The sequence below is a fragment of the Emys orbicularis genome, chromosome 1, assembly GCF_028017835.1.
Source record: "Emys orbicularis isolate rEmyOrb1 chromosome 1, rEmyOrb1.hap1, whole genome shotgun sequence".
Taxonomy (NCBI): Eukaryota; Metazoa; Chordata; order Testudines; family Emydidae; genus Emys; species Emys orbicularis.
The window spans coordinates 335,942,476-336,519,191 of record NC_088683.1 but is presented as its reverse complement, the minus strand read 5'-3'; the positions used below and the strand labels follow the sequence as shown (position 1 = coordinate 336,519,191).

The following is a 576,716-nucleotide window of genomic DNA, read 5'->3' as shown; positions in this document are numbered from 1 at the left end:
ACCTCTTTAGAGTGCTGCTGTCCTTTTACCTCTGACAAGGGTCAGAAGGTTGTTTTCGGCTGTTGTTCTATTTTAAAGGCTCTGTTTTGTGGAATGCTGCAATGTTCTGTTTTGCAAACCCCTTCCCATCCTTTTTACCAAGTATGTGAGAGCACGAGGGGAAACAGTGAGACATTTTGAGCCGGGCTGTTGTCAGCACACGGAAGTGATGGCACACAGCTCCATATCTTGTCTCCATCATACTTGGATAGTGCACTGTCTGTGCTTCCTTCAGTGCCTGGCTAAGATTGGGACTTCCAAGATGACAGAAGAAGAGAGAAGCATGAGAATGTGCTGAAAGTGGAGGGGTAATTGGGATTGTTTGAATTTTCTGCAGTCTCCATCTCCACCAAAGGCTATTTTAAAAACCAGCCTGTTCTGAATTAAATGACATGCAGCAATTCTTCCTATTTAGATGCTGCAAGAATCACCAATGGATAGTGGCTCCGAAGTTGCCACTCCACTGGTCAGGAATGCCTCTGCCACCTTTGCATACCCCTGTACTCCAGCCAGCCCTACACCAGCTGAGAAATCCTCTCGCACAGGGTTCTCAATCTTTTTCTTTCTGAGGCTCCTCACAACATGCAATAAAAACTCCAAGGCCCAGTGGGGAAGGAGGGAGCTCTGGGCAGGGGATGGGGGTACGGGCATAGGTGTAGTTTGACTTCTATTTTGGGTAGGCAGCGGCCAGCGGGGCTCAAGCTAGCTCCTTATGGCAGGGTCCGGGAAGGGAGTGCTACCTCCACCCCCTGACTCACCTCAGCAGGCCACCTGCCAGTCTGGCCACCTGCCAGAAGGAGGTGGAGAGAGGTGTGTGGAGCTGCCCCGGGACTGCCTGCTCTTGCACTGTTGCTTGGGGAGGGGGCCAACACCCCCGTGTCCCCCAACTCTGCCCATGGGCTCAGGGATTCTGCCCCCTGGGGAGCATCGGGGCTCAGAAGCCCAGCTGCTCCCAACTTCAACCCCACGGGGGGCGCCGGAGATCAGGGATTCAATCCCACGAGGGGTTATCAGAGATCAGGGCTTCAACCCTGCAGCTCCAACCCCGAGGTTGCTGGCTTCAGCCCCACAGGAGGTGCTGGGGTTCGGGCTCTGGGTTTTAGCCATGGGGCCCCACAGCCCCCCTGAAAGGGTTTGCGAATCCCCAGGGCGCCGCGGACCCCGTGTTGAGAACCACTGCTCTAGCATGCGGGAATCCTCAGCTAAAGTGGTTCTGTCTACTAGCATAGAAGAATCCTTAGCTGCTGCCTTAGGCTGCTCTAAGTTTCCATTGCCACACTGAAGCAGTATAAAGGGGATGTAGGAGGACTGAGTGGTCCATTGTCTTTATAATAATACTAAAAAGTAAACTATTCTAGAGCATCAGACTGAAGAGGTGATGTGGGTAAATGACCCTGCTGGGAAACAAAATTTGCTCAAACTGTTCATTGATGAATAACAGCTAAATGAAAACCATTACAGAACTGGACTTCAGGGTTTATTGGCCTTGATATGACTTGAGGAGAGGAAAATGACTTAACAAGGGAGTGCTGGAAATTCCATCTCAGAGAACTGAGGTCAGCAAAAGCACCGGATCATAGCAAAGAAGTTTGTTTACAATGTTTTGGCTATTTATCACTGGTTGACTATATTCATCTAAAAAAAAAGTTCTGCACTCATGCAAAATGGACTTTGGCGGATATTTCAAACTTGTGTGGCCTGATTTTCAAAGGTGCTTAATGTAACAAGAGTGTTCTCTGTCTGGTTATTTGTGAATAGTTAGTTAATAGAAAATGTGCAGCTCTTTACATCAGGTATTAGCTTGTAGCACCACTGAAAATCAGGCCAGAGCTTAGTAACCTGCCTAATATTAGGACCCCAGTTGGAACATTTCTAAGCTGAGTTTGATTAAATACTAAAAAATAGTAATTTCATAGTCATTGTCATTTGTGTGCATGACTGTCATATATTCCTCATATAAGCTTGATCCTATGCCTACTGAAGGTAAAGGAAAAGCGCCCATTGATGTCAATGTATAGGATGAGGCTGATAGTAAGGCATAAATCTAAGTGTTATTTTCCCATTTTAGAAATGGCAGGAACTTGATTTAATCCGATTACTTGAAACACCAAATGCTATTAAGAAATATCATGTGTGTAACATTCATGATACAAAAACTGACACATTTGCAAACTAAAAGATAGTAAAAAATATGCCAGATATAGTCATTTGATTTCTTATTTATCATAAAAATTACTAATAATGTGAACAAATCAAGAACCAAATCTTGTCCATGTTACACTCATGACTTAGTGGTGTATGATGTGTATAACCAAGGGCAGAATTTGATCCTTAATATTAAATGAAACAATCTTTTTACACTGACAGTGGTTTCTGGGAATCTGACCTAAATTAGTGTTACAGTGGTTATTCAAAGTGACTTTGACAAACTGTAGCCTCCAGCTAATTACAAGAGTACAAGCAAGGCTCATCAGGATATTGCATCACTGTAGGTTTGTAAGACCTGATCACAGTCTCATCCTTCTTTCTCCTAGCTGCAAAAGCCCATTTGGATGACTCTTCACAGATTAGAGACCAATTTATTTGCTCTCAGAGATATGTAGACTAATTTGTGATAACAGACTATAAATCTGAGGCAAACCATTTAGGTTAGTCATGGAGATTTGTATCCTGAAACAACAAACATTTACTGAGTTCACAATGACTGATCCAGTCACCCAGGAAGTAATATGTTTTATTTTATTAATCAAGCGTTATTGTTCTCAATACTTACAAACTTTGTGTTCTTACCTGTTCCTCTTTTATTAAAGTATGTACAGGCATACAGAAAAAGCTTTCTTACTCTGTCTATGATATATATGTACTTTAGACAATAATAATTATTTGCTTAACTTCCTCTTTAGTGACAATTGTTAAGGTTTAAAAATGAGTCATTTTTACATTTGCCTATTGAATTGTGACAAATAAGATGCATCTTTACTCATTTGTTTTCATTTATTCCATTTGGTTATAAATCAAAGAGAATGAGAAAATAGCAAAAATAATTACTATGAAATAAAAAAATAGACTCTTTGGAGGAAAAGACTTGTTCATGTAACATACATGTGTCTTACAGAACTGTCAGTGGGTCCAGGGAACGCACTGTACCATTATAAGTTATTGGGCTCAATACAGTGGTAAATGGGTGAAATTCTATGACCTGTGTTACACACCACCAAACCAAACTAGAGAACAGGATGAGTTAATTCTTAAGCACCTGTGTGTAATGTACACAAAGCAGCATTGTGTTGGTATGGGGGACTTCCGCTAGGAAGACATTTGCTGGAGGTGTCATGCAGCCAGTAGTAAATCATCATTAGAGTTTCTAAAAGTTAGAGATGATAGTTTTCTAACACAAAAGATATTGAACCCAACTCTCCTTTGGACCTCATTATGATGGATAAAGATAGATTAATCACTGGACTAGAAATTGGTGGTTGCCTAAGGACCAGTGATCATGACCCAATTGCATTCAATATGGGCAGAGGACAGTCCCAACTAGTAATACTGGCTAAGAGAGGTGAAAACATTATCTATATACTTGGTGCTTCAAAAGGACTAATTTCCAAAAAGCTGAGGAAAATTGTTAGCAAAATTGATTGGAAGAAAAAATTGAGACAGAAAAAATGTGAATGAAAATTGGGAGTTCTTTAAGAAGAGTTTAGTAGGTAGCCAAAAAACCACAATTCCACAATCAAGAGAGAGGACAATTTTGGGTCAAAGCCCAACCTGCAACAGGGGTGAAGTGAAGGCAGTAATTAGAAATAAAAAAGCAATATATAACAAATGGTAAAAAGGACAAATAGATAGCAATCAATATAAATTAGAAGTTATGAAGTGAAGAAAATTGATAAGAGAAGCTAAAGACATCAGGGAAAGATAGATGGCTGGAGGGCTAAGGTCAATAAGAAGAATTTTTTTAAAAGTATATTACAACAAAAGAAACCCTAGCAGTGATATAATCCCATTACTAGATTTAGATGGTAAAATTGTTCATGATAATGCAGAAGAGGCAGAAGTATTCAATAAATATTTCTATTCTGTACTTGGAAACAAGCGGGATTATATGCTTGTATTTTGTGAAGTTAATGAAATACATTTCAGTCCATTAGAAACTAAGGAGGATGATAAACAACATTTGCTAGACATAAACGTTTTTAAATCAACAGTTCTGGGTATCTTTCATCCAAGAATCCTCCAACAGCTGGTCAAGATCTCTAGCATGCTGACCTTAATTTTTAAGAAATCTTGGAATAGTGAGGACTTTTCAGAAGACTAGAAGAGTGATAATGTTATGCTAATATTCAAAAAGGGAAAGCAAATCCCTGCTAAAACTCATTACTTATGTAATGCCTGTGAGTTGCAAGTTGATCAAAACAAAGAAAGAACCACAAATAGTAATAATAGCTTGTTTTACTCTCCTCTGGATTTGCCAGTGCATCCTGTCCTCCTCTATATTTGCATTTTAGAATATAAGCTCTTTAGAGCAGGGAACTGTCTTTAGATTTTTGTTTTGTACAGCACCAATCACATCTTCAGCATTTAACAAATTAATAATTACCAGCAACAATAATAATAAGTGGTCACCTACCCCTCAGACTTAATTTGCTTAGTGGTAATAAATGTACAAGACCAGAGGGAATAGATTGTAGCCTGCTTTCTCACATTTTTATTTCACTTTTTCATCGTGTTTGTGTTTCTTGATTCACTAACTTTGGATAAGACTCAGGGCTTGTTTTCACTACGGGGTAAGTTGACCTAAGTTACGCTCTCCAGCTATGTAAATAACGTAGCTGGTGTCGACATAGCTTAGGTCGACTTACCCCAGGGTCTTCACAGTGCTGAATCAATGGGAGACACTCTCTGGTCAACTTTCCTTACTCTTCTCAGAAAGCTGGAGTACCGGGGTCGACCAGAGAGCGCTCTGCCATCGATTTAGTGGGACTTCACTATACCTGCTAAATTGGTCCCTGCTGCATTGATTGTGGAGACCAGCCCATAGTGGAGATCAGCCCTCAGGAAAGCACAGATCTAGAGTGAGGTAGGAATATCCTCACAAGAGCTAATATTGTACTATTTATTGTCTTATGGGGATATTGCAACTGCCTTGGGACATCCACATTTGGGCCTGTCATAGACAAGTGTGATGATTTGAGAAATCTGTCACTGTACATCTTATGAATACTCATTAATTTTATGAAATTAATGTTCTATTGAATGTCTCAGTATGTAATACTCAACCATGGGCTGACATTGTCCCTGACATGCATCACCCACCCTATTTGGAAAAAGCTAGAGAACAATTAAAAAGACATTGTTAACTTTAATGACTGTGTTCTGGCTGACCAACGGGTATGCTAAGGTGGGTGCCTGAACCAGAAATCCAATTTGACTAAGTTTGTCTGCAAGGAGGGGGAAGTGGAGAGTGGAAAATCGCCAAACAGGAGATCAAAGGGAGAAAGGTGACAGATCGGGGGTTTAAAAAGACAAATGACATTTAGGCAGGAGAAAGGAACAAAATGGAGGAGGGATAGTTCAGTGGTTTGCACATTGGCCCCCTACCCCCAGGGTTGTGAGTTCAATCCTTGAGGGGGCCACTTAGGGATCTGGGGCAAAATCAGCACTTGGTCCTACTAGTCAAGGTAGGGGGCTGGACCCAATGACCTCTTCCAGTTCTATGAGATAGGTCTATCTCCATATATTATATTTTATTATTAAAAGAGCATGCTTTGGTAGCGGTATGAACCTTTTCTGAATGAGGGACCAGCCAACTTTTAAAAAAGCTGGCTGGAGGGGAGAAACTAGAGTAGCAGGTGAGAGAGAGAGAGACTCAATGATCTGGAGCAGAAACCATGTGCAAAAGTGGATATCCTAGAGGATTCTGGCCAAATTCCAAAGAACACTCAAGGCAGGGGATGGCATACAGATGTTTTATTGTGTTTACCTAGTTCTGTATATTTCTTGTGCTGTCTAAAGTAAACAGTAACTGTGTTAGGAACCTTTACAAAGCCTGTGTTTTAGGTGCTTCAACCATCATATATCCTTGAAGAGGTGGACTATAAACCAGATCACGCATGGGTTGGAGCCCTGGCAAACAATGTGCTTAAGCAACTGGGGTGTTCTGGAGGTCAGTACTTGTCTTGGGGCCTAGAGCAGCTGGGCTGTGGGGTTCTACTTGTGTGAAGGGGTAGCAGACAGACAGCCTATACCCAGGAAGTGTATTAGAGAGGTCAAAGAAAAAAGTACAGGAGTCTACTCAGACCCAGAGATGCTTAAGACTACATGTGTCCAGCAAGGCGGAATCTAAACACAGCAGCCTGATGAGTGTCCAGCTGGGGGAGCCTAATTAGGGCTGTGGCAACAGGATACTGGAGTAAACAGAGCATTGGTCTGTTCCAATAATGTTCATGTCCCTGTATCCGCTTTTCCTTTTACCCTATGCACATAACTCATATTTAAGTGCTTTGAAATCTATTGATGAAAAGTGCTATGTAACAGCTAGTTATTATTATTATTATATACATGCTATAGTGAGGGAGAATAGACCAGGTTTCTTAAGGCTGAATTGTGCATTCTTCATATTGAAATCAGTGGCAGCTTTGGGTGTGCAAGGAAAGCTAGATTGGTCCATCAGAAAGATTTAATTATTTTCTATTTTCTTGTTCTATGACTTCTCTCAGATGACATATACAATCTTATAAAAAGAAAAGTGTGTCTCCCAGATATGTTCTGGAAAAATAAACAATATGAACCATGCAAATAATTCTTGGACATATTCATGGGATAGTTTATTCAGTACGTTTCATAACATTTTCTAATAAAATATTTAACAATATATTTTTTTTCATTATTTGCCCAGTGCTGGCAAAGGAAAATTTAATTCACAGTGAATTTTTAACAAATATTTACAAATAACTTTTCTCTGCATCATTTGTGCATTTCCTCCCTTTCATATGAATATTTAAGGCCAGATTTGCCTCTCGCCCTGGTGTAAAATTAGGAGTAGCTCTATTGAAGTCAATGGAGTTACACTTATATAAAACCAGTGTACGCGAGAGAAGAATCTGGCCCTTCATTCCCACTAGCATCAATCGGAAATTCATTTGTGCAAGAGGGAAGAACAGATCCCTAAAAATGAGAGATGCAAAATATATTCAACTATAATCACAATAATTCCTGAGCAAATAATGAAAAATATTGTTTGCCATTTGAAAAAGATCATGTAATTGGTCAAAAGTCATTTACTGAACATGTTCAAATTAGTTATGCAAGACTACTAACATGTTGTTTGAGGATTCTTCATTAATTGTCTCTCTCTTTCTCACACATATGCAGAGTAAAAACAGTTTGCTTGGCAGCTCCGTATTTTTCTTTTCTCAGCCAATGAAGTTTCCTTTCCCAGGAAAATTAAACAGCCAAATCATAGAATCATAGAATATCAGGGTTGGAAGGGACCTCAAGAGGTCATCTAGTCCAACCCCCTGCTCAAATCAGGACCAATTCCCAACTAAATCATCCCAGCCAGGGCTTTGTCAAGCCGGGCCTTAAAAACCTCCAAGGAAGGAGATTCCACCACCTCCCTAGGTAACGCATTCCAGTGCTTCACCACTCTCCTAGTGAAATAGTGTTTCCTAATATCCAACCTAGACCTCCCCCACTGCACCTTGAGACCATTGCTCCTTGTTCTGTCATCTGCCACCACTGAGAACAGCCGAGCTCCATCCTCTTTGGAACCTCCCTTCAGGTAGTTGAAAGCAGCTATCAAATCCCCCCTCATTCTTCTCTTCTGGAGACTAAACAATCCCAGTTCCCTCAGCCTCTCCTAATAAGTCATGTGCTCCAGACCCCTAATCATTTTTGTTGCCCTCCGCTGGACTCTTTCCAATATTTCCACATCCTTCTTGTAGTGTGGGGCCCAAAATTGGACACAGTACTCCAGATGAGGCCTCACCAATGTCGAATAAAGGGGAATGATCACGTTCCTCAATCTGCTGGCAATGCCCCTACTTATACAGCCCAAAATGCTGTTAGCCTTCTTGGCAACAAGAGCACACTGTTGACTCATATCCAGCTTCTCGTCCACTGTGACCCCTAGGTCCTTTTCTGCAGAACTGCTACCTAGCCATTCGGTCCCTAGTCTGTAGCAGTGCATAGGATTCTTCCGTCCTAAGTGCAGGACTCTGCACTTGTCCTTGTTGAACCTCATCAGGTTTTTTTTGGCCCAATCCTCTAATTTGTCTAGGTCCCTCTGTATCCGATCCCTACCCTCCAGCATATCTACCACGCCTCCCAGTTTAGTGTCATCTGCAAACTTGCTGAGAGTGCAGTCCACACCATCCTCCAGATCATTAATAAAGATATTAAACAAAACTGGCCCCAGGACCGACCCTTGGGGCACTCCACTTGAAACCGGCTGCCAACTAGACATGGAGACATTGATCACTACCCGTTGAGCCCGACGATCTAGCCAGCTTTCTATCCACCTTACAGTCCAAATGTGTGCAAAATTCCCCAAATATATGTTTGCCATCCCAACCTTCAACACTGTATATCACTTAATTTGCCTTGAAAAATATGCTCAGTCCAGGGATTGAGTAAAAAAAAAAACTGATTTGTGCTAGATTTAGAACCACTTGAAAATCATGGGTTCTAGATAGAGACCAGAATTCAAAACAGTTGAGGTGAGAATTCTGTCTGCTTTTGGCAAGTCATGATTTCTGTAATTCTACACATTTTTATTTTATTTTCCTAACATCCTACAAGCAGGACAAGATTTACAAGCAATAATGATTGTTGTTTGAAAGTAAACCAGCATTTAGTGTGAACAAACTTTTTAAAAATTAAATTTCCCTTAAAACACAATACTTAAAGAAAACAATGTTTAGTCAAGCTCACAGAAGTCTCACAAAACCCAATGTTTAAAAGAAAAAAATGGTTTGCAAAAACATACATTCGCGCCATGTTTTCCATCCTTGGGACCAATCCAACATCCACTGACTTCAAAGAGTGTGTGTTCGGACAGTTAAATAGAGAACATGTGCAACAGGAAGCTTATTCCCTGCCTCTTTGTGGAAGAGTAATGCCTTATTTCTCTCTATCCTCCCTTTGAGTCTTGAAGAGCTCCCTTTTCACACTAATTCTCTCTTTCCAAGGTTCCAATTTGTGATTGGACCATTCATCTGTGCTTCAGAATCATCCAGAGAGGGTTATTGGAGAGCTACATGATAGGTTTTTCTCCTGGTAACTATATTTTATTTCTATAGTATCTAGCTTCCAAAGCGTCATAGCCTTAGGTACTTTAAATAGAATAAATACAAATTAATGACTACAAAACATACACAATTAAAACCACAATTCAAATAAATATAAAACCATAAATAAAATCAATTACACCGAAGGCTTCCCTGACTCTAAGACTCTAACAATCACTTCCCATCAGAGCATTGGGGAGCCAGACACTCAGAAAGGTGTCTGTGATTCTACCTATGAAGGGTTTCAAAGTTAAGAGCAGGCCCGTCAATGGGGGTCAGGGCGGGAGGAGCAAAGGAGGCAATTGCCCACTGGCCCAGGCGATTTAAAAGGGCCCAGGGGCCCCCATCCACTGCAGTGGTAGTGGTGGCAGCGGCCGGGAGCCCTGAGCCCTTTTAAAGCGTTTGGGTGGGCTGCAGGGCTCCTAGGCGCGCGCAGGGTGATACCAGCAGCAGCGATCCCTTTCTAGGGGGCCCACTGACTGTTCTGCCCTGGGGCCCGGAATTGCTGTCGGCAGGCCTGGTTAAGAGGAAAACCTGAAACTCAGTCTAAGCCCACACAGGTAGCTCTAGTGCTCACTGTGGCAGTGGGTGAACAGCATGAGACTCTCAGGGAAGCAAGTACAATGAATGTTTATTTTTCTGGGTAGGGAGTTTGAATCCCACCTACCCTAAACCTTTTAAAAAAATTAATAACAATTCTGGGGTTGGTGTGGCGAAAGGGGCTCCGAGGAAAGCCTGTTTATGGGTGAAAGTAGCAAGTAGAGGAGATTCCTCCTTCTCACTAGCAGAACCAGCCTGGTGAAGAAAGTGACTGGAAGTCCCTCTTCTGTGAGCAGAACTGTTGTAGGGGGTGGAGTTCAGCAGCTGTAACCATGTTCCCCCTCAGTAGCTCTTAGTCTCAGGCCAGCACAGCAAGACCATGGCTCTAATACTGAGAGCCATCCGCATGGTCCTAACATGATAACAATTCCACAGCCTCCTCTTACTAAAAGACATGAAGGCAAGTATGATGGGCTGTTGTGGAAGCTACACATACAGAACAGTGTAAAGAATTCCAGCATGGGGACTGGCAAACATTGAAAAATCAGGTTACCTGTGTAGAAATTAGAGCAACCCAGGGCACCGTGGTTGGGGATGAATGCCAGACTGTCTTTATTTCCTGTTCACACAGACTCATACCTCCTTACTATATATGTGCCCTCAAGTGGCCACCCTGAAGAGTGCCTCAAAAGGTTCACAACTAACACCACACCGTGTGCCTTTCCTGCACAACGTATGTACAAATATAACTGATCCACACATGGTCGTGGGAGGTTCATTATTAGGAATATAAAGGTAAACTGAAGGGGCACGGCAAATGGAGAAAAGACAGCACGACCACTTTTAATGGAAATTGAATGCAGAGGGAACAATCGGCCTTACGTCAGTATATTACATGCAGCAGTTGTCAATGTGGCTATGACAACAATATGTTGGGTATAGTCATCAAGAGATGTTATCAAAAGAAAATTCCCCAGTGTAGTAACTGTTACCAGATGCCAATGGTAACTTGTCTATGTTAGTGCCTCCTCCCAGGAGGCATTCCCAGAAAGAGATTGTTAAAGATAAGGCGTGTTTCTGCGAAATTACTTTGATTCAGTGATCCGTAGCCAGACTACTTGTTCCTGGAGCTAATTACTTTTTAAGATCATCTACGTGACACATGACTCAGATGTTTTTGGTTTATTTAGCAGAATGATTAAACGATTAAGGCCTTCTTGGAGCTCTAGTATTTAGCAAAGACCGTTGGCAGGAATGTGCTTTTCCTTGCAGCAGTCATGTCCCCACCTTCCAGACATGGCAGAATTATGCAGATGGACACTAAGCAAAGACACAGGAAACACAGCTGGGACAAGGGAACATTCTGGAAATTCCATGGTCTCCTCTCACAGATAGTTTAACATTTGTCTCTATTGAACAGAGCCATGTTAGGAATCACCTCAATGGTGTGGGCTCCATTACAGGTCTTCTGAGCCTCAGCTGTGTTGGGGGTGAGGAGGAACTGGGGTACTGCTTAGCAGCCATGCCTGGAGGCATTAAGAGTTTGCAAAGTATATGCTTCCTGGGCACGACAGGGAGAGATACCTTTGCTAAACCTTTGACAGCAATGTCAGTTCACAGCTAGGGCATGGAAACGATCCCTGCCCAGACATGTCCCTCTGTGACCACTAGCAGCACAACCAACAACACTAGCTGCCGCTCAATCCTCTGAGCTCTCCTGGCCAATGACCAAGTGAAGCTGCCCTTTACACAGAGATACAATGAGGAAGGATTTGCTACAGCTTCTCCCCCTGGAAGACAGTTAAGCTGGAGCTCATATCAATTGGTCTCCACTCAAGCATCAGAGTCATCAACCCCCACAAAGCAGCTTCCATGTGACACTGTCATGTAAATTATGCAGCCTTCCACAGACCTAAAACACGCCTGAGGAAATTCTTGAGTCCCCACTTCCATATTTAAAGCCCTTCCCCCAGCCTTTCCATAGAGCTATCAATCTTAAGAAGGCTGATCAATACTCTTAACCCCAATGGGTCAAATTCTGGTCCCATTTACACCCCTGTGTAAACTCAGAGTTACTCCAGATGTAGTCTGGTGCAACAGAAAGCAGAGTTTGGCCTACTTTATCGAGGGCCAGTGGCAATGGCTATGGAAGAAAAAATCAAGAGCTTTAAAATAAATGGAATCCAGTTCAGATTTCCCAATCATAGACCTGCCTTTCTCTGTTCCCCTCCTTACTCTGAACACACAGCAAGTACTTCCTCCTCTCTGAATTTTCCCACAATCTTGCAGTGTTTATGCAAGAATATTCTCAGGCCACAGAGCCATCCTGTATTTTTTCTGCCTTGTCAGCTTCTAAGGTCTTCAAATTACACTGGAAGATGTATGTGTAACATACTGATGAGCACGTGTCACAATTCCCATTTTCCACACACAGCCCCCATATCCAATATGCAGCCGATTAAGTTATTATAGCCCCTAGCTATAGTGCTTTACCTCAAGCTGTATCAGTTCATACTTTTAGCTGTGGATGTCCCCTGTTCAGTCGCTCATGTGTTGGTCAAAGGGGGTGCTGTCACATATGCAAATTGGAGATTTATCATTTCAGACCAATATACTGCCTGGGACTACAATGTTCTTTTCTTCTTTCCCGTGTATTATTCACTTTATACCTTCTGATCAACTATGCTCAGAAAGTTTTCTCTCTTGCAATACACTGCTGAATTTCCATAGTTCCCATCTGGATCTTATCCTTGTGGGTGAGACTCATCTATAATCTATATCTATAATGCGATCCAGGATAGGTCTCCACATACTCATACAGGAAGTTCCTACATTCAATAGTGCACCACTATGATTTTTCATATGAAGCAATAACTGCTAATGCTTCAATCCAGGGTGGTTCATTATCTATCCAGTGTCTATGAATGATTATTTTGGTCACCATTAACAATACTAATATCATCTAGCATTTACATTATTTGTTCAGCCTTATCAACTGGGGCCCACTAGTATCATCTGTCTAGTTATTACTTCTAAACTATCCTCTAATATTGAATGTGGGCATCAATGATTTAAATAGTGGCATAGAGAGTACACTTATAAAGTTTGCGGACGATACCAAGCTGGGAGGGGTTGCAAGTGCTTTGGAGGATAGGATTAAAATTCAAAATGATCTGGACAAACTGGAGAAATGGTCTGAAGTAAATAGGATGAAATTCAATAAGGACAAATGCAAAGTACTCCACTTAGGAAGGAACAATCAGTTGCACATGTACAAAATGGGAAATAACTGCCTAGGAAGGAGGACTGGGGAAAGGGATCTGGGGGTCATAGTGGACTATAAGCTAAATATGAGTCAACAGTGTAACGCCGTTGCAAAAAATGCAAACATAATTCTGGGATAGTAAACAAGACACGAGAAGTAATTCTTCCGCTCTACTCCACACTGATTAGGCCTCAACTGGAGTATTGTGTCCAGTTCTGGGTGCCACATTTCAGGAAAGATGTGGACAAATTGGAGAAAGTCCAGAGAAGAGCAACAAAAATGATTAAAGGTCTAGAAAACATGACCTTTGAAGGAAGATTGAAAAAAATGGGTTTGTTTAGTCTGGAGAAGGGAAGATTGAGAGGTGACATGACAACAGTTTTCAAGTACATAAAAGGTTGTTAGAAGGAGGAGGGACATAAATTGTTCTTACCTCTGAGGATAGGACAAAAGACTTAAATTGCAGCAAGGACAGTTTAGGTTGGACAGGAGGAAAAACTTCCTAACTGTCAGAATGGTTAAGCACTGGAATAAATTGCTTAGGGAGGTTGTGGAATCTCCATCACCGGAGATTTTTAAGAGCAGGTTGGACAAACACCTGTCAGGGATGGTCTAATAATACTTAGGGGGGGTTAGGTTCCAGGGAAATTTTTTTCACCAGACAAAAAACTATATATTATATAGATATACACTCAGTATACGTTTTAAACTAACAATTTAATACTGTTCACAGCTATGATGATTGTGAAGCTTGGTTGAGGTGGTGAAGTCAGAGGGTGGAAGACGGTGGGATATTTCCCAGGGAATGCCTTGCTGCTAAATGATGAACTAGCACTCGACTGAGCCCTCAAGGGTTAACACATTGTTGCTAATGTAGCCTCTCACACAAGGCAGCAGGAACACGAGGGAGGGGAGACAGCATAGCAGACAGAGACAGACACACACCCAGGGCTGGCTCCAGGCACCAGCGGAGGAAGCACGTGCCTGGGGCGGCACATGCTAAGGGGCGGCATTCCATCCATTCTTGGGGTGGCACAGTCCAGGTGGCTTTTTTTTTTTTTTTGCTTTGGTAGTTCGGGCGGCTTTTGTGTGTGTGTGTGCTTGGGGCGGCAAAAATGGTAGAGCCAGCCCTGCACACACCTTGTGTGTGGGAGAAAGAGAGAGAGAGATGCACACTGCCCCTTTAAGTAAGCTGACCCACTCTTAAGTGCATTGTCTTTTTAGGTGGATCAGGAAGTTGAGACAGCAGCTGCTGCCCCAAGCTCTCTCTGTCTCTCTCCCTCCGTGTCCCCTCCCTGCTCTATATGGAGAAGGGGTAAGCGGGGTGCAAGAGCAGAGGGGAGGGGGACACCCTGACATTAGCGCCTCCTTTCCCCCCTGCACAGCAAGCAGGAGTCTCTGGGAGCAGCTCCAAGGCAGAGGGCAGGAGCAGCACATGGCAGTGGGGGGAGGGAGGCAATTGATAGCCTGCTGGGCGGCTGCAGCACAGGGAACTTAAGGGAGCAGGGAGATGATAGGGAGGCTGCCAGTCCACCCTGGTTCCAAGCCCCCACCAGCTAGCTGCAATGGGCTGCTCTTCCTGCAACAGTGGACAAAGCAGGCGGCTTAGAAGGGAGCATTGCACAACTTTAAACAAGCATGTTCCCTAATTGATCAGCAACGTAACAACGAAACAACGTTAACCGGGACGAATTTAAGTGAGGAGTTACTCTACCATACCTTGCCATCCTTACTTCTGTGTTGCTGCCTTCAAAGCTGGATGGTTGGAGAGTGGAGGCTGCTGACTGAGAACCCAGCAGCGCAGAAGTACGGGTGGCAAAACCATACCATGCCATCCTTACTTCTGCGCTGCTGCTGGCAGCAGCTCTGCCTTCAGAGCTGGACTCCTGGCCAACAGTTGCTGCTTTCCAGCTGCCCAACTCTGAATGCAGCGCTGCCGCCAGCAGTAGCACAGAAGTAAGGGCAGAAGTACCGCAACCCCCCCTACAATAACCTTGCGACCCCCCTCCTCCCACACAGATACTTTTTGGAGCAGGACTTCTACAATTACAACACTGTGCAATTTCAGATTTAAATAGCTGAAATCATGAAATTTATGATTTTTAAAATCCGATGACCTTGAAATTGATTAAAATGGACCGTTAATTTGATAGGGCCCTACAGATAGGCCTTAATTCAGACCAGGTATGCCAGCCTAGACTGTGTACAATCAACAATTAAGTGTGGGGTTGACTGTACACAGTCCAGGCTGGCATACCATGCTGGCATATCCTGAAAGAGCTAACCACATGTCCTTGATTGCATATGTGACCTAGATACATTTTAAAAGCCCTGTAGGAACATAAAATTCTGTACTGCAAGGCTGACTCACTTTTAAATTGATGCTGTTATATTTGTGGTGGAAAACATTGACATACAGTGCCAGATCTTCAACTGCTCGAAATCAGCATGGACTTCAGTGGAGCTACACTGATTTAGAGCAGCTGAGGATCTGGCCAATAACTGCTCATGGACAGGAAGTGACAGATTCTTGATATGTTTCCCTTTTTGGAACGTTTCTCAAGAGGTATTCACCAATGACAGACACTTGATATACTGTGCTAAATGTACTGAGTAATCACAGTCTTGACCAAACATCCATTTCTTAGCCCTACCTATGGTTTCCTCTTCCCCCCCTCTCCCTCCCCCAAGACAGTGTCACAGAGAGTCATGGTAATAACTCAGATGAAAGAGAAAAAGAGTACGACTGTTTCTAGGTACACAGTGCCATACTTGATGGGGAAGCTGAGATCTTGAGCATGGCATACCAAGCACTGGAACAGGCTCCCTCTTGTACAGTATTTTATACAAATAACAGAGAAAGTGCCTAAGTTCAGAGTAAATGTATACAGAAAATAGCTTTGCAAGCTCAGACATAATCAGTACAGTTAATATCATTTGCCTCTGTTCTCATGTACTGTTGTGTATGGAGCTATTTGTGCCTTAGATGCAGCTATTCTAAAAGAGCTTCCTATGGAGTTGTTTTGTATATTGAAAATGGATGGTATGGTAAGAAATGTGAATATAAATATGTATAGGGAATATTTTTCTAATAGAGTTATATGTTCATTCTAGGCCTAATCCCGCAGTCCTTCTTCAAAACTCTGACTGGAGTCAATGGGAATCAACCAGAGTCAGTCTTGCAGATTTGGACGACTGTTGACTTGGTGATACAAACGATTCATGGCTACCGGAAATTACACCTGCTGTGGGAAGTATTTAGTAGCCACTGTTGTTTGCACTATAATAATCACTCATTCGTGTGTCATAGCTGTGCTCAGTCTCACCTCACAATCTCACCTGTTTACAAATGGCTACACCCTTCCAAAGAGAGGGGAAGCTCTTGGGATAGTATTGCATCATGCATCATGGTAGTATTGACATTTCTGAACTTCCTGGGTGAAATCCTGGCTCTGTTAAGTTAATGGCAAAACTCCCATTGGCTTCAAAAGCGCCAAGATTTTACCTTATTTTCTCTATACAGAGTCAGGGGACTGAGGGGGTGGGGGAATGTAAACTAAGTGCCTAACATATGGATTGGTTTCAAAACTGGAGGTTGGGTTGGCATCCTGCTAAAAACACACTATGAGCAAAATGAACAAAGAGACAAATCTCTTGAAAAAAATGGACCAGAGACTAGGCAGAAAGAACAGATGCAGGGAGGCTGTGGCAATAGCTGTAGAGATGGCGAGAGAGAAAATGTAATTAAACAAATAAATATAGCTCCTCAGTCGATGCAACTCAGAGGAGCTCATGAAATGGAGCAATGCCAGTTTACACCAGCTGAGGCTCAGGCCCACTGTGTATAATGTACATGAAGGACCCAGCTGTGGTAGCCTCACTTGGGGGATTCAGCTATTCCCCACCACAAAGCACCTTCTTCTCGTTTGGTAAAGAGACATGGGAGACAGAAGTGCCTAGCAAAAAACTGATTTGCCCTTCAAAAAAATTCCGTAAGTCAGCCTGATTCTGATCCAACTTACAACACTGTAAACTATTGCAAAACTGGGTTAACTGAGAAAAGATTTTACAAACCCTTGGATATCATGAGGCTCACCCTCAGTCTTCAGTGTATACAAATATTTTCATTATTTGAAATTATTTGTGAGGGTCCAGTTCAACCAGCGTTCCTCAAATCAGCTCAAAGGAACTACTCGCTGAGTATGGTATTAACTCAGGGCTTATCTACACTACTGCTTCAGTCGATGTAAGTTACGTCGCTCACAGGTATGAAAAAGTGCCACACACACACACACCCCTGAGTGACATAAATTACATTGATTTAAAGCAGTGTCTTCACCGTGCTATGTCATCGCATTTTTTACCTCCCAGGTGAGAACCGCCATGCTGTAGGGTATTCTTGAGTAGATCTTTCGCAGTCTCTCCTGTTGAAGCTGTTCCACTTTGTACAAAATAGTTTAATATTCACGGGAGCAGGAACTGGAACCTGGGTCTCCCAGGTGAGTGAACTAACCACTTGGCTCTAGAGTAATTTTTACTTTCTCGGCTGGTGAAAATTGAAGTATTTCTTACAAATTGAAGCAACTTCAATAGAAGCGAGCGAGTGAGATCCACCATAGACGACTGGGTACTCACCTTGGAGGTAGGAGACCCAAGTTCAAGTCCCTGCTCTGAACCGGACAGAGTGATGGCTTGAATGTGGGTCTCCCACATCCTGGGTGAGTGCTCTGGGCATAAGGGGACACGACCACTCTCATGGCAACAAATTCCGCCAGGATTTAGGAGGCTTTGTGCATGTCCACTGGTAGAAATTTAGGCACCATGGAACTTTACAGGCAGAAACATAGGTGTCTACCAGGCTAGGTAGCAGCTGAACAGAAGTTTTGAAGACCTAAATTTTGGATTTAGGCACTTAAATCCCTTTGTGGATCTACCCCATTGTAGCTGCAGGACAAGAGCAATGTTAAGTCTCCAGGACTCTAAGACAGTGAGTGAAGAATGACGTGGCTACAGAGCGAAAGGAGGTTATATGTAAAACAGGCCTGGCAAACATGCACTATTATGGTAGTGTCCAGGGGCACCACTCAGGATCAGGATCCTATTCTGTTACACCTTGTCCAAACACAGTTCCTGCCCCAAAAAGCTAAGAATCTAGGGCAGAAAAATGTTCATCCTGAGCAGAGTAGTTATTCTTTCCTCTCAGCACTGAGACGGTCTTATCGCTGTGCTCCCCTAATTGCTGTGCAAGTTTTAGCAAGTGTTGCTTCCTGTTACATAATAGCCTAATGCTCTGGTACATCTTTTCTTTTACTGGGTGTGTCAGGGCTCTCAAGGTCCTAGTTCCTTAACCCTTTCCTCTTGAGCAGGGAATAACTGCAAGTGAAGAACACTGACCGTCTTTCTCTGATATCAGATGGGATGTCTTAAAGGTGGTCATTTGAGGGGAATGTTTTTCATTTACATCCCATCTGAAAGAGGATTGGCTGACAAAGTGAATGGCAGGAGATTCCTGGGTTAGCAAGAGACCAAAGAGGTGAGAAATGGAAGAGACTGGAACTATAGCAACTTCTAAGCAGCCTGAAGAAAATAACTAATGATTCAAACTAAGGAAGTGGACACATCAATTGGATCATTTTAAACGGATACAACACCCACAGGGACAAAGCTGGGATATTCCCTGCATACAAGTTGAAAGCAATAGTTGCTTATGCAGCTTTCCAGTATTAGAAATCATTCAGGAAAAGTATAGAGGAATCTACTTGGTGTTTAAGTCTATAAGACTTAGACTCAGAGTTTAAGGCCAGAAGGGACCATCTAGATAATGGATGGTCTAGATAATACTTAGTCCTGCCATGAGTGCAGGGAACTGGACTGGACTGGACTAGATGACCTCTCAAGGTCCCTTCCAGTCCTATGATTCTATGATCATGATCATCTCTGACCTCCTGTACATCACAGGCCACAGAATCTCAGCCACGCAGTTCTGTAATAGACACATAACCTCTGGCTGCCTTACTGAACTTCTCAAATCTTGGTTTAAAGACTTCAAGTTTCAGAGAATCCACCATTTACTCTAGGTCAAACTAGCAAGTGACCCAGCCCCCCTGCTGCAGAGGAAGGCACAAAAGCTTTGTATAACACTGATAGGAGCAGGTTCTATAGAAAGTTACATTGATTAGGTGCTAGCTGACTTGCATTTATGTAGTGAAATAGCAGTTTAAAAAGCCAGCCTAGGGGCTTAAACTGGGCAATAAAACAGCTGGAGGAAATTAAAGCTAAGCAGTGTGGGAAATCTACAGACCATATATCATTAAAAATGTAGTTCACACATAATCCCATTAATGTTTTAGTTATTAATTAGGGCTGTCAATTAATCACAGTTAACTCACGCGATTAACTCAAAAAAAGTAATCACGATGAATTGCATTTTTAATCACACTGTTAAAAATTGAATATTTATTAAATATTTTGGATGTTTTACTACATTTTCATATATATTGTATTCTATGCTGTAACTGAAATCAAAAAGTGTACAAAAACAAAACAATGTTAAAATCCAGAGCCTACAAGTCTACTCAGTCCTCCTTGTTCAGCCAATCGGTAAGACAAAGAAGTTTGTTTACATTTACAGGAGATAATGCTGCCCCATCCCAGAATGAAGACATTAATGAATCATAAAAGATTAGGGTTGGAAGAGACCTCAGGAGGTCATCTAGTCCAACCCTCTTCTCCAAGCAGGACCAACACCAACTAAATCATCCCAGCCAGGGCTTTGTCAAGCCATCCCTTTAAAACCTCTAAGGATGGAGCTTCCATCACTTCCCTAGGTAACCCATTCCAGTGCTTCACCACCCTCCTAGTGAAATAGTTTTTCCTAGGCCTTGGCTACACTTGCAGCTGTACAGCGCTGTGAGGTAAACCTGTCTTCGTACAGCTGAGTAGGGAAAGCGCTGCAGTCTGTCCACACTGACAGCTGCCAGCGCAGTGGTGTGGCCACACTTGCAACATTTGCAGCTATGTTGGGAGTGGTGCATTATGGGAAGCTATCCCAGCATTCATGTGGCTGCAACGTGCTTTTCAAAACGGGGGTGGGGTGGATTGTGACAGGGAGTGTGGGGGGAGAGAGAGTGCTTTTTGGAGCATGTCAGCTCTCTATTTTGCAAGTTCCGAACTCCCGGCCCCCTGCTCATTCATTTACTCACTCAAAGCAAGCTGCAAACTGATTGCTTTTCTCTGTGGTACAAGCTTTGAAACCGGCACTTCCGCATTCCTGCAGCCGGTCACAACAATGGAGAGGATTGGCCACTTGACAAGGTGATTAGTACAGCGCTGCAAGCGTTTACACTCACATCCGTGAGTCGTAGCCACTCCGCTGCAGCTGTTATTCCTCTCGGGGAGGTGGAGTAACTGCAGCGGTGTACCCAGGGAGATACAGGGCTGTAAGTGCCCTGCCAGTGTGGACGGGGAGTGAGTTACAGCGCTGAGGGAGGCTTTACAGCGCTGTAACTTGCAAGTGTAGCCAAGGCCCTAATATCAAACCTAGACCTCCCCTACTGTAACTTGAAGCCATTGCTCCTTGTTCTGTCATCTGCCATCACTGAGAACAGCCTAGCTCCATCCTCTTTGGAACCCCCCTTCAGGTGGTTGAAGGCTGCTACCAAATCCCCCCTCACTCTTCTCTTTTGCAGACTAAATAAGCCCAGTTCCCTCAGCCTCGTCTCATAAATCATGTGCCCCAGCCCCCTAATCATTTTCTGGACTCTCTCCAATTTTTCTACATCGTTTCTGTAATGGGGGGCCCAAAACTGGACACAATACTCCAGATGTGGTCTCACCAGTGCCGAATAGAGGGGAATAATCACTTCCCTCAATCTGCTGGCAACGCTCCTACATTTGTAGCCGGCATTGCAAGGTGATGATGCTCATTAAAAAAATAATTCGTTAATTAAATTTGTGACTGAACTCCTTGGGGGAGGATTGTATGTCCCCTGCTCTGTTTTACCCGCATTCTGCCATATATTTCATGGTATATATATCATGTTGCCTCTATATAAATACATGGTATGCCCACATCTTGAATACTGTGTGCAGATGTGGTCGTCCCATCTCAAAAAAGATATATTGGAATTGGAAAAGGTTTAGAAAAGGGCAACAAAAATGATTAGGGGTATGGAACAGCTTCCGTATGAGGAGAGATTAATAAGACTGGGATTTTTCAGCTTGGAAAAGAGATGGCTAAGGGGAGATATGATTGAGGTCTATAAAATAATGACTGGTGTAGAGAAAGTAGATAAGAAAGTGTTGTGTACTACTTCTCATAACACAAGAACTAGTGGTCACCAAATGAAATGAATAGGTAGCAGGTTTAAAACAAATAAAAGGAAGTATTTCTTCATACAATGCACAGTCAACCTGTGGAACTCCTTGCCAGAGGATGTTGTGAAGGCCAAGACCATAACAGGGTTCAAAAAAGAACTAGATAACTTCATGGAGGATAGGTCCATCAATGGCTATTAGCCAGGCTGGGCAGGAATGGTGTCCCTATCCTCTTTTTGCCAGAAGCTGGGAATGAGCGACAGGAGATGGATCACTCGATGATTACCTGTTCTGTTCATTCCCTCTGGGGCACCTGGCACTGGCCACCGTCGGAAGACAGGATACTGGGGTAGATGGACCTTTGGTCTGACCCAGTAGGGCCATTCTTATGTTCTTAGAGCAGTCTCGGATGATGACCTAGCACATGTGGTTCATTTTAAGAACACTTTCACTGCAGATTTGACAAAATGCAAAGAAGGTACCAATGTGAGATTTCTAAACTTTTTGCCTGAGCAATTGGCTGAACAAGAAGTAGGACTGAGTAGACTTGCAGGTTCTACAATTTTACATTGCTTTATTTTTGAATGCATTTTATTTTGTACATAATTCTACATTCGTAAATTGAACTTTCATGATAAAGAGCTTGCAGTACAGTACTTGTATTAGGTGAATTGCAAAATACTATTTCTTTTGTTTTTTTACAGTGCAAATACTTGTAATCAAAAATAAATATTAAGTGAGCACTGTACGCTTTGTATTCTGTGCTGTAATTGAAATCAATATATTTGAAAATGTAGAAAACATCCAAAAATATTTAAATAAATGTTATTATATTATTGGTTAACAGTGCAATTAATCGCGCGATTAATTACGATTGATTTTTTTAATCGCTTGACAGCCCTATTATTAATGTCTTCATTCTGGGATGGGGTTGGAAGAGAGCAAAAGACTTTGTCCAGGCTGCTGTTGAGTTAATTCTACCGAAAAGCAAGGAATCCTCCATACTGGTAGGTTTATGCGAGACCAGTCTTGTGTCGAGCAGTGACAGAAGAATCTTTGGGAAAAGCTTGTCATCTTAAACTTGAACTAGTAATGCCCTTCCTTTGTAAACCACGGAATGCTATTTTGGGTAAAGGGATGAAACTGTGCAGTCAATTCTTAGAAAAATCCTTCACTTTGTTTTGTCACAAAAAGTTATCATGCCACCGCCTCTCATCTCCGTGCAGGAGAAGCTCAGTAGGAATCGTTTCAGGTTTTCCGAATCAGCATTTTCCTATGAATCCATGTTTTGTTGGAAAAATCCCAACCAGTTCTAGTTCTGGGATATTGATGACATTGTAGGTAAAATATAATAAAATTATAGATTGGGAAAAAAATGTTGGGCCTTGATCCTGGACTGCTGAAGCCTATCAATGTTTTGCCCTTGATTTTAATAGGAGCAGGAGTGGGCTCTTATTGTCAGTCTCAACACATGGTGTTATTAAATATGGTAAATTAATTCTTGTACCGCATATGCTTCCTTCTTCTATCGTGATTAGACAGACACACAGTTTGTTGTCACACAGTCATCAGAGACAGAGGAAGAGAGGCTAGTTTTGCAGTTATGGTGTGTATACAAAGGGCTGCTTTGCCAAGGGAAGTGATCTCGTGAATGATTTTAGAAATCAGTTCTTAATGATAAATTGCCTTCTTGGAAACATCAGCAACTGTTCTGATTATACCATCTCATCACAGCGCAAGGATGGTGTTGAGTTTATACTGTTGTTAAGGTGATGTGTTTAGGGGGTTATAACTCAATATACTGATAGGTTTGAAAGAATAAGCAGGCATACTAAGCTGGACACTCTCCATTTAAAAAAAAATTCTCTGAGATGAGCCTGATTGCTGTTTTTTTGTAAAAGGTGCGCTATCATCCCATGCTTTTGCAAAAGAACTCATTCACCAAGTCGGCGTTGACATCAAGTTTTGGGACTATTTTGTTGTACTACCCAGTATGACATGAATTACAGAGAGCTCAGGGCACTCAAACATCTGGTTAGTCACTCCTCCTGTCTTTCATACCCCCCTCCTTCCTCCCCTCCCTCTTCCACCCTACCTTTGGCCCTCGTTCCCTTTTCAGATGGCTCAGGCTTGTGGGGACTCGGGCTGCAGGGCTACAAATCGCTGTGTAGACATTTGGGCTCAGGCTGGAGCCTGCGCTCTTGAACCTTCCACCTTCATATGGTCCCAGAGCTCGGACTCCAGCCGGAGCCCAAATGTCTACATAACAATTTTTCAGCCCCACAGCTGAGCCCCAAGAGCTTGAGTCAGCTGACCCGGGCCAGCCATGGGTCTTTTATCCCTATATAGATGAATCCTTAGGGGCCAAAGAACATTCAAATATAAAGGGTGGAAATGCATTCCATGTTCATTGTAGGATCCAGACCTTGTTTATATTATCACAGATATAGTCTACAATAACTGACTGGGGCTGATCTTCAACTACTGGAGAAGTGAGCACTGGCCCCAGCTGTGTGACAGGGATATTGTGACTTTAGGGGCTGTTTTTCTTGTGAGACCTGGCAAAAACTTATAATTTCCACTTCTCAGGAAATTTTGACATTCTGAAATTTCCGAAGAGGAAATTTAAAAAAAAATCCATTTCGAATCACTGACACACAGTGCTTCCAAAACAAATTATGTTCCTCAGGACACCAGCAGCTGCTGCCTGAAACTGCCGTGATTCTTTTCAGTTTCACTACCATCAACCAGTCTGCAGGAGCCAGAGAGCCCAAGGATCCCCCCAGACAGGTAGGGCTGCCCCGAGTCACATAATCTAGAAGACGTGAAGTCCCTGGCCTCAGACCAGAACCTGGCTTGTGATTCAATTAATGTTCATCAAACCCAACTTGTTTCTATGAAATATTTCAGGATTGATGAATCAGCATTTCCCACAAAACAGGGGAAACTTCTGAGCAGCTCTAGTTCTGGTGTACTGGTGACACTGGACCACTGAAGTCAATGGGGGGTTTGAAATTCATTTTTAACTGGCTCAGGAGCAGGCCCTTATTGGCAGTCTCAACAGAAGGTATTACTAAACATGGTAAATTAATCCTCACACCACATATGCTGTGTGCTTATATCCTGATTAGATTCACAGTTTGTTCACACACAGTCATCAGAGACAGAGGAAGTTAGGCTAGTTCTGTGGTTACAATATACATACGAGGGGATCTTTTGCCAAGGGAAGCGATCTACCAAATTGTTTCAGAAATCAGTTCTTAATAACAAATTACCCGTCTTGGAAACATCAAAAACTGCTCTGATTCTATCATCTCATAGTCCAAACATTATGTTGAATTTATATATAGCGGTGCCATTTTTGCAACTGTTGTTAAGGTTATATAAAACCATTGATCTGGACTAAAGTTTGGTGCATCATGGCCTAATCTGTGAGGTGATGCATGGTTTAATCTCTCATTGAAACTGAGGGTGCTCAGTTCTTCATAGAATCCAGTCCCAGCTCCTCAAAGGTATTTAGACCAGTAATTTCCATTGAAATCAATGGTAGTTAGGAGTCTAAATCCCTTTGTGGTTCTGGCTTCTGGTCCTTAGTTTCCATAGGTGGCACACAGGGGTGAAAGTAAGTCAGGACACTTACCGGTACTGGGAGGGAAGGGGGGGGCTCCAGTCCCCGGAAGGGTCAGGGCCTTGGGCGGAAGGGGCAGGGCTGGGGGCCAGCAAGGAATAACCTCCCAGTCACAGTCTGCAAGGCCAGCAACCTATTCTCACTCACCACTGAACCAAAGCTCACCGAAGTCAATGAAAAGACCCCCACAATGATTTCAGGTTTGGATCAGGCCCATAGATGCCTCCTAGCTGATTAGATGATGGAGGGGATGGTATAATGGGATAGCCTAATTTTGGCAATTAATTCGTCTTTGACTACTAGCAGTAAATATGCCCAATGGCTTGTGATGGGCTGTTAGATGGGGTGGGATCTGAGTTACTACAGAGAATTCTTTCCTGGGTGCTGGCTGGTGAGTCTTGCCCACATGCTCAGGGTTTAGCTGATTGCCATATTTTGGGTCAAGAAGGAATTTTCCTCCAGGACAGATTGGCAGAGGCCCTGGGAGTTTTTCGCCTTCCTCTGCAGCGTGGGGCACGGGTCACTTGCTGGAAGATTCTCTGCACCTTTAAGTCTTTAAACCGTGATTTGAGGACTTCAATGGCTCAGACACAGGTTTGATACAGAAGTGGGTGGGTGAGATTCTGTGGCCTGCATTGTGCAGGAGGTCAGACTAGATTATCATAATGGTCCCTTCTGACCTTAAAGGCTATGATTCTATGATTCTTGCATAGCGCCTAGAAGGTTAGATGTTCAGGATAGTCATCACCTTGATCGATCAGTCCTTCGGGCCTCATATAGATTGCACCGATCACAACATGTCTTCCATTCTTCTTGTATCCTGCCCTTCCTTTTCCATGTGTGGCAATGTCTTTTCACGATAAAAGAGACTGGAACTATAGCAACTTCTAAGCAGCCTGAAGAAAATAACTAATGATTCAAACTAAGGAAGTGGACACATCAATTGGATCATTCTAAACGGATACAACACCCACAGGGACAAAGCTGGGATATTCCCTGCATACAAGTTGAAAGCAATAGTTGCTTATGCAGTTTTCCAGTATTAGAAATCATTCAGGAAAAGTAGAGAGGAATCTACTTGGTGTTTAAGTCTATAAGACTTAGACTCAGAGTTTAAGGCCAGAAGGGACCATCTAGATAATGGATGGTCTAGATAATACTTAGTCCTGCCATGAGTGCAAGGGACTGGACTAGATGACCTCTTGAGGTCCCTTCCAGTCCTATGCTACAATACGTCTGTTAGTCTATAAGGTGCCACAAGACTCTTTGCTGCTTTTACAGATCCAGACTAACACGGCTACCCCTCTGATAAGTTTCAGAGAATCCACCATTTACTCTAGGTCAAACTAGCAAGTGACCCAGCCCCCCTGCTGCAGAGGAAGGCACAAAAGCTTTGTATAACACTGATAGGAGCAGGTTCTATAGAAAGTTACATTGATTAGGTGCTAGCTGACTTGCATTTATGTAGTGAAATAGCAGCTTAAAAAGCCAGCCTAGGGGCTTAAACTGGGCAATAAAACAGCTGGAGGAAATTAAAGCTAAGCAGTGTGGGAAATCTACAGACCATATATCATTAAAAATGTAGTTCACACATAATCCCATTAATGTTTTAGTTATTAATTAGGGCTGTCAATTAATCACAGTTAACTCACGCGATTAACTCAAAAAAAGTAATCACGATGAATTGCATTTTTAATCACACTGTTAAAAATTGAATATTTATTAAATATTTTGGATGTTTTACTACATTTTCATATATATTGTATTCTATGCTGTAACTGAAATCAAAAAGTGTACAAAAACAAAACAATGTTAAAATCCAGAGCCTACAAGTCTACTCAGTCCTCCTCCTTGTTCAGCCAGTCGGTAAGACAAAGAAGTTTGTTTATATTTACAGGAGATAATGCTGCCCTCTTCTTAGAATCATAAAAGATTAGGGTTGGAAGAGACCTCAGGAGGTCATCTAGTCCAATCCCCTGCTCCAAGCAGGACCAACACCAACTAAATCATCCCAGCCAGGGCTTTGTCAAGCCATCCCTCCCTAGGTAACCCATTCTAGTGCTTCACCACCCTCCTAGTGAAATAGATTTTCCTAATATCCAGCGTAGACCTCCCCCACTGTAACTTGAGACCATTGCTCCTTGTTCTGTCATCTGCCACCACTGAGGACAGCCTAGCTCCATCCTCTTTGGAACCCACCCTTTGTAGTAGTAGGATTTTATGTTTGTATTTTGTATAATTTAGAATGAAGGATAAAGAATAATAAGATAATAACGTAGCATGTATTAATGTATTGATGTATGATTTGACCATATCCTGCCAGCCACCCTTTTTGAGTAGCAGAAAGGATTGGCCTAATGTGCCATTGGTAGAGATGCATCAGACAGAATTTCTTTGTGTCTGGACTGATTTCAAGGCAGTAACAGACCTTTGAGGATCACCGCTTTGTTGTAGGTTTAACATTGTAAAATAAGTAAAAGAATGCCACGATTGTTTTTCTTTTGCATGCAATTTGATGTTCCTGTTCAAAATGTTCTGTTTAAATTAATTCTGTTTTGTGTGTGAATGAGGAATGTGTGTTAAGAGATAAGTGTGAAGGCCATCACTGAACCAGATGTTCTAGGGAGGAACTGGAGACAGATGCAAGGGCGCCAGAAGGCTGCAACATGCCCCTATTGAAATGTCAGAGGAGGGCAGATTGAAGTCACAAAAGGGTAGACAGGCACCTATCAATGGGGACAAGATAGCTGTGATCAAAACCAGCATGGGATAACTCCCTGAGAGACTTGATGAAAGAACAAGATAAAGGATGAGAAGGGCAATTTAAGAAAACAAGCACTTGTCAAACAACAATTGATTACAGCATGATGGTGCAAAACTCATTGGTCCAAATGAAGGAAAATCACTATATAAACAGGGTACCTTGCCATGAAACTTTGAGTTCGTCCTGCCAAGACTTCCCCAGAGCATCGTGTCGCGACTGACAGAACCCGGCTCCTACCTACCCATGATCAACCTAGCTGGCCACTAGATTGATCCGAACTCTGGACTCGTAACTATAACATCGACTGGCGGGGCAGTGTGTGTGTGTGTGTGTGTGTGTGTGTGTGTGTGATTGAATGCATATGCTAATTGTTGTATCTTCAATAATTGCGGCATATTGCCTTTTCCCCCGAAAAAGAACCCATGTGCTTCTTATAAGCATAACATTTTTGGTGGAGAATTGTGAAAGGGGGAAGACATGCACTGTAACTGTTGAACATACTGCTGAATATTTCTAAAAAGTATACCATTCGTATGAAGTGATCAATCATTCAGGTGTGCACACCCCCGGTCGTAGAAGTGCCGGGCAATAGGGGGAGGATTAGAGTCCTTGCTCCGACCTGTCTGTCGGGGAAAACTATACACATGATATATGCAAACTGTCTAGGTATATACACCCCCAGTCATAGAAGTGCTGGGCCATAAGGGGGAGGGTTAGAGTCCTCACTCCTACCCGTCTGTCGGGGGGAAATTGCATAGGTGAATATACCCTCAGTCATAGCAGGATCGAGCCCAAAAGGTAGGGGGCTTAGTGTTTCCCCCTCCTGCTCTGTCAGGCAGAGTTTTTTTAAGTGGGTATAGACTTTTGTGTTTTGTAAGTCCCAGCCCGAGCGTGGGCATGGAAGAGTTATAAAGGTAAAAGAGATTCATAAAGAAATATGTTCAGGCGGTATTTTCTATGTGAGACCCAATTCTGAAGGATATAGGAGTGTGGGCAAATAGTGGTAGCCCCTGTGTAAGAAATGTTTAAAAGGAAGCAATCCAAGGTTGATACTTTATTCAAGAGATTACTCCTTTTAAACAAATCTTGCTCTGTTAAACCAAACTCTGAAGGATATAGGAGTTTGGGCAGTGTAATATTTTTTGTGAGTGATATTGTGGTGATTTCACAATTTTGAGAAATGTTTAAGGAAAGGGACCAGGAGGGGTGGGGGATAGTTAAGGAGCCCACCTTCCTTGCTAAATTGCTAGTGGAACAAAGCCTGTGTCCATGGAAGGAACAGTTCAGCGAGGAAAGCAGGATCGGGCCCAGACAAGCAGGCAGGCAATAGAAAAAGAGATTGGAAAAAAGGTTGGGAGCCCTGTGGGGCATAGTGGCAGGAGTAAGGGAAGCAGTAAGTAGAGGCATGGAGAATTCAGATCCCTGGAACAATACTTGGAATGGTGAAATCTGAGTTAATGAAGGTGTCATTTTGGGAGATAAGCAAGTGATTTAAGGAAAGAGAGCGAGAAGTTAATTCTGCAGAGGCTGGAGGGAATTAAGCAGTTGAACATTGTAAAAATGTTAAAAAGGAAAAGTGTTATAGAAAGAGAATTCTTGGTTTCTTTGCAGCCATTCTGAAGGGAAAATGGGGCCTTTTCCCAAAGAAATACCTGTAAATAATCCAGGCAAAGAGACAATCTGATTTAAATAATTTGACTATGGACAATTTAGTCAAATTTGCTAAAAGAACATAAGGGGTTTCTATTGGAACTTAACTGCCCCCAAATGTATAAAAGAAGATGTAATCTATGTACAGCTGTGTAAAAATTATTAGACAAGCATAAGGGATGTTAAGGGAAAAAATATATATATCTCTGTGTGTGGTGGAGAATAGTGTTTTAAGGACCTAAATCAATACTCCTGGTTTGTAAAACTCTTGTTTTGTAGGTTTAAAATAAATTGGTTTTGTTTTGTTTTTAAATAATACCACTGCAAATCCATTTGGATCTTTGGCCTGGTCCACACTACCCCCCCACTTCAGACTAAGGTACGCAAATTCAGCTACGTTAATAACGTAGCTGAATTCGAAGTACCTTAGTCCGAACTTACCGCGGGTCCAGACGCTGCAGGCAGGCTCCCCCGTCGATGCCGCGTACTCCTCTCGCTGAGCTGGAGTACCGGCGTCGACGGCGAGCACTTCCGGGATCGATCCGGGATCGATTTATCTAGACAAGACGCGATAAATCGATCCCAGAACATCGATTGCCTGCTGTCGGACCCGGAGGCAAGTGTAGACGTACCCCTTCATTCAAAGTTGCAAAACTGACAGACTTTTTGCCAGACATAGGTAGCTAGTGTTGTTTGGCTTTGGTATTTAGCATTTAACCCTTAAGGTACCTCAATGCTCTATAAAGTTCAATATCTTTTTAAAGACCAAAGTCGTGGCTGCAGCAGGGCAGTCAAACCCAGGAGAATGGGGAGATATGTTGGATCCTTTTTTTTGTTTGTTGGTTTGTTTTTGGTAACAAAATAGCAGATAAGAGCTGTAGTAAAGGAATAAGAAATTTAAAAAGACAGTGCCCCTCTGGAGCAACAGCAGGGGTGAGGTGCACAAAACAAAAAGAAGCAATATTAGGAACACTGAGCCTTAAGGTGGCTCTGAGTAATCAGACTGTCACTTTGATAAGGGTACTTGAAAACTCTGTGAGCACAAAAGAAACTGTTACACCTTATGTAAAAATTGATATGGCTAATATAATGTTATAAAAGTTAAACTATGAAAGGAATGTGCATTTTTCCCAGAACATGTGCAGTGTATATTGTAGAAGGGGTAAAATAAAAGCAAAAACATACCATACTACTTAATTAAAATCCTATTAGGGCTCCAAAGGGAGCCACAATAGGGTGTGTTTTCTTTTTCAGATCGCTGTGTGTTTTGGAAGCAGGAGTTGAAAGTGGAAAGAAATCAAAACTCTGGTGAAAGTTAATTGTGTCCCTTTTAAGACAGAGTCTCTGAGCTGCTAATGGCTTTGGATCCAAAAGCAAGCCAGAAAGGGTCTGTGTTGATGCAAATTACCTAACTGGTAGAGGAAGGAGAGAACTGCCCATAAACAGCAGCACAAAGGAGTCAAACCTAAGAATAAGAGAGGGATAGGTTAACCCTAAGTAGAAAAAAATATATGTACTTTTTGTGTGTGTATGCAGAGCTGAAATCTGAAGACAGGTACAAAAGGGGTCTGCTTATATGCATGATACCCCTACCTTTTAATTCACCAAAACCCCAAGGATATAATTTCATAAAAAAGCCTATGCAAAAATGTCAAGAGAACATTGAACACACTGGCCTCAAAAACAAATCGTCTAAATAAAAACAAACAAACATGGTATAACAAGATACTTTTAATAGATTTGATGTTAATATTAAACAGTGGGATAAACTTAATGTTAATAAGTACCCCTGTAACAATGAATAGTGTGTATGATTGGAAAGAATCTTTATGGTCATATGGTAATAATGCTTCTCAGCTATTACCTGTGAATAAACTTAAAGCTTAGCACAGCAGAAAAAAACATTACAAACTTGGTCTGCTGTATAAGAAGGAAAACTGAGGTACGCTACCTCATGAATTTAGCAACTGAACAGTGGGATAATTCACCCTTAAAAGGTAGAAGCCATTGAAACCTGGCCTGCCTATAGAACAAAAACACAGGAAAGTATGGGGGTAATTCCTCTGCTTTGCCTGCAATTACCAAGGGTATTTGTAAAAGAAAGGGATATTCTAAGCAATAATCTGCCACCCCAAAAGGGGTAGAAACATGTTGTTTTTGTCTTTCAGAAAATCAGGAAAAGCTGGTACCAGCTGAAAAGCAACCCAGAATACCATGAATTTACTGTCGCGACAAAGATTGTGTTTTATGTTTTGTCTTGTGTTGTTTGTCTTGTTGCTAACATTGTTGTGTGTTGTGTTACAAAACAAAAGAAAATACTGCATTAGGCAGAAAAGGATTAATAAGCATTTTAACTGTATTTACAGAAACCAATGCTGCAGAAGGGCTGAGGTCAAGGAATGCCAGTCTGTTAACAGGGAAACATCCTTAGGTAGCAGACACCATATTAGGAGGGATTGGTTTTGGAGCAGGGATTATGAATACTGTAGACCTGAAGGTAATTAAGAATAAATTGAGTTCCTTGTCACAACTGCAAGATAGTCTCATTCACATACTGTGGACTTGGTACAAATAGGTTTGGGAAATCTAAAAGCAACATGGAATATTTGGCGGTGGCTGAACACTACCTCCTGGCTGCTGTATAAACAACAAATAGAGTTAGGAAATAACTGGGAATGTTAGGGTATTAACACATCTTTTAAAACAAAGAAAGAGGTCCTTGTTTGACACCTACAAATATGAACATATGGATGCAATATGTTTCCAACATGATTAAGCCTGATTTGTTATTAGGTGGGATTATTGTTAAAATTGCTCACCAACAGTCTGTGGAGACAGACATATGGAAAGTGAGCCTGCTCCTAAAATTGGCCATGGGATCCTTTTGGCTACCCCGGATTATGGGAGAGTGGGTTGGGAAAAAAGAGAAATTATTGGACAGCTGAGGGTGTACGGAGTGGAGCCCTCAGAAATGGGTGTGCTTGTCCCTACCTGTTACCACAGAACCATGCAGCAAGGACACATCATTGGGAACATGTGTATGGGACGAACTAGAAAATGTGACGTGTGTTTTGTACAACAGCCAATGTGTATGTGTTACATCTGGGGAAACAGTATTTTGGGAAAATGCAAGTATCAGCCACCCTCCAGTGGATGAATGTACATGTAATGCCCATGTATTATATACTAGCAATCACACGTACTATTTACCAAAGACAGAAGAAGCACAGAGCACTATAACCGCCACCCCTGTTAATTTCTCTGTTATTCTTGGCCTGGATTGGTACGATCTAACTGATCACTAGTTGTCAAAAACAAAGCTGACTCAGTTTTTACAACAGACACAGAGGGATATAGGGAAGTGTGTCATTCAAATATTACGTGCAAATGGAGACATGCTAAAAATTGCTAAGTCTGAAAAAGAACTGACAGCCTATCATTGGTACGACGTTTTTACAGGCTGGACCCCGACCTCTAAGGGCATATTGTCTATTATGTTTCACCCATTACTAGTTGTGTTAATATTGTCCTGTGTTTCCTTGCTAGGAATGTGTTTTATGTCCTGTTGGACAAAAAGAATTTTTGTGAAATTACAACCACTAGCTCAAATTGTCTCTCAGTATATTGCTATAAAACAATTGTATCAAATATGACCCACTCAAGAATTTTTCTTGAGGGATCAAAAGGGGGACATGAAGTCTTAAAACTTTCAGAAGTCTTAAAACAGCATCACTCCAATGTGGAAACTACAGAACCCGAACCACCAAAAAAGAAAATCAATCTTCTGCTGGTGACATCTGACTCAGATAACGAAAATGAACATGTGTCGGTCCCCATTGCTTTGGATTGTTATCGAGTAGAACCTGTCATCAGCATGGATGCACATGCCCTGGAAGGGTGGTTGAAGCATGAAGAGACATATAAACCTTTATCACATCTGGCACGTAAATATCTTGCGACGCCAGCTACAACAGTGCCATGAGAACGCCTGTTCTTACTTTCAGGTGACATTGTAAACAAGAAGTAGGCAGCATTATCTCCTGCAAATGTAAACAAACTTTTTTGTCGGAGTGATTGGCTGAACAAGAAGTAGGACTGAGTGGACTTGCAGGCTCTACAATTTTACATTGCTTTATTTTTGAATGCAGTTTATTTTGTACATAATTCTACATTCATAAATTCAACTTTCATGGTAAAGAGCTTGCAGTACAGTACTTGTATTAGGTGAATTGCAAAATACTATTTCTTTTGTTTTTTTTACAGTGCAAATACTTGTAATCAAAGATAAATATTTAGTGAGCACTGTACACTTTCTATTCTGTGCTGTAATTGAAATCAATATATTTGAAAATGTAGAAAACATCCAAAAATATTTAAATAAATGGTATTCTATTATTGGTTAACAGTGCGATTAATCACGATTGATTTTTTTAATCGCTTGACAGTCCTATTATTAATGTCTTCATTCTGAGATGGGGTTGGAAGAGAGCAATAGACTTTGTCCAGGCTGCTGTTGCGTTAATTCTACCAAAAGGCAAGGAATCCTCCATATTGGTAGGTTTATGCGAGACCATTCTTGTGTCCAGCAGTGACAGAAGAATCTTTGGGAAAAGCTTAAACAACGAGGAGTCCTTGTGGCACCTTAGAGACTAACAAATTTATTTGGGCTTAAGCTTTCCTGGGCTAGAACCCACTTCATCAGATGCATGGAGAGGAAAGTACAGGAGCAGGTATAAATACATGAAAGGATGGGAGTTGCCTTACCAAGTGTGAAGTGAGTCTAATGAGACAATTAAATTAACAGCAGGATACCAAGGGAGGAAAAATAACTTATCTAGTGGTAATGAGAGTGGCTCATTTCAAACAGTTGACAAGAAGGTGTGAGTAACAATAGGGGGAAATTATTATTGGGGAAATTAGGTTTAGGTTTTATAATGACAGTATTTTCCCCAATACTTGTGGGACTCGGGCTGCAGGGCTACAAATCGCTGCATAGACATTTGGGCTCAGGCTGGAGCCTGCGCTCTGGGACCCTCCACCCTCATATGGTTCCAAAGCTTGGGCTCCAGCCTCATCCCAAACGTCTACACAACATTTTTTCAGCCCCAGAGCTGAGCCCCAAGAGCTTGAGTCAGTCGACCTGGGCCAACCATGGGATTTTTATCCCTGTGTAGACATTGTCTAAGGCCTCTTTTCCTTCCCCTCTCCTGCCCATATTAATCCTTCGTCATCGCATCCCCTATACTGAGTTGGGGGAATGGGTGGCATAAAACCAACCCTGTCTACACAGTGATTTGTAGCCCTGCAGCCCAAGCCCCACAAGCCTGAGCCATCTGACCTGGGCCAGCCATAGGTCTTTTATCCCTGTGTAGATGAACCCTTAGGGGCCAAAGAACATTCAAATATAAAGGGTGGAAATGCATTCCATGTTCATTGTAGGATCCAGACCTTGTTTATATTATCACAGATATAGTCTACAATAACTGACTGGGGCTGATCTTCAACTACTGGAGAAGTGAGTACTGGCCCCAGCTGTGTGACAGGGATATTGTGACTTTAGGGGCTGTTTTTCTTGTGAGACCTGGCAAAAACTTAGAATTTCCACTTCTCAGGAAATTTTGACATTCTGAAATTTCCCAGAAAGAGGAAATTTTAAAAAAATCCATTTCGAATCAGTGACACACAGTGCTTCCAAAACAAATTATGTTCCTCAGGACACCAGCAGCTGCTGCCTGAAACTGACATGATTCTTTTCAATTTCACTACTGTCAACCAGTCTGCAGGAGCCAGAGAGCCCAAGGATCCCCCCAGACAGGTAGGGCTGCCCCGAGTCACATAATCTAGAAGACGTGAAGTCCCTGGCCCCAGACCAGAACCTGGCTTGTGATTCAATTAATGTTCATCAAACTCAACTTGTTTCTATGAAATATTTCAGGATTGATGAATCAGCATTTCCCACAAAACAGGGGAAACTTCTGAGCAGCTCTAGTTCTGGTGTACTGGTGACACTGGACCACTGAAGTCAATGGGGGGTTTGAAATTCATTTTTAACTGGCTCAGGGGCAGGCCCTTATTGGCAGTCTCAACAGAAGGTATTACTAAACATGGTAAATTAATTCTCACACCACATATGCTGTGTGCTTATATCCTGATTAGATTCACAGTTTGTTCACACACTGTCATCAGAGACAGAGGAAGTTAGGCTAGTTCTGTGGTTACAATATACATACAAGGGGATCTTTTGCCAAGGGAAGTGATCTAGCAAATGATTTCAGAAACCAGTTCTTAATAACAAATTACCCTGCTTGGAAACATCAAAAACTGCTCTGATTCTATCATCTCATAGTCCAAACATTATGTTGAATTTATATATAGCGGTGCCATTTCTGCAACTGTTGTTAAGGTTATATAAAACCATTGATCTGGACTGAAGTTTGGTGCATCATGACCTAATCTGTAAGGTGATGCATGGTTTAATCTCTCATTGAAACTGAGGGTGCTCAGTTCTTCATAGAATCCAGTCCCAGCTCCTCAAAGATATTTAGACCCCTAACTTTCATTGAAATCAACGGTAGTTAGGAGTCTAAATACCTTTCTGGTTCTGGCTTCTGGACCTTAGTTTCTATGGGTGGCGCATATTTTTTTCAAAAATTGGTTTGGCACTTCTCACCGATGGAGTTTTGCTTCTGTAAGGGTACAAGTGTTGAGAAGCCCAGCATTGGCAAAGCTTGCTAGTGAACACAGCACCCCCATTTTCTCTTGAGGCCACACCTCATTCCTGTGCTGGAGTCTGGACACCCTCTAAATCTGCACATGAACTGGAGCTTATTTCCAAAGGGCTCCACTGCTTGCCATGTGTCCTTTCAGACAGGATTGTCTTCTTTTCCTCTTCCTTTTCATGGGAGCGTCATGTCAAAATCCGGTTTCACTGAGGCTCAGTAAGTTTGAGCTATCCTGCCTACGTGTCTCTCTGTCCAGGAAGTTCTGCCATTTCCTAGATCTTTATCATATTCTTATTTCAGCAAGATAAACCAAGGGATAGAGCCATCAGTACGTTACTGGCCCTGGAAGACACACTGTCTTTTGTCTTATGGTAATATACACCTACTGTTCTTTTTTCATTCTGCTTTGTTACATTTCACATAGTGGCTGGATTTTTCTGTTGACTCACCCTATTATCAGGTGTTAGAACCTGCAGGAAGATGCTGATTGGTTCATCTTGGCTCATTGTGGCAAGTGTAGCTGGTTAACTCCATCCCGGATATAAAGGAGGTGGTGTGGATGTCTCAGCAGAGGGAACTAGGCAGCCTGGGATTTATGTTGTGTTCTTAGTTACCTTGTTTGGAAAAAACAGCTGAACCCCAAGAGGTGGGTGAGTTTGACCGTTTACAGCATGTGCAGACATTACTGAGAGCAAAGTGGGAATACCACCTGCTTTCACACATGTACACAAGACAGATTCTTGGTATATGAAATAGCAAGGTTGATATAAGGAAAATGATACTACTCCCTAGGTTGCCCCATAATTTATAAGCAGGCAAAGAAAAAATTCTTGGAGAGCAGAAACTAGGGGAATTGTTCTCTTAAGCCAGTTGGGAATTAATTTCAATTATTGATGGTCACAGAACGTGAAGAAGTTGTCATTTCAGTGGGACAAAAGTATCTAATAAATGGAAGTCCTCTAGTATTCCCACCATGCAGATACTGAGCTATAGGAAAAAGACTAGCTCTCAATATTTCTATTTCATAATTTCTTCCCTGAGACATTAAACAGGCTGTAAACCATGTAAACTCAAACATAAGAATCACAATGCCTAGAAACTGCACACCGCGCTATTTAAGGAGAAATGCCACTTGGAAATTTTAACTTTAAGGTGATCACAAAGGCTTTTCTAAAGAAAAATGCAAAACTATTTAGGAAGATCTAAAATTGTTATTTAAAAACAAATATTTAAAAATCATGTGATCTTCAATTCCCTTGCTGAGACCCGAGTTCAGGATTCTATTAGCGGTTTTCTGTGTGTAACCCACACACCTCCTGGATGTGATGCTCTGTCCCATCTAGTGGCAACAAGACCACTTCTTAGAGATTAATGAGTCTACTACAGCCTTAGCTAAAAGCCATATGGCTTTTAGATAACGCAGTAGAGGCTCAAGCACGAAGTTTCAGAAGTCCGACGTTCAATCCTGCCCGCCGACGACTGGGGTCTGTTGGGGTTACATGCTCAACAACCAGTTCCCCATTCTTGCCACATGAAGGATGGCAGAACACTGCATTACTTAGAGCTACACTTATTTTTCCCTAACAACTCACAGTTCAGTTGCTGTTTTTACTGTCTACTTTAAAAGGTGATGATTAATGTTTTTATTCCAATTAAGATTGGCATTTATTCCATTCTCTTATTTCCTTACACACAGGTTAAATATGTCATTGATTTTTAATAAGCCAATAACAAATTCTCTAAGTAATATGGTTCATCTACTTGGCTGTCATTTGTTGATCTGTTATTGTAGATGAATATCCAGCACCCTGTTCTCCAAGGTAATTTCCTCTCATCAAGTGATATCAACAACAAAGGTTAAAGTCAGTTCTTAACATATAGCTATCTAGAAACAAACTACAAAGTTATGATGTATAAAGAATGAGCCTGACGATAATACCGGAAATATTATAGGAGTGATTCACACTCACCTGGATACTGCGTTTAGTTCTGGTCACAGAATCTCAGTTAAGAGATCAGAAACAGAGGGATCCAAAAGACTGTCAGATAGATAGATAGATAGATAGATAGATAGATAGATAGATAGATAGATAGATAGATAGATATTAGAGGCATGGAAAAAATTTCAGATAATGGAAACAGTTAGATTGGGACAGTTTAGCTTACCGAGGCTGCAAATAAGAGGGGATAGGCTAGAGATATATAAAATAGCAGATAATGTAGAGATAACAGGTGCTCCTACAAGATACTACAAGAACAAGGGAGCATTCAATGAAATAGGACAACAGATTAAAAACTGATAATGGGAATGTATAAATAATCTGTGGGATTCATTGCCACAAGATATTGCATCTATTTGAACTGAGGATACAAAAAGAATGTGGATAACGAGAGCATTGATATTTATTCAAGATAGAAAGAAAGAATATAAACCTTGTGCATCAACAAGCCACCACCAGACAGGTTAGGAAAGAATTTCTCCTATGAACAACTTATTCTCCTATGAGCAACTGTTCATTATGAAGACTTTTGCACCTTACTCTAATTCATCTGGTGGTAGCCACATTCAGGCACAGGTTATTAGTCTAGACACTGGTGTAATCTAGTGGGGGCAATTCCTATGTTTCTAAACTTTAATCCTTAGAATTTAGGCTGAAACCGCACACTTCACACTGTATTGTGCCAAGGTGTATTGTAGCAGCATGACACATAAGTCAATGTTTGGAATACATCAAAAAATCCAGTGCAGAGAGAACTAAGAATGTGGTGAGAGGCAATCTTGGCACTATTATAAATGAGGTTTCCAGGGTTTAAATAATAGAATCATAGAATATCAGGGTTGGAAGGGACCTCAGGAGGTCATCTAGTCCAACCCCCTGCTCAAAGCAGGACCAATCCCCAACTAAATCATTCCAGCCAGGGCATTGTCAAGCCATCCCTTTAAAACCTCTAAGGATGGAGCTTCCACCACCTCCCTACATAACCCATTCCAGTGCTTCACCACCCTCCTAGTGAAAAAGTTTTTCCTAATATCCAACCTAAACCTCCCCCACTGCAACTTGAGACCATTACTCCTTGTTCTGTCATCTGCTACCACTGAGAACAGTCTAGATCCATCCTCTTTGGAACCCCCTTTCAGGTAGTTGAAAGCAGCTATCAAATCCCCTCTCATTCTTCTCTTCTGTAGACTAAACAATCCCAGTTCCCTCAGCCTCTCCTCATAAGTCATGTGCTCCAGCCCCCTAATCATTTTTGTTGCCCTCCGCTGGACTCTTTCCAATTTTTCCACATCCTTCTTGTAGTGTGGGGCCCAAAACTGGACAGAGTACTCCAGATGAGGCCTCACTAATGTTGAATAGAGGGGAATGATCACGTCCCTCGATCTGCTGGCAATGCCCCTACTTATACAGCCCAAAATGCCATTAGCCTTCTTGGCAACAAGGGCACACTGTCGACTCATATCCAGCTTCTCGTCCACTGTAACCCCTAGGTTCTTTTCTGCAGAACTGCTGCCTAGCCATTTGGTCCCTAGTCTGTAGCAGTGCATGGGATTCTTCCGTCCTAAGTGCAGGACTCTGCACTTGTCCTTGTTGAACCTCATCAGATTTCTTTTGGCCCAATCCTCTAATTTGTCTAGGTCCCTCTGTATCCTATGCCTACCCTCCAGCATATCTACCACTCCTCCCAATGTAGTGTCATCTGCAAACTTGCTGAGGGTGCAGTCCATGCCATCCTCCAGATCATTGTGAGCCTGGCTAGCTGCGTTTACTTAGGGCTGAGTCCACAGCACTGCATTTGTCAAGACTGATTTCCAGAAAGTATTTCTGTTCTTTAGTTAATGCTTGTGCAGTCTCGTATACACGTGTTAAACCCACATCCGATATTTATTTTGTATGTCATGTGAATCACTTTTGGAGTCTGTAACTCATAATGCTAAGTCCAAAGTACATCATGCAGAAAATTCCCAAATGCAAAGTAGTGAGATATAAGTTTCCTTAGCTGTGTCCAACGTAATGCTGCCAACCTGCCTCTGATTTCATCTGTTGGGGATACTTATATGTCTAATGGGAACAGTGGCATTGCTGCATGGCATGCCAACAAAATCCATACAACCTGGTGACATTCCTCAGCAATCTGCTGTTAAAGGTGAGGCTGCCCATCTGCAAGGAATGACCTCCCCGTCACAGTCTGCAAGGCCAGCAACCTATTCTCACTCACCACTGAACCAAAGCTCACTGAAGTCAATGAATAGACCCCCCCCAGTGATTTCAGTGGGCTTGGAGCAGGCCTATAGATGCCTCCTAGATTATTAGTTCTTGCATAGTGCCTAGAAGGTTAGCTGTTCAGGATAGTCATCACCTTGATCGATCAGTCCTTCAGGCCTTGTATAGATTACGCTGATCATAACACCTCTTCCACCGCAGGGACGTGCTGGCTGCCGCTTCCCGCAGGTCCCATTGGCTGGGAGCTGTGGGGGGCCATGCCTGTGGATGGTCAACGTAAACAAAATGTCTCGTGGCCAGCCAGCAGATTATCCTGATGGGCCACGTGCGGCCCGCGGGCTGTAGGTTGCCCACCACTGATTTAGAGCATTTACAATTTAAAAACCAGTGTTGCACCTACCAAATAATAGTAATTACATAGTAATATAATTAATATAACATATGAAGATGATTCTGCCATGGCAGAAGGGTGGGACACTGGCTATTGTTCTAACTTAGGACTTAAGGAACCGAGGTTCAGTTCTGTGTTCTGTCACAAACGTCCTGTGTGACCTTGACCTCATCACGTAGGCCCAGATCCTCAAAGATATTTAGGGGCCTGAGTCCCACTTGAATCAATAGCACTAGGCACCTAAATACCTTTTGAAAATCTGGGCTGTAGCCTCTCTGTGCTTCTGTTCCCTGTCTGTAAAATTTAAATTACAGCACTTGGCTATTGTGAGAGAATGAATACAACCAAGATTGCGAGGAGCCCTGATGCTATGGTAATGGGGACATATAAGTACCTTGGATAGATAGCATATAACTAAGAAAATGACATGTTTTTCTCAGTTGCCTTGCCTTGAAATATTTCTCTTAGACAAAAATGCTCCTCCATCCATCTTCTGTGTGGAAGGGTGTAAATTAGCGCGAAAGGCCCAGTTAGCATTATTTGTAGAAGATTCTGTAACTTCTGCTCGGCCAATAAAGAGCTGCAAAAGGAATAATGACCTACACTTCCATGCGTATAGCAGCAATGGGCTGGGCTATGTAAATGTTCTTCTGCTTTATTTTCCAGAGTCTGCTCTCTGGAATTAATTTTAATCTTTTCTGAAGACATGAGGCTTGCAGCCTACACACTCTGCCACACTGTCCTGTAGCCATGGACTTGGAACATTTGTCTGTCTATGGCTAATGGGGTTAAATTCAGAGATTATGATATTCCTGATACTGCTTAGGAAATACATTGTTTACAACTGCCTGGCACTGGTGTTGAAAAAGGAAGGGATATTAATGGATTGAAAAACTAAATGGACTTGCCAGTCCTTTAACGCATCTGACAGCTGCTGCCTAGACATCCCCCCTCATTCCCTCAGACGTCCTCTTGCAGCCCTTCATGTAGATCCACTCTCCAGCAGACTGTAGCCATTATATCATATCCATTGTGGTTGTTTAGTAGCTTCACTAAACTCAGGCAGTTTTCCTTGCTGGAGCCCATAAAGACCATCTCTCTCTAGGAATGAGCAGTAATTGTCTAATCAGCTGCACCACTCTTACCAACACATGCATTTTATTGGTTTCACAACTCTCCCACTTAGTATTTCTGTGCCTTGTCCTCTGAGAAAAGGTACCACCACTGCCATCTACTGTCTCTGTAGCAGTTTTACATTTAGTACATTAACTGTAAAGTCTCCTTTAAATTAAAATTATTTTCTTTCTTAATAACTGGTCCATATATCGGACCACAACTCAGCAGTTACCCAGTTGTTGCCTTTCCAGAATGTTGCTGATTTTCAAAGAGTCCAGTATATTTGTTATATCAGTTCTATTTCTCTCAGTTTTATTTTGTGAGTTGAACTGTGCTGCAAACAGTTATGTTTCTCATCTAATTATATCTCTCTTTTCACTGGCTCTAGTATGCATTAGATCTATAGATCTTTGTCTAATGATAAATGGTTTTACAGAATATAGTCACTGTCAAGGCTGAATCCCCACTTTGTCACTTTGAATAGAGAAGATGGGGGCCCGCAAGGATCCTAAAAATTAATACTTGCCACTCCAGGCTTGTATTAAACTCCCAAGATTACAGCTTTTCTCTGACCTTGGCTTGGTAAATGTTGCCACCACCCGAACGCAAAAAAGACCTTGGACCCAGGAAGGAGCACTTGGGAATTCCTCCCTGTGGGGTAACCTCAAGCCCTTTCACCCCCGCCTTTGGGGAAGACCTGAGAAAGAAAACAAAGGAAATGAGCTGTTGCTATCAGCTAATCGAACAACATGCACAAACCTCTCAGGACATCAGAAATCCAATCCTGTTCTTAAAAAAAGTAAATTTTATTAAAAACAAAAAGCAAGAAAATACATCTGAAACTTAGGCTTTTGCTAGATTTTAAAAGAGCAATTCCAAAAATTAAGCCCCCAAAATAGCTTTCTTGGGGTTTAGCTTAAAGGTTACAAGCAAACAAAAGCATCTCGGGTTAGCACAGAGGAGTCCACAAGCCTTAAAAAATAAACAGAAATAAACCTAATCACGTCTATTCAAACATGCCCTGTCCAATGATTTCTTCTAGGTATGGAAGATGAATTTTTATACCTGGTTCAAGTCTTACACAGCATTCCTGCTTATAGCATTGCTGCTCCGTGTCTCCTTCTCCAGAGACCAACAGACAAAGGGAAAATTTCTTTCCCAATTTTAAAAAGTTCTACCTTCCCATTGGCTCTTTTGGTCAGCTGCCCACTTTTTTTTTCTTTACCTGGGGGACTTTTTAACCCTTTACAGGTAAAGCAAGTAGAGAACAGCTACCAAGAGGGATTTTACAGCTAACTGGCTGGGTGGGTGTCCATCAAAGGGAGCTATCCCCCACACTTCATTTATCACACTCACCATGAGCCTAACCCTGTTCTATTGACATTGCTACTCTAATAGGTCATTCTGTAAGAAGAGTATTTGGGCTTCAATGTTTATGGTGTTAAAGTGATTTCCAGGCCCTATCAAATATTCCCAGTTTGCAGGGTAAAGGATGGTTTTTCTAACTGCAGGACCTGAAAACTCAATGTAACCTTGACGCAGTGAAAGCTGGGTTCTCTCTGGCACATGGATGATGTAACTTGCCCTGGGCTTCCTCTTCACCCAACAATAGCTTGAGCACAGCAGTGGTCCCATCATGCACAATTTCCCTGGCTACACCCCCAATTCCCCAGGATGGTGTGAGTAGTGGTATCAGAGAGGCAGTGCAATGGCTCTGTGCTACCCAAGGAAGGGTATGAAAGGGGGGATTTCCTTGTACCTCCAATCTTTAGATTTCCTACCTTCTTTACGCTGCCAGAGCAGTACAAAGGGTCCATAGCACTAAGGGGAATCAGGTCATGAAACGCAGCCAACAAGATATGTTCAAAGAGCAGCATCTAACTGGGCCTTGAATGGATCAAGAACCTTTATGACTCAAGAGAACATGTCCTCACTGTCTTTTGAGGTTATTGAGGTGAAATTTAATTATATTAGAAGACTGAAGTCTTTGTATACAGAGCGCTGAATTTTCTCGGAGTGCCATGTTTTGAAAACTTCTCTATGCCATTGTGCACTGCATGAGTAGAAAATCATGTACCCACACTGACTGCTGAATGTTCTTCACATTTAAGGTGCTTGGGTCATTGTATTTGGTGGATGAGATAATATGCAATTCCTGTGCAGTGCTGCAATGCATTTTGTTCTTTACAGATATTTGTTTGCATAATAGGTCAAATTCAGTGCTAGCTGCAGGTGCAGCTCCAGCCGAATTCACCTGAGGGCTATAATTGGCCCTATTGCTATTATTTTGCAGCTATAAATAGATCAAAAGTGTGGTCTAATGGTTAGCACCGATGGGTGAGTCAAAGCTAATAGGATCTGTGCCCAGTTCTGCTTCTTACTCTTCTGTGAGACTTTGGGAAAGTCACGTTAACCTGTTTCTACCTCAGTGTGCCTATCTGTACAATGAGGATGATAATACTTACTTAGCTCACAGGGGTGCTGTGAGGCTTAAATTAATCTTGTTCTTAAACGGGCAGCTATCCCACCCCAGAGGGGACAAGAGAGAGCTCTTCTGCCAGAGAGGCAGATTGCCTTCCAGAGCTCCTTGGTATGCTCGTAGGACTGCAAACTGCTACACCCCTTTAAGTAAAAAAGGGAAGCACCAGAAAAGGGGGTCGGCTTAGGGAGAGGTGAGACACAGCCCCTCCCCCCAACAGAGGGAGCAAGGAGATGCAGCACAGCCAGCAGAGACGGAAGAGAAGAGTCTTTCCGCTTCTGGCCACGCTGCTCTCCCCCCAGCCTCGGAAGTAGCTGCAGCTCTGGGGCTGGCAGGCTGCAGCTGTGTCGCTCGGCCCCGCCCCCCAGAGCAGGCTGTGGCCATGCCGCCAAAGCATGCTGCAGCCGTGCCACCTGGCCCAGCCCACTGGAACATGCTGCAGCCATGCCACCCAGTCTGGACCGCCGGAGCAGGCTGCGGCCACGCTGCCCAGCCTGCCGGAGCAGCTCCAGCCAGATCAGAGACATCCTCCCCTGGCCCTCCCCAGATAAGGTGGGAAGGGATGGGATGGGGAGAGTGTGAGGATCCTGGGCTAGGGGTGGGGTCATGTGGGGGGTGGTCACAGGAGTTACAGCCCTGACTCCCAGCTTCTCCCCCCCCCAAAATTTCCCCACCAGTTGCTGTCCCAGCTCGTCAGGGTAAGCAGCTGGCGCGCCGGGACACTTTGTTTACTTAGGTTTATCTCTGTGCCTGTGGACGCTCAAGGTAAACAAACCATCTCGGCCCACCAGCAGCTTATCGTGATGGCCCGGGAGCCAAAGTTTGCTGACCCCTGAATTATAGGGTCGGCTTATGAATGGGTTATAAAAAATTTCCATTTTTACTTATCCATTTTGGGGGGTCGGCTTATAAACAAAATGGCTTATGATCGAGTATATACGGTACTTTTTTGTTTGTTTTTGGCATCTATCATGCTTCAATGGGATCTTTTCTTGTTCTTCCTTTAAGCATTTGACTTTGTCCTTTTCCCAAGCATTGCTTTTCATATTTAATTCTGGTAAGATTGGGACTAGTATGTCGGAAAAGGGCCTGCTCATCATAGATTCATAGATTTTAAAGCTAGAAAAGACCATTTATCGTTTAATCTGACTTCCTGTACAACACAGGCCATAGAATTTCACCCAGTTACTCCTGTATTGAGCCCAATAACTTGTGACTGACTAAACTATATCTTCCAGAAAGACATTCCGTCTTGAGATGAAGACTCTCCCACTTCTGTAATGCCCCAGCTGTTCTGGAGGCTGTTGGAGCAGGAGAACAAAGGAAGGAAGCAGCATAAGTTGGCTGCTCAGAAGTAGCCTTATGGTGTTTACAATGTGTGTGTGGGGGGGGGGGGGGGGGAGAGAAGGGGTTTAAAAAAAGTGGGGAGCCTGAAACAGCTGCTCTGGGAGCAAGGGGTCTGGAGAACTCCAAGGACTCTGAGGCAGTTGAAACGGGCTGAGCTTGAGCCCGGGATGGTTTTTGGGGGAAAGAGGAAAAGAAAAAAATCAGCAGCAGCTTCTCCTCTCCCCCAAAAGCGCTGCTGCGAGCAGGCCAAAAGGCCAGTGGTGGAAATGGCTGGTGGAGTCTGGAGAGAAGCTGCACAGTGCTGGGAGAGAAAGGCCAGAAGCAAGTGAGGCAGCAACTGGCACCAGAAAAGAAGGGACACAGAAGGAGGCCAGTGGATAGGGACCCCGGCGGCTGAGTTGTGGTGTTGGAGAAGCTGAAAGAGAGAAAGTCCGTGTCAGAAGGGACAGGAAAAACAGAAATAGTAGGAACAGTAGGGATAGTAACAAAAGGAACTGTAGCTAGAAAGAGGAGAGGCAGTGGTATAAGGGAAAAGGGATAAGTTAAAGGAAGAACAGTACAGTTAAACAAGAGGCAAAATAGCTAGAGTTTTAAATTATATGCAGTGTTGTTGTAGCTGTGTTGGTCCCAGGATATTGGGGAGAGAGAAGGTGGGTGAGGTAATACCTTCCATTGGACCAACTTCTGTTGGTGAGAGAGACAAGATTTCAAGCAAACAGAGAGCTCTTCTTCAATCTGGGAAAGGTAATCAGCGTGTCACAGCTAAATACAAGGTGGAACAGATTGTTTAACATGAGTAGTTAACACATATTTCAAGGAACCATTCAAGGTTAAGTGTTAGTATCAGTTATTTGTTCTTTATTTATCATTCAAGCTAGAAGGAAATTATATACACTTCAGGTAATTTAGTAGTAATTGTCATTCTCCACACACAGCGCCCAGTACGCAGCTGATTAATTTATTATAGCCCCTAGCTATAGTTTTACCTCAAGCTGTACCAGTTCATGCTTTTAGCTGTGGAGGTCCCCTGTTCAGTCTCTCATTTGTTGGTCAAAGGGGGTGCTGTCACATATGCAAATTGGAGATTTATCAATTCAGACCTATATACTGCCTGGGACTACAATGTTCTTTTCTTCTTTCCCGTGTATTATTCACTTCATACCTTCTGATCAACTTTGCTCAGAAAGTTTTCTCTCTTGCAGTACACTGCTGAATTTCAATAGTTCCCATCTGGATCTTATCCTTGTGGGTGAGACTCATCTATAATCTCGGAATGCGATCCAGGATAGGTCTCCACATACTCATACAGGAAGTTCCTACATTCAGTAGTACACCACTATGATTTTTCATATGAAGCAATAACTGCTAATGCTTCAATCCAGGGTGGTTCATTATCTATCCAATGTCTATGAATGACTATTTTGGCCACCCATTAACAATATTAATATCATCTAGCATTTATATTATTTGTTCAGCCTTGTCAACTGGGGCCCACTGGTATCATCTGTCTAGTTATTACTTCTAAATTATCCTCTAATATTGAATGTGGGTATGTGACCAGGTCTATCAGGCTTTCATAAAATCATAGAATCATAGAATATTAGGGTTGGAAGAGACCTCAGGAGGTCATCTAGTCCAAGCCCCTGCTCAAAGCAGGACCAACCCCAACTAAATCATCCCAGCCAGGGCTTTATCAAGCCTGACCTTAATAACCTCTAAGGAAGGAGATTCTACCACCTCCCTAGGTAAGACAATCTAGCCAGCTTTCTATCCACCTTATAGTCCATTCATCTAATCCATACGTTTTTAACTTGCTGGCAAGTATACTGTGGGAGACCGTATCAAAAGCTTTTCTAATGTCAAGATATATCATGTCCACTGCTTTCCCCATATCCACAGAGCCAGTTATCTCATCATAGAAGGCAATCAGGTTGGTCAGGCGTGACTTGCCCTTGGTGAATCCATGTTGACTGTTCCTGATCACCTTCCTCTCCTCCAAGTGCTTCAGTATGGTTTCCTTGAGGACCTGCTCCATGATTATTCCAGGGACTGAGGTGAGGCTGACAGGTCTGTAGTTCCCCGGGTTCTCCTTCTTCCCTTTTTTAAAGATGGGCACTATATTTGCCTTTTTCCAATTGTCTGGGACCTCCCCCGATCGCCACAAGTTTTCAAAGATAATGGCCAATGGTTCTGCAATCACATCAGCCAATTCCCTCAGCACCCTCGGATGCATTAGATCTGAACCCATGGATTTGTGCATGTCCAGCTTTTCTAAATAGTCCTTAACCTGTTCTTTCACCACTGAGGGCTTCTCACCTCCTCCCCTTACTGTGTTGCCCAGTGCAGCAGTCTGGGAGCTGACCTTGTCTGTGAAGACTGAGACAAAAAAAGCATTGAGTACTTCAGCTTTTTCCACATCATCTGTCACTAGGTTGCTTCCCCCATTCATTAAGGGTCCTACACTTTCCCTGACCTTTTTCTTGTTGCTAACATACCTGTAGAAACTCTTCTTGTTACCCTTCACATCCCTTGCTAGCTGCAACTCCAGTTGTATTTTGGCCTTCCTGATTACACCCCTGCATGCTCAAACAATATTTTTATACTCCTCCCTAGTCATCTGTCCAAGTTTCCACTTCTTGTAAGCTTCCTTTTTGTGTTTAAGCTCATCGAAGATTTCACTGTTAAGCCAAGCTGGTCGCCTGCCATATTTGCTATTCTTTCTGCACATCGGAATGGTTTGTTCCTGCACCATCAATAAGGCTTCTTTAAAATACAGCCAACTTTCCTGGACTCCTTTCCCCCTCATGTTAGCCTCCCAGGGGATCCTGCCCATCAATTCCCTAAGGGAGTCTAAGTCTGCTTTTCTGAAGTCCAGGGTCCATATTTTGCTACTCTTCTTTCTTCCTTTTGTCAGGATCCTGAACTCAACCATCTCATGATCACTGCTGCCCAGGTTGCCACCCACTTCTACTTTCCCTACCAATTCTTCCCTGTTTGTAAGCAGCAGGTCAAGAGGAGAATGGCCCCTGATTGGTTCCTCCAGTAGTTGCACCAGGAAGTTGTCCCCAACTCTCTCCAAAAACTTCCTGGATTGTCTGTGCACTGCTGTATTGCTCTCCCAGCAGATTTCAGGGTGCTTGAAGTCCCCCATTAGAACCAGGGCCTGTGTTCTGGAAACTTCAATTAATTGTCTGAAGAAAGCCTCGTCTACCTCATCCTTCTGGTCCGGTGGTCTATAGCACATGCACACCACGACAGCACCCTTGTTGCTCTCGCTTCTAAACTTAACCCAAAGACTCTCAACAGGCTTTTCTCCAGTTTCATACTGGAGCTTTGAGCAATCATACCGCTCTCTTACATACAGTGCAACTCCTCCACCTTTCCTCTCCTGCCTGTCCTTCCTGAACAGTTTATGCCCATCCATGACAGTGCTCCAGTCATGTGAGCTACCCCACCAAGTCTCTGTTATTCCAATCATACCATAGTTCTTTGACTGTGCCAGGACTTCCAATTCTTTCTGCTTGTTTCTGAGGCTTCTTGCGTTTGTGTACATGCACCTAAGATAACTACCCGATAGCCGTGCTTTCTCAGTATGACTCAGGAGGTCCCCCCTGTTGCACCCTCCTCCTTGTGTTTCCTCCCGGTATCCCACTTCCCCACTTACCTCAGGGCTTAGGTCACCATCCCCTGGCGAACCTAGTTTAAAGCCCTCCTCACTAGGTTAGCAAGCCTGCCTGCGAAGATACTCTTCCCTCTCTTCGTTAGGTGGATCCCATCTCTTCCTAGCAATCCTTCTTCCCGGAACAACATCCCATGGTCGAAGAATTCAAAACCCTCTCTCCGACACCACCTGCGTAGCCACGCATTTACCTCCACAATTCGACAGTGCCTACCTGGGCCTTTTTTCCTTCAACAGGGAGGATGGACCGAGAAAATGACTTGCACCTCAAACTCCTTTATCCTTCTTCCCAGAGCCACGTAGTCTGCAGTGACCCGCTCAAGGTCATTCTATATTCTTGTCCTGTGCCCAGTTTACCAAGAAATCCAGATTGTTCATATCAGTGACCTGTTCTTGTCATTATTTACCATTGCCCCAATCTTTGTGTCATCTGCAACTCTGTCAGTATTTATTTATGTCATTTTCCACGTTATTGATTTAAAACATTAAATAGCATAAGGCTAAGAGCCAATTTGTGAGGAAGCCCAGCTCCTTGGTGATAATTCTCCCTTTAGAATTATATATTGAGACTTCTTATTTCACCAATTTTTAATTTAATATATGCCATGTTGATTTTTGTTTATTAATCATCATTGTCATGCAAATTAAATGCCTTAAAGAAGTCTAGGTATATAACACTGGCACATTTACCTTTATCAACCAAATGTATAATCTCATAAAAAAAAGATATCAAGTTAATTTGTCAGGTCCTATTTTCCATATACCCATGGTGATTGGCATTAATTATATTACCATGCTTTAATTTTTTATCAACTGAGTCCTCTATCAGCTGTTCCAGTATTTTGGCTGACAGGCCTACTGTTGCACAGATCATCCCATTTATCCTTTTCAAATAATAACACAACATTAGTTTGTTTGTTTTTTCCAGTTCTTTGGAACTTCCCTAGTGTTCCAAGACTTAATGAAAAGCAACATTAATGGTCCAGAGAGCTCCTAGGCCAATGTATCATGTCAGAATGTAACATTAAAGATGATAACTAACGTGCTCCAAAGTCAAGAAACCAAAAGTTAAGTTCTCTGCCACATCCTGCTAATGCAGCCACAAGCATTTTGTGCTCTTGTTTGCTTTTTGTTATTTCATAGATACCAATGAGTATAAATGCCATGCAGTGTGACTGTGTTAACAACGCAGAAGATACCTTAATTTTTAGAATGTTCTGACTTTGGGTGCTTGATTTCTCAACCTGAATGTGTTGCAGTAGCATTAGTTTGGACTGGATGTAGGGCTTGATTGTGTAAGGGAACAAAAATTCCCTCTGAAGTCAGTGCCAGGCCTTTACTGTAGATATTGAGCAACATTCTTCCTTTGGTTATACACGTGCAACTCCATTGCCAATGTCGTTACATACATGCAAATGAGAGCAGAATTTGGCCCATTTTATTTACTCTAAAGCAGCGGTTGTCAGCCTGTGGGTAGGGACCCCCCAAAGTGGGTTGCAATCCACTTTTAATGGGGTCACCAGGGGTGGTGTTAGACTTGCTGGGGCCTGGGGCCGAAACCTGAGCCCCACTGCCCGGGGCCAAATCACAAGGGCTTCAGCCCTGGGTGGCAGGGCTCAGGCTTCGGCTTCAGGCCTGGGTGGCGGGGCTCAGGTTACAACCCCCCCCCCACCCCCGGGGCTGAAGCCTTTGGGGTTCTGCTTTGACCACACACCCTCCTCCCCAGCTGGGGCAGTGGGGTTTGGGCAGACTCAGGCTTCGGTCCCCCCTCCTCGGGTGTTGTAGTAATTTTTGTTGTCAGAAGGGGGTCACGGTGGAATGAAATTTGAGAACCCCTGGTCTAGAGGAAAATGTCCCAATTGCCTTTTTCTCTTTAAGACGATGGTTTTTAAGATATAAGTAATTTGTAAAGCACCAGAAATAACTTGCACCATACCTTTTTCACAAAAAATGTACTATAAACTGTCGCTGCTTTCCAGCTGCCCAGCTCTGAAGGCAGCGCTGCCGCCAGCAGTAGCACAGAAGTAAGGGTAGCAGTACCGCAACCCGCACTAAAATAACCTTGTGACTCCCCCACAGCTCATTTTTGGGTCAGGACTCCTACAATTACAACACTGAGCAATTTCAGAAATCATGACATTTATGATTTTTAAAATCCTATGACCATGAAATTGACTAAAATGGACTAAAATGGACTGTGAATTTGGTAGGGCCCTAGAGAGAGCCCTTAATTCAGACCAGGTATGCCAGCCTAGACTGTGTACAATCAACAATTAAGTGTGGGGTTGACTGTACACAGTCCAGGCTGGCATACCATGCTGGCATATCCTGAAAGAGCTAACCACATGTCCTTGATTGCATATGTGACCTAGATACATTTTAAAAGCCCTGTAGGAACATAAAATTCTGTACTGCAAGGCTGACTCACTTTTAAATTGATGCTGTTATATTTGTGGTGGAAAACATTGACATACAGTGCCAGATCTTTAACTGCTCGAAATCAGCATGGACTTCAGTGGAGCTACACTGATTTAGAGCAGCTGAGGATCTGGCCAATAACTGCTCATGGACAGGAAGTGACAGATTCTTGATATGTTTCCCTTTTTGGAACGTTTCTCAAGAGGTATTCACCAATGACAGACACTTGATATACTGTGCTAAATGTACTGAGTAATCACAGTCTTGACCAAACATCCATTTCTTAGCCCTACCTATGGTTTCCTCTTCCCCCCCTCTCCCTCCCCCAAGACAGTGTCACAGAGAGTCATGGTAATAACTCAGATGAAAGAGAAAAAGAGTACGACTGTTTCTAGGTACATAGTGCCATACTTGATGGGGAAGCTGAGATCTTGAGCATGGCATACCAAGCACTGGAACAGGCTCCCTCTTGTACAGTATTTTATACAAATAACAGAGAAAGTGCCTAAGTTCAGAGTAAATGTATACAGAAAATAGCTTTGCAAGCTCAGACATAATCAGTACAGTTAATATCATTTGCCTCTGTTCTCATGTACTGTTGTGTATGGAGCTATTTGTGCCTTAGATGCAGCTATTCTAAAAGAGCTTCCTATGGAGTTGTTTTGTATATTGAAAATGGATGGTATGGTAAGAAATGTGAATATAAATATGTATAGGGAATATTTTTCTAATAGAGTTATATGTTCATTCTAGGCCTAATCCCGCAGTCCTTCTTCAAAACTCTGACTGGAGTCAATGGGAATCAACCAGAGTCAGTCGTGCAGATTTGGACGACTGTTGACTTGATGATACAAACGATTCATGGCTACCAGAAATTACACCTGCTGTGGGAAGTATTTAGTAGCCACTGTTGTTTGCACTATAATAATCACTCATTCATGTGTCATAGCTGTGCTCAGTCTCACCTCACAATCTCACCTGTTTACAAATGGCTACACCCTTCCAAAGAGAGGGGAAGCTCTTGGGATAGTATTGCATCCGGCATCATGATAGTATTGGCATTTCTGAACTTCCTGGGTGAAATCCTGGCTCTGTTAAGTTAATGGCAAAACTTCCATTGGCTTCAAAAGCACCAAGTTTTTATCTTATTTTCTCTATACAGAGTCAGGGGACTCAGGGGGTGGGGGAATGTAAACTAAGTGCTAACATTTGGATTGGTTTTCAAAACTGGAGGTTGTAAGCATTCTGCTGCACTAAGGTGCCAGAGACAGACAAAATCCTTGTTCCTAATATCAAACTCAGTTGATCATCCTGGATTCAGACATTTGACTCTAACTCTAACACTATTGGGTTGGCATCCTGCTAAAAATACACTATGAACAAAATGAACAAAGAGAAAAATCTGTTGAAAAAATGGACCAGAGACTAGGCAGAAAGAACAGATGCAGGGAGACTGTGACAATAGCTGTAGAGATGGCGAGAGAGAAAATGTAATTAAACAAATAAATATAGCTCCTCAATTGATGCAAGTCAAAGGAGCTCATGAAATGGAGCAATGCCAGTTTACACCAGCTGAGGCTCAGGCCCACTGTGTATAATGTACATGAAGGACCCAGCTGTGGTAGCCTCACTTGGGGGATTCAGCTATCCCCACCACAAAGCACCTTCTTCTCATTTGGTAAAGAGACATGGGAGACAGCAAAAAATTGATTTTCCCTTCAAAAAAATCCCGTAAGTCAGCCTGATTCTGATCCAGCTTACAACACTGTAAACTATTGCAAAACTGGGTTAACTGGGAAAAGAATTAAGCCTTATAGGTTAAACTCACTCCAAAGGTTTTGTAATCAAACGCTGAGAACCCTAGATGTAGTTTGAGAGATTTTACAAACCCTTGAATATCATGAGGCTAATCCTCAGTCTTCAGTGTATACCAGGGGTCCCCAACGCGGTGCCCGCGGGCACCATGGCGCCCACCGGGGCATCCATGTGCGCCCACCTACTGGCCTCCGGAGAAGCAGCCGCCGAAACGTCAAGAAGCGCTACCGATGAAATGCCGCCAAATTTAGGCAGCATTTCTGTGGCAACGCCTCTTGACGTTGCCGCTTCACGGCGACATTTCGGCGGCTGCTTGTCCGGCGGCCACGGTCCTCGGCGGCTAGTCGTCCGGCGCCCGCCCCACGGAAAAGGTTGGGGACCACTGGTGCATACAAATGTTTTCTTATTTGAAATTATTTGTGAGGGTCCAGTTCAACCAGCGTTCCTCACATCAGCTCAAAGGAACTACTCACGGAGTATGGTATTAACTCAGGGCTTATCTACACTACAGCTTCAGTCGATGTCAGTCATGTCGCTCACGGGTGTGAAAAAGCCACACACACACACACCCCTGAGTGACATAAATTACATTGATTTAAAGCAGTGTCTACACCATGCTATGTCGTCGTATTTTTTACCTCCCAGGTGAGAACCGCCATGCTGTAGGCTATTCTTGGGTAGATCTTTCGCAGTCTCTCCGGGTTGAAGCTGATCCACTTCGTACAAAATAGTTTAATATTCATGGGATCAGGAACTGGAACCTGGGTCTCCCAGGTGAGTGAACTAACCACTTGGCTCTAGAGTAATTTTTACTCTCTCGGCTGGTGAAAATTGAAGTATTTCTTACAAAGTGAAACAATTTCAACAGGAGCGAGCGAGTGAGATCCACCATAGACGACTGGGTACTCACCTTGGAGGTAGGAGACCCAAGTTCAAGTCCCTGCTCTGAACCGGACAGAGTGATGACTTGAATGTGGGTCTCCCACATCCTGGGTGAGTGCTCTGGGCATAAGGGGACACGACCACTCTCATGGCAACAAATTCCGCCAGGATTTAGGAGGCTTTGTGCATGTCCACTGGTAGAAATTTAGGCACCATGGAACTTTACAGGCAGAAACATAGGTGCCTACAAGTCTGGGTAGCAGCTGAGCAGAAGTTTTGAGGACCTAAATTTTGGACTTAGGCACTTAAATCCCTTTGTGGATCTACCCCATTGTAGCTGCAGAACAAGAGCAATGTTAAGTCTCCAGAACTCTAAGGAAGTGAGTGAAGAATGACGTGGCTACAGAGTGAAGGGAGGTTATATGTAAAACAGGCCTGGCAAATATGCACTATTATGGTAGTGTCCAGGGGCCCCAATCAGGATCAGGATCCTATTCTGTTACACCTTCTCCAAACACAGTTCCTGCCCCAAAAAGCTAAGAATCTAGGGCAGAAAAATGTTCATCCTGAGCAGAGTAGTTATTCTTTCCTCTCAGCACTGAGACGGTCTTATCGCTGTGCTCCCCTAATTGCTGTGCAAGTTTTAGCAAGTGTTGCTTCCTGTAACATAATAGCCTAATGCTCTGGTACATCTTTTCTTTTACTGGGTGTGTCAGGGCTCTCACGGTCCTAGTTCCTTAACCCTTTCCTCTTGAGCAGGGAATAACTGCAAGTGAAGAACACTGACCGTCTTTCTCTGATATCAGATGGGATGCCTTAAAGGTGGTCATTTGAGGGGAATGTTTTTCATTTACATCCCATCTGAAAGAGGATTGGCTGACAAAGCGAATGGCAGGAGATTCCTGGGTTAGCAAGAGACCAAAGAGGTGAGAAATGGAAGAGACTGGAACTATAGCAACTTCTAAGCAGCCTGAAGAAAATAACTAATGATTCAAACTAAGGAAGTGGACACATCAATTGGATCATTCTAAACGGATACAACACCCACGGGGACAAAGCTGGGATATTCCCTGCATACAAGTTGAAAGCAATAGTTGCTTATGCAGCTGTATTAGATTCCTCTCTACTTTTCCTGAATGATTTCCAGTATTAGAAATCATTCAGGAAAAGTAGAGAGGAATCTACTTGGTGTTTAAGTCTATAAGACTTAGACTCAGAGTGTAAGGCCAGTAAGGACCATCTAGATAATGGATAGTCTAGATAATACTTAGTCCAGCCTAGCTCCATCCTCTTTGGAATCCCCATTCAGGTAGTTGAAGGCTGCTATCAAATCCCCCTTCACTCTTCTCTTCTGCAGCCTAAATAAGCCCAGTTCACTCAGCCTCTCCTCATAAGTCATGTGCCCCAGCCCCCTAATCATTTTCGTTGCCCTCTGCTGGACTCTCTCCAATTTGTCCACATCCTTTCTGTCGTGGGGGGCCCAAAACTGGACGCAATGCTCCAGATGTGGCCTCACCAGTGCCAAATAGAGGGGAATAATCACTTCCCTCAACGCTCCTACTTTTGTAGCCGGCATTGCAAGGTACTTATGTGCCAGATATGCTAAACATCCGTTTGCCCCTTTGTGCTTCTGCCACCATTCCAGAGGAAGATGCTTCCATGCTGATGATGCTCGTTAAAAAAATAATGTGTTAATTAAATTTGTGACTGAACTCCTTGGGGGAGAATTGTATGTCCCCTGCTCTGTTTTACCTGCATTCTGCCATATATTTCATGTTATATATATCATGTTGCCTCTATATAAATACATGGTATGCCCACATCTTGAATACTGTGTGCAGATGTGGTCACCCCATCTCAAAAAAGATATATTGGAATTGGAACAGGTTCAGAAAAGGGCAACAAAAATTATTAGGGGTATGGAACAGCTTCCATATGAGGAGAGATTAATAAGACTGGGATTTTTCAGCTTGGAAAAGAGACGGCTAAGGCGAGATATGATTGAGGTCTATAAAATCATAACTGGTGTAGAGAAAGTAGATAAGGAAGTGTTGTTTACTACTTCTCGTAACACAAGAACTAGGGGTCACCAAATGAAATTAATAGGCAGCAGGTTTAAAACAAATAAAAGGAAGTATTTCTTCATATAATGCACAGTCAACCTGTGGCACTCCTTGCCAGAGGATGTTGTGAAGGCCAAGACTATAACAGGGTTCAAAAAAGAACTAGATAACTTCATGGAGGATAGGTCCATCAATGGCTATTAGCCAGGATGGGCAAGAATGGTGTTCCTAGCCTATGTTTACCAGAGGCTGGGAATGAGCAACAGGGGATGGATCACTCAATGATTACCTGTTCTATTCATTCCCTCTGGGGCCCCTGGCATTGGCCACTGTCGGAAGACAGGATACTGGGCTAGATGGACCTTTGGTCTGACCCAGTAGGGCCATTCTTATGTTCTTACAGCAGTCTCAGATGATGACCCAGCACATGTGGTTCATTTTAAGAACACTTTCACTGCAGATCTGACAAAACACAAAGAAGGTACCAATGTGAGATTTCTAATGATAGCTACAGCACTCGATCCAAGATTTAAGAATCTCAAGTGCCTTCCAAAATCTAATCAGGACGGGGTGTGGAGCATGCTTTCAGAAGTCTTAAAAGAGCAACACTCCAATGCGAAAACTACAGAACCTGAACCACCAAAAAAAGAAAATCAACCTTCTGCTGGTGGCATCTGACTAAGATAATGAAAATGAACATGTATCGGTTCACATTGCTTTGGATTGTTATTGAGTAGAACCCATCTTCAGCATGGACGAATGTGCCCTGGAATTGTGGTTGAAGCATGAAGGGACATATGAATGTTTAGCACATCTGGCACGTAAATATCTTGCGATGCCGTCTATGACAGTGCAATGAGAACGCCTGTTCTCACTTTCAGGTGACATTGTAAACAAGAAACAGGCAGCATTATCTCCCGCAAATGTAAACAAACATTTTTGTCTGAGCCATTGGATGAACAAGAAGTAGGACTGAGTGGACTTGCAGGCTCTACAAATTTACATTGCATTTATTTTTGAATGCAGTTTATTTTGTACATAATTCTACATTCGTAAGTTCAACTTTCATGGTAAAGAGATTGCACTACAGTACTTGTATTAGGTGAATTGCAAAATACTATTTTTTTTGTTTTTTTACAGTGCAAATACTTGTAATCAAAAATAAATATTAAGTGAGCACTGTACACTTTGTATTCTGTGTTGTAATTGAAATCAATATATTTGAAAATGTAGAAAACATCCAAAAATATTTAAATAAATGGTATTCTATTATTGGTTAACAGTGCGATTAATCACGATTGATTTTTTTAATCGCTTGACAGTCCTATTATTAATGTCTTCATTCTGGGATGGGGTTGGAAGAGAGCAATAGACTTTGCCCAGGCTGCTGATGAGTTAATTCTACCGAAAAGCAAGGAATCCTCCATACTGGTAGGTTTATGCGAGACCAGTCTTGTGTCGAGCAGTGACAGAAGAATCTTTGGGAAAAGCTTGTCATCTTAAACTTGAACTAGTAATGCCCTTCCTTTGTAAACCACGGAATGCGATTATGGGTAAAGGGACGAAACTCTGCAGTCAACTCATGGAAAAATCCTTCACTTTGTTTTATCACAAAAGTTATCATGCCACCACCTCTCATCTCCATGCAGGAGAAGCTCAGTCAGAATCGTTTCAGATTTGCCGAATCAGCATTTTCCAATGAATCCATGTTTTGTTGGAAAAATCCCAACTAGTTCTGGGATATTGATGACATTGTAGGTAAAATATAATAAAATTATAGATTGGGGGGGGGGAAATGTTGGGCCTTGATCCTGGACTGCTGAAGCCTATCAGTGTTTTGCCCTTGATATTAATAGGAGCAGGAGTGGGCTCTTATTGTCAGTCTCAACATGGTGTTATTAAATATGGTAAATTAATTCTCGTACCACATATGCTTCCTTCTTGTCAGGGCCGAGTCCCCCCCCCCCACCGAGCGCCGCGCGGCCGGAAACCCCCCCCCGAGCGCCGCCCCCCCCGCCGAGCGCCGCGCCGCCGGAGCCCGCCCCCCCCGCCGAGCACTGCGCCGCGCCGCCGGACCCCCCCTGAGCGCCGCGGCCCGCACCGCCCCCCACCCGAGCGCCGCCAGAGCGCCCCCCCCCCACGGAATGCCGCGCCACGCCGCCGGAACCCCCCCCCCCCGAGCGCCGCCCCCCCGCCGAGCGCCGCGCCGCCGGAGCCCGCCCCCCCCGCCGAGCACTGCGCCGCGCCGCCGGACCCCCCCCTGAGCGCCGCGGCCCGCGCCGCCCCCCACCCGAGCGCCGCCAGAGCGCCCCCCCCCACTGAATGCCGCGCCGCGCCGCCGGAACCCCCCCCAAGTGCCGCGGCCCGCGCTGCCCCCCCCCCCGCCGAGCGCCACGCCGCTGGAGCGCCCCCGCCCCCCCGCAGAATGCCGCGCCGCGCTGCCCCCCCCCGCCACCCCAAGATTGGCCACCCCTTACCAGGTGCCGCCCCAAGCATGTGCTTGGTTGCCTGGTGCCTGGAGCCGGCCCTGCTTCTTGTATCCTGATTAGACAGACACACAGTTTGTTGTCACACAGTCATCAGAGACAGAGGAAGAAAGGCTAGTTTTGCAGTTATGGTGTGTATACAAAGGGCTGCTTTGCCAAGGGAAGTCATCTCATGAATGATTTTAGAAATCAGTTCTCAATGACAAATTGCCTTCTTGGAGACATCAGCAACTGTTCTGATTATATCATCTCATCACAGCGCAAGGATGGTGTTGAGTTTATACTGTTGTTATGATGATGTGTTTAGGGGGTTATAACTCAATGCACTTAAAGGTCTGAAAGAATAAGTAGGTGTACTGAGCTGGACAATCTCCATTTAAAAAAAATTCTCTGAGATGAGCCTGATTGCTGTTTTTTTGTAAAAGGTGCGCTATCATCCCATGCTTTTGCAAAAGAACTCATTCACCAAGTCGGCGTTGACATCAAGTTTTGGGACTATTTTGGTGTACTACCCAGTATGACATGAATTACAGAGAGCTCAGGGCACTCAAACATCTGGTTAGTCACTCCTCCTGCCTTTCATACCCCCTCCTTCGTCCCCTCCCTCTTCCACCGTACCTTTCGCCCCTCATTCCCTTTTCTCTAAGGTCCCTCTCACTTCCTTTGTCTTTCTGTCTATCTAATCCCCTCCCAACAAAACCGGATCCAAACATTTTTTTAAATAATCATGACACTACCATGACATTTGCAGGCCATCACTATTCACTCTGTATGTGTGTTATATCTGATTCCCCAATCCTGTGACTGTCGTGTCTAATTAGGCTGTAAACTCTTCAGAACAGGGACTGTCTAATGCTCTGTTTGTATAATGTGGGCCCCAATCTTGGTTGGTTCTAGACACTACCATAATCAACTGAGTAAATACATTATGATAACAGTCTCTATGAACATGGAATGCATTTCAACCCTTTATATTTGAATGTTCTTTGGCCCCTAAGGGTTCATCTATACTGGGATAAAAGACCCATGGCTGGCCCAGGTCAGATGGCTCAGGCTTGTGGGACTCGGGCTGCAGGGCTACAAATTGTTATGGAGATATTTGGGCTCAGGCTGGAGCCTGCGCTCTGGGACCTTCCACCCTCATATGGTCCCAGAGCTTGGGATCCAGCCTGAGCCCAAATGTCTACACAACAATTTTTCAGCCCCACAGGTGAGCCCCAATTGCTTGAATCAGTCGACCTGGGCCAACCATGGGATTTTTATCCCTGTGTAGACATTGTCTAAGGCCTCCCCTGTCATGCCCCTAATAAGCCTTCCTCATCTCATCCGCTATACTGAGCTGGGGGAGTGGGTGGCATAAACCAATCCTGTCTATACAATCCTGCAGCCCAAGCCCCACAAGCCTGACCCTTCTGACCTGGGCCAGCCATGGGTCTTTTATACCTGTGTAGATGAACCCTTAGGGGCCAAAGAACATTCAAATATAAAGGGTGGAAATGCATTCCATGTTCATTGTAGGATCCAGACCTTGTTTATATTATCACAGATATAGTCTACAATAACTGACAGGAGCTGATCTTCAACTACTGGAGTCAGTGAGCACTGGCCCCAGCTGTTTGACAGGGATATTGTGACTTTAGGGGCTGTTTTTCTTGTGAGACCTGGCAAAAACTTAGAATTTCCGCTTCTCGGGAAATTTTGACATTCTGAAATTTCCCAGAAAGAGGAAATTAAAAAAAAATCCATTTTGGAATCAGTGACACACACTGTTTCCAAAACATATTATGTTCCTCAGGACACTGTAATAAGTGAAGGCCCAGTATGAGGCCTAAGGCCTGAACTAAAGTAATGGTCAAGACTTTGCTAACATAAAGCAAAGTTAAGCTGTGAGCAAGAGGCAGGCCCTGCTCACAGAAGCTGGCAAGGAAAGGGCTGATGTTGCATAAATGTATATTCACCTAGCACAGTTAAAGTATAAACATGGTACCAAGACACACTATACTGGAACATTCCACAAATAACATGGAACAGGCCGACCCATCCCAATGACAGGGGCAAAAGGGTAAAATGATGGATAGAGTTGTTTTGATCGAACCAATATGTACAAGGTGAGAGGCGGCACCTTACTACGTAGGGAGGTTGTACCTTGCTACGTGGAGGGGTTGCACCTCAATACGTCAGGAGTGATGTGTAACTTGTTTGTACCCGTGTATAAGAATGTATCCCTGGGGTGGTGTCTTTGTCCGGCCACGGGGGCAGTGGAAAGTCCCGCCACTGAGCCGGATCCTTGCCAAGAGGCACTTTCTCGTAGTATGCCCTGAGTTAGGCTCAGAAACCTACAGGGAACTGCAATTGTGTCCGAGGTCGCAATAAACCTACTCGACGTGATTTTGCATCTTACTAGACTCTGTGGTTATTGGGGGTTCTCATCAGGTTTGCTGTGTCAGCTATCTGCAGAGCTGGGACCGCACACAGAGGGAACACACGCACGCAGCCGAGTGATATCAACACAGGAGAAAGCAGAGCACCACACCGGTAGCATCTGACAACAGACACCAGCAGCTGCTTCCTGAAATGGACGTGATTCTTTTCAGTTTCACTACTGTCAACCAGTCTGCAGGAGCCAGAGAGACCAGGGATCCGCCTCCCAGTTGTCCTGAGTCACATACTCTAGAAGACGTGAAGTCCCTGGCCCCAGACCAGAACCTGGCCTGTGATTCAATTAATGTTCATCAACTGAATTGCGGGGAGGGATAGCTCAGTGGTTTGAGCATTGGTCTGCTAAACCCAGGGTTGTGAGTTCAATCCTTAAGGGGGCCATTTAGGGACCTGGGGCAAAAATCTGTCTGGGGATTGGTCCTGCTTTGAGCAGGGGGTTAGACTAGATGATCTCCTGAGGTCCCTTCCAACACTGATATGCTATGAAACATGTTTCTGTGAAATATTTCAGGATTGATGAACCAGTATTTTCCCAGAAAATAGGGAAAACTCTTGAGCAGCTCTAGTTCTGGTGTACTGGTGACACTGGACCACTGAAGTCAATGGGGGTTTTGCCATTCATTTTTAACTGGCTCAGGAGCAGGCCCTTACTGGCAGTCTGAGCAGAAGGTATTACTAAACATGGTAAATTAATTCTCACACCACATATGCTGTGTGCTTATATCTTGATTAGATTCACAGTTTGTTCACACGGAGTCATCAGAGACAGAGGAAGTTAGGCTAGTTCTGTGGTTACAATATACATACAAGGGGATGTTTTCCCAAGGGAAGTGATCTAGCAAATGATTTCAGTAATCAGTTTTTAACAACAAATTACCCGGCTTGGAAACATCAAAAACTGCTCTGATTCTATCATCTCATAGTCCAAACATTATGTTGAATTTATATATAGCGGTGCCATTTCTGCAACTGTTGTTAAGGTTATATAAAACCATTGATCTGGACTGCAAGGCCAGCAACCTATTCTCACTCACCACTGAACCAAAGCTCACTGAAGTCAATGAAAAGGCCCCCCAATGATTTCAGTGGGTTTGGATCAGGCCCATAGATGCCTCCTAGATTATTGGTTTTCGCATAGTGCCTAGAAGGTTAGATGTTCAGGATAGTCATCACCTTGGTCCATTGGTCCTTCAGGCCTCGTATAGATTGCGCCAATCACAACACGTCTTCCATTCTTCTTGTATCCTGGCCTTCCTTCTCCATGTGCAGCCAGGTCTTTTCACAATAAAATCTTCCCATCTCTTTGGAGGTTGGCCGAGTAGTCGTTTCAGTGCCCGTGGGTACCACTCAGCGACAGCTGCAGTTCATCAATTGTCAGTGAGCCTTGTTATATGCCTGGCCCATCGCATTTATCATACCTGCCCTTTACAACATCCTGCACTCCACTCTGCTGTCGATCACTTCATTGGGGACTCAGTCGCGGATTGAAATCCCCAGAATTCTTCTTTCCATCGGCCTCTCCATGATAGACAGTTGCTGCTCCTCTATCTTCGTCAGTGCCCATGTTTCACTGCTGTACAACATTGCTAGCAATACTGCTGAGTTGAAGAAGCTGGCGCGTGTTGCCTTGTTGATTTTTTTTTGGAGGACATACTTGATAGAATTGAATGCACGCCAACCTGCTTTCTTTCTTCACAAGAGTTCACCTTCCTGATTGTGGCGCATGTTCATTTCTTTGGCCAAAATAGGCATATTGCTCAAATTCTTCTATTTGTTCTCACTTGATTGCTATTTGGGCTTTTGGCCAGGTATCAGACCACATAAATTTTGACTTGGCTGCTTTTTGTGTCGAGTTCTCGCAGCATTTTCTGTAGTTTGATTGTATTTTCGGCAATCAACCCAATATCATCCACAAATCTCTACCCTGTCAAATGCTTTTTCATAGTCGATGAAGGCAATACATAAAGGGAATTTGTATTCCCTTGAGCATTCCAATATATAGATGTTTTATAGAGAAAATATGGTCAATTGTGCTGAAATTCCTTCGAAAGCCTGCCTGCTCGCTCGGCTGCTGCTGGTCCAGACTCTGTGAGAGTCAGTTTGTTACTATTTTGGTGAACATCTTGTAGACAGGTGAGAGCAGGCATATTGGATGATAGTTTTTAGATCTTCATGATCGCCCTTCTTATACAGCAGAACAGTGTTGGACTCCTTCCAGCTAGATGGTATCTTCTGCATTTCCAAGTAATGGCTAAACCTCTGAGCAAGGGTTTCCCAGAGGTCTTGGCCTCCAGCTTTTATCATTTTGATTGTCAGTCCATCTTTACCAGGGGCTTTTTCTTCCTTCATTTGGTGAACTGCATGTCGAACTTCGCTGACAAGGACTGGGAGTACATGCTCACTGGTCTGTTGAAGTGTTGGTACTGGGACATTTATCTGAGACACGAACAGTTCCATATCATAATTAATTGAAAATAAACTATCTTAAGTTATTCCCTCCTCTAGGTTTCCCCCCTGTTCACATTTAGATTACAAGCTCTTTGGGGCAGAGACTGCTCTTATTTTGGGGGTTTTTACATCACTGAGCACATTTATTTAGAGCAGTGATGGGCAACAGGCGGCCCATTGGGGTAATCTGCTGGTGAGCCGCAAGATATTTTGTTTACGTTGACCGTCCACAGGCACAGCCCCCACAGCTCCCAGTGGCTGCGGTTCACCATACCCGGCCAATGGGAGCTGCAGGAAGAGGTGGGCCGAGGGACGTGCTGGCTGCCGCTTCCTGTGGCTCCCGTTGGCCAGGAACAGCGAACCACAGCCACAGGGAGCTGCGGGGGGGGGCATGCCTGCGGACGGTCAATGTAAACAAAATGTTTCGTGGCCCGCCAGCAGATTATCCTGATGGGCCATGTGCGGCCCACGGGCTGCAGGTTGCCCACCATTGATTTAGAGCATTTACAATTTAAAAACCAGTGTTGCACTTACCAAATAATAGTAATATAATTAATATAACATATGAAGATGATTCTGCCATGGCAGAAGGGTGGTCCACTGGCTATAGTTCTAACTTAGGACTTAAGGAACCCAGGTTGAATTCTGTGTTCTTCACATAGGCCCAGATCCTCAAAGATATTCAGAGGTCTGACTCCCACTTAAATCAAGAGCACTAGGCACCTAAATACCTTTTGAAGATCTGGGCGGTAACCTCTCTATGTTTCTGTTCCCTGTCTGTAAAATTCAGATTACAGCACTTGGCTATTGTGAGAGAATGAATACAACCAAGATTGCGAGGAGCCCTGATGCTATGGTAATGGGGACATATAAGTACCTTGGATAGATAGCATATAAGTAAGAAAATGACATGTTTTTCTCAGTTGCCTTGCCTTGAAATATTTCTCTTAGACAAAAATGCTCCTCCATCCATCTTCTGTGTGGAAGGGTGTAAATTAGCACGGAAGGCCCAGTTAGCATTATTTGTAGACGATTCTGTAACGTGTGCTTGGCCAATAAAGAGCTGCAAAAGGAATAATGACCTACGCTTCCATGTGTATAGCAGCAATGGGCTGGGCTATGTAAATTTGGGAGGGTTTCTCTTAACAGAGCAGTCAATGTCCTTCTGCTCCCTGGACTGGTTAATTTTAATCTTTTCTGTAGACATGAGGCTTGCAGCCTACACACTGTCGCACCCTCCTGTAGCTATGGACTTGGAACATTTGTCTGTGTGTGCGTAATGGGGTTAAATTCAGAGATTATGATATTCCTGATACTGCTTAGGAAATACATTGTTTACAACTGCCTGGCACTGGTGTTGAAAAAGGAAGGGATATTAATGGATTGAAAAACTAAATGGACTTGCCAGTCCTTTAACGCATCTGACAGCTGCTGCCTAGATATCCCTCCTCATTCCCTCAGATGTCCGCTTTCAGCCCTTCATGTAGATCCACTCTCCACCAGACTGTAGCCACTATATCATATTCATTGTGATTGTTTAGTAGCTTCACTAAAGACCATCTCTCTCTAGGAATGAGCAGTAATTGTCTAATCAGCTGCACCACTCTTACCAACACATGCATTTTATTGGTTTCACAACACTCCCACCTACTATTTCTGTGCCTTGTCCTCTGAGAAAAAGTACCACCACTGCCATCTACTGGCTCTGTAGCAGTTTTGCATTTAGTATATTAACTGTAAAGTCTCCTTTAAATTAAAATTATTTTCTTTCTTAATAACTGGTCCATATATCGGACCACAACTCAGCAGTTACCTAGTTGTTGCCTTTCCAGAACCTTGCTGATTTTCAATGAGTCCAGTATATTTGTTATATCAGTTCCATTTGTCTCAGTTTTATTTTGTGAGTGGAATTGTGCTGCAAACAGTTATGTTTCTCATGTAATTATATCTCTCTGTTCACTGGCTCTAGTATGCATTAGATCTATAGAACAAAACCTTTGTCTAGTGATACATGGTTTTACAGAGTATACTCACTGTCAAGGCTGAATCCCCACTCTGTCACTTTGAGTGCAGAAGGTGGGGGGCCCACAAGGATTTTAAAAATTAATACTTGCCACTCTAGGCTTGTATTAAACTCCCAAGATTACAGCTTTTCTCTGACTTTTGCTTGGTAAATGCTGCCATCACCCAAATGCAAAAAAACCCTTGGATCCAGGAAGGAGCACTTGGGAATTCCTCCCTGTGGAGTACCCTCAAGCCTTTTCACCCCCGCCTCCAGGGAAGAGCTGAGAAAGAAAACAAAGGAAATTAGCTGTTGCTACCAGCTAATCGAACAACATGCACAAACCACTTAGGACACCAAAAATCCAATCCTGTTCTTAAAAAAAGTAAATTTTATTAAAATCAAAAAGGAAGAAAATACATCTGGAACTTAGGCTTTTGCTAGATTTTAAAAGAGCAATTCCAAAAATTAAGCCCCCAAAATAGCTTTCTTGGGGTTTAGCTTAAAGGTTACCAGCAAACAAAAGCATCTGGGATTAGCACAGAGGAGTCCACAAGCCTTAAAAAATAAACAGAAATAAACCTAATCGCGTCTATTCAAACATGCCCTGTCCAATGATTTCTTCTAGGTATGGAAGATGAATTCTTATACCTGGTTCAAGTTTTACACAGCATTCCTGCTTATAGCATTGCTGCTCCGTGTCTCCTTCTCCAGAGACCAACAGACAAAGGGAAAGTTTCTTTCCCAATTTTAAAAAGTTCTACCTTCCCATTGGCTCTTTTGGTCAGCTGCCCACTTTTTTTTCTTTACCTGGGGGACTTTTTAACCCTTTACAGGTAAAGCAAGTAGAGAATAGCTACCAAGAGGGATTTTACAGCTAACTGGCTGGCTGGGTGTCCATCAAAGGGAACTAACCACCCCCTCATTCCAGTCTCTTTAGGTGTTGTCATTCTGAATCTTGGCCACTTTTGGGGTTCTCCTTTTAGGGTCCTGTTTCTGAATCATGTCCACCAGTCAGTGTTTTTTCCAAATAAGGAACATTGAGGCACTAATAGGAGGTGATGACTCTATCAAGATGATCTCAACCCTTTGTGCTTAGCTGAACAGCTGAGACTTTTCAGTGGTCTCTTGACTATCAGGGCCTGTCATCTTCCTGGTCACAACTCATGTCCCTTTGTCCTTTGACTTACGAAAGTACAAAAGTACTTCCTCACCCATTCACACGTCTCCTTCTTACACTTCCTCAAGATGGACAAGGCCTCTTAAATAATATAAGAATTTGCAGAACTGTCACCGCATCTGGGAACCTGGGTGAAAGAACCTGGGGAACTCTATCAAGGCTCAAAGTCAAGCTGCATCAAAGCTATTTATTAATACCATTAACATAAAGCTAAAGTTTACACTCAGTGTCTCCATGACTATATAGCTATATGTCCTGCACTGGTCTTCTACGTGGCAGTAAAGAGCATGCTGCTAGGTCACTAGGCCAGGGCAGTCTTTCGTCACATTATCCTAATAACTCTATGGTTGCTGTTAACATGGTGCTATGGTTGTCTCTGATCCTCTCAAGTCATGAACTCCCATTTGTGATTTTTATGGGATGGGGGACAGAGATTTTTATGGGATGGGATGTCCTTAATTGTTTGCTGTTTATTGTGAGCATTTAACTAGATATCCTTTTTCTAAGGGGGGTTACTGATATTTCAGATTTATGTGGGGGAAACTGATTTTTTTAACTGAATTTTTTGTTTCTTTTTGGCATCTATCATGCTTCAATCAGATCTTTTCTTGTGCTTCCTTTAAGTATTTGACTTTGTCCTTTTCCCAAGCATTGCTTTTCATATTTAATTCTGGTAAGATTGGGACTAGTGTGTGGAAAAAGGGCCTGCTCTTCATAGATTCATAGATTTTAAAGCTAGAAAATACCATTACATCATCTAATCTGACTTCCTGTACAACACAGGCCATAGAATTTCACCCAGTTACCCCTGTATTGAGCCCAATAACTTGTGTCTGACTAAACTATATCTTCCAGAAAGACATTCCGTCTTGAGATGAAGGGACAGGAAAAACAGAAATAGTAGGAACAGTAGGGATAGTAACAAAAGGAACTGTAGCTAGAAAGAGGAGAGGCAGTGGTATAAGGGAAAAGGGATAAGTTAAAGGAAGAACAGTACAGTTAAACAAGAGGCAAAATAACTAGAGTTTTAAATTATATGCAGTGTTGTTGTAGCTGTGTTGGTCCCAGGATATTAGAGAGAGAAGGTGGGTGAGGTAATATCTTCTATTGCACCAACTTCTGTTGGTGAGAGAGACAAGCTTTCAAGCATACAGAGAGCTCTTCTTCAATCTGGGAAAGGTAATCAGCGTGTCACAGCTAAATACAAGGTGGAACAGATTGTTTAATATGAGTAGTTAACACATATTTCAAGGAACCATTGAAGGTAAAGTGTTAGTATCAGTTATTTGTTCTTTATTTATCATTCAAGCTAGAAGGAAATTATATATACTTCAGGTAATTTACTAGTAATTGTCATTGCTTATATTCTGTGCAATCAATCAATTTATAAATGGTTCTTGTTCTACTTATTTTGGGGCCAACACTGAATATTTTTTGCACAATAAAGAAAACTATTTTAATAAATTGTGAAGGGAAAACAGAATTCTACTGAAAACAGAATTCTACTGAAAAATCAAATTATGGGTAAAAAAAGTAATTATTAAAAACCCCAAGTTCTGTTACCTGATTTCTTTTGTAAATTCCCTGTACAGTAGAACCTCAGAGTTACAAACACTTTGGAAATGGAGGTTGTTCATAACTCTGAAATATTCGTAACTCCGAACAAAATGTTGTGGTTGTTCTGCTTTCCCTTTCATTTTTAGTAGTTTACATTTAACAGAATACTGGATTGTATTTACCTTTTTTTTCTTTTTTTTTTTTGGTCTCTTCTGCTGCCTGGTTTTGTACTTCCAGTTCCAAATGAGGTGTGTGTTTGACTGGTCAGTTCATAACTGGTGTTCATAACTCCGAGGTTCTACTATAATACTCTTTTGCCTTTTTGGCATGTGCTAGTCCATATTACTGAATAAGACTCAAAATTCACTTTAATTCATTCCGTTTATTTAATACCTTTTAAAGTTGAAAAGTAAACATAGTCATGCATTGTTTGTGTTGACTGAAAAAACAGTGGACTCGTAAGGCACTGGAACAATTGAAATAAATATAAAATGGGTGAAAAACTTTGACTTTAAAACACCAAAAGGCATCATTTTAACATTATTTTGAAATGGATGGTCATATTCTCAGCTGTTGTAAATCGGCATCACTCCAATGAACGTCAGTGGAGCTGCATCAGTTTACAGCAGGGGTGGATCAGGCCTGGAGTGCTCTCAATTGATCTATATTAGTGCTAGATCACAGCCTCCTTCCCTGAGTATCTCATAACTCTTGGTGTTTGCCATCTCTTCCTGGCTTCTACAGTGTCATTCAGGCTAATGGTTTCCTCTGAGCATGGTTTAGGCACCTTGCTGTTTCGCCATCCTCACTCGGGCTTGTTGTAAAGATGCCATGGTCAGTGGTTTCCATGGGGACACGCCAGTATGAAAACATTTTCACATTCCATAACTCCACTATCTTAAGCTGGTGTCTCCACACTCCTGGTATCAATCCTGCTGTCCTGACCCATTCTTTACACGTATGAAATCCCAATGGTCTAATGGATTTTTCCTAAGGTAAGGACTGCAAGATTAGCCCTAATTACTTAAATAGCAGTCACCACTGGTCTGTTCCTGAGAGGTGCCGAGAACCTCTTGCAAGATGCTAAGCACCCTCAAATTATTGGAGTTGTTTGTACTTGCAATCTCACAGGATGCATTCAGCATCTTGTAGGGGGATCTGGTTTAGTTCTGCATTGATTTTAAATGGTCTAATGTCCCTTGAAATGCTAATCATTTTCTTCTCTCTCCTCCTATTAAATTAATTCAGTTCCAGACTGACATAAGCTATATAGTTCCCATATATACAGTATAGCTTTGGTGGTAGATAAACAGAGTTTGTTCACAGAATCATTCTCTATAAATCCCTATTCCCACAATAATATTTCCATTTGCTGTAGGCTGTTCTACAGCCTGCAGCATGGTACCCAAGCAGAAAGCGATTAGCACCAGAACATGGAGTTAGTTTTCAAGACACGAACAATTCTTTTACTCCAGATGCTATATTGAAACTGCAGTGGTCCGTTGAAAAAGTAGATGTAACCTACGGGGGAAAAGACTTGTTAAAAGAAATTGCAATCAGAAATTGATATCATTTGGGGATTTGTTAAAAGTATTACTTCAAATAAAAAGAAATCCTGGATTTTCAGACTAAATCTATTCAGCTGAATGATTTGCTATTTAAAACTGAGCTAAATTTTCAAATTGGCCTCATTCTGGCTCTTAAATTGGTCCAAGCGGTCAATATTTTGGATGCTCAGAAACTCGGTTCTTCTCTTTTTACATAGCATATGCCTGTGAAAATCGTGTGGTTACTCATTTATTTAATTCCCTGATTTTCAAATGCTATTTAGAGACAATATAGTCTGGTCTCAGAAACATGGACACATTGTGTAGAGTTCTGATGCTGAGTTCTGACCCAGGGTTCTACCAGAGATCTGTTGGGTGGTTCTGGAAAAGATACTTCACCTTCCTTTCTGAGTTTCCCTCCTACAAAATCCTAAAACCTGCCCACCAAACTCACTCTTATATATAAAGCACTGTACAATTAAAAGGGAAGAAAACAATTTAAAATATCAGGAAATAATACATGGTGAAAATTTTCAAATGGAACACTTTTCCATCAGAAAATGTTGAATGACTATCACGAGAACATATTGATTGCATTGAAAATTTTGACAAAATCATTGAAACATTTCCTTTCTATAAGATCAATGTGCTTTGTTTCAACTTTATTGGTTTGATTTTTATATATTATGTTGCTTGAAATTTAACATTTCTATAAGATCGAAATGAAATATTTTTAAACAAAATGGGATAAGGTTGTTTCAAAATTTCCAAAATGAATTTTTTTCAGAAATTTCATTTCACAGGAAAATTTGAACTTTTTGTTTTGATTTGGGATGGAAGGAAATTTGTATATGCTGGAAATTCTGAATTTGGACCAGCTCTAATGATAGTAATGAAAGGGAAAAAATACCATTTTTTTGGTAGACTGCATCCACTCTATTGCCAATTCCTGGGAATTCTTCCTCTATCAGTCTGGGGTAGCCTTTTTCCATAACTTGGTTTTCTTCATCATAGCTATGTTAAACATGGAAAAAACACAAATTCAATGAACTTGCATGACTTGCAATCTGACAAATGTCCTATCGCCTTTAGGTACCTTGTTCAAAGATACCCAAGTTGTGAGTGGCTGGAAGTCACTAGATTGTCTATGCCAAATGAAATGGTGAGTATGAGTTCAATTCTCCAGGCCTCCTTATATCAGAAACACAACCTCAGCTGGTACAAGAACAATAAAGGTAAATTTTTAAAGGTTGGGTAATAAACTACAGAATTGAAAGGCTAGATTGTACCTAGGTATATAGAGGCGATGGTGCTGCATGTCTGTCACTGGAGCAGGTAGGCAGAAAGTGTCAGGGGATGGATGGAACATTGGCTCTACACCCAACGCATTGGCCAGCACAAGAAAACTAGAACAAAGTGGGTCAAATCTGCTGCTGGTTTAGGGCAGCAGTAACTTACAACCCTGTGCCACACAAAAAAATTGGCCCTTTTGTATACAATTAAACTTGGCAGAATTGAAAATAAGAACTAGTAATTCTCTAACATACCTCCAGTACTTGTCTCCAGTAAAAAAGAGAGTCTTGCCAGTGTCTTTAATGTGGACAGCCCCATCTATTGTTTTCATCTCTCTGGAGAATCCCAATTCATATATTTTTTTAGGGTAACCTTCAACTATGTCATAGCCATTCAGAGCCCAAAATTTCTTGCCTGTAAATAATGATGACAAAATGTTAATCTTTTATAAGCATCAATGGAAAGGGATTAGAAGAGTAAAACCCAGCAATAATGATTACATTGTTATTATTTGACATTATTAGTTTTATGTGACTTAGATCATATGGGGCCAGATCCTCACCTGGTGTAAAATGAAGCCATTACACCAGATGAGGACCTAACCTTCTAGTCTAAATTCTGCACTCTCCAGTCCATTGAAGATCTTGTAGTGTCACGTGGGGTGAAACCAATGGAAGTTTTGTTTGAGTGAGGACTATAGGATTTAACCCTAATTAGCTTTATTAAATTAGACTGATTAAGATGCTTCTACTTTTCTGCCATTTGCAAAAGGCTTACCCCTAAATATGAACACATGATCTTTCATGGGGTTTTCATAGGCAGCATCGATCTTGTTTGGAAGTTCTGGCCAAAATGACTTAATTAACACCAGTTCTGCGTCAACCATCTGAGGATGTAGGCGCCAGAAGAACCTAATTCAGAAAGAGAAAATGGACTTTTTATCATCTTCTTCATGGTATGGCATGGTATTGTTTTCACAGTGTTTCACAGATATTAACTAATTTGGGGTTCTCAGTCTTTTCTATAATGTGGAGCACATTTTAATTCAAGGAGAAGCTCCATCTCCTCTCCTAGCCATGATGGTTCAGACTACCTAGCTCATTCATAACATGAACACTTTCACAGGAGAGAAAAAACTGATGTCTTGATTTCATTTTGTCCAACTTTCTTCCCTTAAGAAGAGAAAGTACAGATAAACGTGGCAGTGCACCATGTAAGATTGCTGTGTGCAGTGCAATTTTGCACAGAAAACTAAATAATTTCTGAATTTTGGCAAAAATCCAGTGCAATCCCATGAAATGGTAAATATGTCTGCTTGATCATGTGGAGACTGACCCCCATTCACACCAGTTTCACATCAATATAACTGCATTGACTTCCAGGAATTCTTGATTGTCACCAGTGTGACAGGGAATCAAGCCCATATTTATGTTATAAAGGCTGCTTAAATGTGATATGCTATATAGCCCTTACAGTCATTTCTGTTGATTTCACAACCTATTTTAGTTGTGCTTAGTAAAAGAGATTAACCTCTAAGGGAGAAAGTTAGCAGATTTATTGGAAGATAGAAAAAGAACTAATCAATTATATTTTCAGAAACAAATGATAAAGTAATGGAAATTAAAAAGGCTGTACCAAGTGTAGTTCTAGTAGTGAGTTGGCTGGGCCCTATACAGCAAAAGAAGCATATGTGTAAACCATACAGTGCATCATTTATTGTTGTCTCACCTGTCCTTGAAGATCACCATTTCTCCTCGAAGTTCTGTTATTGCATCAAGTGACAAATTTTCATCACATTTCTCTGGAGTTTTGGGGTGTTTGGGGTTGGGATCTCTGTCTCCTGCACCTGTAACCATAAATTATAACTTAGCTTTGACTGCTTTTGTTCTTCTTCCATGTAAGATAACTATGTACTAAATGGGACACTGAAGAGTCCACCAGTGCCAGAATGAATACAACCATCAAGGACAAACTGTCTGGACTAATGATATTTGCTTTCCCTTCTTATTCTTCCTCTGGCAAATCATGTACCTATGTTTTGGGGTTTAGTTACGTTGCAAAGATATTTGTGACTAAAACTAAATGGGTGCCATTGACACCATGTCTTTAGGGCCTCTGAGAAGATTGCTTCCTCCCAAGGTCTCTCATATGGGCATTTCTGTTTCTCCTACTTCATAGTCTTCAATCATCCTCCCATGGGAGACAGCTCAGGGACCTTAAGTCCACTATAGCAGGTAACCAGTTAGCAGCAATCACCTGTGCACTTGACACTGCTTGCTACAGTTTCTGCAAGACTGTTAAATGTGGGTGTCTTCTGACCCTGAGGCCCGGTTCCCAGGATCCAGGGTTTCTATCTTAATTTACCATGGTACTGACCATTGAGCAATAGGAACACCAGCAGCAGATTGCTAGCCCTAAGCTAAATTGCAGTGCAACATGTACATTCTAGGATACATGGATAAAATGGCAAAAGGAAGACAAACCATAGAGAGCTTGGATCCCTTGCACATCATCGTCAGGAAGCAAGAACCCAGTGTTGCCAGTGTAGGTGTAAATAGGGAACATGAGAGCTCCCGGGTCTCTGGAGTGCTCAAGTCCCAAAGAGTGACCAAACTCATGGGCAGCCACAAGAAACAAGTTGTATCCTATAAGAAAGCAAAGCAAAAGCAAAAATACTATACACATGTATCTGAATGCAGTTTATTGCCTGATCCTCTTTCACAATGGCTTTTTTGCACTGACGATACAAAACAATTATATAGATCTCTGCATCTTCTAAGAAGTGAACATACATGAAATAATTAACTCTAAATATTATTACTCCATTTTACAGATGGGGATGCTGAGATACACAGTCCAATCCTGCTGTCTTCATCCAAGACAATGGGAATTTTGTTTGAGTAAGGGCCTAATAGCCTGAGCCCCTTACGTTTTTTCTTATACTAAATTGTATTTGAAAAATTTCCCACTATCACCAACCCCAGTTCAACTCAACCATCTTAGCAATGTTTGAAGTTGTAGGGTGAAATCCTGGTCCAATGAAGTTAATGGAAGTTTTGCCAGGATTCCATCCCTAGTGTAGATAGTCCATTGACAATCAATGCTATTTCCAGCACTGGATCAATTAAATCTGTTCCCAGCAAAGCTAGATGACACGGTGCTGAAAAACAGTGTCCGCAGTTGAAAAAATGTTAGTGACAATTGGATCAATTTTTCAAAAATGGCTCTTTGTGCAGACAAGGGCAAATATTTTCAAACTTCATAAAAGTGGCCTGATTTTCAGATATGGTGAGTATCTACAACTCCCACTGGCTTACTGGGGGTCACACCATCTGTCTGACATCCAAGCTGGACACCCTCAAATTGCAAGTGAAACAATGAGATGTTTGAATAGTAAAAAACCCAAACTGCCTTGTTTCTCTGGGTTCATGGGTCATGTGATTCATTATTCTGTTGTATTCAGACAACTGACAGGTATTCTAGAAGAGAGTTGCAAATTCCAAATTTTAACACAAATAATTGTTTTGTCCATAATTCATGCAAGACGTGTACCATACTCCTATCTACAATCTGGGATTAAAAACAGCTCCCTGTGACTTCAGTAACCAGTCACACAACATGAATAATAAAAAACAAATAGGGAACAGTCAAAGCAAACTGTTCACAAACAACATATAGGGTGAAAATTATCCATCCAAAGTATCTGGCAAATATTCTGAATAGCAAATACATTTTATGAAATCAGGATGAGATTGTGAATGATTTGCTATCCAAAAGGGACAGAATTCATAACCAATATTATTTGAAACAAATAGTGCACCCAGCTCTAGTTAAAGTGATCTTTAGAACTTATGTTACCTCTGGAATCAGTTGACCAGGTTTCATCATCGTCAAAATGGGCATCTCCGCCATAATTTGGTCCAGGAGGAAAAGCATGAGCCAGTAATCCAGAAGGTCCATCAAAGGGATAAAAGTCACCATGTTCTACAAAGCAACATTTAAAATACCGACAGCATTTACATCTAATTTTTAAACAGGTGAAAATATAATTAAACTGCCAAAAAGTAATCTTTCTCTGTTACCTTTAGTTCCAAAGGAAATCATGATATCAGCAGTGCCACTACGAATTCTAGTAAAGTTCAGTGGTGTCACTTCAGACCAAACCTTGAATGCCTTTTTGAATGCTCTGTCCACTTCAGCACGTGTCAGATCTCGAGTGTAATTCACAATTCTATCAATCAGATAAAATATCTTCAATTAACCTTTCTGCAGGGCCAAGGAACTTTTCAATGTACCTCCATGAAAACCAACTTTTGACTGGGAGACAGCCACTTCTCAAAAGCTGGATTATTAATGTACAGTGCTCCAAAAATAAAAATGTACATTTCCATCTATCAGTATCATTCAGAAAGATAATGACCTAATAGTTTGGGATTTGTTTGTTTGTTTGTTTGTTTGTTTTTTGCCATTATTATATGCACTAGAGAAACCCCAGGAAACTAAAAGTATGTTCTTTATTAAGATATTTTGTATAGATAATATGGGACTTTATTCAGTATATTTTTTTATAAGTATTTTGAAGAGATATGAAATATCTCATGCACCTGACCATTCTGGAGAGACAATACATGATCGAGGGGACATTAAAGAGATACAGTGGTCATCATTAAAAACAATGTTTGTTAACAGCTTACTACATAGCATTATCAGAGATACCACTTTTATTTCCATATTCAATACATAGGGAAAATAGCCCTCTCTCTTTCTCTCTTGTTTACCACTCTTTGGTTTCCGGCAAATAGTGACTTTTTAATGGCATCATAGTGTGATAACTGAGTTCATTAAAGAAATTTAGGTAGGGCCTGATCCAAAGCCCACTAAAGTTAATGGTAAGACTCACATTGACTTCCATGAGCTATGGATCAGGGCCATATAGATTTTAAAACTGCAACATGAGATTTTTACGAAGTCTAGACTATCCTTTCTTCTTGCTGAGCTTGTCAATCTAATATACAATATAATGGCTGTTGAACAACTATATAGCAGGATAACTTGAAAATAAGAAACAATAACACTAAATATTATAATTTTACCTGTATGTTAAATTATTTTTTGACCATTTTAGTTTTCTAGGGAAAAAGTTGTATTCCCCCACATCGGGGACACCACATCTTGGCTGTTGCATCAGCTCGTATGTTTCTTCATCTAATATGCCAGTCACCTCCAGCCCAAAAAAAGACTGCATTTCTCGAAGTTTGGCTGCCACTGAGTTGGCATTCTTCTTCCTTATGCCAGCAGGACTGGAACGTAGGTTGTAATGTGTCTTTAGATAGCGCTAGGGAAAAAAATAAAATAATATTTCCAGTTTCCAAAGAACAAAGGCAATCAAACAGCCAACCTTAATATGTGAAGATTGATTTTATACTGTACCTCTGCAAACTGGAGGTCTTCCGTTGTGAATTCATCACTGTCTTCATGGGGAATAGGCAGTGTCAAACAATATGACAAGCCCAGCAAGAAAAGGAAGGCAGCTGCAAAGCTTGGATGCATCATGCTGAATTCTTGGGTTCTGAAACTCTGATTTTTAGAGTGTAAATACCTTTACTTTTATAGACCTAAACTGGTGAATCATCTCTTGTGGACAAATTAGAATGTCCTTGTCATTGCAAAGTAAACATGCTTACACAGCTGGTTTATTTCTTCATTCCAAGAAGTCCTGGTTTGGGCATCTGTGGTCCCACTAAGGGCTTAGAAACTATATCTTTATATAAACATGCTCTCAGCATATTTACAGATGCTGTGGGAAGTATTGTGAAGAAGCAACTCAGCATTATTTCATTACTTTGCAATAACTTACACTGACCTACTTTTTTCGCCTTTGATAGGATAATTACTTTCCTTTTATTTTGTCAGACAAAGCGACACTAAATGACAAGCTCTGTGAACAGATGGATTGTCTTAAAGTAAAATAACTGCATAATTTTAATGTCTATACTCATTCATTAGCACATCAATTGTTTAGCAAACTTACCATCTTGCTTCATAAGACAACAACAATGTGGAGTATATTATATTACTAACATGTTCCTGTTTTGGGGTTTCTTTATTTGTTTTAATTTTTAGTCTAAAACTGTAACAACAGTTTTGTTGCTGGGATCGTGATAGTAGTGGGTCTCAGTACAGATCAGAATCATTTACAGACACATTTTCAGAAATGGATTTGGATGACCCAGGTTTTGGCTACCAAGTTGAGATGTACCTGAAAACACAGCAACTGAAAATCAGTTGAAAATGCTGGCCTTAGAGAAGTATTTGATCAATGGCAAATATGAGCCTGTAAAATGGCCAGTTCATGGAATCTGACTTCCCTTAAAAACAATAATATAATGTATGTGGGATACCGTCATAGGTCCATTAGGCACACAGTTACTACTGTCATGTGGGCTATGTAAAACCTTAAATAGGCAGATTCTGTTTGTATACAAAGCATGATAGAAGCATGTGATTACAATAATTTACAAAGCACAAGATGTAGTGAAACTGGTAATATGACAGCAGCGAATGCTACAGAATTTTTGAGTTTGAGGCTACTCCTTTTCTCCATAAAGTCAACTCAATCTCAGCTCATTCTGCGCTTTGGAAAATACAGACTGGCTACCATCACTGATTCTGTCCACGTCACATTACATTCTTACTTGCCTGTATGCCAGATCAAGGTTTTGTCAGTGTTGAAATTCCCCCGCCACCTTCATTTAGTCTGATCTTCCATCTGAGACTATACTACACAACATGTCTCAGCCTAATTCAGCCTGTTGATGAAACAGGATCCAGTGAAGCTAAATGGGTAAAAATTCAGCCAGTTGCCCAAATGACAAATAATGTTTTATCAAGAGATGACAAATCGCAAAAATAGATGAAAGTGGGTGGAATTTTGTGCTGAATTATTTGGCCAAGTTTTTAATTTAACTGCAAGTTTGAACCAGTGCTAAATGTAGTCATAGCAATTAGAGATGGAAAACACCTATTAAATCATCTTGTCCATTCGCCTACAAATGCAGGATTTTCCCTTTCTAATATGCTGATGTGGACACTGAAGCGAGACACATATGTCAGAGTATAGTTAAATGTGGAGGCCTCTGTTTTTTAAACTATTAGGCAATGAGAAACACCTCCCTGGACTACCCAGCAGGGCTGTTCTAGTGTGGAATTTAGCTGGGCCCTGGGTTCTACAAACCTTAGGATGGGTCTGAGGGCAATTCCCTTTCTACATGCCCAGGCCTGCCCTGGCAGGCAATCAGAGTCCCAACCCATTCCTCTCCTCCATGCTGGAGCTAGGAGAGATGAGCCATGAAGGCTTACTTCCTTACCATGCAGTGTTGTGCTCTGAGCCCATTGGGTTACAGAGACCTCACATCAGACCCTTTCTTAACACACCAACCACACTGGAGCTTGCCAACATTGTGACAAATGTAATGTAAATCCCTAAACCAGACGTCCAAGATGCCAGATGGAAGGTGAAAAAATCCCACAGTCATTTCTCAATTTTCCCATATGGGGAAAAAAAATCCCTTTCAGACCCTCCATAAAAATCTGGTGATCAGTATAGTCCCCAGAAGCCCAAGAACTCCAGAAATAAAGGTGTGAAAGGGTGGTGCTGGAACAAAGCTAAAATGGCTACAAGCCAGCAGTGGGCAAAAACAACCTCTGCTTCCTTCCCCTGCCTCTGGAAGTGGGAGCCAGTCAGTCGGTCTGTCATGACCCTAGTCATCCAATTGCAGTGGGAACAGGTAGGAGAGGCTCAGAGCTCAGAACTAGTTAAAGCCAAACCCCTGTCCCAGGGAGGGAGGGGGAAGGGAAATCAAGAGGAGCCAAATTCCCCTCCCTTTCTCTCTCTCCCCCTCCCATCACCCACAGGGGAAGGGAAGGCGAGGGGTATCGGCATCCTCGCCACTCCATGGCTCTCTAGTTACACGCCCCAGTTAGCAGGTGAGTGTTATCCAGTCCACCTTTAGATCCTTCCACGTGCACTCAGATACAGTGGTGGTAGAAAGGTAAATTCTCATCTCTTCTTAAATTACAGTTCTACTCTAAGAAGGAACTTTGACATAATAGGATTGTGGGGTTTCACGTTCTTGTGTTTCATTCATTCCTTGTCAAACTCATTCAGTTTGCCACTAAGAAGATAATTTTTCTAACTGCAGCATCTGCAAACTCCCCCTGGGTTGTGACAGTTACACTAGTTTCTTTTCCTCTCATGCATCAACATCAGCAATAAGTAGCTACATTCTTTTGCTTTGCTCATCCCCTCTCTCCTGCCCCTTCTCACCTGGCTGTGACTGGCAGCTCAGTTCTGGTGCTCTGCCCAGCCCCTACTCCTCACCCTACACTGATGAATCTCAGGTCATTGCTGCATTCCCACTCAGACCGCATATCATATAGCTGGCAACTCAATGCATAGGCAAATCACAGGTAATAACATGGTAAATTCTGGCATATAATCTTTCTAATAATAGATCCAATAATGATTTATTCATCTCCTACTTCCTTCCCTCTAAAAAAAATGCACCCTGAGTCAGTCAATTCTCAATATTGCATTACTGACATATGTGGGTTGTAGCCCACGAAAGCTTATGCTCTAATAAATTTGTTAGTCTCTAAGGTGCCACAAGTACTCCTGTTATTTTTGCGGATACAGACTAACACGGCTGCTACTCTGAAACCTGACATATGTGGTATTGCTTTTAACCGGATTAAATGGTAGTGGCAGATCCTCAGTTAGTATTAATTGTCATAGCTCCACCGCCATCAGAAGAGCTCTGACAATTAACCCCACCTGAGTATCTGCCTTGTCGTGTTTAAAATAACCTTCCAAAGTAACCCTTTACTCAATTCAATCCCAACTGTTGTTGTGAAGTTCTGAGCATCACTGCTGTGTGGAACAGCAGCAAATCTGAGTCCTAAGCAGTCTCAAAGATGTGTGTTAGTATCCAGGAATAATTTAAACTCCTGTGGGTTTAAGATTTAAACTCCTGTGAATCCAGATGCTCTGAAATTAGCTTCCTCTAACTAAGGCAGCATGTAATAGAACAGCTGGTGTGTTTGTGCTCCACTGCCCACTACAGGCTGGAATTAGAAGTGATCCACTGTGTGTCTTAGGCTCTAGGCTACTAATATCAACTCTTTTCTTGCTCAGGTGGTAGGAGCAGTGCTTAATTTGTTATGAAAGAGTTGCTGGGGCTCAAGCAATTTTTTTCACTTTCTTAACTGACATGGCAAGCCTAGAGGTGCCAGGACTAGGAACTGCCAAACCCGCAGCCCCCGCAAGCCCTGGCACAAATCGAGCACTGGGTAGGAGTCTGTGCTTTTGGAATAGAAGGCTACAATTTCTATGCTCATTGTCATAGTGAAGTTCTGAGTGTCCATGGTGTGCAACACAGTGACACCGGCAAATTCCTAGGTGGTCACAGAGTAGGGTGACAAGATAGCAAATGTAAAAAATTGGGACAGGAGGAGGGGGGTAATAGGTGCCTGCATAAGACAAAGCCCCGAATATCAGGACTGTCCCTATAAAATCAGGACATCTGATCACCCTATCATAGAGTTATTACAATAAGTATAGATTGGCTAAGTGATGATTAAAGGTGAGGATGGATAACCACCTACAAACATTTGAAGGTTATAAACATAAGAGGGAGAGTAATTATTTAGGGACAAATGGGCAAAATTAAGAAAAGGGAACAGTGTTAGACTGTAGTATCATTCCCCCAAGGAAATGGTTTGAAGCCCTGAACTTTATTTAAGGTGAGACTAGTCAAAACACCAGTAAATATACTGCCCAGGACTGCCCTGCACTAGGAGGAGGATGGACCAGAGAGCCAAAAAGTCCTCTTCCATCTCTAAGTTCTATGATGTAATGAGTGTTTTTAAGCTACTGTATTCAGGCTCCTGAGTACCTCGAAGTCCATAATGAAAGCACTCTTCTAAAGACTTTGTTTTTAGTGTCTTTTCAATAATTACCCTGAGGCCCCATGGCCCAAAGACACAGACATTTTATTTGTAGAAAAAAATTACACTGGGAATGATTTTTTTTTCTAGGCAAACACCTTAACTTATTCAGACATGTATTAAAAGTATAAAGTTAAATATAGAAGGAAAAGGGGTAGCTTTTTGAACTTTAAATGTTAAAAGAAAATAGAAAAACAATCCACCCAACAGAAGATTCTGCATAATAAATGTTGGTCCTTTTCTATTTAAAGGCAATGTCCACAAATGAAAAGAAACTCCAGTAGTTTGGATGGTCTTTGCTGGTGGGTAGAAAGACATACACCAAAGAAAAAGGATAGGCTGAAAGGTTGTTTGAGTACATAATTAGTTTATCACAAACACTAAAGAAAAATTTCTCAAAACATTAAAATAGAAGTTGATTCATGAAAGATCATTTATAAAAGCCACCTTATGTGCAGGCGATGGGCTGAATCCTGAATTCCACACACACCCAGTTGTTTTCATTAGGGAGTTTTGGACATACAAGGAATGCAGGCACAGATTGTATTACTATAATTATTTCTATTACACTCGTGGCTCAAGGCCCCAAGAGAGATGCAGGCCCCTTTTGCTAGACACTAATGGGAAAACACTATCTAAATGAAAAAGGCAGACAAGGGATAGGAGGAACTGGAAGTGAGTCATAGAGAGATCACATGACTTAAGCTGAGAGAGAAATTCAATGACAGAGCTGGGAATTGAACCCAGCTCTCCTGAGTCCCAGTCCAGTTCCTTAACCTGAAACAGCAGTAAAGCATGTTGTTATTAGCTGATGTTTCCAACTGGCAATTATCTGCAATGATACCAAAGCGGTCTGACAATGTCCGATGGTGTGAAGTATAAAATACTATCCACACAGGTTCAGCTGATAACAGATGACACCACTATTAATGTTAAAACATCCTGTGCAGAGGATTGTGAAATAAAGCTTAAGGTGGGTACTGAGTGTGTCATAGGCCTTGTGCTGGTCCTTTGCACATAGGTAAATTTCACCCAGTACAAACATGCCAGCACAAACTGTTACAGAGACAAACACCTGTCAGGAATGGTCTAGTTTTACTTAGACCTGCCTTGAGTGCAGGGGACTGGACTAGATGACCTATTGAGGTCCCTTCCAGTCCTACACTTCTGTGATTCTATGATTTTGCAAGTGTGCAAGTCTGCCAAATTGCTGAACAATATGCTAACAACCAATATGCTAACAACAATTTATGCAATTCTCGTATTTTGGGGTCATGTGTAAGGTAAGTGGAATTGATGGTCATTTTCCAGGGAGCTGAGAGGTAGGAGTTTTCACAAAGAATTCCCCCCCCACCCCCCCCAGAAAGACAGAGACAGAGAGGAAGAGAGGTGGTGGGACTGATTAACCCCAAACAAGCACTGAAGTGCTAATCATTCAAAAACAAAGACCGTGCCAAGAAAATGGTTTCAAAACAAAATAAACAAATGAAAATAATTGAAGCTGTGTCATATTTTGATTTATTCCAAACCTTCAGTGCCCAAAATAGCATTAGAAGGCTTTTTTTTTTTCTGTGACCCTAAGCTGGCAAACAGTGAACTTTAGAAAAACAAATAGTGAATAGGCCACTTTGTCAACCTCTGCTATAGCAAGTTAACTTTAAAATAGAAACATCTCTAATACTTAGGGCTAGCTCACTATATTCAGTAACACTTTGCTTCTTAACATCCCTGTGCGATAGGAAAGTATTAAAAGGCCTATTTTACAGCTGAGTAAAGTAAGAACTGGAGCAGTTAAGTAGCCTGCCCAAGGTCACACATAAGGGCCGCGCTCCTGCAACTATACAGACAGACAGCTGCATCTGTAACATTTTAATGGGGCTCCACCCACTTCTGGGAATCCAGTTGCAGCACCATAGCCAAGGAAAGTTGGGAATAGAACCAAGGGCTCTTGGATTTTAGTGTCCTGGTCTAAGCACTGCATCCTCATTTCACATACAAACAGTTGCCAGGGGTATCTAATAGAGCTGGTTAGGAAACGTTTTTCCTGTCCCTGGAAAACATTTGAGATTTCGAAAAATGTTCCCATCACGAATCAGGACAAAAATTCAATCTCCAAAATTTTTGCACATTGACAAACCATAAACATTTCAGTTTGGATCAATCGAAATGCTTTGTTTCGATCATTTCAAAATGTTTCATTTTTATTTTTGGCCATTTTTTATTTTATACAAGTTATTTTTTTTTACTATAATTAATTCCCAGTTCAACACAAGAAGTTGTTTTGAGCTGGGACAGCAGAATTTTTCATTCTGAAAATGTCAAAACAGGCTGATTCAACAATTTTGAAACTTTTTTTAAAAAAAAAATTGAGTTGAGAAATTCATCAGAACTGACCTTTTCCCATAAACAGTTTTGGTTTTGACAATTTGACTTTTAAAAGAAAAACAAAAAACCCCAGGAAAACAAAAAGAACAGGAGTACTTGTGGCACCTTAGAGACTAACAAATTTATTAGAGCATAAGCTTTCGTGGGCTACAACCCACTTCTTCGGATGCATCCGAAGAAGTGGGTTGTAGCCCACGAAAGCTTATGCTCTAATAAATTTGTTAGTCTCTAAGGTGCCACAAGTACTCCTGTTCTTTTTGCGGATACAGACTAACACGGCTGCTACTCTGAACCCAGGAAAACAGTTCATCAAAAAATTCCTGTCCCATTCTAGTATCTGAGCTACTATAGTTTTTATTTTGCTTCAGCAGTGAAGGTATTGTGCTAGCTATGTGGTATCTCTTGGCAATTGTTGACTTTTTAACGGCAATCACAGTACATACATGTAGACTTTGTCATTAAGAACTAGAACCCATAGGACTAGTAGTTTGACATGTTCAACTGACTCACTTGTCATGCCTACTGACTGAGATGTGGGTTAACAGCACAATATGCAATTTGCACTCAAAGTACAAAGAACACGGTTATGGCAGATGCTATATTCAAATTGCTTTGATCCATGGAAGAAACAGATGGAACCTACAAGAAAAGAAAATCAGTTTAAGAATCATCGCAGCCATCATGTTACTTTTTCTTTAAGAAGGTAGAAATATTGTTTTCTTTCATTCCAGTAGGTTTATCACTTTACTAGTTTGAACAATGTAGCTACAAAATAACCAATGATCTCTCTGGCTGTCACAATATTGGAAAACAACCACCTTGTAGTCCAGCCAACCTCAGCTCACCCTTCTTCGAAATGGGAAGGAATTGGCTTGGTTTATAGTATTTTTTTTTTTAAAAGGAAAACGAAAAGCCAGAGGATACAGTAATAGTGCAAAACTTAATTTTCTGTATTGTTTTTGAGATTTCTAACACATTACATTTCTATTTTAAAGAATTCTAATATTTACATTAATACAAAAATCTATTTCAACAGTATGTTGGTAGCAGTAGGCCTCTTTTACATAATTACATAATTAGATCTTGTTATGTTTTAATGCACTAATTTCTGTATGTCAGTCTATGGGCACATCCAATCATTATTGCAAAGCATTTTTACTAGCATGAAAATTTACCATTTTCTTGGTATGTTGCATCAATTTTATTTTCAATTCCTGGGAAATCTTTCTCTATTAGTTTTGGATAACCATTTTCCGTAGAATGGCGTTGTTCATCCTAGCTGTAATAAAAATGAACCGGAAAAAACAAATTGAAACAGATTATCTAATTGATGGTGATTCAACAGTTCTTTTAAGCTGAGACAGCTTAGGGTGGAGACATATTAGTGGGAAGGAAGGGAAAACCTTGCACATCTGATGCCTGTGCTGTATCTGTTCTGTGGATAAATTGAGGACTTTGATCTCCAAGTCTATGGATTCTACACCTTCCACAAACTCTAAAATAGAGATATTAAATATAGAGCCAGCACTAACCTTGCTGAACCCAAATATTTGGATTGAATTGACAACACAAGCGGGTCACCCAACTTCTTTATCTCCCACCAATACTATGCCTCCAGTACTTGTCTCCTACGAAAAACTTGGTCTTTCCAGTCTTTGTATCATGAAATGCAGCATCGACCTTCTGGAGGGTTCTTGGAAATCCAAGTTCATAAAGTTTCTTGGGGTAGCCTTCAAGTATGACATGTCCTTTTAGAGCCCAAAATTTCTTTCCTGCATGAAGTATTGATGGAAGGAAAAACACTGTATAAATTTAGTGATACCAAATCAATAGGGGAATTTTCAAAAAAGCAGAGGTGAACATCGAGAGCAACCCCTACACTTTTCTATCACATCTAAGTTTTTATATCACACATACTATTGCAGAATCTGAGCAACCGAGAGAAGCCTGCCAGGGTGGCACTTGATTCTGTCCTTTCTCAAACGAACCTCAGGCACTATGGCCATGAACTCCTCTTGATGGGATGCATTAGATGGTACCAAGGATTCAAGTGGTCTTTGTAAAAATATAAATTCACCTATTTTAATATGAAGAAATTGCCAAAAATAGATTAAGGACACAATCCTGTGAGATCTTGTCCTTAGTCTACTTTTGGCAACTTCTTTGTATTAAAAGAGGTGAGCTTGCACTTGTCTAAATTTAAGCCAGTGAGTAGTGCCACTGGCACTACGTACATGCATAAGTGTTTGCAGGATTGTGGTCTTAATTAGGACAGCGGTTTATTCAGGGTAATAGAATTCCTCTACCCCTACCCTCTGCTCCCGTAGTCTCAGAGGTGGGAAACCTTTGTCTGGACCAGCAGGAGAAAGAAAACCCTTGGCCCTTTTAAGGATTGCACCCTCCTTTTTTCCTCCTCTCTTTGTGGGCACGCAGCACTACTTGTGGGTTTGAGGGGTGGAGTAAGGAGGCTCTGTGTCTGATTGGTTGGACAGAAGGGTGCAGAGAAATCCTATGGCTCCCGCACACGGAAGAGGAGGGTTTATAAGCCCTTCCCACTGCCTCAGGGTGCCATTCTGTGCTGGGAAGAAATGCTCCTGTGTCCCTCATGTCTGTTTGGATTGGCGATTTGGGCTTTGCTATGGGTATTCTGCTAGTCACCTTTTCAGGGCTGGGAAGGAATTTTTCCCACACTTTCAGATTGGCCTAGGCAATGTGGGTTTTCTCACCTTCCTCTCAGCAGCACAGGAACAGACATGGTGAGTAGGGTAAGGTTGTAAAATTCATTTGTTGCAATTTAGCAGGTGCCCAGTGCAGGTGCTTGTTCAGTAGTAAGACTGATTCCCTGATAAACCAGAATTGGAAGTGGATTGGGAAAAGGCATCTCCTAAAGAAGGTGGGGGATGGGGTTGGGCCTCATAATGTCAGGTACAGCAAGAAGACAAACCCCTTCCCTCCCCACTACCTTTGTATGAGGGTGTTGGGGTGCCAGCGGTTTTGTGGGACCAGATTAACTGTGTGGAGGCGGAGGAAGCTGATGATAGCCCTCCCCCAGGTGGTACAGATGACAGAAGGAAGGATAACCTGCACTGGATGAGTTGTTGCTGGGTAGTTCCCAGGTGTGTAACATAATAAAGTTGTGGCCTAATTAAACCACATTCCTGGTGTCTTGTCCTTCATTCTTTGCAGAGCCAAAACCTGCCATTGACTTCAGTGGGAGTTGTGAGGTGCACAAGTAATTCAGGATAATGTCAAAAGATTCTACTGAATCACACTAACATTGAAAATTAAGGCTATCACCAGTGCAGACTGAAGACAACAAGCTGTCCTTAAAAAAAAAATAAGCTGGAAAAAAGTAGCTGTTGAAGTGAGGGCTACTGTAAGTGTTTGTTTTTAGGAATTTTGAGAAACAAGAACAATATTTTCGTAAAGCATTTACGTAAAGGAAAAAGAATGGTTCAAGCCCTGGTTTTTGTTTGCCAACCACAGTTATGTTGTATGTTCAGCTGCTATTTTGAAAAGAAACTTTCAACTCCGTTGTAAAATCTCTTCAGACAAACATTTTAGGAAGAAAGAAATAGAAATTCACACAGAACATCTGGTGCATTAAGTTTTCAATGGAAAAATTACAAGCAAGTAGTAAACTTACCATTTAGGATTTTAATTACTGGTAAATTATTGCCCAAATGAGGATTTAAGAAAACTCCTAATGCTGCCTGTAGAGTGAATGTTTTCAGCCTGCAGAGATGATCTTTATCACAGATGGCATACAAATAAGTATTTGATATTTCTCTAGCACAGTGAGGAATTGTGTTGAATGTTTATTTACTTTTTCAAAAGTTCAGTCCTTCACATCTTGAAAATAAGTTATTGATCATTTGTATACAAATTACATAGCTAATTTTCCAAGTCAAGAAGGACTATACACTTCTAAGCAGAGACCCAAGCATTGGACAAATCATTCATATGATTATTTGCTGTTTTTTATGTAGCACCTAACCTTCAGTCATGGACCACTGTGCTAGGAACTGTACAAATATTTAAAAAAGAGACAGTCTCTGCTGTGAATGGCCACATTTACACTTTGGATGGTTACATGAATGCAATATAAGAAGTAAAATAAAATAGAATTCTAGTCTGAAGGCAATGGAAAAGTTACTTACCTCTAAACATCAACACAAGATCTTGCCCGGGCATTCGTAAGCTTCATCAATCTGGTTTGGAAGATCTGGCCAAACTGAATTAATAACAGTTGCATTTTCTCCTGTCATCTGAGAGGTTTGATGCCAGAAAAATCTAATTTAAAAAGCAAAAATATATACTTATATCGATATTCATTTATTTATGTAAATGATCTTCAGATTAAAGAGGGAAAAGATAGTGGAAGACATATGCAGAGAATGCAAAAGAGCTTGATACTAACATGACGCCAGGGATAGGTTAAGAGTAAGGAATGTCCTGTGGAATGACAATAACTAGCACTGTGAGAACATTTCCAAGTTCTCTTCATGAGGGGTTTGTGACTATTTTGTGACCATTCATGAACTAGTCTGAATGGGTTTGTTGGCTCTGAAGCTTATAAAGTTTGGGTATGAATGAACCCAGTTTTCCCAGGCTTGAATGTCATTGTAAGCCAAGGTTCAATGGGTTCTTGCATGTTCACACTGGGTTTGATGGTTCATCCTGAACCAGAAGCAGGAATGGTGGCCACACTGAGAGAATGTCATGTGACCTTCCTCATGTGACTTCTCCTAGTAAACAAAGTTCAAACTCAAAATTCATTGATGAACAACAGCCCAAGTGTGTCAGTAGCTCTCCAGTTGGGGCCAAATTTGGCACCTAGTTTTTGGTGAACAATTCATGAAAAGTAAAAGGTTCGGATTTACAAATGCAGGTCAAATTTCAACTAATGCTGATTCTGAATAGGTCAGTCTGATTAAGGCCTCTAGGTGTTACCCTTGTACAAATAAATAACTAAATAATGATTCAAGCATTTTGCACAGGGCCTCTTTAATCTAATGCTATAAAGCACCATGCACACCGACAGGATAGTGCTAGTGCAGTTAATGGATTCTGCTATATGTAAATAAAAGTTATAAAAAGGTACATTTCCTTCATTCTTCCTTCTCTCTCTTCTTTTACACTCAACACAAAAATAGGTGCATAGGTGCAATAATAAATGGCAGTACTTCGGGGATAAAGTTTGGAAGGCTTTGTTCCCCTCATGGTTCCTCAGTAGGATGCGCTCACCATCTCCTGTTTTGTGGCCTTAAAAGTAACTAAGCGGATAGCTGTGAAATGAAATGCAAATGGTAGGGATGAATTTCGTTGGCATTACTTACATGTCCTTAACTGATTACACGCGTAATAGTTGGTATGGCAACACCCATTTTTTTCATGTTCTCTGTGTATGTATATATATATATATCTTCATCTGCTGAGAAGTTTGGATCACCTCTCTGGGGCTTTGGCATTCACAGTTCTTTCTTCTGGACCTGCAAATATTGAGATGTGACATTGTTCACTCAGCTGTTACCTTTGGCACAGTGCTTCTGTTTCATTTCTGTGATAAAGACCATCTGCTGGTAAGCAGGATTAGTTGGGGAGGTTAAAGTGCCATAGAGAAATAGTTTGGAATGATGTTGGTAGGCAGACATGACAGAAACTACAAAAACAACATGAGCTTCCTCAGAAATGCTAGTTAACTTTCACACAATACCATAAAGAGCTTGGATGCCTTCCACATTGTCTTCAGGAAGAACAAAGTCCCTAGTTCCAGTGTAGGTGTAAATAGGGTACATTAGAGCTTCTGGATTGCTGGAATGGTCTAGTCCCAAAGCATGGCCAATCTCATGGGCAGCAACTGTAAACAGATTAAAGGCTGCAAGACAGCAAAGCCAAATCAGAATTAGTCAAAGCAATTCAGTTTACAATCTATACTACAAAAGTGGCTGGGAGGGTCACTGCCTTTCACTGAATTAGATGTGTGTCCCAGACCCTCCCGTCAAAGCACACATACACCTATGCTGAAACACTCCCTCTTTCATAATGGACCCATGAACAAAAACTCTCCTTTTAATTGGCACATAAATGACCTCCACACTCCTCTGTGCTCCTAGATGGGCTCTCTCCAAGATTCCCTGTAAGGGGGTCCTGGCAGCTTCCTCACTTTCTCCTTATTGGGATATTTATGCTGCTCTTTTTTTTCTTTCTTATGCTGTTTCTCCAGGAGACCAGGCAGCACCGGTGCAGTGCACATCAGAACACTGAATTAACAGACCCAACAGAACATAAGAATGACCATACTGGGTCAGATCAAAGTTCCATCTAGCCCAGTATCCAGTCTTACGACAGTGACTAAAGCCAGGTGCCCCAGAGGGAGTGAACAGAACAGGTAATCATCAAGTGATCCATCCCTTGTTGCTCATTCCCACCATCTGGCAAACAGAGGCTAGGGACACCATCCCTGCCCATCCTGGCTAATTGTCATTGATGGACTTATCCTCCATTGTTATAGTCTTGGCCTTCAGAACATCCTCTGGCAAAGAGTTCCACAGGTTGACTGTGCATTGTGTGAAGAAATACTTCCTTTTGTTTGTTTTAAACCTGCTGCCTATTAACTTCATTTGGTGAGCCCTAGTTCTTGTGTTATGAGAAGGAATAAATAACACTTCCTTATTTACTTTCTCTACACCAGTCATGATTTTATAGACCTTTATCATATCACCCCCAGTCGTCTCTTTTCCAAGCTGAAAAGTCCCAGTCTTATTAATCTCTCCTCATATGGAAGCCATTCCATACCCCTAATCATTTTTGTTGCCCTTTTCTGAACCTTTTTCCAATTCCAATATATCTTTTTTGAGATAGGGTGACCAGATTGTTGCTCAGTATGTGAACACCCAGGCACCTGATACTTCCATTAAAGGGCCCAGACTCACAAAGTGTTAATCAACCTCTATCCCCATTGATTCATTGAGGGCACATGACACATTAAAGGCAGCCATTAGCACATCACAATGCAGGGCCCAAGTCACTGAAAGTTGCAAGATTTGGCCAACAGAGTTTGTAAAGTGCTTTAAAACAGAAAATGCTATAAAATGTAAGATGTTATTACTAGATCGCACAATGGGGCCCCAATTCTGACTGGAGCCTCTGGTTGTTATTGTATTATAAATAATAATATTGAATAGTTATTACCACCTCTGGTATCATTAGTCCAGGTTTCATCGTCATCAAAGTGGATATCTCCTCCAAAGTTTTCTCCGGGTGAGAAAGCATGAGCCCGTTGATTGAAAGGTCCATCAAAAGGGAAAAAGTCACCATGCTCTATAAAGCAAACAGAATGCCAAATGCCCCATAAAACAGCTGATGAGATTAATGCAATAGGCCAAGTTCTAACCTGACATGTAACCAGGTCAAACCACTCTGGAGTGGTGCAGGGTCGAAATCAAAGCAGAATGTAGCCCATAGAATTTTAAAACACTAATAGCAACTTCCCACAGTCACCTTTTGTTCCAAAAGAGATCATGATGTCAGCAGTGCCAAAGGAGAGTCTGAAGAAGTTAAGAGGAGTCACATCAGTCCAGATTTTGAATGCCTCCTGGATTGCTTGGTCCACCTCTTCCTGGGTCAGATCAGGAGTGTATTTCACAATTCTGTTCATTAGCACATGCATGGGTAGGAAAACCTTTCTGTCTACTCATGGCAGAATATTTGAAATGAGTGAGATGCACGGCCTCACAATTTTTCTGATGCTTGTCCTAAAGTGTAAAATATAATGTCCTGAATAAAAGGTCATACTGCAAGGAATGTTTACAAGTACAATAAAACCTTTGCTGTCTCTTTGTTTTGCTTCATAGCAAAATTATTTATTAAACGTGTTCAAGGCTGATGAAGAAAGTACTGACTATTAAAAACAGCTGTGATATCGTTTAACAACAAGACTATTAAAATTCCAGACATAGATAAATGTTAGAAATAAAGCTTGTTGTAGAAAAAAAATTGAGGGAATAGAGAGAGGGAAGATTTGGAAAAAAAAAAAAAAAAGATGAAAACCAGAGGTGAAAGTAAGCCGGTACGGTACCGGCAAGAGCTGGTTCGCCGTGCTGGACTGGACTGGCTTCTCTGGGGGTGATTTAAAGGGCCCAGAGCTCCAGCCACTGCAGGGAGCCCCGGGCCCTTCAAATCACCGCCGGAGCTCCGGCAGCTGGGCTCGGGCAGGGATTTAAAGGGCCCGGAGGTCCGGCCCCTGCAGTGGCCAGAGCACCGGACCCTTTAAATCCCTGCCCGAGCACTGCCGCCCCTGGGTAGCGGCGGCCAGAGCCCCGGGCCCTTTAATTCGCCCCTGAGCCCCGGGACTCCCAGCCGGCTCTGCAGCTGGTAGATCCGGGGTGATTTAAAGGCCCTGGGGCTCCCAGCCACAGCCGGAGACCCAGGGCCTTTAAATCTTTAAAGGCCACGCCTCTTCCTGTTGAGGCCATGCCCCCGCTCAGGACTCCGGCGTACCGGTAAGTCCATTAAGTTACTTTCACCCCTGATGAAAACCAAAACCTTTTAGTTTTGTTAAAGATTTTTAACAAAAAAACAAAAAAATTTAAGGAAAATGGAGAGTTTCTGTGAAAATTTTGTTGCTCCAAAATAGCTATAAATAAAAAATTTCTGAATGAAAAGTGTTGAACAGTTCCAGTTAGACACCATAAAATACATCTATTTCCCTCTCCTCCTGTCCTGGAGGAAAAAGTGTTGTGTCTATGCAATAAATTAGTCCACACTGCTTTCCAGTGACAGAAGGCCCAATTCTGCTATCCTTGCTCAAAGTAAGTAGAACCTTACTCTGTGAGTAGGCCAAATAATGTACATCACATGCAATTATTTGACAACCTTAATGGGGTGGTCTTTAAGCTCCCCCCACCTTTTTAAAATTAAAGTAAGTTCTGCTCAGTAAATACAATACCTATGTATCAAAGACAATGTTAGCAATCTGAATACTACAAAGTCAACTTTGACATTTTCAACCCAAAGAAGCCCAAACTGAATTAATCTGGCAACATTTACCATCTAAAAATGATTCCCCCATCTCTAAAGTTTGCCCAACTTCATCACCTTAACCAAAACCTATTACACATTTTTGTGCTGAGACTCTGCCAATAATTTTAATATATGTATGTACGGCACCTAGCACAATGGGGCCCTGAACTCACTTAGCACCTTTTGGAGCTACTATAATACAATAAATAATACTAATGCATAATGTAAACTGAGATCAGTGGGCTTCAAAGGGACTCTTGCATGTAGTGAACAAACAGGAATGAGTTTCCATTGCAGATAAGTAAAAACCATTTTGAACCTAATTTTGCAGCATTAGACATTCTGAATGACTATGAAGAAAGAGAGAAGAAAGATCTAGGCACAAGAAGATGATAACCTGAGAGATTTTAAGCACATGTGTATATAGATGTCATGGTCTGTAATGCTGGAAAGGACCACTGGATCTAGTTTTGAATTTATCAAACTTCAATTTCCACCCACTTATGCCTTGTTCTGTAAGGCTGAAAAGCTTCCCACCTTCAGATATCTTTTCCATGTGTTATGTACCTATACACCAGGGGTGGGCAAACCTTTTGGCCCTAGGGCCACATCGGATACAGAAATTGTATGGAGGGCCGGGTAGGGAAGGCTATGCCTCCCCAAACAACGAGGCGTGGCCTCTATCCAGCCCCCCGGAACTTGGCTGCTGGGGACAGGGCAAAAGCATGCTGGGAGTGGAGGGGGGCTGAAGGGGAGGGGCCAGGGGCTAGCATCCACCCTGCTCCACTGCGCTGCTGGGGAGTTGGGCTGGCTCCTCCGCAAGCCTGTCCTGACCCCACTCGCTGGCAGGAGCTCGGGGGCCAGAGGGAAGGGTCCTGCGGGCCGGATGTGGCCCGTGGGCTGTAGTTTGCCCCCCTCTGCTATAAACAGTGACTAAGTCATTTTTCAGACTTCTCTTCAATAAGCTGAATAGATTGAGCTCCTTAAGCCTCACATTGTATGGCTTGTTTTCCAGTCCCTGGATCATTTTTGTGGCCCTCCTTTGAACTCTCTCCAGTATTTCCACATCCTTCTTGAAGTGTGGAGAACTGGACATGGTATTCTAATGGTGGTTTTACCAGTGTAGTATACAGAGGCAAGATCACTTCCCTACTTCTACTTGATATTCCCCTTTTTATATATCCAAGGATGACGTTAGCCCTTTTTGCCACAGCATTGTACTGAGACCTCATGCTCAGGTCATTATCCATAAAAACCTTTAAATATTTCTGGATTATTATAGGTATATTGTAAATATATGCACGCAAATTATATAGCATTGATTTTTAGCAATACCATCAGCAGCAGAGAAGCAAGAGACCCTTTTTTCGTGACGAGCTATAGAAATCAATGGAAAGTATTGCCCAACAAAAACAGAGAACTAAAAGGGGAGAAAATGCAAAATATAGCAGACTCCTTTTACCTGTATGTCAAGTTATAAGATGGCCATTTGATTTTCCTGGGGAAAAAGTTGTACTCTGCCACATCAGGGACACCACATCTTGGTTGTTTCATGAGATCTAAAGTTTCTGAATCCAGCCAGCCATTTATCTCCTGGCCAAAGAATGACTGCATATGCTGGAGTCGACATGCCAGGGAGTCTACGCTTCTTTTCTGCACAACGTCTGGATTAAAGAGAGCTTTGTAGAAGGCATCCAGATAACTCTGAAAGAATATGAGAAACACGGCACTTTGTGAAACAAAAATAAGATGAATGAAGAAGAAAGTGGGTTAGATGAGCTAGATACCTCTGCAAAGTCTAGGTCACTATCCGTGATGGCATCAGTTTCTAACGTTGCCATTCTAGGAATTGGCAATGGCAAACAATGTGCCAGACAACAGAGTAGGAGGACAATGGAAACAGACATCTTCATCTTTATCATGTATGATTACCGAATACTGTTGAGCACCCTTTTATAGGGAAATAGCCTTTTATAATGAAAAATATTGAGCATTTGACTCATCTCCTATCCACATGATACTGGTACATCCTCCCTCTAATTCAAGGACACAAATGGTCTGTATCACATTCTTTTACAAAAAGTCAAAGCCTGTGGTTTAAAAGTTAAAAATAGTGTAATCTCTCTTTTTCCTTCAGGGCTCTGTCTCATGGAAGGTAACTTTTTTTCTACAGAACTGGTGTAACACAAGCAGTGAGTGACAATTGTAAGCACACACAGCGTACCTCATTCTAAACTGGAGAGACCACCTCTACGGTAAAAAGATATTAAAGTGCCAGTCCTTCTTTGGTCTCTCTGCTGACTAACCCAGGAAGCCGTTTAGAGTTACATTGCGGTGTGTATTTAGATGAGGACTGACACCACCCACTAATTTCACACAGGACCACTGAACATCTCTGACACTGATCGTTAATTTTAATGACATACCCTGCCCAGATCCCACAAAGGATTTTTTGTGGGCGCAGGGATCTGTACAGGAGAAAAGGCAGGCAGTGCAGATTAAATAATTAAAGCTTTAAAAAGCTGGACTTGATCATGCTTTTGTGAATAAAAGCATCTAGTTTAGTTTGCTATTATTTATTGGAATCAGGTTATTTGTTACTTCCCAGGATCCACCAAAATGCTCATGAACTCCAAGAGTTCCATGACTTCTGGCACAAATGATTATCCATAATGGAAGTGCATTATTTGTCGGCCATTGTTCACTACTCTTTATTCCCCCATTTATAATATGCCAGTCATGCAATAAGGGATGAGAAACAAAACCATATGATTGAAGTGATCAGCCCTATACTTCAAACAGTAAAACACTGCAATAAACAGCTTCTGAAAGATACATAGGCCTCAGTACAGGAAAGACTTAGGCATGTATGCACAATGAGTAGTTCTATTGGAAACAGTGGATCTTAGTTTGAAAATTATTCCTTCAAACTATTTTGTGACACACTGAAACATTTTTAAGAATATCTAGCAAGGTTTGCAAATGATTCACCTTGATCACCTTGATCCATCGGTCCTTCAGCCCTCATTTAGATTGTGTCAATTACAACATATCTTCCATTCTTCTCTTATCTTGGCCTTCCTTCTCCATGTGTAGCCATGCCTTTTCATGATAAAATCTTCCCATCTCTTTGGAGGTCAGCCGAGTGGTCATTTCAGTTCCCGTGAGTACCACTCGGTAACAGCTGCAGTCCATCGATTGTCAGTGTGCCTAGCTATATGCCCGGTCCATCGCATTTTATTGTACCTGCTTTCAACAACGACATCCTGCACTCCACTCTGTAGTCTGATCACTTCTTTGGGGACTCCGTCATGGATTGAAATCCTCAGAATTCTTCTTTCCATCGCACTCTCTGTGACAGACAGGTGTTGCTCCTCTATCTTCGTCAGCGCCCAGGTTTTGCTGCCATACAACATTGCCAGTACTGTTGAGTTGAAGAGGTTGGCGCGTGTTGCCTTGTTGGTTTTTCCTTTGAGGACAACCTTGATATAATTGAATGAACACCAACCTGCTTTCTTTCTTTGCGAGAGTTCACCTTCCTAATCGTGGCGCATGTTAATTTCTTGGCCCGAATAGACATATTGCTCAACTTCTTCTATTTGTTCTCCCTTGACTATTATTTGCACTTTTGGAAAGGCATCAGACCACATAAATTTTGTTTTAGAGTAGTTCATTTCAGTCTGACTTGGCTGATTTTTGGGTCGAGTTCTCGCAGTATCTTCTGTAGTTTGGTAGTTTTTTCGACGATCAACACGATATTGTCCGCGAATCTGAGGTGGTTTAACTGCTCTCCGTTGATGCTGATTCCACCCTTCCAGTTCATCTGCCTCATTACCATTTCGAGGCAGGCTGTGAAGAGTTTTGGTGAAACTGTGTCTCCTTGCTTCACGCCTTTTTTGACTCAGATGCAAAGGGGAGTGTCGAACAGAGTTATATCCATAGTGCAGTGAGAGTTTGCTTCCTTCAGTAGTTTGATGTAGTTTGTAGCATCACTCTCCAAAAAAGGGGCTGAATTTGTAAAGAATGGTATTTGTAATAAATAGTTTGACCAGATCTAGTCTATGTAATAGAGATGAAACCAAACTGCGACATTTGGATCTGTATCCTAGTTTCAAATCTCCAGAGTTTCTGGGGATCTGCGATTGAGATCATTATAGACATAGAGGTCAGCCATGAAATTAAGATCTAGATGTAAATTCAGATGCTATCCCCCCCCTCCCCAATATTTGAAGGTGTTCAAGGTCAGTGGGGTTTGGTGTGGGCCAGTTGCTTGTCCAAATGGTAGCAAATTCATAATTTTAGGGATAAAGATTTAAAAAGCATGTAAGTCTCATTTTAGGAGCCAAAGTCTCAGGGCTGGTCTACACTGGGGGGAGGGGGGTGTCGATGTAAGATACACAACTTCAGCTACGGGAATAGCGTAGCTGAAGTCGACGTATCTTATTTCGACTTACCTCGGGTCCTCATGGCGCGGGATCAACGTCCGCGGCTCCCCCGTTGACTCCGCTACCGCCGCTCACCCTGGTGGAGTTCCAGAGTCGACGGGAGCGCGTTCGGGGATTGATATATCACGTCTAGATGAGATGCGATATATCGATCCCCGATAGATTGATTACTACCCGCCGATTCGGCAGGTAGTCTGGACGTACCCTTAGGTGCCTAAGTGCCTAGGGGGCAGATTTTCAAATGTGTTTAGGTGCCTACAGATCCAGAATGGCACCCAGCAGGATTTACAAAAGCACCTGAGCAGGTTAGGGGCCTAACTCACATTGAAATCTATGAGAGTTAGTCACATAACTTGTTCCGATGCTTTTGTAAATACCATTAGGAGCCTATCTGCATCTTTAGGCACTGTAAATATCTTTAAAACTCTGGCCCTAAGTCGCTTTTGAAAATGGGACTTATGTTCCTATGTCTCTTAGACACACTTGAAAACATTGCCTTAGAAGACTGGATGTCTAACAGAGACAGCACCACTTTAAAAAAAAACAGATTTCTATTCAAATTATTATACATAATAACCTGAGCAGGAAAGGAAGAACAGAACACCAAGAATGCAGCTTTCTCCATGCAGTTTCCAAACACAAGGGTTGTTTTACCTTGTTGGGCAATTCTAACTACAGTGTGTCATCATTATCTCTGGAAGGAAAAGAATAAATAACAGGAAGAAGTGATAAATTTCATGCTCAAAGCTGCGATTCCAAAAAAACCATATGTGACAAAGTAAACTGTCAATGACTCAATTTATAGGATATATGGTTCAGTGGCCACCAGTTAAGCAACATGCAAGTGTTTGTTGCTTTGTTAGAAATGTTGTTAGTAATAAAACAGTGGGGGGAAAAATACTAGTACTTAGCACTTATAGAGGGTCTTACAGCTTCAAAGGGCTTTACAAGCATTAAGTAATCTTCAGACAGCCCAGTCAGCTAATTAAGTGATTATTATTATAGAGAAAAATGTAAAATTTGGAAACCTGAGGTAGTGAGATTAAGGCCCAAAATTTCAAAAGTGGCCTTTATTTTGGGTGCATTAATTTATGGCTATCCAGCTTTACACATGTAGGGTCTGATTCTCAGAGAAGCTAACCACCCCCAACTCCCTTTGAAGTCATTGCGTGGTTTGGGTGCTGATGCTTTTGTAAATACCATTAGGGCCTATTTGCATTTTAAGCACCATAAATATCTTTAAAACTCTGGTCTGAAATCAGGCCCCAAAACTGAGCCACCCAAAATTACAGAGCACTTTTGAAAATGTGAGCCTAAATGACTTGATCAAGGCCTCAGAGAAAGTTAGCTGAAAGCTCAGTGACAAGAACTGGCTCAGTGAATATGGTGGCAAGCTTGCAATCCCAAACAGCTGGCAATTGTCTTCCCTGTTTATAACTAGGCTTGGCAGAATTTTTATTGTTTTATGATTTTGATGGACAATATCAAAATTAATTTTTTATTGATTTAAATTTTTACAATTGTGGAAAATTATGCGGGGGCAGACAGTTATTTAATGACAGTAGATGTTCAGATTCAGTAAGTTACAGCATTAGAACCATTAAAACACAAATTGTCAACATCACAGGTCAAAATATACAAGGTAAATATCCTTAAATAAAACTCTAAGACATTCTCAAGGAGCATTTTTTCTTACTTTGTCTATTTGTAAATTTCAGTTATTATCAATTGAAATATTTTTCATCTGTTTGTGTGTGTGTGGTGAAATTGACGTTTATTGACATTTACTGATAAAAATCTAATCCTTCCAAGCCTATTTATAACATTTCTAAAACAAATTAGAGCAAAATGTTCTTTGCAGTCCAATCCTCCAGCCAATAGGTCTAACAAAGTAATGTCTACTAGCACTGGTCTTCCACACCAAATCACTATCTGATCTCTCCTTGCCACCTGCCTAGTTCCCACCAGATGTCCCCATGATGGCGACTCAATACAGAAAAGAAAAAACGTGTAGGTTCCTTCCTCTTGAACCACATGCAATGCACAGTAGTGATCAATATGCTTAGAAACAAGAATATGAAGAGGGAGAAAAGTTCCAGGTGATTAAATGACTATCTAATGTTATCTTCAAAATGCTACTTGTAAGAAGCTGAATATTTGATAGTGACTTGGATCTAGTGTTTCAGTTGGGCCCATCTCTAATTCTTTCATTAGGGGATTCAGAGCTACAAGTCAGTACCAAGTCAATAAAAGTAACAAACTGCCTGTGAGACCCCAAACAAGCATTTGTGTTGCATGCAGCTTATGTGCAGAGTTGTACAGGATTAATTAATTTTATGCTTACTATGATTGAAGTGAATTAAATCTAATCTCTTATGAACTGATAAGATTCAGTACAAGGCCCTGTGAGTCATATGAATACTGTGAGTCAAGCTCTGGTCTCAAACTCAAACAATACTTGTGGCTTATTAAAGAATGGGAAGACAAATGATGTGAGGAACTTCCTTGTCCTGTTCTCTGGAAAAAGAGAGAGGAAGGTGTTGCATACCTTTCACAAACATTTTAAAGCTGGTATTTTTCAGTGAATCACCATTTCCACAGCTAGTAATAAATAATAGCCCAAAAGCACAAAAACAAACTGTTGGCGTGCAAAATGGTTTCATGTTAAACAAGGGCCAAACTTCATTGCAGAAAGTGAAGAAAGCAATTAGGGGGACAGCCATTTTAGACTTGATCCTTGATTCTACATATTTTTAAACACCTATATATATTTGCCACTATATGGCCAAACACTGCTAGGAAAAATATAGAGGGTATTTCCTCATCTCCCAGTCTTCAGGTACATGATCCATTTTTAATGTATATTACACTGCTATGAACTTTTGTGCTGCAGCTCTCTTTTACCAGTCACTAACTGCACTGGCCACCTCTTCCAACAACAGCAGCTGGTTCTTTGTAGAGTTAACCACCTCTATTTGAAACATTCTAGTTAATATATTTGACTTGCTTACATCAGTATTTCCACATAACCTATAATGTTTCAAGTTTCTGAATACTGGGTACATATGGTAAAGTGCAACCAGAGTCTTCTAGCCATTAATCTGAATTGCTGTATACTGCGGGGGCTGGGATAGGTAGAGAAGGTAGTTAAATTCTAATGTAGTGATGACCATCTTGATCACCACCAGAAACTGATGGGACTTCCAGAACTAGAATCATGGGCTGCAACAGCTTGAGCTAGATGTCTAATTCCCATAGCTGATGTTTGTAACAATCCATATCTTCTTTGGAACGGACACTGGGGAGGATGTGTAACACACAGTGAAGTAGGTTACTCCTACATGGCCTGAGTTCATCACATTTTGGACAGCAAATATCTGGGTTTGGAGGAGGGCACAGCTTGCCAGAAGCAGTTAAGATTTCTTCCTAATGAAAAGTGACTAACCATGCACCCACATGAAGGAAAATGAAATGGATTTGCATTAAAGCTTAATGTGTCATTTGGATTCCAATTACAAAATAAAATGTTTGTGTATGTCATTTTGTGAAAATCCTTATGATTGTTACCGGTGAAAAAGCTGCTGAGCCTGATTCTTGTCTCACTTACACTCCAGTGCAACTCCGTTGAAGTCGGAGGAGCTACACTGAATTTACACCAGGGTAAATTGATTAAACTCTGGCCCATTATTGTCTTAGCATCTTGGAAACAGCAATGTTGTTATGCCCCTGAATTATGACAACAAATGAAAAGAAATGTAGTGGCTTTAAACACCTATAGCTAGATTCTTTATACAATTCATTCCTGTTCTCGTTTGCCATACATGTCCCTTTTACCCACAGAATCTGATTCTTGCCTTGGAGACAATGCACTTCTCAGGGGTTGTGAGGGGGGGAATTCTCACTCCTTGTAGGCACACTGTCAAATATTCTTAATTCCTGAGATTTACCCTCCTCCAGACATGCCCGATTAATGAAGGATTGTTCCCCACAATTTGATTTCAGGTACTTTGCCCTGACAAGCTTTACACCTCTCAATCAGTGGGGTTTCTGACATTTTCCTCCAGTCAGAGAATCACCTTAAGGAAACTGTTCCTGATATGAATTTAAATTGACCTTAGTTTCATGCCATTACCCCTAGGAATGCAAAGAGGCCCATGAACCCTAACCTGCTCACATCTACCTCCTTACATGAGGGTCTGACCCTGTTAAAGTACATCTACACTGCAATGAAAAACCTGTGGCATCAAGTCTCAGAGCCTGGGTCCACTGACTCGGGTTCACGGGGCTCAGAATGCAGGCCTGAAAACTTCAGTGTAGACATTCAGGCTGCAGGACAAGACTATAACAGGGTTCAAAAAAGAACTAGATAAATTCATGGAGGATAGGTCCATCAATGGCTGTTAGCCAGGATGGGCAGGGATAGTGTCCCTAGCCTCTGTTTGCCAGAAGCTGGGAATGGGCGACAGGGGATGGATCACTTGATGATTACTTGTTCTGTTCATTCCCTCTGGGGCCCCTGGCATTGGCCACTGTCGGAAGACAGGATACTGGGCTAGATGGACCTTTGGTCTGATCCAGTATGGCCGTTCTTATGTTCTCATGCTGGAGCCCTGGCTCTGAGACCCTCCCCCTCGCAAGGCTTCAGAGCTTGGGCTCCAGCCAACATCCAAATGTCTATCCAGCCATTTTTAGCCCAGCGAGCCGTACTCAGCTGAGCTTGGCCAGCCACTCCATGACACCGGACTTTTATTGCAGCGTAGAAAATACCCTGAGATTCTGAGTACCAGGTGCAAGGGTGCTGTCTGCTCTGAAAGGGGTCAATGGGTGTGGCGGATTCTCAGCAAATCACAAGATCAGGCTCTTATTGAAAAGAAGAACATTAAAAAATTTGAAAAATTGTAGAACTGACAACACCTGTGCTTAACTTTTCCATTTCTTCACCTAGCCCTTAATTACTCACCCATCCCCTCTTTTGTTTGTAATATGGGGGTTGGACTAGATGACCTCCTGAGGTCCCTTCCAACCCTGATATTCTATGATTCTATGATTCTATGTCCATTCTGATTCTTCCGGGCAGGGACCTGGTCTCACAGATGTCTATAAGGCACCTGGCACGCTGTGGGAGCTCTGCAACTAAAATAAATAACAGAACGGTCACCAGCCCTTCCAATCTAATCTAATACTTACCTAATTTCCAATCCAGGCCGGAGCACTGGGTGAAGAGTGACCAGCTATGCAAGTTGAACAGTAACCACCATGTATAGCTTCATAGTTTTCCTCACCCTTTTATGAAGAATTACCATGTTCTCCCACATCTCCTCATCATGTTAAGGAAAGGGATGGCATTCCTCCTAATGTCCTCCGGGCATCCCCTCACACCTCTATGCGTCTCACACCTATGCAATGGTAGTCCTGTTCCATCCAGTGTTGCCAACTCTCGTGATTTTATAGCAAGTCTTGTGATGTTCAGTGTTTTTCTCAAAGCTTTTGGAGTCACATGGCTACTCGCATGAGTTAAATTTCTCGGGTGTATAAATCTTTGCAGCAGCAAACCCTTACACAGGAATCCTGATGAGACTATACATTTGGGAGGGAGCAAGAAACTTTTTCTTGTATATGCACCATTACTTAATACAGTGTTTATAAACAATATTCTCTAAAGCAGAGCAAAAATGGGGAAGAGCCATGTTTTACATGAGAAAAGTACTAAATTGGGCAATATTTTGAAAAATGTACAAAGATGCATTTTGCAAACATGTGTTTTCCCCTCATACTGGAAGGAGCTTGTTCTCAGGGGCAGAGTAAGGCAGTATCCTTGGATCTGGGCACCATGAGCAAGTTGGTCTCAGATGAAGCAGTGAATCAGAAGTAGAACAATGGAGAAGCACATGCACCAGAATTGGGCCCTCCTCCATTTGTTTTCATAGAGTACTCGAAGATTGGATCTCAGTCTCAAATGGTGAATGTGACATTTATACAGCACTGGTTTGATTTGATCAGTCTGTTGCCTTTTCTCAGATTGGTCAGTTGCATCAATTTGGCATTCAGTGTGTGTGCAATATGTGGGTGAATTTAGTGGATGCACATGTCAAATGGGAAGAGCATGTTCGTGTCTTATTTTGCTGTATGTTATGCTACTTTGCCACTTTACATCCATTTTCTGGTCAATTTACATGCAACTTACACTGACATTTATGTCACTGCTGCATTTGGCCCATAGACTTCCATGGGAGTTGCCTCCTCTCATTCTAGGCTTTCTCCAGAATGAATTTGAATGGAGAGCAGAGAGGCCTTTCCTGCTGTTAGGTTTCTGTCAGGAGTCACGGGTTGGCCATAAATCCTCTTCTGTACAGTGTGTGGTAAAGCAAAAGAAGTAAGTTTGTGTTGGAACCTTATTAAGGATATGGCTGGCCTTAACCGAAGGTAGGCAAGCAGCTGTATTTATTCTTCTAGCAATGTAACTAGATGGAGAAGCAATTCATAGCTTGACACTTTGTTCCCGAAATTTCTCTTCTTCCTTTGCCCCAACCCCTATTGCTAAAGGACCCACAAATTGTAAGGCTGGCCAGAGTTAAGCAAATTATTTATGCTGCAACTGGGATTCCTGTTGGAGGAGTGCATTAAAACTAAAAGGGAAGTTTCCCTTAGAAAAAAGTATGGGCCTTCCTGAGGCCTAATTTTCCTTAGTTACATGCATTGTGCCTGGTTTGTAATTAATTTGAGTGGAAAAAGAAGGAAGTTAAATGCTTATCTGTTAGAGCAAAGGTCAACTATTTGCCTATTTTCCCAGCTATTCCCCACATGCAAAAGGCTGCCTTCCACCTATACGTATACAAAACAATCAATCAAGGAAGTCCAACAGATGTATCCTGTTTACCCCTAGAAAGGAATTTAAAAATTCCATAGGTTAGCAGAATGTATGCACGCTAAGTTGTTTGTTACTGTGTATAAAAAGCTTGCTCTGCGTTTGTAAGGTGTGTTCCTCCCTCTGGCAATAGTCGAGGGGGACACCCACTCAGCTGACTGATCAATAAAGAACTTGAAGCCGTCTTCTAGACTCCCGTGCCTCCTTGGGGTAATTGGGCACCTCCAGGGGGAAACGAGCCTATTTGGCTAACATATCCAAGCAACCCCAAAACTTTTCCATACTGGTGAGAACTATAATAGTGTAAAGTTTTACTGTGTTGTACAACTAAAGCCTGAGTAAAGAAGGACTAGTAGCGAGTAGGCGGCAGGTTAGAAATGTGAAGCAGTTAAATTCAGTGAGGAGGTAAAATGCGTGGGTGAAGCAGACTGTGGCTCATAGCAGGTGTGGAAAAGTAAATGTATTGTAATCTTAGCTGTCTCAGGGCTCACCCTCTTGTATTGTAATGTCACAAAAATGATGGATGAAGCCTAATAAACAAAACATCTGAGTCATATTCTGGCATCTAACTCAGACAGCACCTAATAATTAGGTCAATAAAAGTGTGCAGGGGAATACCTGCTGCTTATCTTGAAGTTTAATTTTTGTACCCGAGAGGGAGAATTTGTACTTCATTGAGGAAATATTTGCTGCCTATTAGCAAACAAGTTCATATGAAATGCTAGATGTGAAATAATAACAATATCTCACACACAACATCATTCATTCCAAAAGATCCCAAAAGAACTTCAGAGATTATAAACAACAAAATAATCCTTTACTTCATCAATGCAACAGGGCCAGCTTTGAGGTGGCACAGCAGCTGTGTACCACTGCATGTCAACCCGTGATACGTATGAACATATTTAAAACCTGAGATCTATTTATTTCAACTTCTGCCTTGAATAGCTGTAAACATAATAGATCCTAAAGGTGTAAACCACACCCACTCAGTGTGGCACTCTGTCCCCCTCTAGTTGTCGCTGAGATATATAGGGGTTGATGAATATGTTTCCTATAGGCAACAGGTGGAAGTCTTTTAGCTCATTCAATAGCGGTTCATGCCTCAAGATCCAGAGGTACCAGGTTCACTCCCCCCGGCCAATGACCCACAGTTGTGTTACAAAGACAATAAATAACATATTCTAGAAACGATATACACTGAAATCCAATACAAGAAGAAATTCATGCCAATGCCCTACAGTTAGTTTTATATGTACAGTACTTAACACTAGCCGAAATAAAGATTTCAAATAAAACCATTTTCTATTTGATTACCTGATGATAAGCTGAAATGTTTATTTTTAAAATACTTACTAATATCATATTTTTATGCCTCCAGGGCAAAAGTTAATACCGACAATAAAACAGAATGAACATTTGCACAAGCCTGAGATCTGTTTTTTCATAGCATTGCACAATACCTGATCTCACTATGTATGTTGTTTCTGTTATTTTAAGTTAGTCATGAATGGAAAATGCCAACTTGCAATTAAAACCACGTAGTGTCCAATCCTGTTGGTTTTGTACAGACAAAATTTAGGGCAAGATCCAAAATATAGGATAAGTTCACTACTTATTACACAGATGCCTATTATGTACATTAACTACCAAACATTAAGAAAAATAAGATTTATATTTAAATAACACCTTATGCACAGGATAGGCCACAATGTGGCACTAGGAGAAATTCACACATAATTATTACATGGAAATGTAGTCATCCCTTTTAGATATAGGTGGCAGATTTTTAGGCTATCCTTTACTTTGTTAACAAAATTAAACAAATATAGAAAGTTATAGTCGCTGTTTGCATTTCTGATATTTGGGATTGAGGGTTTCATATTGGAGTCTGTCTGGATCTGTAACATGAGATAAATAATTGGAGATTTTATAAGAAAAATATCTGTCTGTTGTCATGTTTGTAAGCCAACATTTTGGAATACTTCAGTGAGTCTGGCACTTATTTGTAAATGAGACCTTGAACAAGTTCAGAGAACTACATCAGAACCTGGTCAGGACCATATCCTTCACTTCGAATAGAAGAGTTATTTTCCCCAAAACAGATGAAAAGCTGTGATCATAAGGACTGAGCAAAACACCATAAGATTTTTAGGTCAAATTAATTGCTAGTGTAATTCCATTGGTTGCTATAAAGTTACACAAGAGATTAATTTGGTCCAGTGTTTTGGACTTCTCATCATATAATTATAGGGGCAAAATGAGCATGAGAAGTGGTTTTCTGGCTTTCCCATCAATGTAGTGAGTGATCATTTTGGGAACTAAAACAACAGCAGGCTACATTTATATTGTTGTTTAGTATTTTCTTTTTCATTAAATGCTTAGGCAAATCTTCCCTTTCCTCTGACTCTTTCTTGGCCTGAAGAGCTATGAATGATTTTTGGAAATAATATCCTGAATCAACTGAAATGATTAAAAAAGTCCTGTTCATTGAATCATACTGACAGAACTTTTCCCCACATTCTCCTTGGCTTGTAGAAGCTGTTGAACTTTTACTGTATCCTTTACAGATCACAGGTGAAACTAAATAAAAAGTACTTGTTTTGGGACAGAACAGCCACATACATAAGAACGGCCATGTTAGATCAGACGAATGGTCCATCTAGCTCAGTATCTTGTCCCTGACAGTGGCAGTGCCAGATGCTTTTGGCAATTGGAGGCTTAGGACACCTGGAGCATGGGTTGCATCCCTGACCGTCTTGGCTAATAGTCATTGATGGATTTATCCTCCATGAATTTACCTGTTCTTTTCCCAGGTTGACAGTGCGGAGAAGCACTTCCTTTCGTTTTTTTAAACCTGCTGCCTATTAATTTCATCGGGCGACCGCTAGTTCTTGTGTTATGTGAAGGGATAAATAACACTTCTCTATTCACTTTCTCCACACCATTCATGATTGTATAGGCCTCTATCATAATCCCCCTTAGTCATCTCTTTTCTAAACTGAACGGTCCCAGTCTTTTTAATCTCTCCTAGTATAGAAGTTGTTCCATACCCCTAATCACTTTTGTTGCCTTTCTCTGCACCTTTTCCAATTCTAATATATCTTTTTTTGAGATGAGGTGACCAGACCTGCATGCAGTGTACAAGTTGTGGGAGTACCATGTGTTTATATAGTGGCATTATGATATATTTTGTTTTTTTATCTATCCCTTTCCTAATAGTTCCTAACATTCTCCTAGCTTTTTGACTGCCGCTGCACACTGAGCAGATGTTTTCAGAGAACTTCAGTAGCTATATTAGAATCTGGCTAATTTACACTTGCTACAAATGATGGGAAGTTACAGATCACTAGGGGCTAGATCTTCACTGCCCGTAGGACTTGTGCAAGGGAGTGAGCGGGTGTACAGCACCACCAGTTGTACTCTATCGATTGAGCTACCTGTACTGTGGGTTGCAACATGGGAGGGCACACAGGCTCTTCCTCACTTCCACTTCCCTCCAACACACAGGTGGGAGGGTATGGCAAGGACTGGGTCAATACTTGGCTTCAACGCATCAAATGGTGTAGTTATGCCATGGTGGCGGGTGATGTACAATCGGTATAGGCACAATGCAGTTTACTTCCTCCCCAAAATGCAGGGGAGGGGAAGACAGGGAGTTAGACAGTGATTCTCAAATCACAACCTGCATCTCATGCTGCTCCTGGGGCAGTTCAGCGACCCACTGCCTCTTCCTCTGGGCATTTTACAAAGTGACCATCTATCCCTGAGTAAGTAAAAAAAACAGGCGATGCTGCATCACAAAATGTATCTTATTCATCTATTTGATGAGTGTAACTTATGCCTGATTATTTATGACCCTTCATAGTATCCTACTAAATGCACTGAGGTAGATTTTGTAGAAGTAACAAAGTCTCAGCAGTATGAAACATCGCCAGCGCACTCAGATAGTAAATCTTGGCTGAGATGTGATGAGCAGCTGCTGACGGCAGCATGTGAATTATAGGGTATGTGGATTGGTGAAGTCCCACTGCAGTATGCAGACATCTCAAATTAAGGAGAATGAACAATCACTTGTGTTGCCTCAGAGGCTGACCACCAAAGCTAATTCAGAATCAAATAGATGATTTCCCTGTTCATTTATACACAGGAGTTTTCCCAAGGGAATCGTGACATTGATTATCTTGCAGCATAATCTAACCTTTATTGCCTGTTTATAGTAGGATAATATAATTTTTAGGGCCAGATCTTGCTTGCATTGAAATTGTTTGGGGTTTTACTATTGATTCCCATCAGAGTAACATAGGTCTCCTGGGCCCTGATCCAGAAAAGCACTGAAATGTTCTTAACTTCAAGCATTAGTCTCATTGCCATGATTTCAATGGACTTCGGGGGACTTTCCCACTCCCCTCCCCATAAGAGAGGTTCATTTTTGCCTCTGTCACAATAACAGAAGCAAGATATTGCAAAAGTTCTTTCTTCTGGAGGACCTTGCTGCAATATTCCATTTAGCCATTTACTCTCCCAGCTTTTTAACCATGAAACGCTAATGAGCTCTTATTGCATTACTTCACAGCTAGCTGTGTACAACTGTATTTCTTGTGAACCACAAACAGATTGTTATATTTCAAGTGACATGGATGATTCTGGTCTCAAATATAAGCCTATGCACCTGACATCTGAATTGACTGAATAATTTCAGGACACTCATAGCAGAGACTGGTCTATTCAGTCAAATCAAATATATGATAGTGTTAGGCAATGTACATACAGCAAATCTTAGAATGAAGATAATACTTGATAAAGCTGGATTAACCTGGTTCTTCCAGAATGATATTGTATGTGTCAAAAATGGTTGGTTATTGAAAATTTCAATAAAGTTTTAAAATAGATCAATTAAATTTCAGTTTTGGTAGAAAATGGGGAATATGGGTAGTTATAATAATAATATATAGCACTTATATGGGATTTTTTGTCAGTAGTTCAAAATTCTTTATCTCACCCCCATTTTATAAATGGGGAAACCGAGGCACAGAAGGAGTGGGACTTGCCCAAGGTCACTCAGCAGGCCAGTGGCAGAGCAAAGATTAGAACCCAGCTCTTTTGAAGCCCAGGCTAGGGTGTAATCTACCAAAGATGTTATTCTAGTGTAAAGCTAGTGTAACTGATGTAAGAACAATTGAGCCCAAAGAACATAAGGATGTCACCTGGGCTTCACTCCCTTTCCATATTGTTACACCACATGTTTTAAAAACTAAAAGTGGGGAAAGGGGACAGCCAAGGTTCAAGAAGGAGGAATTTTCAATACGATGAGATGTTACAGGAACTAGCATATACTGTACACTGGACAACATCTGTTAGTCAATGAGGCAAGCAAAGCAGGGCCTCAGCAGTTTTGTGAGAAGCCTGGACCTCAAGCTGCTCAGGCTAGTAAAAAGTCAGACAAAGCCACTCACCACAAACAGCTCGGAATTGAGAGGGGGCCCTAACCAAGGACACAAATATTCCCAATGGACACATCAAGTTCTCTGAGATCTAATTATGTCCTGTGGACAGGGCCAGGCAAAGACAAACTGGAGATTGACCTCTGGCAAACAAGTATTTAATATGTTCCAAAGTCTGTGGTCAGCGTGGTTAGGAGACTTACTGCTTCCCAGTAGAGGTGGGTTGTACAGGTTTTACAACACAGGCCATGCCGAGGGCAGGGAGAGCATCCTCCACATAGGTCTCTGGAAGGACAGCAGCCGTGCAGACTAGAAGGGGAGAGGAGAAGGGTCACTGCAGGGGCTGAGCATAATTGCACCACGCCTCAAAGATTTGCTTTTATAAGTGCTTGTATGTACAAGACAGCGACCTTTTTTTTTTTAACTACACCACAACTCATAAATATATCTTCTACCTGGCTTTCGAGACTCAGCCATGAGGAGCATTTCTCACCACTTTTGTTGTCCAGCACCAGCAACTCTTGAATTGTCCATAGCGACCCGCTGCTCTCCCACATTTCTGATTGGCTGTTTATGAAAGCTCCAGCATGCCCAGCCCACTACTAGCCAGTAATTACTGTATCTCAAGAACAACGTAAGTCAAATTCAGCTTTCTCAAGGTTACCAGCATAATGAATACACCTCATCCAATTGCCATCAGACACATACCTTTAATATTTATATTCATAAACATCCCTCGGCTGCACTCTCTCCAAGGCAGTAATAGCCTTCTAAATAACACAGCTCTCTCCAGAAGGGCCAGTTGGCATTTCTTTACTTTTTAGCTGTTGTTTTACTGTTTGTAGCTGGAACGGATCTAAATCAGCATAGCCACACTGCTAATCAAATGCTAGTTGTTATTCTGCCTGGAAGTAATTAGTGCCACCTGACATAACTAATGCAGAATATTTAAAACTACTACTAATAAATATTTTTGCTCCACCTAGAAGCCCCAAGGTTCTAGGTGCTGTACATACACTGTCCTGAAAAGCTTACAGTAAAATTACACAAAAGGTGGAAGGGAAATGACTGATATAAGGTCACAGAGTAGGTCAGTAGCACAGGCAGGATTAGCACCAACTATCCTGAGTCCCAATTTAGTTCTCTCTCCACTGAACCATGGTGCTTCTGAACATGCACATGATGACTATGTCTTTGATTTTTACATTAGTTTAGTTGGCATAGAAGAAGCTTACCAAGGACGAAAAATCCAGAGTTAAACATAAATTTTTGCCAGATTGAAATAGCCTGGTTATAGGAACAGTATAGGGCATGTTGGCAGGCTCCACCCCTTCCTACTTCCTGTTTGTCCACGGAAGTCTCCCTCCTCATCAGCTCAGGTTGTGGTGCAGTTGAATAAAGCAGCATGTCTGCAGTCTGGTGAGTATAGTGTTATTTTTGTTGCACTGAGTCTCTTTACAAGGAGAGAAGCAAAACAGAAAGAGCTGTTTGCTCTGAACAGTGTAATTAATGCTGAACGTGATTTGCTCCAGTTCTAGCTAACCCTTTAACTGAAATGTAACCCACAGCTAGGGTGACCAGATAGCAAGTGTAAAAAATCGGGATGGGGGTTGGGGGCGTAATAGGTTGCCTATATAAGACAAAGCCCCTAATATCGGGACATCTGGTCACCCTACCCAGCTCAGTGTGTATGTCATGTCCCCACTCTTTGGCTAATCCATACAGTGGTAGCCACCGCTACTTCTCCCCTGCTAATGGATACAGTCCTTTAGCTCAAACAGCAGAGCTAGTCTGTCTGTGTTGCAATGCTGAAGGTCCGTGGTTCAAAAATCCCTGGTGGCCTATGGGGGAGGATTACTACATAAACATACAATGTAACAAAAGTGAACCCTCATTCCTTAACATAGTCATACACAATAAACTGAGGTTCACACTATAAGTGTCCATCTTTCAGATAAGACATAAAACTGAGGTCCTGGTTTCTAAAGGGTAACAGATGAGGTACTAACCCTCAATGATCTGGCATAAATTCCCCCTGAAGTTGTTTTTGTATGTTCTTCTTTACTTCCCCTCAAAAAGTGGTACATAACAAAGCCATGCACTGTTCAGCAACTTGCCACAATCTCCTTTTAGGTAGGGTGACCCAATAGCAACTGTGAAAAAACGGGACAGGGGGTGAGGGGTAACAGGCGCCTATATAAGAAAAAGTCCCAAAAAACGGGACTGTCCCTTTAAAAATGGGACATCTGGTCACCCTACTCTTAGGACAGTTTAGCTCTTCCCTTCCTCTTTCTCAGCTCAGTGGTTACCAGCCACAATTTACTCTTCTGTGTAAGTAAAAGCAATGACACAGTTTTGAAGTGCAGCTGGAACCAGGCAGATGGAGTCTAATCAGCTGAGACCTATTCACTGGCAGAGTTCTGCCTGAGTTTAGAGAGAGTGTGGAAACCCACAGCTGAAACTGGAACTCCCAGCTGGAGATAGTTTCTGACTATGCATTTTACCAGACATTTGAATTAATGGTACTATTTGTCAAAATTCACTTAGAAGGTTCTTTCTCCTTCCTGGCTCCTCCCCTTTCCAAAATCACAGTTACTACTATGACTCAAGTTCGGGGTCAATGCTAGAGCACAAAATGCATTGGTGGGCCCTGATCCTGCAAAGAGCAGACTGCCTCCAGAGCGGGGCAAAGCACCATCACTTGGCACTGAAGTTATTAAGGGAAGGAGGAACACTCTCAGTGCCTCTTGGGACAGGCTCTTTCATTTAACCATACCGCATAAGAAAGATAAGCATGGGATCCCACTTCACATTCTCTTTCCTATCTCAATTCTAGCAGAATTTTATAGGCATTGGTCCAAATTCTGCTGTCAATTACACTAGTGATATCAGAAGATTTACTCCAGATTTGTACTAAGAACATTGACCCATTATTTTTAGATCCCCTTTCCCCCTAAAAAAGCAGTTTCAGGACTCCTTTAAGTAACATCTGCTTGCAATAGCTGCCTAAGAGCTGTTACACTGGCTAGGGATTGCCAGAGTGCAGGATGTTTCATATGGGGAGAGTCCCTAGCCACCCCATTAGGGCAGCTTTTCATTTCCTTTGCATTGCTGACAAGGCACAAATGGGCTGGCACAGAGACCAAGATCAGGCCCTCTAACTCTTTATTTCCTGTTTATCATTCTAGAAAATTGTACAACTAATCAGGTTCTGTAGGGCTTTTTTAAATGACAGCACTTGGTTCTTATTAATTTCAGCTCCATACAGCACCGATGCTGTAAAATAAACTAACCCGGGGCTGGCCCTGACAGCTCATTCCCAAAACCACTGATTTTTGCCAGGAATGGTAACCACAAAAATTGCCATTTGGATTATGAAAGCCGTTGGGACAGACAACAAGTCCCTTCCTTGTTAGAGTGTGGAAAAGGAAACAAGAGGCCTAAGGCTCCATCGGCTAAAAGGTGACATGCTCTCTAAACTAGCGCAGCAGGACAACACGACAGGAAATATAACACTAACAGTGGTTTTGTTGCTGCCCGTAAGGGTTGAATAGTGAATAAAACACAACATTTTGGAACTGCTGCTGCTTTTTGTTGTTGTTCTTTTTTTGTTTTGTTTTTTTGTTACAGGTCAAGTCTTGCCTCCAAAACAAACCCCCCTCACACAACTGGTGCCTATAGTAAAACCAATTAGTATTTATGCTTCATAGGTTACATAGCTCTAAACAAGAGACTAAAATTCCAGGGAAATGAGAAAGCATGTTTCCCCTGAAAAATATTTGCAACTTCTGATCAAAATGAAGGCAATGTGCAGATATGTACAAGAAAATATTAATGATCATAACACTGAACTCTGAAATTAGAAACAAAAGGTAGGAGGGGCCAGCACATTTTCCCAAAGATCTTTTAAAATCTTAAGAATCACACCAGTTTCAGTTATTTTTGGTCATCTATTTCAAAATACCTGTCAGCAAGTATGTCTGTAACAATACAGACAACAAAAAAGATTCAGAAAATGTTTTTTGACAAATAGATTCCTTACTAGGCATATTAATACAGAACTCTGAGTAATAATTCATTTAAACTAAAATATAGAACCATATTCCCGGCACCCCTCAGAAGCAGTGCAAAGGCTTGGGGGAGTCAGGGGTAATGGAGGAGCTGAGGGAGAGAGAAGTGAATTTCTGGGAAAGAGCCTGGGTGTGAACTTGGAGCAGGGCTGGCTCTAGGCACTAGCGCCCCAAGCATGTGCTTGGAGCGGCACTTTTCAAGGAGTGGCATTTGAGCGCTTGGGGTGGCACTCCGTGATTTGTTAGTTGTTAGGCTTCTGTTAGTCTATAAGGTGCCACAGGACTCTTTGTCGCTTTTTACAGATCCAGACTAACACGGTTACCCCTCTGATACTTCTTTGTTGTTGTTTTTTTGCTTCGGCTGCAGCACTCCGGCTTTTTTTTTTTTTTTGCTTGCGGCGGCAAAAAACCTAGAGCCGGCTCTGACTGGGAGGGTTGCTGGGTATGGGTGGGAAAAGTATAGAACAGGTTTTTTTGGGGGGAGGGGGGCAGGGGGGCGGGGAGGGATTGTTAGGGAGCTTCCCCCATGCAGATCCTGGCTGACCCCTAGCTTCTCCCATTCAGTCAGGCACATCTGCCCCTGTCCCCATGTGTTCCTGCACCCCATGTGTCCTTGTGTAACCCAAACACCTTCTGGGTGTGGTGTTCCGTCCCATCTAGTGGCACTGAGACCACTTAGAGAGAGAGCGAGATTAATGAGTTTGCTCTACAGCCTTAGCTAACAGGCAGTTGGCTTTTAGCTCATGCAGTAGAGGCTCATGCACTAAGCTCCAGAGGCCCCAGGTTCAATCCCGCCTGCCGATAACCAGGGTCTGTCAGCATTACACTTGCACCCCCTGTCCATGTGTCCCCACTCAGACACCCACTCCCCCAAACACTATATGGCCCTGCACCCCTGTCCCCATGTGGCTCTGTGCCCCCCACCCAGCGTGTCCCTGTACCCCTGTCCCCATGTGGCTCTGTGCCCCCCAACCAGCCATGCCCCTATGTAGCCCTGAACCTCCCTCCCCTCTGGGGCCCTGTGCCTCCATTCCCATTCAGCCCCTGCCCCAGTCTGTCCTTCCCCACTAGCCTTTATGAGCCCCTCTGCAGGCTCACAGCTGGCTGGGAGCTGTTGTGTTCTATTGCCACAGCGCCTTCTGGTGGGCAAAAGGCAGAACTGCAGAAGTTATTTTCTGATGGGAGCTGCTGTTGTTCTGGTGGGCAAAAGGCAGAACTGCAGCAACATTTTGGCAGAAGCTTTTTTCTGCACACAAAATTAAAAATATGCCTGGCTCATTAATTATGCACACATGCAGTAGCGCAGAATTCCCCTAGGAGTAATTACATATGACATATTCTTGTCAGCATGCCATAGAATGCTAGAGTCCCTTCTGGTTCTTTTGAGCCTAACTTCTTGACAACGGTAAACATGAATTCTTAGAAGGTCTAGCACAAGAGCTACATGGTCTTTGGCTTATAAGTAAGGTTCCATGTTTGTCACAGAGGTCATGGAAGTCATGGATTCCGTGACTTTACGTGACCTCCGTGACTTCTGCAGCGGCTGGTGTGCCTGGCACTGGGGCTGCCTGAGCAGGCGCACCGGCTGCTGATGGGGCAGTCTTGGGCTCCCTTGTCCCTCAGCAGCAGGAGTTGGGGGGGGGGGGCTCAAGGCTGGGGATTGGGGTGTGGGCAGTGCTTACCTGGAGGGGGTGGCTCCCCTCCTTCAGCTCCTAGCTCCACGTGCTGCCTTTGCTGGCAGGCACCACCACCGCAGCTCCCATTGGCTGAGAACCTCAGCCAATGGGAGCTGCAGAACTGGGGCTTGGGGCGGAGCAGAGGCAGCATATGCAGCTCAGGACCTGGGTAGGGAGCCTTCCGCAGCTCCGCCAACCCTCCCCCCAAGCACCCGTGGCGCCCCAGGGCCGTCCCCCGAACTCCCCCCCCCCCAGTTTTAGTCAGGGGTATATAGTAAAAGTCATGGACAGGCCATGGGCTGTGATTTTTTGTTTACTGCCCGTGACCTGTCCATGGCTTGTACTAATAATACCCATGACTAAAACATAGCCTTACTTATAAGTGACATCAAATACTTTCTGAAAAACAGAGATTAAATACATTTGGGGTTTTACCATTGCAACCCTAGACTATGTGTTGGGATAATGTTAGTCCCAGTCAGAGTTATGTTCTGTGTACAGTCAGCTGAGATAGAATTAAGGAACTTGGTCTGAAAAAGGGACCTTGAGCCAATTACATATGTTTAAATCTAGCCCCAGCCCAGACATAGGGCAAGCTATTGTGGAACACTGACTGTGTGCAGGAGAGTGGGTCTGGAAACCTGATCCAAAATACAGGAGAACCCCATTCATCCAATCTAATTGGGACTGGAGCCAGATCAGATAATCAAAAATTCAGATAATCTGGAGAATGGGAATGTGCAAGGCTGCAGAACCATCTAGTGGCCACAGGAGAGATTGCCCACTTCTGGACCTGTGTGCGCTGATTGTTTGGTTAATACAGAGAGCTGGATAAACGGGTTATACTGTACTGTACTGGCAGAGCTCACAGGCAATGGAGAGTTCTACCTGTGGATCTCCTTACCAAGATGATTTTCCCCTAACTAACTAAACAACCACTTCACCACCTTCTTCAGTATATTACAGAATGATGGAAAATCTTTAGTTTTGCAATTTGTGAATATTCAGAAAGGCATTTGGAGAAGTTCTGATGAAATCATGTGCAGATGCAGTTTGGTTTATTGGATTTTTTAGAAGTCTTTACAAATACTGGCCGCTACTCACAAGTCATCAATTATGTTCAAAAATATGCCCTTACATATCTTGCCAGTATAAACTAAAGACCACATGAAATGATTGCTCTCAAACTCCACATTTAAATGAACTGAAGGTTTTTTGCCATGTTTTTAGAAGCACTCCTTGGCTTCCATTTTCTTGCACTTGCAGTCAGCTCTGTTGCATGATGATCTCAGCAGTCTCTTATTGCAGCATGCTTTCTTTATCTTTCATATTACATTGTGACTTCCACCATGCAGGCCAGAATTTAGCAAAATAATTCCATAACGTAAAATTGCCTTCACTTTCCTTATTGGCCCAGGTTGCATGTAAGATTTAATTGATTAAATTACTTACATTAATAAATTAAAATCATATTAACAATCTGAGCCAATTAAAATACATATTGGTTTAGTTTATAATTATCAGTGTGGACTCATTTTTCATTCTTTTTAGAACTTCAAATTTACTGCCACGTACTTCAACAGCTCTTGATTCCTATTCATTGTAAATAAGACATTCTCACTAACCAACCAACCAAATAGACCCTATTAGTCAGGTGAGGGATTCACAAAAGGAACAATCTCGTGCAGAGGTCTTCCTTAATATATTTGTATTGTATCTTATGATGATTAGTTATAAAGATGATACATTTATTTGAAATGCAGTATATATAAAATCTTCAGTGATAAACACATTTATAAGCATCTTAATTTGAAATAGCTGAAACGTAGGGTAAAGCAACAATGGAGAGTTATTTTTTCTCTTAAGGATTCTGTGGTGTTATGCAAGTAGGTAAGAATCACATTGAGCCCTATATTTTCAGCACTAGGTGGTGCAAGCAGATTTTACTTTGGCTGTAGCGTGTATCGTGTGAGAGCTTTTTTTTGTTCTGTCCCTTCTCTGGAGTACTCCTCCATCACATATTCAAATATTTACTTTCTGAGCAAGTTCAAGCATTACAGAACAACCATTCACCAAGTTTTGACATAAGAATAACACTGAAAAATATTAAAATGTGTTTGTAGGATTGCTTAGTGGGCCTAGTATTAATACTATGCCTTATGATGTGAGATTATCAATGAATTCCACAGGAATCCATATGTATGATTCTGTTTGCAGGATCAGTCTCTTAGATGGTAATATCTTTGGATAGTAACAAAGGACCAAATTCTGATTTCATTTACATCAGTGTAAAGCTAGAGTAAGTCTATGGAGTTGTTCTGGTTTTACACTGGTGTAACTGAGAGCAAATTCTGGTGCTGTGTTTTACCCTATATGCTATTCCATGTCAAGCAGAAAGTTGGTACTCCACAAATAATAAATAGTATTTATATGTTTTTATTATTAGATTCCAGTAGCAACCACAGTATGGTAGGAGCTGTATAAACATGAAGTAAGGTGTACTCCGTGCAATGAAGAGTTTATAATCTCAGGCGCCAATCCTGCAATTGATAGTATGGGTAGGTTGTTGTGCCATTACATTTGTAAGATTGGGGCCTAGAAAGATAATAGGTAAAAGAGTAGTGGGACAATATACAATTCAATTAGTCAAGTGATGAGTGGCCATGCTTTGATAGTATATTTTTTATATTGGATATTCAGTAAATATTGGGGGTCACTAATAATATAAACTATAAATCCTCCTGCACAAAACAAGAAAAATAGAGCAGTAAATCAGGCATTCTGCCTGATTATATCTAAATACAGAAGTGTCATTTGCTGCTATATTGAGTTCAGAAGCTGAATATTTCTCCAATTAAATATGTAAAGACAAGCCAGCTATTAGGCAGTTTCACAATCTTTCTGAAATCTCCAGCCATTCCTAAATTGACACTGGAACTGGCAGGATATCAAGTGGCTACATGCTAGGGTTGCCAACTTTCTAATTGCACAAAACCGAACACCCTTGCCCCACCCCTGCCCTGCCCCTTCTCTGAGCCCCCCTCCCCGCACTCACTCCAGCCTCCCCCCCACCCCCGTGGCTCACTCTCCCCCAATCTCACTCACTTTCACTGGGCTGGGGCAGAGGTATGGTGTGCAGGAGGGGGTGAGAGCTCCATCTGGGGGTGTGGGCTCCTGGGTGGGGCCAGAAATGAGGGGTTTAGAATGCAGGAGAGGGCTCAGGGCTGGGGCAGGGGGTTGGGGTGCAGGAGGGGATGCAGGATACAGTCTCCGGGAGGGAGTTAGGGTGCGATAGAGAGTTCCGACCTAGGGCAGGGGGGTGGGTTGGAGAGAATTAAGCGGTTGCTTAATATATAATGCAGTCTAATGTAGATTTCTCTGAATGGTGAAGTAGGCTACATAAACTTTAATATTTTGAGGTACAAGGAGACCTCTAGTGGTAACAGCTTGGTACATATCATTGTCTTTTGAATTTTAAAACGTGTCATCTAAGTACTATTTTACAGTTTTCTAGCTGGGCTCTAATGGTAATCTTCTGTCTTAGTTGCCTTCACAGGACCTGATTTTTACAATGTTACCAGGCACAATATGTAACTGTGTTTACTGAAAAAATATTCAATGCACTTTCAACATTGAACCTCAGATTATAATAACTAATATTAAGTGCTACTAACAAGTACTGCTGGAGAAAGAAATAATACTCTCTACAGCAGGAGCTATTGGGTGAAATTCTCTGGTTCCAAATTCTTTGGAATGCTATCACACTGCCTATGGAGCGATAGGGGCATCAAAATAAGCAGTAAACTAAATGGCTATTGGGCAGTCATGCTTACAATGCTTCTATATGGTTGTGAGACATAACCAGTTCCATATGCACTGTCTTCAGTCTGTTTTCAGGGTCAAATAGTGAGACAAGCTTCCCAGTACTGAAATCCTTAACTTTGTCGGATGTCTGGCATTCAAAGCATGCTCATAAAAGCTCAGCTTAGGGTTATTACTTAAGGGCTATTAGAGGAGCTCAAGGTGGAGCAATGTGGACCAGGGAGCCATTAAAAGAGCACTTTCACAGTGAGCCACAGTAATGCATTGTGATATACTGTGCTCTCCCTGGCCCTGCAGTTTGTGGGCTGTTAGGAATTGTGTGGTGTTTGGTGAACCTATTAATTTTGTGTTGCTTGCTGTACATTTTATGATTATTATACTGTGTTTGTCACTGATCCTTTGAGTTGTGTCACACTGTACAATAACAGGTAAGTGGGTGTTTTCAATACCACTTGGCATTCTGCAGCATATTTGGGGATCTAATGAAGATGAATTATTTTCCAAACAATAGAATTGTATTGAGTAATGAAAACACTTCAGAAATTCTGTGCAAGTTAATAGCAAGTACGTTAAAAACTTAATAAAGTTAAGGAACAGAGCTTAAGAAGGGGAAAGAACATTCATGTCCATTTTAGCTACACATGCATTGACCATGGCTTTCACAAGTCAGTGTATGTGAAGCTGTGCTTGTCCTTACTGTCCCCTGAGGTGGAGTGGTAGGGGTATGTGGCCCCCTGATGCCACGTGGAATGCTGGTGGGGAAGGCGTGAGGGGTGCTATGATGGAGTTCTCCTTGGACTGCAAAGGAAGGCAACCCCAGGATTGTTGAACCTATAGGTCCATAAGCGTCTGCAGCATCTTCTCCTTTTTCTGTGCCTTTCTTCCTGGCAGCTCTGTCCTTCTCTGTACAGTCTGCAATATTCCCTCTCCAGGCCTTCTGCTCACGGGCCAATGCAGCACTGGCTTGCAGGATCTCGCTGAACATGTCATCCTAAGTCCTCTTCTTTCTCCTCTTTATCTGGCTCAGGCGTTCAGCAGGTATGGATGGGGAGCCCCTCAAGGCCACAATGCAGCAGCTACAGATAAAACACACAATGGTATCATTGTCAGTATAGTCACAACGGAATGGGAAAGTTAAGATTCAGAACTCCCTTCCTTTGCTCCCCTGAAGTTTTACACAAGACGTGCTTATTGATTCTTCTGCTTGGGATTGCTTGTGCGCGGCACCACTCACAGCACCAGCCATGGTAAGTATGCCCCTCCGGGGGTAAGGGAAATCTGGAGAGAATTGTTCGGTTGCATGAAACTATGAGTATAACACAATGACACTGAATACTGGCAGGCTTTTCCACAGGCAGTGGTGATTTTAGCTGGTATCTCACTCCTGAGGGTAACAAAGATACAAAGAGCACAGCTGCTGCTGACATCCCGAAGCCACCCAGGTCAATACACTGCTAGCCTGTTTAGTGCAATGGTCCCTCCCAAAGTTATCACCGACTGGCATGGGCAAGTGTCCTACGGCATAGGAAGAAATAAGACTGCCATCTCTCAAAACCGTTGGCAGAGGATTGCAGAGTGCCTTCAGGAAAGTTTCATTGAGATCTCTGAGGAGGATTCAAGGGACATCCCTGTGTACATAAACAAACTGCTCTGCAGCCTCCCTCCAGGGCTGTCCTTAGGCATACGCAGCATACGCAGCTGCGTAGGGCACCATGAAATTTGGGGCACCAAATTGCCCCAAATTTCATAGTGCCCTAGGCAGCTGCGTGCTACATACGCGGCAGCACCAGCCCCGTGACCAGCCCTATCCCTTGGCCGGCCCCCCCACGGGCTGCGCCCACTGCAAAGGGCAGAGCCGTCCCTAGGGGGGATGTGGGGCCCCGGACAATTCCCTCTGCCCTGCCTCTTACCCTTCCCCCCTGCTCCGCCCCCAGCCCGCCCCCATTCCACCTCTTCTCCCAGCGACCCTGCACTCACCGGCAGCGGCGGGAAGCGGAGCAGCCCAGCCCCAGCCAGCTCTACTCCACCAGCTCCCAGCCACGGCGCTCTGCTTCCTGCTGCCGGCGATTCGGGGGACGGGACCTTTCCCTAACTCCTTCCCGAACGACACGGCCGGGACCGGGGCCAGGGCAAGGGCAAGGGAAGTGGAGTGGGCTGGGGCCGCATCGCTCCGCTTCCCGCCACCGGCGAGTGCAGGGGGCGTCCTTTTCCCAACCTCCCCGCACTCACCGGCGGTGGGAAGCAGAGCGCCATGGCTGGGAGCTGGCGGAGTAGAGCGGGCTGGGGCCTGGTTGCTCCGCTTCCCGACGCTGCCAGTGAGTGTGTGGGGGGGGAGATCCCTTCCCCCAAGCTCTCTTCCCCGAGCAACATGGCTGGGGCTGGGACAAGGGAAGCGGAGCGGGCTGCTCCCGGCCCCCCTCCCCCACTAATCCCCTGGGCCACTCTGGGCCTATAGGGCCCCCAAAAGTCGTCCCCCCCCACAGCTCCTGCCTCCCAGACCCTGGGGGGTGGGGCCCCACTCAGCATAGGGCACCCAAATGGCTAGGGATGGCCCTGCCTCCCTCCCCCGCATCTAACTGTACATGTGAAGGAAAAGCAGATAATAAATGCTACCTCTCTGTGTTGTACTGCTACCTCTTCTAGTACAAGTAAATTAATGAAAAATCAAGAGCTGTTTCCTGTTAAGTTGGGGGCACCATCACTGTAATGGGAAATAAATTTACCAGAGGTTCCTTTCCCTGCAGCAAGCTCACCTGTGCTCAACTGCTAGGACTGACTAGACTGCAGTGGAGGCTCAAACAGGTCCAGGCTCGTGGCATAGCTAGATTCCCTGGTCTCATGTCTCCCCTCCTCCTCCTCACTGTTCACACCAGGGGCCTGTGACTCAGGCTCCTCAGAGGTACCCGCAGTGGTGTGTGGGGTGCTGGTGGAATCTGCATCAAGAATGGCATGCGGCTCTTTGTAAAAGCGGCAGGTCTGCAGCTTGGTACCAGGTTGACCATTGGCCTCCCTGGCCTTTTGATATGCCTGACGTAGTTCCTTTGCTTTTATGCAGTACTGCTGCTGATCCCCGTCATATCCCTTTTCCTGCATCCCCGTGCAATCTGCTCATAGATGTCCACATTTCTATGGCTGATCCATAGCTTTGCTTGCACTGCCTCTTTTTCCTACAGGCCCAGGAGAGCCAATATCTCCTATCTACTCCAGGCCACAGTGTGTCTGGAACGTGTAGCTTGCATGGTCAGCTGGGCAGTTGCACAGAACAATGGAGAGCTGCTAGGTATGTTCCCCAACATGAACAACCAGAAAAAGGCATTTCAAAAATTTGCAGGGTTTTAAGGCTGGGGAGGGGCTTCTGGCCTCTGTGACCCCTGGCCGGTGGAGTTCACAATTGTGACCAGAGTGGTCAGTGTTGGGCACTGTGGGACAGCTGCTGGGGAACTGTTAGTGTCAACATTGGTTGACATTAGTGTCTATATTTGCATTGCGTCGACCTCAGTATATCAACCATTGCTCAACGCCGCTCAGGGAAGTGGTGTTACTATGTTGGCATAATGGAGCACTTACATCGCTGGGAGACATATTTAAGTGCAGACACATACACAGCTAGTTTGACACAGGGCCGCTTATGTTGACCTAACTTGGTAGCATTGACCAGGCCTTCGTCTGACCTCCTGTATAACACAGGCCATAGAGTGTCACACTGTGATTTCTGCATTGAGCCCAACAACTTGTGGTTGAGCTAGGCTAGAGCATCTCTTTTGGAAGAATCTGAATATCATATAATAAATTATATGTATTGTATTATTAACATAGCAGACTTTAAATGTTTGTAATAGTATTGTGCCAAGGAGGTATGTTGAAAACTTTTATTATTTACTATATAAATCTCCTTTCATAATCTTGGAATTTTTTCTCACCAAACCACAACTTTGGGGGGTTTCTGGGCTTGACTGTCATTGAGCTGATGCATCATAACCACTTAAACAACACACTCCTTGACATAATATGCAGTAAAAACAAAGGCAGATGTGGCACATCAACACTAAGAAACATCAAGCTGTGGCGGGAGAGGGGGAAGATGGGGAGGAGTGGTTAGCTTGCCAGTAAAAACTCTACAAGTGAAACAGTTTTAATATATTAAATTTAGAAGATTGTATTTAAAATAATACCCAGCATTTAACAAATGATCGCATTTCTTTTTCACAATGGCCTATTATATATTTATTCTTTAATTTAATTAAGATTTTGTTTTGTTTTGCAATTTCAGACAAACATTAGTAAAATTCATAATAGGATGGAGGAATTCTGGAAACCAGCATAAAGTGCAAGTGATCAGACTTCATGTGGGTATACTGCATGGTGAATGGGAAGGTAGGGGAGGAAAGTTCACTCAAAACCCAGTAACAGGCCATAGGACCAGAATAATGGCTGTCACCCCTCCACACTCAGGGGTTCTTGACCACTGAAGACAGAGGCCCCTACTCCAGCCCTCCGGTGGACTGCATCCAATGCTCTCCTCTACACAGGCCAGAAAGAATAAAAATTCACCTCAGTAACAGAAAACTGGAATTTCACTTTAATGTAGCTACTCTGTGGTGTGTTAGAGAGAGACTCCATTGTTACCAATAGAGGATAAGCTACTTGTGCTTTCAAAAATTATTTTTGGTGAGGAACATTGTAAGTGAAATGCTCTTAGAGTTTTCAGGAGGGTAAAGGGAGGGGTTGACATGAAATCAAAATTCCTTTTACACTGAAATCAGCTCATTACTATTCAATAATATGGGGATGTCATAGGACTATTTATCACATCATCTTACCTGGATAGCAAGTAAAATTCACACTTACCCTGGTTTACTCTCATTATTGTCTTCCATAAGCCATAGAAAAATAAGATAAAGAGCCTGAAGGCTTTTTTTGAATATTTTAAAAAGTATTAGAAAGAGAACTTCACACTGGAATTAAACTTAAAAAGATTAATACAGAGGGAAATGTATCTAGCCAAGCTCTTTTTGCTGTTATTAAAAACCCCAATGCCTTCTCCCTAACAGCCTAGCTTCTCAGTCCATTATTCCTGCAGTGCCCGTGTATTGTTTGCCGCCTTAATCTGCTATTCCCGTTTTTATAACAGTTTATGAATTCCTACCAGCAATTCTAAAGCCTCAGGCTGTCATCTCTTAAATTACAGTAAACTGTGTTGGGCTGGGCCAGACCTCCAGGAAATTCCAGGTGCTTAATGAAGTGACTGTACAGGTCTTTCTTCTGAGTCAGTGCTGACCCAAGGGCTCCAGCCTACTATGCTCCTAGAGGTGCCATCTTTCAGATATATATAAAACTGCTCTCCTGTGTGTGATGTCTCTAAATTCTGGTGAATTTTCAATGTCACTGATTTACATAGAATCATAGAATCATAGAATATCAGGGTTGGAAGGGACCTCAGGAGGTCATCTAGTCCAACCCCCTGCTCAAAGCAGGACCAATTCCCAACTAAATCATCCCAGCCAGGGCTTTGTCAAGCCGGGCCTTAAAAACCTCCAAAGAAGGAGACTCCACCACCTCCCTAGGTAACGCATTCCAGTGCTTCACCACCCTCCTAGTGAAAAAGTTTTTCCTAATATCCAACCTAGACCTCCCCCACTGCAACTTGAGACCATTGCTCCTTGTTCTGTCATCTGCCACTACTGAGCACAGCCTAGCTCCATCCTCTTTGGAACCCCCCTTCAGGTAGCTGAAAGCAGCTATCAAATCCCCCCTCATTCTTCTCTTCTGGAGACTAAACAATCCCAATTCCCTCAGCCTCTCCTCATAAGTCATGTGCTCCAGACCCCTAATCATTTTTGTTGCCCTCCGCTGGACTCTTTCCAATTTTTCCACATCCTTCTTGTAGTGTGGGGCCCAAAACTGGACACAGTATTCCAGATGAGGCCTCACCAATGTCGAATAAAGGGGAATGATCACGTTCCTCAATCTGCTGGCAATGCCCCTACTTATACAGCCCAAAATGCCGTTAGCCTTCTTGACAACAAGAGCACACTGTTGACTCATATCCAGCTTCTCGTCCATTGTGACCCCTAGGTCCTTTTCTGCAGAACTGCTACCCAGCCATTCGGTCCCTAGTCTGTAGCAGTGCATGGGATTCTTCCGTCCTAAGTGCAGGACTCTGCACTTGTCCTTGTTGAACCTCATCAGGTTTTTTTTGGCCCAATCTTCTAATTTGTCTAGGTCCCTCTGTATCCGATCCCTACCCTCTAGTGTATCTACCACGCCTCCCAGGTTAGTGTCATCTGCAAACTTGCTGAGAGTGCAGTCCACACCATCCTCCAGATCATTAATAAAGATATTAAACAAAACCGGCCCCAGGGCCGACCCTTGGGGCACTCCGCTTGAAACCGGCTGCCAACTAGACATGGAGCCATTGATCACTACCCGTTGAGCCCGACGATCTAGCCAGCTTTCTATCCACCTTACAGTCCATTCATCCAGCCCATATTTCTTTAACTTGGCGGCAAGAATACTGTGGGAGACCGTATCAAAAGCTTTGCTAAAGTCAAGGAATAACACATCCACTGCTTTCCCCTCATCCACAGAGCCAGTTATCTCCTCATAGAAGGCAATTAGGTTAGTCAGGCATGACTTGCCCTTGGTGAATCCATGTTGACTCTTCCTGATCACCTTCCTCTCCTCCAAGTGTTTCAAAATGGATTCCTTGAGGACCTGATTTTCCCAGGGACTGAGGTGAGGCTGACCGGTCAGTAGTTCCCCGGATCCTCCTTCTTCCCTTTTTTAAAGATGGGCACTACATTAGCCTTTTTCCAGTCATCCGGGACCTCCCCCGATCGCCATGAGTTTTCAAAAATAATGGCTAATGGCTCTGCAATCTCATCCGCCAACTCCTTTAGCACTCTCGGATGCAGCGCATCCGGCCCCATGTACTTGTGCACATCTAGTTTTTCTAAATAGTCCCGAACCACTTCTTTCTCCACAGAGGGCTGGTCACCTTCTCCCCATACTGTGCTGCTCAGTGCAGTAGTCTGGGAGCTGACCTTGTTCATGAAGACAGAGGCAAAAAAATCATTGAGTACATTAGCTTTTTCCACATCCTCGGTCACTAGGTTGCCTCCCTCATTCAGTAAGGGGCCCACACTTTCCTTGACTTTCTTCTTGTTGCTAACATACCTGAAGAAACCCTTCTTGTTACTCTTAACATCTCTTGCTAGCTGCAACTCCAAGTGTGATTTGGGCTTCCTGATTTCACTCCTGCATGCCTGAGCAATATTTTTATACTCCTCCCTGGTCATTTGTCCAATCTTCCACTTCTTGTAAGCTTCTTTTTTGCGTTTAAGATCAGAAAGGATTTCACTGTTTAGCCAAGCTGGTTGCCTGCCATATTTACTATTCTTTCTACACATCGGGATGGTTTGTTCCTGCAACCGCAATAAGGATTCTTTAAAAAACAGCCAGCTCTCCTGGACCCCTTTGCCCTTCATGTTATTCTCCCAGGGGATCCTGCCCATCTGTTCCCTGAGGGAGTCAAAGTCTGCTTTTCTGAAGTCCAGGGTCCGTATTCTACTGCTCTCCTTTCTTCCTTGTGTCAGGATCCTGAACTCGACCATCTCATGGTCACTGCCTCCCAGGTTCCCATCCACTTTTGCTTCCCCTACTAATTCTTCCCAGTTTGTGAGCAGCAGGTCAAGAAAAGCTCTGCCCCTAGTTGGTTCCTCCAGCACTTGCACCAGGAAACTGTCCCCTACACTTTCCAAAAACTTCCTGGATTGTCTGTGCACCGCTGTATTGCTCTCCCAGCAGATATCAGGGTGATTAAAGTCTCCCATGAGAACCAGGGCCTGCGATCTAGCAACTTCTGCTTGTCCACACACTTGACCAAGAGACTAGATTGAATCAGTCCGTAGTTATCCATGTTATTCCTCTTACACATTCTGGGCCACATTAAGAGATGAGTTTAGTCTATAGGGAGTCAAAGTTGGTGAAACAAACACTTTCTTATGGTCTCCTCAATGTGAATGTTATGCCAGTTAGGACCATTTCCAGACTCACTTAGATTTACTTAGATACACAGAAACAGATTAGCTGCTGCGCTCAGCATCCCCTGGAGTACAGCAGAGCAGGGGGCATCAGGGGCCTGGTAATAGCACTCTGATTCTCTGCCCTAGCCCTTGTCATGGTGCCTTGGGTCTACCTTACTCCAGCTGGCAACTGTCTACCAGCTGCGTATAGCCAGGGCTCAGTGTACTCCAGCCACTTCTCTCCCCTCCCCCTATTGATGTGTTTCCTGTGCTGGGGGCTGTGGGGAGGTGGAGTAGGAAGCTGAGAGCCAAAGGGGATGGAGTGGCTCAGAGAATCTGTCCCTTGCATGCTCTTAGACTCAGAAAGCCAAATTTGGAGGTGCTATGTTGCCCTTACACTAACTTAGACTCTATAGATCTACTTAGGTTCATTCTGTTGATGTCTAAGAAACCCTACGTTGTTCTAACTTGTCTACCAAGGAACCAGAGGAAGGTGTAAAAATGTTTTGGTTGCAAATACTGCAGGGAAAGATCTTTGTTTCATTTTGCTCTTTTAAATGTTTCCAAGCAGCTATGGCACTATGCAGACAGGACTAGTATTTCAAAGTGGCATCACCTCAGCCTCTACAGATGCACATTCAAATTGGGTACTTAGCCATGATCTGCAGAGCTTTTAAAGGCTAATTTTGAAAATTTTCATCCACAACATATCCAGGATTTGTGATTTAATTAAACCTATTTGCTGGTAGCAAGGGTAGGACTTTGTCTGATCTCCTTTGGAAAGAGTGCTAGCTGCAGCTAACTCTGGTGGCTCCCAGGAGAAGAGACACTCCTGAAGACAGACTGAATCTATTTAATATGGAGATTTGTAGATCAGAACCTTGGTATGAATCCAGTAGTTAATGAGGCCTAATCACAATCATATGGCACCAGAAAAAAATGCAGTGGGACATATCTTGCTGTTCATTCTCAGGCAAAATTCTCATTGAATTAAGTTAATTAATCATTCAATCAATTGGGAAGGGGAAGAGGGTGTTCATTCCAATTTTATCATCAGATTTTTTTGCAGATACTCTAGCTATGTTTGGTTGTTAACTGATCCTAATCATCCATTTTGGTTAATACTGCAAAGAACCTGTTATGTTTTATTCATCTAAAATATGGACCATTTGTTTTGACTGCATCCATTACAGAAAGAGAAAATATGGAGAGTTATTTATAGTTTAGTGCTAGTGTTGGGTTGCACTGATGTCAGAAATAATAAATGCCAGATGCAGAATTCAAGGTAGTAGGATTGGGCCAGATTCCTCCCTTGTGTACCACTGAGTTCACTGGAGTTACACCAAAGATTAATTTAGCCTCTATGCATAGATTATGAGGCCTAGTTATAATATTTGTCAAAACAAGAGAAATATTCAAGATTTTTTAAAAGTTGACAGCATTTTGATAAGTGATTTTAATATCCAATGTTAATGCACCAAATGTTGAAGCTGGATTCAAACTAATACATAAGTGTGGCCAAAAAAAAAAAAAAAGGCAACACATTAGTAATGAAAGGGTAAGAATCACCAACTCTGACTCTGCAGTTACTGTTATGAAGTATCATAACATTCTCAAGCAAAATGGCCTGCATTAATAGGCCACAAAATGGGCATTAAGAAACCTAGCTGTTAAAGACTTGTTATTGGAATCTTTTACGACGATGTGAGAGGCATTAAGCTGCTACATCTGTGAGTGCTTTAAGGGGATAATTTTTTGATTGATAGTCTCTCTAGTAACCCAGCTCACACATCCTTTTCAGGAAAGAATGAGGTTTATGTAGACACTCTGGAGGATCTTGTTGATTTGTGCTTTTTCATATACACTCTCTCTCGCTGGGTGATTTATTGTGGCTAGGGTTTGTTTTTGATTCATGTTGATTACATCAGAAATTAACTTTTGAACATTATTATTTAAGTGTATTTCATCAAAACTTGCTAAGTGCTATACAGATGAATATAAAACTAGGCCCTTCTCCCAGGATCTTGCCATCTAAGCCCCAATCCTGCAAGCTTCTCCATGCAAGCAGACCCGTTTGCAGGATCAGCCCCTAAGATAGGGTTGCCAGGCATCCGGTTTTCAGCCTGAACACCCGGTCGAAAAGGGACCCAGGCGGCTCCAGTCAGCACCGCCGACCAGGCTGTTAAAAGTCTGGTCGGCGGTGCAGCAGGGGCCCGGGGCTAAGGCAGGCTCCCTGCCTGCTCTGGCTCCATGCTGCTCCGGGAAGCAGCCGCCAGGTCCTCCCCCCCAGGGATAGCTCAGTGGTTTGAGCATTGGCCTGCTAAACCTAGGGTTATGAGTTCAATCCTTGAGGGGGCCACTTGGGGATCTGGGGCAAAATCAGTACTTAGTCCTGCTAGTGAAGGCAGGGGGCTGGACTCGATGATCTTTCAAGGTCCCTTCCAGTTCTAGGAGATGGGATATCTAAAATAAAAAAGAAGTCCCTGCAGCCCTTAGGCGCTGGGGCATCCAGGGACTGGAAGGCTCCACACACTGCCCCTGCCCCAAGTACTGGCTCCACAGCTTCCTATTGACCATGAACCGCGACCAATAGGAGCTGCAGGGGGCAGTGCCTGCAGGCGTGAAGCAGCACACGCCAAGCTGCCAGGCTGTGCCTTCGCCTGGATGCCACAGGGACCTGTCAGCCACTTCCCCCCGTGGTAAGTGCTGCCGGGATCCCACACCCCACCCCCTGCCCCAGCCTGGTGAAAGTGAGTGAGGGTGGGGAAGAGTGAGCAGAAGGGGGATGGAGTGAGTCAGGGGTGTGGCCTCAGAGAAGGGGCAAGCTGGGGCAGGGGTGTTCCATTTTTTTTGATTAGAAAGTTGGCAACCCTAAAACAATGTATATGTGGTGTATTGAGAACTGTGTTGGAACTGCATGCTATCACTTTAAGAGTGGGGGGAGGAGATTTCCTGGGGCCCTGCTTGTACACTAGTGGACTCTATTAGGGTGACCAGATGTCCTGATTTTATAGGGACCGTCCCAATATTTGGGGCTTTTTTTATATGGACTCCTATTGCCCCCTACCCCATCCCGATTTTTCACACTTGCTATCTGGTCACCCTAGACTCTATAGGGAAACGTGCAATCAAAGTCAGTCTGGAGAAAACCAGCTTAGAGTAAGGTGGGTTGAACTGTGCTTCTGTTTTATGGACCAGACTGCTTTGTCTCTTTCTGTTTGTGGGTTCTTTTGTGTTATTGTTCTGAATTCGAAGAAATAATGTAGTGTTACATTGCAGCCTCCTGCAAGTGTATTTTATGATTTTATCTAATTTCTCTCTGTGTCCTGTGAACACAACAGCATTGATGAAAGTCAAGAACAAGTGGTGGTGAAGTGTAGCATGAATCGTGTTAGTATCAAAAGTGAGAGTTTTGTTTTACTTTCCTTTTTATCATTTACCGTATTTGTTTAGCACTTTGAGGGGACAAAAGTTCATAGGCCTCAAGTGAAAAGTGTGCTGTGAGTAGGGACTTGATGGAGAGGGGAGAGGATCTGAAGGAGTGGTTCAGGCACGGGGGAAGAAAGGAAGAAGCCATGGAAAGGAGATTGGGATATTAAATGTTCAGGATGGCTGGTATGATGAGGTGACATGAGGGATAAAAAGAGATGAGAGCTGGTAGGCAAGAGCTAAACTGTACTACGTTTTGAAGCCAAGGATAAGGAGTTTAAATTTGGTGTGAAAGGTGAGGGGAAGCTAATGATGGGGTTTGAAGAGTTTTCAGGCATGGCTGGAGCTGAGTAGCTGAACTGAATGGGGGAGAGGTAAGAGGAAGGAAGGAAGGAAGGTGAAAAGAAAACTAAAAACTAACACAGAAGTTTCTAAATTTATACTGCCTCCAATGTTTGGAACTTGGCTTTTGCTTTCTACTGACCAAGCATCCTCCACATCCTTAAATTATTCGGGTGGAAAGTTTTTCCAGTGAAAAATACAATTTCATCAACATTTTCATAGGAAAATGTCAATTCCAGTGAAAAAAATTCAGATTTCCTGCAGGAAGTTTTTTAAATTAAAACTTTCATTTTGAATCAACATTTTTAAATTTAACAAATTTTTTCTTTTTGACTTAAAATGTCAGTTCATTTTTTGTTGTTTAAAAACATGAAACCAAATGCCTCTAAGATGAAATGTCATTTAGGAACAAAAAATTATATTTGTTTTAACTTAAAATATCATTTTGTTTCAGTTGTTTGGAGTTGTTTTGAAACGATGATTTGGAACAGAAAATTTTGCTTTACATCCATTCAAAATTTCCTTTGTGGAAACTAACACCTTTTGACTGAAAAGTCTCACATGTAGACTTTCAGTTCAAAATTTCTTGCAGGAAAATTTTTGGTTTTCTCACTTCCTCTACTTAAAACCCACTTCTTTCACTCTGCCTTCCATTTCTGGCTTGCAACAGCTGTCTCTGTTCCCTCACACTTGAGGCATCTTCAGTTAAACTGTATCCATGCAATTTAGATAGAAAATTCCAAGACAAGATTTGTCTGCGATCTTTGGGGCAATACAATCATTTTGTTCTGGATTTGTACTTCTGCAATCGGTTTCTGGGTCACTGAGAAGTAGGAAGAAAAACAGATCTATACTGAGGACATGTTTCTGCTGAAACATTTGTTTTTCTTTTCTTCTCTTACTGCTTTTGTAATTAGTTTGAATTCACACCTTTACTTGCAAGGAATGGGGTATAGTAGGGTCTTCTACTGACTATTTCCTGGTTGGAAACACAACAGAATTTGCCAGATTCACTTTACATGTCTAACTTTCCATAGAGCTCTACAGCATACTGAAGTGCGATATTGGTTGTAATGTTGTAGCTCTGTTTCACTCTGATAACTTTCTGAAGGCTGGTTTGAAAGCACATTATTTTCCAATTGAGTCACATAGTGAAATGATAAACAAAATAAAATCCTCCTGTCATGAGTTGATGTTTCTCTTTGTTTCTGCACTTCTTGCGTGCTTCTTCGTGATTTTTTCCATTCTGCTGCAGCTACATATCTGAAAGCTGCAAACATTCTAAAACATTATATTTTTTTGTATTAATTTCCTGTGGTTTGCAGAATTTTTTTTCCTGTTCTCTGTCTCAAAACTCCAGTAAAAAGAAAGCTTGAATAATAACAGCAGATAATATTGCAAAGCCTCATGTTTAGATTCAAGCATTAATTTACTTTCAGGAAGTAAGTGATATATTTTAACTTTTAAAAAGGTAATATGGATTTTTTTTTTTTTTGAGAAATCACTAATTCACCAAGGCTGGGACTTTGCAGTGTTTATGCTGGTGACACAAATGTAATGAAATATAATAACAACAATAATAAATATATACTTGGTATCATATTTCACCCAAGGATCTCCAAGTTTAATGCTCCCATGTTCTTTCTGAAGAGATAAGAAGATACATTTAGTGTCGTGGCCCCAATCCCTTCTCAGTATTAGTTCCCTTGGCTTTTTGGTGTTGCATGAAGCATTGCTTCAATCATTTCAAAGGGTCCAGTTGTGCAACTCTTATTCACACTGGTGAGCATTGATACAATTAGCTTCAGTGGGGTGGCTCACCAACATGAGTTATGGTTTTACAGTAAGGTTAAAACATAAGCTCAAACAAGTTTGACCACTCGTGAGCCACACTCTATGACAAAGACAGTTTTGGACGAATTAATGCATCTGTTTCCCAAAGCATGTATTTCACAGACACTGTCTTGCTATATGAAGCTCTGATCACTACATTGTTTACAAAGTGAGTCATAACAGAAACATTTACAGTTAAAACAATTTAGCTAACTTTATAAAAACATGACTACATGGGCAATGTGTATTATAGGTGCTAAATGACAATTTAGACACATAAGTTTGTTAAAGTCTATTAAAACTGGATAAATCTAATCTCTAATCATTCCATCAGGATCTTTAAGCAGCCACATATTCTACGTCCAATTTGAAATGACTTTTGTAATTTTCCCCCTACTGATTAGCTCCAAATGTTAAAGTTCCACATTCCCACACTTTCTGTACACATTCTGGGATGGTTTCTGCTGGGTGCATAGCTCCTTGATTCCCTAACCCAGCCCTGGCTCTGGCACTGGTTTAAAGGCTATTCTAAATTGTGCCAGTTGGCTGTAGTCCCCTAGGAACCATATGCCAGCTGGAGGTAGCCGGAGTGTATCATACTCTGGCCACTCCCCCTCCATGATCCCCATGATCTTGTAATGGGTTTGCAAGAAGGGAGGTATAGGTGATGGCGCTACTGATCCCACACCCATTGTGGACTCCCTCACACTGGAGAATCTCCAGCAAGGGGCTTGGGAGTGGTATTCCCTTCCTTAGAGCATCCAGAACAGCACAAAATGACTAGGATGGGACAAAGAATGTGCCACTTGAAGTGACTGAACTCATGAGCAGTGGAAGTTAAGAAGAAATTTAAGTATCATTAAGATCAGAAAGAAAGAAATGTAGACCAACATTTTCAAAAGTAACCTCTAGTTATGGGTGCCTTAAGCTTTGGGTCCCCAGCTTGAGAGACATGTGACATATTGGAAAAATGTGGATCATTTTTGTAATTTGTGATCCTGATGCCTGATTTTCAGTGGAGCCTCCACCAGTATCCCCAGCTGTAGTCAGTGGGAGTGGCAGGTGCTCAGCACTTCTGACATACAATCCCTAGGTCTAGCACATTGGGCACACAAATACTGAACCACCCAAAATTAGAGTATCAGAGGGGTAGCCGTGTTAGTCTGGATCTGTAAAAAGCAACAGAGAGTCCTGTGGCACCTTTAAGACTAACAGATGTATTGGAGCATAAGCTTTCGTGGGTGAAGGCCCACTTCCGACGAAGTGGGCATTCACCCATGAAAGCTTATGCTCCAATACATCTGTTATTAGTCTTAAAAGTGCCACAGGACTCTCTGTTCCAAAATTAGAGGCCACTTTTGAAAATTTGGACCTGAGAATTTTGTTGTGAGATTCCAGTCAAAAGTCTAAAAATGTCCCAGACACCACTGTAGATTTCCTCACATTTCTTTGCAGCCTGTTATACGAACTACCCCCATCAACTCTAACTCTTTCCAGATGGTTCATATATAGCATGCAGCAATCTTTACTTCCCACTATCCACATTAAAACAAAAAACTGCTCACTTAGCAGAAATACAGCCAAGTTCACAGACTAGGATTTAAAAACTGTATACTAAACAAGTGACGTGCACATAGACTGGGAGGGGAAGTATTGCCTTTCAGAGTAATTTTCTCAGGTTACTGGGTGGAGGCTCGAGCCGGTTCTGTGTTGTGTCGATGGAAAGGAGCCCTTAGATATTGAAGCTGGCCCTGGTTGCTGCTGGCTCCACCTGGCAGAAGGGTTACAACAGTCATGCTAGAAGGGCATAATGAGTGGGATCTCACAGGGATCAGTTCTGGGTCTGGTTCTGTTCAATATCTTCATCAATGATTTAGATAATGGCATACAGAGTACACTTATAATGTTTGCAGATGATACCAAGCTGAGAGGGATTGCAAGTGCTTTGGAGGTTAGGATTATAATTCAAAATGATCTGGAGAAACTGGAGAAATGGTCTGAAGTAAATAGGATGAAATTCAATAAGGACAAATGCAAAGTACTCCACTTAGGAAGGAACAATCAGTTGCACACAAACAAAATGAGGAATGACTGCATAGGAAGGAGTAGTGCGGAAAGGGATCTGGGGGGTCAGAGTGGACCACAAGCTAAATATGAGTCAACAGTGTAACACTGTTGCAAAAAAAGCAAACATCATTCTGAGAAGTATTATCAGGAATGTTGTAAACAAGACACGAGAAGTAACTCTTCCGCTCTGCTCCACGCTGATTAAGCCTCAACTGGAGTATTGGGTCCAGTTCTGGGCGTCACATTTCAGGAAAGATGTGAACAAATTGAAGAAAGTCCAGAGAAGAGCAACAAAAATGATTCAGGTCTAGAAAACATGACTTCTGAGGGAAGCTTGAAAAAATTGGGTTTGTTTAGTCTGGAGAAGAGAAGACTGAGAGGGGACATAATAACAGTTTTCAAGTACATAAAAGGTTGTTAAAAGGAGGAGGAAGAAAAATTGTTCTTCTTAACTGCTGAGGATAGGACAGGAAGCAATGGGAAGTTTAGGTTAGACATCAGGAACAACTTCCTAACTATCAGGGTGGTTAAGCAGTGGAATAAATTGCCTAGGGAAGTTGTGGAATCTCCATCATTGGAGATTTTAAGAGCAGGTTAGATAAACACCTGTAAGGGATGGTCTACATAATACATAATAGTCCTGCCTTGAGTGCAGGGGACTGGACTAGATGACCTCTCAAGGTCCCTTCCAGTCCTATGATTCTATATTTAAACAGGGGAGTAGTGAGTAGGATTAGGGAATTGACTTTAGCTCTGTCTGTGATATTGGTGAGACCAATATGGGAATACTGTGTCCAGTTCTGGTGTCCACATTTTTAAAAGGATATTGAAAAACTGGAGAGTGTGCAGAAAAGAGCCACAAAAATGATCTGAGGACTAGAAAAAATATTTTACAGTGAGAGACTTAAAGAGATCAATCTGTTTCATTTATCAAAAGAACATTGGCAGGTGTTTTAATTATGGTGTTTAAGTATCTTAACTGAGAGAAAATACCAGGCAATATAGGCCTCTTTAATCTAGTAGTGAACGGCATATCAAGAACCAATTGCTGGAAGTTAAAGCCAGACAAATTCAAACTGGAAATAAGGCATAAATTTTTAACAGTGAGAGTGGTTAACCATTGGAACAAACCACTAAGGGAAGTAGTGGATTCTCCATCTCTTGCCATCTTCAAATCAAGACTGGATGGCTTTCCAGAAGATATGCTTTAGTCAAACACAAGTAATTGAGGTCAATATAGGAGAAACGGAATGGAATTGAGTGGCGCTATAGAGGAGGCCAGACTAGATGATCTAATGGTTTCTTCTGGCCTCAAAATGTATTAATCTATTAATCAGGATCTGTACTTCTCCAGGTTGGGCACGGTGGGCCCAGGGCTCTACAGTTTCACAGAGCATTCTCTGTGTCGGGTGCTTGGCTGCCTGGTTCTTGCTGACATGTTCAGGGTGTAAATGATTGCCTGTGTGGGGTCAGGAAGGAATTTCCCCCCAGGTCAAATAGGTAGTGAACATGGGGGTATGCTTCCTCTGCAGCATGTGGGTATGGGTCACTTGCCAGGATTATCTGGGTATATCAACAACAACAATACACTTAGACAGTGAAGGTCTGCAGCGCTGAGTGTCCCTGACCACACTGTATGGTTTTATTCAAGGCATCTCAGAGCTCCACAGGGTTAGTACTGAACTAATGCAGCCAAGTTAATCACAGCCACCAATCCACGATTGGACAGTGTCCCCTTCTGACCTCAAGTCCAATCTTCAGAGCTCAAAGTAGGGGGCCTTTGTCTCTAAGGCGGGCAACATGGCCGAAAAGGGCTAGCCGGCAGTGGCCAATGATGACTTCAGTCCTCTCAAGGCTACTTCTCAATGATACATCCCTATTACTGATAAAATCAAACTATCTTATACCCAATAGTCGCTACTAGCAATGCTTTTGAAATGCCTCCAGCCTCTTGATGTGTTGTTTAAGCAACATCCATGTTTCAGATCCATATAAGAAGATCAGAATTATGCAGGTTTGAGAAATGTGTACTACTGAAAATAGTTTCACCTTCTTTTGACTCCAGACCCTCTGCAGGTCCTCCATGGCTAAGGCTGCTAAACCAGTTCTCCTTAGGATGTCTGACTGGCCGCTCCTGTTTGATGACAGTTTATTCCCTAAATAGATTAAAGCATCCACTATTTATATGGTTTATATGACTCTGGAAGCACTGATGTCTTGTACCAGCACTTTTGCACCTACACTCTGGTTTTTATTTTTACCCAAGAAACCCTTAGCCCTGGGGCAGCTACCTTCTGCTGGAAGGTCTCTAGTGTACCTTTGAGATTGCATGTGCCCTGACCAAAGAGAACGACATCTCTCTTACCTTCATGGGTTTATCTCACTTAATCATTTCCCTGCCACTGTGGAGGCCTCAGGCACAGGTGCACCTTAGTTTCTCCTAATCTCTGCCTGCGGCACATAATTGCCTACTCTCCTGTGAGTGGGTTTAGTGTGCGAGTGCTGGATGATTATGGTGGCCTGTGATATAAAAGGGGTCAGACTATATGGTCTAGTAGTCCCTGCCGGCTTCAAACTCTATGACTCTAAGAATCAGTTCAGTTGTGCTTGGTGGTTAGGGCACCCCCATGGAAGATCCAGGGTCCAGTCTCCCTGCTCCAGTGACTTTTTATCTATTTATCCACAGTGGAACAGCTTCTGCAGAAGAGACAGAGGGCGCCCCACATAAGAATGTCCCATAGCCCTGTGGTTAGAGCACTCTCCCTGTTCAAATCATTTCTACTCCTCAGGGAGATGAGGGGAATTGAAGCTGGGTCTCCCACATCCAGGCGAGTTCTCTACCCAATGAACTAAAAATTATAAGGTGACTGCCGCCCCTGCTACTGCCATCAACACCTACTGTTCCAGCCAAATTTTGAATGGGGCCCAATCTGGTCGTCAGCCTCTGAGCACGCCTACCAGAATGGCCCCTGTATGTGAGAAAGGTGGGTGAGTGCCTGTCATCTCCCGGATTGCAGATTACTCTGGCAATATGACAGGAGCTAGCAGTCTGATGCTGAGAGTGAGGAAGTGGTGCACATTCCCAGAGGCAGAAACTTAGGCAACTAGGGAAATTTTATCCTGAAAATTTAAGCACCAGGTGAGTGTAGGTGCCTGCAGGGTTTGGTGGGGGGGTTTGTAGATTGCAATGGAGCCTAAAACTGCAACTTAGGTGCCTAAGCACCTTTTTGAATCCCACCCTAAGCACAGATGCTTTCGTTCCCAAAGGGGAATTTTTTGAAAGTTTTGAGCATGAGAAATCAGAATATTAAACTGACACTGTTTTGTAACCTTAATTTATTTGCTGTTCACATAAGCGGCTAATTACTGATCAATTCACTATGGCAATTCAGAAAGCACTTGCAGTATCTTGTTGTGGTTTCTCATTCCAGGAGAGGTTTTCCACTTAGCTACAGCATTGTAGCCACTGTGTTTCAAAACATAGTATACACTGTGTTCTTCACTCCAGGGCTTACTTGTTTTACATTAACACCTGGACAAAGTTTGTGCCTTTTCTCCTGTGCCCTTTAGTGAGAAAGCATGCCCTCGATTTTAAATATATTTAATATAATGCATTTCAGTTTAAAACATGTTTGATTTTAGAGGACATTCACTGTTGTTCTGCAGTATGATTAATGTGTGCCCTTACATGAACTATGTCTCTACAAGATCCTATATAGATGTAAGCAGAGTCTGAATGAACTCTCCCCTGACATCTATTGGTGAGCTGTGGAAAAGGACTTCAGGAGCTTATCTCATTTGCATGGACACACCCACCCTGCCTAGGTGCTCGGCATGATGGGATTGCTTGCCCAAATGATCACTTGTGGCTGGTGTTGGATCCCCAGTCTCCTTGTTATTGGGGTAGGAGTAATAAAGAGTTGTTATCCTTGTTGTGTGAACCGAGGGCAGCAGAACTGTACTTGGCATGCCCTGATGGAGGGACTCACCCCCAACTGAATGGCACTCGCTAGGCAGGGAACATGGGTTCCAAAGCCCAATGGGTTGAGAGAGGGTGGGGACAGGTATGTATACCTGGTGGTGTGAGCACTGTTTAAGGGTCCTAGACACCATTTCACCCTTTCTCTTTCCATGGTATATAAAAAAGCTAATTTAGACTCAATTGAGAATCTAGTTACATGCTGCAGAGCTGAAATCACTGATGCTTACTTAGACCTACTTTGAGACAGTGTCTCTATTGCAAGAGACTGCCCAGTGTGCACCAGCAGTGAGGCTCCCCACTAACAGCTGAAATCACTGAGAGTTGTGTTAAGTGATGGGCCCTGAAGACATCTTGGCGAGTGGCCAGTCTAGGGGGTGCTGGTGGAGAAGGCCAGAGCAAAGCCCTGCAGAGAGCCATGCCAATTGGCTGGTGGGCCAACGAGCAAGTGCCCAAGCAGTGGAGCATGTAAAGTGCTTCCTTACCCTCCCCCTTCCACCCAGGGTGGGAGGTGAACTCTGCGGATGAACCTCTGAACTCTGGGGCTGCACTGGCCAAGGACAGCAACTGTGAATGGGGTGCAGAGAAGGGACAGGCACGTTAAAGGGACTTTTGGGTTGCTGGACTTAAGACCCTGAGGGGAAAAGGACACTGCCCAACTTAGTTGGGGTGGGTCTTTTGTTCATGGTTTATGTTTATGAAACCTAGTTGTGGTGTTTTCCCAAATTAATGCATAGTTATTTCCCTCCTTTTAGTAAAAGTTTTTGCTTCACTTAGACTCTGTGCTTGTGAAAGGGGAAGTATTGCCTCTTCGAGGCGCCTAGGGGGTGGTGTATAATTGTCCCAGGTCACTGGGTGGGGGCTCGAGCCAGATTTGTGTTGTATTGTTGAAAAGGAACCCCTAGATACTGAACCTGGCCCTTGTTGCTGCTGGCTCCACCTGGCAGAAAGGTTACATATATATTTAAAAAAACAACAACCCCCTCGACCCTGGACTAATAAATTCTTTCATGAAGCAGAAACATTGGTAAAGGGCTTTGGCATGTAAATATCTTGGTAGTTCATTCCATGTCAGTAATAATTATTAACTTCCTCAGAGTATTGTTATGTTTGGTATTACTGGTTCCATGGCAACATTTCCCACAGCTCAATGTGTAGTCCTTATATCAGAGAGCCGCATCCGAGCAAAAAAGGCATTTTAAGTCAGGGGTTAGAGAATGAACATCACAAAATACTATCAAAGCCCTAAAACAGATCTTATTACAGAACCATTCAAATACAGGGAAAGTACCATTTTGCATTAAGGGGCAAATGCACAAGGTCCATTTGGGCCCTGGGAAGATCCAGGGGAAGGAATCTCCCTCTCCCTCCCAGGCTACATAGATGGCTAGGGCAGCCTCTGCATCTAGTGTGCTACTTCTATAGGGGGAAGAAGGAACATTCACATAATGCAAATCCCCTGACCTCATTTCTTGCTCTCCCCACCTTCAAACACCCCATGTGTTGTTCCCCTTGCAGCTAAACTCTGTATAGGACAGGGATCGGCAACCTTTGGCACGCAGCTCGCCAGGGTAAGCACCCTGGCAGGCCAGGCCAGTTTGTTTACCTGCTGCGTCCGCAGGTTCGGCCGATCGCGGCTCCCACTGGCTGCAGTTCGCCACTCCAGGTCAATGGGGGCTGCGGGAAGCGGCGCGGGCCAAGGGATGTGCTGGCCACTGCTTCCCACAGCCCCCATTTATTTTTCATCCCTCCACCATGGATAGAGGACTTCAGGCTCCTGTGTTATTAGTACTGCACAATGAAAGTTAAACTTCTAAAACCCTAGGACTAAGTTATTTGACCTTGATTTTTGCCAGTTTTCCCTACACCATTATACTATTATTTCTACTATTTCTGAGACTGTGTCATAGTTTAATGCTGTTTTCAATTAAAATATTTGGTAAATTTAGCTAAATTAAGAAATGTATTGATTAGAGAATTTCTTTCAGTGGTATTGTTTAAAGTTCTTATGTGTTTCACAAAAGGGATAACACTTCCTTTACTAAATTTAGCTGCGGAAACAATTCTTTCAGCTGAAATTTCTTGAGTATTGGAGCTGTTTGTGTTCTTTTCACAGTGCGAAGCTTCCTGCAAACAGAATTCCACTTTAAAAATTATGTACTCTTTTTTTCCCCCTCAAGTCCTTAATAACTACAAACCATACTGGCTGTTGCACTTATTGTACATTTGAATGTTGCTGAATTCAACCTATGGAATAATCCCCATTAGAAGGATTACCAATATGTAGGAGATGAACCGAAATAAATGCCTCAGTATTATATGAGACAGAATTCAAACGAGCTGGAAATAATATATTCTTTAAATATTTGACTAGATTAAAATTATATATGTTTTCAATTTCCTACCCTCCTTTTTTTGAACATCAATAATTTGAGGGAGAGATGTAGATCCGGTCCAAAAAAAGAAAAAATATTTAACAAATTTATTTCAAAAAATGTTTACCTGTTGTTTTTTTTTTAAATCTGAAATTCAATCAAATGAAAGTTACATGCATGTACTGAAAGAATAATAGATACCCTCTCTACACACTACATTTTAAATGTAAGCAGCAAATGTTATTCCTCCTCTGGTAATCTTTAACTGAAAGATCAGTGTTGTATTAGGAAAGACTGACAGAGTTTTGCTGAAATGCTACTGTTTTACCCTGATTTTAGAACTACCAGCTGAGGGTGGACTAAAACTTCCACTTCCTGTTTTTGACCTAGTCAACACTAGAACAGTTTGATGGTTTAGCTATGCTGGCAAACCCCCTCCTAACGTAGGCTGAGTTTATATTGGCCACAAAAAAAAAAAAAAATGCTTTTACTGGCATAAAGAACAGGAGTACTTGTGGCACCTTAGAGACTAACAAATTTATTTGAGCATAAGCTTTTGTGGGCTGCAGCCCACTTCATCGGATGCATAGTTTATTCCAGTTCCCCAAACAATATAAGCTATATTGCCAAAAGCACTTTTATGCCACTGTAACTGCATCAACAGTAGAGCTTTTGCCGATATAGAAAGAATGCAAAAAAAAAAAAAAAAAAAAAATCACATCCCTAACTGATATTGTTATAGTGGCAAAAGCTTCTAGTGTAGAACAGGCCTTAGTCAAATGTACAGTACTGCAGGTGTAAAGCTACCACACCACTATCATTCTTTTCCCTTAACAGATTTCAGGGGGTTGCTTGACATTCATGGAATGAGGTCATATAACCCTGGAGTCAAGCTGGTTTTGTGTGCATGCAATTGGGATGCCCCATGACTTTGTAGTAGGTTTGTCAGCCACACATAATACTCAGTCAGAATCAGAGTGGCCGTCTGACTTCTGAGCAAGTTCACCAATTGTCCCCAGATTTAACCAATAGCAGTGGTACTGCTGTTCCTATTATGGGTTATTTGTAGCTGAGCAATCTAGTATCTGGGGTAGTCATAAAAGTTGATGGGACCAAAGGTGCTCAGCCCATCTTGAAGTAAGTTGCTGCCCATTGCAATCTGTAGGGTCAACTGTGGACAGAATCATTAACATGCCGGTACTTATTACTAGGGCTCCGTGTCTGTCACGTAGATTGCGGAACTCATGGATTCCATGACTTTCTGCAACCTCTGCAGGGGCCAGTGTGGCTGAACCCAGGGCCACCCAATCAGCTGGCTCTGGGGACAGCTGCTCAGGTAGCCAGTGGGACAGCCGCTCAGGTAGCCAGTGGGACAGCCACACCAGCCGCTGCTCCAGCAGCCCTGGGCAGTGGTCCCTGGCTGGCTGGCCAGAGCAGCCACAGTTGCAGAGCTGGGTAGAGGTCCCTGGCTGTCTGGCTGGAGCAGCCGTGGTCTGCTGGCCCCGGCCACAGAAGCAGCTGCGGTCCACGGCCCCCGGCAGCTGGTCCCGCCTCTCCTCCCCAGTCATGGCCACCCCACTCCCCAGCAGCAGGCCCCCCCCCATTTAATCACAGCATTTTTAGTATGAGTCATGGACAGGTCTCAGGCCATGAATTTTTTTTTTATTGCCGGTGACCTGCCCATGACTTACACTAAAAATGCGTGACTAAATTGTAGTCCTTACTTGTTACTCTGAAGCCCAAAAAATGCAATTATGATAGTAAGTGTTATCATCCAAGAGAAAATTCTAATAAATTAAAATAACAAATAAGGGGATATTAATATATGGGGCATGCCATACTCTGATTATGCCAGTTCAACCTGTGGAACTCCTTGCCTGAGAAGGTTGTGAAGGCTAGGACTATAACAGGGTTTAAAAGAGAACTAGATAAATTCATGGTGTTCCTAGCCTCTGTTTGTCAAGAGGGTGGAGATGGATGGCAGGAGAGAGATCACTTGATCATTACCTGTTAGGTTCACTCCCTCTGGGACACCTGGCATTGGTCACTGTCGGTAGACAGGATATTGGCCTGGATGAACCTTTGGTCTGACCCAGCATGGCCATTCTTATGTTCAGATTTAAACAAGGGAAAGCAGATGTGCGTAGCGGCCTGGGTAAATGATAACCTACCTTGAGAGACCAACATTTCATTTTGAAAACAAGAACAGCTGTGGAGAGTATATTGTTGGGGAAGACATCAACAAACACCTAAATGTAGCGTTACTGTACATTCACTCTTTGATGCAAGTAAATAATTTATAATCTGAGCCATTTCTCACACTTGCAGATTAGATTTACCATTTAATGGGAAATGAGCCTTAAAGGAGGCAGCAATAGGCTTATAGTACCGTAGACACTAAATAATCTTTTGTATCATCCCTATGGTCACAGAAAAGATGATTTCATGTCTATCCGATATTTGGAGGAGGTTGACACCGAAAAATATACTGATCTGACAGTGTAATTTTCACAGAAGACAAGACGGAAAGAACCTATCAACACTTAGGACTGTGACATGTACATAAACTAAGTAAGGAAGGATTTTATTATTTGGATGAAAGGTTTTACTCCATCCATGAGGGTTGGTATGCAGCTTTTAGCCTAAATATGATTTCATAGTAATGGCCTTTGTTTTGGATTTTCTCATGAATATTGCTTTCTTTACAATACTTTTGGCCATTGTGAAGGGCAGGTCCTGCAGCCTTTACTCTCATACACCACAAACTGCTGACTTTTATTGAAATGTACAGAGGGACAAGAGGTACTTAACCTGGAGCACTCATTCTAAAATGTAGGCTAGAATAATAGCCATGCTGGTAGGGTACTGTCAGGACAGTGCCTGAAATCAGTAAGGGTTATAGAGAAAGCCTGGTGACTGAAGTTTACAGAAATGCAAGGGGTAAACAGTGCTGGATATAATGTTGCCTGATCACAATGTGTTTGACATACCTAGTTTTACAAACCAGCTTCCACCAATTTGATTTGGGAATGAAGAGATATCTTCAAATTCCCACCCCAGCATGGAGGCTGAAGAACATGGGGTAGTGGTATGGATCTTGTTTAATAGCTGAGAAAGGTCTTGTAAAGAGCCTTGGTAGAGGAGAGTTCTTGCCTCTGGCTCTGCAGTCTGTATGTCATTGACAGTCCAATCAACTGTCAAGCAGCAAAGTGTTCTTGACGCACTCCATTGAGTAAACAGGTCATACAGTAGCTTTGCTTATGTATGGAGGCATAATTACAAAATATTTGCCTTCAAGACTTTTAGAAAATAATGTTAAATATATTAAACAAAAACAAAAAAACCCTAACATGAATGGCTGAAGAAATACTTCAATTTCAATTTGGATAGGGTGCCAGGGGATGGGAGGCAGTAGTGTACTTGACGCCCACAATTTGTCACAATTATTGAGCTGTGCAGGATTTTCCCTAGAAGTCAATATATTAGTGTATGTCTAGCCCCAGCCATGTCCTATTACCTTAAGCAATATGCAAGTGTCTATTGTAAGACAGAATGAAGGTGCCAACGCAACATACAGCAGGAATTAATGTGCTAGTCATGCAAGAGCTTTGTTGTCCTAAAGGTTGTTCTTGAAACTATATGTACAAATTGGTCAGAATCTTGAGGAGGCAGATAATCAAATGTTTCTAAACTCAGCCAGATGGCAGGAGCCTTGTTTCAATTCCTCCCTGGAGTAGACACTAAAAGGGTACATGGGAAAGTGCATTGAAAAACATGGCACGAGAGAGTGGTAATCAGATGAAGTGTTCCTTGTCCAGGGTGGAAGTTGGAGCTGCTTGTTGCAAAAGGTATCTGGTCCAGTATGTGATACATATAGGATGATTATTAGCAGCACTTGTAGAGACAATAATTGTTGTCTAGTAACTGTTTACTCCGATTAAGTGCCTGCTACAGAAGTTGACATGTCACTTTGCTGCTCTTATTTGAGAACAAATCTCTATTCTCCAGCAACTCAGGCAGAGACAGAGAAGTTATTCAGTAAAGCTGTGTTTTACCACGATGTTGTACATTTGATTTTAAACACAGTGGAATATACACAAATGAATAACTGATAAAGAGGCACCATGACAGAAGCAGGAACAGATTTTCGGCCCTACTACGTAAGTTATCTTTATTCTTTATTTTTAACAAGGCCAAACTTAGACAAGTTTGTACATTTTGCACAAAACTATTCACTAGCTTTGAAAACAAAATACATCAGAAACATTAGTTAAATTTATGGTCCCTGTTGAAAATTGCATGTTGTCATCACTACCAGTAATTCTGCTTAAAGACTTTGGAAAGGTGAAACAAGGATAGCCAAGAAATAACAAACAGTTCAAATATGGACTATGACATACCCCCTTCTGACAATGTGACCTCTAACAAGTTTGTATCTGTATTAATCAAATCCTAATGTAAACAATTCCACCATATAAACAAGTGAAATTACAAAGTCATATTAGGAAAGGAGTAGATGCTTAAATGGTAAAGTTAAATACGATACAAAGAGCTAACATAGGTCCCAATTTTGCAAACACATATGCATGTTTAACTTTATGCTTAAGTAAGTGAACTTTATGCACAAGCATAACGTTAGGCATGTGAATAAGTGTTTGCATTATATGAACACATAGCTAACCCTTTAATTACTACGACTTTTAAATAATGGGTCAAATCTTTAAATAGATGAACTATTAACCTCCTCACTCTGAACATTTATTTTTAAAAAAAATAAATATGAACTGTTATGAAATAGGAAAATTGTACATTACCCACACAAGGCATATAAAAAGGAACTATCTGAAAACATAAGAACTGAGGGGGAGTTTTCTATTTAGAATACCACAGAAGAGACACCATTATCATCAGGTTTTGGAAGACAATATATTTTATTCCACTTACGTTTCTTTGCTTTTATTGTCATAAATGTGACAATGCATTTTACTTGTGAACTCTCTTTTTTTAATATAATGAAAACGTTGTTGTAGATTTTTAATCCATTGATTGAAATGCTCCCGAGCAAAGCAAAACTAAATTCTGAGGCTAAAGCATTCAGATAGACTCAGATTTGGCTTGTGGACATGGACACACAGGTGAGGAAATACATTAGTAGCCTTTTTGGCACTTATCTGCAATAAGATGTAGAGAGGTTTAAGTACTCTCCCCTCCAACAAAACAGATAAAGTGACAAGTCCACATTTAAACTGTGTAAGCCAGTAGTTCACATTTAAAGAACAAGCCAGACTGCAGTTATGAGCACAAAAACATAACTTTAAAAACCTGCTTCTGTTTTATTCAATTTGAAAAATTATACTGATTTTTTAAAAGTCTAAATACATTCATTCCCAGGCTAAGTAGTTATACAGTAATTCATAGGATTTTTAACCACACACAATCAAGTTATAAATCCCTGAAATATGGATTTATTATAGGAATACTGACAAAAACTTCAGAGATATAAAGACACTCTGATATATCAATTTGTATCGCAACATTAAGTATTTAAACACCTGGGCATTGGCAGATGCATCACTCCGTTTCACACTATTACCACCTCCTAGGACCATCTTGTTTAAACAGAATTCACAATGGTTCTCAATTACTTACAAGGATAATTTTTTTTACACTACAAACAGTTAATGTCTTAACCTATATTCCAAGACTTTTGGAAAAGAGTTAATCTTTCTGAGCCTCACAGGATCTGAACACTCTCCCGGCAATGATATCCTTGCTTAACTTCAAGAATTCATTTCATGTTTTGCTGCTTCCAACAGTTCAAGGCACCCACATAGCAGTTTTTGTTCTTCCTTAGAACTTTTTCTGGTGCATACTGATCCCACATACCTTATAACCCTTGCTCTGTCAATGCATTCTGGGACTGCTGAAATAACTCTCAAAGGACTTGGCACTGCTTCTCTGCAGGAGATATAGGGTAATTTGCAAACAAAAGGCACGGTGTTGTGGATGAAATTAGAAGTACCAGCAAATACAGAATGTGTGGCTTTCATACTTGGGAGACAATGTTGTAGACCGCACACATCAGCTGGACTTAAGCAAAGGTCTTTTTTCTAAAAGGCCTGAAAAATGCTTAGGACAACTGTAGTATGTGTGTGGAGATGAGCTATTGTATAAGAATAGCAAACTCAAAGTGTTCCAATGTCTTTTGCAATGCTTCTTCACTTGGACAGAGCCATAAAAGAAGTGTAAATCTACAGTATAAAGTGACCCCTATAAGACTGCTCATGGGACAGCATTGGCTGTCATTGTCTCCTGCACCTTGAACAATCAGTAAATCTAGAAAGAGTAGTAACATTTCTCTACTGTAGAACAACAAGAACATGGAGACACTATTTCCCCCCCTTTTGTCTACTGTAAATTAGTTACTGAAGCCAGGAAAAAAGTTACATCAGGTATGAGTTTTCCTTGTCTTTCCTGAGCCTGGATAGAATGTGTGCAAAACAGTTATCACTTCCCTGAGGCAAAGATCTTCAAGTCACAGCTAGCGTAGTCCCTGCCCCAAGGAGCACACTATGTTTTTTATTTTTTGCATTTACAGCATTTGGCACAATGGGGCCTTGATCACTGATTGGAGTTGTGTGGTTCTACTACAGTATAAGTAATAATATAATAAGGCAGGGGTCACAAATGCTTCATTCCCTCACTCATCCCAAACTTCCACATTTTCTCATTAAATTCCTCTCCCTCTTCTTCACGAGTATGCCAAGACTTCAACGTGGCATCCATCTTCACTGATAGGAAAGTACAGTGATACCATTCCCCCAGATTTAAATGCTGTGAGCTGGTATCAGATGCCAAAATGAGGCAATGGAAAGCAGTTATAGGGATCAATACAGGAGTAACTGGGGGAAATGTAATGGCTTGCGATATACAGGAGGTCAAATTAGATGATCTAATGGTCCCTTCTGGCCTTAAATATATATTAAAAAAAAAACCTTCAGGGAGCAACAGTTAAGAGGATCACCTTTGTGAATGCGTCTAGTCCAATGTATAAGAACCTAAATTAGCCTTGTAGCCAAGTCATCAGGTGTTCCCAGCTTTCCCTTTTAAAATATAAATTGCACTTTTCACTCAAAACAATCCAATGCCTTGTTGTACCAAACAGTATTAACGTTAGTACCGTTTGATATACAAGTGACTATTTTCTAGCTATACAGCATATGGAGCCATGCACATATGACTTTTTAAAAATGGCCATGCCTTTAAATGATACAGCCCTGACTGAGTAGTGGAGAAAAATGAATTTTTAAGGCCTTTGTCTCCACCTGGAGATGAATGTTGTGGCACAACCCATGTCTGATACTAGTATGCAAACGAATAAAATACCACCCAGAGCTTAAGATCAACAGTCATTCCTTCTAACTTGTATCGCACAAGACAATCATACCATCAGCATACTACAGTGTGCCAGTTAAGCACATTTAAAAAAACCCACACAACTCAGAGCAAAGGGCATTTCTGAGAAAGTAAAATCTGAAAAGTTTTGAATTTCAAAAATAGACACCACACTCATGGGACATCCTTCACTTTTAGGCCTTTGTCACAAATCTGGATCTTTATTGTTCTGAAATAAATGCTATAAACATAAGACTCAAAAACAAACTCCAACTTTCAGTCTCAGAAGAGGTGTGGTTCAATGCCCATATCACATGTAACAAGAAAACTTCCTTTAAAAAAAAAAGGAAAAAAAAAAAAAATCACTGTAAAGTCTTTCATAAGCATGAAAATGCAACCCTTGGTTTTGTCTCATTAGTTTGTATAGAGGTGGGCATCAAAAAATTCTGCATTTTCTTCAAAGTTCTTGCTATGACACTTGACGAACTTTTTGCCACTCAACAAATTCATCAAGGAGAACGGGCCCTGGAAATAGCAATGTTCAAAGTTACAAGATGCAAAGCCTTTAAAAACTACTTTTTAGTCTCCTCTTGAACTATAAAGGCTAAATCATTTAGTCTAGGTAGTGTTCAGTGTCAATTATTATGATCAAATGTTTATGAAGAATTTAAGATAACTAAAATTATACCACACCAAAAACTGATGAATGAGAGTTGTATTTGGGGGCTGGAGAAGGTGAAGTTTTGTTTGTTTGTTTGTTTTTTAAAATAAAGCATTTGACAGTTTGAGTAGATTTTATTAAATTAGTAAAATGATATTAAATTAACATCTTAATAGAGCTATGCTACAAACCAGGCTAAAGAATTCCCTTTTGCTAAAGATTTCAAAATTGCATGCTATTGTCTAGAATAAGGAGCAATATGAGATGCCTTATTCAATAAAAATGTAATATACTTGACTGTACTTTAGCTCTGGCTGGAAGAAAACCACAGATCATTCCCCAAGGATGGGAAACTATGTTGCCTCAGTTTAACTGGAGCCCAGCATTCATTGGCTCAAAAGAGAGGTTGTGTCCAAACCCCGGTTGTCATGTAGCAGCTGAACACAATGGATCAGATCCTCAGCTCCTGTAAATTGGTACAGCTCTGTGTGCTTCAAGGGAGTTACAGCAATTAACAACTGCTGATGATCTGGCCTGTTGCTTGTAAGCCTTTGGGCCAGTTTTTCTTTAGATTTATTCTAAATTATATTTTGTACTTTAAAGTAAAGTTTCCTTTCATGGAACTTAAATTTATTCCTCCATTCTGGGAACTGGGAATATTGAAACTACACTTGAATAAACAATGTTATGAACACTTACATGCACCATCTTCATCGTAGTTGCTAAGATCTGCATGCACAGTTCTGCTGAATTCTAACACATTGTACCACTGATCCTTGTTCATAACTCTATACTTTGATTGCTAAGAAAAATAAAAAAATATTTAATCAGGGAATCTGATAAAAATAGGTCTTTAATTTTTAGTATTTCAAGAGTTGTCTTGAGTTATTTCCCAATGTACACAATTCCATTACTGGATACTGACATCCATTATTTCATCAATTCACAAGATGCCCATCAAATTGGTATCTAAGGGCATATAACACCAGCTGAAAAAACAAATAGAAGATTAGGGGGGATATATTCTGCAACCCTGTGCAGAAGCCAGAGAGTTTCTCTGAGGAAAATGGTTGTGAATAGTATCCAGAAGATAAAATATCAGGAGAATCTAGTGGCTGTTATTGGGAAGCTTGGAAAAAAGGGTATATTTTACATCTTGCCCTGAATCAAATTCAACAAGGGATTCTCCTTCCCTCCAGGCTATGAGCTAAAGTAGAGTCCCCAAAGATACTCACTTTGGGTCATGTAGTGGCTTAAGTGGTAGAGAGGCACATTTAACTCCAAGTTTACCTTTTCGATATGAGAAGAAAGAAATTTCAGCTACTTATATTACAGCTCACTTTGGCTTGGGAGGGTGCAGCGGAAAGGAAAAAGAAGTTCTCCTTGGAGATATACAGAAGCTATTGCTGTTTCATAAATGTGTCAATCAAGGTGCAATGGAGGAGCAATATAGCTGTACCCTCACACAGAGGTGCACAATCCTCAAAACCTCTTCTTACAGCAGCACACTGTAATGTCACCCTCCAGACAGCTGAGACAATTTATTTTTTAAAACAATAATAGAGTGCATACCTCCAAGTACTGATAAAATACTGAGAACAGTGGCCATGTTCTTCCAAGCAGAAGCGCTAACATAGATTTTGCAGTATCAATATCAAGACTTCGCTGGTCTTTATCCTAAAATTACGAAGAAAGGAGCACTTAGGAAAAATTGATAAAGGAACTTGTACTCAAATGTTCTAATGATCAGACAGACTTACCCTTGCAAAATCAAAGGCATATCTGTAGATATTCTTAAAGGATGAAATGTCATTCAGTTGTGACCGCAAAAAATCAAACTTACTCTGTAACTTTTCTGTGCAGTCACACCTTAAACAAAACCAAATAAATAATGTTAAATAAATAATAAATAATAATAATAATAATAATAAAAACATTATATGCAAGGGTCAAGTTTGCGCCTATTATAAACATGCTTGCAGAGGGTAATATAGACCTGTTTTTCAGAAGCATTCACCATTCACAAGTCACTGACATTCGGGATGCTCAGGCCATGTAAAAGGACTTTCGTTTACCAAGTACACAGTTTAAATTCACTTCTTGTACTATTCAAAGTACAACCTTTTAAATTACCAAGGACCAGATTCTGCCACCTTACTTGTTTAGTATCATAGACTATCAGGGTTGGAAGGGACCTCAGGAGGTCATCTAGTCCAACCCCCTGCTCAAAGCAGGAACAATCCCCAGACAGATTTTTGCCCCGATCCCTAAGTGGCCCCCTCAAGGATTGAACTCACAACCCTGGGTTTAGCAAGCCAATGCTTGCTCTGCAAGTATTTCAAGCCTTATGGAGTAAGGTACCGTTCAGTGTCAATAAGTGCAGCAAAATCTAGATGTAAGTAAAGACCCTATGCTGCGCACCTTGCAGATACAAAATTTTCATTAGTTATACATATGTAAGAGTTGTAGATTGCTCAAGCACTATGCAAAATATCCTAGAGCCTCTTTTATATGACTTAACTGAAAGCTGAGAGCAAATACCACAGCATGAACTGCTCAGTGCCCATTAAACTGGGACTGGCAGAAAAAAGTGGTTCACAAATTACAGAACAGAATTTACAAGTATAAAAATTATTGCTCATGAAATTGGCTCTGTCAAAAATAGCTTTGGAAATATTTTTCTTAGCATGGCTCTTAAAAAAAAAAAAAAAAAAAAAAAGTGTATGGGCTAGATTCACCAACACTGGCACAGAATGGGTAATTTTCACCTGTGAATCCCACTGTAGGGATTCACTTCAAAGAAGAGCAGTTGGTTATATTAACTCTGCACTCCATTGGGGTTATACATGAAAGAGAGGCCATTAGGAATCTTGCAGTGCATGTTGCTGAGATGATGTGCCTCCTTCCCAACCAGCATCTCCTACTTCGGGTTGTGTTGGCTCACTCTATGCCTCCCAGGGGAAGAATACTGCTGACATTTTGCTCTGTCACAACTTCTACCAGGCAGACTTTTTGCTGCTGGTGGAGGGCACTAGCAACTACACAAAATGGCACAGGCCCTGGGCCAAATCTGTAGAGTGCAAAGAAGATCAGTCCTCACTAAATAATAAAATAATTAAATTGTACATACACATTACAAAAATTATTAGTTTTACACTTAACACTTAACCTCAACCCTGCCTTATTTGTTTTGTAAAATATGGTGAGCCTCTACATAAATAATAAGATCTAAATTAGTTCAGTTTTTATTTATCCTCCCAGGAAAGCCTGAACCATGTATTTGGGGGGGAGGGATAGCTCAGTGGTTTGAGCATTGGCCTGCTAAACCCAGGGTTGTGAGTTCAATCCTTGAGGGGGCCACTTAGGGATCTGGGGCAAAAATCAGTACTTGGTCCTGCTAGTGAAGGCAGGGGGCTGGACTCGATGACCTTTCAAGGTCCCTTCCAGTTCTAGGAGATGGGATATCTCCATTAATTATTATTATTATTATTTATTATTTGTCAACTTTCACTCTGGACACTTGTCCCTAAATTTGAATACAGTAGAGTTAAATTTAAAGTAAAACCAACATGCATACACAACAAGCCTGTCTCTTTCATTGTTGGAACCTTTGTCCTGACATTAACTGAAATATAAAAAAATATGTCTGCAATACATATAGGTATGCAATATGTAAGCCAATATAATGCCAAGAATGAGTGGTACTTTGACTTCTATTTTGGGGTCTATGTAAGGCAGACTCCACATAGAAAATGCCATAATAATCATTGTCCATCGGGCCGAGTATCCTGCCTTTAGTGATACCTGATGCGTCAGAGGAAAGTAGACACCTTGCACGGAGATGAGAACCTGGATTTTTGGACAAAAGCAGTCTGTCACCAAGTTCTCATTGGTTACTTATCTACCAGATTTTTTTAAAAAAAGAACAAAAAACAAAGCTTTATGCTAGTGTGTCCAGTACTCCCACAAAACGAAATAACACCACCCATATCATAAAACTCCAAGGCTTAAATGGTACTGACATATATATGCTTTATTTGAACCATTTTTTTCCATCTGCAAGGGAGAGAGAAGGCCTCTCTGCAGCTCCCACCTCCAATTGATGATTGATGATCAACTCCAATGGTTGATTCAACTGAACAGAAGTGCACTGAGGACTGAATCCATGCTGCCTGTTTCTCCAGTCATGTAAAGAAGCAGTCCCTTCAACTTCTTCCAGATTATTAGTGGACACCTTATAACAGGGGTCGGCAATGTTCGGTACGCGGCTCGCCAGGGTAAGCACCCTGGCGGGCCGAGCCAGTTTTACTTACCTGCTGATGTGGCAGGTTCGGCCGATCGCGGCCCCCACTGGCCGCGGTTCGCCGTCCCGGGCCAATCGGAGCGTCGAGAAGCCGCGGCCAGCACATCGCTTGCCCGCGCCGCTTCTCGCCGCCCACATTGGCCTGGGACGGCGAACCGCGGCGAGTGGGGGCCGCGATCGGCCGAACCTGCCGCGTCAGCAGGTAAATAAAACTGGCCCGGCCCGCCAGGGTGCTTACCCTGGCGAGCCGCGTGCCGAACATTGCCGACCCCTGCCTTATAAAGTGCCTTAGACCACAGACACAGTACAGCTGCAGTGGGAGTAGCAGAGAAGCACATCTTTGTTGCACTAGAGGTCCCACAATGTCAGATGATCAACTGAATGAAATAACTGGTGGAAGGTTTCATTTACATTAAACTTACTACTTTCTGTTGGGCTATAGAAGAAGGGAAGGAGAGGTGATGATGCGGAGGAATTAAGCAGGAAGGAAAGTTAAATGATGCTCATAAGAACGGCCATAATGGGTCAGACCTATTGTCCATCTAGCCCAGTACCCTGTCTTCAGACAGTGGCTAGTGCCAGATGCTTCAGAGGGAATGAACAGAACAGAGCAATTTCAATTGATCCATCTTCTGTCATCCAATCCTAGCATCTGGCAGTTGGAGGTTAAGGGGCACACAGACCATGGGGCTGTCTTGCTGAACCATCTTGACTAATAGCTATTGATGTAGCTATCCTCCATGAACTTAACTAATTTTTTTTTAAAACAGTTATACTTTTGGGCTTCACAACATCCCCTGGCAATAAATTCCCTAAGTTGACTGTGCGTTGTGTGAAGAAGTACTTCCTTATATTTGTTTTAAACCTGCTGCCTATTAATTTCATTTGGTGACCCCTGATTCTTATGGTATGTGAAGGGGTAAATAACACTTTTTAATTCATTTTCTCCACACCATTCATGATGTTATAGAGGTCTATCATATCACCCCTTAGTCATGTCTTCTCTAGGCTGAAGAGTTCCTGTCTTTTTTTGTCTCTACTCATATGGACGCTACTCCATACCCCAGTCATTTTTGTTGCTCTTCTCTGTACCTTTTCCACTTTTAATATATATATATATTTTGAGATGGAATGACCAGAACTGCACACAGTATTCAAGGTGTGGGTGTATAATGGATTTATATAGTGGCATGATGATATTTTCTGTCTTATTATCTATCCCTTTCCTAATGGCTCCTAACATGCTCTTAGCTTTTTTTGACTGCTGCTGCACACTGAGCGGATGTTTTTAAAGAACTATCCACAATGACTCTAAGATCTCTTTCTTGAGTGGTAACAGCTAATTTAGACCCCCATCATGTTGTAAATTCAGTTGGGATTATGTTTTCCAATGTGCATTACTTTGCACTTAACATGGAATTTCCTCTGCCATTTTGTTGCCCAGTCACCCAGTTTTGTGAGATTCCTGTGCAACTCTTTGGAGTCAACTTTGGATTTAACTATCTTGAGTAATTTTGTATCATCTGCAAACTTTGCCATCTCACTGTTTACCTGCTTTTCCAGATCATTTATGAATCTGTTGAACAGTTCAGGTCCCAGTACTGATCCTTGCAGGATGCCACTATTTACCATTTTCCATTGAGAAAACTGACCATTTATTCCTACCCTTTGTATCCTATCTTTTAACCAATTACTGATCCATGAGAGGGCCTTCCCTCTTATCCCATGACTGCTTAGTTTGCTTAAGAGCCTTCGGTGTAGGACCCTGTCAAAGACTTTCTGAAAGTCCAAGTACACTACATCAACTGGATCACCATTTTCCACATGCTTGTTGACACCCTCAAAGAATTCTAACAGATTGGTAAGGCATGATTTCCCTTTATAAATTATTAACTCTTCCCCAACATATTTTGTTATCTGGATCTGATTGTTCAGTTCTTTACTATAGTTTTAACCAATTTGCTTGGTACTGAAATTAGTCTTACTAGCCTGTAATTGCCAGGATTGCCCCTGGAGCCTTTTTTAAAGATCAGCTTTACATTATCTATCTTCCAATCATCTGGTACAGAGACTGATTTAAGAGATAAGTTACATATCACAGTTTAGTAGTTCTGATTACCACCTGGTCCTGATGACTTCTTATTGTTTTATTTATAAAGGAAAAAAGGAGAACTAACGATTCAAAGGAAAGGAGTTGTCAATAAGTTTCCGTTAAAACAACAATCGAAGTATTAAAAAAGGGAAGGACTAAAATAACTATGGTTAAAAACAAAGAAAAGAGACAGAGTTAAAAAGGGTGAAAGTTACATACGGAATTAAATTTAATTAAAATCCCAGATTTTAATTCCTCTTCTTCCATGTCAATTTCTAGGTAGAATATAAGATCTCTGAGGCAAGAAACCGTCGTCTTGCACATCTACAAAGCCCACTTTTGGGCAAAATATAAGTAATTGCATACAAAAAACCTAGTATGTTAAAATTATTATTTAGGTTGCATAGTAAATCACTCCAAAGTTAGGAAATGTTAGATGTATAGTTGCACAAGTAACCTTAATTTTGCCCTCTTGTGCGTCCATCCTGTGCACTGACTGAGGCAGAGGTCCTGTGAAAAAAATAGTACGTAATCATGTAATTAAAGACTGTATCAAAATACATATACACAAGGGATTGAATTAAGGTTGAAGAGGCAACTGTAAGTCTGGCATTTCCTAACTTTCGAGTGCTTGACTTTGCAACCTAAATAACATTCTTTTGACAGTTTTTTGTATGTAATTTATTAAAAAGTTCTTTAAAAAAATTTTAAACAAAAAAAGAGGGAGTTAGGGGGGTTCCTGCTCCATGAGATGCCCTTCGAGGTCAAGGGGGAAAATGAGCTGCTGGGTCCAGGTGGGTTTACAGAGTGGACCCCAGTCTGACGCTCTCTTCCCCAGCACTCACTGGGAAGTGGAGAATCCTGTCCCACGTGACACCCTTGCAGGGAGCATAGGCTACTGGGGTCATGTGCCAGATCAGGGGGGTGAGCCCAGCTTTCTTTTCCCCAAACTACAGCTGCTCTGGCACCTTCCTAGCATCTCCATTACAGTGTGTGCTGTTGTTGCCATAGCAGCCCAGCCTTAGAATGTTCACATTTAGTTATTATCTTGGCATGTTGTCAAAAGTTTCCTGAGCAACAAGAGAAAGAAAGGAAACCCTGATTTCACTAGTATCTCGGCAAAAAGCTGGATGGAATTTCATGAGAGAAAGGAAAGATGTCTCTAGCCTCAGGGCTTTCCCACTGACAATATCAAAGACCTGTGAACAATGGAGATATGATAGCTTCTCAAAGAATGGTCCCAAGAATCTTTTAGAATGGAAAGCATTAGGCAATGTAAACATAGGTGTCATTTCCAGCCCCTCGCCTATAATAATAAAGATGACTGACAGCAATAGAGACTGGATATTGAAATCCTCTATCCACTGAGTTGGTGTAGGATGCAATAATGCAAATTTCCCCATATTGCCCACCAATATACCTCAACACTGGTATATCTCCATATCCACTCACTCGTGTGTCTGCTGACTAGGATGACATTTCAAGATATGATTTTTGCTGACTAGGATGACATTTCAAGATATGATTTTTGCTAAGTGAACATTAGTCTATTAGGGTCTGAAACAAGATCACCAATTCATTTCAGATAAATCATTAAATTGATGATTTGATGGCATATGTCTAGTACTCCCAATGACTGACTGGGGCCAGGTTTGAATTGGAGACCTACGAGCAAAAGGTGCTATATTTTATCATCAGTCCTGCATACTATCCAGAAATTGAGAGAAGGGTAATTAATAGCTGCTTCCTCAAACACAAATTTGAACATGCTATCATGTATAAAAAACTCTTACTGTAACGAGGTCATCCCCTTTAACCATTCTTCCTTGGTAAAAAATCCCATGCTTTCAGCCTCTAATTTCCAGGCTAAAACTAACATAATAATCTGAGGAAAAAAAGAAAGGAAAATGTCAGTATACAAAGAAGACAATATTTACAACTATAATTTACAAATGGATATCTAGATGTTTATGAAGAACATCTAAAACATTCAAATAATTAAGTGATTGTGCTACAGACTTAAAGGATTCCAAAATGTGAAATGTAGATAAATTAGTTGAATTCTGTGTGACAATCTTTCCCTAATCCTACATTTCAGAAAATAAAGTATATCTATTCGTTTTAAAATAAACTTAGTTGACACACTTAAAAAAAAAAAAAAAAACCTCCCCAATTGTAACCTTGAGAATACAGCAAAAAGCCCCCATAATTAAGAAGCCACAACACTTTCCCCTTTCACTTACTGAAGTTTAAATTTAATGCAAAAAAGTTTATCGATTTATTTACTTAAATTTCCATTAATGTTCAGCAGTAAAACCTACGTTTTCAGGTTCAACACCAATGTCTTCACAGAACTTTTCCATTCCCTCTGGCCCTACAACTTCATCAGGACCTTCAAAACCAAAAAGAAATCAGTCTAAGTTATATAACATTCAAATTACAATCATTGCTAATTTTGATTACATACATAAAAAGAAGATATATTAAATAAAAGATTACATTTAAGAACTGACACAGAATTACAGCATTACTTGTATCTATAGCCTTTGTGGTAGAAAATGACCCTATCTGTAACGCAGGGGAAGATGAAAAGTAGAGTACCAGTTATCACTTACAAAGTATCCTCAAAGGCTATTTGATAACTCAGTCATCTTCAACATGATTTGACCTAGTCAACAAAGCCCTACAACAGCTATTTTGTCAAGGAAAGCATTCACTGAGGCCAAGTAGCTATTGTTTTTATTATTATTTTTTAAGTACTGCTGAGATTATGGTTTAAGCCTAAATTTTCAGGGGAGGAATCAAGTTATATGAAAATAATTATTTACCAATTAATAATTGTCCATAGCCTCAGTTTAGCTGATAATTTAGCATTTTGGATGTAATTTTATAATAAATAATAATAGTGTGATAACATTAAATGTATTACATAGCATCTAAGGATGAGCTTGCTGGGATTGTTATGCTTGGTTTTATGCTATATGCTGCCCCTTTGTATAATAAAGCCTCTGACAAGCAGCAAACTTGGCATCGTATAAAAAAAAAAAAAACACACATACAGACATATTCTGGGGTTTATCCATTGCATTGTTGCTATGATCCTCTCCCTGGTACTTCAGATATTTCTGATGAGTTTGTTCCAACAATTACTCCAACCGGGCTATTAACAAAGCTGGATGGACACATGTTGTTGGAAGGTCTATTTACTTTACATACCATTTTGCTAGGTCCTGGATAATTACTTAGGTATCTGCTAAAACAGCATGTTACCAAACTACAAAAGGGTGCATGTTATGTTTTTGGGACAACTATGGTAATTTTGCAAATTACTACTTTTTGGGGTACACGGTTAGCGTTGGAGGGGATGAGAGAGACCTATACTTTTCCATGCATTATAGCCATCTTAAATTAGCAGTATCATGGCTATGATCCTGAATCAGAACTCATTTTAAAAAACTGGTAATTCTGCTGATTAATGGAATTAGAGCCATAGTCAATTCTGAATATTAAAAGTTACTTCCTTTTCAGGTAATGCGTGCTATTGGCAGACAGGAAAGTGAATCTGGTTTGTAGAGCACAACCACTGGTTTATGGATCTAGTACAAGGTAGCACACTGCTGTCCAAGTACGTGGTTTTCTTGAGCATGGAATATATTTAATAGTTGAGCATTCAATCCTGAAACTGTTACAAATATGAGGAACTTTCCTTTACAATTAACAGCCCCATTGACTTCAATGGAAGTACTTGAGTGTGTTTGCACGATCAGACACTTAGCACTTTGTAAAGGACACTATGTATGAAATCCATTCAATGGGTTGCAACTTCATTGTGGTTACAGTTTTTTCCTCTCTACATAATATATTTTTTAAAAAGATTACATGTTTAGATTAGACGAGAAATCATTTAATTGTATCCTTAAAACATTTAGTCCACTGGTTAATATGCAATGATAAATAAATTATTTTTTTAAAATATAGAATATATACATTCACATAGTTCAAGACCCTATAAAATAAAACTGCAAATTGTACATCAATTTAGATTTCATAAAAGCACTATGAATTTAATGACCAAAAGTCCTTGAGATTGAAATCCTCTACTTTTCCACTGGAAAGATGTGGCAGAGCCCAGGCTAATCTGCCTCAAATGTAGTTTGGAGAGGCCACTGCTAGGGGTGAGAAGGTAGTTCACTTCTAAGCTTCTCAGCTGAGACTATCAAAAAAAGTGTCAATTGGTGTCAGTTGTGATATGGATACTCGATCCAATTCCTAGTGGACAAAACCAACTCATTTCACATGTGCTAGCGAACAGTAATGACTTAATCATAAACTATTTAGGATGAATTTTAATCGGTAATCTAGAGAAGTTGTCAAGTATTGGGGGTAGTTGTGTTAGTCTGTATCCACAAAAACAAGAAGGAGTCCGGTGGCACCTTAAAGACTAACAGATTTATTTGGGAATAAGCTTTCATGGATCTGAAGAAGTGGTTTTTTACTCATGAAAGCTTATGCCCAAATAAATGTTAGTCTTTAAGGTTCCACCGGACTCCTTGTTGTTTTTCTAGAGAAGAAGGGCTCTGTAAACATTAGCAATTTCCTAAGGCCCAATTTCTAACTGTTTAGTAGTAAATAAGCAGCAAAAAGTGCTTAACAAATTACACAAAACACACTGAGTTTTTGTTAAACTGAGTGATCAGCTGCACAGCAGGCTTAATGTATAAAAAGGGAACTTTCTTCAACGTTTAAAACAAATCTTTTCTGTTTGTGGGGTTTGTTTGTTGTCATAACTTAAAGCAAAAATTTAGGGTACAGTATTATGAACTAATGCACAGTGTTACTGAATGACCCTCCCCATTATGTTTTAAATAACAAAATTTAGTCATGCAAAAGATAATTAGATGTTATTTCACTGTCTGGAGAATCTTTTCGCACCCTGTTTTACTGTGTTTTGTTTTCCCCGAATCAATAGGAAGGACACTTGTTTGGCTTCTGGATAACCACTGTGTACAATGCAACACAGCTGTATTATTTTAAATAAGGCCACAGTAAGTAATAAGCCTTAGAAGTACTGATCAAGTAGAAGAGGAGGAGGAGGAGATGGGAAAGAGATGTGGGTTCTAAAGAAGTTAGAGGGATACTTTTTAGCTGGAAACACAATTGTACAAGAAACACCAATTCATGTGTCATGGCCTATTTATCCAGAAAAACATTAATGTGAAAAAACAAGTGTTAATTTTTAAAAATTTATTATTAGCTTGTTAATTTCAAACAAACCCATATGATTTTAAACATGTCTGTAGTTACTTCCATACCTGCATATTCATAAAACCAAGCCAGGCACTTCTTGCTTGAAAAATGCTCCTCTCCACTTATCAGTTTACCAGAGGCTTGCGATCTGCAATAGCTTATAAAAATACACATGCCTAAAATGTTAAATCCACTGTTCCTCATTTTTTAGAAATGACTATTTTCTATTAAGTTCCAAATACTTTATTACTAGTCAGAACTAAACCAAAAAATGTCTTCATGAACAATCAGCATATATGGAATTTGTTTTAGTGGCAGCAGTTTGATACAGTACTTCACATAAATTCTATGCATTGATAAGAGTTGTAGATAGTTCTCTCACACTGCCAAATTTATGACAAATATTCCTTGTCTGATATTTAAAAATACTACTAGTTTGCAAGAGCACAAAAGGATGTGGTCTGTCAAAATATCAATGCAACAGCAATAGCTCTTATGTTGTTAGCCAAATATTTAAACCTGGGTGCCTAGTTAGGCTTCTAAATCCATAATTAAATATCCTAATGTAAGTGACCTGATTTTTCAGAAGTGTTGAGCACCCACAAATCCCACGTTAGGGGAACCACAGAGTTCAGCACCTTTGAGAGTCACACTATTTTTATTTACATATATAAATTTGAAAATTTTTGTTCTCTTTTTCTAATGTAAACATCTGTTTATATCATCACATATCCTATAAATGGACATGCACAGTGTGTCTGGATGCCAGAGAAAATAATAACAATAAACAATCCATGGTAAATCCATTAATTTTACACACACACAATATGTAGACAGTAAAGATCAGGTTCTGCTCTTGCATATGTGCACTAAACCCCAATGACTTCATTGTGACGTGCAAATGTGTATGAGGTAAAATCTGTGCAGTCCATCATTCTACATAGATTACACTTTATAACCTACATTTCTTTCAATTAAAAGTGGTCACATCATCTTTAACAAACTATAACACCTTTAGAAAAAAAGTCTTCTTTCAAACTTAGAAGACATCCTTTTACATTATTAAAATTATTAGTTTATGTAAAAATGAGGTAAAAACTGACAGTAAAAGAGGATTTGGAATTATGCAATTCCTTCATGGCAACTTTAAAATGAGACGTGTTAAACAAGAAAAGAAGGTTCCAATGCTGTGAGGTAGTGGGCACATTTATCACCTAATAAAACACTGCAAAATTCACTGGGAGTTCAGGACATTCAGCACTTTGTAAAATCAGGTCTTAAATGACAAGCTGCATTTAACGCTGTGCTGAAGAAAAGCATCTATCAATTTGAGATTAAAAATGTAAATAATTAGGAAGAAACAAAGCCATACAGTGAGTTTTGGTTATTTTTTCCCAAGTTTAATAACTGTTTAAAACACTGGCCCTGATACAGAACATTAGAGCATTCCACTGCTAACCTTTTGCCATAGTGAAAACTGACTACTCCATTCATATTCTTTGTTTTCTGTCTTTTAGACAATTGCTAATCCATGACAATCCTTTGCTTTTCACCCCATAGCTACTAAATTTCCTTAATAGTCTCTTGTGAGAAACTTTTCAAAGGCTTCTTGAAAGTCCTGATAACTTCAGTCAGTTGGTTCTCTTCCACTCACTATTTTACTGACATGCTCAAATAATTCTAACAGATTAGAGAGGCACAATTTCCCTTTACAGAAACTATACTCGTTAGTTCCTATTATATTTTGTTCAGATGGGTGTATTATAATGTTTAATTGTTGCTCTAATCTGTTTATCTGGTACTGAAGCACAAGTGGCCTTTAAAAAGGGACTTTAGATACTCAGCAGATCTCTGGTATATTCATTCATTTTAATGAGATGCTTCTCACTTGTTTTGGGTATTCTAGGCTTCCTTGTTTTGTTGTGAATCCTGCCGCCCTACTCCCATTCTGCTACACATACTGTAACCTAACCTGGAGATTATGGGTACTATGAAACCCAGCCTCCCAGATCTACAGAACCGCAAGTGTGATGCAGTGGGTTTGAACAAGGAGACAGATATTGGGAGCAACCCAAGCTCCATAGTAAATGGCACAGTTATGCAAAATAGAACAGGAAAGAGAGGCAGGGTTGTAAGCTAGTCCCCTCAAGCTTGTTGAACAAGCCAAACATGGAGGCCATGCCACAACATACAAGATGTGTCTGTGACCCCGTTATGTTATGTCAAGCTGTCACTGTACTATGTGCTGCACTGAATGGCTGGGCCGCCCTGCTGCGATACAACACCCCATATCAGAGCAACAGGACGGCATGTGTCAACATGCCAACACGCCATGACACCATGGGATGTCGCGGCCAACTGATGTCGCGACGTGAGGACACGTGTCGCCAAGCCACAGCACGTTTCAGATCCACTCTGAGCTGTGACAGCAGGTCTCGGTGTCACCCGCCCTGGGGCACCAACACGTGCCCAGTGGCACCGTGCAGCGCTGACACCCCGCTGCCCAGCAACGCCGCCCCCACGCTGCAGCCTAGCGACGCCGCAGCAGGGACCACGGGGGGCGGGGATACGGTACCTGCCCAGTTTACATTTCTTGAGGCCGGTCTCATCCGCTACCGCTGCCGCCGCCGCGGATTTTCTTTTCTTCTTCACCGGCATCTTCCTGCCTCGGGGAGCGGGAGGGGCCGCCCCGCTGCAGGTAGCCGGGGCCCTCAAGCGCGTCCCCCCAGGGCACAGCCCCAGGCGCCTCGTGGGGACGAGGAGAGGAGCCCCGTGTTCCCCTCCCCGCACAAGCCGCCCGGGCCTCGCCGCTGGCGGCTGCTTCTGCCCCGGCAGGGAAAGTGCGTGTCCCGCTACGGGCGGGTAAGGAGGGACCCGGCGGCGCGACCCGGACGCAGACGGCAGGACTGGAGCAGGAAGTGACAGAATCGCGGGGGGCGGGACTAACAGCGAGGGGCGGGTCCAATGCTGGTGCCTGACACACCCACCTCCGCGCGCCCACGCTCCTCTTAGCGCCCCACGCGGGGCGGGGCTGAGCGTAGCGAGCTGCGCTGCGGGCGCTATGTCCGCGCGCCCGAAGCTGCACAACTGACCCGTCCGGGCCGCCTTCCCCCGCTGCCCGGCCTCAGAGCTGCTCCCCGCACGCCGGACCCGTGAGAAAGTCCCTTTCTCTGGACATTCCCCGGCCCACGATGAGTCTTTTTGCCTCGTTCACCCTCCCGGCCAGTAGCGGTAGCCAGTTCCATGCATGGACCCCTCCCCTTAAAACACACACATCAAGCCCTCCAACAGTCAGCAGGTCCCTGTCCGCAACCCTGAACTGCTTCCCTTTCCCAGGTAGCTTCCTTCCCAGGATCTACCATTCTGCCCTGATACCCAGCAGCGATCTCCTGGAATACTCATCGCCCGGGGCAGCTTATCCTCAGACAGCTTCCCTGGCTGGACAATTTCCCCACACTCAGGACATCGCCCCAACCTGGGCTGTATGTGTGAGACACCAGACTAGTCACAGCCTCTGCTTTTCCCTGACTCTTTGATGGATAGCGCTGTCAATGGAGCAGTCCCCTGGTGGTTTTGGCTAGCTGGTGTTGCGGCAGAGGGGAGTGGCCGTGCAAGAGAGGTGGGCAAAGTGGAGACACGTGATGTTGAAGGGGCACAGTAGAATGTAACAGTAAACAGTGGAGTTACATTGTGAGTGGGGGTCAAGAAATAAAGTTGTTCAGTTTCACAGCAACACTCATGTATGTCACAGCCTTATAATATAGGGTCAGAAGTAAACTAAACCTTTCACAAAACCAGAGCAAAGGAAGTTCCTGAATCCTTCAGCCTGGATGGGAGTTGGACAAAGACAGGATAAAATGTTTCCAAACTTTTCTGGAAGCCTATAGAGTTACTGAGAAACTGGAAAGGGTGAAATCCTTCACATTGCTACATGTGATAGCCCTATAGGCACTGGGGGTCTACTAGTGCAGTGGTTTTCAAACTTTGTTTTTATTTGCACCCCTAAAAAATTTTGAATGGAGGTGTGGACCTCTTTAGAGATCTTAGCCATAGTCTTCAGATCCTCAGGGGTCTGCGGACCACAGGTTGAAAACCACTTTTCTGTGGTAACGACAGCCTTTTGTGGACTCCTTAGACCTACTCTCTGGACTTCCAGGAGTCCACAGACCACAGGTTGAAAACCACTGTGCTAGTGGTAAGATTAAGGGAATGGGAAACCGCTAGACCAGTGGTTCTAAACCCAATCAGCACACAGCTGAGGCCCATGTGACATTCTCAGGGCCATACAGGTAGTATATATATTGTGTTGCCCACATAACATATAGAGAGCTGCATATGTGGCCCACAATGGTAAATAGGTTAAGAACCACTGCGCTAGACAAAGTCATGCAAAAATTTCAAGAATACTGTGATACATCCAAGAATGTCACATAGGAAAGTAACATTTTCTTTACAAGAAACTAGTTTCTGGGTCGGCCTTATACAGTATTATTCATGTATTTATGTTTTAATATGCATGCTTTGATTTATGTCTATGTGGTATCTTGTATTATTTACCTGGAAAATGGTAATGTAAAAATTTGTTAAAATCGCCATCTTGAATGGTGTCTAGTAGTTGTTTGGCAGCCATGTTGACGACCCTTCTCTTTGAAACTTTGGCGCCCTTTTGTTTGAGTTTGGCGATCTTTTGTGGAAAGGCGGGAAAAGGACTGGTCAGGTAGTCACTAATCTGCTTAGAGACTAGAGGATATAAAAGCCCCCCCCACAGGCTCTAGGGTGCTGTCCTCCCTAGCGGCAGCCCGCGCTCGCATAGTCAGATCAAGAACCACTGTAAGATCTCTGAGAGAAACCACCACAGTTACTTACCTGAGAAGTAATTCTGATGCTGATCCTGATCCTAATCCTGGTTCAGCAGTTATCAAAGGTCCGAGTCCCCCCTGTGCCGCCTGTCATCTCCAAACGCAGTGGTAGGTCCGGATCCAACATCTCGAGGCTGAGGCAGACGATCAGACGAACTTTGTTCTGTAAAGTATAAATACCTTTGTCTGTCATTTGTAGAGGGTGAGGGTTTTGGGCTTCATACCTATGCAAGCCACTGAGATATTTTGTCCATATCCTTACCTTATGTTAAATAAAGCACTTTTTTAGTTTACCTTTTCTTGTCCCTTATCCTTATTTACACTGAGATCAATTAGGTGATAGATCCTAATTCAGGGACAGCCGTACCTGTGATTTCTTAGCAAGGGTCAATAACATCCTTAATTTCTTCCCCCACATTGATACACTGTAACAAGATAACAGTTACAGGTCTACATAACAAAGCTAAGTCATGTTAATATGAATATTTAACACATATGGTTCATTAGAGTCTGAATTATTTGTGGTGTAACTGATAACCAAGTCAAAGCAAGGTTATTGAGATAAATTGACTTTCCATTGGAAAGAAAAGTGGATATTACAGAAATTGTAAAAACTGTGCTTTCCAAATGAAGGTGTTAGCAAAAAGTGAATAAACAGGAGAGTACCTAATTAAAAATGCATATTAATTGGCAATGAAAACATCAGAAGCAGCAGCAAACAGGCTCCAGATGGTGGAAGCATGGTAACAATTGAACAGGCCACTGCAGAAGGCACTGTTTGAACAAGATGAAATGGCCATGTGATCAGAAAGTTATCAAGATTCAGAGACTATAATTCTGAAAAAATCGTTTGTGATTTGTATTGTTGTTTATTATAACAGTATTATTAATATTTATTTGTTTGACACTTGCACTGAGAGTCTTCAGTCAAATTCAGAACCCCATTCTGCTGTAAAAATACAGTAAGCAGTCTCTTCCCTGGGAATTTAAGTCTAGATTAAAGACAGGATACAACAGTTGACTGTAGTAGACGGGGATAGGAAGATGAGACCAACATTAATGATAATGCATAATTGCACAAATTAGATATCTACATAATTTGTAGATGTCAAGGCAGATATTTTTAAATCAACAGAAGAAATAAATGTCTCTCTATTTGTCATTTACCTAGCCTAGCCATTATTATTAAATCTCATCACATTTTTCAGAGGTAAAAGTTTTTTTGTTGGAAAATGGAGTTTTGTGAAAAATGAAGGTTATTTTGTTTTTGTTTTTGCAAAAATAAATACATTTCTGTTTTTTGTTGAAAACGTATTTTTGTTTTATGAATTTTTTTTACAACCCTCCCCCCTCATTTTTCTTGTGGAATATTTTAAACAAAAAAATTAAAATGTTTTCATCAGAATTTTTTGCAGGAAAAATATTTCCTAACCAGCTTTATTTTTTTTAAATATGGTTTTGTGCGTTATTTTTCATTTGAGTAGTAATCACAACATTAACAAAAGTGGGAAGATGTAAAAGTAATGTCATTTGGTGTTAGAGAGACAAGATGGGTGAGGTAATATCTATCTTTAATTGACCCAACTTCTGTTGGTGAGAGAGACAAGTTTTCAAGGCACACAGACCCCTTCTTCACATTTGGGAAAGGTACTCCAAGCATCACTGCTAAATGCAAGGTGGAATAGATTGTTTAGCATAAGTAGTTAGCACATATTCTAAGGGACCATTCAAGGCAGAGTGGCCCATTAACACCTCTTCAGTCATCAGACAAAAAGAGAGGATTAATGGGTTACAAAAACGAGGAGAAGTCCAGTGGCACCTTACAGACTAAGGGTATGTCTACACTGGAAACTTCAAAGTGCTGCTGTGGGAACGCTCCCTGGCAGCGCTTTGAACTGCAAGTGTGGTTGTGAGCAAGCACTGGGAGAGAGTTCTCCCAGCGCTCCTGGTAATCCACCTCCACAAGGGAATTAGCTCAGAGCCTGTCTACACTAGTGCTTTAAAGCACTCAGACTTGCGCTCAGGAGGGTGATTTTTCACATGCCTGAGCCAGCAAGTTAGAGCACTATAAAATGGAAGTGTAGACAAGCCCTAACAGATTTATTTGGGCATAAGCTTTCGTGGGTAAAAAACCCACTTCTTCAGGGTTACAGATTGTTGTAATAAGCAGTGTGGCTATGTCTAAGGCTTTGTCTACACTGGCACTTCCTCAGGAAAACTTTTGTCCTTCAAGGGTGTTAAAAAAACATGCCCGCTCCCCCCCGGAACGACAAAAATTATACTGAGGAAAAGTGCCAGTGTGAACAGCTCTTGAAGTTTCCAGTGTAGACATACCTTAAGGTATGTCTTTACGGTGTCACCGGACTCCTCCTTGTTTTTGTAACCCACTAACCCTCTCTTTTTGTCTGATAACTGCAGAGGTGTTAATGGGACACTCTACCTTGACTGGTCCCTTAGCATATGCGCTAATTACTTATGCTAAACAATCTGTTCCACCTTGCATTTAACTGTGACAGTCAGGGTATCTTTCCCAGACCTGAAGAAGTGCTCTGTATCGCTCCGAAGTTTGTGTCTCTCACCTAGGGTGACCAGATAGCAACTGTGAAAAAACGGGACAGGGGGTGGGCGGTAACAGGCGCCTATATAAGAAAAAGTCCCCCAAAATGGGACTGTCCCTTTAAAAACGGGACATCTGGTCACCCTACTCTCACCCACAGATCTTGGTCTAATAAAAGATAAAAATAACAGGAGTACTTGTGGCACCTTAGAGACTAACAAATTTATTAGAGCATAAGCTTTCGTGGGCTACAACCCACTTCTTCGGATGCATATCCGAAGAAGTGGGTTGTAGCCCACGAAAGCTTATGCTCTAATAAATTTGTTAGTCTCTAAGGTGCCACAAGTACTCCTGTTATTTTTGCGGATACAGACTAACACGGCTGCTACTCTGAAACCTAATAAAAGATAGTAAGTACCTCATCTCCCTAATATCCTGGGACTGACGTGACTTGGTGTTGTTGTAAAACCAAGTCAGGTAGCGTCACAGGGGCTAGGTAATCACTCCTGCATGTAACACTTTTGTAACAGAGGCGCGGGGGCGGTAAGGCTGGGGGGGCGAGGAGGGAAGCGAGGCTGGAGCTAGCGAGACCTCCAAGACCGCCCGGACAGCGGGGCGGCTGATCAGCGTGCGCGCGCCGCGCCTGGGTCATAGTAGGGCGAACCCCTCCTCAGGCTCCCCACCCTTGCCCCTCCCGTGAGGAGCCGGGGCGGGGATCGCATCGATGCTAGCGGGGAGCGGCTAGCGAGTGCCTATCTTCTCTTCGATCCTCCCCTTCCCCCAATGTCCACGGCAGGCGTGGCGCGTTCCCCACATCCCAGCCGAGCGCGCGAGCGTTCCGCGGTACCGCGGCCGCCATCTTCGGTCGCCATAGTGACGGGTCCTGGCAACCCGGGGACGCCAGACGGTGTTCGGCCTTTCACTGAGCCTGTGGATGAGCCCCCCTCAGTTACCTGCCCCCCCGAGGTGAGCTCTCCTGCCCCGAAACCCCACCCCCGGCGGACACCCCGCCATCATGTCTCTGGCTGGGGAGGGAGACAAGAGGAAACGCTTCATATCGGTCACCGCAGCAAATTATTTCGGCCTGGCAGCGTCGGCCGATCCCACCGACCCGTCCAGTGCGCTTGTTGCCAGCCCCCAACTGGCCAACTTCCTGGACGACGGCAACGAGTTCCTCCTCACTGTGCAGCACTCGGGCACCCAGCTCACTGTGTCCAACAAGGTACGTCCAGGTCCTGGTGTGGGTGTCCATGCAGACCATGGGGCCTGGTGTGCAATACGCCCTCCTGGTGAGTGTGTCAGACCATGGGCTTTGTGATGTGTGAAGTGCCAGCCTGGTGCCAGAAAGCCTTTGACAAGGTCCCTTATCAAAGTCTCTTAAGCAAACTAAGCTGTCACCCGATAGGATGGAAGGTCCTCTCATGGATCAGTAGTTAAAAGATAGGAACAAAGGGTAAGAATAAATGGTCAGTTTTCACAATGGAGAGAGGTAAATAGTGGGGACCTGCAAGAATTTGTATTTGGACCTGTGCTGTTCAACATATTCATAAATTATGTGGAAAAGGGGGTGAACAGTGAGATAGCAAAATTTGCAGACAATAGTTACTCGAGATAGTTAAGATGAAAGCTGACAGCAAGGAATTACAAAAGGATCTTGCTAAACAGGGTGACTGGGTGACAAAATGGCATATGAAATTCAGTGTAGATCACTGCAAAGTAATACATACTGGAAAATATAATCCCAACTATATATACAAAATTAGTCTAATTTAGCTGTTACCACTCAAGAAAGAAATGTTGGGATCATCCTGGATAGTTCTCTCAAAACATCTTATCAGAGTGCTGTGGTAGTCATCTCATAAAAGATAACAATAGAATTGGAAAAGGTGCAGAGAAAGAAGGGCAAGAAAAAATATTAAGGGTATGGAACAACTTCCATGTGCGGAGACATTAAAAAGATGGGGACTGTTCAGTTTGAAAAAGAGATGACAAAAAAGGCGATATGATAGAGGTCTATACAATCGTGAATGGTATGGAGAAAGTGAATAGGGAAGTGTTATTTATCCCTTCACATAACATATGAACTGGGGGTCACTGATGAAATTAATAGGGAGCAGGTTTAAAACAAACAAAAGGAAGTACTTCTTCACACAACGCACAGTCAACCTGTGGAACTAGTTGCCAGGGTATGTTGTGAAGGCCAAAAGTATAACTGGGTTCAAAAAGGAATTAGATAAGTTCACAGAGGATAGGTACATTGGTGGCAATTAGCCAAGATGATCAGGGACGCAACCACATGCTCTGGGTGTCCCTAACCCTGCAACTCCCAGATGCTGTGACTGGACAACAGGAGATGGATCACTTGAAATTGCCCTGTTCTGCTCATTCCCTCTGAAGCATGTGGCACCAGCCACTGCAGGATACTGGGCTAGATGGACCATTGGTCTGACCCAGTATGGCTGTTCTTATGTTTTTATATTTATATAGACTATGGTCTCTGATATGTGACACACCATTCTGGTGTCTGTGTCCCTGCACACCATGGGCTGTGGTGTGTGACATGCTGCCCCAGTACTAGTGTGTATGGAGACCAGGCGGTCTGGTGTGTTACATGCTATTTCCCTTCGAGTTCTAGCAGAGTCTTGGGTCCTAATGTCTGACATATATACATTCTGTCTTACTGTGAGTGAGTTTGCAAACCACTAGGTCTGGTGTGTGACACGCTGTCTCAGTGTGTTCACAAATCATGAGACCCACTGTACAGTGTTCTGTCTCAGAGGAAACATCTACGGGGGGAGGGGCATTTTATTATCTCTGTATAGATCATGGGGCTTGGTGTGAAGTGTACTGTCCAGGTGGAAGTGCACGCAGACCCTATGATTCAGTATGCGACTCATTACTCCTAGGGCCTGTGTATACCACTGAGCCCAGTGTGTGGCATGCTAACTAATGGAAAGCAACTGTGCAGACCAGGGTGCCCAGTACATTCTGTGTCCGTGTGGTATGGAGAGTGCTCTGTTTTATGTAAATTAGGTGCAGTTCCTGCTAACACTGAACTATTGGCGAATTGTGTTTGTTGTCCTCAGTTGCAGAAAATTTGGGTACCGCTGACAGAGCATTTAAAGTTAATTTTATTGAAAACATTGCGCACTAATATATCTTGAGAAATAAGTAACATACATAATTGTGTAAAAAGGGTGTCTGCTGTACTGTACATGAGGAAAATAAAATGGGGTGATATAGAGTTTTGTGCTATATGCAGAATGTCAGTGTTTTGCATGTTATTGCTAACCCTTCATTCTTCAGTTTGATTGTAGACCTTTCCCCCCTGTTTTATGATAAAATTTTAGAATAGACTGTCAGATTTATCTCTTGTTTTGTTTTGGTTGGATTGATAGAAACTTTATGTTATTTAAACACAGGAGTTTCTGGCAAGTGGGATGGATTGGGGACTTGGGGAAGGTTCTCCTCAGTGCAGAGGGAACCATAGCATGTGAGTTGAAAATTCTAGTTATTAGACAAAAGATTGAACTTACTATAGCCAGAGGCCAACATGAAATATGAGGTGAGGGCCCACTACTGGAGTCCAGAGGCAAACTCCATTTTGTCAGTGGATCCTGCTGAGATGCTCCATTTTTCATTTTAACCTCTGTCTAGTAAGTGTCTGATAAATTTGAAACCTCCTTCTCGTGATCCTCCGCTGCCTGTTGGAAGGGAGAAAAAGATTCCTTTTCCCTCCTAAACCTAGGCTCTTGGCCGCTGTGTAGAAGCTGGGATCTCTGCTAGTCTGCTTTTTCCCCAGCCTCTGTTTTATGTGTCTTCTTCCTTGAATAGCTTCAGTGCTTGTCTCTGCTACTTGTAGTTTTGCCAACAAGCTGCACTGTGAAATTGACATGACTCTTCTGTTTCTACTGCTGCCCATCCTGTACTGGGCCACAACGTTGAAACTGATGAAATTCATATCAATTTCACTCTGCCATTGCTTGAGGTGTCTATGAGCAGCTGCAGAAGTTTTGGAGCTAGCTGTCTGCAGGAGCGGCGCCAGGGTTTTTGCCGCCCTAGGCGGCAGCGCTCCTCCTCTGAGCATTCAGGGGGGCTGCGGTCTTCGGCGGCGGGGGTCCTTCCACTCCGCGTCTTCGGGGCACTTTGGCGGCGGGTCCTGGAGCGAGTGAAGGACCCGCTGCCGAATTTCCGCCAAAGACCCGGAGCAGAAGGACCCCCCCGCAGCCGAATTTCCGCCGAGGGCGGCAAAATGCCGCCCCCCAAATCCTGCCGCCCTCGGCGACCGCCTAGGGTTGCCTAGTGGAAGCGCTGGCCCTGGCTGTCTGCAGACCATGAAGATTGCATAGATTCACATTTGGAAAGTTATCTTCAAAACCATGAAGGGTAGAAACTAATTTTTTAAAATGAAAGCTTAAATTCTGCAGCATGTGATATTTTACACTCCATCACTTGCACTCTACCTGCTTGACACTGGAAGGTGGGGGAGTGTAATTTTCAATGCCAGCATAGTATAAGTAAAATGGTTACTTGACATTAGAACTGGTTGTGGATTTTTTGGCAAAATGGTTTTTTATCCACTCAAACCATTTTTTGCCCAGCTCTACTTATAATGCAGAGGCCATTTTAAGTATTTGATTTTGTATTACATTTCAGATTCCTATTCAGCCCAATATAAATATCACATGAAGTTTTGAATTTATTACAAATCAGATATGAACAGAATATTTGTCACAAGTCAAGTTGCATGAAATTTTGTAATTAATTATTTCCTTACTCTAAATTGTATAGAAAGTGCATTTGGGAGGAAAAACATCTTGTGATTTGCAGTTTCTTTCTTTCTTTCTTTCTTTCTTTCTTTCTTTCTTTCTTTCTTTCTTTCTTTCTTTCTTTCACCTTGTGTTTTTTTATCATTATAGGTTGAAGCTGGTGATTCAAAAGATAAAGTATTGGTATTCTTTAAGCTGCAACCTGATGTTATTACAGAAGATAATCTTCATAGTAATATTCTTGTGTCATCTATGTTAGATTCACCTATTAATACACTTTATCAAGCAGTACGACAGGTATTTGCACCAGTTTTATTAAAGGTGAGTAATACACTATTACAGATATTTTTATACATTAAAAAGTGTGTACTTACAGATTACTTTCCTCTCTTTTCATTATAAATCTTCCCCATCCCATGTTAATTGTTCTCTGAGATTTATTGTAATTTGCTTTTCTGTTAGCTTTAACATTAAAATATTTATATAGGTTAAGGAATGAACAATTTATTTCATTTTCAAGTTAAAGGAGGCACTTTACAGCAACCTTTACATAAGTCTGCGTCATTTTTTCAAATGTGTATCAGATATTGTCTCAACTTCAATGGCAGGACTGCACAAACCAGTATAGCTATTTTATATGGTAAATAGGTGTGCTGGATTCCTAAACTGACTTATTTGACTATGTTTTCCATTGTGCTGATGGGTTTTGCCTGCTTAAATTTCACTGTGTGTCAATAGGAGAATTGATCATGGAGGGCTAAATTCTGAGAGTCTTGCTTAATTGAGGAGTGCAGAATTTGGCACAGGGATTGGAGAGGGTGGCAGTGTATCTTACATGTGAAAATGTAAAAGCTAAACTGAGGATTAATATCTTCTAAAATGATACCTCCTTTTCTTATTTTGTGATAAGGAAGATATTTGCTTTATTCAGTTTTTCACGAACAAAAGAAAATCATGGCTAAATTTCTTTATCTTAGCAAAAGAAATTTCAGTGTTTCATAGTTTCCAAGCTCCAATTTATTTTCTGTCATACTTTTAGAGTGATTCCAGAAGATCACAATAACCTTCATTATTCATTTTAACCAGTAATTTTCAGCACAGAAGTAAATTCCATACCTGGTTGCCTTAATAGAGAATAATGAAAGAATATCTGTTTGCAGCATCCTTTTGCAAATATTAATCCATGTCTTGCAATTAGTTTTTGAGCTGTAGGCCATGTTGAAATCAGTAAGGAGTTTTTTCAAAAAATTATTGGCATGATATGGTTCAATGTTTTGATTTGTCCAACCTGTAAAAGAATAAGATGCCCTTCCCTGAATTTACGGTACATTCCCTGTTCTCTTCCCCCATCAAATGAATAATTGTTATTCATCAATTATTTATTTTTGAAAAAACAGATAATAGAAAATGATAAAGAGTTCTAACATGATTTTTATTGCTTGGAATCTTTGTTGTAGGATGAGAAATGGAGTAAGGAGTTCGATCCCAAACTCCAGAGTCTTCTGAGTGAGCTAGAGATTGGTTTGGGCACTGTCCTCAGAAGATCAGATCCTAATTACTCAGGAACCAAATTCCGTGAAGATGATGTGCGCGGTGTGTACCACAATTATTTCTTTTACAACACAATTTAAATTAAAAATTGAATATTTGATTAGATTTGTGAATTCATGTCTCTATCACTGTGATGTGAGTGGTTGAAGAACTTAAATAAAACAGAATAGACCTTGAAAGGTTGTGAATACTCTTATGAGTTAGGAATTGAGGGCACCCATTGTCTATCAGGATTGAGTGTATGGTGCCTTAATATTAAGCTGATATCACACCTAGACCCAAAAGTTGAAGCAGAATTATATAACCCAAAAGTAAAATTTTCCATTTTGAAGTGTGTTTTGCCTAAAGATGTTTTGTTATTATGCATTGTATCTGAATAATGTATTTAAGTGCTTTCTGTTTTGTATTTGCAGCAATACTTACACCAAATGATGAGTTTCAGTTCTGGATAGAGCGTGCTCATCGTGGAAGTAAATCATGTAGCAAAGAGAGAGCCTCTCATTTTAAAGATCTGTTTGAAGCAATTGCAAGAGTATGTTTTTTCTTTTATTTATTCAGTGATGTATTTATATCAAACATAGTAAAGAATTTACTCAACTTGTGAAATTGTATGAGATGTTCAGAAGTACAAAATCTTGGGCAAAATTCTTCTTGCAGTTTCTCTTCTGCATCTCCCACTGACTTTAGTGGGGGTTGCTCAAGTTTGATTCAGAGCAGAATATGGCCCCTTCAATCCTAAAATTAGTCTTAAAGAGATTAATATTAATAAAGGAATGGTAAGAAGATTGTCAGCTGAAAATGGGATGATGATAGTTTATTTTTTTATTATTTAACACACAAGATCAGTGTTCTCAAACTTTTGTACTGGTGATCCCTTTCACATAGCAAACTGCTGAGTGTGACCCCCCCCTTATGAATTGAAAACACTTTTTAATATATTTAACACCATTATAAATGCTCGAGGCAAAGCGGGGTTTGGGGTGGAAGCTGACAGCTCACGACCCCCATGTAATAACCTCACGACCCCCTGAGGGGTTCCCACCCCCAGTTTGAGAACCCCTGCCGACAAGATGATGATTGTGGACTCTGCCCTGCAAAGTATTAAGCACTTGAATCATTTTACTCACATGAATAGTTCCACAGAAGTCAGTGAGACTATTCACATGAATAAAGTTACTCACATCCTTATTTTTTTTGCAGGATTGTGCCTTATATTTTTAAGTGTTAAAATAAAGACCTGACGTATCTGTAAACAAGAAAATGCCTCAGTTAACAAAAATATTTGAATATATTCTAAAGCATTTAAATATTTCTAATCCATCAGTAGCACAATCATGTTATTTTAAAATGTATTTTATTTCTAGGATTATTGCAATTTGGATAGTCTCTCTTTATTTGAAGTTGTGGACTTAGTGGAGACTACTCGGGATACTGTTGACGATGTATGGAGACAAACAGAACATGATCCCTTTCCACAGCCACGCATGCAGAATCTTTTGGATGTCATAGGTAAAGCTGCTGGTAGAAATGATCATATATTTTCAAATCAACAGGCCTGGATAACTTGCACCCAGGAGACTTAAAGGAGCTAGCTGAGGAGCTCTCTGAACCACTAATGTTAGTTTTAACAAACCTTGGAAAATTGGGGAAAATCCAAAGGATTGGAGGACTGGCAAAATAGCTCCACCATTTAAAAAGAGTAAAAGGGATGACCCATGGAACTGTTGACTCATTAATCTGACATCATTCCCAGACAAAATAATCTGGACTATCAACAAAGAATTGCAACAATTTACAGATCCAGACTAACACGGCTACCCCTCTGAACAAAGAATTGGAGGCTAAAAATATAATTAATACCAGTCAATATCTTTTCCTGATATGTAGGTATTGTCAGACCTGTTATCTTGGCAACTGTGTTGATATAGTATACTTGGATTTCTCCAAGGCATTTGACTCAGTATCACATGAAATTTTGACTAAAAAACTTGCATTATATGGAACCAACGGGGGGCACACATTGGATGGATTAAAACCTGGGTCACTGACAGCTCTCAAAATGTAGTTGTTAATGGGGAGACATCAGTGAGCAGGGCCACTTCTAGTGGGGTCCCTGAGGGATAAGTTCTTGGTCCAATGCTATTCAATATTTTTTTATCAAAGATTTAGATGATGATATAAAATCTTTGCTGGTAAACTTTACAGATGACATGAAGACTGGTGGGGTAGTAAATCATGAGAAAGGCAGCTTATGGTTACAGTTATCTGAGTCTGCTTAAATGGTCACAGTCCAACAAAATGCATTTTAAAACAGCTAAATGCAAGGTAATACATCTGGGAGCAAAGAATGAAGACAATACCTGCAGGATGGGAGACTGTTTTGGAAAACAGTGAAGGACTTAGAGAGCATTGTGGATATCCATGTCATCATGAGTTGTTAGTGCAATACTGTGGCAAAAAGGGCTGTTGTGATCATTGGTTTTATAAACAGGAGAATATCAAGTAGAAATAGGGAAGTGACCTTGCCTCTGTACACACAGCATTGGTAAGACCAATACTAGACTACTGTGTTCAGTTCTCCACACTTCAAGAAAGATGTGGAAATATTGGAGAGTCTTACAGAAAAAGGCATAACAAGATCCATTGGGTAGAAGTTGAAGTTAGGCAACTTCAACCTTGAAATAAGTCTCAATTTCCTAACAGTCAGGGTAATTAAACATTGGAACAACTTATCCGGGGAAGTGGTGGACTCACCATTGCTTGGAGTCCTTGAAACTAGGGTTACCATATTTAAAAATTAAAAAAAGAGGACACTCCACTGGCCTCTGGCCCCGCCCCTTCCCTGGCCCCGCCCCCGCCCATCCCCATTCCGCCCCTTCCCCGCCCCAACTCCGCCCCCTCCCCTGAGCGCTCCGCATTCTCCCTTCTCCCTCCCAGCCACGTGAAATAGCTGCCTGAGCGCTACCGGCTTCACGGTTTGCCAGGCAGCCCCCAGACCTCCAGACCCTGCGCCCCTGGCCGGGCGCTTCCCCAGCGCAGCCGGAGCCCGGGAGGGGAAGTGCCCGGCCGGGGGCGCAGGGTCTGGAGGTCTGGGGGCTGCTCGGCAAACTGTGAAGCCGGTAGCGCTCGGGCAGCTCGGCTCTTCAGCTACACAAAGCTGAGGTGTCTGGACGGAGCAGCAGCAGCCGCCGCCGCAGGGGACTCCGCCTGCAGCTCGCAGCCTGCCGGAGCCGCTCTAAGGTAAGCAGGGGACTAGTATTTTCCCGGACATGTTCGGCTTTTTGGCAATTCCCCCCGGACGGGGATTTGAGGACCAAAAAGCTGGACATGTCCGGGAAAATCCAGACGTATGGTAACCCTATTGAAACGAGATTAGATATCTTTCTAAAATGTGTGCTTTAATTCAGCTTCTGGGAAAAATTCTATAGCCTGTGCATGTAGGGGGTCAGGCTGGATGGTCATGGTGGTCTCTTTTGGCCTGGCAGTCTATGGGTATGTCTACACTACGAGAGTAGTTCGATTTCACTTAAATCGAATATGTGGAATCGATATTACAAAGTCGAACGTGTGTGTCCACACTAAGGACAGTAATTCGACTTTGTGAGACTTTGTGAGTCCACACTAACGGGGCAAGCGTCGACATTGGAAGCGGTGCACTGTGGGCAGCTATCCCACAGTTCCCGCAGTCCCCGCTGCCCATTGGAATTCTGGGTCGAGCCCCAAATGCCTTCTGGGTAAAAAAATGTGTCGAGGGTGCTTTTGGGTACCTGTCGTCATCCGTCCGTCACTCCCGCCCTCCCTCCCTCCCTCCCTCCCTCCCTGAAAGCGCCGGCGGGAAATCAGTTCGCGCACTTTTCTGATCAGTGACAGCGCGGACGCCACAGCAGTGCGAGCATGGATCCCGCTGCGACCATCGCTGCAGTTGTGGCCGTTCTCAACGCCTCGCAGCTTATCATCCACCTTTACCAGAGGCAGATGCAGAGAAATCAGGAGAGGAGGCTACGGCACCACCGTGAGGGCCTGAAGTCGGAGAGTAGCACAGAGCTGTCAGAAACCACGAGACCCTGCACCCAGGACATCACGGTGGCAATGGGTCTTGTGGATATTGTGGAACGGCGATTCTGGGCCCTGGAAACAAGCACGGACTGGTGGGACCGCATAGTGCTTCAGGTCTGGGATGAATCCCAGTGGCTGCGCAACTTTCGCATGCGGAAGGGGACTTTCCTCGAACTTTGTGAGTTGCTGTCCCCTGCCCTGAAGCGCAAGGACACCCGGATGCGAGCAGCCCTGACTGTCCAGAAGCGAGTGGCCATAGCCCTCTGGAAGCTTGCAACGCCGGACAGCTACCGGTCAGTCGCGAACCACTTTGGTGTGGGCAAGTCTACCGTGGGGGTTGTTGTCATGCAAGTAGCCAAGGCAATAGTCAAGGTACTGCTATCAAAGGTAGTGATCCTGGGAAACGTGGAGGTCATCATCGATGGCTTCGCCGCGATGGGATTCCCAAACTGCGGTGGGACTATAGATGGGACTCACATCCCTATCCTGGGACCGGACCACCAGGCCAGCCAGTACATCAACCGAAAGGGCTACTTTTCAATGGTGCTGCAAGCACTGGTGGACCACAGGGGACGTTTTACAAACATCAACGTCGGATGGCCGGGCAAGGTTCATGACGCTCGTGTTTTCAGGAACTCTGGTCTGTTTAGACGGCTGCAGGAAGGTATTTACTTCCCGGACCACAAAATAAGTCTTGGGGATGTGGAGATGCCTACAGTGATCCTCGGGGACCCTGCATACCCTCTAATGCCCTGGCTCATGAAGCCCTATACTGGCGCCCTGGACTCAGAAAAAGAACTGTTCAACTACCGTTTGAGCAAGTGCAGAATGGTGGTGGAGTGTGCCTTTGGCCGTCTCAAGGGGAGATGGAGAAGCTTACTCACTCGCTGTGATCTCAGCGAAACCAATATCCCCATTGTGATAGCTGCTTGCTGTGTGCTCCACAATCTGTGTGAGAGCAAGGGGGAGACCTTTATGGCGGGGTGGGAGGTTGAGGCAAATAGCCTGGCTGCTGATTACGCCCAGCCAGACAGCCGGGCGATTAGAAGATCCCAGCGGGACGCGCTGTGCATCCGGGAGGCTTTGAAAGCTAGGTTCAAGACTGAGCAGGGTATCCAGTGACTGTTAAGTTTGTGGACACAGATGCTGAACCTGCCCCCATTTCTTTACCCAGTTACTGTTGACTATCCTTCCAAGTTACATAGCCCCTTCACCACCTTCCCAAAAAATAAAATCTGTTCCGTTTTGTTAATGAACACCGTTGTCTTTATTACTGTTTTCGCGGGAATGTTTTAAACCGGGGACGCAGACTGTGGCGGGGGGCGGGTTTAGTGTTCTGATGCAAATGATGCTTCTAAACTCCGGGAATGACAGGCTCCGCAGTGGTGGACTGGTTGTTTCAACGGAGCCTGCCAGCACTCCTGGGCGGGACTGCGTGTATGTGTCGGCCAAGTGACTTTCTGGCAGGGGGCGGAGGGTTACAGACCCCCTGCTGCGTGGCTCTGTGATCCAGGATAAGGACCGCGGCATAAGATCTGTAACTGCCCTCCCCCGCCACAAAGTCACAGATCCAACCCCCGCCCCCAGAACATGAAAACCACCTCCCATACTGACCAGGGTAACTGGTGACTGCACTGTGTATGTGTCCTGATGCTGGACCTGCCCCCGCCTCTGTACCCTGCTAAAGGTGACTGTCCTGTCCAATTACCAAACCCCTTCCCCCCCTTCAGACAGAGTCTCCTCCAAAAGAAAATCTTGGAAACAGTAATTAACAGAAACGAATAGTTTATTATGAACCACACATGAAACGGGGGGGGGGGGGGGTGAAACTTGGACGGGGGCTTGTGTGAGGTGGGTAGGAAAGGACTTTTCAAACATTGGGGAACGAGAGCCTTCTAGTGCTAGAGCAGTCTGCAGTGGTTGACTGAAAGTTTTAACGGCCCTTGCCGCCCCTCCTTCTTTGGACTTTGGGTGAGGGGGGTGTGGGACTTTGTGGCGGGGGAGGGCGGTTAGAGATAGACTGCAGCGGGGCTCTGTCCTCCTGCCTCCGGTCTTGCAGAACATCCACAAGGCGCCGGAGCGTGTCCGTTTGCTCCCTCATTAGTCCAAGCAGCGTTTGAGTCGCCTGCTGGTCTTCCTGACGCCACCTCTCCTCCCGTTCCATGATTGCTCGGTGCATTTGGGACATGTTCTCCCTCCACTGTGTCTGCTGGGCTGCCTGGGCTCTGGAGCAGTCCATTAGTTCTGAGAACATGTCCTCACGCGTCTTCTTCTTCCTCCTCCTAATCTGCGCTAGCCTCTGGGAGTGTGATGCCAGGCTGGGTTGGGAGACAGTCGCAGATGTGTCTGTGGGAATGGGAAAAAGGGAGTGAATTTCTGAGACAGATAAATGAAGTTGTGAACAAGACCATGCACTGCACCTCTCACATGCGCACTCAGGACAAGGTCGAATTTTCGGCCCTCGCCTTCAGTGCCTGGGGTCTTGCAGTTGCGATCTGAGAAGCGGGGCAGGACACCTGAACTTTTGTAGCAGGCAAACATGGTAAGCCGTAGACTTGTGGCTGCTTAAAACTTTAATAGTAGCACTGGGCTCCTTTCGCATTGAAAGCAATGCCAGTCTCTGCTGGCAGCAATCAGGAAAGCATGAGCTCTGCCCCTGTCCCACCACCTCGCGGCTGTCCCAGGGAAAGATCCCTGTATGCTGCCCCTCTGCCGCCTCCACCGCGTGGCTGTAAAGCAGTCACAATACTAACATTCCCCTCCCTAATTCAAAGCAGGGCGTCATGTGCGACATCACGCTGATGAGGATCTCGGAGAGCGACAGGGAACGGATGCTTCGGGAGAGCATGCAGAAACCAGGGCCGTATGCCGCCATGCTCTGCCGTGCTATGATCCCAGACTACTTGATAGAGTCATGGCATGGAAACGTGTCGTACCATGGTGGACCTAATAAGATCGCCCTGCCAAGGAACCTGATGCACAGACTTGAGCACTACCTCCAGGAGAGCTATGCTGAGATCTCCCATGAGGATTTCGTGTCCATTCCCGGACATATAGACCGTATCTTGGTGTAGCTGTACTGGGAGGGACTACAGAGTGGAGCGTCTTGTGCAGCCTAATCATGAAAATCCGGACATTATTTGATTTTTTTTACATAGCTGGGACTAAATAGTTGCCTAAGGCAAAGAAATCATGAACAAACAATTGTTGATATTATAAATATTCCTGTTGTGTTAAAAATAAAAGTTTATATGTTTAAATGACTTAATGAGAAACCCACTGTTAATAATATAAATATTCCAGTTATGTTAAAAATAAAGATTTAGATGTTTAAAACACTTACTGCTTGATCCTTCCCCTGATTCGGTGTCCGGGGTAACGGATGGGGACGGTTGGTAGGGGATCTCGGTAAGGGTGATGAAGAGCTCCTGGCTGTCGGGGAAATCAGCAGTGCAAGCGCTGTCGACTGCCTCGTCCTCCTCATCTCCTTCCTCATCTTCCCCGTCCGCTAACATTTCGGACGAGGAACCGGCCGCGGACAATATCCCATCCTCAGAGTCCACGGTCAGTGGTGGGGTAGTGGTGGCGGCCGCACCTAGGATGGAATGCAGTGCTTCGTAGAAACGGGATCTGTGGGGCTGGGATCCGGAGCGTCCGTTTGCCTCTTTGGTCTTCTGGTAGCCTTGTCTCAGCTCCTTGATTTTCACGCGGCACTGCGTTGCATCCCGGCTGTATCCTCTCTCTGCCATGGCTTTAGAGATCTTCTCGTAGATCTTTGCATTCCGTCTTTTGGAGCGCAGCTCGGAAAGCACGGACTCATCGCCCCACACAGCGATGAGATCCAAGACTTCCCGATCAGTCCATGCTGGGGCCCTCTTTCTATTCTGGGATTGCACGGCCATCTCTGCTGGAGAGCTCTGCATCGTTGCCAGTGCTGCTGAGCTCGCCACGCTGTCCAAACAGGGAATGAGATTCAAACTGCCCAGACAGGAAAAGGAATTCAAATTTTCCCGGGGCTTTTCCTGTGTGGCTGATCAGAGCATCCGAGCTCGGACTGCTGTCCAGAGCGTCAACAGAGTGGTGCACTGTGGGATAGCTCCCGGAGCTATTACCGTCGATTTCCATCCACACCTAGCCTAATTCGATATGGCCATTTCGAATTTAGCGCTACTCCTCTCGTTGGGGAGGAGTACAGAAGTCGAATTTAAGAGAGCTCTATGTCAAACTAAATAGCTTCGTGGTGTGGACGGGTGCAGGGTTAATTCGATGTAACGGCGCTAAATTCGACATAAAAGCCTAGTGTAGACCAGGCCTATGAATCCTCATTTCATTCCTCCCTTCATAGGCCATGGAGAGGATGGAAAGCTCTGCATTGTCCTCAGCATGCTCATAACACATGCAACTGTGCGTTAAGACTTTTATTTTTAAATATGTTGTCTTACACAGTATGTATATAATTTAATTTATTAAGGATTCCAGTTCTGTAGCTCTTACTCGTGAGCAAAGGATTGCAGAATCAGGCCCTAAGTGAATAGTTGTTTGTTTATGAGATTTGCATTTAGTATCAAAATATCTCTTCAATAGCTTTTAAAAATGTAAATGCACAGTGCTGTGGAATATAAAGAAAGGATTTTAAACATACTTGTTATATTTGGGTCTGTGTATGTTTTTGTGCTGTTTTAGGTGGCTCTCTTGGTAGGTTTGTTCAGAAAAAAATGGGAACTTTGAATCTGTGGGAGGATGCTTTTCACATTGTGAAAGAAAATCTGAAGACTGGTATCATGATTTGTGAACAGTGGGTAGCTGCCTGTGATCACCTAACTGGACAACTATGGCAACGATATACACCACATCTATGGAAAAGTGAGAAATATGTTCCTGAATCATTAGACAAACTTGGAAAACGTCTTGATGAGGTATTCGTTTGGTGAATTTTGATTTGTTTTTGTTGGAAACAAAACTACAGAGGATTTTTTTAGTTGTAAATAAAACTGTGTAATATTTTCCCATCATTTTTATAATCAGAGCATGGCTTAATACACATATTTGGGTTCAATGTTTACTTGACTTTAGCTCATTGCTAGGGAAGTATTATTTGTGATGGGGTGGTATGGTACAGATGAGGGAGTTTGTGCTGTGTATTGCATTTCTTGCTTTTAATGTAAGTTATGTGCCCAGGCATCATAATAATGGACACATAAAAATCCCATTACAATAAATAAAATATTACTTTTTTGTTTTAGGTGCTGACTATTAGAACACTTCATGAAAAACTTGCATATTTTTTACCAGTGGGGGAACAACAAACATTGCACCTTGCTCAGGTGTTTGAACCCTTTGCTGGCCTGAATCCTGTGCACTATAACCCCTACACAGAGGTATAATTATTTTTTTTTTCTATACATAATTTCTGTGACTTTATTGTGAGTATTAACATATCTCAAACTAACACAGCTGTTCATTATCTCCAGCCTTTATGGAGAGCTGCAGTGTCTCAATATGAGAGAATTGTTGCACCAGTGGAACAGAAAATAGCAAGCAAATTGAAAACATTTATTTCAGAAATTCAAGACAGTCCGCAACAGGTAAAAATATTTTTATATCACAAAGGCTTTACTATGTATAAGGTTGCAGAATTCTCAAATAGTTATTTTAAGACAAAGAAATAGTTATTTATGATCACATATAGGATTTATGAACAGTGGTGCCTAAGAATGTGTTTCATTTTATTGAGTAGAAATAATCTTTTTTCTTTACATTATTTCTTATGCTAGCTGTTTCAAGCATTTCAGAAATATAAGGAACTGGTAAAACGCACAAGCATTAGCAAAGAGTTGCTTTTGGAAAGGGAAACTTTGCTAGCAAGACTTCAGGACTCTGTCAAAGGTAAAAGTGTATTATAGACAATTCAAAATCAATTTGGAAATGTTTTAATTGTTCTCTACTTTGTCTTTTTTCTTTTGGGAGTAGTATTTTGCAACACATTTTTTTAAAAAAAGTCTAGTATGTTGTTTGTAGCTATAATTCTTTATTGCTAACTGGTTCTGTTGCTTTGTGGGTCTAACATGAACAGTTTGTTTGATACAGATTTTCGAACAGACTTTGAAGCTCGATGCCATGGTGTTCCTGGTGATGTATCTGGGCCACTTTCAGGCAAAAATCTTTCTGAAGTTGTCAATAATATTGTTTGGGTGCGGCAACTGCAGTTGAAGGTAATAGTTTAAATTCTTGTTGAGACACTGCATACTGACTTCCAACTAAAAAATGTGGCATAAAAGACCTCAAAGGTACTCAACATCTGGAACACTTGTTGACTTCACTGGAGTTAAAGGTTCAAAGCTCCTCTTCAGTAGGACTCTTGCTAAATAGTTTTTCATTTATTCAACATGCAAAAATTATCTCTTGGATAAATAATACATTGAAAAACTTCTTATGTTAAACAAGGTTTATTAAAAAATATTTTAGAGTATTACAAAAACTGGGAAAGACTAGAATTCTACAGTGGTGGTAGACACTCTGGCTTAGATTGCTTCCTCAAGTATGCACATGTGGTTCCCATAAAAGGCTTACAATGAGCCAGATTGTGACCCACTTACTCTCAGTAGCGAGTAGTAACTCATGAGTAGTCCTTCAGAAATCAGTGGTATTTCTCATGTGAGTAAGTGCCCACCAGTGCAAGCAAGGGGTTCCCAGTATCATATTAAAAAGCAGAATTGTTGGTTCTTTGTAGTAAAGTCAGGGTGCTGTACATTAGTGTTTTCTGTTTCACAACAGGATGGGTTAAAGGTATTTGCTCAGTTATAATTCCCTGCCTTTGATTAGTTTGTATTCAAACAATAATATCAAACAATATCTGTGCCTTGCTATCATCACATTTATAATTTGTTATATAAATGGGTTTCTGAGATTAAAGAAATGCATGTGAGGTGTTCAGTATGTAACATATTTAAGTGTGTGGAATAAGGAAAAGGCAGGTAGAAATGAATTAATTGAATGGAAAGATTTGTACAGATTCATACACTAGATTCACATGTCCTGATGAATTTGACTTTAGAGGAAACATTTAAAGTTTTGAGACATTCTAAAATCCAACTCAGAAGGTAGCATCTGCTATAACATATGCACCATCACTTCTTTATACATACACTTATGTTTGTGCCAATGGCATACTTTTGGTTTTTGAGAAAGGCTTACTTGCTCTGCTTTCCTTCTAAAAACGCCAGAGGCATGTTAGTATTTTAAACTTTTTACTTAAATTGCAGTTTGTGACAGAGTTATGAGAATAGGCACATTTTTAAACATACATGCCATAAAAAGGTATTTTTAAAAGTGATGGAAAAAAGTGTTCAGACCCTCTGAATATTTCCTTATGCTTTTGACACTCAGTTGAAATTCATCTTCTCGTTTTCTTAAGATCCTGGGAGAAACACTGCTTCCTAATATATTTGACTGTATAATAGAGACCTCATTCTGGCTTACTGAGGTGAATCTATCAACATAATTATCTTGAGAGAGAGAATTTATACTGATTTACCAAATTCAGATTAACCAAAGCTTTGTAATGTCCTCCGTGATTGTATTGTAATCTTCTTTGTGCTCCAGGTCCCCCAAGTCCAGGGCACACTAACTAACAAGGCACCAGCTGGCTTCAAAGAGGCTGTGTTCTATTCTAACCAAAAAGCACAGTAAAGAGGATGCTAGATAGCTTTTTGGACTATCCAGTTGTAGAACTGCTGGCCTGTCTCCCCCAACCCAAGAAGGACTCATGCCACACCCAAAAGTCTATTCAGGTCCTTCCTTCAGGGCAGTTTTATTCTTCAAATAAAAAAAACTTGCGAAGTTACACACAATTTTTCAAGTATCAGAGGGGTAGCCGTGTTAGTCTGGATCTGTAAAAAGCAACAGAGAGTCCTGTGGCACCTTTAAGACTAACAGATGTATTGGAGCATAAGCTTTCGTGGGTGAATGCCCACTTCGTCGGATGCATGCATCCGACAAAGTGGGCATTCACCCATGAAAGCTTATGCTCCAATACATCCGACGAAGTGGGCATTCACCCACGAAAGCTTATGCTCCAATACATCCGACGAAGTGGGCATTCACCCACGAAAGCTTATGCTCCAATACATCTGTTAGTCTTAAAGGTGCCACAGGACTCTCTGTTACAATTTTTCAAGTGTCCTCTGCATAGTGCCATTCCTGGGACTTTTGCTGATTAGTGCAGCAAGATGGTAGAAGCTTCTAGTAGCAGTGCTGGTCAGGTGCCCATGCTCCCTGTTTGGCACTTGAGGGCGTTCTAAGAGCATGAATATATAGGAGCTGTGGTGCCACTGCAGCCTCAGTTCTTTCCAACAGCAGCAGCGAAAGGATATCAACCATTGGATCTCAAAGATGTATTGATTGATAGTGCCTTCATATTAGTTCATTGCTGTTAGTAGTTAATAGTTTTTATAGTTAGTAGTCTATACTTAGTTTTAGGATAAATTAGGCCAGATTTAGATTACATCATAGTTTTAAGGTATAGTTTTATAGTTCAGTATGGATGATCCCAGTATGAAGAAACATGGGTTCAGGTGGTGCACATCTTTCCCAGCAATCCGCTTTGCATTTGACATACATATTCAGTGTCTAAAGTGTTTGGGGGAGAACCTTTCACCAGCATGTTGTGCTGCCTGTAATACTTTCACACCTTGGGCCCAGAAGGAAAGACAAAATAGACTTCAGTGCTTAATTTTTAATGAAAGAGGTGCTGTGGCTCAAGTGATTTTTTTACATTCATAACTGATGCGGCAAGTCCAGAGGTGCTGGGGCTATGAACCCTCAAGCCTAGTGGTGCCAGGGCTCAGCCCTGGCAATCCCTGGCACAAATTAAGCACTGTTCAGGCCCTTTTATTACAGGAGGTTTTGTCTGTCAAGCCTCTAGGATCTGAGAACTCTGAAGGACCTGAAAATAAGGATAGGAGGCCTGAATCAGCTCTGAGTACATCTAGATCCAAGAAAATTGCAACAGTGAAGTCTTCCACCTTGGCACTGAGCTCCAGTTCCAGATTGGTGGATCTGACAGTTCCTAAGCCTTTGGATCTGACTCCAAAATTAATACATTTATTATTAATTGTGGAACCCGTTTCGGACAGTCATCCTAAGGGTCCAAATAACTTATTGGAACTGGCTGCCTCGTTTCAGAGGAAACGGAAAGCTAAATTAAAACATATCCCTGGTAGTTCATCAGACTGTTCACATACGAATCTGAGACCAAAGGATAGTAGATCTGTAGATCCATTCTAGAAATACGGATCTGAAGGAAAGGTCATCAGATCTGAACACATCAGCTCAGCAGCATACTTTAACTGTCACGGTACAGATTCACATCTACTAACGGATCTGGCTATTTCTCATGGTTCTTGTGATAAAAGACTGATATGGGACACCAAACATGGAGATATTCCAGTGTCTCTTCCACCACCTAAGATTCCAACTTTAAGAAGAGATTTGTCACCATGCTACATGACCCAGATCCCCACAGAGGTCATTTCACCTGCGGGGCTTCAGTATTGGATCTGGGATAGGATCTGCAATCAGATATAGGGCTGGATCCAACAAGCAAGACTATGATCTGACCATTTACAGACGAGAATTTCCCTCCATGGCACCCTGTGTTCCAAACAAGGTATGTGAGATAGGATTGGGGTGACTGGCAGGATTGGCATATACTGCCTTGGATGCCTGGGACATATTGGCCAACTTCTACTTACCACTATCACTCCAGGAAGCATGAATCTTCGTACCCACTACATCTTTCACTGGAACTGACGGATCTGAGGGTTGCGGATCTGAGGGGTAAGGATCCGACACTTAGAGAATGTTCCCTATCCTTACCACAGGAGACAATGAGGAGGAGCATCAGACAACATTTCCTCTACAGGAATTTCAACAACAAAAAATGGAAAATGTGGATGTAGCTACAGCATTTTCTCCTTCTGAGGACACAGTTCAGTTTCATAAGCTAGTGGATAGGTTGGCATCAACTTTAATATTACATCAGTAGCTTTGAAAGAAGCCACATGTGATGTTGCACTCCATATGCTTTATGAAAATATGCTTGGAATGTGAATATAATGTAACTGGAATATGCTTTATGCAAAAGGTCTCTTGTAAGGTATCATTACAAAGCTTATAATCTACTGAGTGTGTTCATCCTATTTGTATGTATGTATCATTCTTGTATCTGCAGCTAGAAATATAAAGTATTACTCTGAAGTCCTATTGTAACTATGCAAAGTGTGGACCATTAATGGTGGCTTGGAATCTTGATGGCTCCCATTAACTAGGACAATTGGTTGTAAATGGCTCTGTTTACTTGTAAGCCTTCCTGTATATGTGGATGCCAGCGAGTAAGTAATGAAGTCTCACAGGACATGTGAACCTGTCACATGATACTGGAATCCATCTTAAAGCTGGTGCTTTTCCATTTAGAAGGAAGGGTGGGAACCCAGAGAGAGACAAAGGATTCCCGCCTTGTGCCAAAGATATAAAAGGGGGTGGAACAGAACAAAGGAGGCTTCCAGTCATGAGAAATCCCCTAGTTACCACCTGAGCTGGAACTAACAAGAACTGTACCAGGGGAAAGGATTGGGCCCAGAGTAGGAAGGAGTCTAGTCTGTGAAAGAAGCATATTGGAACATCTCTGAGGGTGAGATTTACCTGTATACAGTTTCTTAATGTATTAGGCTTAGACTTGTGTTTTGTTTTATTTTGCTTGGTAACTTATTTTGTGCTGTCTGTTATTTCTTGAAACCACTTAAATCCTAGTTTTTATTCTTAATAAAATCACTTTTGTTTATTATTGAACCCAGAGTAAGTGATTAATACCTGGGCGAGCGAACAGCTGTGCATATCTCTCTATCAGTGTTATAGAGCGTGGACAATTTATAAGTTTACCCTGTATAAGCTTTATACAGAGTAAAACAGATTTATTTGGGGTTTGGATCCCATTGGGAACTGGGTGTCTGGGTGCTGGAGATAGGTGACTTGCTTAGCAGTTTTTGGTTAACGTCTGCAGCTTTAGGGGCGTGGACCAGACCTGGGTCTGTGTTGCAGCGGACTAGCGTGTCTGGCTCAATAAGGCAGGGTTCTGGAGTCCCAAACTGGCAGTGGAAAATGGGCTTAGAGGTAATTCCAGCACATCAGGTGACAGTCCCTAGGGGGTCTCTGTGACCGAACCCGTCACACCACACATCCAATATTTTGTGTTCTATTGCAAAGAATAAGGCGTCATTGCCTATATTGGAAGGTCTCTGGCAACCAGCAAAATCTTCTTGGTCAAATCCATCTTCATTTCAATCAGTTTAAAAAACGGCAGATAAATTATATCAGATCCCACTGGAAGGGTTTTTCTGTTTTCATGTGCACCCTCAAACCAATTCTCTTGTGGTAGCAGCATCAGGTCAAAGATCCAGGTCAGGTCTTCAGCACTTGACTCCTTATGACAAAGAAGGAAAAAAGTTGGACTCTCTAAGAAGAATTTTTTTCATCGCTTTCTTTAAATATGCGTATGGTTGCTATCAAGCAGTAATGGCCAGATATCAATTTCACTTGTGGGAGAAGATCTGTCTTAACCAAGAACCTCCCAGAGGACCAGAGGAGATTAACAACAGCTCTCATTATGAAACGCCAACATGTGGCAAAACATGTCCTGAGGCCATCATTTGATGTTTTTGACACCGCATTAAGAGCTGTGGTTTTAGCAATCACTCTCCACAGACATGCATTTTCTAATCCCCCTAAAAAGAATGGAGGCCTCAGACCAATTCTAGACCTCAGAGCTTTAAACAAGTTCATCAGGAAGTTTCAATTCAGGATGGTGAGTATGGCATTAATTATTCCCTGTCCACTTTTGAATTGGTTTGGTGATCTCAATCTCAAAGATTCATCTTTCAGTAAGACCCTCACATTGAAAATATCTCTGTTTTTCTGTTGGTTCAGACCATTTCCAGTACAGAGTCCTACTGTTTGGCCTTTCAACCACACCCAAAGTCTTTACCAAATGCATGGCTCTGGTTGCAGCATATCTGAGAAGACAGGCATTTTTTGTATTTCTGTACTGAGACAATTGGCTTCTGAAGGCTCCCTCAAAAGAAGAATTACAGAAAGCCATTTTGGTCACTCATTCTTTATTTGGAACCTTTGGTCTTCTCGTAAACTAAAAAGAGTCTCTTCTCACACAGTCACAAAAGATTCCATTCATTGGTGTGATTCTCAACTCCATAAAAGGAAGAGGTTTTAAAAATTAAAAACTACCATATGCTTCAATATCCCCGTGAAAAGGTAGTTTATCTAATGGCATCCATGACCTATGTGACTCCATATGCCAGGCTCAGAATGAGACCTCTTCAGCACTGACTACTTAGGAATTTCAGACCCATTATGAACAGTATGCAGAAAGTACTCTCTGTTCTGAAGAAGGTTTTTTCTCTCTCTAAGATGGTGACTGGAACCTCAAAATGTCCTCAAGGGAGTTTTGTTCAACCCACCTTCTCCTTTTTTAATAATACGTACACGGTGGGGAGCACATCTTTGCAATTTGTACATTCAAGGCCTTTGGAACGACAAACAATCTGTTGCACATAAATGTATTCAAAACTGAGGGCAGTCCGACTCAGAGCAGCATACTATAATCATGTAATTGTCAAATCTGTTTTTACGTATATGCTGGTTAAGAACTTTTTGAAAGGACGTTGAACCTGTGTCCCCCTGTGTGAAACCCTGTTCCTCCATGGAATCGGAATTTAGTTTTGATGCAATTAGTCACAACCATTTTAACCTATAGTGAGCTACTCTTTGTTCCATTTATCTGTGAAGATGGCCTTTATAATAGCAGTTACTTCAGCCAGAAGAATTAGTGAACTACATGCATTGGTGATAGATCGCCCTTTTAGTACTTTTTGTAAGGACAAGATGGTTGTGACGGGTTCCCCGTGGTGCAATCTGGAACTGGGATACTGCTGAGACCTCTGGCTTACCAACCTGGGCTCCCTCTCATACTGATATGTTGTGACAAGCTGCAAACCTCTCCCAAGTACTGCACTCACACAGACACCCACAGGCAGGGACACACCCAGCTGAGTTATTTGAATGCTATCATGAAGCAGCAACAGAGAGGCTCCAGCCAGTTTCCCACAGCTCCCCAGCTTAGGGCTCCAGAGCCGTACTACTGTCCTACTTTGATCAGAAGTCTGAGAAGTGTAAGTTTGTAACTCAATCCACCCCCCCCCCGATGTGGAGAAGACATGCACCAGCTTTTGTTCCTGAGCTGATATATATCCAAGCAACAAGATATACTGTTTTAAGTAAAATATAGAACAGGTTTATTTACTACAGAAAGATAGATTTTAAGTGGTTATAAGTCATAGGCATAAAAGAACAGAGATGATCACCAAAGAAAATAAAAATGTTCATCCAATCTATATTCTATAAACTAAACAGGATTTGAATCAGGCACTATTCTCACCCCACTGGATGTTATAGTCCTTAATGCACAGACTTCCCTCCTGAAGTCTGGACAAGACTCCTCAGATGATCTTAATCTTCTTGGCATCCCAGTTGTTTCCAGTGTAGGTGGTTAGAGGAGAAAGGGCCCTGTCTGCTTTAACTGTCCTTTATTTTATACGCTTGGCCCATAATATGGAGATATACCTATCTCATAGAGCTTGAAGGGTCTCTGAAAGGTCATCAAGTCCAGCCCCCTGCCTTCACGAGCAGGACCAAGTACTGATTTTGCCCCAGATCCCTAAGTGGCCTCCTCAAGGATTGAACTCACAACCCTTGGTTTAGCAGGCCAATGCTCAAACCACTGAGCTATCCCTCCCCCATAAAAGAGGCGGCTGCTTCCCACACCGGGAGTCGAACCCCGGCCGCCTGGGTGAAAACCAGGAATCCTAACCGCTAGACACTAGCCCAGGCATGTCCTGGTGGGCTTTGCTGAGTCACACTGAAAAGTGAAAAAGTCACAGTGAAAGATCAGTTCCCTTTGTGTGGTGCTTGCATAGTTGAGTCACACAGTTGATTAATGTGTGGTCAGCACCCCACCTGGGCAGGGATCTTTTGCATGCCACTAGCAAACTTCAGCATATTTCAATAACAACCATACAGCACAATCTCATAACTTTTTATACACACTAATGATATGCATATTGAGACAGAACAAGCAGTTTCATCAGATCATGACCTTTCATATGATACCTTACACGGCATGCTTTGTATGAAATATCACAACCACATATGAATAATGAATATGGGGGTTACACGGTGTTATTATGAGGTACAGTGTGCCACAGTGGTTCTTAGGCCACACCCTAAATTTTTTTCTTAAAATAGTTTCTGAGATTCAGGTAAATCAAACTATTAATATACTGGTGTTCTTTCCAAAGCCTCATTCATCTAAAAGGGAGGCCAGGTTACATTTGTTGGATGTCAAGACAGTACTATCGTACTACTTAGATAGAACAAAGAGTTTTAAGTCTTCTAAGTTATTTGTTTCATATGCTGGTAACTCAAAGGGAAAGACATTTCATCTCAGTTCCTGTCTAGGTGGGTTAGACAGTGCATTGAAGAGTCTTATAGATTGAGGAGCTTCTCTTCCCATTCCTACTCTGCTTAGAGTTCATTCTACTAGGGTAGTAGCTATATCTACAGCTTTTATAAACACATTCCCTTGAGATATGCAAAGCTGCTAGGTCGATTACTATTCACACATTCGCGAAGCCTTGCACTTTGGATATGGCATCCAAGTTGGATGCCTAGTTTGGTAGAGCGTTACTCCAATCCTTGTTTAATTAGAACTCTGCACCCCTCCATCCAATTTACTGTACTGCTTGCCAAACTACCCCAAGAGTGGGAATATGCAGAGAATACTCAAAGAAGAAATGAAGGTTACCTATTTGTAACCAGAGTTCTTTGAGATGGACTCTGCATATTCATAGCCCCTCCACCTTCTCCACTCCTCCAGAGTCCAAATTAAAATATCAGTGGTTTTCCGCTTTAGTGGTGGAAGAAACTGAGGTGGTAACAGTGCCCACCCTCTTTATACTCATATGCTCAAAACACGCTTGAGCGCTAGACAGGGAGCGTGAGGGAGCATGGTCACCTAGCGGTCATTGCTACTAATTTCTACCATCCTGCTGCACGGGTTGGTGCAGGTCCCCAGAGAGTGAATATGCAGAGTTCACTTGAAGAACTCTGTTACCTTCATTTATTCCCCTGACCAAAACAAGCTGCAGGAGCCCAAAGGCCTTTCCCCTTGTGTCTCATTCCGCCTGTTCTAGGACCAGCCCCAGGAACCAAATTTCCTTCCTGAAGCTCCCCTCCGACTAAGCCATCTCAGTTCTTTATAGGAATCACCCACCCCTTCCTAGCTGGATCTGATAATCAAATAGGGGTAGATCACCATGTTCCACCAATATTAAAGGGCTTGTACTAACCTTCCTTACAGTCCGTCATCTGCACCACTTCACTGTGCTCTGTGCTTGGGCCTGTAGTGCAGATTTCAAAGCCTACTGGCAGGTTCCCTTGATTTTGACAAAATCCTGTTCCTGAAGATTGGGAGTGTTCATTGAGGTCTTTAGGTAACTGCAGCTGTGCTCTTTTTTAAAATTGGTAAATGGAAGTTTTGTATGTAGTGTTGATATCTTTTAATGTTTGGTTTTTAATGGTCAGTGTTTGGAGTTTATTCTAGAGTAAGTGACTACAGTATGTTCATGTTAGATTCAAAAAGAACTAATGTAAAGGGTGAAAAGGACCCTGTGTGTAGGGACTGTGACATATAATATCTGGCTCTTAAAGAGGGAACACAAATGTTCCTTGAAAACAATGTGCTTTACCAAAAGTTCCCTTTCTTTGAGAACTCAACTTATAACAATTTGTCTTTAGATGTTTTGTGTTTTGAAAATAATGATCTTTGTAGTTATTATGATTATGATGTATATTATTTCTAAAATAAAAATACAATCCAGAAGTTATGCCCCTTTCATCGTTGACAAATGGGATTGTGTTTAAGGTTGATGATGCCATCAAGATTGCAGAGGCTCTTCTTTCTGACTTATCTGGATTTCAAACATTCCGTCAAAATGCAGATGATCTTTTAGAACAGTTTAAGGTTTACGAACAAGAACAATTTGATGGTTGGTCCAGGGACATTCAGTCAGGTTTGTCGAATCCCCGGTCAGGACTTTGGTAAGTATAAAATGTTGTATGCAGTAAGAACTATTACCAAAGTCTGTATTACAGTGTAATCTAAAAAGAGCTGATGAAGACCTATACAGTGAAGCTCTGGTGTAGAAGAGAGAATAAATAAGAGAAATAAAATAAGGCAGTTCACAGCCACTTCATTGTTGTGGATTGTATCAGACTTGATTGGTAAAGCAAAATGAAATACGTTTGGGAATATTTTATTATTATTTTTTTTATTTGTTATTTGTATTACAGTAGTTCTTAGAGACTGAATGAGATTGGAGTCCCATTGTGCTAGCTGCTAGACAAATATAGGATAACAGGTCATCAGTGTCCCTTAGAGCTCACAATCTAGATAGACAAGGCAGACAGAAGATGGATTGAGGAAAGCAGTTAAAATACTCATTCATGAGATTATCTTTAAAATCATGAGATTTAAAAAAATGTGGGGGTGGGCAGTTCTTTTTATTTACCTTCTGTTTTTTGAACCCTTAAGACACACTTGGATTACTCTTTCAAGCTTTCCTCTGTAAACATGAGGGCTACCAACTTAATCTGAAAAAAATGAAAGATGAGATTCTCACATTTCACATGAGAGTTGGCAACAGTGAAGAGTTACAACAAACAAGCCAAATGAACAGTGTGATGCCTGGCAAACATCTTGTTTCTTAGCTTCACAAGATTTTGCTTTTTGTTAGGCTTTTTTTTAAATGGGTTTGTTGTGAGAGGATTAGCTAAATCGAAAACGAGAGAGCAGGCATTGAAGAGAGGGTGGCAAGGGTAATGAGGCAGAGGAAAGAGGGTGGGAAAAGGAGGAAGGGGAGCAGGGAGGGCAAAAGGAATAAAGCTGAAGAGAAATGACCTGAGGCGCGCTGGGAGAGGGTCGATACATACAGCCAGTTAGCACAGGAGTGAGATTATCAAATCCAAAAACTGAAGATAGTCTGATGACATGTGTCTGACAGTATGCTGCAAATGCTTCTTCTAGCTTGAGTCTATGCCCCTTGGCTGGTTCTCATAGAATAATAGACTTTCCATGAGCAAAAATGACTGAGGAACCCTTGTGTCCCTAGAGGTGGGAAGTCCTCTCTGCACAGTTCTAGGTGTAGGGGATTTTTTGGGGAAAAATAGATCTCATCTTTTCTTCCCCCATCAGTGTTGCTGTGTCTGATGCAAATGTTTCTGTATCTGCTGCTGGTGCGAGTCTCTGACCCTCAGGCTGGCTCTGCCCTGGTGTTTCTCTCTTCCTCCATCTCACATGGTTGAGTGGAGGGGTAGTGTCACATTCAGACTGGAAGTCCCTTGCATGGTTCTAAATCCAAAGAGTGCTCAGAGTAGCCCTGGCCAGGAACTAAAGAAACAGAGTGTATTATAACATGCCTGACAATCTTCTGAGTAAAAACAAATGTTAAAATGGAGTTCTGTTATGTGTTGCCCTTGTTGCTAGTCTTCAGAAGTTTTGGATAGAGGTTACCGGATTAACACATAGAATCATAGAATGAACAACTTTAAAATAAAAAATAGTCAGAAAAAAAGTAAATGTTATCCAGTATTTTGGAATTTTGGAAAGGATCCTGGACAAATCATACTCGGTAATTTTTAATATTAATTTTGGTTTAGCATGCAAGCTAGTAGTCCTATTATGGAGCTGGATCATTGTGATGGAGAATTAAAAATACATTATTCAGATCGTTTGGTGACTCTCCTAAGAGAAGTGCGTCAGTTATCTGCACTTGGCTTTGTTATTCCTGCTAAAATACAGCAAGTTGCAAACACTGCACAAAAATTCTGCAAGCAAGCAGTTATCCTCAAGCAGGTATGAGATAATAAACCATAACCACTATCTGTACTGATTTCTATGCATTAATGGTAGAGTATTTCCAGACCATTATATTGTCATTATGATTATCAGGCTAATAAGCTTTCTGCTGTAAACCTTTATCTTTATTAAAGCTACAATGTGTTTCTTGAACAATTTAATAACATTGAATGATGATAATATTGGAAATAAATTTAATCCTAAAAACTGAACAAAAATAAAGAAATAGTCACACACAAATGTTTAGTGCAGTATTAAAAATTAACCTGTTTTTGAAATTGACTATGAGATGTTACAATAAAGAGAGCCATTAGCAATTTTCCACTTAAGGTAAATATAACCTCTTTAGGTACAAACTTATAATTGCTAGGGCCAGCCACTAAAGGGAGACATGATCACATGTTCTAAAATGGCGTATTATATATACTCGTTAAATATCTTATTAACAATCATATTGATAAAATGTAAGTCTTGAAAATATTGGAATTGGCAATACTCTCAGGAATATATTACAAGTATTAAAAACTATTGGCATATAAATGGAAATATGCTGCTTATATGTAATAGTAAATCCTGTCTGTTTTATAGGTGGCACATTTTTACAATTCAATTGATCAACAAATGATTCAGAGTCAGAAGCCAATGATGTTACAGTCTGCCTTAGCATTTGAACAGATAATTAAGGTAAAGGAATCCTTCTTTGTTGCTTTAAGCTTTGGCAATGTATTTCCTGTGCTGTTATCTTTTTGTGAATATTTATTAGCCTATTGATCTTATAACTGCAGAACATCTCTGCAGAACAGATTTTATAACTGACCGAGAACATCTCTTTCATCTGCATTTAGCTAGACAATTATGACCATTTCTTTCAGATACGGTTCTTTCCACAGTTACTTATGCCTCTTTTAACTCCATATTTGATTATTTTAATATGCTTTTCACCCTTAAAGACCAGTTGGAAGCTACAGATGGGGCAGAATGTGGCTGTGTGCTTCAGTAATGGTGGTGATATGAAAAATATTACAGTAGTTCTCAGAAATTTTCACTTGTTTCCTATTTATTTTCAGGTGTGTCAGGGTTCCTTCCCCACTCTAAACTCTAGGGTACAGATGGGGGGGGGACCCGCATGAAAGACCCCCTAAGCTTATTTTTACCAGCTTAGGTTAAAACTTTCCCAAGGCACAAATTCCACCTTGTCCTTGAACAGTATGCTGCCGCCACCAAGTGAGTTAGACAAAGATTCAGGAAAAGGACCACTTGGACTTCCTGTTTCCCCAAAATATCCCCCCAAGCCCTTCACCCCCTTTCCTGGGGAGGCTTGAGAATACTCTACCAACCAGATAGGTAACAAGGTGAGCACAGACCAGACCCTTGGATTTTAGGACACTAAAACCCAACCAGATTCTAAAAAAACCAGACTTTATTATAAAGAAAGAAAAGGTAAAAGAATCACCTCTGTAGAATCAGGATGGTAAGTACTTTACAGAATAACAAAAGATTCAAAAACACAGAGGATTTCCCCTCTAGGCAAAACTTTAAAGTTACAAAAGCAGGGATAAACCTCCCTCTTAGCACAGGGAAAATACACAAGCTAAAACAAAAGATAATCTAACACATTTCTTTGCTATTACTTACTATTTCTGCAATACAAGATGCTTAGTCCAGATATGCTTAAGGAGATGTATTTTTCCTGCCCTGGTTCCTTGCTGACAAAGACACAAACAAAAACCTTTCCCCACAGATTTGAAAATATCTTCTCCCCTTATTGGTCCTTTTGATCAGGTGCCAACCAGGTTATCTGAGCTTCTTAACCTTTTACAGGTAAAAGAGGAATTAACCCTTTACAGGGTAAAAGGGATTTTATGCTACCCTTAGCTGTATGTTTATGACAAGGTGCAATTCAAGATTGGTATTGAACTATAAAGCACTACAGTATATGATTTGGGTCCTAGTTTTCCAAGAGGCTCTCTATTTATCACTATGACTATTGAGGTCAACTGAGGACAGGCCTCAGATTTGAACATTTTGGGGCTGGAGGCAGATTACTCTTCTTGAAGGGCTCATGAGTGCTCTTCCTCTAAGCGCAAAATAGCTTGATTTTGTTTCCCTTTAGGGCATTTTGTCAGGTCCACATAGTTACTGAGGCCTTTGCTTGGTGTGTATGTGTGTGGTGGGGAGGCTTGCAGGTGATGCCTATAAGGACCAACTTGGGGTAAAATTGTAATTTGTTATGTCTTGACAAATCATGTATATTATTTTAATTTTTATCAACATATGTCCAGAGAATGGGTGGTATATATTTTACACATATAAAAATAAGTAAAATGTATCTTGTGCATGTCTTTCAACCTTTTGCTGTTTTTGAGAATAGAGAGATACGTGAGCCTGTACCTTCTGTGGAGTATTGCAGAATGCAACCCCTTTCTTCTTTAACAGTTTTTGTCTATTTAGTACATATGATACATATATGTGTTATTTATTCTTTAAATGAAATTAATTGAAAGGAATAGTTTAGCTCTTATGTCTCTAAAAACGTAGATCATCAAAAAATGTGGCTTTTGGAATTCTCTCCCTCTTTAGGTTTATTATTTCTGAGACTATTTTGGACTGTTTGAAAATAAACAGCTTATCATTTTAGATGAAAAATTAAAAATTCTCTATGTGCATTTGTTTTTTTCACTTATGGATACTATTTGTTACTGTGGGTTAATGGTCAAAGACTTAAATATTTTTGTTTTGTGAACAAGGTGTTGGTTTACAGTTGATTAAGAAGAAGCTCACCATTTTATAAAGGATGTACTAGAACCTTATTTTAAGGAGTTTGAAATATAGAGAGATTTTTAGAAAGTGACAAATTGGTGACATTCATGTATTTTTTTTTCCTTTTCTTCCTTCCCATTCCCTACTTTAAAGGGACATTATCACTTTAAAACTTTACCCTACTGTCTGAATTTATTTAACATAGCACTGGTATAGATAACTCTTGAGATTACTATAAGGGAAAGACTGAAGAATTTTTTCCTCTATTTTTGCTGTTTATTTACTTTATTCATTGACATGCATTTTGTACGTCATGAGTTTCACTGTTTCCTAGGTATAGTCTGGTATGATCCTCTGTTCTGCTTGGGCCCCTTTATGCTGTGAAAAGGGCCTAAGTGCTGCAAAGAGGCTCTAAGAGCCCCATATCTAATTAAGGAGCTGGAGTGCTGCCTCCAGAGAACCCCTCACAAGCCCTGGCAAAGCTGGGGACGGGAGGGACATGTCAGGGGTGGGGTCACAGCATGAAGTGTTGAGGAGATTGGAGGCCACTGTGGCTCATAAGGCAGTCTGGGGAGGCTGCTGTAACTTAGACAGTCTTCCAGGACTAGCTATAGGTTGCACTGGAGGTCTCTCCAGCCCCCAAAATGGCCCAGGATTGGAGGGCACAAAGGTGGCTTAAAGCCATTATGGCCCCCCTTCCCTGGGCTGCAGATCATGTGCTGCATCTCTTAAGTCAGGAATGTATTCAAAATCTTATGCAAACATGGCCCTTCTTCTATAATTTTTAAAATATAACCTTAGCAAGACATGTTCCAAAAAACAAGGAAAACTACAAAAATGCCTACATCATCCACGTAAACTGCAAGTCAGATTGTCTGAAAATATAATTTTTTACAATGTACTTTTGGACAGTTACTATTTTCATGGAGAACGTGTAAATTTGGAGAAGTAAGTAGTTGTGGCTCAGTTCATGGTTTACTCTGAGCAAAGATGCAAGGGAGCAGAGGGGATGTGTGGCATCTCTGTGGCATTCCAGGCTGTGCATATTGGCTAGGTCCTCCATCTCTGTCAGGCTGCTGGGGAGTGGGCAGAGCCTTGATTCCTCCCCCCTTAAGCCACTCACTAGTTTAGTTATACTGGTGTGTTACAGAGCATATGCTGCGACAATATACTCCTTCCTGGAGCTGTAGGGAGACAGTGAGAGAGATTGACTCAAAGTCACAATCTCCTTCTGAAGCTGTCCCTTACTATGGGCTAGATTGCAAACTGATGATTTAGCTCTATATTTGTCATTAAACCTTAAAATATTTTCTTTTTTCTTTTCCCCCCCAGCATTCGAAAGCTGGCTCTGGGGGAAAGACACAAATAACATGGGATAACCCTAAAGAATTAGAAGCATATATTCAAAAACTACAAGCTGCTGCTGAACGGCTTTCCACTGAAAATAGAAAACTAAGGAAGTGGCATACTAACTTCATTGAAAAGGTATGTTTTAATAATAAAACTGAAATAACATTTTCTGGACCGTGCTTTCTTCCATTTTCACTGATGACAAATTAATAGTACAATATTTAGCACATTTAAACTTCTTTTTTTTACAGGTTGTAGTTCTCATGAACATTGATCTACTGCGGCAGCAGCAGCGTTGGAAGGATGGACTACAGGAACTTAGAACTGGTTTCGCCAGCCTTGAGTCACAGGCATGGTTTCATTATTGTATTGTAGGCTATGAAGTAATTTTAAATGGAATTTTCAGTAACGAAGAATTAATAATAAAAATGCAAAGGTGAACTACAAAGCTTTTGTTCCAAAAATCTATGATCCCAAGGCAGCATAGGATATATGTGTAGACTTTAAATTTAGACGTGCATTTAATTTTTAAATCAGTGGTCTCCAACCTTTTTACACCCAAGATCACTTTTTGAATTTAAGGACAACCCAGGATCTACTCCGCCCCTTCCCTGAGGCCCAGCCCCTTCCCCAAAGCCCCGCCCCACTCACTCCATCCCCCCCTTTCTCTGTCACTCGCTCTCCCCCACCCTCATTCACTTTCACTGGGCTAGGGTAGGGGTTTGGGGTTTGGGATGGGGTGTGGGCTCTGGGTTGGGGCCGAGGGGTTTGTAGTGTGGGAGGGGGCTCTGGGCTGAGCCTGGGGCAGGGGGTTGGGGTGCAGGAGGGGGTGAGGGGTATAAGCTCCGGGAGGGAGTTTGGGTGCAGGAGTGGGCTCCGGAGTGGGGCAGTGTTGGGGTGCAGGAGGGGGTACAGGGTGCTGGCTCTGGGAGTGGGATCAGGGCTGGGGCTTGGGGTGCATGAGGGGGTATGGGTGCTGGCTCCGGGAGGGGGCACAGAGTTGATTTAGGATTCTGGCTCTGGGAGGGGGCTCAGGGCTGGGACTTAGGGTGCAGGAGGCAGTTTGGGATGCTGGCTCTGGGAGAGGGGTCAGGGCTGGGGATTGGGGTGCAAGAAGGCATATGGGGTGCTGGCTCCGGGAAGGGCTCAGGGCTGGGGTGCAGGATGGGATTCAGGGTGCAGGAGGGGGTTCGGGACGCTGGCTCTGGGAGAGGGTTCAGGGCTGGGGGTTGGGGTGTGGCCTCTCGCCGGGCAGCACTTACTCCAGCGGCTCCCAGTCAGTGGTGCAGCGTGGTTGCCACTAAGGCAGGCTCCCTGCCTACCTTGGCCCCACACCACTCCTGGAAAGCGCCAACGCGCCCCTGCGGCCCCTGGGAGTGGGCAGGCAGTACATGGATCCGTGCGCTGCCCCTCTCTGCAAGCAATGCCCCCGCAGCTCCCATTCGCCACTACTTCCCATTCTCCGCCACTGGGAGCTGTGGGGGCGGTGCTTACAGGTAGGAGCAGTGTGCGGAGGTGCGGAGGGAGACCCCTGCCTCTCCTCCCCTCCCCCCCGTGGGGCCGTGCTGACTGCTTCTGGGAGTGGCATGGGGCCGGGGCAGGCCAGGAGCCTGTCTTAGCGGCAGCCCCACTGCGCAGCCAGATATCGTGATCGACTGGGAGATCCTTCAGGATCGACCAGTCGATCACAATCGACCAGTTGGTGACCACTGTTTTAAATAATGATGAGGTTTTTTTTTTCCTTCCTTACCTGCCAAGTACTAATTACACAGTACTATATTTTAACAATATGAGTTGGTGACACTGCTATTACATAAGCCAAAGCAAGGAATGCTCTTTTGAGATACCATTTAAGTCAATGGGAGTTTTTCTATTGACATCAGCAATTATGGGATTATACCCTTAAATGGTTGTGCACAATGGGGTTCTGGCATCTAGATGTTACCATAATACTAGTAAATAATTAAAATAATCAGAAAGTTCTAGTGACCCCAGCTGCACTAGAGTTCCTCCAGGATATTTAATGGGGGTCCTAAAACCAAACATCATAACAGGATCATGGTGTGACAGGCATATCAGACTCCCCAACTGAGTATCACATGTCAAAATTAATCAGATTGATAGATTAGACAAGCCTTTGGCAGCCTTTTTAGTTGCCATTACCTCCAAAAGACAGGTTTTGAAATTAGTTCAATTATCTATACAAGAGCCAAACTGCTGTTGTCATGAGAAAATGTCTCACCGCTCCAGAAACCTTTCTGCCCAAGGTAAATTCTTCTTTCCACCATCCCTGGGAAATAGTTTTCCCATCATTTGTTCCAAACGTTGGCACTCTCTTGGAAAGGTTGTGGCATAAATGGGAATTGCTAGAGCTTTAAAGCATACAGAGTATACACACCAATTTCCCCTGTTCATCTTATTCCATCCAAAAGGGCAGGGTCTTAGGGCCTCTATGGAAGCAAGATGTTAAAATCCTGTACCAGTTGACATGCTGTGCATTTGGGAAACCATTCATGGAGAGAATTGGGGTTCCCTTTACAAGGTACTTAATTGCATTGTGAGAAGAAATAGTCTGAGCCTCATCCAAGGAAGATTTGCAAAGTGGGTTTCCATTCCTCTGCAGAACCATCCTTTAGTAGAAAGGTGCTGCAAATAATTCCTTAAATTACAAAGCTTTTGTATCATGTGGGGGAACTTCCATTTCTGCTTATTATTATGCTGTAATAATAATTACAATTCTGCTTTGTTCTCTCCTTCCACTTCTGTGAATTACTGTTCACTACTTCCCATTTATTATGTATGAGGAGAGTAGCTATGCAGCAGAATGAGAAATTTCTTATCTGATAATGTTCTTCCGGTTAACAACTCTCCTCATTCACCCCACCCTGGTAGTCTGGGATGACCAGAATGCAATTTGTAACATGTGAACATTTTTCTCTAAAGAGGGACTTAAACACAATTGCCTCCTTAAGGTTACCTTATACCATTTTAAATTGATTTCTTAATTGATGGAGTGTTTCTAGAGCTTTGGAAGAACTCTTCTGGGGGCCTTAGTTCAAGGGCTGGGCTCAGACCTGGAGACTCCAGCAACAACATTAGACTGTCTGAATTCCACAGGTGAGAGGAATAATCCATTTGTGATGAATGAGGAGAGAAACTGCTAACAGAAAAAGAATGATCAGTTAAGAAATTTATCATTCCTTTTGTCCTTTGAAAATTTGCTGCAGTAGTGTAATTGGTTTACAAAGTAACTTTTTACTGACTTTGAACTACATGTTATAGCTGTAGACTTCCTCACAGTGCAATACAACAGATTCCAGTAAAATTCTCTTTGATCACTCCTGCTAATGTGCTTTCATCCTGTAGAGACTGTCTTCAGTGACTAATGTCCTTGCTTTGAGAGACAAGATCTAAAATGTATTTATTAAGTAATACTAATTCTTCAAATCACACAGGATTTTCAAAAACAGGTACCTAAAGATAGGCTTCTAAATCATAGGAACATAGGTATTTTCATACCAGATCAGACCCCTGGCTCATCTAGTCCAGTATCCTGTCTCCAACTGTGGCCAGTACCAGATGCTTCAGAGGAAGGTGCAGGCACTCCACAGTAGACAGATGTGGGACAATCTGCTTCCATAAAGACCTCATCCTAACATGTAATAGAGTTTGTCTTAAGCCCTGAAACATGAGATATTTTTATCCCTAATAACTCTTTGGTTGCACTAAGTGTTATAACACTTTTTCTTATTATCCATATAAACATCTAGTCCCTCTTTGAATCTTACTAAGTTCCTGGGCTCAGTGACATCTTGTGGCACTAGTTCCACAGTCTCATCATGTGGAAAGATATGTAAAGATCATCACTGAGGAAAGATATGTAAATTAAATAAATGTTATTACATTTTAGGGTTTCCTTCCTCGTGATATGAAAGCATGGAGACAGCACTGGAATCATCAACTCTATAAAGCTCTGGAGCATCAATATCAAATGGGTTTGGAGGCACTCAATGAGAATCTACCGGAAATAAATATTGATTTAACTTATAAGTAAGATATTTTTTCCTACTGTTAAAGTATTGTAGCTGGAAATTGTCTAAAATATTAATTTTTATATGGTTTGTTTCACTTTCTAGACAAGGAAGATTACAATTCAAACCCCCTTTTGAAGAAGTACGAGCTAGATACTACAGAGAAATGAAGAGATTCATCTCCATTCCAAATCAGTTTAGAGGAGTGAGTGAAACAGAAGAGGAGTCCATCTTCACTATTATGACTGAAAGAAATGCACGTGGATTTCTGACTACTTTCAATAAAGCAGAGGATTTGTTCAGAAGACTGGCAGAAGTTTCAAACCAATTTAAGGTTTGTACGGTATTTTGATTGAGTCAGACTTTTTGTTTTAGGCCTAATTACAATTATTTTTAGGGATGAATCATTTTAGAAGAAGTGGAGCATTGATTTTTGTTAGTCTCTGTCGTAGGTGCTGGAACTGCACCCCCTGGCTTGAAGTAGTTTCCATTATATACAGGGTTCACAATGTCGTTCAATGGCTCTCAGCACTCCCAATATAAAAATTGTTCCAGCACCCTGGTCTCTGAACATTCTGGTCCTGATTTAGCAAAGCACTTAACATATGCTTAATTTTAAGCATATGAGTAAGTCCATCCCTAGTCAACAAAACCCTTAAGCGCATGCCTACCTTGAAGCATATTTGTAGTTCCCGTTGAAATCTTAATATTGTAAGAGACCGTCACCCCTTGTTCAAGGTTTGTTTTACAGTATCATTAAAAAGTGTGACCATGTTATACCAGTCTATGCCTTCTGATTTGAGCACTGACTAATGTAAAATACCTTTGTGTGAAGAAGAGAACCTCCAGTTATTATCGTTAAAATGATTGAGTTGAAAGGGTGATAGATTAAGAACATAAAAATAGATTACTCTTTTTATTAATATTAACGTCAAGTAATGCTTCATAATCTTAACATTTTACTTATTTTTTTCATAATCAAATACAATATTGAAAAGGAATGGATTATAATTGGGCAAGTAGATATGGAAACTCTGGTGGAAAAACATCTTTCTAGTGAACAAGATTGGGAAAAAAACTTTAAAGCATTAAAAGGGAAAGGGAAAGAAGTGGAACGCCTTCCAAGGTACAGTTTACCTAAACATTTTTGTGTGTGAACAATGGACGCTTTCACTGGCCAATCACTGTAGTGTAAATAGTGTAATAGAAATACACATTCTATATGAAAAAAATCAGGCAGAATTTCAGCACTGCTTTTTAACGTCTGTGTACCTTAATACTTTTTTTAACTCCTCGTTCTTCAGATTAGTGTTACAGAACTTTATGACTTTGAGTCCAATCCAACTCCCATTGAAATCAATTGAAAGACTCCCATTGACTTCATGGGAATTGAGTCAGGCCCTTATAGATTAAGGCCTGATCAAACACATACACTAGGCATAGTGCTTGCAGCTCTTAACAGTTGAATTGACTAAGTACTGTTCCAGTTAATAAGTACTTGGGACCTTTAGGGCCTGATGTTGCAAACACTTATGCTCATGAGTAATTCATGCCTAAATATTTGTAGGATTGGGCCCTGAGGCCTTGATCCCACATTGAGATATGCCAGTGTGGACCCTTGTACCTGTGAATTCCCATCCACATGGATGTCAGTGCACTGCCAGAGTGCAGAAGTCTGGGTTAGCAGATATTGTTGCAGGATCAAGATCTAAAGCTCCAAACCTGCCAGTACTTAAGTATGTACTTTACTTTATTCATGTGTAGTAGATCCTTTGACTGTAGTGACACTATTCATGTGTAAAGTTAAGTACATGCAGGGTCAGGGTCTTAGCTTATAATTGCTTCCAGTAAAACTGTATATACAGTGATTGTAGTATTTGAACATAATTACATATACACACATTAAGCCACATTTATTTGTGCACTTCTATATGAACAATTTTCTGAGTAAAATATTAAACTGAAAATATTAAAGATAATTTATAAAGTACTGAACTGACAGTTTTTAAAGTTTATTATATAATATGTATCATAATGAGCATATTGCCTCTACACTTTTCACTTTTTCTTTTATATTTTGGAATCTTTCATATTGAATCTTGAAGCACCATCAAGATAGATTGTTTAATTGTTAATTGCAATCCTGTGAAGACTGTGATTGATGATCTTATTCAGAAGCTTTATGATGTTCTTGTTCTATCTTTAAGAAAGTCCATACAAGGTAAATCATTTTGAGATACAGTGGTGGCTGGTTGGTGGGTTTTTTTTTTTTTTTTTTGCTTTTGCTTTTGTTGTGTTTGTTACATATAGTAATCTTTTTATTTAAAAAAAAATCTTTTATCCTTGGGAATACTGAAGTGCCAAAGTTATTTTGGAGCAAAAGTAGTATGTTTTTAGTTTTCCATTAAGGGCCCGATACAAAACCATTCAAGTCAATGTTTGTCTTTTCCATTGACTTCTTTGGGCTTTGGATAAGATGCTGTAAACTTAATTTGGCCAAAACTATGCTAGAAATAATCACATCTATATTAAATTTCTTGTGTATTCCTCTTCTAGAAAAGATTTCTTGAAAGTTTGAGAGTAGTTGAGGATAGGGAATGGACAGAACTCCTGCTCCATCCTTACAATGGTACAGGGGAATGGTATATGCCAGCAGCAAATTACTGCCCACCGTGGAGCAAGAGGGATGGGAGAGGGAACTGTGTCTCGAAGGGATGTCTTTGAGGCACAGTGTCTAATGATGTTGCTCTTAGAGACAGTGCTGCTTACACATCACCAAATGCGGAGTACTGTGCCTTAAGGCACAATCTAGCCCAGGGGTTCTCATAACAAATTTTTTGGTGGCCTCAGGGTGCGGTCACCAACCAAATTCAACACCAACTTGGTGGCCACTCTGACAATTTTATATTTATATACCTAATTTTATATTTATGTACCTAATTAACTTTAGGAAAAACAAATAAATATGCACATACATGTGTCCAAATCATTGTAATTTATTTATGTAGGATTTTTTGTTTTTATTTTGTTTTGTCTTTTTTGTTGTTTCTTTTGCTTTTTTGGTTGCTTTTTAAAAAAGACTTGCTAGCTAGTAAGTCTCCTTCTGTGAAAAGTGATATTAACAAATACAAATACCCCTTTTTACAGCAGGTTTACTCAGCCCTGGAAGGCCAGGGACAAATTAAGTCCTGGATGGGGAGGTAGACAACATGAGCCTGGGGAAATGGGGGCAGGGAGTTGCACCCAGGGGACGGAAGCCTGAAGCCCCATGCCTGGGGGATGGAGCTCAAAGCCCCAGGGCTAAAGCATGACCCCAGCACCTCTGGAAAGGTGGGGAATTCATTGGGCTGCCTGCTTCTCCAGTGTTTGTGTCTCCAGACGGGGCCTCGGTCGGAGGGGCCACTGCTTTGCCCCCCAGTCACCGCCAGAGGCTGTGGCTGAAAGAAAAGCCCCTGGTGGCTGCATGTGGCTGCAGTGGCCGCATTTGAGAAACACTGATCTAGCCCATAAGTGTTGGGATTTATAAACTCTGCAATACCGACATTATGAAGTCTGTATTTCGATTGCCAGAGTATCATCGAGCGGTTAGGTTGTCCACAGCGACAGGCTGCAGTCTTTGTAGTTTGCAGTGACACAGACTGGCATAGCCTATTAGCCCTGCTTGGACAGTTTATTTTTTTAAAACAATAATAGGCTTAGTTTCCAATTATTCCACCCTGACTCATATTGAGTAGCACCTCACTGTGGGCAAAATTGTATCCTTTAGACACGGCTATAAGTAAAGGGTGCTACATAAACTACACTACCCCAGCAGTACGCCTCTACTGGCAGCAAATTACATGACAGCTTAGCCATGTTGGCTGCTGTGTTTTGGAGGCAGAGCCAAGTCTCTGCCCATCTCCCACTCCTTCCTTCCCACCTGCTCTGGGAGAGCAAGGAGTATGTGACTGGACCCATAGTCTAGGTACCTGTGCAGAGGTAATTCTTATTCCCCCTTATTGCCCTGTTATCAATCTATCTATGGTGTTTATATGACTTTTATTGATTTAATATCTGAAAAAACAACAAGGAGTCCTTGTGGCACCTTAGAGACTAACACATTTATTTGGGCATAAGTATCCTCACAACAGCTCTGTGAGGTAGGGAAGTGCTATTGTCCCCATTTTATGGTTGGAAAACTGGAGTACAGAGTAAGTGGAATAGGGAATTAAGCCTGGGTCTCCACGGTCCCAGGTTAATCCTGTAACAACTGGACCATCTTTCATGTAGTCCAAGTGACTGTCTTGCACACATATTTATCTGATTTTAAGACTGATATAATGGATATTTTTATTTGTAATAAATTTGTTTTCCAATATTCTTTACATAGCTCATCTACATGATATTTCATCGTTTCTTACTGATGCCATGGAAGCATTAATAGTTAGGCCCCAGACTGTAGATGAAATTGGAGAAGATAACTTAAAGTATGGAAATTTACAAGAAAAAAAAGCAGAGGTAGGATTTTATTTGATATAGTCAGGAAAATATGTAGGCAAAAAGTTTAGTCATGTTTTAGTATGCCTGAGCAAAATACTTTTCAAAGTATTATTAGTAGAGTTTGTTACAACATTTTGTTGTTGTTGCTTTTAATGTTTTTCTTGCTTCTTCCTTGTGTTTTCTGCCATTTATTGTACTATTTGTTATACTGATTCATAACACCAAACCTTACTAACACAGCAAATTCAAAACCAGAGTGGTTTCCCAGGATCTTTAGACTATGATGATAACATTTGGCTTCTATTAAAATGGGGGAGGGGAAGATCTTAAAATCCTTTGATTAAATTTTAGCTTCATCTTTAAAAATCCCTGCTTCTTTAATATGATGCATATTTAGGCCAGGTACCAATGGAAAGCCTAGTGGCAGCTGAGTTTTCTTCTGCAGACCACACTTCTGCAGGGAACGAACTCACCAGGAAGGTACCAAGTTGATGAGAGTAAGAGAGAGAGCAAGTGAACTATATTGCAGGGTGTTGCTACTTAAAAAAGAACTTTAAAAAAAAAATGATGAGAGGATCACCTCCCATTTACATTTGCTACTGCATCTAAGAACGTTGGATAAATTTGATTCTGCTGAAGTGATTGTCAGTGAATTAATTACAAATATTTACACTGAATTGTCATTATTAGTCTTCAATACCAAACACTTGATTGCAATGAATGGGCACTTCACCCTTCTCTTACAGCTATTATTTCAGTCACTTTGTCTCCATACTCAGTAAGATAATACTGTATTGGTTTAACTTTATTGTAACAACTAGAAATATGTGCGTATGCGTGTGTATGTGTGTGTGTGTATTTGTGTGTGTGTGTATGTATATATTTTTTCAAATGAATGCTTAAATTCTGTAGAAATTGTTTTGTGGAGGTGGTGGATAGGGAATTAAGCCTCCATAATCCACAGAGCAATACTGTGCCGGAGTCTCAGTACCTGTTGTCTTCACTCCATTGTGAAAAGAATGCACACAAAACAGGGCATTTTGGGACATATTCTTTGTCTTCTTTTACTTCAATTTTTCTGACTTTTGTAGTGTTACTTACTCATAATTTTTGTAGTGATTTTTAACTGATTGGGCTTTTTTAGTGTATGAAAAAATAATCTCTGAAACAATCAGGTGACCTAATTTTTCTCCTTATTTTCAGACTCTAAATGCATTCTTCTTCTAATATATCAATAGATTTTCCATTTGTTCTCAACTTCTCTCCTCCTGCTTGCTGTTTTCATACATATATATATATTTTTAAAGCTTTGATCCACGTGAGTGGATGCCTGTGCCTGTGAGTAGTCCAATTGACTGATTTGGTGTAAGCCTTCACTTGTATTTCACACATTTCAGGATCAAGAGCCCCTATAATTGCTCTGTATTGTCTCCCATGTTTGCCTTTGTATAGTTTTACTTTGATAAATATTAAAATAATTAAATATAAATATGAAAATATATACATATTCTTGATTAATGACCATTGTGTCTTTATTTAAATGTCTGCATAAAAATGCCACATTTTATTGAAATTCTTTCATACATGTATAAAATATCTTTTCAACTTTAGATTTTTCTCCAGTTTCAAGAAGCTGAAGATAAAAACAAGCTTTTGCGGACCGTGGCTGGTGGGGGTTTAGACACAATCAGCAACCTGAGAGCTATGTGGGATAAATTTGAATTAATGATGGAAAGTCATCAGCTTATGATTAAGGAACAGGTGAGAATGAAGGTTTAGTAATTCACTCAAATGCACTGATCTCATTTTGAATTAGTTATAAGACATTTTTTTCTCCTGGATTAAAAAAAACCCTGAAGATATAGCAGTTTAGTATTGGCACCAACGTTAATGGCGTGAATGAGAGCCTTTGTAGAAAGAACATCTAAACTATTGGAAAGATTACTAGCATCAGCTGATACTGCTGTAGGCCCCGATCTTGAAATGATCTCTGAGCCCCTACAAAGTACCAATGAAGTCAGCTAGGGTACTGTGCAGGTACAGGAGCTCACTCTAGAATCATGACTATGTTTCACCTCATGTATTTCTTTTTATTAACTGAAATGAAAAGAATATAGTAGTTTAAAAATGAACATTTGTCAACTTTACAATGTTACTACAAATGTTATTAAAATTGTTGCATAATATTTTTAATTTTTCTGAAAATGCATGCTAAATATTATGTCCACAATCCTGCAATGGACAACATGCAGGTGAATTGCTGGGGCTCAATGAAGCCAATGCAGCCACAGTACTTTTCCTGTGTGCTGCTGATTCCATGATCATCACCCATATTTTGAACCTGTAGATAGTTTTAAAAATGATAGTTATTGTCTATTTATTACCACTAAGACCTGTAATAAAAGATGTGGGTATAAGGAAAAACTGTTTATCAGACCAAGGTAGCTGACAAACCAGTGAGGAGCAGATGTAAATATTATATGTAACTACAGTGGATATAAAATTATATAATATAAGATCAGGAAATGCATATCCATACCAGATTCTCTTAAATTTTGAAATATTTTAAGGGGAAGAGTAAAAAAATAGTACTCCATTTTGAAAACAAGTGGAAAGGTTGTTGGTTTTTTTTATCTTGATTAGATATAACTTTGTAGATATGAATTACTGAAGGAATACATTTTATTTTTTTAAACTCGTTTGTAGATTGAAGTGATGAAAGGAAATGTGATGTCACGTGTTAATGTGTATCTTCAAGAACTAGAAAAGTTTAAAGCTCGCTGGGATCAGCTAAAGCCCAGCGATGATATCATCGAAACAGGTCATCAGGATATGCTTGAGAAAAGTGCTCAGACCATAAAGGAAAAGAAAATTGAGTTTGATGAACTTGAAGCCACAAAGAAAAAACTGATGTATGTGTATTTCTTTGTATATAGCACATTATTTTATGGATGTTCTGCAGTAAATCATGCAGCAGCAGCTTTTTGGTGGGTCAGAAAATATGAACTAATAGTTAACTAAATATGAACACAACAGATAATTTAATAAATCCTATTTTAATTGTATTTCAATGTATAGTTTAATCTTCAGGGACTTACTTCATTGTTTTATATAACTTGACTCTTCTGAACTGACACTTGTGAAGTGGAAGTTCTGAAAATCTGTTAGGCTTTGAAACACCTGAATTTATGCACTAAATGGCAGGTGATTCTATATAGGATACTACTTATAGAGAAACACAAAGATAATTTATTTTTTCCTTTATGTTTTTGGGAGACAAATTAGTACTCTTTTCTTAATACAAAGGAATGGAAAAAAAGAAGAAAGCTGTGAATGCTAGGGAAGGCTATTGCATATGATAATTGTCTCTTATGCTACTTTTTTTTCTGCTTGGGGAATGCAACATAATGTGTTCTGCTGGACAGTGACGTCAATGGACTTACTCACATTGATAAAGTTAAGCATGTATGACAGCATGTCCAGGATCATAGCGTCAATATTCAATATTATAACAATGCAATGATCTTTTTATTCAGTGAGGACTGCCATCATTTTGAATTAGAAGAGCCTGATTTCTCTTTGGCAAAAGCTGTATGTAGAGATATTGAGAGCTGTGCAGAAGTATGGGCACTATATGAAGAATTTCATCAAGGTTTTCAGGAAAAAGCCAAAGAAGACTGGATTACTTTTAGGTCTGATTTTGTTTTTAAACTTTTATGCATGATTATTGGTTATTGCAGTACTGTGTTATTGTGCTCGTTTTAAAATTTAATTTTTGTATAGGAGTAAGACTTACTTGTTTGAGGAATTCTTGTTGAACTGGCATGACAAGCTTAGGAAGATGGAAGAACACACTGTAATGACTGTGAAGTTGCAAAAAGAAGTGGACAAATACAAAGTAAGATCCTCATTATACAAGGGGAATTCAAAGCAAAATGCTTTCTGGTATTACTGGGTAATATGCTTCACTCTTATATTTACATGGAGGTCTGTTTGTGTATTAAAGTGAGCCTTAAGGATATTTTGTGCTCAAAGTATCAAATCATTCATTTCAAAGTACGTTTGAGCTTCTTTCAGTGAACAGGACAATCATTACAGTTTTTTCTCAATTTGTTTGAGACACATTTAGTAATAAAACAACCTTAATGGCATAATACCAAATACTAAAATTAGTGTATTGAAAATACAAAGTAGATCTCAATTTAAAGAGATTTATTTTCAATACATAGTGGGGAAATATATTTTTGTTATGTTTTGACAGTACATGACAGTAGGACTGAACAGATATAGTTATTGTAAAAACTTGGTATATTCCAATTTGCATTATTCCCTTAGATGACACTTCCTGTCCTGAAATATGTTAGAGGAGAACATCTGTCTCCAGATCATTGGCTGGACCTCTTTCGTCTTCTTGGTCTCCCTAGAGGCACTAGTCTAGAGAATTTGTTGTTTGGAGATCTACTCAAAGTGTCAGATGTAATTGTAGAAAAAGCAGCAGCACTTAAGGTATGAATTATTTCACAAGTAATGCTATTAATTTTTTATACCATATGTTCTATATGTTTTTATTCCTTTTTGGAAACTGAAGTTGTGTATTTTTCTAATGAAGCTGTTTTCCTCTGCTCATTTATATGTTTTCTATTATATAAGTAGTAATTTTTTGTGTGTTTTATATTTTAAAATAGGATTTGAATAGTCGGGCACAAGGTGAAGTCACAATCAGAGAGGCCTTACGTGAACTTGAGCTCTGGGGTGTTGGAGCAGTCTTCACATTAACAGATTATGAAGACAGCCAGAGCAGGACTATCAAACTAATTAAAGACTGGAAAGACATAGTTAACCAGGTTGGAGATAATCGCTGTCTTCTTCAGTCCCTAAAGGACTCTCCATATTACAAAGGCTTTGAGGATAAAGTGTCTATCTGGGAAAAAAAACTTGCTGAGCTGGATGAGTACCTGCAGAATTTAAACCAGATTCAAAGGAAGTGGGTGTATCTGGAACCCATTTTTGGTCGTGGAGCTCTACCCAAAGAGCAGGCACGCTTTAATAGAGTTGATGAAGACTTCAGGTCAGTGTTATTAAACACAACTTTATTTTGTATAACGTCCTTCGCACAGCTGTAAGCCAAGATTCAAAGTGAATTGATACAAAACAAACAGGATGTACAGGGAGATGAAGGCATGCATAAGGATTTCAGCAAAGGTTGCATTCAGGCAATGATATAGAAAGAATTAGTGTTGCAAAAGAGATGATTGATGAGAAGATTTATTGATATGGGATATGTGGAAAGAGAAGGAAGATTCTGAGTCCAGTATGATGGCCAGGGTTATGAACAATGCAGGCAAATAGAAGGTCTTATTTGAGAAAGGAAGTAGAGGAGATGTTGAATTTTGAAAAAATATTTCTTGCCCAAGAAAAGCACTTCTCTTTCCAAAAAAATTACACTGAAGGAATTTGAGATGAAACAACTTTACTTGATCAAGACATGCAGAGAGGATTATCAGGGAGTAGATTTTAGAGGTGTCCAAAGATACACACAACTGAGTTTCTTTAGATATGGTAGTTGAGCTTAAAAATAGAGCTGAAATGACAGAGATGGAGGCTCTTAGAAGAAAAAATGGTCAAAATTTTAACTTAATGGGACTTCTTGGATAGAGGGGTCTTGATGTAAAGGAAGAGTCATGATCAGAAACAGTATGATAGGTATAATAAGAGGAGAATCATGACAGATCTAGCTAATGTTTAACTGGAAGAAATTTGACATAAATGTTGCAATTTTTATATTCAGATATTGACTGCTGAATATTACTTATCTGTGTCTTGAGTTTTAATCAGATGTTTAAAAGATATATTTGGACAAAATGCAGTGGTAGATTTACAAACAATTAAGGTTATATTTTTTTAAAGATCCATAATGATAGATATCAAGAGGGACAATAGAATAACATCACTGAATGCTCGGACAGGAATGAGGAATGCGTTGATTACCCTACTTGACCAGCTTCAGAGATGTCAAAAATCCTTGAATGAATTTCTGGAGGTACAACTGCTTATCTTAATATATAATTTTATAAAAAGGCAATACTTCAGTGCTTAAAACAACAATTCTTTTTTTTTTTTTAAACAGGAAAAGCGTTCAGCATTCCCTAGATTCTATTTCATTGGAGATGATGATTTATTAGAAATCTTGGGACAGTCCACTAATCCTTCAGTGATTCAGTCTCACCTTAAGAAACTTTTTGCTGGTAAACTAAATTAGTATTTTCATAATACATTAGTCATCATTTGTAAAATGTACTTATTCAGAAGTACAGTCATTTGACGCTGAAGAACCTATTCTAGAAATTGTTTCTTTACTTTCTGTTACCATAACATAGCTTAGAAAAGGAAAATGTTTTTGATATTTCACCATTTATTTGTCAAAAAAAGAAAAAAATATTTCAAAATATCTCTGACTTTTGAGGGACTTTTTATGTTGATCTACTTAATTATCATAAATATTGTATTACGTATACAAAAAGAATTGATTTAACTTTTTTGACTATTTCCCAAGTAACTGCTCTATCAAGAAACAAATGTTTAAGAATTCTACAGTAAATCATCTAGATTGTATTTAATCACTTGCTGAGCTTAATTAAAGAAATATTGTTATTTTCTGATTAACAGGCATTAATAGTGTCGGCTTTGATGGGGACTTTAAAAACATAATTGCAATGAAATCTTTAGAGGGAGAAGTTGTGCCTTTTAAAAATAAAATTCTTCTCTCAAATGATGTTGAGGTAAGGGAACCAGGTTCAAATGCATTACCAGCAATTGTGGTAAATATGTTTGATATGTGATTTGTGATTTTTTTTCTTCCCTCTATATTTTATTTGCCAGGTTTGGTTAAATCGTTTGGCTTTGGAGATGAAGGACACATTGAAACAATTATTGCTTGACTGTGTTACTGCTGGAAGACGTTCACAAGGTTCAATTGATCCATCACTCTTTCCTTCCCAGGTAGTGAGTGATACAGTCTCATCTTGATTTAGTCTCAGCATTGAAATATAAGTAACTCAATTTCTGAATGATCCTAAGGACAGGTCTGCTTGGGAAATATATACGGACTTAAAAAACCAGTTGATTTGCTGTATGCCTTGATTTTAGGTAGATAGAAATTACTCAGAATATGCAATGTTATAAGCATCTGTAGAATAGAACTCACTTGGGAGATTGATTCAGTGCCCATTTAAATAAATGAGAGTCTTTCCACTGATTTCAATTGATGTTGAATCAGGTCCCTGGCTAATCAGTGATGCAGAAACTGTTTCCTGCTATTGATTCAAAACAGCATTATTAGACTAGTTTCTGAAGTTCATGCATAACTTGGGTAGAAAATGCTAGTGAAAGAGAATGTACTAATGACAGGTTGAAGAAAAATATAATATAAATACTAGCTAACACTATTAATTTGAATTTATATTGCTTGAACCAATCCTGACTTAATAAATATTTGCAAATAATATATACAGTTTTTTAAAATGTAAAAATCATAGACACAGTGAGTTATTATCAATATGACCCTAAGAATGTATATTCATTCAGACTAACCATTTGTAATGATTTAGGCCATGATCCTGCTGACTGATATGTGTGGGCAGATCCTTGTGTCCATGTGAAACCCCGTTGATGTTAATGGGGTTCATGTGCGTGCAGCGAGCTGCCTGTGTGGGCTTTTTAGTTGAAATAAATCTTCCCTTCATCTGTGTATACCACTGCAATCTACTGCCTTCCTTCATCATGCTGAGAGTATGGGAGTGCTGTGCACCACAGTCTGACCCTCTCCTTATGTCATCGATGTTTAACTTTTCCTGCTTTACCTGAATCACATGGCCAAAGCAAAGAGTGGAATTTTGATGAGAAGAGAATTCCTATTCTGTTTAACTTATGGAAGTGGAACCCGTAGTTCAGCATGTGTTATGTGTGAATCCATTACAGCTCGTGTTTCTCAAATGCGGCCACTGTAGCCTCATGCAGCCATCAGGGGCTTTTCTTGCGGCCACAGCCTCCTAGACTGTGATGGGGTTGGGGAGGGAAAGTAGCACCCCTGCCCCTTTCCTGTTGCTCCTGGATGCACTGCCTTGGTGTTGGTTGCTGGGGCCACCAGCAGGAGTTTGGCCCTGCCTCTCTCTGGAGTCACCTGGGGCACAACGCTGTAGGACCAGGCAGCCAGTGAGTTCCCCACCTTCCCAGGGACAGTGGGGCTCAGGCTCCAGGCTTCAGCCCTGGCGTAGCAGGGCAGCAGGCTCAGGCCACAGGGCTTCAGGCTCCAGCCCCCCATTGCCTATCCCAGCCTCTCACCTCCATCTCCACTGGCCCCCATTGCCTCCCCTGACTCTCCATCCAGGGCTTAATTTGTTCCCAGGCTTGGCATGGCTAAGTAAGTCTGCTGTGAAAAGTGATACCTGTATGTTTGTTAATATCACTTTTCACAACAGACTTACTAGCTATCAATAAAGAAATTACAATGATTTGGACGTGTATATGTACATATTTATTTGGCTTTCCTAAAGCTAATTAAGTATTTTAGGAAAAAGTGTGAGAGTGGCCACCAGCAAGAATTGGTGGCCGCACTCTGAGGCCACCAAAAAATTTGTCCTGAGAACCCCCATGCTTTTAGTCGAGGAAGTGCCTGGTTTAATACCAAGTTTTGGCCAAGATGTTGATTCTCTATTCTTCTGATTATTACTAAGCTCCTCACTCTGAGCATTTGTTTCAGAGGGCATTGAAATTTGGTGTGAATAAGGGGAGAATATTGTACTGGCAGTGAGTAGCTCTCTTTCACCTCTGGCATATTTTTCGGGAGTGGAATCGAAGGAAAGGAAGGAAAGAGATAGACACACCGATTTACAAAGTATTAGTGAAATTGGTGAAACAAATCCACATTTCTTCCTATTCATGAACAGTTGTTACAGTTGTTCTTCAGTACTGTGGAGATATTGCACCTAAGGGAATAGCTATACTAAATTATTTTGCAGCTGTTTGTTACATTTTAGTAAGTTTTTAAATACAATTATATTTGCTCCGGGGGCACCTTTAGAGTAACTATGTTTTTTTTAAAGGGATAGTGGAGTATTGACATGATAAAATGTAATACACTAAAATAATTTATTTAAACAGTAAGCTTTCATGAGAATTTATAAATGAGTTGAAAATCTTTTGTCCCTCATGGTTACCTATTTCTAAAACTTTACTTTACTCTTTCTGTCAATAGATTCTTTCCTTGGCAGAACAAATTCAGTTCACTGAAGATGTTGAAACTGCTATCAAAGAACATAACCTGCATCAGATAGAGTTAGAACTTATGGCTAAACTGGAACATTATACCAGCATAGATACTAGTATGGAAGATCCAGGGAGAGTAGGTATGAAAAATGATCATAAGTGTATAATTCTTTAAAATAAATTTAAAGTGCTAAGCAATCCAATCCTCTGAGCTAGAAATGATATTGAGTGACCTACCAGTAATGGCCAAGTTGGGGATATTTAATATTTCACAGTGAATGTCCTTTCTTTTCCAGATGTTTATTCTATATTTAACATTATTAGGTAGTCTGAATCTGTTTCCTTTTCAATTTTTATCCACTTCCTTTATCTTGATGTTTTTGTTATTTAATATATTTACTAATAATTTGTCATTACAAAATCTGCTTCTATATTGTTGTCTTCATCTACTGATCTCTAACATTATTTTTCATTGGAACTGGCTAGATACTATTGGATAGACATGGTACCATGGCAACACATTCTCTATAAGTCCAGGTGTTTTTTCCCCCTGGTAATATGATATTTGATTGGATTCTGGAGTTATTTCTTGACTTAAATGTAACATCACAAACCTATAGAACACCAATATGATGTGCAGATTGTAATGTGTACTGTGCATCAATACTTATCCTTGTGCATCTGGTCACTCTGTTGAATTCTAGATTAAAGTTTATTGGCTGTTAAGCTTTTATCTAGTAACTATATCAACCTCTGATTTGTATGTTGATTGCTTTAGTTTTTTAGCTATTTCAAAAGGAGGGTGGATAGCCATCTGTCTTGGATGGTTTAGACCCAACAAATCCTGCATCTTGGTAGGGGGTTAGACTAGATGACCCCCTTATGATTCTATGATTGTAAACAGCAACATAAACTACTTGAAAGTGGCTAAAGGCAATCTTCTTTATGATGTTTTTGTGAATAATTTTATTTATTTACAGAATCTGGAATCCTTGAGCTCAAGCTTAAAGCACTGATTCTTGATATTATTCATAACATCGATGTGGTGAAGCAGGTAAATCAAGCCCAGATTAATAGTGTTGATGACTGGGCTTGGAAGAAACAACTCAGGTTCTATCTGAAAGACCAAAAATGTTACATTCAAATGGTAGATGCTGAGCTCCAGTATACCTATGAATATCAGGTATGGGTTTTTTAAATTCTGTTTTTGTTGCCTTTTAAATGTGTGTGATGCTCACCTTTCAGTTCCGGGATGCAGCTTTATCTCCATAATTGCTTCCACATGGCTTCCATTTTGTCAGTTGCCATTTTACGATGCTGTTTTGCAGAAAATATTGAAAAGTGGTGTAGTGGTGTTTCTTCAATCTTGAGATGCTTCTTATCTCCAAATACCCATGATACTGAGTTTACTGCTGAATTGGTGGATTTATACGGCTTTTATATTAAAGTGCAGAGCATAGTATGATTCTTACTTTTTCATGTATGCCAATGCTAGGTAAAATGCCAAATATGGACAAAATGATAACTTGAAAGAAATTTTGAGATGTATTTAAATTGAATAAAATGTTTTATTAACAATATGGAACAAATTATGCTCTTGGGTATATGAAGGCAATGTTTGTTGAAGTCTATGAGGGAGAGAATATAGCAGGTGTTTCCCTTTTTTGAGCCTCTATCTGTGGTGCATAAAGGATTGCGTAACACTTCGGGAGTAATTCTAACAGATTTTATGAATGTAAATCAAAAAATTGTATGGCCCCAAGTGTAGTCCTCAAACTTGGGCAGCTTGTAATCTGGACTTCTGTGCTTCTGTGTTATCTTCATTATGTCCAAACTGAGTGAAATGCTAACTTATTGACCTTGTTTCTGTGTATTAATCCATACACTATATCTTTTGTTTCTACAGGGTAATTCCCCGAAACTTGTTTATACACCATTGACAGATAAGTGCTACTTAACTCTTACTCAGGCTATGAAGATGGGCCTCGGAGGAAATCCTTATGGCCCAGCTGGAACTGGAAAAACAGAATCAGTAAAGGCTTTGGGTGGACTTCTTGGAAGACAAGTTTTAGTTTTTAATTGCGATGAGGTGAAGTAATGTACATATTTATATATTTTAGGCAATGAGTATCTATGCAATATGGATTTAAAGAACAATTTAAAACAAAACTTTTAGTGTAATTTAACAGAGTTTTTCATTTATAATCAAATAGAAATTTTAGGATCTTTGCAATGGCCTCATAGCGGAACTACGAAGAAAATCTTCATTGATTAATTTCATGGTATTTAACATATAAACAATGTTCTTTTATTTTAAGGGCATTGATGTGAAGTCGATGGGGCGTATTTTTGTTGGTTTGGTGAAGTGTGGTGCCTGGGGATGTTTTGATGAATTCAATAGGCTGGAGGAGGCAGTATTGTCTGCAGTGTCCATGCAAATTCAGACAATTCAGCATGCTTTGAAGAAGCATAGACCTGTATGCGAACTGCTTGGCAAGGAGGTATAGAACAGCATTTTTTGTTGTTGTTGTTGAAAACTGTTCAAATATTGTCACTAATATCAAGTGTCTTCTAAAAACCCAGTAAACCCTTGTATTATTAACAAGTATACACCTCTACCCCGATATAACGCGACCCGATATAACACGAATTCGGATATAACGTGGTAAAGCAGTGCTCCGGGGGGGCGGGGCTGCGCACTCCGGTTGATCAAAGCAAGTTCGATATAACGCGGTTTCACCTATAACACGGTAAGATTTTTTGGCTCCCGAGGACAGCGTTATATCGAGGTAGAGGTGTACCATTTTTAGGTCCAGTATATAAATCCCACATACATAAGGAAGGTCTTTGCCCAACATTTCTGATATTATTTTATAGCGAGACAAGGAGGGTAATATCGTTTATTGTACCAACTTCTATTGGTGAATGAGACAAGCTTTTGAGTTACACAGAGCTCTTCCTCAGGTCTGGGAAAGGTACTTAGAGTGTCACAGCTAAATACAAGGTTGAACAGATAGATTAGCATAAGTAGTTAACACATATTCTAAGGCAGGGTTTCTCAACCTGTGTGTCTGGACCCAAAATTGGGTCGCTAGAATGTTTCAAAGAGTTGCGTGGCAGCTTCTGTGGCTCCTGTCTGACAGGGCTGGGTGGGCTCCCCTCCCTGCTCCAAGCACTGCAATCTCTGGGGTCCCAGCACCACTCAGGTTTGGCCCAGCCGCCATGAGGATGGAAGTCCGGGTAGGCCAAATTTGTGTGAATGGCATTGCAATCGCATGAGCTGGGTCACAACTCCACTCACACAACTTTGGTCCAGTCAAGGGACGGGACCAAACCTGAGCAGTGCTGCAACCCCAGAGAGCCAAGGTCAGTCAGCTCCACAGCACAGGAGCTGCAGGAGCTGCCACTGTGGGCTGAGTGTGGGCAGGATCCAACCGAAATCACCCAAGGCAGGGCCGTAACCAGAGTGGGGCAGTCACCCAGGGTGCAAAGCCATGGGGGTGGCTCAGGTCAGCCTTGCGCGGCAGGGCTTGGTGAGGCCAGCCCGGCATGGCAGCGCTCAGAGAGGGAGCGCCACCTCCACCCTCTGACTCATCTTAGTGGGCCACCCAGCCTGTTTGGATTGGGAAGCACACCCAAGAAACCTGGGTGGGGGGCATGTGACCCCATGTGATTCTCCCCCTTCCCCCACGTTCCACCTCTGGTAGGGGGCACAAATATGCTTGCTTGCCCCGGGCACTAAAATGCCTAGTTATGTCTGTGTCCCAGGGCCTCCATTTATTGGGTCATGACAGGCCATAAGCATTTACAAATGGGTTCTGAGTCCAAAAAGGTTGAGAACCACTGTTCTAAAGGATCATTAAAGGTGAAGTGCCTGTTAACACCCCTGTAATCATAGGATAAATTATTGTAATAAGCCACGAATCCAGTGTCTTTATTAAGACCATGATTTTTAGTGTCTATCAAAGTTATGAATTTAAGCTCCCAGGCTTGTCTTTTGAAAGTGTTGTGCAGGTTTCTTTTGAGAATGAGGACGGACAGGTCAGATATAGAGTGAATGCTTTATGAAGTCTGGGTTGTAGTTGTTTATACACCATACACAAACAAACAACTACAACCCAGACTCGATGGGAACCCCATCCTGAAAGAAATCTTTCCTGAATCCCCTCTTCTGGCCTTCAAACAACCTCCCAGCCTCTCCAACCTCATCATCAGAAGCAAGCTTCTCATAGACCAGGACACACCAACTCAAACCAACTCACACCAGACCCTGCCAGAACAACAGATGCAAAACCTGCAGACATATCTTCACTTCTACAATGATCAACAACCCCCACAGCACACCTTTCAAGATTCCTGGGTCCTACACATGCCTCATCCAGTACACTAACTGCCCCAATAACAACTCTGGGTGGAAACAGACAATCACTGCGCTCTCAAATGAACTCACATAGGAAAATGATAAAAAGACAAAATACCATATCACTTGTGGGGAAGCACAATTTCACAAAGCGATCACTCTATATTTGACCTATCAGTCCTCATCCTCAAAAGAAACCTGCACACCACCATTAAAAATGAGTCTGGGAACTTCGATTCATAACTTTGCTAGACACTAAAAATCATGGTTTTAATAAAGACACTGGATTCATGGCTTATTACAACAGTTTGTAACCCACTAACCCTCCTTTTTGTTCTATGACTACAGGGATGTTAACGGGCCATTTCACCTTGAATGACCCCTTAGCACATCATCTAACTACTTATGTCAAACTATCTGTTTGATCATATATTTAACTGTGACACTCTGAGGGCTTGTCTACACTACCTGTCGGATCGGCAGGCAGCGATCGATCCAGCGGGGGTCGATTTATCGCGTCTAGTATAGATGCGATAAATCGACCCTTGAGCGCTCTCCCGTCGACTCCGGTTTTCCACCAGAACGAGAAGCGTAAACGTAGTCGACGGGAGAGCGTCAGCTGTCAACTTACCACAGTGAAGATATGGCAGTAAGTAGATCCAAGTATGTCGACTTCAGCTACGCTATTCATGTAGCTGAAGAGCGACCCTGTGTGGTAGTGTAGACAAGCCATGAGTAACTTTCCTAGACCTGAGGAAGAGCTCTTGAAAGTTTGTCTCTCTCAACCAACAGAAGTTGGTCCAATAAAAGATATAACCTCACCCACCTTATCTCTACTATCCTGGGACTGACAAAGCTACACCACCACAGCATACAGTGGTATTTTATAGTGTGCTAATTACATGAGTTATTTCATACCTAAGGACATAGAGATGAAAATATTAACTTTATGATAATATATTTATTTTAATGCCAGGTTGAAATGGATCATAATTCTGGAATTTTCATCACTATGAATCCTGCTGGAAAAGGTTATGGAGGAAGACAAAAACTGCCCGATAACCTCAAACAGCTTTTTAGGCCAGTTGCTATGACTCGTCCAGATAATGAACTCATTGCGGAAGTTATTCTGTATTCAGAAGGTTTTAAAGAGGCTAAAACCCTTGGCAGAAAGTTGGTGGCTATTTTTAATCTAGCCAGGTAAGCACATTTTGTTCCATTAATCGTGTTTCTGTCAATATATATCTTTTGTCTTTTGCGATCTATAGTACTTCCCTCTCATGTTATGTCACTTTACCTTCCTTCCATTTCAGTCCATTCAATACCAAACCTAGACAAGACTGATATAGAAATCTTTTAAACATTGTTCCTGTATGTTTTCTGTGATCTTTATGAAATGGACACTCCAGAAATCACCCTCATAAAGCTATATACCATAAGCAACATACAGCTGCTGTCTCATGGCTGTAGTCTCCTTAAGCTGTTTTACATTGAACAAGAATATCTTATATTTGAATGCTACCAAACACAGTTCTCCAAGATTAGTAATATGTAAATCTGTCAGAATAAAACACAGGTTGAATTTTATTGAGATGCACTGCTTTGTATTTAAGTAAAAATATAAGAATACAGGAACTGCGGTTATAATCCCATGATGGGAAAATATTGCTTTCTTAAGACCCTGACTGTTTCATTCCTTTATGTTGGCATCTTGAATATAAATGTAATTTTCTCTTTAATAGGTAAGAAAAGTATTAAAATAAATATTTTCAAGTTCATATACGATACTTTTATTAATTTCTCTCTGCCACAGAGACTTTTATTTTCTTTTTTCTTCTTCTGCTTCCCATTTGTTTGTCTGAATTGGGAGCACATGGTTATTTTCCTGAGTGTGGAGTGCCTCCATAAAAATCATGCACCTGTGATTTTTTCGGGGAGTAGCTGACATCCAAGTAACCACAATGGCACTTTTTCATTTGTGTGCCTATTGGAAAAACCAAGGGAGGGAACTATTAGAGGTCCTATTTAAAAAAAAAATATTATTATTATCTAGCTTTTGAAGAAACTGCCTTTATGAAAGTTTGGAAACATGCAACTTCATGTGTATCTATCTCTGAAGTTCAAGAAAAATGGTACTGCACGTGGCCAGTATATTATTTTCTAATGGCTCTGATTTTCAGAAAAATGTATAGTGTCACTTCCTCAATGATCAACTACAAGTATTGGAGTTGCAGCTGTTACAGCCTATTACAATATTAATATTTTAAAAACATAGGGAGCTTTTGACACCCCAGCAACACTATGACTGGGGCTTAAGAGCACTGAAGACTGCTCTGAGAGGATGTGGCAATCTCCTTCGTCACCTGAAGAAAAATGGAATGAAGGAAAAAAGTAAGATTGACTATGCCAAGGGTTGTTTCGCTTTTGATCAATCAAGATGTTATATTGAAATAAATATCTACAGCCTTCTTGTTCATTCAAGTACCAAGTTATATGCCCTGGAACTGTAGGAAGCCAGACTATTCAAAAGAAGGATAAGCCTCTGTGAAAGCCCTTCTGAATCAAAGCCTTCTCAAATAAAAATAAATAACTAAATAACCCACAGAAGCTCAGTGCACATAATTTGTGGAGTTGGCAAGTTGAAGAGAGAGCTCTTGCATATGAAGTCTCAATTACTCTTGGGCTACCATCTCTGATTCTGACTGAGTACTGCTAACTAGAGCACCGATACCGGGTGGTATTTTATGGGATGGGAATGTTGTGTATTATAAAAAAGTGTGTTTGAGTGGGTGGTGATTTTCTCTCTATGTTTGTGGGAGAGTTGGGGGCAGAGGTTTAGGGTGGATGAGGAGTTTAAATGTTTGGGACATGAATATTGCTTCTTTGATGCTTTAAGAAATGACAGATCTGCTCTGACTGTTCCTGGGGTTATTAGAGACAACCCTTGTTTTCCCATTAGATATAAAAAGCAAATAGCTAATAAACAACTCATAATCGACTTCAGGAATTCATCTGTCAGTTGAAAACACACCGACAACATATTTTAGGGTATATCCCCTTCAAAGTTCCTTCTTAGCTGACTACTATCCAGTCAGGATAGACACACCCTGCATATTAGGACAGCTAGAAATTCCCATAGTATATAATCAGTCTGGCATGAATTATCAATTTCAAGAACCCAGTTATATACAAAAGTTGTGATGGGTGCACTTAGAGTCTGTCCCTTTGTAACCTAAGACTCAGAAGTTCTATGTGCTACTAATGCTAATTTGCCACCTAAAATCATAATCCCTTGTGATTCCAAAAAACAACCTTGTGATGCCAAAAAACAATTCCCACTATGACTTCAGGTGGTGATATCTCAGCTGTGGAAATAAATGTAAACTGAACTTTCTTTTGCAGTTAATGAAAGCCATATTGTGGTCCAAGCTTTGCGCCTCAATACCATGTCAAAGCTTACATTTGCAGACTGTGCACGGTTTGATGCATTGGTTAAAGATGTGTTCCCTGGCATTGGTTTTAAGGATGTAGAATATGCTGAATTAACCACTTCTTTACAACAAGTCTTTGAGGAAGCCAATTTGGAAATTATAAACACCCAGGTAAATATGAAATATAAGCATAGACCAAGTTTAGATGTTCTGAATTAAGAGTCTCAGTGAGGCTTGAGTTGCTAATCTATTAATTTTTATTTAGTTACCTTCAACCTTTTAATGTTTATAATGTGAGCCCTTGATTTGCTTGAATACAAACATTTTTTTACTCTTTGCTTCTGCACCTACAATTTCCTAAAATAAATTTAAATTAACGGAAACAGGAATGTGTGAATTTAGGGTTAGAGAACAAGTTTGATTTAATGCTTACCCTCCTATAACCACTATTTCTTTTTTATGAAGATCAAGAAAGCTTTGGAATTGTATGAACAGCTACGTCAGAGAATGGGTGTGGTTATTGTAGGTCCGAGTGGTGCAGGTAAATCAACACTTTGGCAGATGTTAAGGACAGCGCTTGGTAAAACTGGCAAAATGGTGAAACAGTATACTATGAATCCCAAAGCTATGCCTCGACATCAGTTACTAGGTCACATTGACATGGATACCAGGGAGTGGTCTGATGGTGTGCTTACAAGCAGTGCTCGACAAGTGGTACGAGAACCGCAAGGTATGTCTATCAAGAAGTCTGTGTTGTGCTCAACATACTGAAATAAACTTTATTTTTGTTGTTCATATTTTGACAATGTGCTAATTTAAAATTGTTGAAAGTGGCCAGTGTCAGGTCAAAAAGGCTTATGGCAATACCATTGTCAAGAACTTCAGTTTGTAATTTCCAAATTAGTGTAATATGAAAATAAATGGCATGCAAATATGCATCAGAAGGTGAAGAATGTAAGGAATATTTAAAGAGGTTATATGTAAAGCATATAAAACTAATATATTATAATTGTCATAGAGAATGAAAAATGGTTAGAAATGTAGCAAGCCTTCATATTCTTTAAGTTTTTGCAGTAGATTTGTTGTTTTGTATTTTTATTTGTAAGTAGATGTTAACTCATGGATAATCTGTGATGGTGACATCGACCCTGAGTGGATTGAGTCTTTGAATTCTGTCTTGGATGACAATCGATTACTCACTATGCCCAGTGGAGAAAGAATTCAGTTTGGCCCAAATGTAAACTTTGTATTTGAAACGCATGATCTGAGTTGTGCCTCTCCTGCCACAATTTCACGAATGGGAATGATCTTCCTGAGGTGAGACACAAGGGTGAAATTTACATAACTTATTTGTCATCGTGAATAGTTATTAACTTTTTAAAACCCTATTGTGTCAACTGTGTTTGGCTGTGATAGGTTAGTGTATGACTTTATATATATATAGTCCCTTTATAGTTTCAGCAACATGCTTAAACTTCTTCCAAATAGTCTTTTTTTTCTTCTAGCTTTGCACCTTTTTATGCTTATTCATTTGTTTATAGATATTACCATAGAAATGTGGGGTTGGAAGGGACCTCAAGAGGTCATCGAGCCCAACCCCCTGTGCTGAGACAGGACCAAATAGACCTAGACTATCCCTGACAGGTGTTTGTCTAACCTGTTCTTAAAAACCTACATTGATGGGGATTCAACAACCTCCCTTGAAGCCTATTCCAGAGCATAATTCCCCTACAGATAAAAGTGTTTCCTAATATCTAACCTAAATCTCCTGTGCTGCAGAATAAGTCCATTACTTCATTTCCTAACTCCAGTGGACATGGAAAATGGTTGATCCCCATTCTCATTATAACATTCCTTAATATATTTGAAGACTGTTAGGTCCCCCCTCAGTCGTCTTTTTTCAAGACTAAATGTGCCAAGTTTTTTTAACCTTTCCTCATATGCCAGGTTTTAAAACCTTTTTATCATTTTTGCTGCTCTCTTCTGGACTCTTTCCAGTTTGTCCACAACTTTCCTAAAGCGTGGCACCCAGAATGAACACAGTACTCGAGCTGAGGTCTCACAAGTGCTAAGTAGAGTTCGACAGTTACTTCTCCTGTCTTACATATAACAGTCCTGTTAATGCACCATTGAATAACATTAGCCTTTTTTGCAGCTGCATCACATTGTTGATTCACATTCAATTTGTGATCCATTCCATTATACCCCCAAGATTCTTTTCAACTGTAGTACCACCTAGCCAGTTATTCCCCATTTTGTAGTTGTGTGTTTGAGTCTTCTTTCTTGAATGTAGTTCTTTACACTTATCTTTATTGAATTTCATCTTGTTGATTTCAGTCCAATTTGTCAAAGGACTAATTCTGTCCTCCAAAGTGCTTGCAAGCCCTCCCAGCCTGATGTTATTTGCAAATTTTATAAGCATACACTTCACTCCATTATCCAAGTCATTAATGAAAATATTGAATAGTACCAAACCCAGGACTGATCCCTGCGGGACCCCACTAGATACACTCTCCCAGTTTGACAGTGAGCCATTAATAATTACTTTTTGAGTATGGTCTTGCAACCAGTTGTGCACCCACATTATAGTAATTTCACCTAGATCACATTTCACTACTTTGTTTATGAGAATGTCATGTGGGACTGTATCTGAAGCCTTAATAAAATCAAGCTATATCATGTCTACTGCTTCTCCCCCTATTCTCTAGGCCAGTAACCCAGTCAAAGAAGGAAATGAGGTTGATTTGGCATGATTTGTTCTTGACAAATCCATACTGGGTATTCCTTGTACCCATATAATCCTCATGATGCTTACAGATTGATTGTTTAATAATTTGTTCCAGTATATCTTTCCAGGTATAAAAGTTACGTTGACAAGTCTGTAATTTCCTTTTTTAAGTTAATTTTTATGAATGGTATTTTATTTTATTTTATTATTATAAAACTGATGATTTCATTGTAATGCTAATCTCTGAAAATGTTCATTTACTCTGAGTAGGTGGAGTTGTCTGTATAGATGTTACCTGTATTTGCCTATTTATCTCTGAAGTCAAGTTTTTCATCTCTTACCTTGTAACCTACCACTGTACTTGTGACTCCTAAATGTCTCCAGTCAGTCTCTTTGCACTTTACTGACTATGGTCAGTAAAGCCTTGTAGGGAAGGGCTGTTTTTTGCCCTACACCTTTCACCAAGGACCCCATGTCATATCTTTTGCTCCTTTCTTTCTCTCACCAAAGGTCAGAAGTTTGTTTTCCCTGATTCAGAGAATGGATTGCTTTAAATTGCCTCTAAACACTATAAGACCCCCAAATATTTTAAAGAAAGCAAAGTTTATTAGAAAAAATGTAAGAAAATTGCACTGAATCAAAATTAAACCATTGTCCATTTCTTGTAATTACAGAAATCAGAAAGTAAATGCTCACATCTACTCAATCAGTTTCTCATAGTACTAGAGCCTTATTTTGACATTTGACAGTAATAATAAAGATACTCCATTTCTAGTTTACATCTTTTTTCTGCATATCTTAATGCTTTTTATTCAAGAGCATACATTTTCTGACCCCTTTTTTACTGAAAGGCAAATTTAAATATAGAGAGGTTAAATGACTGGCCTAAAGTCATACAGTGGATCATTGGGAGAGCTGAGAACACAACCCAGGCCTCTTGACTCAGTCATCCTGCTTGAGCCTTTAGATCATACCGCATCCATCTGCATGGATATATGACTATTTTGTTTTTGTTTTAATCTGAAGTATGTCTTGTTCTAGTGATGAAGATACAGATCTTAATTCTTTGTTAAAATCTTGGCTAAGAAACCAGCCTGAAGAATGCAGACATAATCTTGAAAATTGGATTGGGGACTATTTTGAAAAGGCGTTAAACTGGGTTCTAAAACAGGTGAGTAACTCACAAAGTCTTAATAACTTTCTGGCATTTATTCAAACTTATGAACTTGGTGTAGACGTCAACCAGAATTTTTAAATGTGGTCTCTAAAGTTAGGCATCTAAATAAGGGGTCTGATTTTTCAGAGATGCCAAGTTCCCAGAGCTTCCATTGACTAATCATGGATTTAGGTATCTAAATTTAGGCTCAGAAAATTTGAAATTTCTGCCCAAAATCCTTATCAGGAAGGCATGTGCTTTGCTAGGCTTGAGGAAAAATTAACAATGGTATAAGTCATTAAATAATTCTACGTAGGCGGGAACCTCTGCAAGCTGTTCTTTACAGAGATTTCCCTTCACTTGTGCTATCTGGGGGAAAGGGAAGTGTGCAGGATGTCCTGAAAACCCATGGATCCCAGATGGGAGTCTATTACCATCATATAGACAGCTTGTGTCTCTGTGCTTGCTTTGTGCTTCCTATGGCTCCAGTACCCCTCCCTGGCTTCATATGCCTCACAATGGAGCCATGCAGGCCTTGTGCAGCTGGGCCTCTGTTCCATGGAACTTCCTTTAAGAGGGATCCCCAGTGCAATCAGAGAGGCAATCTTGCTGTATTTCCTTGGAAAATCTACATAGCCTGATGGGGATTGAGATGTGTTTCTCCCATAGCTGTTTCTTTCCTCCATGCAGATGTCTACACTTGTGTGGGATCTAGGAAAAGGGGGACACTGTTGCAGAAGCAGTTGTTTACCCACCCCATTCTATGGGGGAGAGTGAGATCCACACATGGAGGGTCCCTTCTGGGCACATATCTCCATTTGTGCACATTTCTTTGCAGTCAGTAGGCTCATAACATCTAAAATAGAAGGATGACTGAGCATGAGAACTGATAAATAATAAGTAGGTTTGGTATAAGAGTCAGAAGTAAATATTTAAAAAGCATGTGATTGCAAATGGATCACCTCTTCTAGATCTGAATGGATCACATTTTCTACCAATTTTAAAAGTCTAAAAGTGGCTCCTAATAGCAACGAAACTGCCATATTTACTTGCACCATAACTCATTTATTTTATTGCTAGAAATTTGTTTAAAGTTATATTATTATTATAAATTATTATACACTATTATAAATTCCAATTTACAGAATGACTATGTGGTAGAAACAAGTCTAGTTGGCACTGTGATGAATGGGTTGTCTCATCTCCGTGGGTGCACTGATCGTGGACAATTTATTATTAGCTTAATGCGGGGTCTTGGTGGAAATCTCAACATGAAATCACGACTAGAATTTACAAAAGAGGTAATAATCTTTTTCTATCTTATCTCAAACTACGAGATGAATGAAACAGAAATTTTGATTTTGCTATGGTTTCAGAGTATAAAAGTACAATAAGAGTTAGTCCCTGCCTCAGTGAGTTTATAATCTAATTTGAGATTAGATGGAGGGAAATAGATCAACCATAGGGAGGCAGATTTGTGTGTCATTGGTAGATAGATGGTAGTCAAATCCATGAGAGTGGTCAAGATCACTTATAGATAAGGTCCAAAGAGAGAAGGGGACAAGGGATGGAGCCCTGTGGGAAGCCCATGGAAAGGGGGAGAAGGGAAGAGGAGGAGACTCCATCCAATGAGACTTTGAAGGTGCCATCACTGAGGTAGAATGAGAATTGTGAGAGGATGAGATCACAAAAGCCAAAGGGTTATAGGTTATCAAGAACTAGGGAGTGATCGAGTGTGTTGAATGCCACTGAGAGGTCAAGCAGGATGAGTAAGGAACACAGGTTCTGGAATTTAGCCGTGGATGCACATGAGTAACTTAACTCACGTGAGTTGTCCCATTGGTGTTAATTAGACTACTCATATTAGTAAAGTTTCTTATGTGTATAAGGGCTTGCAAAATTGGGCCCTAAATTAATTCTGACGATATCATATTGTTTTGTTACAAATGATGCATTTGTATTTTTTGGAAGATAAAGGAAGGTTTTTAGTCAGGAGCATTTTTAGTCAGGAGCATAGGATATCAGACTGCTGATTAAATACTTCATTCCTCCCAGCCCTTCAACATGTGGAGACAATCATAATTTCTTTAAAAAAAAAAAGTGGGTATACTGTTGCCTCCCAAAAGTGTTTATTCACATGTACATACTTCAGAACATTCTTAGTCCCATCCCTCCTTAAATTTCCATTTCTTTGATCACAAACATATTCCATTTTATTATAGGTGGAGCTGGTTCTATCACCTATCCTTAAAGTTGCCTAACATTTTCTATTACAGAACTCAGGTTTCAGTTGCTTTTATCTTTGACAAACATCACCTGTTCATGCTGAAATTTTCAGTATTGGGTGTTTGCCTAAGGCTGATTTCTTTTGGGAAAGTTTCAGCTAAAACAGTTTAGTCATTTCTGAGGATGATATTATGTGTCTTTTTCCACGTTAAAAACATTCTTACAATTGTTTCATTCAGGTCTAATGCCGCTAAACTTACTACTTCCATGACTTGAAATTTGGCAGGAGGCATCACCCTGATGAGATGGATGTGCCTTTTGTCATCCCCATGAAAATTTGCCCCAATTTGGCCAAACTGTAAGCCTCCAAATATCTCAGTTCTCACATGTTGCATAGAGACTTGTTGGAATTTGGCAGATACGTTCTCTGAAGACTCTCTGTGTACTGGGCTTGCTGCAGCCCAAGGCTGTGGCACTAAGCAGGACTTCTCTTAATAATCCATAATTTCCCTTGTTAGGACAGCATAGTTTGTGCAGCCACACTTTTTTAGCCCAGGATAACATGAAGTGATTTAAGATTGTATAAATTCTAACTAAATCCTCACACACAGTTTCATTCATATCTTAAAAGTGTTAGAACAAAAAAAGATGACTGTGCATGGTAGGTATTCCTACCAGACCACAAAATAGGAAAAAGAAAAAAGTTACTTAAAAAGAAAAATACAGCTATCTCTTTAGGCAGCCTTAATTCTGGAATTTCCTAACTTTTAACTTTTGTTTACAGTTGACTACTAATTGTGTGTCCCTCATTTTCTCTCTACTCAGTGTGAGAAGTCTGTGGCTACATTTGTGTGCTCATGAGTGCTACATGAGTGCTCATGACTGTGAGTAGGAGCTGTACTTTGAACCTACTAAGTACTTTGTAAAGTCAGGCCCTCAGCGACTCAAGGAAATGAATGAGGACATTTATTCCATGAGGTCTGGCACCACGCATCGAATGAAAAATAAATATTGGATAACTACCCACTCATTCACTCACTACCCAATGTATTAGCACAACAGGATTGAATTAAAATTGCATAGGCAACCTTAATTCTTGCATTTCCTAATTTTTGAGTGCTTGACTTTGCAAATTTAATATTCTTTTAACATAGTTTTTGGATGTACTTATAATTATAGTTATTGTGTTGTTATTAGGAATGCAGATTTTTAACAGCTTAATTGTTATTCTTTTAAAATTTTTGTAAAGATTTTTAATTGGGCACGAGAATCTCCGCCAGATCCCAGGAAGCCACTGGACACATATTATGACCCTGACACTGGACATTTAATGTCATATCAGCTGAGAAAACCTATACATTTGACTGCTGATGACTTTAGTAATCTCCGAACACTTCCTGTCATTCAAACCCCTGACATGCAGAGAGGTTTAGATTACTTCAGACCATGGCTAGACTTTGACAATAAGCAGCCATTTCTTCTTGTTGGGCCTGAAGGATGTGGAAAGGGGTAAGTTTGTTTTTGTTTTTTATTTTAACTGTTTTAATCTAACTTTTCTAAGTTTGGTGATAAAGTTTTGGAACATTTTTGCATAGTGAAGGTTTCTGCTCCATTGATAAAGTTGTTTCTTTAGATGAAATGCTAATAGAACCGTTTGAAATGTTCTTTGACACATCTGTCACTAAAAAATTAGTAACATCAGTCTCAGTCTGTGTGTGTGTTTGTCCAGCATCTATTACAATGGGATGCTGTTTCTGACTGGAACTTTGGTGCTAATGGAATGCAAATAGTAAATTATACTTACTTGTGGTTGGTGGGGGCCCCTTTAGTCACTACCAGAACATTGTTTAAGTTACTTCCTTCTCTGACCCTAACAGAGTCCTTCCTCTGCTCGGGGTGTATTCGGGGTGTGCAAAAGTCTCTCTCTCTCTCTTTTTCTCTCTAAATAAGAATTCCTTTCCTCTGCTCCTTGTGACTAACAAAACATTATTACCCCGTTTGTGTATCTCTTTGAGCTCGGTACAGGTGCTCTTTCTCGAGCATGAAGTGTGGATACTGCTTGACCAGATGAGACTCCATTACTTCCCCTTTACAGAGACCAGTTGGTCATATGCATGGCTCAGTGTAGGGTCACTTTTCTATGCCTGCACAAAATTCCCATCCTGTAGGAGTGCTTCCACATCCAGATAACCTCTTCCTCACTTGCAGGGGCTGACAGTTCTTTTCCTCATGACATTCCCTCCTTAGGGTCTTCCAATTCCCCAAGGTTTACCAGGCTTTCAGGTCATTCTGCAATGATCAACCAGGATGCCTGTTTGCCAAAAAAATGGCCAGTGCCGGTCTCCCATTATGGGATACTCCAATTTTTCCACCAGTGGTACAGCTGTCACCTTGGTACATGTCCCCACAGTCAGCTGTAAACATTGGCTGGGATAGGTTTTCACTTTGCCATGTATACACTGTAGATGAAATCAGCCTTTTGGGGGTGTTGTCATCTCTTGTGAAGGAGACTTGGACCACCGTCTAACTACAGACAGAGTCCAAGTCCTTGAACTCTTTTCCCTTGGACCATCACCAGCGCCATCAACTTGGGAAGTGCTGTTTTCCATGCATGGGTTTCTACACTCCAGCCCTGGGCATAATCACATTCGTTAAGAGGGCATTCTTTCTTTTATGGGTTCTCTGTGGCCAGAGGAGCAGCAAGTCACTGGGCTGGCACTGACGGTATCTTTCCTAGTTGGGGGCGAACTCAGCTGTGGAGTAGTGGCTGGCCCCTGTTCTGCAGGTCCGACTTCAGTTGCTTGAGATGCTTGGTAGTCCCACTGGCAGTGTCATTGACGTGAGTTGCCTCAGAAATGTCCAAATTGTCCAAGATGGCTGACTTTACTTGTTTATAATTCTTAGACTTCTCCAGGTCTAGGTTATGGTAGGCCATCTGTGCCAGACCCATCAAGTATGGAGCCAAAATCAAAGCCTACTCCACCAGGAGATTAGTGCTCTGCTCTGAAAGGTAATTAAAAAGGCCTTAGGGTATTGCCTGGCCCCATCTTGGTTAACTTCATGGGTATTGGTGGGGAACCCACTTTGACAGAAGGGTGCCCTTGTGGTGAGCGTAAGGTGAGCACTATCTGTTGTATCATCTCCTTGTGGAACTCCTGCTGGTGGATCATCAACTCCCTCAGCAGCTGTTGCTGTTGTTGCATTGTTTGAACTTGCTAGTGGGTGGTTCACTGCTGCAGCAAGTGTTGCTGGAACTGCTGTTGCTGAGTGCTTGCTGCTGCTGCATATCAGCTAGCCATTCACACCACCGCTCAGATACTATAAGAACATACGAATGGTCATACTGGGTAAGACCAGTGGTCCACCTTGCCTGATATCCTGTATCTGCCAGTGGACAGTGCCAGATACTTCAGAGGGAATGAACAGAACAGGGCAATTTTGAGTGATCTATCTCCTGTCATCTAGTCTCATCTGTTGGCAGCTGAAGGTTTAGGGACACATGGAGCATAGGGTTGCATCCTTGGCTATCTTGGCTCATAGCCATTGATGGATCTGTCCTCCATGAATTTATCTAATTCTTTTTTTAACCCAGTTATACTTTTGAACTTCACAGCATCCCATGGCAATGACTGTGCATTGTGTGAAGAAGTATTACCTTTTGTCTGTTTTAAACCTGCTGCCTATTAATTTCACCAAATGATGCCCAGTTCTTGGGTTATGCGAAGGGGTAAATAACACTTTCCTAGTCACTTTCTCTGCACCATTCACAATTTAATAGACCTTTTTCATATCCCCCCATAGTCATCTCTTTTCTAAGATGAACAGTCCAGTCTTCTTAATTTCTCCTCATATGGAAGCTGTTCCATATCCCTAATCATTGTTATTGTCATTCTTTGCACCATTTCCAATTCTAATATATCTTTTTTGAGATGAAACGACCGGAACTCCATGCAGCATTCAAGGTATGGGCATACCATGGATTTATATAGTGGCATTATGATATTTTCTGTCTTATTGGTCTACAATTTTTGAGAAGTCGTCTGCTTCAGAGATAAAATGTGCTATTTATTATGTATTTTGATGTGCTGAATTCAAATATGACAATTAAAACAACTGAGTGGCTACTGTTTCTAAGATATTTAAGCTTTTACATTTTATGTCTATGTATATTGTGTAGATAGTAGAGTTTTAATCATCAATTGTAAACCTAGGTCTTTTCATGTGTTTATGGTTGCTTTACATGATACTATTTCACCTGTCCTGTTTATGTAACACTTTAAAAATCAGCAAAAGGGTTATATAAATAAAATTTATTATGAAACAAAAGGCAAAAAACTATTATGTACATAGTTTAGTCCTATTCAGTGTCTACTCGGCGCTTCTTGGCTTGTCTCTTGTATTCATTAAATGGAGCATCTCTCGTCACTGTCCAGCAATAGTCTGCAAGCATTGATGGGCTCCATTTGCCCTGATAGCGTTTCTCCATAGTTGCAATGTCCTGGTGAAATCGCTCGCCGTGCTCGTCGCTCACTGCTCCGCAGTTCGGTGGGAAAAAATCTAGATGAGAGTGCAAAAAATGTATCTTTAGTGACATGTTGCAACCAAGGCTTTTGTATGCCTTGAGGAGGTTTTCCACCAACAACCTGTAGTTGTCTGCCTTGTTGTTTCCGAGAAAATTTATTGCCACTAACTGGAAGGCTTTCCATGCCGTCTTTTCCTTGCCACGCAGTGCATGGTCAAATGCATCATCTCGAAGAAGTTCACGAATCTGAGGACCAACAAAGACACCTTCCTTTATCTTAGCTTCACTTAACCTTGGAAATTTTCCACGGAGGTACTTGAAAGCTGCTTGTGTTTTGTCAATGGCCTTGACAAAGTTCTTCATCACACCCAGCTTGATGTGTAAGGGTGGTAAGAAAATCTTCCTTGATTCAACAAGTGGTGGATGCTGAACACTTTTCCTCCCAGGCTCCAATGACTGTCGGAGTGGCCAATCTTTCTTGATGTAGTGGGAATCTCTTGCACGACTATCCCATTCGCAGAGAAAACAGCAGTACTTTGTGTATCCAGTCTGCAGACCAAGCAAGAGTGCAACAACCTTCAAATCGCTACAAAGCTGCCACTGATGTTGGTCATAGTTTATGCACCTCAAAAGTTGTTTCATGTTGTCATAGGTTTCCTTCATGTGGACTGCATGACCAACTGGAATTGATGGCAAAACATTGCCATTATGCAGTAAAACAGCTTTAAGACTCGTCTTCGATGAATCAATGAACAGTCTCCACTCATCTGGATCGTGAACGATGTTGAGGGCTGCCATCACACCATCGATGTTGTTGCAGGCTACAAGATCACCTTCCATGAAGAAGAATGGGACAAGATCCTTTTGACGGTCACGGAACATGGAAACCCTAACATCACCTGCCAGGAGATTCCACTGCTGTAGTCTGGAGCCCAGCAGCTCTGCCTTACTCTTGGGTAGTTCCAAATCCCTGACAAGGTCATTCAGTTCACCTTGTGTTATGAGGTGTGGTTCAGAGGAGGAGGATGGGAGAAAATGTGGGTCCTGTGACATTGATGGTTCAGGACCAGAAGTTTCATCCTCTTCCTCTTCCTCGTCTGACTCAAGTGAGAATGACTCTGGTGTATCAGGAACCGGCAGTCCTTCTCCGTGGGGTACTGGGCGTATAGCCGATGGAATGTTTGGATAATGCACAGTCCACTATTTCTTCTTTGACATACCTTTCCCAACTGGAGGCACCATGCAGGAGTAACAATTGCTGGTATGATCTGTTGGCTCTCTCCAAATCATTGGCACTGCAAAAGGCATAGATTTCCTTTTCCTGTTCAACCACTGGCGAAGATTTGTTGCACAAGTGTTGCAGCATATGTGTGGGGCCCACCTCTTGTCCTGATCTCCAATTTTGCAGCCAAAATAAGGTGATAGGCTTTCTTAACCATAGTGGTTATACTGCGCTTTTGTGATGCAAAAGTCACTTCACCACCAACAGTTATCTGCACTGTTCACACAAGTACAAGGCATCTCTGCTCACTTTGGCTAAACAGAAATGTGTCCCTTTGCAAAATCAAACACTGACAAATAAGAGAGCACGACACTGTCTGATTTCTAGAGCTGATATAGGGCAATTTGTTCAGCAGAGTGATGTAAGCTTCGTTATGATTGCATCATCCATGACTTCTAGGAATAACATGATGCAATTCATATCATGTATGATGCAATACCAGCTTCAGATTGCATCATTCATTGTTTTGCCTAAAAAGCAAGTACTGTCCAAACCCAGTCATAGATTTATTCACAGATCCAGTCAAAGATGTATTTTAGTCATTTCTGGTTTAAATTGAGATCCCTTCCCTTTATAACTCACTTATCCTCCGCCATTCCCAAGTCAAGGGTCGTATATACTGACCCAATAGCATATCTTGAAAACTAGAGCCAATCAACAATTTTAAGCATCATTTTCGTTCTCAGTGACCCAGAATTAGTAAAGTTTGACTACATTTATTTCAGAAGCATTTTGGCTGTAGAGCAGTGTTATCGATCCTTTTCCTAATGGTTCCTAACATTCTGTAAGCTTTTTTGACTGTTACTGGACATCGAGTAGAAGTTTTCAGAGAACTCTCCACAATGAATTGAGTTGTAACAGCTAATTTAGACCCCAACATTTTGTATGTATAGTTGGGTTTAAGTTATCCAATGTGCATTACTTTGCACTTTGTTGGATTCCCTCTGGGAGCTTTTCCACTTGGCTTATCAAGAACACCTTGTCCAGTTCTGGGAGAACACTTAATCCAGTTCTCTGGGATCCAGAATACTCAGTTTGACTCTGGATTTCTTCACTCAGGTTCCTTTATTTGGCATACAGGAAAGCTTCACTGAGTTGATCAGACTCTAGCATAGGGGATGGGTACAGGGCATACCACGCATTCAAAGTTACACAGACAATCTCTTCTTTTATATGAATTTACACATTACATTGCATTTGCTTTACATTCAATCATACATTTTTGGATTGGCTTGGTTACTGTGCAGGAACCAATCCCTGTACAGCATGCTCTGTCCATGTCCATGTCTGTTCACGTGGAACCTGATCTTTACCTTCAAGGTTTATCTTGTCCATAGTCCTTAGCATCACACCAGCATACTGTTTGGCAAGCCCCTATTTACAACTTAACCTTCCATTCACCTTTCCAATTATGCCTACTAAGAAATGAGACAAGTTACTTATGTCAAACCTGGCCTACACACTTATCGACATTGAATTTCATCTGCAACAAAATCCCTTTGTAACTCTTCAAAGTGATCTTTGGAATTAACTATTTTAGTAATTCTGTATCATTTGCATATATTGCCACATTCCTGTTCACCCTTTTTTTCCAGCTCATTTATTAATATATTGAACAGCACAAGTTCCACTACAGGGAACTCTCCCACTATTGACCTCTCTCCATTGTGAAAACAGTTTATTCCTACCCTTTGTTTCCATTCCCATCTTTTAACCAGCTACTGATCAATGAGAGGACCTTCCCTCTTATCACATGACTCCTTACTTTGCTTAAGAGCCTTTGGTGAGGGACCTCGTCAGAGGCCTTCTGAAAGTCCTAGTGCACTGCATCGACTGGATCACCCTTATCCATATGCTTGCTGATTCCCTCAAAGAGCAAGCCATACAGCTGTGTCTAGTTAGTGCTGGCTGAGCCCTGAAGAGCTCATTACATTCTTCCTTAATAGGGTGAGGGCGTACCCCTCACATAATAATGGTAATAAGTGTGAACCCAGTTTTTTTTCCCTGTGTCTCTGTTGATTTGCAAATAGATTATATTCTTTTTTTTACTGGTTTCTTCTCAACAATCTAATGCTATTTCCACTGTTTAAAATTCAGTCATAAATACGATTCCTAAAAGAAAAAAATACATAACATTCCTTTTTATTTTCTTTATCCTCATGTGCATAGACTCTGATCCTGCAATGTATACTGCATGAGAGGACTATTGAATTTTTGCAGAGCCCTATTGACTTCCATTGTCCATGTGTTGTAAATAGCTGGTTTGGGGCCATATTTCATTGTTCACCAACTAGCTATTTCTTACACAAATCTGTATAAGTACTTTTCTGGAACTTCATAAATGTGAAATGATACAATTTGATTTTATAATCAAGAATAGTTCAACAAAACTGATCTAGTACATTATATGCAGTACGTTAAACAGTGTGCTGGCAGTTTTAAAGGTGTTCAAATTGCTTTTAAAAAAATTCTGTGTATATAAAATATATATTTATATATTTTATTTTGTTAGAATGTTGCTTCGTTATGCCTTTTCCCAACTCCGATCCACTCAGATTGCTACAGTTCACTGCAGTGCACAAACTACATCTCGACATCTTCTCCAAAAGTTAAATCAGACTTGCATGGTAATCAGTACAAATACTGGGAGAGTATACAGACCGAAAGATTGTGAAAGGCTGGTTTTATACTTAAAGGAGATCAACCTTCCCAAACCTGATAAATGGGGAACCAGCACTCTAGTGGCTTTCCTGCAACAGGTGAACGTATATGGCTTTGATAATAATTATATTTAGAATTATAGACTATAAATGATTTATTATGATTCAGTAAATACATATTAAAGTCCTGTTTCCAATCATTTGATATACAGGCAGAGTATTTTGAATTGAACACGTTACAATATGCTGGTGATCTTAATAGTTAACATCCTACATGTTTATTATCATTACGTTTATGTGTAGTGTGGTAGCATGTAGAGATGCCAACCGGTATCAAGGTTATATTTGTGCTAAGCACTGAACACATATGTACAGGGCCGGCTCCAGGCACCAGCAAACCAAGCAGGTGCTTGGGGCGGCCAATGGAAAGGGGTCTTCGGCGGCACTTCGGCAACGGGTCCCTCAGTCCCTCTCCTCTTTGAGCTGCTGCCGAAGTGCCGCCGAAGAGGAAGAGGGAGCAAAGGACCCGCCACCGAACTGCCGCAGAAGAAGGAAGCGGCGCAATTGAGCTGCCGCTGAAGTGCCGCCGATCGGCTTTTTTTTTTTTTTCCTGCTTCGCTGTTTGGGGCGGCCAAAAAGCTGGAGCCGGCCCTGCATATGTAATCAAAAGACAGTCCCTGTCCCCAAAAGCTTATAGTGATTAACAAAGTAAGTTTATGGGTTTGCATAATTCTTCTCTCCTCAAAGATTGGAAATTGAAATGTAATGCTTACAGTATTTTAAAAATAACTTTTTCCTCATTTTTACATTCTGTCCATCATGCATTCTTTCTCCTTCTCCAAATTCCTTCTTAAAACCCTCTTCCCCACCTTCACCCCACAAATCTGTTGTGTTGTTTGTTGATTTTTAACAATGAATTTACTACATTCTCCCTTTTACTGAAATATTTCCCCCTTTCGTTTAATTTTCTCTTACATTGCAAGCTATCTGGGACAAAGACTGTGGGCTAAGGGCTGCCCTAACTTACTTCAGCTGCTCATGGTCTCTAAGGGACCACTCAGGAGCTGAGAATTGGCAGAGTGAAGCTCCAGTATGCCCCCTTCCACGCCTGACGTGCCCTTTACTCTGGTGGAGGCTAGGGAAGGAGCCATCTCTTTTGGCTTTACTGTAGCTGAGAGCTACCACCCTCCAGGAGGAATTGTCAGCTGTCCAGTTACACCTGGATTCTAGCTCCTTTGTGCTCTTGGTTCACAGAGGAGAATCTGGCCCAATTTATGATTTTATAAAGTGCCATATACATTTTTGTTTATAGTGCTGCACAGTTGCTTAAGAATAATATATTAGACACTTTTGAGGAAAATGTTAGTGATGGGTACATTGTTGGTATTTAACAAATAATAATAATCAGAGACTCATCATTAATCTATTGTTTTTGTTAGGCACCTTGCTATTTTTCATTTAATTTTACTAAAATATTTTGTTTTGTTATATTAAAGATTCTGACATACCAAGGATTTTACGATGAAAATCTTGAATGGGTTGGTTTAGAAAGTATCCAAATTGTGGCATCCATGTCTGCTGGGGGAACATTAGGAAGGCATAAACTTACATCCAGATTTACTTCTATTGTTCGTCTTTGTGCAATTGAGTAAGTGTCTGCAAGAACCTACTTGACTTTGAGATCTCAGATTCAGATTGCAAGTCTGTTTGCCTCTGCCTGTCCTTCTTGATGTGAGACTTTTGAAAACATGGAATGTGATTGTGTCTGGCAAGTCAAGCCTCTAATCTTTCCTAATAATGTAGAATCTTCACATATAGTATCATTGTTGCTACCTCTTGGTGTTTCAAACCAGTTACAGAGCAATATATAATTATTTTAATGCACCTTGTTGTGCCTATGTATCTGAAATAAAATTTCAAGTAGGATTACTTTGCTTCTAGTAGGTTACAGCTTTACAGCCTTATTTTAAAGTGCTGGTTGGTTAGTGGATTAAATACATTGTGAGGAAGGGTTTATAAATTGGAACATATTTAAAGATACACATGGAAAGTCTCTGAGGGTTGCATATTCAGATAAAACCAAAATGTATTTAAGTTACTGCTGGACTAAAGTTCTATTTATTGAAGATTCAGAGTAAATTATAGATATAAATCTAAACCCATTTTTGGTATGGAAATTAAGAATGTTGATACATCACAATTTCCTTGGACTCTTCTTTTTTTCCTCTAGCTATCCAGAAAGAGACCAACTGCAAACAATTTATAGTGCATATTTAGAGCCTGTGCTTCACAAAAACCTAAAGAATCACTCTGTTTGGGGTTCCTTACCAAAAATACATCAGCTGGCAGGATCTATGGTTCAAGTATATGAGCAGGTACAGTGCTTTGATTTGTTTTTTTGGGAAATGGAGATGAAAAATTGAGATGCAGCCATGTCTTTTAATCTCTGACTTTAGACAGTAACAATAGATTATACAGTGTTTCACCATATTTAAAATCTAAATGCAAGTAATTTTTTTATGTTGATCTCAGAATTAAAGTGAAGGGTACATGCATGTGGTTATGGACATGAAAGGATGGTCCAGTGGTTAGGGCACTAGTCTAGGATTTGTGAGACTTGGGTTCAGTTCCCTGCTGCATCACAGACTTCCTGTGTGTGCTTGGACAAGTCACTTAGGGACTCATGGAATTTAAGGCTAGAAGGGACCATCATGATCATCTGGTCTGATCTCCTGCACATTGCAGGCCACGGAACCTCATCAACCCACTCCTATAATAGACCCATAACCTCTGGCTGAGTTACTGAAGTCCTCAAATCATGATTTCAAGTTCCAGAGAATCTATCATTTACACTAGCAAATGTTGGATTCAGCCTCTTTGTGCCTCCATACCCCATCTGTAAAATGAGGATAACTCTGCTTCACGCTGAAGATTGCAAGTTGCTCAGATACTATAATTTTGTATGATGATGGGGGCCATACTTAGATAGGACTAAGTATTCCAAATAGTGTGCATATAAAACATGACATTTAGGCACACAAATACATTTTTAACTTCCCACTCAAAATTGTAGGGTCCCAGCCAAGCATGTAATCACTTTAAGCATTTAAGCATAGTCTCACTGGATTTAGTAGGACTGATTACATGGATTAGGACCCAAGTGCTTAACACACATCTAGGTAGAATGATCACATCCTTAAAAGCAGATAGAGCATGGGCACAGCCTCCAACTAGTCACATAATTCAGATCTTCAAAGAAATATGTGCAAGTGTCATTCTGGTAAGGCAAGGTTATTAGATGTTCGAAAATCTTGATTAAGGAAACTTAGCTTAGCCAAAAGTTTTCCATTAGTGGAAGGCTGAATCTTTTATGATGATAAAAGGTTGTGGTGGAGGTAGAGCCAAGTTTACAGAATGTAATAAGTAGGCCATTTCTCACCATGCAGACAATTGTATTACCGATAAACCATTTCAGACCTCAATTGACAGGTTTAATAGAACAAACACACTAAAGAAACACTACCTGTGTATTGAATAGTAACAACATTTCTATCCTTTGAAATTCTACACATTTTGAACATCAATAGCTTACATATAGTAGTCTAAGGAGAATCAGATCAAAATATTTGTTATCCTTTTGGTAAACAGCTGCAGTCTCATGCCTTGCATGCTTTTCATATGGCTTATTCTTTATCTGTATATTTTCTGAGTTACACCTCTACCCCGCTATAACGCGACCCGATATAACACGAATTCTGATATAATGCGGTAAAGCAGTGCTCCGGGGGGGGTGGGGCTGCGCACTCCGGCGGATCAAAGCAAGTTCAATATAACGCGGTTTCACCTATAATGCGGGAAGATTTTTTGGCTCCCGAGGACAGCGTTATATCGAAGTAGAGGTGTATTAGTATAAATCTGTGTAGATGATTGTCTCATCCTCAAAGAGAGCTATGCAGTTATTCCATGAGTTAAAAATCAAGGTGTGTTTTCAGATATAAATAAATAGTTAATATTTCCATTATCAGTCAGCCAAATTATGATATGCATTGTTGTTAATTTATTTTATTCATTATACCTTACATTTATATAGCATCTTCTGTCCAGAAATATACCTCAGCCCCACACAAATCATGTACCATACATAAGGAACACTATACAAATACAGTCATATTTAATACATGTGATTTGTCTGACCACAGATCCTTTGAAAGCATGTGTTATATACATATCAAATGTGTTTGGGATGTCTTCCTAACCTTGCACAGGCCTTTCACCCTCTTGGTCTATGTGACGTTCCCCTGGTGTTATCTGGACCAGTGATCTGCTAGGTCACTCCAATCATCGACTCAGGGAGGCAGTCTTACCCTGCTCTTCTGTGAGAACCCCCATTCCTGGGCTGTTCACGCACAGCTTCTAGCATGTAAGCTGCTCCCAGCTATGTGAATGAGCACTTTCGGCCAGCCGCTGCTTGGATTGTGCATCCGAATGACACTAGCTAATATCTCTGGTCCCAGACACAACCCTAGGAACCTCCGTCTTGCAGTCTATGCCCCCTGGACGCTGCAAGCTTATATGAGTTCGTCAATTTAACAAAGAAATTGATATGTATCAGGCTTGTTATCCCAAGGGGAGTCTCTGACAGCTTCAAACCAAATGCGCTGCTTCAGGTAGAATAAACAAATTTATTAACTACAAAAGATAGATTTTTAAGTGATTGTAAGTCAAAACACAAGAAGTCAGATTTGGTCAAATGAAATAAAAGCAAAACACATTCTAAGCTGATCTTAACACTTTCGGTGCCCTTACAAATTTAGATGCTTTTCACCACAGGCTGACTGGTTGCCCTTCAGCCAGGCTCGCCACTTTGATCAGTGCTTCAGTCGCCTGGTGGTGGTGTCTATAGATGTAGGTGGAAGAGAGAGGAAGAGCATGGCAAACGTCTCTCCCTTTTATCATGTTCTTTCTTCCCCCTTGGCTTTGCCCCCCACTTCAGAGTCAGGTGAGCATTACCTCATCGTAGTCCCAAACTGACCAAAGGAAAGGGGGTGAATCACTCGAGAGTCTAACAGATCCTTTGTTGCTGCCTAGGCCAGTGTCATTTGTTCCTGTGAGGCTGGGCTGGGTTTGTCCCATACATGCCCTGATGGGGTGTGAACTGCCCATCTGCTCCTGGAGAGTTTTGCCTGGGCTTGTTTTAAGCCACGAGGACACATTTTCAGCCTCATAACTATATACATGAAATTACAACCTATAGCATTACATTACTATAACAACAATGCTCAGTGCATCATGAGCCTTCCGAAGACACCGACATGACAAACTTTGCATTGGATACCACACAAACATATTATAAGGATGAACATGGGGGTGCAGGGTGTTCCCCTGAGGTACAGAGTATCACAGTCTATCCAAAAATTTGGACAAAATTCTTCTCCTGGTGCCAAACTAGAAAAATCAACCCACTATAGATGTTTTAGACTGGAAGAGAGATTGTTCCCATGAAAGAAACAGGGAACTAATTTTCCAGCATAACCTTTTTCTCAGAAATAATATAGAATAAATATTTTAGAAATGAGATATTTTGCTTTTTTGGTCTGAAAGCAAAATGTAAACAATCCAAGCTGTGTATTTTTCAGATGAATTAACAAAATATATGAACCTGTACAGTTGAAGTAAATCCACTTGGTGAAAGCATAGAAAATTGTTGAACTAAATTGTCAAGAAATCTTTGCAATTAAAATATAAATTGTGTTGTGAATAACTTATGTTTTCAGGTACGAGCAAAATTCACAGTTGATGATCATAGTCATTACCTCTTTACACCATACATTCTTACTCAGTGGGTTCTTGGCTTATTCAGATATGATTTAACAGGAGGTGAGTTACTCTGATTTGTTCCAAAAGAGAAAACATTTTTAGAATGTTCAAATATTTTGTGATGTGTTTCTTATTATTTATCTATCCTGCAAACTCTCCATATCATAGAATATCAGGGTTGGAAGGGACCTCAGGAGATCATCTAGTCCAACCCCCTTCTCAAAGCAGGACCAATCCCCAGATAGATTTTTGTGCCCCAGATCCCTGAATGGCCCCCTCAAGGACTGCACTCACAACCCTGGGTTTAGCAGGCCAATGCTCAAACCACTGAGCTATCCCTCCCCCCTTGAATCCCCATTGAAACCTGGAAAGTTTGTAGGACTGGCCCTAATGTCAGTTGAAAAACAAAAGTTCCATTGCATGAAAAGTTACGTTGTTGTTTTTAATTTTGAAAAATAGTGTGAGATTTTAAAATATAGATAGTAACTATTCTGAGTTTAAAGAAAATAAATAAGTCTGGGCTGCTCACTTCAGTCATTTTGATTATGAAATCTGTGGACTCCACTTTCTACAATTGATCTGGTTTTTGATGAGGATGTCTCAGGGTATGTCTACACTTCAAAGTAAGTGAAGTAAGTGAAGTAGAACTCGAGTTAGCATACCTCAGGTTTGTTAACGTAGGGCTTGAGCGTTTACACTTATTTGTAACCCCAGTTTAGGAAGTTTTGAATCTTGGGTCCCAACCTGGGGTGCCAACATTTACACTGCATTATGTGGGCCCAAGTTCAACCATCCATATCCCAGACTTCCTAGTGCCCTCCCAAAATGTGGCAGCTCTAGCCCTTTGTTTATAGTGCAGTGTGGAAAAACTTGACTGTCCACCAAACTTGACTGTCCAGAGGACAAAGAAAGCCGGCCCATAGAATTTTGGAGTACTTTTGGTGGACTCCCAGAGCATGAGTCCTGTGGAGCTGCATCTACACTGAAAAAGCAATAGGACTTGATCTCTGGGTCCCAGCTTGACTCAGGCTTGAACCTTCCATTTCCGTGATGTCCTGGGTCCAAGCCCTGGGCTGGAGTGATTTGCGTATAGATGAAAGGGGGGTTAAGCTTGAACCTGAGTTCGAACCTTGGGCTTACATTGAGATGTAGACATACCCACAGCGGCTTGCCACAAATGACTTTAGTTGTATCAGTTGCTTAAAGTGTGTGTGTTTGGGGAGGTGTAGGAGTATTGCCACTACTGAGGGGCATTATTCTTATACTGCTTAACAAAGGAAGGGTGTCACCAGTCCTTCTCATGATGTTGAGCTGCTTTCTAATGACCACTTATTCTCAAACTTTTCCTTTTCCTCAAACTTTTCCTTTTCCTGATAAGCTGAACGGAATTTAGTTTTAGGTACTCTTGGAAACTGACAGCTTAGGCTGGTTTCCAGTCTGACTTTTATCCTTCCTTTGGAGTTGATATTTTACTGGGTCATGAATAAACTTATAATAATCATATTGTATTTGTTTTGTGCTAATAATTGTGAACTTTTATGGGATCATTTACAGACCTGTGTTTTTTACATTGTCTTCCTGAAAAGTGCCAGTTAGGTTTTAAATTGGCATTGGTGGAGATGTAGTTGATGGCTAAATTTGAGACATGCTTTGGTAGCATTGAACTGATAAGCATCTGTACTCACACTCCACTCGTTGGGTTGGATCCTCATGGGGGTGTAAATCAGCATAGCTCCACTTAAGTCAATGAAGGTACACTGACTTACACCAAGTGGGGATTTCTCCCTGTTTAAGGATTCCACTATTATATCTGAAGCTGATGGATGACTGTGCTTTTTCTGTGATGTGGGGAGTAATTTGTTCCACCTGAAACCCATCTCATCTTGTCCCTTCTCCACTTGTAAGGAGCAGGTTAAAGCTTTATTTTTCCCAAAGATAACCACTATCTGTTCTTGGATTTATTTTTTGCCTTGGCTAGTTAAACAGAAAATAAAAGGTTTAGTCACAAAAGTGAAATGCATGCAAGCTGCATGGAAACTTTTTAAAAACACCATAATAGAGGGTCAAATTAAATGTATACCCCAAATTAAAAAACCTAGTAAGAGGACCAAAACGTGCCACCATGGCTAAACAACAAAGTAAAAGTAGTGGTTAGAGGCAAAAAGGCGTCCTTTAAAAATTGGACATTAAACCCTACTGAGGAAAATAGGAAGGAGCATAAGTGGTAGCAAATCAAATGTAAATGTATAATTAGGCAGGCCAAAAAAGAATTTTAAGAGCAACTAGCCAAAGACTCAAAAACTAAGCCAAAAAAAAAATCCTTTAAAGCAGGAAGCTTGCCAAACAGCCAGTGGACCACTGGATGATCGAGGTGCTAAAGGAGCACTCAAGGAAGATAAGGCTTTGCAGAGATGCTAAATGAATTTTTATGCATTGGTCTTCACTGCAGAGAATGTGAGGGAGATACCCACACCTGAGCCATTCTTTTTAGGTGACAAATCTGAGGAACTGACCCAGCTTGAGTGGTCAGTAGAGGAGATTTTGGAACAAATTGATAAATTAAACAGTTATAAGTCACCAGGACCAGATGGTATTCACCCAAGAGTTCTGAAGGAGTTCAAATATGAAATTGCAGAACTACTACTGCGGTATGTAACCTATCCTTTAAATCCGCTTCTGTACCAGACGACTAGAGAATAGCTAATGTGACACCAGTTTTTAAAAAGGCTCCAGAGGTGATCCTGATAATTACAGGCTGGTAAGCCTAACTTCAGTACAGTACCAGACAAATTGGTTGAAACTGTAGTAAAGAACAGAATTCTCTGACACACGATGAACACAATTTGTTGGGAAAGGCTCAGCACGGCTTTTCTAAAGGGAAATCATGCCTCACCAGTCTATTAGAATTCTTGCCAGAAAGCATGTGACAAAGGTGATCCAGTGAATATAGTGTACTTGACTTTCAGAAAGCCTTTGACAAGGTCCCTCACCAAATGCTCTTAAGCAAAGTAAGGAGTCATGGGATAAGAGGGAAAGTCTTCTCATGGATCAGTAACTGGTTAAAAGACAGGAAACAAAGGAAAGGAATAAATGGTCATTTTTCAGAATGGAGAGAGGTAAATAGGGTTCTATACTGGGACCAGTGCCGTTCATCATTTTCATAAATGATCTGGAAAAAGGGGTACACATTGAGTTGGCAAAATGTGCAGATGGTACAAAATTACTCAAGATAGTTGAGTCCAAAGCAGACTGTGAAGAGTTAAAAAGGGATCTCACTAGGCTGGGTGACTGGGCAACACAATGGCAGATAAAATTCAATGCTGATAAATGCAAAGTAGTGCACATTAGAAAATATAATCCCAACTATATATACAAAATGATGATCTAAATTAGCTGTTACTACTCAGTGAAGAGATCTTGGAGTCATTATGGATAGTTCTGTAAAAACATGCGCTCAGTGTGACAAAGAACCAACAGTATTAGGAACCATTAGGAAAGGGATAGAGAATAAGACAGAAAATATCAGCATGCCACTATGTAAATCCATGTTACGCCGACACCTGGAATACTGCGTGCAGTTCTGGTCATCCCATCTCAAAAAAGACATATTAGAATGGGAAAAGGTACAGAGAAGGACAACAAAAATGATTAAGGGTTTGGAACAGCTTTCATATGGGGAGAGATTAAAAAGACTGATACTTTTTGTCTTAGAAAAGAGACGTCTAAAAGGGAATATGATAGAGGTCTATAAAATCATGAATGGTGTAGAGAAAGTGAATAAGGAAGTGTTATGTACTCCTTTGCATAACACAGAAACCAGGGGACACCCAATGAAATTAATAGGCAGCAGGTTTAAAGCAAACAAAAGGAAGTACTTTTTCACACAATGCACTGCCAACCTGTGGAACTTGTTGCCAGGGGATGTTGTGAAGGCCAAAAGAATAACGGGATTCAAAAAATAATTATGTAAGTTCCTGGAGGATAGGTCTATCAATGGCTATTAGCTAAGATGGTCGGGGATGCAACCCCAGGCTCTGGGTGTCCTTAGCCTCTGATTGCCAGAAGCTGGGAGTGGACGACGGGATGGATCACTCGATGATTGCCTCTTCTGCTCATTCCCTCTGAAGCACCAGGTATTGGCCACTGTTGGAAGGCAAGATACTGGGTTAGAGGATCCATTGGTCTGATCCAGTATGGCCATTCTTATGTTTTTTATTACCAGTTCCTTTCTGTTCCCCCTTTAAAACTGGATCTCCAGGTTTTTTTATAGGTTTCTATTTTAAAAGGGTAGTATTTTATTATTTTTATTACAATATATTTGTTTTTATTCTGTGTTCAGCACCTTGAGCACACTAAACAATTATTAAACAATAGTGTACTTTGCAGAAAACTTGTTTTTAAAGTATTTATTTCTCTATGTGCTTTTGTAATTTTACCTTGTTTGTACCCATAAGATTTTAAAAAATATTTTATAATGCTTGGTTTTTCTTTTATTTCTTCCCTCTTGATGTGTTCATGCTGGTATGTAATCTGATTTACTCTTTTTCAATTTGACTGTATTTTGAAATGCAAAATTTCAAATCTTTGAAATTGTTATCTATCTATCTATCTATCTATCTATCTATCTATCTATCTATACTTTGTTGGGTCATCAACACACACACACACACACATTTATATATACTTTGCAGGGTCAACAACACATACACTAGATTACGTTTTGGAAATTGTTGCTTATGAAGCCCGTCGCCTCTTCCGTGACAAGATTGTCGGTGCTAAAGAACTCCTCATATTTGATAATATTTTAATGAAAGTGTTTCAAGGAGACTGGGGCTCAGATATCTTGGAGAATATGGCAGGTAAAACATATAAAATGTATTACGTGAGATTTGTTGAAATACCTGGTAATATGCTTTATCACTTGAGAATGTAGACTCCTATCACATTTATGGTTATATTTTCACAGATAGCTTCTATGTAACATGGGGAGCTCATCATGAGGTGGGAACATTCAGAGCACCAGAGCAGGCATTACCACCTCATGGGAAGCCACTTGGCAAATTAAATTCAGAAGACCTAAAAGATGTTATCAAAAAGGTGCGTCAACAATAAGGAATAAAAACAAAAGAAAAGACTTTCAAAAGTCTATAGTTATATTTGTACATTGTTTAAAGTAACCAGAACTATGTTGCCAGACATTTTTCTTTTGGTTAGAATAATAGAATGTAATTTGTATTCTAAAAGGGAGATACAGTTATTTTAGAAACAGAAGTTGGCATGCTTTTAAGCAATAAAGGACAAATCCAGAACGTGTGGAGGAAGGGACACTGTTCTGGCTCTGAACTGGTCTAACTGATTTTGAGGATAGTCAGGCCATAGTGGAAGGAAGCATGGCAGGGTTCCATACCTACTTGAGTAGTAGGCTCTGGAGATGGGAAACTCATGCAAATCAACTCCCCACAACTCCAAGTAGTCCTCAGTAGCTCTTTCTCCCTTACTCTGCCCATGTGGGGCCCATGAAGAATAGTGGATAGGGACAAGGTTTGGTGGCCTGAGAACTCTGCGAGTTTCTTTGTCAGGTGTGTAGTGCTCTATGACTGCACAGCAATGCTGGATTTCAAAGCTGTGGCCAGCTCAGTACTGTGAAGTATGATAGGGCCAGAATTTAGTTCTAACCTGCAGTCAGATTGGGCTGGGTAGGTGACCACTCTAGCTGATATAATTTATAGGAGCCTAAAGGCTGTTCTAAGTTATGCCAGTGGCCAATTTGGTCATTGGTGAGGGCCAAGGATCAGATGAGGGAGATAAGGGAGAAAATCTGGGTCCGGTTCTGTTCAATATCTTCATCAATGATTTAGATAATGGCAAACTAATAAAGGTTGCGGATGATACCAAGCTAGGAGGGGTTGTAAGTGCTTTGGAGGATAGGATTAAAATTCAAAATGATCTGGACAAACTGGAGAAATTGTCTGAAGTAAATAGAATGACATTCAATAAGGACAAACGCAAAGTACTCCATTTAGGAAGGAACAATCAGTTGCACACATACAAAATGGGAAATGAGTGCCTAGGAAGGAGTACTGCGGAAAGGGATCTGGGGGTCATAGTGGACCACAAGCTAAATATGAGTCAACAATGTAACGCTGTTGCAAAAAAACCAAACATCATTCTGGGATGTATTAGAAGGAGTGTTGTAAGCAAGACATGAGAAGTAATTCTTCTGCTTTGCTCTGTGCAGATTAGGCCTCAACTGGAGTATTGTGCCCAGTTCTGGGTGCCAAAATTCAGGAAGGATGTGGACAAATTGGAGAACGTCTAGAGAAGAGCGACAAAAACGATTAAAGGTCTAGAAAACATGACCTAGGAGGGAAGATTGAAAAAATTGGGTTTGTTTAGTATGGAAAAGAGAAGACTGAGGAGGGACAAGATAACAGTTTTCAAGTACTTAAAAGGCTGTTACAAGGAGGAGGGAGAAAAATAGTTTTTCTTAACTTCTAAGGATAGGACAAGAAGCAATGGGCTTAAATTGCAGCAAGTGAGGTTTAGGCTGGACATTAGGAAAAACTCCCTAACTGTCAGGGTGGTTAAGCACTGGAATAAATTGCCTAGGGAGGTTGTGGAATCTCCATCATTGGAGATTTTTAAAAGCAGGTTAGACAAACACCTGTCGGGGATGGTCTAGATAATACTTAGTCCTGCCTTGAGTTCATGGGACTGGACTAGATGATCTCTTAAGGTCCCTTCCAGTCCTATGATTCTATGACTAAAAAAGGTGGCTTGGAGCACAGTTTGGCTGGACCTGTCGCTCTGGCCTATTATGTATTTTAAATTCATCCGTTGGTATGTTCTTTTATTCTTGTTTCAATATATTTTAGTCTGTAAGCATTACTCCAGGGTATACCATATTTGGGTCTGTGCTACACTAAACCTTGGGTTTAAGTGACTTCTTTACTAGGACTCTGAAGTCTATCCACTGCTGGAACAGAGACAGCAAGGTAACAATTCTACTGCATTAAATAGTTCAGTTTGTAAAGAACATCAGTGTCATCTCTTAAGTTTTCTTATCCTCTGTTTCTTAACTTTGTAAAATGTTGGACATTATCACATTCTATAGTTATACTTGCATTTATCATTAACACAAATATTAATTTATCTCATTTTTATATAGGGTATTATTCATTATGGACGAGATAACAAGGAGATAGAGATTTTACTTTTCCAAGAAGTCCTCGATTATGTGTCCAGGATAGACAGAGTGCTGAGTTTTCCTGGAGGATCACTTCTTTTAGCAGGACGTAGTGGTGTCGGTCGTCGGACAGTTACCTCTTTAGTTAGTCACATGCATGGATCGATTCTGATTACTCCCAAGATTTCCAGAGGTTATGAACTGAAGCAGTTCAAAAATGATCTTAAACAGGTGTGTCACTCACATTCTTCTATTTTGCAGTTTATTTAAATTAAGTTTGTGTGGAAAAAAATTGAATAGTTAAGGGAACTTTGAAAGACACAAAATAAAAATGTTTCCTGCAGGTAAGACTTTCAGAAGAGTTCAGCACCTATTTAGGAACTTAAATGAAGTAGCCAAATTTTCAAAAGAGCTCAGCAATCAGTAGCTCCTGTTGTTCTCAGGGAGAGCAGCATGGTGCTCAGATTTTTTGAAAATCTGGCCCCAGTTGTGGTGCTGATCACGTTATAAAATCTTTCCTTATTAATTTTATTTTTGACAGTTATATATATTATTAGTATCAGTGCCTCATTGTATGAGGGCTCGCCTTCACTATTGGGGTAAGTTGACCTAAGTTACGTTACTCCAGCTGCGTTATTCACGTGAATAACGTAGCTGGAGTCGACATAGCTTAGGTTGACTTATCCTGATGTCTTCACTGCGCTGCGTCGATAGGAGATGTTCTCTGGTCGACTTACTTTACTCTTCTCGGGAAACTGGAGTACCAGAGTTGACCAGAGAGCGCTCTGTCATCGATTTAGCGGGTCTTCACTAGACCCGCTAAATTGACACCCGCTGCATCGATTTCAGCAGCATTGTTCTCCCCGGTAGTGAAGACAAGCCTTTAGGCACTGTAAAGACACAGATACAGTCTCCTTCTCAGGTCCAGATCTTGCAAGCTGTTCTCTGTGTGTGGACACCTACACTTACTTAGAGCCCCACTGATTTTTTTAGGGTTCTCTCCAAGTGCAAGTATGGACCATGTGGGCTCATTATAATATGCTTTATCAAGCAAAAATCTTGTGATTTACGAAGATATACACATTAAATTAAAACAGACAACAAAACTTTTAGGGTCAAAATTCCCAAAGTGGCCTCCAAAATTGCACAAGAAAACTCCATGTTATAGTGCACACAACAAAGGAAGCACCAACTGCATAGTTTTGTGGGTACAGTTTGAGGTCATATTTGGAAAAATTGGTCCTTAATTTCATGTAAGCATCAAAGTATTTGTTAATTATTTTCTAATTAGAAATCAGTTCTTCCATGTAGACTGTTCCTTATCTTTATATTTGACAGATGACCAAAATCATTTGTTGAGAATATACAAATGTAGTAATACAGAATGTGTGTTGGGGGAAATAGATAAACATATAAAATAAATTTAAGGATTTATTATTCTATTATAAAAGAATGTACACATTCTGTTCAATTAGATTAAAATTACTTTCCGGCTATTAGGTGATGCAGCTTGCTGGAATTGAAGCACAGCAGGTTGTACTGCTGCTCGAAGACTATCAGTTTGTCCATTCCACATTCCTTGAGATGGTCAACAGTCTATTGTCATCAGGTGAGATGAGTACAAAAAACTTATGGTTCCCCAGGACCCTCCCTTAATTCAGGGCATACGGTGGGCATACAATAGGGCAGAATTGACATTGCAGGGGCAACCATATAACTGCCATTTCCTGATTTTGCAACCTAAATAACTTTCTTTTAAAGAAGTTTTTTTAAGTAGAAGTATGCTATATTATGTTTTCTGCTGCAGTGTTTCTCTCCTAATTCATCACAAACGGGTAATGCTTCTTACTTGTGGAATTCAGAAGCAGTCCATTGTTGCTGGGGGCTCCAGGACAACGCCCCATCTTTGAACACAGACCAGCAGAATTTCTGCCTCTAGTGGAAACAAGTTACATTTCAGTTTCTCCCGACCACTTTGTTTTATTCATTTTCATGTAGCACTCTGAACTTTAGGGTACAGACGTGGGGGCCTGCATGAAAACTTCTAAGCTTAACTACCAGCTTAGATCTGGCCCGCGGCCACCACTCCCGAAATGCTAATTCCCTTCCCTGGGTAGCCTTGAGAGACTCTTCACCAATTCCCTGGTGAATACAGATCCAAACCCCTTGGATCTTAAAACAAGGAAAATCAATCAGGTTCTTAAAAAGAAGGCTTTTAATTAAAGAAAAAGGTAAAAATCATCTCTGTAAAATCAGGATGGAAAATAACTTTACAGGGTAATCAAACTTAAAGAGCCCAGAGGACCCCCCCTCTAGCCTTAGGTTCAAAGTTACAGCAAACAGAGATAAACACTCTAGCAAAAAGGTACATTTACAAGTTGAGAAAACAAAGATAAAAACTAACACGCCTTGCCTGGCTGTTTACTTACAAGTTTGAAATATGAGAGACTTGTTCAGAAAGATTTGGAGAACCTGGATTGATGTCTGGTCCCTCTCAGTCCCAAGAGCGAACAACCCCCAAAACAAAGAGCACAAACAAAAGCCTTCCCCCCACCAAGATTTGAAAGTATCTTGTCCCCTTATTGGTCCTTTGGGTCAGGTGTCAGCCAGGTTACCTGAGCTTCTTAACCCTTTACAGGTAAAAGGATTTTGGAGTCTCTGGCCAGGAGGGATTTTATAGTACTGTACACAGGAGGGCTGTTACCCTTCCCTTTATAGTTATGACACGGGTAATGCTTCTTACTTGTGGAATTCAGAAGCAGTCCATTGTTGCTGGGGGCTCCAGGACAACGCCCCATCTTTGAACACAGACCAGCAGAATTTCTGCCTCTAGTGGAAACAAGTTACATTTCAGTTTCTCCCAACCACTTTGTTTTTTATTCATTTTCATGTAGCAGCGACTTTATTTCAATATCTAGCTTTGCTCTCCTGAGCTGAGGAATCACTGGAGCATTGAGGGACTAACCTCTTGAGTACTTCTCAACTGGGCTTTCTCTGCTCCTCACCACAGCAGCAGAAAAGCTGTGCAAGCTTCAAGCCAAGTCCAAGAGATGCTATACACAGCTTTTCTGAAGCCTTCCACCACAAGCCACTGTCCCTTGCTCCGGCAGGGCATTGGACTCTCATTAGGCAACATATATGGTGGGCCTTATCTCACTGCCCAAAGCCATTACTTCATTGTAGAAAAGCTCAACTGGGGCATGATGATTCCCAAGGATAGAGGATCCCTTCACAGCGTACTGAGGAGTAAGTCTTGCAAACTCCAGAGGCTTGAGGTTCCAAAAAGAGAAAAGCAAACATCCCCTTTGTAAGGAAGTAATTTGAATGGTTAATGTGTAAGTGGCATAAAAAACAGGGTTTAAACCCTTTCTCCTTTTCCTTCCCACTCTGAGGGAGAACTCTTCAGAATTCTCTGCTTCCAAATGGCACACCTGGCGGACTTGAGGTCTCCCTCTGTAGAAGAGCTTTCACATGGAACTAGGGTTACAATTTTCAAAGCCTTCCTTCCTCTCCCCTCGGCACAGGTCCTCTATTCCCACAGCTTGCAGACAAACCAATAACCACAACATAGAAAGTACCCACAAGGTTGTTGATATTTTACAGACATAACAGGCAGAGTTGCACTGCCTGTTTATGAGGCTTTATTAGATCCTGCCAGAATCCTGTGGCAGACTTTAGCTAGCCTCACATTGATGGCAAAAAGAACTGATAGATTCTATAAGTTCCCTTCTCTGGGTTCTGAGTAGTTCTGTTCACATCCCAGCATAGGCTCCCTGCTAGTCACAGGTGTGTGAATGATTACGCCAGGGATGCTTTTGCACCACACCAAAAGAAAAAGAGCCAAAGAAACCAGACTTATTTGGCAGAAAAACATACTCTACTTCAAATTTACAGATGCACATTTTCAACCAGCCACTTCTGTCTAAATACGACTACATCAACTGGTACTCAATGCATAAATTTGTGGACAAGCTCCCAGAAGATATGAAAGATGAATTTAAGACTTTGGTGTCTGAAGGCCATCTTGTAGCTAGATCTAATCTTCAGGTCACTTTGCAGTTAGGATAAGGGCCATAGTGGTCACCCTGAGGAGAGCTTTGTAGCATCAGAACTCTGACATACCTACGGAAGTTGAACAGACTATTGAGGACCTGCCCTTCGAGGGATGAAATCTTTTTTTGCATAAGAAAGAAGGGGCACTGCATTCCCTCATCTCCCTGCTGAAGGAAGCAGTGCAAGCTGCTGCAACAACCATAGCAAAGTTACTATGAGCCTAGATGGCCTGACCCTTCCAAAAAAATAATGTCTCTGAGGAGAAGGCATATCTCTTATGCCTCTTCTAAACAATAGCCATTAGTTTCTAAACAGTTCACTTGACTGCCCATTTGTGAGGAACATTCCAGTTGTGCTAGACCTACCCTCTCTTTCCCCCAACAATTCCTTGGAGCTTGGGAGTCCATCATCTCAGATCAGTGGGTTCTAAGCCAGGGCCGCCCGGGGGGGGGGGGGGGGCAAGTGGGGCAATATGTCGGAGGCTCCCCCCGCCTCCGTCTTCCCCCATTCCCCGGTGTCTCAGCTGGTAAGGGGGCGGGGCTGCGAGCTGCGGCTGAGCGGCGGGAGCTCAGGCCCCGCTGGAAACACCACGCCGCTGCAGCACTGGACGCGGCGCGCTGAGGCTCCAGGAGAGGGGGTAAGTGGCATGGTAAGGGGCCGGGCACCCCCCCGACCCCATCCCCCACAGCCCTGACCCCAGCTCTGAGCCGGGCACCCCCCAACCCCATCCCCCACAGCCCTGACCCCAGCTCTGAGCCCAGCCCCTCTGAGGCGGGCATCCCCCAACCCCATCCCCCCCACAGCCCTGACCCCCAGCTCCGAGCCCAGCCCCTCTGAGCTGGACACCCCCCTGATCCCATCCCCCCACAGCCCTGCCCCCCAGCTCCGAGCCCAGCCTCTCTGAGCCAGACACCCCCAATCCCATCCCCCCCAGCCCTGACCTCCAGCTCTGAGCCCAGCCCCTCTGAGCCGGACACCCCCCTGACCCCATCTCCCCACAGCCCTGAGTCCAGCCCCTGTGAGCCGGGCATCCCCCAACCCAGAGCCTAGCTCCCCACCCAGCCCTGGGCAACAGCAGCACGACCCCCAGGCAGCGACAGCCCATTGGCACCAACCATCACCCAGCAACAGCCCGTTATGTAACTGCAAATGTATACATACCATTAAAGCATTTAATGTTTTTAAATAATGTATATAGTGTATTTTCAAATTATTACAAATTAATTTTTGAATGTATTTCACTAGTTTTTTTTTACATTTCCAAATACATGTTACTATAGTATTGATAAATGTCTATCAGGGATGGTCTAGACAGTATTTGGTCCTGCCATGCGGGCAGGGGACTGGACTCGATGACCTCTCGAGGTCCCTTCCAGTCCTAGAATCTATGAATCTATGAATCTATGCAACTTTTTTTTATGGACGGGGCCCCCAAAATTGCTTTGCCGCCTCTGGGCGGCCCTGTTCTAAGCACAGTCCAAGTGGATTATACAATCCAGTTTCAGTCTATACTTCGCCTCCACTCACCTTCCCCATCCCTTTTCAAGGACCCCTCTTATGAGTTTGCACCTAAACAAGAAGAGCAGCTCTTCTTCATATAGAAGCTATCAAGAAAGTTCCCCTCCATCCCTAGGAAAGGGGTTTTATTCTCACTACTTCCTCATTTTACAAAAGAAGGCAGAGGGGGAAGGAGGTCTGAGGCAGAAGTTAATTTCATCAGAAAGATCAAGTTCTGCGTGGTTTCCTTGGCAGCAACCATCCCATCTCTATATCCCAGCAACTGATATGCTGCTCTTGGTATCTAGGATGCCTACATTCATGTGGCAATCCACCTGAACCACAGAAAATATCTGAGATTTCTAGTTGTGGACCAATATTACCAATACATTGTCTTCCTTTTCAACTTGTCGTCTTCCCCAAAGCTGTTTACCAAATGCATTGCAGTGGTAGTGGCTCACCTCAGGAGGGTTGGCATCCAGTTGTTCCTCTACCTGGATGACTGATTGGTCTGCGGTTGTTCTAGGCATCAAGTGGAGATCAGTATTCAGCAGATTCACTCCTTATTTGCTCAGTTGGGCCTAGTAATCGCAGAATCACAGAAATGTAGGGCTGGAAGGGACCTTGAGATGTCATCAAGCCCAGCCTCCTGCACTGTGGCAGGACAAAGTAAACCTATACCATCAGGTGTTAGTTCAACCTATTCTTAAAACCCTCCAGTGATGGGGGTTCCACAACCTCCCTTGGAAGCCTATTGCACCTTTACAATTTAGTTAGAAAGTTTTTCCTGATATCTAACCTAAATCTCCCTTGCCGCAGATTAAGTCCATTACCCCTTGTCCTACCTTCAGTGGACATAGAGAACAACTGAACATGCAGCTCTTTACATCAACTCTTACCAATGGTCATGGAGGGTGAGGGAAACAATCAAGCAGGTAGAGCCCTTGATTCCAATGCTTTCCATTAGGGAATCTGTTGTCCCTTCACTGGTGCCTCTGTGAGGACAAGGAGTGCCTCTCTGTGATGGCTGGTCTATATTCTCTCCTCAGGGCCCTTAGTGGGGAAGGGAGAAGACTGTTTGGATTTTTCCACATTGTCAGCCATCACCTTATCCAACTTTTCTCTGAAAAGGAGGAGCTTGTAAACTTAGCCAAGTATAGGACCTCCTTAGAGTTAGTATCCAGATTTCAGCTACTGAGCTGGAAGCCAGTAGCCTCGTTGCATCCATTAAGTTGTCAGCTACAAATGTGGTAGGGAGACCTTCTTTAAAGTGGAGCCAAAGCCTCTACGATGTCCTCCCTGTCCTGGGGGACCTTCTTGACTTCAGTAAATGTAATGGACACATATCATATTCTCAACAGACCCCTGCCACTGCAGACTTATGAGTTTTTTTTACCTCAGGAAACATTATCTGTACTGAACACTCCTGTTTGGCCTGTCCTCAGCCTCCAGGATTTTACAAAAATATTGGTGGTGATAATAGCCAGACACAGGTTACAGGGAACTCACCTATACACTTCCTGGATGACATCCTGATTAGACTCCATCACAGTCAGCAGCGCACAGGGCCATGTCTTGGATGCTGAATCTTCTCCAGGCACACAGTTTCATCATCATTACCAAGAAAAGTTCTCTAGTTCCATCCAAAAACTTATTTTCTTACTCCAGAGCTGCAGGAGGCCTACCATAGCACTATGCCTTCCAACTGCTAGGACTTCAGCTATCCTACATGGGAATCACTGCATGGGCACAATCACACATCAGAAGTCTTCAAGCCTCCATACTAAACGTGTGGGACCACTCCCCGGAACACATGAACAATCAAGTAGGGGTTCTAATACAGATGTTCAACTACTTAAAATGTTGATCAGCCCACAACAATATCTTGAAAGGCATGCCTATCTGCCTTCCAGATCTTTTAGTTCTCACAACCAATGCCAGCATGGAGGGCTGGGGAGCTAACTTGGAGACCCAAACAACCCAGGGCCTCTGGAGTGAGGAGGAAAAGGCTCACAGTGTAAACATCCTAGAGTTTAGAGCGATCAAATTAGCTCTGTGAAGGTTGCAGCCCAACCTAAGGGGGAACCATGCCCTGTGTTCAATCAGACAATACAACTATGGTCACATATTTAAACAACCAAAGGGGGAACTAAGGGTCTGGTGCTCCTTGTGGAAGCAGTGTAAATAATGAGGCGGATGAAATGCTCCTCCTTTCTTTCAGAGTGATCCACATCAAAGGGGAGCTGAACCAAAAAGCAGACTGGCTCAGCAGGCACTGGTTCAAGAATGCTGAATGGTGCCAGAATCAGAAGGTTTTCTATCTCATCATTTAGATGTTCAGTCTCCCTTCAACCAACCTGTTCACGAATTTTACAAATGCAAAGAGGCCAAAATACTTCACAAAGTCTGACACACCTTAGAGGTCAGAAGAGGTTGAAAAACTATCTCAAGCATACAGAATCCATGAGAAGATCGGGCTCCCTATTTGTGTCCTTCCAAATGAAATGCCAGGGATTCAGAGTTTCCAAGTCCTCCATCACTAGATGGATTAGACTATGTATTGTGGAAGCCTACATATCATCAGAGGTCCTGTCCGAGAGGGCACACTCCATGAGATCCTTAGCAGCCTCATGGGGGGGAATGAGAAAGGGCTTCCACTTTGGAAATTTGCAAAGTGGCCATGTCACTGGGCAGCTGCTCTTTATGGGGAGCTAGGGCCACTCTGCCTGTGACTGTCTTATGAATGCCTCATGGAGGTGTAATTGACTGCCCCAGCTGGCTGATTATTCAACAAGTACCTGGACCTAATAAAGGTTACCCAAGCTTAGTTAGGCCATATCTACACTACAGAGTTAAGTTGACTTATGTTGACAATCATAAGTTGCTTTAATAACAGGACAAAACACAATTTTTTGGTCAAACAGGGGACATGACAATGAGGACCAGTTTCGCATTTAGGTCTCTCACAGCTGTAACTCCAGCTTTTGTTGGGAAACCAGTCCCTAGGCGTGGAGTGCGCGGGGTACTGTGAGAGACCAGGAACACGCGAGGTCTTCGGTGGGGGAGTTTGAGGATGGCATGGACTGGTGTTCTGTAGTGGCTGCAGGGGGAGTCATGCATGGATATGCTCAGATTGCAGGGTAATGAGGGAGTTCATCATCTCTGTCTGGCCCTGGAGAAGCTTTATCATCCATTCCTGCCCCTGAGTCCTTTCCGGGCTATCCAGTTTCAGTCTTTCATTGATTGTCTCCCTCCATGCTCTTGTTTCTCTATGTGCTGCCTTTGTTCACTGCAGCACTTCACAAAACATATCCTCCTTACCAAAGAAACAAAGAACAGAAACAGTATTGTAAGTGCACTCACAGCCGTGAGTCACAAAAAATTACACACACCTCTTTCTCACTGTCCCTGGGCTAGCACACAGGTTGGCGCGAGTTCCAAATATGATTAGTTCAGTGGGGGTGGTGGCAAGGGCAATAGGCAAGAAGGGACAAAGGGTGGTTCACGAAGGGGGTTACTACAAGCAGCTAGGGAGACTATTGTGAATATTGGTACCCTTTCCCACAGGATAGGGTAATTGAACCCAATATCTCACTTCTAAGGGTAACCTAGGATGCAAGTGGGCATCTCCTGCACTCATGTGGCTTCAGACCAGCTCCGTATGCTGCTCGCCTGTGTGCTGCTCTGGTCCCTGCAGAAATAATTGCCGGGTGACGCTGCAAAGTTTCCTACAGCCGGGGGAGAAACAAGAACGCTCTGCTAAGGAACCTTCGGCAGAGGATTGCAGAATACCTACTGGAAAGTTTCCTAGAGAACACTATAGAGGATTCCAGGGATATCCCCACCAACATTAACAAACTTTTCCGCCGTGGACCCACAGTGTAAAAGGACAGGCTCTGATGTTAATTTTTGTCCATTATCTCTCCTCTACCATATAACAAAATACATGAGCGCTCAAACTCCACTCACCAAAGCAAAATGAGCACCTACCAGAGTTTCCCTCTCCTGCATCCTGCGCACCAGAGCTGGAGTGCTGGGATTGGCTAGACACGTCCGGAGTGGAAAAGAGGTCCTGACTCGTCGCACCACCAGTTGACCCTGCCATTTGTTCCACATTGTCCTCCAGATCCACTTCCTCATCACCACTTCGTCACTGAGGTTGAGTCCGCTGGCTGCTGCCTTCAGTTGCTGACTGAAGTATCCATGGGGCTCTTGGCAGTGGAGGTGGGGTCGCTGCTGAGGATGGCATGCAGCTCCTTATAGAAATGGCATGTCTTTGGCACTGCACCAGAGCAACGGTTGGCCTCCCTTGTCTTCTGGTACACCTGCCTCAGCTCCTTGATCTAGGCATGACACTGATGTATGTCCCTCTCGTGCCCCTTCTCCTGCATGCCACTAGCAATCAGCCCATAGGTATCCTATGGCTGGAGTGAAGCTGAGACTGCATAGCCTCTTCTCCCCATAGACTCAGCATATCCAACAGCTCCAGTGTGCTCCATGCGGGAGAGCATCTGCTGCAGAAAGTCGGCATGGTCAGCTGGGAAGATGCTGTGTGAATTGTGCACACCGAGCAAACAGGAAGAGGAATTTCAAAAATTCTGGTGCCTTTAAATGGGGGAGGAGCGCATACCTGAGTACCTTCAGGGCAGTGGAGTTCAAAGTGCTGACCAGAGCAGTCAGGATGGGCATTGTGGGATACCTACTGGAGACCGCTTAGGGCGACATAACCAAGTGCAGTGTCTACACTGACGCTGCACCGCTCTAACTGCGTTGCAAAAAGCTCCATGCCGCTCGTTGAGGTGGTTTTATTATGTTGGCAAACAGGGGAGTCACATCGGCAGGAGGAGCATTTCAGTATGTACACCTCCACTGTTTTGTCAATGAAAGGTGACTTTTGTCGACAAAACTGTGTAGTGTAGACAAGGCCTTAGAGGGAACTCCAAAGGGAGACAGGAGGCTCATGTAGAGGGGAGCTCCCAAGCGAAACCAGAGCCTGAACAGGGAATCCAGAAGATAGGTCTCTGGGGTACCTACCAGTACTGAGAGCCTGTAAGAGGAGCTCCTGGAGAGGGCAGCCTTCTAAATAGTGGGCTGCAGCCAGCCGGCATTCAAGAGGACCTGGTCTCAGTCAGAGGTCCCTGAGATACTGGCTAGAAGCCCAGCCTGCAAAGAATCACCCTCTGCCCCTGGAGAAGAGTTTCAGTGGAGAGACCTCTCCAGACCTCAGACTCCAGAGGAGGAAGTACTCCAGTAGGGGCAAGAGGCATAACATCAGGGGCAGAGACTGGAAAGAAGAGAACCTTGGAGGAAAAGCCTGAGTAGAGGTGAACACTGGATTCAGAAGGGAACATGAACTAGGAATGACCTAGTCGGCATGCTGTAATGTTGGGGTGAAAGTTTTGTTTATATTCTATTTTGGTTTCTCCATTAATAAAGGAGACCCACCACAAGGAGGTGCTCTTTAGAACTTAACTGGCAGTTTGGACTTGTTGACATCCTGGGCAAGGGAAAATCAAGTAAGGGTTCATCGGCAATACTATGCCTGCCTCCAAGGCGGTGCGCTGGGTCAGACTGGAATGGCAGCAAGCTACTTGGTCTACAGCTAACACCTTTATTGAGCACGACAAGTTGGACCTGTCTTCTGCAGAGACCTCCTTTGGCAGGAAATTGCCACAGGCAGTGGGCAGAAATAATACATACTTGAATGAGTTGACCAAACGGGGGAGAGGGGGTGCTTTCCTACCAAAGTTTTGTTTCATATCCCTCCCTACATCCTGTTCACGGCTTGCTACTTCCAAGATGTGTAGAATTGTGGGAGATGCTGGGCTGCAGAATGGAAATTTCTTACTAATAATTTCCTTTCTGCTAGCAGTGTCTATCACAATTCTTCCCACCCTGAGTGGCTCATGAGTCGGATATTAAGTGGACACGTTACTATTTGACAGTCTTCCTTGGTCTAATGTACAAAATGCTGATCCACATCCTTGAGCTCCAGAGAGAGGAGAGCAGTCCAGACATCCAGAATTGTGGAAAACGCGGCTAGCAGAAAGGAAATTATCAGTAAGAATTTTTCCATTCAAACATACATAGTATGCATGGCAGTTGTACCCTATTCATCTAATTCCATCCAAAATGCCCAGGGCCTTAGGTCCTCAAAATTGCTGCAGGCAAGATGTTAAAATCTTGCAGAAGTTGCCATATTAAGCATCCGGGAAACCATTCCTGGAGGTAATCAAAGGTCCCTCTACACAGTGGTTCTCAAACTTTTTTTTTCGTGGATCACTTGAAAATTGCTGAGGGTCTTGGGGGACCACTTAATGATCTTTCCAAATGTTGTTTGTACCGTTAGCTAACTATTGTAAAGTGCTTTGGATAAAAGTGCTATATAAATAAACCTTAATAATAATTAACTTTTTTTGTTCTACAAATAAAAGCACACAACTCATATTTTAATATCAGTAGTCTTATCTTTCTAATGCACTGGATGTGCCCTCTCTCCCCCACCGCGGCAGCCCCCGAACTGGGGCTGGGAAGGAGGGGTGTCTCTCCCTCTCTCCTCCACCGCAGCAGCCCCCGAGCTGGGGCTGGGAAGGAGGGCTCTCTCTTCCCAGCAGCTGCAGTCCTGGAGCTGGGGAAAGTCGCCTCTTTCTCTGGACGCCGCAGCCCTGCACATCCCAAATTTCCCCCATCCCCACTTCTCACCCCACTGCCCCCTCCCACCTACCCCCATTTCTCCCAAGAGCACCACCTCACCTTACATGTGTGTCTTCTCCAGGGTCCAGGCACCTAATTAGTGGAGCCACGCCTGCGTGGCTCCACTAATTAGGTGGGTAGCCCTTCATTCTCTCGTGTGTGGCCGCCCAGGCACGCACCTTAGAGGGAACTATCTATCCATGGACCACAGTTTGAGAACCTCTGCTCTACAACATACTTAATGGCATTGTAGAAAGAAAAGGTCTGAGCCTCATTTGTAGGGTCCTACCAAATTCACGGCCATGAAAAACATGTTACAGACTGTGAAATCTGGTCTCCCCCCGTGAAATCTGCTCTGGTCTCTTGTGTGCTTTTACCCTATAGTATACAGATTTCATGGGGAGCCCAGCATTTCTCAAATTGGGGGTCCTGATCCAAAAGGGTATTGCACAGGAGTCGCAAGGTTATTTTAGGGGGGGTCGAGGTATTCCCACCTCTACTTTGCGACCTTCAGAGCTGGGCAGCTGGAGAGTGGCGGCTGTTGGCTGGGCACTCAGCTCTGAAGGCAGAGCTGCAGCAGTAGCAGCACAGAAGTAAGGGTGGCAATACTATACCATGCCACCCTTAGTTCTGCACTGCTGCCTTCAGAGCTGGGCAGCCAGACAGTGGCAGCTGCTGACTGAGGGCCCAGCTCTGCAGGCAGCACCGCAGAAGTAAGGATTGCAATACCATACCATGCCATCCTTATTTCTGTGCTGATGCTGGTGGCGGCTCTGCCTTCAGAGCGGGGCTCCTGGCCAGCAGCTGCCGCTCTCCAGCAGCGCAGAAGTAAGGGTAGCAGTACTGCAACTCCCACTACAATAACTTTGTGATGCCCTCCTCCCCCAATTCTTTTTTGGGTCAGGATCCCTACAATTACAATACTGTGACATTTCAGATTTAAAGAGCTGAAATAATGAAATTAATGATTTTTAAAAATCCTGTAACCGTGAAATTGACCAAAATGGACTGTGAATTTGTTAGGGCCCTATTCATTTGAGGAACATCTGTAAAGTAGATTCCAATTCCTCTGCAAATGCATCTTTTGGTAGGAAAAGTGCTACTGGGTTGGTTCCCAAATAATTCCTTAAATTACAAAACTTTTGCTTTATATAGGTGGAACGTCCATTTCTACATATTATCAACTGTAATAATAATTACAATTCTGCATTTTCCTCCCATCCTCTTCCTCCCTGAATTCTGAGACTCACTTCTCACAACTTCCCATTCATTGTGAACGAGGAGAGAAGCTGTGCAACAGAATGAAAAATTTTTCACCTGATAATTTTCTTTCTGCTAGTAGCTTCTCTCCTTATTCAACCCATCCTGGTAGTATGGCAAATGACCAGAAAATGTTAATGCTAATAATCTGTATGCTAGAGTGTTTCATCATGTTGAGAAGAAATCTTGTTCTGAGTTGAAGGGCAGGGCTTACTCCTGGGGCCTCCAGCAACATCTTTAGACTGTCTCTTAATTCCATCCATTTGTGGAGATATTACCCATTTGTGATGAAGGAGAGAAGCTGCTAACAAAAAGAGAATCATCAGGTAAGAAATGTCTAATTCTTGTAGCATGCAGGGCAATAGCTCTAAGTTTCTCCAGGTGACAGGGTTTCCATCTGGAGGCCTGTATACCACTAGAATTCCTAAATTTCTCTTGTCCTTTGGCTCACAGATCATATGTATGCACTCAAATGTTTTTGTTTCTGAAGTGGAGCGTCTTCTGTATCTGAGTTGGAGGGGAACAGGATTTGTATTCTGCCTCCTCTTTCCTTTTTATGGTGCATTCTGGAGTCAGTTTTGGCTTGTGATGTATAGGGTATATACTGTAGTGACTATCTGTGGATAGGATTGGAGGAGGCACTGAATCATGTCTCAGTGATGCAAGCAAGACTGGGTGCTTCATCCAAAATGAGATTGTGAACAGTACTGGTTTTGTTGTTTTGAAAAGGAAGGTCATATAAGTATGTTGATATGTAGATAGATTCTGTATCACCCAAATTCACCAAACAAAATGTTTAGAGGTATTTTATCAACTTTATTTTGATTAATTCATTTTACACATTTTAAAGCTGATTGAAACTGTTCCTGACATAGGTGAGGTTCCTGGACTGTACACTATAGAAGAATTAGAACCATTACTGTCTCCTCTGAAGGATCAAGCTTCCCAAGATGGATTTACAGGACCAGTCTTCAACTATTTTACATACAGTAAGTGAATTGGACTACATAATTTGTAATTGATTAAAGGCTATCAAAGTGAGTAAAATAATAAAATATGCAAAGGGGTGGTACTTTCAAGTACATTTTGAATCATGCAGTTATTTAAAAAACAGTAAGGAACAATCAATACTTCGGTTTAATTAAAGGAACACAACGTAAAAATCACATTCTGTCTAAAATTGCATTCACACTCATGGTTTCAAATAACATCTAAGAATCCTATAACTGAAAGAGATTACAGGAAAGAAAATGTTTGTCTCTTTTTTAGCTTGTTTACTTTGTGCATATGATAGCACATTCCAGTATTTCCCTTTTACAGTCAGTTAACTCCAATCTTACAAACACTTATGCACATGAAGAACTTTCCACACATGAGTGAGTAGTTGTAATAAAGTTAATGTTTGCAAGATAGGGGCTTTAGTTATTAGTTTGTATGGGTCTTTCACATAGAAACAAGGAAATACAATTGGAAAACATGATTGAAAAAACACCGAAATTGGAAGGCAGACTCCAGGGCACTAAAATTACTTCTGATTTGTTTTAGAATTGGTTACATTTTAAGATAATTGTATCCCTTATGTATTTTGATTGTTATTGTCCCTTTCTGGAAATAGGTCTGTAAGACAATGTATGAAGGACAGTCAAAAATTATACTGTATTGGATCTGCAATAAATTTATCATTGGGTAGTTTGAATTCAATTGGCTTAATTTTTTAATATGTTGTATTTCCTTTAGGGATTCAGCAGAACTTGCACATTGTCTTGATTATGGATTCTGCCAATTTAAATTTCACAATAAATTGTGAGAGTAATCCAGCACTGCATAAAAAATGTCAGGTGTTGTGGATGGAAAGCTGGTCTGAAAGCAGTATGAAAAAGGTAGGTACAGGAGACAAACAAAACAAAATTTAAAAGTGAGCATGAATTCATTTATTTTGTAAATGTCATTGTACGGCTTTCCCTCCTGTTCTATGAAGTTATTTTTTGCTTCTTTATCAGACCAAACTGTCATGCTGATGTAATCTTCTCTTAGCCAAATATTCAGTTTTTTTATAAAGCTAAGGAAAGCTAGCAATCACATTTTTTCAGTCCAATGTACTTCCCTTGCATCGTGTTTGAATAAGATTTCTTTGTTTAGATTATCAGTAATTCAAAAGTGCTGCATTCGGAAAATGCCATCTGTTCATGTTAAATGACTCAATTCCAAATTACTCAGCTCTAAAAAAGAGACGCAAAGTTGGTTTTAATTAAAGTGTTTAAGGAACCTCTGACATATCTTGCTTTTTTAGATTAATATTTGTACAGTGCTTTAAAAGTACAAAGTGCTTTGGAAAAGTTAAATATTATTATCATTTGATAATTCACCAACAGTAACATGTTAGTATCTCACTATGGGCTGATCACTCTTCCTTTGATGAAACACAGAATTTAAATTTTGATTTTAGTGGGATTATGCACATGCTTAAGTGCTTTGCTGGATTGAGGCCAGGGAACTGAGCACCTTACAGCATCAAGCTATCCCTATTGCAGAATGTTAGTGGCATCATTTTGAAAAAGATATATAGGACTGTACGTAGAGCTGCCAGAGGATGACAATTCTGTTCTGTGAAACAGAATTGTGTCAAACAGCTGTTTTCAGATTAAAGAAACCTCAAGTTTTTGATTCAGGTCTCTCTCTTTTTCATTCCTTTCTGGATCAGAAATTATCAGGGTTCTGGACCTCAAAAACTTTCCAGACAAAAACATTGTCACAATCCATATGTCTCTGCAAAATGTTTCGGCTTTAATGAAACAGCATTTTTTGATGAAATGTTAATTGTCTAAGTTTGAAAAATGTTTTTTAGGATATTTTTGTGACCTCAGTAGGATTTGTTTGAGTGTGGATTGAATAAGGACCCAGGATTTGGTCCTGTAGTCATATTTCCAAACATACTGTACATATAGTGTTTATTGTCTACCATTGTGAAATTCATTAGATAAACTATCATGCCCACCAGCCATCTGTGACCGTGTAGAAGACTTGAAAATCTTACTGTAGATCAAGGTTAAGAAAGTTTGCACGGCATGAGGGAAGCTCATTCCCATGGTGCCTCCTTAAACAAGGCATTTTATTAGGTCATCTGAATTCATGTTGAACTTTAGAATAAGGCTGTATACCTTGATACTTCCTTGGTATTTATATAATTGTAAAGTTCCTCAGTGATATTATCTGCTGTTTCCTTAGAGTTGGTGAAAGATTGTTCTGCTTGAGAGAACAGGGAATCATCAGTACTAACAACTGAGATTCATTTATTATTAATTATTATTACTATTTATTATTTATCATTATTCAGTAAAGGGCTCTTGAACAAAGCTGTTGTTTTCAAATCCTTTTTACATTTATAACTGATGTTGCCATTTTATTAATAGTTTCTTTGCTTTTATCTTTACTTGAAAGTTCAGTGTATGCACTTTTTGACAAAAATGTTTTTTATTTTAGATACCTGAAATGTTATTTGCTGATTTGGATGAACAAGAAAAGACTGGTAGAGCACATAAAGAACCTAAGAAAAAATATTCTGGTAATATTTTGGTGAATTTGATTAAAGTTGTGTTTTTAACATGATTATTTTATTATTATTCGTTTGTCTATTTATTTGTTTAGTTAGTCTTGTTAATTACTTCGCTCAGCGTTGTACAAGGCACAAATAATGGTCTGGATTCTGCAAATAGATCTAGGAACAGGCAAACTCCCGTTCCGTGGAAGAGCTTCATTCATTTCAGTGAGGCTTCGCAAGGGCAGAGCAGAGCACCCCTGCACAAGGAATTTCAGGATTGGCATCAAATATACAGTGTGGGAGTGGTGCTGGAGAAAGAAACAAAGAGAATGGTGACACATCACAAGTGGTGCAAGGAGTTGAGGGATACATGAGATGAACAGAGACATAGGTAGGGTGGGGTGGGTGTTTCCTAGAACCTTGAAGGTGAGGATGAAGATCTTAAACTTGATTAGGTGGACAAAGGGGAAAATAGTGGAGGAATTCAAGAAGTGTGAGATGGTGGAAGCATAAAACAGAAAGTGAGTTAAGCTGCTTCATTACCAGATATACTGGAATGGGGCTAAGATGGGAAATTGAGAGTTCAGAGAGAAGGAAGTATGCACTTTAGCTGTCACATTGGCATTTAGTGAGAAAGGATCAGATTTTAAATATGTTGTAGATAAAGGAATGGCAGTGACAACCAGGTTTGTGAGAATAGAAGGGAGGAGCCTGGATGATGGGAAGGATGGTGGTTTTGTAGACAGCTCTGAAGAAGGCAGGAAGAGGACAGGATTTGGGAAATATAAGAACTAATAGTTTGTATGTTGAGCTTGTAAAGCTTGTTGAGCTAGTAGAACAGCCACGATTGTACATCAGAAAGATGAGTGGTGTTAGCTTTGCCATAATGGAATGAATTGAGTGAAGATGTAAATTTAAGCCACCGCTGTACAAATAAGAATTGAAGTTGTGTACAGTGGATGAGATAGAGGAAAGAGTCTGGTGGTAAAGAGTTGAGAGAGTAGAGAGTTGAGAGGAAGAGGAAAAGGAGGAACAGGGTTATAATATAAGAAGTAGAAAGATTATATAGAACTTCCTGTAATAGTTAAAAATAATACAATGTGTTTTCAGAACAGGAAATTATTAAGTGATTCGATCAGATTATGTGCTAAAACTGCACATTTGTCCATTAAAAAAAATTGTAGCGAGAATAGTCTAAATCACAAAATCAGCACTCATCCTGGTTTGAAAAATGATTTTTTCTCAAATTGCTATATAAAAACAAAATTTAAATAAGATTCTATGCATAAATCCTAGTGATAAGGAGAAAACCAAATGTTAAATGCTTCCTGCTAGAATTCTTATGTTGCCTCACTTTTTAATATAAAAATACTCAAACCTTTGAAGTGATACTCTGATTACAGGGTTAAGATCCATGCAACGACTCATCATTCTAGATACCTTTATATGTTTACCTTGATGCTGCTTCCAGACATTCCTTCACATATACATATCTTAGTATTTTTTCTCATTTGTAGTGTTGCACAGCTTATTTCATGTCTTCTTGAGTTCATTTACAAAAATTCCATTTAGCAAGCTGTAGAATCTGTAATGTCCAGAAAAAATATGTATTGTATGCAGCACCAGTGACACCAAAAGCACTCAAGCCTAGGTTCTGCAAGGTTCTGAGCACCCTCAAGTTCTGTTGACATCAGTGGGAAATGAAGGTACTCAGCACCTCTTAGGATCAAGCCCTCAGTGATGTGGAACTAATTCTGACAATGCTCATATGCCTTTTCAATTCAGTATAAAACTTTTAACGCTTTAAAACAAGAACAGAATGTTGCCTTCCGAAGGGCAAATCTTTAGAGTGAAATGCTACTTCGTTTCTCCCATGGAATCCTGCAAAACTCTGCCTTTTTAGGTACTATGTCCTCCATTCATGATTTAAAAAGTGTATCACATTGCTCATCCTAAATTATTCTAGATGCAGTAGGAATGATAAAGTTGTTTCATAAATAATGTATTTTGCTATATAGGTGATTCTGATTTTTTGAAATCTTTTTTGGTGATCCATGAGTCATGTAAAGCATATGGAGCAACTCCAAGCAGATATATGACTTTCCTGCGTGTGTATAGTGCCATCAATAGCAGCAAAAAAGCAGAGCTGTTAAAAAGGCAAAGCCATTTGCAGGTATGTAATTAATAACATTTTCTACTTATGAGTTGGCAAAATATTTCCATATTTGTGAATCGATTTTCACAGTTGATACTGTGACAGGAGCTCTACCTCTTTGTTATCGTATCTTGCATATATGTGATTGGCAGCATGTGCTGCTGCTATCTTGGTTAGCCCGAGCTTTCACTCCCTTTGTGCATGCTCTCCTACAACATCTTCTCTGGTTTGAGGTGAGGGACACTGGTAGTCCTAGTACAGTGACCCCCACTTTCCTCTCCCAAATGACTTCAGAAGTAGGGGGGTTCCTTCATTCCACTCCTGTTTTTCCCAATTGCTGCAAAGTAGATGTGCCCTTTGGAAGGGAAAACGTACTTCCCAGCACTTCAATATATAGGGTTAGCATTCTAGCTAGAAAAGTTTTGGCTAATGCATGTATGGGTGGGAGAGGATCTGGAAGCAGAAGCTCTATTCTGACAGATGCATACTGCATATGGGTATGGGTACCGTGACTGTAGCAGGGAGAGCTATAGTTAAAGTAACCAGTTACAATAATTACTCCTTTTTATTTTGGTGTAGAGTCAGAGACAATGCGATTGTTTGATTTTAAGTGTGTGTGGGTGTGAATTGAACTTTTTTTCCTGTTGACCTTAACTGGATGTACTATATACCAGTCACAAACTCATGACCTGTAGCTGTTAACAGTGGCTTTGGTTTTTCAAATCTGTCAATTTCTGACCAACTGGATAATTGACAGTTCATGCATGTTTCATACTGGAAAGGCAACTTGTTTACTTTGCACAGCTTTCCTGATCATGAGTAGTGCCCTACCGAATTCACAGTCATGAAAAACGCGTCACAGACTGTGAAAGCTGGTCTTTTGTGTGCTCTTACCCTATACTACACAGATTTCACAGGGAAGACCAGAGTTTCTCAAATTGGGGGCCCTAACCCAAAAGGGAGTTGCAGGGGGATCACAAGGTTATTTTAGGGGGATCGTGGTATTGCCACCCTTACTTCTGCGCTCCCTTCAGAGCTGGGTGGCTGGAGAGTGACAGCTGGTGGCCGGAAAGCGGTGGCTGTTGGCCGGGCGCCCAGCTCTGAAGGCAGCGCACCACAGCAGCAGCGCAGAAGTAAGAGTGCCTCAATCCTATTTTCTGAACCATCTATCCCACTTCTTCCATGTTTGGTCCCAAATAACATCAGATCGCTGGGTTCTTCGCATGATAGAAGTGGGCTATTATCTCCAGTTCTGCTTCTCTCCTCCCTCCCACCCCCCTTCACCATCCCTCTTCAGGGACCCTTCTTATGAGTAACTCCTTATCCAGGAGGTGCAAACACTCCTCGCTGCAGGGGCAGTGGAGGAGGTTCCTCAGGAGCTAAGGGGCAAGTGATGCTACTCTTATTTCCTAATCTCCAAAGCCAAACGGGGTCTCAGACCCATTCTAGACCTGCGGGGCCACATGGCATCTTGTACATACATGGTACAGCATGCCAGGATGCATCTCAGACCTCTCCAGATTTGGCTCGCATCAGCGTACCACCCAGGATGCGACAGTCTAGACTCTGTGGTCACTCTTCTGGGTCACATCCTCCAGTCCCTGGGCTGGTGGCTTAACCAACAAGGTGTGTGCAAGGGAATCCCCTTCCACAGACCTCAGCCCTCCCCATCCCTGGTAACAGATGCGTTGGCACTGGGGTGGGGTGCACATCTGGGGGACCTTCAGACACAGGGCTTCTGGTGTCAAGACGAGCTCTCACTCCACATCAACATCAAGGAGCTGAGAGCGATTTGATTAGCGTGCCAGACCTTCCAGGCCCACTTGGGTCAATGTGTGGGAGTCATGACGGACAACACAACTGCAATGTTTTACATAAACAAGCAGGGTGGCGCCCATTCTTCTCCCCTCTGTAGGGAAGCCCTCCAGCTGTGGGAATTTGGAGGCGATGTATCTCCCAGGATCACAGAACGAGCTGGTGGACTACCTCAGCAGATCATTCCACAACCTCACCATCTTCCAGAGTGGGGAACTCCCCATATCGATATCTTCGGCACTTGGAGCAACAGGAAGTGCCCGAGGTTCCTTCTGGAACCATAGCCAGGGCTCCCTTGTGGACGCCTTCCTCCTCCCATGGTCGGATCATTTCATGTATATGTTCCCACCGTTTTCTCTTGTACACAAGGTACTGCTCAAAGTCCGCAGGCACAAGGCGGCGATCATCCTGGTCGCTCCGGCATGGCCATGTCAACACCACGCTCTTGGACCTCTTGGTAGACTCCCCAATCACTCTACTACTGCTCAGGACCTGATTACCCAAGACCACGTCAGTCTCTCCACCTCACGGCCTTGAAGCTTCATGGCTAAACCCCATGGAGTTCATGCGCTTGGAGTTGCTCAGAGAAGTTCTGCTCGGTACCAGGGTTACCTATCTGGCAAAGTGGAAGCGGTTTGTGATCTGGTGCTCCCACAGCTGTACTTCAACTTTGCGGGACCCCATTCCTGTCATCCTGGAGTACCTGTTGCAACTCAAGCAGCAAGGTCTGGCTGCTTCTTCCATTAATGTGCACCTGGCAGCTATCTCTGCATTCCACCCGGGAGCGGCCAGGCGCTCCATCTTTGCCAACCCCATGGTAGGCTGCTTCCTCAAGGGTCTGGAGCGCCTCTACCCACAGGTTCGGCAACCGATCCCTGCATGGGACCTCAAACTGGTTCTTTCCAAACTGATGGGACCTCCGTTTGAACCATTGGCAACTTGCTCCCTCCTGTATCTATCATGGAAGGTTGCTTTTCTGGTTGCCATTACTTTGGCAAGGAGGGTCTTGGAGCTCAAGGCCCTCACCTCTGACCCTTCATACACGGTCTACTTCAAGGATAAGGTGCAGCTCAGGCCTCACCCGGCTTTCCTTCCAAAAGTTTTGTCCCAATTTCAGTCCATTTTCCTGCCTGTGTTTTACCCTAAAGCTCATGTGTCAAAATAGGTCACTTTTTAGTCCTTCCAGGGTTGTCTGTGCCAAAATAGGTCACTTTTTAATCCTTCCAAAGTTGTCTGTACCAAATTCTCTGATGAAGATATCTTTGTTTACTATTTGTTGCTAAAAACGTGTTGTTTTTTTTTAAATATTTGTAGGCAGGAGTGTCTAAGCTGAATGAAGCCAAAGCCCTAGTAGATGAACTGAACAGAAAAGCTGGAGAACAAAGCATATTACTCAAAACTAAGCAAGATGAAGCTGATGCTGCACTCCAAGAAATTACAGTGTCTATGCAGGTAATGTTGATTGTCACAATAGAATCTTAAAAAATAAAACCCCTTCCCCCCTTTTTTTTTTCTATGTGAAATTGTCTCCACAGATTCCCATGCCTGGAGTTGCATATTGAGGGCTGAAAAACCTGAAAATATTTAAAAGCAGTTGGCTTAGGAGGTTACATGAACCTTTGAAACTTGAGGAGGTTAACACTGAGACAGAACATTTTTTATAAGGGAATTTAATTATTTAATCAATGTGTGGGTTGACCAAGCAGGATAGGGGACTTAACAGCTGACTGGTACTTACTACTGCAGTTCAGACTGAAAAGTCCTCCAGATCTTTCTGTATCTAATTGTTCTACTTTATAGAGTTGGTCAGAGAATAAAATTTAAAATTTTCAAAAAAAATTCAACCAGATCTACTATTTTATCTATAGTATTTTAAGTGCCAAGTTCTGTAAATTTCTTCTGTGGCATTTTTGCATCTAGTTGAAAGTAGGGGTTCTTCTTCGAGTGCTTGCTCATATCGATTCCAATTAGGTGTGCGCGCGCCGCGTGCACGATCGTCGGAGAATTTTCTACCCTAGTAACACCCGGTGGGTGGGCTGTGGAGCCCCCTGGAGTGGCACCTTCATGGCGCTGGATATATACCCCAACCGACCCAGCGCCCCCTCAGTTCCTTCTTACCGCCCGTGACGGTCGTTGGAATTGTGGAGCGCAGCATAGCTGTTCTCCACTCTCCCTAGCTTTACTCATTAGTTCTTGTAGATAGTTGTTAATTGTGTTCTTTAGATTAGTAGTTCATTGTTAATAGTTATAAATAGTTGTAAGTAGTTAGCGGGGGTTAAGGGGGCTATTATCCCCCTTCCCCCCCCCCCCGGCACACAGCCGGGCTCATGCCCAAGGCTCCTGGCTTTAAGCAGTGCGCGACCTGTGCTAAGCCTATGCCAACGGGAGACCCCCACGACTCTTATCTGAAGTGCTTAAGGGAGTCTCACCAGACGGACAAGTGTAAGATCTGCAAGGCTTTCAGACCAAGGACCAAAAAGGAGCGGGACTTTAGGCTTAAGCAGCTCCTTATGGAGGCGGCACTTAGCCCAGATCCTCCTTCGGCACGCCAAGTTCCGGCACCGAGCGCCTCGGTGCGCAGCGCCCCAGCTGCTCCCTCCAGTACTGCACCGCGAGCAGACGCGGATAAGGCCCCACGGCACCGTCCTCCCTCGGGCACCGCGTCCGCCGCAAGCCCCTCGGCGCCGGTCCCTGTCTCCGGGACATAAAAGGCCCCGCAAGACCCAGGACGCAGCTGTCCAACAGGCACCGGCTCCCCCCGCACCGGTGGTAGAGCCGCGTCCGGCTTTGGAGCGCCAGAGGGTGCAAGTGTCATCAGCACCGTTGACTCCGGCACCGGGTGTAGGGCCGTTGAGTCCGGTGCGGACTGGCTCACCGCCTCGTCCGGTGGTGGAGCCCTGTCTCCCTTCTACACCGGAGACGTTTGCCACGGCGAAAGACCTTATCGCCCTCACGGAGCCGGCGCCGTCTCAACCCGTGGCACCGCATGCCCTTCGTACTGTGCAATCCAGGGGCAAGCCTACCCTGATACGCCCGCCATCTCCGAGCGTGGACTCGAGGCACCGCTCCCGGTCTCGGAGCAGGTCCCGACGCCGCTCGCAGTCCCGGCACCGATCTTCATCTCGGCGCCAGTCATACTCGCGGCCCAGATCTTCCTCCCGGCACCAGTCTACTTCTCGGCACCGACCTGAGCATCGGTACCGGTCGGAGTCCAGACGCAGTTCTCGGCACCGGTATGAGCGCCGCTCCCGTTCGCGAGGCCGCTCCCGGCACCGAGTCTACAGACGGTCTTCATCTTCACAATCCAGATCCGGATCCCGGTACCGACATGGCCATCGGCACCATTCTCGATCCCGGTACCATTCACCGGCACCGTGCAGAGACCGCTCGCCTGTGGACCGGCACCGCTCGGCACCGTACCAGGACGAGCCCCTGCAACCACGCTTGGCACCGCCCTGGCCCTCAAGATCGGCGTCTCGCTCGTCGGAAGGGGCTTCCCGTTCAGCGTACCCTGCTCAGGGTCAGGCTGCAGACGACTTGGGTCATTGGCAGGAGGGGGCAGAGGACCCTAGACAGGACCCTGCACATTGGTCTTTCTGGACCCCATGGGCGTATCACCAAGCTCAAGGGGCTCCACCAGCGGCCTCTCGCTCGGCACACTCTGAGCCCAGGGTTCCTGAGGCCACCATCTCCCGTCCTCCCCCAAGGGGCCTGGAGGCTCCGGTGCCGACACCCACGCAGGCCCCAGACCCCGGTGCAGGGGATCCTGCACATCAGGGACCCTTGGAGCCGGACCCGCACATGGATCCTTTACCCCCTGAGGCGTCCTCCTCATCTTCCCCAGATGAGGCAGTGGCGGGTACAACAGCCTCAGGTCCACCTCCAATAGACCTCTGTGCCCACCAAGACTTGTTGCGTAGGGTGGCACGAAATATGGACCTACAGGCTGAGGAGATAGTGGAGGTGGAGGACCCGGTGGTGAGCATCCTTTCAGCTGATGCCCCATCCTGGGTGGCGTTGCCCATTATCCGTACGATCCAGGCTAACGCTAATGCCATATGGCAAACCCCGGCCTCCATCCCACCCACTGCCAGAGGTGTAGAGAGGAAGTACTTTGTCCCCTCTAAAGACCATGAGTACCTCTATACACACCCTCCGCCGTGTTCACTGGTAGTCTCCTCAGTGAACGCCAGAGAGCGCCATGGCTAGCAGGTGGCAGCGCCCAAATCGAAGGACGCTAAACGCTTCGATTTGTTTGGACGCAAGGTTTACTCAGCGGGGGGTCTGCAGCTCAGGGCCGCAAATCAACAGGTGCTCCTGAGTCGGTACAATTACAATTCATGGAATTCCATGGGTAAATTTAAGGAGTTGGTCCCCCAGGACTCGAGGGAGGAGTTCGGGGCCCTTGTGGAGGAAGGGAAAAAGGTGGCTAGGACCTCCTTGCAGGCCTCCTTGGACATTGCAGACTCGGCCGCCGGGACACTAGCGTCTGGGATAGCCATGCGACGCGTCTCCTGGCTCCAGGTTTCGGGGTTACCGCCAGAACTGCAGCAGACCCTGCAAGATCTGCCGTTCGAGGGCCAGGGGTTGTTCTCGGACAAGACGGACTCTCGGTTGCAGAGCCTCAAGGACTCCAGAACCATCATGCGCTCCCTGGGGATGCATGTCCCAGGACCCCAGCACAGGCCCTTTAGGCCCCAGCCACAAAGGTTCTACCCTCCTCCTCCTCGTCCGAGACAGGACTTCCCCAGAAGGCGGGGACGAGGTGGTAGACGGAGGTCGACCGGCCCCCAACCTGGTCAGAACCAAGGCACTCCTAGGCCACCTTCAGGACCTAGGCAAAACTTTTGAAGGTGCGCCCGAGGACGGCACACCAGCCACTACCCAGGATCCATTTCCTTTCTTTCGGGATTGCCTCTCCCGTTTCCACCGTGCTTGGTCCCTTATAACTTCAGACCGTTGGGTCCTTCGCACGGTGGAGAGGGGATACGCTCTCCAGTTTTCTTCGTTCCCCCCCTCCCCGTCCCTCTTCAGGGACCCTTCTCACGAGCATCTCCTTACACAGGAGGTTTTTGGGCTCCTCTCTATGGGGGCCATAGAGGAGGTTCCCCCAGAGTTAAGGGGCAGGGGGTTTTACTCCCGCTACTTCCTGATCCCCAAAGCAAAAGGGGGTCTGCGACCCATTTTAGACTTACGCGGACTCAACAAATTCATAATAAAGTTGAAGTTCCGCATGGTCTCCTTGGGGACCATCATCCCTTCCCTGGATCCTGGAGACTGGTACGCCGCCCTCGACATGAAGGACGCATATTTTCATATAGCAATCTACCCCCCTCACAGGCGCTTCCTTCGATTTGTGGTAAACAATGTGCACTACCAATTTGCCGTCCTTCCCTTTGGATTGTCCGCGGCTCCGAGAGTGTTCACCAAATGTATGGCTGTCGTGGCAGCATACCTTCGTCGACAAAGGATACAGGTGTTCCCGTATCTAGACGACTGGCTGGTGCGTGGCCGCACCAGGGAGCAAGTTCAGGCGCACGTCCAGATAATACTACAAACATTCCACGAGTTAGGCATTCTACTCAACAAAGAAAAGTCCACTCTGGAGCCAACCCAGAGAATAGAGTTTATCGGGGCAGTTTTAGACTCCAGACTCACCCGAGCTCTTCTGCCAGACACTCGGTTCCACACCATCGCAAACATCATCCACGGACTCCAGGTCTTCCCGATTACCACAGTAAGGACATTCCTCGGCCTGTTGGGACACATAGCCTCTTGCACTTACGTAACCAGGCATGCCAGGCTTCGGCTTCACCCACTTCAGGCCTGGGTATCGTCGGTGTACCGTCCTTATCCGGACCACCTAAACATGGTGGTCACGGTTCCGACCTCGGTCTTGACCTCCCTCACCTGGTGGCTGGATCACAAGGTGGTTTGTGCAGGAGTGCCGTTTCACGCCCCACAACCCTCCCTGCACCTGGTCACGGACGCTTCATCTCTAGGGTGGGGCGCTCACCTCGGGGAGCACCATACCCAGGGCCTGTGGACCGCATCCCAACTAGCTCTGCACATCAATGTTCGAGAGCTGATGGCGGTGCGCCTAGTGTGTCAGGCATTTCTCGGTCTCCTACATGGCTGTTGCATGTCAGTCCTCACAGACAACACCACGGCCATGTTCTACATCAACAAGCAAGGAGGAGCCCGGTCGTCTCTCCTGTGCCAAGAGGCCATTCGCCTGTGGGAGTTCTGCATTGCCCACTCGATACATCTCATGGCATCGTTCCTCCCTGGAGTCCAGAACACTCTAGCGGACCGTCTCAGCAGATCTTTCCAGACGCACGAGTGGTCGATTCGCCCGGATATCATCCATTCCATCTTCCAGAGGTGGGGATTTCCCCAGGTCGACCTGTTCGCCTCACGAGCCAACAGGAAGTGCCACGTGTTCTGCTCCCTCCAAGGACGATCTCCGGGCTCCCTGTCGGACGCTTTCCTCTTATCATGGAGAGACCAGCTGTTCTACACTTTCCCTCCATTCCCACTGGTCCACAGGGTGCTGCTCAAGCTACGCAGAGACAAGGCACGTATGATTCTAGTCGCTTCAGCTTGGCCAAGACAGCACTGGTACACCACGCTTCTGGAGCTATCGGTACAAACTCCGATCACGCTTCCCTTGTGCCCAGACTTGATCTCTCAGGACCACGGCCGACTCTGTCACCCCCACCTGCAATCGCTCCACCTTACAGCGTGGATGCTCCATGGCTGAATCGGACAGAGCTACGATGCTCACATCCCGTGCAACAGATTCTGCTGGGAAGTAGAAAGCCCTCTACAAGGACCACTTACTTAGCCAAGTGGAAACGGTTCTGCTGTTGGTGCGAGCAGCGGGCCACGCCCCCCTTGCAGGCGCCTATTCCTCTTATACTCGAATATCTCCTATCCCTGAAACAGCAGGGCTTGGCGATATCTTCAGTCAGGGTTCACCTGGCCGCTATATCGGCGTTCCACCCAGGAGAACACGCTTCCTCGGTCTTCTCTAACCCGATGGTCGTCAGATTCCTCAAGGGCTTAGACCGGCTATACCCACAGCAACGCCAACCCGTTCCGGCGTGGGATCTTAACCTGGTTCTCTCCAAGCTCACAGGGCCCCCGTTCGAGTCATTGGCTACCTGCACACTCCTTTACCTATCTTGGAAGACAGCCTTCCTTGTAGCCATCACTTCAGCAAGGCGTGTTTCTGAACTCAGGGCGCTCACGTCTGAGCCTCCGTACACAGTCTTCCACAAAGACAAGGTGCAGCTTCGCCCCCACCCTGCCTTTCTTCCCAAGGTAGTATCAGCTTTTAATGTGAACCAGGATATATTTCTCCCGGTCTTCCATCCTAAGCCGCACGCCACCCGTCAAGACCAACGTATGCACTCCTTGGACGTACGCAGGGCCCTGGCTTTCTATATTGAGCGTACGAAACCGTTTAGAAAGACGACGCAACTCTTCGTTGCAGTGGCCGACTGGATGAAAGGCTTACCGGTCTCCTCGCAACGTCTCTCCTCTTGGATCACGTCCTGCATTCATGTTTGCTACGACCTGGCCGGTGCCCCAACGCCGCGCCTCACCGCCCACTCCACGAGGGCCCAAGCCTCCTCGACTGCCTTCCTGGCTCAAGTCCCGATCCAGGACATTTGTAGAGCTGCAGTTTGGTCATCGGTCCACACCTTCGCCGCTCACTATGCGCTTGTACAGCAGTCCAGAGACGATGCTGCATTCGGATCAGCGGTTTTGCACACAGCGATGTCTCACTCCGACCCCACCGCCTAGGTAAGGCTTGGTAGTCACCTAATTGGAATCGATATGAGCAAGCACTCAAAGAAGAAAAAACGGTTACTCACCTTTGTAACTGTTGTTCTTCGAGATGTGTTGCTCATATCCATTCCAAACCCGCCCCCCTTCCCCACTGTCGGAGTAGCTGGCAAGAAGGAACTGAGGGGGCGCTGGGTCGGCTGGGGTATATATCCAGCGCCATGAAGGCGCCACTCCAGGGGGCTCCAGAGCCGACCCACCGGGTGTTGCTAGGGTAGAAAATTCTCCGATGATCGTGCACGCGGCGCGCGCACACCTAATTGGAATGGATATGAGCAACTCATCTCGAAGAACAACAGTTACAAAGGTGAGTAACCGTTTTTTTCCTGATATTTCTGATTTTAAGTAGACAACCTTATTTCTTTAGACCACTCTTTGAACCACTAGCCCTTGGCTCTGAGGTAGTCTCTCTCTCCCTTTTTTTTTTTTTGAGAAGCCATTTTCTTTAGTGACACTTCCCTAGTTAAATGCAAGGTTTCCAATTTCTGTGGAAAGTGGATATTAGTATTTGATATACATGTGATTCTGAAGATCATAAACAGAAGGTAAGCCATAATGGGGTGATCCTACTCTGAGAGGCATCAGAGGGAGTTTTGTCATTGATTTCAATGAGAGCAGATCAAGCACAAATAACACTTCCAACTGTAAATGAAGTCTAAGAGAACAGATTTCCTATGTATAGCAGATCAGGTGGCTGCAGCCTCAAAATATTTGGCTTGCGGTGTCATACAGCTACATACATTATGTTTATCCTATAGAATCTGTGAAACCATGAAGATTTGAGGGAATTTTTATCAAGTCTTTTATGTATTCTGTATCTATTTGGTGTAGGTGTACTTGAATGTTAGCCAGGATGATGGATTACCTAGGTGTGTTGGCTCCCTGTAGCAAAGATAATGTTTACCCAGTATTCCCCAGGGCAGCTGGAAGATGTTGAAAGCCAGAAGAGATTTGAAAGTTCTTGGCTGTTACCCTATCCATAAATCCCCTTGTATGCTTGTAGGGCATAGAATCATAGGACTGGCAGGGACCTCGCGAGGGTTTCTAGTCCAGTCCCCCCTGCACTCAAGGCAGGAGTAAATATTATCTAGACCATCTGTGATGGGTTGGATCACAGAAACCCCTTTGGGAGCTGCCACCCGATGTGCCAAGACTACTTCTACCCCTGCCTTCCCTGCCAGCTCGGGACCCCAGCACCCTGTCTTGCTGAGCCAGACACTCCCGTCTGCTCCAACAAAGACCCAGGGTCTGAATTACTTGCCCCAAAAGCTGCAGGTTTACCTGAAAGCAGCTAACAGAAGTGTGCTTGTCTTTAACACTCAGATGCCCAACTCCCAATGGGGGTCTAAACCCAGATAAATCCGTTTTACCCTGTATAAAGCTTATACAGGGTAAACTCATAAATTGTTCGCCCTCTATAACACTGATAGAGAGAGATGCACAGTTGTTTGCTCCCCCAGGTATTAATACATATTCTGAGTTAATCAATAAGTAAAAAGTGATTTTATTAAATACAGAAAGTAGGATTTAAGTGGTTCCAAGTAGTAACAGATAGAACAAAGTAAGTCACCAAGCAAAATAAAATAAAATGCGCAAATCTATGTCTAATCAAACTGAATACAGATAATCTCACCCTTAGAGATGCTTCAGTAAGTTTTTTCTCAGACTGGACACCTTTCAGGTCTGGGCACAATACTTTCCCCTGGTACAGCTCTTGTTCCAGCTCAGGTGGTAGCTAGGGGATTCTTCATGATGCCTCCTCTCCTCTTTGTTCTGTTCCACCCCTTTATATATCTTTTGCATAAGGCGGGAATCCTTTGTCCCTCTGGGTTTCCACCCCCGTCACTGGAAAAGCATCAGGTTAAAGATGGATTCCAGTTCATGTGACATGATCACATGTCACTGTAAGACCCCAAGCCTTCATTCCTCCCAGCCTGACTCACAGGAAGGCTTGCCTGCAAACAGAACAATCCAGTCAATTGTCCTGGTTGATGGGAGCCATTAAGATTCCAAACCACCATTAATGGCCCACACTTTGCATAATTACAATAGGCCCTCAGAGTTATATTTCATATTTCTAGTTTCAGATACAAGAGTGATACCTTTATACAAATAGGATGACCACACTCAGTAGATTATAAGCTTTGTAATGATACCTTACAAGAGACCTTTTGCATGAAGCATATTCCAGTTACATTGTATTCACTCATTATCAATTTTTTATAAAATCATATAGACTGCAACGTCACACCATCCCTGACAAGTATTTGTCTAACCTGATCTTTAAAATGTTCAATGATGGAGAATCCACAACCTCCCTATGCAATTTATTCCAGTGCTTAACTACCCTTACAGGAAGTTTTTCCTAATGTCCAGCCTAAACTGCCCTTGCTGCAACTTAAGCCCATTGCTACTGGTCCTATCCTCAGATTTTTCTCACCCCTCCTTGTAACAACCTTTATGTACTTGAAAACTGTTATCATGCCCCCCCCCCCCACAGTCTTCTCTTCTCCAGACTAATCAAACTCAATTTTTTCAATCTTCCCTCAGAAATCATGTTTTCTAGATCTTTAATCATTTTTGTTGCTCTTCTCTGGACTTTCTCCAGTTTGTCCACCTCTTTCCTGAAATGTGGCACCCAGAACTGGACACAATTCTCCAGTTGAGGCCTAATCAGCATGGAGTAAGCAAAAGAATTACTTCTTGTGTCTTGTTTACAACACTGTCTCCTGCTAATACATCCCAGAATGATGTTTGGTATTACTGTGTAAGGCTAAAATAGGAGTTGGAACAAAAGCAGTGAAACATGGTATGCTCAGTAGTATCAAAGGTGTGCTAACAGGACTGACAGTTCTGAGGTTAACATCCTGTAAGAAGCACTACAGAAGCATAAAGTCCCTCTGATATTTAAAAAAAAACTTGAAAAGGAACCAGTTTAGTTGGGGTAGAGGGCTCTAATGTATGCTCACAAGATGCCAATGATGTTCTCTCTGAACAGTGATTTTGACATGCGACTGAGGTTATGACTTCTTTTTTTAATTACTTGTGATATATTCACATTTGCATTGCATAAAATGCCTGACCTAGTCTTGGATGACTTAATGCTATATCATTATAATGTAGTGACCTATCTGTAAATGCTTTCAGGTTAAAGGCTATAAATGGACAAATCTCATCCTTCATTTCTGCTGCTTATACACAGCCACTGTTTTCTGCTATCACTTCAGCTCAGAGTACAACTGCCTCACTTCTTGGAATCGTATCCTGTCACTTCATATATCAACTTTGCTTCACTTAATGCTCATGAATTTGTCTTTTCAATCATCATCATAACTGGAGATATGAACATCTGTGTTCACAATCCACATGAACCTCTGACCTTTCATTTCTTATGCCTCCTTGTTTACCTCTGTCTCATCAAAGTGATCTCTTCCTTTGTGGATGTATCCTTCACTACTTGTTCTCTAGTTGGGTGTCCACACTCTTTGGCTTTCCACCTCTTTCTCTGTGCAGCATAGGGTAGATTATTCTTCCATGGAGTTTCCAGAATTTTGAACAGTTTCTTTATGTTCAATTTACCCTAACTCTTTCAGATCACTACTTGTTCCCCTTTCCTCTTCTTGACCTATGCCCTGTTCTCCATGCTCAGTCTTCCATCCCAAAATGTGGCCTGCATATTAACCCATGCTATCACATTTATTGTTGCTACTTGTGGGGTGCATGTATTATACATTATTGGCCTGATTTTCAAAGGTGCTAAGCACTATCAGCTCCCATTAACTTCAATGACAGTTGTGTGTGCTCAATATCTCTAGGCTATGTTGTTGTTGTTTGTTGTTATTATTATTGAGTAGTAGTAGTATTACTGTACCTAGGAGCCCTACTCATGCATCAGGACCCCATTGTTCTAGGCGCTGCACTAACACAGAACAAAAAGACAGTCAGTGTCCCAAAGAGTTTATAGTCTAAGCATGAGATGAAAGACAACAGATGGATATCAAGACAGTTGAAGGAATTCAAGGAAACAGTGAGGCAGTATTGGTCAGCATGTTAAGCAGTGGTCACAGCACAAGCTATCTAACCATTGTAAATTTTTTTAATAGACATCATAGAAAATAAATGTTTTAAGGAGGGATTTGAAGGAAGATAATGAGGTAGATTTGCAGATGTTTATGGGAAGCTCCACCCAAGCACGGGGGGCAGTATGGGAGAAAACACAAAAGTGCTTGTTTGAAATTGAACAAGTGGGTGAAAGAGGCTGGCATCGTGGACTGATTGGAGGCAGGAATCAACATCTCAATTGTGAATGGAAGATGACTGGTAGGGTGGAGATGTGTCATGGTGGACTTTGAAAGTGAAGACAAGCAGTTTATGTTTGATTTGATAGAGAAGTCAGAGCCAGTGGAGGGATGCAAAGAGAGAAGTGGTGTGGTCAAAGCTGCAGATTATGAAAATCATCTTTGCAGCAACATTCTGAATGAACATGAGCAGGGCAAGATTGAATTTGTCAAGGCTAGAGAAAAGGATGTTGCAGTAATTGAGATGCAAGATGATGAGAGCATGGATGAGAGTTTTAGTTCTTTGGATGGATGGGAAAGGCCTTATCCTAGAGATGTTATGCAGAAAGAATTGGCAAGATTTAGACATAGCCTGGATGTGAGGAGCTAGAGACAGGTCCAAATCGAACATGATGTCCAGGTTAGAATATACACTTACTTAATTTAGTCATATCTATTTATTTATATGTCCTCCACAACCATAGTATCTGAGCGCTTCTCAAATGTTTTAAAATAAACATAACAATAATAATCTCTGTCTTTTTTCCTTACCAGCCTGTTGAAGAAGTATTTGTATTAGCTTACAAAGGCTCCAATTCCAGCAAGTGTTCCTATTTTCAGGAAAGCAGTTAAGTTCATGCTTAAGTCCCATTGAGGTCAATGATACTTAAACACGTTTAAAGTTAAACATGCTTAAGTGCCTTCCTGAATCACGGCTATAAACAGTAATTCAGTGTCAAGTCTTTTTTAGAACTTTAGTATGAACAATACTATACAAATTAAAATGTATTTTAAAATTAAAATGAAGATTTAAAGAAACGTGAGAATCAAAAGTATGATAATACCACATAATCAAGTTTGGAAAATAAAGTGGGTTCCCTCATGAATAATCTCTCTTCTAACAGGATGCCAGTGAGCAAAAGACAGAGATGGAAAAAATTAAACACAAGATAGCAGAAGAAGTTGTAAAAATTGAAGAAAGAAAAAGGAAAATTGAAGATGAACTAAAAGAGGTTCAGGTGAGAACTGATAAGGAAAATGAATAGATAAAACTGATCTTATTTGACTTGCAGTTTGATCTGCAAGATTTGAAAAAAAAAATCACTATGGGCTTTCATATTTCTTTTCTCTCAATGATTTATATTAAAAAATATGTTCAGGATACTCTAATTGCCAGCTCTGACAATCAGTCTGGGATTTGGGACTCAAGCTGTTTTATTTTCTGTCTATCACAATGAAGATTTCTCAGGCCAAAGCATGCCCTCAGTTGCTGCCCTTGTGCTAACCTACTGCTTTAAGTGGGTTTGGAGAAGTATTTATTGCTCCCTTTATGGCTCTGTGCATGGGGGCTGCAATTGTGTCTGGTACTTGCCCTCGGATGCAGCTGCGTATGAAGAGAAGGCTTTTTGTGGCCCATCACTCCCATATACCTACACAAAGATAGCCTTAATTTGACCCATGGTGTGTAGATCTTCCTTAATAAGATTTATTATGTATTCTTTATAAATCTGAAGCATCCAACAGCAAAAGGAATCAAAAATATGAGTAAAATGTTTCGGTTTTAATAGCTGTACAATAGTTTTGGATGATTGTGCTGAATAAAAATTAAGAGAATGTCAGGATTATAATGTACAGTGTAACATGAAAATAAATTCTTGCCATAGGTAAATACCTGCGTACTTCACCTTTTTAAAATTAAACTTTGAGAAGTTAATACAAATTTAAAAGATAAGTTGGATGTAATGAGGAAAATAAAATTCTAAAGGTGAAACATAAAGCCAGGTTCTGTGAAAACTGAGAGGACATAAATGTTCTGTTGTCTCCTGTTTATAAAACAGTTATTCCTCGAGTGATTGCTAATGTGTATTCCACAATAGGTGTGCGTGCTCGCCACGTGCACCGGTGCCAGAAGTTTTTCCCCTAGCAGTACCCGTAGGGGGGAGCGCCCCCCACAACCCCTGGAGTGGCTCCTGCCTGGCGCAGTATAAGGGGAGCTGCGCGCTCCCCCCACCCTCAGTTCCTTCTTGCCTCCAGTGAAGGTGTGTCGGAACTGCTCTGCTCCAGCTTTGCTGTAGCTCGTCCCCAGAACTGTTCATTCGTTTAGTACCTCTAGTTAGTTAGTGTAGTTAGTTTAGTTAGTCAGTGAGCCCGGGCCGGGGCATGCCCCGAGCCCCGGGATTTAAGTCGTGCGGTTCTTGTCGGTGTTCTGTGCCAAGAAGCGACCCGCACACAGACTGTTTGCGCTGCTTGGGAGAAACCCATATCAGCGAGAGGTGCAAGATTTGCAAATCGTTTAAGCCTTGGACCAAAAGAGAAAGGGACAATAGGCTCCGAGCCATTCTGATGGAGTCGGCGCTGACCCCGACCCCGGCACGCCGCTCCGAGCCGGTACCGGGCACCGCGGTGTCGGTATGCGGCGATCCTCCAGTGCCATCGACCAGTCGGCACCGCTCCCCGTCCACGGGGCACACCAAGAGGGCCAAGAAGACTCCCTCTTCGCAGCAGCACCGAGGGAAGTCTGGGACAGAGGCTAGGCCCATGTCGGGCAATCCTCGATCCCCACTGGGCCCTAGGCCTCCGACTCACGTAGAGCAGAGTAGCCCGGCCCCTTCGGAACAGGCCTCTCCCGATGTCCGGATGCTGTCCACGCCTAAAGCCCTCCAGGAGGCCCACCACGTCTTGTCCATGCCGGTGCCTGGAGCGCTGCCTATGCCGGCCCCACGCTCTAGAGGCAAGCCTCTGCTGGGATCTCCACAGTCGCCCCCGGCTCGGTACTGGTCTTGGTCGAGGGAACGTTCCCGATGCCGATCACCGCCCAGCGTTCGCTCGGGGCAGAGTCCACGTGGATCGCCCTCAACGCCGACCAGACTCTTGGGCTGGGTTCCGTCCGGCCAGGACTCGTGGCACGGGTCCTACTCAGAGAGTGAACATCGACGGGACCGCGGTGGACGTCGTCGTTGGTCCTCATTCCAGAGAGGGTACTGCAGTCGGTCATGGCACAGTCGTTGACACCGGTCCCACTTGGGCTCCTGTTCCAAGTCTCCGCCAAGGCACCGCAGCCCCAGGCGTTGATCGCCGTCGCGTGTCCGCCCATCGAGGCCATTCGCGGTGCTGCTATTACCATCAGTACCGGTCCTCCACGTTGAGATCGTGGTCCCGTGACTGTCGCAGATGCCGGCACCACCGCTCCTCCCAGTCGAGAGACAGCAGCGGGCAGCCGGCCCCGCCGGTTCCACAGCAGGTGTAGTGGCACCGAGCTTCGTGGCTGGCCCAGTGGTACCAGTGGGCACCGTGGCCTCCAGCGCAGCCCCCGGTGGGAGCTCGCTCGGTGGCCGGAGCTTCGGAAGCACTGTCAGCCTCCCTCTCCAGACCCCTGACAAAGAAGTTGGTGGGACACTCGTCCTCAGTACCACGCCCGGAGTCCGGATTCTCCGGTGCCGTCTGACACCCAAAGCACCGCACTGGCCTCTTTGCCCCGCCCGGAGGAGGCGATTGTGGCCCCACCTCCCTCCATCCCGCAGGAGCACTTCAGGGCCCACCAAGAGCTCTTAAAGAGGGTGGCAGCAAGCCTCCACCTCCAGGCAGAGGAGATGGAGGAGCCCTCGAACTCCCTGTTCAACGTGTTGTCCCCATTGGCACCGGGTAGGGTGGTCTTGCTGCTCCATGAAGTGGTGGCTAAAATTTCAAATGCCCTGTGGCAAACACCAGCCTCGTTGGCCCCTCTATCAAAAAAGGCAGAACGCAAGTACTTTGTACCCACTAAAGGGCATGAGTACCTATATACCCACCCAACGCCCAACTCCCTGGTGATCGAGTCGGTCAACCACAGGGAACGACAGGGTCAGCCAGCCCCAACCCCAAAGAACAAAGACTCTCGGAAACTGGACTCTTTCGGAAGAAAAAATTATTCATCTTCGAGCTTCCAGTTACGAGTGGCAAACCATCAGGCCCTCTTGGGTCGGTACGAATTTAATCTGTGGGGCTCCCTGCCTAAATTTGAGGTCTCCCTCCAGGAGTGCGATAAGGATTTCAGGGCGCTGGTGGAGGAAGGGGCAACGGCAGCTCGGGCTTCCCTGCAGGCTGCCTCGGATGCTGCGGACACGGCCGCATGTTCAATGGCCTCCGCGGTGTCCATGAGATTGGCGTCATGGCTCCTGCTCTCCGGGCTCTCCAGCGAGGCGCAATCGTCCATGCAGGACCTCCCGTTTGATGGGAAAGCTCTGTTCGCACAGGAAACCGATACAAGGCTGCATGGCATGAAGGACTCCCGCACGACCCTCCAGACCCTCGTTCTCTATGTCCCGGCTCCGGCAAAACCTAAGTTCAAGCCGCAGCAGACTCCGACACCAGCCGCCCTCCCGAAGTACGAGGCCGCCCATAAGAAGCAACAGGACTATAAGAGACGCCCTCACAGGCAGTCTCGGCCTGCCCCCTAGCCTGGACCCTCCAAAGGCAAGCAGGCGGGGAAAAGGCGATTTTGATGGGGTGCCCGGGGGCAACACGCCAGTTCTTATCAGGGATCCAACCCCAATAAAGCTTCCCTTCTCCAACCGGTTGTGTGCTTTTCTTCCGGAATGGTCTCGGCTCACTTCGGACCGATGGGTCCTCAACACCATCTCCTGGGGTTACACCCTCCAGTTTACCTCCTCCCCACGCAACCACCCCCCGCCCCCGTCCCTCCTGAGGGACCCCTAGCATGAAGCTCTGCTCGAGCAGGAGGTGGGGCGGCTCCTAGGACTAGGAGCGATAGAGGCGGTGCCTGAGGAATTCATGGGCAAGGAGTACTACTCCCGTTATTTCCTTATCCCGAAGGCCAAAGGGGGGTCTCAGGTCCATACTGGACCTATGGGGTCTGAACCAGCACATGGTGAAGCTCAAGTTCCGCATGCTCTCCCTGGCCTCCGTCATCCCCTCCCTGGATCCTGGGGACTGGTACGCTGCCCTCGATCTACAGGACGCGTACTTCCACATCCACATATTCGAGGGGCACAGGCGCTTCCTCCGTTTTGTGGTGGGACAGAATCATTACCAATTTACTGTCCTCCTGTTTGGGCTGTCCACTGCCCCCGAATGTTTACAAAATGCATGTCGGTAATAGCAGCCTACCTCAAATGACGGGGGGTACAGATATTTCCCTAGCTGGTCAATTGGCTTGTCAAGGGCACCTCCCGGTCGCAGGTGAGGGATCACGTGGCGCTCCTCCTGTCCACGTGCACCTCCTTGGGCCTATTGGTAAACAACACCAAGTCCACATTAGTCCAGGTCCAATGCATAGAGTTTATCGGAGCGCTCCTGGACGCAGTGTCGGCCAGGGCCTCCCTCCCGCCAGACAGGTTCAAGACCCTGAAAGGTCTCATCGACTCGGTCACAAGGTTCCCGGTGACAACAGCCAGGGTTTGCCTGCAGCTCTTGGGTCATATGTCGGCGTGCACGTACGTAGTCTGTCACGCCAGACTCAGGATGAAGTCCCTCCAGCTCTGGTTGGCCTAGAATTTCTCCCAGGCCATGGACAGGATGGACGCTGTGATTACCTCCCTGCGATGGTGGTCCACCCCGAACAGCATGCTCCAAAGGATCCCGTTCAGGGACAGGGCCCCGTCGCTGGAGCTGGTGTCCGATGCGTCAGACCTGGGTTGGGGGGCCCATGTGGGGAGCTTTCAGACCCAAGGCCTGTGGTCGGCTCAGGACCTGACCATACACATAAATGTCAAGGAGCTCAGAGCGGTGCGACAGGCCTGTATGGCCTTCCGCTTGCATCTGGAGGGCAAGGTAGTCAGGGTCCTCACGGACAACACGGCCTCGATGTTCTATATCAACAGGCAAGGCGGGGCCCGCTCCTCTGCCCTCTGCCTCAAAGCCCTCAGGCTGTGGGACTTCTGTATAGCCCACGACATCCACCTGAAGGCCTTCCACTTACTGGGCGCCCGCAACGAGAGGGCGGATCGCTTGAGCAGGGACTTCTCCTCGCAACATGAGTGGTCCCTCTACCTGGAAGTGGCCCATCGGCTCTCCCGAAGGTGGGGAACTCCCCAGGTGGACCTATTCACAACTTGGCAGAACCGGCGATGCCCCCGGTTCTGCTCCGGGGGGGCCTGGGGAGGGGCGCTATCTCCAATGCCTTTCTCCTGTCCTGGTCTCTACGCCTTCCCCCCGTTCCCTCTAATCAGCAGGGTCCTGGAAAAGATAAAGTCAGACAAGGCCCGAGTCCTCCTGATTGCCCCAGCATGGCCCAGGCAGTATTGGTACGGGACCCTCATGGGCCTGGCAAGTAGTTCTGCCGTTGCCGCTCCGCCCGGACCTGCTCGCACAGGACCAGGGCCGCCTCCTCCATCCCAACCTAGCGGCTCTTCACCTTACGGCGTGGCTGCTCAATGGTTAGGTGGAGAGGAAAGAACGTGCTCAGAACAAGTTCAGCGCGTCCTCCTTGAAAGTAGATGGCCCTCCACTCGCCACGCTTATTTGGCGAAGTGGTCCCGGTTTTCTAGGTGGGCGGCAGACCAGGGTGTCTCCCCGGTGACTGCCCCGATCCATCTTATCCTTGATTACTTCCTCCACCTGAGGGCCCAGGGCCTGGCACCCTCGTCCGTCAAGGTGCACCTGGCAGCCATATCGGCCTTCCATCCGCCAGAGCAAGGACACACGGTGTTGTCCCATACTATGACTGGCCGGTTCCTTAAGGGTCTAGACCGTCTTTTCTTGTATTCTAGACCCCCGGTTCCACAGTGGGCCCTAAACCTGGTGTTGGCTCGTCTCACAGGGCCCCCGTTTGAACCACTGGCTACGTGCTCCTGGTCTCACCTCTCGTGGAAGGTGGACTTCCTGGTTGCTATCACGTCGGCCAGGCAAGTCTCGGAGCTCAGGGCCCTGACCTCCGAACTGCCGTACACCGTCTTTCATAAGGACAAGGTCCAGCTCCGCCCACACCCCGCTTTCCTCCCGAAGGTGGTTTCCGCCTACCACATGGGTCAGGACATTTTTCTACTAGTCCTCTGCCCTAAGCCTCACGCATCCAGTGAGGAATGTCACCTCCACACGCTCGATGTGCGGCAGGCTCTGGCTTTCTACCTTGAGCGGACTAAGCCGTTCAATAAGTCCTTGCAACTATTTGTCGCCTCGGCTGAGCACGCGAGGGGCCAGCCGATTTCCACTCAGGGGCTTTCCAATTGGATCACTTTTTCAATCCGTTCCTGTTATGAGCTGTCGGGTGTTCCGCCGCCACCCATTGTGGGGGCACACTCGACCCGGGCACAGGCCTCGTCGGCTGCCTTCGGGGCCCACGTCCCCATCCAGGGCATTTGTAGGGCCGCCACGTGGTCGTCGGTTCACACATTCACCTCGCACTCTGCGATCGTCTCCCAAACCAGGGATGATGCCGGGTTCGGTAGGGCTGTCCTCTGTCCTGGGAACTTGTGAACTCCTACCCACCTCCAACAGATATATTGGAATCACCTATTGTGGAATATACATGAGCAGTCACTCGAAGAAGAAAAAAACAGTTACCTTTTCCGTAACTGGTGTTCTTCGAGATGTGTTACTCATGTCTATTCCACATCCCACCCTCCTTCCCCTCTGTCGGAGTTGTCTGACAAGAAGGAACTGAGGATGGGGGGAGCGCACAGCTCCCCTTATACTGCACCAGGCAGGTGCCACTCTAGGGGTCCTTCTGGCACCAGTGCACATGGCGAGCACACACACCTATTGTGGAATAGACATGAGCAACACATCTCGAAGAACACCATTTACAGAAAAGGTAAATGTATTTTTTTTTTTTTTTGTAGCCACTGGTTAATGAAGCTAAATTAGCAGTTGGAAATATAAAGCCAGAGTCTTTGTCAGAAATCCGGTCACTACGAATGCCACCTGACATAATAAGAGATATACTAGAGGGTGTTTTACGACTGATGGGGATTTTTGATACATCATGGGTGAGCATGAAGAGGTAAGTTGAGGATTTTATTTAAAGCATTAATGCAGCAATGTATAATGGAAAATAGTTTCTGTTGTACTCTCTCGAAAGGTTTGGATGTAATTTTTAATGATCTTCTAGAAGGAAAATAATTTTATTCTTAACAATGAATAGATAACATATAGCTATTTATGGATAAAATTGATACATTTCCTGAAAAATACTCTTACAACTCTAGTTTCAGAGACCTTGTTAACATTTTTTCTCCTTCGAGTGATTGTCCACATGCAAATTCCACTGATCTGGCACATATGTCGCATATGCCAGAGGTCAGATTGACGTGCATCACATATGCTAGCAGTACCCATCGGGTATGCATGTGCTCTTCAGTTCTCGTGTTCAACTCTGAGGGCATACAAGGATGAGGTGTACCTCTGGCAGTTCAGTTTCTCTCATTGCCTCAAAGCCTAGAGAGGGAGCCTGATGATCCGAGAGACCACCAAGCCCTCTGAATGGCTTTAGCTCAGGGGTTCTCAAACTGGGGGTCAGGACAAGGTTCTTACATGGGGGGTTGCGAGCTGTCAGCCTCCACCCCAAATCCCGCTTTGCCTCCAGCATTTATAATGGTGTTAAATATATTAAAAATGTTTTTAATTTATAAGGAGGCATTGCACTCAGAGGTTTTCTATGTGAAAGGGGTCACCAGTACAAAAGTTTGAGACCCACTGTTTAGCTAATAGTTTTTACAGTTAGTTTTATAGTATAGTTTTAGTAATTTTATTTTTTGGTTGCCTGTTGCAACCTTTAGTTGTTAGAACTTTTATTCACCTGGTATGCCGTTTTTTGGTTCTCCTGGATTCAAATTCTGCTTCTCATGCAAGGGAGCTATCCAAGCTTTGAACAGATACTCAAAATGCCTGAATTGCCTGGGAGAATTGCACATTCCAAATAGATTTGCAAGTCTTGAAGCTTTCAATATAGGAAGGACAGGGAGACCCACCTTCAGGTTTTCCTAATGACTAAATCAACAAGACTTCCTTCTGAACTGGGCTTACTTAGAGAACCCTGACTCGAATCACAAGTACAATGACAGCATCATCCTCAGACAGATCACAAGTGTCAGGCATTGCCTTCCAGTAGTCATGCCTCGTGGTTGGAGCAGAGGTCGAAGCCAGACATAGGGTTAGGACTGGGCCGAGGGCAGTGCTGAAACTGGGATCTGGGGACAGGTCCTGGGCGGAACCATAGACAAGCCAAAATAAGTACCATAGCGGGAGTCCAGATGCAGGCCAAAGGTTGAAGCCGGGTGGTCAGAGTCCTTGGATAAGGCAAATCAGTACCATATCTGGAATCCAGTTACAGGCCAAAGGTTGAAGCTGGGTGGTCAGAGTCTGAGGGTCCGGAGGGCGGGGGGGGGTCAGGAGGTAGAGGTAGGGCTGGAGTGGGTTAGCTATAGGGCTGGAGCAAGATCAAAGCAGGGCAAAGACAAACCTGGAGCAGACTGGAATAGGGCTTGGGCAAGGCTGGGGCAGAAACAGGAACTGGATCAAGAGCAGGCTGGAAGTCTAGAGAGTGCTGCCACATGCCTGAAGGCTGAGTCACTGCAGGCTCTGTTGGAAGGGTAAGTCAGTGCAGCTGAGTTGTTGGAAGGGCAGCTAAGTGAATAGCCTTGGGTTGGCTGTTGGTTTGTCTCACAACAGGGAGCTACAAATCCCAGAGGTAGGTTACCCACCAGAGCTTCCACTAAGAGGAAAACATACCCATGGCACTGAACATTCTCTGGGACTTTGTATCCCACAGTGGTTCCTGCTGAAGCTCAGTCCCAGGTTGGTTCCAACTATATGGTACTGAAGTATCCAGCACTGAAAACCAGAACCTTGGGGAAGAGTATGGCACTAACCCCGGCAGTGTCTATCTCAATGGTGCCAGCACTGATCCTCTTGGCACTGGAACCAAGCCAGTTGGAAATTGCTATACCAACACAAGAAAACCTGGTTCTCACACACCTGTCTATGCTGTCCCACATGGCACTGTTTAGATACTCAGCACCAATGGATCTGCCTACACCCAAAACCACAGGGTCTATGGTCTCTGAGAAAGAGGAGAATGTACATCAATCACCTAGAGCTCAGAGCTGTACAGAAGGCCTGCGAGTCCTTTCTCCACCTAACAACAGGGCAGTCAGTTCAAATCATGACAAAAACATGACCACTATGTTTTACATCAACAAACAAGGCAGTACCAGGTTTTCCCCACTTTGCCAGGAAGCAGTCAAATTCTGGAACTGGTGCATCAACCAACTGTCAAGTGACCGGGACATGGGCAGTTGTGCCTAGTGGAGCAGGAGTAATGCTTAATGGTTAGAACAGGGGTCACTGGCCAGACGTTGGAGCCCAGGGTCAGAACCAGAGTCAGAGACCAGATGCCAGAGGCAACGGTCAGACCCAGAGTCAGGAGCCAGGAGTTGAAATGCAGGGTCAGAACCAGGTTGCCTGGAGTGAGGCAAGTCAGGGGCAAGGCTGGCACCAAGGCAGGGGCAAGGCTGGCACCCCGGCAGGAATGGGGATGGGAACAAAGCAGGCACAGGAGCTATGACAGCTGTGGACAAACGCTTTGAGCAGCCACTGAATTGCAGCTGCTACTGGGTCAGACCAAAGGTCCATCTAGCCCAGTATCCTGTCTTCCGACAGTGGCCAATGCCAGGTGCCCCAGAGGGAATTCATCAAGTGATCCATCCACTGTCACCCATTCCCAGCTTCTGGGAAACAGAGGCTAGGGATACCATCCCTGCCCATCCGGGCTAATAGCCATTGTTGGACCTATCCTCCATGAATTTATCTAGTTCTTTTAAAAACCCTGTTATAGTCCTGACCCTCACAACATCCTCTGGCAAGGAGTTCCATGGGTTGACTGTGCATTGTGTGAATCATAAATACTGGAGCTATATTGGTCAGGCAGAGTCACAGTGGGGCAACCTGGCTAGCAGATAAAACTCCTGGCCAGATAATGCCTAGCCAGATAACTGCTTAATTCCTAGCCAGATAATGCCTAGCTAGATAATGCCAAAGAACTGGTAACAGTATGCAGTGTATATATATTAACAATTGATTAACAATTGACCAATCAGTAAAAGCACGAGGGAGTTATTGATAGGCAAATAGATTAACAAATCAGGAATTGTTGCTGGGTAATCAGTAATTGTTGCAGTGCAGAGTAAGACTAGTACCCTTCACATGAATCATAACCATAACAGGACTTTGAGACTCGCACTCCTCAAGCCAGAAGTCCCTTCTCAACATGTGCAGATCCACAAAGGTCACACAGTGAATACTGTGATTGACAGCCCTAGGCTGCACTCACTCTACTGGTCCTGTGCTGTTAGTACAGCATACGGGACTGAGCCTGTGGCTGCCAGAATAGAGGGGCCTTCTAATAGTTTGGGGTGAAATGGGATGAAAGCCAAAGTTTGCGAAGAACAGACTTTGCAGGTGGGAGCATGGGTTATGTTACTGTAAACGAATTTGGCCAAAGACAACAGGGGAACCCAATCATTTTGGTGAAAATTCAGGAAACAGCTGAAGTACTGTTCCAATGTCTGGTTGACTTGTTTGATCTGGTTGTCAGTCTGAGGGTGATAGACAATTGAGAGGAGGGGCGTGGTGTTGAGAAGATAAAGGAATTCCTGCCAAAACAGGGAAGCAAATTGGGTGCCCCAATCAGAAATGATGTGTTCTGGCATGCCGTGGTATTGGAAGATGTGTTCCAAGAAAAACCATGCCATTTCATGGCTGATGGAAGAGTACGATAGGGGATGAAATGGGACATTTTCATCAGGAGGTCCATCACTGTCAGAACGACTGAGTGCCCTTGGAAGTGGGGCTGCTCCACAATGAAGTCCACAGAGAGGGTAGATCAAGGGCGTGGGGATGTGGGAAGGGATGGAGATGGCTCACAAGTCTCACGTGTGGCTTTTGGGGCTTGGCATAGAGTGGCTTAGCCAGAATCAAATTTAGAATGATATGTAAATATATCAACACAGTATTGGAGAGAGAGCCATCATTCTTGGCTACAAAGAATATAGGGGCATTAGCTGGGGAGAGAGGAATGAATCCTTTCAGAGGTTTTACTCTGGATACTCCTGGAGGGCCTGTAGGTCTTTTTCAAAGAAAGTGTGTCTGAAGGGAATCTCAATCCCTTGGCAGAGTTCAGTGGGGCAGTTGTAACTGTGGTAGGGTATCTGCCTTCTGTTTTTTGAACATCCTGGTGAACTCCAGGTATTTGACAGGAATATTAGGTGTCGCTGGACCTGCTACTCTCCTCTCTGGGAGCCTTGAGGGTTAGAGTGCACCACAGAGTGTGGTCAATCGTGAACCAGGACTAAAGAGGCATTCTCATCAGCACTGCAGAGAGCGGAAGAGCACTGTCCTTGATTGCCAGCTGATTAAGGGGTTGTGGGTGACAAACCAAGGGGTGCCGAGATTGACTGGCAACTGTGAGGAGCAGATCATCCAAAACTGCATGATTTCCTAATGGCTGCCACTGGTCATGACCTCCAGGGGTGCCATTTGATATGTGATGGGCCCCAAAGAGAGGGGTGACCTGTCAGTCTCAATGCGGGGAGTTTTTGTGGAGGGTAGGAATCTGATAACTCTTGACAAATTCTTGGTTGATGAAGTTACTGGATACATCCTCGTCAACCAATTTCTCAAAGCAGAGGTTAGGCATGGCAGGGTGCCGGAGGTGGAGGGGAAGACAAAGGGGAGTGGTGTGCTGGTTAGGGGTTGTCAGGATTCCGGCAGAGCCATGGCAGAGCAGCTCTTTGTGGGGGCAGAGTGGAGTACTGACTCAGCCCTGGCTCCGCTTCTGGGGCTGGGTCCTGGCATTTCCCAGGCTGAGGGGGTGGCGTTGTTTCTTGGACAGATGTGGCACAAATGCCTGGATTCCCCACAATATAAGTGGGGTCCTAGAGCCTGGCACTGGCTCTTTCATTGGTAGAGAGGTGAGGTCAAACTTGATTGATCTGCATTGCCTCGAGGTCTGGTAGATTGCCCAGAATCCCATAAAATGGAAAGGTCTGCCGTATGTGCCCTTGCAGCAGAGCATGAGAACCGAAGAGCATATATATTCTCCCTAGCTACTGCTGGCCAAAAAGACTCTGATCTCTGACACACGAGGTGCATGTGTACCATCACTGGAATGTGCCTATGGACAACTCATCTCAAACTCCAGTTACTGTATATTGAGTAACTTTGTTTTATCAATGCTTTGTCATTTAATTATTTAATACTATTTGCAGTTTCCTTGCCAAAAGAGGAGTGAGAGAAGACATTGCAACCTTTGATGCCCGTAACATTCCAAAGGAAATACGAGAGAGTGTAGAAGAACTTCTGTCTAAAAACAAGACATCTTTTGATCCAAAGGTAACTCTCTTATTGGATTACATTAAAATAAATGGACTAGCTTCTGTGGTCCACCAGGATCACTGTGCGCTACGGACACAGTGCAAAGTGGACTTAAACTGATAGGAGGTAGCCAGTGGAGAATTCTACCGACAGTGGGGAAGGCTATCAGTAGAAACAGAGAGAGAAAATTTTGCAGAGGAGGCTCTACTGTCTTCTGCCCCAGTTGCCTCACCATCCTTAGTGTAAGGGGGTTTGTTGGAAGTGGGACATGGATGAGATGAGGAAAAGTGGATGTGTAATAAACTATAGGCCTCAGGGACCTTATGGCAATGGCATAAATAAGGGTTGTGGCGGAGCCAGGCAGCTCTGAATCTGGGAACCTCAACCTGCTCCCTGTGACCTCCCTGCAGTCAGAACCTTACCTCTAATTTTAATTAACAAAAGAGACTAAGGTAACCTAATGGGTTAATGGCCTTCAAAGCTTAATTTGAATAAATCAAGACAGCAATAGTTATATAAAAGAATTCTACAACATTAGTTCCTTATTTTTTAAAAGGAAGAGTATAAGGATGTGACCTTGCAAATAGGAGACTCATGCTAGTGGACTCGGCACTCTCTCCAAACCCAATTGACTTCCCCGGGGCTTGTCATGGGCACACGGGTCCACTCAGGTGTTGTCTCTGCAGAAATGGGGCCTAAAATATAATCTCTTCTCATAACAATTTCCCATCCCTCATTTAAAAGATCAGCTCAATAGCACAAAATGGCAAATTGGTAGTCCCTGATAATAGTGTCTATGATTAACTTAAGAACATAAAAATGGCCATGCTGGGTCAGAACAAAGGTCCATCTAGCCCAGTATCCTATCTTCTGACTGTGGCCAATGCCAGGTGCCCCAAGAGGGAATGAACAGAACAGGTAATCATCAAGTGATCCATCCCCTGTCGCCCATTCCCAGCTTCTGGCAAATAGAGGCTAGGGACACCCACCCACCCATCCTGGCTAATAGCCATTTATGGACCTAGCCTCCATAAATTTATCTAGTTATTTTTTGAACCCTATTATAGTCCTGGCCCTCACAACATCCTCTGGCAAGGAGTTCCACAGGTTGACTGTGCACTGTGTGAAGAAATACTTCCTTTTGTTTCTTTTAAACCTGCTGCCTATTAATTTCATTTGGTGATCCCTATTTCTTGTGTTATGAGAAGGAGTAGATAACTCTTCCTTATTTACTTTCTCCACACCAGGTTTTATAAACCTCTATCAGATCCCACCTTAGTCGTCTCTTTTCCAAGCTGAAAAGTCCCAGTCTTATTAATCTCTCCTCATACGGAAGCTGTTCCATACCCCTTATCATTTTTGTATCATCTGCAAATTTTGCCACCTCACTGTTTACCCCTTTTTCCAGATCATTTATGAATATGTTGAATAGGACTGATCCCAGTACAGACCCCTGGGGGACACCACTATTTACTGCTCTCCATTCTGAAAACCAACCATTCATTCCTACCCTTTGTTTCCTATCTTTTAACCAGTTACCAATCGATGAGAGGACCTTCCCTCTTATTCCATGACAGCTTACTTTGCTTAAGAGCCTTTGGTGACGGACCTTGTCAAAGGCTTTCTGAAAATCAAAATATACTATATCCACTGGATGCCCCTTGTCCACATGCTTGTTGACCCCCTCAAAGAATTCTAGTACATTGGTGAGACATGATTTCCCTTTACAAAAACCATGTTGACTCTTCCCCAACAAATTATGTTCATCTATGTGTTTGACAGTTCTGTTCTTAGTTTCAACCAGTTTGCCCAGTACTGAAGTCAGGCTTACTGGCCTGTAATTGCTGGAGCCCTTTTTAAAAATTGGTTTCACATTAGCTATCCTCCCGTCATTTGTTACAGAAGCTGATTTAAATGATAGGTTACAAACGACAGTTAGTAGTTCTGCAGTTTCACATTTGAATTCCTTCAGAACTCTTGGGTGAATACCATTTGGTCTGGGTGACTCATTACTGTTTAATTTATCAATTTGTTCCAAAACCTCCTATAATGTCACCTCAATCTTGGACAGTTCCTCAGATTTGTCACTTAAAAAGAATGGCTCAGGTTTGGGAATTTCCCTCACGTCCTCAGCCATGAAGATTGATGAAAAGAATTCATTTAGTTTCTCTGCAATGGCCTAATTGTCATAGAGTGCTCCTTTAGCACAGGGGCAGGCAAACTTTTTGGCCTGAGGGCTGCATCGGGTTTCAGAAATTGTATGGAGGGCCAGTTAGGGGAAGCTGTGCCTCCCCAAACAGCCAGGTGTGGGCCAGCCCCTCTCCCCTATTCTCCCCCCCTGCTTGTCGCCATGTGACGGTCCCCCCTGGGACTCCTGCCCCATCCACCTCCACCCTGCTCCCTGTCCCCTGATCGCCTATGGAACACCCACCCCTGACTGCCCCCTGCCGCCCCATCCAACCCTCTCCTTCCTGACTGCCCCTGGGACCCCTGCACCTATTCAACCCCCTGTTCCCCGCCCTCTGACCGCCCCGACCCCTATCCACACCCCTGCCCCCTGACCACCACCCCGAACTCCCCTGCCCTCTATCCAACCCCCCCTGCTCCCTGTCCCCTGATCACCCCCGGAACCCCTGCCCCTGACTGCCCCCCGCCACCTCATCCAACCCCCCCGTCCTTCCTGAGTGCCCCCGGGACCCATGCCCCCATTCAACCCCCCTGTTCCTTGCCCTCTGACCACCCCAACCCCTATCCACACCCCGAACTCCCCTGTCCTCTATCCAACCCCCCTCTGCTTCCTGCTCCCTTAGCACGCTGCCTGGAGAACCGGTAGCTGGCGGCGGTACAGCCGTGCCGCCTGGCTGGAGCCAGCCACGCCACAGCGCAGCACAGAGCACCGGGTCAGGCCAGGCTCTGAAGCTGCTGTGCCTGGCCGCCTAGAGCATTGTGCTGGCGGCACAGCGCGCTGAGGCTGCGGGGGAGGGGCTGGGGACTAGCAACCCGGGCCAGGAGCTCAGGGGCCGGGCAGGAGGGTCCCGCGGGCCGTAGTTTGTCCACCTCTGCTTTAGCATCTTGATCGTCCAGTGTCCCAGTTGGTTGTTTAGCAGGCTTCCTGTTTCTGATATATTTTTTTTTAAAAATTGCTATTACTTTTTGACTCTCTGGCTAGCTGTTCTTCAAAATCTTTTTTGGACTTCCTAATTATATTTTTACACGTCATTTGCCAGAATTTATGCTCCTTTCTATTTTCCTCACCAGGATTTAACTTCCACATTTTAAAGGATGCCTTTTTGTCTCTCACTGCTTCTTTTACTTTGTTGGTTAGCCCAGGTGGCACTTTTTTGGTTCTCTTACTGTGTTTTTTAATTTGGGATATACATTTAAGTTGAGCCTCTATTATCTTGTCTTTAAAAAGTTTCTATGCAGCTTGCAGAGCTTTCAGTTTTGGCACTGTGCCTTTTAATTTCAGTTTAACTAACTTCCTCATTTTTGTGTAGTCCCCCTTTCTGAAATTAAATGCTACCGTGTTGGGCTGCTGTGGTGTTTTCCCCGCCACAGAGATGTTAAATTTCATTATATTATGGTCACTATTACCAAGCGGTCCAGCTATATTCATCTCTTGGATCAGATCCTATGCTCCACTTAGGACTAAATCAAGAATTGCCTCTCCTCTTGTGGATTCCAGGACTAGCTGCTCCAAGAAGCAGTCATTTAAGGTGTCAAAAAAACTTTATTTCTGCATCCTGTCCTGAGGTGACATGTACCCAGTCAATATGGGGTTAGTTGAAAATTATTATTGAGTTTTTTATTTTTATAACCTCTCTAATCTCCCTGAGCATTTCACAGTCACTATCACCATCCTGGTCAGGTGGTTGGTAATATATCCCTACTGCTATATTCTTATTAGTAGAGTATGGAATTACTACCCATAGAGATTCTGTGGTACAGTTTGGTTCATTTAAGTTTTTTACTTCATTTGTTTCTATGCTTTCTTTCACATATAGTGCCACTCCCCCACCAGCACAACCTGTTCTGTCCTTCCGATATATTTTGTACTCTGGTATTATTGTGTCCCATTGATTATCCTCATTTCACCAAGTTCCTGTGATGCCTATTATATCAATATCCTCATTTAATACGAGGCACTCTAGTTCACCCATCTTGTTATTTAGACTTCTAGTATTTATATATAAGCATTTTAAAAACTTTTCACCTTTTAGCTGTCTGTCATTACATGATGAAATTGAATGGGATTCTTTTTCATTTGACTGTTTCTCATCAGGTCCTACCTGTATTTTATCATCTTCCATTCTCTCCTCTTTACTAGGACATACAGAATCTCCATTAATAGATCCTCCCCTAGGGGATGCCTCTGTCCAAACCACATGCTCCTCCGTACCTGTCAGCTTTTCCCCAGTCCTTAGTTTAAAAACTGCTCCATGACCTTTTTAATTTTAAGTGCCAGCAATCTGGTTTCATTTTGGTTTAGGTGGAGCCCATCCTTCCTGTATAGGCTCCCTCTTTCCCCAAAAGTTTCCCCAGTTCTTAATAAATCTAAACCCCTCTTCCCTACACCATCGTCTTATCCACGCATTGAGACCCTTCAGTTCTGCCCTGCACGTGGAACTGAAAGCATTTCAGAGAATGCTTCCATGGAGGTCCTGGATTTCAATCTCTTACCTAGCAGCCTAAATTTGGCCTTCAGGACTCGCTCCTATCCTTCTCTATATCATTGGTACCTACATGTACCACGATCACTGGCTCCTCCCCAGCACTACACATAAGTCTATCTAGATGTCTCGAGAGATCTGCAACCTTTGCACCGGGCAGGCAAGTCACCATGCGGTTCTCTTGATCATCGCAAACCCAGCTATCTATGTTTCTAATGATTGAATCCCCCATAACTATTACCAGTCTCTTCCTAATAATTGGAGTTCCCTCCCCTGGAGAGTTATCCTCAAAGTCCACTTTGCAGTTTCTCTTGTGTGTGAAATTCAGTAAGGACCTTTTTATAATTTGTATTGATTTTTCTTTTCAGAATGCTAAACGAGCTAGTATTGCAGCTGCTCCACTTGCAGCTTGGGTTAAGGCCAATGTCCAGTATTCCTATGTCTTGGAACGAATTCAGCCTCTGGAAAAAGAACAGGCAGGATTGGAAGCGTGAGTAAGATGCATTTTACTCTGCAGTTGTTCTGCATTCCAAAGATACCTGTAGTGTTATTAATTAAATATTTTTAAAAAGTGATACTGTACAGTGATTGCACATAACTTTGCACAACTTTGCCCAAAAGTGCATCCTGGTTCAATAGCAAAATGATGACAGCAGTGTGTGTGTATATAAATAAACAAGTGGAAAGATGGGGAAATAGGTTATGTATAAATTAGAAGGATAAATATACAGGATCGCAGATTAGATGATCTCATGGTCCCTTCTGGCCTTAAATTCTGTGACTCTATGAAATAACGCAAGTGTCACATACTAGTTCATAATCATTACTTTATTGGATGTAGAAACCTAAACCCAATATAGCGTGTTAGGTGATCTCAATGTAACTCCTGCTACTTTACGAGAGGTGCAGTTTCTTTCTCTGCAGGCAGCTGGTTAGGAGAGATCTTAGTGTGGTTTTAGCACAATCGTGGCTACTGGGTCTCCACAGCAGTGAATTAGTCTTTGGATCACTATAAATTGGGGGACCTGTGGCCATGGTTTTCCAAAGTCCCAAAAGTCAGTCCTGATTGGGTGTTTGGAGAGAGCTGGCATGACCCCTGATCTTCACAAAGAATCACAGTGACAAACTTTCAATATTAGTGTTTGGTTTACATTTTCAAGGCTGTTTTTATAATAAACAGTGCTAGAAACATTTTTTTAAAGTGAAAACTGAGACTATCTTTGACATTTACGGGTCACAAAAATCAAGGAAGGCCTGTGTCTTTGGGTGAGAAGGTCCTAAATGCTATCTCCTCTATTACATTTTTTAAATATTTTTTATTGTTTTTGCTTTTTGGTTGGTATGAATCTGAATCTACATCAATAATAAAGTAGAAAATTATTTTTTAGTAACCTAAAGAAAACTGAAGACAGAAAACAGAAGCTAGAAGATTTGCTTAACTCTGTTGGTCAAAAAGTGTCAGAACTAAAAGATAAGTACGTTGGTTTTGCTTACATGTCTGTGGAATGGTTTTCATAATAATTTTGTTGATTGATTTTAATATTTTAATGCTACTTTAACAGAAAAGGCTTCACAGCAAAAATACGGTTGCGTTTGATTAGTCCTTATTCTTGAAATGTCTAGAGATGTCTTCCTGAGGCTTAAGAAAAGTTCAGATAGAAGCTGTTTGTCATCCTCTGTCTAAAAGAGGACAACTAGTTTTCTTTCATTTGGTTTTAATCCACTGCTCTATTTTTCTGCAGCCTACGGTCTCCTATGATTCTGGACACATGGTTTGCTCTCCTCTCCCTGCAGCTCAAGAGGCAGATCAGCGTTTTGTAGCCGCGTGTTCTGGTTCCCTCCCCCCTCCCAGCACCTGCTTGCCGCCAGTTTTCTCTCCCTCTGCAGCAGCAGACAGTGGCAATTTTTTTTGTTTCTGCCCTTCCTTCTTCTATTTTAACTTTTTTGCCCATTTTTGGGGGCAGTCGGAAGCAATGTTCTTCCTCATCGGCATTCCTCCTCCTCCCTGGGTTGGTTAACAACTTGGGGTTTAACGCTCCCTGAGCCTCTGCTGCAGCATCTCTCTGCTGGCTCCTCTGCCCCTCAGAAGTATACCAAGCAGCCAAGAAAGCACTGGGTCAAACCCAAGCGTGTATGCCTAGATTGTAGTAAAGCATCTTGCAGAGTCTCAGAGCCTGGGCTCCAGCCTGAGCCCGAATGTCTATCCATCGATTTTATAGCTCTGCAGCCCGAGCCTGAGTCAGCTAACACAGGCCAGTCACAGCTGTTTAATTACAGTGTTGACATACTTATATGTGAGGCAGCCTTCCCAGGATCAACAGATGTAGAGTTTGGCCCAGTCTGCACCCAGCCTTCCATTCCTAACTCCATTAGGTCCAGGGGCTGCAGGTCAGACAGGCAGGTTGGGTCCTGTACCCACTGAGACAGCTGCAACTCCAACGGGGGGAAAATGGACCAGGAAAGCCAGTGCAAAGCAGGAAGGGGCTCCAGAAGTGAGGAGGACCCTGACCACTTGACTTGCGATAAATCCTGGGGGACCTCTTCAAAACAAAGAGGGGAGGCTTGCGGGGCCACAAGTCCCCACCCCCCAAGTCTTAAAGTGGATCCTGAGCACCTTGGGAAAAGAAGCAGCCGTCCTCTCTCACAAACCACCCAGGAGGGCTCTGGCAAAGACTCTGCACCCCTCTCCCAGGAGGAATGGGACCCACTGGGGGAGGACTGTGAGACAGACCTCTCTAAAGGGCTCTAGGCCCTAAGAAAGGCCAGTCACACAAGTCCTCACCAAAGCCACAGCAGCGTTTCTGCACTCCCAAAGCAAGCTAAACATGTTAAAAAATGTGAAAAGGCTAAAAAGGGAAAGAAAAAGTACAAAAAAATCCAGGAGATATGAGTCCTCTGACTTCTCTTTCTCCATCTCCACTGAGGAAGGTGAGCTATCTGCCTCTGAAATCTGAGCAGGCCCCGAAGAGTAAGCCTCAGAGTAAATGTCTCCCCTCAAAATACTCCCTTGAGGCTGCAGTACTCCTTTGCTTCTCCTTCAAGCAAGTGATTAGGGATGAATGGAACAAGTCTGATAAGGGGAAGCATATTAACAAGAGCAACCTCAGTTTCTGTAACATTCAAGAACCAAAGGGCTCTGTTGCGGAGATAATGAAGATTGATGCCACTGTAGTGTCCCTTGCCAAGGATATGGTTATCCCCTCAGAAGGGGAGTTCTACCTTAAGGACCTCATGGATAGAAATATAGAGGCCACCCTCAAAAAGAGCTATGAAACCTCCTCTACTACCCTCCAAGTGTCCCTGGCAGCTACCTGCTTTGCGGGACCATCTCTCTTAGCTGGAAGACCTTAAAGCCCTTAAGGACAGAGATCACCTGACTTTGGCTCCACTTTAAAGTCTTCCTAGCAACAGTGTTTGAATAGCTGATGACTCAAGGGATGCAATGACGTTCTCAGTCCGAGCCAGGGTTTCCAGTTCAGCCAGGCACCATCTATGGCTCTATCCTTGGGAGTTGTTACTGACTCTAAGCAGGTTCTAAAATCAGTTAAGTTTACAGGCTCCTTCCTTTTTGGAGAAAAGCTGGATAATGTGGCTGACAATGCAGCAAAATGCAAAGAGTGCCTCTTTTCCCACGGAGAGCCCTCAGGAAAGAATATAGACTGGTCAGACAGATGCACTCATTTCACTTCTTGTCCTCGCAGAGGTACCAATAAAACAACGACAGATTCTGCAAGGGAAAACAGTGGTATCGAGATCCAGGGAGGAAGTCCTGAGGGACCTCAGCCACCCAACATCCAGTTTATGACAAAGATCTCATAGGCCTTCACCCAAAGCTGAATCTAGGGGGCAGGATTTTCCATTTCCTGGAGGAATGGTTTTCATCTACCACAAACAAGTGGGTCAGGGAAATAGTGAGCCAGGGATATTCCCTCGAGCTGCTGTCTCCACCCCATCAGTTCATCATCCAATCACCCAGCTCCAGCAAACCTATAAAACATAATCTGATCCAGAAGGAAATATCTCACATTGAGGATATGGGAGTAATAGAGACGGTTCTCTGGGTTCTACTTCATCTTCATTGTACAGAAGTGCATGAGGACTATCAGAGATATTCTCAACATCAAAAGGCTCAACAAGTGGATGAAGAAAACAAAGTTTCAAATGGAGACCCTGGCCTCTATGGTGTCATCTTTGTTCTGGGGGGACTTCTGGATTTCAGTAGATAGTGCGGATACATATCTCCATATCCCTATCAGACCATGCCACTACAGACTTCTGAGGTTTGCCTACCTCAGGAAACTTTATCAGTACCAAACACTCCTGTTCGACCTGTCTTTGGGCTCCAGGGTTTTTACAAAGATGGTGGTGGTGATAATAGCCAGGCACAGGTCACAGAGAACTCACTTGTACCACTTCCTAAATGACATCCTGATCAGAGCTCCATCGCAGTCAGCTCACAGGGCCATGTCTTGGATGCTGAATCTTCTCCAGCCACACAGCTTCATCATCAGTGCCAAGAAAAGTTCTCTAGTTTCATCCAGGAATTTATTTTCTTGACCCAGAGCCAAAAGAGGTCTACAATAACACTATGCTTTCCAACTGCTCGGACTCATAGTATCATCCTTAGGAATCACTCCATGGGCACAATCACACATCACAAGTCTTCAAGCCTTCACACTAAAGGTGTGGGACCACTCCCCGGAACACATGAACAATCAAGTAGGGGTTCTAATACAGATGTTCAACTCCTTATAATGTTGATTTGCCCACAACAATATCTTGAAAGGCATGCTTATCTGCCTTCCACATCTTTTAGTCCTCACAACCAATGCCTGTCTGGAGGGCTGGGGAGCTCACTTGGAGATTGAAACAACTCAAGGCCTCTGGAGCGAGGAAGAGAAGGCTCACAGCATAAACTTCCTAGAGCTGGGAGCAATCAAACTAGCTCTGCAAAGCTTGCAGTCCACCCTAAGTGGGAACCACATTCTGGTTCAATCACAAAATATGACTTGGGTTGCATATTTAAACAACTAATTGGGAACAAGGAATCTAGTACTAATGTGGAAGCAATATAAGTAATGAAGTAGGCAGAATAATGAAGTAGGCTGTCTGTCAGAGCGATCCACATCAAAGAGTGTCTGAACCAAAAGGATACTCGTTCAACAGCCACGGGGTTCAAGAACTCTGAGTGGTGTCTGAATCAGGAGGTTTTCTATCTCATCGTTCAGACATTCAGCCTCCCTTCAAGTGATCTGTTAGCAAATCATATGACTGGAAAGAGGCCAAAATACTTCACAAGGGAGGCAGACCCTATATCCATGGGGACAGATGTCATATCGCACAATTGGCCGCAGGGCCTGCTTTATGTGTTTCTACCGTATCCATTACTGGGAAGAGTGGTCCAGAAAATAAAATGAGAACAGGAAATGGAAATACTGATAACTCCTCATTAGTTGAGGAAACCTTGGTTCTCAGACCGGGTAGAGCTGAAACTGGAGGCCCCCCCATCTATCGTATGTGGAGACTGGATGTCCTCTTGCAGGGTCCTCTTCATCCAGACCTGAAACAGCCTGGCTATTGAGAGGGAAGGACTAAAAGATCTCGTTCTGCCCTCCAGAGTCATTAAGACGTTGCTTTTGTCTAGGAGAGTAATGACACAAAGTGTACTCCTGTATCTAGTCTAGATCCAGCAAGAGCACATTGCAAATCCCTGAAATACTGGAATTTCAACTATTTTGAACTTTCTCCAAGAAGGCATAAACAGAGGCCTTCAGCCCAGTAACATTGCACATCAGGTGTCTTCTTTTAGCAGAGTGCTATTCACAGGATCCTTGGGCTCCTTAGCAGACAATCCACAGATAGCCAGCTTCCTTAACCCTGGTGGTCAGGCCACTCTTCTAAAAATGGGACCTACCACTAGTTTTGAGGGCTCTGACAAGCCATGCCTTTGAGACTCTGACTTCAGTTTTGGCCTTTCATTTATCCACTAAGACTTGTTTTTTAGTAGCTGTCATATCCGCCAGGTGAGTGTTGGAGCTGGCAGCCTTATCTATACAGGAGCCTTACTGCATGTTCCATGAGGACAAGTTGGTGCTCAGGATGCCAGAATCCCTTCATCCTAAGGTAAATTCCTCCTTCCACACATCCCAAGAAGTTGTGTTTCCTTTGTTCTGTCAAAACCACAAAATCCAAAAGAAAAGCTGTGGCACACCATAGAGGTCAGAAGAGCATGGAAAATCTATCTCAAACACACAGAATCCACAAGAAGATTGGGCTCCTTATTCGTGTCCTTCCACCCAAACTGCCAGAACCTCAGAGCTTTCAAGTTCTCCATCACTAGATGGATTAAACTATGTATTGTGGAAGCCTATAAATCATCAGAGGCTCCTGTCCCAGAAGGGACTGAGGTGGAATGAGCAAGTGCGTCCACTTCAGAAATTTGAAAAGCAGTCATTTGGTCTATAGCTAGCACCTTCATTATGGAGCCACACAGCCGTGCCCTCTCTGCTTTTGCTTGCTGTCAGATGAGTTATTCCCAAAATATAAAATTTGCATAATATCATTAGCAAATATTCCAGAGAGAAAAAATAACTAGGTTCATTAGACCAAAGAAGATGGTCATACAGTAACGATTCATTTCTGCTGAGGAATGATCTTATGAGAGTGACCCCTGAAGAGGGATGGGGGTGGGGTGTGGTGATAGCAACTAATATAGATAGAAGGGAATATCCCAGGTCCATTGTGCTTAGGACCCACTGATCTGATGTGATGTGAGTCCAAGCACTGAGGAAGTGGGATGGATGATTGGCAAAGGTATGGATAGGAACAGATTCATCTTCAAGCAGTGGTATGCTGCCCTCAACAAGCCTGTCAAAATGCATGTTTAGAGTTAGCCGTTGGTCAAAAAGATTCTTCTGTCACATGTGATGAGGAGGGTGGTGGTCACCTCCTGTAATTCCTTCCCCTTTTTATCAGCAGGTCTTGGAGACAAGGTATTAAGCTGTGATATTTGTGAGCCTGCTGGGGGCTGGAATTGCTTCCTTATTGCAGGTGTATAAATTTCAAGGGACTTCAATGTTTCCCTGGCATCTTTTAGGCTATGCAGTCTATTGTCTATCTTTTTCTGAGAAGAAGGACGGACCCTCGAATGGCAAATCCTGGATGTCTGCTCTACTTCAGGAGGGAGACCAGAAGATTGGAGCCACAAACACCTACTCATAGAAATAGCAGATACCATGGAGTAAGCTGCTGAGTCTGCTGTGTCCAACATGTCCTGAAGAGCTGTCCTTGCCATAAGCTTCAGAGACAGGAGAGCAACTTAGAAGTCCAGAATTGTGGGAGATGTTGCTAGCAGAAAGGAAATTTATTAGTAAGACATTTTTCATTATTGGGACCAACCAGTGACAGTATCTCCCTTTCTTCTTTGTACCATCCCATCAGGTACTGTTATACCACAGAGGCATAGAATGGCCTTTTTTTCTAATCTATGGTGGAATTTCTTTACTCAAATTCATTTTTAACCAAACCTTTTATTATGGTACCCAAAATTGTGCACACAGCTCCAAGCGTAACCAGCACCATGCAAAGAGGAAAAGGGAAATATCTGATGTAAGGGCTTTTATGAAGTTAGTTCCTTCATTTAAAAAGAGGAAAAATAATTGATGCTATTTATGTCCTGTTACAATAAGAAGTACATTAAAGCGTCACTAATGTGGATGTTACTAAACCACCCACCAGGGCCGGCTCTAGGCACCAGCAAACCAAGCACGTGCTTGGGGCGGCACATTTTCAGGGGCAGCATTCCGGCCATCTTTTTTTTTTTTTTTGCTTCCGGCATCAAAAGCCTAGAGCCAGCCGTGGCAGCAGCAGCGCGTCGTGCACAGGGGGTGCGCTGGAGCCACTGCGGTTCGCGCCATGGGAGAGCAGCGCCCGCACCTTGTGGCTGGGCCGGGCAGGCTCTGAGTGGGGGACACTCGGGCTGGGGGCTGCCCTGTGGGGCACAGGGAGCCGCCTGCAGATGCCGCAGGGCGGCCGCCCCCCAGCACCGCAGCCGAGGCTGGGCAAAGCGGCCCAAGCCGCCCAGGGACTGCGGCAGGGCGGCCAGAAGCAGCAGCAGCGGGGCCATAGAGGGCGGGGCGCTGCCGTGCGGGGCCCGCATCCCACTCTCCGGGGCTCCGCTCCCTCTGGGGCTACCCTGCCCTGGCTCCTCAGCCCCTTGTCAGGGCGGTCCCCCGGCTCTGCCCTCCCGGGTCCCGGCAAGTCCTGGAGGCGGGAGCCCTGGCTGGAGGGACCCTGGGCTGAGGCACAGCCTGGGAGCCTTGCTGCTTACCCCAACCCTGCCAGCGCCAGACCAGCTGGAGGCAAGGGGGGAGCGGATGGAGTCAGCACTAGGGGGGAGCCCAGGGCTGGGGCGGCAGGGGGTGTGAGTGGGGTAGGGGGGAGAGCCCAGTGCTGGGGCGGTGGGGAGGAGAGAGAGCCAGGGATGGGGCGGCAGGGATGCGGGTGGGGGAGGGCACTAGTGGGGGTGGGGGGGGGTGAGAGCCCACGGCTGGGGTGGGGGGCAGCCAAAATTTTTTTTGCTTGGGGCGGCAAAAAACCTAGAGCCGGCCCTGCCACCCACTACATCATTTGCACAAAAATATTGGTGATTTCTGCCAACTACTTAGCACAGATTTAAAGCTAGATGATTCAGTGAAGTCTCTTATTTTACAAATAAGTTGTTGTATATTATTTTTCCAAAATATACTGCATTTCATTTACTAGCATATTTGGATGTATAGTAAGCACATATTATGAAGTCCCGATGAATGAACACCTAATTTAAAAGTATCGTTAAATTGGCAATAATTTAAAAGTATAGTTTTTTTACAGGTTCCAGAGTAGAACAACTGAAGCAGCTAAACTTGAAGCTGAAGTAGTTAAAGCACAAGAAACACTCAAAGCCGCAGAGGTACTGATTAATCAACTTGATAGGGAGCACAAGAGATGGAACACACAGGTTTGTTACAGAAACTTTCATAAAATAGATGCCACCGTATAAAAAAACTTGACTTAATACTTTATATTCTCTTTTTTTAAAAGGCAATTGTTTGATCATACAATGTGTTTATGGAATATAAATTATGTGGCACTCTATTGCAGCTCCTAAATGTTTATTCCATTATATTTAAAAGCTGTTGTCACCACTCAAAAGCTTTATTTTAAATTTCTTCTGAAACTTTCTCCTATTCCATTATTTAGGTTTTCTTGTCAGATAAGGTCTGAATGTGCCCAAAATGCATTATTTAATTAATATGATAAAATGTATTATAATTTCCATGATGTAAAACTGTTATGAGTCTCAGCAGTCATGTGACTGTTTTATGGCCAAGATTATCAAAAGTGTCTAGTGAGTTTGGGTTCCCAATTTTGAGACACCTTGAACAGGCTTGATTTTTCAGAAATCTCTCAAAATCAGCTTTTATGTGTCTCATATTGGGAACTCAGAAATTGAGGCACCCAAAATCATGGATTACTTATGAAATCTTGGCATATGTAATTTATCACAGTTTGGTAACCACTGACACTGGGGAGAAAAAGAATATTTTCTCTCAAGCCATCTCTGCTAATCCTCATTTAAGGAATTGTAAAACTGCAGCTAGCTTCTTTGGAGATGCCCCATCGGCTACACTAAGCAGAAACTGGTCGCTGTAGAGAATCTAGCCCCCAAAATGATCCTGTGGCTTTTCTACTCATGAAAATGTCACAATTTTATAGTTGTTTGAGTGATTGCAAGTGTCCATTCCATCGTAAGTGTGTGTATGTGGCTTAGGCACAGTTGTCAGAGATTTTTCCCTTGGCAGTTCCTGTCGGGGAAGTGTTAACGCCCTCCGGTGCCTTGTGCCACTTCGCACAAGTATAAAGGGCTGCACTGCCCCTGACCCACCACAGTTCTTTCCTACCACTAGTGATGGTTGTTGTTGGAGCGACAATCTTTGTTTCTTCATATTTTCCCTCCCTTACACTATTTGTGTATTTGCAGTGTAAATAGTAGCTGTGCAATAGTTTTTAGTCTTGTATAGTATATCTGTAAATGGTTAGTTATAGGATTAAGTTTAGAATGTGCTATCTTTTTAGTGTGGGGTTACCGGTGCCTGGTGGGACACTGGACATGATACTGGACTGATGCCCCGTTTTCCTGGCTTCAAGGCCTGTTTTTTATGTAACAGATCTATGCCAGTGAGTGACCCACATCCCAGATGCCTTAAGTGGCTGGGAGAGGTGCATGTCAGTGACAAACGTCACATTTGTAGAGGGTTCAAATCCCATTCGAAAAGGGTACAGGGTTTCCAGGCTCAGGTACCTACTCATGGAGTCTGCACTTTATCCGCCATCAGAACCTTCCTGCTCTGAATGGGTGCAGAGCAGATCCAAGTCTGTTAGGAGTGCTTCCTCCCATTCTGACAGAGTTCTCAGGCAAATCTACATCGCTGGTGCCTAAGAAGAGACTGCATAAGTCTCCTAAGGACTTGGTACTGGGACCCTCGAAGAAGTTCACAAGGTCTCAGTGGGACGTTCCAAACAGTCATACCCCCCAAAATCAATCCGTGAGACAGCAGGGATTGCTGACTCCAGAACCCAGGAAGGGCCTGTTGAGAATAATCCCTGAAAGATCAGCGCACCTCTCGGTACCGCAGGCTCAGCAGCCCTTTCCAATGCCGTCAACATGCAAGGGTTTTGAGGCAGCCAGAGAGTTGCTTAACTTGTTGGTACTGGCTTCTCCCATGATTCAGGAGCCTTGCATGGAATAGATATTGGAACCACACTCCCGCGGTCCCGGCTTAAGCCCCAGAGCACTACTTGGTACCGGCCACTTCTACTCTTGCAGCATCTCTACAATGTATTGCATCTAGAGGCAAGCCAGCAATGATTTCACTGGTTCCCCCTTCTCCAGGCTTGGAACCCCTTTCCCCCAGTATCAAGAGGTTCAGCTCCCCCATGGTCAGAAGAAATGGACTCTACATCAGATTCGGAAGTTGGATCCTTTGTGTTCCAACCTGAGCATGCCCAACAGCCCCAGCGGGGTGCCTGTCTGGTGTGGTACCATTCACAGCCTCAGCATTCTAAGAGTCAGTGGCCTACACAGAGCTGGATACCTTCTGGACCCTTGGGGCTTCCCTCCACATTCCAGAGCCTCTCTGCTCCATTCCTGCACCTCTACATGAGCCAGGTGCTGGGAGCATCTACAGGAGAGTCACCATCTTTGTTCCCTCGGTACTGGGATTAGTACTGTGCAGAGAGAGCTGCATGCTGGGGACTCCCCTGTAGAGGAGTTAGAGGAGGGACCTCCTCAACAACCTTTAGCCTCTTCTTCTTTGTTTCCCGATGAGGCAGTAGTGGCTGAGTCTACCTCCCCACCTCTTGATGGCTTTAAAGCTCATCAAGACTTGTTGCAGAGGATGTCTGCAACTTTAGCTATCCAGCTAGAAGAGGTACAAGAAAGGTCACATGGGCGTGTGGACATTTTAGCATCTGCAGGACCCTCAAGGGTAGCTCTTCCTATAAATGAAGCTATTCTGGAGCCTGTCAGGATTTTATGGAAGACTCCTTTTTCTCTGCCTCCCACTGCCAAAAGAGTGGAGAAGAGATATGTCCCGTCACAGGGATTCAAGCACTCTTACAGATACCCTCTTCCAGTCTCTCTTGTGGTCATAGCTGCCAGCAAAAAGGAAAGGTCAGGACACCAGGTCTTTACTCCAAAGGGAACGGAAGCAAAAAAAACCTCAATCTGTTTGTCCAGAAATTTTATTCCATGGGAGATTTACAGTTCAGGATTGCAAACCAGCAAGCTCTGCTGGGTCGTTATGACTTCAGCCTGTGGGGTAATATCCTGAAATTCAAAGACAAGATTCCTGATGAGGCAAAGCAGGAGTTCTCTGCTTTGGTGGAGGAAAGCAAATTAGTTGTCAGAACAGCATTGCTGGTGAGCCTGGATGTGACAGACTCTGCAGCTCGAGCTATTGCCTCCGCCATCATGATGTGATGTTCATCTTGGCTGCAGGAATCAGGCCTCTCCCCGGAGGTGCAACAAACAATTCAAGACCTCCCATTTGAAGGCCTCTTGCTGTTTTCCAGTAAAGCTTGATGAGAGGCTTCAGAACCTTAAGGATTCAAGAGTGACCCTTAAGTCTCTGGGGATCTATGTACCGGTGGCAAAAAGAAAGCCATTCCTTCCACAGCATTCCCAAAAGTGTCAGCCATTCTTGCTGCATTCCCAGGATCTGTCCAAAAAGAGGGTCAGGGTTGCAAGAGGCATCCTTCTCCTCTATTCGTCTCTTCAGCTGCCAACTCTTCTAGGCAATCTGGATCATCTAAGCAGTCATTTTGACCCACTGGTTGAGAGCAGTGTACTGCTCCCCATAGTGCCATCTTTCCCGACCCCTATTATTGCCAACCACCTATCCTGCTTCCTAAATGCTTGTACCCGCATCGGAGGGGGCTTAAGCATAGTAGAACTGGAATACACCCTTCCATTTATTTCTACTCCCCCTTCCCACTTCTCTTCACCTTCCCATTTCAGGGACCGCTCTCATGGGCGCATGCTACTTCAGGAGGTTCAGTCTCTCCTCCTTGTGGGGGCTATACAGGATGTTCCCATGTTCAGAGGGAAGGGATTTTATTCCCACTACTTCCTAATCCCAAAAGCAAAGGGGGGAAGGGGGGTTCACGCCTATTTTAGATCTGAAATTCCAGATGGTCACTCTAGTCTATTAACAATTCCTTAGCATCAATAAAAGATGCTTATTTTCACGTGGCAATTCACCAGAGCCACTGAAAATTTCTCAGGTTCATGGTAAACAGATTTCATTACCAATTCTCAGTGCTGCCTTTCAGACTATCAGCGGCTCTTTTCATTTTCACAAAAATGTATGGCTTTAGTAGTGCCATTCCTGCAAAATTCAGGACTCCAGGTATTCCCTTACCTGGATGACTGGCTAGTCAGAGGCTGATCCAGGTTTCAGGTACTCTCCAGCCATTATTTAATCCACTTTTGACATGCTGGGGCTACTAAGTCCATCCAGAAGTCCATCCTGTCTCCTGTTCAAAGAACAGAATTCATTAAAGCAGTCCTGGACTTTACAAAGGCCAGGGCTTTCCTACCACAGAAGATGTTCCAAATGATGCAACTCATTGCTGTAGATATAAAGGTGCACCCTATCACCACAGTTTGGAACTGTCTCAAACTTCTAGGACACATGGCAGTGTGCACATCTGTGGTGCAGCATGCTAAGACTGCATCTACATCTACATCAGACATCTACACGGTTGGATAGCCTCGGTGTATTCACCAGCCTGTCATCATATAGTCATGGTGGTCCAAGTATCCACTCAGGTGTTATCCTTCCTGGATTGGTAGATAGAACCTATGAATATTTGTGAGGGAGTTCACTTTGCTCCTCTGCAACAGGGTCTCACTGTAGTCATAAATACATTGGATCTAGGTTGGGGAGCTCACTTAGGTCACCTTCAGATTCAAAGCCTTTGGACTCCCCAGGATCTGAGTCTCCATATAAATATCACGAAGCTATGAGCCATCCATCTGGCTTGTATGACATTCCTTCCACACATCAGGTGGTGGTGGACATGGACAACACAGTAGCTATGTTGTATATCCTCCCTCCAGTTGCATTCCTGCCCAAAGTCTTATCCAAAGTCAAGCAAGATTCTGCTCACCTTATTCTAATAGCCCCTGTGTGGTCCCATTGAGATTGGCTGTCAACCCTACTAGCCCTATTGGTCAGACCTCCACTGTTGCTCCTGAGAGATGTGGATCTCATTTTCCAGGACCACAGCAGCCTTTGTTATCCGAAACTTCAGGCCTTCCACCTGACAGTGTGGATGATTCATAGCTGACACAGACTTAGAGCAGATTTATTCTAAGGGGGTGCAGGAAGTGCCACTGAATAGCAGGAAGCCTTCAAGTAGGTCTACTTACATTGATAAGTAGAAGAGATTTTCCATCTGGTCCATATAAAGAGGTATTCCCTCAGACCAAGCTCCAATTAGACATATCTTGGATTATCTTTTGTTTCTGAAACACCAAGGATTGGCTTGGTTCCATCAGAGTTCATCTGGCAGCTATCTCAGCTTTCCACCCGCCTGTGGATAACCGATCAATTTTTTCGAACTCTATGTCCATCAGGTTTCTAAAGTGTTTGTGTTATATTCATAATCTGGTTCCTCAGTGGAGTTTAAATCTGGTGCTAGCAAAGTTGATGGGTCCTGCCTTTTGAGCTGCTAGCAACTTGTTCTCTGTTTGCACCTGTCAATAAAAGTAGCTTTTCAGGTGAGTAGGGGAGCTGTGAGCTTTGCTATCAGAGCTACTCTATACAATTTTCTTTAGGGACAAGGTTTTCCTTCAGCCTCATGCTAAATTCCTGTTTAAAGTGGTTTCCAAATTTCACATGAGTCAAGCGATTTATTTACCAGCATTCTTTCCAAAGCCTCATTTGAGCAAAGGAGAGGAAAAATGCCATCAGATTTAAACATCATTTAGATGTTAGAAGAGCTTTGGCTTTTTACCTGGAGCGGACTAAACCATTCAGGTCTTTGTCTCAACTCTTTGTCACATTCTCAGACTGAGTCAAGGGCCACCCAGTCTCTTTCCAGATGATCTCTTCTTGGATTTCCGGTTGTATTTGTTTATGCTACCGATTGACCAATGTTGCACCTCTTAATAAAGTGGCGGCTCACTGGGCCAGGTTGGTGGTGTCTTCCGCGGCTTTTCTGGCTCGAGTTCCCATTCTGGATATTTGTAGGGTGGCAAGCTGGCCATTGCTCCATACATTTGGCTCTGAAGGTGCCATCTGTCATGAATCCGCTACATACCTTTTTTTTTTTTTTTTTTAGGTTTCAGAGATCACAGATGAACTAACCACTCTGCCTAAAAGAGCTCAGTTGGCTGCTGCTTTCATTACTTATCTTTCTGCTGCTCCAGAGGATCAGCGAAAAATTAGTCTGGATGAATGGACAAAATCAGCTGGTCTTGAAAGTACGTATTTTATTTTCTTTGACATGAAGACAAGTGAGAGAGATTGATAATTTTAATACATATTTTTGTTTATAAATCTTGGAAATTCATAATGCTTTGACAGATTAATAACACTACTTTCATATTGGAAAAAATAATCCCAATTATACATACAAAATGATGGGATCTAAATTAGTTATTGCCACTCAAGAAAGAGATCTTGGAATCATTGTTGATAGTTCTTTGAAAACATCTGCTCAGTGTGCAGCTGCATTCAAAAAAGCTAATAGAATACTAAAAACATTAGGAAAGGGACCAATAATAAAACAGAAAATGTCATCATGCCACTATATAAATCCATGATTTTCCCACACCTTGAATACCAGGTGCAGTTCTGGTAGCCCCATTTCAAAAAATACATAAATATTAGAATTGGAAAAGGAGCCAAGAAGGGCAACAAAAATTATTAGGGGTATGAAACACTTCCATATGAGGAGAGAGTAAAAAGACAGGGACTGTCCTTAGAAAAGAGGAGATTAAGGGGGGCTATGATAGAGGTCTTTAAAATCATGAATGGTATGGAGAAAGTGAATAGAAATTATTTACCCCTTCACATAACACAAGAACTAGGGATCAACCGATGAAATTAATAGGCAGCAGATTTAAAAGAAACAAAAGAAAGTACTTTTTCACACAATGCACAGTCAACCTGTAGAACTCGTAGCCATGGGATGCTGTGAAGGCCAAAAGTATAATTAGGTTCAGAAAAGAAGTAAGTAAGTTAATAGAGAACAGGTCCATCAAAAGCTATTAACCATGCTCTGGTTGTCACTAAACTTGCAACTTCCAGAAGCTGGGACTGGATGATGGGTTGGATCACTCAAAATTGCCTTGTTCTGTTTATTCCCTCTGAAGCATCTGGCACTGTCCACTGTCAGAGACAGGATACTCGGCTAGATCGACTATTGATTTGACCCCGTATGGTCGTTCTTATGTTCTTATGTATGGTAGCTACATGTAGGCACAGCTTTAGCAATCATCAGTGATCTGAGTTTGCTATCCCTGGATGGGAAAGTGCCAAAAATTGATTCTTCTTCCAGGTGTATGTCTTCCCAAGAACTCACAACGACATAAACCCGAACAGACTGTAATGTCTTTTGATTGTATATAGGCACACAATCGCTGCAGAGAAATCAATGGTGGAAAGTATAGATCCCCTTACTTGGAGGAATATGGTTAATTTGCCTATTCCAAAAATGAGGGATGGTCAGAAGACAATCGTTTCTTTATCCTTTATGTATTAATAACACTCTCCTATAACATCAGAGCTATAGAAAATATCAGTAATTAAAAAAAAATTATAAAGGAAATATACAGAACTGTATTGTATACAGCAGAATCTCTTGTAACTAGTGACATGTAACACAAACAGAATATAAATGTCAGCACAGGTACATGGTATATAATTAATAAGTCCATCTTTAATTTGCCAGAATTTGATATGAGGCGGTTTCTGTGCACAGAGAGTGAGCAACTAATTTGGAAAAGTGAAGGTTTACCCTCAGATGACCTTTCAATAGAAAATGCTCTTGTGATCTTGCAGGTAAACAGTTCTGTATTTTTTGTTTCTTTTCTTGGAGACATTTTCTTTGTAACTGGGTGAAGCAGATGGTTTTTCTGGGTTCTTTGATGACCTCATTCAATCTTTATGATCTTGTTAGTACTCCTGAAGGCACAAACATTACAGAAATAAAATATTTATGCTACTTGTTTATATATACAACTCTGATTTGTCTAAAATGAAAGGAACAAAATTGTTCCATCATCTATGCATTTTGCTTTTTTGCTTTTATCATTTTTATCTGAAAATCCAAGAGGAAAGGCCCTCTGTCCTTCAAATTAGGCCAAACATGAGTTATCTTTAGCGTCATTACAAACTTTTGAGAATCATCCACTGTGTTGTAAATGTGCATTTTTGTCATATCAGCCATTCCATTGCCAAGATGTATAAAAAATGGCCACATCCTGCAAACACTTTTACAGATTTATAAATTCATAATTTTAAGGCCAGACGGGACAATTAGATTATCTAGTATGAGACATATGACATAGAATTTCACCCAGTTACTCCTGTATTGAGCCCAATAACTTGTGCTTGACTAAAGCATATCGTCTAAAAAGGTATCCACTCTCTTGATTTGAGGACTTGAAACCCTCTAGAAAAGGAGAATTCTCCACTTACTTTGGTAGTTCCAGTGGTTAATCACCCTCACTGTTAAAAACATAGTAATTCTGTGCCTTATTTCTAATTTGCCTTTGTTTTGCTTTAAATTCCAGCCATCATTTCTTGTTACACCTTTTCCCACTAGGTTAAAAAGCCCTCTAGTACCTGTTATTTTCTTCCTGTGAAGGTATTTTTACACTGTAAACATCACACATCTCAGTGTTCTTTTTGATCATATTTACAGAGTAAGCTCTTTAAACCTCTAAATGTAGGGTTTTTTTCTGGCCCTCAAATAATTTTTGTGGCTTTTCTCTGTACCTCTCCAGTTTTTCAACATAATTTTTAAAATGTGGACACCAGTACTGGTATTTCAGCAGAGGTAAAATCACGTTCCTGCTCTTAATCACTACTCCCCTCCTTATACATCCAAGGATCGCATTAGCAATGTTTGCCACAGCATCATACTGGTAGCTCATGTTGAGTTGTTTGTCCACTATGACTCCTGCTTTTTCTCAGAGTTGCTGCTTTTTCAATCACTGTTTTCTAGGATAGTCTCCCACTTATTATCTCTCATGTGTTAAGCTTACTATAGTGAGTAGTTTCATCCCCTTTCATGCAACGTGCATTTCTGCCTCACAGAAGGAACAGTCTCTACAATTGAAATTATGGCTGGCTGTTTTGTGGGCCAAGTAACTGTGGCAAATCTTGCTACTTCACCTTCCTAGTGGACACATGCACCAAGGTCCATTTTCAATCTGGCCTTTTGTTTTTAAGATGAGATACAGGAGCCAAGCATTCTTTCCCTCCCTAAGGCAGAATCCCTGTCTCCCTTTCTTCTTGTTAATTTGTCTCCTTCAAACGCCACATTTCCCACTCCCATTAGACCCCAAAGTGGAATGTAGACAGAGAGCCTCATACTGCAGACTTGGTTTTATACAAACATGTTACCAGCAATATGCTGGATTCTTTCCTACTGTAATCCTGTCTAAACCAGAACAGTCTAAGGGCAGGTCTTCACTACAGGAGGGGGATCGATTTAAGATACACAAATTCAGCTACGCAAATAGCGTAGCTGAATTCGACGTATCAGAGCCGACTTACCCCGCTGTGAGGATGGCGGCAAAATCGGCCTCCGCGGCTCCCCGTCGACGGCGCTTACTCCCACCTCCGCTGGTGGAGTAAGAGCGTCGATTCGGGGATCGATTGTCGCGTCCCGATGAGACGCGATAATTCGATCCCCGAGAGATCGATTTCTACCCGCCGATTCAGGCGGGTAGTGTAGACCTAGCCTAAGAAAGGAAGAGTTTTTTGAGCAGGTTGAAATGGGGCTGGTCATGATTTTTTAAAGACAAGAGTCCAAACCTGGCTGTACCTCTCAGCCACAAATTCTCCTTCCACTTAGCACAATACCACTCTTTGAATGGTCACTGTATTCTTAGGAAATGACCAGCAATTAAGTTGTTGAACACTTAAGTATAAGACAGTGTAGCAAGGGTGAAAATTTCAGTGTTTGGAATATATCCCATACATCTGTTTGCAGCCTTCTAGCATGGCAGACCTAGTCATAATATACATTCCAGCTTACTAATAGCTAACACAGCTTGATACCATCCTTATACAGATAATGAAGTATGCTTTTCCGTTGGGGCAACAGCTATTACTTAAATGAGTTTTTATTAAAAGGAAAGCCTACCACATCATTAATATGAAGGTTATAATGTGATGGTGCCCTAGTGGTACTAATTATAATAAAGAATACTACACATAATAATGTCTTCAGGATTGTGACACTGATTTTCTTTGTGACTATAGGCAAACTACTATCTTTACCTACTTCCTTGTCTGTAAAATGACCATAATAATACTCCTTTGTAAAGTGCCTTCAGATGTACAGATGAAAAGTGCTATATTTTTGTCAGAGGGAGGAGAAAACTGCGGGGCTGAAAGGAGAAGACATACTTCTAACAAGGCACAAAGTGGTGGTAGTAGTGGATGTAGATGACAATATAGTAATAGTGCAGAGAGAGATGGAGCAGATGTGTCCAACTTCAGTGGATCCAACATCTGGGAATATAATTGTATTACAAAATATTAGTCTTTTTTCTGCCAGAATCAGTCGCTGTGGTTCTGTTATTAGGCTGTCTCCTTTGATCAAGCAGTTCAGTAATAATAACAGCTGTTGAAATTTTTAACTCTTCAGTGTTATTTATATTGTTTGGAAATGAAGAAATTTGTTAGTTTCATATTTTCTTCCTAAAACCAGATTGTAGCATATAACAATTTTTTTTTCCAGAGTCGAATTTGTCCCTTTTTAATAGATCCTTCTTCAAGGGCTACAGAATGGTTGAAGATACATTTGAAAGAATCTCGCTTGGAAGTTATTAACCAACAGGTCCAGTATTTACTCTTAATCCTAGATCTTTAATTCTGGCTGAGCTCTGCTGGCCCCAGGACCCCATAGTGTGGGTTGAGGGGAAGTGTGATAGAGTATTCACTGATGATTTAGCCAGGTTCTTGGGATTATATCATTTCACACAGTGTTCTCGGAAGAAATAACTACATATGCTGGCTTACTCTTTCTAAAACTACTGGGAAGCCCTTTAACTATATATATTGTACCAAAAGTTTATGTAAAATTGGCAAATGCAATTAACATTTTACATACTTTCAACATTAAAAAGTTTACCTGTTTTTACAAATGTTGTGCTCTAGCTAATCTTAAAAATAAAATTATTGGTATTTACAGTTTTAATAGTGATGATAGGTTGACTTGAGTAGCAGAGACATCAGATTATTTAAAATTATAGGGCCAGATCCTTTACCCTATCCCCTGCTTTATATTGCTTCCACACAGAATGATTTCATAGCAGCAAGTTCATATGATGAACTTTTCTCATGCTCTTTTTCTTTTTTTAAATAAAGATAAGGTACTTTGGGACCACACCCAAAATTTTTGACTAAAGTAGTCTCAGACTTTAATCTGAATTAATCTCTTCTTTAATAAAGATTTTTCAAAGTCCTATGATTTACCAGATAAAGCCATGTTTCGTAGCTTAAATGTAAAAAAGACTATTGGTTGTTACCATGAAGAACTACTTACTGTAAGGCCCTGAGGGGCTAGAACCAAAGCCTGTAGAGCTGCTAACATCCCTATGCTGCCACACAGCAACAGCTGTAATCAGCATGTGCTCCACTGCTCATGACCTGCTGTGGACATAAACCATGGATAGTCTTGCCTCAAGGGGTCTGACTGGCAGCAGCCTCATTGCTCCTGATTGGCTCTTCACCCTATATAAACCCAATGGGCATTCCAGGAATGTCCAGACAACAGTGTGGATCTCCTGTAGCTGTCATGACCATTCCTGTTCCTTGCTCTTGAGCTCTTGGCTTCGACCTTGGCTTGATTTGGACTTCGCCTTTTGAACCGGACCCTGAAACCTGACTCAGACTCTGAACCTTGGTATTGACCCTGTCCTGGAACCTGACTATGAACTCCTCCACTACTCCCAGCCTCTGGTTTGACTCAGCTCTGACCCTGTGTCCTGACTGTCCTTGCTAGGATCCTGACAACTATACGCTTCAGAGAGTCTACTTGAAAGCCGCTTTGTGGTGTTGGAGAGAGAACCAAAGACCTTGCTATTTTGGGGCAGAAACTATCTAAGAAGGACTCAGGGTCCATTCTCCTAGAGTAGTAAAGGCTTTACAGTTTGTCTTTACAATATGTCTAAAGATGAAATTTGGAAAGGTGGCATGTGAAGTTCATGTCACTCTTCCATTATTCTTATTCTGAGACATGAGCAGATGCTCATTTTGGGAGAGCAGTGATTATTCTCTTGAATAGGTAGTATGTCTACTATTCAACAGTGTCAATGTCTGCTGGACTGCTACAGTGGAGATCCACAGATGCAACTTCACAAAGGAGAAAAGAAGACTACATAATAGTTATTCCCAGATACACTGCGCCTGCAAATTGGCATAGCCCCTCTCTGCTTTCGACTATTAATAATGTTTCCTGGTTGTGAGCTGGTGTATTGATGCAACAGAACCGCTTTTGGCCAGATGGAGCATTGCCCCAGAGTTCACTCCGTCTGGTGGGTCAGTCAGTCAGTTCCTGTTTCCTGAGTCCCCCTGGGGTATGTGGGTTTTCCCCTTATACTTGGTTGGGTCAGCTGGTCCTAGTGCTTAGGGGGTCTGGAAACTCCTTCAGTTCTTAAATCTCTCAGGGGTCGGTAGCGGAAGGCAGGCCTGCTCACTCCACTGGATTCCAAGTCAGTCACCTTAAGCCTGTCTGGCTGTAGTACCTGAATTAACCCCTTGGTTGCTGGGCCTGCATGGGGTATATACTCCATGACACTGGTAGTAGAGAGGTACCAAAATATAGTTAAGTGAAGATGTGTTTTGTGCTCTTGGTTGCAGATCACTTGATCTGATGTCCCTTGCATTTCAGTTTTACTGCTTTAAATTCTTCAGTGACTTGCTTGGCAGGACATGCTATTCCTAGAATGTGAATATGCAGAGACAAATATATTTAATGTATAACAGTTATGGGTAACTACAATAGTTTTTTGACAAAATAATCTTAGGATGTGCATCCTTAAAGAGATATATTCTTTGCACAATATTTAATGTTTCCACAATTGACTAAGAAATATATTAATATTAAGGAACTAAATAATTTAATAGGCATTAATTTTTATTTACACAGGATGCTACCTTCATTACTGCTCTTGAGCTGGCAGTGAGATTTGGGAAAACACTTATTCTACAGGAGATGGATGGAGTAGAGCCAGTTCTTTATCCACTGTTAAGAAAAGATCTTGTTGCTCAAGGTAAATGCCTGACAGTTTGAGGGAGAGCTGTTTTAGATGTCTGAATTAAATCAATGTACGTAGTACAGAATCTAATTTTTAACTTATTGCTTTATAGATACATGAATGTTGGTTAGGATTTTGCTCTTTTATATTTACCTTCCACTACTCATGTAATGTGTGATCTGTGTTGGAAATATTTAAACATATTTAAAGTTCTCTCAAATAGGATAAAACAAGACACATTGAATCATTCTAAAGTTTAAGTTGACTTCCTAGTCGTACTTTGAAGCACATGCTTTTGTTTGGGATCTCTGACCCTTACAGAGTCCAAAAATGAAGTGCCTTAACTTAGAGCTGGAAATCAGCTTTTTAGATTGTTAGTATTGCAGTTTCTCTTTAATTTTCTTAGAAAACTACAGAAAAAGAGAAACATCAAAATGAGGATGGAGCGAGAAAATAGTTATCCACAGGCTATGAGGTCCAGTGAGCTGATGGGATAAAATGCAAGAAAAACTGTTATACATTTCATAGTATATTCAGGAAGCTAGCCAAGGCCAAAAAAGAATTTGAAGAACAGCTAGCCAAAGACTCAAAAAGAAATAGCAAGAATTTTTTTAAGTCATCAGAAACAGGAAGCCTGCTGAACAACCAGTGGAGCCACTGGACGATCATGATGCTAAAGGAACACTAAAGGACGGTATGGCCATTGCGGAGAAACTAAATGAATTCTTTGCATTGGTCTTCAGAGCTGAGGATGTGAGGGAAATTCCCAAACTTGAGCCATTCTTTTTAGGTGACAAATCTGAGGAACTGTCCCAGATTGAGGTGTCATTAGAGGAGGTTTTGGTACAAATTGTTAATTAATCAATAATAAATCACCAGGACCATGTGGTATTCACCCAAAAGCAGACGGGTCTGAGTCTTTTTAGTATCTGGTTCTAATGCACTTCTACGATGCTGCTGTATTTTTATTTCCAGCAATATAGGGGAAAGTTAATCTCATAAAAATCTTTTAATTTTTTTTATAATATTTATGAAAATGGTTTTGTTAGTTTTATAAGACTATTTCTTTTAAACTAAACCTAACATTTGGTTCTGAAGTTTTTTCACACGGTGGGTATTTATTTTCAGACAATTCTGGAATTTTCTAATCAAACTTAGGATAATATGTATGTATTTTTAATAGGACCACGATATGCTGTACAAATAGGTGACAAAATTATTGACTATAATGAAGAATTCCGCCTATTTCTGTCAACGCGAAACCCAAATCCCTTTATTCCACCTGATGCAGCTTCCATTATTACTGAAGTTAACTTTACTACTACAAGAAGTGGTTTAAGAGGACAGGTATGCATTTAACATTTCTTATAATAAAATAATAATAATTACTAGACATTGGGCTGCATTCATCTCTGGATACACCTTGACTTCTGACCTGGCAGAGGCCCCCATTGACAGAATATAGCTGCAATCTCCAATTTGTTGTGAGGACTAGGGGGGTATAATGCAGCATAAAAATTTAAACAATAAAATAATTATTAAAATAATTAAATTAAAATAAAAACTGTAACTCTTTTTTTTAAATGTACCTTACAATCAAATCATAGATGGCAGGTGTAACAGTTTTCATCTATTTTACACCTACTGAAGTAAGTGGAAGTTCTCCATTGACTTCACCTGAATCAGATTAAACCCTAAATTATTAGTTACATTTGTAAGAGCATTCATGGTGCTTTTAAAATTTTAGCAAAACAGTTCTCCAGACTTCTATCCTTGCCAAACTGTACTGCTGGTCTCAAAATACTTTGCCTTGTGGTCAAGAAGAGATCAATGAAACCTAAAGGCTGAATGTGTTAGGTCTTCCACCAAATTGCTGGGAGCTGCTGAGACTTTGGTCTATGACATTTAGAGAAAAGTGGGACAAATAGAGGGCCACTAGGAAAAAGGAGGAATTAGAAAATAAAAAACCCTCATCATTTCAAAACATTACTCATTGGGAAGCTAGTTTATTCAAAACTAACAAACATACAATTTGACATTGGAGAAAAAGGTAAAACACTAAATGTCTAGCTTAACCAGACATACAACTCATCTTTGCCTGCTGAAAACAGGAAAACAACTGAGCAGCATTGGTAGGAGGACTGTTTAGGTTAGCATTAAGTTGCTGGAAGAAGCCAGATAAACAGGTAAGAAATTACCATTATTTCTTATTGGATCTACTTGTTGGTTACGTCTATGTTATGAGCTAGGTGCGTGCTTCCTAGCTCAGATAAACATACCTGTGCTAGCTCTCATCTGAGCTAGCACAGTAAAAATAGTAATGCAGTTGCAGTAGCACAAAGAGCAGCAGCAGTGGTATGGACTAGCCACCACAAATATGTACCCTTGGGATTCTGGTGGGTTTGTACTTCATCTGGCTAGCCCTTGCCACTGCCCCTGTGCTTCAGTAGTTACACTATTATTTTTAGCTTGCTAAATCAGAGAGCTAGCACGAGTAAGTCTACATGAGCTGGGAATCACACCCCTAGCTTGGAGTGTAGATGTAGCCTTTGAAGCCCATTCTTTCCCCTGTTCTCATAATGTACTCTATTTATCATCACTGTATTTTACATACACAAGGACTACGATACTGGACTTAAAGAGTCTAGTGTTTAAGCATGTGTTAAAAATGTTGGCTAACATACATGGCCAAAGTTGATGCATACGTATTACTGAGGTTAGTATTCTCCTTCTTGTTGAATATGTTGCTTTCCTCTTAGCTTTTAGCTTTAACTATCCAGCACGAAAAACCAGACTTGGAAGAACAGAAGACAAAACTGTTGCAACAAGAAGAGGACAAGAAGATACAATTAGCTAAACTTGAGGAATCTCTTTTGGAGGTAAAATAAATATGTCCTACTGATTTCAGATTAACATAGTAGATCTAATACTGGTATCTGTTTAAATGCCAGATGCTAAAATTGTTAATAGCAATAATGAGCTTAAGAATTTGTTTGGAGGGATGGGGAAAGGAAATGTGTAAACTCAGGGTGAATTGTAGCATTTCAGGACATTCAAGATTTTCACAGCCACATTAGGGTCAAATATCCAGTTAGTGCTTGAATTTTGTGGCTGGATGTAGGAGAGATTCATATGTCATGCTACCACTTCTTACTGAAGTGGGTTGAAAAACGAAAATGTTTGTTAGTTTACAAAATATGGATTATACTATTTCTTTTTCTCTTATTTTGAGTGATGAAAAATTGCCATATTTTAGGTCTGGAGACAGTCGCAAAGGATATGTACCCCACTGAATCAAGATATGTATGTTGAAATGGTAGAAATTAAAAAAAAAAAATCCAGTAGGATGTACAGAGACAGAGATGTGTGTTACTTTTGTGCCTTCTGAAAATAAATACAGGAAATGTGTAAGATCTCAAAAAATTAAAATATGAAAACGAATTAGGAAAATGTGATTCTCACTTTTAATACTCTACCATTAGTATAGAGGTACTCATTGCCTATGAGCCATACTTCTCTTTTGTGTTCTGTTTTCCTTCTGTTATTTTGAAGTTGGTTTTCTAAATATTCTGTCGGTTTTTGATTCTAATGAAAGAGAACATGATCTGAATCCAATAGTACACCTGTAGAGGAAAGGATAACCTCAAAGGAAGAGGATTAAGTTTCAGCACAGTTGATACATTTGTGAAAACATCCAACAATTTGTTTGAAGCAGTGCAACTGTCTTTTTGTGTGTGTGTAATAAGCCTCATTAGGTACAGTACATTTTAGGAAACCGTGAATTTTATTTTCTGTCGCTTTTCAGCCATAAAGGCTTTGTGCCAGATTGTGAACTCCTTACTCCCACCGGTGAGCAGTTTCTTGTATGAGTCATCCCACTGAAATCAATGGGAGTACTCTTGTGAGTATCTGCTTACTATTAGAAGTAAGGGGATCACAGTCTGGTTATATCGCCTTTTATTGTACTAGTCTTGCTGAATATGAGCCTGCTCCATTGCCTATTAAAGTCAAAGAAATCTTTATGTTGCTTTTAAGAGACATTGGATTGGACATTCTGGGTATCATCCTGCACCATTAATTCAATAGGGGCTTTACCGTTTGCTTCAGTGAGAGTAGAATCAGCCCTCTATTCACTGGTTTTAAGTTCTACTAATTCTGTTACATCCCTACATTATTTGGTATTCTCTTGATGTATTGTTAGAGCTGTTGATAGATTTGAGGAAATCTGCCGAATTATTATTATTCATGAGAATAATTCTGCTATGAATTTTTTTTAAGTCAGCAGAAGCCTTTTACAATGCAATTTGGGAAAAAAAGATAAAAAGTGTAGATAAGTAACAGAACCTATTAATTATTTACTTTTTAAACAGTACCATTACATGCAGTCAACCTTTCAAAAAGACATAGGAATGAAAACATTGATAAGTTGACTGTCATTGCAAGTCAGCCATGTTTCTTATTAAAATTTCGTACTGCAGTAAATACTAACATAATTACTATAGTTGCAGATATATTGTAAGCTGTTAATTAGGTAATTTTAGAAGGGAAGTTAGAACCTTAGAGCAAGTATGTCACACTTGTTCTGTGATGAGGTCTGAATTATGATTTCAGATGGGGGCTAGGAGAAGGGAGTAAAAAAGTTAACTGGCAAGAGGCAAATTTTGCAGTATTGTCTGACTAGAGAGTGTGCCAGAAATAGTGAGATTAAATAATGCATTTAGAGATAATTAGACATTCTTATTCGAGGAGTGTGTAACAGGTTGGATCACAGAAAACCCCTTGGGAACCGCCAACTGATGTGCTGAGACTACTTCTGCCCCTGCCTTCCCTGCCAGCTTGGGACACCAGAACCCTGCCTGGTTGTGCCAGATATGCTTGCCGGCTACAAACACAGAACCGCGTCCCACAAACTGCAGGCTTAACTGAAAGCAGCTTAAGAAGTGTTCCTGTCTTTAACACTGAGATGCCCAACTCCCAATGGGGTCCAAACCCCAAATAAATCTGTTTTACCCTGTATAAAGCTTATACAGGGTAAACTCATAAATTGTTCGCCCTCTATAACACTGATAGAGAGATATGCACAGCTGTTTGCGCCCTCCCTCCAGGTATTAATGCATACTCTGGGTTAAATAATAAGTAAAAAGTGATTTTATTAAATACAGAAAGTAGGATTTAAGTGGTTCCAAGTAGTAACAGACAGAACAAAGTGAATTACCAAGCAAAATAAAATAGAACACGCAAGTCTATGCCTAATACAGTAAGAAAACTGAATACAGACAAAACCTCACCCTCAGAGGTGTTCCAGTAAGCTTTCTTTTACAGACTAGTCTCCTTCTAGTCTGGGTCCAGCAATCAATCACACCCCCTGTGGTTACTGTCCTTTGTTCTAGTTTCTTTCAAGTATCCTTTGGGGGTGGAGAGGCTGTCTCTTGAGCCAGCTGAAGACCAAATGGAGGGGTCTCCCAGGAGTTTAAATAGACTTTCTCTTGTGGGTGGACACCCTCCCTCCCCCTGTGTAGAATCCAGCTACAAAATGGAGTTTTGGAGTCACATGTCCATGCATGACTGAGTTCCTTACCAGCCAAGCCACATTCCTGGGAAAGCTCAGATGTGGATTGGCATCTCCAAGTTCATTGTTGGCTTAAGTGTTTCTTGATTGGGCACTTACTGAGAATAGTCTTTTCTCAGGAAGCTGACCAACTGCTTCACTGAGGCTATTTAAAATTAAACAAGTACATAGCCAATATTCATAACTTTGAATACAAAAATGATACATGCATACAAATAGGATGAATGTATTCAGTAGATCATAACCTTTGAGATATGTTACATGGCATATGTAGCATAAAACATATTCCAGTCATGTCATATTTACATTCATAAGCATATTTCCATAAAGCATTATAGGGTGCAACGTCACAGAGTGTCCCTGTGGGTGCTCCAAGTTAAGTGTCTTGGTGCCCTGTGTTTGTAATCAGCGATTTGTAGTAATAGTGGTCCGGTTGGCCGCACATGCGTGGCAGCCGTTTTATGCTGCTCCAAGTGGCTACCTAGCATGCGCAGCCAACCGTCCCTCAGTTCCTTCTGTACCGCCTTTGGCTTGAGTTGGAGCGACAGCAGCGCCCCTTATAACTTTAGATATTATTAGATATTATTATTATTATTAGATATTATTTTGGGTCCCCCCCCAGCTAATAGCTTCTTATTCCTTTATTTCTCCTATTTCTTATTTATCTTATTAAAAAAAAAAACTAGTTGTCCCCCTTCCCCGTGAAAAAAAGAAGAGGGACAGAATGGGATTATTCCCATTTCTACTTCAAAACTAATATCCTCTCAGGTATTCCAGGCTCTCCTGGCTTTAAACACTGCCTGACCTGCAGACTCTCTGTGCCGGTCTCTGATGGCCACGCGCAGTGTGTCCGGTGCTTAGGGGAGACACACATTGCTCAGAAGTGTCCCCACTGCAAAAAACTGACCGTTAGGACGAGGAAGGTAAGGGATCTCCAGTTAAAACTCCTGATGGAGAAATCCCTCAGACCAGCCTCTGACCCCGAGTCCAGGACGTCTCCTGGCCAACAGAGGCAGAGGCAGTGTCTGACAGGGGTTCTACCTCCAAAATGACTACTAAAGACTTTGCTCCTAAAAAGGCTGCAAATAAACGGTCTCAGTCTTTGCCACTGCGAGATTCGCCTCCAAAAAAGTGATCTCAAAGTCAAAATCTGCCCCGGTACCGAGGCACTGAGAGCGCTGGACCGTGAGGCACCGGGAACATCCAGTCCTGAGACTTCCTGAGGGGCTAAAGACCTGGTGCAGGCTAGCTCTCATAGCACTCTGCACACTAAAGCCAAGCCTTCCAGCTTGGCACTGATGGAGCCAAAGAGAACCTTGGCACCGAGCAGCGCAGTGGCGCCACCTGCTGCCCCTACACAATGCAGCAAGTCAGCGGGACCCACAGCTCTCACCCTGATTCCCAGCCAGAGCATGCTGCTGTCTTTGGTGTTGATCCTCCTGGTGCTACAGCAATTCATCAGACTGGTGGACCTCCTTGTTACCTCAACACCTGGGACTCTGCTATTCGGCACCAACGGTACCCCAGCGAGACTGGGACCAAGCCTGGTTGCTACTCCCGTCGGCTCAGCTCCTCCTCTCTCCAGCGATGAGGAAGAAGAGGATGAGGCAGAGATCTACACCCCTTGCTATTCCTCACCTAAACTGGGAGACTCTCAGCACCGCATGTCTATGGATGCATAAGGCTGGCAGCCTCCACTATTGGTACCGCCTCCCATGGCCTTTCCACCCAACTGGGCATACTGGGACCCGGGGGCATTATATAGGGCCCAGAACCTCAGGCACCCCAACGCACTTAGATCCAGAACAACTTGCTCCCCGTCACCTCCTGCACCAGCTCCTTCGGAAGTGCTGGATGAGGAGGTAGAGGAACCTGAAGTTGCGCCTGAGGGTGATACCCTTCCACCCACCCACATTTCATCTTCATCGCCAGACGACGCAATAATTCCATCCCCCTCACCTCGGGGGATGATTTCAAATCCTTCCAGGACCTCTTTTAACAAGTAGCTGAATCCCTGGACATCTCACTAGTAGAGCTACCAGAGACCTAGCACAAACTCATACTACAGGTATCCCCATCAGTGAAGATTGCATTGCCTATTAATGCAGCCATAATGGATTTGGCAAAAATAATCTGTCAGACACCTGCCACAGCCCCTCCTTCTTGTAAAAGATCTGACAAGAAGTATTATGTCCCTACAAAAGGAACTGAGTTTTTATTCACCCACCCTACCTCAAACTCATTGATGATAGAAGCAGTTAATCAAAGGGGAAAGCAGCATCAATTTAGAACCATCCCTTATGACAAGGACTGGAAAAGGTTAGACCTTTTCAGGTGAAAAGCCTACTCATCAGCTACCCTCCAATTCTGCATAGCCAACTACTCGGCCTAAATGGCAAAATACACATGCAACCTGTTCTCTCAAACGTCAACTTTTATTGAACAGCTTCCAGATGACAAGCGAGAACAATATAAGGCTAACGTTGCGGAGAGTTCCGTCATCGCCAGAACGGCCCTTGAGGCTTCTCTCAATTCTGCAGACACGGCAGCACGTTCAATAGCTATGTCCGTCATCATGCATCGCACTTCCTGGCTACATCTGTCCTGGTTTCCAAGGGAAGTTCAAGCCCCAGTTGAAGACTTACCTTTTGGAGGCCAAAAACTGTTTGTGGACAACACCGACGCGTCCTTGCACACATTAAAGGACTCTCAGGCAACCTTGAAGACACTTGGAATTTATGTCCCTCCAAATCAACAGAAACAGGGCAGAATTTACAATCCACGATTCCGCACTGCCTCATACACTCAACCCCAATGACACTATGACCAATGCCGGCAGCCCCAAGATCAGCCGTCCACGTCTAAACCATCTACTTCCAGGCAAACATTTTGAAGCGTTGGTTGAGGACACGAGAACCCCACATTCCCTAATTCCGGATTTACATCTTATCTCCAATCCATTTGGAGACCGTCTGTCACCATATTACCCAGTCTGGAAGACCATCACTACAGACAAATGGGTTCTGGAAATTATCCAGCAGGGTTACTCCATCCCCTTTATTTCTATCCCACCTACCCATTCCCCTTCCCTGTCCCTCCTCAGGGACCCCTCTCACGAGCACCTGTTACAACAGGAAATAAACCACCACCTACAATTAGGTGCCATGGAACCTGTACCAGTTCAACACAGGGGGAGAGGGTTTTATTCCCATTATTTTCTCACTCAGAAAAAAAACTGGAGGGTGGAGTCCCATCCTGGATTTATGGAAATTCAACAAGTTAGTGAGAACACAACGTTTCAAAATGGTGACTCTATCCACAATAATTCCGGCATTGGAGAAAGGAGATTGGCTCTTGGCCCTCAACCTACAAGACACTTACTTTCATGTTACCATCCACCCGGCGCACAGACGATTCCTGCACTTCACCCTAGGGAAACAACATTTCCAATACAGAGTGCTTTCTTTTGGCTTGTCCACCGCTCCAAGGGTGTTTTCCAAAGTTCTCGCCATTGTGGCTGCTCACCTCTGCAGGCAGGGAGTGATGATCTTTCCATATTTAGATGACTGCCTTCTAAAGGCACCAACGCATCAGGCAGCAACGAGCGCCACTCACATGACAATAACCCTTTTTACGGCCCTGGGCTTACAAATAAATCTTCAGAAGTCCACCCTGATACCTACACAACAGTGAGAGTTTTTAGGGGCACATCTCGACTGTCTCAATGTGACAGCGAGATTACCCCAACAACGCTTTCTCACCTTAACCAATCTAATTACAACAGTGAGGGGCGTCCGACAAACATCCACCAGAACGTGCTTAAAACTTTTGGGGCACATGGAGACTACAACATTTGTTGTAAAATATGCCAGGCTCCACATGAGATGTTTACAGGCCTGGCTCCACATAGTCCATATTCTGCACAGACACTCCCTCAAACAGACGTCTCACAATGTCCCGCAGAGTAAAGGACTTGCTCACGTGGTGGACATGCTCAGGTGTCCCCTTCCTATAAAAAGCTCCATCTATGACCATCACCACAGAGGCTTCCCTCCTGGGTTGGGGGGCACACTTACATGACAATACCATCCAGGGTCACTGGTCACTAGCAGAATCCAATCCCCACATAAACTTACTGGAGTTAAGGGCAGTCCAAAATGCTTGCCAGCACTTTCTTCCTCTAATACGCAACAAGACCATCAAGATTCTCACGGACAATCTAGCAACTATATACTATATAAACTGCCAAGGGGGGGTCGATCTTATCCCCTCTGTTCAGAAGCAGTTCGGCTCTGGCAATGGTGCATCACCAACAACATACACATTCTGGCATCCTATTTGCTCAGACACCAGAACGCAACAATGGATCAACTAAGCAGAGACTTCTCCCAAACTCATGAGTGGAAGATGGTTCCCGGAATCCTCAAAGTCATATTCAGACAATGGGGATTCCCCACAATAGACCTATTTGTTACTGCCCACAATGCCAAGTGTCTACAGTACTGCTCCCGGGCCGAATTGGGGCACAACTCCCGGGGCAACACCTTCCTTCTGAAATGGGAAGCTCCACTATTGTATGCCTTCCCTCCAATCCCATTGCTGAGTTGCATCCTTCACAAGATTAGGCAAGACAAATCCAGGGTCATTCTCATTGCACCAACATGGGCCAGACAAACATGATTTCCATAATTGAGACAGATGGCAGTGAAACCAGCACGAACTCTTCCCCTAGTGCCTCATCTGCTGACACAGGATGCGGGACATATCTGTCACCCCAACATTGCCATACTCCACCTCAAGGCCTGGTTACTCCATGGATGAAAGGGCTCGAGAGGGAATGTTCTACTGAAGTACAAGACATACTACTGAACAGCCACAGACTAATGACAAGAAAGATGTATACGCATAAGCTGAACCAATTCTGTACTTGGTGCCAAGACAACCATATTATTCCACAGTTGGCCCCATTACTCCGTAATCCTCGATTATATACTGGCACTTAAAAAATCTGGGTTATCCACCAACTCACTCAGAGTACATTTGGCTGCCATCACCTCCTTCCACACCAAGGTGGACGGATCCACCATATTTGCTCATCCATTGACTAAATGCTTCCTTAAAGGCATAGATAACACCTATCCCACACTAAGAGACCTGACCCCTATGTGGGACCTCAGCCTTGTTCTCCATGCTCTCATGGGCAACTGTTTGAACCAGTTGCAACCTTTTCATTGTTACACTTATCTATGGAGGTGGCCTTCCTAGTAGCCATCACATTAGCAAGAAGGGTGGGAGAACTAGGTGCCCTAATGGCACACCCACCTTACACCACATTCCTCAAAGACAAAGTAATTCTGCGACCACACCCTAAATTCATATCCAAGGTTGCATCAACGTTCCATTTAAATCATCCCATTTACTTACCTGTATTCTTCCCGAAACCACACACAGACAGCAGGGAGGCCTCCCTTCAGAAGTTAGATGTCCACAGAGCTCTAGCGTTCTATATAGAAAGAACAAAAACATTTAGAAAATCATCCAGACTCTTTTTCTCCACAACAGAATGATCAAAGGGTCAAACTATATCCAAACAAAGACTATTCAAATCTATATCGACATGTATCCAGTTGTGTTACCAAAACCACTATCTGACAGCTCCCTCCGGAGTATGCACAAACTCCACCAGAGCAATGTCGACATCTGTGGCCTTTCTCAACAATGTGCCCATCATTTAATACTGGACATTTGCAAAGCAGCTACCTGGGCATCAGCCCATACCTTTACTAAACACTATGCTTTAGAACAACAATCAACTGCAGATGCTCAGTTTGGACTCTCGGTGCTATCCACCATACATAAACTAACTCTGAAGCCCCTCCCCTCTACTGAGGGGCACTGCTCAACAGTCACCTTCTTCTCAAAGAAGAGGAGAAGGTAACTCACCTTGTGCAGTAACTGAGGTTCTTCGAGATGGTTGCCCCGGTGGGTGCTCCACTATCCCCCCCTCCCCTCTACTTCAGAGTTTCACACTGATCCTATGGGATAGAGAAGAAACTGGGGGACGGTTGGCTGTGCACGCTAGGTAGGCACTCGGAGCGGCGCGAGACAGCTGCCGCGCATGAGTGGCCAACCAAGGCACTGCTACTACAAATCTTTGATTAGAAGCGCAGGGCACCAAGACACCTAAAGTGGAGCACCCACAGGGACAACCATCTCAAAGAACCTCAGTTACTGCACAAGGTGAGTAACTTTATCTTTAAAAAAAGTAAATAATATCGTTCCACTGTCCATTTACTTACCTCTGTAAGCAGGAAAGGGGGATCAGTTTATGAATTTGCTAGTTAGATTTTCAAGCTGAAATCTAACAAACTTTGTTTGCCAATTGAATAGTATTAATAGAATAACCCCTTTTTATTGAGTCCAGGGAGTGTTGCTACTTTTAATACTGGGTTCTTTTTAGGTCAACTTTTAACTTGAATAATATTTCTCAAATCAGGACAGTTGCTTATTCTTAACCAACCAACAATATATTAATTCATCCAGAACCACATTAGTATCCAACCACAGTTCACCACTCATGTGTAGATAATACCAATCTTCTAGGCATGTATTACACACTCAGTACAGTCTTGCAAGCAATTACCATAGACTAGAGTTGAGGCTCAGCAGTTATATCAAGGAACAATGCAAATTACCAAGATTTGTTATTACATTTACTTATGATCATAAATTCTCAATTCTTAACACATTGATCACACTTTCAATGATTCACTTGTTTTTAAGGCACTGTGGTTAGTACTTTTTGACTAGATTGATCCAAAAGTGGACACTTTTGAATATTAATTTTAGTGGACAGTTTAGAATATTAAAAACGATTGCTTAAAGTTATTGTTTTCAGTCTCTCTAGGCCAATTTGCTTAGACATATAAAGGAGTTAAAAGCTAATATATGCTTACTTGAGGTCTCACTAGAGTGTGTGTAGACTTATCAAGATAACCTACAGTTATTTTTATGTTAAAGAATAGAAGGGGAAATAGTCTTTGAAATGAAATCTCACCACTTCTTTTCCTGTTCACCCTGGGACGGGGGAGAGTCCTTTCTGCGTGGCAGTTGCTCTTAAGATTCTGCAGTTTCTTGTTGGGTTCAATCAATTTTCTTGAGCACATGGTGACCTCAGATTTATATACTAGAGTTTATGAGCTCTTTGGAGAGGCCCATCCTCTTATTCCTATGGAACACATGCCAATTGGGTGCTCAGATTTCAGTTTAGGGTATATTTATGCTGCAGTGTAAGCCCAGGGTTCAAACTCAGGGTTCATGCCTAACCCCTTCTGTCTACATATAAATCACGCTAACCCAGGGCTTGGACCCAGGCTCCCAGGATCCCACAGGGGTGGAGGGTCTGAGCCTGAGTCAAGCTGGGACCCAGGGTTCAAGCCCTATTGCTTTGCAGTGTAGATGCAGCCTCACTGCACTTGTGCTCTCAGAGTCTGCCAAAAGTGTTCCACAATCTCATGCTCTGACTTTCTTAGTTGCTAGTAAATCACAGTAGCTGCAGTTGGGAGAGAGGAGTAAATCTTAGAGGTTGACACTTGAGTGTCTTTACAGAGAAAGTAGCTAGGTAGAAACTTCCTTGGAATCTGCAAGATTATAAAAGCCAGCCAACTGCAGGTTAAAATTATAAAAGGAAAGCTATTAAATAATTCCTGCATCTGAGTCTCAGATCCGCCTTTTAGGGGGGAGTGGATAAGACTCTGGCTACGAGGCCATCTTTTTCTATAAGCCCAATAAAAGCTAGCAACTCTAACCTGGGCCTCTCGAATTTCTGCAGATTGTTCATATGTTTTATTGCTGCACGAACATAACACTTCAGTTTTCAGACTGACCATCTTATCTCTAATATGCTTTTTATCTGTTCCAAGACTAACAAACATGTTAGAGGCACCTGCAAAGGTAGAAGTAATTTCTCAAGGTAAATTCTGGTATTGGTATCAGCATCATATTCCATCTATACACTGCACAGTTTCCTGAAGTGTAAACTTATGAGTTAATTTATTACTCAAGTTAATTTTAATTTTTTCAGACTCTTGCAACATCACAAGGCAACCTACTTGAAAATAAGGATCTGATTGAATCTTTGAATCAGACCAAAGCAAGTAGTGCACTCATCCAAGAATCTCTTGCTGAGTCTCACAAACTTCAGATTTCTCTTGATCAGGTGATGTCTTTTCTTAAAATGTTTATTTTTATTATTTTTTCAATGTCAGAAATAACATTATTGCTCCTGTGTAATCCTGTTGATGTCCATGGACCAGCCCTGCAATATATAGGGATTATCTCCTACATACGTTATTTTCCGCTTTAGTTGGTCGGTTATTATTTTTTGTACTATTATACTTGCTATTTTGCTACATGTCTAATGCTAAAATGAGAGCACTTATTGTGTCTGATGTTTAAAGATGGACATGAACAAATCAAAGGTGAAATCCTGGTCCCACTGAAGTCAATGGGAGTTTTGCCATTGATTTAAATGGAGCCAAAACTTCATGCATGCATCTACATGTGTTAGGATAGTGCTGTGCTTATTTCTTTCTTTGAAGTAAGGGATATTTTCAGATAGACAAGCACCAAAAGCATTTTTAATTGTTACACTTTATCTGTTTTACACTTCTTGAATGAATACATAACTGAAACAATCTTTTTAAAATAAAAAAATGTTTAAAATGAAAAGAATAGAAAAGTAATTTTGAACTAACATGTTTTATGCCAGATTTCAAACTGGAACTAATGTAAAGGCCTGGATTATATGCCCTATATATAGGGTTTATAATAAGAGTACAAATAAAATTAAATTAAATTAAAATGTGTTTTAATTCTAGAAACACAAATTAACTTGTTTAATTCATAATTCATGTGGATTAATTTTTTAGTGTAGTAGAGTTTAAAATATGTTAGGAACCAAAATATCTTTGATTTTAATGTAATTGATTATGGTACATTCTGAAGTTGTAGAATGCATCTGAGTGGTTTTTTGCTAGGTTGAACAAGTATTTATTCAGTGACCCTTAGATGGCAGTAGAGTACTGATCCTGAGTATTTTTTCTTTTTATCCACAGGAGAGGGATGCCTATCTCCCTCTAGCTGAGAGTGCCAGCAAGATGTACTTTATTATCTCTGACTTGTCCAAAATTAATAACATGTACCGTTTTAGTTTGGCTGCTTTCCTACGACTTTTCCAAAGGGCTTTGCAAAGCAAGCAGGTATGTCCTGTTTTTTTGAAGCTGTGAATGCTGGAGAGGGATCAATATGCTTGTGGTTTTAAAAAATTCGTAAGTGCTCTAGATGTTTTTAAAGAATAACATAACATTAATATGGGCATGTTGTACTGCTATACATTATACATTCCAAATATATGTATTTACTTTCAGTATGTAGGAGTCATATCCTTGTTGCAACACTCAAAATCAAGTAACATCCATTCTTCTTTGAGTAGTGTCTTTGTGGGTGCTCCATATCAGATGCGCCTGCCCCCTGTGCCTTTGATCAGAAATTTTCAGTAGCTGTGCCCGTTGGGCCTGGGCATGTGCCCCATACATCCTTGTGCTCCCTGCCGAGGTTATATGGGGCTGCGTGGGCAAACTGCCCTCAGTTCCTTTTCAGCCACCTTTGCCCTGAGATGGAGTCTACTTGTTATCTCTAATATTTAGCAATTAGTTAACTAACTGTATGCTAACTAATTATTTTTTAATGGTTATAGCTGTTGGAACCGTTCCCTTGTTTTTCTTTTTCCTCTCTCTCTCTTACCTAATTGTATCTATGAAAATACATATATTTTATGTATTAGGTAATTTTTAACCACTTTCCTCTTCTAGGGGTCTTTTTCATTATTTTGCTCAGTAATGCTGGGCCTCCCCGGGATTCAAGAGATGCCTTTCCTGCCATGAAGCTATTCTGATCAGTGACAGGCATTCCCAGTACCTCCACTGTTTGAGTGATATTCATATCTCCCAAATCTGTACTTCCTTCAAGGGTAGATCCCGTAAAAATAGGGAGATCAAGTTTAAACTCCTGATGATAGAGAAAGTTCTATAACCAGTTTCGGATCCAGGGATGGAGGACACCCCCCCCCCCGCCCCGCCCCCGGGGCATAGACTTCCCAGTACCACCAGTGCCCCATCCACCTCAAGGTCTCAGTCACCAGAGACTGCTAGAGAGATAGGCAGTACTGCAGCACTGAATACATCTATGGTACTGAAGTCCTCAGCATTGGTAGCCTCGGCATCTGCTTCTAAGCCGAAGGAGGTAAGGAGTAAATCTCCAAGAAGAGTTCAGTTACCAATGCACAAGAAGGCTACTGAGACCTCAAGTTCCAAGGGGAGTTCCTTGCAGGCGCTGAGTGATGCCGGTACTGCAAAGGCAAAGAGGAGTCAGTTGTCTAACAGAGACTCAGCACTGTTTTTGGGTACCCGTACCCAAAGTGGCAGAGACACTGTTGAGAAGAGTTCTAAGCATGTCCCTAAACAACACTAGGTGCTGGTAACATGAAAGTCAGCGATATCAAAGACCACTTGGTTACCTACCATACTGATGGAAATAGAGGCGTCTCGCTCCCATGCCAAGTGCTCCGTGTTAGAAATGAAAAGAAGGAACAGGGGGACCCAGAGGTGGATTGAGTAAACGGACTTCTTTATTGCGGTATTGTTCCCCTCGACCCAATTGTCGAGTAAGCACTGAGTTAATCACCTCACGCTCTTTTATCTAAGTTAATATGTAAATACCCACATTTACTACAACACTCCCCAAACCCTTATTTAATAATATGAATGCCCATATAATGAATATTAATAGCTATATACTGAATATAATTATATCTGCCCGTTTACTGTTTACTGCATTAAGCATATTCTACAGACCTTTTTACCTTGAAGATACATTTCTTTGCAGTAATTGTAGCCATAAGTTCCCTTAATCAGCAGTTCACAGGGGAGGGAGGAAGGGGCCATGACCTCGAGCTTGTTTATGTAGCTGGGAAAGGAAGGGAGTGGGGAGATAACACTTCTTCACTCAAAGGGTATCCCTCAGACAACGACATTCCTTATGCAGCTGCAACACGTATCTATTCTTAACAAGCAGAAGGGGAGGGAAAATGGTGGCAACTTTATCAAGTGACGAGATAGTCCCTGCCTGTGCCTTTACTCCCTATAGTGGTTACCCAGATTTTTACTTAACCATTACATACCCCAACACTCGGTACCACCTGCATTGGTACCAAAGCCATCCTCCACAGGTTCTCACTCAACCCTGTCTTCGACAACATCAATACTCCAAGAATTTAGGTACCCTAAAGACCTGATAGTATGTTTGGCGCTTGAGTCTCCTTTGTTAATCGGTGCTGGGGGTTTGTCAGCATCAAGACTCTCTTGGTCACCTACTCCACGGACATCTACCACTCAGTCATCTGGAGTACCTTACTCCCCCCATTTGCTTTGCAAGCTGAACATCTGTGCTCCCTTTGGGATATGTGGAAGAGGACTCCTTAGATTCTTAAATTTCAGTGCACGATTCCCTTGTCTATTCTAAGACACTTAGCTCTCCCCTCTACATTGATGTATTACAGAAGGATAGACCTCAAATGACATCACATATCAGGAACACAGATGGATGCCTCCACCTATGCCATATAGGCCCCTTCAGTGGCCTTGCTGGGACCATGGGTGATCTATGATCAACAATTTGCAATGAGGTCTTCGCACTGGAAAGGAAAAGAGAAGGGCCCATTCTCCTCAAACTCCTCTACTACCACCTATGCCAGAGGTGACCTTCAAGAAGCAAGGCTGAATAAGGAGGTGACACCTCTTACTAATATTTCCTCCTCATTGCCTGATGAAACTGTGATGCTTCCACCATCTTCTATGATGGATAACTTCAGACAGTTTCGGGACCTGATTAAGCAAATTGCTGACACGCTTAGAGGAGGTTCAGGAGTCCCATAATAAATTTCTAGATATTTTACACACTTTGACATCTATGAGAATTGCCGTTCCAGTCAATGAAGCTCTGATGGAGCCCACTAAGACAGTTTGGCATACCCCAGCCTACCTGCAAGAGGGCAGATAAAACGTATTATGTCCCTGTCATGGAATTGGAGTTTGTATTTTCTCACTTGGCTCTGAATTCCCTAGTAGTTGAGACCATTAATGAACAAGGCAGACAACATAGCTCAAAGTCTGCCCCGTACACTAAGGATCACAGGAAGCTTGATCTTTCTGGACACAAATCTTACTCTTTAGCCACACTTCAGAATAGCGAACCATTAGGCACTCAGAGCCATATAAGACTATTTAAATTGCAACAAATTCAATTGCATTATTGAGCACTTGCTAGAGGTACATTGTGACCAATTAAAGGCCATTATACAACGTGGTCAGATCCTGGCAAAGACATCGTTCCAGGCCTCCTTGAATGCTGCAGATACTGCAGCATGGTCTATATCTATCACTCTGGTCATGAGAAGAGTGTGTTGGCTCCCGGTATTAGGCTTCCCCAGAGAAGTCCAGAGTGCCATCAAAGACCTCCCCTTTGCAGTTGCAAGACTTGATGGCTAGATCTCTCCACACTTTAAAGGACTTGAGAGCTCTGCTGTGATCCATAAGTATGTATACTCCTGTAAATAAGAGGAGATTTAATAGGTCTCAGATGCCACAAAGAGCACACCCAGCCCCATATGCAACTTATCATAGACTATCTGAACCCGCAACCAAGAGACCAAGATAGTCTAAAAACAAAACCTCTTTCAGCTATAGCTACATCTTCTCAGCCATTTACAACCTCCATGTGACAGTTTTGGTGGCTTGATCAAGGATCACACCCATTCAATCAACAGGGTTTTACAGTTGCAACATCATACCCTCCTCCCTCCTTATGGATGCTGCTTCTCCCATTTTCAGGCTGCATGGAGAATGTAACATCAGACAAATGGGTTTTGGAAGTCATAATATCTGATTACACTATTGATTTCAAGTCTATCCCTCCTACCCATTCATCCTCCGCATAGCTCTTCAGGACCCCTATCACAATCCATTGCTGGCACTAGAGGTGGCCTCACTTATATGTTTAGGAGCAATAGAACCAATTCCCGTACAGCACAGAAAAAGGAGAGTCTATTCAAAATACTTCCTGATTCCCAAAAAGAAGGGAGGGTGAAGGCCAGTTTTAGACCTCAGGTCTCTAAACAGATATGTAAAACAGCAGAAATTCATGATGACGACCCTTGCAGCAATAATTCCCTCATTAGCTTTAGGAGATTGGTTCACGACTGTCGACCTAAAAGATGCATATTTTCATGTCGCTATTTACCCTTCACACAAGAGGGTTCCTCGTTTTCTAATCAACAACAAGCACTACCCTCCAGGGTGCGGCCTTTCAGCCTATCTTCTGTCTCATGAGTACTCCCAGAGATTCTGGTGGTAATTGCTGATCACGTGTGTCATTTGGATATAATTGTTGATCAGAGAAAATAGTATCAGCAAGTGTTAGTGTTAGTAAAATGACATGTTCTCTGTTTCACAGCCTGGGCCTTCAAATCAACCTCAAAAAGTCCTTGTGACTCCACTACAGTGTCTAAACTTCATAGGACCCCCCCTGGATACAGTGACAGGCAGAATGTATCTCTCTTCCAGCAGATTTCTTGCATTAGTGAATTTCATCTCAAAGATTCAGGGCTCTCCTCAAGTAACTTATCTTCAACTACTGGGATACGTGCCAGCTTGCATCTTTGTAGTGCAGCATGCCGGATTACATCTCCGAGGTCTACAGGGATGGCTTCAAACCAAGGAAGCAGAGCCTATGCTAGTTACTGTCTGTTCCCCAATGGGTTCTTACGTTCACTCAGCTGGTGGAAGGACCTGACAAAAACCTGTGCATGTGTTCCATTCTTTCAGAATCCTCCTACCAGAGTGATAATATCTGATGCTTCACTTTTGGTTGGGGGGGCACATCTGGGCCCTCATAAGGTGCAGGTCAAATGGTCACTATAAGAGCAGCTTCTCCACATCAATCTTTTGGAATTGAGAGCAGTCAAAAATGCTTGCATACACTTTCTACCTCTAATCAGATCCAAGTCAGTAAGGATAATGACAGACAATGTGGCTTGCATGTATTATATCAACGGTCAAGGAGGAGAATATTCCCTATCTCCCTGTGCTGAATTGATAAAACTCTGGAATTGGTGCATAGCCAACCAGATAGTCATCTCAGCTTATTACCTCACACATATTTGGGGTTTAGTTGGGCAGGGGATTGGACTAGATGACCTCCTGAGGTCTCTTCCAACCCTAATCTTCTATGATTCTATGATATTCAGAACACCAGGACAGACAACCTCAACATTCATTTCTTTCTAAATTATGATTGGGAACTGAACTCCCAAATCTTCCACAAGATGTTCTTAGCCTGGGGTTTCCTGGAGATCGCTCTGTTTGCCATGGCAGCCAACGCAAATTGCATCAGGTATTGCTCCAGAGGAGGTCTTAATCCCCAGTCCCTGAGGGATGCTTTTCTCATCTCATGGATGAAAGGACTTCTCTACATGTATCCACCAACACCGTTACTGTTAACGGTTCTCAGCAAGATCAAACAAAAGCAGGCCAGAGTCACATTGATAGCACCAACATGGCCAAGACAAGTTTGGTATTCCTGTCTAGTGAGACTGACCTCTCACTCTTCACAGCAGTTTCCAGTTGGTCCTTGCCTACTGACTTAGGATGCCAATTGAACATTTCACCCCCGTTGACAGGATCCTTCTAGGGCTCCAAGTATGTTTCCTTGATGGCTCTCAGGAATAGAGATATCCTGTTTGTCAGAGGTACAACATATTGTATTAAATAGCAGAAAAGAATCTATAAGAAATACTTACCTCCAGAAATGAAAACAATATTATCTTTGATGTAACTATCATCAGATTTCGCCAACTCGCTCTCTTCTTCTTAAGATATTGGATTACCAGTTAGAAAACATCCAGTCTTTCTATGAATTCCATTAAGGTTCACTTAATAGCAATAACAGCTTTTCACACACCCCTAGAGGGTTTTTCACTCTTTGCTCACCCAACTATAGCAAGATTCCTAAGAGGTTTTTCAAATATCTCCCCACAAGTCAGAGATCCTACTCCTAGCTGGGACCTGAACCTAGTCCTTAATTGCCTTGTGAAACATCCTTTTGAGCCATTAGCTATGTGTTTTCTATTAGATTTATCATTTGAAGACAGCCTTCCTGGTAGCTATCACTTCTCCCTGAAGAGTTGGAGAATTGGGGGCTTTAATGGCAGTACCAACATTTATGTTATTCACCAGACAGAAAGTGTCACTATGGACTCATCCAAGATTTTTACTTAAGGTGTCTTTAGAATTTCATATTAATCAAACTATTCATCTCCTGTGTTTTTCCCCAAACTGCATCAGATTAGTCAAGAAGCCATATTCCATACCCTAGATGTCAGGAGGGCATTAGCCTTCTATCTAGATAGGACTGAACCATTTAGAAGATCTCCTAGATTATTTGCATCCATTGCTGACAGAACCAAGAGTTCAGTAATTTCAAAATAGAGGTTATCAAAGTGGATCTCTGGTTGTATTAAGATCTGTTACAATAGAATTCATGTTCAGCCTCCCCTGAGAGTGATAACACATTCCACAGGAGCACTATCTACATCTGTGGCCATATTAAAGGATGTACCAATTGCAGACATTTGTGGAGTGGCAACTTCCTCTGTTCATACTTTCTCTAATCATTATGCCCTGGTGCCTGGGGAAAGATCAGATGCTGATGTAGGCAATGCAATTCTTCTGTATTGGACTCTGCTTTGAACCTCCCCTCTCTTTAGTGGGGAGCTGCTTGGGAGTCACCTGAAGGAGCAGTAACTCACTTTTTGCAGTGACGGGAATTTTTTCAGATGGGTGTCTCTGTGGGTGTTCCAATACCTGTCCTCCTTCCCCTCAGTTTCGGAGCCTCCCCTGTGGGACTTTGCAGTGGAGAAGGAACAGAGGATGGTTCACCGACAAAGTCCCATGTAGCCTCGGCCTGGGCCACAAGGATGTGTGAGGCATATGCACGGGCTGAATGGGTACTGCTACCAGAAATCTCTGATCAAAAGCATAGGGCGTAGGTACACCTGAAGGGAACACATCTTGAAGAACTCTAGTTACAGCACCACCTAAGTAACCTCTTTTTTTGTAGTTTAGGCTCTTTGGCTAAGATTACAGTACATATGAAAAAGCAAAGTTGACTATAGGGAATCTTGAGGTTTTATTTATTTAAATGTAGGCTCTTCAGTGATTAGCTAATCTGTGAATAAAGCAAATTCTACCAGTAAGGGACAGAATAAGGGAAAGAGCAAAGGCTTGGGGTTCTAAAAGTTTCAGTAGTTTAGTAAGAGTAAATGGAACCTTTCACTAGTTTGAATACAACCTAATCTAGCATGACCAAAACATAGTTCCTGTCCCCGCAAGCCCATTCTCTCCCCTGTTTATCGTGGTGGATAATACAAACACCCTCCCTGTTGCTCAGGCCCGTAATCTTGGATTCATCTTCAGCTCAGCCTTCTCATTAACCCCACAAATTAAGGCTGTGACTAAATGTTGCCACTTCTTCCTGAACCACATTTCCAAGATCTGACCTTTTCTCTCTGCCCTCTTCCCCCCCGCCACTTCCAAAACTCTTGTCCAAACCTTGAATGTCTCATACCTCTATTTTCTGAATCTCTCTGGCCTCGATGCTTTCAACTTTACCTCCTCCCACCCCTTCAAGGCCATTCAAAATGCTGCTGCTAAGATCATTTTGCTGGCTCATTACTCTGACTATATAAAGCCCTTTCCCTGCAATCCTCCACTGGCCCCACCTCTTTCCATAACATCAAACACTAACTTCTTGTCTTTATTTTCAAAACCTTTCACAATTTAGCACCATACTACCTATCCACCCTAATATCCTATTGTAAAGTTGATTACCTGCTTTTCTACTACTCTGACAAGTGTCTTCAAGCTTTCTCCTGTGTTGCCCTATAGATATGGGAAAACTTCACATTAAGTCAATCTGTAAAGCCACATTATCCTTCTTCGAGTCCTTCCTCATAATGCTTACAGTACACGGCAACCTGATAATGGCTAAGCATGTGCAAATTGTGCTTACTGCTGCTGCTTAGGCAAAAACCGTACAGATACTATTATTTTTATTACACCCCCAACTCCTCAACCCTCACCCTGACACCCTTGTTTGTTTCATCCTCCTGCTATTTTTGTCTTTTAGATAGTAAATGCTTTAGGGGCTAGGACTGTCATTTTCTAGATGTTTTGTATAATGCCTGGTACAATGTGGCCCAACCTGGGTTGAGTGTCTAGATGCAACTGCAATTTAAATGTATAATAATAATAATAATTAATAATTAATAAGTCAGCAGTGAGGGCAAGCTATCAGCATATGAAGGCTATTGGAGACCAAGGTTTTAAAGAGAATGGAGAATTAACTATTCTTTCATTCTTAGATGTGGTTCCTTCAAGGCTGGTTTAAAACATGGGTGGGGCAGTGTGGAGCAACTTGTGCTATTGCTTCCTGCAATGTGCCTGGTCTGTGGTTTAGAGAAATAGTCTCCTGGGTTGTCAGTTTAGTCTATTTTCCTTGGTGTAGTATCTGAGTAGAGCAGTGGGAAGTGTAATAGTTTATGTGCAAATGGTTGCAGGTTCAGATCCCCTGGAATTTGTCACAGATGTTTTGAATATTCAGCCTATTTTCCATGACTAAAGCCAGAATGTTCATATCTGAGCACTTAAATTTAGACCTCTAAATCTATGTTTTGGGACATTAAATACAGTCATTGGGGGCTGCAAGTGAGCTCAGTAGGAAATCTGAGTGCTCAGCAACTCTGAAAATTAGGCCACTTATTTAGATGTCTGACTTTAAACACATGGGCTGGATCCTCAGCCCTAAGTGCCCGTTGTGCACTCTAAGTATTTGCACATACATACATAAATACATGTTTTTTGTCCAGTTGAACTTTTCATGTTCAAACTACTTTTTTTCAGGATTCAGATAATACTGAAGAAAGAATTATGTCTCTTATCAACTCATTAAAACACATGGTGTATGAATATGTTTGTCGCTGCTTGTTTAAGGTAAGATGCATTTTCTTTGATCTTTTCTGTACTAAATGTGAGACTGTATTCTCACAGCAACCATAACTTGCCCTGCTTCACATATGCAGTATTTTGGTTCACTGTATATACTATAATACTAAATTCTGGGTATGTATGAGTAATGGGTGCATTAGCTTTTGTGAGCTGGCTTTGTATCATGTAATTGTTCTTCAGCAGGGTAATACACCAAAACAGAGCAGCATTGTGGCTGCTTTAGGAGAAAAAATGAGCTCTGTGCCCCATCAGCAATCTACTACATGTACTGTCGCTCTTTTAACCCTATGCAGAGATCATGGGGTTCTTTCAGTGCTGAGGCTGCACTAGCCTCTGCAGAACTGCAGCAGAGGATACAAGTTTGTCCCCATCAAACACATTGTTCTGGTTTAGGAAGTGTCAGAAATGGCTTTGGCTCTCCATCCTTCTTGGATCTTTTTTGTTTTATGTGTGTGCGCTTGTACAGTGTCCCGCACAATAGGCCCCTGATCCCTAATTGGAACCTTTTCACTCTTCAGCACTACCACAGTAATACCAACAATAACAATAATACATACAAAATTTAAAAAACATATACACACACAAAATTCACTGGCTTGAATTTTATTCTTAACAGTATCTCACACAGTGTGGCTTAGAATCAACAATTTAATATTAATAGTTATAAATATTTAGTTTTTTTTAAAAGCACCCTGATGATTAGATTCAGCAATAAAATGTAGAAATACATTTGGAAATGTAGATGCAACCTAAGATTCTTCTACTGCACACAGGAAAGATAAAGTGGTTGAGTTACTTGAGCATCCTTATACACTTTTTTGTATATGTGCAGTGTTGTTTTTTCTATTTAGCTTGAATAGTATTTTTCCTCTGTTGTAGATCATTAAAGGAATATTTGCTTAGTACCCAAGGCATGTTTACAATTAGATTGTAACACTTATTTTGTAAAATTAATACTGTTGTGTAAACAGGATTATACATGTGTATATATACCCAATAAGGTGTGAATAGGGAATTAGAAAGCACATTAGTCTTTAAGTGTTGAGCTGCATTTTTCAAGATTTAGCATATGGACCTTTGTTAGAATGAAGCTAGCTCTTTATTTTAATGAAAGCTCTTCTGGGTTATCAGCAATCAACATAGTATTAAACCACATGCCAGAGCGTGCCTCACTGTTAATTTTTGCTGTTGTGACACCACTGGACTATCTAAGAATAGAGAGAAAGTAGGATTTTATATGTTAGTATGCTAGGCACAGTGGACTGAAAAGGAAGTGAAGAGACACTGAAAAATCATTGACCTCTTTTGTAACAGTAGACTTTTTAATAAAATTGGTTTTTTTTTTAAATGGACTAACCAATCTGACAATTTGAACATGGTGAAGTGTTTTAATCTAACTGATGGATTGGTGTATTGATTATTGATTAATCTCTTAAACTACAGTAGTCAATAAGGGTTCAGTCTCCTGAGTGGCTACAGCATCAGGAAGATTATTACCAATATTATTAGAATGAGAGACTTGAGGATCACACAGGAAACACTTGCAATTTATCACCAGTCCATTGATTAACAAATCCACTAAACAGATGAATAATCCCACAAGCCCTGAAATACAACAGCAGATAGAGCAATAGTACCAAATATTCAGCCCTCACTCACATCTCCTGCTCGGGAACCCCAAAGTATCAGTCATTATCTTCCTCATCATCATCAACAATGGTTGTCACACTGGTGTCTCCCAAGGCATGCAATTGGAATACACTTTTATAATTTGTTGTGCTGATGCCCATTGAGGTTCATACATATTTATGAAAATTTCAATCCCTTTTCCATACTTCCACACCCCACTAATTTTGGGGTGCCTGTTTTTCAAAGGCTAACTTGTTAGTTCCTCTTATTCTCATTATCATAGAATATCAGGGTTGGACCCCAGGAAATCATCTAGTCCAACCCCCTGCTCAAAGCAGGGCCAATCCCCAGACAGATTTTTGCCCCAGATCCCTAAATGGCCCCCTCAAGGATTGAACTCACAACCCTGGGTTTAGCAGGCCAATGCTCAAACCATTGAGCTATCGCTCCCCCCCAGTGACATTTATGTCACTCAGTCACCATAACAACTTGTGGTAAATACATTGCTGACACTCTATGTCTGCAATAATCCCAAACGTATTTTAAATGGAATTAAATGGTATATTACAGTATATATTTCCTAAATATCAGTATTAACATATCTATTGTAATTGTTTCATCTTGTGACATAGACTCATTCATTGGTTAGCTACTCGTGACAGCATATCTTGAGGCCTGAGGCCTTGTTTGCCTCAGCTAAATATCTTACAGGCCTGTGGCCTGTAGGCCCTGTGCTACAGCATTAATCGATATTCATATTTTTCCTCTATATCCCAAATATACTTGATATATCTTATTTTGGCTATGATGTTTTTCTGTATTATGATTTAAATACCCACATATTTTGATTATAAATACCTAATGCTCCAGATCAGGCTTGCCTAACAATCTGTATAAGAAAGCCAATGTTTTTTTCTATAAATCACATATAATATTAGTTAACACAACTAATATAAAGTAAAATTAAATTGTCCTGTTTATTAGAATCATAGATGTTGGAAATGAAAATGACCCCTTAGGTCTCATGCTCCATCTTCTTTCCTATAGTACACTTAGATTGTTTGCCCTGTGGTACATTTTTTTAGTATTTGATCCAAACTTTGTTGAAAAGTCCCAAGCAATGCATCTTTTATCAGTTCTCTTGGGAAACTATTCTAAACAGTAATAGATCTCATCGTTAGGCAGTTTTTCCTGTTATTTAGCCTACATTTTCAAAGTTTTAATTTTATCTGGTTATCTAATTGCTCTTCTGTTCACTACCTTCAATATGTCAATATATTTCTGAGATTTACAGAATTGAATGCCATACTCCAGAACTGTATAGAGACTGGAATATTGCCTTAGCAACATATTGCTACATAATTATATTCATCTTTTGTTGTTGTCTTATTGAATCACAACTCTTATGTAATTTGCTGTCCAGTATCATCCCCAGGGTTTTCTGTCCATATTTAAGTTCTCTAATTTCCTTTTGTTATTTTTCTGCCCCCTTCTTTTTTCTTCCCAAGAGTAACATACCTGTTGTTGGTGGCTGGGTCAAAAGACTCCACAGATGTTTGCCCTCTGCTCTTGCTATTTTTCCTATATGCCACAGTTAACTTTCTTGTTTCTTCCATGTTATCACAGGTATTGTTTCAGTTGGGATGCTTTTGACTCTTTGTACTGTATATGACTATTTTCTTGTGTTCGCTTAGTAAGTTCACCTGCTGCTCAGAGTCCATGTACTAATTTCCAATCAGAAAGGACATCAGTTTACATTTGATTTGAATGTAACTCTCCTAGTCTTCATTCCTGAAAAAGTTTCATGCAACTTCCACCTCAGCTGACCTTGATTCTTTTGAAATTAGTTTGATATCCAGTTATTTCTTGAATTGAGTCTCATTGTTGGCTCTTGTCAGTGTCAACAGTTTAAACTCTTTTTTTAGAGCTTTCTTGGAGGTCCATCAAAACTCTCCTGTTTTTCTTATTTATTTCCACCAAGTCATAGGCCTTTATGTCTGCCCCCAAGCCCCATCTTCAGCACTAGCTCACTGCCTCAGCTGTTTGCCCAGCCACAAGCTTTCAAATAAAGAGCCAGAGGCACACATAGAAACTAGTAATTGTTATTGGTGTTTTTATCCCAGTTGAATGTGGAACACTGTTGTTACTTACTTTCGTCTCTTATCTCATTTAGCTATAGAATTTTGCAGTTGTTAAGGAGAAGCTCAGCAAATCATTAATCAAACTTTTTTTTTTCTCATGTGCACATCTCAACCACTTTCCAGCCTGAAAACATACATTCTAAAAAATACAATTTGAAAGGATAGAGTATTTGTAAAATAGCACAGCAAATGACATTCAGTTTTACTTTATCCTGGAATAATTAAAAACCATGCCACAATTTTGTTTTTATGTTGTTAATCATCCCACACTTACGGGTATGTGCATAGTTTATCTTCTTTTTGAAAATTTTCACCTTGAGTTCAGCAAAATGGTACTGTGTAGAAGATAAATGGTTGTTTAGGAACATAACCTCAGGATATCAGAATGAATCATTATCATTTACTTTTGTTGTGAGATCACTGATGTTACCACATCTGACCCTTTGGTTTGCCAGGGTTTATGGATGAATTTAAAATGCTATAAGTTAGAATTAAATGTGAATTTACTGGAAAAACTGGGATTTATATGGTGGCTTGGTGTAGAAATGAACTAGTTCATAAGTTGATTTCCAGCTGAACTATGGCATTGCCTGATGTTTTAACGTCTAAACTGTTCTATATGAAATGATTTCTAAGTAAAGGATGTTTTCAATAAAAATAAAAGCAGTTGCATACTGGGAAATTACATGAGTCAGACATTCTTTGCATTATTTAGTTTTGACTTTTAAAAAATGAACACATACTACATATACATTATTAAAAAGAGGCATACTCAAATAGTATGGATCTGAGACAGGCTGGAATGCAGGTGTACATTCTTTGATCTGAACCACAAGAAGCCTGTTCTCATCCCCTCATAGGAATTGATCCATATGGGCCCCTGATAAACACCAAAAACAGAGAAGGGATTCCTTATAAGAGGAGAGATTACAGAAATTGGACCAGCTGGTGACACCTGTATTTTGGACCTTGTCACCCTAATGAAATTTGTGCCCTCTCTTTTGGGTACAATGGTTTGATGCAATGGCCAGGTCCTCTGGGCACAGATTCACTCCAGACCATTCCAGTGGTTCATGCTCTGAGAGTGAACCTGGAACAAAGATGTGAATTTATCCTTGTGTTGGCAGCAAAGCCAGCACAACCCGAGGAAGGACAGTAACATGAAAGACTTCACACCATAACCAACACAAGCCTTAGATTTCTTACAGGCAGGATTGATGAGGGATTATCCCCGTTATTCTTCGAATATATGTTCCTACGGATGCTCCACTGGAGGATTTGTGCGTGCCTGTGGACTCTCAACCGAAGACTGCAAAGTAGTATTTGGGAGCCTGTGCCTGTGCAGAATGGTGCCTCGTGCTCTGAAAGAGAGTATATAGGGAAGCACCACTCTGTTCCTTCTCAGCCACCTGCAGCTTGAGATGGATAGTTCTACTGCCTGCTGTTTTCAGCTTCCTTCCTTAACTTGTGAATGACTGTTTTGTTTATTTGGTTTAGTTGTTTCTCTTTTTGCATTAGTTATTTTCATAATACCTTTATTTCACTTTATTTTTTGTGGGTCAAAGAGAGGGGGCAGCTCCTCCTTTTCTCCAAGTTTTGGTCCTGGAGCATAATTGTTATGCTGAAGACCCCAGGGTTTAAGATCTGTGAGACTTGCTGTAGGTCCTTTTCCCCTGCCAAATGAAAGGTCTGTCTGGGTTTTAAGGGCAGATCCAAGAACAGCAGAGAGGCTAGACTTACGCTCATACTAATGAGTATGCCCTAGCTCCTGAGGTGTCTGTTTGCCCTCCTCCCCTGTACATCGGCCTTTATGGCACAGACACCCTTGGTCACTGTTGCTGCTTTGTCTGCAACCCCAGACAATAAAACTTCAAAAGAGAGGAAACATGCCTCCCGCAGCAGGGAAATAAAGAAGAGAGGCAGATCATCATATAAGACCCACTCTTGGGAGACCTCTCATCTCTGTAAGGATATAGTAGAGTCTCCTACTAAGTCTGGTACCATAGCATCACTACCGAGGAAGCAGTTCCGCTCGGAGGTGCCTACACAAGAGCAACTACTACAGTGGCACCTTCTGATCCCTCGTGGCACCGTGAGACACTGACAGGGCTGCCATTCATGCCCCAGTACTGGTATCTTGCAGTGCCTCTGAAAGGGGACATGCCCCTTCAATCATCTCAGTACCACAACAGCTTCCATCTCACCACCCTAACTCTAAATTCGGGTGAAGGATATCAAAGCCCTCCACCTCTTTCCAGGTTCCTTTCTTCAGAGAATCTCATTACTTCTGACAAACCTGAATCTCCAATTATGGGAGGATCTACCAGCTCCACCTCCACAATACAGCTACAAAAGCAGCATGTTGGGACTGGTTTAAAACTCCAGCCTTTGGTACTGATTAGAACATCAGAGGATGTTCTAATTCAGGGGAAGACTCCTCTGACTCATAGATTGGTACAGGGATCCATCCTGGTACCATTCTAGCTTATCCCTCGTATCCCCTTTCATAAAGTTGCTCCTGGGGAACCTACCAGACATCATAGATCCAGAGATTATGATTATCATTGAGGACCCTTCCCTTATACACCTCCTCAGTGAGGTTACAGGAACCCATGGGCCCACTTTGGCAACCAACTCCATCAGATGCCTAAGAGAAAGCACTGGTAACCACCAGTACTGTACCAACGATCGACTCCTACAGACTATCCTATAATAAAGTGCACATTGGCACCACACACCTCGGTACACACACTTCTCAGGTACTGGAAGATATACAAGAGGAACAGGAGTCTCAGAGGAGATCTCTCCTCCATCTGGAAAGTCCTGTTCATTTCCAGACAAGATTGTAATGCCACTCCCACCCTTCTAGGTAGATGATACCCCCTTTGATGATGCAGTCCTTTGAACGGTCCTGGACTTGCCTTCTCAGTACCACCTACTCATTAAGTTACTGCTTGGGAGTCTTCTATGGTGGAGTAGCCCTAGGGACTAGGGCTGTCAAGCAATTAAAAAAATTAATCATGATCATGTGATTAAAAAAAATAATTGTGATTAATCGCATTGTTAAGCAATAATAGAATACCATTTATATAAATATTTTTGGATGTTTTCTACATTTACAAATATATTGATTTCAATTACAACACAGAATACAAAGTTACAGTGCTCACTTTATTTTTTATTATAAATATTTGCAATGCAAAAATAAAATAAATAGTATTTTATAATTCATTTAATACAAGTACTGTAGTGCAATCCCTTTATCATGAAAGTTGAACTTACAAATGTAGAATTATGTACAAAAAAAAACTGCATTCAAAAATAAAACAATGTAAAACTTTAGAGCCTACAAGTCCACTCAGTCCTACTTCTTGTTCAGCCAGTCACTCAGACAGACAAGTTTGTTTACATTTTCAGGAGATAATGCTGCTCCCTTCTTTTTGCAGTGTCACCTGAAAGTGAGAACAGGCGTTCGCATGGCACTGTTGTAGCCGGTGTTGCAAGATATTTACATGCCAGACAGTGGCATAGCTAGGACTGGAAATTTGGGTGGGCCCTGATTTTCGGTGGGCGGGCAATGACGGGGGGCTGGGGAAGAGGGTGGCAGGAGGGATTGGGGGCCCGCCTCCTCCCATCCTCTCCAACTGGTCTTGCAGGGTGGGCAATGGATGCTCTGGCCAGGGACCCCCCAAGCTCCTGCTCGCTCCCAGCTCTGGGAGGAGACACCTCTCTTCAACGTGCACGGCTCCCGGTACCCACCACCCCACACCGGTTCCCTCCAAGGCCTACCTTTTGATGATCTCCTCTTTAGCCACAGCAGGTAGGAGACACCAAGAGTGAGTAAGTGAGTACATGCTGCACTGGCTGGCATCCTCCTCTCTGTGCATGCACAAGTGAGGATTCAGCCAATCATGCCCTCTGGCGGGGAATTAAAAAAACAACAACAGAAAAGCCCCTAAACCCGCAAATTGGAAGCTACTTAAACCCCCCCCCCCCAGATTTGCTTATTGTAAGAGGACTTCAGACAAGGACACTGGCTTGGGGAGGCAGAGCCCCTGGCAGGTGAGGGGCAGCGAGCACCCCCTTTGCCTTCCCAGCCCATGGGGCGGCACCAGCCTTGCAGGGGAAAGGTTTCCTCCCACCTTCCACGTCCTCTGTGGTGCCTGGACAGAGACGGTTATGCTACATGCTGCAGCCCAGGGACTCAGGCGGCAGCGCCCCTATGGGAGAGGGAAGCCCCGGGTCTCCCCTTGCCCATGCATCAGGAGGTACCTGTTGCTTCTGGCCCGGCTCTGCAGTGCTCGGCTCTCACTAGCAGCTCCTGGCAGGGGCGGCCCTGCTGCTGCTGCCCCGCTGCTCGGCGGCCTATGGTGGCTCCTCCCCCAGCAGGAACCAGGTGAGGAGCACGGCTACCAGCCCCATCAGCAGTGCCAGCCACAGATTGGCCAGCGACTCGCCTGTGGCCTGCACTGGGGAGGCAGTGTCCAGCCACAGAGAAGGTTGCTGTGGCAGCAGGGAGTCACCTTGGGCTATGGTCGGGATGGCACCTAGGTGCATGACTGGTGCTGGTGCTGAGGGTGGGTCTGGATGCTAAGTGGGTGGGCCGTGGCCCACCCAGGCCCACTAGTGGCTACGCCCCGGTGCTAGATGCGTTAAAGATTCATATGTCTCTTCATGCTTCGACCATCATTCCAGAGGACATGCGTCCATGCTGGTGATGGGTTCTTCTTGATAACGATCCAAAGCAGTGCAGACCGACGCATGTTCATTTTCATTATCCAAGTCAGATGCCACCAGCAGAAGGTTGATTTTCTTTTTTGATGGTTTGGGTTCTGTAGCTTCCGCATTGCAGTGTTGCTCTTTTAAGACTTCTGAAAGCATGCTCCACACCCCGTCTGTCTCAGATTTTGGAAGGCACTTTAGAGTCTTAAATATTGGGTCGAGTGCTGTAGATATTTTTAGAAATCTCATATTGGTACCTTCTTTGCGTTTTGTGAAATCTGCAGTGAAAGTGTTCTTAAAACCAACAACATGCTGGGTCATCATCCGAGACTGCTATAACATGAAATATATGGCAAAATGCAGGGAAAACACAGAGCAGGAGATATACAATTCCCCCCCCCCACAAGGAGTTCAGTCACAAATTTAATTAATGCATTCTTTTTTTAACGAGCATCATTAGCATGGAAACATGTCCTCTGGAATGATGGCCAAAGCATGAAGGGGCATACGAATGTTTAGCATATCTGGCACGTAAATACCTAGCAATGCAGGCTACAAAAATGCCATGCGAACGTCTGTTCTCACTTTCAGGTGACATTGTAAATAGGAAGTGGGCAGCATTATCTCCCATTAATGTAAACAAACTTGTTTGTATTAGCGATTTGCTAAACAAGAAGTAGGACTGAGTAGATTTGTGGACTCTAAAGTTTCACATTGTTTTGGTTTTGAGTGCAGTTATGTAACAAAAAAAAATCTACATTTGTAAGTTGAACTTTCATGATAAAGAGATTGCACTACAGTACTTGTATGAGGTGAATTGAAAAATACTATTTCTTTTGTTTACTATTTTTACAGTGCAAATATTTGAAATAAAAATAATATAAAGTGAGCACTGTACCCTTTGTATTCTGTGTTGTAATTGAAATCAATATATTTGAAAATGTTGAAAAACATCCAAAATATCTAAACAAATTCAATTGGTATTCTGTTGTTTAACAGTGTGATTAAAACTGCGATTAATCACGATTAATTTGTTTAATCACAATTAATTTTTTTTAGTTAATTGCTTGAGTTAACTGCGATTAATTGACAGCCCCAGTAGGGACATACACTCGAAGAAGATGGAGAGCTTACTTACCTTACAGTAACTTGAGTCCTTCAAGATGTTTTGTCCCTATCGGTGTTTCACCTCCTGCACTTCTTGCCCTCTGCAGTTGAGTTATGGTTCATGGAACTGAGTGGTGCCTCCCTATATGCACTCGATCAGAGCACAAGCACTGTTTTACACAGGTGGGGGCCCTTGAATACTGCTCAACTCTCCGGTTGAGAGTGCACGGGTATGTGCACATGCTTTGGGGGGAGGGATAGTTCACTGGTTTGAGCATTGGCTTGCTAAACCCAGGGTTATGAATTCAATCCTTGAGGGGGCCATTTAGGGAACTGGGGTAAAAAAAAAAAACTGTGTGGGGATTGGTCCTGCTTTGAGCAGGGGGTTGGACTAGATGACCTCCTGAGGTCCCTTCCAACCCTGATATTCTATGATTCTATAGTGGAGCACCCATAGCAACAAAACATCTCAAGTTACTGTAAGGTAAGTAACATTTCCTTTCTTTGCCACCCTCTCTGGTGTTCTACAAGGATTCAGTTGTACTCTGTACCTTTCCTGTTCTTCTCCCTAAAGTTTATCCCACTTTTCATCCAGATTAGTACTGTTCCCTCACATTTCTTTTCTAGTCTCAATTCCAGGTTAGAATGGAGTGAATCTGGTACACTCTTGAAATCAGGAGAGCCTTAAAATGAATTTAAGTAGGACATGGCCTAATATGCTCTGAAGACATTATGTCTGTGGAAGCCATGAACAGGCGTGATGTTTCCAGGAGTGTAGGGCCACATGTTTACCTTTAACATGAGGCGCTTGTGCTCTGCATGTTTAGCATGACACTATCCTGCACTGCTTTGGATCTGCTGGTATTGTGTGTAGTCCCCACCTTTGACCTGATTTGGCTCCTTTGGGTTCTAGAGTTATATAGCTGAATTATGGCCACCCACTTCACAGGTGCAAACAGGAGATTAGGGAACAGATTTCTTGTTCCTGCTCCCCTCTCTAGTATAGAAAAACATTCATCCCAATGTTTGTCAGACCTGGAAATTTTTGTAGTCTGGTGAAAGGAGTCCTCCAGTTTCCAGGACCAAGATTTTTCAGAATGGGGACCTAGAGTTAGGCTTCTAAGTTCATATTTGGAAACCTAAAGAAATATACACCTCTACCCCGATATAATGCTGTCCTCGGGAGCCAAAAAATCTTACTGCGTTATAGGTGAAACCGCGTTATATTGAACTTGCTTTGATCCGCCAGAGCGCGCAGTCCCGCCCCCCCGGAGCGCTGCTTTACCGCGTTATATCCGAATTCGTGTTCTATCGGGTCGCGTTATATCGGGGTAGGGGTGTATATATATTATTTTCAAAAACGTTGAGCTTCCAGCATCTCCCCAATGACTACAGTGGGAGTTGGGTGCTCACAATCTTTGCATATCATACTGCCTATTCAGGAATCTAAATATGACCATAACAACCTTTAGACACCTGTTTTTGAAAATCTTGACTTAGATATCTGCACCCTTTATCCCATTGAGCTACTGCTGGAAGTTCTACCTCCTGCATCAGCAGAGCACATTATTTCAAACATTTCAAATTTTTATTGTTTCTAAAATAATTTGTGTTTTTTGGTTAAAACACCATCCCTCTCTTCCTGCAAAATTTGGGTGTATTCAGATCTGGAGTTGTGGTTTGAGTCCATCTCTAGTTACAAGATAGTTATCTGAGTGATGCTCCATGTCACCAGTTACTTGAAACTAAAAATGTTGCTGCTGTACTGATCAGGATAGGTGCTTAGTGACTGAGGTTCTGTTAGCTAGCTTTACTCAGAAGTAAAATTAGAAAAGCAGGACAGTGATGTCTAACAAATGTATTTATCCATTTATCTTGCTCTTATTTCAGGCTGATCAACTAATGTTTGCTTTGCATTTTGTAAGAGGAATGCACCCTGAACTTTTCCAAGATAACGTAAGTACTGTAAAAAAAAACAAAGGTTGGAAATATACATACAGAGAACATGAAAAGGTGGAAGTACGCATACCAATTGTAAGAGGCCAATCAATTGAGATGAGCTATCAGTAGCAGCAGAAGAAAAAACTTTGACGTGATAATCGAGATTTCATATTAACTCAAATTAATATGCAAATTAGACACAATTAACTTAGGTCTAAACAGAGACTGGGAATGGTTGGGTCATTACACTAATTGAATTTTTCCCCCCCATGTTAAGTTCTCCTCACACCTTCTATGGGTCATCTCGATTATCACTTCAAAGTTTTTCTTCTGCTGCTACTGATAGCTCATCTCAATTGATTGGCCTCTTACAATTGGTATGCGTACTTCCACCTTTTCATGTTCTCTGTATGTATAAATATCTTCTGTCTGTGTGTTTCACTCTATGCGTCTGAAGAAGTCAGCTGTAGCCCACGAAAGCTTATGCTGAAATAAATTTGTTAGTCTCTAAGGTGCCACAAGTACTCCTTCTTTTTTTGAAGACACAAGAAGTAATTCTTCCGCTCTACTCTGCGCTGATAAGGCCTCAACTGGAGTATTGTGTCCAGTTCTGGGTGCCACATTTCAGGAAAGATGTGGACAAATTGGATAAAGTCCACAGGAGAGAGCAACAAAAATGATTAAAGATCTAGAAACATGACCTATGAGGAAAGATTGAAAAAATTAGGTTTGTTTTATCTGGAGAAGAGAAGACTGAGGGGAAGGGGGGAGAATGATAACAGTTTTCAAGTACATAAAAGGTTATTACAAGGAGGAGGGAGAAAAATTGTTCTCGTTAACCTGTAAGAATAGGACAAGAAGCAATGGGTTTAAATTGCCGCAAAGGAGGGTTAGTTTGGACATTCCTAACTGTCAGGGTAGTTAAGCACTGGAATAAATTGCCTAGGGAGGTTGTGGAATCTCCATCATTGGAGATTTTTAAGAGCAGGTTAGACGAACACGTGTCGGGGATGGTCTAGATAAGTGGTTCTCAACCATGGCCCGCTTGTGGCCCAATCAGCACACAGCTGCGGTGCAAATGACATCCTCAGAGCTATAGAGGTAGTATATATACTGTGTGGATGCAGCTCACATAACACACAGAGAGCTTCATATGCGGCCCACAGTGGTAAATATGGTGAGAACCACTGGTCTAGATAATACTTAGTCCTGTCTTGAGTGCAGGGAAGTGGATTAGAAGATCTCTCGAGGTCCCTTCCAGTCCTACACGTCTATGATTCTAAACCCTAGGGTTCTGGCATGTCTGTTACCTGCTCACTTAAGCAGTGCCTCACTGTCTACACTGCTATTTATACCTATACTAACTGGCATACAGTGTTTATACTCTACATGCTGCCATAAGTGTATACTTACCCTTAGGATGCAAGATGTGACTCAGACCAGAAAGAAAGGAGGAGGTGGAAGATTACCAAGGCAAGAACAAGGGTGTTGGAAGTAGTGAGAGTGAGAGATGAATTATAGAGCTGTAATAGAGAAAGAAATGGGGGGAAAAATCAGCCAGGAAAATTGAAAGAGACAGTGGAGACAGTGATTGTACAAAAATTGCAGGATTAGGATACAAAGACTTAAAAGATACACTCACCAACTTCAAGTCCGTGACTCAAATGTATCTCTTCCTCTCCGTTTTTGAGAGTGTTTTGCCTTCTCTGTTTAATCTTTTAGATTGTAAATTCTACAGGGCAAGGATTTGCAAATAGTATTTTTCTGACTAAAGTAAAGCCTGGCTACTCAGCCTTCTAAAATGTTTGTGAGTACTATTTATATCTTGATTACTTATGTTTTATATGCACTTATATTAGCTGTTAGAATTTCTGACTGTCCAACCTCAGTTCATATACGGTGCACATTCCTGTAGTATCTGAGTACTTCCCAAGAATTAAAACAAGTAACTAATATCTGTATTTCTCTTATTTCCCTTCAGGTAGAAATTAGTTACTTGATTAGTTGAGTACTTGTTTGTGAGACAAATTTATTAATGGAAATCAAAGTGGAAGAGATGTTTTGTGTTTAGCTCTGAAAGTGGCAAAGTTAAAAGTCACTGTCTCTGTCTCCGTCTCTTGTGTTCATGAGTCTTCCCTTACTGGTCAACAATTTTGTGGTTCAAGAGGAACACACCTATTATGGAAGTGGGGCACGGTTGTAGAGGAAGAAATGGTCCCTCTTAGTCTTTGTATACTGATTCTTGCTGCATCTGGTTTATATGCATTTCTATATTATTACTTTATCATGTTTACATAAATATTTTACATATTTTTCAGTTTTTGGAGCAGGAGTCCTTTATTCATATTTTGTGCGGTAGCAGTATTTTTATAATGTATATGCCTTTTTATGTTTGATTGGTTAATAAATACTTTGCTTCTAATTTGCTAAGTCACTGGCTGTAAAGAATCTTGGGAGAGATGGAATGGCATCAATATTTAACTGGATGGATGGATCCATAGAACGCTCTGCTATGTTGTTGATGCTGTTGACTTTTGATTGAGTAATGTCACAGACAAAAGTCAAGTGGATGTGTGGATTGACCTACTTCAAGTCGGAGAAATGCAATTTTCTTGAAATAAGAACAACCTCTATTATCGTTTTTATATATATTTTAAATTATAATAAATTAACCCCTGGCCATAGAATCATAGATATTAGTGATGTAAAATACTTATACTATTAAGTTATTTGGTCTACCCCTTTTCTCCTCTACCTGAAGGATTGTGCCCAGCAAAAAAAAAATTAAAAAATTATCCGGCCTAGGCTACAGTGACCCAAAGTACTCATCTTGGATGACTATACTACTGTCTAATAGATCTCGTCGTCAAGAAGTTTTATCTACTTTTTGCTTTCTTAATTTAGTCAGAGTACTCTGTTATATCACAGTGTATGACAGTAAATAATCCCTCTCTTTCTTTGGTGATTACACCTTTCACATACTGTAAAATGGTAATAGGAAGCAGATCAGATCAGGGTCTATCTAGTCAAGTACTAGCTGCTTCAGAGGAAAATGCAAGAACCCCAAAGGCAGGTAGTTGTGGCAAGATTTTCAAAGGTAATTAGGTTCCTAAAGATGTAGACAGGTGCCTAGTGGGATTTACAAAATTCCCTGAACAGGTTAGGCACATAACTCCCATTGATTTAAACGCATCTTTAGGTGCCTAAATACCTTTGAAAATAGGTTCCTTATTGAAGAAACCACTCACAGGAAAACTTTCAGTTGGCTCATGTACTGAAGCATGATAACTCTTAGGAGGCTTTTTTGTTGTAGATGTTGTATTTGTTTTTTAGTCCATGCTGTTGTAATTCTTGATGATCATATTATTCATAGAAATATCTAATGCCTGTTTGAATTCTACTAAGTTCTTGGCTTTAATGTATATCATGCTCCCTACATCTATACTTTGCTTAGTCAAGTTACATGTGTTTAGCTTCTTTTATCTTTTCTCATAAATCCATGCCTCCAACCCCTTATTTGGGATTTATGTCAGCAGGAGCTGGGTGACTCCTTAGGCCTCTTTAAAAATCCATTCGTAATTGTTATTCATATTCTCGGATCACCCTCTACTTTATCTGTAACTATTATATTGTGTGCTTTAAGATATCCCTATGCCTTGTCTAAGTTTTTGTTTTTTGTTTTTGTTTTTTTCCCCATAGGAATGGGATACTTTTACAGGTGTGATCATTGGAGACATGTTAAGAAAATCAGTAAGATTTATTTATTTATTTATTTATTTATTTATTTATTCTGAAATAAGGAATGCATTGATAGAATCCTAAAAGATTATTCTCAAATGTATTTTATGTTTGTTATTTACTGTACATATATGTATAGTATGAACAGACTAGCTCTTTTATAGCAATAGAAATATTTAAAAATATGTGAACATAGTAAGTAATTTTTTTACTTTTGATAAAGTTGTATCATTTTTCCTTGTGTGACTGCAGTACTGTCCCCAAATGTAAATTTAACTATATTTAAATGCAGTAAATCCACCCTCTCTAAAATAGGGAATTCTAGATTCTGACCTCTCCCCAGCACAAAATATTTTGAACGCACCTCTCTTCTTAAAAGCATCAGAGGCAATCAGACATGTCCACATTGCTCTGAGACTTTGACAACCCTTCCTCCCGACCTTAGATTTTCTGTCTCTGACTGTACAGACAGAAAGGAAACTGAACACTCCAACCTTATCCATTACTGCCCTTGGTTTGGGAGCGACATTTTAGAGCAGAATGAGCAGTTGAGGAAGATATTTTTTGTGCGGAGAAGAGGAATTATGCTCTTGGTTTTATACCCCTCCCTCCCAGCATGTTGGAGCCAGCCAAAAGGAATAGATTAAGGGCCAAGTGGTACTACATCTCTGAGGAGGATACCCTCTTGGGAGCCACAGAAGGGAAACTCTGCCATTATTGCTCACAGTCTGCAGAACAGCCTTCCAAGGGGAGCAGTGGAGAAAAAAAAACCCAATGAACTGGCTTCAAGACTGAGCTTGATAAGTTCATGGAGGGGATGGTATGAAGAGATTGCCTACAATGGCATGTAGCCGATCTGTGACTGCTATCAGCAAATATCGCCAATGGCTGGTGATGGGACACTAGATGGGGGCGGGAGCTCTGAGTTACTACAGAGAATTCTTTCCCAGGTGTCTTGCTTCTGGGACTTGTACCTCCTCAGGGTCTTACTGATCGCCATATTTCGTGTCGGGAAGGAATTTTGCCCAGGTCACATTAATAAGAGACCTTGGAGGTTAGGGGGCGGGGGCGTTCACCTTCCTCTGCAGCATGGGGCACAGGGTCATTTGCAGGTTTAAACTAGTGTATAGAGCAGATTCTCTGTAACTTGAAGTCTTTAAATCATGTTTTGAGGATTTCAGTAACTCAGCCAGGGGTTGTGGGTCTGTTACAGCAGTGGGTGGGCGAGGTTCTGTATCCTGCAATGTGCAGGAGGTCAGACTAGATGATCATGATCGTCTTTTCTGTCCTTAAAGTCTATGAGTCTAAGCTTGCTCTGTGAGAGGAAGGGATTTGGATGGTGAATGGATTTTTGAGGCCTCTGTGTCATCCTCACATCAGTTGAGATTGCTCCAGAGAAACCTCTGCAAGGGCTGGTCAGTCAACTTCAGTCCTTGGATTCAGCAAACTGGGCTTACTCACCCATCAAGGACTCTTTAAGGGTAAGTCCAACCCTCCAGACCATTTGGTCCAATCCACCTCTAAAGGAACAATGGCTAAGGTCTTTCCCAGGTTTTTATGTGGATAATTGATTGACTTGTCAAGGAATTTAGTGTCTTTTTGGACTCACCCTCTTCCCGAGGATTTCTCAGAGAAGTTCCTGGGCCACTTCTCTGATTACATATTGGATGATGAAGATGGGGCTCAAGATTCTACCCCATGTAGGCTGTGGGGCAAAACAGAGTGTCAGATGATAAGAGACCAGTCCTTCAATGGAGCAATCACCTCCCAAGGACAGCCAAAAAAAAAAAAAAAAAACCCAAAAGGAAAAAAAGGTCCCAAAGTATCCAGATCTTCACTTCTTTCCACAGACTCTAGCTCCTCCCCCAAAAGTGAGGTGGACTGCCAGGTGTAATATAAAGGCAGAAGCTCTTTTGTTGTTACTCACAATGATGGACCAAGAGAAGGGATTTTTCTTTTTGCAGGGGTAAGACCTGGCATAGCCCAGATCAGGGAATGCTTTCAATCTCTCCTTCCAATCCAAGCTATCAGTATGACTGCAGCAGGGTCTGCCTCAGTCCAGAAATAGGCCTAAGGAGCAGAATTTCCCAGTTTTCAGACATAATTCCAGTTGACTTCAGACAAGTGGTACAGATATTCTCTGGAGTTTCAGGCTCCTCCACATCCTTTTTTTATTCCCTCTTCAGCCTCAAGAGATGATGAGAAGAAAAAAAAAATTGTCCTGCAGAAGTTCTTCCATTTCCTAGAGATTTAGATCTTGTCCCTCAACCAAAAGTGCTCAAACCTTCGTTCAATAATCTTCATAGTAAGAAAAAGATCTGGAGAAGTCTTCATCATCCTAAACCTCAAGAGGCTGGTCAGGTTGATGAAGAAGACAAAATTGAGAATAGCGACTGCAGCTTCTATTGTTGTTGCTATGTCTCAAGAAGATCTTTTAATGTGGGCGGAACAGGCAGAGACATATTGAAAGTCAAAGTTCAGTCAACAGCAGTTTATTTGTTTTTGTTTATGAAAATCAACACTATCACTATGTGTTGTCCTCCACCAGGATATTTACAAAGCTTTTGAAAATGGTAATAAAGCAGCTGAGCAATCCAGGGATTCATCTACACATGGTCTTAGATGGCACACTTATCAGAGCATCATCCCCAGGGACTTTGTAGCCAGTGACCCACAGGACCCAATCCCATGATTTGTAATAAAGTTAAATAAGAGATTGTGGATCATCTCTCATAGAATCATAGAAATGTAGGTCTGGAAGGGATCTCAAAAGGTCATCTTCTCCAGCCCCTCTCCCACCATGTCCCCTGCTAAAGCAGGACCAAATGTACGTAGACCATTCCTGACAGGTGTATGGAGGTTTTTAGAACAGGTTAGACAATGACAGGGATTCCACAACCTCCCTTGGAAGCCTATTCTAGTACTTAACTATTCTTATAGTTAGCAAGGTTTTCCTAATATCTAACCTAAATTTCCCTTGCTGCAGATTAAGCCCATTACTACTTGGCCTACCTTCAGTGTACATAGAATCATAGAAGATTAGGGTTGGAAGAGATCTCTGGAGGTCATCTAGTTCAACCCCTTGCTCAAAGCAGGACCAACCCCAACTAAATCATCCCAGTCAGGGCTTTGTCAAGCCAGTCCTTAAAAACCTCTAAGATTGGAGATTCCAACACCTCCCTAGGTAACCCATTCCAGTGCTTCACCACCCTCCTAGTGAAATAGTTTTTTCCTAATATCCAACTTAGAGCTCTCCCAGTGCAACTTGAGACCATTCATCCTTGTTCTGTCATCTGCCACCATCTGAGAACAGCCTAGCTCCATCCTCTTTGGAACCCCCCTTCAGGTAGTTGAAGACTGCCATCAAATCCCCCCTCATTCTTCTCTTCTGCAAACTAAATAAGCCCAGTTCCTCGATCTGCTGGCAACATTCCTACTAATGCAGTCCAACCTGGAGAACAGTTAATCAGCGTTTTCTTGATAACTGCTCTTAACATATTTGGAGACTGTTATCAGAGCTCTACTCAGTCTTCTTTTCAGAAGACTAAACTTACAGCAGATCCCTGTTTATCTGGTCTAATTGGGAGCAGGGCCAGATCAGATAATCAAAATTCCAGGTAAACCGGAGAATGGGAAAATGTGATGCTGCAGTGCCATCTAGTGGCCAGAGGAGAGTTTGCTCACTTCTGGTTGTTTGGTAAATACGGAGAGACGGATAAGGGAGGGTCAGATCAACAGGGTTGTACTGTACCCATTTTTTTTAACCTTTCTTTTTAGGTCAGATTTTCTAAACCTTTTATAATTTTTGTTCCTCTGTCCACATCTTTCTTGAAATGTGGAGTCCAAAACTGGACATAGTACTCCAGATGAGGCGCCACTACTGCTGAGTAGAATGGCATAATTACCTCCCATGTCTTACATACAACACTCCTATTAATACACCCCAGAATGATATTAGCCTTTTTCACAACTGCATCACATTTTTGGCTTTTAGTAAATATGTGATCCACTATAACCCCCATATCCTTTTCAGCAACACTAATGCCTAGCCAGTTGTCCCCCATGTTGTAGTCGGGCATTTTATTTTTGTTTCCTACATGTAGTACTTTGCATTTGTCTTTATTGAATTTCATCATATTGATTTCAGACCAATTCTCCAATTTTTCAAGGTCATTTCGAATTCTCATCTGTTCTCCAAAGTCCCTGCAACCTCCCCAAGCTTGGTGTCCTCCACACATTTTATAAACATATTCCTCTCCATTATTCATGTTATTATTGAAAATCTGTAAAAGTATCAGATCCCCTACTAATTCTTCCCTGTCTGTGAGCAGCAGGTCAAGAAAAGCTCTGCCCCTAGTTGGTTCCTCCAGCACTTGCACCAGGAAATTGTCCCCGACACTTTCCAAAAACTTCCTGGATTTTCTGTGCACCGCTGTATTGCTCTCCCAGCAGATATCAGGGTGATTAAAGTCTCCCATGAGAACCAGGGCCTGTGATCTAGCAACTTCTGTTAGTTGCCGGAGGAAAGCCTCGTCCACCTCATCCCCCTGGTCTGGTGGTCTATAGCAGACTCCGACCACGACATCACCCTTGTTGCTCACACTTCTCAACTTTATCCAGAGACTCTCAGGTTTTTCTGCAGTTTCATACCGGAGCTCTGAGCACTTATGCTTCTCTCTTATATACAATGCAACTCCCCCACCTTTTCTGCCCTGCCTGTCCTTCCTGAACAGTTTATATCCATCCATGACAGTACTCCAGTCATGTGAGTTATCCCACCAAGTCTCTGTTATTCCTATTGCGTCATAGTTCCCTGACTGTGCCAGGACTTCCAGACTGTGCCATGTCTCCAAAATGTATGCTGTTAAAACGCACTGGCCCATAAAGAGAAGATTCTTCCAACTTCAAAATCATCTGTCACAAGGATAAACTCTGTTCTCGATACATTACTAGGGATTATTTTTCCTTTGGTCTGCCCAAAGTTAAGCTCATCTTCCTGGATGTAGAAAGAGACATTAAGATGGAATTTACGTAAACATCAAGTTTACATGGTTGCACAGAAACTAGTCCAAAAAGGGAGCAGAGTCCATTCAGCACACTCTGTGGTGCTATGGTGGGCAGAAAGAGTGTGAGTCACCACAGAGGAAATATCATCCATGATGTTCTGATCATCCATGAACACCTTTGTTGAGTACTACAGTCCAGACTTTCATTCCTCTGGAAAAAAAATCCTTTGGCAGCTAATTGCTCCAAATGGTGTTCTCTCATAGGCTGGATCTTTATCTGGATCACACTCATGCAGCTTTAGAGTCTCTTCCCCTTTAAGAGTCCTTTCCCCGTTTGGGAACTTTATTCCACCCTTTCTGGGTCCTCCTCCTGTTTAAGGGGCATTCTATAAGGTACCTTATAAAGGTCTGGTGGGCAGCAGAGTCTTGTCAGCTGTTTTCCACTCTGTCATTCTGTAGCAAGGGCCAGCTACTCCTGAGGCACAGCAGCTTTCTTCCTGGTTGCTGTGCCTTCCTGTGACAAGCATCTTCTTTTAAAGCTTGCTTCCTCCAGCTGGAGTAGGCTCTGCAGGTGTGCCTGTCTGGTAACAGTTGAGCACAGAGGAGCTTGTTAGCCTTCTCCTGATTGATATGGGGGTCATATCATTACATGGTCATGTAATGGTGCCCCATTACATGGTCATCTATATGACATTTTAGAAATCTTGTTCCTGTATATTACTTGCTTTTCCATCCATATTATTATTATTATTATTATTATTATTATTATTATTATTTATTTTATTTTATTATTTTTTGCTGCTTTGTATACATCAGATGTCTTAGGGAAAGGTCAGGATCCATACTGGAACATTTCTAACCAGATTGTTTCCTTTCTCAGTATGACATCTCCTGCAGTCAGCCCTAAATTGAGATAAATCCTGTGGGTTCTTCTAAGGATCCATGTGTGTCATCAATGTGTTTCAGTGAGGCAATAAAACATTATTGTAAAGTTTATTTTAATGTATTAATAAAGTATCTAGATTTCAGTATTTTAGAAGTACTCATCTGTTGCGAAGATGGAAGGGGGAGGACTAAATCTAGTCAAGTCTCAGGTGCCTCTTACATGTAATAACTTTATAAAATAGCAATAATAAACAAACATTGCTACACTATTCATAAATTTATCAATAGAACACCATTGAAAGATTCCTGTAAAGGATGTTGCCAGTGTTTTCATATCTGTTTTCATTTTGAAACTTTAGTTATTAAACAACTTGTAGGTTTGAATTTTACAAATATATAGCTTATTTTGTTTTATAAGGATTCACAAAGAGGTATCCGTGACCAAATTCCATCTTGGATAGAACAGGAACGAACTTGGGCAGTAGCATCTCTGAAGGTATTGTCTATGTGATGATTTAAATTCAATTTGAAATGGTATTGATTTATTTGGAAGTATTAATATGGAGTTGAAAATAAACTAAATATTTTCCAACATGACTACAGTTTTAGTTATTTTAAACTGTATTCAAAATTAGTTAAGAACTATTTATTACCTCTTCCAAAAAACAGAGTCTAATATGTTCCCAGTTGAAAGCTATTATTTATGGTTATAAAAATAACCACTATGGGAAGTAGAAAAATTATTTAGCATTTTGACATACAAATTTCTAGAATGCAAGACCGTATTTTCATAAGTAGCCTAAAAATTAGTATCTACAATTTTAAATGCATAAATTGGGTAGCTAGATTAAATTTCCATGCCCACATTTAGAGGCCAGTTTGAGGTCTCTAGTGGTCAAATTGGGTAGCTTCATATTAATTTGAAGTCCCAATGTTTTCTTGGACTGATTTCTCTTACGACAGCCTATGTTCCCCTGCTGAAAGGAGTGAAATAAAAGTAACAATCTCTGAAGTACTGATCTAGGGCTACTCTCCTACTGCGTAAAGCTCACCAGCAAGAAGGGAAGGGCTGAGAGTTCATGAGGGAGAGAAATTAACTAGCTTCAGAGCACTAGAACTGTGATACTTCAGTGTTGGTTATTTTTCATTTCCTCCTTTCCGTAGGGACCAAAAGCAACTTGGGGGGAGGGGGCGGGGGGAGAAGGGGGTGTTATGGGAGCATTTGAGTCAGAGAACAGTTGATGCATTGAGCGAAATAAATTAGCCATGTGTGATAGAAAGGACTGAGGTGGGATGGAGGAAATGGAGGAAGGGGAAGGAACCAAAAAGATTTAAAAAAGAGAGAATAAAAATAATACAGAGAATATGTCAGGCTGGCTATACGTTGTTGCTATTTTTTTTTTTACTGTTAAATGTGCACTATTTGCTTTGTAGATCTCTCTCCCAGCTCTATATCAGACACTCTGCTTTGAAGATGCAGATATGTGGCGTACATTCTCTCAGAGCTCTACGTGTGAACAAGATTTTCCATCCATTATTGCAAAGAATATTACCCTATTTCAGCAGGTAATATTTTAATACTGAATTATTTTGAAAATACTTCTACTCTCTGTGTTGAAACTCAATTTTACTTCATGATTAAGAGATTAGGCTCCTATCGTGGTTTAAGAATAATCATTGACTTAAATTATGTTGTCTTCAATGGAAGCACGATTAGTTTAGCTAATTAAAATGTATTAATTTATTTTTAATGTCCATTACCATTTTACCAGGGTCTTTAATGTATGTGTTGGTGGGTTGGTACTCAAACTGAGTATCTGCTTTAGGATAGGAGATTGTTCACTAAAATGTACAAGTTTCATTTTCCAGACAGGTGATACGCTCCTTTCCTTGTCACTGGTGCCTTACTGCAGTATTTCTCAGCCTGTCAAGCCAGATATCATTAAATTACCCCAACATTAAACATGAACCCCCCTACATTCATGCAACATTAAGATTGCAAGTTAAGCACTGAAAGGTCAGGAAATGCAACAGTTAAGGTTGAACATGCAACATGAACTCTGCACTTTTTTGCACAAACATCTTTATTTATCACTCACATTAGGGAGGCAATTCGATCCAGAGAATCGGAGCATGGAATTCACGGTCAAGAGAATTGGGTTTTAGTCCCAACTCCGTCATTGACTCACAATGTCATCTGTCTCTTAACTGTCTCCCCCTCAAGTTTTCCTCTTTGTAAAATGGAGCTGATGATACTTTTTCACCTGCAAAAGTTCTTTGAAGTATGATAAGAAAAATCCCTGTAAGTGCTAAATATTATAATGCTGCTGTCATTATTAGTTTTCAGATGATAAAATAGGATTATATATAACTTTTTCTACAACCTTATATAGAGATTTTTTTATGTATCTACAATAACATACGATCATATTATAATGTACGCACAGAAGAGACAGCGTTAACGTTGCATTAATTTTTACTTTGATTTTTGCTTTTCTAGACTTTTAAATGTTTAATATTTTATTTTATTATTGTATTGAAATAGGGGTTTTTTGGGGTGGGAAGTTGCATTTAATTTCCAAAGATTTTTAAAGGGTGAGGGGAGAGGAAATTATTCACTTCTAGAAATACAATAACAGATATAATCTAGCAAAAGTCAGATGATGCCTATCAACATCATTAATAAAGTGTGCACTTCTAGATTTACCAGGTAGCAGCTGAACAAAGGTTTGCTAAAGTGTTTGTTAGCAGTGTATATTATTTATTTTCATACCTTCCAATGGGTCTATTCTCATAGGTGCACAGGTATATGATAAATGCCTCCTGCCCTATAGAAGGTCCTCCCACCCCCTTTCATTATCTCTCCCCACCCCCACTGCATTGTGTTTTTGAAATATTTTTTGTAGCTTAGGTCTGAAGGTTTAATATTTTAAAATTGCCAAGCTCAATGCTGTGAGATGCTGAGCACTGCTAGTGAGGTTCTGAACACATACTAAGGGTGACAAGTACCCAAAGTAAGCTTTCTGGTAGATGGTGTTGGGGTGGACTTGTAGAGGGATAAGGAGTCAGATAGTTATGTGTGATCCCAGCATGAAAATAAGGGGCTTAGCAACCATTTTAGCCTAAAGAAAGGTACACCACTTCCCAATCTATGATAACTCCTTAGGCAAAGTTAGCCACTATGGAGATCACAGTCAGCTGTAACCCTCTGCAGAGAACCATACAGGACACATTCCACATCTCAGCAGTTGCTGATTCCCCAAATATACCAAACCTACTTGGCTGCCTATTGGGCCCCATGTTATTTGTATTGTGGTAGTGTCTGTAGGTGGAGGCTCAAATAGGTATTAAGGTCACATTGTGGTAAATATTATACAGACATATAGAAGGACATGGCCCTTGCTCTGGGGACCTTGTCAGTACACTAATGTGCATGACTTCTCTGTGTAAAGTATGTTGAGAATATTTTCAAGAGCCAAGGCCATCCCTCCCATCCAGACCGGGGTACAGAAGTCCGCACATAGGGAATCTTGTGTGCCTTAGAAATATACAGGCTGCATATAACACAAATGAAAATAGAAAACTTGATTACAGTGGATTTTCTACTTTCAATTCCTCTAAGTTGTCCTGCCACCAGATGTTGCTATGCGCAGTAAACAACAGAAACTGTATTAGCAGGAATGACAAAGGTCTCTCACTTCTCAAAACCCTGGACGGGTACTTCTGACAAATTAAACATCCTGCAGTTACTGCCAGAGCACATAAATCACACAGCCTTCCCTAGGTATCTCAATAAATTCATCTTTAAAAAAACAGCCAAGTCTCTAGCACAAAAAAAAGAAAAAGAGAGAAAAAGAAGGGGACTTTTTTAACAACAATCACAGAAATTAGGAATAAACTATAAACAAACCATTTTACAAAAGCTCTTATCTGAATAACATGCTTCATTCTATAATACGCAGAACAATAGTTCATATGTCCCCGATGTGTCTTCATCACAGTTTCTAGAGGATTAAAAAAAAAAACTAAAGGAAAAATAACAACCCCTCATACACCAGTATGATGAGCGTCTTTGTCTTTTAGAACGTAATGAAAATGTATCCCAACAGTGATGGGAGGAAACACCTACACAGAATTATTTAAGTCCCACTTAGAGGTTAGCTTCTTGCATGATGTACCCTTTAAGAAGTAGTGTACCCTTCTTAGGGTATGTCTACACTGCAGTTAGACACCTGCAGCTGGCCTGTGCCAGCTCACTCAGGCTCACGGGGCTCGGGCTAAGGGGATGTTTAATGGTGGTGTACATATTTGGCCTCGGGCTACAGCCTGAGCTCTGAGACCCTCCCACCTCAGTGAAACAGCCCTTTAGCTTGAGCCCTATGAGCCTGGGACAGCTGGCACAGGCCAGCTGCAGGTGTTTAATTGCAGTATAGATATATCCTTAGAGCAGAGGTTCCCAAACTATTCTTATTGTGTACCCCCTTCCAGATCTACCAGCTGCCTGCTTACCCCCTTCCAGATTTACCAGTTGCCTGTGTACCCCTACTCTTCTCATCGCTGATACTTCATGTGTTCTTCTTAATACTGCCAGTCTTTAGCCATCTGTCTATATTTCACTGTTATGTACAAATATAGTTATAGTGCGACATATACAACTGGGGGGGGAAAAAACACCTGACTAAGTTCTGAGCTCAGCTAAACTGGACAGTTGCTGGGCAACTGAACCTGCGCAGTACGGTGACTGGAGTTGAGGGCTCTGTACGTCAGCGTCTCTGTGTATCTGTGTTTTCATTAATACATTACTACATCTTGAAGTAAATTAACTACCATATTTTATATAACAAATTCCCAGAGTTTTAAAGTGTTGTCTGAACAGCGTATTATGAAAATGCAATAAATGAAATAATAAATAAAATCCACCATTGCACAATTGCTCCCAGGTACCACCCCCCTCCCCCCGAGATATCTCACGTACCCCACATACCACAGTTTGGGAATCCTTGGGGTACATGTAACAGTGAGGTCTGGCCCTTTCAAGGCCAGGGGCTCTAATGAACAGCTGTCCCTGTTCTGGAGGGAATCAGCTGACTCAGCTAAACTGCACCCACTGGTTGGGCCTGATTCCTAGCTGGAAGATATAAATGAGGGCCCCAACTCCACTGGAGAGAGGTGGGCGGGGTGGGGTGGGGAGTGAGAGGAGACAGAGACAAGGAGAAGGCTGCAAGGAGGTCCCAAGGGCCTCCCTAGGCTGCTGTGGTCCAGACGATTTAGTTACCAAAGTCCAGAGGGCTCCACCCTCTCAGCCAAGAACAAAGCTATTGCTTTTGTTATTGTTCTGTATTTCCTTTTGTTTTGTGTTGGAGAATAAACAGAGTACTGAGGAAAGGGACTATAAACTGAACTGGGCATGGCTGACTGAATGTCCCAGAGCCACCAATGTACAGAACTTTAAAGCATACATTATGCAGGAAGCTACCTGTGAAAGATCCTATGAAGATAGTTAGTAGGGAAGGCTCAGGTCCTCAAAGGTATTTAGACTTCTAACTTCCATTGATTTCATTGGAAGTTAGGAACCTAAAACACCTTTGTCGGTGTGGGCGGAATTGATATGTATCACAGCCTAACTGTGAGAGACAAGGGGAGTGGGTGAATCAACTATATGTGCTGTATAGGGATGGTTTTGGGGTTTGTTGGTAATAAAAACATTTGTGTAATTTAGAGGTTCACAGTTGGAGTAGCTCAGGATACAGAGATTACAGGTGCTATTTATCTTAAACCAAGCAGAGATGCTTTCAAAATTGATTATTTTAATATAAAAACACATTCAGAACAGGCACATTAGTTTAACACTTACAAAGTCATTGCTGACTAACATACATAGCTTTATATCTGTTGAAAATTTACCCAACAGATTAGGTGTGCTCCACTAAATTCCAGCTGCAGGAAATGATAGTATAAAGTAATGATATTAGTGTGTTTTTCATGACAAACACATAGTTCTTCTTCAAGTAATGTCCCTATGGATGCTCCAATTCAGGAGTCCCTGTATCCATTTCAGGTGTACATGCACCCCATGCATTTGATTGGAGATTTTTTTATAGTAGTGCTCATTTGGCCTGCACCCTACACCTCCTCATGCCCTGTGCCAAGGATATATATGGTTACGTGGGCGACCTGTCCTCAGTTCCTTCTCAACTGCCTTGGCTTGAGACAGAGCATCTACTATGTCCATTTAACTGTTAAGTTGCCTTCTGGTCTAGTTTAGTTGTTTATTAGTGTGTAGTTTAGTTCAGTATAGTCTTTTGATACTTTTCTTTTATTTGGAGGATATTTATTTTATTTTTCCCCTTTTTCCTAACTTCCCTCCAGAGGGTGCTGTTTTTCTCCCTTGCAGGGGTATGCCCGCATCATTGGATTCAAGCATTGCCTTACTTGCTAGGATGCTATAACGGTCAGCTGTATTAGCTGTCTGGGACACACGCTTTTGGGGGTCGGCTGTGTGCTCCAGGCTGACAGTACTAGTTACGGTTCGGGGTAGAGAGTCCAAAGGCCGCCTTGCTCAGTGGCTCTGATTCAGGGTAGTGCTGAGACTGGGAGGGTGGTATGGGAACCTGGGCTCACCCTACTTCACCGGGTTCCAGTCCAGGGTCCTATGAAACAGTGGCCCTCACACAGGGCTCAGGGCCTGATACCCCTAATCACGCTCCCTGGGTCATTTCCTACCCTTGTTTCAGTCCCTCCAGCATCATAGAGCTGGATTTGGGGTGCCTGTTGCATTCTCCTCTGATCTGTCTCTTGAGTCTCTTCTGCTGGCCCCAGCTCCCCCTCAGCTCCCACAGTAATTGGACTTCCTTGGCTTGGCTATGAGGCTCTATCCTGGCAGTGTGGAGCTTTGGTTGCTTTCCGGCAGGAAGCTGCTTCACGTGATTGCTCTTCTCCACAGTTGACCCAGACTGAACTGAGTCGCCCCCTTTAAAATGCTCCCTCAGGTTGGAGCATGCCCAGCAGAGGTGGACGGGTGTGGTTTCTTGGGCCTAGAGCAACTGTTTAATCAGTGCAGGGTTGGTAAGCTCCCTCAAACACACACAAACATTCCTCAAAAAATTAATTTTTGTGCAGCCCTCAAGAGCAGGGCCAGGAAAAATCAAGAGATCAGACTGAAACTCCTCATCATGGAGTGTTCTCTTTAACTTGCCTTTGATCCAGGCCAGGGGACTTCCCCTATACATCAGCCTCCAAGTGAGTTTAATGTCCTGTCCACCTTAGAATCATAGAAGATTAGGGTTGGAAGAGACCTCAGGAGGTCATCTAGTCCAACCCTCTCCTCAAAGCAGGACCAATCCCAACTAAATCATCCCAGCCAGGACTTTGTCAAGCCGGGCCTTAAAAACCTCTAAGGATGGAGATTCCATCACCTCCCTAGGTAATCCGATCCAGTGTTTCACCACCCTCCTAGTGAAATAGTTTTTCCTAATATCCAACCTAGACCTCCCCCAGTGCAACTTGAGACCATTGCTCCTTGTTCTGTCATCTGCCACCATTGAGAACAGCCGAGCTCTATCCTCTTTGGAACCCCCCTTCAGGTAGTTGAAGGCTGCTATCAAATCCCCCCTCACTCTTCTCTTCTGCAGAGTAAATAAGCCCAGTTTCCTTAGCCTCTCCTCATAAGTCATGTGCTCCAGCCCCCTAATCATTTTTGTTGCCCTCCACTGGACTCTCTCCTATTTGTCCACATCATTTCTGTAGTGGTGGGCCCAAAACTGGATGCAATACTCCAGATGTGGCCTCACCAGTGCTAAATAGAGGGGAATAATCACTTCTCATCCACTGTAATCCCCAGGTCCTTTTCTGCAGAACTGCCGCTTAGCCAGTCAGTTCCCTGCCTGTAGCAGTGCATGGGATTCTTCCGTCCTAAGTGCAGGACTCTGCACTTGTCCTTGTTGAACCTCATCTGATGTATTTTGGCCCAAGCCTCCAATTTGTCTAGGTCACTCTGGACCCTATCCCTACCCTCTAGCATATCTACCTCTCCCCCCAGCTTAGTGTCATCTGCGAACTTGCTGAGGGTGCAATCCATCCCATCATTCAGCTCATTAATGAAGATGTTGAACAAAACCAGCCCCAGGACCGACCACTGGGGCACTCCGCTTGATACCAGCTGCCAACTAGATCATTGAGCTGTTGATCACTATCCGTTGAGCCCGACGATCTAGCCAGCTTTCTATCCACCTTATAGTCCATTCATCCAATCTATAGTTCTTTAACTTGTTGTCAAGAATACTGTGGGAGACCATATCAAAAGCTTTGCTAAAGTCAAGGTATATCACGTCCACTGCTTTCCCCATATCCACAGAGTCAGTTGTCTCATCATAGAAGGCAATCAGGTTGGTCAGGTATGACTTGCCCTTCGTGAATCCATGTTGACTGTTCCTGATCACCTTCCTCTCCTCCAAGTGCTTCAGAACGGATTTGGCATGTTTCGTTCATGCTCCAGAGTTGCAGTGCTTCTTCTTTGTGACTCAGGATGCGTCCTCTTTGTGGCTTGGCCCTCTAGCCAGCTCACTATAGTTTTCCCCTTCTGCAAAAGTCTCATTGAATTGACTGTTTGGGTATGATTCCCAGTCCTCCAATTCAAAACGATGCCACTTATCCAGTGGCAGGTAGGGACCCTGGGCCTGCCCTCTACTTCGGGTTCCAGCCTAGGGACCCTCAAATCAACGACCAAGGTATGCACTGTCCCAAGCCTTGCTGTCATTTCCCTGGATGTTTTCCTACTATGTCTCTATCTGGCTTTTGCTCCACCACCCCACTGGGTAAACCCTTCATTCAGGGCTAGGATCCTAGGGCTTCTAGTGGCTCCCTGGATTTCCTCCTTTCCCTCTCTAAGCCCAGAGTGACTGAAGGCTTCCACACTGCAGCCCCTTCTGTCCTTGCTTCTTGGCCTTATACTAGCCCCGCCTGCATATGCCCAGCTGAGCTCCATTCTCAATGAAAGCTTGCGTATCAACCCTAATTCTCCCTCAGATGTGTCCTCACAGGTTACTTACCCCCTCCTGAGCCTGTTAAGCCTCTCTGGGCTAGTGTGGGGGTGAATATCCCATCACAAGGGAGAATTTAGGTGGTCCATAGTGCTTCTGTGGCTGTCTACATAGGGATGAATTGCACCTAAAAGGAACAGTTATGTTAGCTGTTTATATCTGAATTGGAATAGTTTTACTAGATCATTTATAATTATATACCAAAGTCAACAAACCCGTTCTGGAAAAAAGCATTTACAATTCAGTTCTTTTAAGAAGAATCTTCCTTCTCCCCACAAAGGATTTTATTTTATTGTATTATTGTAAGCCTACTGTTCAGGTTTAGAATTGTTACTAGTACTGCTCTTCTAATATACTTTATACTTTATCTTAAGGTCCTTGTGGTCCAGGCTGTCAGACCAGACAGACTTCAGAGTTCAATGGCCCTTTTTGCATGTAAAGCCCTAGGTAAGTTTGATGGGTTTTGTAGCATGTCTTTTTTTCTGCAGTATAAAATATGTGCTCTTCTTATTTTACAGTTATAATCTATGTCTTAAATCTTAGAACTTAAGAGCACAATAGGATTTGGGTTTGCTTACTTCTTTCTAGTATATAGGGTTTTTTTTTAATACAAAAGGCTAATTACTTTTTTGTTTATACTGTATTTTTAAAACACTAGCTACAAATCTAATTACTAAATTTATTTATTCTGCTCTTCTTTACTATTACTGTACTTCTACAGGTTCTTTGGAGGGGAAGGGAGCTGATTTTGTGTCAGTTTCATTCTGCAGTATTTTCCTGTAGTTTTAATTTTCCAAAACTGCGTGACGTAGCTAGGACAACCTAACCAGGCCTCAGTTATGTCTGAATCTGAGACGTGTCATAGTCATTTTTTGTGACATATGAAACTCAGCAAATTCATAGCCTTGCAACACTGCTCACTCAAGACTTGCTTTAGGAGTCTGACAACCAGTCAAGGTATATACACAGAAGAGGAATTATTATTGAGGCTGCCATGCTAGGCACTATATATTTCTGAAAGTCACTGTAGCGGGGCAATTGCCCTGCTCCTGAAAAGGGTAGGCTGATTGGGTGTGGCTGCAGCTGTGACCGCTTCGCCTATCAGGCCACAGCTGGCTCTGATAAAAGGGCTGAGGGCGGAGCTGGGTCAGTCTCTCTCTCTCTCTCTCTCTCTCGGGAGAGAGAGGAGGACCTAGCTGCCTGAAGGAGCAAGGGTATCTGAGGTGGAGCAGTGCTGGGGAAGGGCAAAGGAGCTAGGGAGCTCCAGCCTGGCAACTCCCCAGGCTGAGGACTTGGTTAAGGCCTAAGAAGGTACTGGGGCTGCAGAGGGGCAGCCTGGGGCTAGGCAGAGGCAGCTGGTCTGACCCACTCGCCAATGATGAGTAGCCTTTACAGACTGCAGTTTGTCCCAGTGAGCGGGGGCTAGATGACTATTGGTAGTAGCCACTGAGGCAAGGTGGGGGTAGAGGGTTGGGGGTTCCCCTGGGAGGGGAGACCCAGAGTAGGGGTACTGCAGAGGGCAGAACCCCGAGGTAAAGGGCACCAGGGTCCAGGAGGGACATGGGGGCCCTAAGGCAGGCGAGACACCGGCCAGCAGAGGGTGCTCTGGGCTGGACAAGAACGAATTCCTAGACGACCAGCAGGAGGTGCCACACCGGTGAGTCTTCGCTCTGCTACAGTCACTCTTTGACCTAGTAAGCTTAAGGGAAAAGATGCAATATGTGATGTAGAACACAATGATGGGAGTGGTGACAGTAGCAGGAACACAGAATTGCATATAATCTTTAGTGTACAATTTGGAGTCTTCAAAGCTTTCATTAACGAGAAAAGAGGATGAACTACTAATGAATCTCTAACAGTCTATTTACTTCCTTAGCCATTATCACTAGGGAGTTTACCTGGGTATCACAGTACTAGCGGAGAAGGAATTTGAAGGAACACAAGGGCAATGGCGATGCAAACCCGTTTGTGCAGGTTCCACACATAAAAGGCAGCATGGAAAAAAACTGTTTGTGAGAGAAGTAGACAAGCAGATGAAAAAGGCTGCTGTTATTGGTAGGGGAAAGAGAACAGATTACATCATGGTGGGATAAGAGATTGGATAAATAGCAGGGAGGGGCTAAATTGTGAAAGATTTAAAAATAAGGACTGAAGTTTGTGTCTGATGTGAAGGTAAAAGGGAGCTGGTAAAGGGACTCAAAGGCAGAGGCGTGACATGACTGAAATAATGCTGCAATATTTTTGTACATCGGCATTTTGCATGGATTGGTAGTCAGCAGTTTGGAATGTCAGTCCGGTAGCTGTTGAGCCATATCTAAAAAATACAGCAATGCCCTTCACTGTTTTCTGAGTTTCTGTGAAAGGCCTAGCTATTGCCTATTAATATATGTCAACAACAGCTTGTTTCAACCTGTAACATTTTAGATTATGAAGAACAATTTGGCATAGTTAGTATACTGCAAAGGTCCCATATTTTGTCGAAAATTAATATTCTTCTTCTCTGTGTGTATAATGTCTCGTCCACTACACAGTTATGTCTCAGTTCTTTATGCCAGCCCTGGATTTGAGGGAATATGTTCTTGTCTTTTGAGTTTGGTAAAACTCATCATTGTGGCTTTCACCAGTATTTTAACAATTTTCATTTTGTTTATTGACCTAGAACTTGAATTTGCTTAGAGTTGGTGGGCCACATTTTGACTAAAAGGTGCAATAGTGATGTCTGAAAAAATATTTTAATGATCTTGTAAGTCTATTTGCAGGTACAAATGCTGTTTTTGTTTGTTTTTTCACTCTTATGAGCATTTGGCCTTATATGCTTTAGCTTGCTAAACAGTTTAGACTAGACATTGGCTTGCATAAGAGTTGAAAACCCTTAATTCCTTGCTTATATGTCATATTCTTTTGAAAAAGTTATAATTATCATTCTTTTTTAGCATTTTTCATGTCAAAATATGAAATATCAGCTTATTATTCATACTTATTCTTACACATAAGAAGTAAGTCTCCAGTTTAGAGATTGACTGACTGGGTTAAGCATGCCCACAAAGGTCACAGAAACAGCTAATAAGCCAAAGACCATGGTGCCTTCCAGGCGCTTCTCATATAAGCTTGGAAACTCAGATGCAGCCTACATCTGCCACTTCTTTGCCATTGTGAACAACTATTCACATTAGCTGTGCTATGAGCATGGGAATTTAGGCCTCTGACCCATGTTTGTTGGGTTTTTTATGGTGGCATTATTGTTTTCCTTTGTCTTGCTTCCTCTCTGTGGAGATTAGTCATTCAGTCGAATCCTGATCCAAGAGAGCAAACGATGCCAGTATCTTTAATTGGGGGGTACTAGCCTACCCTGTCAGAGGTCACTACTGTCCAAGTAACGTCCATCATGAGAGTGAATAGACAGGCTGAAGCCAGCTCCCCAGTGAAGTTATCTATGTATGTTGGCAGAAGTGCCCAGTGTGGTTCTTGGCATGAGTGAGGCAATGTCCACCAGAGACCAGGACAAAAATCAGACCTCAACTTTGACCCAATGTTATCCATCCTGAGCCTGAGAACTGCTGTAAAATTGAATCTGCTGCCTCCACCCTGGTAATTTGGCTGTGCAATTCTTCATGCTGACAAACCGGGGCTCTTCAGGGATGTCTCATCATGCAGTGGATGGGCATTCTGATGCTGAAATTCCATCTGCATTTAAGTAAGAACATAAGAACGGCCATACTGGGTCAGACCAAAGGTCCATCAACCCTAGTATCCTGTCCTCTGACAGTGGCCAATGGCAGGTGCCCCAAAGGGAATGAACCGACAGGTTATCATCTAGTGATCCATACCCTGTCACCCAATCCCAGTTTCTGGCAAACTAGGGACTAGAGGCTAGGGACACCATTTCTGCCCATCGTGGCTAATAGACATTGATGGACCTATCTTCCATGAATCTATCTAGCTCCCTTTTGAACCCCGTTATAGTATTGGCCTTCACAACACCCTCTGGCAAGGAGTTCCAGAGGTTGACAGTGCATTGCGTGAAAAAATACTTTCTTGTGTTTGTTTTAAACCTGCTACCTCTTAATTTCATTTGGTGGCCTCTTGTTCTTGTATTATGAGAAGGAGTAAATAACACTTCCTTATTTACTTTCTCTATACCACTCATGATTTTATAGACCTCTATCATATCCCCCCTTAGTCACCTCTTTTCCAAACTGAAAAGTCCCAGTCTTATTAATCTCTCCTCATACGGAAGCCGTTCTATACCCCTAATCATTTTTGTTGCCCCTTTCTGAACCATTTCCAATTCCAATATATCTTTTTTGAGATGGGGCGACCACAGCTGCATGCAGTATTCAGGGTGTTGGCGTACCATAGATTTATATAGAGGCGATATATTTTCTGTCTTATTATCTAACCCTTTCTTGATGATTCCCAACATTCTGTTCACTTTTTTGACTGCCGCTGCACACTGAGTGGATGATTTCAGAGAACTATCCACAATGACTCCAAGATCTCTTTCTTGAGTGGTAACAGCTAATTTAGACCCCATCATTGTATATGTATAGTTAGGATTATGTTTTCCAATGTGCATTACTTTGCATTTATCAACATTAAATTTCATCTGCAATTTTGTTGCCCAGTCACCCAGTTTTGTGAGATCCTTTTGTCGCTCTTCCCAGTGTGCCTGGGACTTAACTATCGTGAGTAGTTTTGTATCATCTGCAAATTTTGCCACCTCACTGTTTACCCCTTTTTCCAGATCGTTTATGAATATGTTAAATAGGACTGGGCCCAGTACAAATCCCTGGGGGACACCACTATTTACCTCTCTCCATTCTGAAAACTGACCATTTATTTCCTACCCTTTGTTTCCTATCTTTTAACCAGTTACCAATCCATGAGAGAACCTTCCCTCTTATCCCATGACTGCTTATTTTGCTTAAGAGCCTTTGGTGAGGGACCTTGTCAAAGGCTTTCTGAAAATCTAAATACACTATATCCACTGGATCTCCTTTGTCTGCATGATCGTTGACCCCCTCAAAGAATTCTAGTAGATTGGTGAGGCATGATTTCCCTTTACAAAAAACATGTTGACTATTTCCCAACAAATGATGATCATCTATGTGTCTGACAATTTTGTTCTTTATGATAGTTTCAACCAATTTGCCCGGTACTGAAATAATAGAATCATAGACTTTAAGGTCAGAAGGGACCATTATGATCGTCTAGTCTGACCTCCTGCACAACGCAGGCCATAGAATCTCACCCACCCACTCCTGTAACAAACCCCTAATCTATGTCTGAGCTATTGAAGTCCTCAAATCATGGTTTAAAGACTTCAAGGTGCAGAGAATCCTCCAGCAAGTGACCCGTGCCCCACACTGCAGAGGAAGGCGAAAACCCCCCAGGGCCTCTGCCAATCTGCCCTGGAGGAACATTCCTTCCCAACCCCAAATATGGCGATCAGCTAAACCCTGAGCATGTGGGCAAGACTCACCAGCCAGATACCCAGGAAAGAATTCTCTGTAGTAACTCAGATCCCACCCCATCTAACATCCCATCACAGGCCATTGGGCATATTTACTGCTAATAGTCAAAGATCAATTAATTGCCAACAATTAGGCTATCCCATCATACCATCCTCTCCATAAACGTATCAAGTTTAGTCTTGAAGGCAGATATGTCTTTTGCCTCCACTGCTCCCCTTGGAAGGCTGTTCCAGAACTTCACTCCTCTGATGGTTAGAAACATTCATCTAATTTTAAGTCTAAACTTCCTGATGGCAAGTTTATATCCATTTTTTCTTGTGTCCACATTAGCTTAAATAATTCCTCTCCCTCCCTGGTATTTATCCCTCTGATATATTTATAGAGAGCAATCATATCTCCTCTCAGCCGTCTTTTGGTTAGGCTAAACAAGCCGAGCTCTTTGAGTCTCCTTTCATAAGACAGGTTTTCCATTCCTCAGATCATCCTAGTAGCTCTTCTCTGTACCTGTTCCAGTTTGAATTAATCCTTCTTAAACATGGGAGACCAGAACTGCACACAGTATTCCAGATGAGGTCAAATGAGGCTTACTGGCCTGTAGTTGCCAGAGTCACCTCTGGAGCCTTTTTAAAAATTGGCGTCACATCAGCAATCCTCCAGTCATTTGGTACAGAAGTTGATTTAAATGATAGGTTACAGATGACAGTTAGAAGTCCTGCAATTTCACATTTGAGTTCCTTCAGAACTTTTGGGTGAATACCATCAAGTCCTGGAGACTTATTACTCTTTAGTGTATCAGTTTGTTCCAAAACCTCCTCTAATGACACCTCAATTTGGGACAGTTCCTCAGATCTGTCACCCAAAAAGAATGGCTCAGGTTTGGGAATCTCCCTCACATCCTCAACAGTGAAGACCAATGCAAAGAATTCATTTAGTTTCTCCACAATGGCCTTATCGTCTTTGAGTGCTCCTTTAGCGTCTCAATCATCCAGTGGCCCCACTGGTTGTTTAGCAGGCTTGTTGACTGAAGTGAATGAAGTAAAAGCAGAACTTCTTCTTTGGATAGTATCCCTATAAGGGTGTTCCACTGTGTATGTATCACTGTGCTACTGATCGGAGAACTTTGGTAGCAGTCCATCCTGCCCATGCATGCGCTGCTCCCCTCCTGCCAAGAGGCTACCCAGCGTGCAGGGCAATCTCTCCTCAATCCCTTGTAACCGACCCCTGGCTAGAGACCCAGCTAGAGCTGTCCATTCATGGATCGTTAACTCCCTTTAGAATTGCTAATTTGAGCTTCCCTTGAAGCCTTTTTTCTTTGTTACTTCCTTTGTATTGTTGTTTGGTCCTGCCTTAAATAAATAAATAAATTGAAGAAAGGTCTTGCCTCCTGCCAACCCCTCTCAGCTCCCCCCCACCCCCCCCACCCCCGGACAAAGGTATGCCTGGCTCCCCGGTCTTCAAAAAGTGCCTCAGTTGCAACTAATCTATCCCAGTGACCAACAGACACTTGCAGTGCGTTCGCTGCCTGGGAGAGAAGCACATTCCACAAAAGTATGGCAACTGAAGCCCAGGTCCAGGAAAGACAAAGAGCAAAGACTCAAAATCCTACTCATGGATTCGGCCCTTCAACCCCCGGAGTCCCGGCGGGAACTCTCACCCACAACCCTCTACTTCGAAGGGAGGTGAGCCCAGAGAGATGAGCCACTCACGCAAGGTCTCTAAGAAAAGGTCTGTGAGACCCCATAACAAGCCCTGATGGAGCCAAAAACGATGTCCAGCTCCATCAGTACTGATGGCACCAAAGCCATCTAAAGCTGGTGCCCAGGACATGCACAGTACCGAGCCCACAGAGCAAGTGGACTGCCCAAAGATCTGATGGGTCTGGGCAAAGAAGCACCAGTACCGTGGGGGCATGAAAAACATAGAGGATCTGCACTGGGGAAGGCTTCGTTGGTACGGATATTGGCGCCAGTACTGACTCTGGTGCACCTGGCACCAACAGACCTCACTGCCAGGTCAACATCTCCGAACCCATCAGTGCAAGCCTTTCGGCCCTGACAACCACCTCCGGTACCAACGCTATCTGTACCATGGTATTGAAACTGGTGTCGACGGCTGACTTCCCCAGGATGTCATAATGTTCTACAAAGGTATGTGCAGATGCCCAGGTAGCTGCTCTGGAGTTTGCTGATATAGGGATACCCTTGGAGAAGGCGACAGAAGAGGAATCCAATCTGATAGAGTGTGTGCGTATTGAAAATGGGGGTGCTACATTACGCATCTGGTAACAGAGCTTGATACAGTTCGAGACCCATGAGGAGCGCTTTTGAGCTGAAATCACTGCACCTTTTGATCTATCTGCAACAGAAAGAAAGAGTCTCAGAGATTTTTTTGAATGCTCTTTTTCTGTCCAAATAGAATGCCAGGGCTCTCCTCGCATTGAGCATATGTAGGATGGTTTCCCTATTATCTTGATGAGGTTTAGGATAAAAGGATGGAAGTTGAATAAGCTGATTTACATGAAAATCAGAAGTCACCTTGGGAGTGAACTTCGGATGTGGTCTAAGAGTGACTTTGTCAGGGAAGAACACAGTGAAGGGGCCTCTTTCTCCCCTATCCTTCTTGCTAAGGTCATGGTGATCAGGAACAGGATGAGTTAATGAACAGTTGGGCATGGATTCAAATGGTGGTCTAGTCAGTCCTTTTAACATCAGGTTGAGATCCCATTGAGGAGTGGGAAGTCTGGGTTAGGGAAGGAAGTTCACTATGCCTTTGAGAAACCTCTTTATGGTCAAGTTGAGAAAAAAATGATTATCCTTCTACCTGCTGGTTAAAGGTTGCAGTTACTGTTAAGTGAACCTTTAGTGAGACCCTATTTCTTGAGAGTCAACAGATAGTCCAGGACCTCCAATAGGGTGGCCGCATTTGGGGTGACTTCTCATTGGTTTAAAAAAATCTGGCTAAAATGGAAATACAATTTTTAAAGAGGCTTGACATTAATTATCTACAGCTCCATTTTCTTTAGGAAAGCAGTAATGGTATCCAGAAATAAAATAAAATGTATGCTAAGCAGCACATCAGATTTCATTCTCACAGGCACTTTCCTAAAACTAAACCACACTTGAATTCGTTCAGTCCTTTTGCATCTAGATAAATCATAATTATTTGCCAAAACAGATATAATTAAATCTGCTATTTCTGTTTGCAACTAGAAATAGCATTAGTCTGTTGTATGCTGTTAACATTACTACCCACAGATCCCTGATACAAGGGGTTAAAAAAAATTGGGCCATGCTTACTGCTGGCATAAATTGCCATAGCTGCATTAACTTTAAAACAAAGCTGCTGTGAAAAAGTGTTTACTGACTTCACTAGATCCACACCAATTTCCACCAGCAGAGAATTTGGCTCATTGTATCTGGATGTTGTGCTTAGATGTCAGACTTTTTTCTCCTTCCCTGTTTTTTTCTTTACTCAGGACAATTTCTCAGAGATAATGGCTCTGTATTCCTGACCTTTTAACTTTTTAATTGCCTCAGCCTGCAACACCACAGGCAGATCTGTATTATGGGTTTTGGGTCCCATATGCTACTTTTGCTCTTGTTGTACTTCCTCAGATCATCATACAACTTCACAATGGCTATGTAATCCCTTAGCACCATAGATCCAAATTCGTTTTTCTTTCCATTTTTGTCACATCTGCAAACTGAGCACTTGAAACTTCTGCAAAGACTTACTAACCTGGTGATGGTCTTGGATTCTGGGTTCCTGGAGTGTCCTTCTCCCCTTCTTGAAACCTATAAAAACTAATATAGTCTTTTTCAATAACACTAGCTGTGAATGGGGACAAATTGAGTTCTCTCTAAAGCAACCTCTTATAAGAATCCTGTGAGGTTCCAAAGGTGGATACAAAGGTCATCAGTTCACCTCCAGGTCAGTACCCCCTTCCAACTCTATGACCATTCCTCATAACACCATGAAGATAGTTAATTGTACCCTCTTTTGGATGTTTGACATTTTTGCCCAGTTTCTCATGGTGATCATTCGCTTAGCCTTCTTTCCAGAACTCTGCAGGTCAACTTGTCACACCCATCTGACACTATAATTTCAGAACTTAGTTCTCACCACAGTGTGATGGGTCATGTATGTTTCAGGTGTCAGTTTTATCTTCTGACTCAGCATTTGATAGTGCTCACATCAAAGTGTGATCTTTTGGTACCTCCATCTTACATTCATCTATTAAAAAGCACTGTGGTGGGCTGTAGGTGTGCTTCCTGGAGTGCATCCTTCTTCCTATCAGGAGACACTGAACTACTTCACAAAGCACATTTCCAAAAGTCACGCACCCTTCCCCGATTCCCATTCAATAACCTGGTGACTGGTGCAAAAAAGGCTAGAACATTGGATCTGATCTGTCCTCTGCAGCCATACAACCTCATCCGGGTCTGTTCCTTGCTGGCTGGGTCACTCTGCAACCTGTGCGAGCATTGCTTTTCTGATCACAGTTATATAGTATATGTAAAATTTCCTTCTCAACTGGTGAATCAGTCTTCAGTCCTGGTAGGATTCCCTTTGCATTCCCTCCGAGCTCTGGTAATAAATGAGATGGTGGTCTTTGCACTGCTGTTTGACCAGCTCCTTCAGTTCTTCAGAACCCTGGAATCCAACCCTCAATCCCATAGATGCCAGTCTCCAGGAGCGGGGAGTACATCTAAAGTAACATTTCATGCTGTGACACCTGGTCTTAACAAAAGTAAAAGCATATCTTCAACCATTTGGACCTATCGGGTGGGCTTTTGCAAGGCTGACAAATCACACAGAAGTGGTGTATGTTGTTAGAAAGCAAAAAATGAAAAGCAATTGACTCCTTTTGAAAGGCAAAGCTATATGTTCCTTGGGAGAAATTCAATTATCTTCTCTGAAGATCAACAGCTCAAATGAAGGAAACTGTCAGAATGGATTGTCTTAGCCATGAGTCGTTGGCCCCAGGTGAACAGCGTTTGAAGTTTTTCACTGAATTTATCATCTGCATGGCATACAGAAATAGATTTTCTCACATCAAGAAATAATACAAAGCTTCCCTGCATTCCCCCCCCCCCCCAGTTTTGACCTTTCAGCACTGGGCTGGGATGCTTTCTTCTTGAATTGAAAACAGAATATCTATTCCCACTTTCCCCCCTTGTTTCAAGGATTTTGAAGAAGAGCAGACAATGCCAAGCTTGATAACCCCAGGTGCATATGGATGCCTTGGTTCTCCCAGCTCTTGAACATCGTAGTGGAGCCTTGGCTATTGTCGTCTTCTTTCCTATTCAGGTAGACTCATTGAAATGTCTACCGTTAGGTTAGTTGTTATTGCTGGGGAGGTTGTTTTTGTTTTGTTTTAATTAGCAAAAGTGATTAAATAATATTGAAGGCTAATGATTTGCCAGACATCATTCTTTCACATACTTTTGCATGTTTTACAAGATGAAAACATACAGGATGGGTTAACTTTTTAAGTTTTATTTTTAAATATATATTTTTCTAAGGTTTTTACAATAAGTTGGTGGGAGGGTACACTTTAAATAGATTGGTTCCCTGAATGAGTTTTGTACAGTGTGAATTAGACAGCCTTTGTTTAATATTGAATTATTTTAGTTTATTACCATAGCCTAGGTAATTATTATTTATTTAGAGTTTAATTCTTACCTACTCTGAGGAAAGAAGTAGGCTTCCACTTTGAGAAATGAGATAGCTTTGTGTCGTTCATTTAAGGTATTCTGATGCTACTAATTAAGATACCTTCTCAGTACTTCTGTTTCTTGTCATCATCTGAACATGAATAGCTGACACTTACGTTCTTTTTCAGTGATTTGTTTAACTTTGTTTCCTAGCAACCTCTTGTTTTTAAAAGCAACACTATCCGAGCTGGTAAGCCTGAAATGATCTCTGCAGCTTTGTTTTGGTACATGTCATGCAGCTGCTTACTTGTGAGCTAGAAGAATAACTGAATCTTACAAGAATGCTTCACTCAAGGCTAAGACATGAGATATTCCCATGATCTAATATGATCTCCAGGAAACTAGGCATATATCCATATTGCACCCCTAGTTCTTCACACTGCTTATTACTTCTATTACATTATTGCCCAGTTTGCCTAGTTAGGATCAAGGCTCCATTGTGTTAGGGACTGTACAAACACAGAATAAAACATAGGGTGAGAGGAAATGCAGTGTTGTCAAGCACAGAATTATCACTGAAGCATGTGGTTAAATCCTTTTTACATAACTTTAAGAATGTACTTAAATGCTTTGCTGAATTAGATCAAAGTGCTCAACATCAAAGTGACGTGCTGCAGCAAATTATGGATGAAATTCATCCTGGTGCAGCAGGCTTGTGCAAGGTCATCCTAATCACTTAGGCCCTCATCACAAGCAAGACAAGTCCATAAGATTTGTATGGTGGTACTGCCACACTGGAATTAACCTGAGTGAAGGACATAAATCCACACCGTGTAGAGGTCAAGCATAGGAGTTTATTACACACAGCGCTGGCGGAGTGTCACCTGGCTTATTAGGCTCAGAGACACTGTCAATCAATTGATTACAATAGAATATATAGATTTTTCAGTGAGCAGGGGCAAGTGACGGGGTAGGCAGTTCCACACCCCGGGATAGGTTTTGCAGCAAGACAAGATAACACAGTAGCCAATGGTTAACAGGTTACATAATGTCTCCGCCCATGGTCTCAAGTTAGCAAGTTAACATTTAATTAATACTTTGATAAAATGTTATTAGTATAAAATATATATGTTGAATTCTGATTTGGGATCCATAGGAATGGAGCAACTCCTTTGATTGTCCAACAGGTACATTCCTAGGGGTTAAAGCAAAGAAACGGTGAAAGTATATGACAATAAAGAATGTCTTCTGTGTATCTTAAGGCAAGGCATTGGTCCCTGGGAAGGGGAGGTGGAAGGATGCCATATCTTATACTGACATGTGCCAACTTTTCATAAACTCAAGGTTGGATCTGTGGGAAGAACGTCTCCCTACAGAAGAAACTAATACAATAGGAACAGGGATTCTGTGTTCAATCTGCAACTCTGAATAAGACTCAATTATTTAGTTCTTAGCTCCAACACCTGGCAATTTGCTGACTAGTCTTATTTTAGCAAAACAAGATTATCTGTTTACCCCAGCTTTCTCTGAGCTGATCACTATTTGCTAGGCCTCTGGTCTCTTGACCATACTCTGGACTTTGGGTCTGGAAAAGAGCTGGCACAATCCATATACCAGGTTGTTATATAAAATGCACATGGATTTTAACCCTTCACTGAGCCTATGTCAAAACTTCCTGTATTCTTTTACTCCAATTCTTCTCTTTCTGTATATTACCTGGAAGATAAGGAGACACAACATTCTTATACTTCTCATCGATCCAGTTTAGGAGCATCAATTTTGTGCTTGGATCGTATGGGTGGGTCATTAGAGCATGGGTGCTTCTACCTGTTCTACCAGATCTTTCTCATTGTAAAGCCAAATATGCTCTGTCCAAGTAACTGAAGAGTCCCTATGCTAGGTGGTGTAGATCATGATACCTTATTAGATACTGATGTTGAATGCTCTAAGGAAGTGCAGTCTCTCAAAGCTCAGCAAGGAAGTGTTATTCTCTGAAATCAAAGCAATTTCATTTTGGCCTCGACTAAAGAGTTGTCACTTGTCATCATTTCCTGAGATTGTGAACTTTGAAGAAGTCTTTTCCCAATATTAGGGTGCACTTGGGAGCTGTTTCTGCTTATCATCTACAAGTAAATTTAATCTCTCTTTAGTCCTCCTATTGTTACGGTGGGTGGTTTTGTTTTGGTTTTTTAGTTCTGAAGGTTCCAGCTTTGATCCCCCAACATATGTGATGTCTGTATAAACGTGTAAACAATTGATTGCAATTGAACTAGAATAAATAACGTGGTTCTAACATAGGCACATTTTTGTGGTCACTAAGATCAGTCACAGCAACTAAGGCAGTCCCATATCCATAATAGCATCTGTCCTATTTGTCTTTCTGTTTAATTTTGCAATATGAATTTGTTGTATTACAGTACCTTATTTATATACCAAAGTGGGTCTTTTGTATGAATCAGAAGTTTAAAAAAACACGTAGTCTTTTAGGAACTGATGTTTTGTTCTAGCTATATATGTAGCTGGTTTATCTTTGAGTGGAAGGAGTTTATTTCTAAGGAACATTCTATTTTTTTATTGTTGCTTTATTTTTTTAAATATTTGTCCAATTGCAGGAATAAAAGAGTTGTCCCCACCACCTCTGAATCTAAAACGTCTGTATAAAGAAACATTGGAAATTGAGCCCATCTTGATAATTATTTCTCCCGGTGCTGATCCTTCTCAAGAACTACAAGAACTTGCCAGTGTGGAAAGACATGGAGAGTGCTACCACCAGGTTGGTCTCAAGATATGCATAATGATACAATATAATGTTTGTGTTTAAAATGATACAATGGTCATAGCAGTGTTTTTAATTTCTGTTTTTAACTGAAAAAGTAAAATCAGAGATTAAAGTAATGTTCAGTACTACTGATCTTCATTTTCTTTAGGAAATTCTGTAAAATAGTTTGAGAATCTTAAAAACTAAGTATTAGTTAATTGATAGCTGATAGTTTTTGTACAGTACTTTGCTCTTTCAGGTCTGCCCAATAGATCATTCAAGATGGCTTCTCTGGGGAAGTACTTAGATTCAAGAGATGCATGTTTTGTGACAGCATGAAGTCTATCACTGACCAGCACAACAGATGCTTTCCTGCCTGGGTGAAAGCTGAACTGGTCTCCACATGTTGTTTGCTCTGCACTGCATTTCAGTACAAAAGGTCAATTGATTTGACAAAGGAGTCTGAAGATCATTTTTCAAGAGCAGGTCTCATCAGCACAATATAGCCTGACTCTGGATTGCATCTGAAAATCCAGCTATGAATAAACAGAAGACTCCAACCTTCTCTAAGCCTCTCGGTTTCAAGTACAGAGAATATTTGGTACCATTGAATGCAGCTCTTAAAAAGATGCCCAGTAAGGATGAGAAGGACTCATCTCCAAAAGTCAGCTGCTTAAAGCTGACCAAGATTAGCTACAATTGGGTCCATGATGTGTGTGTAACCTGACAGCAATTAACCTTTTAAGGTCTTCCCATAAAACTGATGCACTCATCCCCAATGGGTATTTGAATATGAAGTACTCCACTTTGGATCTGAAGCAATCTTCCTCAACTCCTCTGATAACATAACAACAGGTTAGGGGCAGTTTAATCTTGCCTCTCAGCAGTCTTTGAATTTGTGCCTTTTTCTCAACTGAACACTAGTGTGATCTATCCCTCCTCTCATACTCTAAAGATTCAAGTCTCTCTGGGATCCCATCTTGTTATTAATATATACAAGAACAGCTTTCTCGCTCTTCATCTTCTGACACATCTGATATTAGCTCTGTGTGATTGGATCCAAGAATGTCCCTCCCCTCTTGGCCATCCCATATAATGTTTTGGAATGATATCTGGACAAAGAGTGACATTCTTATGGTAAATCTTCTGGACGTTGTCCTATTAAAAAAGATTAGAAGAGAAGCACTAAGTCTCCAAAATCATCTTCCCCAAACATTCCACACAGTAGACAGAATCTCTGATTTTTTTTTAATTTATCTCATAAATCATCTCTGTAAACTGACAGAGTAATTTTGAATCAATGGTGAAAGATAGGGAACAGGCCACTGAGGGTTTAGCATCTACTTCCACCTTACCTGATAACTTGGTCACCTTTTCCTTATCTCCTCCTGATTATTCAAAAGCATTCCAAGATAAGGTATCATATGTTTGGCTTATACACTGGACATCCCTGCATCACCAGTCCAAGAGAAGGCCCACAAACTCTTTGATTTATTTGAACTCAGGGATAAAAAGCATGACAACTCTTCCATCAATAGATGTCTACTGGAATTATCCACAGAGTCATGGTTCTCCTTACCTCTGTTTCATCAGTGACAGAGAAGCCAAGACACTTTAGTAGCTCCCTCAGAAGCACTTTGGCATCTTCTTAACCTGTCTTGCACCAAGTTCCTTGTTATTTGACAGTCTCTGTTAGATGGTAGGGGAACTTGGTTGAACATTCGTTAAGAGTCGTATAATAGGCATCTGGCACAGTTTCACTGAGATGGGGAAAGGGAAATCTTGTCTTCATACATCATTCCTCAGAAAGTTCAGTTTAAGATTTGATTTTCCATTTGGAAGTCCTAATTTATTTAGCAGCTGAACAGACAGCACTCTTAAGAAAATGAAGAAGACAAGGTCCTGTGCTAGGTCATTTGTATCTCCCCACTCTTCTCATAGAAAGAAAACATGCTTGTTTCTCCTATCCCTTACCAGTTTTACACTGATGTAACTCCATTATCTTCAATATAGTTATTCCTAATCTACATCCATGTGAGTAGAAGAGAATCAAGTCCATCTTTTTTGCTACCAAAGGTGGTATCAGTAATCTCAGTACCAGCAGTGTCACACTATCAGAGTTCAGTGTCTAACAAAGCAATTTGTATGTCAACCTGAAAGGGAAACAACGCTGCCATCACCCAGCAGCATCACCTCTTTCAGTACCAAGCACTGATTTTGATAATTTGGCTAGTGAGCTCCAATCCAATCTTTTTCAAAGACCCATCTCCATTTTCATCCTTATGTGGCAACAGACTCCTTTTTAATCCCATCATAATTACATTAGACCAATGGTTCCTGTAGATCATAAAGGATATGCCATCTAGATCAAATCCCTTTCATCTTGTCTAGAATGCTCAATTCTGTGTATTGATGCATGTACACTCCCTAACACTCAGATGTTTGCAATGTTTGGGAGATTTATGCAGTTTGTTCTATTCCTACAATGGGGATCTTCAAAGGAAAAAAATTCAGAGAATTCTAGTTAATGATGAATAACCTTTCTATTTTGCATTTATAATCTAATTTTAAGTAGAGTGTTTTGTTTTCACGGTTGAACAAAATATTAAGGCATAATAAATTCCCAATACAAATGTGTTTCTTTTTGCAGGTTGCAATGGGCCAAGGCCAAGCTGACTTAGCCATTCAAACTCTAAAAGAATGTGCACGCAATGGAGGATGGCTTTGTTTGAAGAACTTGCATCTTGTTGTATCTTGGCTTCCTATTTTGGAAAAGGTGAGGATAACTGCATCAGAGTCATCTGCGTCATTTCAGAAACCTCTGGCAACTTCCATGCTAAGTATGCAAAGTTGATGACTGAAAAACGAGGGTCTGGAACAGAAATTTGCAGGTTTCCTAGTCACCAGTGTGATTACATGTTTGAAATCAAAGAGAAACACACCTCGTTTGATGTGTTTTTGACTTTAATTTTCATTGAGTATAGAAAAAGAACTATTTCCTCAGAGCCCTATTCTGTCACCCTTATGATGAATTAGTACTTAATTATTTGAGTAGTCCCATTGTGACTCATACATGCTTGAGAATTTGTACTGCTTAAAGCAACAACGTCAGCTCAGAATCCAGTTTTTTTTAATTAGTTTTAAGTACTATACCTGCCTCTGAGTCTTCCTGCTGTTTTTTGTTGCTTTGCAATCATATTTTCCTATATTTATAAAAATATACTCTTCTGTGTTGTGTGAAAGACTCACACAGAGAGGAGAAAACTGACTATAAAGGTGTAATAGTGAAATAGCTATATACTAAGTGCTGTGAAATCTATGAAGTAAATCAACCTGAAAAAATGATTTTCTCCAATCTGTCAGTTATTGTAATCCCAGATGTTGCTTGCAACAATAGTAGGTGTTTTCAGACAGAAGTATGAATTTAAGTTGATAGTATCCCTTTAAACTTTTACTGTGCTGCAAAATCAAATATTCATAATATTAATACAATACATCTCCTTTTTAAAATAGGAATTGAATACTCTTCAGCCCCAACCTAATTTTCGTCTGTGGCTTACTGCTGAAGTTCATCCAAAATTTACTCCGATTTTGCTTCAGTCAAGTCTGAAAATAACGTATGAAGTAAGATTTCTAAGAAACGTTTTTATTGTATAGCTACAGACAAGTATTAATGCACTCATGAGAGATGAAATAACAGGCATATGTCTTATAGAAGAAAGTTCAGCAAATTGTAACTGTGACGTTGCACTCTATATGATTTTATGAAAATATGCTAATGAGTGTGAATATAATGTAACTGGAATATGCTTCATGCAAAAGGTCTCTTGTAAAGTATCATTACAAAGCTTATAATCTACTGAGTGTGATCATCCTATTTGTATGTATGTATCATTCTTGTATCTGAAACTAGAAATATGAAATATAACTCTGAGGGCCTATTGTAGTTACGCAAAGTGTGGGCCATTAATGGTGGTTTGGAATCTTGATGGCTCCCATCAACCAGGACAATTGATTGTGGATGGCTCTGTTTGCTTGCAGGCCTTTCTGTGAGTCAGGCTGGGAGGAATGAAGCCTTGAAGTCTTAGTGACATGTGATCATATCACCTGAACTGGAATCCATCTTTAACCTGGTGCTTTTCCATTTAGAAGGAGGGGTGGGAACCCAGAGAGGGACAAAGGATTCCCGCCTTGTGCAAAAGATATATAAGGGGGTGGAACAGAACAAAGGGGGTAGCAGTCATGAGAAATCCCCTAGCTACCCCCTGTGCTGGAACAAGGGCTGTACCAGGGGAAAGAATTGTGTCCCAACTAGGATGGCGTCCAGTCTGTGATAGAAGCTTATTGAAATATCTCTGAGGGTGAGATTTTATCTGTATTCAGTTTTCTTACTGTATAAGGCTCAGACTTGCATGTTTTATTTTATTTTGCTTGGTAATTCACTTTGTTCTGTCTGTTATTACTTGGAACCACTTAAATCCTACTTTTTGTATTTAATAAAATCACTTTTTACTTATTAATTAACCCAGAATATGTATTAATACCTGGGTGGGCAAACAGCTGTGCATAGCTCTCTATCAGTGTTATGGAGGGCGAACAATTTATGAGTTTATCCTGTATAAGCTTTATACAGGGTAAAACCGATTTATTTGGGGTTTGGACCCCATTGGGAGCTGGGCATCTGAGTGTTGGAGACAGGAACACTTCTTAAGCTGTTTTCAGTTAAGCCTGCAGCTTTTACGGGACATGGTTCAGACCTGGGTCTGTGTTTGCAGCAGGCAAGTGTGTCTGGCTCAAACAAGGCAAGGTTCTGGAGTCCCAAGCTGGCAGGGAAAACGGGTTAGAAGTAGTCTCAGCACATCATTTGGCAGTCCCAAAGGGGTTTCTGTGATCCAACCCGTCACAGTAACTAATACAGAATATGGGGTTTTTTTTAGATGTTGTCTTTTTTTTAAAATGAATGAAACACAAATTGCTATTCATTTACCTTAGGATATTTTTAGTGATCATTTGTATGATCATGTATGAGAACTTGCTGATCCATGAAATAAAATATTTTTTTATAAGACTTCCAGAATTTTTTTTTCCAAATTGGGTTTAGAAAAATTAACTTTATTAAAAGATAGCATAGTGAATCTGTGGTTACAATATTGAATATATGTTTAAAACATATCTGATTTAAGCAAGCAAAAATGTGGAAATTCAGACTTACGGCTCTTACATAATCCTTATTTGCATCCTATTATGCCTGGGTAATGTCATTGCCTCAGAACAGTGCATGATCATATGGAAGTTTCTATAGTGTCTAAGCACAAACAGAAGTGTTAACAGAATTAACGATTTATTTCTGAATTTCTTGTTTGCTTTTATATTTTATGGCAAGAATGATAACTTCTTAATGTTCCTGCCTCATAAGCTGCTCTTGATACTCTGTATCATGCTCTACATCATTTTGTATAATATGTTTTTTTCTGAGTCTGCAGTCTAGTGGTTTAGTTCCCATTTAGTGATCTTTCAGAGTATCCAGGGATGATAATCATTCTGTGACTCAGTCTGTGACAGTGCAGACACTGGTTTCTTCTGAATTGGTTCTGTTAGGTAGGATGATGTTTTTTCTCACTCTCTAGGTGTCTCCTCTTCTTAGACTATCAAAAATTACTTAAACATTTATATCCAAAATCTGTGAGAATTGGTGGGATTTATGCCTGTTGCAATATCTTAAGTTCTTGCCTCAAGAAAATGTTGTAATGGAAAAAGACAACAATGGCAGCCATACTTAAAGTTAAGAGCCTCTGCCTAAGGGTGCATAATTCACCTAAAACTCATCAGGTGGAAAATATAAGTTCCGCTCCAACTGCCAGTGCCACAGCTCCCTGTTAACACTTTTTCAGTTCATTCTTTTCTAATCTCAGTCAGTCAAGGTAGGCTCCACAGGAGTCGCCTGCCATTTGCTTTGCTGCTTCAGCTCTTTTTAGATGCAGTTTGACTTTGGGTAGTTTCACAATATCATTTATTGCTCTCTAGCTTTCAGTCATGCTAAGTAATCAGTTTTCAATTGGTGCTGAACCTTTCGTCTCAGGCTTAACTGGTAGCTTCTTTCAAAGCCTTGGTTGTTTTCTTTGAGCTGGAGTAAATCTGCAGTTCAATGCAGCTCCTTCCTGCTCTTTTCTACCAGTTGAAACACAGAGCAATTCCTTCATTTTAGAAGTTTATCTGCCTGTGACAGCTTAGGGCGGTTGCTTGCCCTTGATGTATCTGTCTGTCTTTCCGGCCTGAGAGCACTTGCTTTGTCAGACAAATTGTACATTAAGTTCTTGAATCTGTTTTCTTTTGTGTTTCTCCGATCTTGTTTTTCAAGGGTTCATTTCAAATGAAAATTCCTTTCACCAGTACCTCACTACACAACATTTAAGTTGTTTCCTGTGATACTTTCAGGATGGCAAACTCTTAGGTCCCGCCACAAGACTAATAAAGTTTCCAATTCTACTCCTGGCTGGAGTTGTTAAGGCATGCTATCTGGCTTAAGGGCTTGGGAGGGATCTAGAGACTAGATGCTTTATTTTTCTGTGTTGAGGTCAAGATTTGCAGGAACTCTTGAGCCCAGAAACTTGAAGACACAGAAATCTGACATGCAGAAGAGTCATTCCTGCATATCTGACCTGAGGTATGAGCTACAGACAATCAGTTATCTGTGTCTTAACCTTATTACATCAGTGTGAGGTGGGAGTGATACTCTACGCTTCTGCACCTCTGCCTGGATTCATTGATGACAGTCAAAGGAGACTCAGATTTAGCTATGCAATGTAGAATAGGCAATCTAATGCATCAGCATCTCTGCCTGGATGCACCAGTGAGGAAAAGTGCCTCAGCATCCCTACCTCAGCACATTGGCACTAATACCTTAGCAATTGGCAGATAAGGCACCCTGGAGCATCTTTGGTAATAAGGTGCATTGCATATTGATGAGGTGCCTCATCATGCCAGTGCTTTAAACTTGCTGCATGAGTGCCAAGAAGGTGAGGTGTCACTTCACGCTGGTGTATAGTTGCCAGAAGGTGAGGTATCTAATCACACAAGCTTCAGAGGTGAGGTCTCAACCATCAGACCTGTAGATAAGGTCCACCAGAATTTCAGCTCCTTGGCATTGGCATCTTAGACATATCCCAAGTTTTGACACTTTGGCATGGTTTATATGGTTGTCAAAGCCCCTTCATCATCATCTGGCATGGAGCTGCTTTAAAGGTATTGGTATCCCCTCTGTCCTAAGATGCCAAGCAGGCTGGGGTGATATTTGAGCATTAGTTACCCTCCATGATTTGATGGTACTCACTGAAAGGAAATTGCTTGACTGCATCTGTCACAGAAGGGCTCCCTTGATGCTTTGATTTGGAAAGACAGTTCTGAGCACTGGCATCTATTTCGGTTTTTGCCATGAGACTTTATTGTCCAATTCAGTTCATGGCTGCAAGCTATCCTAGATTAGTAACAGAGATTCCAGTATACTGAGCTATCTTCCAAGGCACCTGTGGGATTGCCATATCTTCAGAGCACGCTTCACTGATGTCTTTGGTGATCTAGGGCTACCTACTAGAACATAGCAGTTTGCTGTCCTTGGTGCTTCTTACATTGTTTAGCTCTTCTTCTCTGACAGCAGATGATTCTTTGCCACAGAAAGGTAATTCAAGGGGTGGACAGAGCAGATGCTCTTCTCAGGAACACCTGAACCAACAGTGCTCAGGAGTTAGACCCCAGGAGCTCCATGTTACAAGGTCTGATGGCTCTGTGTTCTGCATTCCAAAATATTGGCAGTTCCATACTGAGTGGAGTTCTTACTTTAGGCACTCAGGGTAGGGACACCTTACCAATGTCGCGTGCCTTAATAACATGCTAGCCACAAAGTCTCTGAGATTCTAGCCCCTTTTCTGATGTTCTAGCTCCTTGGTGTTGTTAGATCCACCACCTCTAAAATCACTGAGGCTCCACAATGATATAACTGCACTGATTCTTTCCCTTCTCTCTTCTTGTAACCCCAACATCTTGTTCTTACTAAGGACACTAGTTGTTCACTTGGCTTGTTTTCATTGGTGATTATTATATGGTTATCAAAGCCCCTTAATCATCATCTGGTCAAGATGTACATATTTATTTTAAGGCAAATCATCAACTTATTAAAAAAATCAGTCAGAAAATATTTTGCTACTGTTACAAGTAACCTTAAGGTTGCTGTAAGTAGGCGAAATTAGCCAAAAACATTCTCTTTTTCAAAGGAGAGGGAAAAAAATCTTTACAAATAAGAAAACATGATTTAAATCATAACTCCCCTTTGATATCACCTCTCCACTCGATAATTGCCCTGTTCTGTTCATTCCGTCTGAAGCATCAGGCACTGACCGCTATCAGAAGACCGGATACTGGGCTAGATGGACCATTGGTCTGAGCCAATATAGCCATTCTTGTGTTCTTATACCTACAAAAAACACTTGATAATGGCTTGGCAACTGTTATGTAATGTTACCTTCTTATTACAGTAATCATAATTTTCTCACTGTTCCCTTGTGCTCTCCACATCTTATGTTTGCGTGTTCTCTTGACTTGTACTTTTGAGCAGAGACTGTCTCTTCTTATCATATGTATGTACTATGACTATATGCATAGCACAGGGGTCCTGATCCTTGATCAAGACCACTAGGCTTTATTGAAATATAAATAATAAGTAGTAATAGTGATTGTAAAACAATAAACTATTTGACTTGTATTTGAACAAATTTGTATTCAGTCTGTTTTTAAATGAACACATTTCAAGCTGATGGTCTTCCCTTAATCTTTCTTATACTGCATTTCAGTCCCTCTAATTTGTTTATTGTTCTGTTCAGAATTCGCTTCAGTGAGTCAACATTATCTCCAGTCTAAGATGATTCTATTATTAGGCCACCTACTATAATTCTTTAATCATCCTTTTCTCTTATTTTCCAAATCGAATTAAGTTAATTTTGAAGATTTAGGAATTAATTAGTGTTAGACATTTAGACATATATGCTGTTGTTGATGTTGTTGTTTAACTATATATATATAACACACGTATATATGTTGTTTTTGTCTACCTAGGCCCCTCCAGGCCTAAAAAAGAATTTGATGAGAACCTATGAATCTTGGACTCCAGAGCAGATTAGTAAAAAGGGCAATTTGTCTCGAGCCCATGCACTCTTTAGTTTGGCATGGTTTCATGCTGCATGCCAAGAAAGAAGAAATTATATCCCTCAGGTAAGTACTCTAACTTCTTGCCAATATTTTGTTTGTTTACTAAAATATTTTCTTTCATTTCATAATGAAATAATTTCATATTTACCAGCTTTTAAGTTTGCTATTTAAAATAAAATATGCACTTTTTTGTATGTTTGGGCATGCAGAAGTGATAAATATTGCTACTGATGTGGAACTTTTTGGTGGCTACTAATTTGGAGATCTTAATGATTGGATATGGCCTCAGTGCAGAACTGGGGCTTAATAGCACAGACACCTACAGCTTTTCAGAGTCCCATTGGTTCCAGTGGCACTCTTCATGGGCTTAGAGGTCTGAGTTAGCTGATTCTGATACAGGTTTGGGGCCCTGTGACAAAGTGTATGTATGTGCTCCCTCCTTGTTTGATTCAAGAAAGCATTAAAAGCCTCTTCACTAAACAGAAAGGTAGAAACTAGCCCTTAAAGATCACCAAGTTGCCAAACCTGGAGGGAGGAACTGGGACCTGTAGAATGTTAGGAGGTAGAATTGACAGCTATGTCTCCTAAGTGGTGGAAGCTATAAAAAAGGAAAAGATACTTTCAAGGGAGGGAGGGTGATGTCTGGTCTCCTCCTAAACCTAGATTCTGGGTGGGAGAGGAAAAACGGGGGAATTATTTACCTGGCTTGAACTGAAAAGAATTATACTCAAGCCTAGAGACTATAACCATAGTAAGAACTTGTTTGTTTGTTTTCTAACTGGATCCTTGGTTGAAGGGAGCAGCCCTGCATGGTTTGTGGGTACCTAGACTAGAGAAAAGGAAGCTTCCCTGCATTTGGTTTGTTTTTATTTGGACCCGAGGCTAAATGAACCTGTCCCGTGATTGTTTTATTATGACTGGAAGTTTGGTGTTGAATGCGTTATTCAAACATTAGAACACTTGAGGATATTGTATAACAACATTGATCAGATGTATACAGAACAGAGACATGGCCAGCCACAAGCAAATAAATCAGCATACTCTCCACTATGGAAATGAAGATATTGAGATGGTCAACTGGTTGGCCACTCCATGAAATAAAATTAGGTTAAGGGCTAATGCAGGTTGCTCCAATTGAAGGGAAGTTGAAGGAGGTGAAGGTACTTTGGTGTGGACATATCCAAGTGAGACCTGAGTGTTATATTGGTAGGATGGCCCTTGCAATGATCATAGGCAAAAGAGGACCAAGGGAGAGGCCAAAGATTTGGCACATGAACCGGATATCAGCAGACCTTAGATAGACCAATTTGCAGGACAACCGGGCATACAATCATGAGTTTGGGAAGTAGGCTATAAAAATTTCCGACCCAGAACAGGGAAAGTCGTAAGAAAAAAGAAAAAAAAATATGATTAACATAGAATATTGTTTCTTGTTAAAAACAGTATAATATAAATTAAGATCACTTAATCATTATGAAATCTCACTCTTGACTGAGCCTTTTCTGATTTTGGCCCCTAAAGCTAAAACCTACTGCCTGTTCCAGTCTGCCATGCTTCCACGCTTTCCTCCTTCAAGTCATTTCTCAAAATGTACTTTGTCCATAAAGGCTTCTAAAATTAGACTTCTATGCAGAGATGTGTTAATTTACCAAAAGACTTAAAATTTAAGCTCAAATTAGAACAGTCCACACAGAAATCATGGAAATAAAAAAAAATATGCTAAACTTCACCACTCAGATTTTAAGGCCAGAAGGACCAGTTATGTTCATCTAGTTTCACTTCCTGCTTGACACAAGCCATTTCCTCCATGATACCTGCATTTTGCCCAAAAATTTGTGGTTGACACTACAGCATATCTTTTCAAAAGAGGGCAGAGGTGGAGTTAAAGATTCAAAATGATGGAGAATTTACCATGTCCTTTAGTAACTTGTTCTGATGACTAGTTAATTACCTTCCTTGTTAAAAATTTGCATCTTTTTCCAGTTTGAATTTTTTTGAATTGAACTTCCAGCCATTGAATTTTGTTATGTCTTTTGCTTGATTAGATCCCTCTAGTAGCAGTTATCTTCTCCCTTTGTGGGTAATATACTGTATCCAAGTCACCTCTCAACCTCTGTGATAGAGCTCCTTTAGCCTTGTATTTTTTAAGCATGTTTTCCAGACACCAAATCATTTTTGTAGCACTTGTCTGAACCTTTTCTGCTTTTTCAGTGTATTTTTTTTTTAAGTGTGGACACTAAAACTGAACAAGTATTCCTATAGTGGTGCTACTAATAAACCATATAGGTAATATTACCTCCTTATTCTTGCTCAATATTCCTTTTATATATTGAAAGATTGTTTGCAATGGGAGCTTGTGTTCAGTTTATTTACAATGGCACATTGGACTCCATTAGTAGGAGCATTGCCAGCAGATCGAGGGAAGTGATTATTCCCCTCTATTCGGCACTGGTGAGGCCACATCTGGAGTATTGCCTCCAGTTTTGGGCCCCCCACTACAGAAAGGATGTGGACAAATTGGAGAGTCCAGCGGAGGGCAATGAAAATGATCAGGGGGCTGGGGCACATGAAGCTCAGCTGTTCTCAGTGGTGACAGATGACAGAACAAGGAGCAATGGTCTCAAGTTGCACTGGGGGAGGTCTAGGTTGGATATTAGGAAAAATCATTTCACTAGGAGGGTGGTGAAGCACTGGAATGGGTTACTTAGGGAGGTGGTAGAATCTCCATCCTTAGAGGTTTTTAAGGCCCGGCTTGACAAAGCCCTGGCTGGGATGATTTAGTTGGGATTGGTCCTGCTTTGAGCAGGGGGTTAGACTAGGTGACCTCCTAAGGTCTCTTCCAACCCTAATCTTCTATGATTCTAATGACCTCTAAGTCCTTTTCAGAGTTCTTGTTTCAGGACGGGGGATTGCATTCTGGAAACTATGGCTTAGAGTATTTGTGCCTATAAATAAATGAAGATACACCTATCTCATAGCAGGACCAAGTACTGATTTTGCCCCAGATCCCTAAGTGGCCCCACTTAAGGATTGAACTCACAACCCTGGGTTTAGCAGGCCAGTGCTCAAACCACTGAGCTATCCCTCCCCCCTAAATGTAGGGTATTGCATTTGCAGTATTTAAATGCATGTTATTTGATTGCCCCATCTTAGCAGGTAATCTTGGTCAGTGGTTCTCAAAGCCGGTCCGCTGCTTGTTCAGGGAAAGCCCCTGGCGGGCTGGGCCGGTTTGTTTACATGCTGCATCCACAGGTTCGGCCGATCACGGCTCCCACTGGCCGTGGTTCGCCGCTCCAGGCCAATGGGGGCTGCGGGAAGGGCAGTGGGACCGGCTTTGAGAATCACTGATCTAAGTCACTCTGTGTGAATGACCCATTCTCATCATTATTTGCCATCCCACCTATCTCTGTTTCATCTACAAATTTTATCAGCAATGATTTTATATTTTCTTCCAGATACTTTAATTTAGAAATTTTAATAGTCTTGAGGTGAGAATAGTTCCCTGCAGAACTCCCACCAGAAACACTGCTATTTGCTGGTGATCTCCATTAACAATTTATGTTTTGAGATTTACCAGTCAGCTAGTTTAATGTATTTAATATATGGTGCATATCCCCCTTTGTGCCTATATACCTCTTTGTCTTGTAAATATTTTGGGACAGGTACTTTTTGTCTTTATACCTGTTTGTAAATTATTTCGTGTATGTTAATACTATACAAAGAATAATACAATCACTAACAAATAAGGCTCCAGGTACTGTGCCAGCGATTAAGAATGTACATGTTGCAGGCATCACTTCTTGCTTGCTGATGGCTTGCTGCATTGTTTTTTCTTTTTTTTTTTTTTCTTAATATAGAGGTAACATAAGATGAGGAGTAAAATGGTTGGCATGTGTTGTAGGCAGTGGTTAAAAGAAGCAGACATACTTATCAAAGTCTGAAAGGAAACTGAAATTCAAAAAAGCCATTGAGAGTAAGAAAGTGAGTTGTCTAGTCATAGTTATCAATGAGTCATTGTTGCAACAAGCGCTGTTAGGGAAGGGAGAGAGTTGCATGCTCATGTGCATCATTTTCAAGAAGCCTTGCTGATTAGTCTAGGATTTTTAAAATATATTTATTTTTATAGAAAAACTGTCAGTTGCTACAGAAGTTGGCATACACCTGATGGCATCTAGCCTGTATGCCTATGTAAAATTAAACACATTGATGGAGATGTTTGTCATATTGTCTCTCTGCTGCCTGTTTGTGTATCTCTGAGCAGCAGCCTAGAAAAGATGGCTTCAAACCAGTGATGTAGATTTCCCCCCCCCGGGTTTTAGGTATTATATATGTTCTATAAGCAGCTATTTTTGTTTACTTTTTTTCATGTTCATTTAATTCTCATTGATTCATAACTCATATTAACTTTTTGTTTGTTTGTTTTAATGATAGGGTTGGACCAAGTTTTATGAATTTTCTTTATCTGATCTCCGTGCAGGGTATGATGTTATTAATGGACTCTTTGATGGTAAGTTACTCCTTAAGGATTGCTGATTCCTTTCTTTGCCTAGTCCAGTATTTCTGAGTGTCTTCCATTTCAAATCTTTATAAAATTAGCAGATCATAGAATGATATTTTTTAAAATAATTTGGCTATTTCAATTACCACAAATCATTTCAATTAGAGCTGATTGGGGGATGACAATTCTGTTTCGTGGCAACTGTTGAGGTTTTTAAATTTGTTTTTGTTCTGTTTCTGGATCAAAACCAAAATCTTTTGAACATTATCACAGAAGTAAGTGTGCGTGCTTGTATGTGGCCTGGTGGGTTCAGTCACTGGCCTGGGATGTGGGAGACCCAAAATCAGGCAACGCCGGGACTTGAATCTGTGTGTCTCACATACCAGGCCAGTGCCCTAACTACCAGACTATAGTGTGTGTGCATCTTTTTTTCACCCCTCTGCCTTGGTTGAATGATACACATCCACAAAACAGCATATTTCAGCAAAATTTCATTGTGTTGAAAATGTTCCAACCAGCTCTTATTTGGATCCTCTGTTTATCTCACTTAAATGAAAACCATAAGGATTTTTTTGGTAAGGCCTTTAAGTTCCAAATCCCAATAAAACTAGTGACCCAATATTCAAAAGGGTTCAATATCTCTAGCTCCTATTGATTTAAATGGGGTTTATATGTGGTTAGTACTTTTGGAATTCAATCTATGTACATGCAGACTTAACAGGTTGAATATATTACCAAGAGACTTTGGGCCCTGGATATTAACTATTGTGGTGAGGGCAGTTTTTCCTGCAGTAATTGGAGTGTGAGTGTGAACACTAATAACTTAAATATAATACCAAACCTTTTCATTTGAAGAATCTCAAAGTTCTTTTCCACCATAATTACTTCACCCATGCCGAAAAATCACATATTGGGTGAAATGTGGCATTGATTTAACCCTCCTCTGTAGTTTGGGACAAGAAGTGAGGGGGAAAGACATTTTATTTGAAACTGTAGGATATAAGTAAGTAGGCAGAATGTAATTTATTGAATACAATTTGGTCAGAACACCAATGTTAACATCCTTAATTTTAAACACAGTGCCGTATGATCTTTTATGATCACAGATAACCTGGACCTCTTTTTACATCACATCAGACAGCCAGAATCTCAGTAACAATGTCTTCCTTTGGCATGGTAGGGTATTATTCAATCACCCTGCATATTTTATGAGGCCTGATGAGATCACCGCACAAAGTGATATGGCTGTAACACTCTTAAAGATCCATTCGAGGTAGGGGAGTTGAGCAGGCTGATGACAAAGGATTAGGAGGTAGGAGGCCACAATTGAATATGGAATGGCTTCTAGTGAGAAGGTACTTTTATTCTCCAACTAAATAGGGTTGATTGATGTGTGAGATCTACAATAAAAAGTTCCCCAATACATCTGAAATATTTATGTCACTCAGTAAGATTTAAAACACATTAATTACACTCTTATCACAGGAAAAAATATTTGCAAACATTTGCAATACAGCTGTTGGAACATTTGATATTTTACATTTTACAGTTATTTTATTTTACTTTTTGATTACAGTTAAGAAATTCCTTAGTAATGATTGTATTACTTTACTGGGTTTCTTTGTATTTCCTTGTTTCTCTGAAGGATAACTATAATAAGAGGAAATGTTCATCACACAATGCAAAAAAAGGTCAATGTGACAGTAATATTTTGTAACTTACAGGTTCCAAAGATTTTCAGTGGGAATTTGTGCATGGCCTGTTCGAAAATGCTATTTATGGAGGCCGCATAGATAATTACTTTGATATGAGAGTCCTTCGGACCTATCTGGAACAGCTTTTTAATTCCAGAGTCATTGGAGGTTTAAATCTTAGGGGCAAGAAGATGACCAGCTTCCCATATTCCATTTCTCTACCCAATTCCTGCAGCATTTTGGTACGTATGCTTGCCTTATCAGACTTAGAAACCAAATCTTGTTCTTTTTCTTACAGTATTAAATTAGCAAATGAATGTACTAATTAAAGGCAGATTCCTGCAAGTTTCTGAGTACACTTCAATCCCACTAAAATTAATGGGAGCTGAAGGGTATTCAATCCCTGTAGAACTATGCCCTATAACACTAATAGTAATCAATAATAATGCTAATGCTTAACAGGGAAAAGCACTTAAATATGTATTCCTGCACACTTCATTTTTTGCAGATTTTGAGATTTGATATTGATGAAAATGTATGAAAAGTCCCAAATATTAAACAAAGATCGAAAATAAGAGACGCTAAAATAATAGAATGATAAAAATAACTTGAGAAACTTGAAATAACAAAGGGTTAACTTATGATGTTTTCTTGATTAAAGTTTTTGTATGTGCTGTACAATAATGAACAGTGGGAAGAAACAGATCTGTGTGAGAAATGTATTTGGCTAACAAATCATCCCTCATAATGGGACCTGTGAGAAGTGTAACATGTTATCTTTGTTTGCAGATATTTAAGAAACAAGTTTGCATCAATTTGTATTGTTATATTTTGTATTGTATTGTTGTCTTGCTGTTCTTGATTTCATTGCTTGGCCCTTACATTAATTTATGAAAAATGAATCTCACCTTAAATTCCAGCTGTGTGTGTGGTAGAGTAACAGGTTGTAATTGATTGGAGTGAGAGCAGTAGTGTGTGGAGGAGAAAAAGCTGGCAAAGCCAGTGGTTCAGTATGTAGAAACTGAAAGATGGCACTGAGAGAACAGATGGAGAGGCCAGATGGGATATAGAACAGGCAGGCTGAGAGGGAGTATGTTATGTCAAAGGATTTCAGTTCCCTATGATAGAGAGTAGTCATGACTGTACCATGTAGAGTGACATGCTGGCATCAGAGGTAAATTTGACTCTGAGAAAACTCTGAGAAATAGTTTGTGTGCCAAAGACCCTTTATGATTCAATATTTAGGAGATGGCCTATTCACAGTAGTAAAGTTAAGCATGTGTGTAAGTGTTTGCAGGATCAGGGCCCAACCCAAGTGCACATGGTCTGCTTGATAATAGGATACAGACAGGTCTCCAGACACCTGGTTTGCATGCTTTTGGAGGGGTAGTAAGAGATACCCTGTTTCATGTTCCTTCCACCAGAACAGTAGCTCGAGTGTCTTTTAGACACCGAGCTGGTTCTGCTCTACCCCGCCTATCACCATGTAGCCATATCTTTTAATGCCACACATTTCATACTATGTATAATAAATGGTAGCTTGTCAAAGATTTAAATGTAAGTGGAAGCAACTTGCATTGGACTACAACCTGAAGGAGGAAGTGACTAATAGTTCCAAATTCAAATTCCAAATTGTGAAAAACTTTAAACGTGGTGTTAATAGCAATATAAGATACTGAAACACTGTAATGAAGTAGAACAGAAATCCCAAATTGCTTCAGTTTACAATTGGCAAACAACAACTCCGATAATAGTGAAGTTGTGACTTCACCATATAAAGGGTCTCTGCAGTACTATTACAAGACATCAACAGATCAGTTTGATATATATAATAATAATTATTATTATAATATATATCAAACTGATCTGTTGATGTCTTGTAATAGTACTGCAGAGACCCTTTATATGGTGAAGTCACAACTTCACTATTATCGGAGTTGTTGTTTGCCAATTGTAAACTGAAGCAATTTGGGATTTCTGTTCTACTTCATTACAGTGTTTCAGTATTAGCAGCTTCTCTGGTATATCATGTCATATGTTCATATGCTTAAGTCATTACTTCATTTAGTTGCTGGTACTGTTTTAGTGATGTCCACAAAATGCTGTTATTCAATTAATTATAAATCCTATGAAATGAGAGTTTGTTTTGAAAATATATTGCTGGCATTCTTTTGACCATATACTGTTGATTTTCATGAGCTGTGATTGCACAGAAAACTTTTACAATTATCTATACTCTTCTACCTTTTTTTTTTAGGATTACCGTGATATTATTGAAAGCCTTCCAGAAAATGATAAACCCGATTTCTTTGGCCTGCCTGCCAATATTGCACGCTCTTCTCAACGCATGATCAGTTCCCTGGTAAGTTTTAAATTTTGCACTGCTTGTTAGTATCATCTGAAATATGACCAGCCCAGGAGACCAGACATCTGTTCATAAATATGCATTTCCATAAGAAAATCAGATCACACTGACACATTTTTAGTTTGTTGCCTGTTACATGTTGAAAACTTTTGTGTAGTGTTCATTATAAATTCAGAATGTTGAAAGTATTTTAAAATAACTTATGCAGTTATTTCCATCGGTAATATAAGTAAAATGTTTATTTGGGTCACTTCACATATTTTGAGTTCTATTCTGCTGTGGGAGTTAATTGTGAGACATTACTTAATGTTTTAAATAGTGTAAACATTTGAAATAATACTTACTTAGAATGAATAACTTGCTATGATGGCCAAGCATCTCCTACAATTCTGTGAAGTAGGGTCTTTTCCCCTCTCTGCAACTCTGGAGGCAGTTCAGCATTACAGCATAGCCCATACTGGCTATCCCTCTTCTTCCACTTGCCACCAGAACTTCTGCCTCCACGGTAGTAGTTGGTCAGGAGCAAAGCAAACAGACACTGTTTCCTTTGCCAACTTTACTTTTAATTTGTTTTTCAGACAGTAGTGAGCAATGAAGCTATTTTCCTTCTCCTCCTCCTCTTCCTCCACCAGATTGGGTAATTGGCACCATGGTGTCTCAGCCTCCCAGATCTACCGCTGCAGTGTTATCCAGCTTGGGGATCCTCTGTCACCCCACTCTCAGGCTATGGCAGGGCTGTCCCACAAACACTGGCTAAATCAGAGCAGTGCTCTATATGCACAGCTACATTTACAGGCTCTTCGGAGGGTAATCTATGTCCTAGCTGTTCACAGCAAGCTGACCTCACACTGCCAGGGCACAGGGCTCAGAGACAGACTGGCATGTCAGGTCCCTCTTCCCTACCCTGAAGACCTGATCCAGAAGAAAAAAATCTCTTAAGTGATCCAACTTTAAGCCCTTAAAGTTGGTCCTCAGCTCCCTGGGGGGAAAAGTAGGGGTCCTACACAGCTTCCCTAATTCCTAGTGTGAATTGGGATTCTCAGAACAAGACCCCATTCCAAAAGTAGTGGCACTGGGACTCAGAGTGTGAGGACACAGAAGGAAGAATATCTAGAGGACTCAAGGCTTTTTATAAAAAGGGATGCAACACACCCTATCATGGCTACACTCATGCAGGGACTCCTGTAAAGCAGACCCCCCCACACACACCGCAAAAAAAAAAAAAAACAACAAAAACAAATCACACACCACAGGAAGCACAAAAAGGGGAAGAAAAATATATAAAAAGTCTAAGAGAGAGTCATCCTCAGACGAAGACTTTTCTACAGAGAAAGGAAAGAGTTCGGATTTAGGCTCTGTGCCAGCCACAAATTTGGCATTCTGGCAGTCAAACTGTTTGGCAACTTCCTGTTCTTGCGAATGGCAAAGTAGCAGGGAAGCTATCCCAGGTTACTGGGGAAGGATGCTCTTGCACACAGGTGTCCAAAGGGCTTGCTTTATACATTCCCACCACATCGACTTCTAGAGATGGTGATTCAGAAGATAAGGTGAGGGGAAGCAAAGCTGATAGTTCTAGCTCCATGCTAGCAGAGGACATCATGGTTTTTGGACTTAATAGATATGGCATTGGTGCCTCCATTGTATGTACCAGTGACAATGGACATCCTTCACCAAGGCCCCACTCTCCATCCAGATCCAAGCTTTCTCCAACCCACAGGTTGGCTATTGAGAGTGAAGCATTAATTGCACTTGGATTATCCTCCAAAGTGATTGAGACTCTGCTGACCTCCACACAGACTTCCACACTAAAAGCCTTCTCAATCTGGTCATGGTTCAGCTCATGGTGCCAAAAAGAAAACATGCCCCAACGACTCTGGAATTCCAGCTATTCTGGATTTTCTTCAGGATAGTTTGGACAAGGGTCTTCAGCCCAGCACCATAAAGTGTTAAGCAGTCATAAGCAGTGACTTACAAGCAGGATTCTGAGTGTCTTAGCCAAATATCCTCAAGTCTCAAGATTTCTCAGAGCAATCAGACTGGCTAGACCTGAAGGCAGACCAATCTTTCCTAAGTGGGATCTGCTATTGGTACTAAAAGCCCTAACAACCCACCCTGTAGGCAATGGTCACACCTGTCTATCAAAATCTACTTTGTGGTCACTGTTGTGTTAGCTAGATGAATCTGAGTTAGCAGCTGTATCCATGCAAGAGCCACATGATGTGCTTCATCATGACATAGTGGTTCTAAGGACTCCCACAGTCTTTCTTACCAAAGGTGAATTCCTCTTTCCATTTCTTGCATAATTCTTCTATCATTATGTCCAAATCCACAGCATCCGTCTGAAAACATGTACCATCATGTGGGAGTATGTACAGCACTAAAGATTTACCTCAGGCTACACTGAATTGATGAGACGATCAGGCTCTTTATTTGTGCCCTTTCACCAAAAGTGCCACGGTCTTTGGGCATCCAAACTATCTCTGGCCAAATGAATTAAGTTGTGCATAGTGGAGGCATTCAAGCCATCAGACTGGCCTACAGTAACTCTTCACTTAACGTTATCCCGGTTAACGTTGTTTTGTTGTTACGTTGCCTGATCTATTAGGGAACAAGCTCGTTTAAAGTTGTGCAATGCTCCCTTATAACGTTGTTTGGCAGCTGCCTGCTTTGTCCACTGTTTGCAGGATTTTCTGGAAGAGCAGCCCCTCCTTGTGGGGATTAGAATCAGGGGGGCTGGCAGCCCCCCCATCAGCTCCCCTAAATTCCCTGTAAGGTATGTGGCTTGGCAGCTACCCAGCAGCAGTTCAGCTGCCCCTCCCCCTGTGCCATGCTGCTCCTGCCCTGCCCTCTGTCTTGGAGCTGCTCCCAGGAGCTTCCTGCTTGCTGCAGGAGTGGGGGAGAGGGATGCTGATATCAGGATGTCCCCCTGCTCCTGCCCTCCCCCCCCCCCCGCCCCCCGCTCCATAAAGCAGAGGAGAGGGACAGGGCTCAGGAACAGAAAGGAGGGAGCTTGCTGGAAGCTGTTTCCTATCTGAACTGGCTGATCTGCTTAAAATGGCAATATACTTGAAGTGGAGTCAGCATACTTAAAGGGGCAATGCACGTCTCTCTCTCTCTCTCACTCATGCATGCACCCCCAGGACTTTGGAAAGTCAGCACCTGTGCAGCCGTGCATGTGCTGTCAGGAGGAGGGAGTTGTGCACTCTAGCTGGATAGCGTGGGCTCATGATCATGTTCAGTTTTTGCAGGGAAGTATAATCTGCATTTATTGTGTTTTTCCCCCCGTCCTGCCTCAGTCCATGCTGCCTTGTAGAGTGTGAGGCTACATTAACAACAGCGTATTAACCCTTGAGGGCTCAGCCGAGTGCTAGTTCATCATTTAGCAGCAAGGCATTCCGTGGGAAATATTCCACCCTCTTACTCCACCACCTCAACCAAGCTTCACAATCATTCATTGCTGTGTACAATATTAAACTGTTTAAAATTGTTTAAAACGTATACTGTATATGTATATAATGTGTTTTGTATGGCGAAAAAAATTTCTCTGGAACCTAGCCCCCCCATTTACATTAATTTTTGTGGGTAAATTGGATTCGCTTAACATCGTTTCACATAAAGTCACATTTTTCAGGAACATAACTACAATGCTAAGTGAGGAGTTACTGTATTCTAAAAGGAATCAAGGCACACTATACAAGATCTCTGGTGATATCATGGGCAGAACAAACCTATGTTTCAGCTGAAGAAATCTGTAAGGCAGCAACATGATCTTCAAGCAATACCTTTTATTAAACATTACAAAGTGGATTTTCTGTCCTCTGCAGATGCTTCTTTCTGAAAGAAGGTGCTGCATGCACTATTGCAAAAGTAACTTGTCATTCAGGCATTTACTTTCAAGGGGAAATGTCTCTATTTGTCTTTCTTTATCCCTCCCTGCTTAATATTTACTGCTCACTACTTCCCATGCATCACAGAACTGTGGGAGACAGTTAGTTGTAGTATGGAAAATTTCCTTTCTGCTAGCAGTATCTCTCAAAATTCTACCCAACCTGGAATGGCTTCATTAGCCAAGGAACAACATTATTTTTAAATGTCTCCACTTTGTTGTCTGGATAGCTTATTGCACATAGTTCACTTGTTGACTTTAATGTTATTGGTATTATCATATTCTAAGAGTTTTTGCATATTATATGAATTGTTCTGGTGGCAAGCTGGAGAAGGGTGTGTGGCCAAAATGAGCTGTGCTGCAACAGTGAACAGACTCTAGAACTGCAGAGAGGAGGGGAACAGTCCAGGCATCACAGAATTGTATGAGACATAGCTAAAAGAAAAGAAATTACAGGGTAAGAAATTTCCCATTTCATTATCACCATAATGGGACAAGGTGACTGAGTAGATTTTGTATCTGGGCTGGTAAATTTTCATAATACATTTGCAAGACAATTCTAAATGAACACTAATTATTCACAATAGTAGAGATATTTGGTATTGCATCATATTTAGAGGCACTATTCTGTGCTATTTAATCATTGTTGGTAATGCATTCAAACTTGAAAGTAAAATATATTTTCTTATCATTATTATTACTACCTATTGTAGTACTATCACTCTACTAAGCACCACACACAGAGAGAATATTTCACCCAGCATTTGTTCTGTTATTAAGCATATGCCAACAAAATTTTCATGAGTATCACTGACATAGAGGATTGTGCACAACTGAGTCGAAAGTGATTGTTTTTTACTGCAGCTTCAGAGATAACCAGACGTTTTTAGGGTCGACATAAAAGCAAAATTCTTGTGCTTCTCTTACTCTTAGTGCCTAATTATGCAATTCTTATTCATGTTGAAAAGTAGTTACTTAGTAATCCCGCTGGTACTGTGAATAATTACTCAGTGTTCATTTACAGTAGGCTTGCAAATGCATCATGAAAATGGTGAGGAACTTTTAGTCTTACTTATGAGCTCTTCATTTCCAGGCTTCAATGTACCATATAGGAACTAAATTAAGGGACTGTTGCATGCACTCTGAAACACACTATTAACAGCAGAAAAGCAGACCAGTGTAAGCAGTGGTGTTCGATTATTCCTTCTCAAATATTTGTTATGAATATCTAAGTACTTATAGTATGTTGCAATATGTATAATTTGGCTTTCATTTTATTTTACATTACATCTCTAAAGGACCATAAAACAGCTTTTTTTCCATAATAGAGTACTATCAGATATTTAAATGTTCACTTTTTAAAAGTTTAGGCCTAAAATTTGACCTATCTTTTATCTGCCATATAATTGCGGTAGAATTTAGAGCCCAATTCTACAACCTTTACTCACAAAGAATAGTATTTACAAGAGTAGTCCCATTGGTTGAAATGGAAGCAATTAAGCAACCAAACCTCAGCTGAAAATGATATCCTAGGTTATTTACCTGCTAAATTGGATTTAACTCCACCACAAAGACTTGGTTCTTGAGAGCTGCAATGATCACCAAGTGCATGATTTTACAAAAATGGAATAGTAGACTTATGTCCAGTATAGAGCAGTGGTATTTGGACCTGTCTGCATTAGCAGCCAAAGAAAGAATAGCTTATCACCGTAGAGAGCAGATATATGAATTCAGAGAAATTTGGACTCCTTTCCTAGATACATTTGGATTAAAAATGTTGAGATGGCTCAAATAATACCAGACCTCCATTCCACCTAACCTTCCACCTTTTCCCTTCCCTGTCCCCTCTTTCGTTCTTCTCCCTATTCATGTAAGACTTCCCCTATTTTATTAGCATTACCCCTACACTAACATGTTATGTCTGTGTGGCATTGTCTTGTCTTGTATTGTCTAGTCTTGCATCTTTGACATGTTGTAAGATGGCATAATTCTATTGGATATCCTGTGAAAGATGCAGTATTTGGAAATTTATACAAGCTGCAAGTCATTTACTTTTCACTATTTCTTTATGAAAATCAATATACAATTTATCTTTTAAAAAAAGCAAACACCTATTCATTTTGAGTAGCTCACTGATTATTGCATTGTCTCATTTATTGAGAAGCCTGTGGCTAGAGCTGGGAAATATTTTTTTGGCGTACATTACATTTACTGAAAAGTGCTTTTTTTCAGGGCACTGAAACTATTCTTGAGTTTGGGACAAATTCAGAAGTATTTTTGGCTGAAAAGAAAACCTGGGGAAAAAAGCCCTTTGACATGTAGTTTCAAATCAACACTTTTGAAATGATGTGTCAAAATGGTTTGTTCAATCTGAATGAAATTTTCACAGATTGATGGATTCCAAAACCAGAATGGACAATTGTGATAATCTAATCTGGCTTCCTGTATAATGCAGACCATAGAACCAGGGCCGGCTCTAGGCACCAGCAAACCAAGCACGTGCTTGGGGCGGCACATTTTCAGGGGCAGCATTCCGGCCATCTTTTTTTTTTTTTGCTTCGGGCGTCAAAAGCCTAGAGCCAGCCGTGGCAGCAGCAGCGCGTCGTGCACAGGGGGTGCCCTGGAGCCACTGCGGTTCGCGCCATGGGGGAGCAGCGCCCGCACCTTGTGGCTGGGCCGGGCAGGCTCTGAGCGGGGGACACTTGAGCTGGGGGCTGCCCCGTGGGGCACAGGGAGCTGCCTGCACATGCCGCAGGGCGGCCGCCCCCAGCACCGCAGCTGAGGCTGGGCAAAGCGGCCCAAGCCGCCCAGGGACTGCGGCAGGGCGGCCAGAAGCAGCAGCAGCGGGGCCATAGAGGGCGGGGCGCTGCCGTGCGGGGCCCGCATCCCGCTCTCCGGGGCTCTGCCCCCTCTGGGGCTACCCTGCCTTGGCTCCTCAGCCCCTTGTCAGGGCGGTCCCCCGGCTCTGCCCTCCCGGGTCCCGGCCAGTCCTGGAGGCGGGAGCCCTGGCTGGAGGGACCCTGGGCTGAGGCACGGCCTGGGAGCCTTGCTGCTTACCCCAACTCTGCCAGCGCCAGACCAGCTGGAGGCAAGGGGGGAGCGGATGGAGTCAGCACTAGGGGGGAGCCCAGGGCTGGGGCGGCAGGGGGTGTGGGTGGGGTAGGGGGGAGAGCCCAGTGCTGGGGTGGTGGGGGGGGAGAGAGAGCCAGGGATGGGGCGGCAGGGGATGCGGGTGGGGGAGGGCACTAGTGGGGGGGGTGAGAGCCCAGGGCTGGGGTGGGGGGCAGCCAACATTTTTTTTGCTTGGGGCGGCAAAAAACCTAGAGCCGGCCCTGCATAGAACTTCCCCAAAATAATACCTAGAGCATATCTTTTAGAAAAACATCCAATCTTGATGATCAGTGGTGGTGAATCCACCACCACCTTTGGTAAATTGTTCCAGAGGTCATTCAACCTCACTGTTAAAAATGCCCCCTGGATTTCCAGTCTGAATTTGTCTAGCTTCAATTTCCAGCCAGTGGATTGTTATATCTTTTTCTGCTATATTGAATATTAAATATTTGTTCCCTCTGTAGATACTTGTAGACTGTAATCAAGTCAGTCCTTAACTTCCTCTTTGTTAAGTTAAATAGATTGAGCTCTTTAGTCTGTCACTATAAGGCATGTTTTCTAATTAGCCTGGGAGCATAATGTAGTGAAGTCTCATTCTATGGACATGTTAGTGAGAGAAAGGTAAGGGTGGTGAGCATCTGGTCTTTGCACACAAGCATTTGATTAGCTAAAGGACTGATTCGGGAGCACATGGTATTTCAGACATAACTGGTGTGATCAGTCCATCTTCCAAGAACCATCCATGCCTGATAGGGGAGGGAGTTATGGATGTGCTTGATCATCACAGAGCGATTCCATTGCTATACATTTTTTAAATGCACCCCTTGTCGGTTTTTATTTTCTTATTTGAAATCATCCATTAACATAGCTCTGCAAGTGTCATAATGTTAGTGTTCAAGTGGTAAACTCAGCATACGAATGCCTCCAATGCATTTGTGACCTCATAAGTGACTGTCTCCGCTGTTCTGAGCACCTTCATATTAAGGAATTAGTCTTCGGAGGCTAAATCAAATGCCTCTCAGTAAGATAATTTGATCTTTGCAGCCAGCCTTCTAATAGTATCACATTCTGAAAGGGCATAGAAATCTGGAGTATGGCAGCTTTTAGTGGTCTGAATGATTGGAACACATCTCTGAGGGATATACAACAATTCTGTTCCCTAGGAGCAGGCACAAAAACAGAATCTTGAGGAAGTCTTGGATAGCATCTCACAGAGACCACTAGAACATCTGAGTCCAGTGTAAAAATCTGGAGTTTAGTAGCACCTCTCTCTTTGGCATTGATGGTATGCAAGATAATTTTAGTGTCAGCCTTCTATTGGGCACAACCAAGAAACTCCACTGAACAGTGAAAGACTAGCTTCATTATGCCACGCAACGACAAAATTCTTTGAGCAATTCTTTGCATGCTAGAGTATTTTTCCTGCAACATATGTGGTTAACTCACTCTTCAGGAAAGAATGAGACTGTAACTTCATTGTGACATTGGAGATGTTCGTGGAGTCAGTGATTTTGTATTGGACAGATGCAGTACCATAAAGCTGCTTCTTTCTCATAATACTTTTAACTGATTTCTCTGCATATGTGTCAAATGCAAGGTGGACTTCATCATAGGCCCAGTATTTTCTCTGTAGTCTCATAATAAAGTGTTCGGTCAAATCTTGGTAGGTGTTAACAGTTTCTGGTTTAAGAGCTTGTACCTCAGCCTTACAATCTATGATTGCTACACTGAAAGGCCTCTGCTGTCATAAGGTACAGGTCATGTTGTCAGTAGGTGCTGTCTTAGGAAGACCATACAAGATGTGCATCGGTTTGCTTTTTGCCTGGCACACATGCATTGTTCCATCACATTCAAACATCGATCATAGTACCATGGTGAACTCGTACCTTCCCAAAGTCTCACGTAGATCAACATCACACTGAGCTCTGGACACGACCAGGAGATGAGCAAACAATTACTTGTCTGTGTTTATTTGGCTCTGTAATAGTTTCTGTTATCTTCACTCTGACTTTCTTCTTTGCATTCAAGTCCATCTTTAGTCTGTTCTTCATGACTGAAACCATAGATTGATGGTGCCTTGGATAATTCTTTAGGTTTTGAAGGCTGCATACAAGTCATTACCCACAGTAGCCATTTGAGTGACATCTTTAGCTATCTCATCACTGAAGACTATTTTCATCATGATATCAATGAGCTCTGGTCCATCATACGCAAATGGGTTGCCGGTGCGAGTAAACTCATGCTGTAGCTTTAAAATTTTTCCTTCTTGGCATTTAACAACACCTAATGAGTCTAGATGGTACTTGGTTATTTCTGGGGAAGTTATCTCAGCCATGCTTAATGTTTGTTCAAAATTCAGTGGCGTCAGGAAAAACCTGAGAGAGAGCATTTGGATGCTGTGTTATGCCCACCAACCCACCCAATGACTTTCATTATACTGTTCTCATGTTTTAGGGCTTCATCTGCACAAAATGCATAGAAGGGAACTGCTGACATTTTAAGAACCCAATTTCTTTTTTCACAATTCCTCCCATATGTCAAGGTCAGACTTTTTTATGCCTCTTATTTCAGCAAGCTACCAGGCAATCATCATGGAACAATTGGTTAAATCTAAACTACACCTCTACCTCGATATAACACTACCCGATATAACATGAATTCGGATATAACGCGGTAAAGCAGTGCTCCGGGGGGGTGGGGCAGGGCTGCGCACTCCGGTGGATCAAAGCAAGTTCAATATAACGCGGTTTCACCTATAACGCGGTAAGATTTTTTGGCTCCCGAGGACAGCGTTATATCGAGGTAGAGGTGTAAAAAGTATTTCACTAAGTCTTCCACTGCTGTGAAGTGCAAATCCCATAAAGAACAGCAAAGACTCAACCATCTTCATGTATTGCCACACCATCCTGAAACTTGCACTTTGTTGTCAATTCAGCCTCACCAAATTGCTGGATCTGATTTGTGATATTGCAGCTCTCCGTCATGTGGAAAAGGTCATTGAGAGAGGAATGTACACTGGAGTGTGGAACTGGTCTTGCCCACAGCTGGCACTTGTCCTCTTCAACTTTTTCCTGAGGCTCAATGTAGTTCCTCTCCAACCTTGTCAAATTCAGTTTATGGGTGCACTTCTTTTAGTAGGTAAGGTGCCACTGAGCGTTCTGTTTAACCAAGTCCTCCCCAGTGCTATTACCAAAGATTCAGCTACTAGTCGGAACTCTTTTTCTCCCTACTGATGCCTAAAATGATCAAGTAAAAACAAAGATTTTGTGAGAAATTAATTTGGGACTGTAATTATGTTATGTAACTCTGTGCATGTAGTTTGCAGATGGATTCCAGCAATTTCTGGCTGGATGCTGATGTTTGAACCAGTGCCTCATTACAGCTCTTTTGGTTAATAAATAAAGCTGATAATCAATACACTTGAACCAGGTGTTTTTTTGCAGATGATGGCCAATTAACTTGAAGCACTCTTTCCATTTATAGTAATGTATGACATTAAAAAAATTAATCATATATAATGTTCTGAGCATTATCTGATAACAATACTGTCAGTCAAAGGCCACAAATTATCTTTGGGGGAGCTGCCTTTTTGGCATGGCTGTGTTAAAATATAATTTTAAAATGTTTATTTTTAAACATTTTCTCAAATATATATCTACATAATTATTCTAGGTTTGTCATGTTTGCTACCACTATTTTGGTGGGAGAAAGGGCTTTCGAATGATACACAATTTTACCCATTTTTTATGACGTATTATCAAAAGGACCAGGAGCTGGAAGTCAGGGGTGGGCAGTGAGTCCCCCCTGCCATGCCGCAGATTGTGACACCATTGAAATTATGATTCTATAAATTTTTATGACTCAAATGGCACCTCCCTTACTTTCTGTCACTAACTTGCCCATGGAATTACACATGCTCCCAGAATGAATCTTGTAACCATTCTCATGTCTCTTTTCTGAACCCTTTCCAAATATTATTCTTGAGTTTTGGACACCAGAACTGGACACAGTATTCCAGCAGTGGTCATAATTGTGCCAAATACAGAAATAAAATAACCTCTCTACTCCTACTCGAGATTCCCCTGTTCATGCACCCCAGAATCACTTTAGCTCTTTTGACTATAGCGTCACATTGGGAGCTCATGTTCAGCTTATTATCCACCATGACCCCCAAATCTTCTTCAGAGTCACTGCTTCCCAGGCTAGAGTCCCCCATCTTTTAAGTATGGCCTACATTCTTTGCTGCTAGATATATACATTTATATTTAGCCATATTGTTTGTTTGCCTTCAGTTTACCAAACGATCAAAATAGCTCTGAATCAGTGACCTGTGCTCTTCATTATTTACCACTTCCCCAATTTTTGCGTTCTCTGCAAACTTTATCAGTGATGATTTTATGTTTCTTTCCAAGTCATTGATGATAGCATTTAATAGTGTAAGGTGAAGAAACGATCCTCGTGGGAATATAAACACACTCCATTCGATGATTCCCTGTTTACAATTACATTTTGAGACATATCAGTTAGCCAGTTTTTAATCCATGTAATTTGTGCAATATTAATTTTATATCATTCTAGTTTTTTAATCAGAATATTGTGCTGTACCAAGTAACGTGTTACAAAAATCGAGGTATATTACATCAACTCTATTACCTTTATTGACCAAGCTTGTAATCTCATAAAAAGTATCCAGTTAGTTTGACACAATGCATTTTCCATAAACCCATGTTGACTGGCATTAATTACATTACCTTCCTTTAGTTCATTATTAATTGAGTCCAGCATCAACTGGTCCATTATCTTGCCCAGGATCAATGTCAGTCTGACAGGCCTATTATTACCCATTTCATTCCATTTACCCTATTTAAATATTGGCACAACATAACTTTCTTCAAGTCTTCTGGAACTTCCCAGTGTCCAAGACTTACGGAAAAGCAACATCAAGTCCAGTGAGCTCCTCAGCCAGCTCTTTAAAAACTCTTGGATGCAAGCTGATTTAAAAATGTCTATCTTTAGTAGTTTCTATTTAACATCCTCCAGAGAGATTTTTTTTGATTGCTTGTTTTGTCAAGGAAAAACTGAAAATTTAGTTTTAGTTCAAAGCTAACCTCATTTTTTTTCTGGATTTTTTGAGTTTGGCCAGCAAACAAGAAAAGATCAGGTTATGTGCTGTACTTGTTGCAAGAAAGCTGTGGCAATAGCTGAATCCACAGTTTTCATTGACCTCTATCAGTCTAGTTTCAGGTTTGGATACATCTTAGAGTCTGAACTGGACTTTTGGTCAATTATGTCCTAGTTATCAACAAAGATCAAATATCTATTACTTATTTTTAATACAGTAGTGCCTATAGTCCCCATTATGCTAGGTGTTGTACAAACACTACTTCTTTTAGATCTATCAGTTGCCTGTAACATTGTCAACAACAACAAGATATTGGTGCTATACTTGTAGTTAAAAGTAGCATTAGCGGTTTCTCCCAAATGGCTCTGGTTTGTTTGTTTGTTTGTTTGTTTGTTTGTTTGTTTGTTTGTTTTCTGAGGAACTAGAGCATAGAAATATGTGTGTGTCTGCCCTGAGGTTTCTCTCATGGAATAATAGAATCATAGGGTTAGAAGGGACTGCAAGGGTCATCTAGTTTAACACCCTGACAAGATGTAGGATTTGTCTGAACCATCCAAGACAGATGGCTATCCAGCCACCTTTTGAAAACCTCCAATGAAGAAGCTTCCACAACATCCCAAGGCAGTCTATTCCTAACTGTAAATTTACTGTGCTGTAGTTTGAACCCATTGCCTCTTGTCCTGTCCCCTATGGCAAAAGAGAACAACTTTTCTCCATCTTTTTTATGACAGCCTTTCAAGTATCTGAAGACCACTATCATATCCCCCTTAATCTCCTCTTTTCCAAACTAAACATACCCAGTTTCTTAAGCATTTGTGTATATGGCTTGCATTCCATCCCGTTGATCAACTTTGTTGCTCAACTCTGGATCCTTTCCAGTTTCTCTACATCCTTTCTATACATTGGTGACCAAATTTGGACACAGTACTGCATCTGAGGCTTAACCAGCACCGAGTAGTGTGGTACTATCACCTCTTGTGATTTGCATGCTATACCTCTGCTAATGCAATCTAAAATTGTATTTACTTTTTTTGCAGTAGCATCGCATTGCTGACTCATGTTGAGGTTGTGATCCACCACAACTCCCAGATCCTTCTCTGCAGTGCTGCTGCCAAGCCAGTTTTCCCCTGTTCTGACTTTGTGCATTTGGTTTTTCTTTTCTAAGTGTAGCACTTTACATTTGTCTTTGTTGAATTTCATTTTGTTGTTAATAGCCCAGTTCTCCAATTTATCAAGATCCCTCTGAATGTTACCTCTATCCTTCAAAGTATTGGCAACCCCTCTACCCCCCAAATTTGGTGTCATCTGCAAACTTGATCAGTCTGCTCTCTTATATCTAGCTAGGGCAAGAACAACAAAGTTCTGTTTTGTCAGACTACTAAGGGAGATAGAGAAGTGGTGTGGGCTTGCTACCTGCAGTGTGTGGCTGATGATCATTACTCTATAATTAATTGGAGCACTTTTTCCCAGTGTCTGCTGGAATGAAGCTTTGGATGAGAGCTGGCTGTACCTCAACCTGGATTGAAAGGAGGATATGCTGGTAGACAGGGGGTAGTTTTGGGCAGGACTGGATTAGCCCATCACTGAACCCTAAGCAAAACCCCTCATTTCCACCTCCCAGACAGCTCCCTTGTGCAGGCACTCACCGCAGCTCCCCATACTTGTAGTAAGTCTTGAGGCTATCATTGAGCAAGTCCTGTGGACAGAGGAGAGGAGATACAGGCTGAGGTGAGGCCAGGCAGGTCCCAGGGAAGAGTGGAGAGAGCCCCATGGCTGTGGAAAGGAGGAGCAGCACTGGTTGTTTCACTGCCCACACAGGTTTGGCCCTGACATCTCTCCATCATGATGAGGGGCGGAGCCAAATTTGAGTGAGTGTCATTGTTACCTGGCACACAGGGTAGTGGTGCCACTCAGGATGCTACCTCCTCTCCCCCACCCAAGAAGTGGGCCCTAGGCACGTGCCTAGGTTGATTATTCCTTAATCTGGTTCCAAATATGGGGTGCCCATATCCATCATCTCTGAAGGCATGGATCAAATTGGTTTTATCTCATAAGTGGAATCAATTTGGTGGTGTCAACCTAATCATTAGAGGTAATTTTTGGTCCCTAATTTGCATTTTTGTTGTTTTAGCATTCAAAAACAAATATCTGGGTGAGAAGTCAGACATTAGAATGCAATACACAGTTTTGGGGTTAACTGCATCTTACACACACACACACACACACACACACACACACACACACACACACACACACACACACACACACACACACACACACACACACACACACACACACACCTGGCCTCCTCGAGGGCACCCACTTCAGATCTCAGACCTGTAACCTTCACCTCTCTATGGGCAGGGACCCATATCCCCTCTTTAGTATGCAATTCACTATGATTATTCCAGCAGATCTGACAACCACCAGCCCTCGGCTCTCTCTAGCTTCTCTCCAAAAACAAGGACAGTGTTCTTGCCAGTGATCACACAGCTCTTTCCAAGCAGAATGAATTCATTCAATACAAAAACATATAAAGACAATAAAAATAATAAATGTATATGCACACTAAACTTAAGAGAAGTTGCCCGTCTTCCACCTGCAGTTGTGATAGGCTCTACTCCTTCCAACCCTTCAAGCAGGATTGGGTTCCCTATGGACAAAAGGGTCCTATTAGTTTGCTGAATCAAAAAGATCCTGAGTCTGTTTGAATTCAGTCTTTATATCCCCAAAACCTTTTCTTCTAAGCCTCTTGAAAACAGGTAAAACTGTCACTCTCCCTATTCTCCTGATGGTCAGGCTTCAAAAGCTGGGTATCTGTGTAGCCAGCGTTGGGATTTTGCATTAATCACCCCTTCATGATCCCATTTTCTGCAGAAAGCCCCCCAGTATGTCAGGAACATACAAAGAGATATAACCTGCATTCGTACAAAGGGCTATGAATATTTCTATGGCTTATACCGTCTGGCCCATCTCTCTCTCTCTCTCTCTCTCTCTCTCTGTATGTGTGTATATATAAAAAGGATGTGTGTGTGTGTGTATATATATATACACACACACACCTCTACCCCGATATAACGCTGTCCTCGGGAGCCAAAAAATCTTATCACGTTATATCAAGCTTGCTTTGATCTGCCGGAGTGCGCAGCTCCACCCCCCCGGAGCGCTGCTTTACTGCGTTATATCCAAATTTGTGTTATATCAGGTCGCGTTATATCGGGGTAGAGGTGTGTGTATGTATGTGTGTGTGTGTGTGTGTGTATATATATATATATATATACACACACATATATATATATATATGTTTTAATGCTTTAAACATAAAATACAATATTGTCCCCAAAGATGCTGCATATGGTTGCAATATTTGTCACAACTTCAGTTTTTTAAAACCATCAATGATTTCTGGTAAAGTTGGCAGATAAAAAGAATTAGTAGAGTGGTAAATAATGACAGGTCAGATTTGCAGAGAGATAAGGATCATATGGTAAACTGGATTCATTTGAATAGCATCTCTACTATGCTTTAAAGTGCCTAGCACACTGCTGTCCCATGCTCAATTGGCCCCATGTAGTACCGTAATTCATATATTAGTACTAATAATATGTGTTTTAATGCAGCTATATGTGAAGATATACATGTAGGAACCAAGAACTTAGGTCCCCACTTACATATGAAGGATACTGTGCTTTGGAAAGTAGTGACTCAAAAAAGGACATAGGGGTTATGGTAGGTAATCAGTTGAACATGGCCTTTCCATGCAGTGTGGTGACTATGATGTATAAGAAGGGGAGTATGGATGTGTGGAGGTGTTATTAACATTATATATGGCATTAGTGAGACATCTACTGGAAAACTGAGTCCAGTTCTGGTGTCTACCCTTTAAAAAAAGGATGTTAACCATTTGAAGAGGGTTCAGAAAAAGCTACAAGAAAGATTGGGAAACCAGGTCAGGGATGAAAAATGCCCAATGTAGTCAGTTTATCTACAAGGACGTTAAAAGGTGACTTGATCATGGTCTGTAAGATTTCTGATATTGGAGGGCATAACAAGATCCAGTGCCTGGTAGCTAAAACTAGAAAAATTCAGACTAGAATAAGGCACATTTTTAACAGTAATCAACTATTGGAACAATTTACCTGAGCATGTTGTGGATTCTCTATAATCTGAAGTCTTTAAATCAGGATTGCATGTCTTTCTAAAGATGTGCAGTAGCTTAGCTAGAAGTTATGGGCTTGATGCAGGAATCATTTGGTGATCTATGGCCTATGTTCTGCAGGAAGTCAGACCTAGATGATTGTAATAGTCCCTTCTGTCTTTAAAACCTACGAATTTTTGTTTAATCCCTTTTCTGATCACATCTAGGCATACATTTTAAAGCAGTTCTTTTTATTGTAAGAATGTTACAAGCAATAAAATGCAAAAGAGTGCTTCAATAGGTATATGAGAAGTGTATAATCTAGTGGATTGAGCTCAGGAACTCCCAAATTATAATATCATATTTTACAAATTGTTGTGTCCAAATTAGGTATCGATGTTAACTTGCACCAGGACTGAATTTGGCTCTGTGTCTTTTCCTGACCTATAAGTGGAAATAATTATATTTTTGAAATAAAAAAACATATCTTGTAAAATACTTATGTTTGAAATACAGTTCTTTCAAAATGTCATTAATATTCACAGCATAATTGGGTCTTTGCTAGAAATCTGTTCCCATTCTACAGGAAGCAGAATATGGTAGTCTTATTTTTAGCACACTTGAGGAAAGATGTGCAAACATAAGATTTTTTTCCCCAGGTTTACTACATTCTAATTATAGTATTGATTCTGAACAGTTTGTTCAATGTCACTTTATGACAACAGAACCTTTTGAATATCCTGTGTTGGCAGATCTTACAACCAGAGCTTTTCAGAATAGTTGTGGCATCTTTGGCTGAGCCACTGAATATAGGGAATTTCTAACAATTGTATATCTTATCTGAAATTTTTTTTTCCTCAACTGCATATTGATTAACATATAATTGTTTCTCATCATATTGGCTCCCCTAGTTTGGGAAGTGAAAGTACACCGCTACCTCGATATAACGCGACCTGATATAACATGAATTCGGATATAACGCGGTAAAGCAGTGCTCCGGGGGGGCGGGGCTACGCACTCCGGTGGATCAAAGCAAGTTCAATATAACGCGGTTTCACCTAAAACGCGGTAAGATTTTTTGGCTCCCGAGGACAGCGTTATATCGAGGTAGAGGTGTAGTCCAAATAGGAGTTTTTACTAAAAAGGGATGTTATCACACTGACCCAAATCCTATCCAATTTCTATAACTAGCAGCTGTGAAGTTAGCTGCTGGTTGTATGCCTACCAAACTGAAAGTGACCTCTAGTACAGCCTCTTTTCTGTACTCACTCCAGAGTTAAAATATGGAGTAAGAGAGGCACAAGTGAGGAAGTTGGGAAGATGCTGCCACCATCTGGATTAGCCATTTTGCCATTACCATCAACTGCAGAAAGATGAAAGTCTCTTAACCTTCACTGCAGAAATGAGTTGGAGTTTCATACACATTTCCTTTACACTTATGCTGAGTAGTGGTTTCTAACACTCCTGCTCTGCTGCTTAGTTTGCTTTTTTTCACCAACATCCCTCTGCCCTGCTGTGAAGAGAGTCACTGTGTGAGTCTACTTAAGTGGGGGTGCAGGATTTCTCTTAAATGAGGTATTTTGTAATCCCTTAGACTTAATAGAAGAGAAATGTCAAAATTGTTGCCAATTGATTTAAGTAACAGATTTTTTAAAAGTCTTCATTCGAGGCTGATTTTGAAATCAGAAGTTGTTATATCCCATGCTTCATTGTTTCAGAGCTGTTTTAAACAAGTATTTAAGACAGTATAGTATTGTAATTTATTAAATAAACAGTAAATATTGAAGTGAGTCTGTGAGCTAATTGGTATCTAATTGTATTTTATACAATTCTCATTCTAACAAAAGCCAGGACACGTAGGAGATTAATAAAAGTGTTGGCTTTCTGTGACTATCACTCCGTCATTTTTAGAATGTTTACACCTCCGTATATTTTAGTTTAGAAAGTTCTTAGTGCTGCAGCATGACTTTGTGATGTAGAAGATAGAGATTTGCTGCAGCACAATGCAGCATACTGCAGAGTCAAGGGATCTTCACTGTAAATGTCCTACTATATTACTAATGCTTATATAAGAAAGTGACTTATAGGGCATTAAGCAGCTTTACTTCAAAAGCAAAGGCTGTATTTTCACATAAACATTAAATTTCTCTTTTGTAAGGTATATGAGTAGTTTTGATCATATTCAATATTGCTAGTCAATCTGAGCATTTAATAGTTTTTATAACCTCTTTCTCATTCCCTTTATTGGCAAGGACCAGTAGTGCTGCATAGGGAACGCTCTCAGCTCCTGAGATGAGGAAATGTTCATATTAATTTAAGAAATGGCATTGATGGGCTCAAAAGGAAGCCATGTGTAGTTCTGATAATGTATAACATCTTCCAAGGGTAAGCAGTGTAGCATCTGTGTATGTTGGGGGAAGGGAAAATAAAGGGGATTATTTGGACATCAGCAATGTTACAGAGTTAAAATGAACACCATAACAGGCTTTTTATAATAAAGAAATAATAATGAAGACACTGAAAATCTGTATTGTCTAAGTATTGCTGTTTTACTGCAAATGAATTTCACTTCTACTTCCACAAAGACCCCTTCATAAAAAAGTTTTAGACAGACATTAAGGTTATACAATAATACAATTCAGAACACAAGTATTTTATACAATGTTACATTGCTATAAACTGATAAATCCACAAGTTTGTAAGTCTAACGTCCGTACCGGGCAAATTAGTTGAAACAATAGTAAAGAATAAAATTGTCAGACACATAGAAGAACATAAATTGTTGGGCAAAAGTCAACATGGTTTCTCTAAAGGGAAATCGTGTCTTACTAATCTATTAGAGTTCTTTGAAGAGGTCAACAAACATGTGGACAAGGGGGATCCAGTGGACATAGTGTACTTAGATTTCCAGAAAGCCTTTGACAAGGTCCCTGACCAAAGGCTCTTACATAAATTAAGTTGTCATGGGATAAGAGAGAAAATCCTTTCATGGATTGAGAACTGGTTAAAGGACAGGGAACAAAGGGTAGGAATAAATAGTAAATTCTCAGAATCGAGAGGGGTAACAAGTGGTGTCCCCCAAGGGGCAGTCCTAGGACCAATCCTATTCAACTTATTCATAAATGATCTGGAGAAAGGGGTAAAAAGTGGGGTGGCAAAGTTTGCAGACGATACTAAACTGCTCAAGATAGTTAAGACCAAAGCTGACTGTGAAGAACTTCAAAAAGATCTCACAAAACTAAGTGATTGGGCAACAAAATGGCAAATGAAATTTAGTGTGGATAAATGTAAAGTAATGCACATTGGAAGAAATAACCCCAACTATACATACAATATGATGGGGGCTAATTTAGCCACAACGAATCAGGAAAAAGATCTTGGAGTCATCGTGGATAGTTCTCTGAAGACGTCCACGCAGTATGCAGCGGCGGTCAGGGCCGGCTCTAGGCACCAGCAAAACAAGCTGGTGCTTGGGGCGGCACATTTTTAGGGGCGGCATGGCCGGCGCCAGAATGCCACCCCTAAAAATGTGCCCCGGCCGCCCTAGCTCACCTCCGCTGCCGCTCGCGCACCGCTACTCGCCCTCCCTCCCAGGCTTGAGAGCCTGGGAGGGAGGGGGAGAAGCGGCGCCTGCGCCGCGGCCACTCGGAGTCTCCCCCTCCCTCCCAGGCTCTCAAACCTGGGAGGGAGGGGGAGATCCCGAGCGGCCGCGGTGCGCGAAACAGTTGTTTCGCGCGCCGCTGCTCCCCCTCCCTCCCTCCCAGGCTTGAGAGCCTGGGGGGAGGAGGCAGGGCTGGGGATTTGGGGAAGGGGCGGAGTTGAGGCGGGGCCGGGGGTGGGGGTAATTAAAAAACGGGGGGGGGGGGTGGCCAAAATTGTTTTTGCTTTGGGCGGCAAAAATCCTAGAGCCGGCCCTGGCGGCGGTCAAAAAAGCAAACAGGATGTTAGGAATCATTAAAAAGGGGATAGAAAATAAGACAGAGAGTATCTTATTGCCCTTGTATAAATCCATGGTACACCCACATCTTGAATATTGCATACAGATGTGGTCTCCTCATCTCAAAAAAGATATACTGGCATTAGAAAAGGATCAGAGAAGAGCAACTAAAATGATTAGGGGTTTGGAACGGTTCCCATATGAGGAGAGATTAAAGAGGCTAGGACTTTTCAGCTTGGAAAAGAGGCGACTAAGGGGGGCTATGATAGAGGTATATAAAATCATGAGTGATGTAGAGAAAGTAAATAAGGAAAAGTTATTTACTTGTTCCCATAATACAAGAACTAGAGGCCACCAAATGAAATTAATGGGCAGCAGGTTTAAAACAAATAAAAGCAAGTTCTTCTTCACACAGCGCACAGTCAACTTATGGAACTCCTTGTCTGAGGAGGTTGTGAAGGCTAGGACTATAACAATGTTTAAAAGAGAACTGGATAAATTCATGGAGGTTAAGTCCGTTAATGGATATGATCCAGGATGGGTAAGGAAGGGTGTCCCTAGCCTCTGTTTGTCAGAGGGTGGAGATGGATGGCAGGAGAGAGATCACTTGATCATTGCCTGTTGGGTTCACTCCCTCTGGGGCACCTGGCATTGGCCACTGTTGGTAGACAGGATACTGGGCTAGATGGACCTTTGGTCTGACCCAATACGGCCATTCTTATGTTCTTAAAGTTGTCAAAGTTTTTATACATAAAGTGGGTATGTACCTAGGTATTTGGACATAATTTTTAGCCTTGGGTAGGCATGCAGGTATTATTTATTCAGTATGGTACAGATCATGCTATGTTGTTCTATGGCTATGTAAGTAGTGGGAGGTTGTAAATAGCTACTCCCATTCTCTGAGTCCTTTTTACACCACTCGGGCACAGTTGCGGTCCCTGAGTTCTTCCTCGTACCTGCTGGGACAACTCCATTTGTACACAAGACACTCTAAAGGAGGCAGGGAGGAAGCACGGAGCAGACCTAACCAGGGACACAAGTGTGAATATGCTGTAAATGGGAGATCTCACCTTATGTGTCACCGTGCTCGTTGTGCAATTCCTGAGATCCACTGGATGGTTGTCTCCACACTATCCCCTGCTCAGGGGAGAGTACTTCAAGGCACAATTGAACCCTGTATAAGAGAATGAAATCTTTCTGAATAGTGCACAATGAAGAGTGTTTTAGCCCATAATCAGTCCTGAACAGAAATTGGAACAGTACCCTCAGCACTGAGGGATATGGAGGTTCCAGCAATGACCCATTTGGTGCTTCCTCTAACCCAAGGGAGAACTGAACACCTGTGTGATGTTATTCTTTGTTGACCCTAGCAGGAATCCTTGTCTCCTTTCATGCTTCAGACTTTGGCACCAGAGCCTCTATTGGTAGAGATTTGGCCTAAGGGACCAGGAGACATTCTCACTGCAATCATGAATGGGTCTTGATTCCCAAGGCAAGGTCCCTTGGTACTTGGACACAGCCACCTCTATTTGGATATGACAACAGAAGAGGACCTTATCCTCTCCCAATGTATACCCTATCCAGGTCTCCTGGACCTCACTAGGTTTATTGAAACCAGACAACCTGTTTTGAAGTACAATGTATTTCATAAGGATATAATGGCCCACATTCTCTGCTTTTTTTACTGTATTGACTGTGGATTCTTGAAATACTGAAAGGAGTTATGGGACAGTTGGGGCCACATACCATTTATACCCACAGGTCTCAGTATATGACATAAGGGAGGGTGCATAGGCAATCCCAAAGGACATGTGTGGCTAAAATATTCCAAGTTTGCATGTCATGGGAGCACAGCTCCCAAGAGTGAGGGTCCACACAAGCAGTAATCTAGAAGAACCACTATTGCTATGATGATTAATCACTTTTATAAGTGTCTTATTGGCTAAAGACAAATACTTCCAAATATCTAAACCTAAATATTTATCTATTCCATAAACTTCTTGACTTCTGTTTAGCAAAGTAACTGCTGGCCTTTCTCAGTAGTTTGGTGATTCATATTCCTTCCTCCTATTGATATTCTGAATAAATATTTCTTTTTATTTAGGGGTTTAATCAATGTATCATATGTAAAATATTTGCTATAACTTTTTTACATATGACAAAAATATGGGTATTCCACCCAAAAAAGGTATGATATGTGCTAGTTGCCTAAATCCTGTCCAGCAGGTTTTGGGAGGTTGATTTCATTTTATTGGTGATTTCTTGGGTGTTGATGGTTCCCCCCCCCCCCATTGGATTTATCTCCCTGTAAGAAATGTTGTGCTTTGTGAATTTTAATCTTATCTGGCCTGAAGATATTTATTATACGCAGAAATTCTGTTTCCTATTTTTCTTTTATGTTTTGTTATTTCTCTAGCATCACTATTCTGAGCCATTTAGAGGATGTCAATTTTTTGATATGCCTGCTTTTCTGAATTTATGCAATTCATTTTCAGATTTTGACATCAGTTCACATATTTGTCTCTCCAGTCTATTCTGGTCTGGAGACCGTGTCTTGGTTGGATGTATTCTTGAGGAGAGTTATTTTAATAGTTTCAAGTCTGAAATAATTGTCACTCTAAGTCAATTTATTCTACTTTAAACTAGTTTGAATCTATTAGAAGAAACCAAGGGCAAGATATAGGATGTCAGGTACATGTGTGCTTGTGTAATACTGGATGGATGCTGAGGTTTGACAGTCTATTGAGTTTTGTTTTGTTTTTTTGTTTTGTTTTGGGTATGTGTTTTAACCAACATGTTAGTTTAGATTTTTGTTTGATGTCTGTAGTCTGGAAAAGTGTTATTGCAGTGTTATAGCAATATGGTGTGATTCCATGAACATACAAGCTCTCTTTTGGTCTCTGTTATCAAGTGTATTAGATATTTTAGGTGGCTGTCTTGATATTTGAGTCTGCTCTTCTATCTCCTGGGACTAAGCTAGAAATGTCGAACTGGAATTAACCCGTTAATAGTTCAGTACCTTGTCTAGGTACTGGAAAAGGAGTCAAACTCTTGGTATGACCTGCATTTCAAGAGTTCTTATCCTACCAGCTCATGGTACCAGTAGAATTGACATTGTGCTTAACAGTTTTTAAAAATACGTTCTGCTAATTCCAAAGTTGGTTTTGTTTTTCTGTTTGTTTATATTGGGAGGGATTTTCAAGAGTGCCTAAGTGATTTCTCAGGAGGATGTTAAACAGCAGCTGCTAAAGTTAGACATTTTTTAATCAGTAGGTCTAAATAACTTGCATGCAAGAGTTTTAAAAGAGTGGGCTGAGCAGCTCACTGGACTGTTACTGTTGATTTTCAATATATCTTGGAGCACTAGGGAAGTTCCAGGAGACTGGAAGAAAGCTAATGGTGTGCCAATTTTAAAAAAAGGTAAACTTGATGACCCAGGTAATAATAGGCCTGTCAGTCTGACATTTGATCCTAGGCAAGATAATGGGATTTAATAAAAAATTAAAGGAGGGTAATATACTTAATGCCAGTCAAAATGGGTTTATGGAAAATAGATCCTGTCAAACTAATTTTTTTTTAGGAGATTATAAGTTTGGTTGATAAAGATAATAGTGTTGATGTATATAATTAGATTTCTGTAAGGTATTTGACTTGATATTACATTTTGATTTAAAAACTAAAACAATATCAAATTAATATGGCAAACATCAAAAGCTAGCTGACTGACAGGTCTCAATATGTAACTAACCAGGGAATCATCCTCAGATGGGTATGTTTCTAGTTGCCTTCTGCAGGGATCAGTTCTTGGCCCTATGTTGTTTAACATTTTTATTAATGACCTGAAAGAAAACAAGATCACCACTGATAAATGACAGATTACATAAAAATTCTGGGAGTGACAAATGTTGAAGGACAGGTCAATGACAAAGAGCGATCTGGATCATTTGGTAAACTGAGTTCAAAGAAACAATATGTGTTTTAACATGGCTAAATGTAAATTAGACATCTAGCAACAAAGAACATAGGCCATACTTAAAGGATGGGGAACTCTATCCTGGGAAGCAGGGACTGAAAAAGATTTCTGGGTCATAGTGGAAAGTCAGCTGAACATGATCTCCCAGTGTGAACATGTGCCCAAAAGGGTTAATGTGATCCCATGGTTGCACAAGGAGGGGAATCTCTACAGGGAGTAGAGAGCTTGTTCTACCTCTGTATATGGCACTGGTGTGACCACTGCTGGAATACTGTGTCCAGTTCTGGGGTTTACAATTCAAGAAGGATATTGATAAATTGGAGAGGGTTCAGAGAAGAGCCATGAGAATGATTAAAGAATTAGAAAATGTGGCTTATAGTGATAGAGTCAAGGAGATCAATCTATGTAGCTTAACAAAGAGAAGGTTAAGGTGTGCCAATTTTTAAAAAAGGTAAAGGGGTGACTCGATTATAGTCTATAAATATCTACTTGGGAGGCAAATATTGAATAATGGGCTCTTCAGTCTATCAGAGAAAGGTATAACATGATCCAATAGCTGGAAGTTGAAGCTAGACAGATTCAGACTGGAAATAATAAGTAAATGTTTAAAAGTGAGGGTGATTAACCTTTGAAACAATTTACCAAGGGTGATGGTCGATTCTCCATCACTGATACTTTTAAAAACAAGATTGGATTTTTTTTTCTAAAAGATATGCTCCAGAAATTATTTTGGGGGAGCTTGCTGGCCTGTGTTATACAGTAGGTCAGGCTAAATGATGACAGTGATTCCTTCTGGCCTCGGAATCTCTGAATTTAGGGGCACAAATCCCAATTGAAAAAAAATCAGTCTTTGAAAAATCCCACCCACTATATATATTTTTTTCAAAATATTGGAAGCTTTCCACTGGATGACAGGAGATGGATCACTTGATGATTACCCTGTTCTGTTCATTCCCTTTGAAGCATCTGTCATTGGCCACTGTCGGAAGACAAGATATTGGGCTAGATGGATCATTGGTCTGACCCATTATGGACATTCTTGGGTTCTTATGTTAAATTCATATGCCTTACAACTGAGAAACTGTGCCCTGTTGGGAAAGGGCTTCTGAGGATGACAAGTGCCCTGTCTTAGCATTGCTGTGTCACAGTCTGGGCACACGGTGGGTCCCAACGGCACACAAATAGTAGTCTCACCACAGCTCAGGCTTTTAAATCCAAAAATATTTGATCTCTACATATAAGGACTCTTTGGATGTGGGTAAGTGACCACTTTGGACTCTAATATTCCATAACATCTATGTACATAATCTCTGGAAAAGGAAGTTGGCATCCTACCCTTTTCCCCACCTACCAAGTCTTTTGGAAGCACAAAAACTCAGAACTAGTCACCTTCCTTTGCCCCTTCTCCACAGATGAGGAAGAAAAAGGGTTATTCCTTTTTAAGTCACCTTAAACATATGCGCTGTCCCTGCTGAAAAAGGAGCTTCCTAAAAATGTTATGTAAAGCTCTATACTGTCTGTATTTCAAAGTTGTGCTATGCTTCTGGGTGACACCCCAGACAATTTGACATCAGCACTGCCTAGCCTGCTTGATGGTCCATTAAGGACATCAGCTATACAATTGACCCATTGAGAAAAGGCACCTTGTGACTCAGCAAGGCATACAGCGACATGCCTCTGGACAGAATTCTAAGGTTTTTCCATGCCATGTGCTGGGTAGCTTGTGTTTTGAACAAAGGAAGCACAAGCCATGTGGCAAAAGGACTATAAAAGGCAGCTGCATCATCTCCATTTTGTCTTCAATCCTGCTTCTTACCTCTGGAGGGACTTTGCTACAACCTGAAGCTCTGAACAAAGGACTGAATGACCCAACAAAGCTGTGGATGTACTCCAGAGACTTGATTTGAACCTGCAGTTTATTCCATCACTGCTACAAACCTGAACCAAGAACTTTGTCATTGCTGTATGTAATTGATTACATTTAATCAATTTTAGCTCTCATTTACATTTCTTTCTTTTTATGAATAAACCTTTAGAGTTTAGATTCTAAAGGATTGGCAACAGCATGATTTGTGGGTAAGATCTGACTTGTATATTGACCTGGGTCTGGGGCTTGGTCCTTTGGGATCGGGAGAACCTTTTTTCTTTTACTGGGGTATTGGTTTTCATAACCATTCATCCCCATAAGGAGTGGTGCTGGTGGTGATACTGGGAAGCTGGAGTGTCTAAGGATATTGCATGTATGACTTCTGCTTAGCCAGTGAGGTAAAACCAAAGTCCTCTCTGTTTGGCTGGTTTGGTGTGCAAAGGACCCCCAGCCTTGGGCTGCGACTGCCCTGCTTTAAGCAATTTGTCCTGAATTGATACTCTCAGTAGTGTCCCGCCAAAGGCCGCATTGTTACAACCTGTACTTTAATCAGATTCAGGAAACTCATAGCTCCACCAGTCCTTTTTGTAGCCAAAACAAAGAAAGATATGCGGGGGGAGGAGGGGAATTCTAGATCTTCCGAAAGGTTCTCAGTGCTTTACTACATATTTTTTATTATGAAAAATAAAACCACAGGAGTCAGAGCTGCTCTCTACATGAATAATCTAAATAACAGAATCAAGAAGCCAAGATTCCAGATAGAGACCTTATGCTTGAAGCCAGCCATATTTTCACCAGGAATTTATTTCTTACTGATTCCTTCCTGCACATCCCTGTCAGGAAATGTCATCAGAAGATCCTCAAATTTGTTCCTCATTCACTTTCTATACAGTACCCTGCTTTGTTTGTCTTTCATCAGCATGAGAATATTAGTGGTGATTATAGCCCACATACCTTCAAAGATTTCCAACATCATGTACATGGTATCATGTACATTTTGAAGAGGTTTATAAAAGCTGACAAAGCAAAATGTGGATTTTGTAACTGGCTGTCAGAATGCTAACAACTCAATAGGGAGTAGATGGTGACACTTATAAGCTTATTACATTCTAGTGCACACAATGCTGTATCACCTTAGGCTTCTATTTTCTGTTATTTGCCATAGGAATACTATAAAATCGTATTCTGGTATTCTACTTTAAACTAGTATTTGGTTTTCACACTTAATAAAATTTTACAGCATTAAAAAAGTGGATGCTCTGATTATGATCAGCCTTCATTTTGTACTTGTCCCATTTTTAATACCAAGAATTTTCCTCTATATTTAAAATACAAAAATATGTAATTAGGTTTCCCACATATATAATTTACATTTCTCTGAATTAATATCTCCAGTACACTGATGATAAACAGCTAGATTCTGTTCATTTTGCAAAAAGCTATAAAGCATTTTAATTTACTAAAGCTTAAGTCCTAGCTCTCTAATGGCAAAGACTATTTACAATAATAATTAAGAAAGTATTCCCTTTCTGTATCTTTATTAGGTGATTACTTGATCCATTTATTGTTCTCTGATTTGGACAATTAATAAGGCTGAAGTATATTAACTAAGTTGTGTGTTTTGTGGTGTAATTAATAATGGTCTCTTCTAGGCAATATAAAGACAGAGTTGGTTTATTGTATTTAACTGTTAGTTTTATACTTCAATTAAAATATAGCTTAAAAACAAGTCTTGATGATTATGATATACAGCAATATTGAACCTTTGTCTTGCCCCGTATAAGGAACAGTGTCTATTTACCCCAGAGAAAATGGACTTTAACTCATTCACAGTTTCTTCCAAGATTCTCCCGTGGTTGTGGGGGCGCCATAATTTATACCAGCCCTATACCAAACACAGATTATTTCTCCTACATTTTGCCTTTGCCCAATCCCCATTTACCTCCACAGGGGGAAGGCAGTGGTTGCATATGTCCTGCTCTCCAGCCTCTGCACAGAGTGGTGAGCCTGGTAAGATCTGTTCCACAGAGCAAGTTAGTGTTGCACATACTGTGGGAGTGCCCAAAGGACCTAATCAGGAGGATGATCTCACGTTGTGCTGAATGATGCACAAACACATGGAAAGACATCTGAAGAAGTGAGGTTCTTACCCACGAAAGCTTATGCTCCCAATTCTTCTGTTAGTCTTAAAGGTGCCACAGGACCCTCTGTTGCTGTTTCACTCAGAAGCCCCAATTAAGACTGTTTTCAGAGTGGTAGCCATGTTAGTCTGTATCAGCAAAAACAATGAGGAGTCCTTGTGGCACCTTAGAGACTAACAAATTTATTTGGGCATAAGCTTTTGTGGGCTAAAACCCACTTCATCAGATGCATGGAGTGGAAAAAACAGTAGGCAGGTATAAATACACAGCACATGAAAAGATGGGAGTTGCCTTACCAAGTGGGGGGTCAGTGCTAACGAGACAATTAGAGCTCATTCTTGATCTTCCCCTGTTTGCTGTATAGGATGTTGATCAGGTGGTTCCGCAGTCTCTTTGAAAGTGTGTGTCACAATCTCTCACCATAGTCTGTGTGGTATGTTGATTGTAATGGATTTTTTACCTTCAGTCCTTTTGGTATGATGTCCATCTGTTTGCATTTGGAAAGGAAGATGTCTGTCTGTATCTGCACAAGTTTTTTCATGAAGTTGATGGATTTCCACTTCATATGGCTAAATTCAGTGTCTTGCATGGTGACAGGTTTCAGAGTGGTAGCCGTGTTAGTGTGTTTGCACTGTGCTGACTAATGTTCAGATATGCAATAAAGATATGGGGTGGGATTCACAAGTGAGATTTAGTCACATAGTATACTTTAGGCACCTGAGTCTAAAATTTAGATCTTTAAAACCCCTATTCAACTACAGTCTAATCACATAGGCAGCTAAACACCCTAGGCATCTATGTTTCCACTGGTAAAATCCTTATGGCACCTACATTTCTGCTGCTGGGTATGCACACAGCTGCCTCAGTTCTGACACTGCCAAGCAGCTCAGCACCTACCTCATGCCTAAGCCCCAGCGGTATTCACAAAGTAGGCATTCCCCTGCCATCTCACCTATGGGGCATGATCTGGCACATGTGCTCAAATGCTGCCTTACAGCATGCCTGTGGGGTATTGTGGGGGTGGAGGCGTCTCTCTCTTTCTCTCCCCCTCCCTCCCTCTCTCTCCTGATGAAGCTGTTCCACCTTGTATAAAATACTTAAATAGTCATTGGGCCAGAGAGAAATTGACTGTATAAACCCATGGAAACGCACCGGGGATATAGGAGACCCAAGTTGAAGTCCCTGCTCCAATGACTATTTAACTATACAAAGTGTAACAGCTTCAGCAGAAGATATTGAGACCCACCCCAGACCACTCCATAGCCAAGTGGTTGGGGCATTCTTGTGGGAGACCTGGGTTCAAATCCCTGGCTTTGAGTTAAGTGCCTAACTCCTTTGAGGGGTGGAGCTTAGGTCACACTCCTCTCATTGGCATTTCCTACTGGCTAGTTTAGATTACTTCCTGCTCAGTGGGCTGGCTTTTGGGAATCCCATTCTTAGGCCCCTAATTTTCCCCATGTATTGTGTAGGGAGTCTGGGTGCCTAACCAGGGGTTGTGAATTCCACTTGGGTGGGAGGAGGGCACCTAAAAGTTAGGTGTTGTAATGCTCAGACTAAGTCCCCCTTGTGAATCCCACCCATGGCCCCCATCCTGAAGATCTTATCTAAAAGACTCAAAATACCAGAAAAATCTTATAGGAAAGAGGTGCTGTGAATAGGCAAAGTGATCAGGGTAATGATGAGAAAATGTCTTGTTAGCTCTTTTTTTTTTTTTTTTTTTTTTTTTTTTTTCAATTTTGTTATGATGGGAGAGGCAACAGATGGAGAATCACAGATGAAATGTAAAAAAAAATGGGCAAGGGAGTGAGAAGAAGGGGGAAAGGGATGTTGAATAGGAGGGGAGAGAAGGGAAATAGATGGAAGACAGAAAGGTGCAGAGAAGCCTGGAGGTTAGGGAGAGCAAATGTGGCAACAGTGGTTCAGGGAAAGGGCAGGGATGATCTTAGAGCAAATAACCAGAGTGACAATTTTAAAATCAATCTTCAGACAGCACTGGTGCCTGGGAGCTATGAAGGGGCCTCATTATACACTGCGGTTACTGGGATTATTTCTTCTGCTCCCAGGGTGGGTTTTACTACTAGGTGGCCCTGTTCTCATTTCCCCAGCAATAGGGGAGGGCACTGAGCCCCCAGGATGGGGAGGAAGGGTTCCTTCAACTCTGCTAGAGTCTGAGAGGGGCGGAGTGTTCTAGCTGAGGCTCTCCGGGCTCCTGCTGCTGTGTCTACTGCTCCCAACTGTTCCTGTGTTGCTCTCAGAGACTTGAATTATTAGAATTAACTGATGGTGTAAGCAGGTTCTTTTGTCTAATTTCATTGTTTCTCAACCCATGGACATGACCCAAAATTAGAATGCTAGTGGCTGATTGCTGTCTCTCTCTATCCCCCCATGCAGTACCTCCAATACACCAGGCACTGTTCATGGGCAATTTAGCTCTTCAGCATACTGTGAAAACGATTGTTGCACCATTTTAAAGTGGAAACATTTTTACTTCTTCCCTCCCCCAAACCTTGAGCTGAGTACAGAATATGAGGAAGTGAGAGGGAAAAGCACCCAGCACACCCCACCACCCTATGTGTCATCAAAGGATTTTGAATCCTGGATAGAAGATATTCTAAGAGTGCCCATCACCATGTTATGTAAATCAGTGGAGATGCTCCCATGTACACCAGTGGTGAATTTGGCCCTCAGTTACTTTACTGTATTACTAATATAGTGAGGTATATGGCCTTTTCACACACAAATAAGTAGTACGCGTAGTTTTGAAATTTGAAGACACATTGACAAATGGTAATACGAGAATATGCTTCAGTGATGGAGAGGTTCACTCTTAATTTGATTAAGTTAAAATTGCATAACCTAACAGGTCTCCTATGGTTTGCATTCAAGCTTTTAAGATTTAATTCCCTTGAAAAATATGTGGATGTGGTTCCTTTACAATTCAGTGGTTCTCAAACTTTTGTATGTCATCAAGCCTTTCACACAGCAAGCCTCTGAATGAGACCCTCCCCCCTTGTAAATTAAAAACACATTTTTTTATATTTAGCACTATTATAATTGCTGGAGGCGAAGCGTGGTTTGTGGGTAGAGACTGACAGCTCGCGACCCCCCCATGTAATAACCTCGCGACCCCCATCAGGTCACGATCCCCAGTTTGAGAACCCCTGCTTTACATAGTATAGAGCAGTGGTCTCCAACGTGCTTCGTCAGTTCGGGCGGCAGCCCGAGTGGCTTTTTTTTTTTTTTTGCTTTGGCAAAAATGGTAGAGCCGGCGCGACAGGGGGTGCGTGCTCAAATTTTTTTTACTGATGGGGTGCGCGATCAAAAAAGTTTGGAGACCACTGGTATAGAGTGATAGAGTGTGCACATTTTACTTCTGATACGTAGTAAAGATCTTATCTTGCAAATCACCACCACAAATTACAATTTGGACATGTGCAAGACTAGAATGCATATTTTTAGAAAGAGTATTTAAAAGCAAGTAGAAGTAATCTTTGTCCTTATCCTGCGTCTGTATTTTGTGTCTTTATGCCATGAGTGGCAGCTAAACAGTTTGGAAATTTGTATTGTTGCCTTTGCTAACATCAACTTGATATTGACACCAATAGCATTCATATATTACAGCAAGGTGACTTAAGTAAATAATGATAAATGAAAAAGAATTTGTCAATGAGAGTTGGGTGCACAAAATCAGTCAAGAATATGCTGCTTAATTTTACACATAATGCAAACTTTACAACTACGAAGAGCTGTATATTAGATACATTCTTTTTATAGATGTTCTTGCTTGAAGGAAAACTGAAATTTATTTTATAAAATATATAATCACTTTAGATGTCAAAAAGGATAGATCTTTAATATAGCTACTAAGTAGAGATCAGAGTTAAAATTACTTAGCAGATAGGAAGCCTGTCAGAGAGTGGTACAGTACTTAGCATTTGTATCCATGCATTTTACATTATAAGACAGGCTGGAGATTTTTATAGTAATTTTAACTAGTTATTTATTAGCATATATTGTTTGGTAAACTTACTACTGCTTTATTATGAATACTATTTGTATAGTAAATAATTATTTTAGTCAAATGAATACTGGATGTCTTAAAGCAACAGGGTAAGACAGAGTGGTCTAGTGCTCAGGGCACCGAAAGGAGTATCAGGAAACCTGGGGTGAAATCTTGGCCCATTCAAGTCAATGGGAGTATTGCCACTGACTTCAGTAGGGACAGAATTATAACCTGGAGTTCTATTTCCACCTCTGTCACTGACTTGCTGTATGACTTTCCGCAAGTCACTCACCTCTGTGTTTTTTGTTTTGCTTCCCATTCTTTGTTTGTCTTGTCTATTTAAATGGTAAACTCTTTGGTTCAGGGGTTGCCTCTCACTATGTGTTTGTATAGTGCTAAACTTTGTGGAACCCCATTTTTGGGGCTTCTCTCAGTGTTATTGTAATATAGATAATAAGTCTATAGCCTCTTATTCATTTTTCTGCAGACTAGAATTTCCTTTTTCAAAATTATGGGTCCAATCCAACAAACACTCATTAGTGGATGTAGTGCTTATTCCTGTGAGTAGTTCCAACATTGCGTCCCAATGATGGGACTACTCAGGGGAATAAGCACTGCCTCTGGTATTAAGAGTTTATAGGATCAAGTCCAGTGTTGGAGTTGAGCACTTCCTGGTTAGAATTACTATAGCAAAAAAATAGAAGCTTTTACTGAAAGACAGTGTTCTTCACAATTATGAAGACACTAAAACAGTAACAGGTATTTTTTAAAGTGCGCAATTTAAAAACATTCATATATCTTAAGTAAATATTGATATCACTATTGACAGTATTATAACTAAGAAATGCACTATTCCTTTAAGAGGAATTTAGCCTGCATGTTACCCTTATGTAAATTGTACAGAATCTTTCATTAGAAATAATATTCACTGATGACATGTATTTAATAAATCTGCCATCACGTACATACGATGAATAGGCTTTAGTAGAGCTAGATGGGTTGTGAAATATCCAGCTGCGGGTACCATTAATCAGTTAATGAGCAGCCTGAATATTTCTACCGAGCTAGCATTCTAAAAATGCAGAAAGTATTCCATACCTAGTTTTCATACTCCACCAGTACAACATAAAAGAAATTCACCATACCACAGTAGTCCTGGTAACACCAGTAGGCTATAATGGAGAATTCAGTCTGTTTTGTGGCTGAACTGTCACCAAGCAGCACTTCAAATATCCTTTGTAATTTTCATTAGAATGATGCTGTTCACCTGAGGGTAGTGAATTAGCCCTCCTCCCAGAAAAGGCTGCAGTTTATCCCCAAAAACCTCTTGAATTTCCCAGGATTCACAGTTGGCCAAGGTTATCCACGTCTTTGGCCTCCTCGTCAATGCTGGGACCTCCTGCTAACCCTGCTCCCTTGTAGGGTGTATTCATTAGAACTGTGCTGTCAATGCTTCTCCAGCCAACAGCTGTCCTGATGATCTCTGTAATGGAGGATCCTTAATACAGATGTGGTCCTTGGAAAGAGAATGCAGCTGGAATCCAAACAAGGCCAGTGCAGAGATAATGTGTGGCACCCTGGGCCCATCTGTTCTTCATCCTTTCCAACTGTGCAGATCCCAAGATCCCTAAAGAGTCCTCCCTGAGGTCAAGGGAAAGTGCACTGCAGTGTGGGAGGATCATCCCCTTTTCCCTGCAGAAGAAATGTATGGCTGAAAGGGCCCTTTCTCCCCACCCCCTTTCTCCATGCATGGATTAGGGAGGCACTTACTAAGTGATATATACTAGAATTTTAATTATAGAAATAGTAAATGAGACCATTGTGAGAATGTCATATTTTAGTTAGAGCGGTAAAATTGTGTCAAAACAACATGGTAAAGAGATTTACAGTTTCTTTTCGCGGTACTAAACCTGTAGGAAGAGCTTTCCTGTGCTAAAGATATATATTTGTACATTAAATCTGGTAGATGGCAGTAGAGTACCTGCCTGTATATGTTTCTGTAGATTTACAGATTTTAAAAGGTTATTAATTTTTGTAGCTGAGAATAAAAATCCCTCTTCTCTCTCTCCTAGTTTTGAAAAAGTTTGCAGAGGGGTTTTGAGAAAATTGTCCTTTATAAGCTCTAATGAAACATAATTTTAGCATTTTTATTTGGTAGATGCTAATGTCATAGTCTGTATGCAGTGTTGTTGAAGATGTGTTGGTCCCAAGATATTAGAGAGACAAGGTGGATGAGGACAATATCTTTTATTGTTGGTGAAAGAGACAGGCTTTTGTAGGTCTGAAGAAAACTGCCCTCCAATACCACTCCTGCCTCGAGTTTTGCGCATGATTCGGCTGGACAGGACACAAGTTATTCTCTTTGCCTCCAACTGGCCCAGACAGTTATGGTTTCCGAACCTCCTACACATGTCATCTCAGGCACCAATAATTATTCCTATGTTTCCTGATCTCCTGACTCAGGAGAATGGCACGATCAGACATTGCAACCCACAACCGTTTCACATCGAGCCTAATGGGCATCATCCTTAGAGCAGTCATGTTCTGAAGCTGTACAGAACATCCTTTCTAATAGGAGGAAGGTGGAAGTGTTTCTTTATCTGGGCATATTGAAGATGTGTTTCTCTAGAAGCCACAAATATTCCTTTCATTCTGGACTGTATTTTTTCCTTGAAGACTATAGGTTTATCTGTCATTTCCTTACAGGTCCACTTGGCAGCAATCAGTGCATGCTATCTGCCTTTGCTCTTCACACACCCTCTGACTAGCAGATTCTGGAAATGCCTAATCAGAACCTTTCCCCCTATAAAAAAGCTTACTCCTCAATGGGACTTGCACCTTGTTCTCTCAGTACTCACTGAGGGTATGGCTACACTAAGAAATTAGGTCGAATTTATAGAAGTTGATGTTTTAGGAAGCGATTTTATACAGTCGACGCATTAAGTCGGCGGAGTGCGTCCACAGTACCGAGGCTACCGTTGTCTCTCAGAGCGTTGCACTGTGGGTAGCTATCCCATAGTTCCCGCAGTCTCCGCCACCCATTGGAATTCTGGGTTGAGCTCCCACTGCCTGATGAGGCAAAAACATTGTCGCGGGTGATTTTGGGTACATGTCGTCAGTCACCCCTCCCTCCGTGAGAGCAACGGTAGACAATCGTTTCACACCTTTTTTCCGCACAGACGCCATACCACGGCAAGCGTGCAGCCCGCTCAGCTCAGCCGCCGGTGTTGTGTCCTGGGTGCTCCTGGCAGCAGACAGTGCAGTAGGGCTGCAAACCATCATCACGCTTCTGCTGCCACTCTGCTCTCCTGCTCTGGCAGCAGACGGTGCAATAGGGCTGCAAACCATCGTCATTGAACGACCAAACGATCACTTCCGCTGCCACTCTGCTCTCCTGTTCTGGCAGCAGACGATGTAATAGGGCTGCAAAACCATTGTCATCGAACGACTGAATGACCGCTTCCGCTGCCACTCTGCTCTCCTGCTCTGGCAGCAGATGGTGCAATAGGGCTGCAAACCATCGTCACGCTTCCGCTGCCACTCTGCTCTCCTGCAGATGCCATACCACGGCAAGCATGGAGCCTGCTTAGATCACCGCGGCAGTTATGAGCACTATAAACACCTCGCGCATTATCCTGCAGTATATGCAGCACCAGAACCTGCAAAAGCAGGCGAGGAGGCGATGGCAGCGCAGTGACGAGAGGGATGAGGACATGGACACAAACTTCTCTCAAAGCACGGGCCCTGGCAATTTGGACATCATGGTGGTAATGGGGCAGGTTCATGCCATGGAATGCCGATTCTGGGCCCAGGAAACAAGCACAGACTGGTAGGACCGCATAGTGTTGCAGGTCTGGGATGATTCCTAGTGGCTGCGAAACATTCACATGCGTAAGGGCACTTTCATGGAACTTTGTGACTTGCTTTCCCCTGCCCTGAAGCGCAAGAATACCAAGATGAGAGCAGCCCTCACAGTTCACAAGCAAGTGGCGATAGCCCTCTGGAAGCTTGCAACGCCAGATAGCTATTGGTCAGTCGGGAATCAATTTGGAGTGGGCAAATCTACTGTGGGAGCTGCTGTGATCCGAGTAGCCAACGCAATCACTGAGCTGCTGCTATCAAGGGTAGTGACTCTGGGAAATGTGCAGGTCATAGTGGATGGCTTTGCTGCAATGGGATTCCCTAACTGTGGTGGGGCGATAGATGGAACGCATATCCCAATCTTGGGACCGGAGCACCAAGGCAGCCAGTACATAAACTGAAAGCGGTACTTTTCAATGGTGCTGCAAGCTTCTTGCTTCATGTCACTCCTATCCATTAAAGTTGCATTCCTGGTAGCCATCACCTCAGCCAGGAGGGTTAGTGAGCTTGGGGAATTGGTGGCTGGTCCTTCTTACACTATATTCAGTAAGGACAAGGTTTCATTATGCTTATATCCTAACTTCACCCTCAAAGTAGTCTCTCAGTTTAATCAGAACCAGCCTATCCACTTATCTGTGTTCTTCCAAAACCTCACATATCCTCAGTAGAAAGTCTCTTTTCCCTCAACATTCAGCAAGCCTTAGCCTTTTACCTGCAGGGAATGAAAACAATCAGGAAGTCCCTAGACTATTTGTTGCTATAGTGGAAAGGGTCAGGAGTCAGGCCATATCTCAAAGTATCTTGACATGGATCTCAGGCTGTATTTTACTGTGCTATCAGTCTAATCTTTCCCCTTCTCATGGGGTAGGAACTCATTCCAAAAGAGCACAAGCAACATCTATGGTGATGCTTGAAGAGGTCCCTCTACTTGATATTTGTAAGGCAGCTATGTGGAGCTCAGTCCACACTTTTGCTAGACACTATGTCTTGGTACAGGACTCTTCTGCTGATGCATCTTTTGGAACTGTAGTCCTTCATTCTGCTCTGCCATCTATGACCTCTCACCCTCCCCTGTTTCAGTACTACTTGTCAATCACACACAGTGGAATACATACAGGGACCAACACTTGAATAAAAAGAGAGTTACTTACCTTCTACTATAGTAACTGGAGGTTCTTCGAGATGCGTGGCCCCTATCAGTATTCCACTAACCACCCTCCTTCCCCTCTGCTTCGTATCTTCTGTGATTTGAGGTGGAGAAGGAACTGGAGTGGCAGTTAATCTCCTTGCTCAGAGGCATGAGATGAGTCAGAACACATGCGCAGACTAACGGACACCGCTTTCAAAATTCTCTGACTCTGGGCACACGGAGTGCATGTGTATGCACAGTGGAATACAGGTAGGGACCACACATATCAAAGAACTTCCTGTTACTATATTGTAAGTAACTTTCTCTTATATTCATCAGTTTGGGGTTGGTGTTTGAATAGGTGGATTTTGTTTTTGGAGGGATGGATGAGGAAGATGTCACACCCTCAGAGGCCTCTCTTTGCTCCTTTTAAAGGGCGAGGAAGAAGGGCAGCAGAAGACCTAATACAATGTGGAGTGGCTTTGATCCAGTGGAGTGGCTCTGATTCAGTGCAGAGGCGCAGGAAAAACCTGCCCTGAATCTGGAGCCCTCCACACAACCCAGGGTACTTTAGAGGTGCTGCTCAGCTGAATATAGGAGTAACATCATTTTGGATCCACATCTAGTAAATTTAGTTTTGTGTGGTGCAAGGCATTTGACTACAAGGATTCCCTGTTAGGTCAGCACTTCGACTAAATGCCATTCTTTGTTACAATGATATACATTGTGCATTGATCATAAAACTATCCTCTGGTCATTTGAAAAACTACTTCAGCAGACTAAGTAATTTAATTGCTATCCTCTGTATGAAAAACCACTGGCCATCTTGGGCATAAATTCTGTGATGTGGCTATAAATCTGTTTTAACCGTCAGAATTTCATTTGTGATTAACTGCTGGAGATTGTGTGACTTTCCATCAAGAGGCAGTCACTCAACATTATTTTGTAAAGAGTTTTCAGTCAGTTTGTATTTCAGCTCTTTTTAATTTTCTGCGGTTTTTATAATGTTTATGTGTACATTATAGATGTGCACTGCATGACCGTTTAGAAACAGAACAGCCACTAAAGTCAATGGGAGTCACTTAGGTAAACTCTATGCAACACTTAGAAAATGTACTGCTATGAATGAATATTCTTATTATATCTGTTGAGATAATTTCTTGTTGTTTAATCCAAACATAGATTAGGGATAATAATATTGTGGAGTCAGTGGAGAATGTTGTAATTCAATAGATGTAGAAATGGTCCCTCCCTTCAAATATCTAGCTGCCACTGTTCTTCCTAAAAATACTAAAGATACTGATCTTTAGTATTTCAGAATGGAAACTATCCTGCAGTCCCCAGCCCCCTTAGCTAATCATCAGGAGCATGGATTGAAAGAAGAAGTGATGTTTGAGCCTCATTGTTTATTTGTTGAAGTTTTGCTACTGCCAGTAAATTGTAGGGAGTGGAATCGCGGCCAGTTCCTTTTTAAGATACACTTAGGCCATAGACCTACTGAACACCTCTGTGTCGTCCGTCACTCTTGATAGCCCCACTCAGATTACTGGGATATGTCTGCAGAGTTAGCCCAGGTAAATAGCCATACAGGAAAAGCCTTCCCAACTTACTGGATCCTCACTGTGTGTCATTAGGACTTCTCGGGGCATATCCCTGGTTATTTGAGCTTCTCTGATCTTTTCCAGTGAATTATGGGGGAACTTATCAGTCCTTTCGCGCACAGAGGGAATTGCAGGAAGACACAGAAGGACTGTCAGCCTTGAGTCATTGAGCCTGTGTCTGCACTGCAGAGCAGGTTACCAGCCCGAGTGAAAACAGAACCCAGACTCTAACAACCAAGCCAATTAGCATGGGTTGAAAACTCCATTAAATTTGGGTTAGAGGTTTTTGAGTGTAGACAGGAGGGTGGGGAGTTAAGGGCAACACCAAGGCTTAAATTCTCATCAAGTTTTTCCCAGAGCCCCCACTCTGGCATGCTACAAATACTCCATTGGGTTTGAAAATATTTACCAGAGCTCCGCTCCAGACAGCTCTGGCTGAAATTAAGCCCTGGGGAACACCCAAGTGAGAGCCTGGGCTAACTCTGTTTAAAGTTATGCTAAGGAATTTAACACTCTTTTAAAAAAAATTTTTTTACTGTTTTTATGACTATTTGATATAAGTTGTCACGTAGAAGAGTGGCCTAAGTAGTAAAAAGGCTTTTATAGCCCTGACAGTGGTATTCATTATGGACCTGGTTGAAGAAAGCATTTAAGCATGGGCTTAAGTCTGTCCCTATTAAGTATGTGCTTAAATGCTGTCCTATATTGGGAAGCTTTACTGAATGGGGCCTAGGTGTGTTGCAAGCATCTTCAACTATATCAGGGTGCCACTTAGATCCAAACTATTTTATTACATACATTATTACCTAAGCCCCATTTCAGTATAGAACAGTCACTGGAGTACAAAATATAATTTCTTTGCTTAGTTCATGGACTTTATTTTAGTAATATGTCCTTTGAAAAGAGTATTATAGTGTCTGTTTTCATGAGCACTTCAGTAAAATACAAAAGGCACAAACAGATGTCATTGCTTTAATTAACAAAAATAAAAGTGTTTTTGAATATGCTTTGCATGGTAAACTCAGCAATCAAAATTTTATAATCAAAAATTGCAACTGGACTGCAATGAATAATACAATAGGAAAGTGCTTCCACTACCTTTTAATATTTGACCACCCAGACACTAGACCCTCATAACATTAGTTTTTCTTCAAATGATTGCATATGTCCATTCTACTTCAGGTGTATACATGCCTAGTGCATTAGCATCAGATTTTTCTCTTAGCGATACCCATCAGGGTGGCACATGAGTGTTCTGCTGCCAAGCGATGGTATAAAGGGCAGAGCTGCCCCCCAACCCCCTCAGTTCCTTCTTACCAGGTGTGGGAGTGTGCTGCTTTGCTGCGGCAAGTATTTCCTTCTTTCTTAGTTTTTTCTGTTGTATATCTTTGGTACTATTTAATAGTTCATAGTCTTAGTGTAGTATTTTACTAATAGCATACATTTCGGTTCCCCCGGGTTCTGGGTACCAGTGATATGTCTTGGTCCCCAGGCTTCAAACCTTGTGATGAACACAAGAAGCTGATGCTGGTCAGTAACCCACACTCCAGGTGCCTAAAGTACCTCGGAGAAGTTCACATCAGGAACATGTGCCAAATCTGCAAGGACTTTAAGTCCGGGACTAAAAAGGACAGGGAAGTCAGACTAAACCATCTTCTTATGGAGGCAGCCCTGCATCAACCCTAACAACCTTCCCACTTGGGGCAGACACCGAGCACCTCTACTTTGGTTAGAAGCACCCCTCCTGACATGGCAGACCTCAGCACCAGTCTTCTTCTCCATTACTGAGGAAGAAACTCAAGAAGACTGTATCGAGGAACTAATTGTCCAGGAGATTAAGGTCCCTAGCACCAACATACAGTAAATGAAGTGTGGAGCAAGTTAGAGCGTGTTCAATGCCAAGACACTCCCTGCTGCAGATAGCATCTCAGATGAGTGCTGGTAGAGTCATGGAGACTGACCTCTAAGGGAGCTCCAATCAGAGATGCCATCCTCTGAGGCTCAGCAGCAGCAGGAGAATCTCTTGGTGTCATCAACAGATGCCGCAACATGTGATCTGCTGAGTCTTTCGGTGTCTGCTTCGCTGACGGTTCAAGAGATGTCTCTCCCAGTACCAATAGAGACTTACCAGCTGCTAGAGTTCAGCACACGATAGTGTGGGCATCTCCAGACACTCGGGTACCCCCTCATACAGTGCCTTCTAGAGGCAATCTCTGATGCCAACTTCTCCAGATTCCTGTCATGGCTTCCAGGCACTACACCTCTCTCATCAGATAATTTGAGTTTGTCTGAATTGGAAGCTGACTCCTACGTCCTGGTAATCACATAAGCCATCACTCTCCTCAGAGGGGTTTTTACTGTTGATATGCAGCAGAGGGTCTGTATTAGTCGGCTAGTAGGGAGCCTGGATCTGGCAGTAATTGGGCTCCGGTGCCATATCAATGATCGTATTGGAATCCACATGGTTTTCTCCTGCCTCCAGATCCTCTGCACACCCTCCCCTCTCTACAGTCTCCAGTAGGCATCACAAAGCTGCATGTCAAGAGCCGCGAGAAGCTGCTCCCGGTACTGAGCTTGGTGCCAAACATGAGCAATCTGCCCCAGTGAATCCACCTTTGGAGAAATTGGGGAAAGCTCCACTTCAGCCAGCCTCGGCTTCCTCATCCTTGCTGCCCAGCAAGGTGGTAGTGTCTGCTGTTCCCTCATGTGACAAAGTTCTGTCCTTAACTCCGTGGGTCCTGCGTTTCCTGACGGATTTTGCTAGCCTCAGAGGCTCACTGTGACCCTCCACATAGCCCTTCTCTCTCTAGAGGCAAGGGTCACAGTCTACTGAGCCATTTTCATCATAAGCCAGCAAGGGAGGTGAGGAGAAGCAACCCTCCCTCACACAGTCTGTGTTGTCTCCCAGTATCAGTGATTAATCAGGGAGGGGAGGGGGGAGCCCGGGCCCGCCCTCTACTCTGGCTCCAGCCCAGGGACCCTAAAATTAGCAGCTATGGAAGCTGACTTTTTGGAAATAGACGTATAATTCCCTGGGTCACTTCCCCACAGCAGCCCCCCACTCAATATCTTCTTCACAATTACCTCAGGGCCTCCTTCCTTGCACCTGATATAGATTTGTTCTGGTTCGTTCCTCCAATAGCGCAGCTCCCTCCTATAGCTCCTGACACCCGCACCTCACTGACTAACTGGGAGGCTTTTAACTACTTCCAGCCAGTCCTTGATTGGCTTCAGGTGTCCCAATCAATCTAGCTATCTCCACTGCCTTCTAGAAGGATCTTAATTGGCCCCAGGTGTCTTGATTAACCTGGAGCAACTGCCATTTTGTTACCATGGCACCATGATTTGTTTAGTCTGGGGTTAACATACCTGTTCCTCACTACTTGACTGTAGCCATCTGGCCTTGCCCCATCACACTCACCTCCCCTAGATTATTACAGGGCTCACAAGGACCTCCTAGAGAGGGTAGTTTTCTCCTTAGATATATAGGTGGAAGTAATTCAGGAGAGCTCACACAGATTGATTAATATATTGGGATCTGTGGAGCCTTCTTGAGTGGCACTCGCCATAAATAAAGCTATTCTGGGGCCCACAAAATTATGGTGGCAAACACCATCTTCCCTGCCTCCCACAGCTAAAAGGACTGAATGGAGGTATCACAGGGTTTTGAATTTTTTTATATCCACCCCAAGGTTCAGATGTTAACAAAAAAAGAGCACTAGGGTCAGCAGGCATTTACCCCAAAATCAAAAGGTGCAAAGAAGCTCAATCTCCTTGGGAGAAAAGTTTATTCTACATGTGGACTGCAACTCCATATTTCTAATCAGCAAGCATTGCTGCCAGAGGAGGCCAGACAAGAGTTTCTTGCACTGGTAGTTGAGGGTTTTATATGGTAGCCAGGACCTTACTTCATGCTGTATTGGATGCTGAAATTCTGCTGCCAGATCCATGGCATTGACCATTACATTGCATAGTTGGTCATAACTCCAACCCTCAGATCTTCCTCAGGAGATCCAAGAGACCATTCAGAATCTCCCTTTTGAAGGACTCCACTTCTTTGCAGAAGACCAAGGATGAGCTTCATAGCCTTAAAGCCTCTACGGCTATGCTGAAGTCTTTGGGTATTTACATTCCTCTCCCAAAGAAGCAGCAGTTTCATTCACATTGATCCCACCATTATGCTTTCTTGGTGCCTCACCAGCAGGACCAATCTAGGAGGAAGGGGAAAGTTATAGGAGGAGACCATCTCTGCCCGCTTTTTCATCCATTGCAAACTTGTCCAGACAGCTTGGGAACACCAGTCATTTTAACATTCTTGTCAAGGACAGCTTACCAGTTTGCCAACTTCTCCTATATATTTTTTTCCAACTACCTAGCCTATTTGCTACATTCTTGGACCTATTTCACTACAGACCAGTGGATCTTCAGCACGGTGGAATTGGGATACACTCTTCAGTTTATTTCTAACCCCTCCACATCTCCCTTCCACATCCGTTCTCAGGGACCACTCATGAGAAAATTCTCCTTTGGGAGGTACAATCTCTCTGTCTGTTTGGAGCCATAGAAGAAGTTTCTCCTTTACACAGGGGAAACGGGTTTTATTCATGTTACTTCCTAATTCCAAAAGGAAATGGGGAGGTCTCAGATTCAAACTAGACCTGCAAGGGCTGAACAAATACATAAAGAAAATAAAGCTTTGCATGGTCACTCTGGTTTCAATTATCCCTTCCCTGGATCCTATTGATTGGTATGCTGCCCTTGACTTGAAGGACTCATACTTCCATGTGGCAATACATAAAAGACACAGGAGATTCCTTGGATTTGTGGTCAACCAATCTCACGGTCAGTTTACAGTCCTGCCATTTGGCCTTTCTGTGGCCCCATGTGTTTTTACAAAATGCATGGCAGTGGTGGCTGTGTTCCTGAGGAAATCAGAAGTTCAAGTGTTTCTGTACCTGGATGACTAGTTGGTGAAAGTCTAATCCAAGAGCCAGGTTTTATCCAGTGTGGCTAAGATACAGTCCACTTTCAGCTCACTGGGATTGCTAATCAATGAGGGAAAGTTTATCCGCTCACGTGTTCAGAGAATAGGGTTTATAGAAGCGGTCTTAGATTCTACAGAAGCCGGGCAATCATTCTGAAAACCAGGTTCTAGACAGTGCTGGCTATTTCATCAGCTCTGAAGTCCCATCCTAGCATGACAGCATATAATTGCTTCAGTCATCTGTGTCACATGGCCTCACATACTTATGTGGTTCTGCATGCCAGGCAGCAACTGGGAAGCTGCAGAGATGGCAGAGCTTGGTGTAGTCCCTGATTCATCATCCACTGATTATGTTGGTTTAAGGGCCCACTCAAGTCGTAGCCTCTTTGGACTGGTGAATGGACCCATCCAATGTAGGAGTTGGTGTTCCTTTTGTTCCTCCACAACTTACTTTGACTCTGGTTACAGATGCTTCCACCCGAGGTTGGATAGCCCACCGGGGAACTCTGCAGACTTAAGATCTCTGGTCTGTCTAGGATTTAGCTCTCCATATAAATGTAAGATAGTTGAAAACCATTCATCTAACTCGTCACACTTTCCTCCCCCACATCAAGGGACCATTATGATTTTCTGTGGCCTGTGTTATACAGGAGGTCAGACTAGATGATCATAATGGGCCCTTCTGGCCTTAGAATCTATGAAAAGGGAAAGAATTTACTAGTTCTTATGGACAACGCAGCAATGATATTCTATGTGTTGGGGAGGCTGTTTTGCCATTAGCTCCATCAGGGTGCACCTAGCCACTATTTCTGCCTTCCACCCTCCAATTGATAATCCAATCCCGCGTCACTGAGATTGTTGAAGAGTCTGGACCAGTTATATGCCCAAGTAGAGAATCCTATTTCCCCTTTGGACTTAAACCTGGTGTTAGCAAAGCTCATGGGTCCACCCTTTCAACCAATAGCTTACCTGTTTGTTGCTTCATCTTTCATTTAACATAACTGTTTTTGTGGCAATTACCTTTGCAAGGAATGTAGGAGAATTGAGAGCCCTGGTATCTGACCTGCTTTATACAGTCTTCTATAAGGACAAGTTACACCTACACCCTCATCCAAAATTTCTCACTTCAATATCAATCAGGCAATGTAGTTACTAACTTTCTTCTCTAAGCCTCATGCTAATAAGGATGAGGAGAGACTACACACAGGTTGTTAGAAGAGCATAAGCATTTTAATTCGATGAGACCAAACTGTTTAGGTCCTCCTCACAACCGTTTGGGATGAGATTGGAAGGCTCTTCATCCTGTCTGCAACTACCACAAAGAATCTCATCATGGATTTCCTCGTGTATATGTTTTTGCTCTGACATGGTCCATGTAATTCCACTGCACAGAGTGCTAGCATATTCATCAAGCTCACATGCAGCCTCTGCAGCCTTTCTAGCTCTAGTTCCTATACTGGATAGTTGTAGAGCTGTAATTTGGTTTTCAGTACATACTTTTGTTTCTCAATATGCCATTTCTCAGCAGTCTAGAGATGATGCCAGATTTGGACATGTAGCCCTTCAGTCATTATTCAAACACCAGTTCCACCTCCAGATTGAATTGCTTTTGAGTCACCTCAAATAGAATGGACATGTGCACTCACTGGAAGAAGAAAGAACAGTTACTAACCTGTTCCATAACTGTTGTTCTTCGAGATGTGTTACACATGCCCATTCCATGCCCCAGCCTCCATCCCCTCTGTATTGCAGTCTGTCCAGTAAGAAAGAAGCAAGGGGGCTCAGGAGTGGCTCTCCTCTTTTATAGAGGACACATGCGCCGCCTCCATTGGATACTGCTAAGGGAAAAATCTCTGAAGGAAGTGCACTGGGCGCGCACACACACACACACACACACTTGAAGTGGAATGCACATGTGCAACATATTGAATGACAATAGTTACAGAACAGGTTAGCAACAGATTTTTTCCCCCAAATAGTTGAAGCTGAACATTTATATTAATCAAATTATTTTAATTACAACAAAAACATTGTATTTTGTCAATCACGTTAACAAAACAATCACATATGTTTGTGCAACTTTGAAGAAAAAGAATGCAATGCTCATATGAAGTGCTACCTGAACTGTCAGGTTAAAAGTGAATTTGACAAAAATCTTTTAGTTCATTGCACATGCTCTGAGACAGCCATAGAACGAGAATTATAGCTAGAGCAAATTATAGCTGGAAGGCACAAAATTATTGTTATGAACTTTATTCTCTATCAGAATGTTTGTATGTGTTCAGAATGACACGAGCAACACACATTGTAAACACACTATGATCAAAAGATTATACAGTAAAAGCTGTTTTATCTGGCACTTCACCAACCAGAAAGCTCTATAAACCAGCATTTATGATCTTCATTGAAATTCCGATTTATAGTCTGTTTGGCGCAGGGCCAGCAGGGGGTTGGGGCATGGGAGGGGGTGTGGAGCATGGGCTCTGGGAGAGAGAGTCTGGGTGTGGGAGGGGACTTGGGGTAGCGGGTTGGGGCATGGGAGGGAGTGCGGGGTGCCGGATCCGGGGGGCACTCACCTCGGGTGGCTCCCCGCAAGCAGTGACCTGTCCCAGCTGCTCCTAGGTGAAGATGCAGCAGGCAGCTCTGCACGCTGCCTCCACCCACAGGCACTGCCCCCACAGCTCTCATTGGCCATGGTTCCCAGCCAATGGGAGCTGCGGAGCTAGCACGTGGGGTGGGGGCAGCATGCAGAGCTGCCTGCCGCACCTCCGCCTAGGAGCAGCTGGGACAGGTCGCTGCTTGCGGGGAGCCAGGGGTGAGCGCCCCCCAGATCTGGCACCCTGCACTCACTCCCGTGCCCCAACCTGCTGTGCCGAGCCCTCTCCTGCACCCAAACTCCCTCCCAGAGCCCTCACCCCCTCCGCCTCCCCCATCCCGAGCCCCGCACCCCCCCACACCCCCAAACGCCCTCCATCCAGTTAACTGAAATTTTTCACTTAACAGCACCCCCCATTCATAGAATCATAGAAGATTAGCATTGGAAGAGACCTCAGGAAGTCATCTAGTCCAACCCCCTGCTGAAAGCAGGAACAACCCCAACTAAATCATCCCAGCCAGGGCTTTGTCAAGCTGGGCATTAAAAACCTCTAAGAATGGAGATTCCACCACCACTCTAGGTAACCCATTCCAGTGCTTCATCACCCTCCTAGTGAAATAGTTTTTCTTAATATCCAACGTAGACCTCCCACACTGCGACTTGAGACCATTGCTTCTTGTTCTGTCATCTGCCACCACTGCGTACAGCCTAGCTCCATCCTCTTTGGAATCCCCCTTCAGGTAGTTGAAGGCTGCTATCAAATCCCCCCTCACTCTTCTCTTCTGCAGACTAAATAAGCCCAGTTCCCTCAGCCTCTCCTTGTAAGTCATGTGCCCCAGCCCCCTAATCATATTCGTTGCCCTCCGCTGGACTCTCTCCAATTTGTCCACATCCTTTCTGTAGTGGGGGGCCCAAAACTGGACACAATACTCCAGATTGGCCTCACCAGTGCCAAATAGAGGGGAATAATCACTTCCCTCAATCTGCTGGCAATGCTCCTACTAACTAGACATTGAGCCATTGATCACTACCCGTTGAGCCCGACGATCTAGCCAGCTTTCTATCTACCTTATAGTCCATTCATCCAATCCATATTTTAACTTGCTGGCAAGAATACTGTGGGAGATGGTATCAAAGGCTTTGCTAAAGTCAAGATATATCACATCCAACTCTTTCCCCATATCCACAGAGCCAGTTGTCTCATCATAGAAGGCAATCAGGTTGGTCAGGCATGGCTTGCCCTTGGTGAATCCATGTTGACTCTTCCTGATCACCTTCCTCTCCTCCAAGTGTTTCAAAATGGATTCCTTGAGGACCTGATTTTCCCAGGGACTGAGGTGAGGCTGACCGGTCAGTAGTTCCCCGGATTCTCCTTCTTCCCTTTTTCACAGATGGGCACTATATTTGCCTTTTTCCAATCATCCGGGACCTCTCCTGATGGTCCACGAGTTTTCAAAGATAATGGCCAATGGCTCTGCAATCACATCAGCCAAACTCCGTCCGCGCCCTCAGATGCATTAGATCTGGACCCATGGACTTGTGCGTGTCCAGCTTTTTAAAATAATCCTTAGCCTATTCTTTCACCACTGTGGACTGCTCACCTCCTCCCCATACTGTGCTGCCCAGTGCAGCAGTTTGGGAGCGGACCTTGTCTATGAAGACTGAGGCAAAAAAAAAAACACAAAACATTGAGTACTTCAGCTTTTTCCACATCATCTGTCACTAGGTTGCCGCCCCAGTTCAGTAAGGTTCCCACACTTTACCTGACCACCTTCTTGTTGCTAACATACCTGTAGAAACCCTTCTTGTTACCCTTCACATCCCTTGCTAGCTGCAACTCCAATTGTGTTTTTGCCTTCCTGATTACACCCCTGCTTGCTCAAGCAGTATTTTTATACTCCTCCCTTGTCATCTCTCTAAGTTTCCACTTCTTGTAAGCTTCCTTTTTGTGTTTAAGCTCACCGAAGATTTCTCTGTTAAGCCATGCTGGTTGCCTGCCATATTTGCTATTTTTTCTGCACGTTTCCCCTACATGCCAGATAAAACAGCCTTTACTGTAGTCAGAAAAAAATCAGTTTGGCTGAGTTAAACAAGAATCTTTTCTGTTATAATAAAATTAACTAGACATTCCAAAGCATCTTTTAAGGGTGTTGGTGTTAAAAGACTAGAGAATAAAATAATCTCTAGTCAATGTTAAGGAAGCAAATTAGCAAAAATAGGGAATTCCTGTAAAGATGGAAGTGATGAAAAATAGGAACAGACAATTTTCAAGAATATTTAATTAAATAAGTTTTTCTTGGTTAGGTACATATTCCTTGAATTTGAAAACATATTGATAATTTCAGTTAAAAGAATTAAGAACAAAGTGATAGTTTTCAGTTCTGTACTTTTTCAGATACATTTAATCAAGCCATTTACCCTAAGTATTAAATGTAGGCAAGCAGTAAGAGGTGAGCATTGTAGTGTGCTTTTCGCAGGCAGACTTCTGTGCCTGAGTAAAAGTCTCTTTTCCACTATAAGATGCAGGATCAGGACCAATGTATTTTATTGTGACATTCTCTGACCCAAGTCAGATAACAATGTTCCTTAGGACTTTGTGTTGTTACAATTCCTTATCAAGGTAATAATGAAACAAACAATTTTTCCTCGTTTATGCTCTCTACTGTACAGTCCAAAAGGATATGTTGTTTTGATTTACTTTACTTCAAAATTTTGAGGAAATAAAACATTAACATTAAATAAAATGGTGAATTTTCCACAAAAATTTAAAGCCTTTTTTAGCCTAATTAAAAACATAATATGAAGCCTTTGCCACTCTGTGTATGTTTCTCTGAAGTTCTTACTCATTTTCTGTCATGTTTGGCAAATTTAAAACAAGAATAAATGATAGTCAATATTTTAAAAGTTAAAACAACACTTCCATGCTCTACCAATTAATGATGCCTCATGCTGCAGCAAGGCTGATAAATTAGATGCTGATGTTTTGGTTCAGCCAAAGCAAATGAAAATAATTTATCAGGGAAACAAAAGAAAATGAAACACTGCATCATTACACATTTTTCAAGATTAGAAAATCAATCAAAAATGCAGAAACAACTTGACTTCAAGTGCATGATTGTGAATGCATAACAATTAAATAGTCCAATCCTTTTGAAAGATTAATGTACTTTTTATTACAAACTTTAGTTATTTGAAGTCAAACAAAACAAGAATCACATGATTTGGAAACAATAAAGGAATTGACTGTCTAAACTAACATATCAACAGAAGACTATTTGGCATATTCAGCAAATCTGTTACCTTACGTGTAGTGTCAGAGGCATACTGCATTGCCATCGAGGAAGATTAATTACAAAAATATCTTTAAAGGGAATTCAACAGCTGTGCTGTAAAAGTGAAGAATCCTGAACGTTGGGATGAAATATTGGCCCCACTGACGTTCATGTGTGTTCTGCTATTGACTTCAGTAGGACCAAGAGTTCACCCTGGATATTTACAAACACAGAAGGACTAAGGCTGAATTTCCTAGAGCTCCATTACATTATTACTGTGCTAAATTATAACTCCAGTTCATCATCCATATTATCATAAACATTTTTATTTTTTTCTTTCCTTAAAATAAATGGAGAATAGTTTGAGCAGGCGTGGGTAGCTAAGTAAACAACAGAGTCCAACTGCGAAATAAGAATAAATGAGTTTTAACTGACTTTATGTCCCTTCAGAGATGTGCATACCTAAGAGTTGTGCCTTCATTTGTACAGACAGAGCTCTGTTAAGGTCAGAATTTTGAACCTTGTTGTATATTTTAGGAAAAAGAGAAGCTTTAATTAATTACAAACCTCATTAGTGTATAAGTTTCTAACTGGACACTAGGAATGTGACAGAGGTAAGGACAATGCCAAGATTTTTTTTTTTAAATGAATAGGGCTCAAATAATTAGTAGTACTGGGTCTAGGGATGACTTGTGTTTGGCTTAGATCACAATATTAATTAATTGTACACAAAATTGTAGTCTGGACAAATTTCAGTTCATTTGCTTCTGTATTGTATTTTTATAAAGGAGGAAATTTGTGTTTATTTCTCTTATTTCTAATCCTGTTCAAGATTTGCATATATATGGCCTTCCCCTTACATTATCTTCTCATTTTTCAGGTCATTTCACAGCTTCGAATCCTGAGCAGGTCAGTAACTGCTGGCTGCAAATTTGACAGAGAAATCTGGTCTAATGAGCTTTCTCCTGTTCTCAACTTATGGAAGAAACTTAATCAGGTAAGAAAACAGCTTGTTAAAAAGACTATTTCTCTTCAGAAGTACATAATTTTTAAGATTTTTTTTTTTAATAATGGGACACTACAACAATAATGTAAAATGTATTTGAAATAAGTAGTATAATGAGAAATACATACAGTTGGATTAGGGATAAAGTCCACATTCAGGATGATAATCATCTTCACTGTCAATCTTTTCTTCATATTGATGTGACTGCACAGTCCCAACGTTTGTGAATCAGATCTCCTATGTGGCTTTGAAACCTACAGTAAAATGTGTAAGTCTCAAACTCCATCTGCTCATTTTCTGTGGCATCTAGTAGAGATTATTTTAGATTTTAAAACATTGCAATTATAATTAAGAAACCACTGACTCTTTGTGCAACTCTTCCCCACTCATCTCCCATGTGTCTCAAGTTCTTTAAGGTATAATTATTAAAATTTATTTGAGATGTATGTAAATGAAATGCTTGTAGAGCACTGACACTGATTTTTCTGTGTAATATTGCCATAGTACAGAACGGTAGTTCCTGTAAGGAATTAGAAATTTTTTTAAAAAGTCATGATTGAAGTTGTAAATAATGCTATCTTTTAGATCTATCTTAACTTGATTTATTTCTATAATCTGGGAAAAGATTAGGGGCCAGATTCACCAGTATACTCTGACTATTTTGAATCACACCTGAAGTGCAGGAGCTATAAACATCGGTTAGCTGGCCAGCTAAAATGGGTTTACAGCACAATCAGCCTGAGCAAGCAAGAGCATACTGATGAATCTGGCCCTAGATCTGTATTGCCTTCAAACATATAAACATTACACACAATGCTCTTTTGCATGAAACTGGCAAATCACCTCACTACCACTCACTAATACTGAATTAATTGTGATACTAGTTATGACTATATGAAAATTGTTGTGATCACTCTAGGGGAGGGAAAGGATTTTTCTTAGAGTTTCAAAAGTCTGATAGTTTTCACCTGCCAAGCACTTAAAAAAATCATTTACATATACAGTATGTTATATTCAAAAATGTAATATCTGAAAACACTGTACACAACAGTGAAATAAATAGATGCAATTTTACATTATTGTTTATGCTAATATTTACATGACACATGGACAATTAAAAGTTCTGGGTTTTCTTTTTAATTACATTATTCATGTAACAGATATGTCAGTGTTTTTGTATATTTTAGCATAGCACTTCCTAACTTTTTCATACTAGAGGGTTTTTTTAGTCATGTTTATATTAAGGTATATATTTTTTTCAAATACTTGATCAATATCTTGGGAATCTTAATTGTCTTGAAAGATACTCTAATTCAAACTTATAACAAATCCCAACATTTATTATGAATACTGTATTCTAAATGATGTCTCAGGACTAAACATGCAACTCCTAATCCATGAAATACCTCTGTGTATGATCTTTTAGAAAGCAAAATTGTTTAACCTAGAGCTGTTTTAAGCATATGAGGAATTATTCTCTAGATGCTGTTCTCAGATAAGTTCTGTGGGTTCTAGTCACCCATACTCCTGCATATATATATATATATATATATATATATATATATATACACACACACACACACACACAGCCATCTGCTGGAGTTAAAAATCAAGTGCAAGAATGCTGAGAGAGAGACATCCCTCTACTAATAATGGATTGGTTAGCAGAATAAAACTCAAAAGGTTGATACTTATGCAGGATGGTTGTTGTGAGTAGCACAAATCAAATGTGCCTCTACAACAGGGGATGGTTAGGTGATAGTACTGTTGAAAAGAATCTGGGTGGATCACAAATTGAATATGAGCGAACCAACAATGGGATGCAATTGCAAAAAAGGGTAATATTCTGGGGTGTATTAACAGGAGTCTTTTATGTAAGACATGGGAAGTAATTATCCCACTTTTCTCTGCCCTGGTGAGATATCAGTGGAGTAGTGTGTCCATTTCAGGGTACCCGGGCATGTTTAGGCTTGAGAAAAGATCATAGAATGTCAGGGTTGGAAGGGATCTCAGGAGGTCATCTAGTCCAACCCCCTGCTCAAAGCAGGACCAATTCCCAACTAAATCATCCCAGCCAGGGCTTTGTCTAGTCTGACCTTAAAAACCTCTAAGGAAGGAGATTCCACTACCTCCGTAGGTAACCCATTCCAGTGCTTCACCACCCTCCTAGTGAAAAAGTTTTTCCTAATATGACTGGGGGGACATAGTAACAGTCTTCAAATATCTTAAAGACGGTTATAAAGAGAGTGATCAGTTGTTCTCCATGTCCAGTGAAAGTAGGACAAGAAATAATTGGCTTAATCTTCAGACAGGGAGATTTAGGTTAGATATTAGTAAAATCATTCTAACTATAAAGTTAGTTAAGAACTGGAATAGGCTTCCAAGGGAAGTTGTGGAATCCCCATCACTGGAGGTTAGACGACACCTGACAGGGATGGTCTTGGGCAGCCTCAGCACCAGGGGCTGGACTAGGCAATCTCTTGAGGTCCCTTCCTGCCCTGTTTTTCTAGGATTCTATGATTTTTTTGCTACCAAAACTCATTCACGGACTTTGCAAATGCACAATAAACTCATTTTCAGTTCTTAAATAGAATTACTCAAAACACATACATCCAATTCCTGGCAACAGCATTGAAATGCAAAATCCTAACTCTAATATCCTCTTTCCTTTTGGATTTTCAAACTACACCTATGTCTTTTAATCACATAATGTTATTTGGCTGGGGTGGATGTAAAGTTTTTGCATTTGACTGTGTTTGTTATGAATTGTACATGTGTGTATTTTGTGATGGTTCTGTGTTTGAATTAGGGTTGCCAAGTGTCCATTTTTCAACCGCTAAAAGTCCAGTCAGTGGCGCAGTGGGGGTAAGGCAGCTCCCTGCCTGCTCTGGCGCCGCACAGCTACTGGAAGCAGCTGGCATGTCCAGCTCCTAGGCACTGGAGCGGCCACAGGGGCTCTGCACCCTATTGACATCTATGGAATACTCATTTAAGTAAGGTCTACTTAGATGAATGAAGGCTTACAATTTCAGTTTCACACTAATGTGTGATACACTAATACAGCTTTTTTAAAATGTTTTTATTTTTTAAAAGTAATTGGAAATAAATGACAGCCAAGGAAACTGTGCGATTTCCCTTATGCATAACATTACTTATGCACCAACCCGCAATACAAGGTTTGACCTACATGGAACAGTCTAAGGGAGCAAAAGAGGATACTCCAATAAATGTCTTGACCAATTTTTCCCAGTTAGGCCAAAGGGAGGCTACTTACTAGGCAGTGTGGCAAGGCACCTTCTCAGTCTCACCAGCCTCAGCTGCTTTTAGCCTTGGCGAGACAGGCTTGGGTAATATAGTCCCTCTTGGTGGCACAGCGGAAGTCCATTCCTTCTCTCCACCACTCTTTTTAGCTTGTTTTTCCTCCCTTATGGGAGGGAATGCAGCCTCCCCTCCTGGTGAGGCTCACTGTCTTGCTACTCCTAACCTACTGGCAGCAGGATTCCTTCTCTCTCTCCTTCTCCCAACAGGGGAGGGTTTTAAAAGGTCTCAGGCAGCCATTAGTTGGAATCAGCTGATCCTAATTGACCTCAGGTAACTCCCTCTCAGCTGATCCTAATTGATTCTCTGGTAACCCCTTCTCAGCTGAACTTGATTGACCTGTAGTTACTCCTCCTCAGTTGATAGGGAGGAGGGCCTTTTAACCCTCTGAGACTGTTTTCTACCCTGCCCCCCCGCCCCTTGCAGCTGTCTGTCCTGAGTTTATCACAGCAGTCTTCATCACATATCTGGTAAATTACTTTTGATTTTTGTCTGGCTAGCAGTTGAAAATCATGTTTAATGGAACACAAATAAGCACTGTTTGCCAAACAATCTAGGATTTTTTTGACACCCCAAACACTATAGAGAAGAGTTTTGTTGTATGTACTGTTTCTGTCTGTACACTCATATGTGGCACTGAGAATTTCCTTTCTCAGGTGCTTAGCTGGCTATGCTTGCTCCCATGTGCTGGATCTAACTGATGACCATATCTAGGGTCAGTAACGATTTTTCCCCCAGGGCAGATAGGCAGTGACCTTAGGGGTTTTTTGCCTTCATCTGCAGTGTGTGGATCACTTGCTGAGATTATCTGGGTATATCTCACTTAATCAATTCTATGCTATTGCATGGGCCTCGGGCACTGATGCTTCTCAGTCCCTCCTGTTCTCTGCTGTGGTACATAATAGTCTATTTTCCTATGGGCTGTAATGTTTTTATCTAAATTTGGTTGCTGAGTTTAGTGTGTGGGTGCTAGGTGGTGGTGGTGGCCTCTGATATACAGGAGGTTGGACTAGATGATCTGGTGATCTCTTCTGGCTTTAAACTCTATGGCCTGGTCTACACTAGGAGGTTATGTCGAATTTAGCAGCGTTAAATCGAATTAACCCTGCACCCGTCCACACAACGAATCTATTTAGTTCGACATAGAGGTCTCTTAAATTCGACTTCTGTACTCCTCCCCAACGAGGGGAGTAGCGCTAAATTCGACATGGCCATGTCGAATTAGGCTAGGTGTGGATGGAAATCGACGGTAATAGCTCCGGGAGCTATCCCACAGTGCACCACTCTGTTGACGCTCTGGACAGCAGTCCGAGCTCGGATGCTCTGACCAGCCACACAGGAAAAGCCCCGGGAAAATTTTAATTCCTTTTCCTGTCTGGGCAGTTTGAATCTCATTTCCTGTTTGGACAGCGTGGCGAGCTCAGCAGCACTGGCAACGATGCAGAGCTCTCCAGCAGAGATGGCCGTGCAATCGCAGAATAGAAAGAGGGCCCCAGCATGGACTGATTGGGAAGTCTTGGATCTGATCGCTGTGTGGGGCGATGAGTCTGTGCTTTCCGAGCTGCGATCGAAAAGACGGAATGCAAAGATCTACGAGAAGATCTCAAAAGCCATGACAGAGCATGGAGCCCGCTGCGACCATCGCTGCAGTTATGGCCGTTGTCAACACCTCGCACCTTATCATCCACCTTTTCCAGAGGCAGATGCTGAGAAATCGGGCGAGGAGGCTACGGCAGCGCGGTGAGGACATGAAGTCTGAGAGTGGCACAGACCTGTCACAAAGCACGGGACCCCACGCCGTGGACATCATGGTGGGAATGGGTCATGTTGATGCTGTGGAACGTCGATTCTGGGCCCGGGAAACAAGCACGGACTGGTGGGACCGCATAGTGCTGCAGGTCTGGGATGAATCACAGTGGCTGTTTCACGAGGCACTGCATTCCATCCTAGGTGGCGTTGCAAGCGCTGTCGGCTGCCTCGGCTCGGGAGCAGCCCATAAGTTCTGAGAACATGTCGTCCTTTTCTTTCTACGCCTAATCTGCGCCAGCCTCTGGGAGTGTGATGCCAGGGTAGGTCGGGAGACAGTTGCAGCTGTGGGATGGGAAAAAGGGAGTGAATTCCTCAGAAAGATAATTTTTTTGGTGAACAAAGAACATAGTCTTTCTCTGTGAACAAGACCATGCACAGCACCTATCACATGCGCACTCAGGACAAGGTCGAATTATCGGCCTTCGCATTCAGGGCCTGGGGTCTTGCAGTGCAGATCAGAGAAGCGGGGCGGGACAGCGGAATTTGGGTAGCAGGCTGACATGGTAAGCCGTAGACTTGTGGCTGCTTAAAACTTTAATAATAGCACTGGCCTCCTTTCACGGTCAAAGCAATGCTCCTAGCATTGGCCAGTTCCTGCTGCCAGCAATCCGGCAAGCATGAACTCTGCCCCTGTCCCACCCCCTCGCGGCTGTCCCCGGGAAAGATCCCTGTATGCTGCCCCTCTCCCGCCTCCACCGCGTGGCTGTAAACCGCCAGTTACAGTTCTGTAAAGTAACAGGCAAGCAGTCCCAATACTAACATTCCCCTACCTAATTCATAGCAGGTCACCATGAGCGACATCACTCTGATGAGGATTTCAGAGACCGAGAAAGAACGGATGCTTCGGGAAAGCCTGCAAAGACCAGGGCCGTATGCCGCCCTGCTCTGCAAGGCAATGATCCCGGAGTACTTGATGATCTCCTGGCGCGGAAACGTTTCCTACTACGGAGGACACAATAAGGCCGCTCTCCCAAGGAACCTCATGCAAAGGCTTTCCAATTACCTCCAGGAGAGCTTCATGGAGATGTCCCATGAGGATTTCAGCTCTATCCCCGGACATATAGACCGAATTTTACTGTAGCTGCACTGGCAAGGACTAAACAGTAGAGCGCCTAGGGCAAACCAATCATGATAAACCGGACATTGTTCGATTTTTTTGCAGTAGTTGCACTGCCAAGGACTGAAACGTTAAGCGCCTAGGGCAAACAAATCATGAAAAACTCACTGTTAATATGAATGTTCTGTTCAAAATAAATGTTTACATGTTTAAAACACGTACCGACCGATCCTTCCCCTGATTCTGGGTCAGGGTTAACGCCTGGGGACGGTTGGTAGGGGATCTCTGTGGGGGTGATGAAGAGACCCTGGCTGTCTGGGAAATCAGCGTTGTAAGCGCTGTCGACTGCCTCGTCCTCCTCATCTCCTTCCTCATCTTCCCCATCCGCTAACAACTCCGAGGAAGCGGCCGTCGACAATATCCCATCGTCAGAGTCCACGGTCAGTGGTGGGGTAGTGGTGGCGGCCGCACAGACCAGAGTTCCTGAAAACATGAGCGTCATGAACCTTGCCCGGCCATCCGACGTTGATGTTTGTAAAACGTCCCCTATGGTCCACCAGTGCTTGCAGCACCATTGAAAAGTAGCCCTTTCGGTTAATGTACTGGCTGGCCTGGTGGTCCGGTCCCAGGATAGGGATGTGAGTTCCATCTATAGCCCCACCGCAGTTTGGGAATCCCATCGCGGCGAAGCCATCTATGATGACCTGCACGTTTCCCAGGGTCACTACCTTTGACAGCAGTACCTCAACGATTGCGTTGGCTAATTGCATCACAACAACCCCCACGGTAGATTTGCCCACGCCAAAGTGGTTCGCGACTGACCGGTAGCTGTCTGGCGTTGCAAGCTTCCAGAGGGCTATGGCCACTCGCTTCTGGACACTCAGGGCTTCTCGCATCCGGGTGTCCTTGCGCTTCAGGGCAGGGGACAGCAACTCACAAAGTTCCAGGAAAGTTCCCTTCCGCATCCGAAAGTTTTGCAGCCACTGTGATTCATCCCAGACCTGCAGCACTATGCGGTCCCACCAGTCCGTGCTTGTTTCCCGGGCCCAGAATCGCCGTTCCACAGCATCAACATGACCCATTCCCACCATGATGTCCACGGCGTGGGGTCCCGTGCTTTGTGACAGGTCTGTGCCACTCTCAGACTTCATGTCCTCACCGCGCTGCCGTAGCCTCCTCGCCCGATTTCTCAGCATCTGCCTCTGGAAAAGGTGGATGATAAGGTGCGAGGTGTTGACAACGGCCATAACTGTAGCGATGGTCGCAGCGGGCTCCATGCTCGCAGTGCTGTGGCGTCCGCGCTGGCACTGACCAGAAAAGTGCGCGAACTGATTGCCCGCCAGCGCTTTCAGGGAGGGATGGCGGGAGTGACGGTTGGATGATGAGTTACCCAAAACCACCCTCAACACATTTTTTTCCCCAGAAGGCATTGTGGGCTCGACCCAGAATTCCAATGGGCAGCGGGGACTGCAGGAACTGTGGGATAGCTGCCCACAGTGCACCGCTTCCAATGTCGACGCTTGCCCCGTTAGTGTGGACTCACAAAGTCGAATTACTGTCCTTAGTGTGGATACACACGTTCGACTTTGTAATATCGATTCCACATATTCGATTTAAGTAAAATCGAACTACTCTCGTAGTGTAGACATACCCTAAGACTGTAAGCTTGCATGAAAGATTATTTGCAAGACAAAATACACCTATCATTGAATAAAATGCCAAACAAAAATATTTTCTTCTTGTGCAATACTTTAAATGCTTTAGAAATTGTAATAGTAATTGTAAATAATACAATTCCAGAGTTAAGTAAAAATTGGTAATTGCAGAGGGAGAGTGAAATTATCAAGTAATCATTATTATACAAAAAGGGGCAAAGATCTTTTCAGCTAAGATTTGAAATTACATGAAAAGTCAATGAAACAGAGTTACAGGAAAACTGCTGTGTTCCCAAGAATGAGGAAATTTTGCGGGAGACAGAGATCATTGCTAAATGAAGAGAGAGGGACCAGGGAGTGGGAAAGTGAGCAAAAAGATCCATGAGATAAAATGACCTGAAATTAAAAAAAGAATCCTACAAAAAATGGAAACATGGACAAATTGCTAAAGAGGAGTACAAATGAATAACACAAGCATGCAGGAACAAAATCAGAAAGGCTTAGGCACCAAGTGAGTTAAACCTAGCAAGGGACATAAAAGGCAGTAAGAAGTGGCTCTTTAAATTAGGGCTGTCACACGATTAAAAGGATTAATCGCTATTTATCGCTCTGTTAATAATAGAATACTATTTATATAAACATTTTTGGATGTTTTTCACATTTTCAAATATATGATTTCTATTACAACACAGAATACAAAGTGTACAGTGCTCACTTTAATTTATTATAAATATTTGCACTGTAAAAACAAAAGAGATAGTATTTTTCAATTCACTTAATAACTGCATTATAAAATAAAACAATGTAAAACTTTAGAGCCTACAGGTCCACTCAGTCCTCTTTCTTGTTCAGTCAATCGCTCAGACAAACAAGTTTGTTTACATTTGCAGGAGGTAATGCTGGCCGCCTCTTGTTTACAGTGTCACCTGAAAGTGAGAACAGGTGTTAGCATTGCACTGTTGTAGATATATACATGCCAGATATGCTAAACATTCATAACAGTGTGATTAAAACTGCAGTTAATCATGATTAATTTTTTTAATCGTGATTAATTTTTTTTAGTTAATTATGTGAGTTAACTGCAATTAATCGACAGCCCTACATTAAATACATTAGGAGTAAGAGAAAGATGGGTGAAATGGGTCCTCTACTTAGCAGGGAAAGAGGTAGAAAAGAAGACTAAGTGGAAACCTGGTAACAGTTTTCAAATATATTAGGGGTTGTTATAAAAACTTCCACTGGAGGTAGGACAAGTAGTAATGGGCTTAATCTGCAGCCAGGGCCGGCTCTAACTTTTTTTGCCCCCCAGCGCCGCGCCGGGCCGCCCAAACCCCTGGAGCACCGGGCCGCTCAACCCCCCGCCCCCCGAGCGCCGCGCCGCCCAAACCCCCGGCCCCCTCCCCCGGAGTGCCTCGCCAGGCCGCCCAAACCCCCGGAGCGCCACGCCGGGCCGCCCAAACCCCCGGAGCACCGCGCCGGGCCGCCCAACCCCCCGACCCCTGAGCGCCTCCCCGGGCCACCCAAACCCCCGGAGTGCCGCGCCGCCCAAACCCCCGCCCCCCGAGCATCGCGCCGGGCTGGCCAAACCCCCGGAGTGCCGCGCCGCCCAAACCCCCGCCCCCCGAGCATCGCGCCGGGCTGGCCAAACCCCCGGAGTGCCGCGCCGCCCAAACCCCCGCCCCCCGGAGCGCCGCGCCGCCCAAACCCCCCGCCCCCCTCCGTGCGCCTCGCCGGGCCGTCCAACCCCTCCCCCCCCCCGAGCGCCGCGCCCCTCACCGGGCTGCCCAAACCCCCGAGCGCCGCACCGGGCTGCCCAAACCCCCGGAGCGCCGTGCCGGGCCAGGCCGCCCAACCCCCCCCGGAGCGCCGGGCCGCGCCGCCAAAGACTCCGCCCGCGCCACCAAAACACCCCCTCTTCGCTGCCTGGCCAAAACAAAAAAGAACCCCTCGAGCACCGCTCCGCCGAGCAAAAAATAAAAAAAACAAAAACACCGCGAACGCCCCCTGCCACCCCAACATTGACTGCCTCTTCTAAGGTGCCACCCCAAGCACGTGCTTGGTCGGCTGGTGCCTGGAGCCAGCCGTATCTGCAGCAAGGGAGATTTAGGTTAGATATTAGCAAAACTATAATGGTAGTTCACCTCTGGAATTGGCTTCCAAGGGAGGTTGTGGAATCCCCATCATTAGAAGTTTTTGAAAACAGGTTGGACAAACGCCTGTCAGGGATGGCCTAGGTTTACTTGGTCCTGCCACAGTTCAGGAGGCTGGACTTTGATGACCTTTCGAGGTACCTTCCAACCCTACATTTCTATGTATTCTATGACTTATAATATGTCAATGTTAAGTTATGAAAACAAGAAAAAAATATAAATTGGATCTTGAAGCCAGTGCAGAGCCAGTGAAGTTATTTGGGTAGGGAAGCAATTTTATTATCCTACTTCATACATATCTGGAAAAGAATAGCTGAAGGGAGGTGATAAAGGAGTTGGAATAGTTTAGATGAAAGGATATGGAGTCTAGGTGGATGTTAGGAGTGCTAGTAATAACGTAAGATTCAGGCCTGTATTTTTTCTTGAGATAGAATTTTGGGTTTTCCCATTTATTTTTGATATTTTGATATTTATATACTTTTATATTTTATACTAAGATGTGTGAACAAAGGACAAAGACATTGTGTGTGTTGGTTTTGCCTGGCTAGATGGGTTTCTTAGTATAATGGGAACAGATAAGAACAGTTAAAGTGAGGAACAAATAAGAACAGTTAAAGTGTTACTAGACATGGTGGAAGGGTAATATATGAGCATACACTGAAAGGCTGCTTGGCTTCTCTGTCAAGCCAAGGTCAAGCAACCAGTTAGGAGGGGCAAGGAGGTGGGGGAGGGGAGGCATAAAAACACTAAAAGCTAAAGAAAAGCCTGACCTTGGCCAGTACACAACCTCATTCCTTACCCCTCCCATGGGATACAAAAGAGGTGGGATGAAGACCCCAGACTCACAACCTCCCAAAACGGAACCATTTATGGCCATAAATTGAAAGAGGTAGGACCAGGGGTGTATATATTTATGCCTGTTGGGCGGGGGGAGGGCGAATGGTACACTGGGAAACAAGGCTCTGCGGTATTAGAGCTATGGATATGCTTGCTTGAAACTAATCCCAATAAACATCTCATTGCCTGCATTGGGCTTCTGATCTTCTGCTTTCTGTCTGCGTGACAAGAACCAGGGGAGAGGGTGATGGGAAAGCCCTCTAACTGTGGAGATTTCTGCAAAGGCGAAATAGAGGCAATGTTGCAGGTATCAAAGATGGACAGAAAGATTGATGAAAGATTTCAAAATTATGCTCAGTTGGATATGAGACACACAAAAATGGTATTTGAGGTTAAAGGTACAAATATACCCTAATTTTGGATTAGAAAGAGCACATTTCACTTCAGCAGTTCTTTACAAGTTGCTCCACTTGCCCACTTCACTCTCATGTCTAATTTTCACATGCATTTCTGACTCCTCCCCATGTGAGTAGTATTAAAGAACACAAAATTCAAAAGGAAAAACAGGTTGCTCACACTATTTTCTTTTGGTGAGCTGTTTAGTTCTCAGACATGGCTGCTGTAAATTCACTAGTGATGCAGTAGAATAGGGACAGAATAGATGTGATAACAAGTTGGTTTTGAGATTCCTGGGGAATCCCAGAGCCCAGGAGACGAATGATGTGGGGAAAAGGGGAATCTTTTGGCAGGAAATAGTAGAAGATTGTTATGATAGACACACCCTTTGTAGAGTGTGATAGACACACATGCTTTGAATTGGGTAATGTCTAGGAACTTAGGGTAGGTCTACACTTACCCGGTAGTTCGGCGGCGAGCGATCGAACTTCTGGGTTCGACTTATCGCGTCTTGTCTGGACGCGATAAGTCGAACCCGGAAGTGCTCGCCGTCGACTGCGGTACTCCTGCTCGGCGAGAGGAGTACCGCGGAGTCGACGGGGGAGCCTGCCTGCCGCGTGTGGACCGAGGTAAGTTTGAACTAAGGTACTTCGAACTTCAGCTACGTTATTCACGTAGCTGAAGTTGCGTACCTTAGTTCGAATTGGGGGGTTAGTGTAGACCTGCCCTTAGAGAACTTACTTTTAGGAAGTGCTTGATAAGATAGGATCCTATATGGGAAGGAAGCAATAGAGCCTGAATGTAACACTGCCTTGGCTGTCTCTCTTCTTATGCTTGAATATTGAATAAAGACAAAGAACTATGTTAAGCCAGAGAGTCCAGAAGCATTTATTCATCATGCACAATCTTGGATCATGAACATTCATATAAGTCTAGATTTATAGATTCAGTAGGTTGGGCTGCACAAATTAAAGTTAAAAAGTAAACTACAATATGCATTGGGTAATAATCTGCATGTACAATAATATTTACAAACTGGTAATATCCCTCAAGTTAATAAGTCAAGCGATGAATACATTTGAATTGTGAATAGCTCTAAAATAAACTGAAAACAAACGTGTGAAATAAAGATGAGTGGGTATTTGAAAACATGAATACCTCTAAGAGTTTTCACCCATTTTACATTTAAATTGTGAAAAACTAATACCAGAATATTAGCTCTCCTTCTGTGTTTCATAGGGAAGGTCAGTGTGAAATAAAGTTTAGTTTGCGTACTTTTTCATCTTCTAGGAGAGAGATAAGTACTTGGAAATGTAACTTAGTTTGTGCCTCGTTCCATAAAACACAGCACAACAAATATTTCAGCATAATGTAGTAGGTAGATTGTATGCATCATAGCACAGGATAAACTATAAAACTGAAACTGTTTAAGATAAAAAATAAAATATTATTATTATTCATTAGAGTTGTAATTATAGCAAGATTGATATATCTTCTGAAATCAAGCAGTCAATATACTGGAAAGGAAAACCACTTTTTCATATGGTATATAAGTGATCTTGAGAACTCAATAAACCTAATTGTATTTCCTTATTTTAGTGCCCAAGCACAGTGAAAATCAGAATATGTCCTCTAGAGCTATCACACACTATACCAGCTAGTTAAATGTCTGATCTTATTCCATGCCTACATATTGAATGATAAATTCTGATTGATATACAGTAATGGTTTAAGTAGAGTCTTTTATTCTTGCTGGTTCCATTTTCTATTTCATTATCTATTAGTAATATGATTGCACTGCATCATTTTTAAACAATCAAGATCTTTAGAAAATTATGTCAGAAGTAATTGTCTGTTAATGACTTTACTTAAGAGTGATTTGCAGAGTTGTGAAAAGTTAAGAATATTCATTATTGAAGAGGAAGAGGTAATTAGTTGCTTTAAAACTACAGCATTAAAACCTTGTTTTAGTAAAATCTGTATTACAGATTTACACAGTGTAGTTCTCTTACTGTAGCCTATTTGAATTTCAATTTTCTCACTTTCCTCACAGAAGCGGAATTTTCTGACTCTGATAATTCAAGGCCAAACATGATCTTTAGAGATAGACCTACATCAAAATCCCAATTGCAAATACCAGAGAATTTTGAGGATACTCAAATTCTGAAAACAGACCTGAACTTTGCAAGTGGCTTCTATAGTTAAAATAATCCAAACCCAAAAACTCAGATCCAAGCATCCCCCAACTTATGTTCTATTTAATACCATGATCATCTTGAACACATCTTCAAGGCTGAGAATCAGTACCTATCAGCCCAGCCTGTACCCTTTCTTTCCCCAACATACAGTTAAATACTGTTAAGTATATTTACAGCACTGTACTAAGAAATAGACTGGCAATATTTAATAGCAATACCTCTATTTTTTTTTACCTGTTATCCTTATAAATACACTTTCATATATGTTCCCCCGGTCTTATTTTATCCCTCCTAGTTTTAATTCCTTTGTTGCTTGATTAATACCCTCCCCAAGAAGCTTTTCTTATAATGGAGGGACAGTTGATACCAGTACCACTTCTTAGTCATGTGAAAGGGGTTTCTGCTTCACAAGGCATGACTGAAAGTTCCACTTTCATAAGATGTAAGAGTTCTGGGCCTAATCCTCAGCTTGTGTAAATCAGCCTAGTTTAATTAACATCACTTTAGCTAATAGACTCAAGGAGCTCAATCTATTTAGTTTAACAAAGAGAGGGTAACAAAGAGAAGGGGTGCCTCGATTACAGTATATCAGTATCTACATGGGGGAAAATATTTAATAATAGGATTTTCAGTTTAGCAGAGAAAGGTATAACATGAGTTTCTTCTGGCAGTGTCATTTGCCTCTGAGCTGCTTTCAGTTGAAAATGAAAATCAGAGGGAGAGGGGCAGAAGAGAGGGAGAAGCGAGCATGGACAGGGAAGGTGAAAAGAAAGAATAAGAACAATGAAAACAGTATTTTCGTTATTATTTAGTAGAAAGTTTAATGTCCTAATGGGGAGGAAATTGGTTGTCTGGCAGAAAAAATGCTATAAACAATTTAGAAAAATAAAGCTTCATATACAGTCATTGTATATATATAATAACTATATTAAATAAAAGACAGTGCTTCAGTGAGAGGCACATATGGGCCAGTGAGCACTAGAAATTGTTTTACTGGAACCAGGACTAACTACTGCACTAGTGACTTTGAATTCTATAAAAGAAGTGACCATATGCCTGAAATTGCAAGTTTTATTTGATTTAAATGGCAGCTGTCTAAAATAATGTATTAAAAAAAACTGATATTTTATCTTTTCTTACTGGAAAGCGAGGATCTGCACAATGATCTTTACTTAACAGAACAGTCTCACTACTTATATAATTAATTTTTAAACACGGAGTCCATATTCCATTCCTAATTAGTGCTTCCACTTTAACATAGTCATAAAGAATCTCCATAGTAAAACTTTTCATTGTATTATAAAAAATAAAGATACAATGACAGAGAAAAATACTGAAGAGAAAAATATTAATAGGATTAATACACAATGGAATATATGTCCTGTACATCCTGTCTCACATTAAAAAGACACAAAAGTCCAGTGGATAGGACCTTGGACTTACAGTCAGGAGACTTAAGTTGTATGCCTGCCTTGGCCACTGACCTGCTGTAACTTTAGGCAAGTTATTTTATGCTTCTGTTTCTCTTTCCACTTTTTGTCTTCCTTGTCTGTTTAGATTGTAAGCTCTTCAGTGCAGGGACTGTTCTTATTATTGTGTTTGTGCAACACCTAGCACAATGCTACTATGGACTTCTATATACTACAAATAGTAAATGATCATGAATGAGAGTATAAAGAAAACAATATGTAGTATAATAATATAGTTGTCACTGAGTTATTAATTAAGCATTCTACATTCTTCTTTTAGAACTCCAACCTGATTCATCAGAAGGTGACTCCTCCTACTGAGCAACAAGGATCCCCAATCTTATCATTCATTATTCTTGAACAATTCAATGCCATTCTCCTAGTGCAAAGTGTCCATCAGTCACTTGCAGCTCTCAGTAAAGTCATCAGAGGCACCTCACTATTGAGTTCTGAAGTACAAAGTCTAGCGAGTGCTTTATTAAACCAGAAGGTAAGCTAATATTTGAAAAAAGAAATTATACATTTAACTAACCATTAATAATCCTTAATCTGTAACTATGACATTGAACAAAAGTCGGCTAAATTCAGACACGTATATACATTTCACCTTTTGTTTGGTTTGTTTGTTTAAAATTGTCACAAGATTAGATCAGATGCTTCAGGGGATTCCTAATCAAATAGGGAACCCTACGCCATCATGTGTCAGCAATGCCCCTCTGCTATGTACATCGGCCAAACTGGACAATCCCTATGTAAAAGGATAAATGGACACAAGTCAGATATTAGGAATGGCAATATACAAAAACCTGTAGGAGAACACTTCAACCTCCCCGGACACACAATAGCAGATTTAAAGGTAGCCATCCTGCAGCAAAAAAACTTCAGGACCAGACTCCAAAGAGAAACTGCTGAACTTCAGTTCATTTGCAAATTTGACACCATCAGCTCAGGATTAAACAAAGACTGTGAATGGCTAGCCAACTACAAAAGCAGTTTCTCCTCCCTTGGTGTTCACACCTCAACTGCTAGAAGAGGGCCTCATCCTCCCTGATTGAACTAACCTCGTTATATCTAGACTGATTCTTGCCTGCATATTTATACCTGCCTCTGGAAATTTCCACCACATGCGTCTGGCGAAGTGGGTATTCACCAGGGCCGGCTCCAGGCACCAGCCGAGCAAGCTGGTGCTTGGGGCAGCAGCTTGTAGGAGGCGGCATTCCACCCAATCCTAGGGTGGCATGGCCGCTTTTTTGTTGTTGTTGTTGTTCCGCTCTGGCTGCCCTGTAGAGGGCAGCGGCGTGGAGGACGGGAGCGCCCTGCAGCAAGCCCGGCAGGGCAGCCCCTGTCCTTCCCTCCCATCCGACCGGAGCCCTCCTGGCAGGGGGCATGGCGGGAGGGGCCGCGTGGCAGCGCCCCGCTGAAGCCCTGGCCGCCCCCCTTCTCTCTCTCCCCCCGCTAGCCAGGGCACATCTGCAGGGCAGGGAGTTTTTTTTTTTTTGCTTTGCTGTTCTGGCCGCCGCGGTTTTTGTTTGTTTCTTTGTTTGTTTTTTTTGCTTGGGGCGGCCAGAAAGCCAGAGCCGGCCCTGGTATTCACCCATGAAAGCTTATGCTCCAATAAGTCTGTTAGTTTATAAGGTGCCACAGGAGTCTTTGTCGCTTTTCACCTTACGGTAACTTATAGTTCAATACTGATTCAGAGTTTTAGCACCAAATGTTGTTACCATCTAAAGGCTGTTAGTGACCTTTGTGCTAAACTGTCGATCTGTTGCTTAGTGGTTAGCTGTCTGTCTTACAAACAACTGCTATGTTAATTGGTTTTCTTAAGTAGTAGGATAAGGAGAGGGTCCAAGAATTAAAACAGAGCTTCTTTCTTATACCTAGAAGTTTAAAGACATTGGCAGTGCAGCCATCATGCCCAGAAAAACTGCTGCTCGTCCTGTTGTACATTTTATGTGGATAAACAAATTCTACCTTTAATGCTATCATTCTGGCACCTTTGATGAGTACTCAAGACCTGAGAGGTGCTGAGTATGCACAATACTTTATTGACATTAGTATAAATAGTAAAACAAAACCCCCAAACCACTCAACTATCCTGAAATATGCAAATATTACTATTTTAAGGAAAACTTAACTATGGCTTTTCAGAATGAAAACTAAAAAAAATATTGGCTTTAAGAATCAGTGGGGGCTTCTGAGCATATTATGCACATTAGCTGAACTTTCTCTATGAAGGATATACAAAGCTGGTAGAATTAATGATCCTGGAATAGCATTTCCAACTCAAATCCCATAAAATCTCGCAAGCTAAATCATTCATGTTATCCCTTAAAATTATATGAATAGTTTCCCACCTCTCCACCCCCGTCAACGTGCCTCAGTGGGTCACAGCTGAGGATGCCACCTGCAAGTCAAACTGCTGAGAGATAGGACAGACTCACCCCAGGCTGGTGGTTATTCTATGATTAGATGTACTAAGCCAGTAACAAAAGTAAACTTCTGTCTCATCGCACTGGTTAACAAGAAGTCAAAAATGCAGTCTCCTTAGGCATTCCAGTAGGTATTTCACCATATAGACACTAGACTTTATGATGAGTGGTTATTGAAAATGAATTTAATCAAACAAAGGGTTCTTCTGATCTCAAGAGATCAGCCACATAGCCAGGTCAATATATAACTTAGATCTTATTCAACAATCACGCTGCTGCCAATCTTTTAGTAACTAAAATCTAAAAGTTTATAAGAGAAAAGAAGACAGTTAAAATGGTTAATAGGTCATATACATACAATAATTGCAAAGTTCTTATCTCAGGTTTGTAGCAGTGATGTTACAGACTGTTGGCTTCTAAAGTCTCTGGTAACTTCCAAAAGCTTGGAAGGTCCTCAGTTCATAGATTTGAATGCTCCTTTTAGTTGTAAGTCCATAGTCTAGAGAATCTGAGCAGAAAAGAAGCAACATGGAGATGATTCAAGGGTCTTTTATATCCTCTGCCATGTGGATGGAATTTTACTGTCCCAAACAAAGCTCACGGTCAATTTGTGGAAAGTCACAGGCACAAGATGGAGTGCACAGTCACATGAGCAAGTCACATGCCCTTACATGGCTTGCTGACTCCCAGAGGCAGCCATTGGCCACTTGCAGGCCAAGATGTCTGCAGGAAGAGCCATCTTGAGCGGAATGAGTTTCTATGGACCATTGTCAGAGTCAATTGCCTTTCATGGGCCATCAATACAAAGCTGTCTGGCTTCACTGTAGATTTTACATGGTGAGTGTTACCCTAGAAACAAACACATTTGGGAGACAGATCTATAGCCAATATTCATAACTTCAGCTACAGTGATGATACATGGATTTAAACAGGATAATTTTATTTAGAAAATCATATATCTTCTGTTGACACCTTACATGATATACTTTGTACAAATTTTGTTGCAGTTGTCTAACAGTGACAATATTAATGATTTAGATGGTCATATTTCAGTCATACAGCATCGCACCCCTTTTAGTGAAACTTGCATTTACAAATGAAACATATTGGAAATAATTTTGATAATAGGATATCCTAGAAAATATGTTTTAGTATAAAATGCTGCCTCTTTTCTCTATTTTTTTGCTGTTTCACAGTGGTAAACACAACAGTTCTTTCTATATATCGGCACCCTTTCCCAGATTAGTGCAACTCAAACCAAATAAGGCTTGCATTGCTGTCCATAAGCAGTAAGATGAATGTATTAACACATCATATATTTTTAAAATATTTTTTTAATCTAGAGCAATTTCTAATGCTCAGTACAAACTTCAGCCAACTTTGTCAGGCATTTTGCATTACAATGTACAGTCCATTAATATTCAAAATATTTAGAATTACTGCTTGGTGAAATGAATTCCTGTACACTGGGGGAGTCTGCGCCCTACTCCAACAAAAGGCAATGCATACTTTGTATAAGTTGAACATTACCCCCTTTCTGAGATTTGGTTTTATGATCAGAAGTATTAAACAGAACATAAACTCTATTCCAGGCTTAAATGCCTTAGGACCCATCTGTTCAGGACCCAAACCCCCAAGACTACTTTGGCTCATAGCCTGCTGTATCTGTCTCCCCAAATGCACATATTAGAATATCACTACCTCAGTGCCAATTGAAAATGGATTATCAGACCATGGGACATAATTTAGTCTTTGTCTTTTCCACAAGACATTTTGGGAACTTTATGGTCGTAATGGTTACTTTTTGTCTTCTTTTGGAGGTTCTGTGCTCCCAACAGTCTTCATCAACACAAATAGGATGGATTTGGGCTAGGATTTGGGCTAGGTTGGATGGCTTATTTAGATCAACTGACAGTTCACTTTTCTCAATGTTTTGAAGCTGTTTGGTTTGTTTGTGAATTAAGGGAAGTCATTACAAGATAAACTTAAACCAATTTTAATTTAAACCAATTCCCACACAGGGTTTGCACTGATTTAACTACATTGATTTAGAAACTAGCTGTCAAGGTGTCACCCCCACTCTGAACTTTAGGGTACAGATGTGGGGACCTGCATGAGATAACCCCTAAGCTTATTTACCAGCTTAGATCTAGTAGCTGCCACCACCAAATAGTTTAAACAAACGTTTATGGGAGAGTCATTTGGAAATGCTGTCTTCCCCCCAAATATTTCCCCAGCTTTATCCCCCTTTTCCTGGCAGGATTGAGACTGATTCACCTCCCACCAATTCCTGGTGAGCCCAGATCCAAAAAACCCTTGGATCTTAAAACCAGGAAAAATCAATCAGGTTCTTAAAAGAAGACTTTTAATTAAAGAAAAAGGATGAAAGGAATACCGCTGTGAGATTAGCATGCAAGCTACTCTCACAGACAACAGATTCAAAACACAGAGGATGTCCCTCTGGGCAAAACCTTAGTACACAAAGAAACACAATTTGATTCTCCCTCTATGCAAAAAGAAGTCTCAAAAGAAAATAAACATAATCTAATACATTCCTTCTCTAAACACTTACTAATTTTAAGAAATGTTAGATGGCTGATTCCTGGATCCTTCGCTCCGGCACAAACTTTTCTGAACAGACAAAAGACTGATTTCCCTCCTCCCTCTTTGAAAACATCTTGTCCCCCCATTGGTTCCTCTGGTCAGGTGTCAGCTAGGCTATGTGAACTTCTTAACCCTTTACAGGTAAAAGAGGAATTAACCCTTAACTATCTGTTTATGACACTGGTATAGTTAAATAGGTTCAATTTCTATACATAGACATCCCAAATTACTTTTTTTTCCTCATTTTTTTTTGTGATATGTAGTATCTTGTTTTGTAAAGAGAACTGTAAAGTATAGGTGCTTAGTACATGTGCCAAAACAGATAGAGAAGAATTTTCACTCCATAAGGTTTTTAAAATGACTCTTGAAACCTGTGCATATTATTATGCTCTACTGTAACAGCTGCATAAGACCTGTTATCTGTTGGATAAATAGTGAGCATTTACAAATAGTCAACATACCATACTAACACAGGAAAGTTACATTGGTCCCACATTCAGAATTGTAGGTATCTGACATTTAGATTTTGCCACTTTTATTTGCAAGCAGCTTGGTTTTAAAAACAGCATAAAATCAGGACAGTAATAAAGAACATAGTGTAGAAAAAATTGTAAGGAAAACCAGAAACAGTTGGTTGCCCTAACTTAAGTACTGAGCTGACTAGCTGTTGATGTTTCTGTACTGGCTTAGCTACCTACCTGAGACCCTTTCCTCACCTTTATGTTCAGTTGTGTAATTAAAGGGTATATATCTTTTAAAACTCATGAAGATTGGGTATGGGGATGTGATAGGGTGTGCTTCCCACACTGGCCCTGCAAGAGCTGACTTGGGCCAGGTGGGCCCAATCAGCTAATTAAGCTGAAAATGGCAGAGCTTTAGGTTGGAGGCAGCTAATTAGAGAGAGGCTCACCTGTGAGGGACAGACAGGGCTTCTACAAAACATAGGAAATTGGAAACAGAAGGGGCTTCAGGGAAGGAGTCTGCAGTCACTCCCTGGGAAAAAGGAGCTGTGTTTTGGAGGCTGCAGAGATGCCTAAAGTTACTCCCTGGGAGGAGGGAGTGAGCAGATTCACCAGAGGAGTGGGGAAGGCCAGGAGGTATGGAAGCAGCTCAAGGAAAGGCAGCAAGTTGCAAGGAATGGACCTTAGCTGTTGTGTAGAGGGTCGCTACCCCGGAGTAGAGGGTAGGTCCAGGTTCCCCTGCTAGCCACTGTGGGAGTGGTACTGTAAGACAGTGAAGCAGAAGACTGCCTGAGAGACTGCTGGAGAGCAGGAACCTTGATACACTCCCCCAGGATGGAAAACTACAATAGTGACCTGGCCGGAGGGCTGAGTCACAAATAGGAAAGCTGCAGCTCCTGATAGCGAGAGAGGGACTGCAGGGGAGAAACTGATGGGACATAATCCCGGGATGGGATGATGGCCTGACTGAGCTAATCCCCAGAATCACCAGAAGGTGGCCTATCCAGTGGTAAGTAGAGCAACCCGTCATGGGGGGGGGGAAAGCAGGTTGTACATAGTTATGACGTGATGAAATCAAAGAATATGAAACCAGAAAGAACTACAAAGATTCATCATACCACAAAAAACTATGAGGCAAATAAAGATGTCAAGAAAAGAATTGAGCTGCATTGAAACTAAGGATGGCAGACTGTGCTATGAAAACATCACCGTTCTGGAAATGTGGATGGAATACATGAAGGAACTTTTTGATGATTTTGAAAAATTAGAAGATACAGACTTGAAAAGAGAAGAAGAAAAAGCAACACATATTAAAATATGCTGTCAATTCTGTTCTTAATTAGGTCATATTCCAGATTTACCAACACATTTCTTCTGTGGTGGGGACCAAGTCTTGTGTATGCATTTTTCCCTATTCTGCTCATCCCACAGGTGATCCTCAAGTTGAAGCAGTACCAGGCCAGAAGAGTGGGTGAACTTCAGGTTCTCATGGCAAGAACGCCATAAGCCAGGAGTGGCCAAAATGTGGCTTGCGAACCACATTTGGCTCTTTTACAGTTAAAGTGCGGCTTGCAGAGTCCCCAGTGACTCCCCATTCTCCACCTACCAGACTGGGGGAGGGGATCTTGGGGCTTCTGCCCTGCAGCGGGATGGTGGGGCTAAACCAGAGTGGTATCAGTTATTCATTTGACCCAGACAATATACTTACCATGTTTTATTCCCATAATCACACTCGCATAAGGATGGACAATGACTACATACTTTGTATGAAATGTAAGCATTAACCTTTCATCTGGACAGGACTACGCCTTTCAGGCTTTCTCCCTGGCTATTTATTTTTTTATGCTGATAGAACGAGAGGTCAAGCAGTTACCGCACAGACAATTTCTGGATGGATTAATTCCTGTATTACCATGGCAAACACCCCTCTGCCACAGACATTATTGGTTCGGTCAATGAGCACTCATGCTACGTTGGTGGCTTTTCTAAAGGATGTTTGAATACTGGATGTTTGTAGTGCTGCCACTTGGTCCTCTGTGCCTTCACTCATCATTATATCATCACAACTGCTTCAAAGATTGATTCAAATTTTGGGAAGGCCATGTTAAAGTAGACACTGAGCCCCACCACGTAACGGTACTGCTTGTGAGTCACCTGAGTGGAACAAACTTGTGCAACCACTTGAAGAAGAAATAAGACAGATAAGTAACCCTTTCAACTGTTGTTCTTAGAGATGCTGTAGCATACAGGTATTTCATGACCCATCCTCCATCCCCTCTGGATCCCGTTCTGCTATGTTTCGATGTGAAGGATCTGAGGCCAGGTTAGGGCATTGCCACCTTTATATAATCTTGGCAGGGACCACAGCAATGTGCAGGGCACATATGCTGCCCCAACTGGTTCTGCTGCAGAAAACTCTCTGGCTCTGGCATGCTAGACACATACACCCCTGAGTGGAATACATGCGTGCAATCACATCTCGAAGAACAACAGTTACAATACGTGCAAGTAACCATTTTTTATAACTCTCTTTCAGAAGTCATGCTTTTTAAACATAAGGAAAAGAGTCCACAGAGTTAATGTTTTTTTCTTTATTTGCTTTGTCTTGTTTTTGTTTGTTGGTCTATTTAAATGTTACCAAAGTCTCTAGACCCAAAGTTTTTCTATTATTTGTATTAAGATGAAGTGTATTCAGTGAAAGTTAGCACTGTTTAGTTCACTTTGAATGTCATCCTTTCTTATATGCTTTAATGGCCAGACTTTCAAATGTCGTCAGCATGCAGTAGCTGCTGCTGTTCTCAATGAGAGCTGTTGGATGCTGAGCTCTTTTGAAAATCTGGCCCTTAATCTTCAAGGGCATGATCCTTCAAGGTGCTCAGCACCTCCTGTGTGATGCCAAGTGCCCTCAACTCCCATTTAATTAAGGGGGAGCACCTTGCAGAATCAGGACCCACAGCACTCTACAGGCATTGGTTAATACTAACCTCACAACCTGTTAATGATTTTTGTCCTGACTGTAAAGCTAATGCTAGTGTTAGGTCACATTTATCTGTTAAACAGAGGCTCTGTATGGCCTCTATCACCATTGTGTCTGTGCACTACGTAAGGAGTTTGCATTAGAGCTGGGAATTCATGGTTGTATGCTCAGATCGTGACACTCGCTCTCTTTTTAAACTACATTCAGTCTCCAGCTCATTAAATGTAATATGAATAGTTGCATTAAAACAGTAGTAATACCTGTAGTTTTGAATTGTACTGCATAGCCAATTAATCTATTTTTATTTCAGTGTCCCCTCACATGGCAGAGTAAGTGGGAAGGTCCAGAAGATCCTTTACAATATCTCAGAGGGCTTGTAGCTCGAGCACTTGCTATCCAGGTAAAGTAGAAGACACGGTTAACTTCAGAACATTACTATTTTTTATACCACAATATACTGTGTACTTCTCTATAGTAGGGCTTTCCAAGCTGCTGTCTGAGAGAGATTTAGAACTTGTGTGTAAATAATTAAATGTTAAAAACCATAAACATGGAGGTACAACATAAGGACCTCAAATTTTTGTCCCAGTAAACCCTGTCAGAGTGCAGTAACATTGCTGTTCACTTTTACAGCAGTTTTAACTTGCCCTAAATTTCAATCAAAGTTTTAACTCAGGATCTGTGGAGAAGGAAGGAAGATCTTTGTTTTTCTTACTGTCTTTGTAGAACTCCTGTTATTTTTCTAAATGACATGCTCTCTGAAATAAAACTGAACCTTTATATGTAGAAAGGATGGTCCCTTATGAGACTTCATTATAGTTGCCAGTGAAACTAGAGTATGGTTTGATATGCAGTTTTACCAAATTCTTCAAAAATAGTCAACTTTTATGTTTGGAGGTGGCATTCCTATGTTAGAATGCAAATTATAATTCTTTCACAAGCTTAGAACTAGGTGAATGAGCTGGGGGAAAGGAGTCTGGGACAGGAGGATAAAAAAAATAAAATTAGACAATCATATCAAAGCATGAAATAGATTTCACAACCCAAGAATCTTTTTTTTAAAATGCAGTGAGTTTCTGAAGACATGCTGTTTTATTCAGTGGAATAGGGTGGATGATTACATCTGTTTATCCTAGGGTGTGCTCCTAAATGTATTATTTAGTTGCAAATTTGTCTTTCATTTCTGTGCTACTTGCTCTGAAAGAAACAGCAAGGAAAAAATATAATTGGACAATAAATGCTGTTCTTCAGTCTGTTGAATTAATGCGTGTTATGAGATGACTTTAGAGAATTTGTTTTCTAAAGGACTGTACCATATGGTCTAGCATGTATTTGAAATGGCACATGGCTGTAGAGAAGTGCCTTCAGACTGAAATGCTAACATGAATTACTCCACTTTCATGTCTCATGCGAAAAGCAGATATGGCTGTTGTCTATTCAGGTAGCAGATGACTGAGATATCATTTATTTAGAAGGAGCAGTGTAAAAATTAGATTCAAATGTGTAAGTCTAAGAAAACAGAAATATATGTGTGTATACACAGGTATGTATGTTTATGTATATTTATGTGTATATATGGAGAAAAGCATCTTCCCACTGTCAGTAATTATTGCCTGTCTTGTTTTGTGGTTTAGAGATATTGTATAAATCTCTGGCAGAATGTTTACTATTACTCATACTCCATAAGTTTTTTTTTTATAAATTATTCTTGTTGTCTAGATGGTTGGTATGTTTAGGCATTGTTGCTTTTGTTCAAATACTTCATAAGGCTAGGTAGGGCATTAACAATATTGTTCATATTTAGAGCCCCATGCTTTTTTCAAGTATGAAGTAACATGAAATAAAACTAAAAACAAAAGAAAAAGAAAAGCAATGAATAAAATTTAATAAAATGCACCCATCCCGCAACCGCAGCTCCTGTCCTGCAGGGCTGGCCCTGGCTTCTTGCTCCAGGCATTGTGACCTGGCACATGGTGTCACAGCACTGCTCAAGTTTGGCCTTGCCTCTCCTCCTAGGGTTACCACACGTCCGTATTTTCCCGGACATGTCCGGCTTTTTAGTTCTTAAATCGCCGTCCGGGAGGAATTTTTAAATATCTAAAAACGTCCATGAAAATACGGACATATGGTAACCCTAAGTCCAAAGTCCCGGGGCTGGCGGCGCTTCCTGGGGCAGCTCCCGGCACCCGCCCACCGGCAGGAGCCTGCAATGTGGGCAGCCCCTAGGCACAGAGGCGGAGGGGCTCTCCGCGTGCTGCACTGGCTCTCTCCTGCCCAATCAGAGCTGCGGGGGCGGGGTTGCAGGAGTTCGCAGCGGGCAGAGAGCCCTCCGCCCCCCGACTCGACCTGACCCTAGGAGCCAGAGGGACCTGCGCATGCTTCCTGGGAGCCACCCCAGGTAAGCACCGCCGGGACTCCCCACCTCGCCCCCCGGCAGGTCCCTCTGGCTCTTAGGGTCGGGTCAGGGGGTGGGAAGGGGTGTGGTGGCGGGGCCGAACGGGGAGGGGGTGGGACTTGGGGCAGAGCGGGGCTGGACTGACACCCCCCGGGGAGTGTTCTCTTTTTTGAATGTTCAAATATGGTGACCCTAACTCCTCCGTGATAACAGAGGGGTGGCCAGGCCAAATTTTAGTGAGTGGCTTTGCAACATGGTACACAGGATTGCAGAGCTTGCTCAGATTTGGCCTAGTAACCCCATGATGATAGAAGGATGGCAGGATCAAACTTGAGCTGCACTGCAACCCCATGCACCAGGTTGCAATGCCCAGAGCAGGAAGCCAGCCCACGACCAGAGGTATAGGAACCACCACTGCGGGGTGAGTGTAGAGCAGACTTGCTCGCCAACACTCTCCATCCTCGGGGCCTGCCCTCCTCACGGGGACGGGGTGAGTTTACTCTTGAGGATCCCACCCAGGGACTCCCATCTCCTGGGGACAGGACCTAACCCCCTCCCACAGGGGATAAAACAAAATGAAATGAAATTCCAAAAAAATAAAATGAAAAATTATAAAGATTTTCACTGAGCTCTATTTATGGTATCTCTGTGTATGATAGCATTGCCTAAAGCATTAATAAGCACATTGAGTTCTGTTGCATACATTATTAATAACAATCCTAAGAGGAGAAGTGAAATAATACTAATCCAAATGAAGAAGCTGACACAACATATGCTTGGGCATTCATTGATTCCAGTTGTAGCACTCTTGAAATCAATAGTGGTGTCAATATATAAAGTTCATTTCCATATACATTTATTTGTATATGTCATGTCAACTTAATAAGAATTAGTTGCTGATTCATACTTGATGTATCATATTTGATATCTTTTTGCCACCTACTAATACTGTACATGAATCTACTAAGCTGTTTGAGCTTCAGCCTCTCTCAAATTGCGACAAAAAGTACTAAGGGTATAATTTACAGTTGTATAATTGCATATACCTTATATTGCTATTCAAACTTATAATAAACACTTCATAAAATTAAAGGTATAAATCCATATCTTGGCCAAATTCCAGTGAAATTCCTCCTGCGGTTTCAGTTTCTAGTTTAAACTGTAGTATGGCTGGACATTTTTGAAAAACACCTTCTAGAGGTAGCTGGTGGAGAAAATATTGCTTTTTGGGAGAGATTTTTCTCAAATGGTGAAGGGATTTAGAAGAATATGCGCCATTGATGTTCAGTAGGGCTTGTGCTCCTTAATCTTATGTGCTTTGGAAAATCCTACCCTTTATGCCTACATAAGTTTTTGTTCAGACACTTGGGGATGAAAAGCAATATCATATATAAAAGTAAGGTTGTCAGCCAGATTTTTTTAAAATGAGAACCTAGATTTGGATGCCTACATTCACCCTTTTTGAAAAGTGCATAGCACCATCTGGTGCCATTACAGTCAATGGATACATGTACATGAATATTTTTAGGACATGTGTCCCCCAGCAATTAAACAATCAAATAGAAAATACTCCCAAGAAAAAGCTGCTTCAGCAAGAAGTTCTTCAAAGAGACGCCAAGCAAAGTAAATATTTCCTTTCCTTTGAGGATTTCTTTTATTGAAAGTGCCTCAATAAAATGCAATTGTATATACATTCTTTAATAAAAGGAAACTCTCTTTTGAAACTCTCCCAATAATTGTAAAGTTAGCATTCCATAATTAATTGTAAACAAATTAAGTTGAAGAATACAAGCATTATGAAAATACTTGAAACCTTATATAATCCATTCAAATAATTCAGGTTTCTTTGAAAACAAAAGTCTAGCAAACCTTTTCAAAGTTTAAAAGTGGAAATAGTGAAAGAGCCTTTCCCCAGCTATCAAACTGAGTTCCTTATCAGAATTTTATCTCTTAAGCTTTTATAACTGTGGTCTGAATGTCGGGGGATATTTTTATACCTATTATAAAGCACATAAAATGTTCTTCCTTATGTTTTTTGGAGACAAATATTAAGGCCAAGAAAAATGAGGGTAAGTCAGTTTGGACAAGGGGACATAGAGTAGAAGTAGAAGTTCATTGTAATACTGAGAAAACATGGATGGCTTCACTGGCTTTTGTCCCCACCTTTGTCATGTCACCATACAACCTTTCTAATATTAAGTATAGTGTTCTAGGCCAATATCTCTCTAGCTCTTTTTCTCAAACAAACCAGCACATCTCATACTTACAGGGTTGCTTTCTAAGTGAAACTAGGTCACGCAGTTCTAAAGAAAAGTATCACACTGATACGTTCTTAGATTTCAGTGACGACTACAGAGAAACCAGAGAAAATTGCACTGACTCTTCTTCCTGTCCCATATCTACTAATATCCTGACAGAGCTGTAATCTAGATACCATACTGATGGCATGCTTTCTATTATCTTCTGTCATTTAAGTTTTAATAAGTGTTGTGGGTTAAATTTACCCTGATGAAATTGCATTGAACTAATCAATGATCGCAGGTGATACAGAAACCATAGTCACAAGCATTCAACACTAGTAATCAGTTAACTATTTCAAGGTTATCTTTGCGATGAACCAGGCTAGTAATGTGATTCTTATATTTAGAATCCTAGAAATGTAGGACTGGAAGAGACCTTGATAGGTCATTTAGTCCAGTCCCCTGCACTGAGGCAGGACTAAGTATTATCTAGACCAGCCCTGACAGGTACTTTGTCTAACTTGTTCTTAAAAGCCTCCAGTGATGGAGATTCCACATCCTTCCTAGGTAATGAGTTCCAGTGTTTAACTACTCTAACAGTTAGGAAGTTTTTCCTAATGTCTAACTTAAATTTCCCTGGCTGCAATTTAAGCTCAGTACTTCTTGTCCTGTCCTCAGTGGTTAAGAAGAACAATTTATCACCCTCCTCTTTATAACAACTTTTCACATACATGAAGACTGTTATGTCCCCCGTCAGTCTTCTCTTCTCCAGACTAAACAAACCCGATTTTTTTTCAAATCTTTCCTCCAAGTTCATGATTTCTAGACCTTTAATCATTTTTGTTGCTGTCCTCTATACTTTCTTCAATTTGTCCAAAAAATATTATTCTTTCCTGAAGTGTGTTGCCCAGTTCCAGACACAATAATCCAGTTGAGGCCTTATCAGTGCTGAGTAGAGTGGAAGAATTACTTCTCATGTCTTGCTTACAATACTCCTGTTAATACATGATGGTTGCTTTTTTGCACCAGATCTTTTTCAGCACTACTCTTTCCTAGGCAGTCATTTCTCATTTTGTACTTTTGCAATTGATTTCACAAGTGTACTAAGTGTAATACTTTGCATTTGTCTTTGAGTTTCATCCTATTTATTTCAGACCATTTCTCCAGCTTGCCAAGATCATTTTGAATTCTAATCCTATTCTCCAAAGTACTTGCATCCCCTCCCAGCTTGGTATCATCTGTAAACTTTATAAGTATACTCTCTATTTCCATTATCCAAGTTATTTATGAAGATACTGAATAGAACCGGACCCAGAATAAATCCCTGCAAGGCCTCACTCAACATGCCCTTTCAGCTTGACTGGGTACTATTCATAACTACTCTCTGAGTACAGTTTTCCAACCATCCTGGCTAACAGCCATTGATGGACCTATCTTCCATGAACCTATCTAGTTCTTTTTTGAACCCTGTTATGGTCTTGGCCTTCACAACATCCTCTGGCAAGAAGTTCCACAGGTTGCCTGTGTGTTGTGTGAAAAAAATACTTCCTTTTGTTTAAAACAAACATGCTGCCTATTAATTTCATTTGGTGACTCCTAGTTCTTGTTTTATTGGAACGAGTAAATACCACTTCCTTATTTACTTTCTCTACCCCGTCATGATTTTATAGACCTCTATCATATTCACCTCCCATAGTCATCTCTTTTCCAAGCTGAAAAGTCCCAGTCTTATTAATTTCTCCTCATATGGAAGACATTCCATACCGGTAATCATTTTTATTGCCCTTTACTGAATCTTTTCCAATTCCAATATATCTTTTCTGAGATGGGGCAACCATATCTGTACGCAGTATTCAAGATGTGGGCATACTATGGATTTATATAGAGGCAATATTATATTTTCTGTCTTATTATCTATCCCTTTCTTAATGATTTCCAGCATTCTATTCACTTTTTTGACTGCTGCTGCACATTGAGTGGATGTTTTCAGAGAACTATCCACAATGACACCAAGATCTTTTTCTTGAGTGGTAACAGCTAATTTAGACCCCATCATTTTATATGTATAGTTTGGATTATGTTTTCCAATGTGCATTACTTTGCATTTATCAACATTGAATTTCATCTGCCATTTTGTTGCCCAGTCACCCGGTTTTGTGAGATCCTTTTGTAGCTCTTCTCAGTCTGCTTTGGACTTAACTATCTTGACTAGTTTTGTATCCTCTGCAAATCTTGCCACCGTTTACCCCTTTTTCCAGATCATTTATGACTATGTTGAATAGGACTGGTCCCAGTACAGTCTACTGGGGGACACACTATATTTACCTCTGCATTTGGAAAACTGACTATTTATTCCTATCCTTTGTTTCCTATCTTTTGAACCAGTTACCAATCCATGAGAGGACCTTCCCTCTTATCCTATGACAGCTTACTTTGGTTAAGAGCCTTTGGTGAGGGACCTTGTCAAAGGCTTTCTTAAAGTCTAAGTACATTATACCCACTGGATCCCCCTTGTCCACATGCTTGTTGACTCCCTCAAATAATTCTAGTAGATTGGTGAGACATGATTTCCCTTTACAGAAACCATGTTGACGCTTCCCAACAAATTATGTTCATCTATTCTTCTGACAATTCTGTTCTTTACTATAGTTTCAACCAGTTTGCCCAGTACTGAAGTCAGGCCTAAATTGCTGGGATCGCCTCTGGAGCCCTTTTTAAAAATTGGTGTCACATTAGCTATCTTCCAGTCTTTTGGTACAGAAGCTGATTTAAATGATAGGTTACAAACTACACTTAGTAGTTCTGCAATTTCACATTTGATTTCCTTCAGAACTCCCCGGGTGAATACCATCTGGCCATGGTCTCCTTGTCCTGGGAATTGACTGGCAGTTAAAACATATTGGCAGTAGGCAAACCTCTTTTATCTGTTGGCAAAACCAGGTGGCATTTCTTGAAATATGCAGATTCATTCTTCATATCCAGACTCAGCAGAGCAGTGATTTTCATTATACTAATATTTTTGATCTTGCTTATCAGCCTACAGTCCATGTTATACTAGTCTCTTTAATTTCCTGAGTCTGTTGTGAGCTTGTCTTTTGCTTTCTTCAAGCTGTAGGCTAGTCCCTATATTTTGCAGTTAAATATCAATTATGGAGAGTTTAAGAACTCCCACTTTAATATGAAGAGCTTGGACCATGCTTTACAGAATGAATTGCTTTTTATCTGCTTTCTGAAGCTGCCATCAGTTCACTAATGGTATGAGGAGAGGAAGTATCTTGTGCTTAGTGACCTAGCACATTCAGAAGCTGAAGCTTAATTGTTAGCCTTTGTTCTTTTGTCTTTCCCCATTCTCAGACATCTCTAGCAGTTTATAGCATCATCTGAATTTGGTATAAACAGAGTTCAGTTTTTTAAAAATAAGCAGACACAGAATGCTGTGTGTATGTATATTTTTTAAAGTTTTAGCAATTCAGCAGGGTGTCTGGGGGTTATAGTGGGTCACACATTAAATAGGAGTGAACAGTATGATGTAGTTTGGGGGGAAAGGCAAATGTCATTCTGGAATGTATTAACAGGAGTTTTGTATGCAAGACACAGGAGGTAATTTTTCTGCTCTGCTCTGCACTGATGAGGTATCAGTTTTGGGCACCACACTTTAAGAAAGATGTGAACAAACTGGAGAGAGTCTGTGGGAGAGCAACCAAAAATAAGTTTAGAAAACATGATGTGTGGGAAATGGTTGAAAGAATTGGGTATGTTAGTCTAGAGATGAGTAGGCCGAGGGGAGACATCTTAACAGTCTTCAACTATGTAAAATCTTGTTATAAAGAGGACAGTGATCAAATCCACTAAGGGTAGGACAAGAAGTCATTGGCTTAGTTTGCAGCCAGGGAGATTTAGGTTACGTATTAGGAAAATCTTGCTAACTATAAGGATAGTTAAGCATTGGAACAGGTTACCTAGAGAGGCTGTGGAAACCATCATTGGAGGTTTTTAAGACCAGGTTAGAGAATACTTGTCAGAGATAGTCTAGGTATACTTAATCCTTCTTCAGCACCATGGGGATGGACTAGATGACATATTGAGGTCCCTTCCATTCTTACATTTCTATTATTCTAATATGGTATCTGTTAACATTTACTACATTTCGTTCAGTTAACCTGAAAGAGTCACCCTGGCATCAGTTATTACTAATTTAGAAATTCATTTTGGTAAAATCTTAGAAATAGAAGTATCCTGGATATTTTGCTAAACATTTGTCCAATATTATTTGTGATATTCATCTTGAGTTCTTCTTCCCGTTTCAAATCTTAGATCTAGAGACTTGAGCCATCTGTTATGTTCCCTCCTAGATTGACTTAATTTGCCAACTTTTTAAAATGAATACTCTCTTAGAATTAGAGAATAATTTACTGTGAGTCATTGCTTCCTTACTTCATACTAATAATTCTAACTGTTGCTACATTTGGAGAACTGGGTGCACTTTTTTGTTTAACTTGACTACCATCTTCATTGCATAGGAACCCAATTTTCACCATATGCTCAGATGTGCTCTAGCACATCAATAATATTATTACTTCTAGCAAAGATAATTGTTTACATCTCATATATGGAACCACCTTTCACAATCCACATTAAATTTCAGTCCATTTTGAAAGATAGTTATTTTATTTATCATTGATATACCTAGAAGAAACTGACAAACAGATGTTAGACATAGCTAATGAAAGAATAGACAGATGTGATATAGCTAAGTGCAGGTACATAGTTATAGAGACATACATACAGATTAATGGACACACACACACACACCCATATATATATATATATATATATATATATATATATATATATATATATATATATATATATATATATATATATATATATATATATAAATGGGCAGTGGAGAGAAAAGAGAGAGGCAATTCTGATGAGAGAAATGTATGAGAATAGAAAATTGTCCTTTGCTTTGAAACAAAGAAAATGTATTCATATTCTCTAATCTTATTCATAATCTCTAATTCTAAAAGGGTATGTGAAAGAGGGCCTGAGGTCTGACAGTAACATATATTTCATGGTAAAAGAAAATTGATTAGAGGAATTTTAAAAGAGATAAATCCAGGCTATTCTTTGGTCAGCTAAAATAGAAACTGGATATATCCATTTTACCAGGGGAGGTGGTGTGCTCAACATCGCTTGAAGTCTTTAAAATGAGATTATATGTCTTTTTAAAAGATATGCTTTAATGCAGCTTCTGGAAGAAATTTTATGAGCGAGGTGGGGGAAGTGCTGGATGGTCATTCTGTACTTCTGCACTTGGAATCTGTGGGCAGACCTGTTATCCTCAGCTCTCAAAGCACAGCAGAGAGCCAAACTACCTTTGGTTACCTGTGAGCAGAACGTGGTAGGATAGGTGGCTGGAGAATCTGGGTAGGACAGAGAAACTGGCGCTGCTCTTTATTTCCGTAAATTTAGTTTCCTTTCCTTCAATACGTTGAGAACTGGGACTAGAGGCTGGGCCCCAGGCAGAATCCCCACCCTGCTGAGAATATGAGCCCCTTGAGGGGAAGGTGGGCCAATGCAGGAAGTAGCCCAGGGAAGAACCAGATGATTTGACCACACAGATCTTAACCACTTGCTACAAGGATCCTTGGGCTGAGGGTAGAGGGAAAGACTGGATTTCCCTATAGCCTCATCTGGTAGATGAGCAGCAAGACCCCAGATGCAAAGTGCCAGAAGGTTTATTGGGCGTGCACTGGGGCCATTGACCTGGTGTCAGGTCCTGAAACTACTAGATGAAAACCCTGGATTCCCTCAAAAGGGGTGAGACCAAAGTTGACCCGTCCAGAGGGCCAAGTCAGAAGGTAGGTTGGCAGGACTACAGAGAATGAAACCTTGCAACACCATTCCTGGCCACAAAGCAACACACCAACTAGTGAGTCACTTTGTCACAGAAAGATTTCTCTGGACGTCATGGTGTGACTGTCAGGCTGAACAGGAAATGTTTGGAGATGGACTTGATTTCTAGAGACATACAATTTCTTTCTTTCTTTTTTGTAATAAAGCTAAGGGATGCTTATGTCACTGGGTTTTGCAAGGTATTCAGAAGAGGTTTGTTATGCAAACCGTGTATTTTGATTCACTACCATTTTCTCTCTAATTTAACTTAGTTTAACTACCTAATTCATAGGTTGTCTTTTTATAGCCAAGATTTATGTTTGACTACTGTGGGATTGGGTAATTTCACACAGACTGCCCCAAATGAGATGAGAATTCCTCATCCTCTAGAGAAAGGTTCTGAAGGGTAAGGAGATTGTGCAGCCTAGTGTCACACTCATGGTCTCAGTCAGATGGGATGGGCAGAGTTGTATCCTACTAAACAGTATTGGAAAGGGCTGCAGTGGGTGAACACAAGGGAAAACCTGAAGACCCTACACGAGGAGGCAAGAATGTGTGTGACAGGAGACAATGCAAGGAAAACTAAACTTCCTTGAGCAGTTACTGTGCTGTAGGGAGAAAAATTGGAAATGCAGATTAGATAATATCTGTCTGAATATCTATTTTGAACTTTGCCTGGTCTTCAGGTGCATGTAGGAAAAACTGAAGTTAAAGGGAAATGGCGTAGTAGGTTTAAATTGTGGTTTTAGTTAATAGTTTCTATTATGAGAGGGGAGGCAGGTCTGAGGGAATGTGTGAAATACCTCAATTTAATATCCTTTCATAACCTTAATTTAATAACGTTTCATAATCTTAAAATAGCCATTATTAAAATGAAAGGTTTGTTATTTTTAGAAAGAGAAAAGATGTTTCTACCTTTAATATCAGAATAAGTTTTATTAGCAGAGGATACAATGTAAAAATTTCAGTTCCACAAAGCAGTACTCTATGTACATACATAACTTGTGTCTTGAACTAGACAGGGTTGGTCCTTATCATTAGTCAGAGTTATCAAAGGGACTTTACATTTAAAATAGAGATAATATGCAACTTTGTTTTGGGCAGAAGTAGTAGACTACCTGCTTTTTCCAGTAAATGTATCAAAAACGTTTCTATTTCAGTATATCACCATGGTCTATCATTGGCTGAAGTGATAGGTTGTTATGTCAAAGCTGCGGTCAGGGTGTCAGGAGATCAGAGTAGATGATCCCAGGGGTCTCTTCTAGTTTTAGAATCTATTAATCTATTTAATTATTTATTTTTGGCAGATACTACCTCTCATTATATGTGCTTGTGATGTGTAACAACCATTGGAAATGCAAAAATGCTTAATTTAACATGGAAGAGAGACAAACTTGTTTAAATTTTTTCCTAGGGTTTAGGCCAGAACGTTAATGCAGAGATCCAACTACAACATCCCCCAATAAAGTCTGTAGACACGAACATATGCCATAATTCTTTGAGAGGTGGTCCCTATGTGTATTCCACACATGGATACGCATGCGCACTATGCATCTGAGTCTGGAAATTTTTAAACAGGAGCTGTTGGTCCACACACATGCAGTTGTCCTCCTCGTGCTCTGAACGAAGTCTGTAAAGGGCAGTGCAGACTAGCGTCTCTCCAGTTATTTCTTACCACTGTATGGCCCCTGAGTCAGAATTCTATGTCCACTTCAATCTTTCTCTACTTTAATACCTGCAAATATAAATTGTAAATAGTTTTTAGAGTGTAAACTTAGTGTTTTTATAGTCAGCATAATTAGTTTAGTTCTCTGCCTTGAGGGGCTTCTGCTCATGGAGAGAGACTATGCCAAGAGTCCTGGGGTTTAAGAAGTGTGTCTCCTGCCCCCATTGTGTCTCCATCAGCAACGAACACCAGCACTGCCTTTTTTTGCTTTGGGGAGCCTCATGTCGCCACCAAGTGCTGTATCTGCTGCTCCTTCCCTCTGAACACACGAGGGATGAGAGTTCTGTCTGCAGAAGCACCTCATGAAGCATGCCATGAGGCCCCATTTGGATCTAGGTCAGGGAGAGCCCCCCTCTACAGCATCCTCAGACTGCAAGCACCACCCTCCAAGCACAAACTCCAGAATAAAACACTTAAACCATATCCCTCCTAGCCTGACAACTACAGGCAGTACTAGGAGCTGTTACAGAGAGTAGCAGTCAAGCTCCACCTAGCTCTTGAGGAGGTCCAGGGCACACAATGTGGTCTATTAGACGTCCTTCAGCCCTCTGGTCCTTCTAGGGCGGCCCTTCCAATTGACCAGGCCATTTTGGAGCCCACCAAATGTGTGACGCTATGTGTGACCTAGCACTGCCTCCCATGACCCTACCCTGAAAAGGGCTTCAAAATGATATTTCATGCCAGCCGAAGGGTTAGAGTCTTTATTTACTCATCCAGCACCCAACTCCTTAGACGTGCAAGTGGCTACAAAAAGGTCCAGGACACAGCACCCCAAGACTACCTCAACTGATAAAAGCAGTAAACACCTTGACCTCTTGGGAAGGAAAATATTTTCATCAGTTAGTCTCCGATTCAGAGTTGCTAATTACTAGGTGCTGTTGGCAAAATAATATTTCCCGATTAATTTAAAATTTCTAGATATTAAAGACAAACTTCCTCAGGCAGAGAGGACCCAGATCCAAGCCCTCATAGAGGAAGGCAGGCTGGTGGCTAAAAAATCACTCCAAGTGGCAGCAGACACAGCTGACACTGACTGTAGAGCCATCTTCAAAGCTAAAATCGTGAGGCATGATTCGTGGCTGAAATCTTTGGAGTTCCCCAGCGGAGCACCAGAATACCATTGAGGACGTTCCCTTTGAGTCTAATGGCTTTAATGAAAAGATTGAGTCTCTACATTCTCTTAAAGACTCTAGGACAACCCTCCACTCTCTGGCATTTACATTCCAGTCCTGAAGAGGAAACACCATAAGCAAACGTACAGGCTCAGACCTCCATGCAAACAACAAAGGGTTCAAAGACCCTCCAACTCTTCCTCCACCTCTACAACTGCCACCCAGCCCCACCCATCATCCAAAGGGTTCTTCTGATGGCATGCTCGAGGACCATATTCTGAAAATGCCATGCCTTATTGGCCCCCAAAACTTTGATGGCTGCCTTTCCCACTTTGCTCATAACTGGGGGGCAGTGACAGACAAGAGAGTACTAGAGATCATCCACTTTGGCTACACATTCAAATTTATTTCACCTTTCCATCAGAGAGCCCTTCCTGGTCCCGTCTCAATAGGTGAATTATCTTCTCCAGAAAGGGTGCATAGAACTGGTGCCACCTGAGCATCAAGGGAAGGAATTATACTCCCCACATTCCTTGGTTCCCAGAAAGAACAGGGGATGGGCACTGATCCTCAGTCTATGCCAACCAAATGTATTCCCCTGAAAATTAAAATTCCACATGGTCACAATGGCATCAGTAATCCCTTCTATAGAAGAGGGCACATGGTTCATGGCTCTTGATGTGAAAGATGCTTACTTTCACATAGACATTCATCCATCCCAAAGAAGGTTTCTCATGTTCCTCACTGAGCAAGATCACTACCAATTCAGAGTCCTTCCATTCAGACTAGCTACAGCACCAATGGTCTTTACAAAAGTCCTTTCAATGGTGGCTTGCATGAGAAGAAACTGCTTTACTGTCTTTCCATATCTCGACAACTGGCTCCTGACAGGCAGACCCAGCATGCTGGGTGGGCGGTGCGGCTGGAGCTTTCCCAGCCCCAGCACTGGGCAGGAGGCGCAACCAGAGCGCCTCCAGCTGCAGCACTGGGTGAGCGGTGAAGCCAGAGCTTCCCCAGCGCTGGGAGGGTGGGCAGTGTGGCTGGAATGCCCTAGCCTTGGAGCGCCCCCAGCAGCGTGGTCCCAGTGCCCCCAGCACTGGACGGATGGGTGGCGCAGCGTGGCCTCAGCTCCAGTGCCCCCAGCCCTGGGCCTTATCTGCACTGGCCCCAGCCTGCCTGCCCCAGCCTCTTGGCCACGGAAGAGCGCCAGCGGGAAGAGAACTGAAGCGGGGGAGTGGGGGCTGGGGGCGGAGTATGGGCAGGGCACACCAGGCTGTTTGGGGAGGCACAGCCTTCCCCTGCCTATGCTACCCTCTGCCCATGCTTACTTATCCTATGATGACTGGATTCCTGAAGGGACTTATTAGAACTTTCTCACCAGTGGTGAAACCAACACCACAATGGGATCTCAATCTCATCCTTCAGGTTCTCACCAAACCTCCCTTCGAACCATTAGCCATCTGTTCTATATCCAATCTCTTGATGACTCACCATCACATCAGCCAGGAGGGTGAGCGAGCAGGAAGTCCTGAGGGCAGATCAGCCATATACCATCTTTCATCTTTCTTCGCCTGCACCAGAAATTCATCCCTAAAGTAATTTTGGAGTTTCACATGAATCAAACCATCCACTTACAGTATTTTTTTTTTCAAAACATCATGCTTCTGATGAGGAGAGAAGGCTTTCCTCTTTAAATGTCCAACAGGCACTGGCATTTTGTCTATCTTCACAAAGACTCTCTAAGTGAATCTCGGGCTGCATCATCCTTTGTTACCAACTAGCTCACATTCCCCCTAGAGAGGATGAGAACCCACTCCACCAAAGTGCAAGCAACCTCTACAATATCTCTGTGAAATGTACCTTTACTAGATATATACAGAATGGTGACTTGGAACTCCATACGCACTTTTACAAGACATTATGCATTGTTCCAGTCTTCTACAGATAAAGCTTTGGGGATGGCAGTACTACAGATATCCATGCTATCTGCATCCTCACACTCACCTCTTGTTTAGTAAGCAATAATCAATCTCTCAAATGTGAAATATACCGAGGGACCATAACTCAAAGAAGAAATGGAGGTTACTTAGCTGTAACTGGAGGTTCTTTGAGATGTGTGGTCCATATCTGTATTCCACTGACCACTTTCCATCCCTTCTGCTGCAGATCATGATCAGATTCGCAGCCAGAAAAGGAATTTGAGAGGCTGTGACATACCAGGGTATAATCCAGACTAATGAATAGCTCTGTCACTGCCCTCTAATCTGGAGTGCCCTTTACAATGCTTTGTTGCTGTAGCCTCCAGCCTAGATTGCTCACAAACAGCCTATAGCATGCAAGTCACTCCCAGCTATGTCTGTATGTGTGCTGCACCCAGTCAGCCACACCAAGGCTCTGCCTTGGTGATACTACAGGATACCCCCAACACTTTCCTAGTCTTAGATTTTTTCACCCAGATGCTTATATCTTATGCTAACCAGCTCTCTTCTGGACAATATAAATTTATATAAAGTCCATTATTTCTTTAATAGAAATAATATGCAACTCCATTTGCCACCCCAAATGGAGTTTCCCAAATCCTTCAATTTAAATACCCTGAATTAGATAAAACAATAAAACAACGTGTTTATTAAGTACAAAGAGAGAGATTTTAAGTGAGTACAAGTAGTGAGGCATAAAAATCAGAAATGGTCACAAGAAAAGTAAAGATAAAATGCAATTGGTGCCTACCTTAACAAAATGTTAAATTGAAAGCAAAGTTTTCTCACCATATGCTTTTATAGCAGCCTTACTGTACGAACTTCTTAGGTCAGGACCCCATCTCCCAGAATCCAACGAATGCTTCCTTTGTTGCTTCAGGTGCGATGAATGTGATGGGCAGGGAGGAGGGGTGTCATGGGGTATTTGCCCCTCCTTTCTATAGTTTCAGTCCCCCTTTTGAAAAACATTCGCGGTTAGGTATCAGGAGACAAAAAGTCTGTGTGGAAGGATGTTTCCTGCTGCTTTTTTCTCACCTGTTTGAGCTTCCTTTGTCCCTCCTTCCTGCTTGATGACTCTGTTTACTGCTTAAATGTAAATTAAGCAGAGCACACATTCCTTTATTTAGGACAGACCTATTTGCTTACTTCTGCTTGGGTAGGCTGTGGTTTGGAACATATGTTAATAACATCATACAGGAAAATCTTATAATTTCCATACAGTGTTGCCACACACATTTTACCAGGACAATAATTACCAGCAAATCATGAGTTTTCAAATGATACCTCACAAGGCATACTTTGTACAAAGATTATTACACTAGTGTGTAGGGTGTGGACACAGGTACATTCTGTCACAGAGGTGTCGCGCTGCCCTTTGTACCTTCAATTCAGAGCAGAAGGAAAACAGCTATGCATGTGCAGACATAAGGACCACACATCTCGAAGAACCTGCAGTTACAGATAAGTAACCTCCATTTGTTTTGTCAATGATTGTAGAGAATAGTGATGGAGTACAGAATATTGGATAACATTTACTTTTATTAAAATGACCTTGGAATGTTAAATATAAATTATTCTTGTATTTGGAATATGGCTAAATAACAATACAGAAAGACACACTTGTTCCCCAGGATCCTAGTGAGAACCCCTCCACAAATGCTACTCCAGTTAACTTTTGTTTATTTTTTATGAAATTGTAACAGATATTTATTATTTGCAAGTATGCATTTCACTTTGCACATATTTCTCCTCAACTTTGACCCCAATGTGTGCTTATGCATATTACGCTGAGACTCTGATTAGCCTTAAATGATTTTTTAATTAACTTTCCTTCACTGTAAATGTTCATTATTAATTATATAAAATTAGCTCATCATTGGTTCCTTGCATCTGCAAACTGTCACGGATTTAATAAAGGTTCATAGATTTCCATCATCAGCTCTGAGGAAAATAATCTTCAGATTTATACTTTAATAAAGGTGTTGTTTTGTTATGGTTTTGTTTAATATGCACACCTTTGTCTTACTACTCAATTTTTCCCGTGCCTCTCTGGCATCCTTCTGTTCTGCTGACTTGGCCCTCTGCTTTGGTATTCTGGTAAAAAAAAATTTTGGTTTGCTCTTTAACTTTTTTTTATTACTGTAATTTAATTATTTGTATCAGTCTGGCTTCAGATTTTTTAGTTGACAAAAGCCGCTTTGATTGAGGTATTCTTCAAGAGGAGGATTGAGATATTGTAAAATCTGATTCCTACTAAAAAAATATGTATACTCAGCATACAGGCTCAATTGTATACTTAGGAGATTTGCTGCCAAAACTATTGGATATGCACTAACTAGTAAAGACAACCCACTTTACATAGATATATTTTACAAGAATCCTAGTGAAAAAGTTTTTCCTAATATCCAACCTAAACCTCCCCAACTGCAACTTGAGACCATTACTCCTTGTTCTGTCATCAGGTACTACTGAGAACAGTCTAGATCCATCTTCTTTGGAACCCCCTTTCAGGTAGTTGAAAGCAGCTATCAAATCCCCCCTCATTCTTCTCTTCTGCAGACTAAACAATCCCAGTTCCCTCAGCCTCTCCTCATAAGTCATGTGCTCCAGCCCCCTAATCATTTTTGTTGCCCTCTGCTGGACTCTTTCCAATTTTTCCATATCCTTCTTGTAGTGTGGGGCCCAAAACTGGACACAGTACTCCAGATGAGGCATTAGTATTTGTTTGTAGTAGGGAAACTTATTTCTATTACAAACTGGATGTCTGTCTTTTTTCACATGGGCAAACAAACAGCTGTCAAATGATGGTAACTTTGAATCACCTCTGACTTGGGGAAATTATAACCAGTGGCCAAGAAGTAAAATGTTTGTTTGACCATTGCCAATTCCCCCAATCCATCCAATTCCCACCAAAGTGTCCATAGTACAAAACATAAAATCAAGAAAAACAGTTTCTCTTTAGCAATAAACTGACTCACTACTCTAAAAATAAAGAATATCTGTTGACAGGCATGTCTGATTATGAAAATAAAGGAATAAATTAAGCACAATAACTTCCTTTATCACAAATTATTTTGAATAAATTGGTAGTCATTAATAGACCCACTATTAGCATCAAACTCAATGTAATTAGAGGCAGGGAGAATTAAAGTTACAGTAATCAATGTATATTGTAAAATGAAAAGATTGGTGGATTGTATTTGCAGTTTGTTACATTAGTATGCTTTCCTGCCACTTTTGCAGTATCTAGAGGTTGGAATTTAACATTGGGAAAGGATCTGAAAACATAACATAAGAGGTATCATTTTCATATGCAGATGGCACATAATCCCTTTCTACCGCATATATTAAAATTCACTTATCATTTCAGCTTTTGTCAGAGAACACTATCAGTTTTATATTGTGCCTTATCTAGTGCAGCTCATCATAGCACCCTATTTTCAATACTGATATTTTTCCTAACAAAATTTATCGTGGGTAGTCACAAAAACATGGGCAAAATTCTAGTATTCACTGAGGCATTTCAGAGGCTCTTTGCTTTTCTTGAGTGGAAGAACATTTATTTAAACTATCAAAACAGAATTTAGTAATGATTGAATAGGTGCAGTTACTAACATATACACTAAGCGGATGGGGAAGATGGGCTGGATGGCTGCATGGAGTGGTACTGGATTGAATGACCTTTAACAGTCAGAAGAAATTTCACTCTATGCCACAGGGGAGACAGGAGCAGCAGTCTTCAAAAGGGCAAAAATACAAGTTAGCATTCTGAAGCGGGGATGAATTCCCAGTTTCATCATCAGTCTGAGGACTGCTAGGTCCAGAAGAAGGGAGACAGATGAGATTGCCCTATTTCTCATGAGTGCTTTTCTATTGTTTGCCAGCTTGAAAGGACTTCGCCTCAGCTAGAGAGAGTTGAAAGTAATACGAGATATAAGAATTATTATTAATTCAGGCTACGATTTTATTCCCAACAATAGCTCTTCTGGATCGTTGTTCCACAATGAAGGATATAGATGTCATGAAAAATATCTGTTATTCAAAACTGAAAAATCTGCACATTAAATTTTAACAATTTAAATGCACAACTTTTATTAATATTTTATCATGACATCTTTTCAGATTTATTACTTTAAAGTGAAATGTATCTAGCAGCTACATGTAAGAATGCTATGATTCTTTAAATCAGCTTCTGTACCAGATGACTGGAGGATAGCTAATGTGACACCAATTTTTAAAAAGGGCACCAGAGGTGATCCCGGCAATTACATGCCTGCAAGCCTGACTTCAGTACCGGACAAACTGGTTGAAACTATAATAAAGAACAATGTTGTTAAACATATAGATGAACATAATTTGTTGAGGCACAGTCAACATGGTTTTAGTAAAGGGAAATCGTGTCTTACTAATCTATTAGAGTTCTTTGAAGGGGTCAACAAACATGTGGACAAGAGGGATCCAGTGGACATAGTGTACTTAGATTTTCAGAAAGCCTTTGACAAGGTCCCTCACCAAAGGCTCTTACACAAAGTAAGCTGCCACAGGATAAGAGGGAAGGTGCTCTCATGGATTGGTAACTGGTTAAAAGACCGGGAACAAAGGGTAGGAATTAATGGTAAATTCTCAGAATGGAGAGAGGTAAATGGTGTCCCCCAGGGGTCAGTTCTGGGAGCAGTCCAATTCAACATATTCATAAATGATCTGGAAAAAGGGGTAAACAGTGAGGTGGCAAAATTTGCAGATGATACTAAACTGCTCAAGATAGTTAAGACCAAAGCAGACTGTGATGAACTTTAAAAAGATCTCACAAAACTAAGTGATTGGGCAACAAAATGGCAAATGAAATTTAATGTGGATAAATGTAAAGTAATGCACATTGGAAAAAAATAACCCCAACTATACATACAATATGATGGGGGCTAATTTAGCTACAACAAGTCAAGAAAAAGATCTTGGAGTCATCGTGGATAGTTCTCTGAAGATGTCCACGCAGTGTGCAGAGGCGTTCAAAAAAGCAAACAGGATGTTAGGGATCATTAAAAAGGGGATAGAGAATAAGACTGAGAATATATTATTGCCCTTATATAAATTGATGGTATGCCCACATCTTGAATACTGCGTACAGGTGTGGTCTCCTCATCTAAAAAAAGATATACTGGCACTAGAAAAGGTTCAGAAAAGGGCAACTAAAATGATTAGGGGTTTGGAACAGGTCCCATATGAGGAGAGATTAAAGAGGCTAGGACTCTTCAGCTTGGAAAAGGGGAGACTAAGGGGGGATATGATAGAGGTATATAAAATCATGAGTGATGTGGAGAAAGTGGATAAGGAAAAGTTATTTACTTATTCCCATAATACAAGAACTAGGGGTCACCAAATGAAATTAATAGGCAGCAGGTTTAAAACAAATAAAAGGAAGTTCTTCTTCACGCAGCGCACAGTCAACTTGTGGAACTCCTTACCTGAGGAGGTTGTGAAGGCTAGGACTATAACAGCTTTTAAAAGAGAACTGGATAAATTCATGGTGGTTAAGTCCATTAATGGCTATTAGCCAGGATGGGTAAGGAATGGTGTCCCTAGCCTCTGTTTGTCAGAGGATGGAGATGGATGGCAGGAGAGAGATCACTTGATCATTGCCTGTTGGTCCACTCCCTCTGGGGCACCTGGCATTGACCACTGTCGGTAGACAGGATACTGGGCTAGATGGACCTTTGGTCTGACCCGGTACGGCCGTTCTTATGTTCTTATGTTCTTATCATCTAGCACCTTACATTAGCACAAAATCATCTGTGTACCTAAGTACCTGTTTGGTCCTGTTCAGTCTTTTCTTAAAAGTGGGACCTCTAGGGAGAATAGTTTGGGAGGGATATTTTGAGCTCTTATGAATGGAAGGTGAATGTAGATAACTTTAGAACATGAATGTCAGAAGCAGAGTCCCTGATTTAGTATTCGTTGTTTGGCTTTATACATGTTCTTGGGGAAATCAAAACATACTTATTATACAGCATGAGAACAGGCATTCACATGGCACTTTTGTAGCCCTCATTGCAAGGTATTTATGTGCCAGATATGCTAAACATTCATATGCCCCTTCATACTTCGGCCACCTTTCCAGAGGACATGCTTCCATGCTGCTGGTCCTCGTCAAAAAAATATGTTCATTAAATTTGTGACTCAACTCCTTGGGGAAAATTGTATGTCTCCTTCTCTATTTTACCCACATTCTGCCATATATTTCATGTTATAGCAGTCTCAGATGATGTTGTTCATTTTAAGAACACTTTCACTGCAGATTTGACAAAACACAAAGGTACCAATGTGAGATTTCTAAAGATAGCTACAGCACTCAAATCAAGGTTTAAGAATCTGAAGTGCCTTCCAAAATCTGAGAGGGATGAGGTGTGGAGCATGCTTTCAGATGTCTTAAAAGAGCAACACTCCAATGCGGAAACTACAGAACCTGAATCACCAAAAAAGAAAATCAACTTTCTGCTGGTGGCATCTGACTCAGGTGATGAAAGTGAACATGCGTCAGTCCGCACTGCTTTGGATTGTTATCAAGCAGAACCCATCATCAGCATGGAGACGTCCTCTGGAATGGAGGTTGAAGCATGAAAGGACATATGAATCTTTAGCACGTCTGCCACCTAAACATTTTGCGACGCCTGCTACAACAGTGCCATACGAACGCCTGTTCTCACTTTCAGGTGACGTTGTAAATAAGAAGTGGGCAGCATTATCTCCCGTAAATGTAAACAAACTTGTTTGTCTGAGCGATTGGCTGAACAAGAAGTAGGACTGAGTGGAAATGTAGGCTCTAAAGTTTTACATTGTTTTATTTTTGAATGCAGTTATTTTTTTGTACATAATTCTACATTTGTAAGTTCAACTTTCATGATAAAGAGCTTGCACTACAATACTTGTATTAGATGAATTGAAAAATACTATTTATTTTGTTTTTTACAGTGCAAATATATGTAATAAAAATAAATATTAAATGAGCACTGTAAACCTTGCATTCTGTGTTTTAATTGAAATCAATATATTTGAAAATGTAGAAAACATCCAAAAATATTTAAATAAATGATATTCCATTTTTGTTAACAGCACAATTAATCACACCATTAATTGCTATTAATTCTTGGATGTTTTTTCTACATTTTCAAATATATTGATTTGAATTATAACAGAATACAAAGTGTACAGTACTCACTTTATATTATTATTTTTTATTACACATTTTTTAAAATTTTATTAATCGCTTGACAGCCCTAGTTGTAACTTGAATTTCAACAAAGGGTGCATGAATTGAAAAAGTATGAAGACTATATCTGTGAAAACATTTTTAAAAGCAAATATAGTTTTGTAAGTTGGTCTTACAAAATGTAGACTTGAGGGGATCTAGGGAAAGGAAATCAGCTGTGATAAGTACTGTAATTGAAAGGCAGTAAGGCATCATAGAATTTCATATGGATAAGTCATACTGCATTATCAATATCTATAATTAGAAGTATTTTAATTTTTCATTTACAGGTATTTGTTTATGAATAATTTTACTCTTGGGAATTCACATTAAAATGAAGACTGCTCGGAACACATTAACATTTTAGCATGTCTCAGATCTTTGGTGCATTAAGCTACTTTGAACCTGCCTTAAACCCTGAGTAGGCTCTGTGAGGCATAGTGTGCAGTGGTCTGAATCTCTACCTGTGTAGAATTCTTCATAGTGCAGTCAACGCCAGTGAGTTATTCAGCAAGCAGCACAGTGGAGAAAAGGGGCATAGCCATAGGGAAATAAGATGCTGTGGGTGATCCTACAGTTATGATTATTCTGACTGACCTGCTTGTAAAGAGGACAGAAAAACACAGTGTAATTCATACTACTCAAAGGTTGCTCTGTATGACTGTGGCACCAGTCACATCTAGAATGACCTGGGGAAGCCCACTCCAGACCAACAGTTTCATCTGCTTTTGTGCCTCTCTGGGCCTATTTTTAACCCATCAGTCAGTCTCAGGCTAGAGTTCTCTGTTAAGGAAAACACATGTGAGGTAAAATGAGATTGTTTATTTAATCTTATCCAACTGAATAATTTAAACAGTCAAGTGAATAGACCTTTTGCATTTTTATGAAGGCGCATGCATAAAAGCATGTTTACGGGTCTGATCTTTTTGATATATTGAGTACACTTTATTCATCTATGAGCTCAGGGTATTATTGTGAGCAATGGAAGTCCACTGTGGATATCTGTGCCGTTCATCTGTGGTTGTGTTTCAAAATATCCCTCAGGGGCTAGGTTCACAAAAGGATTAGGCTCCTAAATGTCATATCATCTAGGGGCCAGAAGGGTGGGAACCATGGAATCTCTCCAGCCAGCCACCAGCTCTTGCTGCTGGAGAAGAAGGCGCTCTAGGGAAACTGCCCTCCTTCGAAGTTATTCACTCTCTTCTCTTAACAGAGGACAAGGAGCTGATCTCCCTGCTGCTTCCTCCTTATTTTAAACCTTGTTCAACAGCATGTAGGGTAATTGCACAAAATGGATTTGATGTGCATCATAGGGGAAAGGGAAGCACTTCATATTTCAAACTACTGCAAAAGAAGTCAGTATGACTGTGGTTGTTTTAATTTCTCCTAGGGAGCATGGTATGCAGTATTTACCAGTAATCCTGTAAGAACCGAGTAGTTTGTGTTCACAACTGCACTCTTGCTGGTGTTGGGGCTGAGAAGCAGGAACATGGCCCTTTCTGGGGGCCACTTAAGTTGCTAGAAGAGTTTGCCATTCCTTCCTCCCTTCACTCTTTAGCACCTGCAACTGTTAAGGAAAAATACAGGGGTGTCTTTTTCTCCTCACTACCCTTTCTTTCCACTTCCCCCTTGCAGACACAGTCTAGTCCTGTATGTCTAGTGTATTTAGCTTCAAAGAAAATAAAACATATGGTAAGAATGCTGTTTGGATGCATTGTCCGTTGACAATAAATGGAGGAAATATCCCAAAGTATATTTTTAGAGGCATATTCCAATCTGCAACTTGTTTTAGGAGGTTTAAAATGAATGTGCTAACTAACATTTAGAGTTTATACCTGTATTCAGCATTCTGCTAGTCTTATTAAATGTCAGAAAACAGTAACCCGTGGAAAGTTGACTCTGGTTTGATAAAAGTAAATTACCACTGCAACTGAAATTAGATCATATTTGCTAATGCTTTCCTCAGCTATGCCTTGTTGCATATCTGCTTCTGGCACATTGTTACCTAGCATGTTGATCCTAATGAACTCAGAAATTTTATGCTCAAACTCTGTGCTATTATTCAGACTTACTGAAAAAACATGTGGTTTCTGGGGCATGTCAAAGTAAAATGGGGAAATGGTATTTTATTTGAAAGAAGTGAATAGTAATTTTGGTCTCTAGACACTAAAAAATCAAACGCAAAATTGGAAAGTAGATAAAAAGAAGAATTACATTGTCTTATGTTTCAAAATACAATTAGTACATGATTTGACCTCAGGGAAGGCCTTTTGCCTAAAGATTAGTATTCTGTGTGTGTTCCTTCTAGCTCATATAGACTCCGACAGATGGCATTGAGTGAGCAATTGATATCTCAGTTAGTAAGTCCCTTTGTATAAGGCAGTCATATTAAAGGCTTAATTCATGTAGTTTAAGAACCATACCCACTTGTTCACATATGACAGAAGCCCAGATTTTCAAACCCGGATCCCTTAAATCCATATTTAGGCAGCTAAATAAAATAGGCTTAATCCTCAGGGGCTCACATGTGTCTAACTTTGGTCACCCAGGTTTAAAAATGGCAACCCTATATACTATACATATTTACCTAAATTACTGGCTTCCTTGTGGTTAGACCTGTGTTGGGTGTGCAGGGGTGGAGAGGTGCACCCACCTGTGTCCCTGTATAGAGGTGAGTGCATGGAGTGCTTCCTGCACTCCCTCCAATGTATATTCAAAAAGAGTACACTTTTTCAGGAAACTCCTAATGGCAAGTTTAGTGGTTGCCATTAAAGAGTTATTTCCCCACAGTTTATCATATATCTGAAATATTTCATATTTCTGTATATTTAGAGAAGGAAATAACAGAAGTATCTCAGAGTCTGAGAGTAAAATTTAATAAAATTTTAAACTGTTGTATATTTATCCTTTCTGAAATTTGCATTTTGAAGAAAAAGGAAATACAGTATAATTGCTTAATTGATCGTCTCTTAACCTAAACTCCTGCACAGGTGGATATCCACCCTGTCCTCCGACAGCAGTGTTTATCATTCATTGCTGCCTTGCTTACCCAAATTCCTGTTTTTCTAAAGGCTTTGAATTTCTCTGAAACCACCGGAAAAACAGAATTGTATTGTATATAGTTTTCAGCTTTGCAGTTGCCAGTGTTACCAAAAAATTGCTTCACTTCCTCTGGGCTTGTCTTCACATGAAAGCTAATCAGGAATAAAATAGGGTGTGAATTTAAAGCAGATTAGCTATTGCTGCTTAATTCTATGTGTGGATGCTCTTATTCTGGAATAAGAGTGCCTCATTCCTCAATAAGAGCCTCCATTCATGGAGTTAATCAGTAATATATATTCCAGAATAACTCCCAGTGTAGATGAGCCTGTAGTTTTATATCATTTTCTACTTCAATAGAAGACTCCTTTGGGGATCAGACAAAGGGTAAAAATACTATAGCAGGGAATACATTTGTAATTAGTCAAAACTTAAGAGGGGAAGTGCTTGATTCATATTGTAAAGGAGTTATATGAACCTAAAGTTGTATCAATGATAATGTGCAAATCTGGTGGCCTCTGTTCATTTCTTCTCTCTGCAGTTCAGTATAATGTGCTCAGTTTGTTGGGGATTGTAGAAGATAAGGAGAGCTTTTTCTTTAAAATGGAAAATACACATTTTGGATGTTAACTTGAACCAACTGAGACTATCCTAGCAGATTTATTTTGGAAAAAAGAAAATCTTATATTTATAATATAAAGAAAGTGGTGCTTTGCTAACTCACATTAATGAAAATTTTAAAAATATTCTACTAGGAATTGCTTTGCAAAACTCTTTTGATATGTCTGCCAAGTTATTTTTCGTACTATATTTGTAATCCTCATATGCAAAATTAATCTACATCAGGCTGTTTTAACATTTTAAAAGCTGTTTTGACCACAGCAGTAAGAGATCTAATACTGTTTTAGAAAATATTAAAGTAGTGCTTAGCTCAACAATTGTATAGAGTTGTGTTACAACTTTTTATTTTTGTGGGGAATGTGTTTGGGTATGTGGGAGATTCAAAGTTGCAAGTATCAGAGGGGTAGCCGTGTTAGTCTGTTGCTTTTTAAAGTTGCAAGTGTCATTCTTGCTATGATAGAGAGATTTTTTTTTGAAGAGGAAGGTACTTCAACATTTCTAAAGATGTTTTTGGCTCCAGAGTCACCTAATATGGTCGGGGTTCTGCTGATCGCCATATTTGGGGTCGGGAAGGAATTTTCCTCCAGGGTAGATTGGCAGAGGCCCTGGAGGTTTTTCGCCTTCCTCCGCAGCATGGGGCAGGGGTCGCTTGCTGGAGGATTCTCTGCGACTTAAAGTCTTTAAATCATGATTTGGGGACTTCAACAGCTGAGTCATGGGAGAGAATTATTCGAGGAGTGGGTGGGTCAGATTTTGTGGCCTGCATCATGCGGGAGGTCAGACTAGATGATCATAATGGTCCCTTCTGACCTTAAAGTCTATGAGTCTATGAGTAATATCCTCTGGAATTTTATTCCATAGTCAGATGCTGTCAACCAATAATGATTTGACCCCCAGTTCTCACATACTTCATTCTAGGCTTTATAAACTGTATTGTCTATCCCAGAGGGAAAAAACTGTGTAAGTAGTTTATAGATAGAAGAACATAAGAATGGCCCTACTGGGTCAGACCAAAGGTCCAGCTAGCCCAGTATTCTATCTTCCAACATTGGCCAGTGCCAGGTGCCACAGAGGGAATGAACAGTGGAGGTAATCATCAAGTGATCCATCCCCTGTCACCCATTCCAAGCTTCTGGCAAACAGAGGCTAGGGTCACCATCCCTGCCCATCCTGGCTAATAGCCATTGATGGACCTATCATCCAGGAATGTATCTAGTTCTTTTTTGAACCTTGTTCTAGTCTTGGCCTTCACAACATCCTCTGGCAAAGAGTTCCACAGATTGATTGTGCATTGTGTGAAGAAATACTTCCTTTTGTTTGTTTTAAACCTGCTGTCTATTACTTTAATTTGTTGTCCCCTAGTTCTTGTGTTATGAGAACACACCAGTCATGAAATTTGGTCTTTAATGTAGCTGGGGCTTGATCCATTAAATGTTTTAAAGATTAAGACGAAATCTTAAATAGCATCTGAAACTGACTAAGAACCAGTGGAGGGACTTGAACATAGGCCTGATGTGCTCCTTGTGGCCTAAGTCATGGAGGAGGAGTCAGGCAACCAGATTCTGTACCAACTGGAGCATTGTGAGAGGCCAAGATGGCTGCATCAGGAATTCTTTAGTGACCTGAAAATCAAAAAAGGAATCCTACTGAAAAGTGGAAATATAGACATGTTGCGAAGGATGAGAATAAAAGAAAAGCACTAGCACGGAGGGACAAAATCAGAAAGGCTAAGGCACCAAATGAGTTATACCTAGCAAGGGACATAAAAGGCAACAGAATGTTCTATTAATACATTAGGCGCAAGAGAAAGACAAAGGAAAGTGTACGTTCTCTACTTAGCAGGGAAGGACAGCTAATAACAGGCGAGACCAAGATGCTGTTTTGTTTAAGTCTTGACTAAAGGTTATTTGTCACAATTAATATTTGTGGCAAGGGGTAAGGAACACAAGTCAGAAAGAACAGGTGAAGGAATATTTAGATAAGTTAAATGTATTCAGATAGGGCCTGATGAAATTCACCCGAGGGTACTTAAGGAATTACCTAAAGCAATCTTGGTACTTTGGTAGCTAGCTAAAGCAAATATCCTTGAGAATTCTTGGAGAACAGGTGAGGCCCTAGAGGACGGGAGAAGTGCAAACATAATATCTATCTTTAAAAAAGAGGACCCGGGGAATTATAGACCAGTCATCCTAACTTTGATACCTGGAAAGATACTGGAACAAAGTATTAAAAAATCAATTTGTAAGCACCCAGAAGTTAATAGGGTTTTAAGAAATAACCAATATGGATTTGACAAGAACAAATTGTGCCAAACCATTCTAATTTCCTTCTTTGACAGGGTTACTAGTCTAGTGGACAGGGCTGTTGTATTAATTTAGATGGAATATATGGGCTAAAGGTGTTAACATAGCCCAGTCATTGTCCAACATTAAATAGTGTCTGGGGTTTGGTATACAGAGACCTCCGCCTGCTTAGAACCATGATGCAAATGCCATTAAAAGTCCTTTTAACCTTTTATTAAAGATAAAAAAGAAGGAAAAAAGAGCATTTGAAATGTTAAGCATTAAATAAGGCTTTCATTTTAACAACATTCCTTTTCCCCTTTAACTGTAGATTGTTTTTAGAAGGAAAACCCCACTATTTGACAGTCTGTTAGATGGTAATAACTGTCCCTTTCGGAGAAAAGAGAAAAAGTTAGTTGAGATGGGCTGAAGCCATTGATATTGCTGCTGCTGTTAAAGTCAGATTCTGTTTCCTTAAGGACAAAACAAGACAAACATATACAAGAGGGAAGAAAAAAAGAATAGTAAAGATAGAAAAGTGCAGCTTCTCCCTCTGGTATTGATTTTCATTAGATATCTCACTGCTGGAAAAACACAGGTACAGCATGTGGTCTTATAAGCCACTCTGAGACCTGGCAAACTTGCACCAGCATTGGGCTGTTTAGGGCACTGCTTTTAGCTTCCTCTTTTGAGTCACAGGCTCACAGCAGAGTTGCAAAATATACCGTCTTGGTGGGTGGACCAGACTTTTATTAGACAGAAGGAAAAAGGAGAGGGCTAGGAAAGAAAAGAAATAAGGTAGGGAAGGAAAAGAACACACTGAGAGGGGGAAAGAGGAGGTGACAAAGCTGCACATTCCAGGTGGTGTTTGGGAATTAGCCAGAGTCCGTGGAGGTGACAATGTCATCTGTGCCCCGTCTCTGGTCTGGTGTGGTCAGGACATTTCTCAGGATCAGGACGGCAAAGGCACAACATTGTCATGTTCTATCCCAGGGTCCCAGGATACTGTGGCAGTGGCCACAATGGTTGAAGCTCACTTCTTTTCCCTTCTTTCAGTTGGCCAGCATGACAGTAGCCAGCTTTTTGCCCCACAAGGGGAGTGACCCCAAAAGGGGAGTGATGTGTGGAATAGCCCATCCCCTCATTATTTTGTCCACCAATTAGGCCTAATTTCTAACACACCAGTTTTTGGTCCATTCATTTCCAGTCCCACACTTGTTTACCAGGCATGATCTCAACACAGTCCTTGAATTATATAAGTAGGCCATTCTTTTTGGGACTAATTTAGTCTCTGTTTTTCTTTTGTACTGTTTCCCATCAACATCTGTTGTTAAAGGTATTGTGACATTTTATCAATTATCATTCACCTATTACAAGTGAAATTACACATAGGTTAATTTTATAAGCCCAATTATTACAACAGGGAGAAGTAGTAGACTCGATATATCTTAATTTTGACACAGTCCCACACAGCATTCTAATATGCAATCTAGGGAAATGTGGACTAAATTAAATTACTATAAGATGGGGTCACAACTGGTTGAAAAAATATTCTCAAAAAGTACTTATCAGTGATTCACTCTCAAACTGGAAGGCTGCATCTAGTTGGGTCCTGTAGGGGCCTGTCCTGGGTGCAGTACTTTCAATATTTTCATTAATGATTTAGATAATGCAGTTGAGAGTACACTCCTAAAATTTGCAAAGGATGCCACACTGGGAGGAGTTGCATGCACTTTGGAGGACAGAATGAGAAATTAAAATGACTTTAATAAACTGGAGAATTGGTCTGAAATCAACAACATAAAATCAAAAAAAGACAAATGTAAATTATTGCTGAAAAGGATCTGAGGGTTACAGTGAATCCCAAATTGAATTTGAGCCAACAATATAATGCAATTGCGAAAAAGGCTAATGTCATTCTGGAGAGTATTAACAGGAGTGTTGTATGGAAGACATGAGAGGTAATTGTTTGTTCTACCCTGCACTGGTGAGGCCTCAGGGGAGTATTGTGTCCAGTTTTGGGTGCTACACTTCTAGAAAGAAGTGGATAACTTGCAGAGAGAACAGAGGAAAGCCACAAAAATAATAAAAGGTTTAGAAAACCTGACCAATGAGATGTTAAAAGAACCTGGGCATATTTAGTTTTGAGAAGAGAAGACTCGGTGGGGACATCATAACAGCCTTCAAATATGCAAGCACTGTTATAAGGAGGAAGGTGATCAGTTTTTCTCCGTCTACTGAAGGAAGGAAAAGAAGTACTCATCTTAATCTGCAGCAAAGGAGATTTAGGTTAGATGTTAGGAAAAACTTTCTGATTATAAGGATAGTTAGGTACTGGAATAGGTTACTGAGGGAGATTGTGAAATTCCTGTCACTGAAATTTTTAAAGAACAGTTTGGACAGACATCTTTCAGGTATGGTCGAGGTATACTTGGTCCTGCCTCAGTGCAGGGGGCTAAACTAGATGACCTCCTAAGATCCTTTCCAGCCCTACATTTCTATGATTTAATAATTGTGTTCACATTCAGCTTCAGATATACTCATTTACAGTATTCCAGCCTGTAGGTGATAAATGCATAGATCACCATGCCCAGGTTTTCGTCCAGGAGGGAGGGGCAAAGGCTTCTAGCAAGTTGAAGGTGAAAGAAGGCATTTTCAGAAACTGTTGTTACTTGGTCATCCATGCATAGTGAGGAGTCAGACAGGCTCCCAAGGTTTCATACCAGTTTAACAATTGGGGCTGTATGCCGTAAGTGGAAGGTGGGGACAAAAAATATCTCAGCTAGTTCATCATAGTGTTTCCCCCTTTCCAATAGAATTGGTTTGGTCTTTTCTGGGTTCAGTTTGAGTCAGCTGCTCTTCATTCAGGAGCTGGTCCCTCCTAGTCATTCTGTAAGTTTAATAGTGGTAGTGGTTATATCAGTGGTGAATGAGTTATATATGAGTGTGTCATATGTATGTTGCTGACATTTGAGCCAATCATGTCTCACTCTCTCCCAATAATCTCATGTAGATAAGGGGGGATAAATATGAATATTTAAAATGTATTTACACTTGTCGCATAGTAGATGCCTTTATGAATTATAAATAGGGCTGTCAATTAATTGCAGTTAACTCACGTGATTAACTCAAAAAAAATCATGATTTAAAAAAATTAATCATGATTAATCACAGTTCTAATCACAGTTTTAAACAACAGAACACAAATGGAAATTTATTAAATATTTTAGATGTTTTTCTACATTTTCAAATATATTGATTTCAATTACAACACAGGATACAAACTGTACAGTACTCACCTTATTTTTATTACAAATATTTGCACTGTAAAATGATTTTTAAAAATACTATTTTTCAGTTCGCCCCTACAAGTACCATAGTGCAATCTCTTTATCATGAAAGCGCAACTTACAAATGTAGATTTTTTTTTTTTTTTTTTTTTACATAATTGCACTCTGTGACATTCTGTACCTCGGGGGAACACCCTACACCTCCATGTTCATCCTTATAAAATGATTGTGTGGTATCCAATACAAAGTTTGTCATGTCAGGTGTCTTTGGAAGGCGCATGATGCACTGAGCATTGTTGTTATAGTGATGTTATAGTAATTCTTGTTACAGTAATATTATAGGTTATAAATTCATGTATATAGTTATAAGGCTGAAAATGTATCCTCATGGCTTAAAGCAAGCCCAGGCAATAACTCTCCAAAAGCAGAGGAGCAGTTCATGCCTCATCAGGACATGTATGGGAGAAACCCAGCCCAGCCTCACAGGAACAAAGGACACTGGCCTAGGCAACAACAAAGGATCTGTTGGACTCTCGAGTATGTCACCCCCCTTTCTTTGGTCAGTTTGGGACTGCGATGAGGTAATGCTCACCTGACTCTGAAGGGGAGGGGAGGCAAAGCCAAGAGGGAAGAAAGGACATGATGAAAGGGAGAGACATTTGCCATGCTCTTCCTCTCTCTTCCACCTACATCTACAGACACCATCACCACCTTGCGACTGAAGCGCCCACCAAAGGGGAGAGCCTGGCTGAAGCATCTAAGTTTTTAAGGGCATTAAAAGTGTTAAGATCAGCTTAGAATGCATTTGCTTTTATTTCATTTGACTAAATCTGACTTATGTTTTGACTTATAATCACTTAAAATCTATCTTTGTAGTTAATAAATCTGTTTGTTTATTCTACCTGAAGCAGTGCGTTTGGTTTGAAGCATGTCAGAGATTCCTCTTGGGATAACAAGCCTGGTACATATCAATCTCTTTGTTAAATTGACTAACTCATATAAGCTTGTAGCGTCCAGCGGGCATAACTGGACACTGAAAGATGGAGGTACCTAGGGTCGTCTCTGGGGCCGGAGATATTGGCTAGTGTCATTTGATTGCACAATCCAAGGAGCAGCTTACATGCCAGAGGCTGTGTGTGAACAGCCTAGGAGTGGAGATTCTCACAGCAGAGCAGGGTAAGGCTGGCTCCCAGAGTCAAGGATTGCAGGACCTAGCAGATCACCAGTCAGATAGCACCAGAGGAGAACGTCACACACTCAAAAACAAAACAATGTAAAACTTTAGCATCTACAAGTCCACTTAGTCCTACTTCTTGTTCAGCCAACTGCTAAGAGAAACAAATTTGTTTACATTTACGGGAGATAATGCTACCCACTTCTTATTTACAATGTCACCTGAAAGTGAGAATTGACATTCCCATGACACTTTTGTAGTCAGCATTGCAAGGTATTTATGTGCCAAATAAGCTAAACATTCGTATGCCCCTTCATGCTTTGGCCACCATTCCAGAGGACATGTTTCCATGCTGATGATGCTCATTAAAAAAATAATGCATTAATTAAATTTGTGAATGAACTTCTTGGGGGAGAATTGTATGTCTCCTGCTCTGTGTTTTACCTACATTCTGCCATATATTTCATGTTATAGCAGTCTCAGATGATGACCCAGTGTGCTGTTCGTTTTAACGACACTTTCACTGCAGATTTGACAAAACACAAAGAAGGTACCAATGTGAGATTTCTAAAGATAGCTATAGCAGTCGATCCAAGATTTAAGAATCTGAAGTGCCTTCCAAAATCCAATCAGAACAGGGTGTGGACCATGCTTTCAGAAGTTTTAAAAGAGCAACACTCCGATGCAGAAACTACAGAACCCAAACCACCAAAAAGGAAAATCAACCTTGTGCCTGTGGCATCTGACTCAGATGATGAAATATGAATCTGCACTGCTTTGGATCATTATCGAGCAGAACCCATCATCAGCATGGACGCATGTCCTCTGGAATGGTGGTTGAAGCATGAAGGGACATATGAATCTTTAGCGCATCTGGCACATAAATATCTTGCAATGCCGGCTACAACAGTGCCATGGGGACGCCTGTTTTCACTTTCAGGTGACATTGTAAACAAGAAGCGGGCAGTATTATCTCCTGCAAATGTAAACTAACTTGTTTGTCTGAGCGATTGGCTGAACAAGGAATCGGAGTGAGTGGACTTATAGGCTCTAAAGTTTTACATTGTTTTATTTTTGAATGCAGTTATTTTTTGTACATAATTCTACATTTGTAAGTTCAACTTCCATGATAAAGAGATTGCACTACAGTACTTGTATTAAGTGAATTGAAAAATACTATTTTATTTTTTCAGTGCAAATATTTATAATAAAAATAAATATAAAGTGTGTACTGTACACTTTGTATTCTGTGTTGTAATTGAAATCAATGTATTTGAAAATGTGAAAAACATCCAAAAGTATTTGTATAAATACTATTCTATTAGAATAAATAGTATTCTATTATTGTTTAACAGCGTGATTAATCACGATTAATTTTTTTAATCGCTTGACAGCCCTAATTATAAGTGTATTTTATTTAAAAGTTTAAAGGATATCCTTCTCCCATGCTGTACTGTACACCAATGCAAGTATCAATTTCATGTTTATTTCTATGATCTCATGAAAACTTTTTGGTACTGCAATCTTCCCAACCGTGATTAATTATATTAATTCAGACATTAATGGAGTGAAATCTGATTGTCAGCTGTGCTGGCCTTTTTAACTAGATTAAACATATGCATCTATATTCCTGCCAATATCACTCTTTAACAGTTAAAAGTTTATTTGAAAACACTAATAAAATGAATTTATTAAATATAAATTGAAATAATTGTGTGGCCTCTTATAGTATGCTAAGCGATTTAAAGTCTGTCCTAATCATCATCCACAATTATTATTGTACAATAAAAGGGATTACTGTTATTTAGAGTCAGTAAAAGAAGTGTGCAGACAAGAGCAATTAACTGCATATCTTTAGCTAATGAAAATGGAAAGCAAAAAAACTAACTTGTCATAATTGCTTGGAACGAGAGCTCAGAATCTATGTTGTGACAGATTTAAAGGTCACTGAATTAAATGTTTGAGTGTGGGAGAAACATGATGGAGATCTCTTTTGACACTTTGACAGAAAAAACTACAATTAATTAAGTGATAATTTATGTGTATTTTAAATGGCTTTCCCATTTCTAAGCTAATTTTATGGAAGCAGCCTATTAGCAATTTAAAGAAATCAGAGAAGTATGCTTTTTTTTTCAGCAAGATGTGGGTGTTCGGTAAGTGCTACCTGCAATTATAAAAGTTACGTAGCTTCACAGCTTTTTTATTCCCTCAGAATCTGGAATAGACTAATAGGCACAGTAACACAGATTATGGTACTTAGCAAAGAGCACAACTTGTTATCCTTTCTATATGGTGATAACATAAAGAATTTTTGAGCTGGTATTTATTCATTTAGTATTAGGCATTAACTTTTCTGTATACAAATATGTGACCTGCGACTATTTATAGAATTGTGCCACTAAACTACATTTAGAAGTGTATGCTGTTGTTTAATATTTATATAACTGTAAAATGGAGAAGCCACAGTCAGAAATGAGGCCCTGTTGTGTAAACAAATATGAAGATATCTTCTCTATCCTGAAGGGTTTACAATCTAAGGCCCAGAGTTTAAAAAATGGGATCTTAAAAATTAAGGCTCTTAAATCCTAATTCAGACACCTAAACAACTATCATAATTTTTTCAAAAGTGCTGAGCACCCAGAAACACCCACTGACATCAGTGGAAACTGCTGGGTTCTCATTACTTTCAAGAATTGGGCCTTTCATTCAGGAGCTTAACTTTAGGATCCTGTTTTTGGAAATTTTGGGCCAAGACTCATTTACATTCCACAGCATTGTGACCAAGTTGAGTAAAGTTTAAATCTGAAAGATCACAATTCAGCAAGTATTTATTTTACAGTTCATATCTACATTTTGAGGATATCGGATTCCTCGATTTCAAATTGTTGTTAATGTATGTTTTAGCATTAAAATTGCAGAGGGAAAGGGTCTGGGAGTGCTCAGCATGAACAAGTGCTAGGTGATTAAGCATTTTTGTACTGAACAAAACAAAAGCTTAAAACCAAAAAACCCTAAACTGAAATGTAATATTTATATAAATAAATTGCTATTCCTTTGTCAGAGACAAGCAATACTAGAATAACTGCAGACAGCGGATAGGTGCCTGATGCTCAGGCTCCAGTCCTGCAAACACTTAGGCATTTGCTTAACTTTATGAATATGAGTAGTCCCATTATTTTCTGATCAAGGATATGTTCAGTCATGAAGGAAAAATAATTCCACCTGGTTCATGTATAGTGAGCTGTTTTCACTGAAAATGTTTTTTAGTTTGCTAGATTTTGGCAAGAGTCTTACACCTTTTCAGTGAGTGATTAAAGTGGGAGTAAAATGTTCAAGAGATGTCTGCTGTGGCAAAATATCTGGAAGAGTAGTTAATAGCCTATGTTTTTTTAAGATTGGAGACACCTTTTGTATTTGTGTCTTTTAACAAAAAAGAGTGCATTTGGGGTAAAATAATGGAAAGTGTAGGAGACACAGCTCAGCAGTTCACTATAATTAATAATGAAAAAAGCAGCTGTAAAGATTGAAAAGTAAGACACACAGGTTGTGTCTTGCATCTTAATGACATGTTATTGATGTAATGGTGGGAAGTTCAGAGAATGTATCCCAGAAAGAGATGGCTCATTTCTTCAGCTAACTGATCATAAATGAGTGCCTCTGGTTGAATGGTCTAAGAACACAATAAATGTAAAACCAACATTTTCAAACTTGGATGCCCAGAGTAACATATCTGCATGTTTACTTAGGCACCTAAATAAACCTCCTGAGTTTTAGAGGTGTGGTAACTACTATTAATTTTAATTAAATGCTATAATGACGGAGACTATGAAGTTTAATTTTCATTTTGTGTCCCTAGTCCAGTTATCAAAGTATCTGGAGTTGCCCTCACCAATTACATTGAGAAGACATATCTAAGAAGTTTAGAGCTTAACCTGCAGTTGAAAATGCTGAATCTGCAATTCTCAAGGAAATCATGAGCCATATGTTACCCTGAGTCATACACATGCAAACTTATTTCGTCAGTGGGGATGAACCTATGTGTGTAACTGTGGCAATACTTTACCTCATTAAATTTTGTTCTCAGAGCAATCATTTACTAATCAAGATAAAGGAGAAATCATGACCAATCATGTCTCAGCGAAACACCACCTCAGAAACACCTTTATAAGCCTCAAACGCTGCAATAGAAAGTATCATAGAAACAAAGGGGCCTTGCAAGGATTTATGACCAAAATAATTGTGCAATTGTGTCATTCAGTAGTTCAAGAATCCTTGAAGAAAGTGCTGAATGTAGCATTGAGGAAACTACCATTTTTAATAACTAGAGGTATTCAAGAGTAGATTAGTTACGAAATTAAGAGATTCAGAGTAAAGGGAAACCATGCACTCTGGATAGGGGATGGATTGGAGGACCAAGGAGATCTTTTCCAGCACTATCTCCTGTAACTCTGTTTTATAATATAGATGTAATCTAATTCCTATCAAAATTACATACTCTTCTTATAATTGTACCAGATATTTTGAAGGGAAATTACTGGAATATACTTTAAAATACTTCTTTCACACTGCAGCATGAAAATCAAACTTTCTGAATTTAAAAGGTGATTTTCAGCAAAAGAAAATCAGTGGTCATAAATTGAAAGAAATTCAGTAATCTATCTAACCTAAATAAACTAATAACAGTAATGGTGATGACAGTTTTGTGGGACACATCCCCATTTGGAAATAATTTTAATTAGAAATTATGGTTACCAAAGGTGAAATAGGAATGCTAGAGAACACCCTAAAAAAACAGTGTTGGTATGCAAAGAGCTGAGTTCTACAAGTGGGCTGCATTGTACAAAGGTTGGAGGGTTTTTTAAGTTTATTCATATTGGCGAGTCACTTCAGAGACATACAAAATAAACTACTGTCTTCAAAATGTTAAATGCTGCTTAGTTTTGTTTATTTTCTGGTTGCCAGTACCAAACAGTAGGAATCAATGTTCCTCTTTAAGATTATAGTACATTTATACTAACACATTTACCATTAATCATTTATACGAACACATTTAGCATTAAAGACAGCTGTCAAATTTGCACCAACTCAAAGTGCTAGAAGATAAAGCAATAAGTTACTGTTCTCCCAATTAATGGGCAATACATTTTTTTTAGAACTGGGTGGATAAAGCAGAAAAAAAGACACTGCTCTCAGACACCCTTGACCTCTCAGAGCTCTTCCATCCAGATACATTTCTTAATGCCTTACGCCAGGAAACTGCAAGGTAGGTGATATGAAGCAGCCTATTTACACATTTCTCAGTTCCATTATTTCCCTTTCCCCTTTATATTCACTTTCTATTACTGTGCTTTCATTGTCGATAAGCTCACTTCACATCTTATGCTTCAAAATAGTGTCCTTAATCATCTTATTTTCTTATTATTTACACTGGGGTAAAATAGCTACTTTGTTAATTCGATGCTAAAAAAATCCTTTACTTTGTTGTAAAATTCTACATGTGTTTAATCTTTATTATGTGATGCAATAAACAATGTGAACAACTTATTCCTGTTTTTATATTTGAATTTCCTATTACATGTGTGCGGTATTTAGGGTATATTTGTTTATCTTTTAGGGTAATGAGCTGTTCGGTGGACAACCTTAAATTTGTAGCATCCTGGAAAGGTCAAATACAAGAAGCAAAACTCCAAGTTAAGGTACTGTGCCCACTCAGATTTCCGTCTGAATTTCTGGATTATACATAACAGAAGAATAGTGGTTAGAATCACAATATGGGTATTACAAAAGTGTTGCTGGAATGTCTTATTGTGGCAATCAAAAGCCAGGTGTTTCACTGAATCGAGGGACCTTTCCAACAAAGATCACTGCCAGATGAAGTACTGTACCTGAAATACAAAGGATCTTCAGTAATTTACAGGTACAAAAATATTAGTACAGTAGAATATTATTATTAATGTTCTTCAGAGGTAAAGAAGAGGATGGGGACAATTTTGGTTTTTGGTTTTAGTTTTGGGGTGTCTTTTTTTTTTTTTTTTTTTTAGTTATAATTATCATCTTAGAACTGTTCTTCCTCTGTTCTCTTCACGGTCGTTCACACAAGAATTTAAACTATAATCCTGTCTGATAATCTCTAAAAGTTGTCCAGACAATACTTACAGACCTTGTGGCATTTAACAAGACATGTAAAGGGACATAAAAATAACTAACTTTAGCATCATGGTGAACATTTCCTTTTTTAGTAAAACAGGCTCTAATGACCAGACTGTGTGTAAGGAATTGCTGAACTTCTGAACTGGGATTTTTAAAGGAGTTAGGTCTCCAAACCCCATTGACTTTTCAGTATCTATGATATGACTCAATCTCATTGATTTTTAATGGGCAGCTAACTCTAAGTCCTCTTTAGAATCCAAACTCTAATCACAGTACATTACCAGCACAATCTGTACACAATCAGTATCTAAGACATTCTTTTGTAAAAGAATCTCATATATTGTGTATTAAACACTATATATAAAATATGATGATGTATAGGATCCAGAATACATACTATATCGCATAATTAAAGATTAAATACTTTATACCAGACTATAGCTGTAATAAGTGAGACTCAGAATCTTCTTCTTCATCATTGTGTGCAGAATTATAGTAGCTGAGAGGAGGTCATGCAAATCTAATATTCAAGTGACAAGTTGGACAAGTTCTGTAAACTTTGGGCTAAACTGACATTGAGTCTCCTTAATTATGCCACCAAATGTGGATATCTGTTTTCATGTATAGAAATCGCACAAACTCAAAAACAGGCATTTTCATGTGCAAAATTTTCACAGGCTCCTTTGAAAATTTTGTCTTGTATGTTAAAATAACAATTAGAAACTTCTCTCTAAAGAAGGTGCTTGTGAATTTAGTGTTCATAGAAAGAAGCTGAACTGACAGCCTTGGGCAGCAAAATCCTGTATTAACGCATAAAACATGTAAAGCAAGGCAGCAGCAATACAGGCCACCTGAAATCATTCCACCAGTGTGCTCAACCTTGCCTTGGAAAGACTACTGTTGTGCCTTTTAATTTCTATAATTCAGGTTCCAGGTGTCTGTCCTGAAACGCAGTATTTCCCATGGAATTGACCCGAACTATCTGAGAGATTGCTGTTCCCAAGGCTACATTCCTTTGGAACAATGAAACTTCTAACCAACAGGGAGAGGCTTATGAGCGTGGGAGACAGAACTCTCACAAGAGTTAGTTCAAGATTATGGAAGATTATGGCACTCTCTCTGTCTTTAGAGATAAGAATCGCAGACCTTACTTTCAAAATTCTTTCTTCTACTTGGCTTTCTCCTTCATAAATTCTTTATACACACACTAACACAGACGCAAAGACCCTATAATCTAACCAAGTTCATTTTTCTACAGTTGAGAAAACAGAAAGAAGGATACTGTTACTTTTATTTCAAAATGCTGTTGTTTTTATTTTGAAATTCTATGTAAAGTGGATGGATGGATGGATGATAGGTAGATAAGATCATACGTAGGTAAGATTAGATGAATAAAACAATGGAAATGGAAAGACCTGAGAATCACACCAACACCAGAAGGAGGCTGATTTGTGTAATTGGGGCTCCTTAATAAGAACAAATAGGCCTGTCATCAGAGCTGATCAAGAGAACAGAAAGGTGTGTTGTCTACCAGGAGCTAAGATATGGGATGTGGACCTCAGGCTGAAGAGGATCCTGATGGGAGCAGGAAAGAATTCACTGATTTTCCTTCACATGGGAAAAAATGACACTGCTAGATTCTCACTGGGATGCATCGAGAAAGACTACGCCAGGCTGGGGAAGATGCTTAAAGAAATGGAAGCTCAGGTGATCTTCAGTGGGATTCTACATGTCCCTAGACAGGGAGAATGAAGGCGAGACAATACTATGATGATCAACAGATGGCTCAGGCAATGGTTCTATAAGGGGAGATTTGGGATGCTGGACTACTAGTAGGCATTCACAGACAGAGGACACTTCTGGGATAGATTGCACCTGAGTAGGGAGGGTAATAGATTTCTGGAATGGAAGCTGGCACAACTGATCAAAAGAGCTTTAAATTAGGAATGTAGGGCAGATGGTTGGGAGATGTTCATATGTTTTCCACCACTGATTTTAATATTCAGCTGGAGGAAAATCAAGTGAAAGAGGATACAGCAATGGAGAAAGGAACAACAGAGAATAGGAGAATGGACAACAAGAGTAAAGATAGTACAAACACCAATAACAGTAACAGTCAGGAGGCAATACTAGCAATAAAATGAATATACCTAATCTGGCAAGGAAATTGGATGATGCTAAGCAGAAACGACTAAGATTTTGGTACTGTACACCAATGACTGAGTAACAAAATGGAGGAACTAGAATACTGGTGCAAGGGGAAAAAAGAGATATTATAGCGATAATGGAAATATGGTGCAATTGTAGTCATGACTGGTGGCCAGGTATTGAAGTGTATATGCTGTTCAGGAAATAAAGGCAAAGGTGGTAAAGTAGCATTGCATATTAACGGTGAGATAGAATGTAAAGAAATAAGCAGTGATGGAATGCATCTGTTTGGGTCAAAATAACTTTGGGAAAGAATGGTAACAGATGCTCCACAGGGATAGTGCTTGGGGTCTGCTACAGATTCCACAGGATCTGATTTGGATATAGATAGAGACCTCTTTAATATTTGAATGAAATAAGTGCTACTGAGAATTATGTGATTATGGGAGATTTTATTTTCTCAGACACAGATTTGAGGACAAATGCTACTAATAATGGTAGGGCCCTGATATTCCTGGATGTGATAGATGACAGATTTCTTCACCATATAGTCACTGAACTAACAAGAGATGATTCCATTTTAGATTGTAGTATTGGTAAGTAGTGAGGACCCCACAGAAGAACTGGTTGTAGAGGACAATATTGGTTTGAGTGATCATGAGTTAATTCAGTTAAAGATAAAATAGAAGGATAAACCAAAATAGGTCTGCAATTAGGGTCCTTGATTTCAAAAGGGCAAATTTTAAAAAATTAAGGGAACTTGTTAAGGAAGTTATCTGGACTGAAGAACTCAAGTATCTGAATGTGAAGGAGTTTTAGGATTATTTTAAGTCAAAGTTGCAGAAACTATCTGGAGCCTGTATCCCAAACAAAGGCAAAAACTCATAAGGAAGGGTCGCAGACCACACAGGATGAACAAGCATCTCAAATAGGTTATTAAGAGAGAGCCTACAAAGAATGGGAAAAGGGATGCTGAAAGGACAGGAGACACTTGATATGAATTTAATCAGGCCACAACTTTATTGTATAGATATCTGGGACTACTCGGCAGATAAAGTGTACAAGGCAGGCAAATCCATGTTTATTCAAATAACTACCTGGGGCTTCCACCAGCACCCCCTTCATTTTCCATCCAGGTCCCCCAACCAACCCATGGCTTTCACCTTACCATCCTCCCCACCTCCTGAAGGGTTAAGATGGGCTATAAGAAAGGGGGGGTTGGCTCCCTGCCGTACCAATCATAGGAGTCCCCAACCCTCCACCCCCGTTCCGTTCCTTTATCCAGCACCTCGTTTCAAGTCCTTTATCAGGCCATTTATCTAGCCACTGAATGCCTTCCCTCTGGAGTATCTGTACTAGACATCCGCCCCTCACTTACAAAATAAGTTGCGACATATAGCCTTCCACCTTTTCTCCTCACCAGAAAAGGTCCTCTCTGACAGCCACTATGGGGAAGGCAAAAAAACCTCACTCCATGGTGGTGAGGTAAAAATTCCTTCCCAGCCCCCTTAAAAAGGAGTGACTATAGCAATGCCCACAGCAGGTCCTAACCCAACCGGATATTAACATCTCAAAGGGAAGGAGTGTGGGTGCTGCCTTGCCTGCTGCATGGAGAAAGGGCTTTCAATGACCAGGGCTTGCACCTTTAAAGCCTTCCACCCTCACATTCCCAGGGGGTGAATCAGCGCCACAAAGCTCACCACCACTCACATTTTGCAGCAGGTTCTAACCACCTCCCCCGCCACCTCCATAAAGTCTTTCTTTGGCAAGCCCGGACAACATTCCCCCCGCTTCAGGCGAGGTGCAGTCATTTTTAGGGCTGTCAAACGATTAAAAAAAAAACTGCGATTAATCGCGAGATTAAAAAATATAATCGCGATTAATCACAATTTTAATCACACTGTTAAATAATAGAATACCATTTATTTAAATATTTTTGGATTTTTTCTACATTTTCAAATATGTGTATTTCAATTACAACACAGAATGCAAAGTGTACAGTGCTTACTTTATATTATTATTTTTTATTAAAAACATTTGCACTGTAAAAAAAGTTCAACAAAAGAAACAGTATTTTTCAATTTACCTGATACAACTACTGTAGTGCAATCTCTTTATCATAAAAGTGCAATTTACAAATGTAGATTTTTTTTGTTACAAAACTGCACTCAAAAGTAAAACAATGTAAAACTTTAGAGCCTGCAAGCCCACTCAGTCCTACTGCTTGTCCAGCCAAATGTTAAGACAAACAAGTTTGTTTACATTTACGGGAGATAATGCTGCCATTGGGCCAGGGACTTTTAGGCTCTAAAGTTTTACATTGTTTTGTTTTTGAATGCAGTTATGTAACAAAAAAAAATCTACATTTGTAAATGTAGTAGTAAATCTACTTCTGTTAGTCTTAAAGGTGCCACAGGACCCTCTGTTGCTTTCTACATTTGTAAGTTACACTCTCACGATAAAGTGAATGCGCTACGGTACTTTTATGAGGTGAATTGAAAAATACCATTTCTATTGTTGATCTTTTTTCTAGTGTAAATATTTGTAATAAAAAATAATATAAGGGAGCTCTGTACACTTTGTATTTGGTGTTGTAACTGAAATCAATATATTTGAAAATATAGAAAAACCTCCAAAAATATTCATAATACATTTAAATTGGTATTCTATTATTGTTTAACAGTGCGATTAAAACTGTGATTAATCGCGATTTATTTTTTTAATTGTTCATTTGTTTTGAGTTAATTGCTTGAATTAACTGCGATTAATTGACAGCCCTACTAATTTGCTAGACAAAGGAAATACGGTATATCTAATCTACCTGGATTTCAGTAGAGCAGTTGATACAGTCCCACATGGGAAATTATTAGTTAAACTGGAGAAGATGAGGATTAATATGAGAATCAAAAAAGGTGGGTAAGGAACTGGTTAAAGGGGTGACTACAACAAATCATGCTGAAAGGTGACTTGTCAGGCTGTTAAAAATCAGTCTTTTTAACATTTTCATTAATGACCTTAAGACAAAAATTGGGAGTGTGCTAATAAAATTTGCAGATGGCACAGAGCTGGGAGGTATTGCCAATACTGAGGAGGACTGAAAAATCATGCGACAAGATTTGGATAACCTTGAAAACTGGATAATAGAAATGGGATTAGATTTCATAGTGCAAAGTTCAAGAGCATTCACAAGAATTTTTGAATAAGATGAGGATTTATCAGGTGGAAGTGACAGAGGAGGAGAAATAAATTTTACCAACTCTGAAATGGATGATTAATTTGTCAGATGACAAAAAGGCATGATTAGTAGCAGTTCCTTCCTAGTGGGGATGTGAAGAATACCTGATTCAGAATCAATTTGTATATAATGGCACCTTCTTTAATGGCACTTAGAATTGCTTGGACAGAGATTCTGAAAATGTCTGGCTCTCCCCTGACAATCACCATTGCTATGCACTTATACCTGCCCTATTTGCTGTTTGCACTGATTGGTCTGTCAACATCTGAAATCAGCTGGTCTTATCCCTTTTGACATAAATCCTCCATTTTCAATCATTTTGGAACCAAATGCATGACAAGAACAGAAGAAGCACAGTAAAGGACTTTTTGACATTAAATGCTATGAACTCAGGTAAAGCTGAATGTAAATTCTGTAAAACAAAATATTATTGCAAGAATGTTATATACAGCCACTCAAGAGAAGCTATCGAACACATATCGAAGCTAAGTTTCCAGATGTTTATATAGATATCATTAAAAGAGTTCATAGGAAGCACTTTTTACACAGTTTGCCTCTATCAAGCACCAAGAATCATGCAGCCTGTGGAGGAAGTGAAATTTGGTTTCCTGTAGGCTGCTAAAATCTGTATTGTCCTGTGGGAAATGATGGCACTTAATAGACAGGAAATGTTTATTGTGGAGAACATGGTCTTATGGAGACAGAGTGTCTTTGAACCTTGATATTAGCTCACTTCCCATAAATTCATTTAAAATAACATGAACCCTAATATGCAAGAGCAAATTTGCCAGAAAGTAATAAAATGCAAAAGATTGCAAGGTGCTATTCATTTATGGTGAAATCTGCTCCACTTGTGAAGAACACAAGTAACTCATGCTTTGTGTGAGTGAAATGCCAGTAGATTATGGAGGTAAAATCCACAGTATCCTCCTCCCGTTGGCCTAAATCCAGATTGCAGAGGTACAGTGAACCCCTCCTCTGACTGCTATTCCAGTCCATGAGCTGGTGTACTAACTGCAACTCCTCTGCACTACTTTTCTGTGGTGTACTGGAGTCTCAGTTCAGAACATCACAGACTATTTGTTTAACAATACTGACCTCTGAAAGTGCATTACTCCCAATGGGCTGCTTTCTTCAATGGCTTCCCACTGAAGATTTAGTCAAATTCAAGGTTTTGGTGTTCATCCTCAAAGTACTTCCTGGGATTGGTCCAAATTCCCAGAGGGACACATTTTATTATTTTACATGACTATGAACGCAAAGGAACTGTCAAGCTCAAGAGTGAAACTTGAGTGCGGTAGATAGAGCTTTCTCAGCAGCTAGTTCACTGCTGTGGAACTCGCTTCCATGGGTGTTCCAGCATGACCATGAACTTGAGCACCTTCAGAATAAAACCTAAAATCCACTTCCTCAAATTAGTCTACCGTCCTTCAGTAAACCTACCAAAATCACACATTTAACAAACAAACATCCACACAAGAAAGAATATTTGATGCCTTGGTTGAGAGGGCCCGAGGAGTTGAATATTTTTTCTGCATGTTGATTAGCAGGGGCAATTGGCCTAGTTCTGTTCTGAAGCTGTTGTTGCTGGAGTTTTTGTATTCATGGAGCATTTGTTTGCAGAACTGCAGGTGCTGAGTTTTTATTGTGGTTTTATCCCAGTCACTATAATAACCTGTTAAGATGAGCTCCAAACTTCATTCTTACACAGTAAAATGACTTAATTATACCGTTGAATTAGCAGTAGTTGTATTGGTGTAGTTGTAGCTACTTAGTAGCGTAGCTTCTTTACGGCATAGAGGCCTGCAGAGCTTTTTCTTGTCGTGGTAATACAGCCAGTCTGAATCCCACAATGGATTTTTATGAGGCCCAGGGTATGTGTAATTTAGAATCAATCTCCATGTCTCTGTAATACAATTTTACTCTGTTTTGGTTAACTTCATTGTTTGAGGGGGAGAGTTTTCTGCAATATCATTAATTTTGTTTTTTCACGTTGACTTGTAGTTGCCCATGTGTTGCAGTAAAGGAAAGTACCCGACTCCAAGACTGTAGATCTTCAAAGGGAATGTTTTTAGAAGAACTGCTGTTACACACACACTGGGTCTCCTTTGTCATTAATCCATGCAGAGCTTAAATTCCATTTAAAGCAGGAAAAATACTTTTTCTTAGTTCAGAAGCTGAAAGTGCTGATTCGATCATTGTTTGTTAAAATCATTCATTTAAAATATGTTACAAGTAGAACAATATGGAGACAGTTACTTATGCATTCAACCCGTTAAATTTGTTTTACTCAATAGCACTTTAACCTAAAATCTTATTTCATATTGCTTAACATTTATTTTTTTCATCCCCCTTTCTCCCCACCCCCATATTATTTCTGAATGGAGTATAAGTAGAAAATTATCTTATTTCCTTCTGTAGAAAACGTACAGGAGCTTATTCTATTCGTTGAAAGCTTAGGTCAAACTTCCAAGCAAGAAGCCTTCCCTTTTCAGTTGTTGTATTTTTTGTTGTTGTGTAGTTTTATTTTTTGTAATTTTGTTTTATGACATTGTTAATAAATGTTTACTTGGCTGTTGCCACTATATGTATATTAATCTAATGCCAGGGCACCTGCAGTTTCATAAATGATGACATTTACAGGTATTGTTCTCTAGCATTTTCAAAGAATGTTAAACCAAACCAGAGGAAGTTCACTCTGAAGAATAGTCTAGATCTTTTTAAATCCTATTTCTCTTTCTCCCATGCAATGCTATGATAATTAGTTTCCTTTTATTTAGAACTTGGTCACAATACAGAGGACTATCCATGCCTTTGTTAAGGCACAGTATAATCATTATTGACGTTTTAAGCTCTAATATATATCTGAATATTTTGTGTGTTTCCATTACAGATAAGTGGCCTGCAACTGGAAGGTTGCAGTTTTGATGGACATCGACTTTCAGAAAACCAGCATGACTCTCCCAGTGTGTCATCAGTTCTCCCTTGTTACATGGGCTGGATTCCACAGGTACTAAATTATTAAAGGACCTAAACTTTTATAGTTTCCTTTCTTCTGTGTAATAGCTTTCCAGTATGATGTTTCTGATCTGTTTGTTTCTTCTTTTAAAAAATGATCAACTCCCAGTTTTAATAGAACAAACAGTCATGTATAACATGGCAGATTTATTTACATTTTGGCCAATATTTTTTAAATAGTAACAAACAAATGAAGAGAAAGACGCTGTAAAGAGGAAATGTATTCAGATCAAAGCTTTTATTATTTTTATTTTCTCTGCTTTAAATATAGGATCATACATTTTCAAAACTATATTTAATAAAACTTATAAAAGTATTTGGAAGTTCTTAATAAAAGAATTTTTCCATTAGAGTTTTAACACCATATAATGTAAAAATTGACTTAAAGTAAAGAACATCTTATGAGCGGCAGGGAAAAAAATAAAACCCTTACCCCTTCTTATACCTAATGAAAAATGAATTCCAGTGATTATTGAAGTGCATTAGATTAAAGCAAAATAAGTAATCCAAACAGTAAGAATTGTAACCTGTACAACTTTCCAATTATAGTAATAATCTTTGTTAAATACTGGAATCAGAAGCTGCAAAGAACTGTGTCTTACATAGCAATTTCTCAAAGCATGGGGTAGCATTACAAAATCACAAGCTTATAAAAGCTGTAGCTAAAAAGCAAACTAAAAAGCTTAACAGAACTATGGAAGATATATAGAAATATAAATACAGAAAAGCAAGAATTACGGTATATAGGTAAGGAGGGATGTTTTTTCCACTTCTGTATTACAGTAGATTCATTAGCTGTACATTATTTTCCATTGTTTTGTGTCACTTTTTCTCCCATCCTGCAAACAAGGGCCTGTACAACAAATGGAAGTGGCAAATGGTGGTTTTTGGTATGTGTCAACCTGGTGAACTCTTCAGACAAAGTTAGCTTTTTGGGATAATAAATTTAGCCAGTACTAAGTAATAAAACGTGTTGAGGATCACATTAGATATTTCATTGTTATTGCTGTACCCTTTCCTGACCCAGAAGTAACAGTGCCTCTAATTGAATATCTGTAAACAGACATTAGGGGCTCTGTAGCTGAGACATATTAACTGCACCTACACTAGACTTTTCTTAAAATGTCCCAATTCTTTGCTACCACCAGTGCTGCCAAACTAGTGATGCCCATGGTGAAAGCATTAATATAGACTAATCGCCACGTCAAGATTTAGTTTGAGAACACAGTGGGTAAAACACTAGCAGCTGGTCTACACTGGATCTCCCACCATTGCTATCATCAATGAACCTACGATGATTGAAAATGTGAAGAAAAAATGTAGACAAAGCTAATGAAGCAGTTTTCAGTTCACTAAGTAAAAAATGCTTACAAATCCTTATTTTGTTAATGGAAATGAACAGATTCCTAAACTTTCCAAATTTGCTGTTTTCGCTAAATATGGTTATTCTAGACTTAGGAGTTACTGGGTCGAGGGAAAATATAAATTGTTTTACACTGAGGCTCCGATTCAGCAAAGCACATACCCAACATGCTTAACCTTAAGCAGTATTGTGAGTAATCCCATTCCTATTCAGCAAAGCACTCAACCATGTGTTAAAGTTAAGCCTGTGCTGAAGTATCTGAAATTGGGCACCCAGAAAACAAGGAACACACAATTAGTGGCCACTGGTTAAAAAAAAAAAAAGGTTTAAAATGAGTTGCTCAGCATCATATAAGAATGTTGTGGCAGAAGCAGGAATAGAATCTAGTTGTTCAGGGTGTAATTCATCTGTCTTAACCATGAGATGATCTCTTTTCTTTCTGCACTCCACTGCCTCATTCACTACACACCTTCCACCTTCTGTAACAAATGAGTCTGGGATACTACGGACAACATCCTTATTAACTGCATAATCCTGATTCATTCCCTTTGCACTACCCATCCTGTGACAGACTGAATTGGGGGCCCTGTGGAAAAAATAGCGTGTGATCATGTAATTAAATACTGTAGCATAATGCATACACACAAGTGGGCCTTATTAAGATTGCAATATTTAAGTTGATGGATAAACAGTTATCAGAAAAGATAAGACAAATATGGTTTAAAGACCTATGCAAAGAATACAATTCTCATGTGTCAGTTCTTCAATCTATTATAGTTTGTTTAAAGTCTTACAACACACCCATCACTGTGGTATCTTCCCAGTGCACACCACATTCAGTTTGTGTGCCACTGTGTATGTGTGAGCATACTATATTTTATTATTCTAATTAGGCATATCTCCTTTCTTCCATCATTGCTATGAAATTTAAGCCTGAGAAACAAGATATACGGGTAGACATCTCAAAATTAAGAAGCTCTTGTCTATGAATGGAAAGTATCTGCAGACTACTTGGTCATTGCTTTGTTCAAAAGAACTTATTTTGAGAGTAGGCTTTCAAAATTAGAATTGCCAGTGTTTGAGAACATAACAGAGGTTACCTATTTAGCCTCAGGAAGTGGAAAGGTAAATTCATATCAACCTTGTACAGTTACTGGTAGAGCCAAAACATAGTATTAATATTATCTTTAAAGGGGACCATTCTCTTCTAGCTATTGCAGGTGCCATGAACACAGATAGATATTCTGCATGCATTATGCTCTGTTAATCAGACATGTAATGACACCAAAACAGGGCACGAGGCAAACAATATTATCTCCAGAAGAGGAAAGTACGAGCGATATGTTTGTCCCATAAAGTTACTAGAACTTAAAGCTGTGGGATGCGTTCCCGGCCTCATTGAAGGTAATGGCAAAACTCACACTGACTTCATTGGAGATAAGATTTCACCCCTGGTGTTGAAAAGATGAGGGAAGTTGACTTACAACAGCAATAAAAATCTTCAAAAATGGCTAGACATTCAGGTCTAAGACACAGTGCTGAAAACAGTCATTGTTTGCATTTTAACTTCTTTCCTGTTTTGAGATATTATATGGTTTCTAGTAATGAAACTTTACTCACTCATGCTTGTTTGATTTACACTAAAAGAACCCTTCGATTTTGTTCCAGTTCCTTACTGACAGAAGTCAAATGGGCTTGTTGTTTGTTTCACAAAAATCTTTGACACTTCTCCGAGAATATAAAATGAGACTTTGAGTGTTGTGAGGAGTCTGGTTTTCTGACTATACTTATTGCCCAGAATTCTATCAAAGTATTGTATCATGTTTTAAAGGCTGGTTAAATACTGCAGAAGAGTAAGGGCTAGAATGAGCTTTTAAACTCAGTCCTTTATAGTTGCAGTGCCCCAGGAGGAGCCCTCAGAGGAAACAGTGCGTCAGCCACAATTCTCCCTAGCTCCCTCTTGCTCTAGGAGTGGGGAGGGAATAGTTCACTTTTCAGGCTACATCCAGATCTACTGGTCATTGTGGGGCAAGAGGAGGCAGAGCCATGGCTCCCTCAGCCCCTGGCTCACTTGTTCCTCCATAACAAAATGTAGCAGATAATTGTAATCCTCATGTAACAGCATTGCTGCTAATAGTGCACAGTAATGAAGTAAGTATATGCATATCTGAATATCTGATTATAAATAAATTCAGCCAAACTGTTTAAACCTGGGTGCCTAAAGTTAACTTGCTGAATCCCTATTTAAGCACCTAATGGAAATGGTCTATTTTCCAGAGGTGCCAAACACCACCACCTGCCACTGTAGTGAATATTGCTGTAAAGAGTTAATGCATTTCCCTGTATATGACTAGTGAAAGCATCCACCCTTCTTGTTTTAACTAATATTCAATCATTTTAAATATTTTTACATGTTTTGGATTGCTAAAATTGCATGTAAGGTTTTTTTGTTTTATACTTGTGATTGATTCCCTTTCTATCTAAGCTCTTGTCTGTCAGTTATAAAGAGAGCATGGAAGAGACAGTAGGCAGGTTTTACGCTGTGGGCCAGATCCTTTGGTCTGGCTGAGCTTACGAACTTTGTGATCCCTTTGTCCTGCTGCTGGCTGGGGACCACGTCAGTCCCTGGGATAAGTTAGAGCAGCTCCCTGTGGCCTGGAGAGCCCTCCTAGTAACAGTATTCATTGTTTGAACAGTGCCCTAATAAACACCAAAAAATCCTCAAAGTAGTCTGCAACAATGGGGAAGGGGAATGTCTGTCTGTCTGCCCAAGGGCAGAACTAAATGGAATTTTTTTTATACATAAACAATGGCTGCTGCTCATCAGTTTGTGCATCTCAGGATGTGTGACAAGTCATATCCTCCAGGACACCCCATTCTCCTTCATAACCATTTCCCTTTTGCAGCAGCTCTTGTACTACTTCAGAGGCCCAATCATACTCCGGCTGAAACTGCTGTAGACATTTACTTCAGTGAGTACAAGGACGAGTAAGAACTCAGTCACTTAAAAACCCTGCACATCAATCCTGCACAGACTGATTTATATGTCAGAATTTAGAAAGGACTATTCTGGAATTTTAAAACAAGACTACTTTGTCTTGGTCTCTTTCTACTCACTGCAGGTCAAAAACCAAGAATATTTCTTTGTAATGATTCCAGTTAAAATATGTAAATGTATCTTTGGACAATAATGGCTTAAATAAGAGTAACTTGGTTGGCAGCAGACTTTAAAAATCTTTGAAGTGGAAAGTGTTGGAGCTGTGCTCATGGGAGCTAATTCAACCTGCTTTAGATTTCTGGTTCAGGTGTTATATGATGTCAGATGTTATCATTTTACCCTTCAAAACCTGACAGACACAGTAAAGAGAATTCAAATGCTGAGTTGTGTCAGAAGTCTAGAGAAAAATACTTTTTCTGAAACCTTTGCTTTCTCTTCCCTCTTCCCAGTCTTAGCCAACAGATTATTCTTCTGACACCTACCAAAGGTTGCACTTATCACATTATAACTTCTGACTCTTCTTTGGATACCGTGTCATCCAAGATTGTTCTTGTGTCATGTTAATATACGTACTGTATTTTTAAATTATAACTAATGGGTGGTTTGTTGACAGGATGCATACGGTCCGTATTCTCCAGAGGAGTGCATATCCCTGCCAGTCTATACTAGTGCTGAGAGGGACTGTGTGGTGACGAATATTGATGTGCCCTGTGGAGGAAACCAAGACCAGTGGATCCAATGTGGAGCTGCATTATTTTTAAAAAATCAGTAAGATGAAAGTACACTAACTTTGTGCAGTCAGGTTTTTTTTAACATCTGAGCTGTTTGCTGTGAGATGGCTTTGGTTTCATTATATGTTAAATATTAGTTTTAAAACAGAGGTGTATAAATCCCCAAAATGTTTACAATTTAAAAAAAAAATGACCTGGGATTGGAATAAATTGCATCTTTGTGAGGTGATGTAAAAATGATCTGCAGTACTATAATGCCAGACACACAAGTGGCAGTTTCTCAAGATTGTAATGTAATTTATTTTCTGTTTTAATTTCTTGCAATCTCATATTTTGACTATTGCAGTCCCACAGAGATTGAACAGAAAGGAAAATCAAACATGTTTTCTTTGTTCTGCTTCTTTTTGTATTCTGTATTCTGTCTGATAGGTTATATTTACAATTATTATGTAATAAAAGTAGCTGATGAGCCTTATTATGATTAAGCCATCTTTTCTATGCACAAATTCAACATTTTTTGTATTTTTTTTAATGTAATGATTTTAACTATTCACATTTTACTTGAGCATGATCTGTAAATTACATAAGATTCATGCAGTCCTTGTGTGCTATGAGTTGGGACCTCTGTTCGTTGCAGTTATCACACAGAAATAGCTGAACACAGAATTATGAAACCAGACAGAATTCAAACAATGTAGATATAAAAGAACAAATTAATGTGAATGCTAATGGTTTCAAAATTAGAATTTTTTAAAACCCTGCATTTTCCTTATCTATTAATATGCCTAAAAGAGGGACTACCAGTGATGTCAATAAAATACCAAGTCAGATTGAAGAGGCCTTCACCATGCACTGGGCTGACATGAGAGACATAATTGTGCTTATGGGCTCCTGGCATCAAGTGAGTCCAGTTCAGGATACTGTGTGTTGGAGCACACTGATTCACTCCAAGCAATATGACACAAGATGGTGTGTCACATTGGGATAGTGCCATACTTTGGGTATACTGTTAGATACAGTGCCAAATGAGATGAGCCAAAACCATCCAAGAATAACAAAATCCCATCATGATGCTCATTTTAGTATCTAATTGTGGTTGTACAATGGCTTTATGAAGATAATTTTAGAAAACAAGAAAAGAATGAATTTATTGCATTATTAAAAATAGTTCCCAAAGAAAAGTGTAAGGACTGACTGATCCCTTTCACATTGGTGTAAATCAGGAGGCAATGCAGATATACCAAAGCAGAATTGGCATAAGCCCATACCGATTTTTTTTAATTAAGGCCATATTTCTCTTAATTGATGTTTGTTTGGGGGTGGGGAAGGGTTGGCCATATTTGCAGTTTGCTTTTCTTAAGAAAGTGGCTTTCCCTCTCCTCTTCCTTCAAACCTGCCCCACACCCCTAAACCCCCTACATCCCGCCTTTTGTCTCTTGCCTAGGAAGCTTTTCAACTTTAATGTTACTTATTATAAGATGAATCAGAAGTTCTAAAATATTCTGATTCAACTGCAGTTATACATTTAAAACGGAGTCGTGTATAACTACTGAATGGATTTACTTACAACATTTCAGAAAATTAACTTCTAGTCTAAGTGTCATAAATTTGGGGCCGATATACATTTTTCAGTTAGAACAAAGGTATTGAATCCCCATTGGAACAACAAATCTTCTTAACGATAAAGTTTTTAGGGACTCCTCCATAAAAGGTGGTGACATGAAAATGGAGCACTGCATCCTAGATACTGAACCCTGCCCCACACACAACAAATAAAGGGTAAAAATGCAGAGAATTTGCCAAAAAATGGACATTATTAAGAGGACACAGTGCTGTCGTACCATTTCTTGGGACAACAGAAGTTCTCGTGTAATGTACACGCTCTGTGAGGATTTATGAGGGGAACCCTCCAGAGCCGATATTGTTCCATTCCAGGCTTGCTTGGTAAAATACCTGTGGGGCAGGAAATATGGTTATCAAGTGAGCTCTGTGGTCTCAGTGAAGTCCTCTGTGGTTTAAGAAGACGACAATGTTGCTGACCCTAACTTTAGAGCCTGAAAGTAAAGTTTCATAAAGCAGGCTGGGCTGAAACTTCCCTGAGAGATGAGGGATCAGCTGGCTCCTGGTAGTTTGTTTCTCTTTCTCAGAATCAGGAAGGCAAGGCAGGCTGAGAAAAGTAGTCTACCAGGGTAATTGTAGTAGTCCTAGCCTGGGACAAGGCAGGCTGGGAAATAAGGGAGTATATTAATTTCATTCTGCTCAGGGAGAGAGCTGGAAGGCAGTAGACTGTGCTGACAACTTCTCCTGTAAGTTATGAGCAAGTAAGCTCTTTCTTTCTTTCGCTTTGCAATCATTTCTGAAACAAACACTGCTAACACATCAGAAACAGCTTCTGTTACTTTGTGCAGATGTGTTACTGCCCTTTGGGATAAACTGAAGTACAAATCCTTGCAGAGGAGTCTGGGGTTTTTTGGGTGGAGGGGAGCAGTTGTTTTTGTTTCCTTCCCTGTTTATGAGTTGCACAGACATCTTTCTGTCTGTCCTGCCAAATTTTGTAACATATACATATATAAAATGTATTTAAGAGCCTAGGGGCTTAATGCCACAATCCTTCCTCAAGCAGGTAGTGTTTACACAGACAGTTACTCTCACTGAAGACAATAAGGACTACATACCTGTGTAAGGACTACCTGTGTAAATCGTTAAAGGACTGCACCAAATATAATTAAGGGCTGGATTGTGGCACTTATGCCACTATGCTGAAAAGGGAACAGTGCAGAGTTGCACCAGCAGAGAAGGATCACCAGAGATCACACCTCAGGGGATGAAAGGTTTGCTCCATCTATTGACATGGAGCAGATTACTCTGCCAGGGCATCAGCCCTATTCCACAGGCCCTACCCTTCTCACTGTCTTTTTAGACTTGCTGTCTGGTGAGGAGCAGAAGCAGGCCGTTCCTGTGTTCCATATAGCACTGAGACTGCTATTTAAGTGGTCCTTGCACAGCCACACAAGTGTAAGGAAGCTCTTTTCCTCATCTATATGCCTGTGCAAGGGCCATTCACAGTCTGGCCCTAACCAATTACATGGAAAGACTTAAGCTCAAGTCCACAATATGCACCATTGCACAAGCAGTCACGGTGTCTGCATATCCAGATGATTAGTTGTGGGTTGGTCACGTGTTCTCACAAATAACATGAATGCACATGCAGTCACAACAAATGTAAGTGCAAATTAAGCATACACAGGTGCATGCCTGAACTTCTGAAAATTAAGTCTAGTTATCTTATGTAACTTCCTATTATACCAATAAAGTGGAGTTTTGTGTATAAGCCTGCAATTATTGTAAAGACATATTTCTGGTAAAATTGACATTACTCCCAAAGATTTGACCAAAATCAATGTGTAAATGTATTAAACAGAGATGGGACTGAACAGGTTGGTCATATTTTTCCTTCCACATGATAAATAATAATAATAATTAATAAAGTTTGGGATTTTAAAAAAATATTTGAATATAGTTGTCCTAAATCTGAAATTAACAGAACATAAAATAGCCATGAGCTATTAAAGAACTCTTTAAATATTCTGGGGTCAACATTGGGCTGTTGCTATACATATTTTTGTAATAATTCGTCCTTTACTAAATTCACGGCACATTCTTAAAGCTACAAAATTTTCCTGAAAGCAAATTAAGATCCCAATCGTAATTACAAAAAAAAGACAATGTTAGGCCTTGATCCTGCAATGTGATGCTCATGAGCAGAGCCCAGCACCCGTATGTGCTTGATTCAAGTCAGTGGGGCTCTTCACAGGTGCAAGGATCTGACCACATTGTGGGAATGTAGCCAAACATTGTCTGATAATTCTATTGTTAGTCCTATATTAACTCTGACTATCCATATAGATTGTAACTGGCTTTGAAGTAACGCCAGATGCAATGTGAACTAAGTTGTTGAGGTGCATGTTATGAGAACCAGTGTTCTTACAGGGAGCTGAAAAAGGTACATGTGGTGGGTAAATACAAATAAGTATAATTATAAATCTAAATATCAACGGAAAAGCTTTGAAGGAATGAATGCAGAAGCCTTGAAAAGAATCTCAGTTCACATAATTCATGGATAGACTTAAATTACAAATAAATGCATTGAAATTATAAAAAATCATTTCATATGTTTAAAGGAAAATGTTACAACCTCATGGCAGTCAAGGGTTTTTTTGGTGCTGTCAACTGTCAGAAAACACAGCATTTGGTGCACTGAGGAAGTTAAAGGCAAGTCTGCTGTCAGAGAAGATGTTACATTCTCAGACAGAAGAATAAATGTTTGTTGAAGAGTCAAACCCACTGCAGTCTTTTTGTTGCTGTGGTGTGAGGTGAATTGGCTTTCAGAAACAAGAAGTATGTTTTAGTTGTTTTGAAATGCCACCATTGTTTACAAAAGAAGAGAGATATTTGCTCTTTGTAACTGTATTTCCAATCTGTAAGTCTCAGCATTGTCTATGGAATTGTAAGTTATAATGATGTATTTAAAAACAGAACAAGCCATAAGTTTATAAGAGGCAACAGCAGCCTTGAATACTAATTACTATAGGCTCGTGTGACTACAGTTGAGATAATGATGGGATAACCTAGAGACTGGCTGTGTTATGGGGAAAGCTTGAAGTGTGTATTGGTTCAAGAAGTTTTGCAAAACATATTTAGAACTTCACCAAAATGTATTAAAAGGGATATTATTCTGACTACAAATAGAATTGCCACGATGTTGGTCTTTTCCTCCAACTTTCCATACTGCCAGCTTTCAGAGAATGCTTTGTGGACTAAAGGTTATATCTTCTAAGGCAACAATATCATTTTTGGAGGTGATGAGGAGAGATGATCCTGACCCAGAATATAATTATCTGAACCCCAACCTCCAAATTATCATAGTCTAATGTATAACATCCTAAGATGTTGTTGCCCGCCCAAATGGGCTCGAGGGGACAACAATGGTCCGTCGCCCGGTGTGCTTGGCACCAATAAAGACACCGAGGGGAGAAAGCAAGCCAAGTTTATTTCAGAGCTCTGAAATGGCACTAGGAGACCAGCATGTCTCAAATCCAGTGCAACAAATACAAACAACTTTTACCTTTTATACTCCAAGCAGTTTCTGTGTAAGCCTTTGTTCTGTTACTCCCTCTTACCCCTCCCACCCCTCCCTTCTCTAGCAGTTACAATTAGAAAAATTCCCATTCGTCTGCTTATCTTTTGGCCTTGCAAGGCCTGTTTACAGCAGCTGCCTGCTAGAAAAGCTGACCCTTACATTTCTACTTCAGCATGTAAGCAGTTAGCATAGAAGTAGGTGAGAGTTCACAAAATGGAGTTTGGGGGTTCAGATAGGCCCAGAGCAAAAGAGTTTCATCGGCACTTTTGGCCTTCCGCTCTCCCGAGTTACCTGGTAGCTATGCCTAGTGGACCCCAACAATGTTAAGATCAAGCCTTTCATCCAGAAGAATGACTTACAGGCAGTATATATCATAGCTATATTTAGGCCTGGTCTAACCTACACAGTTAGGTTGACATATGTCGCGTTAGGTCAAGTTAATAATGTATATGTCTACCCTACTGAGTCCCTTCCGCCGACCTAAAGGGCTTGTAAAGTTGACTTCTGTACTCCATCTCCATGAGAGGCGTAGCGCTTCAGTCGACATCCACGCGTCGACATGGGGATAGTGTAGACACTGCGCTGTGTAATTCGAATGAATTGGCCTCCAGGAGGTGTCCCTCAATGCTCCACTGTCACCGCTCTGGAGAGCACTTTCAGCTCCATTGCACTTCAGCCAAATACACAGGAAACAGCCGCCTGCCTGTTAAAGCCCCAGGAACTTTTGAATGTTCATTTCCTGTTTGATCGGCATGGAGAGCTCGTCAGCATAGCTGACCATGGATGCTCAAGGCCGCAAATGTGCTCCCGCATGGAGCACACAGGAGGTGGTGGATCTTATTGCTGTCTGGGGAGAAGAGTTTGCAGGCAGAGCTCTGAACCAGCAGAAGAAATGCTGACATCTATGCCAAAATTGCACAGGGCATGGGGGGAAAGGGCTACACCAGGGACACACAGAGGAACTAAATGAATTCTTTGTATCGGTCTTCACTGTTGAGGATGTGAGGGAGATTCCCAAACCTGAGCCATTCTTTTTGGGTGACAGATCTGAGGAACTCTCCCAAATTGAAGTGTCATTAGAAGAAGTTTTGGAACAAATTTATAAACTAAACAGTAATAAGTCTCCAGGACCTGATGGTATTCATCCAAGAGTTCTGAAGGAACTCAAATGTGAAATTGCAGGTCTACTAACTGTCATCTGTAAACTACAATTTAAAACAGCTTCTGTACCAAATGACTGGAGGATAGCTAATTTTTAAAAAGGGCTCCGGAGGTGACCCTGGTAACTACAGGCCAGTAAGCCTCATTTCAGTATCGGGCAAATTGGTTGAAACTATCATAAAGAACAAAATTGTCAGACACATAGATGAACATAATTTGTTGGGAAATAGTCAACATGATTTTTGTAAAGGGAAATCATGCCTCACCAATCTACTAGAATTCTTTGAGGGGGTCAACAAGCATGCGGACAAAGGAGATCCAGTGGATATAGTGTATTTAGATTTTCAGAAAGCCTTTGACAAGGTCCCTCACCAAAGGCCCTTAAGCAAAATAAGCAGTCATGGGATAAGAGGGAAGGTTCTCTCATGAATCGGTAACTGGTTAAAAGATAGGAAACAAAGAGTAGGAATAAATGGTCAGTTTTCAGAATGGAGAAAGGTAAATAGTGGTGTCCCCCAGGGATCTGTACTGGGCCCAGTCCTATTTAACATATTCATAAACAATCTGGAAAAAGGGGTAAACAGTGAGGTGGCAAAATTTGCAGATGATACAGAAATACTCAAGATATTGAGTCCCCGGCAGACTGTGAAGAGCTACAAAACGATCTCACAAAACTGGGTAACTGGGCACCAAAATGGCAGATGAAATTTAATGTTGATAAATGCAAAGTAATGCACATTGGAAAACATAATCCTAACTCAGGGGCGGGCAAACTTTTTGGCCTGAAGGCCGCATCGGGTTTAGTAAATTGTATGGAGGGCCGGTTAGGGGAGGAGGTCGTGGCCTGGCCCCCACCTCCTATCTGCCCCCCCCCCGGAACCCCTGCCCCATCCACACACTCCCGCTCCCTGTCCCCTGACCACCCCTGGACCACCGCTGCCCCATCCAACCACCCCTCTCCTTCCTGACTGCCCCCCCACCCCTGCCCCCATTCAACACCCCTGTTCCCCGCCCTCTGACCGCCCCGACCCATGCCCATCCCCCCAAACTCCCCTGCCCTCTATCCAGCTCCCCCGCTCCCTGCCCCCTTACTGCACTGCCTGGAGCACCGGTGGCTGGCGGCGCTACAGCCACGCCGCCACCACCACGCAGCACAGAGCACTGGGTCAAGCCGGGCTCTGCAGCTGCGCTGCCCCAGGAGCTCACAGCCCCGCCGCCCAGAGCATTGCAGCGGAGTGAGCAAGCTGAGGCTGCGGGGAGGGGTCAGCAGGGGAGGGGCCGGGGGCGAGCCTCCTGGGACAGGAGCTCGGGAGCCGGGCAGGATGGTCCTGCGGGCCGGACGTGGCCCGCGGGCTGTAGTTTGCCCACCTCTGTCCTAAATATACATATACAATGATGGGATCTAAATTAGCTGTTACCACTCAAGAAAGAGATCTTGGAGTCATTGTGGATAGTTCTCTGAAATCATCCACTCAATGTGCAGCAGCAGTCAAAAAAGTGAACAGAATGTTGGGACTCATTAAGAAAGGGATAGATAATAAGAGAAAATATCATATTGCCTCTATATAAATCCATGGTACGCCCACACCTTGAATACTGTGTGCAGATGTGGTCGCCCCATCTCAGAAACGATATATTGGAATTGAAAAAGGTTCAGAAAAGGACAACAAAAATGATTAGGGGTATAGAACAGCTTCCGTATGAGGAGAGATTAATAAGACTGGGACTTTTCAGCCTGGAAAAGAGGTGACTAAGGGGGATATGATAGAGGTCTATAAAATCATGAGTGGCATAGAGAAAGTAAATAAGGAAATGTTAATTTCCTTCTTCTCAGAATACAAGAACAAGGGGCCACCAAATGAAATTAATAGGTAGCAGGTTTAAAACAAACACAAGAAAGTATTTTTTCATGCAACGCACTGTCAACCTCTGGAACTCCTTGCCAGAGGGTGTTGTGAAGGCCAATACTATAACAGGGTTCATAAGGGAGCTAGATAGATTCATGGAGGATAGGTCCATCAATGGCTATTAGCCAGGATGGGCAGGAATGGTGTCCCTAGCATCTGTTTGCCAGAAGCTGGGATAAGGTGACAGGGCATGGAGCACTTGATGATAACCTGTCTGTTCATTCCCTTTGGGGCACCTGCCATTGGCCACTGTCAGAGGACAGGATACTGGGCTTGATGGACTTTTGGTCTGACCCAGTATGGCCGTTCTTATATTCTTATGTTCAGTGCTGCAGGGAAATAAAGGAGCTTCAGCGACCATACCAGAAGACAAGGGTGGCAAACAGTTGCTCTGGTTCTAAGCCACAGACATGCCGCTTCTATGAGGAGCTGCATGCGATTATAGGCAGTGACCCCACCACTACACCAAAATGCTCCGTAGATACCTCCCAGGAGCCTGGGCGACCTCTGGCAACAACAAGGAGGACATTGTTGATGACGAAGAGGAGGAGGAGAATGCGGTGCAAGCAAACGGAGGATCCATTCTCCCCGACAGCCAAGACCTTTTTTTAACTCTGCAGCCCATCCTGTCATAGGACCAGTTGGCGACGGAGCGTGATGCCGGGGAAGACACATCTGGTGAGTACACATTTTCAGTCACACTGGGGGTTACATGCTATTATTTTTAATGTTGAATCTGAATTAAAAAATTGGGATAGCGATTATCGGTGGCCACTCCAGCTATGCAGAGGGTGCTCTCTGAAAAAGACTGATTATGTGCCCGGGAATCCTCCATGGAGATCTCTAGGAAGCTTTCATGGTGGTACTCTGGAATCCTTTGCAGAAGGTTTCTGGGAAGGGCTGCCTTATTTCGTCCACCATGATAGGACACTTTCCCGCGCCACTCCAGTATTAACTCTTCTGGCATCATTGCGGCACACAGCATTGCATCATAAGGACCAGGTCTTGCAGCATCTGCTCCCTTTCCGCCTCTGTTACCGTCAGGAGAATGATATCACATAGGGTTACCTAGGGGAAACGGGGGAAAGTTTTCAATGCTAGCCCTTAAACTCCAAGCAATTCGATAAGTAATCCGCCCCTGTTTGGTGAACTCTGGGTCATGCAACCACACTTTCCCGATCATGCCCTGGTCGTGGTTGGAAGGGATCACCCCGTATTGCAGCCAGCATTTAATGAAGGGCGGGGGGGGGGGGGAAACGACACTTCCTGTTCATCTCCCTTCCACCCCAACCCGGTGCCACTTTTGTAACAATCAAACTATTTGCAGGGCTGTACGCTGCTGCCTGTCCTCAAGCACCATCCAGGTTGCTATGGGAAAGGGGGTTGTGCTGAGGTCAGAACCATTAATCCAAAGGGTGTCTTAACAAAAGCTGCAGCACAAGACTTCTCACCCATGCCTCGTGGCCTTACCATGGCTAGAGCAGCAAACCGACTCTTGCAGTAGCCTGCAATTCTGCTTACGTTGTGGCTTGCAGGGAAGTGCATTGAGGGTGCTTCTTTTATAAAAAGGTTTAACCTTGCACCAGAAACAATGTATGCGCTGTCAGTGCTATCCTAGTGCTTTGTATTCTTTGCAGCTTAAACCTTGTCCATAGGCGCATCCTCCATGCCGGGACAAAGACTTTCCCAGATTAGAAGGCGGAAAAAGAAGACTTGGGAGGACATGTTCAATGAGTTAATGCACGCCTCCGAGAGTGACAAAACAGAGTTCAGCGCATGGAGGATTATACTGCCCAACAGCCTGCACAATGATCGCGAGGACAGGAGAGCAAGCAGGGAACACGAGCATGACATGCAGGATGAGATGGTGCAGATTATGAAGGCGCAATCAGACATGTTGAGGCATCTGGTTGAGGTTCAAGAAAGGCAGCTGGATGCTAGAGTCCAGCTGCAGCCTATGCTGTGCCTGCTGCCATTGTCTCCAAGTTCCACATCCTCCTCTCCCAGACATCCTAGGATGTGGTGGGGAGGGAAGTCCGGTATCCCTTGCACTCAACTCCAGGGGAGGGTATATGAACCAGAAGGTGCCCATTCCCACACCTTTTATTGTTATTGCAGTGCAGTTGTAAGCAAGCTGTCCTTGTTTCTCCCGCCCTCCCCCCACCAGCGTTATCAGCCCCAGGTTATCTTACTTTTCTTGGCTGTCTCTGTGTGTTTGTGAGCATAATAAAAAATAAATGGATTGAGGAGAAAAGGCTCTTTATTCATTCAGCACACTGTGGTTAGCAGGGGTGTAGAAGGGGACAGCTTGGTAAGGAACACACATAAGTGTCACATTACTGTGGGTCATTGATGAAACTAGTTTTCAAAGCCCCATGGAGACGCAGTGCACCTCAGTGTGCTCTTCTTATTGCCCTGGTGTCTGGCTGCTCAAAATTGGCTGCCAGGCGATCTGCCTCAATCCCTCACCCCACCAGAAACTTTTCTCCCTTTGTTTCACAGATATTATGGAGCACACAACACGCAGTAACAACAATGGGGATATTACTTTCACTGAGGTCTAACCTAGTAAGCAAACTACACCAGCGGGCTTTTCAACGTCCAAAGGCACTTTCCACCACCATTCTGCACTTGCTCTACCTATGGTTGAACCTCTCCTTACTGTTGTCCAGGCTGCCTGTGTACAGCTTCATGAGCCATGGGAGCAAAGGGTAGGATGGGTCTCCCGGGATCACGATTGGCATTTCAACATCACCAACGGTTATTTTGGAGTCTGGAAAGAAAGTTCCTGCTTGCAGCTTTCTGAACAGACTGGAGTTCCTAAAAATCCACATGTCATGCACCTTCCCCAACCATCCCACGCTGATGTCGGTGAAACAGCCCTTGTGATCCACCAGTGCTTGCAACACCATTGAGAAGTACCCCTTGCGGTTTATGTACTCTTTGGCAAAGTGGTCTGGTGCCAAGATAGGGATATGCGTTCCATCTATCGCCCCATCGCAGTTAGGGAACCCCATCATGGCAAAACTATTCACTATGTCCTGCACGTTGCCCAGAGTCACTATCCTTCTAAGCAGAAGTCTATTGATTGCCCTGGCAACTTGGATCACAGCAGACCCCACAGTAGATTTACCCACTCCGAACTGATTCCCCACTGACTGGTAGCAGTCTGGCGTTGCAAGCTTCCACAGAGCTATTGCCACTCGCTTCTCAACTGTCACAGCAGCTCTCATTTTAGTATTGCTGTGCTTCAGGACTGGGGAAAGCTCTTCACACAGTTCTATGAAAGTGGCTTTAGAATCATAGAAGATTAGGGCTGGAAGAGACCTCATGAGGTCATCTAGTCCAACCCCCTGCTCAAAGCAGGACCAACACCAACTAAATCATCCCAGCCAGGGTTTTGTCAAGCTGGGCCTTAAAAACCTCTAAGGATGGAGATGCCACCACCTCCCTAGGTAACCCATTCCAGTGCTTCACCACCCTCCTAGTGAAATAGTGTTTCCTAATATCCAACCTAGACCTCCCCCACTGCAACTTGAGACCATTACTACTTGTTTTGTCATCTGGTACCACTGAGAACAGTCTAGATCCATCCTCTTTGGAACCCCCTTTCAGGTAGTTGAAAGCAGCTATCAAATCCCCCCTCATTCTTCTCTTCTTCAGACTAAACAATCCCAGTTCCCTCAGCCTCTCCTCATAAGTCACGTGTTCCAGCCCCCTAATTAGCTCGATTCCAGCACTCGGAGCACCCCCTATTGACCGGCGTCTCCTGCCTCAGGCCCCCATGTCACTCCTGAACCCCAGTGCCCCTTACCCTGGGGTTCTGCCCCGCAGCAGTCCCCATGCTCTGGGTCTTCCCTCCCAGGGGAACCCCCAACCCTCTAAGCCCACCTTGCCTCAGTGGCTACTGCCAGTCGTCATCTATTCCCTTTCCCTGGGGCAAACTGCAGTCTGTGCTGGCCACTCATCACTGGCAAGGGGGTTGGACCTGTTGCCTTTCTTGGCCCAGCTGCAGGGTCGGCTTTAGGAAGTGCGGGGCCCAATTTGGCACTGAAGGACCCACCGCCGAAATGCCGCTGAAGACCGGGAGCGAGTGAAGGACCCGCCGCTGAAATGCTGCTGAAGATCCGGAGCACCGCCGGGTGAGTAAAAATTAAAAAAGCGCCTAAGTTAGCCACTCTTCTTTAGAGCGCGGGGCCCTCTTAGGCATGGGGCCTGATTCGGGGGAATCGGCCTAAAGCCGGCCCTGCCCAGCTGTCTCCTTGCAGCCCCAGTACCTCCTTTGGCCTTCAGCAAGGCCTCAGCCTGGGACTTGCCAGGCCAGAGCTCCCCACCTCTGCCTGCCCTTCCCCAGCATTGCTCTGCTTCAGTTACCCTGTGCTCCTTCAGGCAACTAGGGCCTTCCCATTCCAAGGCTGGCGTGAGATTGACCCAGCTCCTCCTTTAGCCCTTATATCAGGGCCAGCTATGGCCTAATTGGGTGTGGCCACAGCTGTGGCCTAATTGGGTGTGGCCACAGCTGTGGCCTAATTGGGTGTGGCCACAGCTGTGGCCAACTACCTCAACAGCAGAGGCGGATTTACAGTAAAACACAGAATGCCCTGGCATGGGCAGCTGCGGGGGCAGAAGCTTGGTCATGATGGCTCCTGGGGCTCCTGCTGCAGGCTCCTCCCCCACCAGCAGCCAAGCTTTCCCCTCCCACGACTCTTCCCTTCTTCCTCCCCCGAGCATGCCGTGTTCCCACCCCTTCCTCCCAGTGCTTCCCGCGCCGCCAAACAGCTGTTTGCCGGCACTCAGGTCACTCCGGGAGGGAGGGGGAGGAGTGAGGCCATAGCGCACTCAGGGGAGGAGGCAGAGAATAGGCAGGGGCGGGGCCTTGGGGAAGATGGCAGAATCAGAGCAGGATGGAGCAAAGGCGGGGCCCCCGCACTCCCCCTACACATACCCCCCACAGCTGGGGGGCTGGGGTGGATCGGGGGCTGGGAGCACCCCCACAACCCCAACCCACACCCTCAGCCCCCTGCCCTGACTCCTGCACCCCCCTTACACGCCCACAGGCCCCTGCCCTCCCTGATTCCTGCACCCCCTCACATACCCAGTCCCCCACACTCCATGCCCTGACTCCTGCACCCCCCCCCACATCCCCACCCCCACCCTGAGCACCAAACTGGAGCCCCTGCACACACACACACACACACACACACATTCCCACCTGCACTCCTCGCACCAAACAGGAGCTGCCCCAAGTAAGCGCTCCACACCCCAACCTCCTGCCCCAACCCTGAGCCCCCTCCTGCATCCTAACTCCTGGCCAGACCCTGCACCCCAACCTCCAGCCCGTTCCTGCACCTTAATTCCCTCCCAGACCCTGCACCCCCAGCCCTGACTCCTGCACCCCCTCACAGCCTCACAGCCCCCTGCCCTCCTTGACTCCTGCACCCCCCCACACACTCCCAGCCCTGACTCCTGCACCCCCTCACACACCCCCAGCCACCTGACCTCCCTGACTCCTGCACCCCCCACACCCCCTGCCCCAGCCCTGAGCCCCCTCCTGCATCCTAACTCCTGGTCAGACCCTGCACTCCAACCTCCAGCCTGCTCCTGCACCCTAACTTCCTCCCAGACCCTGCACCCCCAGCCCTGAGCCCCCTCCCGCACCCTGAGTCCTGGCCAGACCCCGCACACCAATAGTTCTTTACATTTTTTTTTATAAATCATGCTTATCCAAAGCGCTTTACAATTGTTAGCTAACGGTACAAACAATATTTGGAAGGATCATTAAGTGGTCTGCCGAGACCCTCAGCAATTTTCAATTGGTCTGTGGAAAAATAAGTTAGACTACAAAAACAATCAAAGTACCTCCCTTTATTTTCATTTACTTCCTATTCTTGTAAGAGGAGGATGAAGAAAAAAAGAATGAAAAACGGGGGGGGGGGGGAGAGAAGAGAGAATGTTCTTTTTCTTGGCTGGGTCCCAAGGAGGGGCCCCAAAAATGAAGCTGAGCACAGGGCCCCACTAACTCTAAATCCACCACTGCTAGCCAGCCTCCCTCAGCTGCTCTTAATCCCTTTTCTAATTGGGTCCCAGCCACAGCCCTCTCCAAGGGCTGCTTTTAACTCCTGCTCTCCTGGAGTGGGGCAGCCACCCTACTACAGAAGCTCTAAGTACTGGGGGTCTGTGCATCCCTGTGCCAAGCCCCGAACTATCCATGCAAAGTTATTCCATGAAGCATAGCTCCCTGTAGGTGGTGTCCTCAGCTCCTTCCAGCCACCCAAGCAGCAATTCCTCGTCTCCTTCTTCCTTAGCTTTTCAGCTGTTGTTTATTCCTCTAGTTTAGGGTTTTCATTTTGTAAATAGTTCCTTTATTGTCTTTGGTTTTGTTTTATAGTGAAGTGTAGTTATTAGAAGGAAGACATTCCAATAAAATGTTTTCTATCTGCTAAATACAGGAGAAGCCACAAAAAGATGGCATTTTGGACATCCTCTCCTGCATCTTTAAATTCTTAATTGCTAATCCATGCCCCCTACTTAAGATGTTTGAGTGAGGACCATAGAACAGAATGTTGTTTGCGTTGCCTATATATAAAGCCCAGAAAACACAAAGACTTACATTTCTTTATCATCACTAAGTTGATTTGGAAGGTCAAAGAATAAAAATCATTGTTCCTCTTTTTTGAACAGCACCAGAGCCTCAACAATTTGGTGCAATTTCGCAGAGAGAGCATCCTTCGGTCACAGATGTACCTTTCATTGTCCTGTTGAAAAATTGTTTTGATTTGCCAAGTTACAATGTTTTAAAAATCTCTATAGCACATGTTCAGGATCTTTGTGCAGCTTGGTTCTAAAATGGCTTTTATGTGTAAAATAGACGCCTAGAGACCATTTACTGCAACAAATGTTGACAATTAAGTAATATTAAAACATGTATAATTGGCTATTACATTCTTGTAGTCAAAAACATTTCCATTGCTCTGTCTCCGATGAAGACATAAGTTAACTGAGAATCTGTAAGATTCAGTTATAGTGCGAAAACATTGTGGTGGGATAATTACAGTTTGATGGTCCCATCTAGGAATTTATCCAAATAGCAATAACCAGTTATGCATAAAGTGAAGTCCACTCCTGGCATCTCATATTTTTGGGATCAGCTTCTAAGTAAAAGCCTGTCAGAAGAGTCACTCACTCGTCATCTCTCAGGGAAAGGTCAAAAGCTGGAGTCTAGTGAAAAAGAAATATTAGGAGCAGAGGTGGAAAGTTCCTTCATCTCCTTTTCCATTGTTAGGTTCACTACTTTTCTCCATTTCTTGTGGACAGCAGCATTTAAGAATTTTCTCATCAGTTTCACACTTCTTCAGAAAAGGCAATCTACAATATAGTGCTTGTGAAGTGTTCTAGCTAGACAGCTCTGCCAAACAAATTACCTAAGCCACATCAGTCAGTGGCAGCAGAGCTCCCTGCACACTACCCCATCAACATGTTTAAGCTCTGACATAGAGAGACCACCTCTAAGGGTAAGAGATTATTTCACTCTCTACGTCCATTCCATCCATTACGTCTCTGCTGAGGCTGCCAACCATTTCCACAAGATATTAAGAGTTTTTGTGATGAGGCATGTAATATTATTGCATGCCACTAGATGGTACTATGACATAGAGCCTTATAATGGCTTGAGCAGGGCTAGTCAGAAAATGGGGGGGGGAAATGGAAAAATTATATAAAATGTTTCCATCTTTGCATCAAAATTTTGTTTCAAGAGGAATTTTCTGACCAGTTCTACTGCATAGGCAGATGAATCTTGGAGCAATGCTTACAGTTAGTTGCGATGTAGCTCTTTTTAGAAGCAAAACAGTTTATTGCCTTTCCCTCGCTTCCTGAATCATTTCTTAGCTGCAACTGCTGCCTAGAGCAGAGATTCCCAAATTGTGGTCCATAGTCCACAGGGAGCTGACTGATCACATAGTGCGGGGTCTCTTACCTGTTTCCAGCTGCTCCTATAGGTCTTCAGTCTCTGTTGCAAAGAAGCAACAGAGAGTCCTGTGGCACCTTAAAGACTAACAGATGTATTAGAGCATAAGCTTTCGTGTTAGTCTTTAAGGTGCCACAGGACTCTTTGTTGCTTTTTACAGATCCAGACTAACACGGCTACCCCTCTGATACTTGTTGCAAAGAAGAATCAGGTGGGCTATAAACGTAACTGGAAACAAGGAGGAACTAGCCAAGCTATCTCTACTAGGGTTTACACCTCCCTGAAAGCTGAAACAGGAACCCTGCCTCCGATACTGGACCTGCCTAACCAATTAGCAACTGTAGCAGTAATGTTCTGCTCTTAGTGTCATAAGCATTCAGGTGTGTGTGAGAAAGGAAGAACAAACAGTGAGCCCTGAGCAGGTACATGCAGCAATGGAGAGGGGGTTAATTTTAACTTCAGCGGTTTCAACCCATACCTGTCATTTTTCAGAGAGTTTATTGCTTTGTCAGTGGGATTTCTTCATTGGGAGCTGTTCTTCGAAGGGAGAAGCTGCATTTAACCTTGGTGCACTCAAGTTGGAAAGCACAAAATGAACGTTAAAAGAGTTTCCCTGACTATCATCCGTCTAGGAGGAATTTTCCTTCATTAACTGGAATACAGCTATGCATGCTGGTGTTTATAGCAGAGCCCATTTGGAGAAGACCCAAGTTCCAGGAACACTCAGCTGGGTGCAAGGAAGTCGTCTTCTGCAAAGTTAGGGAATGGTATGGGAAAACACCCAGCAGCAGGAGGAATCAGACATCCTAATGATGACCCCAACCATTCTGACAACTGGCCATCCCCACTGATTTCAGTGGGTGTAAATCAGGGCAGACACTGGCCTATTCTGTCTAGTTCTACTCTTTTGCAGGTAGCTTAGGGGAACTGACAGCACTAACAAGAAGAGTGTGACACATAAGGGTGTGGTTGAAAGACTGACCTTTATTGCCACTGGGGCTTAGCACAGTGTGTCCCAGGATATACTCTTCCTCCAGGGCCCTCTCTCCTTCCTGTCTTCTTGCATCCCTTTGTGTCCAGTCTGTTTCCTTCTTTCTCTCTCCTGTATGAAGAGAACAGTGGCTACTCCCACAATGCTGGCTACACCAAGGAGTGTCAGGCTCCCAGAGGCACTGTCCCTCCCCAAAGTCCTCGTGAGGCAGAGACGGCACCACTCCCTTCTCAGGCATGCAGTTTGACCCTTATTGTTGAAAAGGACATTGGCAAGAAAGCAGGATCTCTGTGTCTCACTAGTTCATCTCCTCTTGTGAAATCACAGTCCCCTGAGGAATAAGCAGCAGGATCAGATGAGCACGTACACACTGTAATCATGTTTTCAGCCCTTTATAATAAAAGTACAGCACCCCATCCACCTGGTTATCCCCTTTAATGCCAATCTCTGTACGGGTTTTGATGGACAGGCCTGGGTTCATCTGGATCCCACACCCAGCTCAGCAGGGTGTAACTTCCTAATTTTCTTCCCATATGAATTTATTTGGCAGTGCCACCAGCGTCCTCACTTCTCCCTGGCAGGGTCACCAGAGCAGCTTGGAAGGAAAATTCTAACCACAGGGTAACCCCATTTATTTGCAAGTAAGTGGAGACTTCCAAGAAATAACAGAAGCACATACAATATAGTCAACACAGTTATTATATCAAACAGAAAATAAATATAACATAACAGGTAAAATGCCACTCTGAGTCACTGTGCCCACACTGATAATACCCATGAATTCCCCCAGACCTGATAGAGCAAGAGTAAAATTTAGTGTCCCACTGGTTTGCATTCTTCACAGGAGCCCTTGATGACCTGTGACAATGATATCTTCTGGAGCAGCAAAGCAACTTGGCTGGCTGGGTTCAGGACAGCCCACAAAATTCACAAGTGGGATAAGATGGTACGTCCCTCCACAGATTTAATAGACAGCAGGTAATAAAATCCCCAAACCCTTATCTCCTGGCACAGTTCAGGGAGTAGGGGGGCTCCCAAACAATTTCCCTGACTAGCTAACTAAAAAATGGTGCTCTCACACTCTGTGAATGATGCTCAGGTTCAGAGCTGAATCTGGACACCTCAGCAACTGCTAGATCGCAGGCCCTGGTTCTCATGGGAGACTTTAATCACCCTGATATCTGCTGGGAGAGCAATACAGCGGTGCACAGACAATCCAGGAAGTTTTTGGAAAGTGTAGGGGACAATTTCCTGCTGCAAGTGCTGGAGGAACCAACTAGGGGCAGAGCTTTTCTTGACCTGCTGCTCACAAACAGGGAAGAATTAGTAGGGGAAGCAAAAGTGGATGGGAACCTGGGAGGCAGTGACCATGAGATGGTCGAGTTCAGGATCCTGACACAAGGAAGAAAGGAGAGCAGCAGAATACGGACCCTGGACTTCAGAAAAGCAGACTTTGACTCCCTCAGGGAACAGATGGGCAGGATCCCCTGGGAGAATAACATGAAGGGCAAAGGGGTCCAAGAGAGCTGGCTGTATTTTAAAGAATCCTTATTGCGGTTGCAGGAACAAACCATCCCGATGTGTAGAAAGAATAGTAAATATGGCAGGCGACCAGCTTGGCTAAACAGTGAAATCCTTGCTGATCTTAAACGCAAAAAAGAAGCTTACAAGAAGTGGAAGATTGGACAAATGACCAGGGAGGAGTATAAAAATATGACTCAGGCATGCAGGAGTGAAATCAGTAAGGCCAAATCACACTTGGAGTTGCAGCTAGCAAGAGATGTTAAGAGTAAAAAGAAGGGTTTCTTCAGGTATGTTAGCAACAAGAAGAAAGTCAAGGAAAGTGTGGGACCCTTACTGAATGAGGGAGGCAACCTAGTGACTGAGGATGTGGAAAAAGCTAATGTACTCAATGATTTTTTTGCCTCTGTCTTCACGAACAAGGTCAGCTCCCAGACTACTGCACTGGGCAGCACAATATGGGGAGAAGGTGACCAGCCCTCTGTGGAGAAAGAAGTGGTTCGGGACTATTTAGAAAAACTGGACGTGCACAAGTCCATGGGGCCGGATGCGCTGCATCCGAGGGTGCTAAAGGAGTTGGCGGATGAGATTGCAGAGCCATTTGCCATTATTTTTGAAAACTCATGGCGATCGGGGGAGGTCCCGGATGACTGGAAAAAGGCTAATGTAGTGCCCATCTTTAAAAAAGGGAAGAAGGAGGATCCGGGGAACTACAGGCCAGTCAGCCTCACCTCAGTCCCTGGAAAAATCATGGAGCAGGTCCTCAAGGAATCAATTCTGAAACACTTAGAGGAGAGGAAAGTGATCAGGAACAGTCAGCATGGATTCACTAAGGGGAATTCATGCCTGACTAACCTAATTGCCTTCTATGATGAGATAACTGGCTCTGTGGATGAGGGGAAAGCAGTGGATGTGTTATTCCTTGACTTTAGCAAAGCTTTTGATTCGGTCTTCCACAGTATTCTTGCTGCCAAGTTAAAGAAGTATGGGCTGGATGAATGGACTGTAAGGTGGATAGAAAGCTGGCTAGATCGTCAGGCTCAACGGGTAGTGATCAATGGCTCCATGTCTAGTTGGCAGCCAGTTTCAAGCGGAGTGCCCCAAGGGTCGGTCCTGGGGCCGGTTTTGTTTAATATATTTATTAATGATCTGGAGGATGGAGTGGACTGCACTCTCAGCAAGTTTGCCGATGACACTAAACTAGGAGGCGTGGTAGATACACTAGAGGGTAGGGATCGGATACAGAGGGACCTAGACAAATTAGAGGATTGGGCCAAAAAAAACCTGATGAGGTTCAACAAGGACAAGTGCAGAGTCCTGCACTTAGGACGGAAGAATCCCATGCACAGCTACAGACTAGGGACCGAATGGCTGGGTAGCAGTTCTGCAGAAAAGGACCTAGGGGTCACAGTAGACGAGAAGCTGGATATGAGTCAACAGTGTGCTCTTGTTGCCAAGAAGGCTAACGGCATTTTGGGCTGTATAAGTAGGGGCATTGCCAGCAGATCGAGGAACGTGATCGTTCTCCTTTATTCGACATTGGTGAGGCCTCATCTGGTATACTGTGTCCAGTTTTGGGCCCCACACTACAAGAAGGATGTGGAAAAATTTGAAAGAGTCCAGCGGAGGGCAACAAAAATGATTAGGGGTCTGGAGCGCATGACTTATGAGGAGAGGCTGAGGGAACTGGGATTGTTTAGTCTCCAGAAGAGAAGAATGAGGAGGGATTTGATAGCAGCCTACAACTACCTGAGGGGGGGTTCCAAAGAGGATGGAGCTCGGCTGTTCTCAGTGGTGGCAGATGACAGAACAAGGAGCAATGGTCTCAAGTTGCAGTGCGGGAGGTCTAGGTTGGATATTAGGAAAAACGTTTTCACTAGGAGGGTGGTGAAGCACTGGAATGGTTTACCTAGGGAGGTGGTGGAGTCTCCTTCCTTGGAGGTTTTTAAGGCCCGGCTTGACAAAGCCCTGGCTGGGATGATTTAGTTGGGAATTGGTCCTGCTGTGAGCAGGGGGTTGGACTAGATGACCTCCTGAGGTCCCTTCCAACCCTGATATTCTATGATTCTATGATTCTATGAACCCTGCTGGCAGGCATGCTCTTCATGCAGGCATCAGGCTGCTTCTGTTCCCAAGATTTCCCGTCACCACAATGGGATGCAGGGCTCAAGGAGAAAATTATAATAACTCGACTAGAATCCTAACTTTCATCTCCTACGCTAGAGCTCGGATACAGTCACAGCAGGTGGGCAGCCCTGAGCTAGCAGCAAGAGCAGTACTTGTCACTTGGTAACTAATTTCATCGGGGGAGCTGAAAGCTAGTTCAATGGGCTAACCCAGCCTGAGGGGGTGAGGAGTTTTCCTAACTAAATTCTATAGCCTGAGGAGTTACCTTGAAGAGGGAAAGAAAGGACCAAGCAGAGGGATTTTGCTTCCATGTACCCGAGGCCAGTTCTTAGGGGGAGCCCTGCATGCAGGCCAGGGATTCACCGGCTGCCCACATAGCCAATCCTTCCTTTTCAGTGCCTGGCTCCAGATTCCTCCAAAATAGCTCCTGGGGGCAGGCATTTCACTTCCTATTGGTCAGGATAGCTCTTCTTCCCAGGCTTTTACTTGTCAATCATTTGACTCTACCGCTCTCCCTTTCTCTCAGACACTGCCCGGCCCCTCCTCTGAACAGGCATGCTGGTGGCCACCCAGGCACACCAGCTATTCTCCCCCAACCGACAGGGGCCACCATCACTCAAAAAAGTGGCTCTCCCTCTAGGTTGCCTAGCTGACCCTAAATCTGTCCTTGGTCCCCCTTCTTCCCAGGGACAGAACCTCTCGTGAGTTACAAGCTGTCACAGGTCTTCGATGTGGTCTTTCAGGGGATCTCTACTTCCCCTAGACTGACTTTCTTTGGCTAGCACCTGGTCAGGACAGTTCTTGGCTCCAGCCTCTAATTAGGCCTAGTGGTCTGCTTCAGACCCTTTGGGCCATGTTTCTGGAGGCAGCCTTGTGCAGAAGTGTTGCCCATTCATTGTCTCCCTGGGAGCTTTCTTCTTTTATAGCAAGCCTTGTTTCCCCTATTAGTTGAAGCTGAGGGGGCCTGTCTCTATGATTGGCAGTTGTGGCAGCTACGTGTGGTCAGTCTACTTGCCTGTAGGCAGGAAAGGCTCCCCTCCCCCTTCTGCCTGTGCTCAGTGAGGGGTTTGTAGACCCCATTATATATCTTCACCCGCAAGGCCGAGGCACCACCTTCGCTGGCATACGCTATTTCCACCTGGTGTTGTACCCGAAAGGCATAAGGCTGAAGTGACAGGTACCACCTCATGATCCCTGGGTTTGAATACTTCATCACATTTAGCTAGAAGAGGAGTGTGTGGTCTGTAACTAGCATGAACTGATTTCCTAGGAGGTAGTACCATAGGCTTTCTATTGCTCATTTGGCAGCCAATCACTCTTTCTCTGGGGTGTAGGGAGAGGTAGTACCTTTGAGCGATTTGAACTGCCACTCTCCTTGAGAGATTCTTTTCCTCTCTGGTCCTTACTGTACATCCAGCTCTCAGCTGTGGCTCCAAGTAGCTGGAAGTATGCGACAGCAGCCATACTCTGGTAAACTGCCTTGGCAGGTGGGCTAAACCAGGTGAGGGTAACCAGAAGTTTTGGAAACTGATGGTGATTTAGGGATTGCCTGCCCAAGCACATGAAGACTGTTCTGGTAGCCAAGGTGGAAGAGACCATATATTGGTCCAATGGCTTGAAAAGCAGGGCAGCAACGTATTGTGGATGGCAACAGGCATGACAGGGCACTACAAAAGTCATGGCTATCCAGTGCAGCTAAAGACGCCTCCAGTTGTAACAGCCTACTGGGCCAAGCTTCAGCAGCTGAGAGAATGGGATTGTCCCAGTACAACGACTCTCCCATTTTAATCAACCTCACACACATGTCATTCATGCACATCTCTCTTCAAAAGTCCTGTGGTGATGGGGGAGTGGCAAAGCGACAGGTGAAGATGATTATTGGCAGTCATAGGCACAAGCCTGCATGCGGGAGGCCTGGGACATTGGTCACCCATCCCTGACCCATGGGCAGCAGGGAAGCTCAGCAACACTCCAGGCAACAGAACAGCCCGTTTTAGGATTGTGCTGCTCTCCCTTTGTAAGGGAAGGGACTAGTAAAGGTGCCTCAAACATTGCCTGCCCAAATCAAATCTGGTCAGTTTACCACGGCTGGCAGATCATCCTCAATGAAGTCGAAAATCAAAGATAACTAAAAAAGCACTAAAGATTGCTGCTTGGAACATCAGGACTATGATAGACAAAGATGATACCTCTCGATCTGAAAGAAGAACAGCTCTCCTGTCAAAAGAGCTGGCCCGGTATGACATTGACATTGCAGTGCTCAGTGAAACTAGATTGGCAGACAAGGGCATTATTACAGAACCGACTGGGGGTTACGCTTTCTTTTGGAAGGGAAAAGAACCACACGCAGATAGAATCTGTGATGTGGAAATTGCCATCAAGAACAAACTCTTGCAATGTCTTGAAGACTTCCCAATAGGCATCAACAAAAGACTCACGAAACTCCAGTTACCATTAAATAAGTCATGATTTGCTACCATCATCAGTACGTATATGCCCATCTTAACAAGCCCTGACAATGCTAAGGAACGTTCTACTCTGATCTCAACTCTCTCATCAAGTCAACACTGCAAAGTGACAAACTAATCATCCTAGGAGATTTCAATGTAAGAGTAGGTAAAGATAACAACAACTGGCCAGGTGTCATTGGAAAACATGGCATTGGAAAAATGAATGAAAATGGTTCCTACTCCTAAGCAAGAGTGCAGAACATAGCCTGACAATTACAAATACCATCTTCAGACAGGCAGACTAATAAAAAATACACGGATGCACCCCAGATCCAAACAATGGCATCTAATGGTTACATCATTGTCCGACAATGTGACATAAGAGATGTCAGGATCACACAAGCCATGCGTGGAGCAGAATGTTGGACAGATCATAGAATGATTAGGTCAATACTGAATCTACACATTACACCCACACACCCGAAACGCCCCAAAACAATCAAGACGTCCCCTGATTTTGCTAAACTAAACCATGCATCTTATTGAGACAAGCTACAAAGTGCACTAGAAACCAACCTTGGTGATAACCATGTCTCATGGGAGGAATTCAGAGACACAGTACAAAAAACTGCAACTGACATCCTCGAATGGAAGAAAGGGGCTCAACGTGACTGGTTAGATGAAAACAATGAGGAAATTACAGTACTCTTGAAAGAAAAAAATGAGGCTTTCCCAAACTGGCAAATGTTATTCAGTCCAACTCAAAGAGAGACAGATTCAAACACCTGCAGAGCAAGACACAAAGAAAACTACGCTTACTACTAGATAAATGGTGGGAAAATGTAACAGAAAACACTCAAATGTATGTGGAAACAAATGAAACAAAGAAGTTATATGACTTCTTGAAGCTAGTTTATGGACCTTCAAAGGTGGGCACCGGTTCACTCATGATGGCTGATGGCAGGACAGTCAAAGACAAACATGGCATAGAACAGAGATGGGTTGAACACTTCAGCCAACTACTGAACAGACCATCCTCAATTGAAACAAGTGCTATTAACCAGATACCTCAAAATCTTATTCAACACCACCTTGACTCACCACCCTCACTTGAAGAAATAGAAAAGGCAATCAATATGATGAGCTCTGGAAAGTCCTCAGGCAGAGATGGAATACTGGCAGAAATATATAAATCTGCTGGTCCAAAGATGGTAACAACATTCCAGAAGACCCTTACTGACATCTAGGACAACAAAGAAATACGATAAGACTTCAAAGATGCCACAATTATTTCTTTGCTTAAAAATAAAGGCAGCAAAACAGTCTGTGATAATTACTGTGGGATATCTCTTTTATCTGTCTGTGATAAATGAAGTGGGAGGAGTAGCTCCCTTTGATGAACACCCAGCCAGCCAGTTAGCTGTAAAATCCCTCTTGGTAGCTGTTCTCTACTTGCTTTACCTGTAGAGGGTAAAAAAGTCCCCCAGGTAAAGAAAAAAAAAGTGGGCACCTGACCAAAAGAGCCAATGGGAAGAACTTTTTAAAATTGGGAAAGAAACTTTCCCTTTGACTGTTGTTCTCCAGAGAAGGAGCAGCAATGCTATAAGCAGGAATGCTGTGTAAGGCTTGAAACAGGTATAAGTCATCTTCCATACCTAGAAGAAATCATTGGACAGGGCATGTTTGAATAGATGCGATTAGGTTTATTTCTTCATTTTGGCTTGTGGACTCCTCCGTGCTAACCCCAGATGCTTTTGTTTTGCTTGTAACCTTTAAGCTGAATCTCAAGAGAGCTATCTTGATGCTTAATTTTTGTAATTGTTTCTTTTAAGATCTAGCAAAAGCCTAAGTTCCAAATGTATTTCCTTTCTTTTTGTTTTTAATAAATTTTACCTTTTTTAAGAACAGGATTGGATTTTTGGTGTCCTAAGAGGTTTGTGCATGTTGTTTGATTAGATGGTAGCAACAGCTAATTTCCTTTGTTTTCTTTCTCAGCTCTTCTCCAGGGTTGAGGGGTGAAAGGGCTTGAGGGTACCCCACAGGGAGGAATTCCCAAGTGCTCCTTCCTGGGTCCAAGGGTTTTTTGTTTGTTTGTTTGTTTGCATTTGGGTGGTGGCAGTGTTTACCAAGCCAAGGTCAGAGAAAAGCTGTAACCTTGAGAGTTTAATACCAGCCTGGAGTGGCAAGTATTAATTTTTAAAATCCTTGCGGGCCCCCACCTTCTGTACTCAAAGTGAGAGAGTGGGGATTCAGCCTTGACACTGTCGCTGGAAAATCTTTGCTTGTGTCCTCCTCAACTGACTGCTATCATCTGTTTCAGAAGCCAATCTACCTGAGGCTCAATGCAGATTCAGACCTCGTTGTAGCACCATAGACATAATTTTCAGTATCAGGCAAATACAAGAAAAATGTATCAAACAAAACATGGATCTGTTCAGCATCTTCATTGATCTGACAAAAGCATTTGATACAGTCAGTAAAGAAGGATTATGGATGATCCTCAGCAAACTCGGTTGCCCACCAAAACTGGTAAAGATCATTCATTTATTCCATGAGGGAATGCAAGGTCAGGTACTTTTTAATTGAGATCTCACCGACTCCTTTCCCATTTCAAATGGAGTCAAACAAGGCTGTGTCCTTGCCCCTGAACTGTTCAACCTATTCGTCACCCAAGTTCTCAACAATGTTACAAACAGGCTCAACAAAGGCAAATACATCAGATACAGACACGGCAGCTCAGTCTTCAATCTTATAAGGCTTAAAGCAAAAACAAAAATAACAGAACTACTAATAAGAGAAGCACTCTTTGTGGATGATTGTGCCCTCCTAACACACACAAAGGGAGATCCAGTGCACCGTAGTTCACTTTGCTGTCACACTCCTGCTTCTGCAGTACCACTATTTGAGCTGCCCGCAGTCTTGATATTTCTTTGTCCTTTTTAATTTTCTCTTTCTTTAACTCCTTTATTTCTGTCTTTAACTCTACCATCTTCTTACAAAGCTTCAGGAATGCTCCAGGACTGGTACAGCTTCCAGGATTCCAAAAACCATTATCATGCACCTGCATGAAATCTGCCTAGTTCTTATCCAAATCTACTTCTAGCTTTTCTTTCTCTCCAGGTGTTCCCTGTCCTCCTGACATATCTTTTTACTCAACCAGGCTTTTCAGCCTGAGCCCGTAAATCAACAACAGCATGTGACCGTAAATCAACTCACAGGCTTAGGCATGGAGAATTACAGGTTGTTACCCTGTTCCACTGCCCCCTTCACCTATTGGAACAAACAAACCAACCACTCGCATTAATCATTCCCGTCCTTACACCATTCTTGGCTGGCTCACCAAAATCTGGTACCCAGGGTTTTCAGAACCCCCAATAGGGGCAACTTAACTATTTCACTTTACGTGGCGTCAGGAATAAATTATTAGGAACACAGTAATTCTGTTTGATCAAGGATTAATTGCAAATAAATATACTCTTATTTAACACTGCCGTTTATTAGATTTAAACACACACATACATAAGCAATAGGTTTAGAACATTTTAGATATTTACCTAACATTTGGAACAGTATTGAGTAATTAACAGCAGGTTTGCAGTGGCCAGTTTCTCACCCACTGGGGAGAAAGGGTGTCAAGAAAAACGTTTTTTTAATATGGCTTTAGAGGACTGCTCCCAAGTACACTTTATTAGCTAATTTTTTATAACTAACTTTTACAAAATACATAGGTTATAATGACCCTTACTGGATTTTACTTGTTTAATTTTTAATAAACTTTTTAATATTAAAAACATCTAAACGTAAGGGTTTTTTTAACCACCAAGGTTTTTAGTTTTAGTTGTTTACTTGTTTGGTTCCTTTTTTTATTTTAATTAGCAAAAACTGCTAGCTAAATATAATCTTGCTTCTAAAAGCCTGTCTTCAAATTAACCATTAACTATGTAGCATTTTATTTTATTAATTTATGGTAGCTAAATACACATAATATGGTTGCAATTAGCTTAATCACATTCTAAAATATACACACCCCTTACATCCAGGGCAATAGTCCCAGTGTCTGGGGTCCTGGGCAATGAACTTCTTGAGCATCCTCTTAAGTGTCTGGTTGAATCTTTGTACTAGGCCATCCGTCTGCGGGTGATACATGTATGTGTGAAGTGCCTTGATTTTTAATAGTTCCTACACTTCCTTCATCAGCCAGGATCTGAAATTTGTCTCCTGGTTTGTCAGGACCTCTTTAGAAAATGCAACCTGTGCAAAGACCTTTAGCAGCTCATTGGCGATAGTGTTAACATTCGTAAAACATAGTGGTACGGCCTCTGGATACCTGGTGGCATAGTCCACAATGACGAGTATGTTCTGATGCCCCGAGGTGCTTTTTTCTAGGGGACCTATAAAGGTTGACTCCCACTCTTTCAAAGGAAGTCTCCACAAGGGAGAGGTATTAGTGGAGCCTGTGGGATTCTCTTGGGGGCCAGCAACTGGCATTTGGGACAGAACGCACAGAAATTCTCCACTTCCTTGAAGACTCCTGGCCAAAAGTATCAGGCCAGGATCATAGACTGCATCCTGTCTTTCCCGAGATGCCCTGTACATGGGGTCACATGTGCCAGGTGCAGCAACTGGCAGCAATATATCTGAGTTACTAGTACTTGCATCCATATCTTTTCAACTGCTTGTCTTGGTTTATGTGGTATAATGTCTGCCTTGAGGGCAAAGTGTGGATACTGCCGGGCCTTTAGGGCGTCTACCTCTTCACATCATCCGCCACGGCTACCTGCTCAAAGGCTCAGCTCAAGGTCTTGTTATTCCTTTGTTCCATGCGGAACGCCGAGAATCCAGTTCACTTCTCTGGACCAAGCTGCAGTGGGGGCAGTGTATGTGGTCCCATGGATGGTCCTTCTCCAGTGTCATTGGCATCAATGTAATCAGCTTCAGTGTCTGTGGTCCCTATTACAGCCATGGAGGGGACCATCTCTGCCACCTCCCTCCACTTTCTCCTTGCTACACATTTTTCATTTTGAGATTTTCTTTCCTTGGGTCAGGAGGTAAGGAGGCCAGGGTCCTTAAAGGGAAACAGGACACCTAACACCTCTTCTGGGGTGTCTTCCTTGAGTTCCTGGGCTAAGGGAATCTTCTGTAAGAGTCCAGGGAAATGTGGCCAGTCTCAGCCTAATATTATGGGGTAGGGTAGGTCGGTAGAGACAGATACCTTCATCTGGTTTTGGTGCCCATAGACCAGGGGTGGACAAACATTTTGGCCTGAGGGCCACATCAGGGTATGGAAATTATATGGCGTGCCATGAATGCTCATGAAATTGGGGGTAGGGGTGCCTGGAGGGGGTGAGGGCTCCGGCTGGGGGTGTGAGCTCTGGGGTGGGGCTGGAGATGAGGGGTTTGGAGTGCAGGAGGGGGCTCCAGGCTTGGACCGAGGGGTTCAGAGGGCGGGAGAGGGATCAGGGATGGGGCAGGAAATTGGGGCAGGCTCAGGGGTGCAGGCTCTGGGCAGCGCTTACTGCAAGCAGCTCCCGGAAGCATGTCCCCGCTCTGGCTCCGAGGCATGGCCAGGCAGCTCTGTGTGCTGCCCCGTCCGCAGGTGCAACCTCTGCAGCACCCATTGGCCAGGAACCGTGGCCAATGGGAGCTGTGGGGGTGGCGTCTGCAGACAGAGCAGTGCACAGAGCTGCCTGGCCACGCCACTGCATATTATGTAGGAGCCGGAGGGGGGTCTTGCCAGCTGCTTCCTGGGAGCCGTGCAGAGTGGGGAAAGCCCCTGACCCCTCTACCCGGCTGAAATGCCGAAGCGGGGCAAACCCCTGACCCCGCTCCCTGGTGGGAGCTGAGGGCCGGATTAAATGGTTTGACAGGCCGGATGTGTCCTGCAGGCCGTAGTTTGCCCACCCCTGCCATAGACAGTCAGTCTTATATCCATGGGGATGTTTTATAGTAACCCATTAGGACAATATTTAATAGGGATTTTTCCCTTCTCGGGTTTCCTGTTACCTCAGCTATCCATTGTCGGACGAATGTCTGGTCACACCCCAAGTCTACGAGTGCCAGAGTCTGTTGGCGCTCTACTTCAACTGGGATTATGAGTTTCTCTGGACTTTTCCTTCAGGCCCTATTCTCACCAGTCTAGACCTGCCCGAAGTTACACTCCATGTAGTGGCAGTCTTGAAATTGGTGCCCCTGTTGTTCACAGGAGTAACAGGTTATTGCGTCTGTCCTTTGTTTTCTAGTGGCTGTGTCACCTTTTTTTCTGGCTTTCAGTGGGTCCTTGCTCCTGTGCAAGTATGGGACAAGGAGCTGGCAAGGTGTTTAAGGGCATGGGCATGTTGTTGTGGGGAAATCTTACCCATAGACCCTAACGTGTGCCCCTGTCTCTTAAGCTATCCATTGGCCAGGCAGCTGCCTTTCCTGGGGTTTATTCAAGAGGGGCCACCACTTTTAGGTCCCTGGCCCATCTCCTTCCACAGTTTATTTACAGCTGTCATTCTTTTTATGGCTGGTCCTCGAATGGTTTGAGTGACCATATAGTCCTCCATGCCGGTGCCTACAAACCCAGTTTTGGCTGGCAGGCAGAAGGATATATATGAATTGTTCTAGGACCATGAGTTCCACTAGCTGGGGTTCCATTCAGGTCGCTAGTTATAACCAATGCCAGCAGAAATTCTTAAGCCTTTGAGCAATTGTCTGAGGTCACACATTGGGGGGTAGCGGTCATGGAGAAAAAGCTGGCAGTAGGCTTCTTTGTCTAGGCCTAGTCTGTCTACTATGGCTGCCTTCACCTGCTCATAGTCTTGGGCTGCCATATTGTCAAATGCCTAGTATGCAGCTTGAGATTCCCCGATGAGAGATGGGGTGAAGCAGATCACCCACTGAGCCTGGGGACAGTGCAAAGCTGTGGCTACTCTCTCAAAGGTTATCAGGAATGATTCTGTCTCATCGTCTGTTGACATCTTAGGAATTGTCAGGCTGGAGCATTTCCCTGATTTAAGGGTGATGCATTTCCCAAAAGGGGCAGGACTCTGAGGGGTAACGGCTGGTACTTGTTCTGCCATCCATTTTAACATTTGTTGCTGATGGGCTGCCATCTGTTCGAACAGCTGTTGTTGCCTCTGTTATTGGGTTTGTGAGTCTGCCAGCCACTGCAGGAGTTGATTCACCTCCATAATCTCTGGCATATACAGGAGAAGAAAGAAAGACGAAAAAAAATTATAAGGGTTTTTTTGTTGTTGTTGTCCCTTCTCTGCAGGGACAGTCTGATGCACAACCCTATTTCTGGTACCACGTTGTCACCGGTCCTTGATGTGATCTTTCAGGTGGTCTCTACTGCCTCCTGACTGGCTTTCTTTGGCTAGCCCCTGGTCAGCACAGTTCTTGGTCTCTCATTAGACCTACTGGTCTGCTTCAGTCCCTTTGGGCCATGTTTCTAAAGGCAGCCTGGTGCAGATGTGTTGGTTGCCCCTTCGCTGTCCCAGGCCTTTCTGCCCTCCTCCTTCTCTGAGCTTTCTCCTTTTATAGCAGGCCTTGTTTCCCGTATCGGTTGCAGCTGAGGGTGCCTGCCTTCATGATTGGCAGTTGCGGCAGCTGTGTGGAGGTGTGGTCAGGCTGCTTGCCTGTAAGCAAGAGAGGCTCCCCTCCCCCTTTTGTCTGTGCTCAATATGTGGTTTGTAGATCCCATTACACAATCACACAGAGACCCAGGAACCCAGGTAAACTCCTTGGCAGAAACAAAAGAGAAACAGAAAACATATTAGCAGAATTACCTCAGGAAGGTTCTTTACATTTGCCAGTGGTTCTTTAAGGATGCTTTATGGTAGTCTTTCATCTTTCATGTTTAGTATGTTATGGTAAAAGATGCTAATGGCTTGCCCACTGATGAAAATTCTCTGTAGAAGTAGTTAAAGATGCTATGCAGTAACTGCACTCAGTGAGTCATTAAGGCTATTGTGCGGGTTAAAGGATTTTTCTTGTCTGGGCCGTTAGACATTCTGCTCATCGTGTCTCAAAGCAGCTGCACACAAGCAGTGTTAGACGCCTAAGCTCACCTTCCAGGCCATGACCAACCTTGGACTAGTGGCTTCTCAGGCGGAAAGTGCAGGAACTGAGGGAAGAAAAGAGGTACAGTCTTAAGCAGTTAAACCTGTGCGAGGCCCTGGAGAGAGATGGAGGTGCAGGACAGCTGCTTCTGGGGAGAGGGCAGAAGTCTCTGGCTGGAGGCTTCTGCAAGAGGGAAGAGTGTGTTTGAGGTGTGTAACCACCTCTGCTCAAGGAAGCAGGGCTTGGGTATATTCTGCAAATTAACAAATTACATTGTGAAAATCCCCTGACTCTGCATCACTGATACTGCTCCAAATGGAAAACTGGTCTGCAAGGCCCTGAATCATGGTAGCACTCAGCCAAGGGGCAACAATACATTAAGGGGTGTAGTGGGGCAGATTTCCCCACTCGGTGAGAATTTAGGCTGCAGCAGGCCAGTGGGCCTGTGCAGACGGGCAGCCAATCAGAGAAGGGCTTATTGGGAGCCAATCAGGGCTCGGCTCAGCCCTATAAAAAGGCTGCTCAGGAAGGGAGCAGTCAGTCTGTCCCAGGCCTTTGAGAGGGGAAGGTCTGTCTCCAGAGCGGGGAGACTAGCATCTGGGACAGCGCAGTGCTGGGCAGGCCCGGGGGAGCAGAAGGGAACTCCAGCTGCCAGGCTGCAGGCCCTGAGGGGAAGGGCCAAGCCGGTGCGAGGGGCCGAAGGGGAAGCGGCCCAGGGACAAGGACAGACGGAGGGAGAGAAGGAGGGCAGGACGGCTGCCACCAGAGGGTCCCTGGGTTGGGACCCAGAGTAGTGGGTGGGCCTGGGTTCCCCCTTGCCTTACACCCGGCCAACGGGACTGGCCATCTTGGGCTGCACCAACCCCCTGCCAAGAGGGGTGTGACTTTGGGGGTGCAGTTGCCCACATTGGCCGGGGCATAGAGAGACAGCTGATTGACCCCCTCCCCCCGAAAGGGGGCAAGGATGGACTAAGGGGCACTGCCGGAGGGCAGTGGCTCGAAGAGGACGCCGCGAGCTTGGGAGCAACACAGGTCCAGACACGCCAACCAAGGGCGAGACGATGGACGGGACACCACCGGGAGAGGGCACTCCACTGGACTGAGCTAATTACCGGAGTCACCAGCGGGAGGCGCTACGGTGGTGAGTCCCAACCTTGTCACAAGGTGGTAGTTCACTTGAAAAGAAACCAGCTCACCCAACTTTTGCGTGCCTTGTATGCATACGCAATAACCGAACTCAGGAGTGGGCACTCATCAGCTGAATGGTTCTGAATGTCATCAGAGTTAATCTTCCCCAAAGCTGTACTTCTGTAATCAGTCAATTCATAATGCTGCAGTGAATGTGTAAGGCTATTTCTAAAGAAAGGTTTAGTCTTTGCTTTCAGCATGACTTGACTTAAATATTCCTTATGAGGGAGACCAGCCAGGTTCATACCAAACAAATTCGGTCAGTCACTGCACTTGTTATCATTTATATTGCCAATCAGGCAAAGAATGTGATACTGGGGTCTGACATTGTCAGAATCATTGGGTGGGCAGCTGAAGAAGGATCAGATGCAGTGACTAGTGTAAAAACAGGCACAGACGGAAGCAGGTGCAAACTGTCAGAACTACTCGGCAAAGGAAATGTTCTCGGGCAGGTAGTGACATTGAGCAGACTAGAGAGACTGTGTCCCTTAGGACACCTGGGTGGGATCACCTGGGTGGGTCCTTGCCTATGTATTTGCTGAACCCTGCTCGAATAGTGTAGGACCTATCACAAGACTTGTAGATATAAGTAATTGCCTCTGCTGATTCATCCCATCTCTGGCTCAGGATGACGCCTCAGGGTTAAGCAGGCTCAGCAGTAACTCAGGGATGGCTCACCACACTCATGCATAGGAGTGACTATCATTCAACGGATGATAGGAGTCGCCGCTATCAGTTCTAGTTTTATCTCTGCAGACTCTGGCTAGTCCCCAAGTAGGTGTGTTTAACACCTTGGGGCCATTCAGTGTCTAGTGTATAGGGGTGGGCAGTTGGTGGGGGAAGAGGTACTGGGTGCTAGGAGGTGATACTGTGGTGGGCTTCTGGAGAGGAGGAAGTTCTGTGACTGCCCCTTGCCAGAAATCCTCATCTCTTTGCCTCTAGGGTGACCTGTATCCAGTTCCCAACTCCTCCCTAAGTCTAGGGACCAGCAAAGGAAAGCGAGCAACATTGGGAGCCAGGGTCGAGAAGAACAGCCATACAGAAGAGTGGGGAAGAGATGAGAGCAACTGTCTCTCTCTAACCACACGGTGGGGTGGGCACTTTCAGAACCCAGCTGGGTGGCTAGGGAGCTGGGAAATACCATATTTGATTTCAGGGTGGGAGGCTGGGTTCCCAGTATGAGGTTTGGTGGCTAATTGAGAAAATGCCAGTAAATCAAGTGACCATCAACCATTTTTAATATTTGTATAAATTCTTGAAAAGCTTTGCAGTGAGCCAAGAAGGCCACATCCTGAGCTGGTGTGAATCATTATAGCGCCATTGAAGTTAGTAGAGGTATGACAATTTACAGCCGCTGAGGATCTGTTCCAAATGTGCTTTATCCAACTTTGACAAAATACAAATTCCAAGCAAAACATATTGTCACCATTTAGAAAAATGTCAGCAGAAACCTACATTAATTGTACTATCTTTGCCAGATCATCCAGTCAGAGCCAGGAGTCCAGATCCTCAAATCACCATTGTGCCATCAACTTCATAGACTTAAAGCTGATCAGCAACTTTTTGTGCTTTTGTGATGGGAGAGCCAAGTAACTTGCTGGAATTCTGCTCCAGTGTTTCCAAAGGGATATTGGTTATCGTGTTACCTCTCCTTGTCTCCCGTGTGCCTGTGTGGTAGCTCAAACACTGAGATATTGATCCTCCTAGAAGGTGGAAAAGAAATGATTTTCAGAAAGCCTTTGACATGGTCCCTCACCAAAGGCTCTTAAGCCAATTAAGCTGTCCTGGGATAAGAGGGAAGGTTCTCTTATGGATCGGTAACTGGTTAAAAGATAGGGAACAAAGGGTAGGAATAAATGGTCAGTTTTCAGAATGGAGAGAGATAATAGTGGTGTCCCCCGGGGGTCTGTACTGGGCCCCGTCCTATTCAACATTTCATAAATGATCTGGGAAAAGAGGTAAACTGTAAGGTGGAAAAATTTGCAGATGATACAAAACTACTCAAGATAGTTAAGTCCCAGGCAGACTCTGAAGAGCTACAAAAGGATCTCACAAAACAGGGTGACTGGGCAACAAAATGGCAGATGAAATTCACTGTTGATAAATGAAAAGTAAGGCACATTGGAAAACATAATCCCAACTATACATATAAAATGATGGGGTCTAAATTAGCTGTTAGCATTCAAGAAAAAGATCTTGGAGTCATTGTGGATAGTTGTCTAAAAACATCTACTCAATGTGCAGTGGCAGTCAAAAAAGTGAATAGAATGTTGGAAATCATTAAGAAGGGGATAGATAATAAGACAGAAAATATCATATTGCCTCTATATAAATCCATAGTATGCCCACATCTCGAATACTGCATGCAGATGTGGTCGCCCCATCTCAGAAAAGATATATTGGAATTGGAAAAGGTTCAGAAAAGGACAACAAAAATGATTAGGGGTATGGAATGGCTGCTGTATGAGGAGAGATTGAGACTAGGACTTTTCAGCTTGGAAAAGAGATGACTAAGGGGGGATATGATAGAGGTCTATAAAATCATGACTGGTGGGGAGAAAGTAAATAAGGAAGTGTTATTTACTCCTTCTCATAACACAAGAACTAGGGGTCACCAAATGAAATTAATAGGCAGCAGGTTTAAAACAAACAAAAGGAAGTATTTTTTCACACAACGCACAGTCAACCTGTGGAACTCTTTGCCAGAGGATGTTGTGAAGGCCAAGACTATAACAGGGTTAAGAAAAGAACTAGATAAGTTCATGGAGGATAGGTCCATCAATGGCTATTAGCCAGGATTGCAGGGATGGTCTCCTTAGTCTCTGGCTTCAGAGTGGTAGCCATGTTAGTCTGTATCAGCAAAAACAACGAGGAGTCCTTGTGGCACCTTAGAGACTAAAATTTATTTGGGCATAAGCTTTCATGGGCTAGCTAGTCTCTGCTTGCCAGAAGCTGGGAATGAGCAACAGGGGATGGATCACTTGATGATTGCCTGTTCTGTTCATTCCCTCTGGGACACCTGGCATTTGCCACTGTCGGAAGACAGGATACTGGGCTAGATGTTCTTATGTTTAATAAATGACTGATTTGACTCACAGATAACATTGCTTTTCTTTCTCAAGTATTCAATACAAAGACAGTGACATATTCAGTAAGATAAGGTGAGATTCATATGCCTCCATATTACTGCTACCTCTGGCTGGGAGTTGTTAAAGTGAGGTAGCAGTTACGTGTGGAGAATGAAGTCTCTTTTTTATCTTGGCAGATGTAATCCTATTCACATAAAAGAATAGCTTGTACATCGCAGCTGCTTCCCGGGTTGCCTGGGGCAGTGAGGACATCTCTCTAGGAAATAATGCAAACAATGATATTTTGACAACACTTCTTGATGGGCTCCTGGAACCACAAGAAAAAGACCAGAGGATTCAAAGCTGGCCACTTTCCATGTGAATGTCTGTCCCTAAGGATGTACTGATGAGATCTGAAACTCTTGTTCTACCATGGGCCAATCTGATTGACCCTCTTATGTGTCTGAAGTGCCAAAGTAATTAATCCCAGTGTAGCACATTTTAAATATAACTTGCTCTACCTGTTTAGAAAGTCAAATACTTTTTAATTTTTTCCTCTCTCTTTTTTTTTTTTTTTTTGGTTAGGGCTCAACAACTGTATTTGATGGAACTGAAAAGGTCTGAGCCTTTGAAACTGAAGGGGATCTAAAAATGCTTTGGATTGAAGTTTTGAAGTTAAATAAAAACCAAGTGATAACTGAAAGCCAAGAAACCATGAACAGCGGAAAGTCAAGGAGGGTCAGAATAAAATACAGAAAGCTAAAATGAAGGAAAACAAAATGAAGGAAAGAGTTCCACAGTCTGATTACATGTTGTGTGAAAAAGTAGTTCCTTTATCAGTTTTGAATTTGCTACCTTTCAACTTTGTTAAATGTCCCCTTGTTCTTGTGTTATGAGACAGGGAGAACAGAAGCTCCTGACTTCTTTATATAGTGTTGTAGCCATGTTGGTTCCAGGATATGGGAGAAGACAAGGTAGGAGAGGTAAACATTTTTATTGGATCAACTTCTGTTGGTGAAATGGACAAGCTTTTGAGCTTCACAGAGCTCTTCCTTAGGTTTGGAGGAGATAATCAGGGTCACTTAAAATGAAGTGGGCAATTAAGTATTAGGTGTGTTACAGATTGTTGTAACCAATGTCTCTGTTTAATATAGGGTTTTTAGTGTCCAGCAGATTTATGTATTTAAGTTTCCAGGCTTGTTTTTTGAAGGTGTTTTTTTAGTTTCCTTTGATTACAAAGAGTGAGAGGTCAGATATGGAGTTAAAAGTGTTCACCCACAGGTCATAGGGTGGTTCTGTCTTATTATTTTTATGCGTGAGTCCATTTGAGAGTGTAGTGACTGTCTGGTTTCACCCCCATAGTTGTTATTGGGGCATTTGATGCACTGGATGAGGTATATGACATGTTGTGATAAGCATGTGTAGGATCCATGAATCTTGAAAGGTGTGAAGTTTCTGGAGGAAGTCGGTAGTGTCTTGGAGGAAGCTGGCCCTTTGTGTATTGAGTGGTTTCAAGATGGTTTCTATAATTCCTGATATTCTTTCAGTAAGAGTGCCATGGCCAGTATGATGGGTCTGCCTAGGTTCCCTTGGGGTTTTTTTGGTC

General features: G+C 42.1%; 3 protein-coding genes and 1 pseudogene across 4 annotated transcripts; 1 reads left to right on the top strand and 3 right to left on the bottom strand.

The window, feature by feature from the left end:
• Positions 1-70,159: 70,159 nt before the first annotated feature.
• On the bottom strand, positions 70,160-77,132 carry LOC135879487 (collagenase 3-like). The gene is made up of 10 exons (XM_065405491.1): positions 77,010-77,132; positions 76,673-76,914; positions 75,662-75,810; positions 75,438-75,563; positions 74,063-74,224; positions 73,308-73,425; positions 72,357-72,490; positions 71,834-71,993; positions 71,197-71,300; positions 70,160-70,260 (listed from the first exon to the last, which is right to left on the bottom strand). The coding sequence occupies exons 1-10, from the start codon at positions 77,130-77,132 to the stop codon at positions 70,160-70,162; spliced, it is 1,419 nt and encodes a 472-aa protein (XP_065261563.1).
• A 7,375-nt stretch (positions 77,133-84,507) lies between these two features.
• On the bottom strand, positions 84,508-94,906 carry LOC135873189 (collagenase 3-like; annotated as a pseudogene).
• A 53,985-nt stretch (positions 94,907-148,891) lies between these two features.
• DCUN1D5 (defective in cullin neddylation 1 domain containing 5) lies at positions 148,892-163,737 on the bottom strand. Of its 2 annotated transcripts, XM_065416020.1 has the most exons (8): positions 163,638-163,737; positions 161,128-161,219; positions 158,137-158,207; positions 157,609-157,700; positions 151,181-151,289; positions 150,993-151,097; positions 150,120-150,222; positions 149,160-149,284 (listed from the first exon to the last, which is right to left on the bottom strand). In XM_065416020.1, the coding sequence occupies exons 1-8, from the start codon at positions 163,718-163,720 to the stop codon at positions 149,229-149,231; spliced, it is 711 nt and encodes a 236-aa protein (XP_065272092.1). In that variant the 5' UTR covers positions 163,721-163,737; the 3' UTR covers positions 149,160-149,228. The 2 variants fall into 2 exon arrangements, with proteins under 2 accessions (XP_065272099.1, XP_065272092.1); XM_065416027.1 differs by lacking the exon at positions 150,120-150,222 and having other exon boundaries at positions 148,892-149,284.
• A 5,756-nt stretch (positions 163,738-169,493) lies between these two features.
• On the top strand, positions 169,494-539,589 carry DYNC2H1 (dynein cytoplasmic 2 heavy chain 1). The gene is made up of 89 exons (XM_065405465.1): positions 169,494-169,700; positions 173,398-173,568; positions 174,705-174,840; positions 175,212-175,330; positions 176,163-176,307; positions 183,538-183,770; positions 184,098-184,232; positions 184,326-184,439; positions 184,629-184,740; positions 184,942-185,066; positions 194,906-195,081; positions 196,699-196,894; positions 197,486-197,581; positions 200,990-201,142; positions 201,259-201,357; positions 204,918-205,057; positions 205,144-205,372; positions 206,037-206,164; positions 207,144-207,259; positions 209,408-209,535; positions 211,129-211,278; positions 212,224-212,429; positions 213,054-213,209; positions 213,301-213,415; positions 213,853-214,023; positions 214,203-214,585; positions 215,425-215,557; positions 215,645-215,762; positions 216,184-216,296; positions 216,397-216,516; positions 218,771-218,921; positions 219,762-219,964; positions 220,688-220,870; positions 221,100-221,282; positions 224,118-224,341; positions 225,417-225,532; positions 226,544-226,743; positions 227,038-227,302; positions 227,682-227,889; positions 230,342-230,471; positions 231,602-231,757; positions 233,932-234,191; positions 240,999-241,245; positions 242,643-242,794; positions 243,377-243,521; positions 246,921-247,023; positions 251,655-251,822; positions 251,930-252,060; positions 254,132-254,380; positions 255,650-255,758; positions 268,528-268,641; positions 269,390-269,532; positions 271,133-271,214; positions 273,209-273,363; positions 276,475-276,612; positions 288,197-288,310; positions 295,070-295,230; positions 300,494-300,617; positions 305,638-305,759; positions 306,658-306,744; positions 314,141-314,267; positions 320,159-320,300; positions 321,773-321,882; positions 324,797-324,895; positions 327,209-327,332; positions 328,501-328,664; positions 330,077-330,196; positions 340,970-341,104; positions 342,003-342,146; positions 350,961-351,050; positions 362,555-362,620; positions 366,305-366,355; positions 372,653-372,730; positions 373,669-373,800; positions 381,647-381,719; positions 395,016-395,176; positions 397,812-397,937; positions 398,675-398,785; positions 404,267-404,422; positions 408,791-408,866; positions 410,582-410,793; positions 412,809-412,913; positions 463,418-463,534; positions 478,713-478,922; positions 487,214-487,303; positions 525,059-525,168; positions 525,520-525,601; positions 534,332-534,448; positions 539,431-539,589. Exons 1-89 carry the CDS (start codon positions 169,494-169,496, stop codon positions 539,587-539,589), a joined length of 12,933 nt encoding a protein of 4,310 aa, XP_065261537.1.
• The last annotated feature ends 37,127 nt before the right edge of the window (positions 539,590-576,716 follow it).

Coding starts and splice junctions, on each gene's coding strand:
- DCUN1D5 (XM_065416020.1), bottom strand. CDS start 163,720: ATGCCGGTGAAGAAGAAAAGAAAATCCGCGGCGGCGGCAGCGGTAGCG. Junction 158,208..161,127: donor TTGGTTTTATGAATATGCAG/GTATGGAAGTAA, acceptor TTGGTTTTGAAG/GTCCTGATGAAGTTGTAGGG. Junction 150,223..150,992: donor TATTTTATCAGTACTTGGAG/GTATGCACTCTA, acceptor TATTTTTCTTAG/CAATCAAAGTATAGAGTTAT.
- DYNC2H1 (XM_065405465.1), top strand. CDS start 169,494: ATGTCTCTGGCTGGGGAGGGAGACAAGAGGAAACGCTTCATATCGGTC. Junction 184,741..184,941: donor ACTTCAGGACTCTGTCAAAG/GTAAAAGTGTAT, acceptor TGTTTGATACAG/ATTTTCGAACAGACTTTGAA. Junction 276,613..288,196: donor AAATTACAGTGTCTATGCAG/GTAATGTTGATT, acceptor CTCTTCTAACAG/GATGCCAGTGAGCAAAAGAC.
- LOC135879487 (XM_065405491.1), bottom strand. CDS start 77,132: ATGATGCATCCAAGCTTTGCAGCTGCCTTCCTTTTCTTGCTGGGCTTG. Junction 74,225..75,437: donor CTGGTCAACTGATTCCAGAG/GTAACATAAGTT, acceptor GCTTTCTTATAG/GATACAACTTGTTTCTTGTG. Junction 72,491..73,307: donor ATGGTGATCTTCAAGGACAG/GTGAGACAACAA, acceptor TTTCTGAATTAG/GTTCTTCTGGCGCCTACATC.